We start from the raw sequence: 515,558 nt of genomic DNA on the forward strand, positions 1-515,558 counted from the left end.
AAGCTATGAATACATGTTTAGCATTTTTGTTTGCCTTTATAGGCATCTTCCTTTCTTCTGTGCTAACAATATTTGAGCTCTCCAAGACTGAAGGTGGTCTCAAACTACTGAAATGTGAATGTACATTTGCAGTGTAGGAAGAAGCTGCTAACAAGAGATACAGTACATAGATGTTTAACAAACATAAAAAGAACCAGTCTCAATCTAGATGGAGTAAAATTAGTCCTATTTGACATGTTCTATCCAAGGGTTCTTGTGCATGCATTTATCAGGTGAGCTGACACAGAGAGCGATCCCACATCCTTTCGAAAATGTGTAGAAGAGACCCTTTTGGAAAACACTGCTTATCACTCAGGTGTGAAAATTGCTTCACAGTATTTGAAGAAAAGGAAAATTGGATGAACAGGGAAGTTCCAGTTAGGTCAGTTCATCTCGGAACTGACAAAAATTCCTTTTGCATCACTATCTCAGCTTCTGCAACAAGAAAAATATATTTAACATGGTTATCAGAGATGCCATGGTTTCAGTTGTCAATAGGTTTATCATCTTTATCAGAACATGCATTTTTCATGCATTAATATTTTAATAAACATAATTGTTTTGGATTTTGCTTCCAGTTACCAATTTAAGTTGTTGTTGTTTATTCATTTAGTTGCTTCCGACTCTTCGTGACTTCATGGACCAGCCCACGCCAGAGCTTCCTGTCGGTCATCAACACCCCCAGCTCCCCAAGGGACGGGTCCGTCACATCTAGAATATCATCCATCCACCTTGCCCTTGGTCGGCCCCTCTTCCTTTTGCCCTCCACTCTCCCTAGCATCAGCATCTTCTCCAGGCTGTCCTGTCTTCTCATTATGTGGCCAAAGTATTTCAGTCTTGCCTTTAATATCATTCCCTCAAGTGAGCAGTCTGGCTTTCTTTCCTGGAGGATGGACTGGTTTGATCTTCTTGCAGTCCAAGGCACTCTCAGAATTTTCCTCCAACACCACAGTTCAAAAGCATCGATCTTCCTTCTCTCAGCCTTCTTTATGGTCCAGCTCTCACAGCCATATGTTACTACAGGGAACACCATTGCTTTAACTATGCGGACCTTTGTTGTCAGTGTGATGTCTCTGCTCTTAACTATTTTATCGAGATTTGTCATGGCTCTTCTCCCAAGGATTAAGCGTCTTCTGATTTCCTGACTGCAGTCAGCATCTGCAGTAATCTTCGCACCTAGAAATACAAAGTCTTTCACTGCTTCTACATTTTCTCCCTCTATTTGCCAGTTATCAATCAAGCTGGTTGCCATAATCTTGGTTTTTTTGAGGTTTAGCTGCAAGCCAGCTTTTGCACTTTCTTCTTTCACCTTCATCATAAGGCTCCTCAGTTCCTCTTCACATTCTTTGGGATGTATTTTGTTGCCGCCTCCTGAACAATGTTGCGAACCTCTGTCCATAGTTCTTCCGGAACCCTATCTACTAAGTCCAGTCCCTTAAATCTATTCTTCACCTCCACTGCATATTCCTTAGGAATATTAGTGAGCTCATATCTAGCTGATCTGTGGGTCTTCCCTAATCTCTTTAGTCTGATCCTAAATTGTGCAAGAAGAAGTTCGTGATCTGAACTACAGTCAGCTCCAGGTCTTGTTTTTACCGACTGTATAGATGTCCGCCACCTTTGGCTGCAAAGGATGTAGTCAATCTGATTTCGGTGTTGTCCATCTGGTGAAGTCCATGTATAAAGCCGTCTCTTAGGTTGTTGGAAGAGAGTGTTTGTTATGCAGAGTGAGTTGTCTTGGCAAAATTCTATCAGCCTATGTCCTGCTTCGTTTTGTTCTCCCAGGCCTCTGTTCCTCCCCAGTAGCATTTTGACCATCTTCCGACCTGGGGGTCTCATCTTCCGATGGTATACCAACATGTCTCTGGTTGTACTGATCCATTTAGTTTTCACGGCAAGAATATTGGGGTGGGTTGCCATTACCTTCCCCAGGGATCGCATTTAGTCTGACCTCTCTGTCATGACCTTCCCGTCTTGGATGGCCCTTCATGGTTTAGCTCATGGCATCATTGAGGTGCTCAAGCTCCAGCACCACGACAAGGTAACAATCCTTTACTGAAGAGAGATCTGTATGGGAATGATAATAGTATGTCAAGTAATGGGATTGAAATGAATGTGAATCACAGTAAATAATTTTAATCACATCAGCACCCATTGTTGTCACATGGCAACAATTCTGCAAAATTATCTTTAACCCTTGAGTGGGTATTCTGGCACACAGGTGCACTGGTACCACTTTCCTGAATATAACTTGGTGGTCACATGACTTGCTTGCTCAGTACTTCCCTATAAGACCTTTGTCTTGCTTCGGCAACATTATCAGCTTCCTGAGGTCCACAGCTGTAATAGTAATTTCTTTTTTGTGAACTTGCAGTGTCTGGTTAACATGCTGTTCACTACCAGTAGACCGGCTTTGTGCACGTTTCCAAAAACCACAGGAAAAAAATAGTTCTAGAGCAATGAGGAAAGATTATCAGATTTTATACTCCTATTGTGCATTTCAGAAGTCTTTTCAATTTTGGCATCCCCTAAAATTTGGTGCCCTGGGCAACTGCCTAGTTTGCCAAGGCCTAGAATCAGCCCTGAATAAGCAAAATATGGGAAGTGCGGTGTAGCTTTATGCTAGGCAGGTTTGTGACAAAAATGTACACTGAGGTAGTTTGGTTATACATGGAGAATGAATGAGGATTGCATGGCAGAACAAATATGAGTGAAGAGCAAGCGAGAGTTAATGCCACAGACCTTTAACTATTAAATTGAATATGTATAAATAAAGGGAAATATTAAAAATGGAATCCCGTCAGCACTATTTGCATCCTAACAAAACTAACCCCAAAGCAGCTAAGGAACTCTTGAAATCTCCCCGCTCAAAGAATCAGAGTATGCATGATGATAGACACATTATGTCTTGCGCTTCAATATACTGAAGTTTAAACTGGAATTTTTTAAAAAATGGAACAAAATGCCTTTTTAAGAATGACTGTGGTTTGTGTTTATACATTGTAATCATCAGTTTTGGTTTGGAAATTCAGAGCTGTCAAACATCTTTCCTAAGGAGAAACTCTAAATCCGTGTTTCTCAACCTCAACAACTTTAAGATGTGTGGACAGCAATTCTCAGAATTCCCCAGCCAGCATGTGCTGGTTCACACATTTTAAAGTTGCTGAGGTTGAGAAACACTGCTCTAAATGACATTTCAAAATGTCTTTTTTCCCATCCTGAGATTGCGCTCCTGACAATTCAACTCCAGCCAAAGCGTTCCGTTCGATTTAGCTGCCTTTTACTTGCCAAACCAATTGTATTAATTTGTTTCTCTGAAGCTGATCCTTGGCCAAAAACATCAGAAAAACTTGTTGTAGAGAACACAGCTTTCCAATAGGAAATTCTGGCTTTCAGGCACTGCCTTTGCATGAGTGCCTTTGATAAATGTGGTGAGCCACTGGAGCAGTTCTCATACAGCTCTTCTTATCGTGCTGAGTCTGACTGACCATCTTGGCACATTTTTTGCATTAGGCCAGTTTGAATCCATGACCTCATCCCAGAAATATGACCTCTTAAAGGCAACCTGTCCCTAAAAATACATATCCTGCAGAGTTTCCTACATTGCAAAAAAACAAAACAAAACACTGGAATCTCTGACAAGTTTAAATATCACATCCTATTTAGTGTTTCCACGTGATTGCTGACACACCGCAGTTCTACTGTGTGGTGCAGCAGCAATTTCACAAGACCTCATATATAGCTTCTGTTCCTTCTGAGATCCATTTCCAATTAATATCACTGTATTACCCTGATGAAAAACTCTTCTGTGATGAGAAGGCATGAGAAACAGAGATCCCAGCAGAAATGGGAAAGAGCAGGAACAATTTCACTTCTGATAATAGGAATTAATTGGCTATCTGGGAGAGGGACTTGATGGTTGATCTGGTATAGTTAAATGAAAGAATAATTGAAATTGAGCTAGTGAGGGAAGGAATAATGGTGGTGGAGAACAAAGAGATGGTTCCTCCTCATATTATTTGATTTCAATCAACTCCAGCCATTGTGGTTCATGATTTAGCACAGAGGTGCAAAAAGTGGGACATGAAGCCTTATACAATGCTCGGCAGCATCCCTTTTGCAGCCCTCATATCTCCTCAGGATGGGTGAGCTAAACATTTTTCACCCTTTTCCTTTTTTTTTTCCTTTAGCAGAAAATCTTGGGTGCCTTTGAGCTTTGCAGATGCTTCAAGTACACATCCCATGCCATTCAAAACCAGGCTCCGGCCCAGCACACTCTTGGTGGGCATGCCGTACAAACCCAGGGCAGCTCTTGAGCCAAAAGAAGTTGGATGAACCCAACCACTGCCAACAAACTATGGCTAAATCATGATACAGCATAATGCCTGAATTCAGCCATTCTCATGCTGGTGATCAAAAAGAAAGGCAAAAGGACGGGTAGCAATAAAGGCTCTGACTTCAGACAAAAATTCCTGATGATGAAAGCTGTTCAGCAATGGAACTGCCTGCTTCGAGATGCTTGATTCTCATTTGCTGGAGGTGTGTAAACAAAGGCTAGATAACCATCAGTCAAGGATGCTGTAGTAGTAGATTCACAGACTGGACTAGATCATCTCTAAGGTGATTTCCAATCCTTACATTCTAGACATCAAGTTGCCATGCCAGGTTGTTCGATGATTCAGCCACCCAGGTTCTAGTCATTGCAGAGGTGAATACAAAATTTCATACTTCAGATGGTAGTAATCCAAAAACTGATGGAGCTCAAGATTCTGCACAGTGTAAACGGTTCTATAAACTTTGATGAAGGTATATGGAAACTGCCTGATCCAGAAGGGGAATTACATTTCACTGCAGCTGCTATGAACAAGAATCTTGGCAGAATGCTTTTTTAATTTTTTGCAGCAATGACAGATGAAGCCTCTAAAATCTACCTTTTTTGCATGGGGGGGTATCATGCTGAAGACAGAGAAAAATAATCTGATCTAAATGGAATCAAGTATGAGTGTGGAGGAACACTGTTTATCAAAAACAAAACCTTCTGACTTAGAAATTAAATCCAGTATTAAACACTGGGAAAGACAGTAGGCATTGTGTGCAAGTACTGTATGAAAACACTTTGTAGCTCCATGATAGTAGAAGGAAGTCATGTTGGTAAATGAAGAGGAAAATCCAACATCCACAATGCGACACAATCTTCATTAGGACCATCCAAAATATCACACAGTATTAAGCAAGTTTTCAGGTTTTCTCTTCATCAGGTAGCTGTTGGGAGAGGAAATATAAAAGGGAGAAACGCTAGCATAATGTTTTATTTGTGTTAAAAAGTGAGAGCAGAGAAAAGCCAAATGGCACAAGAATAATTCTCATTCCACAAATATGTTAATTAGCAAGTGACCCTCTACTGACTAGCAATAAATAGACATAAAAAGATGAAGGATCAAACACTGAAAGGATAATTATTTTCTGTAATAAGCTAATCATCCATCCATCTTGCCCTTGGTCGGCCCCTCTTCCTTTTGCCGTCCACTCTCCCTAGCATCAGCATCTTCTCCAGGGTGTCCTGTCTTCTCATTATGTGGCCAAAGTATTTCAGTTTTGCCTTTAATATCATTCCCTCAAGTGAGCAGTCTGGCTTTCTTTCCTGGAGGATGGACTGGTTTGATCTTCTTGCAGTCCAAGGCACTCTCAGAATTTTCCTCCAACACCACAGTTCCAAAGCATCTATTTTCCTTCTCTCAGCCTTCCTTATGGTCCAGCTCTCGCAGCCATATGTTACTACGGGGAACACCATTGCTTTAACTATGCGGACCTTTGTTGTCAGTGTGATGTCTCTGCTCTTAACTATTTTATTGAGATTTGTCATTGCTCTTCTCCCAAAGATTAAGCGTCTTCTGATTTCCTGACTGCAGTCAGCATCTGCAGTAATCTTCGCACCTAGAAATACAAAGTCTTTCACTGCCTCTACGTTTGCTCCCTCTATTTGCCAGATATCAATCAAGATGGTTGCCATAATCTTGGTTTTTTTGAGGTTTAGCTGCAAGCCAGCTTTTGCACTTTCTTCTTTCACCTTCATCATGAAGCTCCTCAGTTCCTCTTCGCTTTCAGCCATCAAAGTGGTATCATCTGCATATCTGAGATTGTTAATGTTTCTTCCAGCAATTTTAACTCCAGCCTTGGATTCCTCAAGCCCAGCATGTCGCATGATGTGCTCTGCGTACAAGTTGAATAGGTAGGGTGAGAGTATACAGCCCTGCCGTACTCCTTTCCGAATGTTAAACCATTCCGTTGTTCCGTGGTCTGTTCTTACCATTGCTACTTTCATCTTATTGTGTTATAAAAACATAATGATTGTAATTTATAAATGGTGCCTTATGGCTTAGCATGATGTGTGAACCCAACCACTATTATGTTTCCTAAAGTGCGGGTATGCAACTTTTGAGGGACTGTGAGCTCCATCTGGTTTTGGAATGGCATCCTGAGGACACCTATACTACTTCATTTATATTGAAAATAGGTATTATGTAGTTAATATGATTTTTTCCCAGTAATTTAGTTCCAAATTTTCCCTTTGAAAATAACAATTTGATAACTTTTGGATTTCTCAGGAGACCAGTTGTGGCCCAGGCAGGGCTTTGAGCTGTGGACTTGACTGTGTGGTACACAGCTGTGCTAACCCGATTTTCCTAAGCATGATGTGTTAAATAAACCATAATTGGCTTGATTCATGCAATACAATAAGCCAAGATACATTTTTTAAATTATAGCTGAAAATAATGTAGTCAATGGTTTTACTCTGGAGCCTTTCTCTGAAACTCTTTTTGCTATTAAAATAGCTGATAAAGACCCTGCTGTTAGAAGAAGTAACTTCTAACCCCTGATTCTTACAAATATATCTTGCCAGAATCATTCATATACCTTTAAATCTATCAAGGCAGCAGGAGATAAAGCAAACAAGTTTCTTCTGCTTCTTCATTTTTGATCCTGTCATTTATCTCTACAGTAAGATGGTCAGGTGCAAAAGATGACCTTTCTATATGGCCATAACAGAAGCAATTTCCTGCATCTTTTAGAGCATTATAGAGGAAAAGAATTCAACAGGAATAGCTTGCTGGAGCTTTCTATAAACAGAAAGGCAAGGCACACATTCTATAACAAATAAAATTGCCTGGCCAAAATTTGTACTTCTGCACAACCATTAATTGAACAGAAACTCTGTCTTCGTTTGCATTTGGCTGCCCTATCCAACCCTCCTTATTGTCATGAGTGCCGTTGAGCTGAAGTCATCAGCGCAATGGCACACATGACAATAGCAAGGAAACAGGGGAAGGGGCTCAAGATAAGTAGCCATCAACTCACAACGACTGAAGGTCAAGAAACAATAGCTAAACGGATCGCGGAGCACACCCAAGCCATTAGCGCTAATACAACGGAGATCGCCCAGCTGACAGCAATCACCGGAGGAATAGAGAAACCGATGATGGGCGATCCCGGAACGCCAGCGGGGCCTCGCAACCCCTCACCCACCAGCAGGTCAACGTGTTGGACAAAGGGGGGTGACGTGACCGCGAGTGAGGGGGCGCTGACCGGCGCGGGGTATTTAAACCCCGCACCGGCGCGCTCCTGTCACTCTCAGCTTTTTTCCGATGCTGTACCTGCGCTGTGAATAAACCAGAGCCTGTTCCACCGAACCAGTGTCTGAGCATTATTCAGAGGTAGGCAGCGCATGACATAAAGCTGAGAGTCATAAACTCAGCCTCGCCGAGCCCCACCGGACGACAACGAGCCGCGGGAGGAATAGACGGCGAGAAGACCAGAAAAATGAAGCCGGAGCGACGCGGACAAGGAGGGCGAGCCGCACGGCAAGAAACAGAGGAGGACCGACCGAGGCCAGAGGCACCGCGGACTCCCGGAGCCATGGACGCCCACCCGACCCGAGCCTCAGCTCCAACCCCAAGGGGAGATGGCGACGGAGGCAACCCGACCGTGGGAGGGAGCAACATACCTTCCGAAACCAGCGGAGGACCCCGCGCCCCACATCGCACCCCAGCAACGGGCGTGGAGCGACAGCCCAACGGCGATCAGCACGGAGGAGGACGATGGAGACACCCAGCAGACGGCGGAGGAAGCGGACCAACGGCAGAGGGAGATTGAACCCCGCCGGCAACCCACCCCCGCCGACACACCGACGGAACCGGCCCCAGCGGCGGCGCGGACCGTGGACGAGGAAGCACGAGCTGAACTCGCGGCCATGCGGACCCAACTGAAGGAACTCCGGACCATGCTTCAGTCGCTCATGCCCCCCGCGCCGCCCAATGACGTCCCCGCACAGGCCCACACCCCGAGCGAAGCACCGAACCCCCACAGGCCAAATGAAGGTCAGCAGACGGCCCAGGCGGATGACACCACAGGCCGGGAAGCGAGAGGAAGGGCCGCGCAAAACGCCCGGGCCCCAAAGGACTTCCCCATCTTCTTTGATGGGAACCCCACGAAACTGTCGTTCTTTATAACGAACGCCAGGGAGTTCATGGGGAGGCACGGACACTCCTACGACTCCGAAGCGGACAAAATCGCCGCCGTGGCGATCAAATTACAAGACAGGGCGGCGGACTGGTACGTCCAACTGTACGAGTCCAGCTCCCCCGCCCTCGCCAACTTCCCCGCCTTCATCAATGAGATGAAAAACTACTTCGAAGACCCACTAGCCAAAGTGAGGGCGAAAAGCGCACTCCAAAGACTTAAACAGGGCACACGCACTGTCCCAGACTACGCCCTTGAGTTCAAAGCCCTCGTGGGGAAGGTCAGCGACTGGTCCGAGACCACCCTGCTGGAAATGTTCAAAAAGGGGCTCAACCGCGACGTACTCCAATGGGCCCTCTACCGCGACGACCCAGAAACACTACACGGGTGGATCCACCTCGCGGGGAAAGCCGAACACGCGCACCGCACCTTCCTCATGACAACCACGGAAGACACGAACTATACCTGCAAAAAGGTACCCGCACCACACATGGGGACGGCCGGCCCCACATACCCAAAGAAGAAATTCAATCGGGAGCCCTGCGGGAGGTGTGGCAAACTAGGGCACAAGACGGCGGATTGCTTCGCCAACCGACTGCCGACCAGTGCGCCTAAACCCACCCCGAAAATTAGCCCCAAACCACCTAACCTGGTGCCGCCCCCTCACCACCGAATGACCGTAGCCACAGCGACACCAGAGGAAGGCTGGGACGCCTACTGGGGGGAAGAGGACAACGTAGACCCAGACCAGCCAGCGGGAAAAGCTCCCCGCCTGCCCTGAAACGCGTTGCGAGGCAGGCGGTGGGACAGCAGCGCGGACCACCTCGACGGAACGGCAAAAGCTCCGTAATAATGGCGGCAATAAAACTCTCTGCCGGCAACGGAGCCACCACGGCCGCGGCACTAGTGGACTCGGGGTGCTCAAAAAACCTCATTCACCCCGACTTAGTCGCCAAACTCGACCTCCGCTGCTTCCCCCTCCCCACGCCGTTGGCATTCCACCAGCTGGACGGCTCTACAGCGGGAGGGAAACCAGCTACGATGCAAACCGAGCCGGTCACCCTGCAAATGGGCACTCACACCGAACGCACATCGTTCGTCGTCACTCACATCGGACGGCCCATTGCAGTCCTGGGAATGCCATGGCTCGCGACAAACAACCCGCGCATCAATTGGGAGACCCGCACCTTCACATTTGGCGACGGCGAGTATCGGGCACCAGTTCCAGCGGGCAGAACCAACCCCACTGTGGGACGAGCGGAGGCGACTACACAGGACAACGCCGCTACCATAGCAGACCTACCGGAACAATACTCTGACTTCTCCGAGGTCTTCGGAGAGGCGGAAGCTGACCAACTACCCCCCCACCGCAAGACGGATTGCCGGATCGACCTGCTGCCTGACGTCCCCTTACCTAGACCGAAGATCTACTCGATGACCCCGAAGGAGATGGCAACCCTCCGGGAGTTCATCGATAAAAATCTAGAGAGGGGATTCATAGAGCCAGCATGCTCACCGGTCGGAGCCCCCGTCTTATTCCGGGAGAAGAAAGACGGCACCCTACGGCTCTGCACCGACTACCGGGGCCTAAACGCGGCTTCCCTGTCCAACAAATACCCCTTACCCCTGGTGAAGGACATGCTCGCCCACCTGTCCACGGGCAAAGTCTTTTCCAAATTGGACCTTCGCGAGGCGTACTATCGCATCCGAATCAGGGAGGGGGACGAATGGAAGACTGCGTTCAACTGCCCCCTAGGCGCCTTCCAGTACAAAGTGCTGCCGTTCGGACTCGCGGGGGCCCCTGGGGTGTTTATGCAGCTCATCAATGAGGTACTGCATGAACACCTGTTCAAAGGGGTCCTTGTCTACATAGACAACGTCCTTATCTACACTAAAACGCACAAGGAACATGTGACCCTAGTCAGGCAAGTCCTCGACAAGCTCAGAAGGGCGCAGCTCTATGCCAAACCTACAAAGTGCGAATTTCATAAAGCGCGCCTAGACTACCTGGGGTACCGAATCTCCGGGGACGGCATAGAAATGGACCCCGCAAAAGTCGAGGCGGTGCTAAACTGGGAGCGCCCCCGCAACAGACGCCAACTCCAGAGCTTCCTCGGCTTCGCGAATTTTTACAGGTCATTCGCCCGGGGGTTCGCAGAGATAGCCCTCCCCCTAACGGACCTCCTCAAAACCAAAGGGGTGGGGGACACCCGACACGCCAAGAACCCGGGCACAGTATTGAATTGGACTCCCGCGTGCCAGACCGCATTCAACAAGCTGAAAGCGCTGTTCACCACGGAGCCAATCCTCGCGCACCCAGACCCAGAACGGGCGTTCGTGGTCCAAGCCGACGCCTCAGACTTCTCCCTGGGGGCCATCCTACTCCAAAAGGACCCCACGGGACTCCTGAAACCATGCGCCTACCTGTCGAGGAAGTTTTCCGAGACTGAAAGGCGATGGCACGTCTGGGAGAAAGAAGCCTTCGCGGTAAAATCGGCGCTAGAAACATGGCGACACCTACTCGAGGGAGCCACCCAGCCATTCGAGGTCTGGACCGACCACCGGAACCTCGAGGCCCTCCGAACGCCCAGACGCCTTAGCCCAAAACAGGTCCGATGGGCCCAATTCTTCAGCCGCTTTAATTTCCAGCTGAAGTTCATGCCGGGCAAAAAGAACTTCCTGGCCGACGCCCTCTCCCGACTGCCCCAAGACGAAGAGCCCGCCCCAGACACCATTGGGACGGTCCTATCCGCCTCGCAACTGGGGATGGCCGTGACCACCCGAAGCGGCGCTCGGAGACAGCTCGACTCTACGGCGCAACCGACGGCGGGACAACCTGCGACCAGACGAAGCCAACTGCAACTACCAGGGGGAATACGCACGGACATCGCCGCCGCCCTCAAAACCGACCCCTGGTTCCTGGCAAACCCCGAGAAGGTAACGATGGCACAGGACCTGGCATGGGGGGAAGGCAGAATCTATGTCCCGGACTCGCAACGCCAAGCGATCTTGCATAGGTCACACGACGCCAAGCAAGCGGGACACTTTGGGTTCCTCAAGACCCTACACCTAACACGGCGTCAATTCTGGTGGCCCGCGCTCAGGCGAGACGTGAAAGCATACGTAGCGTCCTGCCCAACGTGCGCTAGGGCCAAACGGGCACCAGGCAAACCCGCGGGGCTATTACAACGGGTGGCAGAACCCTCCCGCCCATGGGAGGAAATCTCTATGGATTTTATAGTGGACCTCCCACCCAGCCAGAAGAAAACGGCCATTTGGGTGGTGAAGGATTACTTCTCAAAACAGGCCCACTTCATCCCCTGCACGTCGGTCCCGTCCGCACAACAACTAGCCAAACTCTTCCTCATCCACGTGTACAGGCTACACGGATGTCCCGCACGTGTGGTGACCGACAGGGGCACACAGTTCACCTCTAAATTCTGGCGGGCCTTCCTAAAGCTGACGGGGACCCAACAGGCCCTATCCACTGCCTGGCACCCCCAGACGGACGGAGCCACAGAGGTCCTCAATGCCACCCTAGAGCAATTCATACGCTCATATACCAACTATCACCAAGACGACTGGGCTGAACTGCTCCCGTTCGCCGAAGTCGCATACAACAACGCCGTCCACACGAGCACGGGGAAAACTCCGTTCGAGGTAGTCTTGGGGCGCGACTTCGTCCCCATACTGGAGCTACCTCAACCCCCGGAACCCCAGGTGGACGCTAGCGACTGGGGACGGAAGATCGCGGAATCATGGCCAATAATCACGGCGGCGCTGAAGGATGCACAGGCAGCCTACAAAGAGCAGGCCGACAAGCACCGGCGCCAACAACCGACGTTCCAGGCGGGGGATATGGTCTACCTATCCACCAAATTCCTAAAGTCACCCCAACCCTCGAAAAAACTGGGGCCTAAGTACATCGGGCCGTTCCGAGTCACGCAAATAGTGAACCCGGTGGCAATACGCTTGGACCTGCCACACAACCTACGGAGACTCCACCCGGTGTTCCACACCAGCCTCCTGAAACCGGCAACCACCTCTCGATGGCACCCAAGCACGCCACAGCCCTCACCGGTGATGATCGACGGGCAACATCACTTTGACGTAAGGGACATACTCGACTCCCGCAAGCAACGAGGAACTCTACACTATTTGGTCAGGTGGAAACACTTCCCCCACCCGGAATGGGTGGCGGCGCACAACGTTAACGCGCCTGACCTGACCCGGGCTTTTCACTGGGCATACCCCGACAAGCCAAAACCAAGGTTAGCAAGCCGTCCCCTGCAAAACCCCTCCCCCGTGGGCCCCCCCCACCTACCGTGCCCCAAGGGAAAGGGCCCCCTCAAGCCCGCGACTTGGGTGGACCTCCCCCCCCCGGGACTCACTCCCCCCGCCCCGGGCCCACGAGGCAGTAACAAGCGTTCGCCAGCACCCTCCCCCCGATCCGGGCCCACGGGGGAGTAGCAAGCAAGTCAACAGGGCAACCTGGGGGCAACGCCCAGGAGCACAAATAACAAAGGCGACGCACTTTGAATAAAAAAGAAGGGCCCTACCTGGAGCTGATAAGCACCCGACCAGCCACGCCTCTCTCCTCGCCGAACTGAGCCACACAAACAGGGTGTGGCCGAAGCATGCGCACGCCAGGGCGTGACCTGGGCATGCGTACTAAGGACACACCCTGGGAAGGCACGTGGTAGAGGGAGGAGCAAAGGGAGGGGCGAAAACTACTCCGGCGGGAATTTAAAAAAAAAAAAAAAAAACCAGAAAACCGGGGGGGAGCACTATTCGGACAGGGGGCAGTATGTCATGAGTGCCGTTGAGCTGAAGTCATCAGCGCAATGGCACACATGACAATAGCAAGGAAACAGGGGAAGGGGCTCAAGATAAGTAGCCATCAACTCACAACGACTGAAGGTCAAGAAACAATAGCTAAACGGATCGCGGAGCACACCCAAGCCATTAGCGCTAATACAACGGAGATCGCCCAGCTGACAGCAATCACCGGAGGAATAGAGAAACCGATGATGGGCGATCCCGGAACGCCAGCGGGGCCTCGCAACCCCTCACCCACCGGTAGGTCAACGTGTTGGACAAAGGGGGGTGACGTGACCGCGAGTGAGGGGGCGCTGACCGGCGCGGGGTATTTAAACCCCGCACCGGCGCGCTCCTGTCACTCTCAGCTTTTTTCCGATGCTGTACCTGCGCTGTGAATAAACCAGAGCCTGTTCCACCGAACCAGTGTCTGAGCATTATTCAGAGGTAGGCAGCGCATGACACTTATGGCTTGTTTTCTTCCAACATCTTTTCTCACTTTTAACTGGCCTTGTCTGTTTATAATGTGATCAGTCTGGATTTGGCTAGCATGTTGTAGAAGCCAAGGCATTATTTGTAAACTATGGTTTATATTTAGCCAATTGTGATTTACTTGATAAACCCTACAAAAGGAACCATAGCTTTATGTGATGTGTGAAATAAATTACTATACTTCAATATACCTCAAGACATTCTGATTTTATTGCAATAGAATCATCCATTTGTTTTTCCCACCTTCTACTGAGGAGACGAAATGAACTGTTGTTCTGCAATCAAGATCTGATTTGGGCAAATGAATCGAGCTGTATACTGGAAGTTAAATAACTAAATCCTTGCATTCATTCCAAGTGACAAGGAATAATCTTGAAAGAGCAACAATTGAAGGTCTAGGTTAGTGATAAGCTAAGGAATTAGATCAGCCTGATTTCTATATCACAATAAACTGTGTGTTAATGCAGTACACTCTGGTGAGTGTGCCTTCAACACAGCCAGTGCTGACTGAAAATCTGGAATGCCAGTGAAAGTTACTGTTGATCGTACCGAATGAAGGGCTCTGGTTTCTTGTACAGCTTTACTGTATGATATTTTGATGGTATTTCTAAAATATGTAAGAATAATAGAATATTTCATCGAATTTGCACTAGTTTGTAGCCATCTGTCTCAAAATGTGCTGCTCAGTGTGGACACAGCTTTCTATGAACAATTTAATTCTGCTAGAAGTACTCTTCTGATATAAGTCTTCAGCTGATGCTTCCCAAAATAGCCCCTTGCTTACTATTATGGTGGCAGATTCTGTTGAGTCATGCCTATTTGCAAACCTTTGTAATATCTCTGTTTTTCTTACCTCTGGTGCTGCTGAACCAGATATTATGTACAGAATGCATTTAATTCCCCATCATCTTTACATCATCAAAGGTAGATGCATTTCATCTGTGTTAAATACTACTGTCCTTCTAGTAAGAAGATACTATTTTATACATCTGATGAAGCTACTTTTAGTCCATAATAATCCTCCCTTAAATCTGTTTATATTTAAGATACTATCAAACCCTTCCCTATTTAGTTCACAAAATGTGAACTAAACACCAGAGACTTTTGAGGAGTATAAACAAAACAATGTAAAGGAAGAGCTACTGTGGACTTAAACTAGCCTTCCACAATCTAGAGCTTTCCAAATTTGTTGTGATTACAATTTCTAGGCAGCTGAGAACTCTGGAAAATGTGATCCCAATAAAGTTTAAGGGCAACTGGATGGAGAAGATTGGTCTAGACCAATGTCTCAAATGAGGAATATCTTCAGTGTTACTTCTCAATTTGGCTAGCTGACTTATTTAGTAGCTTATTTGAGTTGCTAGTTTATAACTGTATGCATATCCAATTTAATGGCTTTAATGTATAATTTGCATGTATTATTTATCCATTCTGCATAAGACAAGTTTGTACAAATGGATTAAAATATAGCAGTCAAAATTTGTTGAATGTTATACAATGTTATAATGTATGTCTCCCTGCCAACTAGAGTTCAAAGTCATGAACATGAATACAAGGCTGGTCAAAGCATGTCGTTCTTGCAGTTGTTCAAAGAATTGTTGAATTGTTTATAATATTTGTTTGAACTATGACAGATATGCCTTGCATTCCCTTAACCTTAGAACACAGCCAGGCTTGCCTGCCCCTAACCCAGCCTAGTCTGAGTTATTGCTTTGAGTATCTGCTACTAATTATTCTTCTGGTCAGCTAATTCTACTTCCATTGGGGAAAGATTGAAAGGAGCAATCACAACCAATGGAGTCTGGCAGTAGAGTTTCCAGAGTTTGCTGGAGTGCATGGCTATATTAAATCTAATAAATCATCATCATCATCATCTGTGGACCTCAGTGCAGGCTGCCTGTTAAATTTCAGTAGTTTATCTCCAAGGTCCCTTCCCACTCCTCACTTACATTCTATGATTCTATGACTGTATCTGCCAGCATTCCCAGAAGCCTATTGCTGATTATCTCTTGAAGTAGTGGTCATTAGCTGAATATTATGAGAAGGGCACCTTTTTTGCTCTCAGTTACCTAATACAAAATCTGTTCTTGCACTTTAGGCTACTGTGTCTGAGATGCAGAAATCCAGTTTGCCATTAGGTGGCAGGAAAGAAATGCAGACAGTTCTAACTCTGCTGCTATCCTGTTTTTGTGCATCCCAAAAAGAGTAACCCTAAAAACACAAGTGCTTCTGCCTACTCATGCATGTGACCACAGGCTGAACAACTGGCTGAGCACCTGACTTAGTCATAAACCCAGATATCTAAACAGGCATGGCATCTGACCTTCAGTAGCTCTTGTACCCTATCTCCTCTACCAGTGCCATATCAAACCTTCATACAGGAATCAACTTTGTGCAGTCTTAACAAGGTTGTAATAATTAGGTGTATCACTTATTGTGCTTTACGTATCCATAAATAATGCATCCTGGGAAAGAAAAGCAAAAACCTGGATGAGGCCAGTTGTTTGTGAGACATGTGAGCTAACTGGTTTGGTTTGTTTGCTTTAAAGGAGGAGGCTTTATTATGTTGATGACTTCTGAGTGGTAACACACTTTTTGATTCCAAGCTTCATGGAATACATTATGATTCATTTCAATTCAGATAATATTCAGCATTCCTCTTCACTGGCTATGCGTCTTAGGGATGTTGGGAGTTGTGGATCTAAAGAGACATAGAATGCCTTATGTTGTTTAAAATGCAATCCACCAGAAACATAATTTTCCTAAACAACATAAATGAAAGTATGATGGATTAAAGGAGAAATGTTAAAATTGTCTCAAATTACCAGAGTTAGAATTGTTTTGAAGTGAAGCTATTTGTTTGTTTGTTTGTTTGGCTAATTTGTCCCCGCCCATCTCCTCCCATCGGGGGACTCTGGGAGGTTTACAATGATCGATTAAAAACAACAACCATAAAATACACAGTAAAAAAATGCAATAATAAATAATATAAATAAAGGTAATCACCTAATTTTCTTTTAATACCTCTGAGGCCCAAGCATGCTTAGTGGCATATTTGAGATAAAGATGACTTGAACCCAGCTCTTTGCTTTGAAGTGCACATGACATGCACTGTCAGGCAGAGAAAAGAAGAAGAAAAAAGAGCACTTGGTGCTGGTTTCTGGATAAAATTCAGGAAACTTGTGGAAAGCAGTATATAAGGAATTTGGGAGGAAGGGGGAGGTGGGGGAAACCAGAAGAGAGCAGTGAGAGGGTACAGCAAAACCAAGATGGAATCCGAAAGCAGCAGAGCATAGAGGGGATGCTTTGTATAGCTCTGCATTTATGTGAAGTTAGTCTTTGCAACTTGGCACATCTCCCTTAGCAGAAGTTTTGTGGCAGTTCCCACACTTCCCAACTAGCTGAAGTGGGAGAGAGTAACTTGAAAATGTGTTATGGAAGACAAAACTTAGGATCTCTCTTTATTTAGGACTCAGAAGAGGGGTAAGAAATTACAGAAACCGGGGAGCATGCTGTTTGTCTTTTCAGGATATGGGAATTGATCACTGGGAAGTTTTGGCTATTGTGTATAACTGTTTTAATCAGCAGTAGTGTAGGACTATACATATCAAGGGAACCAGGAGGATCTCAACTCTGTGGCACTTAGATTTGAGTAAGAAAAAAAATATCCACAAGTTATTTATTAATGGAAAGAGGTCTTTATTCATTCTCTACAGTTCCCCTTTCTGCTTCTGCTATCCTCCTCCTCTTCCTCCTCTCCTCCTCCTCCTCTTAGATTCCAAGATTAAACTCTTGAAAAGGAAATAGCCTCAGAACAATGCAGAGGGGAAGAAGCCTGGCTCAAGAGGTTTTCCTTCCTGAGAAAAAGGACAAATTGCCTCCTTCAGTGCACATGTAGGGGTTGGTTGGTAATGGAATCATGCTTCAGCACTGGTGATATAAGGCAGTGTACTCCAATCCATCCTTAGCTGGCAGACAGCCTTAGAGGGCATAGAGAGGACCCCATCTTGTGTAAAGCTCTGTCTTCTTAGCTATTGCTTGGTTGCTACCCTACCTTATCGGTGAGACAGAAAGCAGAGGACAACAAACATTACAGAGGCCAGCTGAGGATGGAAGTGCCTGATAATGGTCCTGCCAGTATCCTGGAGCAGCTGGTGCTATTGTTCTCCAGGTATGCCACACAAAAGTAACTGTGTATGCAGGGGCCTCCTCAAATCTGCTTCTTGCCAGCCTGTCCAAAAAGTGTTTTTCTTTCTTTTGCCAAAGTGCTCCTCTCATATCACAACTGCACTTCACAGGTATAACATAGGTTTCAACTTCACCTCTTCTGCAGTGCTTGAGATCTTAGATTGCTAGAAATCAAGATTCATGATTAGAGGACAGTCTCCTGGTTTCTAGCCTGTTGCCTTAACCACTAGACCAAACTGGCTAGGATTTATTAGCTTCATCTAGCATTCTCCCAAATGCTTTTGAGATGAAGAAACAAAGAAATGAAAATGGTTTCAAAATGTAAAGTGTGAATATTTCTATAGAGTGCCTACAAATGTATATACTATGTAAATATACTTATCCTAAAACTGTGTGTGAGTCTATGTCATGACCCCGTTGCAAGGCACACAAGAGCCTCACAACGTGGATCATGATCATCAGGAAAGAGAGGAAGGATACAATCAAATCAATGCTCAACTAATCACCCAAGCAACCACACCCATGAACTGATCTACAGCTTAATAGAAGGACATCACAAGGTAATTCAGATAAGCATTGATGACACAGAAGGACTCACACCTTGTGCCCCGGAGGACGCACCTGCACCAATAGGACAAAGACGGCAGCCGGGAAAATGCCCAAACAACCATCACAAATCCCATCAGCATCTAAATCTCCTGTCCGGTCAGGGGAATGGGGACAATGGAGGGTGGAGGAGCACGGGGTCCGGCAAGGGGGTATAAACAGGACACCATGCCACCACGCCTCCATTCCTGTTTTTCGTTCTGTCAAGCATTCCGTTCCAATAAACCGGAAATCCTTAATCCCAATTAAGTGAGTCCATGACTTATTTGGAGCGAGGCTGACCCTGACAGTCTATAAAGTTAAAAAAAAAAACCCAGAAGAAGCAGTGGTAAAATACTTCTCTACTATTGCCAAAATCACTACATGACTACATTTTTAAAAAATCCATTCAATTGTATCTGATTCTCGAAGACTGCCTGGACATGTCCCTGCAGTTTCCCTGGCAAGGTTTTTCAGAAGTGGTTTGCCATTGCCTCCTTCCCAGGGCTGAGAGAGAGTGACTAGCCCAAGTTCACCCAGCTGGCTTTGTGCCCAAGGTGGGACTAGAACTCACAGTCTCCCACTTTCTAGCCTGGTGCCTTAACCACTACACCAAACTGGCTTTCACATGACTACATTACAGAAGTTGTAATTTGCATTTTTAAAATCTAACTTCATAAGGGCCCTGGTTCCATTTATAAATTAGAAACAGTTCTCGAATGGGCAAATAAAACTTCTCCTGATTTTTCACCCATAAAGCTATCTAATTTTCCTATCAAAATGTATTTTCAAATGTGGTTCAGTTATGTAAATATATATTTCTAAATCACATTTTCTTTGTTGGTGTGCATTTCTAGGTGTATTTTAAGCCAAGATCTGTATTGTAATGTTTGAAAAGAGCAAAAGCCAACAGTTATGTACAGTCTTATCTGCATGATAGAGCAGTCTGATGAGGTCAGTTTGTATGGGAATTTGCAAAGCTTGGATTTCTCAGATGTCCCTAAGGAGTTAAAAATATTCAGGGAAGCTTGTTGTCCCTATGGGCAGTGACAGAAGCATGCTTTAGAATTTTGGATCAGCTTCTCTGCATTTTCATGCATGTGCACAGCAGTCAAGATAATATTTTCTCCATTTAGAGATTTGACTTGGTCCTGGAGAATTTCTGGGGACATAAACCTGAAAGGCTTTAAGGTCATGTATTTGCATGCTTGCTCAGTTTAATAAACACCTTCAAAGTCTCACCAAAGAGTGAGGAGATGATGATGATGATGATGATAATAATAATGATGTAGAAGGAGGCATTATTAGAGATCAGGAGGGAGCACTTAAAGGATCATCCCTACTAAATAGGGACTACATACTCCTGTTAAAGAAGAACAGCTGGAAATATGTTTCAAAACATTTTGCAGTAATGGGTTACTTAAGATAACTTATTTTATTCTGGAAAACAGAATTAAGTTTATCTTCTGAAAGTATATTGCAATTAAGCTACTTTCAAATTTACTATATACAATCTTATACTTATTAAATACATTAATTTTTCCTCTCTCACACATACATACAATCCTTCCAATGTCACTTAAACTGTAGAAGGGGAACTCTATATTTGGTTTTAACAAAAATTTGGAGGAAATGAACATTTCTGCAGATAAAGTTGAGAGATCAAGCATACCACAGCCAAGAAATGCTTCAGGCCATGCCTCTTTGGCAGACATTGACAAGTGGGTGCAGCTTCTCCTAGTCCTGGGGATGAAGTACTATAATGAGACCTTGCATCTTTCTGCTTTCATAATGATACTTTTTAAAAAGGTGAACAAGTCAGGCCATGAACATGACAGCTAATAAAATTAAATAGTGCTTAGGAAAAGATGTCTGAAATAAGGCAATAATCAATATTTTCACCCCAGAGAAAGTCAATACATTTATATAAACCAGAAATGTAACATTGATGCTCTCTACTGAATTTTTAAAGGGACAAGGGAAATTCAACACAAGATGGGATAGAAGCCAGCAAACAGTTCTCATAATGAGAAATTGTTTTAGTAGTTCAATGGGCAGGGATGTCCACAGGGTGTGGTCAAAAAGGTCAAGATGGCAGCTGTGATCATGTGATTGGAACACTGCCCAATGCACATAAAGAATAGGTGGAGCTTCAATTGCACTGTCATGGCCACCATCTTGACATTTTTTGTCATATACCACGGGCGCCCTGGGGCTGCCCCATAGAAATGCTGCATCTCAGTGAAGATGCAAGCAGCTGCTGTCCTTTCAGGAGAGCAAAGAGCTGGAGGTACGAAGCTGGAGTAAGGGTCTCTCAGGCTGTCTTGAGACTCTGTGGTTCTTCTCTTGCAAAGTGAAGAGGTTGTCTGAAAAAGTGTAGGGTGGTCACTGTGAAAAAACAAAACCAAGTTTTTGTGGCCTGAACCTTTAAAAGCTTGCAAAATAATACATCTGTTAGGCACCACAAAATTTATTTTTGGTGCAAGAGTCAGATATCCAAGTATTAGAATACAAAGTGGGAAAGGTACTTCAGGCCTAAATATCCATATGTGTCCAAATCTATAGCGAAGTAAAACTTGGAGGGAGGAGCTGTCCCTCCAGAGGAGTATCCATGTGATGGAGGAAGTATTGAAAATTGTGATTATAAATGTACCATCTTTTCTAAAATTGATAGTTAAATAATTTCAGTTGTACAAACAGGTTTATTTTATAATCGTTCAAAACTCTACACAGAATCCTTAAAGTATAATACAAAAATATTTTCTGTCAATAGTTGAACTTTCTTAAATGTTAGCATGTCTCTATAATCTCCTTTATATTCTTTAATGTTAGAATTTATCTCTATGATCTCTCCTATGTACTCTTATAATCTTTTCTCCACCTCTGTTTATGAAAGCTTTTGTTGCAAAAGCATATGGGAAACTGTATCTTGATACTGCAACTACAGATAATAGTGCTACTTTTGAAAGAGCCAGCACAAAAAGCAAGGCATTTAAATAGCAACAAAACCACGGTAGATACACCTGCTTTAAAACAAGTTAAGTTGGGGATGTAAGCCATTTTTATAAGTAAATTTATGCAGGGAGTTGGTAGAAGACACAGTCTGCTAAATCAGAAGACATGTTTACTACACCCTAACCTGAAATTCATAGAAGATATTTCACATATTGTATTGGCAACCATAATTAAAATGATGTTGAAATGCCTAAGGAATGTGATTGCAAAATAGCTCTCTTACCTGTCCTAATGTTCTCCAGGGGTATCCACAGAGGGGCCAAAATGTCAGGATACATCTTGAAACATGTAAAAAAGGGCAGGGCTTTGACTGCATGGTTGTGGCTGCCATCTTGATTTTTTTGACCACCTCCTTGTGGACTTCCCAGATGCTCTCCAAAGATTCTGGGGGAGGGGGTGGTAGAGGGTAAATGGAGACATTCCCCATGCCTTCCTGAGAAGAGTAGAAGATAGCTATTGATCACAAAGGAGCAGACTGAGGAGCAAAGGATGACAGACTTGCTGTCTAAAAGCTTGAATGCAGAGATTAGCCATTCCTTGGGATGGCTGCTTGCCTGCTGATTTTAATCCTTTTGCAATGCCTAAGCAGGGCTTTTCTTTCATTCCCTGCACAGCTTTTTTCCTCATTGCCCCATCTCCATTCTGTCTTTTTTTCTTTCCCTCTGCAGCTATCCTGAAAAATGAGGGATGGGCGTCAACTTCCTTAAGTTAAAATTTAAGGCCAAGCCCTGTGTTGGGTGATTCTCCTTCTGCACTATGTTCCATTCCAATTACTCAGGAGAGGCCTCTGAAGCTCAGCATAGGGTTTTTGGTGGACTCTGGTGGGCATGGCAAGAAAGAGGAGATAGGAAACTTTGTTTTTAGAATGTCCTCACCTTGGGATCCAGACCACTGAATATTTGCTTCTGTTTTAATAATAACATCTATGAACAGTAAGAAACAATACAGGATTGTAGTGGGAAATGAGCTGTAAAAGGACTTATTAGCAACAACAGTTAAGGCATTCATTGGCCTGGTGAGAGCTGGCAAATGGTTTAGAAAATGTAGCAGTAGATGCTAACCAGTCCAGTTCCTGCGCTCAAAAGCTGGACCTATTATGCTGAATAAATGTCAGTGTTGTTGCCATTTTCTCTTGCCACTTTCAAGGAAGAATATTTTGGGTGGTAGTGGTGGTAATGTATTTATTTTCAGTATCAACAACATTGTTAAAGCAGCAGCTGTCCTATCTATATTGCAACAGAGCTCCTTTTCCTTCTCCAACATAGCACATGTCTCTAGAAATTGTTATGAGCTATGGACAATCTGAAGGCCCCATTTACTCACAGAAGATCTAGATGCTGAGCTTTTTTAAGATTCTGAAAGACTCAGGGGTAGAATGTTAATTTAATTCCCTGCCCCCTTTCTTCTCACTACTTCCTAGGCAATACAATTTTTGTCTCAATTATTGTTCATCCATTGAAATCAGTAAAAAAGAACTCAAAATATCTCAATAGCTCTTAGGGTTATATTTTGATCACTGAATGTTACTGCTTTGATCTTAAATGTAGGCAGGCTTATCAGATTTGGGAGGTAAAAATTGGGGCAACTATTAGATGATAGCAACTTAGGTGACAATGTGCTGCTATCTAGAGGACATCCAGAGTTTTACAGCCCAGATCTGGTAGCCCTAAAGGTATTGATCCATTTTATAATTTCAAAGACCATAATTGGCATGTGCCTTCCCCTACCATTGCCTCTCTAGAAAAGTTCCTGCCAAAATGGAAACCAGGTTTCAAAGAATATGGCCATTTATGCTATCAAATCCAACTCTCTACACAGTGCAGAAATACTAATTAAAGCATCCTTAGCAGCTGGAAAGTCAATAAAATAAAATATTGCTTAGCAATACGACTGACTCATTTACCATGATGGGGCAGTTTTTCTGACAGCATTAGGCCCAGGCAGACCAGCTCTGTATTCAAATAGCCTGGACACCACAAACACAGTTTGCAATCTGTTGTTGTCCACAGTAGCAAGGAAGTTCTTTATGGAAGATTCAGGTTTGAATTGTTTTCAGCAATTGACAAAAATATTAAATAAACTGAAGGATCATTACTTGATGTATCATTAGAGATATTTTAGGAAATTCTTTTACCTGTAATTGCTAATTCATATGCTTTACATCATAGTCTTTCTCCAACACAAGAGTACAGTAATTTTGTTTTTATTCATGCCATGTGACATGAATGAAGTATTATTTGTGAATGAGTTTAGCACTGATTATCTTAAGCCACTGGTTAACATCTGACTTTTCATGCTTATTCATTGAAACTTTCATTATCTTATTTATGTACTCAATTATTTATACACTGCTTTCCATAAGGTATCTCAGTGGTTTACCAACCAATTTTAAAACATAAAGCAGTTAATCTAAGACACATACATTAAAATGGGTGAGAATAAGATTAAAAAAGATGCCTCCCCCATTCACACAGGAATGGCTGGGTGAAAAGATGAAATTTCAGTAAGGGCCTAAATAATGTATAATTGGGGGGTGGGAGGAGAATATGCCAAAAAGCGGGAACTATCACTGAGAAGGTAGCCATGACATGACAATCCTCCAAATTGTTGAATTCACAGAAAATTCTCAATCTAAGTTATTCTACAGGTATCTAGAGGGGAAGGCAATCTACTAGCTATCCTGATCCCAAATCATGTTGGGCTAATATCAAGATCTTGAATCTAGCTTAGCACCTACAGTAATTAGTAGCCAGTGCAGTTGCTTCAGTTCAGGTGTGATATGTGCATCACCAGGAAACCCACTCAGCAATCAGGTGACTGCAGTCTGCACTAGGTGCAGCATCAGAACCAGGAACACATGGAATCACAGTAATTCAAACCTACATTTTACCCACACAGAGGTAACTGTAGCTAGACTATCTGCTTAAGAAAGTGCACACAACCAGCCAAAGCTGGTAATAGTCAGTCCTAGGCACAAAGGTTACTTGGACTGCCAGTGATAATAACAACTGTTAAGAGTACCTTAAAATATGTACCTGTTCCTTCTGTGGGATATAGTAAGCCCATTTACAACATTCTGCAATTCCTATAGCTTGGGTCCAGCTACCCCCAAGGTTTTCATCCTGTCAGGTTTGATTTATCAGCAATTTATCACTGTATCTAGACACTGTTTCAGGGTATCCATGTGCTACTGTTTTCAGATCTTATGAAGAAATACACTAGCATATTAATGGTACCTGGCGCAAAACTCTTTTATTTATTTATGTATGAAGCTTGTTCCATTGAGTTTAATAGAATTTACTTCCAGATTATAGATTTGCAGCTTTACACTGTTGAGCTTCAACATTCAGTGCAGGTTCTTTGGTTCCTCGTCACAGATATTTTTAAGGGGGAGTGTGAGTAGCATGCTAAGCAACCCTCCTTGCACCTCTTTATGAGCTCCCGTTGCTAGTCCCAGCTCCTGCCAACCTAGCAGTTGGAAAACATGCAAATGTGAGTAGATTAATAGGTACCGCTTCGGCGGGCAGGTAACGGCGTTCTATGTAGTCATGCCGGCCACATGACCAACGAAGTGTCTACGGACAAACGCCGGCTCTTCGGCTTTGAAACGGAGATGAGCACCACCCCCTAGAGTCGGACATGACTGGACTTAATGTCAAGGGAAACCTTTACCTTTACCTTATACATTTTAATATTTTTGCAAGTTATGATAAAATCAATACTCTAAATTTGGAATATCAGTTAATATTTTAGCTCATCTGATTTAATGCAGCTTATCATATTATGCAACAAATATTGCTTGAATATAAAGAATGGATCAAAATAAAGTTTGGTTCAGATTGCTTTGGTGAAATCTTCAGTTCACAGGAAACATTCTGCCTCAGCTCAATTTCAACATCAGTTGTTAGATTTCAGACTGAAAGCTCTTGAAAGCCTGACAGTCTAAACCAGTGCTTCTCAAACTTGGCAACTTTAAGATGTGTGAACTTCAACTCCCAGAATTCCCTGGAAGTTCACACATCTTAAAGTTGCCAAGTTTGAGAAACACTGGTCTAAGGGGAGCCCATCCCCTCAAACATTTGTCTTCCCCCAGTTTTAACAGTAGTCTTCCTTTAGTTAATGATTTCTGGGAGTGAGCACTGGTGAGACTATTCTCTTCTTCTGAGTCAAGTCTGTAAGATTTCACTGGAGAATGAATCCTAGGGAAAGCTATTGGAGTGGGACTATCTTAATGGCCTTCTGGAAAAGGTTGGCGTCCTAGGTCCCCCAGATGACAAGACAGGGACTTGAGGGACACTACGGAAAAAGGAATCAGACATCTTTCACACTTCAAAAGACAAGGTTTTTTTTAATGCTTTTGAATCAGTGTTGACTCCTGGTGACCGCAGTTTTCTTGGCAAGATTTCAGAAGTGGCTTGCCATTGCCTGCTTCCTAGGGCTGAGAGAGAGGGACTGGCCCAAGGCACCCAGCTGGCTTTGTGCCCAAAGCAACCCCACAGTCTCCCGGTTTCTAGCCCAGTGCCAAACTGGCTCTCTTAGCATCGATTACTAACATTCAAAACTGCAGCCCATTTTATCAGATTTGCCCATCAGTATGTGGTCTCATTCACAAAGTGACTCTACAGCAGTGCTTCCCAAACTTTTTCCTTCATTACTGAAAACCGCTTATCAGAAAGTCCTTCTTATCCAATGTAAGTAAAACACTTTAAGTCAGTTAAAGTTTGTGATTGGGTTCATGTCTCGTTACCCCCCAAAAAAACACTTTTACTGAATCTTGGGTAATTTATCCAGGTTTGGGAAGCACTGCTCTACACTAAGCTACACAAAGCGTTATCCTTCCGAGTCGTAAATCTTCTGTTCAAGCATGACTCTGCATTATGATGGTAATTGTTTAATGTGCATAGCTACGAGATCTTTTGGCTGTGTGGCACCCCGTGAAGCACGCGGCAGTGAAAGCAAAATTGCAACTAAATACAGCTGGCCCTCGGCTGCACGTGCGCACAAAGCCTCCCAGTTCTCTCTTTCCCCCTCCCCGCTTGCAACAGTGCACGTGTAGAGCCCTTCCGAGCCCGGCTCCGAACTTCCGCCTTTCACCTAAGCGCTACACCCTACTACCAACACTACCCTTCAAATCTCCCCCAACCCAACCGTTCTTCTTTGCTGAATAACAGGGAAGAAGAAGAGCGGGCGGGGCTTCCTCCTCCAGGAACCGTGGTTCTCTCCTCCTATTGGCCCACTGGGTTATCTTTCTCTGTTTGGGTAGGCTGGCGTCAGGGAGGGCGGAGCAAAAAGGAACCGGGCGTGACTTCTCTGCGCCTCGCAAGGAACTTGCAACTTTGCGCGCGCGCCAATAACCGCCTTCGGTGACTCAGTAGGGCGTGGAGGTGGTGGCGGGGCTGGCGCGGCTCCTCTCTTCTCCCGCGGCATCGCAGCATCTCTCCCAGCGGCGGTGGCTGCGCAGCCGCCCGCCTTGCCTGGCTCCCTCCCCCTCCTTCTCCGCCCCTCCCCGCGCGCCAAGCTCCAGCCCTTTTCCCCTCCGCTTTTTATCGCTCGGCAGTTGTTATCTGGCTCATTGTTCCTGCGAAACAAGCCCGCAACGAGCATGGACGACCCGGACCAAACCCCCTTGGTCTCCTCCACCACCACTGCCGCCGCCGCGGCGACGGCTGAGCAGGGCTGGCGGCAACCGCAGCAGCAACCGCAGCAGCCCCTTTTCCAGTACCAGTTTGTGGGGGACCCGGAGGACGAGGAGGAGGAGGACGACGACGACGACGAAGAGCTGGATGACGAGCAGCTGGAAGTGAGGGAGAGGAAGCCCGCCGCTGTGCCCCCGGCGCCCACCTCCTCCCCGCCGCTGATGGATCGGGGCGCCTCGTGGGAGCAGCCGCCCAGCCCGCCCCCATTCCCCCAGCCCGCTTGGGTCAGCCCCCCCGTCGTCCCCACCAGCACCGCTCCTGTCGCTGCCGCCTCCGAGGGCGCCCCTCCGGGGGAGAAGGATAGGCAACCCCCCCGCAGCGCCCCGCTGCCGCCTCCACACCGGGAAGAGCCCCGCGCACCCGCCATCCCCCCCCGCAGCGCCCCGCTGCCGCCCAAGCGAGAGGAGCCCTCCGCCGCCAAGAAGGGCGCCGCCCCGGCCTCTCCCGGTGAGTGGATGGCGAGCGGGCGAGCGGTCCTGAGAGGTCCGGAGGCGACCTCCTGGCGCTGGCTCCCCCTTTCCGGCGGGTGCGACTGCATCGCCCTTCACCGCCTAGCCCGGCCTGCTGGCTGAGCACGATAGGAAAGGCAGTCCAACATATCTGGAGGAGCGCCAGCTTTGGGAAGGCTGGTGGAGGAGGCATTCCCGGAAGGTGTCCGAGGGGTGAGGGGCGTGGCTGGTGGGCTTTGTGATGGAGAGGGAGTCGTGTAAGGGAGAGGAGGCCAAATTGTGCGTGCGTGCAGGGCGGGGACCCAGAAAGTAAGTTAGCCGTGGCTTTACAAGGCCCTGAAGTCCGTGTGGTGGGGATTGGCGAGTTTTAAAGAAAACGCCCGGGGCTGTGAGCGTCGGGGAGGTGGCTGCGGTGGTCTTTGGAAGTAGCGCTTTCTTTGTGCGTTGGGGCAGAGGGAATTTGCCTGACGGCGAGCTGGGGGGAATTGTCTGTAACTGCTGTGAGCCGAACTGAGCAAAGCTGCCTGTAAAGTCAGGAGGGTGGATTGGTAGCAGTGAGACCTGGAAAGGGTTTGGGAAGTGGAGAAAGGTAAGTGGTCTGGAAGAAGGAGGCGGAAGTATGTTTTGCCGGTGTGAAGGCTTTGGGGTTCTAGTTGGGGATGAGGTTTAAGCATGTGATCATGGAAGGAATTAATAGAAGATGGGAGTGGGTCATAACCTGTTCTGGTAAGTCACCTAGGAAGGGGTTCCAGGATGCCCTGGAAAGGGAGAGGAGACTTATTTTAAAGGGAGTGTTGGAATTTGAGTAGGGTGTTCGAGGTTTATATGATAATTTGTTGGAACTGTACCAAGGTTTGTATTGGGGAGATTCTGCAGTGAGAAGATGGGTGTGGCAGAGACTCTGGGCATGCAGTGTGCTTTGTCAAAGCAGTCTGATGCAAGGGGGATTTGCTGATATGTGTTATATTTTTGCTTGAAGAATAGTTATAGGCTGTTGTAATTCTTGTTATTTATTACACCAACTGGCAGCTTTTCCTTTGTGTCTGGAGTCTGTTGTTAACATTTTTCCCAGCAGAGATGTTAAGTGTGCAGTCTGCAGGAATTTAAATGCCACATTGTAGAAAATAAGGATGTTATGGGAATAGTTCTGTCTGCCACAGTGGCATAATGCGGCATGCTGGAAGAATGTATGCTCACAAAGAGGGAGGGTGGGGTAATTGCTATTTTTCCCCATCTGACTTGTTGATGCTTAAGTGGTCACAAATGAAAAAGCTGTTTTTTTTTTCACCACATCCTCTTTTTAATTTTCATTTTTCCGCTGCTCCCCCTCCCCCCCTTTATGTGTGTCACCCTTGGATTAGCTGATCTAGAAAACTTTTCTTTCTTTTTTGTTAAGTATGTATGTGAACTCAGTTTTTACTGTCCTATGTAGCCTACTGTATGTAGTTCCGCATGGTGGTGGGGAGGTTCTGCAGGCTGTCTGAAGCTTCAGGCTCCACCAGACTATTGTTACTGAAAGCCCGCCTTCTCTTTGCACGCACTGGATCAAGAGTCAGTGAATGATGACTCTAGTCCTCCTACGGCAAGCAGTATTTGGAATGAGAACCTCCCTTCCTGTATAAAGAGCTAGTAAATTAGCCCAGCCTTCTGTCACTGCCCAGCTTTGGCCCTAAACAGATCACTATGCAGCATTTTTCCCTTGCTTCTTTCAATGATGCCATTGCATTAGCAAAGTTAATTTATCTATACAAAATAAAATGTATACATGAACGTAAAAAAGCATAGCATACTATGTGGCTTAACAGGCATTAATGTAAATTTATTTATATTCAATCCCACCTTTATTATTTCTATAAATAACTCAAGGCGAACATACCTAATACTCCTTCCTCCTCCTATTTTCCCCACAACAGCAACCCTGTGAGGTGAGTTGGGCTGAGAGAGAGTGGCTGGCCCGAGGTCACCCAGCCGGCTTTCATGCCTAAGGCAGGACTAGAACTCTCAGTCTCCTGGTTTCTAGCCTGGTGCCTTAACCACTAGACCAAACTGGTAAATGAAAGAAGCCTCCAAAATAAGTGTTAAATAGTAGGAATTAAATTGAGCAAGAATTAGTCGCTATTCAATAATAATAGCATAAACATTCATGTTCAACCTTTTTAAGATTGTTTTAAAAATGAGAAGAAAAATATCTAATATTTTACATACATTCTTTGTTTAGAACATCTTTAATGATCAGAGATAGTATAGTTGCAAAATAATGCTTGTTTTAAAACACAGCTGTATGTATTTGTAGCATTGTATAGTTATTAAAATCACAAACCACTGAATAGGAATTGCATAATTTCAAGTTCAGTTACAAATGGAATTAACTTCCCTTAGTTACAAACCTGACATCCTGAAATGAAATACAAACAGTCTTTAAGTAGCAAAAATACAACAAACTATTTGACGTAGACGTTTCTGTATGGTCAATGGAAATTGTATTTTTTGGTGGCCACCCATTCAAGTATTAGGTATTCACCAGGCATAACCCAGCTTAGACTTCAGATAACATTGACCAAGTGCTGTCACTTGCTGAGACAAATGATCAGACTCCCTTGGATTTAAATGAGGGTAGAAGCATGCTTATACCTTGAACAGCTTCTCAACTGTCAGTTCCTTCTATCAGTGAGGATTAATTCTATCATACAACAGGGCCTCCCTCTGTACAATTTTGGTCAGATCGTTTGTCATATTTCTCCTTCATATTTTAAATCAGAGATCAGAGTTAATGACAGGAATGTTCTTCAGCCTGAGCTAATGCTTTTTATGAGTTATATTTTCACTGATGGAACAGTTTGTGAGGATAATGATATGTTATTTTGTGAATAGGTCAAGAAATATTCTGGGCACAAAAATATAAGGGAGAAAATAAGCATGAAGATATTTACAATTCAAAGCAAATACAAAATATTCTCTTAGTTCATTAATACTTGGACATATAAACTATTGCAATGTAGTAAAAAAAATAGTAATCTTGGAACAGCTTTGGAGGGAAGAGTCTTCATTCCTTTTGGAGGCCCTAATCTTGTAGGCTTTGCTGTCTAACCAGCAATTTCAGTGTGCTGGATAGCATCAGTGCTCTGCTACCATAAGGCTGTACCTGCTCCTGGGACAGGTTGAACTTTTCCATGGCAACTTTCAGTGCTTAGGTGAGGTCTCTGGAAAGACAATTTTTTTCTTGGTATGTGTAATGTCCAGAATGCCAGTTATTTCTGTAATTCAGGTCATTGCCAGTTAGCGCTGCAGTCTGTAAGTTCACACTAAGTCCATACAAATTTTGTACTTATCTTTCTATTGCTGATAGCACACATACCGAATAGCCCTGGAAACTACAAAGAATTCTGGGTATTTCCCCCCCTAATCTCCAAGATTCATTCAGTTTTTTCTTTTACATTTTTGGAGATGCAATCAGATCTTTACAGATTTTCTGTCTTTTGGGGGGATCAGTCCAAATATTAACAAAGTTTCTCTGCTTTTGTTTGGTTTATACTGTTTATTGTCATTTTGCTCTTCCACTGAACGCATATCCACTTGCTACTATATATACAGTCTCTAATTATATGTCATCTCTTTAAAGTCTTTGTCTTTCTTATTATTTATCTTTTTTGTCCATTTCCCACTTTTTCTTAATGTTGGTTTTTTAACCATTTTTCTGTTCAAGAAGTACATTGAATTGCCTCAAGATTTTCCCCCTGAGATGTATAATTTTTAATCTATCAACATTTTAGGGTCTGTCTTTTCTTCTAGGTATACTATTGCAATAGGAATTTTCTTTTATACTGATTCCTGAAATCTCCTGTTTTCAAGTCAGTCTTATGTTGATGTGACTAAAATTTAAAGCTGTTTCCTGCATTGTGGTATGGTGATATCACAATGGACTTTCACACTCTAGCCTGCAAATGGTGAAAAAGGTGCTGCTCATGTCTGACCCTTTGGGGGGATGCTGCTTTCATGATATTTTCTTGGCAGACTATAGAGTGGGGTGGTTTGCCATTGCCTTCCCCAGCAAGCTGGGTACTCATTTTACTGACCTCGGAAGGATGGAAGGCTGAGTCGACCTGAACCGGCTACCCAAGAATCCAGTTTCCTCTGGGATCGAACTCGGGTCATGAGGAGAGTTTTGGTTGCAATACTGCTGCCTACCACTCTGCCACACGAGCCTGCAAACAGATATGTTATATTTGTGTACTCAGGTACAGAGAAAGCTCTCTGTTTATAGTACATCAGCACATCTGAGAAAGGGCTGTATTAAAGCCGTCAATATGTTGATCTAATAAATACAGGAACTTGGTGTACATCTAAAATTAAAAACCACATAAGGGTTCCAATTTTCTATTGCAAAGTTTACAACCCCAGATTTTATTACTTCATTCTAATTTTCCAAACTACACAATATTTTTTCTGTAATGGATAGTCAGATTGAGTAGTAAATATTTGCAGGCGTATTTTTAAGCTGTCTTTTACAATATAAATGTTGGCAAGAGTGGGAGTTTTATGTAAAAGATAATTGCAAAATGGTCATCATGAGTAATAAATGTGGGGCTATGCATATTAAGAAATTAATTTATTTCTCCAGCCATCTTTATGGCAAGGATCAGAGAAATTATTTTTAAAACAACATTGTGCAGCTGTCCTAAGATTTAAGTGGTAACTTCTGTAGTAGAGGATTACATTCAAGAATTCCAAATTGCTTCTTGGCTACACTAAACACAGTTGTTAGAATATACAACAGTTTTTCTATGCCATAATGTGTCCAGTCTTGACACATTATGGATGAATAGCAAAATGATACTCTACATGTTCTAAAATTCTGTCGTCTTGGACAGGAGTTTTGGCTATTTTATATGTAAATATGAAATTCTAGCACAGGATTAGCATTGTACTTCTTATGCATTATGCATAATGCTTGGAGGCACTAAATCTAAGATCAGCCCTTTTAGATTAGAAGGAGTTAGTTTATGGATAGACACAGAAGTTTGTATTTTTATATTTTTAATAGAGTACTTGAGGCAGATGTTCGTTTATTTGACTTTATATAGTGCTTCTAAATGTGTAACTGAACACTTATGAAGATGTGCATCCAACCTTAACCTTATTTTTTTTTTCAAAATAATGAAAAATAACATAAATTTTGCCTAAACATGAAATTTACATGGTGATTTGCCAATTAATTGTATGAGTCTCACATTATCGAGGATATGATAATAAGCTTTACAAATTAGTGTATGGAAGGGATAAACCGAGATCAGTGCTTCCCTGAAATGTGGGTATGGTGGGATGGTTAGCATACTGAAACTTCAATAACTCAACAAATTCTACATATTTTTAAGCTTGAGTCACCTTTCAACATTTCTACAGTGCATCAAATCTATAATTATTGGCAGTTCATTGTATAATTAGGGTAAGCAGAATATATCTTCCTAAATTGCCTCATACTTTTCATTTCAAAAAATACAGTTTTAATATTTCTCATACACAGTTGAACTACTACACCAGTTTGTGGTAACTATATTATGGTATAGTAATATTTAAATTTTTGCAACTTCCATTAGAAAATGCCACTTCTTATATATTGTTCCCAGAGAGCGTACCATAGACAGTTTGTCTTGAAGTTCTGTTAATCACACTTCCTTTTGGTTCTGAGTGCAAGCTGTTCATATAAGGTTGCAACAATGTCTAAGATTGGAAAAAACATTTATCCCAGTTTGACACTGTGTCATGTAGTACTACTAATATGAATTAACTAATATGAGTTAATATTTTCAGTTCTTTCCACACCCCAAGAAGTACATGAGTTTACAATATGATAACCATTTATTGAGTAAGTCCTGTGGGAAAACCTAATTACACGCATTGAGGATTTTTTGTGTGTGAGCATTCATATTCATCCAGGGAATATACTTTATTAAAGAAATTTGCAGCATCCAGTTTTTCAGGCTGTTCCTCAAACAAAACTTAAATTTTGAATGATCTCAGTATTGGCACTCTAGCTAGAACTCTAGAAAGAGGAAGCAATTAGCCATTCACAACCAGAGAGAACAAACAGGAAGAAGGGAGCTTTCCAAGCAGGAGGACGGGGGAGGAGCACTTTGACCCCGTCACCTTAAGAGGCAAAGCATAAGGAGTCCAAACGCTGAAAAATATACAATAAAGCTAGCTTTTAGCTAAATGATGGCAAGAAAACCAAACTTGCCAATAAACAGTATATGAAAATAGAAAGCCAATGGAGGAGGGAATGTTTTCTGGTTTATTTCATAGAGTATCAAATGTATGGTAATAATTTATTAAACCTGTATGCTGCCTGACTCTCAACAACTGATGGTCTGCCTGTTAAGTATAAAAAGTATTTGCTCAGTGTAGTGAGCTCCTGGCTCTTGGAAAACAAGCCTCTCCCACTGAAACCAAGGTGGCTGGGCTGCAGATGCCTACAGAGGCAATAAGATATTCAGACAAGACCTTCTGGAATGTGTTACATTTGTCCTGCTCCTTAAAGCATAGCTCCCTCATGGTCACAGAGAATGAGAGTCTTGGGGAAGGAAGAGCTAATTTCTAAAATGAGGGAAGTGTTCTTATATGAGGAGCCGCATTCTTGGATGATGAACCCCTACCCTCTCATATGAGGATACTCCTCTTGGAAGCAAGAGGCTTTTGATTGTGGGTGATTTGCCTGCCCAGTAGCATTATCTAGGCAGCATATGTCTACAATTTTCACTCCTAGCAGGCAAGTCATCATGCAAGTTACATACCTGTCACAAACCCATCTGTGTTTCTGATGTGTTTGCTTGTAAAACTAGCCTTTCTGAGGAAAGAGTTGTGTTTATCTGGGCTGAAGAAGAGAATAGTAAGATAGCCTCATTAGGTATTTTAAATCTGTTACATCAGTGATGATGCATGTACGTATGTACTGTGTGTGTGTGTATATATATAAAAAATTCCCTTCTCACCCTATGGGTGGTATGTGTCTTCCTCAATCTCAGGTCCTCTACCAGAGGCCTGTGAGTTTGAGGGTTCTGCACTGTATCTTAGCTGTTCCTACCATTGCACTCTTCAGGACAGAGAGCACTGATGTTGCTCCTGGGATCTGTTGGAGCCACTCTCCCAGCTTAGGAGTCAGCCCTGAGTGTTCCTACCACCATTAGGACCACTTTGGCCTTCACTTTCCACACCCTCTCTAGTTCCTCCTCCAGGCTTACAAATACATGATACTCTCCAACAGACTTTCTGATGCTGCTGTCACTTGGCACCACTACATCTATCACCATTGCTATCTTCTGGTCCTTGTCTGCTACCACAATGTCTGGTTGGTTGGCCAGTACCTGCCTGTCTGTCTGGATCTGGAAGTCCCACAGAATCTTAGCCCTGTCATTCTCCACGACCTGTGAAATCTCCAACTGGACTTGGGAGGGTCTAGCCCATGCACTGTGCAGATGTTCCTGTGCACAATGCCAGCTACTTGGTTGTGCCATTCAGTGTATGCTGTTCCTGCCTGCATCTTATGCCCTGCCACTATGTGTTGGACTGTTTCTGAGGCCTCTCTGCACAGTTTGCACCTTGGGTCCTGTCTAGTGTGGTAGACCCCTGCTTCTATGGATTGGGTGCTTAGTGCCTGTTCTTGTGCTGCTATGATCAGTGCCTCAGTGCTGTCTTTTAGTCCAGCTCTTTCCAGCCACTGGTAGGATTTCCCAAGGTCAGCCACCTCAGCTATCTGTCGATGGTATATCCCATGCAGAGTCTTGTCTTGCCATGGCACTTCCTCTGCTTGATCTTCCTTTCATGTCTGCTGCTGCCTCGGACATTCTCTCAGCAGCTCATCTTTAGGCGCCGTCTTACTGATGTACTCCTGGATGCTCTGTGTCTCATCCAGGACAGTGGCTTTGACACTCACCAGATCCCGCCCACCCTCTTTCTGCCTGGTGTACAGTCTCTGGGTGTTGGACTTGGGGTGGAAGCCTCTGTACCTTGTGAGGAGCTTCTGGGTCTTCACATCAGCAACCGCCATGTCCTCCTTTGGCCAGCTCACTATACCAGCAGGGTATCTGATGAGTGGCAGGGCATACTGTACATGTTGATGGTATGGATCTTGTTCTTCCCATTGAGCTGGCTCTTCAGGACCTGTCTTATCCTTTGTGGTACTTGGATGTTGCTGTCTTCCTTGCCTCCTCATTGTGGTTCCCATGTGTCTGTGGGATACCAAGGTACTTGTAGCTGGTCTGTATGTCTGCTATGTGGCCTGCTGGTAGTTCCACCCCATCACCTTGGTATATGCTGCACTTGATGGCCACTTGTGCGAGCTGTCTTGAGTTGACTTCCAGTGTTGTCTTCCACAGTCCCACTGAGTTCTTGAGGAAGGTCCTGAGTGTCCTGTTGACTTTGTATAGCACCAGGCATTCACAGATACACGTGTGAGGCATTGAGTTGTAGGCTTTCCTGTAGTCAATCCAGGCTGTGCACAGATTGGTCTGTCTAGACCTTGAGTCTCAGGCGACTGCTCTATCTATGAGCAACTGGCATTTGGAGCCTCTGGTGTTGTTCCCAATACCCTTCTGAGCTATGCTCATGTACTGGCCTATATGGTCCTGCAGCTTGGTGGCTATGATGCCTGATAGGACTTTCCATGTTGTGGGGAGGCAGGCTATTGGCTGGTAATTGGATGGTGCTGTTCCCTTGGGGGCGGTCTTTCATGATCAGCACTGTCCTACCTTGTGTGAGCCAGGCTGGGTAGGAGCCTGCTGTTAGCAGCTGGTTCATCTGTGCTGGTAGGTGTTCTATGTATGTATGTAAAATCTTTGACTATAAACAAGCTATTTCAGATAATAGGTGGATTTCTATTTTTTAGAAATTTTAAAACATGAGCTACCTATCTAGGGTGACACAATAACAGATTTCTTAGATTGGTAAGGTTTGGAATAAGTGAACTTGTGGCCTGTTCCAACTTCATTATTATTTTTTATAATACACATGCAAAACTGGTGGCCTACTAAGGCAGTTTCTTACCTATAGTCATTGAAAAACGAATAAGATCCACTTGCTTAAAACTTTTTGCTTTTAAAATGAAACAGTGCTTTTCTTCTGAGCTATTAGTAAGACTCAGCCAATATTTTTTGGAATATGCTCCTTTGTGGGGGTGACCTTATGTAAATTGTACACATTGCTGCAGTAGTGCAAAAACCTGTGATTGATGAAAAAATGTTACAATTTGTAGATTATTAAGATTAGTCAAATCCGCTTCTTTAAGTTTCTTTTAGTTTCTCATTTTGGCAAATCATGTTTTTTTAAGATATACATTCACTAAAATTTGTTTTTTGCATATTCCACAATAATAATAATTTATGTTTGCAGTTCTGCATAACCTATCTAGTTTTGCAAACAGATTTGTGGATGCAGTTCATTTTGGTATATTTTCATGCTTGTATGCATTTTTGTCCAGGTATTCTTTTCACTTTTAATTGGCAAACTGATTTGCAAAATTCACAGAAGTGTAAATTTAGAAAGACAAGTCTCTGTCTGTGTATATTTCTCTCCATTCAACAAAGCTCTCCATATATAATGCTTACTAGCTGTTCCTAATGTTCTGTCCAACTGATACTTGTTTTGTATTTCTTCACAACCTTTCTATTAGTAATACAGTAGTAAATCTATATTCAAAAATTTACACAGTGATATAAAATCTGTATACATGCAGATTTTTGTATATATTTTAATGCCATAGTGCAATAACAAATGGTAGTATTTTCTTCTAATGATGAGTAGAAAGCTACTTAGTAGTTTGGGAGGGTGGACTCCAAGTCAGTGCTGATTGAATTTTATTTGCCATTGCCCTCTTTCCATGGCTGAAAGAGCGTGACTGGCCTGAAGTCACCTACCTGGCTTCATTGCCTAATGAAGGACTACAACTCACAGTCTCCCTGAGCCTGGTGCCTTAATTACTTGTTGTTTATTCGTTTAGTCGCTTCTGACTCTTCATGACTTCATGGACCAGCCCACGCCAGAGCTTCCTGTCGGTTGTCAACACCCCCAGCTCCCCCAGGGACAAGTCCGTCACCTCTAGAATGTCATCTATCCATCTTGCCCTTGGTTGGCCCCTCTTCCTTTTGCCCTCCACTCTCCCTAGCATCAGCATCTTCTCCAGGGTGTCCTGTCTTCTCATTATGTGGCCAAAGTATTTCAGTTTTGCCTTTAATATCATTCCCTCAAGTGAGCAGTCTGGCTTTCTTTCCTGGAGGATGGACTGGTTTGATCTTCCTGCAGTCCAAGGCACTCTCAGAATTTTCCTCCAACACCACAATTCCAAAGCATCTATTTTCCTTCTCTCAGCCTTCCTTATGGTCCAGCTCTCGCAGCCATATGTTACTATGGGGAATACCATTGCTTTAACTATGCGGACCTTTGTTGTCAGTGTGATGTCTCTGCTCTTAACTATTTGATCGAGATTTGTCATGGCTCTTCTCCCAAAGATTAAGCGTCTTCTGATTTCCTGACTGCAGCCAGCATCTGCAGTAATCTTCGCACCTAGAAATACAAAGTCTTTCACTGCTTCTACATTTTCTCCCTCTATTTGCCAGTTATCAATCAAGCTGGTTGCCATAATCTTGGTTTTTTTTGAGGTTTAGCTGCAAGCCAGCTTTTGCACTTTCTTCTTTCACCTTCATCATAAGGCTCCTCAGTTCCTCTTCGCTTTCAGCCATCAAAGTGGTATCATCTGCATATCTGAGATAGTTAATGTTTCCTCCAGCGATTTTAACTCCAGCCTTGGATTCCTGAAGCCCAGCATGTCGCATGATGTGTTCTGCGTACAAGTTGAATAGGTAGGGTGAGAGTATACAGCCCTGCCGTACTCCTTTCCCAATCTTAAACCAGTCCGTTGTTCCATGGTCTGTTCTTACTGTTGCTACTTGGTCGTTATACAGATTCTTCAGGAGGCAGACAAGATGACTTGGTATCCCCATACCACTAAGAACTTGCCACAATTTGTTATAGTCCACACAGTCAAAGGCTTTAGAATAGTCAATAAAACAGAAATAGATGTTTTTCTGAAACTCCCTGGCTTTTTCCATTATGCAGCGGATATTGGCAATTTGGTCCCTAGTTCCTCTGCCTTTTCTAAACCCAGCTTGTACATCTGGCAATTCTTGCTCCATGAATTGCTGAAGTCTACCTTGCAGGATCTTGAGCATTACCTTACTGGCATGTGAAATGAGTGCCACTGTTCAATAGTTTGAACATTCTTTAGTGTTTCCCTTTTTTGGTATGGGGATATAAGTTGATTTTTTCCAGTCTGATAGCCATTCTTGTGCTTTCCAAATTTGCTGGCATATAGCATGCATTACCTTGACAGCATCATCTTGCAAGACTTTGAACAGTTCAGCTGGGATGCCGTTGTCTCCTGCTGCCTTGTTATTAGCAATGCTTCTTAAGGCCCATTCAACCTCACTCTTCAGGATGTCTGGCTCTAGCTCACTGACCACACCGTCAAAGCTATCCCCAATGTTGTTATCCTTCCTATACAGGTCTTCTGTATATTCTTGCCACCTTTTCTTGATTTCTTCTTCTGTTAGGTCCTTGCCATCTTTGTTTTTGATCATACCCATTTTTGCCTGGAATTTACCTCCGATGTTTCTAATTTTCTGGAAGAGATCTCTTGTCCTTCCTATTCTATTGTCTTCTTCCACTTCTGCGCATTGCTTGTTTAAAAATAATCCCTTATCTCTTCTGGGTAACCTCTGGAATTTTGCATTTAATCGGGCATATCTCCCCCTATCATTGTTGCCTTTTGCTTTCCTTCTTTCTTGGGCTACTTCTAGTGTCTCAGCAGACAGCCATTTTGCCTTCTTGGTTTTCTCTTTCTTTGGGATGTATTTTGTTGCCGCCTCCTGAACAATGTTGCGAACTTCTGTCCGTAGTTCTTCTGGGACCCTATCTACTAAGTCCAGTCCCTTAAATCTATTCTTCACCTCCACTGCATATTCCTTAGGAATATTAGTGAGCTCATATCTAGCTGATCTGTGGGTCTTCCCTAATCTCTTTAATCTGATCCTAAATTGTGCAAGAAGTAGTTCGTGATCTGAACTACAGTCAGCTCCAGGTCTTGTTTTTACCGACTGTATAGATGTCCGCCACCTTTGGCTGCAAAGGATGTAGTCAATCTGATTTCGGTGCTGTCCATCTGGGGAAGTCCATGTATAAAGCCATCTCTTAGGTTGTTGGAAGAGAGTGTTTGTTATGCAGAGTGAGTTGTCTTGGCAAAATTCTATCAGCCTATGTCCTGCTTCGTTTTGTTCTCCCAGGCCATGCTTACCTGTAATTCCAGGTGTCATTTGACTGCCCACCTTAGCATTCCAGTCTCCCGTGATGAAAATAACATCTCTTTTAGGCGTGCTGTCCAGTAGGTGCTGCAGATCCTCATAGAACTGCTCTACTTCAGCTTCTTTAGCGTCTGTGGTTGGGGCGTATATTTGGATCACTGTGATGCTAGATGGCTTGCCCTGAATTCGAATTGAGATCATTCTATCGTTTTTTGGATTGTATCCAAGCACTGCTTTAGCCACTTTACTATTAATTATGAAGGCTACTCCATTTCTTCTGTGGTCCTCTTGTCCACAGTAGTAGATCTGGTGGTCATTTGATGTGAAGTGGCCCATTCCAGTCCATTTCAGTTCACTGACGCCCAAACTGTCTGTCTTTAATCTTGACATCTCACCAATAACCACATCCAATTTGCCCTGGCTCATAGATCTTACATTCCAGGTTCCAATGGTGTGTTGATCCTTAGAACATCGGATTCGCCGTTCACCACCAGCACCGTCAGCCGCTAGCCGTCCTTTCGGCTTTGAGCTAGCTGCGTCATCACATCTGGGTCTAGCTGAACTCATCTTCTGTTCCTCCCCAGTAGCATTTTGACCATCTTCCGACCTGGGGTTCTCATCTTCCGATGGTATACCGACATATCTCTGGTTATACTGATCCATTTAGTTTTCACGGCAAGAATACTGGGGTGGATTGCCATTGCCTTCCCCAGAGATCGCATTTAGTCTGACCTCTCTGTCATGACCTTCCCGTCTTGGGTGGCCCTTCACGGTTTAGCTCATGGCATCATTGAGGTGCTCAAGCTCCAGCACCACGACAAGGTAATGATCCTTTGCTGAAGGCCTTAATTAGTACGCTTAATTAAAAATTATTTCATAATGTGCTTCTTTATTTCTGCCCACCAGATCCTTTTCTTTTGTTGTTGAATAAGCACAGAGATAACTGCTCAGAATAAAAGTATAATGTAATTCCTTTGCTTAATTGAATGTTAAGAAATCAAAAGCTAAATAAAATGCTTTGTGTTTTAGAAATTGAGTGAAAATTGCAAAATAAAATACAGTACTTTGGAAGTGTATTATATAATACGTTCTCTTGTATTTGGAGGTGTATTCAATATAACTTTATATACCATTAATGAAATGGAAAATTATTTATTTTTAAAAGTTAAATGTTTTTCAGCTGTTTTTCTAAAAGAAGTAGCACATAACAATATTATGTAAGGTAGAGTGGAAAATTCTGGTTCAGAATCTGTCGAGATTAATGAAAGCACTATAAGTAGAAAACAAGAATATAAATATGTTAGTAAAAAGAACAAGTCATTACTGCAATGACGGAACAACATTCATCCTTTTTTCTGTTCCTTGGAATGTATTAGTTAGCCTTTCCTTTATAGGTATTTGTAAGAGGATCTTAAATTCATATGCAATAAAGAATACTTTGTATCATAGTCTCATATCATCTAAGAACTTAAAGGACAAAATCAACTCCATGAATTTTGCTTGGAAATGCATTAAAAATTAAAGTAAACCTTAATATTCAAAGAAACATAATGTAGTAAAAAACTGGTTACAGGTAGTCCTTGTTTAACATCCATTTGTTCAGCGACTGTTCAAAGTTACAATGGCACTGAAAAAATGTCACAGCACCCCCGTGGTCACGTGATAAAAATTTGGGCCTGCCTGCATTTACGGCTGCCCCATGCTGCTGCTGCCACCCCCTACTACCCATACTCCCTAGCACCTGCCTGCAGCACTCGCCTACCTGCACTCCCTAGTGCCCACCTGCAGTGCGAAGGGTCATTCTGACTGGCCCAGAATTCCTTTCCAGCATGGCCTGGGAACAACAAGATTTAAAATTGTATGCATCTGGGTAGCTGCTTTCTATTATCTATGTTTTTTCTAATCATCAAAAGCACAAGTCATAAGTGCATTTTTCCCTGTTTCATCCAGAAAGTCTATAAGAGGTTTCCATTCAGCCATAAATGTAACTATTGCCTTTTCTCTAATCAAAGATGTTACTTTAGCCACCTCTGCAAGTTCCATCATCTTTACCAACCATTCCTCCATTGTGGGTAATGCCAAACCTTTCCACTTTTAAGTTTCAAATCTTCTGAATTAATGTATATATTTGTAACCTTTTTTTTTTTGCTTTTTTACATTTCTACCAAATGTCGTAAAATATCCCTTAACAACCTGGTTTTTGTTATCTATCTCTTTTCCCTCCAGGATCATCAGGCAGTTTCAGCTTCCCTGCTTTGTGTAATATGCACTTCAGAATCATGTATGTAAGGATAGAATATTATTTGTCTCCGATATAAACACTATATTGGTTTATATAATTTTTCTGGTTTTATGTATAGTGTTTTGTTTATAATTTGTGAATTGTTTGTTACTGTAATGAGTTGGGCAGCCTTATAAAATTAGAAGTAAATTTTGATTTATACTGTGTGTAGTTGTACACTAAATAACCACTACTTCATTTGAATCTTTTTTTTCTCAAATAATTTTATTAAGAATTAAAAATAGAAAGAGTAAAAGCTAATGCAAACTACAAAAAATAAAAAAAGAAACATACAAAAAAAAAAATGTGTAGGAAAGAAAAAAGGGGGGGGAGTAACTTCCCCCTTCATCCCAGCAAGTAAAAACAATTGTAATAGCTTATCACCATCTCTAAATACAATATATACTCTCTTCACCCCATAACTCATCTCTTAACTAAAACATAAAAATGAAAAGCCTTGTCATTTGTTCATTGTCAGCAAAAGTCCAGTAAGGGAAACCAGATATAATTTTCTATTTTAACCTTGATCGACTATGCCAACCTTGTATTCCTTCCCTGAATTTTTAACCATCTTAATTTTTAGCCCCTTCAAAGATAGTCCCAGAGCTTGCATTCTGTTCATCTCTTTTTTTAACCCAAAAATCTTTCAAAACTTTAACAGACCTCTTTTGTACACCCAGTAAGTAAAGCTTGTCTTTTTTTTGTCACTTTTCATGAAGTCCTTCAAGACTGTGACAGACCTCTTTTGTAGATCCAGTAGGAAAAAGTTACCCAAATTGCTTTTCTGATTTAATAATTGTACATTGTCATGAGTACTGATGGTGAGCAGGAGGGGGCCCCTATCCAGGGGGGAAAACGCATGCATAGTTTAGAGAGTTTGAGTTGTCATTCAAAGAGACATAGAACAGACCCGCCTTGACTTTTGGGGGTTTATCTGCCTGGGTTTTCCCACGCTTCTTCAGTTTGGTAGGATTTTCTGTCTACTGTAGCAGGAATAAAGCACTAGAGACTTCTTCCTTGTCTTGGCGTGGTTCTTGCTTAGTTAGGACATACATCTCCTTTAGGCAGAGAAACATCCATTGGTTTCATTTGTATATCTGGTCCATCTTTCTGTATATCCTTTTCATTACTTAACACGTTTAAGTCCACATTCAAATTAATTTCAAAGTTATCCATTATAGCTTGTTCTTCTGTAACTTCATTGACACGTGATCTGTCTATCATGTCAAGTAATTTTGAGGACCAGTGTTCAAAAACATTCATTAAAGTTTTTTGCTCCATTCTTTATTTCTTCGTTAACAAAATGAATTTATTATCCTCTAGCTCCCTTTAGAGCCAATTTGGTATAGTGGTTAAGGCATCAGGCTAAAAACCTGGAGACTGTGAGTTCTAGTCCCACCTTAGGCACAAAGCCGCTGGGTAACCTTAGTCCAATCACTTTCTCTCAGCCTGAGGAAGAAGGCAATGGCAAACCACTTCTGAAAAACCTTGCCAAGAAGACTGCAGGGACTTGTCCAGGCAGTCTCTGAGAATCGAACACGGTTGAACGGATTAAAAAAACCCAACTCCCTCTAGTGTCAAACTTTCAGGGTCCCATTATCATGTTTCTTTTTAACTCAAATGATCATTTCCCAAGGGGAGAATTCTAATTAATTCAAAATTATAATTCCAAATCCATCTGGACCCTTAATCCATTGTTAACTTTAAAATACCCATATTTTAAGTATCCTTTCACTGTGTAAACCAAAAAATAATATTTTTCCAAAGCTTTTAAAATCGTATTTAAACCATCCTTTTCCAAGGAGAAGGCAGCTTACGCAATGAATACAGCGAAACCTTGCCAATCTGAAGGGTCTTAATCTTTCCAGCATGGTTAAAAAAATCCAAAAATTGATTGAGAAATGAGGCTTGGTTGAGCTTTATGTCCTTAAAAGGCTGTATTATGAGCATGAGCTTGATAGTATCCTCAACTCCCAGCCACTCAATTTATAAGCCGACCGCAAAACAATAATTCCTTTGGTATACTGATGAGGAGTGGCTGCCTGGAGTCACATGGATTATCTCAACAGTCTCTCCTTCCTCGGGAGGAATTTTGCTGGTCCGGATCCCACATCCAGCCACAATTCATAAATGTGGTTCTGCTTGCCAGCATGGTGTCAACTTGCCATGGCACTCACCGGAAGTCTTCATTTGAATCTTTTCAACAGATGGCAGGATCTGGTCAAACCTGTTGACTTGGAGACTAAGTTGGATTGAGTCTAGCTAATGCTTGGATGGAAGACCACCAGGGAATACCAGGGCTATATGCTAGATAAATAAATCCTAGAAAACTGCAATGGCAATCACTTCTGTAACGTCAGGAAAACTACATAGTTGTGTCTGCATAGTCCCCAAGATGCTGGCTTGACTTGAGTGCGTCTTTTCCTTATATATGAACCAACTGAGTATTTTAAATTGTCTTCAAAGATGACTGAATGTTAAAAGAACACATGGAATTATAGCAATGGTTTGCCTGCTATAATTTATCTGAATTGGGTGTCAGACAACTGGAGGTTTTTTTTAAATTGAATAATTAGAGAAAGTTAATTAGTGAACCTAAGGTGGATTTGGTGAAAGCAACAGTATTAAATTCATGGTTTTTCTGTGAGTGGTGGCTTCCATACATAAATACATACAAGATATTACTTGGGGGTGTATTATTAAAAGCCACACTGATGCTCACTGATAATATTAGGCTTATGTTAATAGATTGCTGGGCATGCATGGAGAGTGTAGGCTCATGTCAGCTATTTACCTTTGTTGGTAGTCAGCTGTAATGTGCATTGCCTCCCTTAAATGTGGTCTGGTTTGCTCATTTTCTGAATAGTTTTTAAGATCAAACTTATCTACCTTAACACAAACGGTTGTCAGGTGTATCTCGGAAAGCATAGTTATAGCTATATAGTAATCAGATCCAAAGCAGGCCATGCCTTTTGTGGTCTCAATGGTAGCTGCGTGTGACTTCTTTAAGGAGCTCCTGACAGGTATAGTGAGGTGCCCACACTGAATCCAAAGGACTTCTGCCTGTTTTATATCTGAATACTGCACACCTCTAGCAGTGTCTTGTATTGGATTAGAAGACAGTTCAATTAAATATCTGAATTGACTTGAGTTTCCGAATCAAATCAAGTAGTTGGATTGAATCAAATCTGTCTGAATTGATTTGACAGTGTGGAAGAGCTTTTGTGTATGCATAAATGCTTTTAAAAATTGGTTCAGAAATTTGAGTCAAACTGATTTGACACTTCGAATCAAAGCACTGCATTGCCTTATCAGAGCCAATATGCACACTCCTTGTACTTCTCCAGCAGTCTATTTGTGAGATAATTGCTTGTTAGAATTGCTTGAAGATGTGAATTAAACATCTGGGCAAAACCTGATTTTTTTTCAGTATCTGAATTGAGGCCGTTTCACTGTTTGATTTGGTGTAAATGCTTTAGTACTATATTACAAAAATGTTGGATTGAATGAAAATGCAGAAAGAATGTGTTAGATTGGTGGAAGAAGGAAAAGGATTCATCCTTGCAGATACGAGATTTCGGTCTAGCATATTGTATTTTGCTTACCTTGTGGTTTTATGACTTAATACTGACATTCTTGATTTTTCAATAATACAGTGGTTCCTAAGAATATTTTACATTGCTAAGTTCACTATGGTATTTAGTTTTTCCAGAGATACAATTATTATTTAATACATGTTATTTACATATTCATTGGAGAAAGTGGAAGAATGGTAAAAGTTAGGAATCCTTGTCTCTTACCTGAAGCACAGAGCATATACCGCCCCATCCCATAAAACTGTCCTCGTGACTGATGAAAGGAACTGAAATTATTTCTCCATTTGTGAAGCTATTAGATGCTCTAAATTATGTTCACATTTGATTTTGTTTAATGTAATGTGCTTTGTGGGAGTTCTACCTGACTGATACCAAATTAGCATTCCCAGATCTTCCTCTTATACAAATGATACCATTTACACTTCTATCTGATATAGAGGATGCTGTTTGTAGTCAAAAACTGGAAACGTATAGTATGTAACCCCTATATTCACGTTTTCATTTCTCTGTAAAAATTTGTTTGTAAAAGATCTGTTACAGATGGTAAACTGAATATTTCCTCCCCCTACTTCTTTTTTGAAAATATAATTATTTCTTCTGAGGTCATACTGTATTTGTTTTTCAGATGAGACCCTTTTTGCTCTTCCTGTTGCACCTCTGATGCACTCTTCTGCAGGCAAGTTCTTTCAGCTAGCCTTTTGCATTAGAGTATGCCCAGTGTCCTTTGTATTCCCCTCCCACTAATGGTGTCTGTGTGTATTTACTAAAATTTGGTTTGGATCCAAGAATGCTAAACATTCTAAATTTAATAAACATAACTTGTTTTTTTTGTAATGGCACAACATTCAGATTCAAAGTGAATGTTTCTAAATTTAAACCACACTTTGTGAATTCTTGGACCCTTCTCTATAAGAAGTTTCAGATACTGTTAAACTGTTTTTATGTAGTTACTGTTGCTGACATAGAGTTGGCATTAATTACTTAGAAGTAATGAAGTATTGATGTTAGTATTGCTAATCAGCTTTTTCCCCCTTTATCAGGCATGTTATGTGAACCAGTACAAGTATAATGTTTACCAGTTTTTAAACCTTAGTTTAGAAATTGGCTACAGGCTTGTGTCTTCTTCCTTTTCCCTAGCATTAATTTCCTCTTTCCTAGGGTTTACTCTTCATGTGTATTAGCACTTACTCTGGTTAATGCTGAACAGGATTTCCATTGAAGCTGGTTAGTATTGGACATAGTTAATGCTAATACACATACAATAAAAGCTGGGGAGGGAAAAAGTAATGCCTATCTGTAGCCACTAGCCAGTCTCTGAATTATTGTTCAGAGATAATATATCTTCATTGGCAACTTCTTTTTTTTCCTAAAGGGAGAATTAGGAGGAGAACTCAGTACTCAGATTTGTGTTATCAAGCTTGTATGCTTAATACTGTTCTGAATTCTTCCAGAGGTTTATTGTATTGCACAGTGTTCACTGCTTCATTAACTTTTATACTGTTTTCTTAATTCAATCTTGCATGCTCTTTCTACTAATCATTCTACAGTAAGATTTGGGCTAGCCATTGTTTTGGAACCTGTCATTAGAATTTGCCTTGACTTTTGAGATTACTTGCACTGCTGCTAACTTTCCTTTCTGTCCACGGCCACAGACAAAGGTATGGACTTGCAAGAACAACTGGGTCATGCATGCTCAGCCAGCCAAGAGGATTCTGCTGCTGCCTCTCTTGATGCTACTGCTTCTCTTCCCTCCCTCTCTACTCTCTCAGCCAATCCTTTTAAAGAGTATGCAGCTCTTGATACATTATCAGATGGACTATCTGCAAAATATAGTTACAGTCAAATTGGAAGTGATGTGTTTAAAGTTACTACCAAAACTGCACAAAACCCATTCCTTGTAGATGATGGTGGTGAAATTGCAAATTTAAAACCTTCACATGCTGGGGATCACTCATTCTGCTTATTTCAGACGAAAGGACCATTGGATGCTAAAGGAATTCCTGATACAGAAGAATTATCCATATGTCAACAGGATTCTCCTCTAGAATCACCTGTTGAATTATTTGCAGAGCAAGATAAAAGTGAAGAGGGAAAGCATGCTATCTATGATCGTGGTGAAAATATGACTTTAGTAGATAATCATTATTCAAGAGATGAATATGCAGATTTAAAGCCTTTTGAACTCTCCTGGGTTAGTAATGAAAGTAGTGATTTTGAAGATGTATCTAAGAATGAGCTAGATAATAAATTAGGAAGTATTAAAGATAAATATGATGCCAAGAACGTTAAGACTCTGCCTGCCCACAAAGTCACTGAAAAAGAGAATGAAAGCAGCAATGAAGATATTTCTTTTCTTGATACTCCAGAAGCCTCAAAGGAATCTTCACAGTCTTATATTACTTGTGCAGAATTTGAATCATCAGAGAAAATTGAGAGGAACATGGTTACATCTCTCCCTCTAGTAGAAGAAAAGACCTCTGAAAATAAAACGGATGAGAAAAAGATAGCGGAAATGATGGACCAATTTGGCAGTACCCATATCGATTTGGCAAGTGGCCAAGGTCAGAAAGCTGATTCAAATAAAGAAGAGAATTTGCTGAAGAAGGTCTCTGATGCTAATGTTCCTGAAGGTCTAACTCCAGATTTAGTTCAAGAAGCTTTTGAGAGTGAACTTCATGATGTAATTGGTCCCAAGCTTGCTTATGAAACAAAGATTGATTTGGTTCAAACATCTGAGCCATCACAGGAGTCTTTGAATGTTGCTGTACAGCTCTGTCCTTCCTTTGAAGGAGGGTCTGAAGCATCTCCATCCCCTGTCTTACCAGATATTGTTATGGAAGCACCATTACCTGCAAGCTCTGCTGTGATAGGAGGGCCTCCTGTGCAGCTTGAAATCTCCCCATTTGGAACTTTCACTGCTGCTGATGAATATGAGAATGATTATGAGAATGTAATACAGAAATCTGAGAAACCGCCATCTTATCAGGAAGCGATGAATGTACCAGTAATCCAGGCAAAAGAAACCAAGGTTGAAGCTGCTAAGAAACCTGACAATGAGAATAATGCACCTCTAGAAGATTTAGATACTTCATATATATCCATTGCGTGTGATTTAGTTAAGGAGAGCAAAGTCTCTTCATCAGAGTTTACAGATCATTCCAAAGCAGAGATTCCAGAGCATGTATCACAACCTGTGCCTGAATATACGGAGCATTTTGAAAGGACCTCATTGCCATCTGAAAAAAGCTACTCATTTAGTAGTCAACCAGAAGTCAATCTTGTGCAGAAAGAAGAAGCTGTGAAAGGGTCATCATTTGAAACAACTACTAATATTGTACCAAACAGAGGCCAGGAGGAGAAATACAAAGAAGTACAATCTTCCCTTAGTGAACCCTACTTGGAGTCATTCCAGCCTCAACTGGAACCTTTGAAAAATGAACCAATTACGTGGTGTTTGGAAGCAGAGGCTGCAGATTTAGCTAAGAAAGAAAAGACTCCACAGCAACATATGGAAGAATTCAGCGCATATACTGATGGTTTTCCTGTTTTTAAGGAACCCATAATGAAAGACAAAATTGTGCTGTCTGCACAGTCCACTCCAGAGGCAGATGACACAGTCCCTTATCAAGTTGACAAGTTGATGAGAAGTACAGAAGATACATTAAAGGAGAATGAAAGTAAAAAGCCTTATGAAGCTCTTCAAGCTGAGGTGATACCATCTGCTTACCAAGAAGTAGCACAGGACTTGTCTCTAAAGAACATACATATCAAATTTGAAGAGCAGGATCTTTCTTTGGAAAAACCCTCTGAGGACCTGGACAGAGAAGCAGCTAAGGAGCATTTGCCCCCAGTTGATGTTATTCCTTTGCTCTCAGAGAAAAAAGTAGTCAGTGTAAGAAAGGAAGCTGAGAGCCAAGATGCTTCAGTTAAAGAAAAGGAGAAATCCCTTTCTGTGTTTTCATCAAAGCTGAGTGAGCCTTCAGGTAATCTGCTTTCGATTCTTTTGCATTTCATTAACTGTTACATTTCTTCTGCATGTCATATTTCTAAATGTGTGTGTCATTATTCACATTATACAGCTCTTCCTTCTGCTGAGAAGACCATTTATGTTCTCTGCTTGCCATTGTTCTGAATATAAGTATCCATTTTAGTTTAAGTTTCATCTTGATAATAACAGAAATGAAAAACAGCAACTAGATGCTGCTAGTTTAAACTGTTTTTGTGAGCTTTTCCCAGCTTGATTCTCTCTGCATGCATCCAACTTCAACTTCCAGAATTTCATTTGAGCAAGCTGGCTGGGAATTCTGGTACCTAAAATCCAACATTTTACAGGGAATTCTGTGAGTTTTAAATATGAATTTACTGAGATGCTTGTAAGTGTTAGTGCAGTGCTTGAATGCAAGTACATTTTATTATGCTTATTACTGAAACTTCTGGCCTACTTACTGCAACCTCATTTTGATACAGAAGTGTGTTTAGCTCTTCCAGTTTTCAGTTCATGTTGATTAGCTCACTAGAAATGTGTTTTTTATATGCAGTGGCAATGCAAAAGACTAGATCCATATATAAGAAGGAAAAGGATTTAAAACAGTCAGTATTAAGGTCTTTATATAAATCAGTGTGGCTTTGTCTGGCATACTTAGACAGACCTGGTTATTTTGTTTTAGAAAAAGTACCTCACAGCTGGAAAAGCAGAAATGGGAGAGGACTGAAGCGTCGTCACTAAGAGGAAACATTTGGGTATTTTTAGGAGTAAAGGGTAAAGATGATGGTTTAGTAAGAGTAGGGTTTTTTTTAGCCTTGTCTGTTCATTTCTTATGTCCAAGTGAACAATAATTAACTTAAAGGATTTGCTTTCATTAGATGTTACATTGAAAGAGGTCTTCACAAATTTGCAAAAGAGAAATTTCACTAGCTGTTTGAGGATATTTATGCTGGTCTGTGACCATAATAAAGGATTGATTGATTGCTAAATGGGTCTTTTTAGTTCAGAGACAGCACACCCCTAAATGCATATAGTGGACCAATAAAGAATGGGAGAAAAGTTGTTGTCTTCAGCAGTTCTTGTGCCCTTCATGTGGCTTGTCGGAAATTGCACCCGTTACAAGTTGCACCCAACAATACTACATGTGTCTTATTTTAGCAAGAAGGGTAGTTAAGCTTCTCTCCTTTGTACAGTATTTGCTAATGTGTGATTTACACTCAGAGAGTTATCCTGAGGATAATATATCCTTTTAAATTTGAGAAGTACAATTGGAGCTTTTTTATTTTATATTTTCCAGCAGCACTTCCTATGAGTGTACTTACCATCATTATCACAAAGATCTGGGATGATTCGTTAGAATCGCCTAAGTACGTTAATTAGGGCAACCCCACACTATTCTGTAATGTGTGGAACACAGAATTGGGATTATTCCATAAATTGAGGAAACAACCATCTTTTGACAATTTTAGATGTATGGAATTGTTGACCTTTATATTACATTATTCTAGGACTCATTGTTCAAACTGTAGTGATGCTATTACACAGTTTCTTTGGTTGGATATTATTTGGTTCCTCATCCAACATGAAATTCAGGACCCTATCCTAGCTCGCTCGCTCGCTCGCTGTATCTGTCTGTCTATCAAATTTGTCACTGCCCATCTCCTCTCACCAGAGGACAGCATGAAAGGAAAACCCATGGGCAGCTGATATGGTATGCCATGAAACAATATCAAATTAACTATTCTTTTACATCGTACCAAAACCATTTATATCCTGCCTTTCAGGATGCAAGCTCTTTCAGGTGGCTTTCAAAGAATCTTCAAAATGCATACACCACATAACAAGTTGAATTCTCATGGTACAGCTGATGTAGGTGGCTTTTCAGCAGAGCAGGTAGAACAGGCTCTGCATTTTCATGTGCCTAACTCTGTGGCAAGGTTCTGTTTTTTTTTAATTTTTTATTTAGACACATTTTTATGCCACGTTTTTATTCTTAACGAGTTACCCCAATAAGACAGTAACAATCTACCTTAAAATAAAAGTGTGATCATTTATTTATTAAGATAAATAAATGATCCGTATGAGGGAGATGGGCGGTGATAAAAATATGATAGATAGATGGATGGATAGATAGATAGATAGATAAAATAAGATTCTATGCCACTCAGGTTGATGTCGATTTTGAGCTGCTTATGTAGCCGGGATTAAAATAGTAAAAATTAAACAATGGAACAATATGCCACTACGTCCGTTTCTTGTGCTGGGGCAGGGGGGGGGGATCACTGTAGGAGAAAACATAGTTATACCATCCCCCCACCCCCACCTGGTCTGCTGTAACAGCCAGGTTTTAAAATCACAGCAAGGTTGGGGCCAGTTTAATTTTAGGGGGAATGCTGTTTCCTCTGAACTGTCACGTTGATCAACCCACTAGCCGCCCCCCCCCCCTTTGCTAGCAGCTTTATGTAGCACTCTGTCCTTCAGAGGCTCAATGGAAAAGGATGGTCTTCAGTCTTCACTAGTTTTTTTAATGATAATAAAGGAAGAATCATGCTGATTTTGGGGCAAGCTGTTCCAGGGCAAGGGGGCTGCAACCAAGAAAGTCAGCTTCTACTTCCCCCTTATTTTCCCAGTGGGTAAGAACCTGTAGCATGTCTTCTCAGCCTGACATACTGGACTGGAATTTTTTTTCTGGAATTTGGCACAGTGACAATTGGAGCCATAAAGGATTTTGTAAGATTTTTACCTGCACTTTGAATTGGACTCTAACCGGCAACCAGTGCAACCCTTGCAGTATCAGTATTGCTTTGCTGTACTGGCTTCTACCAGTCAGTAAGTAGGCAGCTGCATTCTGTATTATCTGTAGCTTTTGCAAGGACAGCCCATGTAAAGCAAATTGCAGTTGTGCAATTGGAAGGTAACAATGGCATGCATTAGTATAGTCGGTGCCTCCTGAACCCAGAAAGGTTGCAACTGTTGAATCTGCCAAAACTAACCAAAGTCTCTTGTAAGTGTGATGTGTCAGTGAGGCACAGTTACATTAGAACTTCTTCCTCAGAAGTAAAAAGAGAAGGGTTGACTTTTAGAACTTTGATAGGAATGACTTAAAGGAAAAAAACATGAGTTAAACTCATGTTTTTTACAGGATGTCTTGATATCTAAAAGCTTAAGTAGTTGTTCTGTAGGCCAGTTGCCTAGAGAAATTATTGGAGGAATTTTGTGCGAACACAGTCCCTACTTACTGGTCCTGTTCAGCAGGGACTTCTATCTATTTCTGTTGTTCCATTGAATTGTTTTGCCATAGTGTGAAACTTTCCATTGCGAAACCTTATGGCTCTTCTTGTGAATTATGTGAAGAGCCATGTAAATTATGCTTTAGCCTCTGACCCAGCAGGAAACATCTTCTGGCACAGGACAGTCATTGTTTAGCCTTCATGCAGGTCTCTACATTGTCCCATAATGCCACTTTAATGTCTGATTTCTGTCAAGTGCAGGTGTATAGTTAAAAAAAGTATTTTGGATTGTCTGAGAATGTTCAGTGTTGTGTGGCCAAAACTTGGCAATTAAATTGCAAATTCTGGAAGGAATTTTTTTTTTTATATAGCTGCCCATCTCAAATATATGACTCTGGGTGGCTTACAACATTAAAATAATAAAAACAAAAATGTGAATAATTGAATGTCACTCATATCTATCTATACTGGAAGCTGTCATTCTAACTTTTGGTAGTGAATTTTCATAAGATAATTGATAACCCAACTGATTAATTGATTAAGACTTGCTGCCAAATGTTATCTTGCCTTGATATTTAGCTTTCCTACAGTATATAATTAGCTTTCTGACCTTTTCAAAAAAGAATAATAGATGATCTTCAGAGTTAATTTTAGTTATAATAATAGCTGTGTTTTTCCTACTCACAGTAAAAATGTCAGCCAATCACATTCATTTTAGTCCCAATATATAATTTAGACCCTCCTTAATTAATATTTAAAGTTTCAGGTAGGCTCTTGGAACAAAAATATTTAATATACTGTATGTAGTAAGATGATTGCTTTTATAAAAGTGGCTTCTGTGTTGTCTCATGGAAACCCCAGTTATATGTTCAAATAAATTATGTTTATATTGCCTGATTGTAATCGGTTGCAATGTCTACTATAAACTGGGTATTTCAGTTTTGTAGAACAGTGCATTTAAAGTGTGGAGGGATTACTGCTAGCTGGAGAATATCATTGCCCTAGCTAAAGATGGGCTGTTAGGATCTTAATTACAAAGAATGAAGAAAGAGCTCCTACAAGGGTATAGAAGCCTGGATTCTGAAGCACTGTATTTTGTTCAAATATTTAAAAAATTCAGCGTGATCTCACTTTTAATTAATGTTGCTTGCCAGCTTTCCACTGGAAGGGTAAAGAACTCATTAATTACTTATTAGGTGCTACAGATCATTAGACATTAGTATCTAACTTTGTTTCGAGTTCTTCAGGGGGATTAAGTAATTCTAGCATTTTTATTTGGAATGTACTTATATCTAAGTGCAATGCAAACAAAGCAATAAAAATATAATGCAGTATAGACCAAGATAAGCAATATAATAATTTAAAGCATTTTCTAATCCCAGTTTTACTATAGTTTACAGGTTTGCAATATACTTTATATATTATTAAAATATTTCAAACAAAGGAGATTTCACAAGCTCTAACTCACTTTACATAGTCTTTTCATTGTATGTATTCTAACATGTATTGTGTCTTGCTTTGGGCACCACAGTTTAGGAAGGATTTAGACAAACCAGAACAGCATCCAAAGGAAGATGATCAGGAGACTAAAATCTAAATGTCATGAAGAATGATTGAAGGAATTGGAAATGTTTGTTCTTGAAAAGAGTGAGTTTGTGAAGAGGGTGTATGATAGCACTCTTAAATGTCTAAAAGGATGTCACATAGAAGTTGTCAAGATGTGTTCTTTGTTGTTTCAGAATGCAGGATACAAATTGATGGATTTAAAGTAAAAAGGTGGAGTCCCAACTGAATGTTAATTGGGTTCCAGTATAGAATCTGGCTCCAAACTATTTAAGTATCATGTGCCTTCAGACAATTCAGTATAACCTTTATATAGGCTTTTCAGTTTGGAAGTTGTTTCACATATGAGTTTCCAGGTTTCTGCTGGCTGATTATTAATTTGATCCCTTGGCTTGGCTGTGCCTCACTTTGAAAACTTTATTTAAAGGCAGGCTATAAATTCTTAAGTAGTTTACCCAGAATTCTGAAATTTCAATTTCTTCAGAAAGTTACAAAAACCTAAAGTAGACAGTTGGTGCCACCTTGTGTTTATAGATGAAAAGTCATCTGCTTCTTTTAATTTTTCCTTTACTGCTGCATAGTTCAACATTTATTTTTATAAAATGCTTTTCTACATACGTAAGTTAGTGCTGCCAATTAACTACATATCCACAAGAAGACTGAAATATATATATACATTCATTCATTCATTCATTCATGCCAGGTGTCTGTTTTAAAAAGAAAAAAGGTCTCTGTGCTAAGAGTCACAAGCAATTGACTGGTATTCTCTTAGCACAAGCAATTCACTCGTATTCTCTTTTTTCTCCTTTCTTCATTTATTGTACTATGTAAAACATGCACTCTACTCTTCAGTGGTGAAAGGAATAATACTAAAGTAAATGATGTGATCAATTGATATGATCAGTTTAATTACTAAAGTAATTGATGTGCAGTGAGGATTTTGTGTGCTAGAAATATGCTGCTTTAACATTCCATTTGCCAGCATATATGTGTCTGAGTTTAAATGTTCATCCTAAATATGGATTATATATATTTTTAAAAACCTTTCTATTCATACATATGCTTGCTCTCTCTCATACACATTTCTTACACAAGATTCCAAACACTCTCACAGTCCAAAAGCGATGCCTGCGTGTAATGCATTAAAGCTCTGTCTCTGTATTGCGGCATCAGTCTGTCCCTCTCCCCCACCACCCCTGGGTTTTGGTACTATCAACAAGCAAATGGTTGCCGCGGTAAGCAGATTGAACTGAGGATCAGTAGCCTAGTTACAGATTGTACTGCGTCAGTCTGCTTCACACCCAGAAGACAGTCAGGTGATTTAAGTCCTGCAGCAGTTGTGCAGCAAGTGAGCGACTGCAGACCTCTGCTGGAGGAAGCCTGATGTTTCATGTCTCAGTGTTTTATTTCTCCAACTGCAGCCTTTCCGTTGATATGCATAATTGATAAACCCAGTTGGAGGGGCAGATCCATTGTGAAGAGATGGACGGTCAGCTGAGCAGTTGGAAGGATAAGGGTATTTGCAGTTTTACTCTTGTTCTTTTAAGTCTTTGAGGTGCTATGGGTTGACTTCTATACAAAAAGCTTATGGTATGCATGGTATAGGGGTAAATTTGTAACAGACGTGAGAGCAAATTTAGGAGGAACAAAAATCGTTTTAGAAACTAGTGCTAAATATAGGGGAGAGATTATTTGACTCTGCAAATGTTGTAGTGGATTAAACCTTGTCATCTGACAGCATAGAACAGCTTGTCTTTGGTATGTCCTGGCTGAACAAATATCAGGGCCAACTTCAGTTTAGCTGTTACGCTTGCTCTGAAAGAAAATGGCTTGGGCTGTATTTTTGTCTCTTCTTTTTAAGTAGTGTTGGTTAATGTAACATTTCTCTAGTTACATTAGTTTTCTAGTTTTCTCTATCTTTTCCATACACCATAATCCTCTCCACTCTCTTTTAGAAAACATAGGTAAAATCAATGAAGAACTGTTCCCTCTCCCTAGTTTTCACAGACTTTCTTTTGTAGCTCTGCCTGGCTATTTTTAGATGATAATGTTATTTGAGGTCTCCTTGATTTGCAAAATGTTCTAGTTTAATAATCAGTGTTTCAAATCCCAAGCAGTCTGTATGAAGAAGTAACTCCAGATATATCACTGACCTTTGTCCCTTCAGTCTCTGTCTTAAATATCTGTTTTTGAAAATGTTAAGAATTTTAAGTCTAGGCCTCAGATTTGAGCTTCAGTTCAAGTGGCAGGACAAAATCTCACTTTTCATGTTTTAATCTGCTTATTCTAAGCAGAACTTTCTTGAATGGTTTGGGTATGTGGATAAAGGGGAAACCTAGCCAAGATGGTATAGAGTCTAAAGTTCATAGCTGTGGTTTCAGAAATATGCAAAACTTGGATAAGCACATTGTTTTTTCAATTTGCTTTAGCCGTACTTTTTTTTCTACCTTGATGTTTTCAGTTAACTAAGGTGGACATGATATCAAACTGCCTTATAGTAAATCAAATTTTTATCTGCTCTGATAGTTATGCTTTCTCCCAAATGTGGCAAGATTGTGGTAATCCTTCAGATACTTGTTTAGTGTAAACAGTACGGAAATGTGAAATACATAATCCTGAGTTTTGTAAAGGATTACTTTCCTGATAATTTATATTACAGAATTTTTTCTATTAAAAATGAAATGATAGATAAATATTTTTCATTATATTGTCACACAGTTCCAATGTATATGATAGCTATCATCTGTGTGAAGACTGTACAATTTTACTAGTCTGAAATGATGAAAGCAGGATTAGGATCAGTAAAGTGCCATGATCCAATGAAGTGGTTGCCATGGGATTGTTGCACAAAATTCTGTGTACTACCTCATTTATGATGTTTCCATGCACATCTCTGGCTTCGGGCGAAATCTTTTAAGGTGCTATCTGAAAATAGTATAAACCAGTCTGAATCACCTCACAGGCTGTTTTAAACTTATTTCAGCTAGATATTGCAACTGTCTCTAGCTACCATTTTATTTATTTATTTTATTCCCACCTTTATTATTTTTATAAATAACTCAGGACAGCGAACATACCTAATACTCCTTCCTCCTCCTATTTTCCCCACAACAGCAACCCTGTGAGGTGAGTTGGGCTGAGAGAGAGTGACTGGTCCAAGGTCACCCAGCCGGCTTTCATGCCTAAGGCAGGACTAGAACTCTCAGTCTCCTGGTTTCTAGCCCAGCACCTTAACCACTAGACCAAACTGGCTGTCTTGATCTTTTGTGTAAAGATCAAACAAAGCCTTGAACAAAGGCTTGAACAAGGAGCACTAGAATTACTTTTTTGCCATTAATCCGCTTTAGGACATACTTGGATGTACTAGGAAAAAAAGTTGAAAAGTCCAAAAATGATTAGTGTACTTTAAGATAATAAAGCCTACAATCCTTTCCCACAATTTTACTCAGAAGAAAACTCCTGGGGATGAATAGCATTTACTCATTAACTGTATGCACAAGATGAACAATTAAAATAAATTTTAATATTTCCTGTTTTTTTCTCCCACCAAAGAGAGAGTGATAGAGAACTCAAAGGAGTTTGCATAAATACCACTTTTTAGTGTTCAGAAAGTGCTGATCTAAAATCTCGTGTGTAATGTGATGGGACTAAAGCTGTGTGTTATGTAGTGTAGGAACTTTGGTGGTACTACTGAAACTGCGAAGATAGTCATGTTTGAATATATGCAGATGCATATATATCAGACACACCTCTTTTCCAAGTCAAAGTGCATTTTCCTGAGGAGCTGGCACTGGGCCTGATTTTTTTGGTTGTGTTTGGTTGATTTACATTTAGGTTTTGTTAATAGTGGGCACTTGCAGAAAATTGCTAAGAATGCTGAGCAGCAGGGGTCTGCCTTTTCTTGTCTGTCAAAAAATGAACTGTACATGTTTGGGCAGGGGTTTCACCCATCATAGGAGTGTTGGAAGATTCTGACCCTGTATTACTCTAGGCTTGATCTTAGCTGAAAGGCTGAGAAATGATTGTTGCAGAGCAGGGTTGCATAACACTTTTTGACTTAAGGATTGCAAATGGGTAAGGTCAAGACAAAGACATGCATGGCTCCAGTTTACTATCAATTTGAATTAAGGAATATTGTTCATTTGTACCTTCTGTTATATTCTAAAGCTTCAGTTTGATGACAACTTTTGGAGGGGTTCTGTTAACTAATTATTTGATTTAGTGTTAGGCAGTTGTTTATAGCAATATACGTGAGTCACAGCTAGGAGATAGCCTGCAAGGTCAGTTTGCAGCTTAGTGTTGTAAAACTTTGAACTGTAGCTCTTACCTTGAAACTTTTACCTGAAAACTTTTGCAATATGTAGTGGCCTGCTGAGAACGTGTTCCCCAATCCCTATCAAATATAGCTGTAATAGTTTGAGATAGTTGAAATAATCTCACATAGTCAGGAGCGAATAGTGCTTAAAAGAATGTAGTTACTAATACTGAAACTTTACTAGCTAGGGTGGGCTCTTAATATTCCTAAAGTGCTGTGTAGAATATAGTTTGAGATGGAATCCCCAGATACATTGCTGCAAGAATAGGGGCATTAATTGTTTTCATAATTAATATTGTTGCTTTGCTGCTGTTCATAATCTTGAACTTTATGCATTATCCTGAATTTGTTCTGGGGTTTCAGTTTATGCAGGCTCTGCAAGGTAACCAGGCCACAGGCGATATACTTCCAGATGCTTAAGTGTGGGTGACTTAACTTTGGCACAGAAAGTTGATGTTTGATGTCTCTCAACTTTGTCTGTTTTTAAATCTTCACATGGCTTAGCATCACATGTGACACAAAAGTTGGTGTTCTGCGACACTCAGCTTTCTATACTGAGTTTCTAGACATACCGTATAATCATACTTGCAAATCTCTCTCCTGGCCGTTGCTTAAGCAGATAATAAACTTCCTATGTCCTGGATGCAGAAACAGTAGCCGGCCCTAACCCTAAACTACAGATAGAAGGCAATTGGCTTAGGTTGCTAATTTACCAATCTCTGGTTGCCTTTAGCCCTAATTAAGAGCAAAAAGAGCAAGAATAAAATCATTCCTTCAGTGCTAAAATGGGCATGACCACATGAAATCCTGGGGGGTAGATAATAAAAACATTTTTTATTTATGTGAAGCAGTTCACAAAAGTTTATTTTGTGTTCGTACCTCATGTCTCAGGGTTTTTCTGTGGCAGGGTTTTACTGCATGACTGCAAATTGACAAACATGACAGAAGCAGGAAATTTGTGATGGTATGTATCCATATAGCTGTTGGTTAAACCCCAACAGTTGGAAGAAAGCATCTGTGGAGTGGAAGGGAGAATGCTTTGTTCTTGCAGAATTCCTTGTTGATTTGGAATGGCTGCTGCTGCTGTCTTTAACCCATGGGCTGTGAGGCTAATACTTTATGTTTTAACCAGTCATTGTATGCAAGACTGCATCAATTCTGTATATTCACAGTGAAATTTGCTGTTCAGTTTTGTTCTAGAGAAGCACTTCCTCAAAGCCTTGGAGATGGCAATCAGGGGATCTTCAAAAATTGCCACCAATTTTGATTGTGGCAGAAGAATATATACATTAATGGTATTGACTACCTAAATTAAAATTAAATCAGATTTAATCTTTATCCTGACCCTGTCCCTTTTTTGAAGTGTGCTCTCTTGTATGCATTTCAAAGACTCTGAACACCAACAAAAAATGGGCACCCACTTCATTTAGAATTCATATCGCTTTAACTCCCAACCATGTGCAGTAGATAGCCAAGAAAGCTTGATCTTAAAAAGCTAAGCAGCTTTGGATCTGGTTAATGCTTGGATGAATATCCTCAGGAAATCTGGCTGTAGGTTGTACTGGAAAATGAAAAAAAACAACACCTAGAAGGAGGCAGTGGCAAACTACAGGTAGTCCTCGCTTAATGACCATTTGTTTAGTGATGGTTTGGACTTATGACGGTGCTGGAAAAAACTGACTTACGATCGTCGCAGTGTCCTGCGATCACATGATTGCCATTTTCAACCTTCCCAGCCAGCTTCTGGCAAGCAAAATTAGTGGGTACCTGGGTGATTCGCTTTACAAATGTGGTTGGCTTAATGACCATGGTGATTCACTTAATGACTGCCACAAAAAGGTCATAAAATTGGGTTGGATTTGCTTAATGACCACTTTGCTTAGCAACCGAAATTCTGATCCCAATTGTTGTTAAGTGAGGACTACCTGTACTACCATATTGTTGTCAACAAAACTACATGGATGTGCCTTCAAAGTCACCAGGAAAGGTGGCTTTACATTTTTTTTTCCTTCCAACTCAACAGAATCAGATTTGGTATAGGAGGAAAAATCAGCAAAAGAAAGATTAAAAATGGGCTGGATGTGGCAGAGTGCTGCAGAGGGGGGAAAAAAAAAACACCAAACAAAATTCTTGCAGTGCATATCTGTAAGAGAGAAAGTTGGGCAGTGTCTATATATGTTGCCAGCTCCTGCATTCTAAGCCACTTCTTGTCCCAATCATGTGACCCAGTGTGACGTTATTAAGGGGTTTGAAAGAATTCCTGAAGAGAATTGGGTTTTTTCCCCCCTCAACTATGGTAAGTTGGAAAGTGGAGCCTCAAGAATGTAGGCTGCAGGCAGGGAGAGTTCTACACTCTGTATCCTTGTGCCCCACTTCTTTTTAAAGCTAGACAACCCCCCCCCCAATGACTGGGAAATTCAAGTTATGAATCTGATGCTGTTGCTTCATGTTTGGTCCTCAGAAGTATTGGATAAATGGATTAAGCAGGATTTTCAGAGGGATTTCATTATATTACACTCTCTCCTGATCTCTTCTTGTGGCTAGGAACATTATTGTTTATGCTGCATAAATATAGGAAATCACTGATTTGGTGCAACTCAGTTTAACAGACTTCAGATGCAATAGACAAAATCTGTACATTATATGCTTTTGTGCATGTGTAAAATCTCCTGTGAATTTAATGGGTATTCTGCTTTCACAAACTCTTTCCTTCCTATTAGTCTGTTAAATTGAAGGCTTAAAACATTCTGTATTACACGACTTCCAAAAATTGGATTTATTCAGGGATGGTTTGTTGTTTATTCGTTCAGTCGCTTCCGACTCTTCGTGACTTCATGGACCAGCCCACACCAGAGCTTCCTGTCAGTCATCACCACCCCCAGCTCCCCCAGGGACAAATCCGTCACCTCTAGAATATCATCCATCCACCTTGCCCTTGGTTGGCCCCTCTTCCTTTTGCCCTCCACTCTCCCCAGCATCAGCATCTTCTCCAGGCTGTCCTGTCTTCTCATTATGTGGCCAAAGTATTTCAGTTTTGCCTTTAATATCGTTCCCTCAAGTGAGCAGTCTGGCTTTATTTCCTGGAGGATGGGCTGGTTTGATCTTCTTGCAGTCCAAGGCACTCTCAGAATTTTCCTCCAACACCACAGTTCCAAAGCATCTATCTTCCTTCTCTCAGCCTTCCTTATGGTCCAGCTCTCGCAGCCATATGTTACTACGGGGAACACCATTGCTTTAACTATGCGGGCCTTTGTTGTCAGTGTGATGTCTCTGCTCTTAACTATTTTACTGAGATTCGTCATTGCTCTTCTCCCAAGGATTAAGCATCTTCTGATTTCCTAACTGCAGTCAGCATCTGCAGTAATCTTCGCACCTAGAAATACAAAGTCTTTCACTGCCTCTACATTTTCTCCCTCTATTTGCCAGTTATCCATCAAGCTGGTTGCCATAATCTTGGTTTTTTTGAGGTTTAGCTGCAAGCCAGCTTTTGCACTTTCTTCTTTCCCCTTCATCATAAGGCTCCTCAGTTCCTCTTGGCTTTCAGCCATCAAAGTGGTATCATCTGCATATCTGAGATTGTTAATGTTTCTTCCAGCGATTTTAACTCCAGCCTTGGATTCCTCAAGCCCAGCATGTCGCATGATGTGTTTTGCATACAAGTTGAATAGGTAGGGTGAGGGTATACAACCCTGCCGTACCCCTTCTCCAATCTTAAACCATTCCGTTGTTCCATGGTCTGTTCTTACTGTTGCTACTTGGTCATTATACAGATTCCTCAGGAGGCAGACAAGGTGACTTGGTATCCCCATACCACTAAGAACTGGCCACAATTTGTTATGGTCCACACAGTCAAAGGCTTTGGAATAGTCAATAAAACAGAAATAGATGTTTTTCTGAAACTCCCTGACTTTTTCCATTATCCAGAGGATATTGGGAATTTGGTCCCGAGTTCCTCTGCCTTTTCTAAACCCAGCTTGTTCATCTGGCAATTCTCGCTCCATGAATTACTGAAGTCTACCTTGCAGGATCTTGAGCATTACCTTACTGGCATGTGAAATGAGTGCCACTGTTCGATAGTTTGAACATTCTTTAGTGTTTCCCTTTTTTGGTATGGGGATATAAGTTGATTTTTTCCAGTCTGATGGCCATTCTTGTGTTTTCCAAATTTGCTGGCATATAGCATGCATTACCCTGACAGCATCATGTTGCAAGATTTTGAACAATCCAGCTGGGATACCATTGTCTCTTGCTGCCTTGTTATTAGCAATGCTTCTCAAGGCCCATTCAACCTCACTCTTCAGGATGTCTGGCTCTAGCTCACTGACCACACCATCAGAGCTATCCCCGATATTGTTATCCTTCCTATACAGGTCTTCCGTATATTCTTGCCACCTTTTCTTGATCTCTTCTTCTTCTGTTAGGTCCTTGCCATCTTTGTTTTTGATCATGCCCATTTTTACCTGGAATTTACCTCTGATGTTTCTAATTTCCTGGAAGAGGTCTCTTGTCCTTCCTATTCTATTGTCTTCCTCCACTTCCGTGCATTGCTTATTTAAAAATAATTCCTTGTCTCTTCTGGCTAACCTCTGGAATTTTGCATTTAATTGGGCATATCTTCCCCTGTCACTGTTGCCTTTTTCTTTCCTCGTTTCTTGGGCTACTTCTAGTGTCTCAGCAGACAGCCATTTTGCCTTCTTGGTTTTCTCTTCCTTTGGGATGTATTTTGTTGCTGCCAGACAATTCAGGGACGGGGAATAAGATTTTTTATGAATGGATAGAAGAGGGTTAAGACAGTATTTTCTATCAAAGGATGCAGCAAAATGTGTTGTTATATTTTGTGATGTCTTACGATAATATCTTGTATTGTTTATATTATAGTAGTGAATTCGTTGGTAAACGAGTGACCATTGATAAGCATAAAATGTAAGATATATTTTTCCCTTTGTGGTTTGTATCTTTAGTTTGTATCTTTAATTTTTTTCCTTTCTTTGCAAGATTAAAGATAGTTTTGTTAAAAAAAAAAATTAAAGCTAGATAAATAAATAGGTTAGTACAAGTCATAAAATTACAAAAAGGATGCCCTTTTCTGTTTCTCCAAGGAGCTGGATACCACTTTCCCATTTCTGCCATCCAATTTTATCCTTTCAGTGCTCTTGTGACATAAATGAGAGTTGAGGATAGGGACTGACTGGCTGGTTTATGTTATCAACTGTCATGGCAAAGCAGGAGCTGAACCTTGCTTCCAGTATTTCAGAGGTTCTTTCTATTTATCCGATATTGGTTAATGTCTACAAATGGGGGGTTATATGACTTGAAAGAAACCTTACCTCAGTAGAGGAAGGTAGCATTACAATAAGAACTTTTTGCCATGACAGTCTAGCATTCTGTAGGAAAGTAATGGGGTCACACACAACACATAGGGAGCATTCAAATTATAGGAGGCCTTTGTGATGGTGTGAAATGGTGTAGTCCAACACATGATTACCAGGTTCAGTGAAAAAGAGGATTTGCTTAGCACTTCCAAATCCATAAAAAGACTATGCTCATATTTGTTTGCTGAACAGGAAGACAGATACGCATAAATATTATTCCATTTATTTAGATTTCTAATTCCAAATTTTTCAAATTTTCTAAAAAGGTTCTCTCTAGCCAGCCTGTAGTTCTGCTCATCTGGAGCTCACCAGGTTGGCTGGGTAGGATTGTACGAGCCCTTTTTGAAATGCAATGCACAGTGACTGCTTTGCTTGTTTCTAAAACCAAATTGTGCTGCATCGTGTATAGTTAAAAAAATGTTCTGCATTCCAAAGAATTACAGCGGCATCAGCCATTGGGCAATAGCTTAAAATATTTTCTAGTAGTCTGGGGTTTCCTCACTGTTGGCGAGGCAGCTGCATATATTGGAAGACCTTTGTGTGGAAGACCTTTGTGTGCTCTAGCAGGAAGTCGAAAGATTTGCTAATCTACTGTAGAAGCCCAGGCAACACCCATGAGATGGATGCCAGGAGTGGTGAGCATGTGGTGTTCTGGCTTGTGTGAAATAAGCCCTTGAGTGTTAAGGCACGTACTAGAGGTACAAGTGTGTATTATGTGAGGGGAAAATGGGATAGGTAATAGCTTAGCATAGCAGTTGCAACTGTAGTCCTTTTAAAAAAAGTTTTGAATAAAGAGATTAATACTGTTTTGCCAAGACACTTCCTTGAAAAGTGAAGAAAAAAGCTAAATAGATGAGCAATGCATGTGAGGCATGATTGTAGCAGTGCTATTTTTAAATATACCACATGACTGTCCTTGCTTACCAAACGTAGCCAGCAATCTTTATTTCAGAGAAGGCCTGATTGCTTTATCTCCTGAAGGAATGAAATTCTTGTTTCTTTGCATTTTTTATTTTTAAAAAATTATCTCTTAGTTGGTACCGTTATGCCTCTAAGCAGGTCTCATTTTCAGGGACACATTTAGCTTCCATTTTGAAATGAATGATGATGCTTTTTCCTGCAAGGTAGCTGAAGTGTGTATTATTTTAATTATATATAACCTATGAATTTTAAAATAGCTTTCTTGTAAGTTTTAGTGTCAAGTTTAAAAAAGAAAAAAACCTACTTCATACACAGTGGGTACATGCATACATATTACATGAAATGTAGTTTTATTTTTTCAATAATGTGTGCACCATGCATGCTGGAATTAACCCTCTAGGGCTGTTTTTTTTAAATGAGATGATTATGAAATTCAGTGGTAAGAATTGAAGGGCCAGAATATAGAGTACTTAGAAAGATAAGCAGCTGTCAATACTTTGATGTTTTAGGAAAGAGACCAAAATATAATTGACATTATTGTTGAATTTAATATATTTTGTATTCTGTAGTCTCTATGTAATGTTTGCCGAGGCTTGTTGTGCAAAATTCTCAATGGGATTGAGAATTTTGCTTGGGAATTCTGGAAATTTTAGCCCTAGAATTAACTTTTGAGGAGGGCCAAGTTAGGAAGACTGCAATGATAAATCATTAAGAGGCAGAACAGTGTCCTCCACTTATGAATACAGCACTTCTAATTCTGCTTATTGTATTATGTGATCATTAATATACTCTTACCTCTTTGTTTCCAACATGTATTATCTAATACAGTCTTCATTGTGGGTTTGCCTTGATCAGAGTATGTTAAAGGAGAAAAAGAAGCAGACTTGTTATCTCCATCTGCATTTTGGTAGTTCCAGGTTGCCTGGGAGCCAAAGTTCATGAGTATTAGTGTGGGGCCAGTGCCTTCCACAAATCATGGAGAAGCATGTTAATGCTGCTTTTTTAGAAGTTAAGGATCTATTTTCCTAAAACAGAGGTCTCTGGTCTTCTTATACTGGTGAGCACATATGCAATTTTGAAAACATGTTGTGGTTGCTCACAAAAACTGGTGGCCTGGAGAGATACTTGCTCATTCAGAAATTGGTAGCCATGGGGATCATAATCAGTTGTTTACCAGAATTCTGTCTCAATATCCCGTCTGTAGCATGCTCTTTTTTTTCTGGACAGATTAGGCGTGCTTCGCATCATTTTCATTTTCTAAGAAAGCTTATGGAGCCCATTTGGGACCAAGTATGTTCTAGGAAATAAAAGTGATGATAGAGGCTAGTGATTTTGCTTTGCAATATGCCATTTCCCATTTTTTAAAATTATTGTTGTTATGTGGAGGATAAGGTGGGGCAGGGAACTTACAGGGTGAGTTTCCATGGATGCTACTTCGAAGACCTCAATTTTAAAAATTAGTTGAGTAAGCATTTGTGCTTCTGGCAGATAGCAGACATCGTTTTTGATTATTCTGTTTTATCTCAGCAGGATAGGAAGGAAACAAAGCAAATGGCTTCAAATTTCTCACAGTATCGTTTGCTGTCATCTGACTGGAAAATATTGTACACATTTTAATGCATGAATAAGGTGTGGGTGTGTGTATGCATGTATGTATGTTATTGTTATGTTTCAGTTTATAACACATTCAGGTTTGGTGCTATGCTGTAATACTGGAGACTGCATTCTAACCTCCTGTCCTTTAACTCTCTCTTAGTGGTTGACCTTCTATACTGGCGAGACGTTAAGAAGACCAGTGTGGTGTTTGGAGCCAGCTTGTTCCTGCTTCTTTCTTTAACAGTGTTCAGTATCGTGAGTGTGGTTGCTTATATTGCCTTGGCCCTCCTGTCAGTGACCATCAGTTTTAGGATATACAAAGGAGTTATCCAGGCAGTCCAGAAGTCAGATGAAGGCCATCCCTTTAGGTAAATGCTTGTGCTTTTCCCTATTTATAATTAATTATATTTGCTGTAGAATGGGAGCTGAGATGGCCTTTGCATTTGTTCTGATAATACTTGAAGTTGGAAAGATGGGCTACTTACTTTGAACTCTGGACTACGTCCAACATGTAACTGGATTTCTGTTCACCTGGTGAGTATTCAGAGAGTCTGGAGAAAGACACCTTAGATCTGCCTGTGATGTCCCGTGAGTAGAAGAATACCACTGGATACAAGCTAAACCCTAAACCACATTAACAGAACATAATTGCTGGGTTCACACAACATGCAGTGCCCAAATGCACCTATGTTACATTTTGGTTCATACAATAGCAAAGACAGTGGCTGGTTTCCCAAAACACATGAATCATAAATTATCTAAATAACCTAGTGCAGCATGTTATATGAACACAGCCTTATTTCATTGCCAAAAGTTGTCAGTGTCACCTCTGTAATCAGATTTAAGCTAACCTAAAGGACATGTTGCAATATTAAACATTGTACCAAGTTTGGGTCAGGGCATCTTTACCATACACAAACATAAGTGGGAGGGCATTATTTGGGCAGGACTTGTATAGAAATCCTATATACAAAAGCTATCATCTCCAACATATATCAGAGGCACAGTGATTTGTGATCTTAATAGAGACTCTGGGATTGTGCAGTTCCAAGGACTGTACATACACGGTTCCCATGAGTTAATCTTGCTTTTTGCAGATTATTTATTGAATGATTACTGTCTGCCATATTCTTCAGTGGGTTGTCTGCTTTGCCAGTACTAACTGGGACTCTTTGATTGCTTCATACATCTAGGCTTACCATTGGTCCACTTTTAAAATCATTTTTATTTCTCATGTTCACTAAATAAATGAATGTAAATAGATACTAGAGGAGTGGGAATAATGTAGTGAGTCTATTGGTTTTTCCAAAATTTCAATTACCTTGGTAGATATTCTTAGCTAATTCTCCTTTTAGTGTCAAAAGATGGAAGTCTTAAGACAAAGAAATCCTATCAAGATGCCCTCAAGGTCTAAAAATTAAAATTTAAATATACAGTATATTTTAAAACATTCCAATTCTTACAATATTTCAGTTGATGGGGGGTGGGGATGCAGTGGCATCCTGGACTTTAAAAGATTGCTGATTGTTGTTTCAGGTCTTAATGATTAATGTACAAAGTTGTTTGTTCCCCTTGCTGCCCTACTTTGAACTCTTTAGAGCAAGACTTGTATTACAACTATCTAGAGAGCAAACACATTTTCATTTAAGTGTTCAGATGTGATAGACCAACAGATGGATTTTGTGACATTCTATACATCTAACCCATTAGAGATGCAGATTTTTTTCCCCTTACTCCTAGTATTTTGTATTATGCAGCTTATATTAACATTTGCAGTCATGATATATTAAAAATCACACACTTCACACTTCATATTTGTCCCAGGAACCTAAATTAATTAATGACTGATGTAATGCTACAAATTGGATGATAGGCCCCTAAAATGATTTAGTGTCTCTAGGGCAAATGCTAGGTAGGAAATTTAATTTTCCTTCCGTTAAAATAAGAAGCCTATGCTACAGGCTGCAAAATCAGGGTGGGTGGGGGGTGGGACTCTACTTCAGTTTTATTGGTAGAAACCTTAAGACTTGAGCATGGGTTGTGAATTGACCTCAACTTCCCTTTGTTTATATCATTGCCTAGTAAAAAATTGAAGATTGTCCACGTTTCTTTGAAAGTGCAAAGTATATTTGCTCAGTAATTTAAGCAAGATTGCATTAGAGAGATAAACAAATAGGTATATATACTCTGGTCGCAATGCTTAACGGTAATTTTTTTGGAAGAAATAAATAAAATAATCGATTTCCATGGGAAGCATGGTGAACTGAAGATGTCTCCACAAAGGTGGAGCCAACAACTGTGGCAAAGACTAAAGAACCTGTGAGTAGACTGGTTAAGGAGAGGATGGGAGATCACCCACATGTGCTCCAGATTGCTGCGCCTCATGAGGAGATAGAAGGACAGTGGTCTTCACGAGTTTGAGTGACAGGAGATGAAGGGATTAGCCATCTTGCTTGCAACCCCGGTGGAGCCTTTTAAGGGATACTTAAGTTCTCAAGCCTCACTTTCTAATCACTTTCAGAAATTGCCTATTAACCATCTTAAAGCTATTAGAGACCTTTGGAATGACAAGTTTGAAAAGTCGCTGGATGAGTTTAGCTTCAGTTCAAGCTTTAATTACAAGCTTAAGAACCTAAAAGAATTTGAAATAAACAAAAAACTTAAGATTTTGATCTATTACAAATGGATTAAAGGTCTGTCCAATTAAATTTGGAATATTGACTTTTACTAGTAAGATTTTGGAATTAACTATAAAAAATAAATAGCGTCTTGTGGGAACCAGAATTATTTTGGCTATCTTGGCTCATAACAAAGATAGTGACTGTGATTTTAGAAACTGGACACTAGAGGGGACTAAAGATTCTAAGTAGAAGGAAATAAAAATACAAGTTCCAGTTAATACTGGAACTTACAAAATGACATAAAACATCATAACATTGGAAATATTAAAAGGAGATCTTTGAAGAATGGAGCTAGAAATTAGTGTCAGTAATGATGTCTGATAGATTACGTTCAAAAGATGTTAATGAGGGAATGACACATGTAGAGCAAATTTTGTCTGACAAGACAAAGTATCAAAAGTGGAACTACAAATGAGAGGCCAAGAGAATGATTTGAAAAAGGAAATTTTATTGGATCTACAAAAGAAACTGGCTGAAGTTTTAAAAATTAAAGGGGAAATACAAATGACAAATCAAAAGAATGACCTGAAAAATGTTTTCTTATTGGATCTACAAAAGAGGCTTCTTAAACCCTTGAAGAAGTCTGTGTGATGGCATAAATAAGATTTGAAGAGAAATCAGATCCTACGACAATATTTGAATGAACTAAAGATTAAGACTGTTAGAAGTAAAAGTTGGTTTATTTGATCAGGGTTAAAATAAGATACTTTTTACAAAGTTCTGGCAACCCTTTATTGACTTTTTGCTGACACCAGGATTGAAAAGTTGATGTTTTATGGATAAGGGATGGGATATCGGATGAAGAGATATCTGTAACCTTAGGGAGAGCTGAAGAGTTATTAAATTTGTACTTGTAACGAAGGTTGAAAGTCATTTCTTTATATGTATATTTATTTTCTTTTTCTCTATTATATTTTTTCCCTCTTCTTTTTCATTTTGCTTGCACTTTTTGTTCTTTTTTCTTTAGTTTGTATTAGTTTTTACTATTGTAATCAAAATCCTTAATAAAAATTACATGCACAAGAAGAAATAAAATTAGCCAGCAGTCCTTGAAAATATTTTGCTATTGGCTTACTGTCTATTTTTCCTAGGATGTTTATATTGATGCAGTATAAGACATTAATTCTAGTCTTGTTAGTTTCTAAGGTTTTTCTTGCAAAACATTGGAAAACTAAAAATACATTTTTTTTTTTGCGTGGGGTTGGTCGTGGGGATTTATTATTTAAAAGTGTTGGAAAAATTTTTTGACTGCAAAACTATCACAACAGCAAAGAGCTTTGAAGAACCCACAAATTTAAGGGTCAGTTTATTAAAATTTCTTAGCTATATTACCATAGTTCTTATTAATAGATAATTTTCATCTGTATAACTGCCCAGGGTCCCTCCGTGTGGGGGAGATGGGTGGTGATAAAAATGTGACAAAATAAAGAAACATACATGCTAGGTACATATGTGCACACTTTTAAAAAAAGGTTGGTTCTTTGCTAGCCTTAATAGTGTATTTTTAATTTTTTTGTTATGATTAAGACTTTATTTCAATTGTTAAGTCTTCCTTTAATGTATAAAAAGCATTTTCTTCCCCTTTGTCAGCCATTGTTAAATGGTCAGGATTATTTTTATTCATAATTTATCATGTCAGTCCCTGGAAAGAAACCCTTGAATAATTTAGTGGAGGCATGTGCTAAAGGCTTGTTCATCTGTACAACTCTTTGACCGTGTGACCTTTCCTTTCATTTTCATTGTTGCTCTGGCTGGGAATTTGGAGACCTTAAAAAATCTGGTTGCCAAGAAGTATATTGAGAATGGCATGTTTCCTCTTCCAGAGCTTACTTGAATAAAGATGTTGCTGTGTCTGAGGATCTTGTTCAGAAATACAGCCATGTTGCGCTTGGTCATCTCAATAGCACAGTTAAGGAGCTCAGGCGCCTCTTCCTAGTGGACGATTTGGTGGATTCCCTAAAGGTAAAAGGTTTCCTTTCCCATGTTAGCTTAAGAATTGTATAGTGATAGTGGCAAGGGATGGAGTCATAAACAGATTGGCTTGAGGAGCCATCTAAACGTAAAATGGGAGAACTGGTCAAACCCTTGGATAATACCTAATTTGGCTGATAAAAGTATTATCACCCAGCTATGCTGCTTAAACTTAAAACATGATACAGGCATACCTTGTTGTATTGCACTTTGCTTTATTGGGCTTTGCAGATACTGCATTTTTTTTTTTACAAGACCCTCCACCAGCAAAAAGATTACAACTTGCTGAAGGCACAGATGATGATTAGCATTTTTTAGCAATAAAGTATTTTTAATTAAGGTATGCACATTGGGTTTTTTAGACATAATGCTACCGTGCACCTAATAGGCGACAGCAGTGTTTCTCAACCTTGGCAACTTTAAGCTGTGTGGACTTCTGCTGCTGGCTGGGGAATTCTGGGAGTTGAAGTCCACACAGCTTAAAGCTGCCAAGGTTGAGAAACACTGGACTACAGTATAGTGCAAACATAACTTTTATATGCACTGGAAAACCAAAAAACTTGTGTGACTCGCTTTATTGCAAAATCCCCTTTATAGAGGTGGTCTGGAACCGAACCCGAGGTATGCCTGTAATGATAGGCTTTTGATTTAAGGCTTTTGATTTTGTATTATTTACTTATTTATTTATATAAGGCAACACAAAACGTGAAACTGGCTCTGAGGCAAATTGGCAAACAGTTCCACTGTTTATGGCTTTGTTGCAACTTGTTCTATATGGAGGTTCCAAAATAACTGGTTTTAAAACAAGGCTTGAAGGCAAAGGTTACAGGCACTCAAGAGTTAAAGGGAAAAGAAAATGTCTGCCCCCTTGGGAAGAGGTGAGCTCATGCATCAACAAATGAAATACATTTCATGGCCTGGCTGTATCAAAATGCATTGGAAGGTAACCTAGAATTGCATAGTGTACCATTTATGCCAAGGCAGGCAGTTTGTGAGTTGGAGCAGCTTACAGCCCACCAGAGCAACTTCAGCTTGTGCTGCTAGTACGGTAGTGGTTTTGCAAAGAAAAGAACAAGTAAAACTGGTGTGGTTAATCTGCTTGTTTTCATTTCGTTTTCCTTGTTCTTCATTTTTAATAAGAGACAATGAGTTGAAGTCAAGTTGCAGACTCGCTTTGAGCTTTAAGCAGATATACCATACTCTGTAGTTTCATTAGTTTGTTTTCTTTCAGTTTGCAGTATTGATGTGGGTGTTTACCTATGTTGGTGCCTTGTTCAATGGTTTGACATTGCTGATACTGGGTGAGTACACAAAATATCCAAAATATTGTTAATAAGTCACACGATAGCTCTGATGGCTGACTTGAGCCTTGCTACGAAGCTGGGAAATTAATAGGGAAATCTCTAGAAATGAAACATTATTACAGGTAGTCCTTGTTTGGCGACTGTCTCGGACAGCAACCGCCGTTACAACAGTGACTTGCAACCAATGCCTGCATTTACGAACTTCACAGCATCTCTCTCTCTCTCTCTGTTATATGTTTGCCATTACAGTCAGTCAGCACACGTCCTGTGCCTGACCCATTTTATTACTCTTTTCCCCCTTGCAGAGCCGAGAGATTGCCTAAACAAGCTATCTCTTCCTGAGTGGCTTTTCTCCACAGTGCAGTGTGTCCCTAAAAAGTGCTAACCACAAGTTAACAAGCTCAGCTCTGTGACCTTACTTAGGTGGGCTCATGCCCCTGCCTGACACTGACAAAACCCTAATCAGTTTCACCCTGAAGGCTTTTTTTGCCTCCTAAGCCCTTGGAGCTGCCAGCTTGTGAGCACACTAGGCAAACAGCTGACAGTAGCACATTCCTTTCAATGTGTTTTCCCCATTGTGTGCCTGTTTACTCTCTTGTAATCCCTTCCTCTCCAATGAATGTCAATACAAATATTAATTCTCTTCTTGCTAATTATCCCAGCACCAGGTGCGCATTCCAAAGGGTGGAGGAGTGAGAAAAAAGGGCTATAAGATTTGCCCTTTTACCTGGTTTCCTCATGAGTTGAGTTCTGGAAACCTCCTCCACTGTTTCGACTCACCCAGTTGTTTGGGGTTGCATCCTTCTGACACTGTAAAGCAAAGGAAAGCTGAAGTAAAATCATAAGTACAGCAACTGCTTTGCTTAACAACTGAGTTGCCAGTCCCAGTTGCAGTTGCTGAATGAGAACTACTTGTATTGTTGAAAATAATCTGAATCAGCAAAACAGCCAACATGGGCAACACCTAAAAACCAAATTTTTTTTAAAAATGGCTGGAATCTTACAAGGTTACCAGATCTTGTGAGATTTCAGGAGAAAATGCTAAAATCTCCCAAGATTTTGGAGTTAAAACCTGAAATCACATGAAAGTTCTTGTAAGATTTTAGGCATTCAAGAAAAAAAAACTTTAAAAACTATTATTATTGGTGCCCTGCCATCATATGATGGTGTCCTGGGCTTCTAAAGGTTGTTGCCCTCTGATTATAAATAGTAAGGAAAGGATGCATCAAGAACGAAAAGGAAAATGCAGGCTCCAGAAGCATAGCAACTTTTCGTGTGAACATACTGACTGATATCTATATATTCATCTGTCTGTCTGTCTACTTGTGAAAAAATAAATACACCCCATTGAAATTTTAGACTTTTTCAGCATATTTCAACATGCAGATATTTGAGTTTCATTTCAACAATATTAATAAAGGGGATATAATACAACAAATATCATGCACCATTTACATTTTGTAGTCCATTGTGTAATTTAAATAAGCACAAATGCGAATTTTGCATGTGGGAAAAGTATACCCCTACATTTAAGACTACCTCAAATTTCTAAAATTAGAATCAGGCGAACCACATCAGGTACAGATGGCTAGAGAGGACCTGGAGGAACCTTTCTTATTTAAACCTCAGACATTAGTCTGATTTGCTTTTTGTTGTTGAAGTGTGTGGTATCACCATACCTAGAAAGACCTCTCTGAGGCCTTCAAATAGAAGGTCATAGATTCCTATGAGTCTGGGAAGGGATTTACTGTAAATAGATTGCCAAACAATTGGACATCCAGAAAATCATCTACAAGTGCAGAAGATTTCAAACAACTGCCAGCTTACCTAGACTTGGTGTCCCAGCAAGTTTAGCCCAAAAACAGAATGCAAGATGCTGAAAGAAGTCTCTGTAAGAATCCCAGAGTTTCATCATGTGACCTTCAGGTAGCTCTTGCCACTACTGATGTCAAAGTTCATGAGCCTACCATTAGAAAGAAGCTGTACAAGTTAGAACCACATGGGAGGTGTGTCAGGAGGAAACCTTTTCTGTCCAGAAAATACATCAGGGCAAGACTAAACTTTGTTTGTGAATACCCAGGCAAAGATCAGGATTTCTGGAACAATGTGCTATGGACAAACAAGGCAAATACAGAGTTATTTGGCCACAGTACCAGCAGTCATATATACCAGAAGAACCAGATACCAACTGTAAAGCATGGTGGTAGAGATGTTAGGTTTTGGAGCTGCTTTGCTACATCAGGGTCTGAGCAGCTCACCATCATAGAATCCACTATGAATTCTTCCTTGTACCAGAGGGTGCTTGAGAGACTTTCTGTCAAGACTGAAGCTCAACTGAAAGTTTATCTTGCAATATGACAATCCACCAATGAACAGCTGAAAAGAAATGGAGGGTTCTGGAATAGCCAAGTCAAACCCCAGATCTGAATTCATCAGGATGCTGTGGGGTGATTTGAAACAGGCTGTGCATGCAGGAAACCCCTCAAACATTGCACAGCTGAAAAAATGCTGCATGGAGGAGTGGGAGAAAATTTCTCCCAGTCATGTCAGATATTGGTAGACAGTTATTTGAAATACCTACTTGAGGGTGTTTCTGCAAATGGGGACAATACCAGGTATTGGAGCCAAGGGTATACTTACTTTTTTCCACAGAAGGAAATGGCATATTTGTTAATTTTGTTGAATAAATGATTGTAAAGTCAATTTTGAGTTAAGATAAAATATTGTTATGCCCACATACGTTAAAAAAGAATTTAAAAATTTTATAAGGTGTACTTACTTTTTCACATGACTGTATCTATCTGTAGTTACAGCTATGATCGGTGCTCCATTTGCGCACATAATCTGGTTCCCAGTTTGCAATAACTTTCAGGCGTTCTTCATATTTTTAAGCTTAAATCTGTTTTTGTTCTTCCAGCGCTGATATCACTGTTCAGTATTCCTGTTATTTATGAAAAGCACCAGGTGAGTATGCAAGGTGGCATGCTTTTTGGCAATAGGATCATAAGATGAGATTACTAGCATATTAAGGATATTAAGAATACACTGTGTATGAAAAGATGAAGAGGCTTCTGTAGACCAGTGTCCTGTCATTCTGTTTTGCCGTACTGCTGCTCTAGTTTCAGCAGGAGTTAAGTAACGCATGAAAGGCCTCTTAAGTAGGATTATCCTATCTGGTCTGCAGAAATCCAGACAACCACTATTTAAAAAAAACAAAAACAAAACCCTATAACCCATTTCGTACCTCAGGTGTGGCAGCCCTAGGATTGATATTAAAAATAAAGAGGCCATATTCCTTCTGCCAACTCCGATTTGAGAATTGCTGAATCAATTAGGACACTAATCTGGTTTGGGATTCTGCTTTCGAAAAAAGGGATCCCTTCCTTTACATTATAGTTTGCTGTAGCTGAGAAATTACTGCCCTTCTCTTAAGTAAACTTAAGTATAGTTAGTTCAGAAAGTATTTTGTAGTTAGTCAACATAACATGTTTACCTCAGAGCTTTACAAGATAGGAGCGAGAACATTTTTTCTCTGAGAATTGTTTTTTAAGATCATATTGTTCTCAATAAAAAGAAAATGGCTTTCTCCCTATATGGTAGAAATGGAAATGTCTTCAGCCATTATTTCAAATGTACATTTATTTATAACAAGATTTTGCACTGTCATAAACATTTGTTCAAAATGCTAAATGGAAAGTAGTTAAAATATCACAATAGTAATGTCAAGCTTCTGAAATTGAGGATAAAGTCTGATGAAATCAGTTTTCTTTTTGGAAAATCTCTTGTGCATTCAGTATTTCTCAAATGTCAAAGCATCATAGTTGTGGATACATGGGTTAGTATGCTGGGGTTCCAATTTCAGTGACAGGGATTGAATATCATGCTAAGGCAAGGATGGTAAACCTTCTGATGATCAGGATCTATATTAATAATTTTTGGGTAATCAAAGATTGCAGTGGGGTGGGCTCAGCTATTTTTCCTTTGTGGGAGATGTATTAAGAGTATTGCATTATATAACATGTCCTAAACCTGTTCTAGGGCTTACACCTCAGTCTTTGACAGATGAAGTGTATAGAGCCATTTTGGTGTAGTGGTTAAGGCACAAGGTTCAAAACTGGGAGACCGTGAGTTCTAGTTGCACCTTATGCATGAAGCCAGCTGGGTGTTCTTGGGCCAGTTACTCTCTCTCAGCCCTAGGAAGGAGGCAATGGCAAACCACTTCTGAAAATGTCAAGAAAACTGCAGGGATTAGTCTAGGTGGTCACCAGAAATCAAGACTCAAGGGCATCCTCTGCCCAGAGGCTGTATGTTTCCATCTGTATAACATCTTGTGGTTTGCTTCATTTCAACTAACCCAACAATGGTTTTTCATGATGTGGGAACCAAGTAATTGTAATCAGTTTTTAACTTTTATATTTCAGGCTCAAATTGACCATTATGTGGAATTTGTGAACAAGAATGTCAAAGATGCAGTGGCAAAGTAAGTGTACTGAATTCCTGAATCTAGTGTAGTTTCCAAAGTAACTGGTATCTTCTAGCACAGTGTTTCTCAACCTTAGCAACTTTAAAATACATGGACATGGCTGGCTGGGGAATTTTGGGAGTTGAAGTCCACGTATCTTAAAGTTGCTAAGGTTGAGAAACACTGCTTTAACATGACTGTAAAATAATAGGTACGTTCATATACAGTCCTAAGTGACCAGGATCATCTGATAAGTCTTGATCCATTTTTTTTTTTTGCAGTCACTTTAAGTTGGGAACAGGAAATGCAAATAGAATGGTTCCGTGACATGTAAAGTGTCACAGACGTGGTGGCGCACTTTTAACATTGGCAGATACTCAGTGCATTAGACTGTATGCAATTAACTCTTGTCACATAGTTGTTTGGAAGACTCAGAATGTGATTTTTTAAAAAAACCTGGATTTTTTTCTTCTACAGGGCTCAAGCTAAAATTCCTGGACTGAAGCGCAAAACTGAATGAAATCAAGAAGCAACCTTTATTAAAACAAATCATCTTTTAAGTGGGAATGGGAGGCATATTCATTTGGATTATATGGGGAGGGTCAGGGAATAGCAAGCCTTGACATTGCAGTGCATTTCGACAGATCTTTATTTTTTAGGAACACAGTGTTTCAGAAGAAGAAAAATAACCTGTTCTTGACTGCTGTGTATGTCCATCCTAAGTATTGTAAGCTGCTACATAAGGATTTAAACCTAATCCTCTTTGCTTCTCCCATATGCAGCACAGGTTAACATAACCAGTTGGAGAGCTGTATATTTTATGCTTTGGCCAAGATAGTCTTGTCGTGTTTCAAGAGAGATTAGTGTGTGGAAAACATTTCATTTTAGCACTGTCTCTGGTTTGTGTTGATTGATTGCAGATTTTCTAAAATGAAATGTTTAGAAGAATATGCCATTAAAGCAAGCTTGAAAGTCTTGCCCTTTTGGTATCAAGTGTAGCTGTACTGTGCTTTTAATTTTACTGTTTTATCAATTGCCAATATAAAATTAAATATATAGCGTGTCACAGCTGCTTAGGATGTCCAGCTCCTCCATAGTGATTGAAATACTAGATAATTGAACTGAGGTTTTTTTGAGCTCCTTAATATATTAGCTTAAATTTTCAGAAAAAAATCTAGTACCTATTAAATAAACAAAACTCTGCACATTACAGTTTCTGCCATATCCTTTGCTGCACAAACTCTTAGTCTATTTTAAGTAATCAAGTTTACAGTTCTCAAACTTTGAATCTGTGGAATGAATTTCTGATATGATCCTCAGATCCTTGCAGGCAGAACAAGGAATACCCAGCATGCTTGTTTTCCATTGTGCTTGGAATCCTCAGCATCTGTATGTGGGTCGGTGGATTGTACCCCGATGCTGCAAATGTCATTTGGACATTTCGGATACATGTGGGGTTTAAGCTGTATTGAACTATGTCTGTGGGATGCATTGTGAAATGTAAAAAGAATTTTTTTGAGTTATCAATAAAGTGTATAGACTCATATGATGTGTAAATGTGATTACACTTACCAGTTGCTTACACTTGCATTGTTTATCATCGCACTTTATTAGTTAATTTATTTTTTATCCCGCCTTTATTATTTTTATAAATAACTCAAGGCGGCGAACATACCCAACATTAAGAATTCTGTTGATGTGGTTGATTTATGCGTATAATCAATCATATGCTTGATTATCCAGTTAAAATCATAGTTATGATTTAGTTCAGTACAACCTTATTCTCAGTGGTTTTTGCTGAAAAGTAATCAAAATTTAGTTCATAAATTCTGTAGGGCATTAACAATGGTTAGTCTAGAAGTACCTGTGTGCTTCTCTTAGGATTGTTTAGAGAAAGAGTAAATCCTCTACCTTGCAAATGAACTTGCTGCTAGCTAAGAATTTCTTGAGACTTCATTTTACAAATATGCACTTGCCAACTTGTGCCTATTCAAATTGAATAAGGTAAAGTGACTTCCATTAAGCAAGACATCCTCATTATCTACAGTCCCTTTGTGTTAGATTTCAGTCTGTTGGGTTGGAAGCTGCGTACTGCTAAAATGTGCCATGGCAATAGATTTAATTTTCACCCTACCAAACACATTAATAAAATGTAGCAAGAAAATGAAAACTAAAAGATCATACCGCATCATAATTTTTTTATGTACCATTATTAAAGCAGGAGGAGAAGGTGTGTGGCTTTAAAAGCAGCAAAATTGCATTTGGTTTCTAGCCTTATTAACTCCATTGATTATCCAAAAAACACTCCTTTTGCATGACAGAGTAGATATTCATGATTACTGTGACAAGAATGTCCCAACCCAAATCACACAGCAAACTAAGTGCAGTTTACATGATGCAGTTGTGTAAATGGGGGAACATGTTCTAACTATATTAAATCTAAGATTACTATCATGCTTGCCTTTTTAATAATAATAATTCTAGGGAACTTATTTGCTTAAGGCAGTGTGATTAAAAAATGATAGAATATTATTAATGTATTTTAGAAGTTTTGCACTTGAATAACTCAACCACTAATATTTTGCTCTTTTCTGCAAGAAGCATACAACTTGCTCTTTCTGGTATGCTGGATGTTCCGAAAGAGAATCTGGCACCTGTTTTCAAATAATAAAACTTTTAATGAATCATTTCAAAAATAAATTCATGCAATACTATTTCAATTTACATTATAATACAGCATCAAAGTTAAGCAAAATGTTCTAAATTATGTAAACAAAACCTCTTCCACACACAAATATATTACTCATCATCAGTATTTTTGCACAATTTCACTATATAGCAGCTCATTCTGTTACAGATTTAAGATGCACTCAGTATGAAAGGCCAGTATTACAACAGAGGTGACCACCTGACATCACCAGATGGATATGGTTACATTGGTTAAAACAGGAAACTTCCCTTATGAAGAATAAGGGAGTAAGACTGCATAGGACGTACGTCTAAACTTATAAAGGAGTATAAGGCATTAACATTCCATTAATAGTATCTCACACAGTAGTCCATTAAATTTACAGAAGCACTTTTGTGTTGTATACATTGAGATTATTATACCAGAAACATGCCCCCTTTCCCCTTTTTCTTAAACCTGGAGTTTTTGCAGCAGATACTGTATTGAAACAGCCACACTTCTACAAATACTTTCATCGGTCATAAAAGGAATTTGTTGCTTAATAATCATCTAACCAATATTTTCAACTTGGTTCTCAGCTAACCTTCAATACAGACTAGGGTATTTCCCATTTTTTTCACCTCTGCTACCTATGGTGAAATAAACTAATGCTACAAAGAACTGAATCTAGGATTGTTTTACTGCATGAATTAACAGTAAGAGTTGTGCTGGACAAGCGCCAAAGTCTATTTAGTTTAGCCTTCTGTTTCCCATGGCCTTTGGGAAATCCACAAGCAGGACATGAGCTCAATAGTACATTCCTGCCTGTGGTCCTCCGTAGTTTGTACTCATGTGTGAGGCAAGTTGCCTATGATACTGGAAAAGTATAATCATCCTGATCATTAGCCACTGAAAAATGGCAAGCTTCAGCACTTTTAATAAGCTCCTCAGGGTGAAGAACAAAGTTCCACTGCTGCATGGTCCCCTGCCACCAGAAGTGCATATGGTTGCCAATTTGTCACTGGACTGTAAGGGAAACAAATGCCCTTGAACCATCTCATAAAAGAAAGATTTCTCCCACCCACTTGAAGTTAAAAACATGCTATTGCTTGGCTAGACAAAAAATAATGAAAAGTTCAGCAAATGGGAAGGAAAGAAAAGATACTCATTCTACCATTTCATTTCATTCTACCACTTCTCTTGAAGTCCTGCTAAGTTCCATAAGTGGGAGTGTCAAACTCAATGTTATAGTTTCTGCCTTGTACTTCTACTGCTTGCCATTGATATTAGAAAAGCAGGCTGAAATTCAGTCAAAATGTCATAATAAATGAAAAATGAACATTGTGACATATAGGGGCAAAAGCAACTTTGTCAGCCCTCGTCAGTTTGTAAGTTTTAGCACCATGAGCAGAAAGTAGGCAACGGCAGGAGGCAATGTTATATCCTGCAATATCAGAAAAGTTTTCAAAAGGCACTTTGTAGAAAAATGGCAAACGAAATTACATCTAATACACTACATGGAAGGGGGGAGAAAGCATTTGCTAATTAGTTCATTTGTTAATAAAACTAGCTATGAAAACAAGCTTGCTTTATCATAATGTATCCTGTCCCTAATGCAGTTTAGAATGATGGGACAAGCTTAAGAAATAAGCAAGCTTGACTTTTCACTATTTTCAAATTGAAGCTCTTTTCATTTTTTAACAGACTACTGAAGCCTTATCTTCACAATGGACTGAGTCAGGGGTCTCAAATTCATGGCCCTTCAAGTAATTTTATGTGGCCCATGACCTAATGTTTTGGGGCCAATGAAGTCAGGGACCTGTGTACAGATGTGCAGGCAAAGCCACAGGGACCCACCTCAAGCCAACCTGATAGGTCTTTTGGCAACAGCTGAGCCTGGTTGGTTGGGCCATGCAGTCTGTGCTCCAGTGGCTGTTGCACTGAGCAGCACCCCCTCCAAGAACACTTGCTCTGAAGCAGCACCAGGATCTCCAGTGGGTGAGGCCTGGCCGGTGGGCTGGGGCTGATGTGGAGAAGGTCTGAGAAGGGGGCCTGGTCCAGCTGCCTTGCTGTGAGGGTTCCTCTGCCAGGCAAGGCATCAGCCAAGAAGCAGAGGAGAGTTTGGTTAAGTGGAAGACTCGGACAGGCAAGAGGAAGGAAAAAAAAAGGGAGGGGGTGGAATGAGGAAAGAGTCTGGAGGAAAGAGAAATCCCTGCTCAGCAAGAAAAAGAAAAGCAGGACTTGGGCTGCTCTTAGCGGGATGGGTCTAGCCCTAAGATTAGCTGGTACTGTTCTAGATAGGATCTGGAAAAAATACTACATCACCCAGTAATAAAACCAAATATTGGTATTATGGTCAATGAAAAATGCTACCAGCTAGATGGCCAAAATGGCTCTGTCTTGCAAATAGCTCTGCTTCATAGTAAAGTTTGATTTTTTTTAAAAAAATGAATACATTTATGTTAAGTGGCATTTTTAAAAATCCGTTCAATTGTATCCAATTCTCGGAGACTGCCTGGACTAGTCCCTGCAGTTTTCTTGGCAAAGTTTTTCAGAAGTGGTTTGCCATTGCCTCCTTCCCAAGGCTGAGAGAGGGACTGGCTGGCTTTGTGCCCAAGGCAGGACTAGAACTCATGGACTCCTGGTTTCTAACCTGATGCCTTGACCACTGCACCAAACTGGCTCTAAAAGTATACGTATGTACTTTAATATTTTTATGATTTAATATTTTAATACTTTTATATGTATATAAAAGTATATGTGATACTTTTCATTTTGGACTTAATCCATGCATGGAAAGGTTTCAGCCATATGGCTCTCAGGCTAATGACTCAAGTGGCACTCATGACAATTTGAGTTTGAGACCCTGGTCTTGGCATTGTATTCCTGAATATTAATTTGGCAAGAGATATCTTAATATCTATTAGAAGAATTAATTTAAAGTCAATACCAAATTATACCATATTTGATTTCCCCATGGCTGCATATACTTGGGAATGTATTACACAGAATAATTGTATCTTTCACAAATAAATAAACTTATACACAGTTGTAAACCCAGCCAGTGCTGAAATCTTGAAGGCTTCCCATGTGTCCACTGTTTGGCACTCAAATGGCAGTGGTGGCAAGAATGATCCTGGAGAGTTGTGACCTTTAAAGACATCGCCATACAAATACACTGAAGGAGAAAAAAACCACAAGGATTAAGAATAAACACAGCTGTGGCTAAAATAGTCTGCAAGCTGGTTCTCTACCCACCTTACCCCCCCACCCATATTTCCACATTCACCACATTTAACACAAAAAATGTCACCCAACAAGTATTAATTCCCCACCACCACCATACACAAACACTTCTCAGATAATTTTTACACAGACCATATGTGAACATAATAGTGTCAAATGTTTGTACCTGGACAGAATGGAATTCTTTACAGTGAACTTTAGGGATCTATTGCTGCTTAAAGACAGGACGTAAAGAGCAGTTATAGAAGCTAGAGTACATGGAGGTCTTCTACTGCAATTAGATGGGATTCATTACTCCTGTTTTATATATTTTTGACATGGAAAATCTCCTGTAATAACCCAGATTAGGGAAATTGCCATGTTATAGACTAAGAACTGGTAGATGGAAGAGAGGATACCTACAATTTATTTAGGCTCACATGCCTGGGTAGTAGGGTGCAACCTTCTATTCTGGGTCGATCACTCATCTCCCTGAACAGAGAGGAAAAACTAACTGCCCTCCAAAAAACAAGTGGCGGGAGTATGACCCTCCCCACCAAGGATTCTTGTATAACAGGGTCCTTGATGCATGTGAGCCTCAATTCTTCTGCTGGTTTTGGGGGCACTGGAGGTGTTCCATTCACTCGGTTGGATGAAAAATGTTCCTCTCACTTATTTCCTGTCCCCTTTACTTTCTTCTCTTTTTTCACAGAAACTATGAGGAGGTGTCCCCAAAAGGTGAATAGCTTCAACTCTGCTACAGCTAACCATGCTCCTACCATAGCAGCTATTAAGTTGCCAAACTGGCCATCTCAAAAGTAAACAAAAAGGACACCAGTTGTACCCAGTGGCTCAAAAAGATTGGCGAATCTGACTTTTTATTTGATAGTAAACCAGGAAAAAAATAATAATACATGGGCAATAATGCCGTGCCAGCAATCCAGCAGAAACAGTTGGCAACCCATATCCTAGAAAGGCTTTACTACGAAGGGGTTTTTTAAACCTGTCTACAGAAAAAAAAGGTGCAGACTTTTCACAGCATAGGATCAGAAGAGTCTGAACATCTTTTTTTACCATTTCTAACCATACTTATATCAGGCTACTAACATCTGCTTTATGGTATTAGTTACATTTTGATTCTGCCCTTTTCCCTCAAGGAGCTCAAATCAGCCTCTCAGCAGCCCTCAGAAGGATGACAGACGATGATCTTATCAAGGCTGCCCAGTTAGCTGCATATGAGTTGAACCTGAGCTTGGCTTTTTCCCACTGCAACTCAAAATTTCCAGCCGTACCACTTAAGCAACTAAGTGTTTACACAACGCAAAACCTTACCTGCAGTCATCTCCTCCTGTGCTGATAACATACTTGTCATCATGAGAAAAGCGTATGTTGGTGACATGTGCAGAATGACCAAAGTAACGCTTATGTTTGGCCTGTCAGGAAAAGAAACAATGTCTGGCACTGAACACAATGTTGCTCCACTCACAAATAGCCAGCCGTGTTTCCTTGCCATTAAAATGTAGTAAGTTGATCACATCTACTGATCAACCAAATGGATTTTCAGGGTAAGACACACTGACAAACATACACCAAAAATGCTAAAAAGCTCACTTACAAATTTTTCAGTACATGGAAAATCAAAGAGTTTGACTAGCCCAAAGTCATCTCCAGAGACAATGTTCAAGCCAGCATGGGTCACACAGGCACAGTTGACATCTGCCTTATCTGCATTTCGGGGCCAAATACCAATGACTTCATCCCCAAGGATACTGCTCCAAAGGAGAAAAAAAATCAACTAATTAGTGAGGATGTAACAGTAAAAGGCCTTTGGGAGTATAGGATATATAAGAGAAGTATTTTTATATAATTGAGATATGATTTGGGTGCTATTGAAAGAATGGCATGGAAGTAGAATCCCAAAAATGTCTTTAGCAAATTCAAAAGGGGGGAGGACCATTTTCTAAGTGCCACTATTCTAAGTGGATCAATCTCTCACTAACTGCTCATTAATTTGCTTTCCTGCCATTGCCCCTGGCTCTTTTTCATCTCTGAAGAGGTGGTGGTCTCCCCTTTATGGGATGTGCTCAAGTGAAGGGTAGGTAGCCATCTGTCAGGAATGGGTTCATTTGGATTCCTGCACTGAGCAGGGGTCAGACTCTGACCTAAGTAGCCCCTTCCAATTTTGATTTGATGATGTATGTTTACTGCTCTTCTCGCTTAGCTCTTTGTGCTGCATCACCTTGTCCAGGTAGCCCAGGTGATCTTTCCAATAAATGCTGCATCTGTCACTTGCTTTCCTAGTGGCACCTCGTGGACTTGCCGTTTGTAGGCACCAGTTGATACCTGAGGAAGGAAATGAACCCAAACGATCATATGAACGTTGCTGAAATATATGGTCCCCGCAAAATCATCCTAGGGGTGATAACAACAGTTTCTGGTTTTCCTTGCGTTATGTTATATAAAATGTCGAAATTCTATTTAAATTCTAATTAAATGAACAGTGTGAGACTGTATGTTTGTAACTACTCATGGCAAACTTTGGAATGTGAATGGTTGATTTATGAAACTACTTGTCATAGCTCCAAAAACCAGAGCCTGTAAATTTGTCTCATTTGACATTTTAAAAATCTGGCCTTCTCGTCAGTTTACAAGTCAAGCCAAACATAATGGCTGTGGCTCTGGATACCTAGGTTCAGGTTCATTTCTGTCTCTGCCAATTCTTACCTTTCCTCCTTGATGCTTACTATTCTGGAATATCGGTATCCTAAACAAGAGCAATAGGGAGGGGCTATGAAATTTATGTTTAACTATGTGTACATGCTGCCATATTTGACCTGGGGCATGAATACTTGTCTGGATCAGGAAGACTGTTTGTTAACTGAAAAAAAAAAAAAAGAAATTACCTGAATGTACTTGCCATCTGCTGAAAAATCCATTTGAATAACAAAACTTGGGATGTCTTTGCAGTAACCAATTCGATTCAAGGTTGTGCCTTGGGTGAGATCATAGAAGTCTACAGTATGTTCTTGAGAACCCACTGCCAAAAATCGGTTATCAGGGCTGATTCTAGAAAAAAACAAAACAAAAAGAAGGTTCTGGAGGTTTTTTGGGATGACAATAATATTAAAAAAATTTAAACTGCCCAATAGCTGAAGCTCTGTGGGCAGTTTACAATAAATTGTACTAAATACAATCTGGATAAAATCATATACGATAAAATCATATAAAATAAAAATAAAAACGCCATATAAAATAGGCAGCAGCACAGTGGTCATTCAAAACCTAAGAATTAAAAGTCAATTAAAAGTCAACTAAAAACCCTGGGAAAATAGAAAGGTTTTCACCTGGTGCCAAAATGATGCTAATGGGTGCAAGCCTCTCTGGGGAAGCCTTTCCATAAATGAGGTGCCACCACAGAAAATGATCTTCCCCTTGTAGAGGCCCAGGTCACCTCTTGCGGTGAGGGAACCTGGAGGAGGACCTCATTCAATGATCTTAAGATCTGTCTAGGAACACACAGAAGAAGGCACCCCTTTAGGTAACCTGGTAACCTGAGTTGTTAAGGAAGTGAACCATTACATGAAATGATCCTTAGTTGTACATTCATTCTAAAAGCACTTCATGTAATGCATGTAATATGTGGCCTCTGAATTGTTAGAAGTTACAGCATTTTGCATTTGTCTGAGCATCCCTGAGAATGGAATTTAACCTGACCACTGATTAGGATTTATAATTAGAAAGGAAATACATTATAGGATTGGCAAAGACTACCACCTAGCTAAGAGTCAAGGAGCTTGTGCTCCATCTGTGTGTGCCTGGGAAGAAAAGCCTCCACCTTACTGCCCCCTTCTGGTCAGTAGGCCATGACGTGGGAGAAGTCAGTGCCATTGGATCTGGCCATTCAGCATGACTCTTTTTTGCAGTCTCTTAGAACTCCCCAAGACTGCACCGCTAAATGGTGGCAATGCAATTGTTTTGCTGTTTTCACGGTTAATCTCTCACCCCCCGCCCGCCCCAAATAGTCTGCAAAGTCTAATCCTGCCCCTCCAACCTTGTCCTCACTTTACTTCTAAGCCCATTACAGTCTGCTGAAAAAATGATCAAAAAAGGGCAACCCTTGGCAGCCAAAAAGTAGTTTTGCCTCTGCTCTAATGCAGGCTTTTCCACTGCTGCTGTTCCAACCAGCACAGAAAGCTTCACGTGAGCTTGTGCAACTAGCAAGGGGTTATTCAAGTGATACTGAGTAGAATGCTCTTTATTCATAGGCAGGACATATGGGAAAGGCCCAAATGTAATTAAAAATACCCTTTATCAGTGTAGAACTTCCATTTATTCAACCCAAGATACGCTTATTTCAAAATTCTGTTACTGAAGTGAGAGGGCTTTTTTTTCCGACAATTCTCCCCTGCCCACTCCTGTGATAGTATGTGGCCTTGTACTTTTCCCCGTATTCCTTTGCATCCCTGAGATTTGCTATTGCAAAGGACAGGATATGGATTGTTTTTCATTTTTTACATTGCCTTCACATTTCCATCCATCCATCCATTTGACAGACAGAGAGATTCATAAGGCTGCGCACCTCAAACAGTATGTCTCTGGGCTCACAGTGGATGAGTTTGGCTCGCTGCTTAGAATTTTGGGGGAAGAGAACCACTCTAAGATCTTGTTCCCCATGTTAGTTATCTTTTCTTGCTGATGTAATCTTTGTGGATTCTCTTAACTCAGAAAGTATGGATGCTGATAGCAAGCCATAACACTTTATTGATGATTCTAAAATAAAGTAAAATGATTATGAGTGTCAAAGTCCACTTGTTTGGACCCTAAGCATTGCTGTCAACTGAGGGCATGCTCTCATGTGGCTCAGGACAACTGGGAAGGATTGGGTCACTGCTGTTTTACTGAATTCATGATTTAACTGTTCTGACAGTATTTTCAGTATAAACTGAAATCTCAGACATAATAATGGTTTTCAGTACAGTCAATTCAGCCATAAGCTGCAAGCCATTATCAAATGTCAAGAAGTGAAAAACATCAGCACTGATGGAATAAATATCTCAGTCACACTTCTGCTCTCTCTCTTTCTGGCAATCTATACTTTGCCTGCTGAAGTACCTGATGTCCTGGATAGCAGATTTTCTATCTCTTTTTTTGCCCCAAACTTTAAGACTGTTGACAAGCAAAATAATAAACTCTCCATTCTTCATGCCAATCGCAACCATCTCGCCATCCGGACTGTAGGCAGCACATCTTGCAGCATGGCCCAGATTAACTTTATTCAGAAGTTTCTGCAGAACAGAAATGATGACATTTGATTACGGAGGCTCATATTATTATAACTTATATTCTTTGGCTTTAGAATTAAATATACCACTTTCTCTCACACTCACACTCACACATACTCACATACACAAAACAGACAGCTATAACAAACAGCTATATGCAAGGGGGAGCACCTGTGTTGTAAATGTTTGAGAGCTATATGAAACCACTAGAAAGGATTGGGCATGGGTCTGGAGCTAAGAGCCTCTGCATGTCTCTGAGCTGGATATGGGAGACCAAACTGATATTCCCTTTGAATGAGGTGGCTTGGTGTGGAGTGTAGAGTGTGGAGTGTGAAGGCTGGACTTTGGGATTTGGGAGGTTTGACTTATCAGGACAAGGTTGTATTTCCCCTTAAGAATCAGATTCACAATTTGGGGGTCCTTTCGAATCTGGCATTGGTGCAGGTCAGCCATAGTAAACTGGTGACAAAAGGGAACATTTATCAGCTTTAAGGATAAATTCAGTACACCCATTTCTGGAGTCCAAAGATCTAGCACATGTGCTGATAACTCAGGATGATTTGGAAACTGCAATTGACCCAGAATGTAGGTGTGAATGGTACTCTGAAGACAAGACACATTTGTCAGCTTCCCAGGTAGACCAGACAGGAAACACGACAAGATGAGCTAATTCTACTTTATTGTAAAGCTACATTAACAGAATCTTGCAGGCCTAAAAGTACAAATCTCCTGCTGTCTCTTTTTACAGCCTAAGAAGTTATGGCAGATCCTTTCTAAGTTGCTTTCTGTTCCATTATGCAGCTGCGGGCTCCTCCCCCTTTTATCTGATCGTTCCCTAGGCAGCATCTCTTCCCCTCACCTCTCAAGGTCATTCCCACATTCTGTACCATTACAATATTGCTCCCAGGTTCAAACAGCTGCACCGATTGCTTGTTGCTTTCCAGGCTCTGTTAAGGTACTCATCACGGTCTATAAAGTGTTTTTATGGTGCTGCTTTTTAGTTGTTACAGTATATTGAATCTTAAGTTGAATTTTAGGTTTTGTAAGTCACCTGGAGCCAGAATAATGGAAGTGGGCAGCATATAACTTTTTAAGTCTTTCCCTCCAAGGTAAAATTGGAAATAACAATTTTTCAAAAACAGCAAATTCAATTTTCTCAATATTCAAACCAATAAATTTCACATGGTTGACAGAAGGATCAACTTTGAGTGAAGGTACTTTGTTAATGTTAATAATGGTCACCTAAGAGCTTTTAATATTTATAACTTGCATGAAATATCTTTACACATACCGTGTAAGTAATCCTTATTAGCTGCAACAACAGACACTGATTGAGGTTTAAGTCATAGTATTACAGTTCGCTAAGCAAAATCAAGCTAATGTTTAGTTTAGTTAAAACAAGCAGAATTAAAATGGTTAGTTTATTTGTGCCAAAACTGTTTATATAAAATTATGAAATTTCAGTGCATATATATTGGGTGGGATTTATACACTTCATAAATTTCACTACAAAGGGAAAAGCCTATGAAATACCATGAACACTGAGGTTGAAACCCTAAACATAATTACACTGAACATATTCTGAGTACACATAACGGTAAAGGTAAGGGTTCCCGTTTAGCCATGTCCGACACTAGGGGGTGGTGCCCATCTCCGTTTCATGGCCAAAGAGCCAGCATTGTCTGAAGACACTTCCTCGGTCATGTGGCCAGCATGACAGTCATGGAACGCTGTTACCTTCCCACCGAAGCAGTACCTATTTATCTACTCACATTTGCATGCTTTCGAATTGCTAGGTTGGCAAGAGCTGGAGCGAGTGTGGGAGCTCACTCCGACACATGGCGCTTGGGTCTTGAACCGCCAAACTTGCAACTTTCTGGTTGACAAGCCTGGCATCTTAACCGCTGAGCCACCACACCCCCATCTGAGTACACATACAGTACATAAAATTCCTCTGTGAATGTGCTATGATAAAGTATAGCAGCAGCCAATAATTCTGACAGATTGAAGGCCTATACTTTGGACCAGGTGCTTCTTACTTTATCACAAAGGTCCCAGATCCTTGCAGTTCCATCATTACTAGCAGAGATAAAGATATCTTTGGAGGGATGAGTTGCCAGGCCCCAAATTTCTCCTTCCATGTGGCTATCAATTAGAAGATTAGAAGCACCATTTTTTTCTCCAACTTCAAGGATTTCTCCATCTTTGGTCCCCACTAAAATTTTGCCCTGTGGACATTTCAAAGTCGTATGAGGTTAGAAAAACAACACACAGAGAACTCTTTGCATCTCTGTTCAATATTTATTTTGTTCTGTTAAAAGTAGGAAGGAAGAAAGAAACAAAAGAGAACAAGGACAGCAGTCTGGAATAGAAATTATTGCGAACTCGGTTTCTCTGATACAATTTACAAATGTCTGATTTGCAATTTTTTTTCTTAAAGAATTATGCTATGACCACATACCATTAAGTAAATGCATCCTATACAGCTCTAATGGCGTTATATCAGTTTATCCCAAAGTTTATCCCAAAGATGATGTGAAATCTCTTTCTCAGAACTAATTTCCAGAGTTCTTGAGGGAAAGAGAATGCAATGCAAGAGATTTTTCTATTATACAGAAACATGTTAAGACAGAGGTGCATAACTTATGGCCAGCGGGTTAAAAGTCTTCCAAAAATTGCCACCAAATTTTAATGCCACAGAATGGGAGCGTATTACCCTTAGTAAATTGTATGAAATTACATTTATATGTAAACGTATATAGAATTGTCCTGGCCCCACCTGCTGAAGTGCCGTCCTGCTGTCCTTCATTATGCCAGTTGAAGGCCAAGGGTGGTCCTCAGACTGGAAGAAGCTGTGCACCTCTGTGCAGAGTTATTGAGATTAACAGAAGATTTACCATATAAAATCTTTTCAGAAGCAGGCTTTTTCAGGGGCTGCCCCAGCTCTCTGGAACAGCTTAGCGCAAGGCCAGGATAGCCACCACTTTGTTATTATTATAGGAAAGAGGATAAGACTACTGTATCTCTTCCACCAGGATTTTGGAGAATAGGTTGTGTGATCTGATGGCTATTATATATTCTTTCGGTACTTGTGACTTTAAGGTTGTTGGTTTTATGGTTATATCTGGAATATTAAGTTTATATGATTGTATATTTTTAGATTTGTACTGTAAACTGCCCAGAAACTATGACTGGGGTAGCATATTTCAATTGTCTAGGAAGAGAGCCTTTTCTGCCATTGCCCCCGCCCTGTGGAACAACTTGCCCCTTGCGGTGAGGTTGGCCCCCTCTCTTCTGGCCTTCAGGAAGAGTGTCAAGACCTGGCTCTGTCAACTAGTGTGGGGATCCAATAGTGGTGTGTAGCCCTGGAGGTGGTTGGTGGCCTGAGGATGCTCTTTCCATCTTTTTAACTTTGTATATTTTTGTAAGGTTTTTTATGGTCTTTTTACTTGTAAGCTGCTCAGAGTCACCTATATAGTGAGATGGGCAGCGTATAAATTTGATCAATAAAATAAATAAATAAATAAATAAGCATACATACATTTTGTGAAATAATCAAATAAACAGATAACTTAATTAAATGTTGGACTACTTCTCCTCCTATAAAGTTCCCCTGTGCTAGGAGAACGGACACAATTCAGAGAATATACTTAAATCTGGTGTCAGTGGTTAACAGGCAATATGGGTGTAACCATATCAATAGCCCCTTCCTCGGTCAACTGCTGGAGTGACATGTGAGCACATCAGTGAGAATAACAAACATTATATTTCTGTTATGCAAAAGGATGGTTATTTCGTTGGTAATCTTTCACTATTTTCCACTGTGCGATGCATGCATTTCTCAAAAGATGTTTCAAATCTGTAGTGGGACCATGGTAGCATATGTCTCACCATGAGGATGGACACTCTTCTCTCGCTATTTGTCTTTATAGTGAGTTTACGCACAACAATCAAATCACATTTATTCGGTCAATGACCAGCAAAATTTAAAAGGTGAAAAGCAAAGTAAAACAAAGAAATACAATAATATACTACAGACTAATAAGATAGATCACATAATAATATAGCGTTCACTCTGCTATTACTGTATTAATACATTTGTTACCTTAGTGGGGTAAGCCTAGAACTTTAGGAATTATAAAATAAAAGTAAAAATATATATCCCCTGACAATTTATTAATTAAAATATTTCAAATTTACAAGTGCTTTTTAAAATAGGGAGTTACTTCTTTGTCTGGTTTTGTCTTATTTTCATTGCAGCAACACAGAATTTAGCAACTGTACATGTAATGTATGGTTTTAGATCTGAGGGTGACTGATCATAAATATTTATTCTGAATTAGCAGATATTCCACCAAGACATTCAGTATATCTGGTATTGAAATAATAATATGTCAGCACTGTGACAGAAAGATTGCATGGATAAACTCACATTTTTCTAAAAACACGCTTGCTTGACTGGCATTCATAAGCATCTGCCTCACATTTCTGCTTGTCTCTATCCACTGTAGCTATCCAGCCTCCTTTCTTTAAGTGACAATCACCTGTTCAGTCTCTTTTGGTTCATTTAACACTCAATATTAACATGAGACTCTGGCGAGGAGAGGAACAGGCAGTACATTTTGTGTGTTTCACATACCTTTCCTCGGCACACTGAACGCACACATTCCACAATCTGTCCCGTCTCAAGTTGAAAGGCTCGGCAGCGCTTCATCTCTTGATCCCATAATTTTACAGCCCCTCCTTCTTTAGTTCTGAAAAAAAAGAAGAAATATATACACTAAGAAATATTCCATTCTCCCCAAATCCCCATGATCCTGTAATACATTGACCATACCTTTTCCCTTACATCTAGATGTCTGACACCAAGTAGTAAATAAGGAATTTACTATATGTTTTCAGATGGAGGTAGCAAATACAGTTGATCTACGGTGGAAATGTCTGGCTGTAATAAATGAAGTACTCACCTTAATCAAGCATAGAACCCTTGGAAATGATCATTTCAAACACACAGATGCCAGCATTTTTTAATATAAAACTTTAAACATAGCCCTCTGTGAAAGGAAGCTCTCACTTCTATTCTGGAGGGCATTAAAAACAGTTTCTCAGTATGAAACAAGAGGATGAGATATCTTCATTTATCCTTCTAATATCTATCCTCTGTCTTTAATATATACATAAATACATCTTTGTTTTTTTTCAATCACTTCATTCTGTTCCTCCTATCTTGTTTTCAGTTCCTTTTCTAAATGGTCAGTCTGCATGTTCATTTCAGGTCTTTTACTTTTGCTGATCTAAGTATTTTGTTGAGCCTCCATCATGGGCTGTTGCCATTTTGGCTACGTAAGCAGTGGCATTTAGAACTACCAAAACGTATGCTTTGTTTTTTTTTCTCAGCCGAAGTATTATACCTTGCAGTGCTTACCTGGACTGTTCAGGAAGTGAAGGGTACAAAAAATATTTTTTCAGCCTGCCATAAACCCCCACACTCCTTATTCTTATTTGAATTTCTTTCTGAAGGATTATGGCTATGTAGGTAACTGCAGAGAGAAAAGAGTTACAATCTCTTACGGTCTCTCCTTCCCTCCAGTAACAATAAGCCCATCGCGAAGAGTCGTGTACATTGTAAAGACTGGGCCAGTGTGAGCTTTTGCCACAAGTCGAATTAGAAAGTGATCCTTCCACACATAAACATCTCCATTGATGGCACCAGTGAAAGTGAGATTATTCTGAAAGAAACAACAATAATCTGCCTTGTAGATGCTATGAATTATTGAGCTCTACTACTTCTTGACATAATATCAGTTCTTTGCTTCAGTATCCAGTTGGTAAACTAGAGATGGACAACTTCTCTGCACTAGTGTGCTTTGTGATCCAAGCTGATCTTCCTGAATAGTCAGCTTCCATATTGAAACAGGCATGTTCTAGCAATAAAGACTTTATCTCTAGGATGAATGAAAACTCAACCCAGGATACTGGTTTTGTCAGCATTATTCTTTAAAGAAGATGTTGTATTATCTCTCTTTATGTTCAGTTATACTTACTCCCTAGTAAACACGTTTACCACTGAAGTCCTTCTCACAAAACTGGCTTAATTTTTCTTTGCACAAATCACACAAAACAAGAAGGACGGGGAGAAGGACTACTTACTGCTCCAAATGCCACTGAAAGCATGGTTTGCATTTTGGCATCATCCAATGAACCTATGACTCCTTTTTTATAGAGCAAAGCACTTCCAGCCAGAGTCCAGAATTTCATGTGTTTTACTCCAACAGATACAAACTGGGTATCAGAATCTGGACGAAACTCTACAACAAAGATCCTCTCTAAATGGCCTCCTCTGCTTGCAATTTTAGCACCTGTAGAAATCAGAGAAGAAGTTTTAATCTTTCAGAAACACAAGTAGGTCATTACTACATCAACCATCAGGCTAGTCCTTGGGATGCCATTTTTGGGGGGCATCTGGCACATGGCTATTGAGGGAAATTCTACTTTAAAAGGGTCTCTCTCAATAGCTACTTGCCATCCCAAATAGGATGGTTCTACATTCCAGCTTCAGAAGAATCATCCTTTGAAAACCAACTGCTGGAAACATAAATAGGAGAGGTTATTCCACTCATGTTATGAAGGAAAGCAGGTGACAAATCCTAGAGAATACTGCTCAGCTGAATTCCTTCCTTTCCCTGTCATGTCATTACCATCCACTGCTGGGTGAGAAAGATTCTAGAAATGTATTTTTAAGTAATACTTTTATTTATATTGCTTTTTCACCTTTAGGCTAAGATCAAGTATAGTGTACTATTTTTCTTTACTTTATATTATTTATAAGAAGTTTCAAAAGGATTGTTATTCTGGAAGGTGCATGGATAAGTAAATAAAAAAATATCCTAGGCATCTGAATGGAAAAGTATACACATGGGACTGTGAGATCACAGGCCTTTTATCTGATCCAGCACAACTCTTCTTATATATTTATTTCTTTGTGATATTTGAGAAAATTTGCATAGTGATTTTATTCTCTGCTACTCAACTTTTTATGCTGCATTATTTTTTTTAATCTTTTGTGGAATATGATTGTATTCTAATTGTTGTTACTATACCCACCTCACAGGACATTGTTGAATGGTCCAACAATACTATCAATAAAGTAAATATGTAGCTAACAAGATAAATATCAATGCAATGCACTTAAATCTTATTTGACTTTAGGCAGTAATGAGACAGAGGGAAAAATACAAAAATAGAAATGAAACATTTTTTTCAAATGAAAAAGAAACAACTATGCTACCATGTATTTAATGTGCAATTTGAGCGTAAAATCAATGTTCATCCAATCAGTAAGAATGAAGATTGGAAACTTACCTTCCTGCCATCTCCACACTGTGATCGTATGCTCTGGATCAACTCCTAGAGACACCAGGAGTTTGCCAGTTGCACTGAAGTTGACATAGTTCACTCCTTTGGAATGGAAACAACGCAACATAGAGAGAGTCTGCTTAGTCATTGCATCCCATATGTGGATAGATGGTGTGGTACCTGATAGTTTTAATGAGGGGGAATTAAGAAAATATTATTTAAATTTATGACTTGTCAAATGAAAGTACATCTTATTAAAATAAGGCAGTTATACAGTATAGACAAAACATCTCCAGCACTCCCCAAAGGTAACACAGAATTGTAACAATAGCATGGAACAAAACTTAAGGTTGGAGAGAATTGTTAGACTCCATTAGATGATAAACTGTAAAATAAAAATGAAATATTTATGGATAAATGTACAAAGAAAGGATTGATCCGTTGATGTTCACCTTGTATCTGTAAGTGACATAGATACAACAAATGAGCATGAAGCTGGTAACTGTACTGACAAGAACTCAGAAAGTATAAATCCTTACCTGGAAATTCTGGCATATTACCTGTGTGATGAGGGCAATGGCAAATGAGAAAGCACCAAGGAAAAACAATAGCTGAAATAAGTTAAGGTTTCTAATGCTGAAGTTCTCAACATCAGCACCAGAAAGAAATATCAAAGTAAAAAACAACAGCAGCAGCAGCAACATGAGTATGGATTAAAAAAATTAAAACAAGCAGGAATATTGTTGAATTATGCATCTAATATAATGCTTGTTATTGAAAAAAACAAGGTTTGTCCTGATGTAGCATTCTGTTATGGGAATAAGAATTCCAGTGGAGATTGATGCATATGGAACAGTGTTTACCTCTTCCATCTGCTCAAGAGTTAAGGACATTATCTTGGGAATGGGGATGACTCCTCCTACCACCTCTCCTCTTAGCAGCCAATTCCATTATTTTACCTTAATCATAATAACAGAAAGCATTGGCACTCATCTTAATGATGGACACACCAGTCAGGATTCCTGTTTAATTATGACTTGATTCTGAAGTCTATCTCACTCACATTGTAAGAGTTTAATGAGAAGACAACCATTTAAGAAGGATCCAGCATAAGATAATATATTAAATGCTATTCAGAACTCCACGTAGACATTGTCACAAAGGCCTTTCCTGAATAATAGCTCAGAAGCACGGCCTGCTTCTTAACTTAATGTTGTCAAAATTTATACCCATAACAATTACCACCCCCTCAAAATAGGTCACAATTTTAGCAAAATTGCTGCCTGAGACCTTAAAAATTGTTATACATCAAGGTAGAGACTTCTGCTTTACATGGTCTCCTTATATTGATTTGTAATACATTCATACATTACTTCATTTGTTTCATGCATTTCTAATCAAGTAGATATTCAAAATAGCTCAACACTCAAAGAGCACAAAAAGAAAAAATTAGGAAGTGTAACACTGTCCAATTTAACATTCCAGCATGCAAACAGAGAATGAATGCAGTTATTTAAAATCCTTTGTTTTAAATTGACTATGGACCTACCAATCTGGCTGGTGGCCACAATATTTTTATATTTCGGGTGTTGGTTGACTGTTAGGCAGAGGATGTCATCTGTATGTTCCAGGTAGAAAGTCTGACTTCCTATGCAGTTCCAAACAAAAAAGTATTTATTTTTAAATATCCCAAAAACAGAAACTATACAACCAGTACATTTTCAGATAAGCCTATTTCACAAAATGAATGCATCTGACAGTGGTAATAATTAGCCCTATTTGTTCAAAGTAGCTGAAATGTAATGTAAAGTTAGTGTTAGATTCTTAAACAACTGCTTAAGGTTTTGCTAATCCTCTGCTCATGCCAGACTCCAATATGCTCCCATTATTTGCGTAACAATTCAGTTCCAAAGAGAGATTGTGCTCTATAGTCATAAGAGGATCTCAGGCAAGCAGCTAGGTGATCACCTTGATGAATATTGCCATTAAGATGTGACAGGACTAAACTATGATGGATCAACAATGTCACCCAATGAGATAGCAGATGAAAAAGGATATATATCTGTTTTGATTTTTATTCTGATCACATAATTGATGCCTGGTGCTTGCAGGTACCTCTGCTCACTTCCATTACAGATACATTGCCAGTGCTGAAGAAAACAGTGAAGATTATTCTTACAAGTGCTTCACATGTTCAAGTGAGCACATAAAGTTTTCACCTGGAGCCCTTGGCTGCTAGCACCTAACGTGTTTGTTTTTCCAACCAGGACAATTGGCAAAAATAGTTATTATTTTAATTACCCGTTGAGAGATTTTGAACTATGCATGCTGCAGCAGTATGGAAAATAATATCAGCACCATCATTGAGGTAATGAAGGTTATTGCGACAATCAAATCCACGATATCCAAAGACATGATCTAAACACAGTTCCTACAAGAAAGAAAGAAAGAAAGAAAGAAAGAAAGAAAGAAAGAAAGAAAGAAAGAAAGAAAGAAAGAAAGAAAGAAGTGAAGTGTTATAGACACGTTTAAGTGGACCCATTTTTGCAGAAGAGGCTTCCCAAACCATTGCTCAATAAAAAAAGTTAAGTCTGAATAAATTCTAAACAGTTTCAATGTGGCAAATATATATAAAAGTGTAGAATGTGAAAATGATAATTTGAATCAATGAACAAAGAAAGGCAAAGGCTATATTAAGAGATTCAGGTTAAAGATATAAAGTTTCAAAACATTAATTTTAAATATTCTCTTAGGAAGCATATTTATATCACAATACAGACAGCATAATGTCAGAAAAATGGATTGCTAGATGACAATACTCCATTGATTTACAACAGAACTTACGCTTCTGAAAATAAATTGATACTTGGTCATATCATCCTGGTTACTTCTTATATTTACCTACTTAGTCCTATAAACCAGCAGCGCAACTATTAACAGTCTATGTCAATTAACAGATTTTGGTAGCTTATTAACACACAAACATGCATTAAAACTGGTGCTTGGAAAAGACTGGAGCAATAGGTGAACTAGAGCAAAATTCATTAACGCAGATTAGAAGGAATATTAAAATTACAAAGTATTAAACCTGACCTCAACCAGTTTCCTTTTTTTGTTGACATTATTCTTTTGCAGTTTCTCAGGTTGAGGAGCAGCTCTGCTAACTGGTGGCCTGAAAAAAAGTGTAACAAAATAATGAAGATCAGCACCTGTGAAATGGAAAGAAATGCCTTCTATGGGCCATTCCTTATTTCTGAGTTGAAACGCTATCCACCCATCCTTGAGTCTGATAGAAAATGTCCCAGTATGAAATATGTCCCCAGCATGTCCTCACTGCTGTCTCCTATCCTGCCCTTATTAATTCAATTTCCAGTTATTGTAGTTAACTGACTTCCTTCCAGGGCTTGGAATGACAAATTTAAAATCCTGGAGGATGCCTTCCGATGGTGTTAGTATAATGATGAAAACACTGTTTTAACTTCAGTGTCACTAAGGATGACTGAAACCTGTTTCATTCATGGGTTGGGAATGAGATGATGTCATGGGGACACAAAAGAAAAAGAATGCTACCACTGCAGGCTTGTGGTCAGTGTTAAGTATAAGTGAGGAACATTCCTAACTGGCAGTTAGGGATTATTAGCAAGCTACATCCTTGGTGGTGTGAGCATTTGTGTCTGTATTGTTGCTATTGTCAAGGGTTTAGGGCAGAATGACAGGACCACTGAATCTGAAATGAACTTGGAGTATTTCAGCTACAGTTTATTATGAAATTAAAGCCATAAAGATGCTGATTAAGGATGGCAGGTCACTTATATTATCTTCTACAGTCATCCAACCACCACTGTATCTGAACCACCATTTGGAGTGTTTAAGCTACTCCAAATAGTCCTTTTTCTGCATACTTTGTTGACTGCGTATAATATTAATAAGTTATTATTATTAAATCAATTTTGCTTAAAAACAGATTTCTGGTCACCTATATGTTTCCCATATAGCTCTTGTGCTGTATCAAATCCTGATCTTTGGAAGTTCCTTTTCAGGGGCACAAGAGGCTGTCATGTGAAATGTGTGTCTGTGTGTGGGGGAAATAAAAAGGCTCTAGTGTGCATATTAGAGCCCTGTGCATCGTCCTCATGCAAATCCAGATTTTTTTTTCCCTTATGGACAATGTATCTTAGAGTATGAATCTAGTTTTCCTTCATGTCTAAAATGTACTCTATTTATGATGACTCTGTTAGAAAGTAATATAAGCAAAGTTTTCCCATTCATATAAGTACCTTTCTAGCTTTGTATGTAAGTATGAAATTATATTTTAATAATTCTGAGGATTGCAGGTGGAATCATAGTTGCCTTTCCTATTATCTGAATTTCTACTGAAGGCTTTGAGGGATTCTCCATGGATCTAGTCCTAAGTTTCAAAGCCACTGTTACCATCACCTGATTATGAAATTAAAGCCATGAAGATGCTGATTAAGGATGGTAGGTCACTTATATTATCTTCTACAGTCATCCAACCACCACTGTACTATTGCAACAGTAAAGAGGATGGGCTTCATATCACTCCAACAGTGGCTGGATGAAGCTAGAAGACGTTAGAAGTCTGTCCCTGGCTACTCAGAAGCAAGTGGCTTTTACTTCAGAGTGAATTTAGCATTCATCTCAACAAAGACAACATTTTTTTCCCTTGCTCTGATCCATTCCAGTTTAAAAACAGTCTTTAAAAACACAGTGCAGGGGAGGAAAAAATCAAAAGACCTTTAATGAAATCACAAACCCTTCTCTTGTCCTGTAGCCTTATATATAGTAGCTAAGGGGGGTGATGCACAAAGGAAGTAGGCCTTGTCCCTTCTGTCCCAATACTGTGATTTGAGCACTAATACTGGATCAGACAGGAAGATCATCTAGCTGAAGAACTCTGGCATCAACAGGGATTCACTCCCAGCACCTGATAGCATATAAAACATATGATTGAACTTCTAGTGGTGGAAAATTCTGTGGTGGAATAAGAGAGGGAAGAGGTGCATGTAGCACTAAAAACACAGCTTACAGTATGTCTAGGCCTACCTGATTTGGGCTGTAAAAATACAGACAGCCAGGAGATGGAAGCATGGAAATACAAAAATACATTCTTTCCTGCCACCTAGCAGTTGTCTGGATTTTTATGCCCAGCTCTAGCAATCTTAATTATGACCAAATCACACCAATTGGTTCAGCTTTTTCAAAACTAATAATATTATTGGCAGTAGTAATATTAATACTTCATTTATAATATAGTACTAATATCTATTCAGAATATTTAATTCTTTATCTTGATGTTGATAAATGGTAATTACTATTAGTAAGAATACTAGAAGAGGCGAATCACAAATTATAACAAACAGAAATATCAGTATTGTTTTGGGAGTAACTCAAATAATAAATATACCTATCCATTCAACCATAAAATTAACCATGAAAGCATAAGCTATGTGGTTAGCTTTAATTTAAATATGTTTAATTGAAAAAGGAGTTTGTGAATTCTTTTAAAAGATGAATTCCCAATCTATCTTTGACTGTTAAATTTTGTTACTCAGTTATTCAAGCTATTTTATAATTTATAAGCTACCTTACAGAAATAAATTGGTATTATACATATATCTAAAATATTTTAATATCCTATGATATTAAAACCAAATTCTAAGAGATTCTTAATGTGCAGCAAAACCCATCTCATGATAAATGTCTCATATATTAGTTACCCTGATTATTGCAAATAGGATAACCATATCAGAACTACAAAAATCTAGACAAACTATGGATTGTTTTGTACCCCTTTGCTGCCATTTTGAGTTGTCCAGATTTTTGCATCTGAGGTCTGGCAGCCTTCATATGCACAGCTAGGTAAAAGTCATAGTTATACATCCTCTAGAGATAACAACAACAACAACCACTGTTTAGTAACAAACTTGGATATAGAAGTTAGTTTTGAAAATACAACTCATTGTAAATAGGACAACTGATACTTTTATGTTGTTTAACTATTAAAAGCTACAACAAGATTATACCAAAAATAATAGCAAACCAAACAAATACAACTCAAACAAGATAAACATATTCATTTTAAGCATTAGCAATATACTTCAACACTAAAAGAATTACCTTGATCCCCTTGTAAGCAGCAAATAAAGCCAAGTAAGAAACTTAGTATAGTTCAGAAAAACAGAGAGAGATCATTAGAATGATTCATGCACAAGCTTCTTTTGAACTGTTCATTCCTTGAGACACACAGCCATGCTACTGAAGCATGCCAGCAAAAACTAAAATAGAAAATGCACCAATCCATAAACTCAGAAAGGTCATACCCTGACATCTTGGGGCAAAGTCTGTACTAAGGATCCAACAGGGCAGGGAGAAGGGGAAAAAAAGAAAAAGAAAAAAGAAAAAGGAAGCTTCATCAATGCTTCCCACATACTTCTAGTATAGTGCATAAATAATGAAGTTTATAGAAACAATTCCAAACAACGTATCGATATTTTGCTTTCTATTCTAAAACAATTTCATGCATTAGACAGAGGGAAACCTAAACGGACACTAGGCAAGGTAGTGAAGCAAATCACAACTCATGGAGAGTGAGAATACATGAAACAAGTATTGTCAAACATACATTTGCCACAACTAGTTTTGAGAAATTCAGGAGTACGCTTAAGACATTATGGCTGGATGTCAAATAAGGAATGGGTGAACTATCTTGAAGGAATGTTCAGTGCAATTCAATGCAATGGAACCAGACAGGCACGTTTCTCCAGTATATTGCTCCAGATGATCTGTCTATGAAGCTGTGTTTTTTAATTGAATGGTAGAAGGAAGCACTATTTAACATCTCCTGTTATATGATCTCTACTATCCAGTGCCTTGTATTATTTTTAGAAATCCGTTTCATGAAACAAAAGAAATGGTGACTTATTCTAGTGTTTATTGCTGCTACATAAGACAGAAGATCCTAACAAACTGAAGAAGCGTGGGAAAAACCCAGACAGATAAACCCCGAAAGTTAAGGCGGGTCTGATCTGTGTCTCTTTGAATGGCTGCTTAATTCCTCAGTACTACACATGCGTTTTCCCCCCTGGATAGAGGCCCCCTCCTGCTCACAATCAGTACTCATGACATCACCCTCCCCTCCAGATTCACATTCCATTTCAGCCCCCTCCCTTCCAGAGGTCTGATAAGAGTCCATCTCCCCCTCCAAGCTCCCATGGGAACTGGGCAACGATGGAAATTTTTCAAAGGAAAACTCCAAGGATGAATCAGTGCTGCTCTCCAGGTCTGATAATGCTTCTGGCCCAGGTGGCTGCTGTTGGAAAATAGCTAAATAATTAGAAGATTCTTCCCCCCTCCCCCTTGGGAAATGCAAGCCCAAAGTGGAGGGCTGTGGCTCTCCCTCCTCCTCTGTTTCTGATCTCAAGGCTTCAGGCAGGGGTGGAGGCTGAAAACTTACGAACTCCTCTGCTTGGGATTCCTCTGCTTGCTCAGCCAAGTGAGGAATCTCTGGTAGAGTGTGAGGCTTGGGTTTGTGAGGGAAAAGCTGATGGAATCGTTGAACCAGCGCTGGTGCGTGCACATCTCTGGCATGTTCCCACATGCACTCTTCCTCAGGGTACTGTTTCCAGTGTATTAAGTATTGGATGCTCCTTCCCCTCCTCCTAGAGTCCAGAATTTCCTCGACCTCGTATTCCTCCTCCCCCTCCACAATTACTGGAGGTGGGGGGGGCATTTGTGATTGTAAGGTACTTGTGGGAGGGTCTTTGGCTAGCAAGGATCTGTGAAACACTGGATGGACTTTCATGGATGCTGGTAGCTGTAAACAATAAGCCACTGGATTTATCTGCTGTACCACAGTGAAAGGGCCCACAAACTTAGAGTCCAACTTCTTGGAGGGCCTGGTAGAGGTCAAAAACTTGGCAGAGAGCCACACTTTGTCTCCTATCGCAATCGTTGGCCCCTCTTGTCTGTGAGCATCTGCAGCTCTTTTGTAAGCACTCTTTGCCCTGTTCAGCTGCTCCTTTAACAACTCCTGTGCGGCTTGTTGCTCTTTAAGAAAATCAGCCGCAGCTGGAACAGCTCCCTGCTGGGAGGAGGTGGGCAACACCTGAGAGCTAACCCCATAGAGTGCTTGAAAAGGAGACATCTTGGTAGAGGATTGCACAGAGTTGTTATAAGTAAATACTGCCATGGGGAGCAGGGCTGGCCAATTGTCTTGCTGATAAGTGGTGTAACACCTGAGATACTGTTGCAACCATTGGTTAATTTTCTCAGCTTGCCCGTTACTAGCCGGATGATGCGATGATGATAGTTGGATCTGGACCCCTAATGTCTGGAAAAGCGCCCTCCAGAACCTGGAAGTAAACTGAGGGCCTCTGTCACTCACCAAGTGATTTATCATGCCTCTGTACCTAAAAACATGGTCCATGAACAACTGCGCTGTGGCTTGCGCAGATGGGAGGCCCTTGCAAGGAATAAAATGCACCATTTTAGTGAAAAGGCCTACCACCACTAGTATGGAAGTCAGCCCCTGGACCGGGGTTAATCAGTGATGAAATCCATGGAGATTGTATCCCAAGGCCTACTGGGGGTGGGTAGGGGTTGCAAGAGTCCTGTGGGCTTCCCTGGGAGAGGCTTGGCTCATCTACAGGTATGACAAGAAGCCACATAGCCCTTTATGTCTGCAGTCATCCTGGGCCACCAGTAGTCTCTCAGAGCTCTATGGAGAGTTTTGAAAACACCTCCGTGGCCTGCCGTTTGATGGTCATGGCAAAGTCTCAGTACTTCTTCCCTCAATGAGGGGGGAATGTATAATTGCCCGCTATGCCAGAGGATTCCTGCCTCCACATTAAAGGGGGAGGCAGTGTCTTGAGGGTCCCTCTGGAGGTCATCCATCCTGGCCCTGGCATACGGGTCCTGTTGCTGCTGAGCTCTGACTCTTGTAAATAGGTCCTCTGCTTGTCTGCCTGCTGCTAAAATTTCTGTCTGGTTCCCCCTCATAGACTGCTGAAAGTTGTGAAGTTGTAATATAGTAGCTTGTACCTCCTGGTGAGTAGCAGGGGCTGCCTGAATGGATTGAGAAAGGGCATCTGCCAAACAGTTCTGCGCCCCGGGAACATAAGAAATAACAAAATTGAAACGGGAGAAAAACTGGCTCCATCTGATTTGGCGTGGGGTGAGGGATCTGGTGTTTTGTAGAAGCTGTAAATTCTTGTGATCAGTGCAAACTTTCACAGGAAAGGTTGCACCTTCTAGCCAGTGCCTCCACTCTTGAAATGCTGCTTTAATTGCTAGCAACTCCTTGTTAAAAACATCATAGTTTCTCTCTGCTGGTGAGAGCGTGCGTGAAAAAAAGGCACAAGGAAGCAATGTATTCTCGGTTTTGTTTGTATATTGCAATAACACTGCCCCAATGGCAATATCGGAAGCGTCTGAATGCATTATGAATTGCTTCGTGGGATCAGGGTGCTTTAAAAGTGGCTGGGATGCAAAGAGTTGCTTAAATTCTTGGAAGGCTGCTTGCTCTCTCTCCCCCCAAATGAATTTTGATCCTTTCTTCAAAAGTTGTGTGAGGGGTTTAGCCCTGTCACTAAATTTATTTATGAATCTCCTGTAAAAATTGCAAAACCCCAGAAATCTTTGTACCTCTTTCACATTTCGGGGGGGTTGCCAAGAGAGAATTGCCTGGACCTTAGAAGGATCCATGGATATGCCTTCTGTTGATATTTTATAGCCCAGGAAATGTAATTCAGTTAAATTGAAGGCACACTTCTCTAGCTTGGCGAACAGCTTGTTCTCTCTCAATCTTTGTAAGACATTACATACATGGGTTACATGAGTTGTAGCATTCTCAGAAAATATTAATATGTCATCTAGATAAATGACTAGATACTTATCTAGTAAATCAGAGAAAATTTGATTCATAAATCGGGAAAATATGGCTCCTGCATTAGACAAGCCAAAGGGCAAAACAAGGTACTCAAATTTACTAAACCTGGTATCGAAGGCAGTCAGATATTCATGCCCCTCTTTCATCCGGATCAGATTGTACGCATTCCTGAGGTCCAACCTAGTAAAAATGCGTGCTTTCTGTAAGCGATCCAGCAGATCAGATATTAGCAGGAGGGGATAATTTTCTTTTATTGTGAGTTTATTGAGGGAACTGAAATCATGTACCACTCTCATGGGTGCCTCCTGGTTTGCCGGTGCCAACGGGTCAGGCTTCTTTGGTACGAAGAAGGTAGGAGCAGACGCTGGGGAAGTAGATGGTCAGATGAAACCCTTTTGGAGATTAGAATCCAAGTAATCCTTTAAGGTGGCTAGTTCCTTGGGGGACATGGGATATTGTTTCCTTGCTGGAATCCTGGCTCCTGGTATCAACTCAATGGTGCAATCACAGTCCCTATGGGGGAGGGGTAGTGCTGTAGCCTCGTTCGCTGAAAACGTCTGCGAAATCTGCAACTGGACCCCTCCTGCTTCCGTGGCTTCATTGGTTGCTGGAGAGAGGAGAGCGGCTTGAATCTTATGGTGCTGGCATTCCTTAGCTGGGAAGGAGATTGCTCCCGTAATCCAGTTCGACAATGGGTTGTGGATCTTCAGCCAAGGTGTGCCCAGGACTATAGGCACATTAAGTGATGCTGTAACATAAAGTTGGATCCACTCAGTGTGGTCTCCTGTTGTTAGTTGCAAAGGTTCTGTGAACCTTCTAATCGGCCCTGCCTTGAGGGGCTGGCCGTCAATGGTCTTCACTTCTATGGGACATGGCAATTCTATAGTCGGGATGTTGAAATCTTGTACAGTCTGTACATCAATAAAATTGGTGGGAGCTCCGGAATCCACGAGGGCCTCTAGCTTGACCTGGTGCTCTGGGTTTACGTGCATTATGACTGGTAAGTAGTAAAAGGATTGCCTGGAATTCTCGGAATGAGCCCTTCTTAATTGATTGATGGTCTCCCTGTTGAGCTCTGTGGAGGGAGACCGACGGAGTTTCCCTGGTTGGAAGTAGAGGCGGAGGTGGCTCTTGGTTCAGCTGCTTGCCCTGGGGCTCTTACTGAAGTTGCTTGGCTTCTCGCTGGGCAAGCTCTCACCATGTGCCCCTGGACTCTGCAGTAGAAACAGAGGGCTCTCTCTCTCCTTCTCTGTCTCTCAGCCTCAGAAACGAGCCTCCTGCTCGCCCCGATCTGCATCAGCTCCTCTGGTCCTGAGTAAGGAGATGCTGCGGAGAGAGCTGGAAATTCTGGAAGTGCCCTGAGGCCCCTGCCTCTCCCCGGCTGCATCTGTCTGAGCTCTTCTAGCCTGGCATCTATGACCACAGACAACTGATATAAACCTTCTAGGGTAGCTGGTGTTCCCTGGCGCACTAATTCATTCTTAATTTCTTCATCCAGCCTGTTTGAATTGGTCTTTCAAGGCACTCTCATTCCAGTCCAGATCTCCTGCTAACAACTTGAAATCAGCAATGTAGATTCCCACTCTCTTGTTGCCTTGCTTGAGCTTCTGAATTTCCCAGCTGGCAGTGACCTCTCTGATCGGGTCGTCAAAGTGTGCTCGGAACCCTGCCAGAAAATTCTGGTAGTCGTTGAGAATTGGGTCGTTGTTCTCCACCATGGGAATAGCCCATTTGGCTGCTGGGCCCTTTAGCAGACTTAAAATGAAGGTGACTCTGGTTCTGTCTGTGGGAAACTCTGCTGGTCTGCTGTCGAAAAACATTGTGCACTGTATGAGAAAAGTTCTCAACTGTCCTGCTTCTCCTCCAAACTTCTCTGGTAGACTGCCCTGGGATCTCAAGACTACTGGCAGAGCTGCTGCTGCTGCTGCTGCTGGCACCGGTTGTGGGTTAACCGGAGCTGGTTGTTGTAACTGCTGTAGCATAGCTGCTTGTAATGTGTTGATCTGGAGATCTACTTGTTGTTGGTATTGTTGCAGGGCTGCTCCCAATTGTTGGATGGCTTGCCGAATTTCCTGGTTTTCCGAAGACATTTTCCCAAATGTCTCTCCTTTATTTTTCTTTGTTCCTCTCTCTTTCAATGGGAGTAGGAGTTTGTTAGGATTGATGTCCTAACAGTCAGGAATCACGCTGAGATGAGGAATAGGTCTCTAGTGTTTATTGCTGCTACATAAGACAGAAAATCCTAACAAACTGAAGAAGTGTGGGAAAAATCCAGACAGATAAACCCCAAAAGTTAAGGCGGGTCTGATTTGTGTCTCTTTGAATGGCTGCTTAATTCCTCAGTCCTATGCATGCATTTTCCCCCCTGGATAGAGGCCCCCTCCTGCTCGCCATCAGTACTCATGACACTTATGCTCAGTCCCAAACCCACCAATTCCTTATACAATGCAATTGGTTATGCAAGAGTGGAGTGGTTATTCAATAAGCCTCGTTATTCCAGAAGGCTACATTTACATTATGGTTTCATTCTAATTCCAATTGAATAAAAAATTATTATAAGTACAATTCCCAAGATTATTTTTCCTTTGACCAGAAAATTGTCCTGTGCTGAAAATGATTGAAATCTTATACAAGTTACTCAGATTCACTTCTGAATAAAATTGTATAGGACACTGGTGTAACATGTTAACAGCATTAAGAAAGCCGGATTCCAACAGTCATGCCGTAGTGCCTTCCCCAATCTAGTGCCTTTCAGATGGGCCAGACTATGTCTTTCACCACAAGGGGGTTGTCCAGAATCTTTGGGCTCAACTATTATTTTCTTCCTTCATTTGACATCAGGCTCACTAAAATGGTGCAAAATTAGAGTCTAGCTCCTGTCTTTCAGGGCATAGGACAAGGATGAATGTTCCAGTGTTTTCAAGGATCTAAACCCTTGCCAGGACTATATAGGCAATGCCTATTTAGAACTCATTTGAGTTCTATGGAATAAAATAAACAGAATGTGCTGTAAAACTGAAATATTTGAGAAGGAACAACAAAGGTATATACTTCCTTCCATACCATATATCATTCAATGGAAAGAAATAAAGAAGTGAACTTAGGGTGGAAATTGGTGATAAAGGCAAAAGTTTGCATAAAACCTCAGAACAAGATAAGGGGTATCCCATTTGCCTTCCTAAAAGAAAATCTGGAGTTTAAGGAGGCAAGCAAAACTATCTACCCATTCTTTGAGAAATATTTATCTTCTCTGGAAACTTAATTCCTCTTCTTTTCTTTTTATCTCATCCAAAATAGCTTATTTTCTCTTGCCTCTTCTTTTTGAGTTCACTATTATGTTGTACAAAGTAACCTCTCATGAAAACTTTGCTTGTGTCCCAAATCATTCTTACATCTGTATCTTTATTAAGATTATTTTTTTAAAAAAACTCTTTTCTTTTTACACTCCTCCACTATTGCCTCTTTCTGTAACAGTATTTCATTTAACCTCCATCTGAAAGAACTGGATTTCCATTTAAAAACCAAACTCACTGGATTTTGATCTGAAAAAGTCTTTGGTAATATCTCTACTTCAACAACAACAACAACAACAACAACAACTTTCGGTAGTTTACCTTGTGTAATTTTAATATTTTTCTCAGAAGTTCTGTCTATTTGTAGGGGGATCACTCCATTCCAATCTCTCATTAAACAGCAATTTTCATAAGAAAAACCCATTAGTCTGTCCATAAATCCTTTATAGAACATTGCTTTGTCCTCATTTGGGGCAGAAATTCCCAACAGCAGAGTCTTAACCCCATTCAAATTAACTTCCACCCCAACATATCTACCATGCTCATCAGTCAATATAAGTTTTGGTTGTAGTTGGGGGTTTATATACAAAAAAACAAAACAAAACAAATCAATTTCTTTTCTTTTTTGCTCCTGCTGAAATAAATTCTTCACCTTAATTTTTATTAGTCAAATATTTTATATCCTTTTTTCTAATGTGTGTTTCTTGTAAGCAAATGATACCTTGTTTTGATTTTTTCAAATAATGATTTTTTTTCTCTTTTGAGGAGCATTTGCTCCATTTATATTCCACATTAAGCATTTGTAGCCCATAATCAGGCCAAAAATTTAAAAAAATCAGTATCTGTAGCACCTAATTCAGTATCATCCTTTTCACTTTCCTGCTGCACCTGTGGAGGCTTTTGCTGGCCTCATCTGCCACATACATTTGTACTGTCTCTAGTTCTTCTTGGACGTTTTCCAGAAATCCTCTCACTTTCTGAACAGAATTAATCGAAACCTCTGCTGACCGAAAGTAAAAATCATGCCTTCCAGTTATCCTGCTGAAGTGGAATCTTCTCTGCATAAGAGAAGTACTCTTTTCTCTTACGCAGTATTCTAATCAGAATTTCTTTAAGCACAATTACATCTGTATTATCAATCTTCAATCTTGTATTAAAATGCTGCTGCAGAACTTGGTCTCTTCTCTTCTTCCTGACAAAATGCACGAGGACATCCCTTGGAACATTTCTTAATTTTGCAAATCTCGTACTTACTCTATAAACTTTGTCAAGTTTCTGCCTCTGTATCCTTTTCATCCCATTCTAAAAAAATTGATAAAGCTTTAATTACCTTTTATTTAATGTCTTCACCAGACTTCTTTGGAATTGCTCTGAATATCAAGCAAAATTCCTTCTCTTTCAACTCCAATAATCCCAGAGTATCTAAATCTCTTTCCATCGCTCCATTTATAACTTCTGTCTTACTTTCCACAATTTCCACTTTGTCATTAATTTGTTTTACATCTCCAGTCACTTGTTTTACCGTGTTTTCCATCTTCTTAACTTCTTCTTTAATCTCCTCTTTCATCTTTACAAGTCTTTCATCTATTCTCTCTTCAAAAGCTGTCAATTTAGCATTAAGTGATTCAGACAACATTCTGCCTAATTTCTCAAACATTTTCTGAAGCAATTGTGGTATAATTCTTCTTTTTGCAGGTTGCTGTAATGATCTCCTCCTCCCTTCTCCTGTTTTTTCCACTTTTCTGGTAGTTGACATTCTAATATTGTAATCCAAAAGTGAAAGTGTCTCAATTACAAGAGGGAAAGTAAAAGGCAGGTTTCCCCCCTCCTTTTCCCCCTATTTTGTCTTTCTGTGTCCTTAATACTTTTGTCTTAAATGGCACTCCGTAGTTACAGTCACCATCACAATCTGGCTCATATTACCTTTATCTCTATTTTGTAAAATCCACCAATTGTCTACACTCTTTAATGCTAAACAAATAATATTCCCACGAAGGTCAGGTCCATTTGTCTGTTTCATTCCAGGATTTTCAAAAGCACTTTCACCAAAATTTAATCTTTCAAAATTACTGTCCCCTTTATCTGTTTTAAACTATCTTACATCCAATTCTTGTTAAGCTTTTTGCTGAAAATTTAAAGCCTTTAAAGCCTTTAAAGCCTTTTTTCCCCTCCTTCTTTAATCCAGAAAGAATGCTGACTCTCCAAATGGATTTATTTTATCATGTCACTCAGAAAATCTCTCTTTAACTATAAATTGATTACATCCGATAGTGATTAAGGAAGTGAGGCTTTTGCGAGTCTTGTGTCCATATAGGCTGTATTATGGCTATGAGCTTGATTGAAATCCCTCAACCCCTAGCCGCTCAACTTATAAGTCAACTGCAAAAACCTCAGTTTCTGCAGTCTCCTCATGAGGAGCAGTCGTCTGGAGTGCAAGTGGGCAATCTCACAGTTTCACAATATCTCCTTGTCCAGAGAGACTGTGCTGGCCAGAATTCACCACCTGGCAGCTGATCTCTGCCACAGTGCCATCTCTGCTCCTTCAGGGATGTCTAGTCCACCATAGAACATCACTCGGAAGTAACAATTATCTATGTTAACACTAAGAGAAATGAAAATAAAAATGAATTATGCAAAACAAAAAAATTGAGTTTTCAAATAACCCAGGGAAGTGGTTAGCATACAAATTATGAAAAGAAAAAGAAAAGAAAATGATACTGAACTTACAAGAGGGAGATACTGTAATAATAGTAATGTGGCTATGCAAAAAGTATTTCATCAATATTATTCCAATTTGTATAAAGGATAAGAAATGTCCCTGGAGAAATTAGATGGATATTTAAAGAAACAAAATATACGGATGATTATAGAAACAGAAACAGATTATGAGTGGACCCATAACAATAAGGGAAATTTGCAAAGCTGTAAAAAAGACTAAAACAGGAAAGGTGCCTGGACCAGATGGTGTCAGCACCTGATCATTCAAGCATTCACACAATCACAGTCAGGAGGCTGGGATTCCTTTAACTGTTTTAATGAAGTGTAATGAACAGTACAGAAGGCAAGCTGCAAATAAAGATTTCCCGCTCAAACCTAACTTAAAAACTACATTCCCTTAGTTAGTCCCCTTTCCCATGAAACCATGTCACCCCCCCCTCCCATCCAGATGGTATTCCTGGCATATCTCAACCCCGTGTCCTTGATGTCTTCCATAGCCATAATAAACCACTTCACACTCCAACTTCACACCCCCTCCCATCTGGCAACATGGATTCCATTCCTTGGAGAAGGAAATGACGGTAGATGCTCTGATAAGGGTTTTTGTAAAACCTTTGATTGGGGGGATCTGACAGGTGGGTACTGGCTTCTTACTATAAATGCTTTGAGGAAGAACTTACAACTTTACAAAATACAATGAATTTTACAGAGGAGAAAGAGAAGCAGTCTAACATCTTCAGCTAGGTTTTCTGAAATTGCACTGAGCAGGCCAACTCTTTATGGTGCTTACAGGTGTCTGCAATGCCCTTCACTAACTACATGACATCATACTAAAATATTCACATTGTGCATAGAAATGTCATAAAGATTTTGAAGCAACAAGTCACAAACAAAGTTTCACTTTGCAATATAGTTACTCCTTTCCCCCCTATTTTAGTGTGGTCTAGAAATATATAAATTTGCACAGCTTTCCTCCTAAGAATGTCTGATAAAATTTATGGGGAAAGTAAGGCATAATTTTATGATGAAAGCAAAGGTGAAAACAGCTGTAACAGTAAGTGGAATGAAATAATTTTGAAAGTACCTTTGCTGTTTAAAAAGCATGCACTTCCTAAAGAATGCTATGTGCAACTCTTCAGCATATTTGTTGAATGCCTCTTGATTAATGCCTGTCAATAACTTACTTACCTCATAATCCCAACAGGTTTAGGAAATATTTTTTGTTGAAGTACTGGTGGATGATGGTTTGTTAAATGAAGGGAAAACATAAAATGTCTAAGTACATATGACTTTAAAAAATAGTTACGCAGACTGCTTTTGACATATGAGACCTAAATCAATTGTTAATCCAGTCTTCAAATTTAAGGTACACAATCATGGAAGGGAACTTCTGAAGCAAGGTTTAGACCACACATTGACAACTATTAAGAAAGTTACATCTGTATTCACTCCAAGAGTAGACTATTCACTATGAAATAGTCATATGAAATAAGAAACACAGAATATAACTTCAGATATAATATTTCTCTACATACAGCACAAATATGCACAAATACTGTGTATGCCATATATACATATGAGTGTGTGTGCGTATACACACACATACACACACACAGCCTTCTGTGATTTGGTAGGACCTTAAGTACTTAAGAAATATTCAAGAACTGCAAAAGGTCACATGGTAAATCACATCATGTAACATTTAGTATGTGTGATGAAAACTAGTTTATGAGCCAAATCATCTTATTTTGAAAAAAAAAAAGGGATGTACATCAGAAAATAATTTAATGATTAATATTATAGCAGGCATAGTGTTTTTCCCCACTGTGGATGTGGCTTATACTTACTTGACAATTCCCTGCCTCCAAAGGAAAGCAAGTTAAAACATAATAGAATTATTAATGCTTCTTTTTAGTAAAACATCAAAAAAGTTAATTATTAATGGCATCAAAGAAAAATGCAAGCATAAAAATGGGATACAATGCTTTGTAAGCACTTCTCAAAAAGAGAGGGCATTGTTGACATAACCTTTATGTTGCAGCACCACTCAAGTTGTAGTTAAAGCCATCAACTAGTAGAACTAAGTCATCTAGGGTAACTAGCTGGATCACTTGATTCAATAAGGAACTGACTGCCCCGTGGAGCAGCTGTTTCAGACTTTGTTCCTTACGCTCCCATCTCCCCTGCACTGTCTTTTGGAATCAGATTATATTCATGACCTTGACCCTCTGCTGCTATGGAGCCTACCTTTAGTCTGACTTAACCATGTACCTGGCTTTGGACCTCCTGACTTTTGTTTGTTGCTCTCAACCTGAACTGCTCTCTGATTTTTACTTGTCTCTTGTCCTTCCAAATGATAGTTTGGAGGTCCTACAAGGCCATGAGAAGAGACAACCAATAACCAACCATCATGAAACCACAATGAAACTTTTCTCTAATTGTAACATTTCAGGCCACAGAAGCTCTAAAAACACAAGCATATGCACTCTTCACATAAAAACTCCTATCAGGTCAAAGCCTGCCATTAACAACATCCCTTGAAATCACCTATGTAATACTTCCCAACTGCAGCCTTAAGCAGGAATACCAGGAATGCCACTGTTCTCTGATCTGCTGCTCGCATTGGCTCCCTGTGTGATGATGAGTTGTTATATTTAGCTTACATTGATTTTCACTTGACCAACGTTTGAACCTCCCTGTTCCTAGGGTATAGAGGCAGAATGGTGAAGAAACTCCTAGTTAGCATACTCACTGCCCCAGCTGAGCCAGTTTCACCACTCCCCCACTGAGCTGTAAAGATGAGGGTTCCCTTCAGGATGCATACTGCAGTAATATAAATTATAAGAGAACCTTATTCCCATTAATTTCCCTAAAATACTATGTGTACCACTCAAAATGATAAAGGATTTTCTGCGAACTATTTCATCCTTTATACCCTAGAGATAATAATCTGTGAATAAATATCACAGGAGAAGCCACCCTGGACCATATTAATGGCCTACATATTTCTGCAATTTTTTTTGTAAAGTAGTAACCAAATTTCTTTGGAAATTCCACAAAGAAGGACATATGGTTAATAATGTGCTCCTGGTTATATTCCTTAGCAACTAAAATTCAGAAGCATGATTGGTACTGAATCTGACACCGGAAGAAATATACTGCCTAACCATTGTAACTACTATATTAATCTTCTCCTCCATGAATGTGACTAATCCTCTTTCAAATTATCCATCCTGGTGGCCATCATTCAGATTAACAGGAAATAAAAAGATATAGTGAAATTAATGTATGCTGATATTAGCATAGTTTACTTTTTAAAAAATGCTTACTCCATCCACATAACACTATGCTTCAACATAAACATAAACAAGTAGAAAAGCAGGTTAATTCAAACTGTAATTAGAGCTGAAGAGGATTGTCGATATGGGGGAGAGGGTATGTACAATGACTTAATAGTACATTCACCAAACTTCTTTCATTACATGTTAGTATAGATTTCACACTGGACTGTTCCATCACAAAGAGAAGATGAGAGGAAGGATCCCTGGAAAGGAAGGCGTATTCACTAGATATAGCCCTTGGTACTTATCAGGCTTCCTGTTCTAATTGTTTTAAAGAGACTATTTTAATAAAAAAATAATAAATTTATAGAAAGTTGGCAAGCTGCAAAGCAAAACAGCGATCTCTAGTGCAGTGATGGTGAATCTTCTGGGCTCGGTATGTCAAAAATTAGGAAAATGCCTAACTTGACTCTGCTGGCGTGTCATCCCCTGCCCTGAACAAAAGAGAAACAATTCTTTACATATTCATTTATTTTTTAAAAAATACAATCCAATTTTGGGCAGCCAAACGGGTGGAGAGGAGTGGGGGGAGATAGGCAGGTGGGGGAAGTTGCAGTGCCTTTTGCTCATTTCTTTGGTAACTCAAACAGGGAGAATAGTTGTCAGGTATTGAGGAACACTGGCGTGTCACCCAAAACATTGTGGTGTGTCATCTTTGACACATATGTCATAGGTTTGCCATCACTGCTCTAGTGTCATATTTATTTGCAGAAACGCATTTGCAGGAATAATTGACTGCATGCTGGGAACTAGCTTATGTTTTAGTAAATCAATGCTCAGTGACTGATTATGCCCAATATGGCAGACATTTTGTGAACAGGCAGGTCTCCTGTGACAGTTAGTCTGGGAATGTGCCACATGCTCCCAAAATTCCAAACCTGTTGCCAGCCAAAAATGTTGTCTAATTGCATTTGAGAAACTGGAGAGAAAATAAGTATGCCAGTCTCCAAAGATGACATACTTCCTCCCTCATTCTGAATGTATGTCTGGTTAAGGAAGGTTTTGGTTCTAAATTTTTCTAAATCCATGCTGGACTCATCTTTTTGCTATCACTCTTATCTTACCCCTTGACAGCTGAATCTCAAGAGCAATAGAAAGTTCTGCATTTATGAAGATGGACCGCCCTAACTTTCTGTAGAGCTGAGGTCTTAGAATACAATCCTAAAAACAAATTGAACACAAAGAGACTTACTTCTGTGTAAACATATATACTGTTACATTGTTTCACACTAGAAATTCAACATATGAGTGCACATCTACAGCACACAAATCATGTCATTATATCTTGTGCAATGATGTATGCATGTTTTTCCAGGATCTCAAACCTCCTCTCCTAGAAGCTTTCTACGTCTTCACACTGTAGGCCCACCTCCTGCCTTGGGGGTTCCTTTTGCCACCATGTATCTTCCCAGGGGTACCTCACCTGGCATCCTCACCACCTGTGCTGCTTTTCTGGGACTCACTTTCAGATGAGACTTGTTTACCTATTCCATTGAGTTAACTGAATTCCTGAAGCAAAAGTCATTTGCTTGCTGTCCTGGACTTTTCCAGTTTCTTGTAGACTTCAGCCTTTCATAGAATCATGAGGTTGGAAGGGACCTTGGAGGTATTCCAGTCCGATCCCTGCCCAGGACAGGAACACTTGGATCATCTCAGAAAAATGGCTGTCCAACCATTGTTTGAAAACCTCCAGAGCTGAAGCACCCATGAGCCGCCCAGTACTGTGAGCTGCCCAGAGTTGTTTAAGATGGGCGGCCATACAAATCTTTTATATAAATAAATAAATGACTCCAAGAGACAGGCTGTTCCACTACTTAATAACTCATGGTCAGGAAATTACTTATTTTGAGTTTGGAACACTCTGTAAAGCTTCCACCCATTAGTTCTTGTCCTACCCATGGGTATTAAAGAGAATAAACCTACGTCCTTTACCTTGTGACAGCCCTTCAAATATTTGGAGACTGCTATCATGTCTCCCCAACTTTCTCTTGTTTATGCTAAACATACCCAGTTCTCTTAACCATTCTTCATAATGTTTAGCTTCCAAGCCCTTCACCACCTTTGCTGCTCTTCTCTGCGCTCTTTCCGGTTCTCAGCACACTTTTTGCATTGTGGCAACCCAAACTGGACACAATATTCCAAATCTGGTTTGACCAGTGCAGCAAAGAGTGGAACAATCGCTTCCCCCAAATGATCCAGATTGTTTTATATCCAGAAGAGAGAGGAGCTGGGAAAATCTGACCTGAGCCTGAGTAGGCATCTCTCACATCTGAGGATGTAGATTCAGTGTCTGAGATGAGTGAATACAGTCTGTGACTGGCATGAGATCTGACAATTTATGATGTTACCTAGTCGGGTAATGAAACATCTGCAAGCAAACAACCAAGCTCAGAGAGTACCAAGGACTCCACAATTTAAGAGTATTATGAGTGCAAGATGAGAAGATCATGCCTCCTTATAATCCTGTGTACCCCTATGAAGAGGAGCACCTTTATTAGACAAGGACAGAACATGAAACAATATTCTAATCAAGTCATCTAAATAGAACCCAAACCCAAGTACTATCACCCTACTTACTGTAGACTGTGATTATTTTTCTTGCACACTAACTTTCAAAACATTTTTAGGAAGATTTTAAAGGAAAAAAACATGCATTCTTTGCTGAATTCATATTGGAAACTTAACATGTTACGCTGCGGGTTAAACCGCTGAGCTGTCGATCGGAAGGTCGGCGGTTCGAAACCACGCGGCGGGGTGAGCTCCCGTTGTTAATCCCAGCTCCTGCTCACCTAGCAGTTCGAAAACATGCAAATGTGAGTAGATCAATAGGTACCGCTTCGGCGGGAAGGTAACGGCGTTCCGAGTCGTCATGCTGGCCACATGACCCGGAAGTGTCTATGACAACGCTGGCTCCAAGGCTTAGAAACGGAGATGAGCACCGCCCCCTAGAGTCGGATTCAACTGGACTTTACGTCAAGGGAAACCTTTACCTTTACCTTACTTAACATCTATCATCTAATATATGAATGTGCCTTACTTTTCTAGATGGCAAAATAGAACATTTGCTTGTAATTTAAACTTTAAATATGATTCTACTGTACGCCCTTCAGAATCTCCAGATTGACCCAGGGTTACAAAATTGCAAATCAATCAATCAATAAATACTCTCCTGGGTTCAGTAAAACTACAATGGCTTTGCAAAACAGCCGATCACAGTTCAAAGCTGGTTTTGGTATTCAAATAGAAGGTGGAAGCATTATTTTCTCTAGGAGTGAGCTGTATGTCACTGCTTTATGATTTCCTGCAGCCTGCACTGGTCCACACCAATCACATGCCAGAAGCTGCATGGAACCCTCAGGCATGGCTCGCTCCTCAATCTCCCCGCAGAGGAATGATATTACTTTTTCAGCAACACTGATATTGTGTCAAATGAAGAAAACTTTTTATTCTTAAATATATATATAAAAATTCCCTTCTCACCCCTATGGGTGTTATGTGTCTTCCTCAACCTTGGGTCCTCTTCCAGAGGCCTGGGAGTCTGAGGGTTCTGTGCAGTATCTTAGCTGTTCCTAGCACTGCACTCTTCTGGACAGAAAGCTCTGACCTGTTGGAACCACTCTCCCAGCTTAGGAATCACAGTCCTGAGTGCTCCTACCACCACTGGGACCACTTTGGCATTCACTTTCCACATCCTCTCTAGTTCTTCTTTCAGGCCCTGGTACTTCTCCAGCTTCTCATACTCTTTCTTCCTGATTTTATTGCCACTTAGCACCACTACATCTATCACCACTGCTGTCTTCTGGTCCTTGTTTACTACCACAATATCTGGTTGATTGGCCAGTACCTGTCTGTCTGTCTGGATCTGGAAGTCTCCCAGGTTCATTCTCCATCCCTGTCATTCTCCATGACCTTCCCTGTCATTCTCCACGACCTTCTGTGGAATCTCCCATCAGGATTTCAGGGGGGGGTCTACCCATACGCTGTGCAGATGTTCCTGTAGACAATGCCAGCTACTTGGTTGTGCTGTTCAGTGTATGCTGTTCCTGCCTGCATCTTACACCCTGGTACTATGTGTTGGACTGTCTCTAAAGCCTCTCTGCACAGTCTGCACCTTGGGTCCTGTCTAGTGTGGTAGATCCCTGCTTCTATGGATTGGGTGCTTAGTGCCTGTTCTTGTGCTGCTATGATCAGTGCCTCAGTGCTGTCTTTTAGTCCAGCTCTTTCCAGCCACTGGTAGGATTTCCTAAGGTCAGCCACCTCAGCTATCTGTCGATGGTATATCCCATGCAGAGTCTTGTCTTGCCATGGCACTCCCTCTGCTTGATCTTCCTTTCATGTCTGCTGCTGCCTCAGGCATTCTCTCAGCAGCTCATCTTTAGGCGCCATCTTACTGATGTACTCCTGGATGCTCTGGGTCTCATCCAGGACAGTGGCTTTGACACCAGACCCCGCCCACCCTCTTTCTGGCTGGTGTACAGTCTCTGGATGTTGGACTTGGGGTGGAGGCCTCCGTACATTGTGAGGAGCTTCCAGGTCTTCATATCAGCAGCCTCCATGTTCTCCTTTGGCCAGCTCACTATACCGGCAGGGTATCTGATGACTGGCAGGACATACTGTACATGTTGATGGCATGGATCTTGTTCTTCCCATTGAGCTGGCTCTTCAGGACCTGTCTTATCCTTTGTGGTACTTGGATGTTGCTGTCTTCCTTGCCTCCTCATTGTGGTTCCCATGTGTCTGTGGGATACCAAGGTACTTGTAGCTGGTCTGTACGTCTGCTATGTGGCCTGCTGGTAGTTCCACCCCATCAGTCTTAACTACCTTCCCTCTCTTTATTACCATCTGGCCACACTTCTCTAGTCCGAATGACATCCCAATATCCTCACTGTAGATCCGTGTCAGGTGGATCAGTGAGTCGATGTCTCGTTCACTCCTAGCATACAGCTTGATGTCATCCACGTAGAGGAGGTGGCTGATGGTAGTTCCACTCTTGAATTTGTATCCATATCCAGTTTTTATATAGTTTTTAGATGTTTCTGTTTTTCACTTTAGGTTATAAGCTCCGTGGAAAGAGTTTCCTGTCGATGTTGCTCGTGTAACTAGACAATGCCATGAACCTTAACGGTAGAGGTCAAAACACTCAAAATACCACATTCCTGAGATCCTGCTCATGACTCTGAAGTGGGATAACAAACCTTAAACTCTCCAACTCTCACCTCTATTCTTTTCTTGCTACCTGTTACTCCTAGTCCTTTTTCTGGCCAGGAGTTAAATAAGAGTCATGTTTCTGGTACAGCAGGAACACTCTTCTTGATAAAGCTGCCACCAACTGTTCTAGTCATAGGATCCTCCATCCTTGGTGCAAAAGAGGATCTCTCCCTTGAACTATAGCTGAGCTGTCTATAAAATCTGATAATAGGTCTAGCAGGGTATGTGGCTTTTAAGAGACTAGCTCTCAGTGAACATACAAAAATATAGCTTTAGTAGAACAAGCCCAAATATACCTAATCAAAAATAATAATGTGACTGTCCTTTCTTTACAGTCATTACTCTTATAATCTTTTCCCTCACTTAACCTGTTCCTCTTTTTCCTTTTGCAGTCATCCACAATGCCCAGCATCAACCAACTGTCTTGATAGGCAATTGTCCTTCCTCAAACTCTTTGTCTTCCTCCCTTCCTGGTATGGAGTGAGAAATACCCCACAGTGCCCTCAGTATCTGTACACTGAATGGGGAGAGTGAAAGGCCCTAACGTGCTCTGTGCTTATTCCATATGTCAAAGAGATCAGGGATGCATATTCAATGGATCCCTCTTCCACGTCACGTAATTACTGAAAGCATGAGAACTTCATATAAAAAGGAGAGATGGATAAACAGACAAAAGACAGACATTCTTTGACCTGCGACTTGATACATCTTACTCATTCTAGCAACAGAACAGGGAAAGTTAAAATATCATAGATTGTTATTTTTGGGGGGAGGGCATGAAAAGGCTATGCCCAAAGTTTGTACCTACACTAGATTAACATTCCTTTCTAAAAAGGAACAAGTGAGCAGGCCCATATTCCTGCATTGTCAGTCGGGACATTCCTACCACAGAGGAAAATAGTTGGACAAGTATTTGTTTTGAAGGGAAGCTCTCCAATGCAAATTCATTTCAAAAAGGGTGGACAACATGTGAATATCTACAAAGTGGATTAGCCTGGAAACATGAAAAAATTAAGATCTCCCATGAAAACATCTTCTGCATGTAGAATTCATATGCAAAGGAAACAACTTTGCACAGTTCAGTCCATCCTCAGCATTCAAGTTATGATGTAAAAATAGAAAGGAGGAGCCACTTTGAGAGATCAAACAATAAGCTAGAGGTTAGCATCAGAAAGAGCAGAAAAGACATCCAAAAGAGCTGTCTTATCTTTAGGCAGCATAACAGGGTTACAGTAACATAAGGCATTTCATAGTATGTGATGATGATGCAATTACTGCGGAAGCTACAAGTGAACCAAATACAGAAAATCTGGGCCACTCCTGAAATGAAATATGAGGACTTAGGAGCTGGCAAAGGCTTATAGTAATGCACTTGTGTGTTTCTCAGAATGGCACAATCAGTTAGAGGCAAAACCATGCCACAGCACTAAGAGCAAGGTTACTTATGTTCTAAAAGGTATAGCACTCTGTACTTGATTTATGGCACACTTGCCAAAATATAAAAGTTCACTGCAGTAGTGCTTTTCGGGAGAGGGGAGAAAAAGAGCTGTATTTTGCTTATGTATTTAACATTCTGTTTAAAGGTCCTTATTACATTAACTATGATACAGATCACTGATTCATTCAGTCATGCAGATCAAACAAACAGATGCTGCAAGCATAGCATATAATTCAAGTGTTAGTAAAAGTCAAAATGCAAGAACCTGCAGTGTTCACATTTTAATAACATGAAACAGCTGTGGACACCAGGAGCATCATCACCATTGTAGCGTGCTTGGGTTAAAGGAACTGAAGTTCAGTGCAAAACCCTGCTTCTCATCCAAGACCCAATTCATTCAAATCTGCCAAGTATAAGATTATATGGCTTACAATTGTCCTGGATTCTCCGGGACAGTCCCACCACTGATCAAATTACCCCATGGTGTGGGAGCACTTTTCTTAGGACTCCCACACCGCAAGACTGTTCCTGTGGCTCCTTTGATAAGTGCCCTGTTCCTAAATTACATGGAAAAGCAAGGGGCAGAGAACCAATAAGAGGAGCAAGAAAAAAGGAAGGAGAAAAAGAAAACGTGGGGAAGGGAGATATAGGCCAAAGAAAGAGGGAGAGAAGAAAAACAACAAGGATGGGGAAAGGAGAGAGAAACATCTGTTAATTAACTTAATTAAATGTACATTATTTAATAGTTTACAGGATTTCCTTTCAGTCTGTGCCGAGACCCACCCTGACAATACATGTGTCATATCTGATGAGGGATGTAAGGTATTTTTTATTGTAGAAGGACATCCTCCATTGAAGTATGAAACGTATTTGGATATAAAGTGAGCAAGACTATCCTATCTCATATATGCTTCAATGAGTTTAAACAGCTGATATAACATATTTTAAAAAGGCCATTAATCCAGAAACCACCCAACCACACTGTGGCTTATATGAAATGGGAACCAGACTGGAGAAAGCTGGGGTACTAGTCACAGTGCTATATCTCAATGAGGAAAATATGAATTCAAATTTCTGCTGAACCATTATGCTTATTGAACAATTTTGCCACAGTAACGATCATCTTAAAATACATCACCTGCTGGACATACATTTTGAAAAAAGTATTTTTCATAATTCAGCTAGCATTGCAGATCCTTTGGCATGCTGTTATCTCATTTTTTACTTCAATCTTTCCAATTCATAATTGGAGTTTACTTTTAGAGGGGGTAATATTGTAATATATTTATGCCATTCCTACCCATAAGTAACAGTGGTGTTGTGTTGAATTATCTGGAATTTCAGTAGGGTCACGCAACAACACATCATGAAAATATGTTTAAATCAGCATGTACAGTCTGTAATAAAGTCTCAGAAGAGTGTTGTTCCCTGCCAAGTGTTTCATTGGCTGGACAAGTTAAATGGTGCATGTTTGTGCATACATCTCTTGCTACACAAAGACCACAAAACATTAAAATTAAGTATAGGCAATCACAACACTCTTTCAATAAAAGCTCAATCCATAAAGATATACAGTGGCTTTTTACTTGACATCTAAATGAATTACTATTTTGCATAAATGATCCTGGAGAAGACAAAGGACTATATCCAGAATACAGAGCCTCCAGCCTCAATTGCTACAACTTTTATTAAGCCTCATTTCTGATTTCATAATTTTTAACACATTTATATGTGATAAAAGTGGGGGGGGGGTTGCTTAAGAAAGCAAAGTTTTTATAAAATGAAAACTAAAATGTCTCAAGAATTTGTTTTATAAATATAGATACATCTCACATATACACATCATACACATACATAGTGTCCTAACTGCCAGGAAACACGCTGAGACAAGGAACTGGTCTCTAATGTTTTATTGCTTGTACATAACAGGAATCCTAACAAACTGAAGAAGCGTGGGAAAAACCCAGCCATATAAACCCTAAAGGTTAAGGCGGTCCCGATCTGTGTCTCTTTGAATGGCTACCTAATTCCTCAGTGCTACGCATGCGCTTAACAGTCTGGATGGGAGCCCCCTGCTCACCATCCTTACTCATGACACATACAGTACATACATAGCATAACTGTGACTATTTTCACATATAGTCACATATATATTCACAGATTATTCCACATCCATTTCAGTCAAGTTTCAGACTGGAGTATAATATGGCAACAGTGCTAGTCACGCTTGCCAATGACCTTTGGCAACGCTGGGATGAGAGTGGTATATCCACCTTGTATTCCTTGAATTCTCAGCAGCTTTCAACACCATTGATCACAGTATCCTTCTGGATCAGCTACAGGGGTTGGGAGTGGGAGCAGCGTGTTGCAGTGGTTCACCTCCTTTCTCAATGTTCAGTCTCAGCTGGAGTTGATGGGAGGGGAGAGATCACATCCATGGTCACTTACCTGTGAAGTGCCTCAGGGTTCAATGCTCTCTCCCCTCCTATTTAACCTCTACATGAAACTGCTGGAGGAGGTCGTCCATCAGTTTGAGGTTTGGTATCCTCGGTATGCTGATGATACTCAGCTGTACATCTCAATCCCATGATGTACAGGTGAACTTGTCAATGTACTGACCCAGTGTCTGTGGCTGTTTGGGTCTGGATGCGGAGGAGTAGATTTCAGCTCAATCTTGAGAAGAGTGAGTGGCTGTGGCTGTCTGGCCACCCTGGGGCAGGGATGTTTCCATCACTCGTCTTGGGTCCACTTCCCTATTCTACACTGGTGTGCAACTTGGGGGTCCTCCTGGACTTGCAGCTCTTGCTGGAAGAGTAGGTGGCAGCTGTGGCCAGGCTGGCCTTTACACAGGTTCATCTTGTGTGCCAGGTATGCTTTCTTTGACCCTTCAGATGGTCACTCATACCCTGGTCACTCATAACTGGACCACTGCAATGCGCTTTACATGGAGCTGCTGTTAAAGATCATCCAGAAGCTACAGCTGGTACAAAATGCAGGGGCATAAGCAGTAACTGGCACTTCATGGTATGCCCACATGTCACCACTGCTTTGCAAGCTGCATCGGTTAGCCAGTAGGCTTCCAGGTGCAATTCAAGATGGTGGTCACCACCTATAAAGCCCTTCATGGCATAGAGCCTGATTATTGGAGGGACCACCTATCTCCAAATGTTTCTGCCCACCTGGTACATTTGGCCAGAGCGGGTGTGGTCCGGGTCCCTTCAATTAAATGCTGCCATCCTGTGGTACTGAAGAAGCGTGCCTTCTCTGTTGAAGCTCTGGCCCTCTGGAACAGCATCCCCCCAGAGATACGGGCAGTGCCCATTCTCCTGGGGTTCTGGAAAGCCTTGAAGACCTGGCTCTGTTCCTGGGCCCGGGGTCAATGTGGTTGTTATTTAATGGTGGGGCCACTGTTATATTTTTGTATTGTTTGTACCATTTGTTATTCTGGTTGTTTTAGTTTGGGCTGCCTGTTTATGTGGGTTTTAACTGTTTTAACTGTTGTATTGGTTTTTTTGTGCGTAAATTTTGCAAGCTGCCCAGAGTCTTCTGTAGTGGGTGGCCATATCAAACTGAATTATTAACTAATTATTTGACTTTAACCATGGCTTGCTGAACAAACACACAAAAAGAAAATAGTTATTAAAAAGGTAAACTAATGCCATTTTAGAAGGGAAGTTAGTGCTTTGCTATTACACAGACGCAAGAGAGTCACGTACATGGATTAGAAAGGAACGTAAGGACAACTGTTACGCTCATAGCAACAGAGATACAGCATGCCAATTAGAATGTGAGGAATTCTGCTGTTCCTTATTAGGAAAGTAAAACTTGAAAATTCTAGAGCGAGACATGTGCAGACTAGCTGTTTACACCTGACTATAAAATGGCTTTGCACCCCTTGCAAGGGACCAGCCGCATTCAACGCTTTTGTCTTGGGTGCCAATAAACTTTTGAATTCTGGATAAAGGCGTCTGGTGTTTTGACAGAATAGGGAACCATAGGGAAGAAACAAAGGAAAACAACCCATTCCTACTGCATTCAACTTGCTTTTAAGTTTCTCCTGAGATATGCAATTTTCACTTCCATTTCACGAAGTGTGCATTCTCTTACGCATAACTGTTTTAGTTTTTTCAACAAACACTCATCCTAACAGACCACATCCTCCCTTTCTACCAGCACATCTTAAATTTTCTCCATCCATTTTCCCATTTTAACAAACATTCTACCAAGGTACATACATTCATCTACTTGCTCTGTTTTTTCACCATTTATATATGTGTAATTGTCCACTGCATTTTCTAGGTCAAGCACAACTACCTTGATTTTTGATGCAATAATTTTCAGAACCATACTCCTCATTTCATAATACAATCTGACATTCACTGCAAATCATTCAGGATCTCAACCAATAACACGGCATCGTCTGCATAGTAAAGTACATGTACATTAAAAACTCCAAACAATACATGTCTAACATTACCACAAGCATTCCTTATACATTTATCCATGAATAAATTAAATAAGCTCATTTAGCAATCACAACTAGGGCCAGCAACTTAGTCATTAAGTGAAGTGATCACTAAGTGAAACTGCAACTGTGCTTACAATCTTACTTCAGCTTTCCTTTGCTATAAAGACCCATGAAGGTTGTAAATGCAAGGATTGGTCATAAAGTTACTTTTTCATCACTGTCGTAACTGTGAGCAGTTGCTAAATGAGGACTATCTGTACATCTGTCTTAGCCCCAGTCAACGTTGAACCATCTGTGAAGCAAATTAGCCTCATAGTGGCTTCACTTCAATCATATATTACATTTATTGCATTCAGCAACAATCAACTCCATAAACATGTAAAATGTTCCACAGTCCAACCCCATTCACTTATCATACATTTGATCTAAATCAAAAGACATACAATAAACTTTCTTTCACACATTTATATGTTTCCTGTGATTAGTTGAAGAACAAAACTCTGGTCTGCCTGGCTAATGCAGTGCTGTACTTCCACAATTTTGCTCATTATTGCTTCTATCATTTCAACCAGAACTACAGGTAGTCCTCACTTAAAGACCATTTGAAATTATGACAGTGCTAAAAAAATGGACTTATGACCTGTGCCCGAAATTATGACTGTTGCAGCGCCCCCGCAGTTGGGTGATCAAAATTAGGGCGCTTGGCAGCCCACCCACATTTATGACTGCAGGGGTACTTCCACTCCCCCCACCTATCTCCCCCCACACCTCTGCCCTTTCAGAAGCCCTGCACCCGGCCTTGAGGGGTGGCAAGCAGACCCAGAAGCACATGGCTCTGGGGCTGCAAGAAGCCCCAAGCTGCAGCATAGCACAAAACTGCAACCGCCCCAGCCTAGCCATGCGGAGCCACCCCAGGAAGTTCCATCCACCCCAACCCAACCTCCCCAGCGCATTTGTTCACCCAGTTGCCTCCTCTACCAGTTCCCCACACTGACCTTTTGACTTTTTTGCCCAGCCACCGCAGGGGAAGCAGAAGCACTTCTCTGGCAAATGTTTCCTCTCTTCTTTCAGAGAGCTGGCCTCCCTTTCTAAAAGCTCTGAGAAGAGAGAGCACCTTTCCGAAGACAGCGTTCGGAAGGGAGCCACGTGGAGGCAACGTTTGCCAGAGAAGCTGGGTCCGAAAAGGAGACAGCAAGAAAGCCAGGTGCTTCTGCTTCCCCTGCAGCGGCTGGGCAAAAAAGGCAAAAGGTCAGTGTGGGGAACTGGGAGAGGAGGCAGCTTGGTGAACAAATGCACTGGGGTGGCTGGGCTGGGGCAGCTGGAGTTTCCTGGGGTGGCTTCATGTGGCTAGGCTGGGGCGGTTGCAGTTCTGTGCCATGCTGTGGCTCAGGGGCTTCTTGTAGCCCCACAGCCGCACGGTTCTGGGCCTGCTTGCTGTCCTGCAAGGCAGGGTGCCAGGTGGCCAAAAGGGCAGAGATGGGGTGGGATAGGCAGGTGGGGGGAGTTGAAAGCAGTTGCTTACCTAATTGAAGTTTGGGGCTGGGAGGGACCAAGCCTGGAATGGCTTGGATTGGGGTGGGTACTCGGCTAACGACTGGTAAAATTCACTTAATAACGGCAAGGGGAATTGCCAGGATTGCTGAGGTTAAGCAATGCAGTCACATGACATCTCACTTTTCAACCACATCGCTTAGCAATGGAAATTCCGGTCCCAATTACTGTTGTTAATTTTGCCTTTGCAATATGGATATTCTTTCTACTATTGTTTTTTTCTGGAGAAAGGGTTCCTTCCTTAAAGATGGTTTCAAGTTTCCTTTGCACCCTGATCTGTGCTTATTCTTATTGCCTTGCTATTTCAACAACTTGGTCAAGAGTTCCATTTTCTATGGATTTCATCCTCTCACATTGCCCTTTGTTTATGGTCCCCAGTACAATCTCTAAGATGTTCATCTTTTTTCTTAGCAAAATCACTTTGTGCTCTGCAGATTCATAAAGGCCTCTAACAGGGACTCAGTGATTTCTCCAGGTAGCTGTATTCTTTGCTAACAGCAGAATCCATAGAGCACATTCCCTTCTGGAATGAACTAGGCATCAAATCTAGTCCAGTTTCATGGCTCTCTTCTTCAAAAGAAATAATGTATAGATATGGTTTGCTTTCTTCCCCATGTCTTAAAAAAGAAAAACGATTTGTACAATTCTTTCTTCTTTATAGCTTGTTTCAAGCAGGCAAATTTCTCATTCCATTCAGGATTGTTGTTGGTGAAAACTTCTGGTGCAAGAAAATGAGCCCTCTCTAACATTTGCTGGGCACAGACATAGAATCCTAAAATGGCATCCAAGGGTACCAATTTCCCCATGGTCACCTTCCCTTTGAGCCTACAAATCTCCCTAGCACATATGAAATCTATGTATATCTAAAAATGATAAGTGGCTGCAATCTAGTGCCTTCTTTACAAATGTAGCCCCCAGCACAGAAAAAGGACAAAGTTATGGTGATGGGGGTGTGCAATATTTCTAATTGGAAATAATGGATCTAATTGACAACATTGGATCTAACGGACAATATTTCTCAAGACTACTGTATCTTCTTCAATGCACTATTATTATTGTCTGCAACATATCGGTCACCGTTTTTCTTGAGTATAAATCTAGTTTCTCTGTCCCTGGCTTTGCTCTGGCACTTTCCCTGCCAGCACAAAGCAGGGTAAAATACTTGCTGAGGCTCTCACTTAGCTCAGGAGGCCCCCTAGGGTCAGCAAAGGAAGCATAATAGTGTTTATTACACACTATGATTCCCCATACATATCAGTGATTAAAGATTTGGATCACAGTCATTTGGATGTGCTTCATTCAGAGGTCTGCTCCTAAATGTATTACTAGAGCTACTTGAGCTGCAAATATTTGGATGATCACTAGATGACAGTAAAGAGATAAAGAAAATTGATTATGTGCCATCAAGTCAGTGTCAATTCTTAGCAACCACTTACATAGAGCATTTCTGGAATGATTTTTTCCCCAACCTTCAGTATTTCCAACAGTGCACCCATCACTGCTGTAAACAAGTCCATCCACCATGCCGCTGGTCATCTTCACTTTCCTTCCATCTTTCCCAGCATTACATGTTTCTCCAGAGATCTAGGTCTTCACATAATGTGCCCAAATTATGATAAATTGAACCTGGTCATTTATGCCTCAAGTAAGAACTTTGGATTGATTTGTTCTATGATCCTTTTTTAAACATTACCTGGCTATCCATGGAATTCTCAAGAATCTTCCCTACCTCCAAAGTTCAAAATTGTCAATATTCTGCCTCTCCAATTTCTTCACAGTCCAACTTTCAATTCTATAGACTGTCACAGGGAAAACCATGAGCCTGATTTCATAGGTATAGATATGCCATGGCAACTGAATATCTTTTCCAAGGCCTTCATTGCTACCCTACACAGTTGGCAGCTCCTGGTTTGGAAACAGCACTTATCGCTTTAACAACTCTATGACCAAAGGGCATTTTGAAAAAGAATTATTGTATTTATCTGAAAGGACTAGTTTTTGCCCCAGGCACTTTACCTTTTACATAGAAGAATCATCTTAGATTTGCCTTTTTGAGGGGGAGTGGTCGGCTTAACTTCAGAGATACTTCTGTGGCCAAGTTTCTACCTCTGCCTTCCCTGTCCCTGTCCAGCTAGAACAAGGGGGATTCCAGGTGGAGCAGGAAGCACATGTTTCCATACCATTAGAAATGCCAACCATATGGAGAGAGGGAACTTTCTTTGTTCTTAATATTAGCATTTGTCATATTAACATTCCCAAGGTTGTCTTCTTTCACCTAAATATTAATATTACTGCCTAACAATATTAAAATAATGTAAGAAAATAGATTTAAAGTTAGGTAAATTATCTAAAAAGACAACTGACAGCTGCAGCATTAGCCAAGCAAACAGATCAGCAACATATTTCAGGGTCAGCAATTCATTTTAAAAAATATGCATATAGATATTTTGAAAACTGGTGGATGTAATTTAGCACTCTGAACACACTATCCTGAAATACTTAGGGAGAAGAAATGAACTAGGATTCAGAGTACTGTGGAAGCCTTAGTACAGGTTTTCTGAAGACTATTCAGTGGGATAGTTTGGTGTAGTGGTTAAGGCACCAGGCTAGAAACCAGGAGACTGTGAGTGTAAGTCTTGCCTTAGGCACAAAGCCAGCTGGATGCCTTGGGCCAGTCACTCTCTCTCAGCCCCAGGAAGGAGGCAGTGGCAAACTACTTCTGAAATCTTGCCAAGAAAGCTACAGGGGCTAGTCCAGGCAGTCGCCAGGAGCCAACACTGACTTGAAGGCATGTGCACACACACACACACACACACGCACACACATAAACACACTTTCCTGAAGTGTGTATTTTTTTTCCCCAACGCACTTGTTCAGCATGTTGCAGCCAAGGAGGCATTCCCCATGACATACCTTTCTTCTACAGAAACTTCCTTTAATTGCTGGTGTGGCTTGGTGCCTTCCATCTCTCGGATGCTGACTGCATAGATCTTTGTAGTGTAATCAATTGCTTTCTCTCGTGCAACGTCACTGTCATAACCTTGGATGCATGTGAAATAGAACATAATACTTGTTTTTTAATATGGAATTTTATGCAAATCACTTAAATATAGATTATGGTATCCAGAGCCAGTGTTGTGACAGCTTTAAAATAAGACACTTGCAGAGAAAGTGATTTCTTTAAAAAATAATCTTGGTTTATAGATTTATTTTGTCTACATTGTCTATATAGTAAAAGTTAGTTTTACATATATATCTTCTTCCTTTAATTTTTTCCATGATCTTATTTGCTTTTAAGGTGAGATTTTCTTTTACTCTGCTGTTGCAGCATCTAGTAATATGTAACTGTTTTTAAAGAGACAGGAAAAGTAGAATGAAGTAATCAAATTCAATACTCGTGCTAGACAACTGAGAAATTATTCAAATGTTTTGAAAGAACCTGGGATATTCCCGAATACTGAGGAATTTGGAGGGAAATGGTATGTTCCTTGTAATAAAATCTTCTGATTTCACCTTTGCCAACTCTGTAGTTCTGAGACAGGCAATATTTTGTATGCAGGTATCAGTAGAACCCCAGTTATATTTCTTGGCACTCACCAGCCCTCTCAGTCTTGTCTGTTCATTTAAAAACATTCATTTAATAAACACAATTCAGTACAAAGCAGGCATATTTGAAAACACTGGCTTCTAGCATCATATTTATTTGTAGGAATACCTTTGGGCCCCACAAAGCCTTTCCCTGGGATGGGATGGTAGAGAGCATGCTGGGACGCTAGTCCTCCAACTAGTAAAGGGTGTTTTTTGACTGCCATGCAGCCATTTGTAAACAGGCAAACCTCCCATGGCAGTTCCTTTATGAGTATGGCCACCACATGCTCTCAAAATTAAAATACACTCCTGACTCAGCGTAGCGGCCTACTCCACATCATCTATTATATCTACTACTGATCAGTTACTGTTACATGTTTGCAGAAAAGTGTAATGTAGTTATATTCCTCATATAATAGTTTATGAGAAAATATTAGAAAAATAGGATTCCTTCATGTATTATATGAATCAGTCTAAATACTATTAAAGTAATTTTGCACAAGGTACAAAAGTGTTCTAGTTATTCAGCAGGCCTCCTGTGTAGGATGATTTTCATAAACAAAAGGAAGGCCACGCAGCCCTTTACCTCCATCCTCTTCTGCATCAGTATCCGATTCCTCACTGTCAACTAGCTTGCTTTCCTGGGTTCCAACAAATTCACGAGTCCAGATCATCAGGGCGGTGTCAGCACCACCCACTGTCAACAGCACAGAATCATTATGTAACCACCGGACATTGGTGACATGGGAACTATGGCCCACGTATTTCTTAAACTTGGCGTGCTGACCCTGTAACACAAGCCAATCGCATGGTCAGTGATCTCCTCTTCCTAATGTGCACCATGCATTCTGTTTCTAAGAAATTTCAGAGGTGCCACTGCTGAGCTGAAAGGAAAGATGCACAGGGCATTAACACTTCAACAGACTGGGGTTGCTCAGCAGATTTCCATAATGCCATAGGAATTCCTGCAAAAAGCCAATTCAGTTCTTTGCCTCCTTTTAAGTCTCAGTCAGCCAGAGTCAATTGATACATAACCAGAATGCTGCTGGCCATTAGGCTGCCTTTTCTTAAATTTTCTCTTGGAGCACATACACTGGTCAGTCTTACTTGCAGATACTTTAGACACAAGCCACCAAGCTGGAAGAATTTCTCTGGGTTATCTGGTCAGTCCCAAACCAATAATATTCCTATTTTCCATTTTTCCTTGTTACACATAATTCCTCCATTAGCACTTTTGAAAAATATTTCAAATATTACCTTTACTGGATATCTGAAGAGTTTTACAAACCCAAAGTCATCCCCTGTAGCTAAGAGAGTGCTATCTTTGGTAAGGGAAGCTGCATTGATAACAGTGACATCACTATGCACTGGCCAAATTCCTTCACAAGTAGGACCAAGTACACATGTCCAGGTGTCCCATTCAATCTTCTCAATCTGGAAAGAGGCATTTTTTTAAAATCCAGCATTATAAACTGTGAGCAATTCACACTTTCTACAGAATTATTTTTTTAATATCTTGTCCACTGCACAAACAATTTATCTCCAGTTTACAGAAGAGTGGTCCAATATGACTTTTTAGATTCCTTGCTTCATAATGTGATTGCCCACAAGTATTTTGATAGTAGATCAGATGATCCTCCCCATGTGCTAGGAAAATATTTATACTGGTGCAGAAACTTCAGGGGATGGATCAATGGCATGGATTTTTACTTCTTCCAAAAGTTAGACATGGGGGGAAAAAAGAAAAGGGTTGCAAAGTGGTGCCTAAAACATATCCCTTGGCACCTGCCAGGTTCTCCACATTACCTGGCTTAAAAATATGATATGATATAGTAAAACCGAGTGTTGAATTTTAGTATGATTTTACAATTTCTTTTTTAATAATGACTTTGGACTTCACATGCATTTTCAGAAAATAAAAAGGGCTAATGCATGCCACCCAGTGTTTGGTTTGGAAGAGTCCCTATGTGCCTAGGGGCAGGGGGAAAGGCAGCCTTACCAGTTCCCTTTCTAATAATAGGTGTTTTGTGATGGATCCCACTCAACAAGTCAGTTATTTTTATGAATTGACACCCTATCTACGGTAGCCATTTAGTGAGAATTCCTGTAGTATGCTTCCAATGTTCAAATGCATTTACCATTCCAAAACACTGCCTATGTCTTGAACGATAATTATAGATTACTGTAATTATGCTTAGTTGGAAGAAGGGTCATGTTGATTTAAAATGGATGCATTATGGTGAAAAAAGGAAGATTTCTTTAGCTCATCTCTACAAAAACCTGTATTCATGTAAATATGTTTGGTTATTGCATGAAACAGAGCCTTTATCAGACTTCAGAAAGTATACCAACCAGGAAACTCAGTATACCAAATTGCACATCAGACCACTCTTTTTCTAACAGATAGCAGTGAAATAGCATATAAAATACAGAAGTTCATTTCACTTTTCCCTACCTCTGTGGGTCTTATTATATGCCTCTTTCCTCTTGGAGCTTCAAAGAAGAATTGTTCTTTGGCACCAGAATTGACTTGTAATAGCTTCCCTTGAAGATGAAGGAGTTTATTATGATGATGCTCAAGATTCTTTGACACAGAAGGTGAACTTACATTTAGTTTTGGCTAAAAGCCAGCTACTGAATACTTACAAAGATACATGCAGTCATCAAGAGGGGAAAATGGTAACACTAGATGCAACATTTTAGAGCAATGGGGAAAGCTCCTTGCTCCATTCCATACTTTAAAGGAAAGCTGGAGGGAGAAGGGGTTCTGCAAATTTATAGCAGAAGACAGATACATATAATACCAAATAATTGCTGTCCTATTGGGCCCCAAAGAATCTGCTTTCCATATTCTCAGAGCAGTTTTGCATTTTAAAGATTTTCCTTATTAATTACCAGGGATAAAATAATTGTTAATGTACTGTATACTTGGAAAGACAGTTTTTTTTAAAAGGCAAATTATAAGCCTGATGAAAAGAGGGAATGCAAGGGTTGATAACTAATACAGAATTAAGTGGCAAAGCCAAGCTCATTTCATAGTCTTAGGAAATAGCAAGTACACTCTTTATCTTGTTTTTTTTTAATTTATTTCTGCTTCAAATTTAGTCACTGCCCATCTCACTCTGGGTGGTTTACAATAAAAACAAATTCTTATTTTAATTATTACTTATCCATCTTTCACTAATCATAGACTTTTGTTTAAAACATACTATATCCGCAGATCTCTACCCCTGATTATTATAAATGAATTATAGATGATCATTTTTACAGTTTTAGATTTTAAAACTGTTCATAGAATTACTCTTTTCTATTTCTCATCACAAGCCAAGGAAAATGCATGATCTTCTACAGTGCTTCAAAACCTTATAAAACCTTCTTGACCACAGAGAGATCGGTGATAAATAAAGTGTTTTGTTATGTTGTGTTTTACCTCTTGAATCCCAATCTATGTGTGTGATATAGCTAGATGCTCCTTTGCAGATGCCAACTCTTTTGCTGGTAAGTACATTGTAAATATCTACAAAGTTATCATGGGAAGCCACCGCCAGGTATTTTCCTGAATCTGTAAAATATATTCAAATAAATCCAGTGAACAGACATTTTCAAGGAATACATCAAAACATTTCTACAGAATTGAGATGCGTTATTATGAAAAAGTAAGCAAAAGGAGAACCCAACAGAGCAGTTTAGAACCACTGAAATGGTAGCATCAGGCACACCCACATCTCTTGTTCTAGAGACTCTCAGCTGTAAGATTCACTGTTGCTCTTATGCCTTCCTTATCACATTTCATGCCTGCTTACATTAGAAGGAAACACGACAGATGGGCGACAGAAATTGCCATTATAAAAGACAAAAACACATGGAGGGAAAAGTGGTTAGAGAAGCCTAAGTAATGGAGTACAGCTTGTGGTCTACATAGTAAAGGAACCAATGAGGATTTTTTTTCTCTTCAAACTTTATTATAACTCTGGGTTCTCTCCAAGTCTGCCAATATTTATTTACTTAAGAGACCGATATGTTCACCTCATGTGCCATAACTCTGGGCTACTCATAGCAGTGCTGACGAGAACATACAGAACATAAAAACCAACGTCCAAAAGAAACAACTCCCAGCGCCCTAAAACAACCCTTCTCGATACATAAAAAATCACAATCACTGGTCTCCAACCTCACCCATCCCAAAGCCTGGGGGGAAAGCCAGAGTTTTAAGGGCTTCTGGAAGGCTAAAAGGGCGGGGCCCTGCTGGATCTCCAGTGGAGGGTGTTCCATGGGCAGGGGCCGCTACAGAAAAAGGGAGATAATTCTTTTTCTATATGCAGTTGGTGTTGTTGACATAGAAAGATCCTTACTTGAAGAATGAGTTCGCTATTGGTATATTGAGAGGGGCAATCTATATATGGTGCTGAATTATTGTTCCCAGCATTCTTCAGCCTTGGCTCTGCTGACTGGGGCAGCAACAGATGAAGCTTAACAACATCCGGAGGACCATGGGTTGCCTGCACCTAGTTTACGAGGCAACAACAGCTGCAGCAGCTCCATTTCCTCCAATATCCAGTATTGCCAACACTTGACTAAAATCTAAGTCCACTCCTCAACATTTTTAATTTAAAGGATTTTAAAATAATAATAGAAATGTTTACTTTGTACCTTGAGAAAATTTGATGTCAGAAATCATTTCTTTTCTGTGATGGAAAGAAAGCATGTCTTCCAAAGTATCAGCGTTCACTACCAGGAAGCTTCCATCATTCAATCCAACTGCCAAGGCTTTCCCATCAGGGGAGAAGGCACAGCATCGTCCGCCTAGAAAAAAGTTCAGAGAAAGTCCTTGCCTTGATGTTGATGAAAATCACTGCCCTCCTCTGAGTTGCTGGGGCAACAAAGAGTTCCTCAATCCCACTCCACACAAATGGTGGTGGAGGAGGAGTCATAGCCAAGCTTCCATGCTAAAGAGAAAGGGGATTTTTTTAAAACAATATAATTTTTATTAAGAATTCCAAGTACAATAGTATAAACTAATACAAACTAAACTTAGAGAAAGAACAGAATGGAAAGGAAGAATAAAAAGTGTAGGGAAAAAGGAAAGAAAAAGAAAAGAAATATATAAAGAAGTTATTTCCAACCTTCATCACAACAGGTATAAACAAATTTAATAATTCTTCACCCCCTATAAGATTAAACAGATATCTCTTCATCCCATATTCCATCCCTAATCTATAAGCAAACCCATAAAACATCAACTTTTCAATCCTGGTGTCAGCAAAAAGTCCATAAAGGGTTGCCAGAACATTACCAAAAAATGTCTTATTTTAACCTTGATCAAATAAACCAACTTTATATTTCTTCCTTTTACTTCTAACAGTCTTAATTTTTAATTCAATCAAATATTGTCATAGGATTTCATTTCAATTCTTCTTTATCCCACTGCACAGATTTCTTCAAGGCTTGAACAAGCCTCTTTTGTAGATCCAATAAGAAAACTTTTTCTAGGTCATTCTCACAGTTTATCATTTTTATTTCCTTTTTAATTTTTAAAACTTCAGCCAGTTTCTTTTCTATATCCAGTAAAGTGTCCTTTTCCAAAACATTCTTGTGGCCTGTCATTTGTAGTGGCACATTCTGTACTTTCTCTGTCTTGTCAGATAATTTTTTTTTCCCCACCTGTCATTCCATCATTAACATCTTTTCCACATAGTCTATCCATAGAAGCAGACATCATTACTGACAGTGTTGATATTGTAATTACTAATTTTTGGCTCCATTCTTCAAAGATTTCCTTTAATGCTTCTGATGTTATAACGTTTTGTGTCATTTTGTAAGTATTAACTGACATTAAGAACAGGCTTGGATTTTTTCTTTCTTCTGCTTAAAACCTTTAGTCCCCTCTAGTGTCCAGTTTCTAAAATCATCAATTTTGTTATGACTTGCAATGACTTCTCTGTCTCCCATGAGAATTTGTTTATTTTTTATAGATAACCCCGAAATCTTATAGTAAAAGTCAGTATTTCAAATTTATCTGGACACATAATCCATTTATAACTTTCTTAGATCAAAATCTTATTTAGCTTTTTGCTACTTATTTCAGATTCTTAAAGTTCTTAAGCTTATAATTTTTCTTTTGTTCAGAGTTGAAGATAAACTCATTCAATGAAGTCTTTTCAGACTTGTTCTGAAGTTCTCTAATAGCTTTAAGATTTAATAGGCAATTTCTGAAAGTGATTAGAAAGTGAGGAGTTCTTTAAATGGCTCCACCATGGTTGTGAGCAAGATGGTTAATCCTGTTGTCTCCTGGTGCTCAAACCCACAAAAAACCACAGTCCTGCGGTCTCCTTGCGAGGAGCAGCCATCCAGAGTACATGTGGGCGATCTCTCATCCTCTCCTTACCTGGAGAGGTTCTGAAGAACCAGTCTACTCACTGGTTCTTCAGTCTTTGCTATGGTCATTGGCTTTGCTTTCGCAGAGCCATCTTCAGTTTGCCATACCTCCCTGGAAGTCCAAGAGAAGGGTGATGGGGAAAGAGAATTGTAATGTCTCAAATATAAAACAATAAAAAAAACCCTTCTAGCTTCACAGCAGTTTCACATCATAACCAGAAATAAATCAGCAGGGATCTCTAACACTGTTGACTAGGTGAAGGAAAATAGAAAAAAGATATGGGCAGAACTACTCGCCACCAAGTATCTAGTGGCTATAGTGAAGATCAAACAGTGTTCACAATGCAAAATCCTAGTTTTCTGATTATAACACAGTCTTCCTCAATTTGAATAGTCAATGGAAACATTTTGTAAGGAAAAATGCCAACAACAGAAGAGAATATCTGTAGTTCAGGGTTGAACTGTGGAGTCCTTGGTGCTCTCCGAGAGCTCTCTCTCTCAGAGAGCACCAAGGACTCCACAAAAATAGTAACTGATGATGTAATGCAGACTTCCCAAATCTGTTCGTCTTAAATATAATAGATCACAACTCCCATCACTCACAGTCAGCATGAGCAATGGCCATTCATGCTGAAGTTGATAGGAATTATACTTGAATACAATGTGTCAATGAGTAATCAGCCATCCAGATGAATGATAGGAAAATGTCTCCATCTTCACATTTTGAAGGAGGTGTTTAATGATGATTGGGTGTATTATGGGTTTCAAATCAAGCCCTTTGTCATGTTCCCCGTTTCAATGTGTATTGTACATTGTAACATTTCGCATGTCAACTTGCTGATGCGTGTTTCGGTTGGGAGGGGAGGAGGTTTCTTCTCCTGGGTTTGTTATCTGTATTCGGCTGAATGGAATGTGTTTGGGTTATTTTGTGTGTTCAAGGTTTTCTTCCCAGGACATCAGCAGAAACTGTTACAGCACCTACGGTGGGGAATTTGAAACGGCTGGGCGAGGGGAGGGATTACATTTGCACCAAGGGTTTTTAGTTTGTATTTGGCGCGCTTTTGCTCGTTCTCAGCTTTCTCTGTACTTGCATACTATTCTTTAATAAATCAGATATCATTAAGTTCCTGCTTGTGAGTCTGAGTCTATTAGAGTAGGCAATCATTACATAAAGCTGAGAATCTCAAAGTTTTACCGTTAGCCCCTTTCCAGATTTATCTTGTGAGGGAGTAGAGCTAGCGATCACTGAACCTACAACCCAGACCGGTGGAAGCGAGAACACGAACGATGGGGAACCCGATTCTACGGTTAGGAGAATAGAAAGGGACCCCACTCGAGAAATATCAGAGGTGCAGGAGATTTCGAGTTCCAGCCTGGAGGAAGAGGAGGTTGGAGAAAGAAGAGCACCTGAGCCCACCGGAGGATCGCCAGGCGAGCTGATCACCTGGGATGAAGCACAGGGACCCCTACCAGGGACGTCCAAGACGTCCTGGAAGCAGCGATACCCACTGTCCCCAATCGTGGTGAGGAGGGATGAGAGAGGGAAAGAGGACTCACAAACCCCTGAAAGGATAAGACTATTGGAGGCAAAATTCGAGTCGATGGAATATATGCTAAAGAAACTGTCAATGGACTGGGGGCCCCGGGGAAGGAGTAGAGGGGAATCAAGCACCAGGTATTCGTCCCCTTCTCCCCCCCTCCCCCCTTGGCGGCACCACAGCTGGAAAGGGGCAGGAGACGGCACAGGGCTGAGCCAAAATCTCACAGAGTGAGAATCTTGAGGTCCCCTCCTCGAGAGTGGAGATCCCCAGTAACCAAGAGAAAGACCAACCGCCCAGATGTTGCAAGGGGGCCGCCTGGGGCGGGAGTGAAAGACTTTGCTGTCAAATTTGATGGGGATCCAACTAAGTTGTCATTCTTCCTTACAAATGCAAGGAATTATATGGATGAATTCGGCCCGTATTTCCGTTCAGAAAGGGCCAAGATAAATGCCATTGCCAACAAGTTAAAGGGGCGGGCTGCTGACTGGTATGTCCAGTTAAATGAGGCGGATGCTCTGGAGCTTGATGATTTTGAAGAATTCCTGTGGGTGTTGAAGTTACACTTTGTAGACCCATTAGCCAAAGAAAGAGCAAAGAGGGCTCTGAAAGAACTCAGCCAGGGGCCACGGTGTGTAGCAGACTATGCCCTGGAATTTAAGGCTTTGGCTGGGAAGGTTGATGACTGGTCCCAGTCTACTTTAATAGAGCAATTTAAAGGGGGTCTGAATATGGAGGTCCTGAGGTGGTCATTGGGCAGGGATGATCCAGATACCTTGTACGAATGGATACAGTTGGCAGGGAAGGCTGAACATGCACATGAGACCTTCGCACACAGCAAGAAGGTGCTAAGACAAGCGGCGATTAGCAAGGGATCCTGACCCGCTGCCATGACTGGAAAACCCGGGCACCGTGCCTGGGAGGAGGAGAGGGAGCGGCGTTATGCCAAAGGCCAGTGCCTCCAGTGTGGGAAGGAGGGCCATAGGGCGGCTGCTTGCCCAAAAGCCAAGGTAGATGATAGGTCTGGAAAAGCGGCAGGCAAATCGCCCTCGCTGCCCTGGAGAATGAAGGCAGCCAAGGTGGAAACCAAAGTTGAGGAGGTACCTTACTTCAGGGGAGAGGAGGAAAGCTATCTCAAAGAGCCGGCAGGAAACGCCAGCCACCTGAAAAGCGCCTGTGGGCAGGTGGTGGAAGACAGGCGCAAAGATGTTTCGGTGAGTGCCAATTGTCCCACGCTGAATGTGAAGGTAAAGTTAGGCTCCTGCACAAAGACTGTTGAGGTTTGGGTGTTAATAGACTTGGGGTGTTCACGATGCTTAATGCACCCTGACGTGGTGGCTGCTTTGGATCTACCCAGCTTTCCCCTGCAGCAGCCCATGGTTTTCACCCAGCTGGATGGTTCAACTGCGGGGGGGGGGGGTCCAGTGACTCATTTCACAGGCACAGTGGTGTTGCAATTGGGCAGCCACCGTGAGGGGTTACAGTTTGTGGTAGCACCTGTGGGTCATCCCCTAGTCATCTTAGGGATTCCCTGGCTGGTCCAACAAACCCCCTACATAAACTGGGAACACAGGACTCTGACTTTTTCGGATGGCTTTTACCAAGCCCCTGCAGCGGACTGAGTTCCTATTGCTGGAGTGGGGAGGGCTGCGGCGGCAACCCCCCGGGTCAGCATACCACCACTGGAGGGCTTACCGGATAAATACCAGGAGTTTGCTGATGTGTTTGGGGAGATGGAAGTGGACCAACTTCCTCATCGAAAAACTGACTGTGCAATAGAGTTGGTCCCCAACACTCAACTGCCCAAGCCGAAGATTTATGCAATGACTCAAAAAGAGCTTGAGGCGCTGCGGGGTTTTGTTGATAAAAACTTGGCCAGGGGGTTTATCGAGCCAGCAAACTCTCCAGTCGGAGCCCCCGTGCTGTTCCATGACAAGAAAGATGGCACGTTAAGACTTTGCACAGACTACAGGGGGTTAAATGCCATCTCGATACCAAACAAATATCCTTTGCCAATAATAAAAGATATGTTAGCACATCTGTCAAAGGGGAAAATCTTCTCAAAGCTGGATTTGTGGGAAGCCTATTTCCACATCCGCATCCGAGAGGGGGATGAGTGGAAGACTGCTTTTAATTGTCCATTGGGTTCTTTCCAGTATAAGGTCTTACTTTTGGGGTTGGCGGGAGCACCCGGGGTGTTTATGCAACTGATAAATGAAGTCTTACGTGACCATTTGTTCAAAGGTGTACTGGTGTATCTGGATGATGTTTTAATTTACACAGAGACTGAGGAGGAGCACGAACGCCTAATTAGGCAGGTGCTTAACAAGCTTAGGAGTGCCAAACTGTATGCCAAACTGTCAAAATGTGAGTTTCACAAAACTCGACTTGACTATCTGGGGTATAGGATATCTGACCAGGGTATTGAGATGGACCCTGAAAAAATTCAAGCGATATTGGGGTGGGAACGCCCACGTACCAGGAGGCAACTCCAAAGTTTCCTTGGATTTAGCAACTATTATCGCCAGTTTATCCAGGGGTTCGCTGAAATTGCCTTGCCCCTTACTGATTTACTACGCACCAAGGGGTTGGGAGACACACGCAAGGTAAAGAACCCGGGGGCAGTGCTCAATTGGACTCCTGAATGCCAGGCAGCTTTCGAAAAACTTAAAAGCCTTTTCACTGCTTAACCCATTTTACAGCACCCTGATCCCATGCGATCCTTTGTGGTTCAAGTGGATGCTTCCGATTTTTCAATTGGGGCGCTCTTACTGCAAAAAGATTCTGACAATCATTTGAAGCCTTGTGCTTATCTCTCCAGGAAGTTTTCTGAAACTGAACAGAGGTGGCATGTTTGGGAAAAGGAGGCTTTTGCAGTCAAGGCAGCTTTAGAAGCATGGTGCCACCTCTTAGAGGGGGCTAAATGCCCTTTTGAAGTTTGGACTGACCATAAGAATTTAGAAGCACTCTGCACCCCCCGAAAACTCAGTCCTAAACAGATTCGCTGGGCTCAATTTTTTAGTCGTTTTGATTTTCAGCTGAAGTTTATTCCAGGCAAGAAAAACTTCCTGGCTGATGCTCTTTCTCGCTTACCCCAAGATTCGGTCCAAGCGACTGAGATAGTGGGTACTGTGTGGACAGAGCCCCAGCTGGGTCTCCAAGCTGTCACTCGCAGCCAAACCTGTGTGCAGCTGCCTCCAGCCTCGCTCTCACCGGCTGGGAGGAGCGCCGATTCCCTCTCAATTGCAACAACAATTTCTCCAGGAACTGAAATCCGATACTTGGTTGCAGGCAAATAGAGACAATGTAACTTTTGACAGTGACAGTGGGTTAGCTTGGAAGCAAAACCGCCTCTATGTGCCTGAGCAGTTGCGAGGGGAAATTTTAAACCGTTCTCACGATGATAAAATGGCTGGGCATTTTGGGTTTGTAAAGATGTTGCACTTGGTGCGGCGGCAGTTTTGGTGGCCTACTCTAAGGCATGATGTAAAAGAATATGTTGCTTCCTGTCCTGTGTGTGCCATGTCAAAACAAAAAAGGGGTAAGCCGCACGGGCTCTTGCAGCCAGTTGCGAGCCCATCCTGCCCTTGTGAGGAGATTTCTATGGATTTCATTGTGGACCTTCCTCCTAGTCAGAAGAAGACTGTGATTTGGGTAGTCAAGGATTATTTTTCCAAGCAAGCCCATTTCATTCCACGTGCTTCTATTCTGTCCGCCCCACAACTGGCCCGCCTTTTTCTAATCCACATCTACCAGATCCACGGTAGCCCCTCCCGTTTGGTCACAGACTGCGGGACACAGTTCACTTCCCAATTTTGGAAATCATTTTTGAAATTGATTGGCACCAAGCAGGCATTGTCCACTGCTTCGCATCCTGAGACTGACGGATCTACGGAGGTTTTAAATTCGACCCTTGAACAATTTTTAAGGGCATTTATAAACTACCAGCAGGACAATTGGGTTGATTTGCTCCCTTTTGCTGAGGTGGCTTACAATAATGCTGTCCATCAGAGCACAGGGCACACCCCTTTTCAGGTAGTTTTGGGACGGGACTTCGTGCCCATCCCTGAGTTGCCACAACCTCCCACCCAGCCTTGTTCTCCTTCTGATTGGGCTGCTCAACTGGCTGATTCCTGGCCAGTGATTCAGCAAGCCTTGGCTGATGCCCAGTCTGCTTACAATTTGCACGCAGACAAACGGAGAGCCCTTCAACCTGATTTTAAAGTGGGAGATCAGGTGTATCTATCCACCAAATTTATAAAGTCACCACAGCCATCCTGAAAGTTGGCCCCGAAGTTTGTGGGTCCTTTCCCCATTGTTGGGGTTGTAAATCCTGTCACTTTTAAATTGGATTTACCTCACAATCTGAAATGTTTGCATCCTGTTTTTCATTGCAGCCTGCTCAAGCCTGTCAGCCATTCTCCCCACTGGCATCCACAGCCTCCCCCGCCTGCTCTGATCATGATTGGTGGACAGCAACATTTTGAGGTGAAGCAGGTCCTTGATTCTTGCAGGCTTCATGGCACCCTTCAGTACCTGGTTCGCTGGAAGCATTTTCCCCACCCTGAGTGGGTGTCTGCCTGTGATGTTACCACTCCTGTTCTAGTTAGACGCTTTCAGTTGGCTTACCCTTTGAAGCCTGCTCCCTGATGTTTTGTTTTTGGGGGGGCGATATGTCATGTTCCCCATTTCAATGTGCATGGTACATCGTAACGTTTCACATGTCAACTTGCTGATGCGTGTTTCGGTTGGGAGGGGAGGAGGATTCTTCTTCTGGGTTTGTTATCTGTATTCGGCTGAATGGAATGTGTTTGGGTTAGTTTGTGTGTTCAAGGTTTTCTTCCCAGGACATCAGCAGAAACTGTTACAGCACTTGGGGTGGGGAATTTGAAATGGTTGGGTGAGGGGAGGGATTATGTTTGCACCGAGGGTTTTTAGTTTGTATTTGGCATGCTTTTGCTCATTCTCAGCTTTCTCTGTATTTGCATACTATTCTTTAATAAATCAGATATCATTAAGTTCCTGCTTGTAAGTCTGAGTCTATTAGAGTAGGCAATCATTACACCCTTCTTCTTATTTTGATTCATACAATTCCAGAGGTTTGCACAACTTTGAACCATTAAGCCACACATAACTTTCTAGGCATGTACAAGTATATAAATCTATACAACAAAATCAGGAGCTCAACTAAATTTCTGGTGGGCTACTACACATGGCAAATGGTTGTATTTGGTTTAGCTGATCGAAGATTATGTATGCCTGACATAAAAAATCCCATGTAAAGAAGATAATAAAAATTTGTAAGAATAATGATTACCTTTCTTAAGTTTTCGCACTGCCAGCATACGATGTTGGGAGGAAAGCTCCCAGATCCTTAGAGTTTTATCGTCACTCACTGTTGCACAGATAGGCAAGAGAGGATGTACTGCCAGACCCCAGACCTCTCCTTCCATGTGACCCTGTTTATAAATGGGGAAAATATTCCAGAAGAAAAGAATATACTGTGCAACTGTTTTCCAATTCCAAGCTAAGACTGATTTCTGAAGAGTATTTTGTTACTCTTAAAAAACCCTCAAACCTACAATGTGATATCCACTTTTCTGTACAGTATATTTCTTCTCTCTGTGTATCTGTATATTCTTGAAGGGCATCATAACTCACAAATCCATTTATTATACTTCCGCGTTGGTTCTGATTTCCTCTGACATAGCAATTAATTAGTCCTGATAAGCGGTCTTGTTAAACTAGTTGCATCTTGTAGTGAGTGCTCTATGTACTTGAGAAGCATAAACCTGATGGGACTTTATAACTTAAAAATTTGGAAATCTATTTTCCAACACACGTAAGCAACATCCAACTCTCAATGGCTGCTTTATTAAATTAACCAAATTGTAAAAAGTACAGAAGGCTACATGAAAATTAAGTAGCAAATGAATTAAATTAAGAGCAAATGTAGAAATGCTGGGATGCTAGGTCCCTTTGATATATTCTCTGGTACATAAAATAAGTAATTATACCTGCACAAGTAGAGTCATGGGACCAGTTTTATCAATTTCAAGAATCTCTCCATTTTTTGTTCCCACCAGTATATGTCCATGTCCTAAAGTGATGGCACGGATTGATGGGTTATCTTCCAACAGCAACCCTGAAAGAAGGAAAAATAAGTAAACCTATTTCCGTTTAATTTTCTTAATTTTATCAGAGCTTCTTATTTGCTAGATTTTATCTTGATATTAGACTATCTGTTGTTCAAGGTTTTTAAAGTTATACCTTTAGACCCAGGTGACAGTGCTGCTCTTTTGATGGCATATGTCTTCAAGCACCTCTCAAATGTATCATCCCAAAGTGCCACCATGCCATCCTTCCCACCTGTGACAAAGCCCTGTACAGAAACAGATTTATAAATCTGCTTAATATATTGACAATATAAAGTTAGGTGATAAAAGTGTACATCACTGAATTACAAAATTAAATACATTCATACTAATACATTCATTCTGCAAATCCTGTTGTTTCCCCAAGCTTGCTGATACTTCCCTCTGAATGATGCTCTTTTGGCTATGGTACCAGTCTGAATGTCAAACATCGAAAGAATGATTACAAAAAATCATAGGTTATAGACTGCAGCTATTGGTTACATTAATTAAGATTACTACTTTCACGTTCAGAGGAGTGTTTATTAAGTTCTAAATACAAAAACCAACATATCCTACATATCCTCAAATTGTCTTACTGGAAAGAGGCATGAGAAATTTATTTATCCACTTCAAACACTAGTTTGGGACATTTAAAGCCAAAATTTACCCAAACTATGTATTCATACTTGAGCTGCGTGGTACTTCAGTTTTGTAGGCAAAAAGGTGCTTTGGAGCGCCTACAATCCCTTAAACCAGTGTTTCTCAACCTTGGCTACTTTAAGATGTGTGGACTTCAACTCCCAGAATTCCCCAGCCAGCCATTCTGGAAATTCTGGCAGTTGAAGTCTGCACATCTTAAAGTAGTCAAGGATGAGAAATGCTGCCTTAAGCCAAACATTTTCTTCCCTGAGCTAACACTGCAGAGGCTGGTAGTAGCTGCAGAATCCTCAAAAAAGATGCAGCTGCTTTACAGAGTTGCAGACATGTGAAATTAGTGCCCCAACGCACTCTGAAGCATTTTTTGGCCTTTGAATCTGGAACACTGCACAGCCCTAATACATATATGGTGAAATGTGAAATGTGATATATATTAGTATGGTTCTTGAGATCTTGCAAGACAAGAGAATTTTTACCTTATCTAAAGCATGCATAGCAAATACAGGCCCATCGTGAGCTTTCACTGTCTTAACCAACAAAACATCTTTCCAGATATAAATATCTCCAGTTGCAGATCCAGAGAAAACGAGATCCTCTATCCGTCCATAGGAAATACTCATCATGGTTTCCTGTTTCCCAATATTTCCAAACATGCCACGTTTTGAGGTAAAACCACCACCTGAATTGTGATGATAGAGCAATAGGCATTATTATAAATTGCGGTATAGATTTCAATTATCTATTACTAAAAACCAATAGGGGAGAACAAAAAGCAGGGGGGGGGGGAACGAAGAAGGAAAATCCCAGCTCTACCTGAATTGTACATCTTGAAGGAAACAATATTACATGTTGGTAAGTAGAATATGAAGGAAACAGCCATGTGTGATTATACCATTCATTACATACTGGGCAATCTTTTGTGGGGTGTGTGTGTGTGCATTATCTTTTTTTAGAATGTTTTTGGTCTCTGGGCTACAGAGGATATGGCAATAATATGGTCACATCCCTAAGATGGAGTTATGCTGACATTCTGAGATGATTTATGGTTTGGGGTTTTTTCCAAAGACAAAACAAATTAATTCAGCATAAACTTTGTTCCAGTACTCTTATTTTTTGGAGGGAAAAAACACTAATAGTTGCACCATAGGAAATGAGCAATTGGCTGCCAAATTCAGATGGCATGATTCCAGGGCATTTCTGGGAGCCATAAAAAATGGGACGGGGCAGATGCCTAGGGTCCCTGACTCACAGGTTTCACCCTGTGCTAACTGCAGAGCCAACTTTACTACTGGATTAGCAGCATCCAGTCCTCCAAAAAGAATAGAATCAAGGGCTACTAAAAAGATTTCCTTCATATCACACTAATTTCTCAATTTCTCCCATTTTTTTGCTCATGAGGGACTCAGTCCCTGATCATGGAAAAGAGATTTAGCTATATGGTAAGTACAGGTGACCTCAAGCAAGAGTGGTAACAAAGCAGAATACTCATAGGAAAATTTTGCTGTGTTTGTACTGGGAAACTGCTATCTGAATCAACTTTTGGGGGAAGAAATAAGTTAAATTTTTGAATCTACTACCTGCTTGTTGCCAAAATTTGATGTGCTTTATTCCAACAGTCACCAGTTTATCAGCATGATGAGGGTTGCACTTCACTACGAAGAGCTTATCTTTGTGACCCCTGCAACACATTAGAAAGTTAAAGAATAAATGAATAGCTAATGGAGACATTAGAACCCTATAATATTAACATTAAAAAAACACTTGTTTTGGACTAATTGTAACTTCTACAATGAAAAAGATAAAACGAGGAACTGGGACTTTAATGATTTACAAGCCAGAATTAAACTACTTGTGACAGTAATACCCCCCTTTTAAAGAACATGTGGCACTTTTAACAGTCGTGTACCATCTCTTACAGCATTATTGCTGAATAAAATAGAGGAGACATTTAGCATGTATTTTAGTTGATAAAAGTTTTCACATGTATATTATTGCTGATTTTGATGCAGAAGGATTTTAAAACTCTAAATTGAAAGTTATTTTGACTAATTGTGGGGGTTAAAAAATTCCAATGGTTCTAGCACATTGGAGCTTTTCACAGACTACAGAATTGACAGAGATTCCTCTTAATATGATCAATGAAATAAATGACATAGTAATCCTTGTTGAATCCAATTTATGCAATAAGATTCTCACACAAAAGAATTGGTTTTACTTTAATCATGTAGTAAATCTTTGAAGGTCTCATTCCCTAATTAATTTAACCAGTCTTGTTAATTTTATCCAAATGATATAAATTAGTCAATGGGAAAATACATGATTACATACCGATGTATTAGTAGAGATGTGATGCAATGAAAAAAATTGCATCACATTGCAATTCAATTGTAATTTGTGCTCTCACATCCAATTAATTTTAACACAATCTTAACCCGCATGTTGAACAGGAATTAAGAAACTAATCAGGGACTGATTCTTCTAAATTCTTTTGTATAATGTATTGCTTATTTGGGAGGAGGTCCAATTACATAACTCACTACATAAACTGGATTAAATATTTTTACAATAATGTATTGAGTATATTTTCAATTATATTAAGATGGATTAATGTTACCATACACAGCTTTGTAGGGTTTTTATTTATATGACCTTATCTGATCTTGTGGTTTGATTTTTTTTAAATTAAATATACTGGTTGGACACAATTGTTAAACACATTTTTTGGGGGGTGGGAAGCTATCACAGCCAGAGCTTGGAATGTCTCTGCTTGGCTGATATTTTGGATGCATCTAAACATTAGAAGAATAGAGACTTTCCCCAGTAATTAAAAAGTTATGGAATCTAATTTTATATAGCATACTGAGAGCAGAAATTCACTGATTAATAACTCATAAGGGACAGATATCCAGCTCTATTTCAATAAGTTCAAGACATAATATCGGAAAAGTGACTCAGATCACATTAATTAAGAGAGCTAAATGAGTATCACTTAATCCATCAGGCAACAAACAAGAAGCTATTAAATATTTAAGCAATCTCAGATGAAAGACAGTTTCCTATATATAATTAGAATAGAATAAGAAGAATAGAATAAGGATATAATCTTTAGTGTGGTGAATGACCAGTACAGAATAAAACATTACCAGGAACAGATTGCACATATCTGTAGGAACACGTAACACAGCAAAATCTGACTAACTTAAACATCATGTTTCAGATATGTGTGATACAGAATCACACGTATCTGAAAGTAAAAACTGTAAATAGAACCAGTTAGGATGACTGGGGAATTTGTTTAAGTGTGGGGTGATCTACATGTCCATCAGCATGAAACAGACAATACAATAACATGTGACTTATGGTTTCAGTAGCCCCTCTGCTGCAAGGGCAAAACTTTAACCCAGATGGAATGCCCTTATATCTCCCTTCTAAGGCCACTGAAAGAAGAGCACTAAATTGTGCCAGAGAAACTGCCCTCCTATATTTTAGGACTGTAATTTGGCTGAAATATCTGGTAGGTCTAAAGGGGTAAAGGAACCAGTTAGGAATATATCCTTGGAAAAAGATGTCAGGTCTAGTGGCATATAATATCTTTAATCCATTGCCTCAAGGCTACTATTGCACATTCATTTCCAAGTGTGTGTGGTGGAATTATAGAGAATCTAAGCATCTCCAGTTTTTTATCTATTGCTTTAGATGAAATTGAAATGAAATTATCAGTAAGAATCAGAGGAGTCAAACTTATTTGAAATGAGAAAGTTTGTACCCAGTATGTTAGTCTTAATCTTACTAATGATGGCCTCATGGTGAAGAGACACAGCAAGGAAGTATATTAAACTGACAGTTAAAAGGGCAAAGATAATATTTAAAAGAACAATTAAGCCAACAAAAACACATTTTCCTGTAACAATAAGGGGCATCAATGGATATTTCCACATGGAGCTTTGGTGCTGAATTCCTGTGATCACATGCCATCATCTTTATTGGACAGTCAAGCCAATGTTCTTCCATTTTAGCTGAGCTACAGCCCAATTTTCAAAGCTTTTGCAATGCTGGAACTCAACAGAGCTTGGGGGTGGAGGTTTTCCCATTCTCATAGCCTCTTGCCTTATCATGGCTTTTGACTCCAGAACTCAGAACTCTCCAGTCGACTTCACAGCAGTCCTAGCAACTCATCCAATTTTAATTCTTCTAGTCAGTTTCACAGTCCTTAAAAAAACTGGGCTTGATTTTTTTCTCCTGCCTTTACATAAACAGCAGTCCCAAGCCCTTGCTCATAGCACCTCCTAGTCTCTGGGATCAAGTGAGCAATTACTTTCCCTCCATCTTCACACATGCATAGATGCAGCTTTGGGGAAAATTGGGAAAATCTGAATTCAGGAAAAATTGTGTCTTGAAAGCCAGGCAGCTTTCCTCTGGTACAAAGAGGTCAGGGGCTTTTGAAAATGACCAGACAAATGCATACATAACATATATTGAAAACATAGGGGTGGAGAAACATTTTTTACTCTTTCTACATCAAAAGGAGGATAAAGGATTTTTGTTATGACAGGAGCCATGATTCAGGGGACAGGCCACAGACAGAATGATAACTTTTGCATTTTGCTGTTGACTGGTTGGAGGGAGCACTGATTGGCTCACAATTTTCCCTGCTAGTTCTCAGTCCAAGGCTGACATAAGCACGTTTTGGAAGGATTTTAGAGTGACACTGTGCTGTATGATATGCCCTATATGGATAACTTTGCTTAGAATAATGATGTTCTAGATAACTTTGCTTAGAATAATGATGTTCTAGATAACTTTGCTTAGAATAATGATGTTCTAGATAACTTTGCTTAGAATAATGATCTTCTAGATCCTTGGTGCTTTTTTAAAAGGAATTTTTTTCTTGGTATAAGCTACTTCTGATGGAGTTTTTCAAAGGGTGAAAATATGAATGAGGAAAAAATTCAATTCCTCTATCCATTCACTCATGCTCTGCTTTAAAGTTCCTCTGCCACCATGATTGATAGAGATTTGGCAGAGATCTAATCCAGATCCCTGCCAATACAGTCTTCAATCAATCTGCCGTTCAGCAACTGGGATATGCAAAGATGTTTCCTTTCTGTATTAAAGAAAAAAATCTTGTACGAAATGCTCAATTCTACACACAGCTACAGCAACAGATTTTATACTAACGTTAAAATGTACAATATGACTATAAAATGTACTCAAACTATTACTGAGACCAAATAATTTGTCTGAACTGCCACAGACTCATATAAAAAAGAAAAATGCAACTTCCTAGAAAGAGAACACATCCATTAGAAAACCAATGAGATACATGACCCAGTTTTTCCCAAATGTTTTGTACATGTGTGCAATTCCTGGGTAAACAGTTAAGCTTCCAAAAATGAATGAAATAAAAGAAGGCCAAGGAAACATTTATTCAAGATTAGGATGAAAAAAGGCAGGCCTGGGGCACAACAGATGATTTAGCAGAAAGAAAAAAAGATTTGCAGATCTATTTATATTACAAAAACTGCATGGCAAATGTATTCGGAGAGTAGTACTTCCCCTTTAATACATCACTGAACTCAACAAAAGAACAGATATAGAATAGTTTGATTTCAATGATTTTGACAGCAAAGTAATTTTAGGATGCCATGATAATTTGGATGCCAAGCTGCAGTCATACACTGTAAGAAAGGGCACAATAATTTTAATTATGTCTCAGTTTGTATTCTCCCTGCACTGTGACCTACATTCTTTCAAATGGTGCCCCAAACAGCAGGAGCAGATTTCAAGGAGATGCATAAGGAAGAATGCTGTATCATCGTTTTTTGGCCACTGGAAGATTTAAAACCTCTGTCATTTCTGAGGCACTGCTATTCTGGTATTTCTTCCAAGGACAATGATTGCTCAAAACATACTAATGAATGCAGTGTTACATTAGCACCAATCTAGTGCTACACAAAAAATGGACAGAAGCAGGCAAAACTGTTTATCATTTACATTTATAGTATGAGTGGATGCTACCCACTGTATGGTCCTGCCAGTGCCACTGTGGGAGAACAGAGAGAATATGCAGCCATTTCAAGTTGCTATAATTCAAGGTGCTTTGTGACTGCAGTTCAATCTCCCAAAGTCTAAAGTTTTTTCTTTGGGTAACCATTCCAGACTATTTTTTAAAATAATTGACACCTGGATGGGCATGCACTTCTAATTCTACTAAGAGTTATGATATTGCTAAACTGAAGTACAAAAGGTAGTAGCGCAGGAAAACTTGAATCATTTGAAAAGTTGTCATAAATGTAAGAGTGAGTCTCTTGAGTTGAACTTGACTTTCATCGGCTACATGAACAAGTCCATTTTTTTCCCTTGACAACTGTAGAGGGAAAGGGAATGGCCTTGAAGAATAGGAGGAAGAGCCGCTATCAAGGCAACGTTCAGATAAAAGGGGCCTTAGCCGGGCCAAGGATATACAGGTAGTCCTTGCTTAGTGACCATAATTGGGACAAGCAACTCCATCAGTAAGTGAAGCAATTGCTAAGTGGGAAATCCTGTGACAGCAACTGTGCTTTCCTTTTCCCCACTCCCCCATCCTTTGGAATGCTCACCCTGGTGCTGGGATAATTAGCAAGAAGAGAATTAATGTTTGTATTTATATTCATTGGAGAGGAAGGGATTAGAAGAGAGAAAGCAGGCATAAAATGGGGAATCCATATCGAAAACAATGTGCTGGGGCTGGCAGCCACTTTCGTGCTACACAATCAGTCCGCAGAGTGGGGGGTGGAGGGAAAACAAAATAAGCGATTTCTATAGGCAATCTCTCCTATGCTTGACCCGTTTCTCCCCCTTGCTGAGCAGAGACATTGGAAAGGAAGAGATTACAGGAGAGTAAGCAGGCATACAATGGGGAATATACCAGGCTGTTTATGTAGCATGCTTGCGGCTGCTGGCACCAGCACATTGCTTTCGATGTGTATTTCCCATTGTGTTCCTTACTCTTTTGTAATCCCTTCCTCTCCAATCTCTCTGCTCTGCAAGGGTGGAGGGAAGAACAGGTCAGGCACAGGACAACATGTACTGACTGTAATGGCAATCACATGACTGAGGGACAGCACCGTCATAAGTTCGAACGGTCATTGAATGAGGCAGTTGGTAAGCAAGGACTACCAGTAATTGCCTCATGCAAGCTCTAGTTTACACAAAGTTAAAGGAGGGGGGGAGAAGCTCATTCAGATTTGCAAGATTCTGTTACTATAGCTTTATGATAAAAGTAATACTGACCTACATGGCATTGCTTTTCTAGTCTGGACTACTTTGAAAAAAATTATAAATATAATTTGAAGAAAAAAAAAACAGCCTGAAATTTACAGGGAGAATAGAACAAGAACAGTTTGAGGAATATTTTCTGCTAGCATGAATTAAATAGGCAGATTTTACACAGATGGGAACAGAGTACTATTTTGCAATAATATATTGCAAAAATAAGTTCTGTTCTCATCCTCAAAGTATATGGGCAGAGATCTGGAGGCAGAAATTGAGTGCATGATGCTGTTTCCTGGCACTTCATGTTCAGCTTATATATCTGACAGTATGACTAGGGCCATAAATTGATGATTCTTGATAGTGCACATGAATGGAGGTCTCATACAAGAGTATTGAGTAATTGATGTGATCATAATCTCTCTTTCTATATTGGTCAATAATATGATGGTGTTTTTTAAAAAACTCCTGGAACGGCATCATAAAATACTCACATTATATAAAATATATAAAGGATGCAACATGGTAGTATTCTTACCTGGTCACTGCCATCTTTTCTCCTTTTTTCCAGTCCCACAGTACAATGGTATGATTCTCATCTAACCCAATCGAAGCCAAGCATTTCCCATCAGCTGTACAAAACCAATTCATAGTTCATCATGAGAGATCTTGAAGTGAAATGTGATAAATGCAATATTTGTTGCAAATTTCTATGTCATGGTACCAAGAATAAGTAAGTTGGATGTTCTATAATAACCATAGTTTTGCAATGAATTAATTTACACTTTTCTCCCTCTCCTCCTCCTCCTCCTCTTCCTCATTTTAGGAAAGGACTTACCAATTGCCTATGACAGAGATCCCCAAATTTTTCATAGTTTGAGAGCCAGTTTGAAAACTGCTGCTGCCTTGGCCGTGTTCCTGCTAACTATATTCAATATTGCCTTAATTCTTCTCATGATCACTGTGCCCTCTATCTTCCAAAAAATCGCTTGAACATCAACGGTCACACCGGCCATGATGGCTACGGTGTACTCTACACTACCTCTGGTAATATCTCTGCCCGATTGACAGGGCAATACTTTATCCCTGGGAACAACTCTGTTTGGGCATGTTCTTCTGGCCTCACCGCATGTGTATATGGTGATACCTTGTTACAAACTAACGCCTTTTGTATTCAGGTGCTCCTACTCCCCAAGGTTTCTATCTATTCCCCTGACGAACTTCTCTCCATTTTAGAGCCCCCTCATTATCCCCTCAAGGCTAAGCGCGAAGTTGTGACTGCTGTAACTTTATCAGTCCTACTGGGCTTAGGTGCGGCTGGAGCCGCCACTGGTGTGTCAGCCCTTGTTGTCAATGATCAGAACCTGCGTCACCTTAGCGTTATCATTGACACTGACCTTCGCGCCATCGAACAATCTATTGTGGCGCTACAAGATTCCCTTACCTCTCTATCCGAAGTGGTTTTGCAAAATCGTAGGGGTCTCGACCTTCTGTTCCTCAAACAAGGGGGACTGTGTGTTGCTCTAAAGGAAGACTGCTGTTTTTATGCCGACAACTCAGGAGTAGTATTGGACTCTATGAAAGAGCTCAATTCCCGTTTAAAAACAAGGGAATTGGAGCGCCAACAATCCATGTCATGGTATCAAAATATGTTTAGCATTTCTCCATGGCTAACCACACTGTTGTCCGCTCTGTTGGGGCCCCTCCTGTTATTGATTCTCGTATGCACCATAGGCCCCTGTGTGCTGGGTCGCGTTCTCCGCTTCTTAAAGCAGAGACTTCATACATTGGACTCAGAGGTATCCGAGACAAAGCTTGCTGTTCAACACCTGGTCACTGCTGTAGGTATGGAGAAAACACCACTCTTGGAATGGTCCTCCGATAGTGAATCGGAAGTGGACAAGGACCCCCGGTCACACTACCCCCCGAGAGAGGACGCTGGGATGGGTCTCCTTGGACTGAAGAGTCCCTGGCTCCCCGACTCAGACCCTCTGGGGGAGGAACAAAATTAAATAAAAAAGGTGGAATTGTGACGTATCTGACTCCATTACTGCACAGCTAGATTGCATGTCTCTCACGTAGCCTCAGGGCATGACTTGTATTTCCCTATTCTCTTTGTACTCACTCCCCCGCCCTGATAGAACTGCTGAATAAAAGGAGGTGGGGGCGTGGCACCAGGAGGCAGTACCAGCAACCTCCTGAGATGTAGCGTCACTCACCACCACAAAAGAATCCTGTGCCTACCGTTGTTTTTTCGACCTCACCCTTGCGAGGGAATCGTTGGCTCATTCCCCCCCAGGGAATCCCATAGACCGAAGGGCGAAGGACTGGTCGCGTGACGCGACAACTGGGGGCTCGTCCGGGATCCCTTCGGTCTCACGGTGTGATCTCTGTCTAGAGGTGCACTGCCTTCACTCTCGTTACTACGCACCTGGAAAAGGCTCTGCAATCGTAAGTAATGGGCTCCCCACTCTCCAAAGTTTCGTCAGTTCATAGGGACGAACTTTATGATTTAGTGAAGAAGGCTAACTCTTGTCAAAAGGCTAACGGTACGACCATCTTTCCCATTTCAAAAAAATCGGTGACTCAACTCCTACTGTACATGGACAGACACTGCCCTGTCTATCCTTCAGAGGGGTCGCTCAAAGCATCCACTTGGGAAAGGATAGGAAAATATTTTCATGATACCCCACGAGCACCCGTGCCTATTCTGACTGCCTGGAAGGCTGTTATGGCGGCCATCAACACTCTTTACCCTCCCCCGTCTTCCCCGGAAACTTGCCCTTCTCCTCCCGGCCCAAAAACCCCACCCCCTCTTGCCGCCCATCTCGATGCTGCCTCACCACCACCCCCTCCATACCCAGCCGTTCCTCCTCCCCCTTCAGCTCCAACCCCCGGATCCCCTCAACACCACCCCCTAGGAGGCGCCATCACTGAACTCCTCTCCTCCCCCCTCTCATTGGAAATGGAGAGTCCCTCTGCCTTTCCCATGACCATCGGCCTAGGGGCGGCGGGAGGAAATTTGTATAACAATATTGAACTTAAGGTTTTGAAACAAATCAAAGATGCTGTAACCACCTACGGCTTGCACTCTCCTTTTACTAGGGGAGTTTTAGACTCTTTAGTTACTGCTAACACTGTTATGTTATTGTATGATTGGAAAATGCTTTTTTCTATGCTTATGACCCCGGCGCAATACGTTGTGTGGCAATCTGAATACGACAAAGGGGTGGAAGTAGAAATTAGAAGAGGTCTTCCCGCAGGGGTGACCGCAAATCAATTATTAGGAAAGGGACAATTCGCAACCTTAGTCCAGCAACAGAACTCCCCCCGTCGTTGTTTTGCTATTATTCACATGTGCGCCATGAATGCTCTCAAAAGAGTGGATGATTCCGACTCTCAATCCACCCAAACGTTTTTGAAAATAATGCAAGAACCAAATGAACCATATGCTTCCTTCATAAGTCGCCTTCAGATTGCTTTAGACCGACAAATTGATAATGCCACGGCTAAACATGAGCTGCTAATGAAACTTGCTTTCTCTAACGCTAATCATGACTGCCAGACCATTCTGCAACCCGCAGTCAATCAACCGGGTGTAAAGCTTGCAGACTTCCTGCAACTCTGCAGAATCGTTGGTACCACCTCTCACAAAGTGAGCGCTCTCGCTGCCGCCATTACCACCTCGCTGCCTTCTACTAACCCCTCCCCTCAGCTCCATTCCCCGGAAGCCCTCGCAATCACTCGTCATGGAAATTGCTTCAATTGTGGGAAGCCGGGCCACTTTAAGAATCAATGCCGTGCACCCGGGGGAGGTGGGGCTCCCCCTTCCACTCAAAGGGGGCCGCCCCCCCCCTCCAAACCTAAAACTCCTTGTCCCAGGTGCCGCAAAGGCTTTCATTGGGCCTCGCAATGTCGCAATAACTCCTCCCCTCACCAGCCTTCGGAAAACTAGATCGGGGGTTGTCAGCTAACCCCGCCCCAAAGGCTGAATTACCCATCACCAGCTTCCCTGTGGAGTTGGCAGAGGATCTTTTGTATGACGATCCGGGGGCTGTCCTTTCCCTTCCTCTTGTTGTCACGCTGCATAAACCCCTCCCTCCTCTTACCCCTGCTTTGCTTATTCCCAACTCCTCGCTTACGCTTGAGGGAATGGTTGCTGCTCCCTATTTGTATGATTCATCAGATTTGACACAAATTGCTCTGGCAGGAGTGGGAGATAGGTGCTTTTCCTTAAATAAAGGAACAATTGTCGCCACGCTCATACTTCTCCCTTCTCCTGATATGCCATCATTGTTTGCCTTGCAGCAACCAGTCCAAACCTCTAAACCCACCCTCCTTGTCACACTAAATGGTCGCTCTTTCGAAGGCTTGATTGACACCGGCGCCGACGTCTCTGTCATTCGTTCCGCTGAATGGCCCTCCTCCTGGCCTATCGCTGAAGCCTCCTCGGTGCAAGGAGTAGGCGGAGCACAGGCCGCTAAGGTCAGCTCTCATTGGCTTTCTGCTGTGACTGCTCATTCTCATATTACAGCGTATCTAAAGCCTTATATCTTGCCTTTGCACTGTAACCTATGGGGCCGTGACTTGCTTTCACAGTTCCACGCTTTTATTCAACTTCCCTAATGGCTTTACAGGACCCTTCAGGGTCTCTCTCTCTCTCTCTCAAAACCTCTGTGCCGGTATGGGTTGATCAATGGCCACTCACCAAAGAGAAACTGGACGCCTTACATATCTTGGTCCAACAGCAGTTAATTGAAGGCCATATCGAAACCTCCACCAGCCCATACAATACTCCGGTATTTGTCATCAAAAAGAAGTCTGGCAAATGGCGCCTCCTACAGGATCTTAGGGCTATCAACACCATCCTTCAGCCCATGGGACCTTTGCAGTGTGGACTTCCCAACCCCAACTTGATTCCGGAAGGACACGACCTTATTGTAATAGACCTCAAGGATTGTTTTTTTTCCATACCTTTGGCACAAAAGGACAGAATTATTTTCGCATTTACGGTACCGGAACTTAACAATTCAAAGCCTACTGCTCGGTACCAGTGGAAGGTCCTCCCACAAGGCATGTTGAACTCACCCACAATGTGCCAATTTTTTGTCGATAAAGCATTGCAACCCTATAGATCCCAATTTCCGCATTTTCTTGTGTATCATTATATGGATGACATTTTAGTCGCTGCTGAGGGCCCGAAAGGGACAGTTCAAAAAACTTTTCCTATTCTTTTAGCCACCCTAGCAACGGCAGGGTTGCACGTTGCACCAGAAAAGGTCCAGTCTCGTTATCCAATGCAATATCTAGGCCACAAAGTTTTAGCCTCCACTGCTGCCCCACTTCTACCTATGCTCACGCTTCCCCAGCCGACCACCTTGGTCCAATTACAACAATGTCTGGGGGTCATTAACTGGGCCCGCGCATACCTTGCTTTAACTACACCCATGTTATCACCTTTATTCCAAGCGTTAGTGGGTTTGACAAACCCAGCTGACAAGGTATACCTTACAGAACAACAATTGCACGCCCTACAACAGGTCAATGCCGTCCTTACGACCCAATGGGTGGACCGTGCGCTCACTGACAAACCACCCTCTCTTGCCATTCTTTCAACACATCAATTATTAACTGCCATCATCGTCCAAACGTCTGATAACAAACATCTACATATTTTAGAATGGCTACACTTGCCACACACACCTAAGACATCCATCATCACCAGAGCAGCACAAATGGCCTCTCTTGTTGAGAAAGGCCGGAAGAGGATTAGAGCCCTAATGGGACTGGATGTTTCCACCCTGTACATTCCCCTTAAGGTTACTCAATGGGAACCCCTCCTACAAAACTCCACTGCACTGCAGGATGCCTTGGAGGACTGGTGTGGCCAGGTGTCATGCCATCTTCCCCCTGATCCTCGATTGCAACTGTTGCGAACAGTACCCTTCACACTAACCTCGCCGTTCGTTCAGCAGCCACTCAAGGAAGCCCTCACTGTTTTTACAGACGGCTCCAAAACCATAGGGGCTTGTACATGGCAAAATAATTGCAAATGGCATAAACGCCTAACAGGCCCACAAGCATCTGCCCAACAGGCTGAGTTAGCCGCCTTTTTGCTAGCCTTGTCTCTTTTCCCAGAACAGCCTTTGAATGTTATATTAGATAGTATGTATGTCACTCAAATGGCTGTGGCCATGTTTGATGCATATATTTCCCCTGTTACCCCCCCCTCTCTCATGACGCTTTTTTTGCAGCTTCAAACTCTCCTGAAGGACAGAACATCCCCTTTGTTTGTAGCGCATATTAGAAGCCACCAACAGCTACCCGGTTTCCTGTCCGAAGGCAACCACATGGCAGATGAGGCTTGCAAAATTATGGCCTCTTCCCCTCTTCCTCCGCCGCTTTCAGCAGGGGACAGCCATGCTTATTTCCATCAAAATAAAAAAGCCTTGGTGCGCCAATTTGGCATTACATATCAAGAAGCTACCGCCATTCTTCAACAATGTCCAACCTGCAGTTTGCAGGCAAAGTGCATCCCTGAGGGAGTTAATCCCAGGGGTGTCCATGCTTGTGACACATGGCAGATGGATGTCACTCATTATCCCTCTTTTGCACCTTGGAAGTATATCCATGTATCTGTGGATACCTATTCGGGATTCATCCTGGCAACTTTGCAAAGAGGAGAAGCCACGAAAAACGTAATCAATCATTGTATTCGCACTTTCGTCACATCGGGATGTCCCAAAACTTTGAAAACTGACAATGGCCCCGCTTACGTCAGCACTCCCTTTGCTGAGTTTTGCCGTAAGTGGTCCATTACTCACAGATTCGGTATACCATTCAACAGCCAAGGTCAGGCTATTGTGGAAAGGGCTAACCAGACCCTAAAGAATGCCCTTGATCGGCAAACGGGGAAAAAGGCCTTAGGCCCCCCAAGCCTCCCGATGTTACAAAATATCCTTAATCTCACCTTGTTTACCTTGAATTTCCTTAATCTTACCGGTACCCCCCCTGCTACGGCTGCATCTCGACACTTTTCCAAGCCAGTAGTTCCCTCTTCCCGTCCCCTTGTTTATTTTAGGCAACTGCCCAGCCCTGAGTGGAAAGGCCCTGCGCAACTCGTCACCTGGGGAAAAGGCTACGCTGCTGTGCAACTACCTGATCGAGTGCTCTGGGTTCCTGCTCGCTGCATCCGGCCATATCATGGGCAGTCTCCTGACAAGCACCTTCTTGACCCTCCTTCTCTGTTATCTCTCTTCCATCTCTGCTCCCCTCACAACGAACCCTAAAACAACCTCTCTCATTCGAACCCATCGTTTACGCTACCCTGCCACCATTGGCCGCAGCTCAGCATCCAACGCCATGGAATGTCTTCAACGCTCTCCCATCAAAAGAAAAGGCACCTTCTGGCGCTGGTTCCGCAACAACACTCTTCTCCAAGATGGCGATTCCTACTCCATCACTTATCACTTTCGCCAAACTACCCTTGCTATCACCAACGTACAGTTGACCGATCTAGGACAATATCACTGTGAAATAACAAAATTAATTAAGGGGTTCGCCACCTCATCTCGCCTTACGCTCACCTTATTTTTACTCTCCCTTCCTGAGCCCGCCCGTTGGCAGGGACGACGCCTACTGGCATTTGACGCCCAGGGATCGCATCGCCCTTACAATATCACCTGGACAATCCGCGATGCCTTGGGACAGATCCTGAATACCTCCTTTTGTTATAGCCCAATTATATCTTGTTTCCCTAACCTGTATTTTGACTTTTCAGAAATGCTTTTAGGAGTGACAGCCTACAGGAGGCTGGACGGCTTCCCAGAGCCCAGCCACTCCACCGTTAAAAGATATCCCCTGTATGTGTGCCCAGGACATGACACCAGCCCTGATCACGTGCACGACTGCGGAGGCATAGCAGATTACTTTTGCAAATCTTGGTCCTGCGTTTCCACTGGCTACATCTACTGGACCCCTCCATATAAGACTGATTACATCACCCTCACTCGGTTGAGAAAGGACATTAGGTGCACCGCAACCAAAAAGAATGCGGCAGGACAGGGGGGTTGGAATAGATGTAATCCGGTTATTGTACAATTCACTGCTGCAGGAAAAGCTCAGGGGAATGCCTGGGACTCAGGTGTAAAATGGGGAGGTCGTATGTATGCCAGATGGCCCGGGTTTCATTATGGCAACATGTTCTACATTCAACGACAGGTCACTCTCCCTCAGTCCCCACCTGTTGGGCCCAATGCCGACGACATTCACTCCACCTTTCTTAAACCCCTCACCAAACAAAAAAACCCCCTTGTCTCTCTTCTTAACTCCTCCTTTTCCCTTGTTCACACCGCTTCTAACACATCTCGATGTTGGCTTTGTTTGTCTTCCTCTCCACCATTCTATGAAGCAGTCGGTTCTCCTGACCCTATCCGAAACTCTACCTCAGCCTCCTCCTGCCGCTGGCAAAACACCACGTTGACTATCACCTCTATAATAGGGCAGGGCTGCTGCCTTGGCCGTGTTCCTGCTAACTATATTCAATATTGCCTTAATTCTTCTCATGATCACTGTGCCCTCTATCTTCCAAAAAATCGCTTGAACATCAACGGTCACACCGGCCATGGTGGCTACGGTGTACTCTACACTACCTCTGGTAATATCTCTGCCCGATTGACAGGGCAATACTTTATCCCTGGGAACAACTCTGTTTGGGCATGTTCTTCTGGCCTCACCGCATGTGTATATGGTGATACCTTGTTACAAACTAACGCCTTTTGTATTCAGGTGCTCCTACTCCCCAAGATTTCTATCTATTCCCCCGACGAACTTCTCTCCATTTTAGAGCCCCCTCATTATCCCCTCAAGGCTAAGCGCGAAGTAGTGACTGCTGTAACTTTATCAGTCCTACTGGGCTTAGGTGCGGCTGGAGCCGCCACTGGTGTGTCAGCCCTTGTTGTCAATGATCAGAACCTGCGTCACCTTAGCGTTATCATTGACACTGACCTTCGCGCCATCGAACAATCTATTGTGGCGCTACAAGATTCCCTTACCTCTCTATCCGAAGTGGTTTTGCAAAATCGTAGGGGTCTCGACCTTCTGTTCCTCAAACAAGGGGGACTGTGTGTTGCTCTAAAGGAAGACTGCTGTTTTTATGCCGACAACTCAGGAGTAGTATTGGACTCTATGAAAGAGCTCAATTCCCGTTTAAAAACAAGGGAATTGGAGCGCCAACAATCCATGTCATGGTATCAAAATATGTTTAGCATTTCTCCATGGCTAACCACACTGTTGTCCGCTCTGTTGGGGCCCCTCCTGTTATTGATTCTCGTATGCACCATAGGCCCCTGTGTGCTGGGTCGCGTTCTCCGCTTCTTAAAGCAGAGACTTCATACATTGGACTCAGAGGTATCCGAGACAAAGCTTGCTGTTCAACACCTGGTCACTGCTGTAGGTATGGAGAAAACACCACTCTTGGAATGGTCCTCCGATAGTGAATCGGAAGTGGACAAGGACCCCCGGTCACACTACCCCCCGAGAGAGGACGCTGGGATGGGTCTCCTTGGACTGAAGAGTCCCTGGCTCCCCGACTCAGACCCTCTGGGGGAGGAACAAAATTAAATAAAAAAGGTGGAATTGTGACGTATCTGACTCCATTACTGCACAGCTAGATTGCATGTCTCTCACGTAGCCTCAGGGCATGACTTGTATTTCCCTATTCTCTTTGTACTCACTCCCCCGCCCTGATAGAACTGCTGAATAAAAGGAGGTGGGGGCGTGGCACCAGGAGGCAGTACCAGCAACCTCCTGAGATGTAGCGTCACTCACCACCACAAAAGAATCCTGTGCCTACCGTTGTTTTTTCGACCTCACCCTTGCGAGGGAATCGTTGGCTCATTCCCCCCCAGGGAATCCCATAGACCGAAGGGCGAAGGACTGGTCGCGTGACGCGACAGTGATCAGTCTGATATACACGCAGACACACCCACAAAGGTTAGCGAGAAATAGAATCAAGGAATGGTGGCCACGGATATGAAGCTAGGAACCCCACATTTGGTAATGAGCTTGATATGTTGGAAAGTGATGGCCCAATCTTGTTACATTTTGTGAATGGAGGCTTAACCTAACTCAATAGAACTGCAAAAGCTAGCTATTGTCTGATTGCTGCTTCTATGTATGCTTCCTATAATGAGTGAAGATCAGGAAAAAACATAGTTTTAATGAAAAAGTGTGAGCTCTGGATAGGTCACAAAAAGCCCTGCTGCATGGTTACTAGGTAGAATTTATCTGGGAAGTCAGGGTAGCTTCATTCATCTGAAGAAAGTCTTAATGACTAGGTTCTGCTTGCTATTTCAGAAAAAAGGTTTTATCCTGAATGTTCTGAAATGCTATCTTGGAAGAGGAGAGGAGAAGGGTATGATCTTTTATAGACAAAAATCATTTGAGTTACCACGATAACTGAGTAGAATCATTTTCCATTCTAAAGCAGCATTCATTACATAGCAGCTTACCTGAAAAGTCAAGTGCACATATTCCTCTTTGGTGCTGGCCTCTTAGCAGTGACAAACATTTGAGTGTCTGTATATCCCAAATGTGAATAGCAGCATCTCTTCCAACCTAAATAAGAGCAGTTATTTTAGTTGCTATTAAAAAAAAAAAATACAGTAAGTGCTTTCAGCCAATACAGTTTTTCAGAAACAAAGGTCTATTTTCTTTAATCTGATATTTCTTAAATGATGTTTGCTTTGAATTCTTAGGGTCTAACTGAAGCTTGCTACGACTCACATTGCTGACTGGCTTTTGATTTTCTAATCCACTGTTAGCTTTGCACAATTTTTTCCATTTTAAGAGCTCTTATCCCTGCATCCCCCTGCTTTATTCCTCCAACCAATTGTGCTCCATCAAATACAAAATATGTCTATAGAAGCCAAGCCTGATTAATGGGCTCAGTTAATCATCTGATTTACCAAAGAGCTAAAGTTTATGAAATAGGTAAGATGACAGCTGAAATCTAGATGGCACCAGTCTCTTAGTGATTGTGAATGGATATAGGTGAGAGACACTGTAGTGCCTATTTTTAAATGGTGATACTGGCTATTTGGAAGACAGCAACTATGATATTTCTTCTCAAGGACTTCTCTTTGGCCTTGGGAGATTTGGAAAACTACTGCTTAGTTACTAATATCTTCTCTGGAGGAAGGTGGCATGGGTGGTGGCATGGGTATAATATCAGATATTTTTGGTTAAAGCAAGTTGTATAAAACTGCTTCAGTCTGGGCTCAGGACTGAGATAGCTTTATCAGGACACAAGAAGCACAGAGTATGACCCTTCTAATTTTCTCTAATTTCTAATTTTGTCTTATTTACACCTTGACAGGCAGATTATGGGTAAGTAATTCTCATATATAAGAATTAGCTATATAGTATGTTCTAGATAGGATTTTATTCGTCATGAAAGAATAGATACTTAGCTTGAAGGAGTTCCCAAATCCAACACAAATGCCTTTTATAAGCGTTGCTTGATTTGCCAGCTATACCCTAGGCAGGGGTACTGGTAGCCTCCCAACTGAATTACCTCAATGCATCAATGGGTCTTCTGAAATTGCAAGTTTTCCATTGACGACTCCTAGTTACCTCTATAACATCTTATGTATTCCACAAAGGAGATTTTTTTACCTGGCTTGAATTGGAGCATTACCTATTATGTAGACTATAGGCAAATATACTAGTTTCCTGCACAATAACTGGATATGTGTGGCCCAGATACAGAAATTGAGTCAGTAACCCATGTGTTATTACACTGCTCATTGTATCACTCATGGCATCTGGCACTCATAAACCCAATTGCCAGAAATGTTTGTCATCTTTCTGATCAAGAAAGTAAAACCTTCTTTCTGCAAGACCTAACTTGGGCAACCACTACAAAGGTTGCCAGGTTTCTAGCAACAGCTATGGCTTGTAGAAACCGGATGATACCCTCCTCTCATTTTCAATCATTTCAGCATTGGGGTTTTTTTACATTTAAAATTTTGTACTTGTTTTTATTGGTCTGGGACTGTAAATAAATAGTCGATGGGTCTCCTATTAATGAGGAATGGATCCGCCATAACAGCGTAAATGGAAGGGATCACATTACACTGACTGTTCAAGAACTATACTGATTGTTTAGTTGCTCCCAAATTCAATTCAAGGTACCAATATTTACCTTTAAAACCCCAAATGGCTTGGGAACCAAACCTCTAAGAGAAGAATTCTTTCTTAGTTAACCATTTGTGCTTCTAGATTTGTAAAGGTGACTCTGCTCTGAATTCCTTTATTAACAGTTATGTATAAACAATAGAAAGGGTTTTCTGAATGGCTGCATTGTTTTTCGAATATTCTTCCCTGGACATGCTCAAATGGCATCAGCCTGTTTGCAGCATCCTGGCTCCCTGATACTGTAGTGCCAACATCCAGCTATTTTGCCATGGAATTTTGATTGTGTGATTTTTTTTCTTTTTCCAGAAATAAATGTGAGAACTCCCCAGCCTGCCCTGAAAACAGCTTGAGACTGAAATTGATGTGAAAAGCAGCATTTGTATTTTTGCTTTAAGAGGAAGGCTTTAAGGCTTGGCAACTTTAAGATGTGTGGACTTCAACTCAACATGGAGACATCCATGAAGTCACAGTTGACTGTGGTTCAAAAGAGACTTTATATATTGACTTCTTTATATATTGAGTTCTAAAGTTTTTATAAAGCCTTTTTTGCACATATTATTTTAACAACCTCACAATATTTTAATATAAATATGCTTATTACAATAGAGGCTACAAAATCCATAATCTATGCCATAACTGGGTATGTACAGTCACAAGTAGAAAGTTTAGATTAGGGATTTCTTAGATTCTGGTATGTAACCAGTCCAGAGGGGGACAATGAATAGGGCAAAATTGGTGGGTGACTTGACATGATGCAGCCACCTGCAGTGAACGCTATTTTGAATATATGCTTGTAAACCCATTATCAATTTAACTAATTTAACTATAGTCCACAGAATGTGTGTCATACTAAATATGTGTCAAACATTCCATTTCCTAGACTGTCCTTCACCTGCTCACCCTCTGCTTTTGGCAACTGACAGGCTAGGCTTACTTTTTACCTAATCGTAATTAATATTATAACTTATTTTAAGCACTCCTTTTGGAGGATGAAAACACCCTGTAATATTTTATTGCAGATCCCATTCATAAAGCACTAAGTTATGTTATTCTAAAGTAAATTTATTATTTTAATTTGAAAGAAATTGTTAAAATAAACACTGTAAGTGGGATAATCTGTAATTTTTGCATTGATTTGCCAGTGATAATGTTTCCTAAATACTTACCTGTCCAGTAGCAACATAATCTTTCATAGGATGGATGGCAAGGCTGAGAATATCATCATCATGACCAAGGTATAGTCTTTGGGTGTGTTGTTGTCTATTATACACCACAGCAACAGCAGCAATATGATAAACCACTTCCCCAGTCTGTGTGTAGAATAAATTGTTTCGACAATCATAGCCTTTATAACTGAAATGAATAAAAAGATACAAAAAGATAAATAATTCAGCAAGGCTCCTGTTATTGAAGAAGCAAAGGAGCATGCACCATGATCCTAGTGTCATTATTTGTATTGAATCGTAATTTGCTGAAACTAGTGGGATTTATTTCTAAGCAATACATTAGGATATAAGCTCTAAGATAACAGAAGAGCACACTTGGCCTTTCAGTAGTATTCCAAAAAGGAAAATTTATTTCACTTTGTTTATATTTAAAACTCAATATAACTAAATAAAATTCATATTATTACTTTCCAGTTGTGCATTTAAATTTTCTCGCCTTCTGTCACATCAAAATGAGGTCTTTGAAGCCTTCTGGAGTCCAAAAGCAAAGGCTTCAGGGTCTGCATGCAGATCTGGAGCCGCATATTGTGCAACTCTCCTTTAGGGTATCACCTGGGAAAACTAGATGCGATAAGCAGCAAGCTCTCTGAGAACTACCTAAGTGATTTCTGTCACTTTTTCTTTAGGGGGTCATACAGACAAGCCCCTGTCTTCCTACATGGTGCCTTTCCAGGTTCACTTTCATGTTTTAGTTACCACTGCTCTTCCAAATACCATGCAGCACTGGATAAAAAGAGTGTCATCCATCAGTTTTCTATGCTGATTAATCATATCACTTCACGCTCTGGCATGATATGCTATACTCATTTCACTTCTATAGTGATGCCAAACAAAAATTCTTGCAAGTTATCTTGATGATAACTACTATCCTATCTACAACTTTCCCATCTCAGGGACGGTGTTGAGAAAGTGATAGGAAAATAGGCTCAATTCTGACCCAGTTAATTAAGATACCTATTGTTTTCAGAGTAATATCAACTCTGACTCTTGATTGGGTTTTGCTCTCTTGGGGAGAGCAGATTCTCAGCACAGGGGTTCTTATGAATTCACTGCTCCTGCTAGATGGAAACTGTGACCAGGAGGTTGTTGCCCAGCTCCATCTGGTGTACCAGTTATTTGGAACAGGATGCAATGAGGACAGTCACTTATATCCTTATCTTGCAATAGGATTATTGTAATTTGCTGTATATTTACTATTGCCCTTGAAGATGATTAGGAAAATTCAGCTGGTTCAAAAGGCATTTAGTAGGTAATCTCAGCACAGCCCTCTTATACCACTGTTGTGGCAGCTGCATTGGTTACCAGTGTATTTCTGATTGTAATTCAAGGTGTTGGCCACCATCTTTAACGTCTATATGGTTCTCCCAGGTAGATTCTATACACCCAATCTAGGAAAGCAGCGAGCACTGTCTGGCACTAGCCTCATAATATTTCTTGCTAATTTGTATTAAATTGTATTCATTATATATTTTATTATGCTGCTTTATCAGTTTTGGATATTACCTATTACCTAAAACCCTAGCTGACAAAGGTGATAAATAAATCCCATTAAATAAATAAATAAATTGTGGTCAATGACCAAAATAACAACTATTTTGTGCTGAGATTAGTACCATCCTTATTTATATGGGAAATGAGCAAACTTGGAAGGATTGTAATGTTTAAAGACTAACACCGAAAAGATATAATCATTTAGTTAAAATGAGGAAACAAATCTAAAGGGATGGGGAGAACCTCAAATACAGCCTAGTAAAAAATGGACATGCTAACGAAATACAGAATACTGGGTGGATATTGCTGGAGAGTGAACAAAAAGGGGACTGGGGGAAAATACTGTATGTAGCTGGCTGATACCACAGATGAACTCCACAGGGTTAACACTGTGTTGCAGTATCTTTACCCTTATTTCAAAGTCAACAGCAGCTTTGGTGTTATGTAAGGAGGAAGGAATACAGCCATAACCAAAGGCAGAGAATCTGAACAGAAAATCAGTGTTGCTTGGATTATACTAATCAACAAGGTTTTATACCAGGCGTAACTATACATCTCTCTCTCTCTCAGCCCTGCATTCCCAAGCGGGCACAAAAAATTTAGATAGGTAGCTTTATCATAGAGAATTAGGAAGCCATGTCCTTGATGAAGTTCTGCATGTATCAGCATGCAGAAAACCTGTCTGATATTCAGGACTCTGTAGGTTCAAATCCTGGGACTCTTCCTCCCTCCTTTTTGAGTTAATGGATTTTTGGCCACTCTGTTTTCAGCTCTGAAGCTCTCTACCATCTGTCCCTTGATTACTAAACAGCTTTCTCTGATGTGAGAATCAGAGTCTCTCACTTTACCCATTTCAATTTTTAACTCCAGGCATAGACTTTAAATCTAAAAACTATTTTTGCGTAAGAATGGGTTATCTTTTTTTGCCTGTAAACTAAAGTCTATAAAAGACAAAAGACAAAAACAGTCACTGCTGAAAATTTATTATACCCATGTATAAATTGCAGCTTTAAACTGTCTTCAGGAGCTTTCTCTCTCTTAAGGAAGGGCACTGAATGGCTTTTCTCTTTACGTTGCTGTTTCAGTTGAGGTAGATCTTCTTTGTAAACCTGCAAGAAAGAAAGAAGAAAAATTACATTTAATTATAAATTCTTAATCCAGTAATTCACATTGTCTCTTATTGTTTGCTGGTATTATCACAGTTGGTAATTTGAAAGATCTATTTCATTGTCCTATATTACATCCTTCTCCAACCTAATGATTGAGATGTATTGGACTACAATTTTCATAATTCACATCCAGTACTCAGTTCCAGTTTAACACTTCTAGAATGCACCAAATAGGGGAAGGCTACTATACTACATACAGTAGCAAAATCAGCTTGTTTGAAAAAACTGAATTCTATAATTTTATAATTGGAAATGGTAAGCAATAACATAGAGCCTTGTGTGGCGCAGAGTGGAAGGTGGCAGTATTGCAGCCAAAACTCTCCCCACGACCCGAGTTTGATCCCAGAGGAAGCTGGATTCTCAGGTAGCCGGCTCAGCCCTCCATCCTTCCGAGGTCGGTAAAATGAGTACCCAGCTTGCTGGGGAAGGTGACGACTGGGGAAGGCAATGGCAAACCACCCCTCTATAGTCTGCCAAGAAAATGTCACGAAAGTGGCGTCCCTCCAAAGGGTCAGACATGACTCAGTGCTTGCACAGGGGACCTTTCATCTTTCAAGCAATAACATATATCTGTAAGTAGCAAACCTGTCCCTTAGAACTCCAGAGAAGGGGAACTGGATCAGCAAATACTGAGCCAAGCAAGAAGTTTTTAGGGAGTGGACAGCTTTTGAGGAATGGTGTCTCTTTGTATATCAAAGAGATCCTCTTCCAAAAGACAATGCTGTGACTTCCAAAGGGTCAGATACATCTGCTGAATTTCCATTAATACAAATCTCCAAAAGCAATATATGCCTGAATTGGACATGACTGAATAGATTATTTTTTTAAAATAAAACCTGTAACCAAAATGCTTAGCTATCTTGAGAAAAAAAATAAAATCAGGGAGGAACAAGCAATATGTGACTCCAGTTAACCTTACATGTAACTGAGCAAATGCATGTTCCAGTAAAGGGTAAATGTGATGGCATACACATACAGGACAGCATTGAAACAGGCAGTGCCACACAGGTTCCAGTATTTTCCCCCTTTTTATTCAGTTTAGTAACCAAGGGACAGATGTGTCATCCTGGACATTTTTAAGCCTTACCCCCTTTTGCCACCTCTGTATTTAAAGGACTGTTCTAGTTTGAAAGCTGATTTTCTATTTTGCCACAGTTCTGCCTGGGTCCAAGAGACAAGGCAATTTATTTCTGGCTCAGCTGTGATTATTTAAAATTATAGTAATATAGTTTTAAAAGTGCTACGGTTCTATGGAGCTTGTGGATAGACCAATAGCTCATTTACAGGGATTCTTGCTTTCTTCTGCCCTTCAGATCCGGTCTGTAACAGGTCTTTCAAAGAGAATAGTGGCTTTTTCAGTTGCTCTGGATTTATTTTGTATACAACAAGACAAATACATTAAGTACTGTAAGTAGATGCATGGAAGGGGAAAGAGGCAAGCAATTTAATTTATTTTCCTTTTGTGCAAAATGAGTGAAGAAATTTTTGTTACTGCAGTTAACTATGGGACTTCAGAGTATGAAAGTTATTCTCTGTTCCTTGTTCTTAGCATTGAGAGGTCAGTGGTACTGAAGATGGTCATGGAAGATGGCCCTTCAAACTGTTTTGAGGAACTGGGGATTGGATGCATCCTAGCATTCTGACATAACATTTCCATCCTTTGAGAAATAACTTTACATATACTAATCAGGTCTGAACTAGCAGTGAACAACCAAGAGAGAGAATCTGAAGCACCAGTGAATAGCTTAATTAAAACGTCAGCCCAGTGTGTGTGCTTGTTATAAAAAGGGCAAATTCTATGTTGGAAGTCATTATTATCAAACTGAAAATAAGTGTGCTATTATTCTGTACATTTACAGAAATGTATAGTACAACCAGAAATGGAATATTGTGTACAATTCCATTCACTGCACTTCAGTGTAATTCTACAAAGACGCAAAAAAGTAACCAGAATAATCAAGAGATTGGAATAATTCCCCTATGAGAATTATTATGGGGTTTGGATGTTTTGTTTGATGCAGTATTGGAACTTATTTATGCAAGGTACTTTGCTGTTGCTCAGTAAGTGATCTCAAACTATGATGTTCTATATAACACTTTTAATTTGTCACCCCATCTTCTTCTTCTCCAATTACTGTACTTCCAGTTATTTTAATCTGTACTGTATAAGCTCTTGTCTTGTATTCAAGCACTTAGACATTTGATTATCTAGCTATACTGCAGAAGTTTTTATGGAGGCTCTGAACTTTCAGGAAACGTTCTGGGGAGGGGAGAGGTTGGAATAAGAATACAGGGCTATTGATGTTTGTCTTTTATTTATATTAAAAAGATGACCCACCAAGTAATTAACACAAACATGTTGCAACAGTCCTTAAACAACTAATGGCCAATAGCAACAGAAAAGTGCTGCACATTTTTTTTCATAATCGTAAGCTGAGATATAAAGTTTAAAGGAAAGGTTAGAAATAATTGAACTAAATAGTACATAGTAACTAACACTGACACAGAATCTGAATTAGATTATTTGAATTACATAAAATGTATTTAACTTATTTCTCTGCCCACTGACAATGTTGAACAAAAGTGTGTGTGTGAGCGGGGGGGAGTATAAACTTGCCCAGTAACACTGTAAGTTAACCATAGGACCCAACATTCCACATATCTACCTCATCTCTTAATAAGGTACTCTTCTGAATCAACACAGCAGTGTCCGTGAGTACGTGTATGTGTGAAAACAGGGAAGTTGATGGATGCAACATCATAACTGAAGCCCTGCATTTTTTGTATGTGTGTTGATGTTGCATTCACTTAAATTGTACTTCAATAACAGTGTTGTAAATACCATCTTGCCTGTTTTGTCTCTTCAGCAAAGGATCGTTACCTTGTCGTGGTGCTGGAGCTTGAGCACCTCAATGATGCCATGAGCTAAACCGTGAAGGGCCACCCAAGACGGGAAGGTCATGACAGAGAGGTCAGACTAAATGCGATCCCTGGGGAAGGTAATGGCAACCCACCCCAGTATTCTTGCCGTGAAAACTAAATGGATCAGTACAACCAGAGACATGTCGGTATACCATCAGAAAATGAGACCCCCAGGTCGGAAGATGGTCAAAATGCTACTGGGGAGGAACAGAGGATGAGTTCAACTAGCCCCAGACGTGATGACGCAGCTAGCTCAAAGCCGAAAAGACGGCTAGCGGCCGACGGTGCTGGTGGTAAACGGCGAATCCGATGTTCTAAGGATCAACACACCATTGGAACCTGGAATGTAAGATCTATGAACCAGGGCAAATTGGATGTAGTTATTGGGGAGATGTCAAGATTCAAGATAGACATTTTGGGCGTCAGTGAACTGAAATGGACTGGAATGGGCCACTTCACATCAAATGACCACCAGATCTACTACTGTGGACAAGAGGACCACAGAAGAAATGGAGTAGCCTGCATAATTAATAGTAAAGTGGCGAAAGCAGTGCTTGGATACAATCCAAAAAATGATAGAATGATCTCAATTCGAATTCAGGGCAAGCCATCTAACATCACAGTGATCCAAATATACGCCCCAACCACAGATGCTGAAGAAGCTGAAGTAGAGCAGTTCTATGAGGATCTGCAGCACCTACTGGACAACACGCCTAAAAGAGATGTTATTTTCATCAGGGGAGACTGGAACGCTAAGGTGGGCAGTCAAATGACACCTCGAATTACAGGTAAGCATGGCCTGGGAGAACAAAACGAAGCAGGACATAGGCTGATAGAATTTTGCCAAGACAACTCACTCTGCATAACAAACACTCTCTTCCAACAGCCTAAGAGACGGCTTTATACATGGACTTCACCAGATGGACAACACCGAAATCAGATTGACTACATCCTTTGCAGCCAAAGGTGGCGGACATCTATACAGTTGGTAAAAACAAGACCTGGAGCTGACTGTAGTTCAGATCATGAACTTCTTATTGCACAATTTAGGATCAGACTAAAGAGATTAGGGAAGACCCACAGATCAGCTAGATATGAGCTCACGAATATTCCTAAGGAATATGTAGTGGAGGTGAAGAATAGATTTAAGGGACTGGACTTAGTAGGTAGGGTCCCGGAAGAACTCTGGACAGAAGTTTGCAACATTGTTCAGGAGGCGGCAACAAAATACATCCCAAAGAAAGAGAAAACCAAGAAGGCAAAATGGCTGTCTGCTGAGACACTAGAAGTAGCCCAAGAAAGAAGGAAAGCAAAAGGCAACAGTGATAGGGGGAGATATGCCCAATTAAATGCAAAATTCCAGAGGTTACCCAGAAGAGATAAGGAATTGTTTCTAAACAAGCAATGCGCGGAAGTGGAAGAAGACAATAGAATAGGAAGGACAAGAGACCTCTTCCAGAAAATTAGAACCATCGGAGGTAAATTCCAGGCAAAAATGGGCATGATCAAAAACAAAGATGGCAAGGACCTAACAGAAAAAGAAGAGATCAAGAAAAGGTGGCAAGAATATACAGAAGGCCTGTATAGGAGGGATAACAATATCGGGGATAGCTTTGACGGTGTGCTCAGGGAGCTAGAGCCAGACATCCTGAAGAGTGAGGTTGAATGGATCTTAAGAAGCATTGCTAATAACAAGGCAGCAGGAGACGACGGCATCCCAGCTGAACTGTTCAAAATCTTGCAAGATGATGCTGTCAAGGTAATGCATGCTATATGCCAGCAAATTTGGGAAACACAAGAATGGCCATCAGATTGGAAAAAATCAACTTATATCCCCATACCAAAAAGGGGAAACACTAAAGAATGTTCAAACTATCGAACAGTGGCACTCATTTCACATGCCAGTAAGGTAATGCTCAAGATCCTGCAAGGTAGACTTCAGCAATTCATGGAGCGAGAATTGCCAGATGTACAAGCTGGGTTTAGAAAAGGCAGAGGAACTAGGGACCAAATTGCCAATATCCGCTGGATAATGGAAAAAGCCAGGGAGTTTCAGAAAAACATCTATTTCTGTTTTATTGACTATTCTAAAGCCTTTGACTGTGTGGACCATAACAAATTGTGGCAAGTTCTTAGTGGTATGGGGATACCAAGTCATCTTGTATGCCTCCTGAAGAATCTGTATAACGACCAAGTAGCAACAGTAAGAACAGACCATGGAACAACAGACTGGTTTAAGATTGGGAAAGGAGTATGGCAGGGCTGTATACTCTCACCCTACCTATTCAACTTGTACGCAGAACACATCATGCGACATGCTGGGCTTGAGGAATCCAAGGCTGGAGTTAAAATCGCTGGAGGAAACATTAACAATCTCAGATATGCAGATGATACCACTTTGATGGCTGAAAGCAAAGAGGAACTGAGGAGCCTTATGATGAAGGAGAAAGAAGAAAGTGCAAAAGCTGGCTTGCAGCTAAACCTCAAAAAAACCAAGATTATGGCAACCAGCTTGATTGATAACTGGCAAATAGAGGGAGAAAATGTAGAAGCAGTGAAAGACTTTGTATTTCTAGGTGCGAAGATTACTGCAGATGCTGACTGCAGTCAGGAAATCAGAAGACGCTTAATCCTTGGGAGAAGAGCAATGACAAATCTTGATAAAATATTTAAGAGCAGAGACATCACACTGACAACAAAGGTCCGCATAGTTAAAGCAATGGTGTTCCCCGTAGTAACATATGGCTGTGAGAGCTGGACTATAAGGAAGGCTGAGAGAAGGATGATAGATGCTTTTGAACTGTGGTGTTGGAGGAAAATTCTGAGAGTGCCTTGGACTGCAAGAAGATCAAACCAGCCCATACTCCAGGAAATGAAGCCAGACTGCTCACTTGAGGGAATGATATTAAAGGCAAAACCGAAGTACTTTGGCCACATAATGAGAAGACAGGACACCCTGGAGAAGATGCTGATGCTAGGGAGAGTGGAAGGCAAAAGGAAGAGGGGCCGACCAAGGGCAAGGTGGATGGATGATATTCTAGAGGTGACGGACTCGTCCCTGGGGGAGCTGGGGGTTTTGACAACCGACAGGAAGCTCTGGCATGGGCTGGTCCATGAAGTCACGAAGAGTCAGAAGCGACTAAACGAATAAACAACTGTTTTGTCTCCCCTGCAGATGCCACTGAAGCAATAAGTACATTTTTTTTCCTAGTTACTTATTTTTAGTATGATGCAATAGCTTTTCAACTGGGCCTGATCTAATGATATGATATTGCAGTGTTACTCACCTGTCGAACATAATTGATTTGAGCTTCTTGTTCAATATCTGAATCTAATTCTGGCACATCAGATAAATCAGAATCTGATTCTTCACTATGTGAATCTATGCCACATTCTGCAGAAGAGATTACATAATATTAATTATCAAGTAGTAATTTAAAAAAAATAAGTCCCAGTTCCAGGAAACAGATGTAAAATCTCAGTTCTGACACATTAAAACATTGGCAAAAGACCTTGGACATAGTGAACATTTCTGACTTGACAGTAAAATATACAGAATGATCTAAGCCAAAGATGAAAACAAGGAACAACTCTGAATAAGCATATCCTCTTTTCAGTTATGCTTTCCATGAATTTCCATGCTGAGTCTAGAGATTAAAACAAAGGCAATGTACTGTACATGTTAGATTTGAGTATTCCAGGGGAATAATGATTAAAAGTTTCCATTTAACTGATTAGAAGCTTTTTGTTCAAATGTATTTCAACATTCTGAAAACAAATTAATTACCTATATGGGCTGTTTCAAAGACTCCAGTTGTTACACCTTCTGGAATAAACCGCCACTGAAAAACAGAATGATCTGCACCTCCTGTACTTATTACCCATTGAAAGTCATGTGACCAGCGGACATTTGTAACATGAGCAGAATGGCCGACGTATTTTCTGAATTTTGCTCCTAGAATTAAAAAATAAAGATAATTGAAATAAACTCTAATTAAAGTCACCACACACACAACTCATACACAGTTACATATGAAAGTTATTGTTAGTTTCATAAAATGACTTTTTAGTATACTTTGCATGAAATTTCAAAAAATATACAGAAATGTTCTTTATTTTCCCAATGGTTGGTAGTTTGGATAAAATGCATATTTAGTCATCTATGTTACTTAATCCTTCTTCATGATGCTGGATAACAGATTTAGATCAATACTAATTCAAAAACAGTAAATGGATCATAATTAGTACTGTACAGGCAGTCCTCGCTTAGCGACCACAATTGGGACTGACAACTCCATCGCTAAGCAGAAAATCATGGGACCGCAACCTAAGGTTTTACTTCCACATTCTCCATTAACTCTATTTGTTGCAAACAGATTGGGAAGCACATAAATGGCAATCATGTGACCATGGGATGCTGCAATAGTCATAAATGTAAGGATTGGTCACAAAACTGTTTTTTTACACTGGCATAACTTCAAATGGTTGCTAAGCAAGGCAGTCCATAAGCAAGAACTATCTGTAATGTACTATTAATACAAAGCTCTTATTTCAGCCTTGCATTTCTGGTACATTAGATCAAGGACATGTACACTATTTTCCTATAATTTTCCACTTCTCAATTATTTATAAAATAATTGATTTCCAAGAGACTTAATTTATAAAATTTGAAACAAGCCTTCATAAATACAAACCAAACCCTACTAAAAATGAGTAGCAAAATATCCTGCCAGTTAGACTGGTTGTATTGATTTTATTTGGAATACTATGTCCAATGTTGTTGGTTTCCTTTCTTACATTTTCTTCTTCCTAATAAACTCCTTTGTTATATCTAGATATTTGGTTTCATTGGTTTAGTAAGTGAATTTTTCATTAAAAGATTTCCCTGTGTAGACATGACTATTCAGCTTCCTCTTGTGATTCTAGATTGGCACAAGGTTATTAATTTCTGTACTTCTGGGCTTTGAAAAATAAGATCCAAAGCACCTTATATTTTTATTTTTTATGAGGTTGGGCTAAAGGGAGAAGTCCTTGGTAGAGGAGCTAAGAACTACCTTTGGTCTTGGGATTTTCTTCCATTAGTTGCATTTCCCCACTTGGAGCTGGTACACAGTTTTGGAATTCACCTGATGGAGGAGCAGGTGGCAGCTAAAGCCAGGAGTGCCTTTGCACAACTTTGTCTTGTGTGCCAATGATGCATGTTTCTGGATTGGGAGCCTTGCTGAGAATTACTCATGCCAAAGTTACCTCTCAGTTGGATTTCTACAATGGGACTGCCCTTGACTGCAAACAGGAACTGCAAGATGCAGTAGCATGGGTAATGTGCTGGGGTTCATTTAAAAGAATATGTCTCAGTCACTGACAAAATAACAAATAATCCTTAATATAAATAAAGCAAGAAATTATATATGCATGGCACAATGTCTTACCTTTCTTAAGACATGGAAATCTGAATAATTTAACTAATCCAAAATCATCTCCAGTCACTAAAACTGTATTATTATAATTTCCATCCACAGAGTTAATGTCTGTAACATCACTGTACTTTGGCCAGATTCCATTTACTTCTGATCCTATCACACAGGTCCATGAAGCCCAATGAATTCCTTTGATCTCATCTTTGTTTGCCAACTGTTTTCCAGCTGAAATAAATTCAGGTTAATAAGTCATTCAATTACATTGTTTCAGGAGCAGCTGAACACAACGTTTAATGCTTTTCCAGCTTACTAGAAATTATCCTTTCTCTTGGGCCTTTTCTCATTGCTGAGTTGAAGTGCTATACGCTCATCCTTGAATCCACAGAAAATCCACAGAAATTTGTTGTACCCATTGATGATCCCTATCTCAACTGATTGTTTCAAGCTACTACAAAAAAGGATGACACCTGACTTGCCTCCAAGATAATGGATGACAAGGCTAACAGATTTTATACACCTTAATACCTGTACCTTTGGACAATGTGAGAATAAGAAGTAGAGACAGAAAGAGTAAGTCCTGAGAAGAATGAGCTGAAGTCATTATCTGTATCAGGAGGCCAGTGGGAAGCAGGTAAAGCCCAACAACAGTGAGTTGGGTCAGAGTCTCTGTGGCAGAAGAACCTCTGTCATAGCAGTCATGAGACAGGGAGAACCTCTTGGTAACCTCTATTACGATTATGAGAAAAAAAGAAACTGCTCTATCAAAAATTCTGTATGAATTCAATCTCCACTTGGTGTATGAATGTAACCCAGGGAGATTAGGGTACAGTTTTGTTTTGTTGATGGAATTTGACAAAAAGAAAACATAAAAAAAGATCCCAGTGAGTCTAGAATAGGATTTTGATCTCTAATTTCATTAGGTATTGATACATTTCATCATCTCTCGCTTGCAGATGAACTGTCATGCGCTGCCTATCTCTGAATAACGTTCAGACACTGGTTTGCGAATCAGGCTCTGGTTTACTGCAGGTCAGGTACAGCGTTGGTAGAAAAAAGCTGAGAGTGACAGGAGCGCGCCGGTGCGGGGTTTAAATACCCCGCGCCGGTCAGCGCCCCCTCGCTCACGGTCACGTCACCCCCCTTTTGTCCCATGCGTTGCCCTGCCGGTGGGTGAGGGTTTCCGGGATCGCCCATCATCAGGTTTCCATTCCTCTGCTGATTGCTTTCAGCTGGGCGATCCCCGTTGTATTGCCGCTGATGGTTTGGGTGGCTCCGTGATTCCTTTGGCTATTGTTTGTTGGCCGTTAGTCGTTGTAGGTTGATGGCTACTTAACTTGTACCCCTTCACCTATTTCCTTGTCATTGTCATGTGTGCCATTGCGCTGATGACTTTAGCTCAACGGCACTCATGACATGAACCCTCTCCCCTCTCTCCACCTTACAGTAGTTGTAACAGCAAATCATTTGACTTACATTTTAATTTATTTCTGTATTTTGTTTTGATATCAAACATTTAACTTTACTGATCTTTTACATTTTGCCTGACTGTGCCATCCTCACTGGCATGCCCAGTAATATGCAATCCATGGGGAAATTTTTAAATTTGAGGGTTCTCCTCTTGATTGAAAAAGGTAAATTTTACATTTTTTCTACTACTGTATAATTAAAGTGCAATAGGACTTCCCTTTCTGGGACAGTTTAGGAATTGAAGTAGGATCCTTTACTCATGAAATAGTTGGCATCATTCCTTTTACATTACATAGGTATAATAACCAGACAACAGTAATTCTAATATTTATTTATGCATTGTTATACAACTGTGTGACTCTTGACAGTCATAATAAAACACGTATAAATACAATTCAACAAAAACAGACTTAAATGTTAGGAGCGGGAGGCAGTGGCTGCAGTGGTTCGCCTCCTTCCTCAGTGGTCAGTCCCCGTCCATGTGACAGGAGGGGAGAGACCACATCCACCCACTTGTGGGGTGCCTAAGGTTCAATGCTCTCCCCCCTCTTTTTTTATATGAAACCGCTGGGTGAATCATTAGTTCAGGGTTCAGTATTATTGATACTTAATTGTGTATCTCAAACCTGGCCTGCACAGGTGAAGCTGTCAATGTACTGATCTAGTGTCTGGAGGCTATTCTGGTTTGGATGGGGAGGAACAGATTTCAGCTCCATCCTGACAAGACTGAGTGGCTGTGGCAGTTTGGGGCCTCTGTGTTGGGGATGTTTTCACCTTTGAATGGGGCTGCACTTCCTCATTCAAGACTAGTGTGCAACTTGGGGGGTTCTACTGGACTCACAACTACTGCTTGAAGAGCAGCTGATAGCTGTGGCCAGGAAGGCCTTTATGTAGCTTCACTTTGTGTACCAGCTGTGCCCTTTCCTCAACCAGGAGGCCCTTCAGATGGTCACTTATGTGCTAGTCACCTCACAATTGAACTATTGCAATGCACTCTACATGGGACTGCCCTTCAAGATCATCCGGAAGCTACAGTTGGTTCAAAAGGCAAGGGTGCTGGCAATAACAGTCACTCCTTGCTATGCCTATGAGTCATCACTGCTGCACAAGCTGCATTGGTTACTGGTTGGCTTCTGGCTCCTATTCAAGGTGCTGATCATCACCTATAAAGTTCTTAATGGCACAGAGCCTGGTTATTTGAGGGATTGCCTGTCTCCAGTTATTTGTGCCCATCTGGTATGCTCAGGCAGAGTTGGTGTACTCCATGTCCCTTCTGTTAAACGTTGTCATCTTGTGAAACTGAGGAAGCATGCCTTCTCTGTCATGGCCTTGTGTTCTCTAGAACAACATCTGCCCAGAGATACATGTGGCTCCAGAAGTCTCTTAAGTCCTGGCTCTGTTCCCAAGCCCGAGGTTATGGTGAATGTGGAGCCCTGTTGAATATTTTTGAATGTTACTGATTCAATTTTGTCTGGGTGGTCATGTTTCTTAAATTATGCATTTTAAATATTGTAAGCTGTCCAGTCTTAAAACCTCAAAACCAATTATATTAAATTATTGAATTAAATTAAATTAAATTAAAATTCAGTGGGGCTTCATTTAGCAGACTTTGGATGCAATGGACCGAATTCCAATATATCAAATGTAGTTCAGATGAGGAAGTTAAATTTATGTTAATTTTATCTTAATTTTGTGACATTCATGCTGATTTCTGTTAGTGGTATAAAGAAACATTAAGAAAATTACAGAAATTGTCATTTGCATAATGATATCATTGCACAAATGATAAATGGTCCTTTAAAATGAGGTTTCATTATACTGTATTATACTGCATTGCATGGAAAAATGTAAATTTTTCCATGCAATGCAGTATAATACAGTACAGTGACTATTTTAAAAATATTACTTGATACTGACTTATTCTAAAGTCTAATATTAGTTAGTCCAGTCTTGATAGTCTAATCGATTTTCCATTGTTATATCCATCAGTTCCAGAATAAATTTCATGCACAACAAATTCAGCAATTATTTCCAACTTCAGTAATAGTTTCATCATGTTTCTTTACTGTATCAATATGCAATGATTTAAATTTTGGCATAATTTTAGATGTAATAATATACAACTGCTAAAATTAGGAAAACTCATATTCAGTGATAAAAATGATGGTTTTTAGTTAGTCTATTTTGGCTAATTTTTAAATTCTGTATTTACTTCATGGATATCCTACTGTTCATCCAAGGAGCTTAGAGGTATATATGTTCCCCCATACTTTGGCCTAAATTCCTTGGATAAAAAAATGTTTAAATAAATTAGTGGGGAATAGTGCTTATTTTCCACTGAGATGGAATGAGTCCTATCTCTGGACTATATTGATCTATTAAGCAAACATTTTACTTACTGCTAATTAAAATTTAAGCGCAGTTAATGAAGAAATATTCACTCACATGGCATCCTGTAGAAGAAGCGTTCTCCTGCACCATCATTTGTTTGCAAGAATTTACTGTCTAGAGACCAGTCAATATGAGTGATAAAACTAGAAGACTTGTTGCACTCTCCAGTTTTCTTATATCGCTGAGCAACTGCATAGATATCTACCTGACCATCATTAGAACCCACTGCAAGATAGCAGCCATCTGGTGAAAACTTCATTTCATGAATCACTTCTTTCCGATCTTTGATATGAACAACTTCTGTCATATCTCTGCAAAGAGTGTTGAAAACATCATTAGCAGTGGGTCTGCAAATGAAAAATGATAAAATGGTGGTATGCAGTGTTATTAACTACACAGATGATATGTTGTGCAAACATGCTCTTAAAGCGCAATCCAATATATATGTAATTAAGAAGACCTATGTCATGACCTCGTTGCAAGGCACAAAGAGCCTCACAACGTAGATCATGATCATTAAGAAATAGAGGAAGGAGATAATCAAACTAGGGATTAACACAAGCACCCAAAAGCACCCACACCCATGGACCCATAGGCAGCTGAAAAGAAGGACGTCGGAGGAACGGAGATAAGCCGCACCTGGTGCCCCGGAGGACGCAACCGACGCCGGGAGACAAAGGAAGACACTGGGAAAACGCCCAGGCAGCCATCAAGGGTCCCATTAAGAGGGATCGGGACAATGCAGGGTGGGGGAGCCCGGGGCACTACAAGAGGGTATAAAAGGGGCACCTCCGCACCACCACCCCCGTTCCCGTTTTTCGTTCTGTCAGCTATCATTCCAATAAACCAGAAATCCTTAATACCCATTAAGTGAGTCTGTGTCTTATTGTGTAGCGAGGCTGACCTTGACAACCTACTACTGTAACCTCAACAGAATTTATTCTTCAAAAGTAGTATACCTTGCAGCAGAACCTTATCACGCCTATTCAGAAACAACCCATTGAATTCAACTGGATTTACTCTCAAGTAAGTGGATACTTACTTAAAGGATTGCAGCAGGTAACAGGCATATACTGTATGTATCTGGGAATAAGCCATTTGAACATTATGGTGTTTCCGGTTAATATCTAGAATTACACTTTGAAACTCTTTCCCTCACTCTCAAAATAGACAGCACAGATTTTGTTTTGAATGCCACCCCCTTTGAATTTTACATTTTTACATTTTACAACATAACACACCCTAATCTTCAGCCTACTTTTGCTTACAATGAATATTTCCCATCCTACTTAGAAACATTATTTAGCAGGTAAGTAGGATAATTACATAACAGTAGTGTTAGAAGCTGAAACACTTCAATCCAAAATGTTCAGAAGGGATTGCTGTTCCAAATGGATTAGCAAGCAGAATTTTCTGCTAAATTTTCTATATTCCCTGTGCAACATGAATGCAGAGTCCTGCTGGATCAGAGCAATATATAAGCCTTGGTAAATACAATAGTTATACAGTTTCTTGCATTGTCAAAATGGAAATGTAGTTTATATACTGCTAACAAAACAGATCTGGTTACAGAAAATTATGATTTAACAAGCCAGAATTAAAACATCTAAGCTAGGGGTGCAAAGAGAAGGAAGGGGAAAGCATATATGCATACAAAGACCAGGTTAACTCACCATGCTAAGCCCTACTTTGTTTTTATTCTAGTATAAAATTAAGTTATAATTTCAGAAACTGCAATAGCTCACCATAAACTCCAAGTGATGAACACTGGTTTATAGATCACAATTGCTAGATTTATATATTGTGCTAGGCCCATGTAATTTGTTTCAGGCAACTTATCCTCAAGCTTTCAAAATGTTTTATCATACTATTGTATCGAATCAGGCCAACAACTTGTGAAAGAACTGTCCAAAATTGCATTAATACATTTCAGATTTGGTCTGAGTTCTTTTTTAAAGGCTGAGTTAAGCCTACCTTACTCTCAGAACAATGAAAGAGCCATCTTTCATTCCCAGAGCCAGCTGAGATCCATCAGGGCTGAAAGATACACTCCGCACAGCTTCTTCCATATTGCATCGGGCAATCAAGGCATGATCAGCAAGGCTCCATAAGCTTCACAAGAAGGAAAAGTTGAGAGAAGTCTGTTTATCACTACAATGTGGCATTACAGTATGTATTGCTCTTTTTTTGGTCAAAGAAACATTAGTCCAGACTTAGCATGCAGCTCCCCCTTTCTATTTTCTGCCTATCTGGTCCGCAGAACAGATTAAATTAAAACAGGAACTGGGTAGTTTGTAGTTCAACATGTGAATGGAGAGAGGTATCATCTGTGGTACCATGTGGTTCTATTCTTCAATATTTTTATTAATAACTGGAATGAAGAAGTAGAGGGAATGCTTCTCAGATTTGCAAATGACACTAAACTATACAGGTATTTTAACTATTAATCACATTCATGGCTCCTGCTTGAAGAGCAGGTGGCAGCCATGGCCAGGAGGGCCTTTGTGCACTTCGTGTTGTTCGCCAGTTACGCCCTTTCCTGGATTGGGAAGCCCTTTGAACAGTCACTCATGCCCTTGTTATCTCCCACATAGACTATTGCAATGCACTCTACATGGGGCTACCCTTGAAGAGTATCTGGAAGCTACAGCTGGTCCAGAACGCAGCCGTGTGGGTTATTTTTGGTGCCCTGAGATCAGCGCACATAACACCTGTACTGCGCAAGCTGCACTGGGTACCAGTCTGCTTCCGGGTCCAACTCAAGGTGTTGGTTATCACCTTTAAAACCCTACATGGCATGGGGCCAGGTTACCTGAGGGACCGCCTCTTCCCCATTACATCGACCCGTCCCACCTGATTGTGCAGAGAGGGCATGTTGTGGACCCTGTCTACAAGAGAATTCTGTTTGTCGGGGTCCAGGAAGTGGGCCTTCCCTGCAGTAGCTCCCGCCCTGTGGAACACGCTGCCCCTGGAGGTGAGGTTAGCCTCATCGCTCCTGGCCTTCCAGAGGAATCTAAAGACTTGGCTCTGCTGTCTTGCTTGTGGCAGAGAAGGGAGTAGCTCCGCATGGGGATGGCTGGCACCTTAGTGTGCTCCTCACACACATGGACTCAATTAGATCTTTTGCCACTTGGATCTTATTCCTATCCTTGCTTTTATAACTATTTATTAATGGTATTTATATTTTATATATTGTATTCGTATCTTATTTACTGTTTTAATTGACTATCTTGTTGTAAACCGCCCAGAGTCCCTCCGGTGGGAGGAGATGGGCGGTGACAAATTTGATAAATTAATATAAATAAATAAATAAATAAATTTGTTGGATTTATATCCCACCTTTGTTCAGAAGCTCAAGGCAGCATATAGAGTGCTCCTTCCTATTTTCCTCACAACAGCAATTGTGTGAGGTAGGTTGGACTGAGAGAGAGAGAGAGACAGACAGACTGGTCCAAAGTCAACCAGTGAACTTCCCTAGCAGAGGGTGACTAGCTGGATCATCTTCACGCCAGTCCAGTACTTCAACCACCACCCTACTCTGCCTCTCTATACAGTACTTCCCATACATTGTAGAGTGAAACATATAAAAGCACAAAGTTGCAGTCTGGACTAAATTTCATTGAAAACATTTTTATTCCAGGACATGAAAGTCAGAAAGTATACTTTCTTTGGGATTATTTTTCACTAGATTGAACTGAGATTAAGTCTTCTTTCAATATTAACCATTTTTTAAAGAAAATCCCACTTTCTTGATGCAATTGCAATTCAGACATCTGCCCCTTGTGTTTCTTTACAGATCGCTCATAATGACTAATCCACCTCTCATAAAAGAGTTACTTAGCAACCACGCTCGCCAAGAAAGGAAATAATTAAGATGCTAGAAGTTTTATTGATGTTTCAGGATGCTTAAAACTCAAGTCTTGCTCTGAGAAAAATGATTAGAACTAAAATAATTTTCACAGCTATCTCACATACTTTAACAAAACTGTATCTGCCTCTATCTTGAAAGCATACCATAAATATGTAAATTCAAATAGAAAAGCGCAGATGAAATTGGGTGCTTCTAAGGCTATTTACTATTTCTTAATGCTTATTTTATTTTATTTTATTTGTATATCTATATTGATATTGTAAGCCTGTGGAGTTTAACTATTCTATGATAATTCTTTCTTTTACTATTGGTTTTCTTTTAGCTAACAAATATATTAAAAATACTTCCACTTTAAGTACCCATTTTGTGGCTAACAAATTGGAGTATCAATGCTAGAATAAATAATACATAACTGATAAATAAATAAAACATTCAGCTGAATATTGCTTAATTTTTCTTCTTCAAATTAATTGATCACCAGCACCTTGATCTTCAAAGCCATGAGGATTTCCCAACACAGCTGTGGTGAAACTTCAGGCATATATGCTGTTGCCTTACCGCACAGATCGATCATCACTGCCAGTAACAACTAATGGTTTTTTTGGATGGACTGCCAGAGCCCAGAGCTCGCCTTCACAGTGACCTTGCATTATGAGCATTGGCTTATCTCTTTCTCTCACAATCACTTCAAATATTTCACTGTCCTGTGTTCCTGCTAGAAGTCGATCTGCTTTCCAACACACGCTTCGGATAGATAAACCTGAGAAAGGACAGAATAATCTTTGTATATTAATGAATAATTATTTATAGTGGGCACAATCCATCCAAAGTATTGTGTAAGTATTGTGAAGTCCTACTGCTTTTCAGTAGAAGACTTAAAATGTCTGAAACTTGTCATCTTTGGAATGCAATAGGACCTGTGGAGTCCTTAGTGCTCTCTGAGCCTTGTTTTCTTGCAGACGTTTCATTGCCAGACTAGGCAACATCTTCAGTGTGAAGAGGGAGTGGGCCTTGCTCTCTGTTTATATACTGTGATTTATCCAGCTTGTGTTGGTGGAGGTGTTGTTCTCTTTTTGGGAGTTCCTTGATTGGGCTGGTGTTTGCTGCTTGGTTGATTGACTGAGTTAATAGTTCCTTGATTAGGGTATATTGTACTGTTTGATGGTTTATCTGGTGTTAATCCTAGTGTTAATCTTTGAATATCTGGGTGTTGATTGCTGGTGGTAAATGTTTACCGCTATCTGTCTGTTGATGGCTGCTTTGTCTGAGTGCCAGGCTTCCAGGAATTCTCTGGCGTTTTTGGATTTGGCTTGGTTTAAGATGCTCACAGTTTCCCAGTTGAAACTATGGTTGAGTCTGTCCATGTGTTGTGAGATTAAGGAGTTCTCATCGTGTATTCTGACTGCTAGTTGGTGTTCGTGGATGCACTCTGCTAGTCTTCTGCCTGTCTGTCCTACATAGTGGCTGCTATAGTCCTTACACTGTATGTTGTAGATAACTCCTGTTTTAGCTGGTTTATGTGCTACTGTGATGCCATGCGGTTGTAACAGTCTGTTGGTAGTTTCTGAGATGTTTCTGATGTACAGCAGAGTTATCCTTTTCATAGCTTCTGTTGGTTGGGTTGTAGTGGGTTGAGTGGTCAGGCACTTTTTGATAAAGTTGGGGTGGGGTATCCATAGAGATAAACAACACTAGGATTAACATGAGATGAACAATCAAACAGCACAATATACCCTAATCAAGGAACTATTAACTCAGTCAATCAACCAAGCAGCAAACAACAGCCCAATCAAGGAACTGCCAAGAAGAGAACAACATCTTCACCAACACAAGCTGGACAAACCATGGTATATAAACAGAGAGCAAGGCCCACTCCCTCTTCACATTGAAGATATTGCCTAGTCTGGCAATGAAATGTCTGCAAGAAAACAACAAGGCTCAGAGAGCACCAAGGACTCCACAGTTCAACCCTGAGCTACAAATATTCTCTTCGACTGGTACTTTTATCTCAGTTTTCCCCAAGTGGTGCTCTTTGGCTATGCAATGTTCTTGTAGTCTAATAAATTTGGAGGGCAGACTGATTCTGTGGATGACAGGTTGTACAACCTTGCACAGATAACACTTAAGGCTAATTTTCAGGTTCAATATGATTTGCCTGTTAGTATGATTTAATATGCAGTTGCCTATATCATTTTACAATATTTTTTCACCCTTCAGCTTGTATAGCAGCCAATACTTATTTACACATAGACAACATTCCTTTTTTTTCTGAAGAACTATAATTGATTATCTCTATGCAATAGTTAAGCAATGTCCATTTCTGTATCTTTGTTACAGCATTAACTATGTTAATAGTGCATATGGACAAGTACTATAAAACTATTAATTCTTATTGCTGGCAGGCTTGCAATCTGTTTCATCATATCAAGCTGTCTCCTAAAATATAATAAACAGATGCTATATAGGCATACAAAATAGGCAAAACAACTAATTTCTATCTCATATTTTTACTAAAACTATGGGTTTTTATATTTCATGGAGAATAAGTTAGTAATATGACTTAATTTTAATTCTAAGTTCAGATTCTAATAAAGCCTTGCCACAAAAAGAGAGAAGAGAAGAAAAACAAAACTTGGAACAATCCAAAAGTGTGTCTAACAATATACCGATTCTCATAATGGCAAATTAGATACCTCTAGAATGGACACAAGAGGTACAGTAGTCAGAGCTTACATTTCTTAACTTAGGCCTGAAGATAATGTCTCTCTCCCATGGATTGAGAACTAAGTAGCATTATATTGCTGCAGTGTTATTATGCTTTTATATATTGAGTAGCTCTGTGTGTGTGTGTGTGTATGCGCACACGCACACATGTATGTGCACGGGTATGCACAAACACACAAACACCTTGTACCATGTTTGTGTAAAGGTATGAATATATAGACATGTATGAAAGATAGAGTATTTAAGACCCCCCCAGATTATGCCACAAAGCCAACAGATTATGATCTGGGAGTTAACTGAAAATGCAGCATTAAAAAAGAACATATCAGAATGAAGATTTCCAAGACACAAGAGATGGTTCTCAAAGTACAAAGTGGTTCTCAAACCAGAGACAATTCCCCTATGAACAGGAGGGGCAATGGTAATCAAGTGGAAAAGTACTAGAAGGCATGAGAAGAGTACCAAGCTGGAGCTGACCAAGCTTTGCTGGAAGTTACAAAAATGGATGAGAACTGTAGAACTTTGGGGCCATAAGATTGAGGTACTTTGCATAGTGAATGATCTGTCTTGATTCTTTTAGATATGAACAATAAATGTATTGAAAGTAAAGAATAATGGTTATAACCCCACATGTTACCTTTAAAACAGTTCAAGTGAGTTGGCTGTTTCGTATCATTTTTTTTGCAAATAACTTCTAATGTTTCTTAAGTAGACTATTTTAATTTTGCTGTATTTTATTAATTGTTTCTGTACTCTGAGGAATATATTATTAAAAACTATAAAATAAAGAGGAAGTGGGTAAGAATATTATAAATAAATAAATACCTGCCTTCACCAACTGATATTTCTGTACAACACTTCTAAACAAGGTGGTTTCCTTTAGTTACATTGCTAACAATCTATGCCATATATGCAAATCATGTAAGCCATACTATAAATACATAATTAATACACTATAGCTAGTAATGTGCTGGATCTGTCTCATGCCAAAATTTTCTAGAAGTTTGGGAGCCACATGAGAGCAGACCTGGACTGTAACAGCTAGCATGCCAGTCAACTGTCTGGCAGCTCATGGTGCAGTCTGATGGCAGCAATGGAGCTGGCACAGCCAGTTGTTACATATTTATCAGCACACCACTGAGGTTCTGGACATACTGGACAATTACACTGTACTTTTTCAGGCATTAGGTGGCAGTCCCATACTTACATACAGATGACCAGCTAACCTGAAGCAAATTTTCACAAGCAACAAGACAAAACAGGACAATGATGCTAACATCTGCAACAAATCTAGATGTCTACTTTGCTCCCACATTTATACCAACAGCACCATCACAGGCCACAACAACTTCACATAAAGGCGCCTTTGCATGCTTTTCCTCTAATATGATATGTGCCCTTATCTCTCTGCAATGGTCCTCTAGATTCTGTATTGGAAAAATGGAACAAACTTTGCAGAAAACAATTAATGGACACAAATTTGACATCAGGATTCAAAACAAGGACAAAGTAATATCGGAGCATTTCAACTTCCCAGGGAACCTCATTACAAGTACTTATTTTGGGGAAACAAACAAACAAACAAACAAACTTTGTCAGCACAATTGAGAGAGACTGCTGAATTCCTATAGTGTACATGAAAAAGTTTCACGATATCTTAGAAGGTCTCAGCAAACAGAATAGGATTTGAACACATTACAATTGTTACTTGATAAGGTTCTTGTCATCTGTCTCACTTGCAACCTGCATCTGGACCACACCCTATCTTGCTCTTCCTTTCCCTCCCGTCTCATCCTAATTTAAATCCAGCATTGATTTAGCTACTGATGAAGTGAGCTGTAGCTCACAAAAGTTTATGTCTTTTAATTTGTTAGTCTGAAAAAGTGCTATCAGACTCCTCCTGAGTTTCAGAAAAATTATGTGATCTATACAGCAGAAAAACTAGGAATATGGATTACACAATTCATGCATGTCATGCGCTGCCTACCTCTGAATAACGTTCAGACACTGGTTTGCAAAGCAGGCTCTGGTTTATTTCAGGGTAGGTACAACGTTGGTAGAAAAAAGCTGAGAGTGACAGGAGCGCGCCGGTGCGGGGTTTAAATACCCCGCGCCGGTCAGCGCCCCCTCGCTCTCGGTCACGTCACCCCCCTTTGTCCCATGCGTTGCCCTGCCATTGGTTGAGGGTTTCCAGGATCGCCCATCCTCAGGTTTTCATTCTTCTGCTGATTGCTTTCAGCTGGGCGATCCCCGTTGTATTGCCGCTGATGGCTTAGGTGGCTCCGTGATCCGTTTAGCTATTGTTTGTTAGCCGTTAGTCGTTGTGGGTTGATGGCTACTTAACTTGTACCCCTTCACCTATTTCCTTGTCATTGTCATGAGTGCCATTGCGCTGATGACTTTAGCTCAACGGCACTCATGACATACTGCCCCCTTTCCGAATAGTGTTCTCCCCCGGGTTTCTGGGTTTTCCCCATGGAGCTGTCAAAATGCCACATTTTTTTTTTTTTCTTCAAAGTTCCCGCCGGAGTAGTTGTCGCCCCTCCCTTTGCTCCTCCCTCTACCACGTGCCTTCCCAGGGTGTGTCCATGGTGCGCATGCTCGGGTTCTGACCTGGCGTGCGCATGCTCCAGCCACACCCTGTTTGTTTGGCTCAGTTCGGCGAGGCGAGAGGCGTGGCTGGTCGGGTGCTTCTCAGCTCCAGGTAGGGCCCTTCTTTTCTTATTTAGAGTGCGTCGCCTTTGTTGTGTCTCTTGGGCGTTGCCCCCAGGTTGCCCTGTTGACTTGCTTGCCACTCCCCCGCGGCCGGGGGGCGGGGGGAGGGTGCTGGCGATCGTTTGTCACCACCCCGTGGGCCCGGGGCGGGGGGAGTGAGTCCCGGGGGGGGGAAGGTCCACCCAAGTCGCGGGCTTGGGGGGGGCCCTTTCCCTTGGGGCACGGGAGGCGGGGGGAGGCCTGCGGGGGGGGGGTTTGGTTTTGCTGACCTTGGTTGCGGTTTGTCGGGGTATGCCCGGTGAAATGCTCTGGTCAGGTCAGGCGCGTTAACGTTGTGCGCCGCCACCCATTCCGGGTGGGGGAAGTGTTTCCACCTGACCAGATAGTGTAGGGTTCCTCGTTGCTTGCGGGAGTCGAGGATGTCCCTTATCTCGAAGTGGTGTTGCCTGTCGATCATGAGCGGTGCGGGCTGTGGCGTGCTTGGGTGCCATCGGGAGGTGGTTGCCGGTTTTAGGAGGCTGGTGTGGAACACCGGGTGGAGCCTCCGGAGGTTGTGTGGCAGGTCCAGGCGTATTGCTACCGGGTTCACTATTTGCGTGACTCGGAACGGCCCGATGTACTTAGGCCCCAGTTTTTTCGAGGGTTGGGTTGACTTTAGGAACTTGGTGGAGAGATAGGCCATATCCCCCGCCTGGAACGTCGGTTGTAGGCGCCGGTGCTTGTCGGCCTGCTCTTTGTAAGCAGCCTGTGCCTCCTTTAGCGCCGCCGTGATTACTGGCCATGCTTCCGCGATCTTCCGTCCCCAGTCGCTGGCGTCCACCTGGGGTTCCGGGGGTTGAGGTAGCTCCGGGATGGGGACGAAGTCGCGCCCCGAGACTACTTCGAACGGGGTTTTCCCCGTGCTCGTGTGGACGGCGTTATTGTATGCGACTTCGGCGAACGGGAGCAGGTCAGCCCAGTCGTCTTGGTGGTAGTTCGTATATGATCGTATAAATTGCTCTAAGGTGGCATTAAGAACCTCAGTGGCTCCGTCCGTCTGCGGATGCCAAGCCGTAGATAGGGCCTGTTGGGTCCCCGTCAGCTTCAGGAAGGCCCGCCAGAATTTGGAGGTGAACTGTGTGCCCCTGTCGGTCACCACACGTGCGGGACATCCGTGTAGCCTGTACACGTGGATGAGGAAGAGTTTGGCTAGTTGTTGTGAGGATGGGACCGACGTGCAGGGGATGAAGTGGGCCTGCTTTGAGAAGTAGTCCTTCACCACCCAAATGGCCGTTTTCTTCTGGCTGGGTGGGAGGTCCACTATAAAATCCATAGAGATTTCCTCCCATGGGCGGGAGGGTTCTGCCACCCGTTGCAGTAGCCCCGCGGGTTTGCCTGGTGCCCGTTTGGCCCTAGCGCACGTTGGGCAGGACGCCACGTAGGTTTTTACATCTCGCCTGAGCGCGGGCCACCAGAATTGGCGCCGTGTTAGGTGTAGGGTCTTGAGGAACCCAAAGTGTCCCGCTTGCTTGGCGTCGTGTGACCTATGCAAGATCGCCTGGCGTTGCGAGTCCGGGACGTAGATTCTGCCTTCCCCCCATGCCAGGTCTTGCGCCATCGTTACCTTGTCGGGGTTTGCCAGGAACCAGGGGTCGGTTTTGAGGGCGGCGGCGAGGTCCTTGCGCATTCCCCCTGGTAGTTGCGGTTGGCTTCTTTCCGTCGCCGGTTGTCCCGCCGTCGGCTGCGCCGTAGCGTCGAGCTGCCTCCGTGCGCCGCTTCGGGTGGTCACGGCCATCCCCAGTTGCGAGGCGGATAGGACCGTCCCAATGGTGTCTGGGGCGGGCTCTTCGTCTTGGGGCAGCCGGGAGAGGGCGTCGGCCAGGAAGTTCTTCTTGCCCGGCATGAACTTCAGTTGGAAATCAAAGCGGCTGAAGAATTGGGCCCATCGGACCTGTTTTGGGCTAAGGCGTCTAGGCGTTCGTAGGGCCTCGAGGTTCCGGTGGTCCGTCCAGACCTCGAATGGTTGGGTGGCTCCCTCGAGTAGGTGTCGCCATGTCTCTAGTGCCGATTTCACCGCGAAGGCTTCTTTCTCCCAGACGTGCCATCGCCTCTCTGTCTCGGAGAACTTCCTTGACAGGTAGGCGCATGGTTTCAGGAGCCCCGTGGAGTCTTTTTGTAGCAGGATGGCTCCCAGGGAGAAGTCTGAGGCGTCGGCTTGGACCACGAACGGCCGTTCTGGGTCCGGGTGCGCGAGGATTGGCTCCGTCGTGAACAGCGCTTTCAGCTTGTCGAATGCGGTCTGGCACGCGGGAGTCCAATTCAGCACTGTGCCTGGGTTCTTGGCGCGTCGGGTGTCCCCCACCCCTTTGGTTTTGAGGAGGTCCGTTAAGGGGAGGGCTATCTCAGCGAACCCCCGGGCGAATGACCTGTAGAAATTCGCGAATCCCAGGAAGCTCTATAGTTGCCGTCTGTTGCGGGGCCGCTCCCAGTTTAGCACCGCTTCGACTTTTGCGGGGTCCATTTCGATGCCGTCCCCGGAGATTCGATACCCCAAATAGTCTAGGCGCTCTTTGTGAAACTCGCACTTTGTAGGCTTTGCATAGAGCTGCGCCCTTCTGAGCTTGTCGAGGACTTGCCTGACTAAGGTTACGTGTTCCTCGTGCGTTTTTGTGTAAATGAGGACGTCGTCGATGTAGACCAGGACCCCTTTAAACAGATGTTCATGCAGTACCTCATTGATGAGCTGCATGAACACCCCAGGGGCCCCCGCGAGTCCGAAGGGCAGTACCTTGTACTGGAACGCGCCTAGGGGGCAGTTAAACGCCGTCTTCCATTCGTCCCCCTCCCTGATTCGGATGCGATAGTACGCCTCGCGAAGGTCCAATTTGGAAAAGACTTTGCCCGTGGACAGGTGGGCGAGCATGTCCTTCACCAGGGGTAAGGGGTATTTGTTGGACAGGGAAGCCGCGTTTAGGCCCCGGTAGTCGGTGCAGAGCCGTAGGGTCCCGTCTTTCTTCTCCCGGAATAAGACGGGGGCTCCGACCGGTGAGCATGCTGGCTCTATGAATCCCCTGTCTAGGTTTTTATCGATGAACTCCCGGAGGGTTGCCATCTCCTTCGGGGTCATCGAATAGATCTTTGGTCTAGGTAAGGGGACGTCGGGCAGTAGGTCGATCCGGCAATCCGTCTTGCGGTGGGGGGGTAGTTGGTCGGCTTCTGCCTCTCCGAAGACCTCGGAGAAGTCGGCGTATTGTTCTGGTAGGTCTGCTGTGGTAGCGGCATTGTCTTGTGTGGTCGCCTCCGCTCGTCCTACCGTGGGGTTGCTTTTGCCAGCTGGTACTGGTGCTCGATACTCGCCGTCGCCGAATGTGAAGGTGCGGGTCGCCCAGTTGATCCGCGGGTTGTTTTTCGCGAGCCATGGCATCCCCAGGACTGCAATGGGCCGTCCGATGGGCGTGACTACGAACGATGTGCGCTCGGTGTGAGTGCCCATTTGCAGGGTGACCAGCTCGGTTTGTAGCGTGGCTGGTTTCCCTCCCGCTGTAGAGCCGTCCAGCTGGTGGAATGCCAGCGGCGTGGGGAGGGGGAAGCAGCGGAGGTCGAGTTTGGCGACTAGGTCGGGGTGGATGAGGTTTTTTGAGCACCCCGAGTCCACTAGTGCCGCGGCCGTGGTGGCTCCGTTGCCGGCAGAGAGTTGAATTGCTGCCAATATTACGGAGCTTTTGTCGTTTCGTTGAGGTGGTCCGCGTTGCTGTCCCACCGCCTGCCTCGCCACGCGTCTCAGAGCAAGCGGGGAGCATTTCCCGCCGGCTGGTCGGGGTCGGTATTGTCCTCTTCCCCCCAGTAAGCGTCCCAGCCCTCTTCCGGTGTCGCTGTGGCCACGGTCATTCGGCGGTGAGGGGGCGGCCCCGGGTTGGGTGGTTTGGGGCTAATTTTCGGGGCGGGCTTGGGCGCGCTGGTCGGCGGTCGGTTGGCGAAGCAATCCGCCGTCTTGTGCCCTAATTTGCCACACCTCCCGCAGGGCTCCCGGTTGAACTTCTTTTTTGGGTATATGGGGCCGGCCATCCCCCCGTGTGGTGCGGGTACCTTTTTCCCGACATAGTTTGTGTCTTCCGTGGTTGTCATCAGGAAGGTGCGGTGCGCGTGTTCGGCTTTCCCCGCGAGGTGGATCCACCCGTGTAACGTTTCTGGGTCGTCGCGGTAGAGGGCCCATTGGAGAACGTCGCGGTTGAGCCCCCTTTTGAAGATTTCCAGCAGGGTGGTCTCAGACCAGTCGCAGACCTTTCCCGCGAGGGCTTTGAACTCCAGGGCGTAGTCAGGGACCGTGCGTGTGCCCTGTTTAAGTCTCTGGAGTGCGCTTTTCGCCCGTACTTTAGCTAGGGGGTCTTCGAAGTAGTTTTTCATCTCTTTGATGAAAGCAGGGAAGGTGGCGAGGGCGGGGGAGCTGGACTCGTACAGTTGGACGTACCAGTCCGCCGCCCTGTCTTGGAGTTTGATCGCCACGGCGGCGATCTTGTCGGCCTCGGAGTCATAGGAGTGTCCGTGCCTCCCCATGAACTCCCTAGCGTTGGTCACGAAAAACGAGAGTTTTGAGGGGGTCCCATCGAAGAAGATGGGGAAGTCCTTTGGGGCCCGGGCGTTTTGTGCGGCCCCGCCTCTCGCTTCCCGGGGTGTGGTGTCGGCCGCCTGTGCCGTCTGCTGGCTCTCTGCTGGCCCGTGTGGGTTCGGTGCTTCGCTCGGGGTGTGGGCTTGTGCGGGGACGTCGTTGGGTGGCGCGGGGGGCATGAGCGCCTGGAGCATGGTCCGGAGTTCCGTCAGCTGAGCCCGCATGGCCGCGAGTTCAGCTCGTGCCTCCTCGTCCACAGCCCGCGCCGCCGCTGGGGCCGGTTCCGTTGGCGCGTCCTCGGGGGTGGGTTGCCGGTGGGGTTCATCGTCCCTCCGCCGCGGGTCCGCTTCCTCCTCCGTCTGATGGGTGTCTCCGTCGTCCTCCTCCGTGTCGCTCACCGTGGGGCTGTCGCTCCACGCCCGTTGCTGGGATGCGATGTGGGGCGCGGGGTCCTCCGCTGGTTTCGGAAGTCGTGCTGCTCCCTCCCGCGGTCGGGTTGCCTCCGTCGCCATCTCCCCTTGGGGTTGGAGCTGAGGCTCGGGTCGGGTGGGGTGGGCGTCCATGGCTCCGGGAGTCCGCGGTGCCTCTGGCCTCGGTCGGTCCTCCTCTGTCTCTTGCCGCGCGGCTCGCCCTCCTTGCCCGCGTCGTTCCGGCCTCATCTTGCTGGTCTTCTCGCCGTCTACTCCTCCCGCGGCTCGTTGTCGTCCGGTGGGGCTCGGCGAGGCTGAGTTTATGACTCTCAGCTTTATGTCATGCGCTGCCTACCTCTGAATAACGTTCAGACACTGGTTTGCAAAGCAGGCTCTGGTTTATTTCAGGGTAGGTACAACGTTGGTAGAAAAAAGCTGAGAGTGACAGGAGCGCGCCGGTGCGGGGTTTAAATACCCCGCGCCGGTCAGCGCCCCCTCGCTCTCGGTCACGTCACCCCCCTTTGTCCCATGCGTTGCCCTGCCATTGGTTGAGGGTTTCCAGGATCGCCCATCCTCAGGTTTTCATTCTTCTGCTGATTGCTTTCAGCTGGGCGATCCCCGTTGTATTGCCGCTGATGGCTTAGGTGGCTCCGTGATCCGTTTAGCTATTGTTTGTTAGCCGTTAGTCGTTGTGGGTTGATGGCTACTTAACTTGTACCCCTTCACCTATTTCCTTGTCATTGTCATGAGTGCCATTGCGCTGATGACTTTAGCTCAACGGCACTCATGACAATGCACATGTGTAGACAACTATACTTATAATTCCAAAGAACATGTGGGGATGGAACAGATGAATTCAGAAGTTAGGAGCTGGGGGTTTCCTCCTTTCCAGTTTAATTCCCTTTTCTTGATACAAAAAGAACCTAAGAGCTCCTGTACAATACACTCCACAAATGTAATTCTGTTTAATTAGCCAGTTTGAATAAATGGCTTACAAGTTCGGTATTTCCACATTTCTTTGAATGTCTATGCTTTTTTCTTAGTATTCTTTATATGGAGCCATAGGGCTAATAATTACATTGATTTAATAAATATCTCATGAGAATTTCCTTTTTAAATTAACTTCCATTATCTTTAAAACAGGAATCCATTTTGGATGCCCTTTGGGAAGATCTGCTATTGTATAGACACACCAGGTGTTACTGACGTTTATAAATAAATGATGGAAATCTAATCTTGCTTATTCTTCTGAAGGAAAAAAAGGTCTCTCTATATACCATGTCAATTTTCTCTCATTCTTCTGACCATGCCAAGATATATACAACATGAAACTATTGCAGCATCTATATCTCTTATTTAAGAAATGGATGCCGTGACTAAATCTTGACCAAGATACTGAAGATAAGATAGATACCATCCAATGTTTAATCAAATATTTGTCCCAATAAAGCTCAACAGAAAGCAAATTGGTGAATGTCAGAGAAACGCATACATATGTTGATTCTTGCCACTATGGAGCAAACGCAGTGGATGACCACATGTGATCCTTGGTGCCTTGCTGCCCCCCCAGGATAGTTGGCCTGTGGAGGTGTGGCTGCACTGGGCTGTTCTGATCTGTGTGGGAGATCCGAAGGGGTATTTCTGAAATGGAGCTGGGGGCTGTTGGGCTGTGTCTGGCCATGTGGGGTTAGAAGGCACTCTGTTAGTTTTCGGGTCCCCACTTGCAATTTGGGAACTGTTGATCACCTGCTTCTCAGCTCCCTGAATGGAGCTGCCTGACTGGAGTCCTGCTTGGGGCCTGGGGAGCTGGCATTTCCTTGGTCACCTTTGGAGGTGTGTGATCTCCCCCACTTTGGAGGATAAGTGGTGGGTAGGGCCTGGTGTTGTTTCTCTGCAGGAACCTGCCTCCCCCAGAGGCTATGGAGTGCTTGGGCAGGTGTGGCCAGGAGAGTGGATGAGTTGAGTTCCCTGTGGGTTCAGTTCCCTGTGAGGCAGAGTGGATTACTGGGGCATTGGCTTGGGTGTGTGGGATGAGTGGGTGGGTAGATGGTTGGTTATGCATATCATAGCCTGGGTGGAAGGAGTGAAGGGTGAGAGTAGAATCCGGGGGGAGCGCAGAGGGCAGGCAGGAACATTGCAATGGTGATGGGCAGAGGGAGGTATGGTGGGAACCTAGGGGAGGGGCTGCACTTGGAGATGTTCTCCCCCATCTCTATAATAAAAAAAGTTTTTTACCTAATCTTTTTTAAAAAAAACCTCTTGGCATGCTTCAGAATGATTCATTGTCTTGCTTTATCTTATTATCTAATAATAGATTCAAAATATTATTGGAAATAAAGAAGGCACTGGCACTACATTTATCAGCCTGCTAGCTTCCCAATTAGGGTTTTTTAAAAAAAATAAGGGATAGAAACTTGGAGGACACCAATAGAAGGGTCTACAGCCATATTGGTGTCTACTGGCCTTTGGGTGAGGCCCCCCGAGATAGATGGGAAGGAAACTCTTACAAAGCAGCTTCTAATGCTGTGTGATAGTGCAATTGCACAGCAATTCTTAAACACTAGCTGAGGATGTAATGTTTGAGATATTAATCTTAACTCATATTACTAGCAGTCCCCTTGAATACATGTAACTTACAATATATAAGCTATGCTGCACCAACATTGTCCAGTAGCCTATTTCTTGCTCAGTGCTTCCAGGAAGCTTAAAAACATAAAGCTTCCTCACCTGCACATCTCAGTTGCTGCAAAAAGAGGGGTTACAGCCACAATTGTGCTTCAATTGCCTCAAGTAGTCAGATCTTGCCAAGACACATTCTGAAAGGCATGTGAATAGAAGGTGACATACCCTTTTGTGATAGTAAATGAAGGGGAGACTAACTTAGGGGGGGTTTTTTGTTTGTTTTGATTAGTCTCTGTTGGAATAAGAAGAAAGGACAGATATTATTTTGCCCTCTGGAGAAAATTATTGGTTCCCTTAGAAGTCTGATGAAAATTGGAGTCACAGTGCAACAAACCTCTCCTCTGATTTTTATGTGTGTAAATATATCTTGTATTATATCATTGTCAGTTTTATTACTTCATTCCAAGAATACTAGAAACTGGATTAATGCTGGTAGTCCTCAACTTAATATCAGTCCCCAGAACTATGCCTTGTATACCTGGATATGTATTCCTTTTACTGTCTCCAGTACTGCTGTAGCAGCATTCAACAGGCAAACTGCTTTTCTTACGTAATTTTAAAAATAGCAAACTGGCATAATACTATAGTGAATGGACAAATTGAAACCCTCATTCACTCAGGCATGGTATGAAAATCCTTTCCCTTTCCCACATTCATTCAGCCATTCACACAACATAGACAAAACTCCACATTCACCCACTCCACATATCTAAAATGCTTGAGGAGACAAGCAGGAGAGAACATACTGACTGCAAGATCCGAGATCTCCCCGTTTTCCCAAAGGGTTCTCCTCAGCTCCACCCTTGCTGGCAAAAGAGTCTTGAGGGAAAAAAAAGGTGGAGATGGGAGACATAGTTAGGAGATGTAAAAGAAAGCTGGGGGCCCAAGGAGAATGAATACTTGGAAGGAGAGAAAGTGATACTGCTAGCAAGCTTTGAGTTCAATCTCTCTCACAAGCCAGCACTAAAGCATTTCTTTTCCCAGGAAATTGAGTGGTAGTATCAGGAAGCACTATGTAACGCATAGCCAGTTGTGCCAAGGCAGGAGGGAGATACAGCCTAAGGGCATTGTCAGGAGGGTCAAGGTGCCTTCCATCACCCACCAGTGATGTGCCCCTCCAGCCATTAACTACAAGTGCTGTAAGCTGCACTAAATGAAATGATATCAGAGATTCCAACATGTGCATTGGTTCTGTTAATTTCTTATGGTTGTAGTAATAAAACTCTGAAAGTATAAAAACATTTTTATAGCATACTTATTTTATACTGAATAAGTTACAAATAAAATATTTGTAGAAATTAAGGACAAAAGCTTAATGAAAAAAAATCATTACCTTTATATCCTTGCTCAGTCTCCCTGAGATCAATTTTAGTTATTGGCTTGAAATCAATATCCCACAGTCGAATACAGCCATCTCTCCCACCAGTTGCAAAACCTTCCTCACATGCATACATGCTAAAAATTCCAGCCTGCACAATAACACAGTAGGGTTTACATTTGTACCATAGGACAAAGCTGTTTGCAAAGTGTTAAACGCAATGCTTGCCAAACAGAATTACATCACAATATTTTTTCCTATGAGATTCCAAACATTTATATAATCTCATGATTTAGTCATTCCATAACATATAAACAAACAAAGCAAAACCAGCCTACTGGAAATATACTTTTTCTTGCCAAAAGATATTAGGCAACAAAACCAGATGTATTAATCATTTTTGTGTTATTGAATCATACTAAAATAACAACGTTGTGTAACAATTCTGTAATTTTGGTTCATATCTACTACCATAACACTCTTTCCTTGATCAGCCCATTTCTACGATGCATGCACTTCATATTTCTCTTTGTCATTTCTAAGATCTAAGACCTAAATCAGTTGCAACAGTCTTCATGCCGGACGAGGGTAATTTGCTCATGTTTCCTAAATAGCAGCTTCCTTCCTGCTATCTTGACACACGGAGCTTCTCTTCTGAAACCTGTGGTGCTTACAAAAGCAGTCTGTGACATGATCTATAATCTATGGTTTTCCCATATAAAATATAAAATAAAGAATATGTGTGTATGCAAGTTTGTGTGTGTGTGTACATACATACACACACACACACACACACACAGCCTAAGCCCTTATGTAAAGGTAAAGCAGACCTTGTCTTAGATATTTAGGTACAGTTAACATAAAGATAGAAGCATATTGTATATACAGAGTTTGAACAAACTGAATGGATAACTCACAAGGGCAATTAAACCAGTTATGATGCTCCTAAAATAAATAGCTGACTAAATCAATTTCACAGTAAACTAACCAAAGAAACAAAATAATTCCCAGCTAATCAAGCTATTGAATTCATTTCACCAGCATGAATGAAAATGAAAAAAAGCAGATTCATCTTCTCAACAAGCAATAAATATTTATTAATCATAAAATTCCATATTGAACATTTCCTATTACAAATGTTGGAATGGCAAATACATACATCTTACTACGAAATGCCCATGGCACAACTACAGGTAATCCTCGTTCAGCAGTCCCTCATTCAGCGGCCACTTGTCCAGTGACCGTTCAAAGTTACGATGGCACTGAACAAGGGGACTTATGAATGTTCCTTGAAGTTGCAGCCGTCACAGCGTCCCCGCAGTCATGTGATTGCAATTCAGATGTTTGGCAACCAGCTCGCAGTTACAACGGTCACAGTGTCCTGTGATCACGTGATTGCCTTTTGCAACCTCCATTGCCAGCTTCTGACCAGCAAAATCAGTGGGGAAGCTGGCAGGAGGTGGCAAATGGTGATCCCATGACTGTGGGATGCTGCAACTGTGCAGGATTCACCTAACAGCAGCACTGAAACTGCTGCAACTGCCGTCATAAGTCAGCATGGTCACATGACATTGCACTTTACACCTGTATTGCTTAGCAACGGAGTTGCCAGTCCCAATTACTGTTGTTAAGCGAGGACTACCTGTAGTTAAAAAAATAGTTATATTCATAGCATAGCATGTTAAATAATGTAACTACAAAATTAGTTGATTCATGTCCTGCTGTAGAGGCATTACTTATATGATGGACAGATGAGTGATAATGTGAGCACTGAGTTCCATACATACTTATTTATGTTACCTGAAACATTTCTCAGATTAAATTATGTCTTAATGAAACTCACAAGCTCCACTTCCCCCAAACATTAACACTGATTAAATCACATATCTTGCTTTGTTAGTCTTTAAAGTTCTTTGCCACTGCCACATTTCAAAACTATTTTTCATGTTCAGAGAGTTGTTATGATAGAACATACCCTTGAATTAATTGAATTAAAATTTGATGGAAGTTATTTTCTCTGTCCAGATACTTTCATGCCTGTCAAGATGTTACTGAAAACAGCAGAATCAATAACACAACTATAAAGAGTTGCTTCTGCAACTATGGGGCACTTAATAATCTCAGTCAGAATATAAATCATTTGAGAATTGGTTGAGTGTCCAAAAGCAAAACAGGAAACTCATCTGCTTTAATAACCTAGCTTTTGTACAGTAGCATATAAGTGGCAACTTACACCATGAGCTCCTTGGATTGTACGGACTAAGGTGAGCCCTTTCCAGACATAGATGTCTCCATTTAAAGCACCAGAGAATGTAACATCATCTTTCGCACAAGACAAACAGAGGATAGTTTGCAGGTCTCCTGTTTTGCCAAATATTCCTCTTTTGGCTGTCAAGGCATTTCCGCACAAAGTCCAAAACTACAAAATGTTAAACAGAGCATCTTCAGCATTTGCAATGTGTCTGAATCATACATTTAAGATGTATAAAAAAAACCTAGCAAAACTTGCAAGATTGGTATCAGCCCTCCCAGGTAAACCAGACAGGAAACACGATCAGATGAGCTAATTTCACTTTATTGTAAGGCTACATTAACAGAATCTTGCAAGTCTGAAAGTACAAATCTCCCACCGTCTCTCTTTTACTGCCTGATCAGTTAGGATGGATCCTTCCTAAGTTTCTTTCTCTGACCGTTAAGCAGCTGCGGGCTCCTCCCTCTTTTATCTGATTGTTCCCTAGGCATCATCTCTTCCCCTCATCCCTCATGGTCATTCCCACATACCATTACACACACACACACAAACACACACACAAACATACAAACAACCTGTTTTAATTCTTTATACTTTTAAATTTTACTCTGAGGCTTAACCTGATGTGGGAATAGCTTTACACAGCAGAATATGCATGCATGCAGAAGTAAAAGTAATACAGCAATACAAAGAAAGGTTTCTAGAGATGGATGCTTATGTTTTAAAAGAAAGATATTTATTAGAAAATTGGATTTAGATAAAAACCCTAAGCATTTGATCTAGCTATATTTTAAGTAAAAGAATGAAAGCCATGTAATTTGCTAAACATACTATGGACCCTTCCATTGCATTCTTTCTACTACTGTAAGATAGGGAGGCAAGCTGTGGGATCGAGGAGCAGCAATTGGAAATGACAGCAGCCTTGGGAATACTAGGGTTAGCAGTTAGGGGTATGCCAGGTAATAGCAAAGAGAGAACCTAAAGGAGGCCAAGAAGTGAATCCCTACACCAGTGTTTCTCAACCTTAGCAACTTTAAGATGAGTGGACTTCAACTCCCAGAATTGAAGTTGGAGTTGAAGTCCACACATCTTAAAGTTGCTAAGGCTGAGAAACACTGCCTTACAGTAACTTTAACTCAGTGTTTCTCAAACTGGGCAACTTTAAGATGTGTGGACTGGCTGGAGAATTGTGGGAGCTGAAGTCCACACATCTTAAAGTTGCCCAGTTTGAGAAACACTGCTTTAATTTCTATTGCCCCTAGTGGCCAATAGGATGAGAAGATGCAACAAGTCCACACAGGTAACAGTTGATTTTCTAGGAACTAGCAATAACTTAATCTTACAGTGCATCAATGTATATTTATTATTTATTTATTTTATTTTTATCCTGCCTTTATTATTTTTATAAATAACTCAAGGTGGCGAACATACCTAACACTCCTTCCTCCTCCTATTTTCCCCACAACAACAACAACCCTGTGAGCTGAGTTGGGCTGAGAGAGCGACTAGCCCAAGGTCCAGTGTTTACCTGGACTGAGGCACTGGAAACACTTCGGAAGTGGTGGAAAGGACCAGAAAATATTTGTTTTAAAATCTTTCTTCAAAAATAAATCATAATTAAAGTACAAATTTTACTTTCTTTTATGGGGAACTTCAAAAGCAATTTGCATGTAACATCAGATTAGACCATTAATTGCCTTTTACAATGTTTAATTATGGAAAATTAATGCTCGATGTACATTTGTTTATAGCTTGGCATTCAGCTAGAATGACATGGCTTGAGTTAATTATAACCATTTTATAACAATCAATAGGTTTCATTTCTTTCAGGGTATAACAGAGAGCATCTTTTTTTGCCAAGGACTCATCTCTGGTCTGGACACAATGCAAAGTAAAGGATAGAGGTATCTGGACAGAATAATATAATCCAGTTATAATTAGAATAATTGCAGTCTGTTAGTAATTGAAATAATTAAAAATTGTTAATGCAGCTATGTCTTGATATTTGTTGATTATTTTTGGACCTTTTCACTGGGAAATTATTTAAGCTTCGAGTTTAGGAAAACTTTATTCTAAATAAGGAGTGGGTAGCTTGACACTCTATTATAATTCCCAACAGCATAGTTAGCATGTACTTCAGCAACTTTTAGTTGTCTTCTCCTGTTCTAAATCAATCTATTTTGATTAAAATTCCTCTCTGTAATTACTCTATAGAGTTAGGAATTTGCCTGCTACCTTGAATTGGCTATGCAACATTTAAAGCTTAAAAGAAATTAGTAAAGGAAAATGTGTCAGGTAAATATAACATTTTTCTCCACTGATAATGCAAAGCATCAAAACCAATTTACCTTGATATGTTTCACTCCACAGCTAGCCACTCGGTTAGGTTGATATGGGTCCCAGGAAATATCAAAAATCTGTTGAAACACATTCAAAACTGCAACACTAAATTAAAAACTACATGCATTAAATCCTAGAAAAGTCTATTTCTCTCTCACAATTTTAACAAAGTTCTCTAGTTCCATTATCAAGATTGTTAACAGGCACATCAAAGTTGATAACTTTTCTTATAGAAGACAAATGCATTTGGAAAGTAGCTGGCAAAACAAACACCTTACAAGGTTCATTATAAATGTTTGCCTTTATTTCATTTAAGTCTCAGTTCCAAATAGTATTTGTATATGTAACAGGAATATTAAAAATTATAGGAAAAAAATTGAAAATGTCAACAAATACTGAATTGTACAGGGCTAAAGGAAGTAGATGAGATTTTAAATAAACAGTATTGTTATAAAAGATCATCCATATTAATTAGATAAAGCACATCCTATCTATACAGATATTACCTCAAAAATTGATCCTACAGTATTGTGCTTATGTACCAATCATGATCTCATACATTAGTGCCTGAAATCATGTGAGATATTAAATACTAAGCTCTCAGAACTTTAGTGAATGTATTTCTGTTCTAAATGACACTTTATGTGAAGGAAACCTGGTAACTGGATATGACAACAAATACCCATGAATATATACGGTTTTTGATCACCATTTATGGAACAGATATACTCCATCAGTAAGTAGTAAAGGTAAAGGTTTCCCTTGACGTAAAGTCCAGCCGTGTCCGACTCTAGGGGGCGCTGCTCATCTCCGTTTCAAAGCCTTGGAGCCGGCGTTGTCCATAGGACACTTCCGGGTCATGTGGCCAGCATGACTCACGGAACGCCGTTACCTTCCCGCCGAAGCGGTACCAATTAATCTACTCACATTGGCATGTTTTCGAACTGCTTGGTGTGCAGGAGCTGGGACGAGCAACGGGAGCTCACCCCGCCACGCGGTTTCGAACCGCCGACCTTCCGATCGACAGTTCAGCGGTTTAACCCGCAGCGCCACCGCGTCCACTCCATCAGTAAAATTTTTCATAAATATTTCATTATTGTTGTGGTCACTACCCTTCAGCTCAAACAGCTATAAGGTCAAAGAACAGGCATTCAGAGTGGGAAGTTTAACTTTCTCTGTTCTATTCACTTGATCACAACAGCATACAAAGTTTCTTTAAATCCATGAAGGAAAAAAGAGAAGGTAGAATCCATATATCTGTCTTTTTTTCTTCACCAGGCTGGTAACAACTTGGAAGTAAAACATATGATACCAAAAAATGAATCAAACTAGGGTAGGATGGGAGATTTACCTTCTACAATCAAATTAGTAGCCTAGCTAACTGTTTTGAGTAAAATAACAACAACAACCAATCACTCCCAAATTACACTCCCAAAAACCAAATTAATTTGGTTTTTAGTGACATACTCCAGGCAAAAGTCCCAGTTGTTAAATTACCCCACCATTATATGAAATAATAATGAATTTTACAAGCTAGTTAGTATTCTTAATACAAACAACACACACACAAACACACACACAAGAACACTACAAGAGAAATGTATGACAAATTCATTAGCTGATTACCCTGTCTGAGTGGCCAGTAGCTGATGCCAGTAGTTTTCCTTTCTTCCAGTCCCAAATGCAGACTGTGTTTTTGGCATCCAATCCCACTGAAGATAAACGCTTGGAAAAAAATAACACACAACAGTTTTTAAATGAAGGTTGGCTCAGGAGTGGCTTACTATAGCACATCAATGCATAAAGGGGTTGAGAAAGGATGCTGCAAGGGGCTGTATAAAGGATGCTAAAAGATTCAAATACAGTTATTTGTCTGACTATTCAACGTACTCAAATACTTCTTCCTCCCAAATAAGTTTATAAACTGAATTAATGTGTTTCAGAACAATCTATAGGACCTTAATTTTGTTAATTTGATGTTTTAGAAACACATGGGAGTATGTCCTTATATTACAAATAGAATCTGGATATGCAATCTTTACTACAACTTTGTGAACCAAAAAGAGATAGACAACTGGCTCTCCCATGCAGAAAGATAATTTGATTTCTCTCTTTCAAGAAATGGGCAGCTGAATATGTCACCTACTCCTTGGGAGAACTTTCGTATCTGGTAGAAGATGGCTTAGCTGAATCAAACCACTGGTCTGTCTAGCTCAGTAATGTTAGGGCTTCAGAGAGCAGTCTTTCTTAGCCTCATATTACTTTCAGCTGTGAGACGGAGGCTCTTAAAATGAACCTGATTCCCCAGGGGAACTGTTTGCAATGCTCCAGAAAATATTGTTGCTCTCTCCCTGCTACCACTGTCAGGCTGCTGAGGAGCCACTCATTTTAAATACTGAATTTTCACCATGTATTCAGTGCTGATGCTTTTAAAACTGTTGAAAGTGTCACCAACCACTAATGATACAAAATTAATACAGGCAAAACTTTAAAAAGTTTTACTGATGTAGGCTTTCACAGCCAGTATCTGTTGGGCAGCACTGAGCTTCAGGGTTTAGCGACCATGGTCTAGACAACAGGTTTCCTGACATTTCACCAGCATCTTCAGAGGCAAAGTGGCAACTGAGCAGGGACTGACTGGGTTTCTGTCTTTATAGCCAGGTGACCTGACTTCTGATTGGTCTTTAGCTGAGCTGCTTTCTGATTGGTGCAGATTGGTGAGGGCTGGTCTCTGATTGATTCTTTCTTTGTGCCAGATCCCGATTGGTCATTTTGGTGGGATTTATTTATTTATTTTCTATCCCATCTTTATTTATTTATTTATAATAAATAACTCAAGGCGGCGAACATACCTAATACTCCTTCCTCCTCCTATTTTCCCCACAACCACCACCCTGTGATGTGGGTTGGGCTGAGAGACAGGAACTGGCCCAAGGTCACCCCAGCCGGCTTTCATGCCTAAGGCAGGACTGCAACTCTCAGTCTCCTGGTTTCTAGCCTGTGCCTTCACCACTAGACCAAACCTGATTGTTTTATTTCTGAAATGTGTTTGATTTCTAAAATGCGACATCAGGTGAAGCACATGATCATACCCTTTGGCTGAGCCTTACACTAGTCTTATTCTAACTAGTATCTTGGGAAGAATAAGAAATCCTTTGTACTTCACATCAAATCTGTATTATAAACTTCTTTTTATGTTGTCCTCCCAAATGTTCTCAACCTCTCTTATCAGAAAAAGAAATTTAAATCTAGATTATTCTAGGTTATCTTGTTGGCTACCTCATAAATTTAAGTAAGCTGTAACCCAAAACTTTTATAAACATTTCTCTGCACAAAGTATTCACAGAAAATTGACCTGTACGTTTTCACAAGAGAATGCTTCTAGAAAACAGCAGAATGGATATTTTGGTTCCACTCTACTAGAGCATTAAATACAACAGAAATATAAATTGAACAGATACACACCTGGCCATCTGAATCAAAAGCCAAGCATGCAACTCCATGGGTATGTGCATCTTTCAGTACAGAAACAGCCTGTATATTGTAGGAATCCCAGATGCAGACATAAGGGTCCTTGCCAACTTGCCCTGTAGCAACAAGGGTTTTATTGGGATGCAAAGCTAGGCTGGAAAAGAGTTCAAAGTCAGAGTTTGTTATCACAATTTTGGTTACTACAGAGAACATATATCATTGTACAGATGTTCAATGATGCTTTTACAATTATTCTGCTAATATATAAACTCGTTTTCTGTCCATGTGGATGTAAAATGTTGCAGTTTTGTTTTGTCTTCTAAAGAAATGTGTTCCTCTTCAAAGTTCAAACCATTTTCTTCCCTGCACAGTCTTCGTTTTTCTTTTGCAACTGACATTCCATTTGCAACAGATTACTGTAACTTGCTCTACATGGCGCTGCCCTTGAAGGTCTTCCAAAAGCTTTAGCTTGTCCAGACTGCAGTGACATACATGCATAGTGATTGGTCACAGTACTTTCACATCATGCTTCTCTTGTGCAAGCTGTACTGGTTACCAATATGTTTCTGAGTGTAATTCAAGGTTGCTGCATATAAAGCCCTATACAGCTCAAGGTCTGTGTATCCTAGGGATCGCCTTTTCCTGTTAGTTTTTGTCCATTCTACTTGGGTGACTAGGGAGCACCTACTGAGAGTTCCCTCCTAACAGGGTGGTATGATGAGAAGGGGCCTGACGGGGGTGTTCTCTGTAGCAACTCCCCCCATTTCTAGTTTTTTACACTGGTCATCCAGATACTTTTAGGATGCTCACAAACAAGAGATAGAGACATACCAATCTCCAACCTTGGCAGCTGGTATTTGAAGGCAAGCTGCCCCTAAACCAGAGATAACATGAATCTCAAGACTGATAGGCCTTGAGGGACCTCTCCTCCATAAATGTATCCAACCTCCTTTTAAGGCCATCTAAATTAGTAACCATCATCCTGTGGAAATGAATTTCATACATTACTTATACATGCTATGAAGAAGTGCTTCTTTTTATCTGTTTTAAATCACCTTCCAATCATCTTCACTGGATGGAACTTGGTCCTAGTAATTTGAGAAAGAGGAGGAAGAACTTCTTGTCTACTTTCTCCAGGCCAAGTATAATTTTATACACCTTGATCATGTCCAAGCTAAGGAACAGGATACCAGCATAGTGTAGTGGTTAAGGTGTTAGACTAGGAATGTGGAAAGCTAGTTCAAAACCACCCTCAGCTGTGAAATTAAGGCAACCATTCACTCTCAGTCCAACTGTAGTAGAGAAAAATTGGAGGCAGGAGTCTGACTTCAGGTCAGGGTACTTAGATGGGATTGATCATACTTCTGGATGACCTATGGTGGGACTGGGATGGGGACAGTGCACCCATTCTGCCCCTCCTTTAGTTTTCAGCAGCCTTCAGTGCCACCGATAATGATATAGTTCTGGACTAGCTCAAGGGAGTGGGAGGCAGAATGTTGCAGTGGTTCTCCTTCATTCTGGAGCAGTATCAGTTAGCATTGATGGGGGCACGGGGTCCAGTTCTCAAACATTGTTTTGTGGGGTGCCTTAAGGCTCAATTCTCTCCCCCCTCCTGTTTAACTACATGAGGCTGCTGGATGAGGTTATTCATCAGCTGAGGTTAGGTATCAGTATACTGATTATACATCAGCCGCTGATTGTCCAAGTGGGGGCATCAAGGTTCTGATTCAATGTTTGGAGGCTATGGGGGTCTAGATGGGGAGGAATACACTCAGGCTCAACTCTAGTAAGACCAAATGGTTGTGGATCTGGAGGCCTTCCAGATCTGGAGATTTTCCATCTTTGGTTCTGAGTGGGGTTGCACTTCCCCAAACAATACTTGCATGCAATTTGGGGTCCTCCTACACTCACAACTCCTGCTTAAAGAGCAGGTGGGAGCCGTTGATCGGAGGGAATTTACACAAATTCATTTTGTGTACCAATTGTGCCCATTTCTAGATTGAGAAGCCCTACTCACAGTTACTCATGCCTTTGTTACCTCTCTTCTAGGTTACTGCAATGTATTCTACCTGAGGCTGAAGACCACTCAGAAGTTACAGTTGGTCCAGAATGCAATGACATGGGTAGTTATGGGTGCACTTTGGACCTTCATGTCACACTGCTATTTTGGAGTTTGGTTGCAGATTAGCTTCCAGATGCAATTCCAGATGTTGGTTATCACAGTTAAAGCCCTTCATGACACATGACGTGGTTATTTTCTTCTTAATTTCATTTAAACTTATATGAAAACCTTTAACTTTGTTGTGCTGATTTTGAGTTATATGCAGCATAAACACATAATAAATTCTCCTTTCTTCTTATCAAATGCGTGTCCTTTATCACAAAGTGTTCCTTAAACTGCATCGTTGCTTAGCATTTCCTCTGTTTTCAAAGGCTTTCCAAAAAGGACTTCCTGAGTGCACACCAGGTTCTGATCTGGTTTGCACTCTACCTCCACTTATTTGTAAGTGGAATATATGTCTCCAAATGACTTATATGTCTGAGGTACTTAATATAACCTTGGAATTCCCAAAGATCTATTCAAGCCTACTATTTTTCCTCATTACACAATCTCTGATTGCTTCATTCATGTTTTTCAACCAATGTTTAAAGAGACTGAGCGTGTACATAGCTTATATGGTTTTTATACAAATGAGATCTCTGAACTGCCATATTGTGGAAATCAAAAGTATTGTTCAGGTACAGTTCCTTATATTTCTATTCTTGCAGTAAAAATCAAATGAAAAAATGGATGTAAATGCATGTTTATACTGTACAGAAATTCTTCCAAATGTCTGTGCTTAATGAATAATGCTATTCAATGTCATAGGATTTAAAAAGTATACTTGTAAAGTTGTGTTGAAAGTGAAAGACTACATAGCACTTTTAAACAATATTTTATAAAGTAGACTCACTTGACAGCAAGAGGAAAAAAATTCCCAAAACAGTTCTTATGAACAGAAATGCTTGAGTGCTATTTATTTTTCTATTGCTTTACGTTACCTACAAAGAGATTTATGTGGAAACACAATTCATATTTCATTGAGAAAAGTAATGATCTTTTCCTAAAAATAACACTGATTAAGGGTTCATTTTCAAATGCAAAAAGAACAGCAATCAACTTATCATGAATGATTTATCATTTAAAATGTCCTTTCTCAATTCCTTGTGATCCACCATGATTCCTGGAAAACCCATACAATATTTCCATCAAAAGGAATGTACAATCATATTCATTAAAATTATTACAATTGAGTTGTCAGCTATTAAAATAGTTGTTATTTCTTGAGAAGTATGTGAGAATCAAATTATTAAAAATAAATTAATTAAATACTATCCCCTCAAGAGTCCAGGCTGGTTTTATGATGGCAGTAAGACTGCAAATTTATTTTTAAATTCAGTAGTTATCAATTCTATTCCAATTCTACATAACAAAAACATGCTGCTGCAATAGGTTAATTCTATTCACACAATTTCAGGTTATTTCCACACTAGTGATTTATAGTGTCTTCACTCAGCCCATCACCCAGCCATCATTTAAGTGATATAAATTGCTAGTGCAAAAATGACCTCAGAAATTCATGTCAGCCACTTCCCTTGGGATTGAAACCTGGTATATCCAAATGACCTAGGCATAGCTTATGCAACCTTCAGGAAAATAAAGAACTCTGTTTCTCCGTGTCTATGAGGAAATTAAGGTGATTGAAATGAGTCATGTAAAATTAACAAAAAATAAAAAATAAATGTTGGCTGCAAAGCAGAGAGTTAATTAACTGAACTGTTATCTATATCATTAGCAAAGGAGAGAGAGAAAAAGCTTTTTCAGCAGTCCAAATGAAAAGAGCAGTTATGAAGATGTAGAACGATACATTACATTAATGTACACTGATATGGATCTTTGGGGAAAATGCATTAATTCTGGAATTCCATGAGTTGTAGGGAATATTGGAAGAAAATAAAATGAGGAGTGGTCAGTTCATACTTGACCTATTATACAAGTGCCACATTTGAGTACTGCCCCATGACAGATTTGGTGGGAAAACATCCCTGCCCATCATGTTTACTTCTCCAGAGTACCTTACATATAATATTATTAATATAATATAATATAATATAATATAATATAATATAATATAATATAATATAACCATTAAAAGCAGTATATAGACAAACACTTAAGTAAATTTAAAGCCAATAATAGTAAGCCAACAGCTTGTTTGTTTATTATCAGGCTTCTAAGCCACCAAATTCTGAGTGGCTTACCATTCCTCCTTCCAGTAAATAAGCTCCAAACATAAATCATAACAATTGTAAAAGCCAGTTCTTAGATTGATAAATCTAGTAGCTGTTCCCCAAACAATCAAGAGGGACAGTTCGCCCTCCTTCTGTTATGGCTGGGGGTGACTTCCAATGCTCATACACTTAACAACTCAACTCCGACACTCTGGACTGCCTAATAAACACCTGGGTTTATTTATGATGGAGTGATTTGCAAACATAATTTGCTGCTAGAAAAGTTAAGTTTGACTAAGGTCACTATAAATCAAACACATACAGTAGACTTGGGCCACTTTAACTCAATGTTTGGTCTCTGACTTAGAGATTATTCTTCAGATCCCTGTATTTTCAGAGTTACAAACAAAATCACTTAACCTTACTGACATGGAAAAAATATCCTTATCAGAATTTTCTCTATGGTATGGTAGGGTGGCAACCAAAAATAAGAAAGCAAATTGAATTCAATTGGTTTTTATTAGGCAGTAAGTAAGCAAATTACAGGGCTATAATAACCCAAGTTTACTGTCAGAAGAAATGAGACAGGAGGGAATGAAGCAGGTTACCAATGTGCAGGTGAGAATTCCTATCTGGAATTCCAGACGGTTAAGTTGTAGGCGCAGGTGTAGGAGAGTGAGAAGCAGTATCTGGAGTGCAGCAGTGCCCTCTCTTGCCCAAATACTGTTCTTTTTATCCTCTTGTGTCCAGGCTGCCAATTTTGTATTTTGTAGTTTACACTTTTCTGATTGACTCCTTTCTGTGTTTACTTTTTGCCTTCTTTTTTCCACAATGGTTGCTTCACAGCCCATACCTAATATAGGTTAAGTAATATGTCTACACATGGCAACTAAGTAATTTTGAAAATATGGAAAGGTCAGACTCCTGAACTGAGTTCTTCTTATCTTCTTTTGCAACTTCTATAGACGTTCAGCAATTTGTGACTTCCCAATTTCTACTAGCTACCAGGGGACAAACTGTACCTTACTGCATCATTTAGCTTTACTGCTTTAAAGTGGCATGGTTCTATCTCCAAAATTGTCGTTTTAAATGCACTTTTCCTCTTCTGCACTTTTCTTCCTCTGGGTAGTGCCCTTGAATGCTTTGGGAGTCTTCCTGTGGTCTCACTCAGTGTCCTGTAAATCCTTATTTTTATAAACTGCTCAGTTTTAGAATTACCAGCCGACCTTACTCTGGATATGGAATGGATAGACAATTAGTCCATTGTCACTGGAACTATCTAATCCATTTTAGCCATTACAGCTTTAGCTGCCAGCTAAAGGATTTGCTGTATCTTAATTTATTTAATTACAGTCAATGACCAACATGTGAGGACAATCTGCCTGTGACATCTGTCACCCCACTGATTGTCAGAGTTGAGTTGCTGTATCACCAGGCCATCATTCACACAGCTCTAAAAAATATGTATTTTGGGGTGGTGTCAGAACACCCAGCGCAAATGATTAGGCCCCATGCTAATACAACTCTCCCATTCTCCCATTCTCAATATATTGGCATTCAGAGCTTTGGAGCTTAGAAATAAGTCGGGTATAGGGAGACTTGACAGAGGTATATAAAACAGCGTGGAAAATATGAACAAAGATTTTTTTCTTCCTTCACACAGTATTAGAATTTGGGCATATCCACTAACACTAAATAAGGAGAAATTCAAAACAGACAACAGATGGTTGGTATCACAGTCAGGTGACCCCTCAGGGGCAAGACCAGCTGGGGACCTATTGGCCACTTTGGACTGGGGCAGGCATGATCCCTCTCCTCCAGACCCTGGCCACTGCTTTCCAGGGCCATTCTACACAAAATAGGGGGAGAATCCATTTCTTTCAAACTGGCTTCTCCCCTATAGCTCCCAAGTTACAGCATAACAGCTGCATGGTGAAGTGGGATAAAAGAGCAGGCTCTCTTTCCGTGGCTTTATGGTGCAACTCTCCCCATACCTGTCAGCTTTGTTTGGCTGCTTTGAACATGGGTTTAGCACATTTTTTCTCAACCTCAGCAACTTTAAGATGTGTGGACTTCAGCTCCTAGAGTTCCCTGGCCAGCATGGGAATTCTGGTAGTTGAAGTCCACACATCTTAAAGTTGTGAGAATACTGGTTTAGCACTTTTCTGAAAGTGCCTTGTAAACAGTAATTATGGGCAGCAGCATTTGCAGTATTATGCCTGTAGCAGAATACCAATCACCAACGGTGACACACATTTTATGCTGCTATAGTATCTGCCTGTCCATACTATTACTATTAATACTGTATTTTGTATCGTGTTTTTTTTGAGGCTATGGACTTTAATTTATGATTGCAGACATTTTATTATGCTGTATGGTTGTTGATATAAGCTGTCAGAAGTTGGGAAAATGTCAGTGAAAAACCAATATAATAAATAAATAAATGTTAAGCAAGCAGTTCCCCATATCTGCTGGTTACGCTAATGAATACTTTTAAGCAAACTAACAAGATGTACATACATATAACAACAGTCTTCAGGCACTTCCATAGCCTGAACAGCAAATCAAAGTTTTTATTACTATTACTTGTTAACAAACCAACTTAGAAATGCAGCTGGATTTCCCTCTCACCAAAATTTGTTGTCCCACTTCCTCAGACAATCCTCTATTGCTTTCTTGTCGTAACTGTACTTTTTTCCCAGAAATTTAACACAGCTACCAAGCTGGTAGTCAGCACCACATCTCATGGTGCAATTACTGAAGTTCATCCCTAAAGTAGTTTAATTTATTTTCACACTATAATAAAAAATGCATCTCTAACATTATTTCATGCTATATAAATGAATAAAATTCAGCTTATATATTATGATACTATATACTGTTAAAGCAGGAGGCACCTTTTAAGGTCTGAAGGCACATCTGGGAATATCGAAGGCCCTAAATTATCTCATAAAGTGACTGCCATGATGGGTGCTGCCAGTTATGTAATACTCATTTATCAGAAAGAAAAGTGGTGAGGTTGCTTTCTGTTCTCCCTCTCTCTCCCAACCCTGCTTAAGTTTTTCTTTTTTTTCAGGGCAGATGGCCATAATTTGAAGCAAAATACTGCACTGCATCCATCAACCATTTTTATTTAAAAAAAATTCCCATGAGGCTGCTATGGGGCCAAGAGCATTCACATTTTTCTAATGAAGATATTACGGACTTATATTATTTACGGTTCTCGTGTGTGTGTGTGTGTGTGTGTGTGTGTGTGTGTGTGTGAGATATGTCAAGGTGCCTGTTGGGTAACAAGGTAAGTTCTGTAGTCAAGTGTTTCCTAATCCTAGTGTACTATTTGTTTGGAATACAAATTCCTTGTATGCCAAACTCAGCAGTGCCTTTTGAATGGGTATGTGGCTAAATATACCATTTGAACAGATATTGGTAAACAGATAGGTTAGTTGATTTTTTTCCCCCTGAATGTATCTATAACTTAACCTGCAAGTCTATGCATATTTTCCTGAGAATGACATGCCCTCAATTGGACTGATTATTTGTGAACAGGTATGTGAAAGATAGCTGCATTAATGAAACCACAGGCACACATAAACACAGCTCATCTATGAACTGTAATTCTATTCATTTTACTGGGAGAGAATTAAACATTATTTAACTCTCCCACTGAAAGTTTGAACACTAAAAGTATAATAGAATCACAGAATTATGGAGTTAGAAGGGATCACAAGGATTATCTAGTCCAACTGTCTGCAATGTTGAGGAAAATCAGCTGAACTATCCTTAAGAGTTGGCTATCCACTGTTCCAGATATGGAAAACCCACTACTTCCATAAGTGTTCCATTGTTGAACAAAACTTATCATCAGGGAATTTTCCTTCATATTTAAATTAAATGTAGATATCTGCAACTTTACACACATTATTTCACTGACAAAGGAATACCATTCCTGACCATCTTCCCTATGGCACTGTTATATGTACTTGAACATTGATATCATGTCTCTTAGTCTTTTTTTCCCCAGACTGTCCTTAAGGATCTCCTATCTTCCTGTTTATAATTTTCCTATGAACCTATATTAATTTGTCAATATCTTTCTGGAAATGTGCCCAGAATCATATGCAGTATTTTAGGTGTGGTCATACCAGTGCAGAATGAAGGGAATAAGGACTTCATTTGTCTTTGATACAGTGCTTCTTCTGATGCAGCCCTTCTAGTAGCTGTCTTCCTGCTGTTGTCTCATGTTGAGGTTGTTGAAACATTTATCTTTCATGATTTCATGGACAGTACTAATAAACAAATCTTTGTTTCCTTGAGAAATGAAATGACTCAACAAAACAAGAAGGAAAGGTATGAGGCCAGAACAAAGTGTGCAAACTTGTGAGAATCAACATAAATACCATGACTTGTGTATCATATAAAAGATAAAACATGGTGTTGAAATGCTGAGAATCTCCCCCAAAAGAGTTATTTGGAATTTCTCAGCTTGTTTTCAACCACTTTGCCAGTGGAGGAGGGAGGGCACTCCCTTCTCTCAATCTTCTTCCTTTTTGAAAGGTATATTGTGTGCATGTGGGTATGTTCCTGGCTTGTTTTGTGGGACCTTCACAGTCTGTGTTCTGACACTACATATATGGTTCTATACATTTTGTAACATAGTTAATTATCATACCCAAGTTCTTCTCCAATGTAATGCTTCCAAGATATGAATCTCCTATCTTGTATAAACATAATACTTTCTCCCCGTTGAAGGATTTATTTATTTCAGTCCAGTCACCCAATGCATCCAGATTGGATTGCAATTTCTTTCTGACTTCCTATGTATTGCAAAGTCCTTCTGACTTCCTGTGTGATGGCTCTAACTCCCAATTTTGTGTCATCCATGAATTTGAGAAGCAGATCATCAATCTCATTACCCACATCATTAATAAAAAATGTTGAATAGCACTGGCCCTAACACAGATCCCTGTGGGACCCTACCAATTACTGCTCTCTAATTCAATATTCCAACAACCTAAGAGATGGCTTTATACATGGACTTCACTAGATGGACAACACCGAAATCAGATTGACTACATCCTTTGCAGACAAAGGTGGCAGACATCTATACAGTTGGTAAAAACAAGACCTGGAGCTGACTGTAGTTCAGATCATGAACTTCTTATTGCACAATTTAGGATCAGACTAAAGAGATTAGGGAAGACCCACAGATCAGCTAGATATGAGCTCACGAATATTCCTAAGGAATATGCAGTGGAGGTGAAGAATAGATTTAAGGGACTGGACTTAGTAGGTAGGGTCCCGGAAGAACTCTGGACAGAAGTTTGCAACATTGTTCAGGAGGTGGCAACAAAATACATCCCAAAGAAAGAGAACACCAAGAAGGCAAAATGGCTGTCTGCTGAGACACTAGAAGTAGCCCAAGAAAGAAGGAAAGCAAAAGGCAACAGTGATAGGGGGAGATATGCCCAATTAAATGCAAAATTCCAGAGGTTAGCCAGAAGAGATAAGGAATTATTTTTAAACAAACAATGCGTGGAAGTGGAAGAAGACAATAGAATAGGAAGGACAAGAGACCTCTTCCAGAGAATTAGAAACATCGGAGGTAAATTTCAGGCAAAAATGGGTATGATCAAAAACAAAGATGGCAAGGAGCTAACAGAAGAAGAGGAGATCAAGAAAATGTGGCAAGAATATACAGAAGACCTGTATAGGAAGGATAACAATATCGGGGATAGCTTTGACGGTGTGGTCAGTGAGCTAGAACCAGACATCCTGAAGAGTGAGGTTGAATGGGCCTTAAGAAGCATTGCTAATAACAAGGCAGCAGGAGACAACAGCATCCTAGCTGAACTGTTCAAAATCTTGCAAGATGATGCTGTCAAGGTAATGCATGCTATATGCCAGCAAATTTGGGAAACACAAGAATGGCCATCAGACTGGAAAAAATCAACTTATATCCCCATGCCAAAAAAGGGAAACACTAAAGAATGTTCAAACTATCGAACAGTGGCACTCATTTCACATGCCAGTAAGGTAATGCTTAAGATCCTGCAAGGTAGACTTCAGCAATTCATGGAGCAAGAATTGCCAGATGTATAAGCTGGGTTTAGAAAAGGCAGAGGAACTCGGGACCAAATTGCCAATATCCGATGGATAATGGAAAAAGCCAGGGAGTTTCAGAAAAACATCTATTTCTGTTTTATTGACTATTCTAAAGCCTTTGACTGTGTGGACCATAACAAATTGTGGCAAGTTCTTAGTGGTATGGGGATACCAAGTCATCTTGTATGCCTCCTGAAGAATCTGTATAACGACCAAGTAGCGACAGTAAGAACAGACCAGGGAACAACGGACTGGTTTAAGATTGGGAAAGGAGTACGGCAGGGCTGTATACTCTCACCCTACATATTCAACTTGTACGCAGAACACATCATAGGAATCTAAGGCTGGAGTTAAAATCGCTGGAAGAAACATTAACCATCTCAGATATGCAGATGATACCACTTTGATGGCTGAAAGCGAAGAGGAACTGAGGAGCCTTATGATGAAGGTGAAAAAAGGAAGTGCAAAAGCTGGCTTGCAGCTGAACCTCAAAAAAACCAAGATTATGGCAACCAGCTTGATTGATAACTGGCAAATAGAAGGAGAAAATGTAGAAGCAGTGAAAGACTTTGTATTTCTAGGTGCAAAGATTACTGCAGATGCTGACTGCAGTCAGGAAATCAGAAGACGCTTAATCCTTGGGAGAAGAGCAATGACAAATCTTGATAAAATAGTTAAGAGCAGAGACATCACACTGACAACAAAGGTCCGCATAGTTAAAGCAATGGTGTTCCCTGTAGTAACATATGGCTGTGAGAGCTGGACCATAAGGAAGGCTGAGAGAAGAAAGATAGATGCTTTTGAACTGTGGCGTTGGAGGAAAATTCTGAGAGTGCCTTGGACTGCAAGAAGATCAAACCAGACTAAACGAATAAACAACAACAACAATTCAATATAGAGTCTTTAATACTGATTCTCTCTGTTCAGTTACCCAGCCAGTTGTAGAAACCCACCCCCCTTTCTATAGTGCTATCCAAACCATATTTCAACAATTTGTCACTGGGAATGTCATATGGAACCTTGTTAAAAGCTTTGTTGAAATCAGGATAGTTCCAAAGCTTTCCCCTTGTCCACTAAAGTAATTATCTTATCAAAGGAGTAAAGATGACCTATTTTTAACAAAGCCATGCTCATTCTTAACAATGATGGAATTATGGTCAAGATGCTTGCAAGTGTCTTTCTTAATTATCTTCTGTAACATCTTTCCAAGTATTGATGTCAGGCTCACTGATCAATAGATACTGGCATCCTTCTCCCTCTCTCCCTCCCTCCCTGCCTGCCTGCCTTCCTTCCTTCTCCTCTTCCTCCTCCTTTCTCTCCCTCCCCTCCCCTCAAGTTCATGTTGTATTATGCTCACTTTCTGATAATGTGTTAAACTCCTGAGTGTGAAGAGCTCTATTGAGAACATCATGAACTTGAGCACTGTACAGTAAAGAGCATGTGATACCCTTGACTGTGTCAAATATTGCATTTCATCATAAGGAAAAACAAGGTTTACCAGTATTGTATGAGAACTAAACAGCAGCAAAAATAATTCCTCGATAATCCACTTATCTGACTCATCTCTCATCTATAGCTATGAAAGATCTAATGTCTCATCCATAAAGCAATGGACTCAATGTCCAGCCTACATAAGAAAACTAGTATTGATTCTGCATAAGACTTTATGAGATGGCCACACAGCTACTTCACACAGTCTGGATTCAAAGACATGTACAAAAATGGAAGATGGATTTAAAAGATTTGCTTTAAAAAAAGAGAACAACATCTACCTTGGAATACCAGCTGCTAGAGAAATATAGTGAAAGAGATCTATTATCTTTTTGTCTTCCTTAAGGCTAATTGGCTACTATGAGAAACAGGATGTTAGTTTAAATTGTTCTGACCCAGAAAAGTCTTCTTACACTTTTTTTTTTGCCAAGCTCAAAGTGTATCTCTTCCATACAGACCACTTTATTAGCATTTATTTCTCATATGCTTTCATCAATGATACAAATAACAAGTACTGGATATTGACTGGACTAAAAGATTCCCTGTTCTCCTATGAAATAACTACATAAATGAACTCACAATACAATGTTCCTGTTATGCAGTTACAACATGTAAGGTCATGAAAATAGTTGGATGCTTAGATACTAACTTAAGCAGATTGGATCCTTTGATTCTTTAGGTATAAAACATATATAATGAGCATACAGACTGAAAAACACTCTTAATGATTTTAGACCATGCATTTTCTATCATTCTATAAGAGTCCAGAGATATTTATCTTTGGTGTACTTAACTGCCGAAAACTCTTTAGCTGACAGGGGAATAGGAGGGGAGAGGAGATTTATGTTGGGTTTAGTTCTGAAAGAAAGCACAGTTAGAAATACAGTTGGTCAAACAAGAGATATAAACCATCCACCTGCAATTTAAATTCCTTCATGAACCTGCAACCTTAAAGGCTGAAGACAAGTACTGCCTTTTCCTGATTTCTTTCTGACAAAGAATAAAAAAATACTATGCTAAGTGAGCATTTCCACACTGAATTCCCTCAAAGAAGGCATGATATCCAGCAAAGCACCTTTATGAACTTTGCCCATCCAGATCTGTCAGAACATGAGATATTAAGATACATTGTTCAACATATTTGGAAGCCATCACTTTGGAGAGGTCTATTTTAGGAGGTATATAAGTAGATTTGACAAGGTTGCCAGGAAAGTGCACTAGATTAGGAAAGGTTTAAAAGTCTCTGAAGAAAACATGAAGATCACATGGTATTATTAGGTGGAAGTAACTTATGGAGCTTTGTGCAGAAAAGAAAAAGGATGCAGTGTGGCATTATGGTTGTTAATCTTCCCTTGCCAAGCAGGCAGTATTAGTTCATTGACAAAAACCTATTTAAAATCACATGCTTCTGTGTTTAGTTTTCTAATTTTCTCTCAGGTAAATATGTGTATGTGTAAATATGTGTAAGATTGTATAACAAATAAACTATTATTGAGAAAGCTATCCATTCCAATCTGTTTTAGATAACCAGCTTCTACAGAAGCAAATGTCACAGTGTGATCTGAAGAAGTGGGAATGGTATGTCCTTCTGTAAAAGCAGATGCTCTCTTTAAGACCATTAATTTTACCCATAGCACAACATCACTCACTGAATAAACATATTCTAGTACTGGTTGAGAAGTAATTTTAACGTCATAAATGAATGCTAAACGTATGTTGTATTATCCTAGAGAAAGGACTGCTGATGTGATTATCTCTAAGGCCATTGAGGAAGTATCTAAAACACATCTGGCTACTCAGTGTCAAGTGTCTTTTAGCATTATGAAACACTTTCCATCTCCTTCACTCTTCTTACTAGAAGACCTTCAGACATAATGACAGGTTGGATGAGGTTCTCTTTACTTCCAACTCCTTTATTTCTCATGTGCTGGGAGGGGGGGCTTATTCGATTGCTTTTCTTGTTGGATTCAGTGTTAAGATCATTTTCTGGAGTTTTGCTCATCTTGAAATCTAGAGTTTTGTACTGTAGCAATCTCTGCTATTTTAGCATGAAAAGACTAAATAAATGCATCAAGAAACTCTTTCAAAGAGTCCACTTCTCCTTTTATTGTTGTTGAATATTCAAAAACTGAAATTACAGTCAGTGCAGTCAATAAACACTGCCTAAATACCTGTGGTATTGTCATTTTTAAGGATCTCTTCTGGCAACCTTTTGTGGTAAGCATGGACAGCAGCTGCTTAAAGAGAAGAAGCTGTTGAATCTAGGGAGCCCAAGGACTCTAATTCTTCAAAGTGGGAGATGAAAGACTTGTTTGGCAAGTCCCACTCCAGCATTGCATGTTTGTTTAGAGGGTATCCAAGGCTATTAGTGTTGCTAATACTGCCATTATTACATTATCATTCCTCTTATTAAATTCCATGAAATCATCAATTTTTTGTTGCTTAGATAGTTAAAGCAATGTCAGCACACCAGAAGTCACTCTCTGCCATTTCTTTCTTCTTCCCATTGTATTATCTTTTTTTATGCACTGGAGTGCAAATAAAATTCTCCATTAGTAATGATTAAAGGCTGGCTGTATACAATTAATTGTAGGACCTGGCAAAACAGAACAAAATAGCTGATAAAATAAAGAAAAGTTAAGGAAGATAACAGAGTGTGCTAATAATAAGATGCGTTCACTTCACCATCTTGCTACATGCCTCAACCCAGTGAGCTTCAACAATTGATTCTCCACTGATGCAGTCAGAGAAGACATCATCCAAATCTAATTGGAGCCATTAATTTTGGGGGTGGACCAGCCTACATCTTGACCCCCCATCTCTGCAGAGGACAATTTGCCACAAGAGCCCAACTTTTACCAGAAAGTGGTATGTCCATGGCAGTGGAACCTATTCCAGAACCTCTGTATATTAATCAACAGAATAAAAACTAGACTGAGGGTATAACTTCCTTCATGAGTAGATCTGAAAAAAAATCTGCGAAAAACCCATGGAAGCTTTGGTGACTAGGAAATCCTAGACAATGTCAGTCATGGCATGAATGTTTAAATTTCCCAAGATCAAAAGCCTCTATCTGAAACCACCTATGTCGGTTCAGTCACAGATCCTGTTACGAAGTGAACTGGGCAATACTCCAGCAGAATCCCTTTAAAATATTCCCTTGACCATTCAGAATGAGGTATGTATCCTCAAAAGTAGCAAAGACCCAGAGAGGAGCTGTAAATGGAATTCTTATAGACCATACCAACATATTTTCCCTGACAACATGTTTGCATTATTCCTGCTCAGACAAAAGGTGAACCCAAACAACTCTCCTCCATTCTGCCAGGTTTCTGAGATATATACCAGGTCAGCCACTATTCTAAGATCACAAATGTCTTGAAATACAAGATACTGACCTGGCATTTGACAGGAAAGACATAAGGATCTGTGATTTTTTGACTTGACTCCCCAAATTATATTGGTATGTAGAAAAGGTAAGGACAGTACCATTAAATCTGAATGGGTTTTACCTCCCTATACCAATCTGCCTCTACTGCTTCTTTTCCTTCCTTTATTCATCCCATGTCTTCTATATCTCCCATTGCCTGACAATACTTGTGTAGGGGGTACCAATATCGCTGAAGTCACTAAACAACAGCAAACACATATACATCCCGCACATACACAGAAACAAAAAGAGGAATCTGGAATCTGGACCATGAATATTATTGTCAAGCACATCAGTAGCGTTAGACCTACATAAAATGCCTACATAACAACAGTTTAGTTCAGCTTCTTCAAGTCCTACTGTCACCAGAAATTCAAACTTTTATTCTCCCTTCTCCCTTCCCCTATGGGCCCTTCTCCCACTAAAGGCTTTACAGGCTTTGGAGTATATTGTCACTTGTATTATCACTCAGATGAGTCTATGCACAATTGTTCTGCCTCTCACCCAGACTGTTCTTAAATCCCTCAAGCATTAATAACCTGAGCAAAGTAAGTCCTCAAGGCCTGTCTGAAGGATTTCCCTAAAGAGGCAGCCCGCTTTGGTGTTGCTTCTTCGGAGATGAGCAATTACTTTTTATTTGAAACATTTTTTTTCAATAGCATTATACTATCACAAGACCAGTCTAGTACTACAAACATTATATCCTGTTCTCATGTAATACATTTTAAATTTTAAGATAGGGGTACTTAGGTTGCTTTTAGACAGGACAGCATATATCCAGAAAACAGAACCTATACCACAGCTGCATTGTTGAGGAAATATTATAAATTTTGAGAAAATAGACACTTAAAAAAAAGATTAAATCATAGTTCACAGATTAAACAACTGAAAATTTTCACTACTCAGCTTTTCAAAATATATGCTACATCATATCTTAAAGCTGCCTGGAAAGCTATGTTTCTTCTTCAATTATTCCTGACATGGTGGCATTTGTCATGATGTTATCCTTGTAAGTGTTTATATTCAGGAATGTCACGAATCCAATTTTTATTTAACAAATGAAATAAAAAAGAAACCTAAAAGAGCAAGGCAACACTAATTAGGCAGTCCTATAGCTCTGATAAGATGATAGTGCTATGATTTTTCAATATAACTACATGGACCCCACTACCATTGGCTTCAATTATGTGTTAAAAACTCAATAATAACAGAAGATAATAAAACAACAGCTTCTACTACAGCCTGTGTAGCAACTCTGTCACTACCCATCAAATAATGATGCTTCATCCATGCCTGAGTGTTAGCATCCAAGGCTCTAGAAAGATGTAATCAACATAGGTTTGAGGCCCACATATTAACAGAGCACAGAAAGTACCAATGTGGGGAAGTTCTCATGTACCATGTTTAAAAAAGACCATATCTCATGATAGGAACATTAGAATATTATGGAAATCATCCAAATCAATACAGTGCCAGAAATAGCAATGGTTTGCCAAACTCCCTTACAAAGTTATTATTTATGACTTCTATCTGCTCCTCCATGGAATGCAGAGTTGCATGTATAATATTCCTAGGCATGTGTCATTCTAGCAGAGGGTTAGGCAACTTTTTGTATTTGAGAGAAGGCAGATCACAGTAGGTAGTAAAGGTAAAGGTTTCCCTCGACGTAAAGTCCAGTCGTGTCCGACTCTAGGGGGCGGTGCTCATCTCCGTTTCTAAGCCTTAGAGCCGGCGTTGTCCATAGGACACTTCCGGGTCATGTGGCCAGCATGACGACACGGAACGCCGTTACCTTCCCGCCAAAGCGGTACCTATTGATCTACTCACATTTGCATGTTTTCGAACTGCTAGGTGAGCAGGAGCTGGGACGAGCAACGGGAGCTCACCCCGCTGCGCGGTTTCGAACCGCCGACCTTCCGATCGGCAGTTCAGCGGTTTAACCCGCAGCGCCACCGCGTCCCACTAGTAGGTAGAATAATGGAAAAAGGGTTTGGACTGTGGCACATACAGCATGGGCAAGGTGGGATTTTCTCTTGATGTTCATACAACATCTTCCAACATAATGGATATCCACACAACTTCATCAAGAAGTATTGAACTATACAACTTACCACAATGCAACTATTACAACCTAGAAAAAGGATAACATTCCAGTACATCAAAAATATATCTGAGATGACCAATAGATTACTACAACTACTTGGCATTGCTGCAGCATACAAACCAAAAAAATCCTTACTAAACCAAAAGACTCAGTAACCAAAGAATAAAAAACAGGAATCATCTATAATATATTGTACAAGGTAAGGACTATTAACAGCTACCATGTAGGACAGAGAGAAGACTGGCAGACCGCATCCATGAACACCAACTGACACTCAGAAGACATGAAAACTCCTTAATTTTGAAACACGTGGACCAACTCAACTACAGTTTCAGCTGGGAAACTGTTAATAATTTAGATCAAGCCAAATTCAAAAATTCTAGGGAATTTTTATAAGCTGGGCATTCAGACAAATCAGCCATCAACAGACACACAGAGATAAAAACCTATTTACTATCCATACAATTTAAAAGATACAATCAAAAACCTAGGAAGGAAACAAATAGCCTAGCACACATCCTCTCCAGCACCCAACAGTCAGATAAACAGGAAACAGTACTAGATAAGCAGGGAAGAAACAATACTCTCATCAAGGAACCATCAAGGAGGAAGCCACACTCCCACCAAGACTGGCAGGGCAAGCTACTATATATAAACAGCCAGCAAATTCCACTCACCCTCCTGCTGATGATGTCAGCTAGCTTGGTAATGAAACTTCTGCAAGAAAACAACCAGCATCAGAGAGCACCAAGAACCCAGTAGAATAGCCTACTTCTTACAGAATGCTAGAACTGAAAGGGAGTTTCACCAGATTTTTCCATTCCAGATACAATCACTTCTATACAGCATGACTCTTAGTTCAGATGAAAATCTAGAGTTGCAAGGAGCCATTTAGGTCATTGAGTCCTTGTCCCTGCTCAGTGCAGAAATCCAAGTTGAAACATCTTGACAGTCTAACCTCCACTGGAACACATCTAATGAAGGGAAGCTCAAAAACTCTCTGGTTAATTGGTTCCACAATAAAATTGCTCTTACTATTTGCAAGTTTTTGATAACATTGTATTGGAATCTGCCTTCCTCTAATTTAATATCCTTTCAGGAATTTGAAGAATACTATCATATCCCCTCTCAGCTGTCTTTTGCAAAGGCTAAATATACCCTATAGTGGTGATGAGTGCACTGTTGGGAGACTTGAAAGAACAGATTAGGGATAGATCATCATGGAGAAAATCTATCTATGTGCTAAGAGTCAAAAATGACTTGATGGCACATAATCAAGTCAAATAATGCCCAGATCCATCCTTCTTCACAGGAATTAGTTTTTACTCCTAATATAATCTCTGTCAATAATTCTCCCAGGGATTTGGGCTGGAAAATGCCAAACTTCCATAATAACATGATGTAACTTTCCTCAACCTAATGCCTAGCCATCATGTGTTGGGTCTACATGTTCTATAATTAGGATTTATGAGAAATTTTGTCCAACATAGCTGGAGGGCAACAGGCTATGGAAGGCTGATAACCAGCTAGAGTAACTTGCATATGGAACAATGGGCTCATTTAAACTGTCTGACCTTTTACAATCCATGTTGCTCCTTATTTCACCCAGCTCCCTTCAATCTTAGGCATATTACACTCATGTTCATTTAGTTCACTGCCGCTATTTCTGCAAGAGATGCCTTTTCCTTGTATGAGTGGGATGCCTCTTGTTGGCATTCATTTATTTATAAAAGTCCATTCCATTTTTCAACAAGCCTTCAAGGAGTCAAAAATGGTATTTTGCCTGTTAAGAGTCCTTAGAATCCTTTCAAGGAGGATGGTGTGTAGTCATAATTGCTAGCAAACTCCTCAATAAGTGGATATTGGCAACAATTCCAGGGACACTGATGGCCAAAATTTCAAAAATTCTGTATTTGCTGCTTATTTGTCCTCTCCTCCACCGTTCCCTCCCAAGCTTGGAATGTAATATAACAAACTTTCTTCCAGCACAGAGCAGCATATCTAACTCAGGGTGTAATTACAGTTTCTATCTGTTGCTGAAACAGCTATCAGAACCAATTCCAACCGGAAGTTGGTGTGCATGCATTAAGAATGGCTGGAGAAACACAGAAGAGACTAGGAATGAAATAGTACTATCTGATTTTGTGGAACATGTTCTTTACCTTTGGTTATACTTGTCTGATTTCAAAGAGGATATTCTTTTCTCCAGTCAACTTCCAATTTTCTAAAACTTTTCCTGTAAAATTACATCTGTGAACCTATGAAAAGATGACATTGCTTCAAGCGTTAATTTCTTCCCTTACAAAAGGAAAAAGAACAAAATGCAGACATCATACAGTATGGTTCTTGCCTACTGAGATAATCAGTGCAACAACTGAAATTATCCCTGCAGCTATAAAACCTAAATGCCTACCATTCCTGTAGATGTATACAGTATGTATACATACAAAATGAATAAATCAACATAAAATAGAGCAGTGTCCAATTCAGACATTATTATAAAAAGCATCTTACATGACAGATCAACATACTTATGTATGCTTTATGGTTTTAAATATTTTTCAGTATTTTTGTAGTTTTGCTTTTTGTATTGGTTTCTACTATATATGTTAGCTGTCTGTTAGATTGCAGTGGGATTAAAAAAACCTAATAAATAAATAAATAATTAGTAAAAACACAGTTAATACAGTGGGGTTTATCTTGAAGTGAACCAAATAAGGGGTCTTTTTGTATTTCTGGAAATCTTTGGGATTGTCACTAATAATATCTCTCATGTGTATGGACAATGCCATTTTGACTATATATACGTATCACTGTATGTGCAGTCTATACTGTTGTGGGAAAAATGCCAACTCTAAATAAGGAACCAAAGTGATTGAAGATAGATGCAACAAAATATATGTTATTGGCACGCACGAACTACAGGATCACCTGGCTCCTTGCCAAAGAATTGCAGAAGAGTCCTGAAAAAAGCAAGGTTATTATATATGTTTGGTTTGTTATGCTACATAAGAAAGATAATGTAAATCACAGTGTGTCCCTTACTCCAGAATGTCTTTGATAAGAGATTGGGGGTGACCTTACTATGGTGCCCCAGCATTCTTTCACACTATAAGGATTCTATCCTGCTGGGTAGCAACAGTAGCATTTATTGTATCTGCACACTTCCTCCTTTCACACCATTCCATTCACGCTCTAGGAAGGTCAGTTGTCTGGTTTCCGTTATCTGTTTCCACTCCAATGCTAGCTTTTATTTCAGTGTGCAATTTTACTACAATTGTGCTTTAAATCATTAATGGATTTATTCTAAAATAATAAAGAGAATAAATGAAGAATAAAATAAATTAAACCCTCACAATACTAGACTGTATTCTCTACATCAGAAAATAAGATCACTATTAGAATACAGCAAGCAAATCAACTGCTTATGAGCTAAATGCATCCAACCTTCCTGATTTGGAACTGCGTATCTTCCCAAACTACCATCAAATTATTTAAAATGGATGGATTACCACACCATCCGAAACATTTCTTGTTCAACCATGGTTTACTGATTAAGTCAATATGCTATGGTAATGACTAAAGCCATTTCTCCAATAGTGACCTTCACAGATACACCCAACCATTGTTGAAGTAATAGAAAGCCTGTCCTCATGATGGTTCTTTTGGCACAAATGGCAGCTGGGTGACTATAGCAGATACTATTAGTTGCTAGTAGGGAAATGTACTGAGGGAATAGAAACATCAACAGGAAAAGTTTCCCTGTCTTGATATGCAGGATTATATTATTTAAAACTTGACATCACTACATATATATCTTGACAGCTATGACTGGGCCAAGTCCAATTCTACCCATGTCTGTGAATGAAATGAAGGGTCAGCCTATCTTTGTCCATTGGCTATGAAGCTTTTATACTGAAGACAAAGTGTAAGAGATTATCATCATCATACCCTGCTTATGATCTTCCCAGGTGCACATAGATTTTCCACATACACACAGGATTCACTTTCATAAAAAATATTATTTTAAGTGGCTGACTCTAAACTTAAAAGAGTTTGAAAATAAAAATTTCAATATGTATATAAAATTTGCTACTGACTCTACAATAATGCTACAAAATTTACAGTGATATTTCTTCAATGACAAGAAAATGTGATGACAAAGGACACAATAACTTCTTAGACAAGTTTTACTTACTGAGAGGGAATAGTTAGCTATTTCTAGAAGCCAAGGAAGTAACACAACCCCAGGCCATCTATCTAGGTTCTCCCAAGCTGAATATATGTAACCTCAAACCAGGAAGATAGCCACAGTAAATTGTAGACTCATATACTCCTTGCTCTTTCTGGTGTAATGATGAAAAAAGAATCTTTCTGTTCTATGCTAAGTTACAATTATACAAGTTCATAAATCACAGTAAACTAAATCAAGAAAACTACATTACAGTACAGCACTTAAGGCAGCCACCATTAGGTTAACCTGCTCCACAGAGTGGTGGTGGCCATAAAATTGTAGAGAAAGGGGAGGAAAAAGTATTCCCCCTTGAGGAGAAAAAACAGGGTATAAATGTAATAGATAAACACATTACAGTTCTTATAATAAATTCATGCACATGACACACGTCTTACCAGAAAGGGCTCCATGGATTGAGTCTTTCTCCTTTCATTGTCAGTGAGTGTCCTGTGTGTGCAAACTTGAACTAGATGATGAACCATTTAGATTCCATAGAAAATAATGCCAAGAAATGGTAGCAAAAATGATATCCCATAAGAACAGTTGAACAATGATGTGTAATATTTTCCTTATCATAATCAGTTTTGAAGGATGTACCTGAGACTAAACTGGATGCAAGTAGAAATGTTTTTCTGTAATTTAAGGAATCTGAATTTCAAACCACTCTAATTCTAAAGATATTTCATGTTGGAAGCCTAGGTTTGGGTACTATGAGATATCTCAAATCAGACTTTTTGGCAGCCAGTCTCCATTTTGTGTACATCTATGTTCTGGCTTCCCAGCAGTCAAGACAGAGTGCTTTTCACAATTCAGTACTAGCCTGAACACTTATTAATTGACCTTACAGATAAATCTGAATCACCAATAAAGTCTGACCAAATCCTTATCTGAAGAATTTGGTTTTAGGGAAAAACTGCTCAATATTATTGCTTTGGGATGGTTTACCTCTCCTTGTGTGCATGCTATCTTAGGATGTATCAGCAGCTTTGGGCCACTGTAATTTACCCAAGGCATATTATGGAGGGAAATAGTACCATACCCCTACCATTATCATTTTCCATGATGTGAAAATGCTTCTATTGATTTTGCTACTGCAACACTTTGCTAAGCTTTCTAGAATGACAATACCTTATATCCAGCTAAAGGAATAAGCTCTTTTTTCACCAGTTTCTAAATGAGTCTTGTTCAATTACTAGAAGACAATTATTTCAGTTCTGTTTTAAGAAGACCTAGACCATATTGTCTGAAGTTTCAACTCGGTTACAGATTTCACAGGAACTAATTTAAGCCCCATTCAAATTCCACTCTCCTCCAGTAACTAACATCAACATTGCTAGGATCAAGGACAAGCTCCTTTGACTCTCCCTTTCTCACTGCCTATGGCTCAGCTCCACTGTTCTCTGTGCACTGAAGGCAAGCATCTGCAGCAGACAGCCTGTTTAGAGACAACTTGAGCAGAACCCAGTATGATGGTAGTTCTAAATCACACAGGAAACATACATGGAACAGCATACTCCCAATTGTGCGCCTCTAAATACATGAGAGAAAGTTAGGTAAACAAGTATAGACCTGTACTTTCCTTCTGTGTGATTTTAATCATATGGGTCTACTCCCTGAATAGGGAGTAGAAGAGAGCACATTTAAATCTTTTCTTTTGAAAAGCCACTATTAGTTGAAAGAAACAGCATGTGCTTAAGAAATGGTATACTGTACTAGACTATGACTTAGACATAAATCTTAGAAAGTCACAGATTCAACTAGTCTTTAGCAAGCAATGCTCTATTAAGTCTCAATTTCGTATTTATAATGTGAGGACTGTTGCTGTTGTTGAAAGGACAGTATTTAACTAAAGTTAAAAGAAAAATAAAGGTCAAATAAATCCTCCACATTCTTGATGTCTTACCATAGAAAGTAGGTGCCAAATATCTCATACTTAATATATCTATATTTTGGATAAAATGTATTATCTCTTACATAGTTACCAGTAGATATTTCTGTCCTGATACAAATATCAGCTTCAGGGGAAAAATATCATAAAGGACCACATCAAGGAAGAAAAAAAAAACCAGACCTCCTCAAACTCCTGTGCCCATAGCTATTTATTCTTTAAATGTGCATGCTCATTGCCACATGTAACCTGACCCTTAGACACATGTTCATTATCTCCTTGTGTATCCACACAGCAATCCTAAATAAGATCTTATTTGTATATATAGCATGGGAATGTTCTAGAATAATCTTTACCAATTTGACACCCTCCAGAAGAGTTGGAAAGATAATTCTTGGAATCCCTAACCAGGTGGAAAATACTGTTCTAGGCCAATCTTTGCATTTTGTTCCTATTTTAATACTATGTTTACTTATTACTAGGATTTGTTTGCCACTTCGGACTATTATTCTTTGTATGTTGCTTTGTAGGATTTGTATGTTGCTTCGGACTATTACTTCACATTAACTTTATATGTTGCTTTGTAGGAATTGTATGTAATTTCAGACTATTATTAAGAGATTTTGACAGAAGAGTAATAGTTTTAGAAAACTCAAACTAAATATTTGTTTACATTTTATCACAAAAATTCCCCAATAGCTATTTGTCACTAGCCTAGAAAGGAAAATAAGGCCAGCTTGAAGATACAGGAACATCTGAAATACAGCAAGTACAATTATGCACTGTGCCAGAAAGAGGAGTTAAAATCTACCTATGCTTTCATTTAGCCAACATAATAAACCATGATGTATTATTACAGGAGTAGTAGCAGTGAGCTTCAGGTTTGTACACTACCCATTCTCTATTGGCAAGATGCAAATAACTAGCTAAGAAGACTAAACCTATTTAGACTAATTGCAGTGAAACATTAGATCCAATTTTGGGGCTGAAAAAACAAACAAACCTGATCTGGGTTAACTGAAAATATATCTCAAAGTTTTCAGCAGCACTTACATCCAAGTAAATATCCTTAGGACTGAATTACAAATAATAAACAAACATGACATATAAAGATGGGAGAAACTGTTTTTTTTACCAAAAAACATAATTTATTACCCCAGGGATAGGGCAAATATACAGAAACTATAACTTTCCCCAATAGGATTTCCAGCATTTGAAGTTCTCCTTTCACCAAAGTTAGATAAATCATATTAAGGAAACAATGTATATTGCAATTAAAATCATGTTATATGCATGTTTATATAAATTAAATATTATATGATAGATTTACAGAGAGGCCCATTGTATACAAATATTAGAGACAGGATATTAATTTTAATCAAATATTTAAGTAAAATTAGGAGCTATTTCTAGTGGACAGGAATCAATATAAACCTTACAGTCTCGGAGGCACAGCTGAACTATTTTCATAAATAAAAAGTAGAAGTCAGATTCCAAATTAATTATACCAATCAATGCTGGCATTCACAATTTTGGCGATTGGAGCATAGAACACACCCTAGCTGAAGGCACAGGTAAACTGAAAATAATACAGGATGATCCAAAGGTCAGATCCAAATTATAAGAGTGTTTTGTTGGGCAAGATTCATAGAAGAGTGCTATTGGATAGCACAAACAGCCTCCAAATAATACTATAAACTTGCAGATTGAGAAAGAAGGATCCAGACTTTTTTTCTATATTACTTTTATAAAATACAGCAGCCAACTTCAGAATAATTTCTGTTTCAAAATAAGTGAAAATGTAGTATCATGAGATAGCTGTTTCATACAGAAAACAGATAACTTGACCAACCTGGAAAGTTCACTTTTGTACTTATTTCCTCTTTTAAATAAACAAGTGTATTATGCTCCTGCTGTCTGACATTGTGGCTATAATATTGTAGTTATCTTCTTGGAAGTAAACTCCACTGACTCAATGGAATTTACTTCTCAGTTAATATGTATAGCATTGTATTGTAAGTCTCTACTCCTCTCCCCTTCCAAATGCAACTGATACCGCAATCCTGAATATACGTAGCTGAGAACAAGTGGTACTTTGTAGTAAACATATTCAGAATGGGAACACAAACACAATATCCATATTGCAATTATAGGTTCAGGATAAAAACTGCTTTGATTGGAATACTAGATGTTACAGCTGTATCCTGTTATGTATGGAACAGCATCTTTCATACATGTAGCGATTTAGGTTTTAGCTATTATAATTGGGACTATAGATAATGAAGATAATAATGAATTATCTGAGAATTTGCTCAGTTTTTCAAAGAATTGAAGGATGAGCTCCAGATCTGGGATTTAGGATATACTTAATCTCTTTCAAAATCTTGGGTCATAGATACACAAAAATAAAAACTGGGTAGAACCTAAGTGCATTCAGCACTCACATATACATATTTTGATATATTCATTTTTCTAAAACGTAAGAGGTATCCTAAGTCATGTGAAGTTGGGGAGAGCTGTTTAGTCAAACATTCACTCCTCATTGCACCATTTCTTACCTGATAATGTCATCATTGTGCCCCAGGAAAAATTTCTGTGTATGCTCTCTGGTGTTATAAACCACCCCGACTCCAGCCACGAAGTAAACCACTTCCTTGCCTGCCGTGTAGTACAGGTTGTTGCGGCACTGATGACCCCTATACCCATATACCCACTCCAGATGGAGCTGGCATCTAGGAGCTGTCCGATCCGCCATGATCATCAACCCCCCTCCCTAGAAGCACAAAAAAATGTGCTACTGCCCCCAGCCCCACGTTCTTGCTTTTCCTGCTTCTTTGTTACAAATGCTCTCAATTTTTGCTTGGCTGCCAAATCATCCAGCTGCCCTTCCTGATGCTGAGGATTTTTAGTGAAAATGCATCCAGAGTTCTGCTCTGCTGTTGCTCCTGCTAGCTTGCTAGTGTTGAGCCGCCACCATAATCTTCTACTGCCAAAGATGAGCAGCCGTTGCTGCTTTCCCAGTTTTGCAACCCAGATAACTTGGAGGGGGGAGCGCACACACAGAGGCAAATTCCAAGTCAAATCCAGCAGAAGGCAGAAAGCACGAGCCTGTCTGCGTCAGGTGCAGAATGCTGGTGCTATGGGTCTCATTATACCGTCTAAGCTTCTTGCAAAGAGAAAGTCACTGCCTTGCAAACATGGTTATAGTTCTTAACTGTGGAAAAAGTGCAGCTGATATGTAAAATTAGCCCTTTAAAAAAAAAAAAAATTCTCCGCAAATCTCAGTTCATTCTCTGACTGGGTAATGAAGAACGTAGTCGTCTACAGATGATCATAACAGATTTGCAACTCAGTGTAAAGAAAAGGTATTTCTGGAAGGAAAAAGAAAGATTTTGATATATAAGATATCCAAATAAGATTGTGTTTTAATTTACTATTTAAAAACTAGTCTGAAAGATAGCAGTTTGAGCCAGTTTGGTGTAGTGGTTGAAGTGCTGGATTAGAAACTGGGAAACCATGAGTTCTTCACTTAGGCATGAAATTGGAGAAAATTTATCTATGTGGTCACTAGGAGTCGAAAACGATTTGATGGCACATAATTAATCAATCAATCTTAGGCATAAAAGCTGGCTGGCTGACTTTGGGCCAGTCAGTTTCTCTCAGATCAACACATCTTACAGGGTTGTTGTTATGGGGAAAACAGGAGGCAGAAGCATTATGTACGCTGCCTTGAATTGTACAAAGTAAAGGCAGAATATAGTAACAGGAAATATTAAAGAATGATTTAAAAGCAACGAAACTGTTACTTTCTAAATAAAATGTATTAAACTTTGCAAGGCTGCACATTATTCATCAAAGTAGTATACCTTTTTGCTTTTCCTGTGCTCTTGCTTTAGAGGTAATTTTTTTTGTCTATCCTGATCTTACTGTGGTTCCCATACATACACTCTTACCAATAAAATTATAACTCACAAATTCATTATTTGTATCAAAGTCCAAAAGCGGATGGATGTTGGAGGAAAAAATCCAGTATGTACAACTCTGTATGGGGGATTGCTGTAAGGCGCACTGCCTGTTACAAATTTCCCCCTACTGCTTTCTGCACTTCTGGTCCTCTATTCCAGTGCCAAAGCAAAAAATAATGAAAAGGGGAGCCCAGTGTGTGGAATTGTATCCTTTTTTCCTCTGAAGTGTGAAAAGACCTACTTCACCATGTATAACTTTAAGTAGTGATCTGTAATGAAGATCAAACCTTTTTAAGAGAAAGGTTAGATATAAATTATACAAGCAAAGAGGCAACCAACTAAACTCTTACGGAGGAGAAACTTGAGTCCCAGAGTCTCAGAAAATGCTGGATCAGATATTTAACATTGGACAAACATCCCAGAGTGATAGGGAGTTGGAAAAGAACCCTTTCTTATACATTTTCTCTGCCACAGGGAAAAAAAAGAGCTATAATCACTTCCAGCTTTTAGAGGAAAGACAAGATAATTTGATCAAATTGCACAGTGAAACTAATAATCCCTTTGGGAGTTTCTGAGGAATAGTAGTGATGTCATATTCTGGCAACACATCAAATGAAGGATGCCCCAGTGGAAGACTCTTATTTTGTGGTAGCAGATGAAGTAAGCCTGTGAATAAGCACCAATTCCCCAATAGTGAAAGTTATGCTTCTCTCACAGACCTCCCAGATGAACTCCTTTGGGTTGTTTTATGTATCTTAATGCAAGGATAAAAGTGCCATGAGCAAAACAGATGTAGGATGGATCTTTATATAGAGGATGAAAACCGGAATGCAAACAGGCTTTCTGACTCAGGCTGCAACCTTTATGTTGGGGTAAGCCCTGGTGAATTCAACAAGACTTCATTCTGAGTAAATGTGCGTGAATGTCGCTAGACTGAGTTACAGGCTGAACATAAACTTCAGAAAACTGCATGTAATTCAGTGATATATTTTCTGTCCTAATAACTGTAAAGTGGACTGCACCAATGCATAATTAAACTCGGATCTGTAGGCTCCAGTGATGTATCCCACACAAGATAAAATACAGTACTGGATTCCCCTTTAGGGTGCAATTGTTATGGGAGGAGGTAAACTCAGTTCTTCGATACTGCAAATCAAACTGCTATTGCTTAAACAGCTTTGGCAGTCTTTCCTTTCACTGCTTGAAATCTTTCCATATGTATAAAAGTGGACAAATTGCGACAAGGAAATACACTGATAATGAGCAGATAGTCTGCAAATGTTCAGAGGCTTTCCTCTTTATTACTGATAGTCAACACCATCCTATACTAAATAAATCCAATTTGGCTTAATTGGTATTATGTCTAATGAATAGGATCAAGGTCCAAGTAGCATGGCTTCCAAGAAAATTACCTACAAAACAAACATCATTTTAATCATGAAATTATCAAATGGCCTTAGGAGAGCAGTGCCCCTTCAGTGCTCCCTCTACATCAACCTATTATGCTGAAAAAACAGCACTGGATGTTTTTACAAGATTGATGAAATTTGATAAAATAGTGCATGTGAAATACTCTAAGCATTTTAAAAGTATCTCTATATGCTATGCATTATTATCTCTACCATTTCAGATATTTTATGTTTAAGGACTTGCCAGAGTCTGAAGACTGAACTCTACTGCTGTAAATGAAGCTTGAGAGGAATCAACAAATATTAGGTGAATTTAATAGGGAAATTGTTTAGTCTGGCTATATTCTAAAATTTACCTCTGTCTAGAGGGTAAGGCTTCTGATCAGGAAAAAAAAAACTGCTTAGATTTTGAACAGAAATTCAATTTGCAAAAAAGGGATGGTTTTTTTCCTCAGTCTTTTATCGATTCCTGAATCACCTGCCTGCCCATTAAAATTGAATAAAAGGCACAACTTAGATGTCTGTGAATTTGGAACACCCAGGGATGCAGATTACTCCATGCTTATCATGGTCAAAACCCTGCTCCAAACCAATTTTTTCTTTGCGTGAAGTCTTTAACAGAACCCCACAGGCTGCATTCCCCCTCAGCCTTGCACAGGAGGAAGGCTATTGCTTTCATGCTCTCCAGGAAGCCCAGAAGCAGTGCATTCCCTGCTGCTGCCCTCTAGTATCTGGTCTGATTAAAGAAACTTCATTATGGAGAAGAGTAATCTTCTCTGAAAGCTGTCTGAGCTACTGGCCATAATCATTTTTTCAGGTTCACAAACTGAATGCAGTATGAAGGGGGATTTCCTCTTGTTATATACAGTAGATCTACTTCTGATACTATGAAAAGGGGAGAAAATGTCTGTCAAATTCCTCCATACCATACCAATTTTTACAGGATATGCTCCGGCTCCCTCCCCCTTCCGTACTTGCTTGAGAGTAAGATTCACTAAACTGAGAAGGACTTGGGACTAACCCTTTTGCAGCCAGATGCAGAAAAGCAAAGCAAGTAACACCCTTCCCCCCCTCACTGTCCACATCACTTCCCTAGCAATAAATATAGCGATCACAAATTCGTATTCCTGATGCTTTGCTGTCCCCTCCTGACTCACCAAATTAGCTCCCTATGTACAGCCACCTCTCTCCCTGTACAACGGGTTACTTCTGCGCAAACTAGAATTGCTTTTAAAATTATAGAGCCTTTCCACAGAGTATGGAAAAAAGGACTTCAAGCAATTTTGTACAATTGCTGTGCAAAGCAACCTTTATGCCGATAATAACATATTAATTATATACTGCTCCTATTATTAACATTACCAACCCGAGGCGGGTTCCCCCGTGCAACCACCCCACAGACCATGATTTGACAGTCACCTGTCAAGAGCAGGAGCAACGGCTGTAAACCAGGAATCCTGAAAAGGAGGAGGAGGAGGGAGGCCGGCCGGCGGGCCGGCAGGCAGGCAGGCAGGCAGGCAGGCGGGCGACTGCACCAGAAGGCGAGTGAGCCGTACTCCCACCTCCTCCTCAACTTCTCCCCAGACCATTGCTGGTCTTCCCCGCCCTGCTCGCAGCACGTCGCCTAGGCAGCCTTAGCATGAAACCGCCTCATCATTCGACGGGATGGGCAAGAAAGCAAAGCTGCGTCATCGCTTCACCAGCATCTGGTAAATTCCCTTGGAAACCCCGCGACTTGAAGGTCCCGCCCCCTTCAAATGGGCTACGGTAGAGGCTCATGGGAATTGTAGTTGAAAGGCTCCTCGGCTCCTTTAAGGAGCCTCAGAGGAACTTCAAGTCCCAGGGTGTTATGCGCACCCACCCGGCACTTACCCGCCTTCTTTCTCTCCGCTGTTGCTTCGGAGACGCGCTATGAAGAGAGCTTCAGGCGTTTCTCATGAGAATTGCTTGGTAATGGGGGAGAGATCCGAAAACAAATAGGCCGAGCGGATCTGAGCTGCAAAAATCAGCTACTGACTTGCAGCACAAGCGGTTTTCGGTATCTCTTTGGTGCCATCTACCGGTTGACCTGAATTTTGCAACCCGGTTGTCCTAGCCTTTAATAAAAATATAACCAAGTGTTACAAGCTGCAAGCAAGATCGCATTGCTTTGGGGAGAAATCCCCCATCCGACTTCGCTTACATTTCTCGTTGGATTATTAATTGAATCCTTACAAAAACGATCTGCATTTCTTCTGCATTCTCCCAGTTTGATCATTATAGGCAGTGATTTGCAAAAAAAACAAAGCAAAAAAAAAGCCTCTGCGATGTTCGTTTGTAAGCAAGATATTTTTCTTTTTTTCATCTGCCTTCCAGCTTTCGTATGCCACAGCTAGAAATGTTTGTTTCCTTTAAAACGGTTCCTTTATCTCCATGGATGACCTTGTTTAGGGACCTGCTTTACAGTTCCTTCTGTAAATAAGGAGTTTATTTAAAGGTTCTGTACTGTTTTGTAGTTGGGCTATTTAGTACTGTTTAGTACTGTTTGCATACTTGATTCAGTTGTTCAGTGGAACTTACTGCCAACAAGTAACCTTTGGATTGCAGATTTATGGTGAAACCCTACACCTTTCAATTTAACGGGCATTTACTCTCAATTTAGTGCAGGCAAGACTGCCGCCTTAATTTCTGCCGCTTTATGGGTGGCTTGAGTTTGTTTAAGCTGTAAGACTTTTAGCACAGATACACAAAAGTACAGTTCTATATATGCCCAGTGACTGAAGTCTGTGCTATGTATCAGACCTGAATGTATTCAAACCTGAATAAAAAGGATGCTATTTCCACATACTGTATCACCTATACAAAGATGTGGACATTTTAGTCCAAGAAAGATAACGTGTTACCAGCGACTTGGTTCTTGGGGCCAAAAGTTGCCCAGAATCCTAAACATAACCATCGGGAATGCAGAAGTATTGCCTTTCATGGAGTCATGCTTGGGCATATTCAGTTAATTAGATAACCTATAGATAACTCAGGGGGGAATGAGGTTGCAATTTGAATGGATCTTGCTTTTGAGTAAACAGGTATGCTCATTCATTCTAAAATTTTGTACACCACACTTGGATTGCCTTAATCATTCGGGTTTGCACAAGAAATTTAGAAGTTCTCACTAACTTTTAAGTAATTTGCTGTCATACTTACAACTTGTGTTTTTGGTGTTTGACATTTTTTTAAAACCCACTTCATTAATTTTTAACTGGTATATAAATGACTTAACTATTTTAAATTTCCATTTAAATTTTAAAGAGGAGTGAAAGCTTAGCATACAGAAGGTTCTGGCTTCAGTCCCTGGCATGGTAAGAAACAGTGGAAACTCTTGTGTGAAACCTGGACAACCTGCCAGTCAGTGAACTGATTTGTATGTTGTGCTAAATCATGGTTTGTTTAATTGTTAATGTATATTGAACAGTTAGAGTTGTGCTTGGTTCATGAAGTACTTTACCTAATAGGTCATGGTTCCAAAACTATAATGGCTGCATTCATACTACATGCTAAGCCAGAATCAAAGCACCTTATGGGTTAGTGTGATTTACACACTCTGCCAGTGTCACCTATATAGGATTTTCATACCAGGATTTCAGTATATTCAACTGAATTTGCTACTTTTGATTATTTGGTTGATCTTGTTTGATATGTTTCCTAGTGGCTAATAGTTGCTATTTTTTTAATGCTTCATTTATTAATTCATTATTTTAATTCCATCGTGCATGTTGTAGATAGTATAATCTTGTATTGATTTTGAATACCAATTTTTAGCTCTGATAAAACTCCTTTACACTTCAGAAATAAGAATGCTAACCCAGTATCGCAGATTGATAATCACAACCATGGAGAACCAGGCTTTTCTCTAGAGTGCTGCCTCAGTCTTGCATTGCTTGGTCAAGGATTCTGTTAAATTCACATATGAGGGCAAGCAGTGAGATGAGTACTGTTGAATTTCCACATTAACCTTCTAAATTAGGTGGCGACGTTGCTGGATTTCTGTAAAGTGGGAATTAAAGACCTGTTATCCCTCACCCTTTCCCCAATATTAGGGCTACCATATCTGTGCTGCAAAAATCCAGATAATTACTAGATGGCAGTTCAGAGTTTGCTGTATCTTTGCTACCTTTAGTGGTCATCAGTAGCTTTGCAGTCCAGGTATGGGAACCCTGCCCAGTGCAGATCTTATTGTAAGACCTTTTGAGATTGTTCTTGGTTGCTAAGGCTGTGTTTTCTATAAACAGCAACAGATCTTTGGAAGCAATAATGCTTTGTCTTTACAATTTCCTCTGTTTTGGTAACGTTCCAGAATAACACTGGGAGATGCAGAATACAAAAGGTGTTGCTATTTATTTATTTTTTTCCTTAGAAAATGACTGTGGGTAGGAATGTGGAAACAATTAGCTTTTTTATATGAAAATGATCAGTGATCTTACAAAGTTTGAAACCATACTAATTTATCTCTAGAAATTGACCCATTATCTTATCAGAGAGTGAAGTATTTCAATCGCAAGGTAGGGTTAGAAAAATATTTTTATGGCTCCTTGAGCACTGGTTGGGGGCCTTTAAGATTTAATATTAATTGTCATGTGCTAGCAAAACTTGCAGAAACTCAAGTTCTGTACTGGTATAATTTTGCTGATAGAGGGGGTGAAAATGGCCTCAGTTAAGTCTAGGGCCAAGGAGACAAAAATTAATTTTAGTATCATCTGTCTCAACTCTTGGCTTCTTCACCACCATAACTTTATGCTCTGAGTCAGAAATTAAAGCATTTCTAATAAATCTAATGAGACAACACTTTTCCACACCCAGCCCATGTTGCTGCAATGCAGAGTAAATTCCATCACTGCAGCTAATCATAATACAGTTAGTCCCCAGTTTAAGAACGTCCCAGTTTACAGACAACTCCTAGTTAAGAACCGACTGCCATAAAGACTATTATATTAAAAATTCAAGTTAAGTACAATGTTCCAGGTTAAATACACAATATTACTTTGTGTATTATTATGTTTAAGATGTTTTAGTGTATTTGGAAGTGTTTCTTAAGTGTTTTATATGCATAGAAAGGTAATATATATACTAAGACCAACATTTGACAAACTGATGCTAAATAACTGTTCTGACTTACATACAAATTTGACTTAGGAATGGAACTTGTTCTTAAAGCAGGGACTACCTGTATATAAATCCCTGGGAGAAATCACATTAGTCATATAATAAGGCACACAGGAAAGGTTTGTATTGTCTCCCTGTCTATGTCGGAGAAGCTATATGGTATATTAAGTGTGCAGTATTTAACATGACCTTTTGGTTAGCCAAAGATAACTGCAACAGGGAAGATGATGAGCTAGATCAGAACAATAGTGAATAAGGAAGGATGTTTAATCTTTCCTCCCCTGCTTTGGTTCAGACAAATGTTATGTCCCCATTTCCTTCCTTGCAGTCTGCCTCAGAAAGGAAGTTGTCACTGGCTGCAGTGTAGTATAACACCTGCCCTTAGAACCCCCAAGACTGAAGTGGTGTTGAGAAAAATAATGGGACATTTTGCACAAAAAGGGAGCATATGTAAATACTCTGTCCTACAAAGGAAAAGCAGAATGTGTCTCCTCAGGACATTTACAGAAGCCTTGCCTTAAGACTCCAGGCACAAGTAGTCACCAAGGGCAGTTGTAACTGGAGATACAATTAGGACTAAACATTTCATGCAGACACAGTAACTGTTGTTGGGTGGGACCCTAAGCTTCCAAGTGTGCTGCTGCAAATATTTGTTTGATCTCCCTCCACCCTACTATTAGAAATGAAAGCAGTGGCTAGGTTTACTTCATCCTAAGGCATTGTTTCCTTAACCTTAAGTTACTGAATAATTTTCAGTTAGCTTCATTTGTCCAACGCATCAAGCTCCACCGCACAGTCTGCAAACTACAGTGGCTGACTTCACACTATCATTAAAGCCAAATTCAAACCAACCATATTTGTTTATACCTTATTTGCAGCTCAGGGTGTTACGTGAGCTAAGCAGGGTCAGGTAACTGTCAGAATGTTGCAGAATTGTAGGCTAGATTGCGAAGCTGGGGAAAAAGTCCTTGGAGAAAGCAATGCAAGCCACTTCCTTATGTAGTTATCAGGAGTTGAAGATTTAAAACAGTCTTCCCTTTCTGTTGTGTAATTAACTTGGCTGAGCTGTAGTGATGAAAGGTTCTGATTTCCTTAACAATAGCAAGTAAGTTATTAATTCCAATAATGTTAATAAGCAGTGAACATTTAGTCCCCCACACTAAGGGTAGGTTTGTCCAGAGCAGAAAGGGAGTGGTGGCTTTAAGCAAATATGTATTAGTGAACACCTGTCATCCTGATATGGCCACCACTGTTCCTGGCAATAGAAGAGCTCCACTGCAACTCTCCCAGGGAGAGGAGTATTTTCCATTCATTACAGTGAAATCTCAATCTAGCAGCTCTCGATACAATCAACTCCCCATGCAACAGACTACCTTTCTGTAACATTTTACATCATTTGTGTAATGATGCAAATAATTTGTGTCATTTGTATGATGACATCACACAAATGAAACAAATTGAGAAATGACAGTACCTTCATGTTTTATGCACCATCTGTGAATACTGTACCCCTTCCCCCAATTAGTCAATTAAAACAAGCTTTCAGTGTATGGTATTTCACCCACATAGGGACGCGGGTCCAAAATCAAGGTTGCAGCGAAAGAAGCTTGGGTAGCAGCACTTATTCATAATACCGGAGTATCTATAACCAGAAACTAGTTTGCTGGCGATCATTGCTTATGAGTGTTTCTCCAATCCATGTGGTATAAAGATGCTTTCAGTCTGTTACTCTGCTTGAATAGCACAGCCCTCCAATAGTTACAGCAGCAAGGAAGATCTTCCTTTCAGCTGTCATATGTAGAGCACACGGAAACTTTGCAGCATGCCAGCAGTAGCTGTGACCAAAGTGACTCAGCCTTGAATCTGACTTTACCTGCAGTTAGATCTTGGGGAGGGGGTATGTTGGTGAACAACACAGTTGTGGTTAGAGGACCTTTTGTGCACCTTTCAAGGGCACGCAGGAAGCCTCTTGGTGATGTTATTAATCTGCTGTTTACAGATTTCAATTTTTACTGCTCTTCAATAAGACAACCACTTCTTTACTGCTGTTGTGTCTTAGTTGGTGAGGTTTCACAGGTAGGGATCCCTTCTCAGCCCTGCAGCTGCCCTCAGGATTAGACTGTGTTGGAGGGGAAACTAGGAACCCCACTGATAGCAGGGTCTGTGCAATGTTTCGAGAGTTTAGCAACTCGAGTTGTTGGAAAGCCCAGAAGAAGTACCAGGAATTCATGAAAGTGGGTAAGCGATTCACAAGATGCAGTAAGTCAACAGCAGCTCAGGATCCTTGCAAGAGTTCAAAAGGACTAATGCAAGCAGATACCAAAAAATTATTTCTTCATTCTGAAGATGGTATTATTGATGGTACAATTTATTTTTAAAAGAACAAGAAAAAACCTGCATATATCTGGTTAGTTTTAAAAGCATTTAATGACATAGCATATATTTAACAGATAGGGTAAAAGTCTAGAGGTACAGTTCCATATAACCAAAAGCCAGTTCCAGTAGTACCCTGTCTACAGGCCCAGTCACTGAGAATTCATTCCTATTAAATGTAATTTTTTTGATTGTGCAGTAAGATGAAAATTGTTCATTACAATAGTTACAGGTGACAGAGAAATGCACACTATGTATCAAAGAGCAAAGGTAATGGAGCAAAATTATAACACAGTGCAGCAGCTGACAAGCAAGTTAACCATTGGAATAACATTACTTTTTCCAGTAAATGCTTTAATTCCACTTTTACACTTAGTCAATGATTTTAAAGGGTTTTTTTTTATTATACATCTAGTCTTATTATACTTTTACTAGAATTATCTGAAACGTACAATATAATGTATTTCAGCAAAAAAAAAATTAAAAAATCAAAATTACAGATTATTTAAAACCATTATCAGTATGCGAAGTCCTTCTGGTTCAACATTCTTAACTGTCATTGCCAGATGCGGGGTGGGGTGGGGTGGGGTGGGGAAGCGTCACAATCATGTTAATAATAACCAGATGCCTGTATACAAATGGTTTTGGTTGGTAAGTTAACGCCAAGCCGCACTCTATTAGGGTAAAGAGAATACGCTACCATTAGATTCGCAGTGGGAAGAATCAAGTGGTGAAGACTCAGCGCAACCGTCTCAGTGGAAGAGAAAACTAAAATGGGCACATTGTCTCCACGGGGCACGTCCACTTTATTAGCCCTGCTGCCTTGCATACCAATAACACAAAGTGGGGGTGTTATTTTTTTCAAGACAGCCTCAAAAAATTGAGGAACAGTTTAAATACTAAGGCCTAATCTATATTAACTTCACTTAAAAAAAGGAAAAAAAATGAAAATGTGGTTCTCTCTTACTCAGCAGTTGCCCAATGCACCTCAGATATTTATAACTTTAGAAGTTTTTGAGTGTGTTTTTTTAAAAATGCTGTATAAATAAAAAAATTAAATCATATCGAGGAACATTAGGCACGGAGAGTAATGTATTGGTTCTGAGCTCGCATGCTGGAATTCCACTGGAACAATCAGAGAAGTGCAGCGTGGACAAATAAGCAAGGAGTTCACTTTTTTTTTCCAAAAAGGCTGAATCTCTTCTCTTTGTCTTTCTCCCGTTTGCCAGGACTAGACTCGCTGGTTACTGTCACACTGGCTGGCAAGGTCTGGGCACGGTTTGTAGCTGGGGTGCTCTGTGTGCTTGTGGACAACTCAATTTTGTCTGAAGAGATGGCAGACGTGATGGCCTGGATCCATGTGTTCATTTCCTCCTTAAAATAAAGGTCAAGGTTAACGGTTTTCTAGGAATCTAGACTCAGCTTGCAGAGCAGTGGCCTTATTCCTTTCCAGCCCCACAAGATCTTTGGCCTTTTTCTGTACATCCAGATAAGGCAAACACATCTTTCCTGGTAGCCCTATTGCAGGATTGTATCACTGGAGTTACTGCGATGCCTCCACCTTCTCCTAATTGGTTCTCCTCTTTTGCATCCTGAAGCACTGCTGAAAGGCTTCCTTTCCCCACTGCCTTTTGTTCCCAGCCAGCTCAGTACATGGCTCTCTCTGCACTGCTGACAGCGCAAACTGAAAAGCTAATTCTGCTGAACAAAGCTCAGAAAGCGTTCCCCATCTCAGGATCTGAGCTGCAGCCAAGACAGCTTGGTTTGGGGCTCTTCTCTGCCAAGTCGGAGGGAGTGAGGGAGCCTGGCAGAGTAACCGACTTCCCCTCTAGGCTGCTACATCTAACTGGCTGCAGCCTATTTGCTCAATTCCCACACAGCATATACACTGGTTGGTGGCGGTTGGTGGAGAGGAGGCTGGAGTTAACACCACTCTGAGGTAGCCTCCAACTTGAGTACAGAGCCCATCTAATAGTTTCAAAGCTGCTAGCACAGCTGGGAGCTTGTTCAATGGAGGAACTGCAACGAACTCATTCATGGGCCCAGCCCAGGGATAATCCCCAGCAGGCTGCCCTTCTTAACTTACATGGTGCAGTTTTTCACATGTTCCCTTTTCTAGCTTCTGAATGTGTCATATCAAGCAGGTGAGTTCCAACCTCTTAAATGTTACTGGACAAGCCTGCCGCACTAGAAAGCAGTAAAGCCAAGCTATGGCTATCTTTGCAACTGGGATGAACTAAAAGCCCAGAGGCAGGCTGGTCAAGATGGAAGAGCAGTCACCCCTACTGGCTCGCACTCCCCTTGACTTAACACAGAATAGCTCTTGCATATGGGCTCAGGGACAGCTTTGGGATGGTCAGAAGTATGACCTTCCTGGACAAGAGCGATTCATGGCTGCTCAGTTCTGTAAAAGGCCCTGGCTCTAACTTGATCAGCACTGTCCATGTTCAGGCTTCCCTGGCTGTGGTTCCCAGACAGGGTGGAAGGAGATACAAGAGGGCCAAACTTGTCCAGGCAGAGTAAGACTTATTTCTGGCAGCAATTTGGCTTTGCATGTAGGATTGCAAATTTGAAAATGGCTGCATAATTTGAGAGGCTTGCCAGTGATCCCAGATCACTGGAAGCTGGCTTGTCTGGGTAGAGCAGGACTAAATTCTCACCAAGTCCAGATTTGTATGGGCTTGCCCAAGATATTTTGTGTCCTCCAGAGTTTGGTCACAACCCCCCAGGGAGTAATGAACCCACAGTTTAAGAACACCTGCATACAGAAACAAAACATTGGTAACACCATTATTTTAGAACAATGAAAAAGAACAAAAGGAGAACATTTACCTCATCTTTGGCTTGGAAAAGGTACTCATTGCCATCAGTTAACCTGTAATTCAGAATAAATCCACATTCAAATCAGTCAGATGTTTCTGTCACCAAAGCAAGAGCTGTATGAAATGCAGATCTCGTTCTTGTATCAACAGTCCAGCTTGAGACTTACTGATATATATACCATCCACCTCTGGAATTTCCACAGGTCTACACAACCACATACAAGATGTTCTTGCTCTCATGTGAAGGAGGAACCTTCAGCATCCCAATCTGAGATGTGCACACTAGATGAGTAGGATCTACTTGAGGAAAGCAGCTTTGGAAGTATGTGGGTGCCAAACCATGTAGGACTTCAAAGATTAAAACCAGCAACTTGAATTTTACCTAGAAGCCTAATATTAGCCAATATAGAACCTTTAGAACCAGTGTTATATACAAATAGGGCACTCATCCATCAAAAAGTGGCCTGCTGCTGGTCCAACTACAGCTTCCAAGTAATTTTCAATGCTGCATGAAGAATGCATTGAGTAATCTAACCAGGAAGTGACAAGGGTGTAGGTCACTGTTACTAGGGCCTACTACTCCAGGAAGGATTGTTCCTCCAATTTCTGAAAACAAAGGCCATTACTTCTTGTCCTAATTGGCCTGGCAGGGGAAAAAAAATAAAGCTAGACAGTAATTTTGGTTGGTAAATTACATATAACCTTCATTACAATAAATCGTGAATTTTACCTAGTGATTATTGAAAATGGGGTTCACAAAATGTTCATCTTCAGATTATATAATTCCAGTTTCTTCTGAGTAGCTAAATGCAATGTTAGCTATGTTAATGGGGGAAAGGTGGGGGAAATCCAAACTGCACAATTAGATAATACCTTTACTTAGGACAAACCAAGTATCACAAAGGGTGTTCAAACTTCCATCTCTTCATTAGGCCAGATAATGGGGGAGGGGCAATCCCCGTGGACAAATAAAGCTACTGTATGATGAGTCCCTGTTCTCTCAGTTTAACCAGGTGCATTAAATTTTGGAAGATAAAATAATTTTAGGCTGAATGTATGAATGTAGGTTGAAAGCTATTGCTCCACTTAATCCTTTGCCAAAGAAACACAAAGGCTTTTACCTTAACTTGAATACATGCTTCTTCTTCTTGTACTCTACGGCCACTTCACAGGCTGCTTCTTTCAGACTCACAGGGATCTCACTGTGGTAAGGAATGCCTGAGGAAGCTGCCTTTGCGTCTTTGTAAAAACCCATCTCTTGGTTGTTAATGACACAGTAAACATTATGCCAGGACCTTGAGACACGAAAGAAACAGCCAGGCAAGTATGAAGGTCATTGTCACAAACAAGCCCAACTTTCCTCTCTCTACTTATAATTCCAGCATTGTATAAACAAATTACAGCTTTTTAGCAGAGAAAAAATAGCTTCATGTCTTGGAACTATGGACAGCACCGCTTGAAAAAAATATGGGCTAAACCAGCCTATATACAATGAAAGCACATAAACTGGGATTCAAGGCCAACATGCAGCGTACTTGGTGCTCAGGGAGGAGGGGCAAGATGGCACTGGAGTAGCAGTCCTTTTAATAAGCTCCGCATAACTTGCAGAAAATTGATGATGATGATGATGAAAATTTGTTATGACTGCCTGCTCCAGCAGACTCTATTATAGTTAGCCTACTTCTCATTCTGACCTAAACTTCAGCTGAAGGCTCTATTTGCTATCAAAACTGAGAAAAGATGATGTAACGAAGGTCTTCCCAAGTCATACAGTTACTGCTGAAATGAGGGGATTGTTGGCACACAGTAAGAAATGACATTGCTCTACTCCTAAGCAGGCAGTTGAAAAGTCTGCTAAACAGCTGAAAACTGGCAAGCTTATTGCCATCAGGAAAGTATATTTTCCCTCCCTCCTGCCTGGGATGCAATCAGCAGATCTAAGCAATTATAACCCAGGACTGCATATCTTATTCCTTTATTAACATTCAAACACTTTCTGAGGAAGGCACCAGCAATGTTAGCACTGCAGAAATCAACCTGGAACATGCCACCATAAACCATACTGGCACCAAATGACCCCACTTGGAGGTCAAGTGTGGCCCCTTTGACCCCCTCCCCCAGTTCTGTTGCCCACCAAGACAAATTACCACATTGCTGTCTTTCTTTGCCTCATCCTGATACCTCCTCTGCACATGAGACATACTGTGTATATGTGTTTGGGTTATGATACTTACTAATTTTGCTAACCAAAGTCTTATTTTATTTTAGAACTGGAAATCATCTGAGATATGAAGAGTGAGAATCACTATAAGCATATGCATGTATCTTAAAATTTAACAGTTAAATAACCAAATGAACTGTAATAATATTTGTCTTTAATTACACTTTTGTCCTCTGCCCAATGTGCCATTCAAAGATACAACCCTCAGTCCAACAAAAACTGGGCATCAGTTATACTGGATTTTGCTTTGTATTAGCAATTATGGCTGGCAGTGGTCTATTTCAGACTTGCTGCTTGATCTCTTTTTAACTGTAGAAACCAGGGATTGAAGCTGGCATCTTAGAGATGGAAAGCAAGTGCTCAATTCTGTCATCTCTGAAGTACTGTACCTGTCGATTCTTCCACATGCTAAGCTAGTCAGTTATCAACTTTGCATCAGGGAAATAACTACTGTTTCCGTGGAGCTCATAGTAGCAGAAAAACAGTGATCTTTAACAGGATCCCTGGGAGGAAGACTACAAATACTCTCCTAGAAGTGGAATGGCAGATTTGGGGCAGGATTCCTGGAAGAGAGAGGGAAGCCTTACGGGAAAGGAATGTGTGTATGCATGTGGAGTGTGTGTGTGTGTGTTGCTCAACTCTTGCACCACAAAAGATTGCAAGGCCAAATAACCTACCTACATATATACTCCCATATAGAGGGCACCAGATTTGAGAGGCCTGGTCAAAATCAAATCCAAGATGTTTAAACTTTCCCTGTTGATTGCAATACAATACCTGTTTGAGGCCTTCTTGTTGTGTGATTCCCATTCATGCTTACGATTTAAGAAGCCCTCCATCTGGGCAGAAGGTATTTCTTGCGTTTTGGCTGGGAGAGTGGCAGCAGTTTGAGCCTGGAGGCCAGTCTTGGCTTTGCGATCGGCTGTCGGTGAAGGAACTGGGCTTGTCTCTTTGGAACTTGTCCTCTGGTCTGCTGCTCCATTGACCATTTCATTAGTTTCTCTTGCTTCTCCCATCTAAGAAACAAGAGTGAAACTATAACTGCTGTTCAATAAGATTATCACAAAACTTTTTTTTAAAAACGGAATGCCTTAAATGTTCAGTTGCAAAACTTGCACACTCTTGTGTCCCAAAGCCTAGACTGCTCAGTAAAACTATTCTCACACTCAGCTGGAGAAACAAGAGGCCAAAGGAATTAGAAGGTATCAATAGATTAGTACCCAATTGGTAGAAGTGAAGCAATGAAGAATGAGAGGGGAGAACCCATCTGTGTGAATTTTACTGCACTTGGCACTACTGATCAGATCCTTTAGTTTGATCTAGCAAATGCAAACTGTAATCCAACAAGGATTTCTCCACTACTGGCTGTTCTTTGCCATTCAATAACTGATAATGAGATACTGGTAAATGCATCACTCCCTGGATTGTTGCCACTTCCTTGAATATTTTTACTTTGCAACACTAAGAATCTTACTTTGTAAGTTGGGAGAGATCAGAAGAAACAACAGCTCAAACTGATACATATCAGTTGTCTTTCACATATTAATAAAATTTCTGTAGCTGAATCAGTGCAGTAACTCTTAAGTATATATTAAGCCAGTGAAGTAATACAGCCAGCAACTTTCATAAAAACACCTTGATTTGGCATTGAACCCTCCCATAGTTTTTGCATATTAGCCACCCACTCCCTACCACTATTTCAGTCTTCCCCAAGATAGTATCCTCTAGATATATTGGGGCTCCAACTCCCATAGGCCCCAATCACTATTTCTAATGATGTTTGGGAATTCTGGAGAGCATCAGCTTTGGGAATGCTGTTCTATCTCATCCCCAAATTGCCAACATAATCAGAAAGCAACATGCAGAAATTGGGAAGAAGATAGCATGCATTTTCATTATGTCCACCATTCTAAGGAACTTGGATTTTCAAAGACAGGCAAGCTTAAAGGTAGGAAGGTGGAATGAGATCAGTCAAAAGTTACATGGTTAATTTTTTTCAAAGTCACAATCACTGGACTTTGGAATTGGGTGGATTGGGTGATAAAGGAGCCAGAAAAACACTACAACCACTCAACATCACACTTCTATTTACCCCCAAACACAGACAGAACCAAGGCCGTGGCCATCACTCGCTTTGTCGGTCATGTTGCCCGTTGTGTTGCAATTGAGTTGCCTAGCAGGGCCAGCTCTGACTGGTCACTTCTTGAGGTCTTCATCAGCCATTTCATTCCCCCAAATCATTTATACCGGAATCCTGAAAGCTTTAATCTTTCACAGTGGTGGTTTGGTCCCAGATGGGATAAATGACATTTATTGAGGTTTAGGGATTTTCAGTTTTGTGCCACAAGAAAGCAGCCCACAAAGGATTACAGTACTGGAATGTGGGGACAATTATTAGCAAGTTAAAGCCTAGCACTGCTCAATGCTCTAGTAGTAGATTATGAACACTCTGTGTCGTTTGTATTTTGGAAACAAGCAAAAAGGGCATAATTACTAAAGACATTTTTGCTGCTCTAGCCAGGCCTGGGACAATTCAGAAGCAGCAGAATCATTAGGCAGCAAGCTATACATTTGCCAGTTTTAGCTATAATTAGATCTTTGTGAATAGTGGTTATCAACTTTCCCATAACTTCCATCATGGTTTATTTTCCAGTTACAAAAATGACCAGTGTTTCACCTGAGTGCAGGAATGCCCTCGCTTGAGAAACTCAACTTTCCTCCCAGCCTTCATCAAGACACCAAAAGTATGTTCTGTACATGGGCATTTTAGTCTATCTGACCCACCCCCCTTTTTTTTGGGTGCTGCTTGCTTAAGCAAATTAGTTGCTTTTAAAATCCTATGTTAGTATTTCTCCAGTTTTGAGCCATTTGGGGGACCCTGTCTGGAATATTAATATTTATATAAATAATGTCTCTCTTTTCCTTCCAATACCAACACCTGTTTTTAGTCAGAAAATATACCATTTCCAGCACTGTTTGCAAACTATACTAGGTTTATTCTAGTTTTAGAACTTGGCAGCATGTGTGTTCTTTTCAAAAGCCTAGGTTAAATATAAACACAAATGGTCTAATTTAAGGAGGCCAAATAGGCTCCCATCTGATTCAGCTGTACGATCTAAACTATACATCCTCTCTCTATATATGTAAAACTTAAAAAGTTCCATTAGAAATAATGGATTTTAGTTTGAAGTATGCAGGTATAGAATAAAGTCATGGCTTTTCTAAGATTACACTTGTACCCTGTTGTCTGGGATAAACACTACTGAACTACGTTTGTTCAAGATTGCATTGTAAACCATTCTCCTTTACATTTATCCTATATCAAAGATCTTTTCCCACAAGCTCCTGAATTCATAAAAAGTACTTAATGGTTTCAAACAGAACTCTCAATTCTGAAACTAGGCCAGGTTCCAATATTGAAGTTTATCTCTAAAATATTAATCTTCCCTTAAAAGAGCTTAATACTTGTTGTCTATAACCCTTTTGTTGAACTAAGCAAAAATATGGATAAATATGAGTGCTTTTTAATACATGGTTACTCTCCCCATATTTATATCTATATCCCTGAATGTGAGAAAGAGGCTTAAGAATAAGGAAGACTTACTAGGAATTTTCCTTGCATTAAGGAACAGAATGTGTGCTCCCATGGAAATATGAGTGTGTTTAATTTACTTGCTTGCAGATTTTGATAAAACTAAGCGTCAGTTAAATCACAGCAGACAATATCAATAAAGTATAGAAAATGTCCCATTAAGGTTCCATCAAATGGGCAAAGTTAAAGTTTGCAAAAAAGAGAATTGACTACAAAAGAAAATGCAGTCTTTTATTATAGTACTGTTAGCCTCTCAATCCTGTATCTATACCACAGGCAGTGATGCTTTAGGCAAAACTGGGAGCTCGCTGCAGAGCTGCTGAATCAACACTGCTGCTCCCCTGTTTGTGACAGTTCTGCCATTTAAGTGATCGTGACTGTGGATCTGGCTCTTGAGGTTTAGTTGCCTGGACTGGCAAAGGTAGCTTGATTGTCTGGGCAGGCAAACACAAGTTACCGAAGAAATAGTGCCAGTGCAGGTGACACTACTGCAGATATGCCTTGAAGTCCTACCGTCCTCTTGAGGCCCTGAAACAGCTCTCTGAATGCTTTTCAGTGACAGATATTTTTGTGGCCTATTTTTTAATTAAATACTTGGACCATAAACAGACAACCCCCTCCCTCAACAAATAAACATGTAGGCAATCTATGCATAACAACAAAAAGGTGGGAGGAAAAAAAAGTATGGAGCTAAATAAACTTTTAATGGAAACATGCTTTGAGCATGCAAAGACAATACCATGGGTGCTAAAGGTTAACAACAACAATGAAACAGATGGGACATAGGCAGGTTATGAATACAGATTTTCATCACTGGAAGGTTAATTGCAAGTCAATTTAGTGGCCAGCTTCTTCTTGAGGTTCGTAAATCCTGACTGTAAGATGCAGCAGGAGAGGGAGAGGGAAACCCCCCTTGCTTTTCAAAGTGCATGAATAAATATTGCATTGTCTTCTCCTCCTGAACCTCTATATCATTAGATGAGGAATAATAAAGAGATTTGTGATAATAAAATATAGCCCATACATTATTCTTTCAAGTAACATAATTTTGAATATACTTTTTGAAATCAAAAATATAACCCATGATTAATGGAGAGAACTGCAGCGTCTCTCTCTTGGATTAATATCAGATGTATTTTGTACTAGTTTTCTATTGAATATATAGCCAATTTTTTGAAACTAAACAAACCTTAGACATTTGTGACTAGAGGGCAGAACAGAATCAAACTGATTGTTCTCTTTCATATTAAATGGGCACTTCTAGTTATTGCATTCTTAATGCACTTTGAGGGGCACAGACCAAACAGTAAGTGCAACAGAAGAGCAAAATATGTAAAAAACATTGAACTACATTAAAAAAAGGCATTAAGCAGCTTTATCCTGATATCCTGATAAGAGAAAAGAAGAGATGTGCATGATAATAAAAACAAAAGTGCATGAAAGTATACATCCAAGCTTTGTTGCTTCTCACAAATTTTGCCAGGTATTATTTTATTTTAATCCTGGCATATGACAAAGGAAAACCAGATTTACTAACTGTAATTTGTTAAAGATAAAGGTTGGAAACTAGTCCATAGTTGTAAAGTTTACCATTGAAATACTTCCTGAAATAAAGAGGACTGAAAGTGAAATACATTACGCCAATTATTCTTAATGGTCCAACCACCATCTCTCTCTATAGAAACCACTGGTCTACTGTGCCATAATCCAGTTTACAAAATGAAATATTTTAATATATGAATTGCACATTATTTAATAAGTATTAACTATCTTTAGCAAGTTTTGTTAACAGTTTTCAGCCCTATCACTAAGCCCAGTGAGACAGATACCTCTGACAGAAGATTTTGGAGTCATCAAGAGACAGCAAATTGTTCATATTGTTATTGTGTTTCACTACAATGGATGGAGAATACGAGGATTTCTTTTAACCTTATATGCCAAAATAATGTGGTTGGGTTCGGCTACTGTAACTTTGAATTGAGAAGTGGGTTGCTCTATCACGGGCAGCGAAATGCTTTGGACTGGCCCTGATCAAAGTCAGCTGTGTTCACTAAGAAAATTAAACATAGTTTAAGCAAAATAATAGATGAATTAAAAAAAAGAATTTCTTTGCACTTTCAATATGTACATGTAGTTTTCTGATCTTAAATTAAAGCAATAACTGGATTCCAGTGGGCTATTCTACTGTGGGTTTCACTGAGAAGAGAATGGGACTACTATGGATAAGCCCAAGTTTCTGAAGTATAAGTAGCATTATAAAACAATATAATATTCAAACTATATGCATATAATGTTCCATTGCTTCTTTTAAAATAATCTAAGGATGCTTGGAGAGGATAATCAAAAATCTCTGTTGCTGTCTGAGACCACTGCATCACTCTGTCTAGTGCTGGGGCCAGCTCCAAATGACTTTTTCTTCTTCCACAATTTCACCATGGGGGTCTCACGTACTTCAACAGAATGCAATTCTCATTCTCTGCACATCTTACTTCTTCCCTCTATTCTTCATAGCAGTCTCTCTACATGGAGGAACTTTGTAGAGGAGTGTGGATTAGAAGCTAGAGTGTCAATCTTGTTCTTATCTCTTCTCCCTTCCACAAGTATATGACCATGGATACAGTCAAGGCCTCCTTCAACTAAAAACAAGTTGGGCATCAAGGATTATTACATTAAAGAGAGTGGCTAGTGTGATGTGTGAGCATATGAAAAGAAGTATCATGTTCCTTCCCTTGGCCAAACTTCCTTGGCACAAGGAAAAATAAGAGCTGAGTGCAGCAATATAAAGATATATGCATATAAACTAGGCGCTTTAATTTTTTTTAAAAAATGATAATTTTAATTGTAAAATGTTTTTATAGTTGCACAAAGCACCAATCTCCATTAAAGATCAATCCCTACACTTGTTTTCTCAGATAAAAGTCCTGCTTTTACTGAGATTTACTCCTTTATAAAGGAGTGTGCTTATGATTTCAGCCTGAAAGACTGTTTTGTGGTAAGAACTGATCTGGATGATAAGGCATAAGCAGCTCTGGTTTTTTGGTAGTATTCATAGACCACTTGAGCCAAAACTTTTGGTTTAATAAATTCTGATACACCCTAGTGTAATATGATCAATTACATTGTGAGAATGCATAAAATTCAAGCCATAAACAAAGATAGGTTCAATCACATGTAATCCTGAGATGATGACTGCATGCAAACAAGATTTGTAAACCAAGCTTCTAATCAGGAATTGCCAGCCTACAAGTCTGGATAAGTATGATCTCAGGTTTAGATGTCATAAAACCTTTCCATCCTGGTCTATCTATTCATATGTAGCAGGTCATTCACACTATGGTTTATTAAGCTGCATGTCTGGTCTGAAAATAAAATGTGAAAATGGCCCATGACTGTTACACTGCAATCTGCATACCCCTTTTCCCCCCCAAATACAGGCCCATGTTCAAAGGATGAGACAGAAATCTTTTGTGTAATCTCACTGACTGCAAAGGGACCTAGGTGCTAACAGAATGTAGGATCAAGTCTGACATCTGTTCACTCTAGCAAAAGCTTAGCTCCATTTCTATACAAGGTATTGTGGGAACAACCGAATCATTTACACCTTAAGAAATCCCTGCAGAGGTAACATGAAATCAGAGTTGATCCAGTTACTGGAAAATTAGTTACTGCTAATTTCAGAACAATCTGTTATTTAGCTTGTATTGTTGGTTCATGGTATCATTTGCTTGGAATGTCAAATGATATTAACCTTTAGATAGTGTACCCATAGCCAGGTGCTTCTCTCCTACCTTGTTTAATTCCCCTTCCTGTCTCTTCTGCAGTGTGTATACTCATATCGTTTGGGGACAATGCTGCTGTTTCCCCAGCACTGTGGGTCTCAAACCTGTTAGTACAGCTAGAAGCATCATACCTGTCAGATTCTACTTCTTGTCTTCCATTTTGATGAGATTTCATTACATTTCAATTACTCACATAAAGAGGTGGCTTGAACTGCAAAAATCTCAAGGCTATTAACAAAGTGAAAATCTCACAATAACAGATAATGAAACACAAGCAATGGAGCAATGCAGCCAAATACCTGACAGCATCTAAAATATTGAATTCAAGGAATATATCAAAGAGCAGTATATGTGGTGGCTGTTCGTTAAATAAAAGCTCAGTAAGTTGAAGGTGTGGGAGAGAGAGGCAGCAAAAGGAACTTGACAGTAAATAAAACGAAGGGAAACAGAAGGCAAAGCAGCCAATGGTCTCCCACAAACTGTTTTGCATCTCAGAGTCCAGACTGAGGTTGGTCACTAGTCGTCCATCTGCTATTAAAGCTTTTGTACTTTTGGTAGGTTTGGGAGCGGTAACTAACCCGGGGGGATTCCTGGTCTGGTGGCAAACCATTCTGGGAAACCTGTTCTCCTTTTGTGCCATCCCTGCAGGGAAAGGGAAAGAAAGCAAGAGCAAAGGGTAACACAGTAGACAAGTTTCTTACAATCTGCCAAGATATCTGCCTGCATCTGTCAAGACCTCACAATGTAATGTAATGCACCCTGATTATCTCTTTATTCCCTTAAGCAACTTGGAAGGTGAGCTTTTATTTTTAAATGATTTTCATCTTGATCTGGACAGATGTTACCTTATTATTTTTTTACTTTTCTTTTGCATTAATTGTGTAGTATATGTTGCTTTCCATTTTTAAATGGGAAGCAGGATATAGTATTTTCAGAGAAGAACTTGCCTCCCTGAGAACAGCGGCTGAAGACCTGAGTTGTTCTCTGATCCGTCCTTTCCTGAATGCCTCACATGCAGCCTTTCCATTTCAATGTCTTTCTTGCACATATCCAGTCCTACCAACTCTGAATTTCTAGTACCAAATGCAGATACCTCCAAATGTTTTGACTTTCAGTAGATGAATATTTTTCCCACGCTAACTCAAGGTATGGTTATTACCTTCATAAAAGACTGAGGATTAAAGAAAATACCCTTTCTCCTATATTGTATATCTACACTTAACATTTACATATAGCCACCTTTCTAAAAAATTCTTTGTTCTCTCTTTGGTTTGTATGGCCTACAAGTTAAGACTGTGTGCAAACACTAATGAGAGAGCTTGCTATATCACATGTGGCTTTTGAGTCTTCTGACCAGAGAAGTATAGGAAAACTGTAGTGTACGTACTAAAGTAGGCCTTTACTGTGAGAAAATAATGGACTCCCCTCCAAACCTGCCCTATCAAATGTATGATATTGCGCCATCAACTTTGTTGCCCTCAGGTCCCCTGATAAGTGTGGCTGTTGGTCACCTGAAGGTTGCCTAATCCTGCATTACATGTAGTCGTTGACTTACTACCACATCTGGGACCAGAACTTAGGTCGCTAAGCGATGTGGTCATTAAGTGAGGCATCATGTGACTGAGCCTGATTTCACAACCTTTTTTGCTGCGGTCATTAAGTGAATCACGTGGTTGTTAAGCAAACCAGCTTCCCCCATTGATTTTGCTTGTAGAAAGCTGGCTGGGAAGGTCGCAAATGGCGATCACAAGACCCTGGGATGCTGCAACCATCGTAAATACATACCAGTTGCCAAGTGCTTGAATTTTGAATATGTGACCACAGAGATGCTGCAACGGTTATAAGTGTGAGGACCAGTTGTAAGTCACTTTTTTCAGCACTGTTGTAACTTTGAACGGTCGCTAAACAAATGGTTGTAAGCCAAGGACTACCTGGTATGTTACTTTCAAAGTACTTTCCTAGTGATGACACTCCACATACATAGCTATAATCAATTAATGAACATTTATTAAAAATGTTCACCTGTGGCTGGCAATCGGAAGAAAGCTTAATTGCACTTTCTTATGAGGTTTTTAGGTTCACCTATGTGTCACATCATATCCTTCTCTAGGACACTCACCATTGTTGAGAGTCCTCCCCAGTCCTGGGGCTTGGCTCTGGAGAAGGAGGTTGTCTCTTCCGTTCCTCTTCTTCTTGCTGTCTACGTACTTCCAACAATTCCAACTGGAGGGGAGGGAAGGGATGGAAATTGCAGGAGCAGAGAAGATTCAAGAAAGCAGTGAATTAGGGCTCTTTCATTCACAGACTTAACTTCCTAACCCATTAAGCCCAGGTAATGGAGAGTGAGCCTCCCCATCTACCATATTGGACGTAACAGCTTGGCTATTCCCAGCTGCAAGATAGAAAAAAAAAATCAGTGTACTTCTGCGATAATCCAACTTCTGCAACTTTATCCCCCAGATACTATAGTAATCCTTGGGGAAATTACATTTCTTATGAATCATTAGGCCATATATCCTGACATGTTGTTGGCAGTAGAGAAGAGAGGAAGTGCTCTCTCCCCCCTTTTCTTTTCTGCTCTGGTAAAAGTCATTGGAGGAAATGGAGTGGGACAGGAGAAGGATCAAGTGCTTTGCATAGGAAGTGTTTTAGACAGTCGCTGCTGTTGTTTTCCTAACTCAGCTCAGGTTTTAATCTGAACTAGAAAAACAGTTTAGGGAACCTCATTGCTTCTTCTTTTCTTTTCTCTTTGCAGGATGAGACGAGGCAAAACTTATGAGCCACCTAAGCTTATTTACCCAATCTTTGCAATGCTGTTTGGTCCTGACAGTGCCATCATTCCAGTATCAGGTTGAAGCTTATTGATTTATCTAGACATTTTAAAGTTTTAAACCTGGTTGGTGCTTAATCTTTTTTTAAAAAATATGCTTTTGATTTGTATTAATGATGATGTTTCACTGTTTATTGTACTGTATTAATAATATGTTCTAGTCTTTTCATGACTCTTATATACCTTAGTATGAATTAGGATGAAGGGCTATCTATTACAGTAGTAAAAAAATATTGTAAACATTTACCCTCAATCGGGCTAATTTAAAATCAATGCCAGTTCAATTTTTCAATTAACATTTCTAAACTTTTTAAAAAGCTGTAGATAGCAAGAATATTTTAAACAAGGTATTCCTAATCTTTTTTCCCGCAAGAAGGAATGCTTATTCTAAGACAGGAGTCAACTATAGTACTGGCAAAAATCTCAAGGGATTACCAAATCTCAAGATTTTTTCCTTAAAACTATTGTGAGCTCGCCTGCAATCACACTGACATCTAGCAAGATCTGGCAATTTTGCAAGATTCCAGATATTTTAATGCATATTTATACTGTATATAAATTAAAAATTAGGATCCTGTGGGTGCCATTTTGGAATGATGTGAGTTCTATTGTACCCTCTAACATGATATAAACGTATTTGTAAAAATATGCTACATCAAAGCACTAAGTATGCTCTCTTCAGACATATTGTTTTTATTCTTATTATTAATGTAATTATATTTAATCATGTTTATTGAACCTTGATTAATGGTTCATGTGATTAATTAGGGACTTTTAAATCAGGTGATAATCATGAAGAGTATCTGAATTGGCTCTTGTGACCTACCGTGGTAAGTCTTTCGAGTGCTGCAAATCTTTCATCCCAAGTTGCTGCTGATTTTTCAAAAGCTTCATGCCTCTTGATGAGCTTCTCCACTTCATCCACACTCTGCCCTATTTCACGACTTGATAAATACGGCTCCTGTCCCAACAGCCAGGCCTCAGCAACACTGGCATCCCTTGAAAACTGGTGCACTTCCAAAACTAAGTTAAAGTCAGAAATATGCCATGTTCAGAGCTAGTAAATGTTTTATAATTAATACTATACCACAGGAATGGGGAACCTGTCATCTTCCACATAGTGCTGAACTATAACCCCCAGCAGCCTCAGGCATCATGGCCTGTCCCAAGGGGAGAGTCTTTAAACTCTCACTGTGATATAACATGTACAGACCTCTTCTCTTTCGCTCTCATGACTTTTGGTCTTACTGCCACAAAAATTAGAGCAAATATGAAAATATCTAGACAGTCTTTCCTTTGTCCTACATTAGTGCTTTTTGTTCCACATTTTTATCCTTGTTTTTATGTCCATGTTTACTTATATTTATATATATACTTTGAATGTCTTTCTACTGTTTACCCTTCAACCTGGTGAAGTAGGCTCTGGCTAACAGAAGCATCTCCCACAATACTTCTTTTAATCTTAAGCTTTCCAACATTACTGAACATTTTTACCTTCATCTTTTGTGAGGGTAGTTATCAAGCTAGTTCAAACCATGGATGGGAAACTGCTTCAGGTTTGAAGTAAACACTTATTTTTAAATTTCTATTTATGGAAGTAATCTTAACAAGTGACCTAGTCTTTTTTGGGGGGGGGGCGGGGAGATCCAACTTCCACCTTGAATAACACCAGTGATAATGCACCAATATAATTATTGCCACTACAAGTATTAACTAAAATGCTTGGTCAAATATGCACTCCCAGGAAAGGAAGGGAGGGAGGGAGGAAGGAAATACTTGTATATTTGCAATCCAAACTATCATTCATGGAAGACTACAATTCTTCAAAAAGAAAAAGACCATGCTATTCTAAAAAGGCAGACATGGAATTCTTACTCAATCTCAGCCACTCCCATCTGTCTTCCCACTTGTCAATCATTTCTTTTCTCTTTTCTGTCAACTGCAGTAACTTTTCTTTTATCTAAAAGGAATGTTTAAAATGGAAATTAGGATCATCTACATGCTTTGTAACTTTAAAACAGAACCTGGAAACACTTTGTTCTAGGACTTTTTACTAAATTAAAGGCTAAGCTTTTAGCCTGAGGATCTTTCTTCAAAGGACACCTGAAGAAACAGAGGAAATGTTAAAAAGGAGTCAAACTTACTGTGAATGGTTCCAAATAACCATAATAAATGAACCAACATTACTGCCACAGCACTCTTATGACAATATTTAGAAACCAGAACCAAGAGTAACAAACCTACCTTACTTTTAACAGTAGCAACTGAGAAAATGCCCTCCTACATATATTAGCACTCCCATTTTGGAAATATCCTTCCATTTGGAACTTTGAATTACAACCTTCTAGCAACAAAGTTTAAAGTGTTTTATTTCACCAGGTACATTAACTCTGTGAATTGGTTTATATTTAAATTCTGCTATAGGTAGTCCTCGATTTATGACGGCAATTGGGACTGGAATTTCCGTCGCTAAGAGATGTGGTCATAAAGCACAACTGCATTGTTTAGCAACAACAATCCCTGCAGCCCTGGTCGCTGTTGTTAACCAAATCCCATAGTTGTTAGGCAAGGCAACTTCCTGCTGGATTCCCACAACCGAAGTCAGTGGGGAAGCCAGCAGGAAGTTGCAAGTCGCAGGCCGTTAGGCAGGTAAGTGGCTGCTGCTGAGTGAGTGAGGGAGTGAGGGGGTGCGTGGCAGAATTGGGGAGGGTTTGCAAGAGGCTTGGCGCAGTGCAGGTTGGGGAGGGTGCACAAGGGTGCGGTGTGGGTTGGGGAGTGTGGGTGAGAGGAACAGCATGGGTTGGGAAGGGTGCACAAGGGTTGTGGCAGTGCACAAGAGGCACAGGTTGGGGAGGGTGCGCTGAGGTGTGTGAGAGGCACTGTGTGGAGAGGGTGTGCGAGGGTGTGCAAGAGGTGCAGTGCAGGTCAGGGAGCATGTGTGAGGGTGTGCGTGAGAGGCGTGGAGCAGGCCAGGGAGAGTGTGCAGGAGTGTGAGGGTGTGTGTGAATGTCTGGGGAAGGGTGTGCAGGTGAGAGAGACTTACCCCAGCAACTTGTGACCTTCCCTGCTGGCTTCCCCACTGACTTTCTAGGGAAGCTGGCAGCGGAGGTTGCACATGGCAATCACGTGATTGTGGGGTGCGAACTGGTTGCCAAGTGCCCAGATTGCGATCATGTGCCCGTGGGGGTGCTGGGATGGCCAAAACTCCAAGGACCATTCGTAACCACCATTCATTCAGCACTGTTGTAACTTCAAACAGTTGCTGAAAGAATGGTCATAGGGTGAAGACTACCTATATTCTAAAGATATAGGAACATATTTTACTGGTATTTTAATACTTTTAATTAGCTCCTAGTCAAGGGTGACCACAATTCAAACTACAGGTAGTCCTTGCTTAACGACTACCCTGTTTCGCAACCATTTGAAATTACAATGGTGCTGAAAAAGTAACTTTAGGACCAGTCCTTGCACTTCCAATGCTCACAGCATCCCGCAGTCGTGTGATCACCATTTGTGCACTTCACAGCCAGCTTCCAACAAGCAGAGTCAATGGAGAAGCCAGCAGTAAAATCACAACCCGCAGTCACGTGATATGTCGCTTAATGGCTGCATCTCTTAGTGACAGAGTTGCTGATCCAATTGTGGTCATTAAGTGAGGACTACCTGTACTTATGCCTGCAAGTGGAAAATGGGAATTTAAAAATTCACCTATTCTCATCAACTAATGATAATGCTATTTCCAAAAGTTTCCTATTCTCATCAACTAATGATAATGCTATTTCCAAAAGTTTCTGTGAGATATATAAAGACTGTGGAAAACCTTCTCAGTAGCAATATCTTACAGGCTGTATCCAAGATCATCTTGGATAATAATGTCTTAGACAGCAAGCAAAGACCATTTTACTTTGTCTGGTTTTTAGCTTCTTGTGATGCTACCGCTGTGTTTTTACGTCACTACTGTATTTGCTATTTTAGCTAGGTTTCACAGTTGAGTTCTACCTCCATTATTAGCTGAAAATATTTTCATTGATGGTTGGGATAAAAACCTGTACGCTTTTTTATAATTTATAGTTACAATTCTTAATTTTTATTCTTTGTAAACAAATTTGATCATCTCTGGAATTATGGGATAGAAATTCATGAATTAGATGAACAGAGGGGCAAACTTACTACAAGGCTACATAAAACAGCCCGGTGAAGGCGAGTGAGATGAGTAACTTGAGAATCAGTGAGCAAAGTTGGTTCCTGGGTTTGACACAGCAATCCTTATATATTCTTTTCAAAGCTGCCCATCCACAGTCACAGAAAGCACACAGTACCTCTTCTGAAGCATAGTGTTTTCTTGCCAGCAATGACTTGCCAAGCTCAATGCAGGTTGTAAAGCTGTCGTTTCGGGCATCTATTTCTGCTTTGATCCCCTGGTGATTGTTCATCAGCAGTTCTACAGAAGAAACATCCCTAAAATAAAATATTGGTGATTTAAAAACCATATACCAAATACGTTTTAAAACATGTAAAAAACTATACAGATGCTAATCCATGCTGAAGGTCTCATTCACTTTACTGATAATAGCCATCTATTTTCCAAGTGATGCCTGCTTTGCTCTGTTTAATCCTATTTTTCTTTAAAAGCCATATATGTTAAAAGCCAAACATCCCATTATATTAAATGTGAAACTCAGTATTGCATGATTCCCCCACACTGTAGACAACACCCATGCGGGACTCATAGCCAATACTGGGTCTATGAGAAAAGGAGGAGAGGATTACCCTCCCACTCAGTACAGGCAGTCCTCAGTGAATGGCCACTTGTTCAAAGTTACAACAGCGCTGAATGAGTGGTACTCACAACTGGTGCTCAGAGTTCTGGACATCCAAGCACCCTGGGATCACATGATCACGATCCAGGTGCTTGGCAACCAGATCACACCATGACAGTTGCAGTATCCCACAGTCATGGGTTCACCATTTGTGACCTTCCCTGCAGACTTCCCACCAGCAAAGTCAATGAGGAAGCTGGAATGAGAGCCAGTCTGGTGTAGTGTTTAAGGTGTTGGCCTAGAAACCAGGAGAGTTCTAGTCCTGCCTTCGGCATGAAAAACTGGCTGGGTGACTCTGGGGCAGTCACTGTCTCTTAGCCCAACTCACCTCACAGGGTGGTTGTTGCTGTGGGGAGAATAGGAGGAGGAAGGAGTATTAGATATGTTCCCTGCCTTGAGTTGTGTATGAAAAAAAGTGGGATAAAAATCTATAATAATAATAATAATAATAATAATAATAATATAGTAAGTTGCTCCTGTAAGTGGCTCCCGTTTCTGCCACTTTTTCTTCCAAGAGCCGGACTACGGAGTATGCCATACTCTGTAGCACTCACCCACCCACCCACCGGCCTGCTTGCAAGCCACCTGGGACTTGTGACTTCCTGCTGGCTTCCCCATTGACTTTACTTGTTGGAGGCTGGTAAACAGTTGCAAGCTGTAATCACATGAGGTCCTCACTTAATGACCAGGATCCTCGCTTAATGACATCAACGGGGATTGTCAGGATTGCCATAGCTACATGGTGCGGTCATGTGACATTGCGCTTTATGACCACATTGTTTAATGACAGAAATTCTGGTCCCAGTTACTGTCGTTAAGTGAGGACAACCTGTAGTCCTAACACTGACTGCCTGTACCCTACAGTTAAACTGCAAAAAGAACTATGAAACATCCAAATCCTTTCCAGTTTGTCCAAGTCAAATAGAAAAGAGGCAATTATCATTGAAGCAATGGGTAAAATTGTGAATTTGGAAATCTTGTTGGCCTCTTGTAATTAAATTATAGCTGTAAAGGCACTAGTTTTTCCATGTGAAAGATTTGTACAACCTCTGATTTTTATGGCTCACTGTTAGCAGAGAGAGCTACTTTTATGTATTTATTTATCAAATTTTGTCACCGCCCATCTCCCCCAAAAGAGGGACGTATTGGGGTAGTCTATTTTTGTCCCACTTGTTACTTTACAAATAGAAACTTAGTTTAGCAGGTACCCCATTATGTTCTTCATTAATCTTGGATTTGAATTCATCTAATTAAGCCTAAATACTATAACCATTTAAGACTTTAAGAATGCAAGATAGATCTCATCTACTGCATCCACTTTACTACCATGAAAGACCTACAGCCTATGTCTCTGCATGTTGTTCCTGCTGACCTTGGCTTTTCCTGGGCTTCAATTTGGCGAATTACATCTTCCATCCAAAGCATGAGGTCACGGACCATACTGAAGAAACGGAATTTGTCACCAGTGTCCACTAGCCTGACTCTGCGCCCTTCGCAGGAATCTAGCAAGGCTTTCCATGCCTCCAAAACCTCATTTTCCCGCTTCTGGATATCATCAGCCTTGTCCCCAGCATAGGCAGACTGAAGGCGGGCAGCATCCTCTTGGAGTTGTCTCACCTGACGTGGGAAAATGGAAACAAATCAGTCAAAACAATTGTGTAGGCAGATACTTGGGATCTGAGGACACAGGGAAGCTGGAGAATCTGACAGTTAATCTCTCCTTTTATTTAAAAAACAAGACTTGCAACTAAACACTGAGCTTCTTTTATATTTTGAAATTACCCAGTCACACTGGCAATATATGATTAAAACTTGGATGGTATACTGAACTGATGATGACTTCTAATAACTGGGTGCAAAGTTTCTATGTCCCCATTCAGAGAAAATAGGTAAATTTGAACAATTTATGAAGTTATATGAGTTGAATCCCTCTGTGCAGCAATCCAATCTCCTGACAACATGCTTCGGGGTTTACATGGATGTTTTCACTGTACTGTCTAATTACATACATACTTACAAATAAATACATTCTGTCTCCATTTAGAAATTATATTGAAAAAGGTTGAACTAAATTCTCCCTTTATAGCTTCTGAAATACCACCACAACCCAGCCTTGGTCCCATGCCAAACACGCACACATAAATGGGGATCCAATTTTAGCAACACTTTTGGAGTAGGTATTGCAAAACCTCCCCTTCCTATCTATGGTTATTCTTTCTTCTTAAGAATTAAAACCCTCAACAAAAAAGCAGCTCAAAGTCATATAGGGTTCTTTGTAGTTTTCTACAGTCATAATAGAATTTTAAAGAAAAAAAAAGGTTAAAAAGATCAAGGGGAACTCTAGAGAATGCCCAGCCACTTTATGAAAGATAAATTGACAATCCCCAATCATGAATTTCATGGCATTTATTTTCTATAGAAGAGCTTTTTTCACTGCCCATCAAACAAATCAAGTGCCTATTCTGGCATGAAGATTTTCCATGGGCCAAAAACAGAAAGAAAGATAACAAATAGGTAAATTATGGAATTTGCTGCCATCAAAATAGGCCTAGACAAATCCATGAATTATAGTGCTACCAGTGGCTGCTAGTTTTAATAGCTATATATTACCTGCCAAAATGCAAGCAGCATACCAATGTTTCTCAACCTCAGCAACTTTAAGCTGTGTGGACTTCAACTTCCAGAATTCCCCAGCCAGCCCCCTGCTGGCTGGGGAATTCTGGGAATTGAAGTTCACATAGCTTAAAGTTGCTGAGGTTGAGAAACATTGCCTTACATATTAATTGCTGGGGAGCAATGGAGGAAGTGGGCTAATAATCTTCTTATGCATGTGAGCTTATCAAATGCATCCACTGGCCACTGAGTGATACAGAATACTGGATTATATGGGATCTTGCTCTAATTCAGCAGGGGTCCTCTTACATTTTATGTAACGTAATGTAGTAGATGCTAATGCTCCCCAGAGTGTTTGTTTATTAATAGTTTGACATTTTTATTCTTATTGTTTCTAAGCCTTTGCAAGCTTCCCAGAGTCATTGAAGAGTGGGTAGCCTTAAGAATCAACCAAATAAAATACATAAAATGAATAAAAATGTTTGTAAGATTGAATCTGCCCCAAAGTCCATCAACTCCATGCTTTTACAAACACATTAAATGAATTCCTTAATGAAGCCCACAGAGTTTGAAAAAGATATTTCCCACTATTACTCCTCAACAACTGGTATTTATTTGCATTTTCCTAAATGGGATTCCATTTAGATATTAGGCTGATCAATCTGTCTAATTCTCTTTCAAAGCTATCTAACTTGATAAACCACTGTCATATCTTATGGCAGTGAGTTCTCTGATCATACATTATATGAAGAAGCCAAGATTCCCTATTATTATAAGGTTTGAACTTCTTGAAAAACTCATGGAGGATGCAAAAATCAAGTTTAGGAAACAAAGAAGAGAATCTTGACAAATTTGAAAAACTTGAACTCTCTTCTCCTGAATCCAAAGCCATGCAAGCTCTTCAATTTCAGAGGAATATGATAAAATGTTTATTTAAAATGCACACCTGGGTTCCTAAGGCCTGAATGTCATGTTCAAATGTTGTATGCATCCTCTGCAAGGTTTCTACTGTGTTTTGATCCCGCCCAAGCTCCTCAGGCAGCTTCTTATGTTTATCCTGTATTCGTCCAAAGATCTCCTTGGCATCATGGTAAAATTTGTGCAGTTCATAAGAGGCTGCAAGGATCTGTGTTCTTGTGTCAATGAGTTCCAAGAGGTCAGCCCAGGCCTCATTGAGACCATCTTTCCACTCAGCAATAGTGGCAGCATCAGAATGTCCAGAATTAATGAGTTCATCAGCCATGTGATTGACAGTATCAACGCGCTCCTGTCCAATATTCCCAGTGTCTCGGGCAAATTCACGGAATCTCTCTTGCAACATCTAGAGAAAAAGGGTGCTTATGTAAATAAGTCTTGAATCAAAATGATAAACTGGAGGCAGAAATAGCAGAAACACACAAAGGCTACTGTCCAACTAATAATATACTGGAGAGTCAGTTCTATTCAAAGGTGAATGGGCATCAAAAAAGCAAAAATGCATCATATAAAATATATTCTTACTCTTACATTAATTTCTGTGGCTCAAAAATACTCAGCATATTTATTTCTGCTTTTCATTACATATGACATTCAAGGCAATTAATTGCAATAGAATGCAAGTGAAAATACACTAAGCAACTTTTATCCTATGTATTAGTTAATGCTTTTTGTCTGCTGTATTGGGCAAGACTATCATGATATCCTTCTCCTAGCAAGCAAAAACATTGTTATTCAGATAGGCTTTGGGCATCAGTGCTGGAAAATTGTTTCAATTTGTCAGAGTCCTTCTAATATTTTTACACTGGCATTTTTATTGCTTTTAAGTTTTGATTACAATTTTGTATAAATAAGTGTTTGTTTTAACTATATATTCCAGTCTTGCGCAGAAATATACAATGAATAAAAGAATGGAACTAGGAATCCAGGAAACTTACTGTGACATGTTCATAATCCTGTCCCAGTTCATGGGACCCGGCCACCACCTCCCTTTCTGCGATCCACTGCTCCAAGTCATCCACCTCACGGTTCAGCTGGAATAGCCGGTGTCTCTCGTCCAGCTTGCCCCTCCTCTCCTCAGCAAGGTCTTTCAGACCTGCATACAGCTTATCCACCTTGGATTGCCTCATGCTGATGCGTTCACTATGGAGAACACAAAGAGAAGACAAAAAACAAAAAAAAATCAAGCTAGTCCTAATTTAAATAAGTCCATATAAATATAAATATTAGTATATTATAAAATATATAGTAAGAACCCCAAAATTCTGCTGGATCAGAATTAAGGCAAATCTAGCCCAGCACTCTGCTGCCACAGTGACAAACCAAATGTCTAATTTTTCTTTTTATTTGATTTTTAAGAAGGTATTTACTTAGCAAAAGGAAAACTTCAAAGCCTCTCTTAAAGACATATATTTTGCTAATACTTAGAAGCTGCTGAGAGTTGGGTGGCAAACAAGTTTAAATAATGATGATGATGATGATAAAATAATTTCTTCTGTTGCTTTCTTGGGAAAATGAGTCATCTTTAATCTTTATTATTTTTGTAAAAATAAGCACATAAGCTTGAATAGTACTTTTTAATGTTTCTGGCAATTCAGGCTTTAGCTTTGTAAAATAATTTTTATAATGGCAGGGTCCTAATCAGTATGCATGTATTGATGGATGATGTACTTAATGGCATTTCTGGGTTGCTCCACTTTACCACTACACCACACCAGCTTTCACTATACCATCTGGGAGCCCACAACCCCAATTTCCACTGCCTCCAGAGCCAAATCCGAACTGTGTGCAGTTAGATAACTTATCTCATTAGCTCCAGCAGAATGGGTTGACTATACATTTTAGTTAACTTGTAATACAGCCACTGGCTGTGGAAAAATACTCACAAAGAACACAAAGTCTAGTAGCTTCATGTTCTGTTTTGCTAGAGAGACAAGCATGGGAGAATGTTAAGATACCTTCCAGATCTAGCAATCTAATCCTATGACTTTTCACATGACCTAGAGGAAGGATATGAACTTGGCTTGAACTCCCTGGGTTTCTGCCAGTGCTGGATGCTATTGATAAACAGATGGTCCACATTAATAAAAGGCACCTTCCATCTTGTGACTTTAAAATTTCCAGAGGAAACTAATGAGATTTCATTAGATGGATCATTTCTTTCCCCAACCAATCAACAACAATGTGGGAGTGTATATAATTGGGGATTGTGCCAGAATTCAGACAGCATGAAGAGTATAGAGGAAATTAAAACTGCCCCACCTCTCTACCATTTTTCTCCAATTTTCTCTGTCCCACTTGGCCTGTATGAATTCTGACATGTTCTGTCAAATACACGTGCTCATTGATTATACACAGTTTCCTTTGTTTGGTTTGAGCTTTCTGTTCTTATCTACTTGGCATTCCAATTGTCTTTTTCAGAGGAAGTCATTTTTGAACTCTGAATAATTCTGGTGTTTACCTTGAACCCCTGATTAAAAAAATGTACATTTTGAACAATTCATCAATATCTCCATTCTACTCTGCTTGGGAATCTCCTTTAAATGTCTATCTGACAGTTTAATATATAATGTCAAGAGTACTGTGAATCATATACTATTTTCTATAAAAACAGTTACGTATTATCTCTCTCTATTGCCAAAATGAGTTTAGTTGTAGTGCCATTCAATCATAAAATGAAAGTACAATTTTAAAAGCATTTAGAAAGAGACTGTAACTAATGAGCTTTGTTTCTCTCTCAACTATCATTCCGGCAGCAGACAGTCCATCAGATGAAGAGAAATGAAGCAAGCCCATTACATCAGCTCCTTTCTCTCTGAAATCATGCCATTCCAGCTGGCTGTAAAAAGGCAACCAACAATTTCTGATCACATCACAGTATGATGCCTATATGACACTGTTAGAGAAATTGTAGATTAAGAATTCATGTCTGATTTTTCTTGCTTTTCTTTTCCCTCCTTGTCCCATCATCCATTTCTGTCATTTCTCTTTAGGGCAGGAACTAGTTTTTATTGATCTCTATCTCTGTCAGCCTGCCCAGTTGAAGAATGTGATATGTATTTACTTGAGTAGAGGAATGAATGAAGTAGTAATCTCTGCTGACTTAAGGCAATGGGCTAGAATCCAAGAGACTGGGAGTTCTAGTCTTGCCTTAGGCATGAAAGCTGGCTGGGTGACCTTGGGCCAGTCACTCTCTCTCAGCCCAACTCACCTCACAGGGTTGTTGTTGTGGGGAAAATAGGAGGAGGAAGGAGTATTTCGTATACTTGCGATTTTGAGTTATTTATAAAAAAAAATAAAGGCAGGATATAAAATACATACATACATACATACATACATACATACATAAATTTGGAGATGGGAGTAAACAATGATGGAAATGCAAGGCAGAAAGATCAGACAATAAATGATTACATTTTCCTGTGGTATCTTGAAGAATTATCAATTTAAAGTATGGTTAATGAGAACAAGCCAGAATCAAACATAGTTTCCTGGTTTGTTCTAAAACTGCAGCTCAAAGTTCCTTGAGTACAGTTATCATGGAAAACTATGGTTTATTTAAAAGTGAAAGCACAAGCTTACTATGTCTCCCTCTGTATCCAAAAAGGAAGGAGTGGGGAAATACCTAAGTGGAATACTTGATCAGATTTATTCACACAAGAGGAAATCTGCAGCTTGTTGGATCCAAATCAAGCTATGTTCTAATCATGCTGTTTGTTTTTTTATCCAGAATAATTGCAAGTTTAGAAGACCTTAGAACAGTGTTTCTCAGCCTTGGGAACCTTAAGATGTATGGACTTCAACTCCAGAATTCCCTAGCCAGCAAGCATGGCTGGGGAATTCTGGAAGTTAAAGCCCACACACCTTAAAGTTCCCAAGTTTAAGAAACACTGCCTTAGAAACAGGAAGGATGCTAATCTTCTATGAACCACTGAACGGATCCAGCACAGCAGTTCTTACAAGGCCTAAGAACAGAAGCAAATTATAAATGCAGAACAGCAGGAGCCACCTCTCTGGATGATTGTCTGCTACCAAAGTTCTGCTGGTCTTGGAAAGCTGGTGTACTGTCTCAGCATAGTCTTCTACAGCTTGTTCCAAAATCTGGTGTTTCTTCAACATAGAAACTGCACTTTGTTCATCCTAAAGTTGCAAGAGAGAAGAAATCATGCTTATTAAATGGCAAATCGTCCTAATATGCAAATTTAACAAAGCCTTTTATGGACCAATTGGTGAGAAGAATGTCCACTATTTGTGTTAAATTGCAACTACATAATTCATGATGATTTATGTCATTTGCATAATGGTGTCATTAGGCAAATTAAGCAAATCATATCATTTGTGGCGATTTTGACACACATTTTATAATTTGTGTAACTTGCACAATAACTTTATTACTCAATTGATATGAGTCGTTGTGAATTATATAAAATAAATGCAATTGTCTTGCCCAGATTACTTCAGATGCACTAGACTTGCCTATTATATGAGGATGATGTCCAGACTCTGGTGTGCTTCTGAAGTCTGCTAAATGGGGACTTGTTAACTCAAGGTTTAGAGTTCCAAAAGCAGCTAGTGTTATCTATGGAAAGTCAACCTACACCAAAAATGCTGGATTATAGAGGACAGAGAATACATTCCCCAATCATGTTCAAATGTCAGCATGTAGCACTGCTGGATGGTGGTATCAGATAGTTCAATGTTGTTTAGCCATAAGAATGGATGCATGAAAACTGAGTAGTTACATAAGTGGCTTGTAAATAACAGCATGAATGACCTAAAATACAGCTGAAGTTCATTTCATTTCTAATGAAAGGAAGTTAACCGAATGATCCACCAATAGTGACAGTCACAATATGGCATGGATGTGATGGGGCACAGTCAGCAATCCCAGTGACATGGCCAATGGGATGTGTGTTGGGCTTGTATTGTTGCTTTTTTCCTGTCCTGCTTCTTGATCTCTAGCTCAATGGAGTAGAAACAGATCTACTCCAATACAGAGGGGAGCTGCTGGAACACTGACTGGAGTGACATGCTGGACTTGATGAGGCAATGCACCAAGAACATGGGCACTAACTTGCTGATTTAAATCAGCTATATGATTTAAATCAGCTATATGTATTACTTTAAATGTGGATTATCCAAATACAAGAATCGTATCCTGATTTTATGAAATCTGAAATGGAAGCAGGTTATTTCTTCAAACTAAATGGTCAAATTTTCCAGAAATATATAAGCACCCATCATCGAAAAGCAAATAAACACAGTGAACTGAACTCAAGTCAAAAGATGGATTAGCTGACAATGGTAAATTGAATCACAGGATTGCCTTTCCTTATTTGTTTAGTATCAGGGCAAATGAGAGAAATGAACAACTAGGACTAAAAGAGTTCAAGACATTAAGAAACCTAGAAATATTTGAAAATTTAAAAAAGCATTCATGAACCAGAATTTTTTTTTTCCACAAATAGCCTTAGAAGCCATATCTCTGAAGCATAAAAGAACAGATTTCTGAGAAAGAAGGGAACTGATTTCCCTTAAGTGATTTAAGAACATTTTCTAAATCTGACTTCAGCAAGTGCTCACTAATAAGGACATGAATTAGGGAAGATGGACAGATAAGCAGAGGTAGCTTCTTTTAGCTGCTCAATGTTGATAGCTACATAGCACAATACATTGTAAATAGAATTTTGAAATATTATTACTATCTTCTGGCGGTAGCTGATACAAATCAAAAATTGGCAAAAGTATCCATGCAGAAAAAGTAAGCCTAACAAAAGGAAAAATGGGAAGTATTTGAAGTTCTGTGCTACGTGGACTGTTGGGAAAGTCCAGTTTTAAGCTGAGAACTTAAGAGCAAAACTGCTAATTTGTCACCATTTTGATCTTCCAGTTATTCAGTTCTACAGTTTGTGTTGCCAAAAGCTTTCAGCTTTTTATGCAGCACATGACATATCTTGGTTTTATAGCAGGTTCAGGGCTTTTGCCTATCCATCTTTAATTCTACACTTAATGTCCATATGGTCTTTAGGTACAAAAGTAAAATGTTTTTACATTATAGTTTTGATTTCATGCTGGCTGGGAAATTCTGGGAGTTGAAGTCCACACCTGTTAACGTTGCTGAGGTTGAGAAACATGGATTTAGATCAGTGGCTGCAGAGGTGCTCAGCTTCCTGTTTACCAAGAAGCTTCCTTACCTTGGCCTTCTCTTCTGACATCATGTAGAGCTCCTGTTCACTCATCCAGGCTTCGGCTTCTGCAGCATCAAAGTAGTACTGCTGGGCTTTGTGGGATTCCTCAAGGCGCTTATGGCGTTTCTCTGTCTCCTCAATCAGGAGGTTCCACAGCTGCTGCAAATCTGCAAGCCGCTGCTGGATTGCTTCGGCATTAAGGCTGCTGTCCGTAAGAATGTTTTGGCTCCTCTCGAAAATGTCATCAATACGAGGCTGGTGTCCATGGATTTCTTTCTGAAGTGTCTAATGGGGTGGGGGTGAAATTTAATACTCGTACTGGGAATAACTTAGCAAGTGTTTAAAAGAAAGACAATGAAGTCACCCAAGAGCCAGAAGTCACATAATACTCAACGGCAATTTGAGCGAGTAGCATCTTTTGACAAGAGCAACATTTCTGTAAATAATTTTGGTACAATAGTATAAACTTTAAAGGGCACAGGGTTCGTATGATGGGGGAAATAATGAGATGAAACACAGAAGGCACACTGTTTTGGAGATGGTTCATATACACTAACTAGAAGGATTAGCATCTCCAAAAACAAAATCCCATTGGACAGAATTATGGTTTAATAATTTTTTCCCAACTTAGTAGTCCACTGCATCTTATTTACTTATTAGATCTATAGCCTCCTTTTATACTGTATAACTCAAGGTGCCATACATAATGCTCCCTCCTCCTATTTCCCTCACAATAACAACCCTGTGAGGTGGGCTGGGCTGAGAGCGTGATTGGCTCAAAGCTACCCAGCTGGCTTCCATGCCTGAGGAAGGACTAGAACTCACGGTCTCCCAGTTTCTAGGGCAGTATCCTAACCACTACACCAAACTGCTCTCAACTTGAGAACAAGAGATTGGGTAAAAATTCAGTACAACTGGTTAAATCAGACACGTATTTATGATTTAAACTTTTATCCTGTCCTTTTACACAAGCAATGCCCAAGGCATCTACACTTGATATCCATGTCAGCAGATTTTGTTGCAGAAAAGCTCATGGTGTGTGTAAAATGGGAAACTCAATCCAACGCCAGACATAAGAAATAAATCAGCTCACTGTGGTAACAGGTGGAGTACATTCAAGCAACTGTGCCATTTATTATCTCTGCAGTGGTCACAAAGTAGCCTTAGTCTCTATCACAGATGGCCATTCAGTTGCATGTAAGGTACAGGAGCCACTGAAACTTACACAGATGATTATAAGACGATTGTGTGAATGGATTTTTCCCTCATCAAAAAGTTAATATAAAACATATGCCAGTGGAAAGGAGAAGAAAAAACAAAAGCATTCATCCACAGCCTTCACCCAAGATATTCATTAAGGACAGAATCTAAATTTTGAATATTTTGCCTATCTGGAGGCTGCTAACAAGTTCTAGCCTCTTACCTGATTTTTCTTAATTAACAACTGAACAGTCTGAAGGTTGTGCCCGTGATCTGTGGATGTGGCAATAGGCATCCTCTCTCCAACCCACAACTAGCAGAGATAAAATAATATGCTGATAAGTAAGTAATACAGGCATGGGAAGCAAGTGTAACAAGAATTAAGAGACGGGATGATAACATCATGTGCTATCCAGAAAACGGAAACTCATAAAGCAAGCAAACTGCAACTGAGAGTAACTTTTAAACTCACAATTTCATCCTCCACATCCCGGTTGAACTGATGGATCTCCTTAGAAGCCAGGAGGTGAGACTTCCTTTCATTCAAGGGTTCCAGCAATTCCAGGAATTTCTTCTCCACAACATAGCGCTTGCCATCAACTTCATCAGTACTCTTGCCCTCCTGACTCAGTGCCTGGGCTTGACTCTGCAGCTCCTCAATCTCCTTCTTACGAACATCCATTTGATTCTCAAGCATCTACAGTGCAGATGAAAATGAAGATATTCATCCATAGAGATGAATAAGATGGTATTACTATCTAAGGAATGTTTGCAAGACCTCGAAACAAAAAGGTTCAACCACCAATTGCTCCTTAAATATTTTTATACTATGCTTTAGACATCTACGGTTACTGCTCACTTCTATTTGGATTATTTTAATGATTTTTTAAACAGTTTTTCCTTTTTTCTTCAAAAACCATATTCTAAGTGTTTTAGTTTGCCTTGCGGTGCTACATGTTGTCTATAAGGGAGCCATTTCTGCTTGAATTTGGTTAGACCTCTGCTATGAATATATACAGTCCATTTTTCCATTGCTGTGTACTCTCAAATTTTAGTCTCCCAGTCTTGTACTGTTGGAAGAGTTTCTCTTTTCCAGCATTGTGCCACATTGGTTTTTGCTGCTGCCAGCCATATCTTAATTAATTGTGATGCTTTCCATTTATATTCTCTGGGGTCATGCCCAATAAAAGTATTTGTGGTTTAAATTCAAATTTTATTTTCAGAATTTTCTGGATGTTTTGGTGTATTTTTGTACTATTGAGCCTTTTTGCAAAGGTTCAACCTTTCTATGACATTGTTTTCTGTGATTTATAGCAATTTCTGAGAGGAAGAATTCACCAATAGCTAGCATCTTGATTACATTATTAAATGTCTAGCCCCTTTAGTCCAATTATTCAAAACATAATAATGCAAACAAAAAGAATACAATGTTTACCAAGGTTAAGTCTGCCCCAATATCTATTTCAGCTCTACTGTGAAAATCAACTCTAATTAACATCTTACATATATGATAGGCATTTCTCACAAATCTCCAGAATACAGAGGAAACCTATAGCAATGAATCAGCAAAAGGCTACAGTGCCATTTCCATCCTCATCAAATGGACATAGTGTACGAAAGGTATTTTGTTGACTTTAGAGAACGCCATGAGCCGTTGAAGAATATACCCTCAGATTGTTTTTCTCCTGGTTTTAGATGGCAGGTGAAGACATTTGCATTTAGATGGGAAACAAAAAATGCTAAGTGCTATGGCTATGCAGGGCTTCAGATCTGAAAGCATAAACAGTGGTTTGGAACAAGTATGGGTATGTACGTAGCATCTGGCTGCAACTCCTTAAACTGGACATACTTTCCCAGCATCGTGCTGCAGCTGCAGAGGGCAGCTTGACAAACACGGGGGGAAAACACAGCTGCTTTAAGCTGCCAGACACATTAGCCCCTTGAATTCAAAGCACTGCACTGTCCCCATTAAATACTACTCAGTGTAGTATATTCAATATATTTCACATGATGTATTTGCTTTTCTTACAGAAGTATCACAGATACATAAAAATGATGTAATAATGGAACACAGTAGTCACCTTGAATGCTGTCCAATTGGAAAGGCACTCAGAGATTTTTATTGTAAAAATAAACCGCTCCCTCTGTTCATTACCAAGTGGCATAGTTTGTTTCTGCCCTCTCACTGTTTCTGCCCCTCCCTCTGTCCATTAACAAGTGGCATAGTTTGCTACTCCAATGGCTTTACCTGTTGTTTTTTCAGCAAAATATTGACACTGGTGAGGTCTTTGCCATAATCATCTGACTGTATCTGGCACTCCAAGCCATTCAGCCATTTATCCAAGTCAGCACAGCTCTGGGTGAACAGCTCAGCCTTATTGGCATCAAAAAGCCGCTGAGCTTTTGTTTGGGTGGTGCTTTCCAGCTCTTCCCACATTTGATGTAGTCTTGTCAACTTCTCTTTTACAATTGCTTCAGTTTCAGGTTTCTCAGCAATCAACTGCATCCCTTCCTGCAAATGAACAGAATGGTCAACCAAGAACAGTTATTTATTTATTTATTTATTTATCCATCCATCCAATTTGTCACTGCCCATCTCCTCCCACCAAAGGGACAAAGACTCCATTCTTTGTTGGAGCCAAACAGCTAACTCAGTTTCCTGTAACCCGGTACCTCCAGATGCCTAGGACTAGTTCCCATGATTCTGTACTGGCATGTTCCTGAAGCCTCAGTCACAATCCTTTCTAATACTGACTCTCTAGGCTCAAAATAAGCCATGACATGGGCAGTTGAGATAAGGGTCTGGAAAAGAACATTTGGAAACAATGTCCTAGGTGTAACAATAATTTAGTCAATTACTAATGTCATGTATTGTAGCCAAGTTTAGAAATCTGTTCCCAGCTTCATTCATCATAATTTGTGATGATGAGATAAATACTATGTCTGGGTGCCCCTTCCTGCATCTTCTCAGACAAAAATAACTTACGTGGTGATCCTGGCCTGTATCAGACCAGAGTTTGGTGCTACATGCAAACCAGGGAAGTGTAGTATAATATTGGTTAACAAAATAGGTAAATCCCCTGTGTGAATATCATGGGGGGACTTCAACCAGAGACTCTGCAGTTCAGAACTGATATTCTTCCACATCACCTACTCTGCAGAAGACACCCTGGGTATACCATCTAGATCTTATGTCCACTTTCTCCATCTTGGTGACCTCCACATGTATTGGGACATTGATTGTGGACATTAGGAGGTATAGTCCAAGACATCTAAAGGAACAATTATTTTAGTAGAGTGCACTGATCATGTTACCTAGATGGATAATGAAATGTCTGCAAGCAAACAGCCAAGCTTAGAAAGCAGCAAGGACTCCACAGTTCAACCCTGAGCTACATATATTCTCTTCTATTGGTAATTATTTTAGTACATAAAATTACCTTGAACACACCAGTTTGCAACCAGCACACGCTTGCTGGATTAATCGATCATAGTAGGTCACAATTTGTCTATAGTTTACTGAATAAGTTACAACTGATAGTGTCCATACAACATTCTTAGCTATAACTCATGGTTCACACATCACAGTAGCTATATTCACACTTTGTAAACCGTATCGTAATACTGTATGCACAAACCCAGCCAAGGCCAAGTGCTTTGGGGATATAATAGGTGTGAGTATAATCAAACAAATGTGCTTTTTATAAATAACAGGCATCTCAGGAACATGACAGCTTTCCCAGAGCTTCATTCCATTCCACATACCTTTTGGATTTTGTCAAGCCATTCTTTGTTGGAGCCAAGCTCAGCCATGAAGGCTTGGTGTTTCAGCCACTTGCTGTGAAGGTTTCTTGCTTCATCATAAGACATGTCTTGTGCTGTAAGCATCTTCTCATTAATCCAAAGGGACAGCTGAAAAATGAGTGGAAATGTTTAACTTTGAAGAGGGTCTGTCTCCAGCCATATGAATCTTTCTGACAATTTCAGTCAGCTGACTAAGCCCAGATAGTGGTACCCACATAATGGAAATACTGGACTCCAACAGGATCTTTTCTAAACTAGGTCCAGGAGTACATGACATTATTCTGAGGAACACTCATATGTCTCAATTTTGTAAACAGGTAAAATTCTTTCTACTCTGAAATGTCTCTAAGAGTTGATTGTATCTCATCATGCTACTCTTACCTATTTTAATGTCATTTTAATGTTTATATTTTAATTGTTTTTTATACTGTTTATAATAAAAACTGTAAATTACTTTGAAAATTGAAATTATACTATATGCTTTGCAAAGGAAATGATTCTGCATAATCCCTTGAATTATAGAATTCTTATTTTTACAACTGGAAAGTAAAGAAAAAACCAAAAGACCAAAGTGAGGACCAGCAAAACATTACTCTACAGAGATCTATACTTCCAAACACCGATGTGTGCTTGGTTTCAACTGGAAAAGCAGTCAAGAACCACTTGGTGCTTTCCCCTCCTAAAACTTCTCCCTTAGGCCATTTCACTCATGTGTACCTTTATTTCATAACTCATGAAAAATAGTAAGGGGAAGGGTTCCAAAAGACAAAATGGAAATGGCGGTGAGTTCAGGCCTCCTCCCATCTGCAACTTCTCAGCATGAAGTGGCCCTCAACCATATCACAGCTGGCTGGACTATCCCATATCCAAAGCTGTGCTGATGCCACAATGTCTGGTTTATCCTTAGGGCACATTTATAAGATTGAATTACAGTTAAAACACACATGGATTTAAAAAAAAGTCATAGAGACCTTAACACAGTGGCAGCAACGGAATAATCCTTGAAGGCCTATGCAAATTATTCAGAAATAATTCTACTGCAGCAATGTAGCTCAATGACAGAGCACAGGTCTGTCACTGAGGTCACAGTTTAAATTTATTTATTTATTTTCTATCCTGCCTTTATTGTTTTTATAAATAACTCAAGGCGGTGAACATACCTTATATTCCTTCCTCCTATTTTCCCCACAACAACCCTGTGAGGTGGGTTGGGCTGAGAGAGAGACTGGCCCAAGGTCACCCAGCTGGCTTTCATGCCTAAGGCGGGACTAGAACTCTCATACCACACCTGATTGGCTCTTGGGCTGAGAGAGAGACTGGCCCAAGGTCACCCAGCCGGCTTTCACGCCTAAGGCGGGACTAGAACTCTCAGTCTCCTGGTTTCTAGCCTGGTGCCTTCACCACTAGACCAAACTGGCTCTCCTGATATATCCAGTTTAAAAGATCTCACGTTAGACTGACTAGAAAAAAAAACTTTTGCAGAAGGCAGAATTAGGGGGGGACAGACTAAAATGAGGTTGGGGCTCTTGCTTAATCAGTGGTGGGACAAAAAAGAGCTTGACATGAAAGCTCTACCTACTGAAATTTTCACTATTAACAACCTGCTTTACATATGGCTATCTTCCTCAGAACAGACAGTACTGGACAGTACAGTGGTCTGTGCATATTCAACTGTCCACATACAGCCCCTATGCTGGCTGCAGTTTAGAACACCAACAGTGTCACAGCTTTTATTACTGCCTGAGGCTACAATCAAAGGCTTCATCAAACACTATGGGAGTGGAATTCCATAGTTCCATACAATAAGAAGTTGCCTTGCCTCCTCTTCCTTCCTGCATTCTCTAAAACTCTGGAACAAATTTGGGAGTACGAATAGAGGAGAATCTATTTCACCCATCACTTCTCTTCTACTGGCAAACAAAGAGGACTGGCTACCAGTTCAGTTTCATGTCACTAACAAGAAACCTCTCCCAAGTAACCAGCCAACTCCTCTCTTTATTGTAAGGTTAAGAAAATGTAAGGCTAAGAAAAAGGTTTAAAAATTATTTTTTATTATTAATTGTTCAAGATATAATTAAGGCACGTAATGCAGATGAAGCTGCACATTCTGCACTGTTTCAGCCAACCGCCCCCAAGAGGAAAATATGTCAACAGATCTCAGACTCATAGTATGCAGCAAATCTCTCCCACAGATAAAGCGTTATCCAAGCAAGGGGAGTGGAGCAGAATAGGATAGCTAGGCCAACCACCCCCTATTTTTGGTTGACAAAGACTATTTTTCATTCATTCATGAACATTTCCAAAGGTCACTTCATAAAAGGCTCGTTACAGATGGAAATAAAAGGAAAATCTGCAATTGCAGGAATTAGAAGAATCTGCCTTTCAGAGGGAGATAACAAAGAAGTTGTTCATGGCTTTAGGAAAGGTTCTCTCTGAGCCTTCAGCTGGACAATGGCTGGTCTGCTCCCAAAGCAGCACCAAGTTCTCTTTGAAGCTATATTATCCTGACTTACAGACAGATGGGTTCTCAGGGTCCAACAGTAGCAAAACACGGGATGAGATGTGGGGGAGGAGGGTGTCAGTTCTACTCATGAGCAAAGCTTTTTGAGCAAAGGAAGGGCTAGGAAGGTAGACAGAAAGGTTCCCACCATATGCTGCTCAAATTATGAGGAGAAGCTAGGCTTTGCTGCTCTTGGTGTGAGAGCTATTGCTGTTTACTTCAACCTCACACAGCCAACCAAAACACAGAGACACCAGGCACTTCCTTTACGTCCATCCCATGTCATGATTAAGCTCCATTTTTATCAAGAGTTCTTGATCATAGGCAATACTCCTGAGCTTTGATTTGCCAGTTCTTTGCCTCAATGGTTTGATTCTCAGGAGCTCAAGTCTGGAGAAGTTTTTGCTTTTATTTAACTTGTTATACCACTAACAAGTAAGTTGAATACAACAAGTGCACAAAATTCCCTTAAATCTTATCAAACCACTAGTCTACCTAGCCCAGTACTATTTATCCTGACTTGCAGCAGCTCTTCAATGTCCCAAGAAAATTAGAGTTTTTCTCATAAGAGATGAATGTGTGGAGAGAATAGGTTTTCCTTTAGTGCTCTGCCTTGTTTGAATTTCCATTATTATATCTCTATAGGACAAAATATGGTGGTTGCATCTGACTGCAAAATGCATGGATTTGTTAAGCAATGGAGACAAGACGACTCTAGGAACTTATGGACTATGTGTTGGGGTTTTCCTACTAACGATTAAGACTGCTATTGTACCTAATCATTTAGGCCCGGTGAAGAGGTTGTATTTGATTGTCTCCTTTCACGTGCTTCATGCAAATCGCCTGGGGGGAGGATCCTGCCCGGACTTGTTTCTTACTTCCTCTTTTTTTCCCCTCTGCCGATATGTAGCAAGCCAGGCTTGCTCTCAATGAGAGCTAAGTCCTTTAAATATGTTTTGCTTTTGTTTTGCTTTCTGTAAATAAATTATTTTTATAGAAATGCTTGGTGTGTGACTTTTCTGATCTCTCCTGGGCTAAAGGCTTTTCCAGCATTCTGCCAACAGGTTATGTGCCCAGTGAGCAGCCCAGTAAAACCAAGAGAGATCAGCTCCACACCTCATGCACAATTTAAAGGCAGGTAGCAAAGACCTGTGAAGATTTTCTTTGGAGCCGCCTGGAGATTTTCCAGCAACTGCCGGTCTACAGGACAAAGAAGCTAGCTGAGGTGACTTTGCAAAACAAGGAAGAAGCCTTGGCTAACTCCCAGCCCTCAGCGATGCCTCTGGAGCGCCTATCAGAGACCAACTATTTGAATTGGGCCCTGAAGATGGAGATGTATCTTCGCAGAGAGAATCTTTGGCTGCCAATTGGTGAGTAAACCCCCCAAAATCCCAGTGCTGAATGGCTGAGACAGGATGAGCGGGCTAGAGCCACCATTATCTTGGGAGTTGAGGACAATCAGCTAGCCCACGTGCGAGGCATGCAGTCTGCAAAGCAACTTTGGGACGCTTTGAGAGACTTATATGTAAAGGCAACAGCAGGGAGTAAAAAGCTGTACGAAAAAGCTGTACAGAGCCTACCTTGCAGAAGGAGATAGCCTTCCTGAGCACCTGCATTATATTCAGCAGCTGTTTGTTGAGTTGCAGGAGAGAGGAATGGAATTTATACCTCTCACAAAATCCTATATCCTCCTGTCCTCACTGAATGAAACGTGGGACACACTGATTTGTACCCTGGAGGCTATGCCTGAAGCAGACCTCACCCCATCGTATGTTACACAGCACTTACTCGCTGAATGGGAGAAGAGAGAGGAAAGATCCCCCCCCCCATCTCTTCTGGAAAGCTGCAATACCAGAAAATGAGGGAAAAGAAGGGAAAGGAACCTGAGGCCACAGCGCTAGCCAGCCAGCGATGCTTCACTTGTGGTTCAGCTGGACATTTGCAAAGAGACTGTGCCATGAGACTCAAGACTAGAAAGACAGAGAAGAAGAACACAAGGGCAACACAGAAGAAGGCTCTTCAGACAACCCAAATTGCACAGGTTGCTGAGAAGGGTAATTCTGATGTATGGGTGTTAGATTCTGGGGCCAGTTGTCATTTATGTAATTGTAAAAGCTCTTTTGTGTCACTGTCTAAAACTGAAAGACAAAGTGTATCTTTGGCTGATGGGTCTGTGACCAAAATTATGGGACAAGGTGACTTGTATTTATCCTGCTTAGGAGAAACTGTAAAAGGCGTGTTGTATGTGCCAAATTTACAATCAAACCTTTTATCTGTGGCACAATTGGCTGCAACAGGGTATATCATAACATTTAAGAAAAATGGTTGTGAGATACGAAAAAATGGGAAATTGTGTGCTACTGGTATGTTAAAAGACTCCTTGTACATTGTGCAAAATGCAAGGAAGCCAAGCTGCAAGGCTGCAGTTGGCAACACTCCATATCATGACCAATGTGTACACCTGATGCACAGGAGATTTGGTCATGCTAATTTCAAGTATATAGCACAAATGCCACAGCTGTGTGCTGACCTAAAGATAAAACCCTGTGATAAATACTTAGACTGTGTAGTTTGCAAAGAATGCAAAACACGAAAAGCTCCTGTGAGTAAGCACAGTGACAGAGTTACAACTAGACCTTTGGAAATTGTACACTCTGACATTATTGGTCCTTTTGCTCCAAGTCTTGGACAAGCAAGGTATGCAATGACCATCATTGATGATTTCTCAAGATACACATTTATCTACATCTTAAAACATAAAGATGAAGCATTTGAGAAATTTAAAAGTTTTGTGACATGGGCAAATGGAAAATTCCCTAGGCCTGTATCTGCACTCCAATGTGATAGAGGAGGAGAATACCTTTCTCACAAATTCAGAAGGTTCCTAGTGGAAAAAGGGATAGAACAAATTCTTTCTAACCCTTACACCCCTCAGCAAAATGGTGTTGCTGAAAGAAAGGGCAGAACCTTGCAAAATGCGATGGAATGCATGATTAAAGATTCACAATTATCTTTTAAGTACTGGGGAGAGGCCATATCTACTGCCACTTATGTACAAAACAGATCGTATAACTCTGTGATTCAGGACACTCCATTCCATTTGTTTTATGGTGTGAAACCAAAGGTAAACCATCTTAGAGTGTTTGGTAGCACTGCATGGGTTCACATCCCAAAACAGCAGAGAAGGAAAGGAGGCCCCACAACAAAGAAAGCCATCTTTGTTGGCTATGAACAAAGCCAGAGGAGCTACAGGTTCATAATGGGAGAGAAATTAATAATTAGCAAAAGCGCTTCTTTTGCTGAACAAAACTGGGGGAGATTAAATTCTAGCTCTCCAGTTGATCTGACCACCACAAGAGAACAGCAAGGACTTGCTGATGGTGATCTTTTGCCTGATGAGGACATTAAACCAAAAAGCAAACTGAAGATCTGTCTGATGAGACAGATGCTTCTCAGGAAAGTGATAGGAGTCAAAATTTAAGCCCTGTATTACCTCGCAGATCTCAGAGGAGTAATAAAGGCGTTCCTCCATCACATTTTCAGGCTGAAACAGTAAAGGCTTTTCACATATTCACAGAACCTGAGTCTTTAGAACAAGTGAATGCTTTACCACCTGAGATTGCACAAAATTGGCATTCTGCCATGCAACAGAAATTAGCATCCTTGAAAGAAAATAAAACATGGAAACTGGTAAATCTACCTCCCAATGAACGCTGTCTGGGTTGTAGGTGGGTTTTCAAACTGAAAAGGGATGCTGATGGCAAAATCCAAAAATATAAAGCAAGGTTGGTTGCAAAAGGGTTCACTCAAAGGAAAGATTTAGACTTTGACAAGACTTTTGCACCAGTTACTAAAGGTGAATCAATTAGATTACTGTTAAAAGTTGCTGCACTGAAAGGAATGTCAGTTAACCACTATGACATTCAAACTGCATTTCTCTATGGAGATTTAGATCACAAATTATACATGCAGCAACCCCCTGGCTATGAAAAAGGGGAGAATCTAGTCTGTGAACTGCAGAAGTCAATCTATGGGTTAAAACAAGCTGCTAGATCCTGGAACCAAAAAGTAGATGAAAAACTGCAGAATTTTGGTTTTGAAAAAGGAAAAGCAGATCCCTGTTTATATATGAAGAAGGACAAACAAGGCTGTATGTATCTGTGCATTTATGTTGATGATTTGCTGCTGTTCACATCAACAGAAAAACAAAGGCTTGATTTTGAAGCCTGCATGAAAAGCCATTTCATATTAAAAAGCCTTGGAGTTGTGACCAATTACCTAGGTTTGGAAGTACACAGAGACAAGGATGGTAGCTTTCTGTTAAACCAACGTAGTAAAATTCAAAAGCTCCTAGAGGATTTTAATATGCAAGACTGTAAACCAGTCTCTACTCCGATGATAATAGATTTTCAGAAAGATATAGGAGAAACTCAATTAACTGAGGCAGAGAACTATAGATCTGCAATTGGAAGTTTACTGTACATTGCAAATCATTCTCGCCCAGATATCTCAAATTCTGTGGCCATTTTAAGTAGACAGGTAGAGAAGCCTACATCTACTGGAAAAGCAGCATTGAAGAGGTTAATGAGGTATTTGCAAGGAACAAAGAATTATTGCCTGAAGCTAAATGCCTCTGGAACTGAGAAATTGCAGGCTTTTGCCGATTCTGACTGGGGAGCAGATGTCAGTGACAGAAAATCCACTTCTGGGATTTTAATTCAATTTGCTGGATCTAGCTTAGGCTGGCATTCTAGAAAACAAACACTTGTTGCTCTTTCCACTGCAGAAGCAGAGTTTTATTCTCTAACACAAACCTGTAATGAGGTTACATGGTTTAAACATTTGTTAAAAGACATAGGCATGGAAGTGAACCAGCCTATAACTGTTTATGAGGATAATCAAGCTTGCATTGCTATGGCAAAATCTGAAGCCTGCAGAAATAGAACAAAACATATCGATATTAGATATCAATATATCAAAGATATGATAAGCAAAGGAGAAATAATGTTAAAATATTGTGAGTCAAAAGACATGATTGCTGATATTTTAACCAAACCTCTTCCTGTACCAAGACACAAAGAGTTGTCAGAGAAGATTGGTTTGCATCTTAATCTGTAGTATAAAAAGGGGAGTGTTGGGGTTTTCCTACTAACGATTAAGACTGCTATTGTACCTAATCATTTAGGCCCGGTGAAGAGGTTGTATTTGATTGTCTCCTTTCACGTGCTTCATGCAAATCGCCTGGGGGGAGGATCCTGCCCGGACTTGTTTCTTACTTCCTCTTTTTTTCCCCTCTGCCGATATGTAGCAAGCCAGGCTTGCTCTCAATGAGAGCTAAGTCCTTTAAATATGTTTTGCTTTTGTTTTGCTTTCTGTAAATAAATTATTTTTATAGAAATGCTTGGTGTGTGACTTTTCTGATCTCTCCTGGGCTAAAGGCTTTCCCAGCATTCTGCCAACACTATGCACTTTAATTTAAGTGTTGCTTCTCTGTATTTTTCCAGAGGAAGGAAAACAATGTTACATTGGAACTGACCTATCTAGAAAAGCTTTTGGCTTTTTAACAAAATGGTACACCGTTTTAACAACAACAACAACAACAACAACAAAACATACAGGAATAATGAAAGCTGCTAAGGACTGTCTGCCATTAGAGGTTAATCAACTGGTCTAGAGGTGATAGCTATCAACTGTTATTAATGAATGGATCAGACGTAAAAGGCAAACTGAAACACACACTAATACAAGTACCTTCTGTTGAAGGGGAATGGAGGAATCCTTCTCTCAATGGATTAAGAAAACATACCTCTTGGCAATCCTGAAGAAACTTTTGAAGATCTCTGTTGTCTTTTAATCTCATCAGAAGTTCACTGGCCACTTCACGATTCTTTTTATGTCTGTTCAAAATAAAAACAAGGAAGAAATGTTTCAGTGCTGGAACTTTGAGCACATTGAATAGTCTCTGAATAGGAGCTTTGTTACTGCTCTTTTTGTTATCTTCTAATCTTTAGATGCGAAACGTTTTCTAGTCAGAGACAAAACTTCTTGAAATACGGGACACAATGACAAGCCTCAAAATTTCACTGCACCCAATAAAATAACATTTTATTTTATTTTAACACCCTCACAATCATTTGTATACTCAGGATGATGCTGGCAATTTTGACTGAGAATGGTGCTCATTTGAAGAGAATGGTGATTGAATTTTATATATAAAAAATTTTTTTTAAAGACAAGCAGTTTCATTTCAAACATATAGCTGTGTAAATTTTGTTGGAGAATACAAACCCAGTTTTAACAACAGAAGAGAATGAGCAAATATGTATGAATTAATTCAGAGGTATTGTTGGATCATAATTCCCATCGTACCTTACCACTGGCAAGGCTGACAGAGGTTTTTTGTTTGTTTGTTTATTTGTCAAATTTATATGGCTGCCCATCTCATACAAAGTGACTCTGGGCAGCGTACAATAAAGCCAACAATTAAAACATTCTACAAAACGACTTAAAAAACACTTAAACATAATTAAGAACAAGATCAGGAAAGGGAAAGCATCAAAATATTACACGTGATGCAGTCAGTGTGCGGGCTCCTTATTGCCAGGGGATCCCCGGGGCTGTTGAAAAAGCCACGTTTTGAGGGCTTTCTGGAAGACCCCACAAGGGTCGGGGCTAATCTCACCTTGGGGGAAATAATGTTCCAAAGGGTGGGTGCCACAGCAGAAAAGGCCCACCTCCTGGGCCCCGTCAGATGAAACTCCTTAACAGATGGGACCCACAACATGCCTCTCCTGTTAGACCTCATGGGATGGGGAGTTGTGATCGGGGAGAGGCGGTCCCTCAGCTAACCTGCCCCAATGCCATGAAGGCTTTAAAGGTCAAAAACAGCACCCTGAATTGGACCTGGAAGCAAACTGATAACCAGTGCAGCTTACAGAACAGAGGTGTAACCTGTATCCTTCTAGGGGCACACATAACTGTCCGTGCCACTGCATTTTGCACCAGGTGAAGCTTCCAGATACTTTTCAAGGGTAGCCCTATGTAGAGTGTGTTACAGTAGTCCATTCAGGAGGTGACAAGAGGTTAATGGGCAATTCAAGAAACCCTGGTGGGCTACATGTGAAAAACTAATTCTGCATTACACAATTTCTGCAGAATGAGTTTTAATGCACATGAATATAGAAGTTTTAGCGGAATGTTATAAAGGTTAAGTGTTTTTCTCAATCATAATAAAGGAGAACTTTGTTTCTTTAATGTTTTCCAAATTGCAGCGCATCATTCTTCTTCCAAGAAACTTCGGGAATTTTATTTATTCTTGTGCCACAAAAATGTATAGTAAAAATAGTTTGCAGTTATTTTAAAGGATTCTCAAATTTACAACAGCCCTACAATATTTGCTATAATTCCCACAACAGCCTTCCCTAAACTGGCACTGTCTAGAACAGAGTTTCTCAACCAGGGTTCCACAGAACCCTGGGTTCCACAAGAGGCCACTAGCGGTTCCCTGGGAGATCACGGCTTATTTAAAACATTATTACAAATTCAGGCAACTTCACATTAAAGAGGTAAGTTTCATTCCTTATGTTCAGTTTAAGAACAGTGTTAGTGCATATACACAGGCCTACCCATAAAATGAATGTAATAATTTTGTAACTTCTGGCCTATATTAGAGCCTGAATGTGCAGGGTTTCCCCAAGGCCTGAAAAATATTTCAAGGGTTCCTTCAGTGTCAAAAGGTTGAGAAAGGCTGATCTATAAATTTTGGACTAATTCCCAATTAGCTTGGTTAATTCAGGTAGGAATTCTGGCAGTTGATATATAAATTGACCTGGAAGGCACTAGTATGGGCAAGGTGCTTTCCAATCACTCTTAATTTAGATGATGATGATGATGATCATCATCATCATCAGTATTCCCATGATACAAATGCATCAAACAGGCCAGCACAGGGTGACTCACTTAAAGGCATCTTTTGAATTCAGAAACACTGGAAAAATCTGAACCAGGCCCATTATGGCTTTTCGCTAACTATCTTAACTATGCCAGGTCTCAGTGCATAGTATCAGCAAGGAAAAGAAAAACAGAGTATCTTGCCAAAGACCTCCTAGTGAGAAGAAACCAAACTCTAGAGCTATCCAATCTGGGCTGCAAAATTCCAGACAACCATTAGATGGCAGCAAACAGACAAAGAAAATTAACTGCTGCTTTGTAGTGATTATCCAGATTTTTCCAATGACGATATGGTATGGCTAATTGTATGCTGTTTACTGAATAGAGGAGAAATGAAAAAAAATATTTCAAATAAAACTATTATGTTAGCCTTTCTTCTTTAAAAATAAAATAGGGGGTATGTGTGGTGGTAGCTCTTAATAGTTTTGCCATCAGAACTGGGATAGAATGTAGAGATTTTAAAATCATGCAGGTTACAGATAGTAGCATTGTTGTTTCCTATAAAAACAGGAGCTCAGTTTGGGCCAGTTATTTCACTCAACAGTGAGAATTTCTCTGTCACTATAAAGGACAAAACTTGTCCATTTTTTCCCCCCAAAACCCACATGAAAGTCAAAATGCTTTGACAGAATGTTCTGTTAATGATTCCATTGCATATTACGAAGTTTTCTCACACAAGGCATAGTTCCTCAAAAGCTCTTTAATAGGCTATGACTCAGTACCCCATACACCGACTTTTACCAAGTCAAGCTCTCTGTTGGTTTCCATAATACTTAAATAAAGTAACAGGCTTAAGATAACAATGCAAGTGGTTATACCTACGTATTCTAGAAAAAGGAAGTTGTGTGTATTTTTAAGGTCTCTCTAATTACAAGCATGACTTGTTTTTAAAAGAGATGACTGCAGAATTAAACAGAATTCAGATATAACTGAACATTAAAACAAATAACTAAGACATCAAATATCAGTGATTCTATAAGATTATACTGTATTTAGACTTAAAGAAAGTGGGAAACAGCAACTCACAGTTTTTAAAAGGTTCGATTATCATATCTTGGTTCAATAAACTGAAATACGAACAAATCTTTTAAGCTATAAACACAGCCTCTTCATGGTGAACAATGAAGTAAACCAGAACAACTTCACTACAGTTTTCTCTATCATGCAAAGTGGGAAACTACTACTGAGTTCTCTAACTGTGCTTCAAATAATGTTTTGTATACCACCAACTGCCATGTCTGAATTTAGTCATTATGTTCTATTACTATGTGCAAATCAGGATATTGTAACTATTTAACAAACCAGGATTTTAAAAAATGTGTGGATCCAGGCTATAGTTAACAGCTTCAATACATCTAGGATTAAATGGGAGTTGAAGTCTTAATGTTCTGATTTTTCCTGAATGATTGTCTGTTCAGATGAACAGAGACTATGATTAACTCAGTTTTTTCTGATTTGTTTCCTTCCATAAGACACCACAAGGGAAGGGAAAACTTGCATACATACACAGCTGCTTACTTAGACCAAGCTTGAAGCAGCCTTCAAAATATTGCTTTTATGCATCTCTTTTATGGCTGTTTTGCAAAACAGAAATATATATGATAGCTGTCAACTGAATATAGAATAAGCTGTCTTCAAGAGAGTCAGATACTAAAGTTTTTGTTTAGTGATAGCTATTCTTGAATAGCTGAAGGTTTCTAATTGGAGATACAACTGAACCTGGGACTTTCTACATGTACTATTTTCACCCAGCTATGAGCCCTGACAGCTAACTGGAACCTGAAAAAACATATTGCCTCAGCCAAAGTGCCAGTGCAAATTCTTCAATCTGATGCGCCACTCATCAGCAGAGTTAGTGAAGTGGCTGGGTGGGTATACATCTTGCTTATAGCTAGCCACTTAAGTCTAGACAGACTTGGCAAGGAAGTTGATACAAGAGATATGTTAGGTACCTTTATAAGCTGGTGCTGATAGAGGATGTCATCACCTCCCCTTATTATTAACAATCTTGAAGCTATCTATGAGCTGGAAAGGTCTACTGAAATTGGAATTATGTGAGAGCCCCTAAATAGTTACTCTTCTGGAAGCCCATGCCAAGAATCTTTATAGAGCTGGCACTGGAGAAGACATGATACCAGCACCTAGTGCCTGGATCAGATGCTTAGCAATCCCACTGGTGAAATCTATCCTGGATCCCCCTTTCAACTTGTTTTTTCTGACTTGGTGCTTGCTTCTAACAGAACATTATTCTACATCATTGAGGGCAATTAGAATTGTAGATAATTTTTGCAGTATTAGAGTTAGGTAAGCCCAGCATAGCAAACCAGAAAGAGGGACACCAGCCAGCAAAGTACTAAAGCTAGAGTCAGCCTAGACTGGCATAACCTTAAAGTCAAAGCAAATTTACAGGAGGTCCACATTCAATACAGAGTAAGGACTATACATTTTTACACTCAACTGACTTTGCTCTGAAAACGAGTCAGGCTACAAGGATTGTCAGAAAACAACTACTTTGCCATGTGAGTATTCTCACTTGGAAACAATGGGCATTTTATATTCTAATACCACCTTCCCTAACCCCAACAGCTCTGTTAGACAACCAGTCAGGAACCATCAACCAGCATATTCAACTCCCAGAAATCCCAGCTATAATCTCTATTCTGGTAGCTTCACCACTAATTTATAACCCTGGACAATTTATGGAGGATGCCAGGAACAGGGATAGATTGAGTAGAAGTAGTACATTAATTCACATGACCCTCCTGATATGATTCTAGTCATATGAGGGATCACAATGCTTGAACAAAAGTTGTGCTGAACTGCTTCTGGCTTCTAATTGCTTTGTTAGCAGATGTTTTTTGTTGACTTTCAGTATCTGCTGATTTTGAATTTTCATTTGGGGAGGTTGTTTATTGCTTCCTTATCAATTTAACTGAACTGCACTGTTGCTTCTTCTCTTTTCATGTATTATTTACTTATTACAAATATTTGTATGGCACCCTTTCATATGAATCACGCACCTTACAATATTCCTACATTAAAATCAATCCATAAAATCAATGCAAAGTTAAAACATTAAACAATTTTTCTTACTGTCCTCAATTAAAATCTTACTCAATAATTGCTCTACAAGGGCATCAAATGCCAAATTTATTTGACTGTAGCTTAATACACTGTATGAAACCAGCCAACTGTAGTTTATTCATGATATTGTGTACTTGGCAAACACAAGACACTCCCAAATATTATTAATGGACTCTACCTGTCATCAATGGAGTCCACTTTCTCTTGGATTTTGTCTGAGTTGATATTGCCATCACTAACCAGTCTTCTTCCTGTTTCTACAACTGCATTGATCTTCTCCTCATTGGCATCCATTGTGGTCATGAAATCCTCCTGTTTTTTGATAGCAGCTTCAGCTCCTTCCAAAGTGGTGGGCATTTCAGTATGTGCTAAAACATATTCCTGTAATTTAAAGAGAGGCAGAGTAAGATACAACTTGGAGAATTTATGGCTCACTATTTAGCCTATAAATAACATTCTCTAGGTTAAGATAATACATTCAATCACTGCAGTAGACTGATTTGCATATCCCAAGTGCAAATGGGCTCTGTTGGCTCAAACATAATCCCTGTGAATTTTTAAACATGTTTCCATATCTAAGCAAACTGCTTCCAAACTTGTCAATCTTGCTGAGCCAAAAGAGAGTGAATCTTCACAAATGTAGAAGATCTGTTGGACCACTCACAAGATCATGCAACACATATAGAGTCACATTCAAATGCCATGATCCCAGCATCATGATTTGGAGGACTGGGAATGAGTGGGAAGCTCAAAAGCTTGTTTTTCCCTCCTTCTTTTATACATGTCTACTGGATGACTTCCTGATTTCTCTGCAACTGTGGCTTGAGGCATTCTTCCAATTCAGGATTAGAAAGGTTTGGGAAAATCAGAAAGTTTTCTATCAAGGCACCCAATAAATGAGAAGAAGAAAAGCAAGGCAAGATATGCAAGATGAACATGAGCTTGTCACTCCTCCTTGATCAATCAGGAATGTGTTATCTGAATACAGCCAATATATCAGCTTGGGTAGCTTACCATAGCTTCCTTATGGGAAAACTGTTTTTCAAAATAGTTCTTAAGTCAGTTTAGAAAATGGTTTCTTGACTCTAATGAGCACTACCCCACAGGAAAAGATCTCAAATTAATTTTCTATCAGTACAAAAACATGCTTGTTGCTTCATGTGGTAGGCTAAAATTTAGTCAGTTCAGAAGAAGTGGAAAAATGCTACCACACATTTAATGTATCTCAGAAGTTATCATGTGAAACAATAGTGAGTCTAACATCATTATTTTGTCATTTTATAGCAAGGATGGGCATCATGCAATTTCTCCAGATGTTGCTGAACTCCAGTTCCCATGGGCCCTACCCAGAGAAGATGGGAGCCGCTATTCATTTGTGATTTGGAGAATCACAAGTTGCCCCAACCTGCTTTATGGGAATTAAAGTATCCTTGTCACAACAACTGCTTACCTGGTTGTTAAGAAATGCCTCTGCTTGCTTTGTGTCTCTAAGGAACAACTGATAGGCATGGGACTGGGAAAGAAGATTCTGCCGATTTTCCCACATTTTGTGAAGCTCATTCCATCCAGTGTCCAAGGCCTGCAGGCGCTGGTGTAAGAACATGTACTGAGCATCAGTCTGACCCTGGGTCACCATCTCACCAATATCTCTCATTTTCTGATAGTCTTCCTCATAATTATTGATCTCATTCTTAATGTTCTCATGCTGTGTGAGCAGCTTTTCAGCCTCCATCAGTGTATTGGGCATGTCTTCTGAGGCAATGGCTGTCTGGGTCCGGGAAAGCCAGGACTGGAAGTCGTCTAAGTCACGCAAAAACTGCTGCAGCTTGCTCGCCTCCCCCAGAGACTCTTCACGGTTCTTCAAGGTTGTTTTCATTTCTTCCCAAACATCATTGATTTCAGCAAGCCTAGACAGAATGGCTCGAGCCTGGTCAGGATGCTCTGATTCTAACTTTTCAGCTTCTTTCTGGAGATCAGTCAGCTTGGCCTCAATGGCTACCAAGTCACGTTCCATTCCAGTTAGCTTCCTCTGAAGAGCTATAACACCAGCCAAGTCATTGCCAAGCTCTTGGGTGGATTCAATAACTTTAGTCTTCTCTCTGATCCAAGATTTGGTTTCATTACATTCAAGATGGTAGTTCTGGATACTGAGAGCTGAGATGAGAGCATCTTTCTTTATGTCCACCAGTTCTCTGAATTGGCTCCACCTAAAACAAAGACGCAGAGAGGAAAAATAGTGAACTTTACATTTTCATCATTACTTCTCTGTTCTAACTTTCAAAAAGCAATATTCTATTTCCTTGCTTTCTCTTCTTCTTTATTTGTAGCTTTAAATAATAGTATTTTAAAATTTAACCACTATATGATTCTATTACATTCTAAAATACTTGAACATTCCAAGAGATATCTGGGGAGAGTTACTTGAGGGTGCACAAAACATCATTTGTTTGAGTAATGTGGGCAAATAATTAGAAACTCTGAGTAAGGAAAGTAGGCAAACCTAACTGGGGCAGGGGGAACAATTTGACTGACAAATGTAAATGCCAGTTGATCATTATTATTTGGCAGGAGAAAATGCATATATTCAATTTTGAGAAGACAAAACGGAATGTAAACAACAAATGATGCAAAGTCTATCTGGCCCTAGATTGAAGGTAAAGATACACTAAATGGTTAAAAAAATGAGACAAGAGGCAATATTCTTTACCTTGTATTGAGCTTATCTTGCTGTGCCTTGATCTCCTTTTCATTTGGATGACCATTGTGGATCAACTGCCTAGCTATCTGATTGACCACAGCAACACGTGATGCTTGACTATTCATTTCTGGTTCTAAACTTTCAAACCTAGAAAGGGAAAAAGCAAAAAAGACCCAACAAGCATTAATGATTAAGCCCACAGCTCAATGATCATGGAACTGAAAAAGGCTACAAAACTTCTTACCTGTGCTGTATCACTTCCAGATCCTCCAGTTTCTCAGGGATCTCCATGTTATTCAGCCACTGTTCTTTCTCATCAATCCAAAGTTCACAAGCATCTGCTTCACTGAACATCTTATACAAAGCCAAAGTGTCTTGTAATGCCTGCTTACGAAGCCGGGTGAGTTCCGCAACCTCTTTGTACCTTTCCTCTATTCCAGACAATCTGCTCTGTACATCTGTGGACTCTGCATACTCCTGTGGTAAGGCTTTAGCTTGTTCATGCAAAGAATCAATTATTGACCTGTAGCTCGCAATCTCTTCAGCCACATCTTTGTGTTTCTTAACCAAGGACTGAGTTGAATATTCATCATGGCCAACATCATTGCTGGAGACAATTTTGAGGATATCCAACATCCATGTGTCAATGTCATCAGCATCAGCCTGGAACTGGTGAAGCAGGGAAGCTTCTTCCAATCGTTTCTTCCGTATGGCAGAGAGCTGCTCCAAATTAGCCCACTGATTCTGGATGTCTGAAATTCTTTCTCTGATCTTCTCAGATCCAAAGTGATTCTCAGCTATCATATCTTCCCCTTCTTTGACTGCCTGTTGGAAGTGACTACTCCGACCACTCATCTCATCTTCAAATGCCTTATGTTTGCTAAGAAGCCGGACAATGCTGGTTAAGTCTTTCCCATAATCATCTGATGACAAGATCTGTTCTTTTTCTCTTATCCATCCTTCCTCTTCAGCCATTTCCCAGAAGAATTTCCAAAGACGTCGTGACTCTTCCAAGCGAGCACGACGTAGGGCTGACAGCTGACATAGCTCCTGGTAACAGAACTCCATGTGAGCCACACGGTCTCGAATAACTTGTGGATCACAGGGTTTGTAACCTGTTCACAGACAGAGAGAGGCACATGGAAAATTAATTGCAGAGAAGATCAAATTACTTACACCTAGCAGGTAAAGGTAATGCTAGTTTCTTAAAATCTGGTCATAGATTTTTCAGTCTGAATGATTTTAACTTAAGAGATGCAATCTTCAGAGACATCTCTTAGGGCAAGTTAGAGCAACTCTCTAATGAAACTTCAGACCTCACTCATCCTTCCTCCACGACCACTTCCCAAGATGCAAGCATATAGCCCACCTATAGTGCATCCAAAGTCTTTGCAAAACACAGAGCACAGTAACCTGTTCTTCTGAAGGGTACTTTAAAATGTCCTTATCTCTGCTAGTTTCTTCTGTAATGTGATGAAATAACATCAGCAAACTGTAGGGAATTCTGAAGAAACCGCACACAGTCTACATAATTATCCACAACAGATTGTTCCTATATAAACCCACCATACCATGTGCTCAAATTTAGCTGGTGTTCTGTGTTCTGTTACATCTGGAACACTGGCTACATCAGCCAGCAAGTAGAAGAAATGGAAAGGAAAATTAGTGAAAAATGTTGGAACTGGGGCTTGGTCACGTAATCAGTAAATGTGTTTTAACACATACTTTATCAGCCAAGAAAGTAAAAGTGTGCTGGTATGTAACCAGTGGTGCCAACTTCAATCAGATATATATGGTTCAAGACTGTACACATCTTATCTACATGTGTTGTTTCTGCAGATGAATATCTTACTTAAATATTGTGCTCAGTGCATGGTTATAAGATGAAACAGGCGTGCCCAGAGGATCTGGGAGTGTACCTGTTCCCACACACTTGACAGTTTATTTATTCATATATTTATCAAATTTATATGGCTGCCCATCTCAGAAAAGGTAACTCTGGGCATGTACAATGAAACCAACAGTTGATGTCTCCTAGCTCTTCAAACACCTAATATACATGTGGTTACAACTGACATCTATCAAAAGGTCAAGTACACATCTAAGAGTGAACCCAAGAATCTTACCTTCCCCATCTGTGGCAAATTTCTGAGCAGACGCATTGACCCCTCTCACTCGCTCAGCCTGTATGGCAATGTCGGCCTCCACAAGAGCATGTTTCTGCAACAGGTCTTCTACCCCCAGGAGGTGTTTGCCATAATCTTGGGACACTAACAACACCTGTTCATATATAAACAATTGATGAAAGTATAAATTGCCACTTGCTTATCTTCAAAACTTCGAAGGATATTTTTATGACTACTATTTCAAAAATATCCCTTCTCAGATCTTTTGCACTTGGACCAGCATGTTCCATAAAATACAAATGCTTTTGCAAATGCAAAATTCAGCACTTGTCGCTCACCTGTCTGATTTTATACACTAATGACCTTCACACTTGACTGAGTACCTATTTTGTACTCCTCTGAAGAAGGAAGGTGGGAAAGCTCTTGGCACGATGGACAGTACATCACTTTAAAAAAAAAACTTTTTGAGTAAGTACTGGCAGCAGCTCAGTTCCCAAAAAATCCACAGCAACAAAATTATTACAATTTGGTATAGGCTCATAGGCTAAGATCAGTAGCTGCAGCCCCAATCCAAATCTGCTCTACTTTTCAGAATATATTCTGGCCTCCCTGTTAACTCAGAGGAAAAAGAGGTCATAATGGGAATAGTGGGTAGGTCAAACAGAACTGTTGGAACAGCTTTAGTTATAACCATAAAATCGGCACATCCTTTGCGCATACCTTTGTAACACTGTAACTGCAGCATTTGAGCCTAACAACTGTATAACAAAAGCTTGCTCATTTTTTCTGAATACTGTTGGCATACAGTTCTGCCACTTACCTTCATCTCATCCATCCAATCCATAATATAGAGCATTTCCTGGAAGATCTTTTGCAGACCAAGGTTCATCTCTAGTCGTTGCCTGCGCGCCCTTAGTAACTCCAGGAGATACTCCCAGAGGCGAATCACATTATCCTTCCTTGCAGTGATGCGTTTAATATCATGATAGTTCTCGGCCTCAAGTTCCTTGGCAACAGCAACCACTGCCTGGACTCTTTCTTCATAGGCTGCAATGTCTGTCTCAATAGCTTCATGTTTCTTTGTCGCAGCCTCTACAGCTGGAAGGTCAAATCCAAAGTTGTCCTGTAAGAAAAAGCATTAAGTAGATTAGTACAATAGTGTTGAGATCATTTACCATAAAGCCTCTGATTAACACTTCCGCAGTAGTCATGGATCTATCAATGGCTTAGGATCAAGTGGCCTTGGGAGGTGGAACCTGATCAGCAGCTCATTGAAAAGGTTTGGTTGACCTCTGAAGTTTTCCCCCACCTCACTCCTCCCATTCTATCCTGAATCATGTGGAATCATCAATACAATTTAGTTCAGGGATGGTGATTAAAGTCTTACCCCTTCATATAATGGACTGGGGCACCCACTGCACAAAGATCTAATCGTATTTTAGACTAAATCTATTGTATTATGTAAACCCAGCCATTCTAACTTGTAAACTAGCATATGGCTTAGCACATGATGTGAACTCAGCTAATTGTGGCTTATTCAACAAGCCATTGGTGAGCAAACAGTGTGAACCAAGTCAGTGCTGTGCCTGTATTCCTGATAAGGCCAATTGACTAATCAGCAAAGTTACACTACTACTGCTGTGTCTGTATAATGCCAAATGCGTATTTAATGGGTTCCTCTCATACCCTGAATATGTGGAGCTGCAGAGTTGCATTCTTCTTCACCCAGTAAGCTTTAGGTCAGTTTCTGACCTCACCATAATTCCCTGCCCTTTACCACAGTAAGTCTGACACAGTGATGTGGCACAAGGCTGTTAATATTTCTGACATGATGATGCCACCACATGGTTTGTCTGTCTAAATGGCCCAGGATGAAGGGTTAGAATTCAGCAAGATGCTGCCATTTCTGGTAGAATCTTTCGTCAACTCCATTTTAGAAATAACAAAACTATTTTGCAGTATACCTGAACGTGGCTTAATTTTCTTTAGATAATCTGTATTCTCTGTTTAACAGATATCTAGTGCAAGGCAGTAGTTCACAGGTCTATTCAGAATCCTGAAATTAATGCAGGATATAAATCAGAGAAACATGTCCATCCCCTTAGTGCAAGTGGGAATTATGCCCAGGTTAGAATGAGGCCTTATTTGGCTAAATTCTTGAAAAGCGTCACCTGAGAAACCAGACGTTGATTTTCACTTAGCCAAGTCTCCCGCATAGCTGCCTTACGGTCAAATCTGCGGGCAAGTTGTTCCAGTTTCTCCTGTCGGATGAGCTCATTTCGCAATGCCAGTTCTCTTTCATGTTCAGCTTTTTCCAGTCTTTCCCAGGCCTGAGTAAAAAATAAACAAATGTGTAGTTTACATAAGGAAAAAAAAGGTGAGTTATTTAAATGTTAATTTCAGCACTGGATCAATATTAGACGATAATTTTAATGAGGCAACTTTTGGACTGCTGGTATTATTTAGGAAATATAAGAGACAAAGCCTGTGGTTAAGATTAAGGGCTGATCAAAGCATTAGAGGATCAGTTTTAGCATTCATGTTCCTATAAAACAGGCATAAAATCTCAGTGTTTTACCTGGAACTTTTCCTTTGTGTGTTGATTTGAAGGGTTCTAGATTCTGCATAGCAATTGGCAGATGCTGAATCACAGAACTGCATGGCTGACTCAGAAAAGATAGGTTTCCCTTTTTAAAAGGACAGATTTCAAGAACTCATGGCTACAGTGAGAAATCTAAAAAACTGCTGAGGAAGAAAAAGTTGGATAGGACTTCCTGCAGTCAGGATGCTAGTTTTCTATTCTTATCTTAGCAATATATGCACTTTCTCAAGATAGTGAAGAAATACATCCTGAAAACTTTGTAAACACAATTAAAGCAACAAAGCCATAACAGAAATGTGGCAATAAAGCAAACTGATCTAGCAGGGAGAACGCAATCTTACTTCACAAGTTTTCTGTGCAGTTAATGAGCAGCACCCTTTTATCCAAAATATTTGGTCAGTTGCCTGTTTGAAGAAAGGACCGTAACAGAACGCAAACAAAGGAGCCAGCCTATTTATCAGATCCTCCCCATAAAAATAAACAAACAGATTCTCAATCAGCCATCTTGTATTCAAGATGTTTCTAAATCTTCAGATGCCCTGCTGTTTGGAATCTAAGGATATTTAAGAGTTTACAGGCAGAACAGTTTAACACATGAGGAATTTACTGCTGTAATTATGCATGAAAGCAACAGCTGCCCTGAGAATTCCAGCCAGGATGAAAAGCAAATTACAAAGTGTTATCCTTCTAAAAGTACATCATTATCTCCAATAGATCTTGTCAAACTAGTTGCTGTTCATCTGGTTGAACCAGTAAAGCAATTGCCTTCTTCTCCAGCATCTTTGTTGCACTGCAATAAGATTCAGTGGTTTCTTTATAAACTTTTTTCCCTTTGAACATCCTCTCTCTTGTTCCCACTTGAATGGGAAGTCTGCTTGAGCAAGGGAAGTCATGTAGGAGCATATTCCTCCTATCCATCCCAACAATCTTTTTCCACAACAGTCTTCCTGAAAACTATGCTCCGCAGCAGGCGATTAAGTGCAGGCCTATTTTCATAGAAGTTTATACATGACTTCATTTAGGTGAAGCTAAACATACATAGACTCAAGGAAACTAAATGATAATTTTAAAATAATGCATGTTCACTGTCCTGCTCTTTGCAGAATAAAGTACACTATAAAGCACAGGACAAGCCACAGAAACATTTCTATAGTGCAGGAAAAGTGACTTGCATTTTAGGTTCTTGCATTCTCCATAAAAATCTAAGTCAGAATTTACTCCCTAGTGGCCTGTGTACCAAATACATCTTCTAGGGAGGCTGTATAGTCTGATTGTTACCTTTTCTTTCTTCCATATTAAGTAAGAACACTGGGAAGCTCAGTGCAGAGGAATGTGTGAAGAAGCAGAAATGAATCAGGACAGCTGATCCTGGTAGTGGTTGCTTGAAAAGTCACTTTGAAAAGAAGAGTCCAAGGTTGGGCCATCTCCTTATATTGATCCAAAATAAATGTGGAACGAAAACTGAGAGTTTCATTATACCATTCTTCTATTTTTGGCTTCCATCACCTACCACTATGTCTGGCTCCATTTTGTCTCTGAAAAAAATCCTTTTGGCATGCACTTTCACTTGGCTTTGCACTATTTTAAAAAATTGCCTTTGCAACTGGACACTTTAGTTTCTTATTCCTCTTCTACTTGATAGCTTTATATACCAAATTGGTACACTGCAGATGTGGGAAACTATGGCTACCATAATTCCTGACCATTGGCCATGCTGTCTAAGGGTTTTTGAGAGCTTAAGTCCAAACTATTTGGAACTCACAGTGTTGTTACATTATATACTATAAAATCCTCTCCAGACAATTGTTATTCTCCAAAGCCTGATCATTCCACAGTTCAGTTACTAGCACTGGGAGAACAAATCAGTTAGAAATGTATATATGTAACTACCTTGTTGATATCTGAGATGAGTTTTCCTTCTCTGGGCATATACACTTTTTGATTGTTAGCCCTCATTTTACTTTGGATGGTGAAAAGCAGTACTTCCAGATTTCCTTTTTCTGTGAATCTGAAAAGAAAGCACTGTGGGTAAAATCCAGAGGAAAATATTACCTCTCTAAAGAAACAACAGGATATTTCCATCCACAGATGTGGATGCTTCACATGAACACAGTTACTGTAGGAGAAGAGCTGTGTTAGTCTATGCTGGCAAAAAATCAGGAATCTGGTAGCAAGCCACACAATGCATTTAGCTATTAACAGCTATTTCAAATGACACTTCAGACATTTAGTTACCTGCTCTTGAAAGAGACAAAACAATTTGTTTTGTATTTTCTTGAAACACATCAATTTTCTGTGTCTTTTCCCCTGCTCTCAGCTTTGTATTAGAGTTCTGGCTAGCAAATTCAGAACTTAACTACCTAATTACTGTGTTAACGGTAAAGTCCCCAGGTAGCGGAATCAGGTACTTTAAGCATTTCCAAAGAGCATAATATATTGTTGACTGCTACAGAGTTTATCAATTATTTTATTGTTTTCCACAGAAAATGTTCAGCACCAAGAGAAATGCACTGCCAAGATGATTGATGGTTACCATATGAACTATTTTGGATTATACACAATGATTTATTTTTATACTGCTTCCTACAACTGGCAATCCCTTTTGGTTGGGTGCATCTGCTTGTACCCTGTGTCCAGATTTTTGGCTTGCTTATATATTACAGCAGAAGCAACCACCCTTACTTCTGGAATAAAATCATGAACGCTCATGGCTCAGGCCACTTACACCTCTGGGGTCTTGTTTGCATTCACACCAATTGATGGAGAAGGATTTTTACATTTAGTAACAGGCATGAACTTGAGACATCTAATCATGAACTAAGAAGAATATTTAGTTCAATGTAATTCTTCCCAAAAGAAAACAAGAGAGGCAGTGGTCTAGTGGTCAAGGCAATGGATCAGAAGCAGGGAGACCCAGCTTCTAGTCCACCCTTAGCTATGGAAACTAACTGGGTGACTTTGGGCCAGTCACTTTCTCTCAGCCCAACTCAACTCATGAAGTTGTTGCTGTGGTGAAAATAGGAGGGAGCACTAAGCATGCCATCTTGAGTTCCTGAATGAATGGTAGGATATAAATCTAATAAATAAATATTTTACCAGCAAAACATTACCAGATTCTAATTGTCCAAGATTAACAGATATAAATTGCCAGATGATTCCCAGTTGTTTATTACATTGGGATTAATTCTTCTCTCCCAACCCAAAATATAATGATATGGTGAATAAATCATACTTGGGTGGTTTTTCCACTGTGCGGTAGGTATTGAATGCTTGTAGCTGTTGCTGCACACCAACCAGTGAGTTGGCAAACTTGCGATTGTTCAGGATGATAATGGTTTGTTCAATCCACTCAAGGAGATCAGAGGCAAGAGACTCATATTTCTCAATCATCTTCTCAGTTTCAATTGCATTGTCAAGCACCTGTAACAAGCAATTAAAGGCAAAGAGATGAGGGTCAGACTTCCTCAGATAAAAGTTGTGCCAATCTAAAGACGGTGTTAATGTCTGTGAGTTCGTATGTTCAAAACATATATTTCACTGCAGCTGCAGCTATCTGGAGAGTTAAAAACAACCAAAAGAAAGTGGGTAGATGAAGTAAAAAAATTAGGACTGCTGAGATAATGGATGTAAAATATACATGCCCAAACAAAATGTAAGCTTCACTGAGAGTGTTTAGAAGAGAATCACAATTAGGTGAATGAATTCATCATTCATGCCAAATCCACACTGAGATGCAAAAAGTGTTATTCCAGTGGCACTAAAATTTGCATATGATCAAATTGAGTATGTCAGCAGAAAAAAAAATAAGCATGCTCCATTCCATATTTAAAATCTTAGCTTGGGTACCTTTCCGATTCGCTTTCCTTCAACAGCTAAAGCTTTCATCTTAGAAAAATAGTGGTAGTATGTCACCACATAGGTGATAATAGACTTTTCATCTGGATGGTCAACACTGATATCTGAAAAGTAAACGAGACTTATTTTAGTACAGAACTGGATGATCTAAAAGCATTCCATAGAATCATGCTGAAGATTCACTTAAGCAAGAATCAGAAATTCAACTGGGACAAGGTATTGGGAGTAAGTCAATGCAGAGTTTCATACAACTCATTTTCATCCTGCAATGTAACAGTGTTCAGAGTTATTTGTCATATACTGATATTCCAGCCTTTGCCCCTAATATATCCATGGCTCTTCCACTCACATTTTATATTCACAACAACCGTATGAGGATGGCAAGACTGAAGAAATGAGAACTTCATGACAAGATTCATGACTGGGAATACGAATATCATGCTTCCCAGACCCAATCTACACTCTAATACCTAAGTACCATACTGACCATTAAGTGTGCTTTCCTGCCCTTCTCCAGAGCATTATCTCCAGATAAAGGTAGGGAAACACAAATTACTGTGCTATCATATAACAAAATTCTTTTTTACAGATGTTATGGGGTGAGGGACGGAGCTAAACTTAAAATGGCTGGTTTTGGCAGGTGTGGAGTGTTTAGTACAGTGCTTCTCAACCTTGGCAACTTTAAGCTGTGTGGACTTCAACTCCCAGAATTCCCAAGCCAGCAATGCTGGCTGAGGAATTCTGGGAGTTGAAGTCCACACAGGTCAAAGTTGCCAAGGTTGAGAAACACTGGTTTAGTATAAGGTTCTATTTTAGCTTTCACTAGAGCACTGGAGTTGAGAATATAAAATGAAATCCAGACTGGTTCCCCAGTTTGAAATTTATTTGTACTCTACAATCTATCTGTAAAAGCAGCTGCTCATTCTCATCCTGTCTTACACACAGATAACAAAATAAAAGTCAGGGACTTCTGTCAGAATAAGGTGATCTGTGTAATTCAATGGATATAACAGAACAGTGGATTTGTGATTTGCCTCTAACAATTGTACTAATCTCCAATGAGTCCTCCTTCCCAGCTCTGTCACATTTTGTTAATACACTGGTTTGGAGATTAAGAAATTTGGAAAAGAAGCTCTGGCTGGCTAAAAATGAGGCAGTGGACACAGGAAAGCTAATAAATGAAGAGAAGTCTGTATTACTGCCAAGAGTTCTTACCTTCTGGGTCCAGGAGTTTAGTAAGGCCAAGGTGTTGCTCTGCCAGGTTAAAAGCATTCTGCAGATTGTAGTGTGCATTTGATTTCTTCAGCTTATCAAAATCAATTAAATCAGGCCTAAGCAAAGAATGTAAAATATATTTATCTAAATCTACCATACTTTGGATTTTGCACGTACACAAACTCTATCCTGTGTTATGCATAAATTACAAATAAGTCAGGAATACTAGCAATGAAAAAATAGTGAAGAGCAGAGACATCACACTGACAACAAAGGCCCGCATAGTTAAAGCAATGGTGTTCCCTGTAGTAACATATGGCTGCGAGAGCTGGACCATAAGGAAGGCTGAGAGAAGGAAGATCGATGCTTTGGAACTGTGGTGTTGGAGGAAAATTCTGAGAGTGCCTTGGACTGCAAGAAGATCAAACCAGTCCATCCTCCAGGAAATAAAGCCAGACTGCTCACTTGAGGGAATGATATTAAAGGCAAAACTGAAATACTTTGGCCACATAATGAGAAGACAGGACACCCTGGAGAAGATGCTGGTGCTAGGGAGAGTGGAGGCAAAAGGAAGAGGGGCCGACCAAGGGCAAGGTGGATGGGTGATATTCTAGAGGTGACGGACTCATCCCTGGGGGAGCTGGGGGTGTTGATGACCGACAGGAAGCTCTGGCGTGGGCTGGTCCATGAAGTCACGAAGAGTTGGAAGTGACTGAACGAATAAACAACGAACTAGCAATGGAACCAGACAGATAAAAAGAGTCAAAGTCAGGTAGAAATGAGACACATCATCCATTTTTAGACCGAGGCAGACTCATCTATATTATATCACCTTTGTGGCAGAGAAAAGTATCCCAATACATATTCATCAAGGAGCATAATTTCACAAATGGAGAGGGGGGGATGTGATTCTGTGACATGGGAGAAAAGTGACTTGCGAGAGGTATGCACAGGCCAAAACATGCAACTGAAGCAAGCAGGCAAGAATGAAGGCTAAAATCAATCATTTGCCTATGAATTCTCTTGGGAGCAGAGAGTAAAAGAATTTTATACTGCATATGCAATTTTCCAGACAAATTACTGATTGCAGACTTTTAACTTTATTTCAATGATATTATTTTTGTTTTTATTTTTAAATAACTGCCTTATTATACAGGCCAAAACTGCACCCAGCAAATAAGATATTATGATGTAGGAACTACATTTACATGAGAACCAAAGGCACCAAAATGTGCCCCTCCAACATGCAGTAGGTCCTTGAGATGGGCTCTCACTCGTTTATGCATACATGAAAATGTTGCTGTTGCTGTTACTATTTTCTGAACATGTTTCTTTTTTTCCTGCTGTTCCTGCTGCCACTTGATAAAAACCAATATTCAAATAATTTTTTAAAATTATTTTTATATAAAGAAGGGAGGTGTTCTTCATTGTCCCAACAACTAAAGAGACAGATCACTCTACAAACAGCATAGCAACTTTTTTCAGCAGAAGAAACTGCTATTAGGAACAATAAATGAAGTCCTAGGCTAATGCTATGGTACTCTAATCAGGCTCGAGTTCCTGCAAGGTTGAAGATCTGGGACCTCCTCTACCAGAAGCTGTCTGGGTGACTGAAGGATAGCTCTGCCTGCTTTGGTGTAGCACTTTGGTAGATATTGCAACATCACCTATCTGCCAGGAGAGAATTGCAGCTGGAGCTGGCATTCTCACCCTATTGCTGGTATGTGAGAAAAAGGGCTCCCACTCCCACAATCCATGTTGGTTTTATTTTATTAATTGAATTCTGGTGAGAGAGAGAGAGAGAGAGAGAGAGAGATTGAAAAAATTCTGTAGCCATCTCCTGGTTCTGTGGTGGGTTTCTCATGGCTATGAAAATTCTTTCCTCTCCACTTTTGAGAGAGAGATCAACCTCACAAGAGATAGATAAAATCAAATTTCATTCCTTAAAAAAAGGGAAAAATATAAAAATCCCTTTTTTAGTTTTAAGTAGTCACAAGCAAAACTTTCAGTGATATTTATTTATCAAATTTATGTGCTGCCCATGATAAAAATATAGTTGTTCAAATCTCAGATAGTGACTTAAAAAGCAATCTCCTATAGAAAAAAATAAAGGAAAATTATAAGGCTCTGGAATAAACCATAACAATTCTGGCCTGCTAGTAATTTGGAGGCAACTCTGCTCTAATCAGGTTTCAAGTTGCAGAAAACAAGCAACTGCTGAGCATTTACAGAGAAAATAAATACCAGGGGCAGAATATTTGAGTTTAAACATACAGTATAAAGACAAAATCAAAACTAATTTTATGAACTATTTCTAGCTAAGGTTTTTTTTTTACCTTCCTTTCAAAGATAACAATTTTCCTGAAAAAGATTTCCCTCTATCTCAGTTAGTCCTGAAGTTCCTTCCCAGCTCGAGGATTCCAGACAGCTAATTCTGATACTATTGGGGAGATGTAATGAACCTCGTTTCTCTTCTCAGCCTGTTTCCAATTTCTGCCTTTCTTTTAAAAAAATAAATAAACAAACCGTTTTTCTCTCCAGCAGAAAGGGAGGGGTTTGTGGGTGGGGGGAGGAGGTAACATCCCTGCATATGTGATCTCTAGCCATGTCTCATTCAGACTTCAGTCTGCTTGAATGTGTATCAACATTCAGGGGCTGCTGGCTATCAAAGAATGCAAGGTGGGGGCTTGCTTACCCATACAATGTACGCTGCTTTGTTTTCATGTATTCAACAGAGTAGCATGATCAAAAACATACAGTGCATGTTCAGACAGGACCAAAGGAGAAGGACAAAAGTACCAAATTTCAGCAGATAGGATAGATCCCTGCAATGCAATCCTAAGCATAACTACCTGAAAGTAAGCCTCGCTAAATGCAGAATTTATTTCCAAGTTCACATTCACAAGATAGGGCTGTTAGCATTTGTTCCGTGGTAAGGAAAGTTATGGAATTAAATCAAAGATTTCACAGAAGTGGTTTGGAGTGAGGTCTGAAGAGGCAGACGGAGATGGAGAAATGCAGGTGTCTCAGAAAGGAGATCTAGAACTTTCATTTTGAGTAAACTATAATTCTGCATCCATTGGTTCAGTGCTTAAAACCCTCACAAACATTTCATCAAATGCCCACCTGTGTTTATGGATTAGTGCGTTGAAAGCCATGCCGTCCCTCCAGCTGGTGGTGAAGTTGTGAATGTTGACGTTGGGATAGCTGACACAAAAAAGGACCAAAGGAAAACAAAAGAAAACTCAATCAATATAGGTTTAATGCTCAGAGACATGAAAAATGAGTGGTACTAACTAGCTGCTTAAGGTACCAGAGTTTGTGCTCAAGTACCCTCAAAGTATGCACAGTCATTTTCAAGTCAAGTCCAAAAAATCAAAACAGGATTTGGCCTCCCAGATAATGCACAAGCAGTCCTATTTAAACATATGTAATTAAAAGATGTGGAGGATTCAGTTACTGAATTTATTGTGAACTTATTGACCACAAAGAAAATGGGATTATCATGAACCAGGAAATCCTCTGAAGGCCCAGTATAGTTGTATATGAAACAAGGATGAGCAGAGGATTACTGAAGCTTGCAGGAGCATGAGGACCCAGGGGAGAAAGGAGGCCCCAGAGCAGGTAAGGATGCAAGCAAATGCCAGGACCAAGGCCAAAAGTCTTTAATGAGATGCCATACTTGTGCAGCCTAGCCAAGATGACTGATTCATGCCAAACTAGAAGTGAGGGGATGGTAGAAGGTTCTAGAACAAAACACCAAAATAAGTGAATCGCAGCTGGCAGTATCTTCTCCTACGGCTGTCCATGTAGTGATCATCTGAAAACAAAGGTCACCTCCCACCCGGGGTCACCATAGTGCAAGAATGATTGGTCTAATCTCGGCATTATTAAAGGCAATTGGGAGTACAGATGTCCAGCTCTCATCCCAATCAGTCTACCAAGGCCTGCGTAAGAAGCCTGAGCTTCCAAGATTGCAAAATGGAGGTGGGTGTGGCAGGCTCAGGGATATATAATGTGCAACTCCCTAAATTACGTACCTCATGAAGGTAGTGTTGCTAGAGCAGTAGCAGTGACATTAACTACAGTACCTACAAATATTGTGGGTCAGTTTGTATTGCTGTCAAAGCATCAAAAGACATGATGTTCCATTGGAACATAATATACTGTACCACAGTATACTTTTTCCTATGGAGTGGAGTGGTTTCCTTATCAGGCCACTCTTCCTAAGAAAAAATGCACACGCGCACACGCACACACACATCTCCACTACTACAGAGTGATGTATGGAAAATCTAGGTGGCCATTCAGTTCAAACTCACCCAGCTGTCTTCATCTGGCACCAAAGCAGTAGTGCATCTTTAGCAGATTTCTTCTCTTTGTTGTCTTCTGTTTCAACACTGATGTCCTGAATCTGCAAAGTCACATATTCATGTGAATAGCCATTCATTTATCAAGTCCTCTACTGATTTATTTCATACCTGCACTTCTGAGAGAACAAAGTTACCAAAGCAACAGAAGAGTAAAATACTAAGAAATGAATAAACAGGTAAAACAAGGATATGTAAATGTATAAATCTGTACCCACACAAAAGCTTTCTTGCCAGTATTTAATGCTTCCAGTACTTCGTTCCTTAGCCCGGTTACAAAGAAATTGGGAACTTCCTGCTGCTTTTAAAAGCAACTGCAATGGAGCATATTAACTGACTCCTAAAGTAGTATTCATTTAGAGACTACTTTGGACAGTAAAGCAGATGATGAAAAAGTAACTTTGCAACCAATCCTCACATTTACACCCTTCATAGGTCTTTAAAGCAAAGGAAAGCTGAAGTAATATCATAAGCACAGTCATAGTTTACTGTGACCGCTTTGCTTAATGACTGAGTTGTTGGTCCCAACTGTGGTAGCTAAATGAAGACTACCACTATGGATTAAAGTTGGCTTGTTGTAAGCAAGTTCTATATAAGTTTCTGAATTCTTCCTCACAGTTGCTGCAGGGAAGGAGTGAAACACAAGAAGGTAGAGGATGTTAGCTCATTTTTATCTCAGCTGAAACAAAATTTATCCAATGTTTGTGAGACTTTTGACTGAGAATGATTCAATTAAGACCGTGTGCTCAAGTACCATTGATTTCCATGTGGTCGCATTTGACTTAAAATGCTGAACCTTGTTTGTGTGGAAGCAATATATCCTAATAGGTTTAAACTCTTGCCCTGCTTCACATAACTCTGAAGTAAAATGGCAAAAATAAATGTTCCTGATCTTAACCCAGAATGACACAGAATGACATAGCTGGAACCATAAGCCAAACACCACTATGGATGATTCTGCATTTACCTGGAATCTCAATATAATTGTCCAAATAAGGCCAAGAGTAAGCCTGTGATTTCCATCCACGATGTCATGAGATCCCATGTTTTCAAGATGCACTCGCTGTTCTTTCAGAAACTGGAGAGCTTTGTCAACATTTTCCAAGCAATGGATTCGCATCCTTCCCTTTGTTGGCTTGGGCTACATGAAACATTTTTAAAAATAAGGAAAAGAAACCATAATAGAAAGGCAGTGAAGGCTTCACTATTCTAAGGAGACAAGTTATTATCAACTCCAGAGCCCAGTATTTTTCAAACTTGGCAACTTTAAGATGTGTGGACTTCAGCTCCCAGAAGTCTCCAGCCATGCTGGGAGTCGAAGTCCACAGTTCTTAAAGTTGCCAAGTTTGAAAAACACTGCTATACCAGATAACCTTCAAAAGGTATGCTATGATGCCATTCAGTTTTATAGATGGAACCATTTAGTAGCTGACCACCAGAACACGGGCCTTCTAAGTGTCAGCATCCCAACTGGGTAATACCTTTCCTAAAGAGGCTAACCTGGAATCTAGTTTTCAGAAGCAGGCGAAGCATTTCTCATTCTCCCAGCTCTTATGGCATTTTAAAGATTGTTCTGAGACAATTACAAAGAATCATGAAGATTTTCAGTGTTATTATTGCTAGTTCTGTTTATTTACTTAGCTTGCTGTGTAGGAGAGAGAAAAAAAGATTAGTTCATTTAAGGGTTAGTGTTTTATTATATCAAATTTTGTTAAATGATTAAACAATAATGATGAATAGATAAAACATCAGCCCCGAAATAACCAAATACTGCCTAAGCAAAGTTTTTGTTCTGTGGCTCACCAAACACTGAATGAGTGCATATGATGCCGGTTAATTTTAGGGGAAACATCCTGTTTTTATGTTTCTGTACTTGCATTCCTTGCAGTGGTGAGAAAGTGCTAACAAGCAAATAAAGCTTTGCATGCATGCGGTAATGAGAACTGGTAAGAGTCCAAGGAACACTGTCTGCCCAAATGTAAACTCCTTTTAAAAAGGCCAATCAGAGCTGCAGCCATGACTGATTGAGGAGACCTCAGGATTAGGAAACTTTACAACTTCTTTTGGAGTCTTTATAAAAATAAGACACATGTTGGGAAGAAGAAATTAGTTCCAGCTCACTTCCATAAAGGAACGAAAAGGAGCAAGCAATGCTTCAGGAAAGCATTTACGAGAAAATGTAAATTGTACACAACCACCTTAAGAGCATATGTCAACTTGTTGCATTAAGAGGCTCTTATGTAGCTCATAAAGAGAAAAGGGGGATGATTCATTTTCCTTCAGTAAAACTCCCGCAATTCACAATATTGTAGTTAATTAAACTAAGAATCATCGACTTCTTTCTTACAGAAGACTGTTGTTGTTTATTCATTTAGTTGCTTCCGACTCTTTGTGACTTCATGGGCCAGCCCACGCCAGAGCTTCCTGTCAGTCATCAACACCCCCAGCTCCCCCAGGGATGAGTCCGTCACCTCTAGAATATCATCCATCCACCTTGCCCTTGGTCGGCCCCTCTTCCTTTTGCCCTCCACTCTCCCTAGCATCAGCATCTTCTCCAGGGTGTCCTGTCTTCTCATTATGTGGCCAAAGTATTTCAGTTTTGCCTTGAATATCGTTCCCTCAAGTGAGCAGTCTGGCTTTATTTCCTGGAGGATGGACTGGTTTGATCTTCTTGCAGTCCAAGGCACTCTCAGAATTTTCCTCCAACACCACAGTTCCAAAGCATCGATCTTCCTTCTCTCAGCCTTCCTTATGGTCTAGCTCTCGCAGCCATATGTTACTACGGGGAACACCATTGCTTTAACTATGTGGACTTTTGTTGTCAGTGTGATGTCTCTGCTCTTAACTATTTTATCAAGATTTGTCATTGCTCTTCTCCCAAGGATTAAGCGTCTTCTGATTTCCTGACTGCAGTCAGCATCTGCAGTAATCTTCGCATCTAGAAATACAAAGTCTTTCACTGCTTCTACATTTTCTCCCTCTATTTGCCAGTTATCAATCAAGCTGGTTGCCATAATCTTGGTTTTTTTGAGGTTTAGCTGCAAGCCAGCTTTTGCACTTTCTTCTTTCACCTTCATCATAAGGCTCCTCAGTTCCTCTTCACTTTCAGCCATCAAAGTGGTATCATCTGCATATCTGAGATGGTTCATGTTTCTTCCAGCGATTTTAACTCCAGCCTTGGATTCCTCAAGCCCAGCATGTCGCATGATGTGTTCTGCGTACAAGTTGAATAGGTAGGGTGAGAGTATACAGCCCTGCTGTACTCCTTTCCCAATCTTAAACCAGTTCGTTGTTCCCTGGTCTGTTCTTACTGTTGCTACTTGGTCGTTATACAGATTCTTCAGGAGGCATACAAGATGACTTGATATCCCCATACCACTAAGAACTTGCCACAATTTGTTATGGTCCACACAGTCAAAGGCTTTAGAATAGTCAATAAAACAGAAATAGATGTTTTCTGAAACTCCCTGCCTTTTTCCATTATCCAGCGGATATTGGCAATTTGGTCCCTAGTTCCTCTGCCTTTTCTAAACCCAGCTTGTACATCTGGCAATTCTCGCTCCATGAATTGCTGAAGTCTACCTTGCAGGATCTTGAGCATTACCTTACTGGCATGTGAGATGAGTGCCACTGTTCGATAGTTTGAACATTCTTTAGTGTTTCCCTTTTTTGGTATGGGGATATAAGTTGATTTTTTCCAATCTGATGGCCATTCTTGTGTTTCCCAAATTTGCTGGCATATAGCATGTATTACCTTGACAGCATCATCTTGCAAGATTTTGAACAGTTCAACTGGGATGCCGTCATCTCCTGCTGCCTTGTTATTAGCAATGCTTCTTAAGGCCCATTCAGCCTCACTCTTCAGGATGTCTGGCTCTAGCTCACTGACCACACCGTCAAAGCTATCCCCGATATTGTTATCCTCCCTATACAGGTCTTCTGTATATTCTTGCCACCTTTTCTTGATCTCTTCTTCTTCTGTTAGGTCCTTGCCATCTTTGTTTTTGATCATACCCATTTTGGCCTGGAATTTACCTCCAATGTTTCTAATTTTCTGGAAGAGGTCTCTCGTCCTTCCTATTCTATTGTCTTCTTCCACGTGCGCGCATTGCTTGTTTAAAAATAATTCCTTATCTCTTCTGGCTAACCTCTGGAATTTTGCATTTAATTGGGCATATCTCCCCCTATCACTGTTGCCTTTTGCTTTCCTTCTTTCTTGGGCTACTTCTAGTGTCTCAGCAGACAGCTACTTTGCCTTCTTGGTTTTCTCTTTCTTTGGGATGTATTTTGTTGCCGCCTCCTGAACAATGCTGCCAACGTCTGTCCAGAGTTCTTCCGGGACCCTATCTACTAAGTCCAGTCCCTTAAATCTATTCTTCACCTCCACTGCATATTCCTTAGGAATATTAGTGAGCTCATATCTAGCTGATCTGTGGGTCTTCCCTAATCTCTTTAGTCTGATCCTAAATTGTGCAAGAAGTAGTTCGTGATCTGAACTACAGTCAGCTCCAGGTCTTGTTTTTACCCACTGTATAGATGTTTGCCACCTTTGGCTCCAAAGGATGTAGCCAATCTGATTTCGGTGTTGTCCATCTGGTGAAGTCCATGTATAAAGCCGTCTCTTAGGTTGTTGGAAGAGAGTGTTTGTTATGCAGAGTGAGTTGTCTTGGCAAAATTCTATCAGCCTATGTCCTGCTTCGTTTTGTTCTCCCAGGCCATGCTTACCTGTAATTCCAGGTGTCATTTGACTGCCCACCTTAGCATTCCAGTCTCCTGTGACAAGACTAGAGCTTGAATAATTAGCAGTGTTCATCTAGAACTCTTCAAATAAGGCAGGATTATTTCTAGTCATTCTTTTCCTTCATACAGATAGACAGGCCAACAGCCAGTTCTCCCAGCAATTCTCCTAGATAAGAACATGGAATGTGAGACTCCCAGTTGCATGAGTTTGCAGACAGCACCAGAAATTTTCAGCATGTGGCTCAGAGTGAGTCTGTATGGTCATTCCACTTCCATCGTGATGGCCAATAAACAGTGCTTGTAGAGGATTTAAATTTATATATGCTAAGCTATTAAATTTATTGCTTTTGGCTTAGCTCAGTGTATAAATCCATTCATTGTTTTATTTATTTAACAAAATTTCTAAACCATACCATTCTAACAGATGCTGGACAATGTACAGCACAAACCTGGGGAATATGCAGCAGTGGCAAAATTAACAGTATATATCCAGAAAAAAAAATTGACTAAATTTAAGCAAGAATGGGTTCCTGATACATTACATGTCACACAACAGGGCAAACTCAGATACTTAAAGAGTTCTGTTTTTAAGGAGGAAATATTTGATGTAAAGGTAGTAACCAGAAGCAATTTCAATGTTTATAAATAATTTTATGTAATCACCAGTCAGATACAGTAGGAGGGAATCTAGAACTTAATATTGTTTTTTTACTGATTGTACGTAGTAGTTTTCCATTGCCTTCTTCCTAAGATTGAGAGGGACTGACTGGCCCAAGGTCTCCCAGCTGTCTTTGGAGCCTAAAGGAGGCATAGAACTCAGGTTTTCCCATTCCTCATCCAGCATTTTAACCATTACACAAAACTGGCTCTCATGTACAGGTATATGTGTAGGAAATCCTTTTTGAAAGCACCCTAGATGGATGAATTATGAAAGTTAAAGTGGCAAAGCAAATGGTTTGCAGAGCTAGAAGACCCAACTTGAATCTCATTAAGACATAGCATAAAGGCCACTTAAAGAGTTATATTAAAGTAATACATATACAAGAGAAGCCATTTTTTCTGCATCTGAACACTCTTGGCCTAAGTTGTTTTAGGTTGGGAAGGGGTTGACTCCTATCCCCTCTTCCTCCTCATCCTCCCAGAGTTCCACCAGTGAATCCTAGAGACTTGTTATGCTTTTCATGAGTTTTGTATGGATAAACTCACTTGTAATCAGGCTGGTTTGATACAGAAGTCAACTATGGGAGTGTCTAGTAAGCTCTTGATTTCATGTCATTTTGAAATTAATGGACTATATGGAGAGGTATGTTCTCTGGATTCTTAATAACTTGGTTTGTAACTCCCAGTCAGAATGTAGAGACACCTTAGTTAATGGCATTAATGCCTTAAAGAGGGAAATTATTAGACTTAAGAAGTTTGCCATGGTTCCCTCAGAGAGGGGCAATTATAGGTCAGTCTCCAACCTACTATGGTTGGCAAAGGTGATTGAAAGACTGATAGCTTCTTAACTGTAGGCAGTCCTGGAGGCAGCAGATTGTCTGGACCAATTTCAGGTTGACTTAAAAGAAAGCGATGGGATCAAGATTAGCTTGGTTGGCCTGATAAATCAATCCTCTGTCTGGAGACTGACAGAGAGGGAATGGTTCTGTTGGTTCTTGATCTCTCAGTGGCTTTCAATACCCTCAACCATGGTATCTTCTGGAACCATGGTATCCTTTTGAGAGATATGAGGACCGTAGGCATGGCTTTGCAGTGGTTCTATTCCTATTGCCCAGCAGATTTCAGATGGTGTTACTTAGAGACAGTTGCTCATTGTGTCCCTCAGGGCTTCAGTCTATCTCCACTGCTTTTCAATATCTATGTACATCTGCTGGAGGAGAACCACAGAAGGTTCTGAACTAGGTGTTATCTTCATGCTGATGACATTCAAATCTATTTTGCTGTATCTTCAGGAAATGGACTGGATAAGGGGTAAAAAAGTGAAACAGAATCCAGACAAGACAGAGATGCTCACTGTGAGGGAGCATAACTCCAGAAAGGTGATAGATCTACCTATCCTGAATGGGCTAACACTCTTCCAGAAGGGGCAAATAGGCAGTTTGGAGATGCTTCTAAACTCAAATGTTTCTCTAATTTCTCAAATGGTACAAATAGCCAAGAACTTATATGCCAATTGTACCTCTTTCTGGAAAATAACGACTTTAAAAACTATGGTACAGATAACTGATAACCTACAGTACATACTTCATCGCAGTAATGCACTCTATGTGGAGCTACCTTTGTGTCTAATCCAGAACCTTCAACTGGTACAAACCTTGGCAGTCAGTTTGGTTTTGTAAAGAATAAGAAAACACTGCCTTACATCTCTGCTTACAGCACTGCACTGGCTGCCAATACATTCCCAGGCAAAATGGAAAGTGCTGATCATTACCACTGAAGCCCAGGCTACCGGAGAGAACAGCTTACAAACATCTTCTGAAGAGTTTTGCATAGAGTTGCCATGAGTTCATTTCTGTTGCCACCCCAGCTTTTTGGAACACCCTTTGGGCAGAGTTGACATCATCATTAGTTTTTAAAAAGACCCTTAACACACCTCCTTTTGTTCAGGCTTTTAACTACTGATTCTAAGTGTTAAGTTTAATTATAGTAAGTGCAACTTGTTTTGTCTGTTTGTTTAACTGCTATTCTAACTGTTTGTGTTGTTATTTTAAATTTGTTTTTAGTGTTAATCGCTGAGAGGCTAGTTGGTGATGTATCAACCTACAGTACATACATCCATACACTGATATTTGTTCGGTCCTGCTAACTCTGAGGTTTGAAAAGGGACTGGGGAGGGCTGCGGAATGCCCACCTCCGTTTTAGGAGAACGTCTTTGTCCACGTGAAGTGAGAACATTGCCAAGATTGGCCAGCATTTAGCATAAAAGAAACTTACCCAAAGTGCAGAGCTTCTGGGCAAAAACCCTGATATACATAGCTAAAAGTAAGGTACCACATGGTTATTTACACAGAGACATTTAGTAATTCCCCTGGGCCCTGGGAATTAGTGCAAGAAATGAACGGAAGCAAGCTGGTAGAGAAAGGGTTTGGTGTTCCAGTGTTGTCCACAGAAACAGAAGCCACTACTCTCTTAGTAAGCTAGGTTTTTTTTTAATAAACAAGGTGCTGACACTTGTGAGGCTATTTATGTACGGACATATAAAATGACTTTGTGTTCTATAATGTCCAGTCTAACATTTTTGCCTCTAAGAATAAAGTGAAATATTTATGGTAACAGTTTGTGGGTATATTATGTATTTATGAAGAATGGAGTGAAGCAGTTTTTAAATGCAGAGACCTGCTTTGGTCTTGTGGAAAAACAGTATGATGACCCTGGACTTGGAAAGGTAAGCTTTAATCCCTACTCCAGAAAAATAGTCACAGAAGTAATAAATAATTTTCAATCCTTGAAGTCAGATTACGAAACCAGTAATGTAGGATAAGGAAGCTGGATGGCAAGGAATGCAAACCTGCTTCTTGCTTCATTGTTTTAATGTTTGTTTAAGATTTTCGGTTAGGAGCTGGGCACACATAAACCAGGCAATCTAAATGCCTTTTAATCTCCCCCCGCCACATACTCTTCATGCTGCAAAGGGCGAAATTCATCAAAGAGATTCTGCTTATGTGAGCTGACCTTTGGGCTCACACAAATTATAAATCAATTATTGTTAAAGGACTAGACACATACCATTTTCATATAACAGTGCATTGTGTGTCGGCGTATGTGGTTGGAAAGGGAGAAAACACTGTAGCCATTTTACATTCATGGAGCATTTTTACATTTAATGTGCAATTTTTTTTTTCAAATGTGTCTTTTGGTCAACTGACTTTATGTGCTAGACTTCTAATTTAAAATGTGCTTATTTCTCCAATTCATCCTTCCCAACCCAGGTTCCCCCCAGCTGCACTGAGAATACAGTGCTGGCCTTGCTGCTTGGCAACTCTGGAAGCTGTAATCCTAATTACCTGAATGGCACTAGTTTAGGGAGTGCTGGCCCAGTGCCTTTGTTAGGTATTTTATTAAGTGAAAACAATATCTCTCATTTTTCTCTGCTCTCTTAAAATAGATTCTGGATTGAGTCAACAAGTAAAAAAAAGATATCATGCCATGAAACGTCTTACAGGAATAAGGAGACTGTACAGAATCACTTAAAAATTAATAGATCTAAGACAAATGAAATTAAAAGAACACATAGATGAACACTTAACTCAGAAATCCATATTGTCCTTAGATACAATTGCTTCAAACAGAGAATGGCTAAAAGGGTTTTTGAAGTAATATTTAAATGTTGACATGAAAATATTAGAAATAGGTAATTTATTTATTAGATTTGTATGCCACCAAATCTAGCCAAACTCCTGGAAATGAACACAGTAATCATACTGATAGAAAAAATAAAGAATTACATAATAAAAATAAATAAATAAAAATATCCACAATAAGAAAGAACATCACAGGGAGTAGTTCAACAACATGACATCAAAATGATGGGCCCGCAGGATAGGTATAACATACTCATGATGCTGAGCACCAGACAACAAGTAGCTAGATTTTGAACCAACTTCAATTTTGGGGTGGTCTTCAAAATCAGCCCCATGTAGAAGCATGCATGGATGAGTAGAGTGAGTCCCTCTATTAGGGACTTCCAGCTCAAGTGGTGTACTAGCTGCAGCCAGGCAAAGGATCTTCTGGCTATGGCCTTTGACATAACAGTAGTCCTGAGACTAGGAGACCACCAAGTCATGGACCTGCTCCCTCGGGAATTGTGTTTTGCCTTCAAGAAAGAACACTGGAGCCAACAAAGAGCTGTGATGGACATACTCCATCTTGCTAGGATTCAATTTTAGTCTGCTTCATCCCATCCAGATCCCAACGGCTTTCAAAATTTCCCCCCAAAATGGATGGCTTACACTTGCATTCACTCATTCCAGTATTCTGAAGCCTTAGGACACATTTCCAAAAAAACAAACAAGGAGATGCAATATTGGAAATGGTTCTTAGTGACAGCTTATCTAAATTCTAGATTGCAAAATGGAGATGCCCTTAGTTCCAAACATGCTATCACTGTATAGTATGAGACCGTATAATAGCCTGGTATACTCAGTGCAAAATAAATATTAGGATATGAACAGAAGAATAAGCAGAAGAGTTTCAACAAATGAGTTTTGAAACACAGTGAAATGCCAGCAAACTGCCTTATATTGATGCTTATTTGTAGTTGAAGGAATGTTACAATATTTTTAAAACATGGATTACTAAAATCACATTCATTTTATGAATGAAGGAACTGTGCTAAAAAAGGACCTGTTATATAAATTGTCATGATGATTCTAAAGAGATTTGCTCTTTTTGGCATTTAATAAAAATATGGTCACATTTTATCAGAGGTTCAGTTATTTTAATGTCTATGTGTGCTATTTGGTATTAATGTTACTTTGTTAACTGTAGACTTTTAAAATATTGTTTACCATGCATGTTTTGGGATGAAGTGCACTGTAAACCACTGAGATTTGTTGACAGCAATATAAACAATAAATGAATAAGTAAATAATAAATAATAAATAAGCTAGACTGCATGCAATGTGTATTTATTTGATTCATATCCCACTTCAAGATGGCTATCAATAAGTAAAACAGAAATGCAAAAATAAGAAATATAGATGAAAATCAGTGCTAAAAATTATGAACAGCTAAGGAATGCATTCTATAGCCTGGGACAATGCAGAAGTCCTGGTCTGAGCCCAATAAACAGGCATCTAAGAATAGAGGCATGTTCCTATTTTATTTTATTGCAACTTATGGCTATTCTATTCTATTCTATTCTATTCTATTCTATTCTATTCTATTCTATTCCTATCTCTAGGTTTAATGTGCTAGTTTCTTCTGATGAAAGGTGGTTTATAAATATTTACATAACTAAGTATGTAAGTTACTCAGCACAGCAAAAGTCATATAGTAAACAAATCGCTGACAACATTACTGAATACAATCAAAGCCAGATGGAGCTGAGTATCAGCACCATAAGTTAAAACTGTTTAAGTTGAGATAACAATTTTGGTGACTAGGTGAATAGATTCAATGTGCCTCATCAATAGATCAAAGATCCCTGGCCCACATGGCAGAAAGGACTTAATCTGGGATAAAAGAATATTGTTTGGTAGTTTTCTTGCCCTGAATATGGGGTGACTCCAAGGCAAAAACTACATGGACACCATTTTGTTCCATGCTGCAAAATGGCTGTGACAAGGTCCTCGTGGCTGTGAGCTCAGCCACCTGCATTCTGGACCCATGACCCTCCTGGTTGGTTAAGGGCTCCCTGGAGGTGGCATATGGTTGGGTTCAAGTGGTGGTTCATACCTCTTTGCGGGAGGGGGTGATACCACCTGCCTTGAAGGAGGGGGTGGTGTTCCCTCTTCTCAAGAGGCCATCCTTGGACCCAACCATGTTAGGCAACTTTTGCCCAGTCTCCAACCTTCCCTTCTGGGGGAAGGTTGTTGAGATGGTGGTTGGTGCTCAGCTTCATAGGACCCTGGATGAAGCAGATTATCTGGACCCTTTTCAGTCTGGGTTCAGGCCAGGGTACAGTACTGAGATGGCATTGGTTGCACTTGCTGATGACCTTGGAGGGCTTGAGATGTGGGTGATACAACCATCTTGGCTCTCCTGGGTCTCTCAGCAGCTTTTGATACCATCAACCATGGAAACCTTCTAGACTGGCTTCGGGGGTTGGGCGTGGGAGGCACTGTTTGGCAGTGGTTCTCCTCCTTTCTCTGTGGCCAGTTCCAGTCAGTGTTTGGGGGGAGGAAGAGATCAGTGTTGGGGGGGAAAGAGGTAACAGCAGCTCAAGGAAGAATACGTAACGTTCCTCTTTTTCCTCACAATAACCACCCTGTAAAGTAGGTTGGGCTGGAAAAGACTGACTGGCCCTGGTGGCTAAGGGTGGGCTAGATCTTGGGTCTCCCCACTCCTAGTCCAACACCTTAACCACTGCACTGTAGTGGCTCTTCCACAATGGATTGAAAATACAGAGAACTGTAGATGTATTATGACAAGTTTAGGAGTTGATTTTTGCCTAAGGCAAATCTATTATTCTATTTCTTACTATACTTATTTTTCTCAGATGCGATGCTGATGATAAAGAATAGGAAAGAATGCACTTTCTCTTGGCAAATGTATAAAATAGTTTGGCAGTTTTTTAAAAATTTGAATAGACCTGTTTTTATGTCACTTTTTATTATAGTTCTGGAATAAACATCAAGAAGCTCCCTCTAAACACATTTTTATTATGATTTTAAAAATGGGAAATGCATTTACTACACCATGAAGAAGGTAGGTTAGGAGAAATTACTCAAGATTCCAAGAACTTTCTTCTCATTTTTCAATTTTGCCTCTTGTGTCTATTGTGGGGCCAATGTTATGAAACAGTCTGCACTGAGATGAAGCAAGTCTCCCTAAGTTCAGGAAAGGACTCAAAACATATTTATTCATCCAGCCATTTTAGCATTCCAATGTTTTAATGTTTAAAGTTTCAGTGATTTTTTTTTCTTTTTTCTTATTTCAATTACAGTTTTATGCTTATGACTGATAGCATTTAGATAAGTCACCCAGAAGTGTTAAAGAGTCTATCTTTTTTTTTTCTAAACAAATAAATAGAGGTTCCCTTAAAAAAAATCATAAGCCACTGAACATGGTTCAGAAAATATGAGAAACTAGCCAAATATTTCAACTAGATTTAAGTACTGTAATAAAATCTTAAAAATAGGAGTCATCTACAAATATTAAATTAGCCCATAAAATATATTCAATAAGTATTTTGATTTTGTACTTTGCTTTATAAAAGGAAACTGCAAAAGGCTTAAGAGTACCAAGAATTGGCATTGGAATATCTGAAACAGAAACTTACAAGTCTCTCTCCTGAAAGAACTTCCAACAGTTTGATAAGCATTCGTCCATCACGAAGATCAGTGTACAAGTCTGTAATTCTACAGGATACACGTGCCAAGTGAGAGTTAACCCACTTAGTGAATGTCTTTTTCTGCACTGCCTCTCGCTCATCTAGTGAAGAAGAAGAAAATATATGGTAAAGTTTAGTCATAAGAAACTATTTTTAAAACACAAAGAGCATCTGGACAAGGCATTTCTTTGACCATACTTCATGGCCTACACTGAGTTATGCTACTCATTCAGATAGCCCAGTACCTTCAATTCCATCCGGCAGCAATTCTCCAAGAGTGCTTCCAGATTCTGTTTCCTAACTTTTGTTTTAGTTAGGGATACAATGATTTGAGCCTAGACTATCTATATGCATATCACATGTGTTGCCACTAATCTGTTACCGTGGCTTATAATCCTTAAACAAACTTTCAGGCCCCAGAGGCAAAGGTTTATCACAGATCCTGGTAAAAGCATAAAGAGAACATGGTTCATCTCTCTCCCACAACCCAAAATTAACTTCATATATTGTTATACCCTTCTCCTATCTACTGCCATCCAGATGTGCTGGGCAGGGATTGGGAAGGTGGTAAGCTTTGATCTGGTTACTTTCTCTCAGTCCAAGTCACAAGTCCAACTTCATGGCTGAGTGAGATTTGTTCAGAATAATTTTAATTTTAATTTGGCTACTTCTCATGTAGTCACTTACAACATGTCCAATATACAATGTTGGCTCTGCACAAGCATCAGCAAAGAGCAAGATGTTTTCAGTGATACTCTCAAGCACTTAGAAGTGATGTGATTCTATAAAACTTCAGACTACTGCCACAACATATTCAAATAACACATGAGAGACTCATCCATGAGCCCCACAATCCATCATCCCCAACAACTGCATGCTCATCATATTGTTCAGTTGTGTGTATAGTAAGTGGCCATGTATCAGTAAACAGATGGAGGACTTTTCTATACAAGGTGCAATCCTGGATCAGTAAAGATCCTACTGTCCACCTTATAAGGTAGACCAGACTAAGAAACAAATGCCATATGTGTACCATATAAAATTAATTAGAGCAGTTACAATAAGAGAATCTTGCAGGTTTGAATGTGTTTCCCTCCTCCATCACTTTATCTTTGTCTGAATTAGGGAGGGGCCTATCTGAGGCATTTTCTTAAGGTTGTTCTTGGAATGGGCTCAATGGGCTCTGATCGTTGCCTTAGTTAACAGATCTTCCCACTGTCCATCAAGGCCATTCTCTGTGTCCTCTACACTTACTACCCCACCCATGGAGGACTTCTAATCATGAATGATATATCGGAACATGTAGAGTGGGGCATTTAATCTGAGAGAATTAGACTTGGGTGTCTCTGTAAAACTCACAGAATAAACATTTGAAGACTAAATTTGCTTATTTATTTATGACATTTAAAAGGGCAGCCACCTCCATAGCGACTCTGGTCTGCATACAGTATTAAAAACAAATTAAGAACAACGAGGCAAAAAATAGTAAATATCAAGAAAAAATAAAACCAATATTTTCGTTCCCACAAGGGCCCCATTACCCAACCTAACCCAAGGCCCAGGGAGAACCAGGTTTTAGGGCCCATTTCAACAAGGCCAGGTAGAAGCAATGTGAATCTTGGGGGGTGTGGGGATGCTATTCCAGAGGACAGGCACCATGACAGAGAAGTCTCAGTTCCTGGGTCCCATCAGATTAATTTGTTTAATTAGTGGGAGCTGAAGCATGCCAACCCTGTCAGATCAAAGAGGATGGACAGACACTAGAGGAGACAGACAGTCCCTCAGACAGACAGGCTCCATGCTATGAAGGGCTTTATAGGTGATAGCTAACACCCTGAATTTCAGACCTTCCTGACCAGAGCTGCTGTCTGCTCCTCAAGCAGGAACTGTGAGTCCAGAAACACCCCCAACTTGTGTACTAGTCCTGAACTGGCAACTGCAATCCCACTCTGGGCTAAAGATGGAAAGTCTCCAGTTCTGAGTAGCCTAAATACTCACAGCCCTTTAGTCTTGCTAGGGTTGAGCTTAAGTCTGTTCCTCACTATCCAGATCCTCACAGCCTCCAAACACTGGGACAAGTCCTCAACAGCATCACTTGATCAGCCTGGGATCAAGATACACAACTGAGTATCATTAGCATACTGATAGATGATCTCACCCAAACTGATAGATGATCTCACCCAGTGGTTTCATGTAGATATTATCATGTAGGAAGGGGACAGCATTGAGCCCCAGATGTGGCACTCCAAATGGCACCCCAGATGTCAGGAGTCTCTGCCCCTTTCCACTAGTGACTGGGGACAGCCACAGAGAAAGGAGCACTACCACTGCAACATGATACCACCACCCAGGCCCACTTCTAATCCCCATAAGTGGTCCAGAGGAATATTATGGTTGATGTTATCAAAAGCCACAGACAGATCAAGAACCAGAACAGTTGCACCACCCCATCCTGGCTTTGCCAAAGGTCTTCAACAAGCACAACCAATGCCATTTCTGTACTATGACCTAGTCTGAAATCCAACTGAAAAGGGTCCACATAACCCATTTCCTTCAAGCTCCTTTGAAGCTGTAGCCCAACCACTTTCTCTAAAAAGGGAAGCCTGGAGACTGGACAAAGACTGTCCAGAACAGTTGAATCAGTGATGACTTCTTAAGTAGGGGGCATATCAACACCTCCTTCAAGAATGGAGGAACTACCCTCTCCTTCAATGAACACAATACTACTACATGGACCCAACAAGATGCCATCTCCCAGGAAGCCTTCACAAGGGGCATGGATTTAACAAAACAGTGGCCAGACTAATAGTCTTGAGGATCCTTCCTTTTCCTCAGGAGTTACAGACTCAAACTCATCCCAGCTGACCACACAATACCATATTTCTATCACTGCAATAAACTGGTCTAATGGCTCCCATCTTCTGGGGAGTGGGGAGGAGGGCAGCACTGGTAAGCTAAAAGGTCTTTAGAGAATAGTTAGACCATGTTAAAGGACTGGTGGTAATGTCCTCCAGTACCAGATCACACTGCAATTGCCCTGAGACAAAAACTAGATCTAATGTGAGACCCTTGGCACATGCCAACCCTTTTATAAATTGGGTCAGGTCCACAGTTGCCATTGTGGCCATGAATCCTGAGATGTCATCAAGATGACGTTCCAGATTCTGTGTCACTGGGGGCAGGTTAAAATCCCCAAGAACTATAAGCCACTGCCAATCCAGCAACAGAAACAAGCACTTCAGGCAGGAATGTTACTGTGCAGCAGGGAGGCCAATACAGCAGCAACAAGCTTAACAGCTCCCTAGACCCCAACGTAAGCCAAAGGGTCTCACAACTTCTTATCTGCTGAGCAGAGCCTCTGAAAACTATTAAATCCTCTAAGAAGACAATTCCACCCCAATGTTCCTATCCTAGGCTCATGGCTGATGCCAGACTTGAAACCCAGGTGGACATGTCTCTAAGAGGGGAACTCTCCACTCTGGAGTTACCCAGGTATAGGTTATATATACTAGTCAGATGCTTGCCCATAATCAAACATGGATGAGAATGGTCTTACATACTGAGCATGCCTTCAACAGCAGCATCCAGAGCTCAGGGCCCACCTAGGTCCCAGTGACTTGGCACTGGGGGTGAATGCTAAGGACCAGCAGGAGGGGACAATCTCAACTATCAGCCCCACCAATCCTGAGAGCAGCCCACCTTTAGATTCCTCTGCCCATTATGATTTTGATAGTTTTGCGTGCCTTCTCCTTTCCCCAGAATCCCATTCTAGCCTCACTTCCCCAATCCCAGGCCATGAAACCCAACTGACTACTCCCAGCCTTGCCCACCCAAGAGATCATAGCCAACTGACCAACCAATCAACCACAGTGCTCCATCACCACTCTCCACCTCAACTCCTGGCCCTCCACAGATATAATTCAGGTTGAGTCACGAAACACCCCCTCCTTCCCAGGCCTTCCAGTCCATGCACAAAAATGAGACTGGCTGAGTAGAATCTGATGAGCAGGAACTGACAAGCAAGAAGGAGAAAATGTCACAGCAGTCAGACCTTGACCTGACTCCACACCCAATGTCCCAGCCCCTTCCAAATGCATCACAGGTTTCTGCTCCGATACGTTTTCATTGGAGAAGTGATGTGACTTGGCTGCCAGAGACCTCACTGACACTGGTCTCCTGCAAATTATTACTGAGTAATTTCCATTTTGTTAATTTTAACCTATTTTATGATTTGTTATTTCTTACATATGTTTAAGTAGATTGTTTTACTTGATTTTACATCTCTCTTCATGCTACTTTGAATTATAAGCTGTATGAGTAAACAGGGATGGAGAATGTCAAAGAGCAGCACTGATGGTATCTTCTGTCTCTTATTTACCCCTTGTAACTCTTACGTCTACCAAAACACAGTACGGGCTTTTATCTTAACAGATATTCTATTTAATTTAGATTGATTCTGAAGTACAATAGGCTTGCTTTTCAAATGAAAGCTGGCAAACAATTGCAAGTAAATAGGCATAAGACAACCACCAATAACACTACCAGAAAGAATTTTGCCTGTTGGTTCTTTGCAGATTTAACTCTTCTAACTGAAAGGCAAAAAGGGGTAAAAGAAAACCAAGTAATGGGTATGAATTGTTCTAAAACTGTATCAGGCTTGAAATTAATCAGATTTAACAGAAAGCCAAACGCAAAAAGAATCCACTTAATTTTCAGGAATATTTTTACAATTCTTTGTTCAGCCAACTGTCAGCTTGTTGATGCACTTGAGCTCCAACTCCAGACAGATCATCAACTGACCATTTAATGTCCTTTATTTTACACACACAACTGTAATGACATACATTGTACAGGGTGATAAAAGTATTTTGAAGTAACTTTTAGGAAGGATTTGAAATTATTTTCTCTGTGAGCCCTTTTTCAGATATATTTATTATCCTTCCAGGGCAACTTTTTATTAGACTATGTCATTATATCTGGAGGGAACTGTTTTGAAGGCACGGTTACCTTGTGGCAACATGCAGAGTGATTAAATTTCTTATCTCTTTGTTCTTTCCACTTTAAATATTTAATTGCTCTCCTCTAATGCAGATTGTGGCAACATTTTGGACAGGTGACAATCTAGGCCAGAGAAATGCAACTTGTGGCACTCTAGATATTACAAAATTACAATATCTGTTGTAATGATTGCCTATTCTAAACACCATCAGACTCATGAGCAGGATCACAAAGATATCTGATTTATTAAAGAATAGTATACAGGTTCACAAAGAAAGCTGAGAATGGAAAAAGCGCGCCAAATGCAAACTAAAAAACCCTCGGTACAAACGAGATCCCTCCCCCCGTAGAATCTTCCCAGGCTCACAATCCCAGGTGCTCCTAACGGCTTCTGATGGTCCGCGGGAAAAGTCCTTGAACAGAGCACATAACCCAAACACATTCCATTGAAATGAACAGAGCTTGGCACAAGGTTTCACAGCAGCTCCCTCCCAACAGAAACGCGCATCAGCACCATGGCATGTGAAACGTTACGATGTACAGTGCACATTGAAACAGTGAACATGACACCTGTACTCCCAGGAAGCATGCTAATGGGTGAATGATGCTGAGAACTGTAGTTCAGCTATATCTGGAGGGCCACAGGCAGTGTGTTCCTTTATTCAACACAATGCTTCCAGATAAATCAGGGCAGCAATTCTTGACCTAACTATAAGCCACAGGGAAAGGATAACTATCCTAGCTTCTTTTTCTTCACCTTCTCAATAACCTTTACATGGGGAGACCAACTCTATTTGTTATCTTCCATGTGTAGAGATTTCTCTCTGATTTCCCAAGGTTTTAAAATCTTGAGGACCAGATCCATGGATAAAGGAAGTGCTCCTCTGCAAATAGTCACTGTCCACATTGTAAGGTGAGGTTGCTGAAGCCAAATAATATTAATAGGCTGAAGTAGGAAGTGGCTACTTCATTAGATCACTAAAAAGAAAAAAATGTGGAAACCACATTGCTAGCACTGTCTTATCTAGAAATACACATGGAGGAATTGAGTCATGAAAATTGAGGTGCTCTTCTCTAAGTATGGTATAATCTCAAAACACTGGGAGAGAGGAACAAATCCTTTTTCTACATTGACATAAAATAATATTATATTTTACTGATGGAAAATATTAACAGATATTTTCCTATGCATGTTGACTTAACAATAATTCTGCTGGTGGCTAGTAACAAATCAACATCAACAAATCAAAAGACATACTTTATCAATATATTATGTTAATTTCTTATTGTTACATTGGGAACAGCCCAGAATCGTCTGGAGTCAGGCAGTGCCAAAATTGAATAAATAAATACATTAAAAATTATTATTTTTAATCTGGTCAATAGCAAAAGTTATTCTACCATATTGCAAAAATCTAAAAATATTCCATATGAAAGTCTGCATGTATTTATTTAATATATTATTATTATTATTATTATTATTATTATTATTATTATTCAAATTTTGCTACCACCCATCTCCCCCAAAAGAGGGACTCTGGGCAGTTATATCCCACCTGGATACCCCTAAGACACTGTACATCTAAATCTGTTTAACTTCAGCAAAATGGCTGCATCAGACATTGGCATTCAGTAAAAGTCATCATGATATCACTGCACAAATGATGCAAATTATGTAACTTGCATCATTGGATAAAGGTATCCTGACACATATCTTGATTTACTCCCCTTGCTCCCCCTGAATATATCCATCATGTTAGAGCATGTTCTGCCATCAACAGAACTTCCAGTATTCATAGAGACTAGCCTTTCCCAATCTGGTGTCCTTTAAATGGGTTGGGATTATAACTTCCAATATTATGTTATTTATTTTTCCTGTTTGTTTTGCCAAATATTAACTGCATGGGTTTTTCATATAATCATCTTCATATGGTTTTATTTCCCCATCATCGCCTGATCTTCTTAATCTCTGCTGAAACTACCGCTCCTGCTTGCTGGGAACATTCCATGAACTGCCCAGAGTCCCTCTTTTGGGGGAGATGGGCGGTAATTGAATTTGAATAATAAATAAATAAATAAACTTTCCCGAAGGAAACTATTCCATGCATGTGCAGGGAGTCCCAGTGTGTCCAACAAAATGGAGAATCCCCCAGCTGTGCTTCACACATTGAATATACACTACATTCTAAGACGTGTAACTGGCATGGCAGGAACATTTGCCCATTTCGGCAGCGGGCACTCTGAAAATCACTGCAATTTTTTTTAAAAAGCTGTTTTGGTTTGCTGTGTAATGAAACACCTGCTGACTATTTAATGGCATTAGGAGTTTCACAAACAACCTCAGCCTCTTTATACATGGTGTTCTTGCCATTTTTAACTTGAAAATGGAAGCTACTAAGATATAAAGCTACAACCAGACTAACTAAATGTGGCATCCTTCTTAGATTGTTGTTGTTTTTAATTAATTAATTAATTGATTGATTGATTGATTGAGAATGCTTGTTTTTCAAAGTCACATCCAGAACTCCACAATATTTTGGGGGCAAGATGAGAGCTGACACACACCAGCTTTTCTTCCCTGCTTGCTCCAGCTGACAGGATGGCTCTGCCAGTTCAGCAATACCATGAATGGACAAGATAGCTGGACAATCTTTGGTCAGAAAGGATCTATATCTGCGTGTCAGAGTGTCTGGCTGTTCCTGTGACATGACAAAGAGCTTTCCAACATAGGAAACAGCTTTTGCAGCATCTTAGATATCTTGTGCAGCACCTGAAATGTAGCCTTCAAATAGGAAATTGACAGATGAAATCACTGGCTTGCCTTATTCAGCATTCTTCTTTCCAGCAATGACCAGAAAGATGTACTCTGGGGAGGTTCCATTGGGTTAGACTAAACTTCTATCTAGTCAAGTGTTCTCCTTTTTACTGAGGTCATCAGATGTTCACAGGAAACTCATAAACAGCAGGAGCAGAAAGACAAAAGCTTCCTTTGACCCTATCAATCCCCAGGAACTGGTATTCAGAATTTGCTTCTTCTGAACTTGAAGGTAAAATATAAACATGACTGATAATCATGGATTAATAGTAGTCATTATCAGGGCTGCAACTGGGGGGGGGGGCAAGCGGGACATGTGCCCCGGGCACCGTGCTGCGGGGGGGGGGGGGCGGAGGCTAACACCTCCCTCACCAATCCATGTGGGGGGGGGCGCAGAATCCATGTTTGCCCCGGGTGACACAGACCCTAGTTGCGGGCCTGGTCATTATCTTCTATTGAGAAGAATCCCAAAATGAGAATGAGAAAGGAAGATGAAAACCAACCCAGGGGCTTTCTCAGACTCTCATCCCAACTAGGCCATTGCTGTTAACTCCCTACAAGCTTTTGTAGGTTTGTTTAATAATCTTTACTGTATTTTTATTTACAATTGTTTATATCACTTTAAACAACTTTGGGTGGATTGTTACCCTATAGGAGGATATAAATAACTGTAATCAAAGTGTTATTGTTTGATCCCCCTTTAAGTCATGTAAACTGATAGGAAATAATGGCAGCAAATGTTATAGTTTAATTCTCCTGTTAAAAGAAATACAGTTTTCCAGGATTTTTTTTATTTTCCAGTTTTGCCAACAGCCCTGGAATTCACAAATGGTCTCCCATCCAAGCACTACCAACACCAGCTACCCTGCTTAGCTTCCCAGTCCAGAGCAGTTTGCCCTAGCACTTGATGGTAACAAGCACATGGTCTCTGAAAACAGAAAGTGTTCCTTTTGCTAAGATTCCAAGCTACAGACAGGCATAAGTACTATATACTCATCTAGTCATTTTCTAAAGGCTCTGCTATCTATCATCATGATATCCTGCAACACTCCACAGTATGTTGTATGAAAATATTTTTCCTTCTTTTATTATCAAAATTGGATGAGTACAGAAAAGGAATTTAACAGAAGCATGCAAACAGAATTAAAAATCCTGATTTGTACCTGATCACACCAGAAGAAAACAGCTATGCAGAGGGATTTTTTCCCCTACAAAAAACTACCTTGAAGCAGAGTTGAAGGTATATTAATTTCACATACCCAAAAGATTTGCTTTTAAAAAATGAACTATTTGACTGAACAAGAGCGGATATGCTATATCCATACAAGCCACTTTTGGGGGCGTACCTCTTGAACAAAAGGGAACAAACCTTCAACACTTACTCATGCAGAGATAACACTGGAATTATGGATAAAATACATTTCTCAGGGTTAGGGTTAACATCATTGGGCTCTCAGTGCTTTCTGAGATTAGAATTTTCTTGACATGATTAGACATTATTGAATGAGGCAAGGAAAAATCCACAATCAGAGTACATGAAGAACCCAACAGAGATAGCATTATGCAGGTTTTCTTTGGTGGCAGGTAATTCTGAGATCTCTGTAATCGGGATGGACTGATGCAATTGTACTGGATATAGGAAGTTATCTCATCCTCCCACATCCGTGGAGGCTGACTGAACGTGGACAAGGGCAGGATGATGCATTATTTTGAGAGGCAGTGGACAACCCCTGATTGGATAGGCATACTGGAATGCCATTCGTTCAATACCTGAGTTTACCTGTTTTCTACATCCCTCATCATTCTTTTCTAATTTTTAATGTGCCTTTTAGGTTGGGCAAGGATAGAGATTTTTTTTTTTTACTTATATAAGCCATTATGGAAGTAAGTTTGTGAAGAACAGGGAAAATACTTTAAATCAATTAAACAAATAAAAAGTATTTATTGCTAGCCAAGATAGCTAATGAGAGTAACTTGTTTATTCGTTTAGTCGCTTCCAACTCTTCGTGACTTCATGGACCAGCCCAAGCCAGAGCTTCCTGTCGGTCGTCAACACCCCCAGCTCCCCCAGGGACGAGTCCGTCACCTCTAGAATATCATCCATCCACCTTCCCCTTGGTCGGCCCCTCTTCCTTTTGCCTTCCACTCTCCCTAGCATCAGCATCTTCTCCAGGGTGTCCTGTCTTCTCATTATGTGGCCAGAGTATTTCAGTTTTGCCTTTAATATCATTCCCTCAAGTGAGCAGTCTGGCTTTCTTTCCTGCAGTATGGACTGGTTTGATCTTCTTGCAGTCCAAGGCACTCTCAGAATTTTCCTCCAACACCACAGTTCAAAAGCATCGATCTTCCTTCGCTCAGCCTTCCTTATGGTCCAGCTCTCACAGCCATATGTTACTACGGGGAACACCATTGCTTTAACTATGCGGACCTTTGTTGTCAGTGTGATGTCTCTGCTCTTAACTATTTGATCGAGATTTGTCATTGCTCTTCTCCCAAGGATTAAGCGTCTTCTGATTTCCTGACTGCAGTCAGCATCTGCAGTCATCTTCGCACCTAGAAATACAAAGTCTTTCACTGCTTCTACATTTTCTCCCTCTATTTGCCAGTTATCAATCAAGCTGGTTGCCATAAACTTGGTTTTTTTTTTGAGGTTTAGTTGCAAGCCAGCTTTTGCACTTTCTTTTTTCACCTTCATCATAAGGCTCCTCGGTTCTTCTTCGCTTTCAGCCATTGAAGTGGTATCATCTGCATATCTGAGATGGTTAATGTTTCTTCCAGCGATTTTAACTCCAGCCTTGGATTCCTCAAGCCCAGCATGTCGCATGATGTGTTCTGCATACAAGTTGAATAGGTAGGGTGAGAGTATACAGCCCTGCCGTATTCCTTTCCCAATCTTAAACCAGTTCATTGTTCCCTGGTCTGTTCTTACTGTTGCTACTTGGTCGTTATACAGATTCTTCAGGAGGCAGACAAGATGACTTGGTATCCCCATACCACTAAGAACTTGCCACAATTTGTTATGGTACACATAGTCAAAGGCTTTAGAATAGTCAATAAAACAGAAATAGATGTTTTTCTGAAACTCCCTGGCTTTTTCCATTATCCAGCAGATATTGGCAATTTGGTCCCTAGTTCCTCTGCCTTTTCTAAACCCAGCTTGTACATCTTGCAATTCTCGCTCCATGAATTGCTGAAGTCTACCTTGCAGGACCTTGAGCATTACCTTACTGGCATGTGAAATGAGTGCCACTGTTTGACAGTTTGAACATTCTTTAGTGTTTCCCTTTTTTGGTATGGGGATATAAGTTGATTTTTTCCAGTCTGATGGCCATTCTTGTGTTTCCCAAATTTGCTGGCATATAGCATGTATTACCTTGACAGCATCATCTTGCAAGATTTTGAACAGTTCAGCTGGGATGCCGTCGTCTCCTGCTGCCTTGTTATTAGCAATGCTTCTTAAGGCCCATTCAACCTCACTCTTCAGGATGTCTGGCTCTAGCTCACTGACCACACCGTCAAAGCTATCCCCGAGATTGTTATCCTTCCTATACAGGTCTTCTGTATATTCTTGCCACCTTTTCTTGATCTCTTCTTCTTCTGTTAGGTCCTTGCCATCTTTGTTTTTGATCATGCCCATTTTGGCCTGGAATTTACCTCCAATGTTTCTAATTTTCTGGAAGAGGTCTCTTGTCCTTCCTATTCTATCGTCTTCTTCCACTTCCGCGCATTGCTTGTTTAAAAATAATTCCTTATCTCTTCTGGCTAACCTCTGGAATTTTGCATTCAATTGGGCATATCTCCCCCTATCACTGTTGTCTTTAGCTTTCCTTCTTTCTTGGACTACTTCCAGCGTCTCAGCAGACAGCCATTTTGCCTTCTTGATTTTCTCTTTCTTTGGGATGTATTCTGTTGCCGCCTCCTGAACAATGCTGCAAACTTCTGTCCAGAGTTCTTCTGGGACCCTATCTACTAAGTCCAGTCCCTTAAATCGATTCTTCACCTCCACTGCATATTCCTTAGGAATATTAGTGAGCTCATATCTAGCTGATTTGTGGGTCTTCCCTAATCTCTTTAGTCTGATCCTAAATTGCGCAAGAAGTTTGTGATCTGAACTACAGTCAGCTCCAGGTCTTGTTTTTACCGACTGTATAGATGTCCGCCACCTTTGAGAGTAACTAACATAAGACAATTGCACAGATGGACAAAAGTATCATAAGGGAGAGGCGTAGCAGAAGACTATAAATGAAAATTTCTGAAGATTTCTAATTAAAGCCACAGGATATGGGTGGTGCAGCAAATTTCTAGTACTTTGCAATAACATTTATCTCCCCGAGTGTGCACATATTGTACAGGGAGAGAAAAGGGAGGGAGACAATATGTGCATCATGCAAAGCATACACAGCAGGAAAAGGGAAGTAGCTCTCAAAAGTTTGCACTGATAACAGAAACTTATCTCCAGGCAACACTAAGGACAGACATTTCCGCTGGACGGAAACCCCAAAGGACACAATGTTGTCCAAATAAAGGACTGGCACTTGAGATTGCTGGTCAAGATTTGAAAGAGGGAGGGAGAGGTCTCTCCAACAGATGTTTGATAATGAATATGCCATATCTAAACCAACTGTGGTCTAGTACGGTCTAGACCAGTGTTTCTCAACCTTGGCAACTATAAGATGTCTGGACTTCAACTTCCAGAATTCCCCAGCCTGCATGGCAGTTGAAGTCCAGACATCTTAAAGTTGCCACGGTTGAGAAACACTGGTCTGGACTATTAGCAAGCAGAAGGTCTTCTGACTGCTAATAGTTTTGTGCAAGTAAAACTGAAAATAGGAAAGCAAACAAGAAACATCTTTGAGCTTCAGTGTTCCTCATCTGTAAAGCAAGAGCCTTGGCTGCATCTGAAAAGGTCTCTGACAAGTTCTACTGACAGTTCCATGACTGACTTCTCACAGTGCACTAAACTATGTCTTGCTTAACCAATTTTTTTAATGAACTACCATTGGTTGAGTTTCATAAATCAACTAAACCAAGGATGTGTGAATTTAGGCCCAGTGAACATATTCAGAATTTTGGAAACTCTCACAAAATTGCTTCTGGTTGGCTTGCCCATTCACAACATAGTTGCCAAGGGGGACGTATCCCATGTTATAGTGCAGATTTATCTATAATGCTACTTGATAGTCCAAACTGCCTCCACACTTCCTCATTACAGGATGCTTCCTATTACTTCAGTTTATTTTTGTATTTCTTTGGGGCCAATGGAAGCACCTCCAAGCAAAGCACTGATCTGTAACCACCCATCATTTTTATTTTATAAGAAGGCTTATAAAGAGGCTGTTGGTGCTTTGCAACTTGCCAGCTTCTCCTTTTTTCTTATTTGAACATTTTAATGTGCAAGTTCAAGCGAAAGAAGGAACTTTCGGGTTGCCCTAGCCCTGTATCCATCGGCACAGTGGCATTCCTAGTTCCATGCCCCAGTTCCAAGCCATAAACCATGGTTTACAAGACACAATGATGCAATCCACATACTATTAAACCAACACCAAATATATCCTATTGTGGCTTAGCATGATGCATTAACATGGCCTTAGAATCTCTGATGCATTTTTATGAAACAGTAGCTTTGTAGCTCCTGAAGTTTAAATGATAACTGATGCAACTACCACCCCATCCGTTTTGCTGATTAATGGAGAAAGGTCCATAATAATAATGCAGGACCCCGTATTGGTTTTCATCACTAGAAAATAATGAGTAGCATGGGAGGTGTGGATTTAATTTTTTAAAAATTCTTTCCTTGTAAACGCTTCTCATATGATCCTTAAGAATATCTCAAGCTCAGTTCTGTCAGATGAGAATAAAAATGATCAAGTCGGGTTATCATGGAAGCAATGATAAAACTTCATTTCACCTTGGAAGCATGACTCCTATTTGGGTTGTCTGAGCAGCTGACCCCGAGGGCCATGTTTCATTTTGCAATGTAAAACAGAAGCACTTTTCTCAGAGCTCAGAGATCTTAACTGGCCACTTTAGATTTAATCAAAACAAATCAGCTTTATGAACGGGGACATATTATTAGCAGTTCACTCTCTTTCATTTCAAATGCTTTATTTCTTAAAATAAGCAGATTATGTACACAATTATATCAGCCACCTGGGTAGGTATCTCTGGGAAGCATATTGTTCACACAGCTTGCAGGGTCCCACTTTGGGGCAGAATGGAAGTGGGTCTTCTCAATGGTGGCTCCCGTTCTATGGAACCACCTTCCACATGTAGTATGCCATGTTCTACTGCTACTGTGTTCAGATATATTTTACAAGTCCATGTTTTATTATCAGTTGTCCCTGGCTGTTACCTACTCCTGATATTGAAATATTGTTTTATGATTACTGTAAAAAAAATTTCAAGATGGTTTATAATATAGAATGATACAGAAATATTAAGGGCTAGTGGTTTTGAAGAATTCTTGTTACCTCTGGGCTGGGATGAGCATGCCCCCCAACACTGGCTGCAGGAAAATAATTCTTCAGAGGGATATCCCTCTGCCTCTTGTTTGGGAGCACCCCACAGACATCTGGTTGGCTGACGTGAGAAACAAAAAGCTGGTCTTCGTCTGATATAGCAGGGCTGTTCTGAATATGAGTTTTGTGTTGTGGGCCAAACTTTAAGGAGTTTTGGATAATTACATGTTTGCAGCAGTTGATGGACTTTAGTCCCATTTTATTTGTGTATTGTAATTTCTATCGGTTATACAGGAAAGGTTTATAGTTTAACCTGCTTTGAATCATCTTTTTAAAATAACTGAATTGGCACAGAAGATACAATTATTGCAGAGTAATATGACTCAGGCCAATGAGTTTCCCAACCCTTCAACTACCAGTTATCATTTATCTGGCATTTTTACTGAGTCTTATAATTCCTTGTCTTACCTTCCCATAACGACAATAGGGTGAAGGTCACAGTTTAAAGCTAAAGGACGATGCCAACACTGACTTGCTCAAATCTGTCCAATGGTCTCAGAGCTGAGGGGGAAGTTGAGTTCAAGCCCTAATCTGCTTTTCTGGTGAAATTCATGTGCTCATATTACAGATTGATAAACTAACATATATATAAGTCCTTGCAGATACAAGTTCTTCTCAATGCATCATGATAAACCCAGAGACAATTGATTGAAACCATAACTGCAGCAGCTCCCGCCCTTTGGAACATTCTCCCCCCAGAGCTGAGACAGGCCCCCTCGCGCCTGGACGTCCGCAAAAATTTAAAAACCTGGTTTTGTCGTCATGCCTGGGGCGGGAAGGAGAACAGCTCTTCCTGGGGATGGCTAGCTCCCTAGAATTGCCCTGTTTTGCTTATGGGTGGGGAGAGAACTTTGCCAACTGGATTCTATTACATTTTAGTATATTTACATTTTATATTTTATTATTTATATTATTATATTATTTATAGTATTGTATAGTATTTATTACATTGTGGTTACTCGTTTCTTACTGTAGACCATCCAGAGTCCCTCCTTGCAGGGAAGATGGGCAGTGATAAATTGGACAAACAAAAATAAATTTTGAAGCTCAATAAAAATCCTGAGTTGTTCCAAAACTAAGAATCACAATTTCCTGTTTTAAATGAAAAAAAGAGACCAATTAATTGAAGGCAATCATGGTGCATTTAGGCAGATAATGGGCAGGTGACAGAAAGATCTATGTATATTAAAGTGAAATGCGGGTGTGTCTTTTTTTTGTTTTTTGTGCTGGGCCTCTGCTTCTTATTTTAAGATAGTCCTTGCTAGGAAAGTGTAAAAGCAGGTTTCTGAAATCTTACTGGTGTGGGAAAAGTTGAATTAAATCAGGTTATGCTTGCACAAATCAAACCTCCATCCTGGCCATCAAAGAGAGCAGGATTACATCAGTGTACTGTGGCCAGTGATTCACCCTGGCAACATGATAAAAGCTAAGGTCAGCACTGTAAGAGAAAAACATAGGGCAAGAGACTATGAGACTGTTTTGAGTATTCCTTGGAAGTGCTGTTTTCTCTCCAGAATTGAAAACATGCCTTTGAATCCCACACATAGCTCCATAAATTCCAGCAATTCCTGAAGATTCTCCTTTCAAGAAGGCAGGCCTTGAAAATGTGCTGCCCCGCAAGGGTCAACAGCTTCTGTTGCACCTTTTCAAGTAGCTATGAAACAACTATATTCTAGAGGTGGCGGACTCGTCCCTGGGGGAGCTGGGGGTGTTGACGACCGACAGGAAGCTCTGGCGTGGGCTGGTCCATGAAGTCACGAAGAGTCGGAAGCGACTAAACGAATAAACAACAACATGAAACAACTGTGCCACATAAAGTCTTTAAATCAAAACCAGTTTAACCGCTGGCCGAGCAATATTTATTCTAACAAATAGTCCTGCTATTTAAAAAGCCCAGAGTAATCCAAAGTTAACTACTGTATTTTATTAATGTATTAGGAAAGTCCAGCCTTAAGAATAAAGGAAGCTCTGAGCTTCCAGTAGGGACAATGGCAGCTTGAGCTGGGTTTTTCTGCTCTCTGCAGACTGACCTGTCAGGGTGGCTTTTTTTCTTGGGCCAGGCAGCCTTCCTTGGAGCTCAGAAGCATTCTCCAGATTAAGGAGAACCCCAGGAATCACTCCATGTGTTCTCCAGATGGCTGGTCACAGCCAGAAGACCACAAAACCAGTTGCGATCAACTGGTAAGCAATCAGCTGGGAGGCAAGGCTGTCATCTTCTTCCCAAGCTGCTCTGAAGCCAAAACAGACCTTAAAGCTGCCCATCCCATTTCTACAGCATGAAGTTTCTTTTATTTGAATTTTACCAGAGAGAGGCTTTCTACAACAAAGAAATGTGGAATCTCTTGGTGATTCTCATTATTTTTGAAAATTATTTACTTGGTAATTTGGCTTTTTATATATAATTTGTTAAATTGAGATTTAATGAATTTTGTTTTTTTTAATTGCTTTTTTTATTAAAGTGATTTTGAGGAATATAAAACTTTCTCTTCTTCGTTGAATCTGCAGATTGGAGTTCTGATCTATTTGCTTTCACTTTCCCATGGGAATACTTTCTATTTTCCTGATTGGCCACACCAGAGATAAAAAGGCTGGAGAGAGTGTTCAGTTACAGCATTAATGACTTTACCTTCCTGAGGTAGGTAGTAAGGTAGATTCCATAATCTATCTTACTGTTAAGAAATATGGAGGAAATTAATTTGAAATTTAAAGATCTCTACAATGCTGTTATTCAAGTCTTGGAGCATTTCTCAGAATTTGTGGAGTCCAAATTGTCACAAGAATCTAGAGAAACTGATAAGGCTGGAAACTACCTTAAGAGTAAAGTGGTTTCTCCAAAAAAAGATGAGGATTGGTGACTTACGTTTAAATAGTCAAAGGAAAATTAAGTTGTCGAAGGTTGAAGATAGGAAGACAGTGTTGCCACCACACCATGATCAAGAAAGAGAATTAAACTCTAGAGGCTGGAAGATTTTGGACAAATTTTTGAGCTTTTGGGTGTAGAATTTGAAATTGACAAGAAAGCTCTGTACTTAATACTGGTTTACTTTGAAGTGGGATAATTGTCTAAATGTGTTCATCAGGATGATTTCCTAAAGGTTTGGATAAATGGTTATGTTTTGAAAATTCTTACATTTTTGGTAAATGCCTAGGTTACTGTTTAAATGTGGTTATCAGGATAGTTTTTTAAGGGTTTAGATATATGTTTATGCTGTTTGGATAATTTTTATATTTTTGGTTAATGTTAGTTTAGTTGGCAGACAGGAGCAAATTATAGTGAAGAAGGGTAGTGTTTGTTACTATATTAGGTTCCAAATTATGTTTGAAGGGTTTTGTATGTTTTTCTTTAATTAGGAGAGTAATTTTGTTTTAGAAGTGAACGTAATGAGAATTTAAATGCTTTACAGAAATAAGGTTTACTATAATATGAACTGGAGTAAGATATTGATATTGATTTATGTATATCTTTGTTATAGAAAGTCAGAAGTCACTTTGTAGTAGTTTGTTTTGTGTTTTTTCACACCTTTTTAGTTCTGTTTCTTTTTCTTTGTAGGCTTCTTTGTTTCAATCTTTTTAGTTTTTATGTATATCTTGAAAATGCTTTAATAAAGTTTTCTGAAAAAAAAAAAGAATAAAGGAAGCTCTCTTGAGCACTATTGATTCAAGCATCATTGTACATAGCCACAGTGTGGTTTGTTCTGGTTTGGTAAGCATACTCAGACTTTGTGGTCTAGAAAACCATAGTTTATGCTTAACATATTTTGTGAAATTGGTCCAGAATGGATTATTCAATAAATTATGGTTAAGTAATTAGTGTAATGTATGAACCCAATTACAAAGTTTGATTATTGATATCTCAAACTGTAGTATTACACACATCAGGAGCAGACAACTTTTCCCTAACCAGAAGCCTATTGTTGTTTACTATTATTTTGCATTGAGGGCTACAGACAGCATTATGATATGAAGTAGGCAGTATCACAGCTGAGCAGGAATTTTCCAGTTGTTTTGCTTTTTTCATATACCTTTCCCTAAAACAAATTGCTTCATTTGTATGTTTCTGGTTTAGACAGTGGCAAACTGCCATTAGTTTTCAATGGGAAACCACCCAATGTGGTGGAACCATCAGAAGAGGATCTTTGGGATGTGCAGAAGCAGTCTGGAGTCCACATATGGTCAATGCACTGTGGACTGCCCATTTCTGGTCACACTTTGAGGTATCAGTGAGTTGACTTTTCCAGCCTATCTTCCAGTTCTGGGAATTGAAACTGTAACATTTTACATTCACATAAAATATTTTGCCCTTGACCTCCAGTCTTCTGGATTGTTTTTGTAAAAAGTTCCTAGATTGATTTTTTTTCTACATTAAAAGGCTCAGGATTTCCCTCCTCCCTATTGTGAAGCTTTCTAACATGATTTGCATGCCCGTTCACAATCTAAACTGGTTCAATTTAGGGAAATCTTTACTACCTAGTTTTGCTGATACTCTAAACTATCTCTTAGTTACCAATCATAAAATGAAAAACAAAACACAGTTCAAAACAAAATAGTCTTTGACAATTGATCTTTTACTTAACCAAATTTCCCTAACATGGTGACCTTTCAATGTACTGGACTACTCTCTCTCATAAACCCCAGCCAGCTTGACCAAAGGCTGGTTGAGGATTATTGTGGTTAAGTTCAATACATTTCCAAAATCATATTGTTTAGTCTGATCTAGACATCAGAGTATTTATAGTACAAGCCAAGTACCACCCTTCCTGAGTGCTCACTCCACAAAGGATACATAGATTAATGCCACCCATATTGCATGGCTGGGAAAGGGGATGCCTGCCAACTTTGTTTATTCAAAAAATGCAACACAAATTCAAACTTCAGTCTGGGAGCTGCATCACAAGAAAACAACAGGCAATGTTTTGCCATGAGCTACAATCCGGGGAACACTAAATTACAGGGTAGATTTTCAAAGGGAAGCAGCATACTTAGGGATACCCATATGTTAGCAACGGCTATAAGGTGGAGCCTTTTAATAACTTGGCAATAGGTCTTGATTTTAAATCATAGTTTATATTATCCCTGCTTTCAACAATGATAATCAGGCCCAAGCTCAGTGTGTACGACAAATGAACTGATATAAATACAGAGCACTTTCATAAATAGTTTTGGAAATGGCTGAATATTCAAATATTCAATAACATTTTTAAAGTCACTGTGACTGAATCATGCACAGAACCTGTGTCCTAACATGAGCTGAAACATTAGAATGCCCCTAAGCTATTTTCATGAAGATTACAGTCTATAAAAACGTGATTGCAGAATTACAGGACAAACATTTATATTACAATCTATTTTTAATTTGTGAATGGGGAGAAACAAGGGGAAAAAAATGTTCTCCAGGTTGATTTGTTGAGACAAACAATTCACACTGGCCTTTTGGTCCTGACCAAATTGAGCCTTTGCCGAAAAATTTTAGATCAGTGGCTAAAACAACTGTGTTATTTTTTGCTGGTCACTGACCACATACATACATATATACACACATACATACATACAACTACTACTGTGTTACTTCCACTAAAGCTTTACAATAATGATAAAAAGGAAATGCATAAAAAGACTCTGCAAACGTTAAATAGCATTAGTAGCTGCTTATTTATTTTTTTCCTTTTAGAAAAGAACTACTTTTTCCTGCCTGGGGTTTCTTGATGCCCTGAAAGAAGAAAGTGGCATGAGAAAATCACTCATCTGGGAAAAACACTGAGCCCTCACATATCAGTATACAAAACAAAGAAGTCATTTGAGGTTATTGCCCAACACAGTGATGGCGAACCTTTTGGGCGCGGCATGTCAAAAACTTGGAAAATGCCTAACTTGACTCTGCTGGAATGTCACTCCCCCCCCAAAACAAAAGAGTAACAATTCTTTACATATTCATTTATATATATATATAAAATCCAATCCAATCATGTGTGGTGCTATTATATAAAGAAACGTCAAATAATTACAAAACTGAAACATGAGTAAAACAAACTCAGACACATGTAAAATAATAATGAAAAAACAGATTCATTATTAAACCAGTTTTATTATTAAAAACAGTTTCATGCAGCATATTAATCAAACAGGAGGAAAACCGCAATTATGCAGAAGTATAAAGTGAGAAGAAGTAAAAGAAAAATCAGTGACTTACAATAGAGAAAACGATATGCACACTGATAATTGGGCTTAAAATAGTGCACTAAAAAATTACCCTACTTTTAATAGTAAGCGGCAGCATTCACTTGCACACTACCATTTATTTTCTCCCCAGCTGCTTTCTCTCTCAGTTCCCACACCAACCTTTCTGAAGTTTGGCACAAATTGCAAGCAGCTTCTCCAGGAACCGGATTTGCGCGAAGGGGCAATAATAATAATAATAATAATAATAATAGTAATAATAGTAATCATCATCATCATCACCCCCTCACATAAAGCTGGTTCCTGGAGAAGTTGCTTGCAAATTGTGTGAAGGGGCACAAAGGGGTATGCCTTGGCGCAAAGGGGTGCCTTTGAGTAAAGGGCATGCTCTTGCAAATTGCAAGTGGTTTCTGCGGGAACTGGCTTCATGCAAAAGGGAGCAAGAAGCTGGCAAGGTGATCTGGGTGGCAGAAGGCAGGGCAGCAGGGGTCTCAGGGGAGGCAAGGGACTGGGCTGAGGAGGCTGCAGCTTCCCTGGACATGGCAAGCAGCCCCAGAGCCGTGTGGTTCTGGGACTGCTTGCGGCCCAGCAAGGCAGGGTGCAGAGCAGCCAGAAGAGCAGAGATGGAGGGAGATAGGCGGGTGGGGGGAGCTGCAGTGACTTTTGTTTGTTCAGTTTCGTTGGTAACTCAAACAGGAAGAATAGTTGCAATAGTGTTGGTGAATGCTGGCATGTCACCCAAAACATCATGGTGTGTCACCTTTGACACACGTGTCATAGATTTGCCATCACTGCCCTAACATAACTGATAAAAAGCATTGCAGCATTATTTATTAAATAAGGGGAACTGATCAGATTTCTAAGCAACGGAACACAAAGTTTACTTTTAAGATTCTCTTCATGCTTTTAAATTGTTCATTAAGATCACTAAAACTTTAAATGGGTTACAGTGGCAAGCAATGCTATATAAGAGGTTATTAATCACGTTAGCAGGCATAGCAAATTATTAAAGTTAATTATGCACTGTGTAAATTCTTCTTCCTAAAGGTAAGAGCAGTTTGATAGCAGAACCAATCCCTTAGGGAAGTGGTTGTCTCCTCATTGTCTGATGCAGTGTTTCTCAACCATGACAGCTTTAAGATGTGTGGACTTCAGCCCCCAGAATTCCCCAGCCAGCATTCTGGCTAGGGAATTCTGGGAGTTGTAGTCCACATATCTTAAAGTTGCTAAGGTTGAGAAACACTGGTCTGATGTGTTCAAATTGAGGCAAGACAGGTATTTGCCAGAAGTGCTTTAATTTGGATTCTTACAATAAGCAGGGAGCTGGAGCCCAATCTTACATATATTTATAAGTAATTCCACAGAACTGCAATCTTTGATAAGGCTACAATCCAGTGTTTTTGCTTTCCTGGGAGTATAATTACACTCTGCAGAAGCTATTCCTCTGGAAACATGCACAGGATTTCACTGTTAGCCAATTATCTTAATGATGACTGAATTAACTAGAAAATGTTGCTTGAGTCTCCTTTCATTATTTTTAGTGGAAATGATTTTATGTGATGACATGTGTCAGGTATGCCCTCAAATTGAGTCCCCCCGTGGGGGTGAGATGGGCGGTGAATAAATTTGTTAGATAGATAGATAGATAGATAGATAGATAGATAGATAGATAGATAGATAGATAGATAGTGTCACTTTCTCACTAGAGCGTTTAGAAGCACTGCCTATTATCAAGAAGTAAAGATGGTGGGTGATTGGCTGAGGTGAGGGGGGGGGAGTGAGATACTTGCTTAGAAACTCTCCCAAAGCATCTCAGGAGGGAAAAGGAAGGGACACACTTCACTGCTGCTAATTTGTATGGAAGGAGGTCAGTGGATGGAAGCAAGGAAATTTGAAGGTATAGAGGGTGATAATCTAAACAGAGTGTAAGGACAGACTGGGCCTCGGCAAGGGCAGCCTAAAACATAAATATAGGGAGGAGAGAGCACTGAGGGTCCTATAAAGAGGGAGCGGTGTTCCTCAACCCTGGCAACTATAAGATTGATGGCTGGGGGAATTCTGGGAGTTGAAGTCCACACATCTTAATGTTGAGATTGAGCAACACTGGCCTACAGGGTGATTCAAGGTTTGAATATGGGAAAAGGAGAATAGGAAAGTTAGTTCTGTGTGTTTCAGTGAGAAGACTGTATTTGTATAAGCATTTGTAAAAAAGAAAAAAGGTGTCTTGTACCTGTTTGAGGGGAGATCTTGGAAAACAAAGACAAAGACATGAACGATACAAGCGAATGGAACTTGCGGGTTTGGAAAAACAATGTTTGGTGGCCATTCTGACCAAATGTGAATGGTGGATTTAAAAGATCTGTGTCTGGGGGCAAGTTACCTATTTTTTATCATCAATTAGCCTTTCTTCAAAAGGGATGTTTCATGATTGCCTGCTCCCCATGCCTGCTATAGTACCCATTTTGTGATATCCTGTAAACGGTTCTCAAAATTTCAAAGATGCCACCTGGCCCCCAAATGTTGGACATCTGGGTAAGGAATGTGCTGTATATATTGCTTGTATTATTTTGCCACAAGCCAGTGTTCTGTTGCATGCAATCAGCTCCATCTGAGCTGATGTTAGTAATAACAGGGAGTGCAAAGATAATAGTCATAGAAACTATAACATATTCTATTAATGGAGAAACAATTGTCACAATTATTAGTCACAGGTGTGTCTAGATGGACTACAACAAGAATACATAGCTGCCCTTGGACTGCAATTTAACATGAGTACATAAATTCAAACTGAGTCATGAGTTAATAGAGGAAGTAGTTCATAATTCCAGTTCATACCTGAACGGCAAGCTTTTGACCTTCTAACCTACAGTAATATTGCATCTGTATTCAGAGAAATAGTAAGGTATATCATGACTAATTTGCATTTCCTTTTATTGTTTTGAAAACTACTAGACTGTAGTGGTTAACACCTGAACTATGAAACCACCTCCACTGCAAAAGCATTTGATGACACTTGGGCTACTTTCACTCAACCATGCTCCTATACATGTTACATGGGAATAACATTGAGTTACCATCATACTGCAGAAGGCTGATTATGTATCTGCAGACGTTCGGGCTGAGAGTGTTTTTCAAAAGAAGATTTTACTTGCTTCGTAGTGCTTTGCTTTGTTATTGTCATTCCATTCAAAAATTCTACTTACGCAGTTATTAATCTGCTATAAGAACTGAATTCTGGAACTGTAGAGAGCAGTCTGCAAAATCAAAAAGCCTTTTATGATTTTCTTTTTTTGTTTAGTACTCAGTTGTATCCCACTAGTATTTATTTATTTACAAAATTTAATGTTTTAAACTTCAGCTCTAAACAGCTTGCAACTAGTACAATAACATAGCCATATGTAAATTAAAACCAACTGTTATAAACCAAAAGAACAATGATCAGTATTACAAGTAACAAACAGAAAGCCTTTAATAAAGCACATTATATATAATACAACGTATTTATATAACACATTTATAAGAGGTAACAGTAATACTCATTCCCTGAATAAATAGACAGAACAGATACACTATTCAGTATGTGCATGAGAGATAATGGCTTTGGTGCACATTTTGCTTTGGGCCTAGAGAGTTTTATGAACTCAATTAATAATTCTTTATTCACTACATATGGATAAACTAACAATAGTTTAATGAGTTAAGTGATCTCGTCTGAGTGAAAGCATGGGTAACTCTCTGAAATGAGGTCTAAAATTCTATGGCACAAAGGATGCTCAAGAGCAATGCAAACTCTATTCTAGCCTGTTTCTAGCATACAGATTGTTATTTTTTGTACATCAAGATAGACAGAAAGATGAGGATGGCTTCCATAAGCAGCTCTTGAAGAGATTCTGAAAAGATAAACAGGGTAGGGAAAATATGTATTTATTTCTTCAATCTGTACGGTCACCCACTCATCAAGTGACTCCAATATGGCTTCTGGATTTTTTTTTTCCTAACCCTGTAATAGCAGCTCTGTCTTGGGTTACAGGATCAGAATGGGTGCGGTGTTAAAAAATGAAAGTCAGTAACATTCCGAGCCTCTCCCACTAGGATTGCATTGGATGATTTTTTTTTTTCTGGATTTTTTTTCTGAAGCCCCTGGACATGTTCTATTTTCTCTTTTGCTGGCTTTACCAATTTGATCCTATTTTGCTCAGTTTTGGGAGAGTCGTGCTGCTTATAGACAAACACAAAGGGTCCTGAGCCCCTCTAGGTCATTTCTGTCCTAAATTCCATTGGGTTGGAAAGAATAAATTAAAAGGAATAACAAGAGAAGAACTTGAACATGGGGCCACTACATATTTTTGCTTGCAAATTCTATATGTTACAGCTGAAGAAGAGATAGATCATTGTGTGTGGGTGCCTTATCTTATTTTAATAATAATTTTAAAAGCTCTCTGGAATTCTCTTTAAACACATTAATAAGTTTAAATTTCCAAGCTCAAATGGTATTAATGAATGAAACTTCTTGCTGTTTATATGGAATAGCTTAGTCTTTTGGTTAACAGCTTAGTTCCAATGAGCAGCAGGCATTGGTCAAAAATCAAGGAATAAATTAATTAAATCAATTGAGCGGCTGTGCTGGTTACAGATGCCCCACATCTTGAGTCGCTGGGATAGGGTGGCATATAAATTTAATAAATTATTACAATTGGTTGCACAGTCAGCCAGATGTTTAGAGTGGATTTGGCATTTTTGTCCACCTATTGAGTCCTTCCCAAGAACCTGAGATAGGCAGATGTTGTTATTATTATTACTATTGCTATTACTATTATTATGCTGGGATCTAGAATTCAATATAACTTCAGAGTTCTAGGTTGGTGAAGGCTGACACAATTCATAAGAACCAAGCTAGGGAGGATGTTCTTAACACTTCTCACTTCATAGCACCATCCAATCTTATTAGCTGTCTCTTTTTTTCAATCTTTTCTCCCAATGGCATAATATAAAAAGCACTTAAAATGTACAATCAGTAAAAGCTGTTTATGCTGTAACCTTTATTATTTGATATACTTCTGAATTTTGAGATTTTGAAGCGAGTTACTTTCTGCTGAGACTGTAGAATTTTAAAGAGCTTTGACTATATTGTATTGTACAGCTTAGTATTTCTCAAAGGCGAAATTATCTGTCTTCCATTCCATTACCATGGAAACAAAATATATCCTTGTTACAATTCCAATCTATGAAAACAAGGTATCAACCGTTAACCAGTCTCCATTGAAAACAACTCCAATGATATAAATGGCAGACTTTTAATTGTATTGCAATACAAAGTATTCCCCTGCCTTATAAACTACACTGGATACAGACCAAGAGAAGGGCTAAGAACAAGTCAGAATCAAAGCAATAATAGTTGTGTAACTGTAATGCAAGAAAGATTCAGTGTACTCCTTCCTGCCCACAAGAAGGAGCCAATTATGACCTTGGTTATAAGTCAGGGCAAAATCTGAAGAAATTCACTGAGAATTTGTCCCTTGCAGTTCAGTGGTTCATCATATGGAGTATTTACAATTCCAGCAATTCCTGATGCAGTTGTTGGACCAAGCAGATTAAGAAATGGTTTAACTAGGATAGAGATGGGAAGAGGAACTAGAAAGAGTGGTTCAACTTTTTCACCTTCTTGTTTCTCTCTTACATTTTCCCCTCTCCTTCATGAGGGAATCAGTAAACTTGCTAAGTTATGCTGCTGTTACATATGGTTACATTCTACATTCAAATGCTACATTAACAAGACAAGACTTTATTATGGTCTTACACCAGTACAAATAGGACAATAAAAAAACAATAAAAACAGTGGAGCCATTTCTTCTTCAGGTCAGAGTTAAATTGAACTAAAAATGCCAAGCCTGTATGTCCAACCATGGGCTAAAACACAAGTAACAATAGAAAACACCCAGATATGGATGGGCCGTATCAAAGTTAAAAGGGAATGAGGCTAAAATCAATACAATAACATAAGAAAGGAGTAAGCATAAAATCAATGTAAATAACTAGTGCTGTGTTCAGTGTGTGCCTGCTGAATTTTGCAAGCAGCTGTGTAGAATCTTGCAACGTTAGCCCTGATGCAGGGACCATCAACCTCTAATAGAAATTAGGCATAGGTTAAGCCTGGTCTATGAAGGTATCTCCAATCAGGAGAAGAATAAGTCTAGCCCTTATAGAACGGGCAATGGAGAATGACAAGTTCCTGAGTTTTCCTGAGCACATCTCTCCCATGTCATGGGGACAAAGCCTTTCAACCACTGAGTGCTTTTATACTTGCCCTCCAGTACAGTGGAGGGTAGCAGCATAAAAGATTTTCTGTGGCTTGGTGTTTCTAATTGTGAGAGGAACCTGCAAGAGCCACTAAGTATTTGAGCCACTCTGTGGCTAAAAAACCTGGTACCTTCCCATTATCTTTCTGATGCTCTACACCAAGGATTTTTTGTTTAATGGCTAGCCCCAGTGTGGTTCATCCCTAAGACGGAGAAGGAAGGGAGAAGGCCAAGAGGCTTACTTCACCAATAGAGGACCTTGCTGGTTTATGTAGACCAGCTAAGGTACCACAGTTATGAGCTGTTGATGAGTAAAAGCTCAATTTCATTCCTAATTGCATCATGTCAGAGTTTTGTTGTAATTTTCTTGGCAGCAATGCTAGTAGTATTGCAAGACCTCTCACATGCCATAATTACTATATGCTTATTGTAAAGGGCCTTGAAGTCTTTTAATTCAGCATTATCTTTTTAAAAATCTCTTTCAGGAGTGAGGGAGAACAGTAGGGTATTCAGAGTGTCTGTACAGAGAGACTGGTTAGTATCAGTTTGGCTACAGTAATTTTCTTTCACAAAGAACGCTCTCAACTTGGGGTTGTCGTTATGTTGGGGGCTGCCCAAGGCCCTTTGTGCTGGCATAGATTCTGTCCACCATTATGACTCTAGTTTCTACTTTGGAAATCAGAAGCATGAGCAATAATCATCCATGTAGGGGCAAGCAAGTAAAAAAAAAAGAGGCCTTTGCATCCTCTTTTTTAACAGAAGTGATAAGGCTTTTCTAATTTAAGAAAAATCATTTCTAAAATACAGCTTCATTTATAGATCTTTTAGAATTTTCAAAGTATTTTAAATTTTAGTGATCATTAGTAAGTCCTTTTAATTTTCCGAGAACCCCAGAAGCCCAACTGATTTGGGCCCAAAACATTCCTAAATGAGTTTTCCTTCTGAACATTTATAAATGTTAGGGAAGTAAGTGCAGCAAAAGGTGTGCACGGAGTTCTCTCAATCTTTTTTTGTGCCTAATGCTTCAGAAAGCAAGGATTAACACCAGCATATCGAGAAATCACTGGCCCCGTATGAGATGCTCACACAAAGAGTTGGCGTCTTTGACACATTTGGGTTATATTGAAGGCTGCAGGCTGTACAACGGAAGTAAGCCATCTTGCATCCTCCAGAGTGTAGTTTACAGTTCCAATAAGTCCCATTCAACATGTCCGGTGGTCAGGGATAATGGTTACTGAAGCCCTAAACTGAACTGCACTATAGATAAGCCTTTACACACAGCAGCATGCTCACTCACAGCTTCTGACTCCTCCCTTTCTCTCATGTGTATAAAGACAACAGCCAATATCAAATTCTCAGTTGTTTAAATATGGACAAAGACAACACAGACATCCAAGGCCAGACTGGGCACAAAGCACCTGCTGCTCAGGTAAGCAATAGGTGTGAGTGAGCCTTCCAACAGGTAAACAGGTAAACAAGTAAACAAGTCAAGGCCTACATCTTGTTTTGATGAATAATGCTCATTTCTGACACCTTGACAGCTATGTTTTTTTTTTTTTAATTCTATGGCATAGCAGTTCAGGGTTCATGCTGCTTTTTCTTGCTAGGAAATCCTTGTGAGGTCCAGCAGCCAGATGTGTAGACTATTTAGCCGTGACAAGTCACGTTGCCTGGGGTGCACCACAAGGAGCTAGTCTACATTGCACTGAGTTGGGCTGAGTGTGTGTGACTGGCCCAAGGTCACCCAGCTGGCTTTCATGCCTAAGGCTATGCAATGAAAAAGAGTATTTTCTTCTACACCTGGAGTTCGAAAGAGTAATGAAGCTGAATCGCAGAAAGTATTGAATTTTCCTCATTTTGCACGTAAGCTTCTGTGTCCTTACAGACTCTTCCATGCAGCCACTGACCTCACCATCTTACCTTCTACTACACTTTTGTGCCACTTTACAAATACCTCTGTGGCTGCTTCAGGGAGTCTTCAATGGTTGAGGGAGGGAGAGACATGAAGAGCCATAGAGGTGACCAATGGAAGAGTGGGAAAACCAGCATTCAAACCAGGGCTTTGTCACCTACTTGTTTCTTTGATGAGAAACAAATGGACTGAGGTGAGGGTGGGGTAGAGCAGGAAAAATAGTCATCCCTCCAAGCAGTACTGAACATTGAAGGAGGGAGAAACCAAGACACCACTTCAGGTGGCTATGGGGCAAGGAAATCAACAGGAAGACTCCTGCCTACAACTTCAGATGAAACATCACAGAATTGCCATGATAGGATTTCCTCCAGAGTAGGAGCTGAACTTAATTATCTCATTCCTGATCCCCAACAGAAGCTCATGAACTGGTGGATTTGCTCTGTATTAAGAGACTCCACTGAAAAAAGGACAGAAAGCTGAAGAGCAAATGACTGCTATTTTGACACACTTTTAATATTGGATCACTGGCTGATATCTTTTAAATAAATACATATTGTACAATAATTAAAATGTTGGCAAACTAATCAAAGGAAGATGGTCTATTTCCTCTCCAGAATATGTTTCCTTATTGAACAAAGAAAAATAAACAGAAATGGAGATTTAGGAAAGAAATCTGACTCTGTCCTAACTACCAGGAAACACGCTGAGACGATGACTTGGTCTCTAATATTTATTACTAGTACTTAACAAGAATCCTAACAAACTGAGGAAGTGTGGGAAAAACCCAGCCATATAAACCCCAAAGGTTAAGGCGGTCCCGATCTGTGTCTCTGAATGGCTGAACAGTTCCTCAGTGCTACGCATGCACTTGACAGTCTGGGTGGGAGCCCCCTGCTCGCCATCCTTACTCATGACAGACTCTCTATCTACATTTATCATCCCTCCAATTAGCAATACCTTCCATATTATTCCTTTTCCTTATGTCATGATTTCCAAGTCAAACCAGCTTCCCTTTCTATCATTGCAACCATACAGAAATTAGAATCTTCTGCTTTTGTATTCGATTAACCACAATTTACTATGGTATGAATCTTAAACTGGTCATCTTAGTTACGTATAACTGAAATAAGCCAATGTCAATAACTAAGACTGAACTTGTTCTACTAACTATGGTTTAAATTAACCAAAGCTTGACTGATTTCAGACTGTACAGTATGCTGCTGTTAGTCAAAAATGAAATTACATCTCTGAATATATCATGAATATATTGGAGAAAATGAGCAGCTACACAAATGCCTATTTCTTATTTTTATTTTTGCTGCACTGTATTTCAGACATGTTAACAATGAGAGATTAATTCTATAAAGCAGTATAATCTACAATTCTGCTCACTAATGCCTAACTCTGATCTTGAAAGAATGGCTATCCATGAATATAAAGGCAAGATTTTTCCTTCTTTCATGCATTCATGCTTTCTCTTGGAGCCAAGTCAGATTAAACAGTGATGTTCTGTCATAGATCTTTAGCCTCCCCTGATACATTACTCAATGTTGCTTCCTGACTTAAACACACCTTCTTTGTATTCCTCTTCCTGGTTTGTCTTTACTGTCCCGAATTATCCTCATCCTCCACCTTACATTTAACCAGTACAGAATATTTGTTTTCATCTGGCACAAACTGCTTTAGTTAGATCCAGGTCTACTGTAAGAGTAGGAATTCTTTGAACTCAAAGATTTGATTCTTGAGCTCAGTTAAGACTAAGAGCAAAATGCTACCGGGGGTGGGGGTGGGGAAACGGGACAAGTGGGAGCATAACTATGTAGTACTGCATGTTCCTATTCTACTTGGTAGCTACACAGATTTTCATAACATCATTTGCTTTCGTTTTTCTTCTCCCATTCCTAACAATTACTAACCATGCAAGATCTGCTGCGTTGAACTTTTGGGAGCCAGGATTTCCACATATTTGTTGTACTTCAACATACTAGGATTTCTCTGACTATCCCATTTATAAGGAGTAACACCTGGAGAATGGTTCATTATTAATATGTATCCTCTTCAGATATCTATGTATTACATCCTTCATGATTTACCAATTCATATTCAATTGGGAACAGACTGCAGACTGAATCTCTTCTCTATCTTACTTTTCATTTGACCATATCTATTCCACGCTGCTGATCTTTCTGCATCTCCAAAGACATCCAGATCACATTTGCATATCACATTAAGCCAAAACTCTCAACATTCTGGATTGACTGTAAATGAGTAATGTGCTAAGCCATGCTGTTCAATCTGTCCCATCTGACTCTCCCCACCAAAAGCAGAAACAAAACAAACCATAGACGCTCCTTCCATGTTTTAATTTCTATTATGCCGATCCTAGGCTTGTATCCTCCAAACAAGTCAGGATGAGGAAAACTAATGAAGGCTTTGGGCTCATTAAGAGAATTAGACAGAGCTCCTTATTCAAACATCAGAATTAAAAATAAACCAGTAAGCAAACGAAGGAAGGAGTTCCAGAATTTGTTTATATGTTCTTGTAGGGAGAAGCACCAACAAAGAGGATTTGTGAAGGGCACACCATGCTGTGCATTCATGATTCTGAACACACAGATTTTGATTTAATATGATATAAAATAAAGTCTTCTGTTATTTGTGCCCTTATCAGTTACACCTTTTAACTGAGGTTTACGCTCAGTAGAATAACAACAGTGTAAACTTCAGTCACTGCACCTGCCCTCTGGAACTGCATTCCCTCTGAGATCAGCACAGCTCCACCCCTGCCTGCCTGCAAGAAAGCCTTGAAGACCTGGCTTGAGTGGGTAGCTGTAGAATTCAAAAATAAATAAGCAGGCAAGCTTTTATTGTGCCAGAAGATCTTTTGTTGCTTTCATTTTTCAAATTCAAACAAGTGAACAAGCCTCTTCACTTGCCAAAGAATCTTGAGTGTCTCAAACTCCTATTGACATGAAAAGGTTTCAGGTTATTTTTTTTAATCCATTCAATCATGTCCAATGCTCAGAGACTGCCTGGACAAGTCCCTGCGGTTTTCTTGGTAAGGTTTTTCAGAAGTGGCTTGCCATTGCCTCCTTCCTAGGGCTAAGAGAAAGTGACTGGCCCAAGGTCACCCAGCTGGCTTTGTGCCCAAGGTGGGACTAGAACTCACAGTCTCCCAGTTTCTAGCTTGGTGCCTGAACTACTAGACCAGACTGGCTCTTTCAGGTAAACAGTTAAGCTTTAAAAACCCACTAATTAATATGGGTATTTTTCTGCTTAGGAAAAAAATGAGATTTGTTCTTTAGTTCAAGTTCTTTGCTTTGAACCATCAAAATACCTATGATCTTTGTCTCAATACACAGGTACTCTGTAACAAACTTACTTTTATAATCTATTCTTAACTAAAGATGACAGTTGATTATTTAATAGATTCAGATTCTGCTTCAATGAATGTACCACCACTCTTTAAAATCATAGTTTACAATATCTGGCCAACACTTTCTTAAAAATGAAGCAATTGTATGGCACAAGGAAGACCATGGTGGAGGAATTTCCACTTTTCAACTCTGCTGAGTCATGATAACCATGATAAAAAGTTAAACGGTTACATTATTTACTCCTATTTAATTCACAAGGGTTTTCTTTCCTTTTCTCTTCCAAGTGGATCCAATAAAAGGGATGCTAATATACCAGCACCAGAATTACATCTTTTTCATTGAATCTAATGTCACGTTCTCATCATTCTGGCATTCTGTGTTATATGTTATTTTTACATTAATACCCTTTCAGTTCTATTTCATCTTTATTTCTAACATGTGTTACAGTTGTAATGTACACAGTACACAGTTGTAAAGGTGCTGGTTTTGACCTTTAAAGCCCTTCATGGCATGGGGCCAGGTTATTTGATGGACCGCCTCTCCCCGATTACATCTGACTGTCCATTCAGGTCTGGCAGAGAGGGCATGCTGCGGGTCCCGCCTGCCAGGGAATTACATTTGGAGTGTCCCAGGAGGTGGGCCTTCTCTGCCACGGCGCCTGCCTTGTGGAATCTTCTCCCCCAGAAGTGAGGTTAGCCCCATCCTGCTTAACTTTCGGCAAGTCCCTCAAGACCTGGCTATGTGATTGACCTGGGGGTCCCATGGGGCTGGGGAGATTTAACATCATCCTCTCTTGTTTTGTGTGCTTTTTATAGTTTTTAGTTTTTAATGATGATTGTTTTATATGTATTTATTGGTTTTCTTTTTAGGTGAGTGTTGTATACTGCCTCTGTGAGATGGGTGGCTATATAAATATGATGGAATAAAACAAACAGATTCCTTTGCCCTTGTATATCATAGAAGCTTGGAGCCAAGAGATGTGGGGTGCAAAAATCCAGACATGTGAGATGGCAGAAAAAGGATCAGTAAACTCAAACTTACTGATATAATGATATGCTGAGCATGAGATACAGCAAATATTATTTTGCTATGAAGGAAAGCTCATTTCAAATTGGATTGATAGTATGTGTTCACACTCTGCCTTTGAACAAGCTACAGATATAAGGAAAAGGGTATATTACTACATGTTCAAAAACAGGGGTGTGTTTTTTTGTAATGTTGGGGGGGAGAGTCCTCTTTTTATTTTTCTGTTTTGTTGTTGTTATTTTTCTGTTTTGTTGTTGTTGTGGGTACAGCAAAGCAAATTAGAACTAACCCCTCGCTCCCGTAGTGGCTGTCTGGATTTTTACAGCTGAGATCAAGTAGCCCTGTGCAAGTTTTTGGAGGAGCTTCTTCTGTCAGCTCCCAGAGAGAAAGAGAGAAAGTTGAATTTTTTGTCTTTGTTTCTCCCTTCCTCCACTCTATTTCCTTCTTTTATTTCTTATTTTCTCAGTTTGAAAAAAGTGCACTTATTTCTCTGGCATATCACTCTTCCTTACCAATGGCACTATAAATTTAAGGATTTAAGACCAGAGAGTTTCCCAGCCCTTCCTGGAGATGTCAGGTATTGAACCTCAGACCTTTTGCACAAAACACTTGCCCTCTCCTGCTAAACTACAGCCCTTTCCTATTACGTCATAAAACTCAAAATACTGAAATAATTATGTTGATGTTTTCATATAAAGGAAAAGCTACCTGAAATGAATGTAGTCTAGTAAATAGCCTTAAATTCCCCTTCCTTTATTCAGCACAGTAGGATTTTCTGATATATTCCAGTACATTAGGAGCAAAAGCATAATCTTAACTGTTTTGTATGCTTAAGGAGGGAAGGGTTAGAAATCGGCAAAGAAGCTTCTATTCTTTTTAAGCCAGCTTTTTAGAGAAGTATATTCAATATTAGATGACTGTACTCCTTTATTTTGAAAGAACTGTGTTAACATCCTATGCTGAAACTGAGTAACAGACATTTAATCCTTTTCAATTCAATTTTAAATGGGAACCAAAGGATGATGGGGATGGAAACAAAAGAAGTACAGTAATTAAATACCTGTGCCAGAATCTTGTTCAGATTTGGCTGGGGCAACAGCAGGACAAAGGTATACATTTGCAATTCAGGCCAGAGTATCTGGGCAAAGTAATACACATGATTAAATATAACAAGCTGCCCAATGTCAAAAAAGCAAGCTGGATACCACACAAAGGAAGGAGTTTCTGTGAAAAAAATATTCTGTAAAAAATGCTTCTGCATCATTATACTTTTCTCTTTCCCAACACTGCTTCAGTATCTTAAATTAGGATAACATTTAAAAGTGCTCAGGGTATAATTCTAAGTGTTAAATCATGCTTAACAATATAAAATGATAGACACAGAAACAGGATTTATAAGATGAATTACCCCTTCAACATTACTTGTGCAAAGCTACTGAAACATTTTGAATGCTATTCAAAAATCAGCCTGATGGAAAGATCTGCACAACTGTAAAGGCTATATGTGCTTGCAAACTTTTTTTGGAATACTTTTTTGATATGCTACACTGGTTGTAGACCATTCTGGCATCTTCTGTACTTTAGAAGTGATGAACTATAATTTCCATTATTCATGGACAGCATGGGAATTACTGTATGTTGGAATACACTTGAAAGGACCGTGTTGGGGAAGTTGATAAGAGAATATTAAGCCATTTTAAGCCAGTATTTGCAGATCAAATTACTCATAAATGGAGGCTATGAGGAAATGGTTCATACATTTGGACTGCTAAAAAGTTACTGTACATATATGCTGTTCCTCTATTTACAGCAAAACTGATCCCCTTACCACTAACTTAGGAAAGATCTCCATAGAACAATATATCTTGAAGTATGTTGGTCTAGTGGTTAAGGCACCATCTAGAAACCAGGAGACTGTGAGTTCTAGTCCCGCTTTAGGCATAAAAGCCGGCTGGGTGACCTTGGGCCAGTCACTCTCTCTCAGCACAACTCACCTCACAGGGTTGCTGTTGTGCGGAAAACAGGAGGAGGAAGGAGTATTAGGTATGTTTGCCGCCTTGAGTTATTCATAAAAATAATAAAGGCAGGATAGAAAAGAATGAATGAATAAATAAATAAATAAATGTTAAATAAACAGCCTGTAATGTGCCACAAACATTTATTGAATAATTCTTGTATGCCTCATCTCACTCCACCACAAACCACTATTGTACATGTACAAGTCTTCGTCAAAATATTCATTAAGGTGATTTCATCCATCACTTCAACCAAATACTATGATACCTTGGTTAGGGAAATTGCAGGGCTCTGCCTAGACTTGAAAATCAAAGGAATGTGTTTTGCAACTTCATTGCAAAAATCTTCTGCACCTGTGCAGAATTCTCCACCCAAGATAAAACAAAATATGGACTTCCTGCATGAATTGATATTGTTAAGTCACCACAATGAAGATTTGCCACAGCCCTATTGTGCAGGATCCACAACCCCACAAGGTTGAGTGACAGCACACCTGGAAGCCTTTGAAGAGCACTGCCAAGAATCTGTAAGATAAGCTTGTCTGGTACCCACAGCCAACCATGCCCAAGCCCACAGTCTTCGCTTCTACTATAGTCTCCCAGCATATCATGAACTTACCAAGCATAGTCAAATGTGCAGCCCTGTATGACCCCCACATCCTCATCTCAGCCAATACTGAACTAGCAGGGCCTCTGGACAAAAGTGACCCAGCACCTTGACATCTAAGGTCCACATGCTATGCCTAGGGAAGCCCTCCACTTTGGACAACTCCTTAACAAAGATTACCCATGATCAATCTGCATGACATTGATGCTGTTCCCTTTGGTCAATGGCTGCAAGTACAAATGCAGCAAACAGCTGGAGCCCTCATTTCTTCTTTACAGTGCCCCTCCCACCTGGGTGTGGTGACCAGATCTCTTCACCAATATCCTTGTTTTTTTTTCTTTTTTCTTTAAAAAGCAGAAGTCATGGGTATTCTTCAGTCCAAGTGTTAAAACGAGAGAGCATGTGAGTTTTTTTAAATCTTAAAAAGAGAAATACTGTAGAATTTGTAAATATCCAAAACATACTATCTAAATTAAAGGCTATTGCTTATTTGGCAAATCTGATGCTAACAAATAGAGACTGCTTTATTTAATGATGTCTTGGAAATACTCCTAATACTGTATTAAATATGGCATTATTTACTTATTTACACTTGATTCTCCAAGTGTTGGTTCTTATGTTCCCATCCTCACATTAGAAAGAAAGTCTGTTAAAGTTCTAGGAAACCTATGGTTCTGCTGAAGTACTAAAGTAAAACAACAATTTTTGGAGTTTGGGAAAAGGAACAAGCAGGAGGCCAAAACAAACCATGAACCGTGAGGATGCTCATTGGCAAACAAATGGTGGTGTGAGGAAACTGATTAAAACTGGAGTGGGGAATGAAAGGGAATGCCTGGAATCCTAAACTGGAATAGTTCTGGTTGCTGGTCCCATTTCTTACTATTAGTTCTATTTCTTTCTTTTTGCCAAGAAGCATTAAAGCAACTCCACAACACAGTAACAATATACATAATAATAGTATCAAAATGTATTCAATATGAAATAAAAACATGCAGAAATTAAGATGAAGCAACAAACCAATAATTCAGAGAATTTCAAGAAACAATTACAGTGCTTTGTGGAACAAAACAGTTCTTCACTGTTTTTCTGAAAGTTCCATGCAGCCTTTTCTAGCTGAAAATGTTGGGCCTTAAAAGTCCCAGTACTTCTGGAAGAACAAACCAGATTAGGCCTAGCAGAATTGGGATTTCCCAATTCTAAATGTAGGTACTGCTGCAGAACCAAGGGACCTGATCACAGATGGACTCCCGTAAAGGTATTAGTGACCAAGGGGTGATCTGGAAGAATGAAAATCCTGAGGCACTCTGAGAGTGTAAATTATGGGACACCATTTCCACTAAATATTTTAGACTCCTAAAGCAGTTCAGAATCACTTTGCACCTCCACTTCTTCTGTGGCAGTTGGATGTTGCTATGAAGCCAATAAGAGGCAATATAAGGATGCTGGGCCAGCATTTGCCTTTTTCATTCATCATTTGAAATAAAGGAAAACCAATGAGTTCTGCTTTCAAAATAAGTTGAAATTATGAACTCTGATGCCCATACAACAAAGGCACTATGTCATTTCCTCTGAATTAAATCTCCAAATTAGATTCTTGCAGCTACTGTTTTTCCATCAAAAGTGTCTTCTTTAAACATGTTGCCGTGTCAATATTTTAAATCACTATTTTATATATTATTTCCAGTACTTTTCAACCTTTCTACCTTCTAGGAGAGACATGCTGAAGATAAAGGACTCCATACTGAAATGTGTTAACACTAGCTTGTTTTTACTAAGACAGCTAGTAAAGTTCTTATGCAATGGAAGTCTGAAAAAAATCCAGGATTGTATATGTATGTATTTACATATTTCTGTTCTGCTGATATACATGGTTCTTCCCCCTTAATTTATCCTCACAACAGCCCTGAGAGGTTTAGATTGCAAAATAGCAATGGGCCCAAAGTAATACAATTATTTTCACAAGCAAGTGGAGCCTTGTGCCCAATGCTCCTCAATCTTAATAAAATCTTCCAGTCATTATGCTATGCATGCTTACTAAGAGGTAAGTCTGATCATGTTTAATGGTGAATGGGCTAAATGTTTAAATCTAAATTGAAAATGTGCTGAAGTTCATAAAGTTATTTCTTTTAAAGACCCATTATCTACCTAGAGCTTTCCATACATGTGGCACTTTACAGAGAAACACGAGGAAGAGAAGAAATTTGGTTGAGTGTTGATTTATTTTATTTATTTATTTATTTATCATATTTTTATCACTACCCATCTCCCCCATACAGAGGAGATGGGTGGTGATAAATTATATTATTTATCCCCATAATTATATTATTAGAACTTAATAGCACAAAGCAGTTTAAACCAAATCCTAAAATGCCTACTAATTTAATTAATATACAAAGCCAGTTTTTAAATGCTCCATTTACCCTATGCTGCCAGCCATGAATAAGTAGCATGTAATCTAGTTACAGGTAGCTCTCGACTTATGACTGTTCGTTTAGCTATCGTTAAACGAAAGGTGCTGCGAAAAGTGACTTATGATCGGTCCTCACATTTACAACAGACATGTGATCATGATTTGGGCACTTGGCAAACGTCACACATTTACAATGGTTGCAGCATCCTGCAGTCACATGATCGCCATTTGCAACCTTCCCAGCCAACTTCTGACAAGCAAAGTCAATGGGAAAACCAGCAGGAAAGGTTGCAAGTTGGAGGGGTGTCACATGATGTCTTGCTTAATGACCACAGCAAAAAAGTCATAAAATCAGGTGTGGTCACATGATGCCTCAGTTAACAACATCGCTTAACAACGAATTTCCTGGTCCATATTGTGGTCATAAGTCAAGGACTCCCTGTAACATTTAGAATACACTCAGCTCTACCCTTTAATCCTGGAAGGTAGGTGATCCAGTAAAGCCTGAGATGGCAGTCATGTAAAGTTTAATACATACTTTTTCATAAATTTGATAGTACTTAGTGAAGCATGATTTTTCACCCAACTATGCTATCAATTTTCACCTATTTGTTTATCTGACGAAACTGAACAAGTTTTTATGTTCGAATCCCACAATTTAATGGCTTTATCTTGGAATCAGATGCTTCTTTCCCAAAGGGGGAAAAGAAAGGCACCCCTAGCTATATAGCCATCTGCTTCACAAAGCCAAACAGAACTATCCTGATCATTCAAACTTACGAGAATAGCCAATTTCACTCCCAGTGTGCAATCCAGCATTTGTGAAGGAACATTGTAATTAGGTGGTATGCTATTTGATAATTGCTATAAATTCTGAAAATTAATGAATGCTAGAACACTGCAATGTTATCACAATTGCCTGTTTAACTATCAACTTAATCACCTTGTAATCCACTCAGCTATCATACAAAGACAGAAAGGAATCTTCTTCAAAATATTTCTCAGCATTATGTTAGCATCTCATAATAACAATGCCAGTGTTGTCAGCATCTACTCAAGAAGCCCTCCTAAACCTGGTCCTTTCCATATCTGTGGAACTAAAAGGCCAAAGATGGAGAAAGCTACTTTAAAGCTTTAATTCCAAATCAATCAAGATTTGGTGTTCACCAATTTATCTTCATTTAGTAAATTATTTTCTTCTTAAAGAAAAATTCATGTAAATGTACATTCAGGTAAATGTATTACTGAATGTAATACATTCATGTAAATGTATTACTGAAAAACCGCTTATCACCAAGAGTAACTCACATATGTTGCCTTTTTTATTTATTTATTTATTTATCTATCTATCAAATTTCTCCACCGCCCATCTCATCCACGACGACTCTGGGCGGTGTCATTTTCATGGAATATATCACACTTCCAAAAAACTCCAACTGAGGAGCCTTATGATGAAGGTGAAAGAAGAAAGTGCAAAAGCTGGCTTGCAGCTAAACCTCAAAAAAACCAAGATTATGGCAACCAGCTTGATTGATAACTGGCAAATAGAGGGAGAAAATGTAGAAGCAGTGAAAGACTTTGTATTCCTAGGTGCAAAGATTACTGCAGATGCTGACTGCAGTCAGGAAATCAGAAGACGCTTAATCCTGGGGAGAAGAGCAATGATCAATCTCGATAAAATAGTTAAGAGCAGAGACATCACACTGACAACAAAGGCCCGCATAGTTAAAGCAATGGTGTTCCCTGTAGTAACATATGGCTGTGAGAGCTGGACCATAAGGAAGGCTGAGCGAAGGAAGATCGATGCTTTTGAACTGTGGTGTTGGAGGAAAATTCTGAGAGTGCCTTGGACTGCAAGAAGATCCAACCAGTCCATCCTCCAGGAAATAAAGCCAGACTGCTCACTTGAGGGAATGATATGAAAGGCAAAACTGAAATACTTTGGCCACATAATGAGAAGACAGGACACCCTGGAGAAGATGCTGATGCTAGGGAGAGTGGAAGGCAAAAGGAAGAGGGGCCGACCAAGGGCAAGATGGATGGATGATATTCTAGAGGTGACGGACCCGTCCCTGGGGGAGCTGGGGGTGTTGACGACCGACAGGAAGCTCTGGCGTGGGCTGGTCCATGAAGTCACGAAGAGTCGGAAGCGACTAAACGAATAAACAACAACAAAGCCAAATTCATGGGAAACGGATTCTCAAATAGATGTCAAATGGTTTTCTCCAGGAAAGCCCCAGAGAACAATAGATTACATACTTAGGATTCTTACAGAGGAGAAAAGAGACAGAGGTTAAAACTGAAATCTTTGCAATTAGGAAAAGAAAGTACTGTATGCAAGGCCAGTGAAAAAGTACTGGTGTGAAGAAACAACTTGAACATATGGGAGTTATCTGAAAGGCACTGTGTTTCAAAGCAATTTTAACAAATCATGTGCACAGCCTCATGAGCACACAGGATGCACTGCCCTGTATCTGAACTGGAGAATATCATGAGATTACATTCTGCCCCTCAAGCTGCTAGGAGAATTCTTCCTGCTTGCACAGGACACTGCTGAATATTGCTAATCAGAAACAAATAGTTTACTTTAAGATATACTCTACCTATGCTCTCAAAACAGTTTAAAATTCAATGCATTCCACAAACATCATGAAATATGATTTAAATGTCAAAATTTATGGGGTGCTTCTAATGTTAAGGTTTTAGTTTGGGGGTTGGTTATTTCATGTTTTGTTAGGTTCTTTTATGTAGTCCATTTTAGAAAGCCTTCTTAGGGCTGAAAATCAGTATAAACAGGATTTCATGAATTAAAATGAGACACATATTCAGTTTTCGTAACTCAAACAGTTTGTTATTTTAAGTTACCTTCACTTCACAGTAAAGGCTATAAGTGTTTGGTTAGGGAGTTAATTGAGGCTTTCTGTTCAGAACTGGAGTTGCTAAGGAAACAACTAGCAGCTCAGATGAGTCTTACAATTCCTTGATAGGGTTTGTCCTTGGTTCAGCACCATCAAACCTTAAAATTAGAATGGTTATACCTTCACTTAAGAAAATGACAATGTTCAGAACCTGTGAGATTTGGGGTGGGGGTGGGGAAGAGTTTTCCAAACAGCTTCTTAAAATTATGCACAAAATTAAGTTGGTGTTGAACTTCAGTCGGGGGGGGGGCTTCAACTCTCCCTTCAGATATACCTTCTGTGGGTAGTGTGTTGGGGACAGTCATTTCCATCAACGTAACGTATTCACAAGACTAATGTGAAAATAAAGTTAAAGTCCTCCCTTCCCCCACTTCCAACATGGGTTCTTTTAAAAAGATTAGAAAAAATGTTTTGTAAGGTACATAAATTATTTTCCCATCACCACCTTCACTATTCTATTAAGTAGGAAGAATGGAAAAAAAACTGGAAAGGATCAAATTGATAGGAGTTTAGCCTTCATGCTGCTACAGAGCATTAACACACAGGCAGGGGTTTTCAGCCAGTTAGGACTGGAAGTTTAAAATGAAGAAAAGCAAACACCTTCCCACTTCCTGAGATCTAAAAGATCAGGATAAGAATTTGAGCTCAAGTGGACGTGCATCCTACACTCTTTCCCTAAAGATTCTTTAAATTGTGAAAGGGAGACATCCCCTAATTCTCCCCAATTGATCCTAATCAATGGAACATGAGGATTATGTAACAGTCTGAATGTGGTTGCATCAGTGTCCCTATTCCATTATAGGTAAAAGGTGGAGCACATAATTCATGTTTGGGCTAACGTGGATCCAAGTTTGGTAAAAGAAACTTTTGCATAAAAAAGAAAATTCATGTGATCCCATATATCTTAAAAAACCCTACTGCAGGGGAGGGGACCTACTGTATAGCCTTTTATAGTATCTTTTAAACACAGCACTCGCCAAGTATCCTTTAAGTATCCTTATTTAAGAGCTGAGAAAAGAGGGTCTTGGGGAACTGAGGAACAATGGTTAGGGTGAGACTTGCTATCAGATGTCATGAAGGACACCAATTTAGATAGTGGAAAAATTCAGGACAAATCACACTGTCAGTGGCTACTAATCTTGAAAGTTATTTACTACCACAAGAATCACAGGTAGCCACCTTAAATCCAACTGCTAGGAAGTATCAGTGGAAGAGGGCTATTGACCTCCTGTCCATGTCTATGGTCTTCCTCAATGTACCTGACTGGCCACTGAGTGACACAGAGTGTTGAACTAGAAGGACCCTTGATATCATCCAATAGCCTCTTCTTATGTCTCCACAAATCATTCTTCAGATGACTGGAGACCAAGCAATAGCCTTTTAAGAATTCTTTGTACATCCAAGAATGAAAAATATCATTGTTTCTCACTTTTATCATAGAATCAGACATCACAGAGAGTCAACAGCCAATCCAGTAGAAATGTAATTAAATAATCTGGAAGCTAGAAGCTCTTCAGCAAAGGATCGTTACCTTGCCATGGTGCTGGAGCTTGAGCACATCAGTGACGCCATGAGCTAAACCGTGAAGGGCCACACAAGACGGGAAGGTCATGACAGAGAGGTCAGACTACATACGATCCCTGGGGAAGGTAATGGCAACCCACCCCAGTATTCTTGCCGTGAAAATTAAATGGATCAGTACAACCAGAGATATCTCGGTATACCATCGGAAGATGAGACCCCCAGGTCAGAAGATGGTCAAAATGCTACTGGGAGGAACAGAGGATGAGTTCAACTAGCCCCAGATGTGATGACGCAGCTAGCTCAAAGCCAAAAGGACAGCTAGCAGCTGACGGTGCTGGTGGTGAACGGCAAATCCGATGTTTTAAGGATCAACACACCATTGGAACCTGGAATGTAAGATCTATGAGCCAGGGCAAATTGGATGTGGTTATTGGTGAGATGTCAAGATTCAAGATAGACATTTTGGGCGTCGGTGAACTGAAATGGACTGGAATGGGCTACTTCACATCAAATGACCACCAGATCTACTACTGTGGACAAGAGGACCACAGAAGAAATGGAGTAGCCTTCATAATTAATAGTCAAATGGCTAAAGCAGTGCTTGGATACAATCCAAAAAACAATAGAATGATCTCAATTTGAATTCAGGGCAAGCCATCTAACATCACAGTGATCCAAATATACGCCCCAACCACACATGCTGAAGAAGCTGAAGTAGAGCAGTTCTATGAGGATCTGCAACACCTACTGGACAATACGCCTAAAAGAGATGTTATTTTCATCACAGGAGACTGGAATGCTAAACTGGGCAGTCAGATGACACCTGGAATTACAGGTAAGCATGGCCTGGGAAAACAAAATGAAGCAGGACATAGTCTGATAGAATTTTGCCAAGACAACTCACTCTGCATAACAAACACTCTCTTCCAACAACCTAAGAGACGGCTTTATACATGAACTTCACCAGATGGACAACACCAAAATCAGATTGACTACATCTTTTGCAGACAAAGGTGGCGGACATCTATACAGTCGGTAAAAACAAGACCTGGAGCTGACTGTAGTTCAGATCACGAACTACTTCTTGCACAATTTAGGATCAGACTAAAGAGATTAGGGAAGACTCACAGATCAGCTAGATATGAGCTCACTAATATTCCTAAGGAATATGCAGTGGAGGTGAAGAATAGATTTAAGGGACTGGACTTAGTAGATAGGGTCCCAGAAGAACTACAGACAGAAGTTCGCAACATTGTTCAGCAGGGGGCAACAAAATACATCCCAAAGAAAGAGAAAATCAAGAAGGCAAAATGGCTGTCTGCTGAGACACTGGAAGTAGCCCAAGAAAGAAGGAAAGCAAAAGGCAACAGTGATAGGGGGAGATATGCCCAATTAAATGCAAAATTCCAGAGGTTAGCCAGAAGAGATAAGGAATTATTTTTAAACAAGCAATGCACGGAAGTGGAAGAAGACAACAGAAGAGGAAGGACAAGAGACCTCTTCCAGAGAATTAGAAACATTGGAGGTAAATTCCAGGCAAAAATGGGCATGATCAAAAACAAAGATGGCAAGGACCTAACAGAAGAAGAAGAGATCAAGAAAAGGTGGCAAGAATATACAGAAGACCTGTATAGGAAGGATAACAATATCAGGGATAGCTTTGACGGTGTGGTCAGTGAGCTAGAGCCAGACATCCTGAAGAGTGAGGCTGAATGGGCCTTGAGAAGCATTGCTAACAACAAGGCAGCAGGAGACGACAGTATCCCAGCTGAATTGTTCAAAATCTTGCAAGATGATGCTATAAAGGTAATGCATGCTATATGCCAGCAAGTTTGGAAAACACAAAAATGGCCATCAGACTGGAAAAAATCAATTTATATCTCCATACCAAAAATGGGAAATACCAAAGAACGTTCAAACTATCAAACAGTGGTGCTCATTTCACATGCCAGTAAGGTAATGCTCAAGATCCTGCAAGGTAGACTTCAGCAATTCATGGAGCGAGAATTGCCAGATGTACAAGCTGGGTTTAGAAAAGGCAGAGGAACTCGGGACCAAATTGCCAATATCCGCTGGATAATGGAAAAAGCCAGGGAGTTTCAGAAAAACATCTATTTTTGTTTTATTGACTATTCTAAAGCCTTTGACTGTGTGGACCATAACAAATTGTGGTAAGTTCTTAGCGGTATGGGGATACCAAGTCATCTTGTATGCCTCCTGAAGAATCTGTATAACGACCAAGTAGCAACAGTAAGAACAGACCACGGAACAACGGACTGGTTTATGATTGGGAAAGGAATACGGCAGGGCTGTGTACTCTCACCCTACCTATTCAACTTGTACGCAGAACACACCATGCGACATGCTGGGCTTGAGGAATCCAAGGCTGGAGTTAAAATTGCTGGAAGAAACATTAACAATCTCAGATATGCAGATGATACCACTTTGATGGCTGAAAGCGAAGAGGAACTGAGGAGCCTTATGATGAAGGTGAAAGAAGAAAGTGCAAAAGCTGGCTTGCAGCTAAACCTCAAAAAAACCAAGATTATGGCAACCAGCTTGACTGATAACTGGCAAATAGAGGGAGAAAATGTAGAAGCAGTGAAAGACTGTATTTCTAGGTGCGAAGATGACTGCAGATGCTGACTGCAGTCAGGAAATCAGAAGACGCTTAATCCTTGGGAGAAGAGCAATGACAAATCTCGATCAAATAGTTAAGAGCAGAGACATCACGCTGACAACAAAGGTCCACATAGTTAAAGCGATGGTATTCCCAGTAGTAACATATGGCTGTGAGAGCTGGACCATAAGGAAGGCTGAGCGAAGGAAGATCGATGCTTTTGAACTGTGGTGTTGGAGGAAAATTCTGAGAGTGCCTGGACTGCAAGAAGATCAAACCAGTCCATACTCCAGGAAATAAAGCCAGATTGCTCACTTGAGGGAATATTAAAGGCAAAACTGAAATACTTTGGCCACATAATGAGAAGACAGGACACCCTGGAGAAGATGCTGATGCTAGGGAGAGTGGAAGGCAAAAGGAAGAGGGGCCGACCAAGGGCAAGGTGGGTGGATGATATACTAGAGGTGACAGACCCGTCCCTGGGGGAGCTGGGGGTGTTGATGACTGACAGGAAGCTCTGGCGTGGGCTGGTCCATGAAGTCACGAAGGGTCGGAAGCAACTGAACGAATAAACAACAACAATCTGGAAGCTAACATGTAGCTCTGGAGTGTTATCACTGTCATAACTCACAGGATTATTCTTAGAATAACATGGGAACTGGAACAATTTGAAGGAAAATAAATGTGAGGGATATAAATACAATAAACTTGTTCAGGCAATGTTATATGTGATAAGCAGAACACAAGCTGAAGCCTAAAAGCATGATCTAGTACTGTAAATTAAATTTGGAATCAGTAACTAGGATCTCAGTACAGTACTAGTTTATTCATAGATGAAGAACCACAAACTTCAGCTGTGGGGCTACGTTTCCATTTTTCAGTTGAAGGATACTAGTTTTCTTTTTTTATACAAAATAAATGACTAGAGGAAGTGTTCTCCTTTCTGAGCAATACATCCAATTAAACAAGCTCCAAACAATGTGCTATAGGCTTTGAAAAGCTTGGTAGTTGTCAGCAGTGACTTTGCAACAGTATACTATAATTTATTCTAACCTTTGGTATGATGTGCATTCTTCAAAGATTTCCTGTATTTAAATCCTACCCCAAACACAATCTTTCAGCACCATTCCCCCCACATTCCAGCATCCTCCACTGAAGTATGAAGAAACTATGATTAACCCTTCTTTTCCCTATCTAATCTTCTTGGATTTGCAGATGAAATAACCGTCAGTGATGTTCACAAAACAAGAAAGACAGAGAATTTGCACCTTAATTTTGCTGGGATCAACTGATATTCAGAAATACAATTTAAATACATGTGTAGTCAACTCCCTATTAAAAATACAAATCACAAACAAATTCTTGAACAATGGAATAACTGAAAATAGATAAATCTGGTTTTAAGACATGTAGGAAGTGATTTCCTGACCACATTTTAAACCAGATTTTCACACCCAGTGTGTTCTCCTGAGATGTGAAACCTCTGTAATTTCTAGCCAGCAAAGCTAATCGAACATTGAGTTGCAATCCAAAAGTTTTAGAAAGCAGTAGTTGGAGAAAGCTGCCTTATGTCAAAATGTCAGTATTCCTTTCAGTACCAGGTTCAAAGCCATAGCACAGATCAATGACAATTTAGAACAAGTTCCATGTGCTTAAGAGGTTGTGGGCATCGTTCATTTTCTGAACAGTCCCCCTCCCCCATAACCACCCAATGTAACACTGGGCAGCCCATTTTTCTAATTGGATCAACTTTCAAAACTTAAATTGTGTTCTGGAATGGAGGCCCTTTTCCCCCAAAGCATGGGGAGGGGGAGTAAACAGGAAGAGGGAAAAGATCTTGGGCTTGCCAAAAATCTTAGATATGTTAAAGCAGTTATTTCAATTCTTGTCATTTCTTGTCATTTCAATTCTTCAAGCAAAAATATGAATCCTAAATATCAGGAGTAGAAAACCTGTTTCACTTCACTGAATAGGGGACTCTCCTAACATGCCCAATGATTGGAGGGTTCATACCACATATTTAGTGTGGTTTCTGAATTAAGATTTTCTGGTTTCACTCAATGCACTGAACCATTGATTCCATAGAAGAACCTAATAGGATGGGTTCATACAAAACATGAAGTTACAAAAAACTAACCTAGATTAAAAGTAACCTTCCTTAGCATGTTGCAGAAATGCAGCCCATAGATCTTTACATTACTAAGTATGTAGAGGGAAGCCAGTCTCTAGGAAGAAACTGTAAGCTAGTAATATCTGGAAAATCACTTGTTATATACTGGGTCAGGCAGCTTACTTTTTTTTAAGCCACCAAAGGCTGCAACTCGTTAGACAGCAACATTTTGAAGCCACTGGAGAGAAGGAGGGTAAGCTTTGTCCATCTGGGTTTTCGGGGGGGGGGTTGCATTTAAAGGCCTATCAGAGGTTAATATACTTACTGTATCAACTTCATTTCAAAAAATTGTGGAAAATCATGCCACCAAAATACAACAAATTTCAGAGGCTCTGGAGACCACATGGGAAATGCCACACATATGCCTACACTATGTACAAGCTTCCCCCCTGCCCACACCCCCAATCTTGCTATAAGGTAACAATCCACCTCATTTTCCAGGTGGGGATCCTTTTGTAGCCAAAAAGCAGTATCCTGCACATTTTCAAAAGAACCCCCCTGAGGATGGGGGGAGTAAGGGCCAAATTAAAAGAGGTTATGTTCTATTATCATAGAATAATGACTGATTATCAGAGAGAGAAAATCAAAAATGAGGTACAGGGAGGGACTGCAATGAGGTATCTTGGGGAAAGGCCTGGTGGGAACTCTGATCAGCACAGGGCAACATCTTGTTGCAGATCCCATTGTATTTATCAAACTTCTACAGCATAAATTTGAAACCAAGATTTTTACACTTATCTCAGTTTCCACTTCTTTAATAGTATTTAACTTTGGAATGATTTTATCAATGTGCATCTGGCATTTCAGTCATTTTTACAATTCTTTCCAAAAGGATGAACACAACACAGAAAACTAAAAGAAACGCCAATATAGAATCATAACAACGTAAGCCTGTATGGTGACCAAACCCAGAGTTGGTTTTTTTTAGTTCCCTTTCCGTTTCTCAAGGAAACCACAGTTCCCTGTCTGTGGGATGGTAGAGATTAAAAATAAGAAATATATTCTGTGTGGCTTGAACTTTTGACTTCTTTACATAGGTTTGTGATTCCAGAAACAATGAATGTATCTGAAGGAGCTATGTCATTTGAAGGTAAGTCAGCTCCTGCATTAAGTTAAGATTCCATCAAGGGGGGAAGTAAGGGCCAAATTAAAAGAGGTTATGTTCTATTATCATAGAATAATGACCGATTATCACAGAGAGAAAATCAAAAATGAGGTACAGGGAGGGACTGCAATGAGGTATCTTGGGGAAAGGCCTGGTGGGAACTCTGATCAGCACAGGGCAACATCTTGTTGCAGATCCCATTGTATTTATCAAACTTCTACAGCATAAATTTGTTTCATTTGTACCTAGAACCCCCACCACCACTGCCATATTAATACAGAAATCAGAATCCACTGCTTCCAATACACTAAGGATCCAACTCTAAAATGATCAAAAACACTCTAATCAATCGTATAGAATACCAACCCAAAACAGCAACATTTCTTTCTGTCATTGTTTCACTTGAAGGGGGGGGGGAATTAATGAGCACTGGGAAAGACCCTTTCCTACCCTGGCTCTGAGATAAAAGCTTTAGGCTTCCCCCAAATAGCACTCTGCAGATGTGTTGTTGACTGCACCTCCAAGTCCTCCTAATCAGGATGGTCAGATTCTTAGAGTGTCCCCAGGCTGGAGGGCACTAGACTGAGAAACACTGCCATCATCAATGGAATGCTAAGAATGGGATTACCCAAGTAGGTGGAAGATGCCTTGGAATACTGGCACTGCATAAATGGATCCCAGGGGTATTTTGAGGGAATCAAGGGCTTGGATAGGAAATGTTGGATAGCTATAGATCGACGTATATATTATCTAACTAGAATCAGAGAGAAATCTTCCGATCAGCACCTGAAGGCTGCAAATCGCCAGAAGGGATTCAGACAAAAAGACCACTCCCTCTTCCCCACTTCCCTTGTCCTATTGTTCTAAATGGCAGGGTCCGAGTTAGCCCTTATCACGTTTCGAAGGTTGAACCAAGAAAAGCTTATAGTACCCGAACACAGGAAAACAAGGAAATCAGCCTCAGATTTGAAGAAATACAAGCCAACATCTATTATTTTGCAACCGATGCTCCTTCCGTCTCATCAGCGTTCATACCAACGAGCATCAAAACCACCTCACCGTGTTATTGAGCTACATTTCACAGCAACGCCCCTTAAAAGAGAGAGAGAGCTCGCGCTTACCTTGCAACTGCTTGAATCTTCCTTCTAATTGATTATAATTATATGGCACTGAAGCGGTGTAACCAGGGGACAGGGACCCGGGCATACTAGCTGGATTCTGTAATTCCATTTAGAAGGGACGTGGTATGATGTTAAATTCCAGCATACAAACAAACGACGTTTAGTGTTTCTAAAAAAAATCAGCTTTAACACAAATCTAAGCAGATCCCAGTTTGTTTGTTTTTAAAAAAATGGTTTTATCTGTTCCAGTTTGAATATCACATTCGATTCAAAGTGATCCACGAGCAGATGGTCTATCAAGGCACGCAATTTCAAACGAGCACGGTGTTGGGATTGCAGACTCGCCACGCGCAATCTCAAGGCTTCAAGCTGACTTCGGCTGCCAACCTTAATGAAATTAAGCAATCCAAAAAAAACCCAAACAAAAAATTCCAGATCTCCCCTTCCCAGCTGCCAAGTCAGAATCAAAACCAAAGCAGAGGTAGCATGGAACCATCGGCGGCCCTTCCGCCGGCCTGCCTAACGCTTCCAGTAGCTCACACACACCTCAGACTTTCCTGCTCGTTTGTAATTTCTAGTAGCCACTCACTGTGTATTTAGTGATGATGTCACGTATTAGCATGAAGCATTGTAGAGGAAAGGAAACCAAGACTGTACCAAAGACTGAAGGCGGTGGGTGGGGAGGTGGGCGGGATTACTGAGGAGGCACAGAGTTCCTGGAAGCCAAAACCTCGAGGCAAGGGGGCATGTTCCCACGTCCAACCCGGAGGCTAGGCGCTTGGAGTCAGCACGCTCTCCCCGGCCAAGCTGAAGACTCGGAGAGAAAAATGGATCACCTGTGAAAGTACACACGGCAAAGAGGCAATGGTACCTCCCCAAACAACGCTGGTGGAATTACATCTTTTGTTGAGAGCTTATTGTAACGGAAAAGTCTCAGATTACTATCGCTTCAAAAAGAGGACGCTATTCTTCCCCTACACCAGAAGGAAAGGGAAAGAAAAAAAAAAGGAGCTAACTCTTTGGAATGCTATTCGGTATTTAGCATCAGGCACGAGAAGAGAACGATCTGCTAGAAATGTAGACGTTGCAAAATTAAATGGCACTTGGGGGGAAGAAGGAAAGACTCTTACTCACTTCGAAGTGTAGTTCCGTTCGTTTTAATTGAGGATGCTAAATGTTTTGACATTTGGAAAACAGGAGATGAATCTTTCTGTTCAATTGCGTGCACGCATTCTGATTAGGGAACAAAGCTTTCTCAAAATACCTTTGGAATATAACAGCAGTGTTTGTGCTGGTGTGTTTGTCCGGAAGGGTTTAGATGGCAACTTCCAGGATTCCAAGCTGACCTGGCCAGAGAAAGTCCCGATACACCCGGAGGGTTAGGGTTAAAAAAATAATCTGTTCTAAAAAACTGGTAATACGGGACAGGAGGTTCTTGTCAAAGTTCTTACAAGTGTCTCTTTAAATATACATTCTAATTAGTAGAACGGAGTTACTAATTTGGTATAGGGTTGCAATGTTATTTTATTTCTATGTTTATATATTTTCATCCTGCATTTTCAGCATTTAAGAGTTAGCTTACAGTATTGGACTGTAAAGACTTCAAATTATCTTGTAACTGTCTGTGTTGCTTGTGTATGTGGTTAATGAACTACTTCCATTGGGAAAAATGCATTCCTGGGCAGAACATAGCAGCAGTTTGTAATTTCCTCACTAGCAGAGACAGGGATGGTGGCGGTGGTGGTGGGGATAATATATCTGGATATTGTAAAAGAAGGGGGGAAGCCTTCTCTTCCCTGAAGACTATACCAACATGGTCAAAGTGTCTTGTGTTCTGATAGTGAAGAGAGATGGAGCCAAATGAGGACAAGGCAGAACCAGAAGTTGACAGTAGTAAATTGCTAGTTGCATTAAATGGGGTAAGATCCAAAACAAGTGGGCTTTGAAATATAGGTGGGCTGTCAGTATGTTCTGAAGTCCATGTGAAATAAAGTTCAGGTCTGCATCAGAACTTCAGCCCACAGATTCTCCAACCCTGCTCTATAACAACTGAGAAACAATTTTGAGATGTTGTTTTGTCCTGGATCAGTTTACTATACAGTACTAGATTAGATGCTCCCATATACTGGGTCAAGCTATTTGGGTATCTGGCTAATTTCCCTATTGTGATCAACAGTGTTTCCAAAGGCAGATGGCTTTCATCATTCTACTGTCTATTTTTTGAAAATAAAAGGGATTGAATCTGGAATGTCTGGTATTCTCTGCATATGCTCCACCACTACACTTTTATTTAACTTTATTTCAGTGCATTGGTACCCAATTTTTCTATGCAATATAACATTATTGCAGTTGTAAATAAAAGTTCAAGAATAATGTGGTGTTATGATATATCTAAGCAGGGATCATTTATTCCCAATTTTGGACTTTAGAACTAAAGGCAACAAATATTTTATCTTAGAAAGACTATTTTCTGTTACACCAATATCCAGGCTTGAATTTGCCTCCTGTTGCAAAATTTGCAGATGCTGTTTGCACCAGCCTAAATTTTTGCAGACCCAAATTCCTTTCATTTTAATCAGGACTCTTGCCTCAACTCAGACTCTTCTCTATCCTTGCAAAATGTTGCCTTTGTTTCCTGCAATGCTACCAATTTTAAATAATGTATTAAATGTAAAACTAATTTTTGCAGGGGTGACAGATTGGCATGCAACATTAAGTATTTGGAATCATGAATGCTTAATTGGCTCCAAAAATGGAGAAAAGCCCATTATAAGCATTTTATTCTGAGAAAACAGGTGGGTTTACACATTGTGTCAAGCCATGAACTGATTTGTTTTTGGATTAGTATGTTGTGGTTTATATACCATGGTTATAGCTTAAAATCTCCTTTGGGGGGAGATGGGCAGTGATAAAATTTGATAAATAAAAATGTGCCAACCTAACCAATTCTAATTGGCTACATTAACCAGTGGTCATAGGCATCTTTTGAGAGTGGGTGGTGGGAATGTGAAGAAATGTGTGCTGTCATATTACAATACAAACTATGACTTGCGTTAGGACACACACAGGAAAGGGCAAGGTTTGCATCATAATACCACTGTGTGTGATGTGATTTCTTTGTCATCGTGGACACCTATGCACAAGTAGTCTAGGTGAAACAGAATAAGTTGTTAAACAAGAAATCCTTAAAATTCACTATAAAGGTTAAATAGCAAAATTGCCTATAAAACCAAAATTGTCCTTTTTGGATAATATGACCTTTTGATTTTTATTGGGGGGAGGGTGTATCAAGGGTCTTTGACAGAGTCATTGGAAGGACTTAAAATATAAAAAGCTGAAAACCGCTACTTCAAGCTACAGTTTAGTATCACGAGAACGAGCCACAGCAAACGTCCGTGCAGCCCACACCCGTTGCCTTTTTGATTCTCCAGTGGGGCTGGAAGGAGGATTTCCATTAAGCCCAGCTTGGGGATTTTTCTAAACCCTAAATGTGGTTAATGTCAACAGTTATTTGCTTGTTACAAGCCAGCTTCATAAACCAAGGCATGAAATTGGTTTTCTGATGAAAGTGATGTAAGTGATGAATCTAAACTGGAAGCAAAAGCTTCTGAACTCTCCCCTATGGCCACAGTGGAAAACAACGTCCATCATGAGGGTTGTGGTTTCAGTGCTCAGATGAGCCTTTCGCCTGTCAAAGCTAACAGCCATGAACAGACCTCTCAACATCTATGAACATGGGCATTTTTTAAAGTTTTAAAGCAGTTGTCACATCTTGAGGCAGTGAATTTCACAGACTGCTTGTCACAGACTTCCTTGAGTAAGGAAGTACTTTCCTTGGTGTTCTGGATTTATAACCCATCCATTTTATTCTAGTATAACAGTAAGAGAATAGAGCTTCTATTTATCCATCTTACCCTCCTTATTTAGATGTTTTGATTTGTGCACTGGGATCATGTCATTTGAGCAAAATGTCAGGAAAATCTAGCAGCTGATACATGCAGTGGTACTTCTGCCTGACTTTTGAATAGTAAAAATGATTGGTTGTTTTGATCATTTCTCTATCTCTGTATTACCAGCTCCTTCAGGCTGTTCAGCTGTGATGGCTGTTACTTTTCTTTTATACTACTCAGTCAACATTTCTATGTAACCCAGCAGTACATAACACCTGCAGGTATATTCACTGAAATGCCACTGCCCCACCCTTGGCAAACAGGTGTTGCTATGCACCTTCAGACTGCAAAACACTAAATGCCAGTGAACATGCAGAGAGGAACTGGGCTAGAATTCTATCAGGACTCAAATTGCTGTTCTTTAATGGGTAGTTATGCCCTTGGCCGGATGCATAAACTTAAAATCTGAGAAAATTTGCTTATAAAGGAGTTGGATAATAGTTTTCAAAAAAGGAGACTCTAGGTTGGAAAGAGGTTCAGTTCCAGATTCTCTACACATACTGCTATAACAAGGCAGGAAAAGGCCTCCAACTTTTGAAAAGCTCTATTAACAAGGCTGCCAGAGATGGGCAGATGGTCCGATTCAGCTTTATATGACAACTTGGTGTGAGAGCAAGAAACAACTCCCTCAAGTTGAGCTCAGTGCCTGGTAGACACAACCACACTGTTATCTTGGTAAAAGTGCAGAAATGGGTTGCCATTGTCTTTTTCCAGAATTTCTTTCAACTTTCCAATCTATTTTAAAGCCCTTGGATTTCCTGGAGATGTCCCATCAAAATAATAAGAACTATGTTTAGCATTTTCAAGATCAGTCCGGATTGGTTAGATGCTGTCACCTGATTTTATTTGATATAAGAGGTGGCACAAGAGGTCTGAATCTATGCCACATAAATGAGCTACTCCAGGACAGCCAAGCAGAACTATGTGGAACAGTGTTTCTCAGCCTTGGCAGCTTGAAGATGTGTGGACTGCAACTCCCAGAATTCCCCAGCCAGCCTTGCTGGCTGGGGAATTCTGGGAGTTGGTCCACACATCTTCAAGCTGCCAAGGTTGAGAAACACTGATGTAGAAGGAGGGCATAAAACCCTGATATGAACATTTCACAGCTGAAACCTTTGCCAACTTACATTCAGAGGAAGGATCCAAAGGGTTGATGGGGAAACGTGTTCCAGCAAAGTTCATTCAGTTCTAAATTGCTGCAATGCACAGATGCGCGCACACACAAACACGTGTATTGTTTTTCAGCAATGCCTTAAAATAATCATGAGATGCTGATGTAGCACAGGTTTCTTTTCATTGGACTTGTCTGAAAAATGTGCATTCAGCTGTAACTAAGTTAATTAATAATTCATATTTCCTCAACTTCAAAAAAACAACAACAACCTTAGTATACCATGCCTCAAGGGTTCTAAAATTGGCACACATGGTCATCCTTGCTCCCCTTTTATTTTATCCTCACAAGAATCCTGTTAGGTGAACTAACCTGAGAGACTGGGAGAGATCTACTAAGTCATCTACTAAGCTCAGTGCTGGGTGAATGGGGATTTGGAACTGGATCTCTACTACGCTAACCAGTGTGTCACACATAGACTCACAGAATGCAAGAGTTGGAAGGGACTTTAGAGATCAGTTCAATCCCCAGACCAGTACATAATGCCAAGTCAACTGTTCCCTCAAAAGTAATGCATTTCTGTGCTGAAAGGAGGAGGAAAAATAAAATCTCAGCACCATTACTAATTTATAGTATAGGTGAATGCACTTGTAGTGTTACAATCTATTTTACTCAGTAGGACAATCAATTTTTTCCCAGTTCTAAAGAGCACATAAACATTCAGAAGGAGCCTACTGATTTCACATGGAGTCTTCATGAAAAGAATAGAAAAAAGGAGGGATAGAATTCATATAAAAATCTGAGTGTCTGCAAATCTGGCCAGATATTTACATTTCTGGGGGTATATCAATGCAACCATATTGTGGCTTCAGTTTTCTCTCGAACAATATTTCCAGTTGCCTAAATAAATTATTTGTTGTTAATACATTTTCAGCAACAGTTTACCACTGAGGTTCGGTAACAGCAGATACTTTCTGAGGTGGTTATGGAAGAGTTCCTCAATAGAGCACTCCAGTAAGATTCCCTGGACAGCCAATAGAGCTCAGCCTTCTGTCAGAGTTCAGAACTGCTCAGACTGGAAATTATAAATCTGCAAGAACATGGCACTTAATGCTGGTTGAAAAGTTGGAGAAAAGGGACCAATTAAAAGAAAGAATAAGCTGACTTGTTTGAACATTTGTAATCCCAAATGTAAGACAGTCCCTTCCAAACTAGCTTCTAATGCCAAAACAAATAAAACATATATTTCCTAAATACTCCAATCTGCCCACGCAATTTCATATATTTGCATTTTGGGAATTGCCTGTAAGTATAACGCTGTGAGATGTTTGACGAAATATGGCATACACACTGTACAGACTGAAGGGCTGGACAAATCCCAGGTAAATGGTTGTGTAAGGATACAAGTATTTCGACATAGCCCCACTCCCATTTCTTTGTATTCCTCAGACAGGCAGAATATTGCCCAGGAGTGGGACTTCAAATTGTTGTTTTTTTGCAGCAGTACTGATGTAAAAAGTGGAAACACTTTAAATAACAAACAAATATGAATGATGTACAATTTGAAGGCCTTGTTTTATGCATCCAGTAAATGAAGTATAGATAGGCAGCCGTCTAAAGGCTAGAATACATTCCTGTTTAGAAGTAATATTCTTTGTCCAACCATATTAGGATTGTTGGAGGGGAAACAAATAAGGGTTGGGAGTGGATTGACAAAGAGACCACCTAGTAGATTCATTGGTAGGATTAAATCCTTGCTTCACAGCTTTATTTTCCTCACCATTATCACAACATCAGTTAATCTCTTGCTAAAGCAGGTTTGGAATTAACAAAAAGGAAGTTCTTTTCTAATTTGATTTTGGAACAGGCTCAGCTACCAATTACACTCTTTTGATACAGTATCCAAGCAACAGGCAAAAGAGTGAGAGGAAGTAGGATTCAAAGAACAACTTTTTGCTCAATAAAAACAAACGGTAAAACACACAGAAAAAAGATGGCAGGACAAACCCTTTTGGAAACACATCCATTTTATATTTCACTTACATAAAAGTTTCTGAAAAATCTGCCTAGTGACAGTAATATAAAAAAGGTAAATTGATTTGATTTGATAATATAAGCTAGCATAGTTTTATATTCCCATAGTGTTTTACAAATTTTAGTATTACTTATGTCCTTTTATAGTTATTTGCCCTAGTTACTTATAGTATTTAGATTATTCATGGCAAAATTGTAATTTTATAGGATTCTTTTGCTTTTTAATACCTGCACTCTGTAATTTTACCTTAATAATTTCATCTTTACCTTATTTTATGCTATCAATATGCCTTTTTATTTGTATTTCTATTTTAGCGTAATTGTTATTACATATTGTTGTATGCTAGTCTATGACCGAAATAAAACTGATTGATTGATAAAAACGGTAATTTGGCCTTTAAAGAGCACCCAACAAAAGCAAGAAAATTCCACTTTTTAAAATGATAAAATGAAAGGTTATTTTTCTCCACAATATTTAGCACTGGCCAGCTACTGTGGTCAATTCACAATCCTGAGTTGTGATTCTTTCGCACAGCCTTGTTTGGTGACTTACTTTATTTCTGAACTTGAATAAGTCCAAATTAAACTGTGTCAAACTGTGAACAGCCTTGAACATATACTGAAGTATCCCATTTGGAAAGATAAAATGGAGAAGACGGTAGAAAAAAGTTAAGCCTCTATCTTTTACCGTTCTGTATTGTAAGGCCCTTTTCTGAACCTGCTTTTTTCCTAAGAAAGCTGTTTTGGATTTTTGCTGTATGGGTAGATCATCTCTTCCATGTTGGCTTTTCACTGGCATCCAGTTGGCCACTGCAGGGACACAATGCTATGTCAGATGGGGCACTGATCTGCTCCAGCAGGCTTTTACTGTATATGTGTGTGCAACAACCTATTAACTCTTTCATGGAAAAGAAGAACAAAAAGCCCCTTTAAAATATTGAAACCTTTTCATCCATCCACTGCAAAAGTGCCCAGTAAACTACTTACAAAGCTAAACAAAATTTTTCACATTTTTCTATTGCCTATTACAAAACACATTAATATCAATAGTTTTGCTTATTGTGCTCATTGGTATCCACCTCTTCCAGTCACACTTTTGAAGTGATTATAGTGAACCACAAAATCAGAAGAATGCCTATGCACTCCAGCATAAATAATCAAATCGATAGGCTCAAGCAGAAATTTGGCATATAATCAGCAATTGTACAACAATTTGGAATTGGCCAAGATGGCAAAACAGACTACGTTGATTAAAGAAAAGACTTTGTCTAGCTATGTTTCTACTTGGAAACCACTTTTGGACTTTTTGCTTGAAACTGAAAGAAATGAAACTTTAATTTGGGGATTTGATGATTAGAATTGTTCATGATTATAGAATTGTTGTGTGTTATTGCTAATTTTAGAGTAAGAGGTTAATGTATCTTATATTTGTATCTGTACCAAAGAAAGTCAGAAGCTATTTTTTTCTTTTTCTTTTCTGCACTAATTTTGTTTTCTTTCTGACCTTCTCAATTCTTTTTTTTTCTGTTTTCTTATATTTTATCTCTTGTTGAAATTTAATAAAGTTTTATGAAAAAAGCAGTTGTACAACAATTAGTAATAGAAAACTGTATTTTTAGATCTTTGTTCATTCTCATTGTTTAGAGTTACTCCTTCAGACCAAATCAGCCAAATATTCATTGATTAATCTATTAACTAAACTGAAGAATATCTGCACCTTAAGGAGGCTGCAAGGGTTTTAAGACTCCCCCATTGCCTTCTCTTAATAAAAGTCCTCTCCTCCAGCTACGGGATCTCCATAGTTGCTAATAACCCATTTCAAAGGTAAGATTGCTGGCTGCTCGTCTGCCACCGCTACGGTAAGAGCTTTTCCCCTCTCCTGAACAGCAGAGCTGGGCTAAGGTTAATGGCCTCTTCAAAGCAGATATTGCTTCTCCCCAGTTCAGCTGGTATTCCAGCTGATAGAAAATGCCCCATCCACTCTGCTTGGCAAATCATCAGCCAGCCCATTATCACCATGCCCTACTCTCTTCAAAGGCCAGGGAACTAACAGATATAGGCTTAAATAATATGCATCAGACTGACCGTCTTGTAGCACTGCTTTTCCTTTCTCCCTTGATGAAAAGCCTCACTAATGCAAAAAAAAAAAGCGGGGGGGGGAACCTAGATGTCCCCAGTTGCATCAGCTTTTGTGATTTCAACACAGGCACATGGTTAAAAATAATAGTCATGTGTTGAGTTCCCTCCTCCCCTCTTCAAAATTCAGTTCTGTCCTGATGTCCTTTGGTTTTATATCTTCATAGTCTTGCCAGCTGCACTCTATGATGTGAGATTAACAACATTGGCCTAGAAGTTTGATTGTACTAGCTCAGAGATGTAAAATGGCATAGCCTGGGACCACCTATATTTTGTCAGCATATGTGTTGTGTGTATGGCCAAAAATATAGCCTTTAATCTGCATTTTTATGCCTTTATGGGGAAAAATAGGGTTTTAAGATATGAGTGCTTAAGGTATCAATTTCACCACATAAAATCCCTGAAACCCCTTTCCAAAATGGGCTCTGGACTGAATCACTTTTCAATTATAGTCCTCATTATGTCATAAAAACCTAGAGTGGCCCTCAAGTCAACAGAAGTTATATGCCCCATTTGAGATTATACTGGAAAGGTGGTGGAACCACAACCAATTTCATGGTGTCTGCATATTTATTAAGTTTCATGTAAGTATAATTCCCACTACAAGGATACCTTATTACCTTGCTCTCTAGACCAGCCTTTCTCAACTTTTTGACCCTGGAGGAACCCCTGAAATATTTTTCAGGCCTCAGGGAACCCCTGCACATTCAAGCTCAGTTATAGGCTAGAAGTTACAAAATTATTATATTCATTTCATGTATAGGCCCGTATATATGCATTAACAGTGTTCTTAAACTAAAAATAGTGAGACTTACCTCTATAATGTGAAGTTGCCCAAATTTGAAATATTTTTTTAAATAAATAAATTGGTGACCCTGCCCACGAGAGATTGCCGATTGGCAGGGTCCAGGAGGAGGGCCTTCTCTGCCATGGCCTCTGCCCTGTGGAACATGTTAACCCCAGGGGTGAGGCAGGTCCCCACTCTCCCGGCCTTCTGAAAGGGAGTGAAAACCTGGCTTTGCTACCTCGCTTGGGGTGGGAGGGGGGATGATCAATCATGGGGGTGGTTGGCGCTGTGATGTGGCACCAAGGAATTTATATTTTAAATAAATTTTAAATATTTTTATATTTTATATTTATATTTTTATGATGTACGTGTTTTTATGATTTTAATCTCTTGTTATTTTAATTGAATTGTAAACCACCCAGAGTCACTTGTGAGACGGGCAGTGCAGAAATGTGAGAAAAAAATAAAAATAAAATAAATAAATAAGATGAAATCAAAAGAGCAATTGGCTGCAGAGGGATTTAGTTTTCAATGGTTTTTGTATGCATAGTTAAGAGAAAGATTTAAGGTAGATAATAGGACATCTGAAATTGAACAGCTGAACTATGTACAAATGTTGAGCATATAATTGCTAAAATGTAAAAACTTTTATTGAAATTTGAAATGAAAAAAGAACAAGTGAAAGACTGTATGATAAAATGGGTTGAGAACTTTGGACAAAATATACTGATGGAACAGTGGGAAAATATGTGGTTAAAAGGACTGAAATTTACATTATGTTAAAAAGAGAATTTTTATAAAATGATGTACCATTGGTAAATGACTCCAGAAAAAGTGTCTAGAATGTATAAAGGTACTTAAAGTTTATGTTGAAATGTGGATAATACAAAGGGTCATTTTATCATGCCTGGTGGACTTGTGAAAAAGCCAGAAATTTTTGGATTCAAATACATTTAATGATACAAAGCGTTTTAAAGATCAACATTCAACAGAAACCAGAACTTTTCTTTCTGGGATTAATGAACAATCAATTAGAAAATAGCCATGGAAGATTACTTTTATATATGATCACTGCTGCAAGACTATTTCTGTTTATGCGCAAAAATGGAAAGACTTTGAAATATCCATATCGAAGGATTGGTTGGTGAAGATGACAGATCTAGCAGAGATGGCAAAATTAACTTGTTTGATCAATAACCACATTTATTAGTGACTGGAAATCCCGTATGGACTTTTTGCTGAAAAAAGAGAAAAATGAACTTGTGATTTATGGGTCTGAAGATTAGAAAGGGTAGCTTATGGAAAGAAGGAAATTATGATGTAACCTTAGAGAGGGTAAAATATAAATGTATCTATAACTGCTGTCAAAAGATCGGAAGCTGCTTCTTTAGAATCTTCTTTTCTTTTCTTTTCTTTTCTTTTCTTCTTTTCTATTTCTTTTTCACTTTCTTATTACTTTGCTTTATACTTTAACTCAAAATTTGTACTGTTTTTAGGTCTGTTGAAAAATGTCTTCAAGAGGGAGGGAGGGAGGGAAGGAAAGAAGGAAGGAAGGAAGTTTTTCCCATAGTGTCCCATAATGGAACAAGAAACCAGGGCTAGAAACCAGGAGTCTGTGAGTTCTAGTCCTGCCTTAGGCATGAAAGCCGACTGGGTGACCTTGAGCCAGTTACTCTCTCTCAGCCCAACTCAGTGCAATGTAGACTAGCCTCCTCGTGGTGCACCCCAGGCAACGTGACTTGTCATGGCTAAATAGTCTACACATCTGGCTGCTGGACCTCACAAGGATTTCCCAGCAAGATAAAGTAGCATGAACACCGAACTGCTATGCCGTACGATTAAAAAACAAATGGAACGGGAGAGAAACAATTGGTTTTCAGAACTAGGAACCCCCAACTATGATAAAAAAAAAGGGGATGTATCCATTTTATTATTGGCCACCTCTACCATATTGTCTTGGTTCTCCCTCTTACAACACATTCACTTTGTTCCCAATGATCTTATGCAAGCCAAGTCATAAAGAACAGCTACATTCTTTAACATTTCCAGGGTTAACAGCCAGCTACATATACATATTCCATTTTAATGAGTTCAAGTGTCTACCCTCGTAATTCCTTTTATGAGACTCTGGGCATCTATATATATGCCTTTGCTTATTTATTTGTTCAAGACTCAATCGGCTGTTTTTCATGCATCATTTTATATACCTTTCTCCATTCAAATAGGCATTATGTAAGCTGAATAAGCTGGTAAATGTAGCTCTCCCCTCTTGCAAGTACGTTTCACGTATACACACACAACAGAAGAAATATATATATTTGTTCAGGTTATATACATTACCATTAGATTTAAATAAATATAGAGTCATGACATTATTTGAAATACCTCTTGCTCCCCTCATAACTTTGTAAGCATTACAGCTGCTTTAGAAGACCTGCTGCTGGGCTTGCTCAGACCACTCTCACTACTGGCCACAGGAGATGGGCTTTTTCAAAGCTGACCTTGGCTCTGCCAGCTTTTCACAATACCAATTTCTCATAAGTATTTCAAATTCCATCTTTTCCAAACTGTTTTCCCTTTAATCTACTGCACATGTTCATTTTAATCTTGTACATTACACAAATAAGTATAAACATACATACATACATACCGGCCTGCATTTTAAAATGTTTGTCTACTGCTAAGGAGCGTCTATTATTATAATTATTTTTACTTCTATCTTGTACCTTTTTTATTGTTATTATATAAGGCACCTTGTAATCACAATGTCTTATTAGATGGTAGGTAAATTAGCATATACGGTGGTGCTTAAAAGTTTGTGAACCCTTTTGAACTGTCAATATTTCTGCATAAATCTATATACTACCAAAATTCTTGTGTCTGTTTCATACTTCGTGATCTTTAACTGTATGAAACAGTGCATCATAGGGCAACAATTTTTAAACCAAGGCACTTCAAATGCACTTCAAATAACTTACAGAACGCATCCAAAATCGAGGACCCATGACTCCCATGGGACAGAATTTGGCAAATTTTATAAAACATTTTATGACATAAAAATTATCATAAAACATTTTATGACATAATACCAAATGCCATAAAACATTTTCTGTGGTCAACTCCTGATGTTTGACTGAGCTATGCAGTTCAACATTGGCTACTTTCAAGGCAGATACATCTCTGAATGTCTCCCTGAATTTTTAAGAACTTTTCCAGTACATTAGAAGCTCTGCCATTGTGGAAGGCATTGAGGAATCTAGAAGGAATTATCTCTGAAATGATGACCCAACAGGTCACGGGTTTTCTAGTATGACCTAAAATGTGAGCTGTTCTCCATGCAAGCCCTAAAACTAGATAAAGAGAACCCAATTAAACAATGAGTCAAAAACATTACACTTGTTCATTTATTTATTGAGGAAAATGATCCAAAGCCAATTCTCCTCATGATCCTTCCTTTCCTCCCTTCCTTTTCCAACTTTCTAGTTCCCTTTGTCCTAGCTAGTTGTTCCTTTCAGACACTTTTTTAAAAAAAAATTGGCTACAGCCTTTGGTGTGCCTCTCTGTTTGGCACACACTTCTGTATCTGTTTTCTGCAATCAGATTTATTCTTTTACCACAAGATCATCCTGAGATAAACGTACAATGTATTCTCAAATTCTTCTTGCCTTTGTTAGACTCACTCTAAATGCCTGAGCACTAAGATGAATACTATTTGCTAAGGTTAGATACTATTTTATCAGACTGCCAGTTCATTTTCTAATCTACTGAGGGTTTCTTCCTTTGTTTTAAAGGAATTGTTCTAATTGGATAATGAGCCTATTTTCCTCTCTTAAACCTTGGAAGTATGGATTGATGTGTATGGTGCAATGCTGACAAGTGACTGAAAGAAAAAAAAATTGAGCAGGCCACTTTTCAAACTCCTCTGGGCCAACTGGCAGAAGGCTTCCACAAAAATCGGAAATTTAGGCCAGTTTCCGGAACGCTGAAGAATAAACTGGAATTTCTTGACTAACAGAAAGCAGCTGCCTTTTCAGTGACTATATGCAGACTTGAACTTCGTAATTCATGTGGATACACATTAAGTCTTGTCAAACAAAATCCCAGAGCCACAATAAATGTGAACATTCACAGTGTAGTTATTTTTTCTACTGTCACCTGGATTTTACCACGAGCAAAAAACTGCTCCAGATTATCTGGAGAGATTTTGTAGGTCCTCTAATCAAAATAGCTCTAATATAGCTTCACCTTGAGACTGAAGAGGCCAGCTGCCCAAAGATTCCAGCCCTCAGATGAACAAGAGGAACCTAAATCAGGTGCTTTTCATTTCATGTTTCCATCTGCTGCTAAGCAATTCCTCCAAATGCCCTTCGCATAACTTAACCTCTAGTTGTCTCTACTGCCCCTGCAGCCTTCTAAATGTTTTACAGTACAAGTATTACTTAATCTTGCAGATGTTTCACTGTATTTATATAAGAAAGTGCAGGAAAAGACATGTCCCAGAACATGCTACAAAATGGGAAGGAAATTATAGCATAGTAAGAGAACTGAGGCTTTGCTTATAGAAGGCTCAAATTTCAAGGCTCAAATTTCAAGCTTAAGTCTTAGACCAAAAGATAGGTAAAATGATCTTTGTCAGACCATCGAACAGTTCAGTTCAATATTTGAAGCCAAATATCCAAATATGGTATCTTCTGATTCTTTGGTATGGTCAGGGATGATGATGATGATGATGATGATGATGATGATACATCCCATATGAATTAAATGGCAGCTATAGCAGTGATCCATCTGCCTGAGGGAGGGAGAATCTAACCTCAGAAACAGTCTAATGATGATCGTAAATTTGCTAACTTTCTTAACTAGGGAATAATGCATTCCTCTTCATTGGATGTATTCAAGCAGAGGCTGGACAACTACTGAACACAGATTTTTATTTTAGATTTCTATGCCGAGTGTGGGGTTGAATTCAGAAGCCCAAGTACCTCTTTCTGAATTCGGATTCTATTATTCTATCCTGGAAAATACAAATTATCACTCACAAAGCAGGATACAACCTTCAGTGAAATTGAACTCGGTATGTTGGAACTTCATATCAAATTCAAGTTCCTTTCAAATGCTCACCAGAAAATAACTGTTCATATTACCTCTTCATTCCAAGCTAGGAAGCTAGCAGGGGACAAAACATGAAAGTTCCTTTGTATTCCCTTTGGATGAGCCTCAGTCTGAATGGGAGGGGATGGCGTTCACAATTGCTAATCACTTATATGGCTGTTAATGGAAGCATTCCTATATTTACAGCAAAAGCAGAAGAGCCCAGAATTCTTTTGTTGTGGAGAAAAACAACTTTCCCTCAGGCTTATTACACATGCAGCATTTCCCAAAACTGGGTCAGTTTCACCCCAGGATTTGGGGTACTTTAAATGTTCCAAAAAAAGTGGCAGGGAATGAAGCTTGGAAGATGTGTATTTCCCTTCTCTTCAACTTCAGGGCTTCTCTGAAGAAGAGAGATGCATATTTATCATATCTGAATGAGATGTGCATACTCCCCAATATGGGGAAGAAGCAAATAGTCACTTGGTCTGGAAGCGAACGTCCCTATTCTTTGGACATATGGAGAAGGAAATGCTTCCTTCTCCTCCTCCTAGTTTTTAGGAGCATTTCTCAACGGAGAGCTAAATGTTACAAAAGGTAAGGGACCTAGTTTCATCATTTAGTGCCTCTTTCACCCTTCTTTCCAAAATTCTGACAGCAGGCAAAGTAATGTCAGTCACATGTTATGTAGTAGACAATATGAGGAGTGAAAGCATAGAGCAATGGTAATAGCCTCATGTACATTCTAAGGTTTCATTCCACTCTCAGCTCCCCTCCAGTGTCATCTACCTGTTACCTGAAATAATTTAAGTAGGAAAAAGCATGGAGACTATCATCTCCTATTTCTTTCAGTGAACAAATGCTGAAAGAATTGTGGGTTTTTTTCTGAACAATAGTCTAATGTCTTTACATTTTATATCTCTGATACCTCCTGCTTTTGGGAGTGCAACTAATTATTAAAAATAATTCTAGTAAAAATACTCCAAACATACTGTAAGACACTCCATGTGAAATGATTGCCTAATATAACTTTCTCCTCTCTAAATGCACATACACTAAACACATGAAAAAGAGTACATATTTTTTAGAGAAGCCTGATGCAATTCTAAAATTAGCACCATGTCACATCTACAGCTAACTTCTCAAAGCAATTAAAAGATGCTTCTTTTAGACCAGCTAAATAATTGAATAATTCATATTGTATTATATGTCCTGCAAGGGATTGCTTCATATGTATTATTTACTGCTCAACCACAGCATAAAGCGAACAATTAAAATCAATGGAGATATCTAGGCAATGGAATTTCTGTGAGCTTCCTAATGCCCTCCAACTTTTGGAGACCATTACTCTAATTAAAGGTAAGATGGCTAATAACTTGGCCTATCTAACCTAGGCTTTGGACAGACCTACTCCATGCTGGACCACTTAGCACATAGGCTAGGTTCATACTTGGTGATAAGCTATGATGTATTTTGGTTGATTTTACCACTATATTATGTGAAGCTTAGTCAGTGTCTCTTATAAATCATGATTTATAGCTTAGAGTGTTGTACAAATCTACCCAATTGTGTTTTATTCAATAAATCAGGGGTAAACAAGGCATGGCTTAGTATCATATGTGAATTAAGTAACTGCTTTGGTTAGCTTACTCAGGTTCTGAGCACAATTTTTTTTTTTTAGGGTTTGGGTAGCAGCCCATTCCTTAGCCATTTCACAGAGTTATTTCCTCTCATTCTCCCTTTCTCAAACAAGAGCTGCTTAATTTGCTTCACCAATGACTCTCTCTTTGTGTGTGTGTTTGTGTGTGAGAGAGAGAGAGAGAGAAAGAGAAAGGGAGAAAGAGAGAGATTGGAGGTTGTGGCTGGCCATTCTATGCTTTCCTCTTGCAAGCAGGCAAGAAAAAATTCCAGCATCTTCCCAACTGGCATGGCCCCACCTTGCAGTATGTCTCATGCTGCTGAGGCATTTTGTTCAGAGGTCAGGAATGTTGGCAAGCCACCATGAGATTTGGGAAATCATTTACAGAGTGTGTTGAAATGACTATGCAGGGCATTGCCCCGAAGAGGCAGAGGGAACCTCACGTAACAGATCTGTACTCCCACTATACAAAAATACTTGGATCATGTGTGGCCTCTCTCACATCAGATGAAATGACTTAATACTGTATATCAAGGACAGCAATTTGCATAGAGGTGACAACCAGCTTAGAGCACTGCAAACTTTTTGACTATCAGAAAGCCTGAAAGCTTGAGATTTTAGTTTCTGTTTTCCTTCTTTGAGAGCCAAGTAACAATCACTAAGATAAAGGATTATTATACAAAGAACATTATGTTGCCCTCTAGCTTCAGTAGGGTTTACAACTAATGTTGTTGGCACTGTAACTAGATAACTATATCCAAACGATACAAAATGACTGGAATTTTGCAGACATGGGTTATAACCTGTGACAGTTCCCAGGAGATTTATGCATCTGAAGAAGTGTTCTAAGCGTACATCTAAATACAGCAGGTCAGAACATTACTTTAAACTCAAGCCAGAAGTTTATTTCTACCAACACATTGAGTTTGTCAATTGTCACAAAATATCTTTTAGGACTACACATTCTGAGCCAAATTTTTATTATTTCCTTTATGGCTTAAAAGAGTTCCTAAGCCAATTGGCTTCCAGCTTAGATTTAGATTGTTTTGAAACACCATCTCTTCATTGGTTACTGATACTTAGACTGAAATTGAATATCCTGGTTGCTCACATTTTGTTCAAATGGATGATGATGATAACACTTCCTATATCAAAGTGTCACAAATCATTTTTCAGTAAAAATAGCAATAAAATACATGAATGATACATGAAAGCAATATAAAACAAGAATAATGGAATCAGGTTTTTTTTTTACCTCCCACTTTTTAATGAACATGGTTTTCTTACTGACTGTTCTCTTATATTCTAATCTAGTTCAAATAACATTATTATTGTTTTTGTTGCTGATTCTTGATATCCTTGGAAGAACAAGACAGGGTATAGCACTCCCTCTGTTAATTCTGGCCAGAACAATGATCCTGCGAGCTAAACCGCCCAGGGTCCCCCATGTGGGGGAGATGGGCGGTGATAAAAATATGATAAATAAATAAAATAAATATGATAAAAATAAATAAATAAATAAATAGAGCTGGAAATTTGACTAGTCCAAAGTCACCCAGTGGCAATGGATTTACATCTAGGTCTTCCTGGTTCCAGGAATACAAACTCCAAATGTATCTGGGAGAATTCAGTAATATTTATGTACACTAGATTTAAGACAAATCCTTTTTTTTTTTCCAACTGACAGTCAGAATGTTGCTTGTTCTTTTGAACAGCTGTGTGTTTCAAAGAGAGAGTTTAGGCAACTGTATTTCAGTTTAATAGAATACTCCCAATAGTTTCATTCCTCTCTTTAGACAAGCTGGAAAACAAACCAGGAGCTCTTCAGCTATCCATGATTTCTACTGGTTTTGGAATAAGCCAGAATATTAAACTTAGATCTTGGGCCACCCAATCACCTTCAGAGGCAATAATGTGCCATTTATGCATTCCTTTATACCTGTCAAGATCCCTGCCCAACCAATTATTTAATGGCTCTTTTAATTAATAAATAAAAGAGAAGTTAGCATGGTGCAACGCAAAAACCATGTTCCAGGGCCTCCTATAGACCCTTAAAGGCATTAATAGAAATAAACATAGGGTTGGCTGCTGCTCAGTTCTTTATTTGCCTTCTGATACACAAATAATTTGTTATTAGGCACATTCACTACAGCAACCATTTTGTGAGAGTGACCATATTTCACTCTCAGTATTTCTCACTGGCCCCAAAAGACTAGGGAGACCTATGTACATTTGTCCTAAACTGAAACCACATATCTGCAAAGTGCAGCTGTAAGCAGATAAAGGACAACGTAGACTGTCTTCTGCTTTATTCTCATTCTGTGTTTGATCAGAGCTGTTCAATACCTGCAAAGCACTTGTTGAAATCAACAGGCTGGGCACAGGCAGTGAAAATCATCTTTAGTAATGTTCATTCATGAAACAATATGGCATAGACTTTCTTGGATCCATCAATAATTAAGGGTTTTACTGTGAGAAGCAAGATCAGCTCTATCATTAGGTGACAGAAAACAGCAGCTTTAAGAACTGTAATGGAATAGAAGATAAACTGCAGACAAGCCAATGAAAGATCCTGTGTGGTGCAGTGGTTTAAGTGTTAGGTTAGAACCAAGGAAAGCCAGGTGCATGTCCAGCCTTAGGCACAGAAACTCACTGGGTGACTCAAGCTAGTCATTCACTCTCAACTCAACTCAACCTTCATCACAGAGTTGCTGTGGTGAGGACAATACAATGGGAACACTCACACAAGCCACCCTGAACCCTTGGAGAAAAGTTGGGATCTAAATCTAACAATCATTTGTTCATATAATCACCCACTATCCACCCCACTTGCTGCCTGCATTATAGTGTCACTTTGAGCTATTCTTGGTGATGTTTATAGGGTGACCAGCAATGTAATTGGCCATTGGGTGAGCGTGACTGTGATTTTGTCCCCAGGGAAGAGATCCATGGGAGGACCAGCTATAGGAAAGACAGCTGGAACAGTATATCTTTCTTTCATCTCATGCAGCAGGTTCTTAACCCTGGTGGGAAGAAACTTTAGTCTCCATTTAATTGTTTGAAAATAAATTACATCTCCTAAAGAATTCAAGTCATCTGTTCTTTGTTCAAATTGATCTTTGCCATTTCTTTGTTGAAGCATGGCAGCAGTTAGCTGAGCTGTTCTCCCATTGGTTTCAGGATATAGTTATTGCTGATATCAGAATTATCTCCATTTATTCTTTCGTGCAAAGGTTAGCCAGTTTGTCCAATGTAAATTGCCACAAGGGACAACAGACACAGGTTTGCATTACATGGGAAGATGTGCAGGCAGTGTTTATCAACCTTGGCAACTTTAAGATGTGAGGACTTCAGCTCCCAGAATTCCCCAGCCAGCATGCTGGCTGGGGAATTCTGGAAGTTGAAGTCCTCACATCTTAATGTTGTCAGTTGAGAAACACTGTGTGCAGGTGTATATATCCCTGATGTGGATGTTGTTCCCAATAAGATCACCCACACCATCAGGAATTGATATACCTGAAAATCTTGCCATGTGATATAGTCACCCTCCCCTCTTGCTGTTACAAATGCCTGAACATGCAAGGTGAGAATAGTTCCTTACCTTGAGATGTATTTCTTTTGCTGAAACCCAGTTTGGATGTTTCAGCATCCCTCAAATAGTCAAGCAATCAAAGGAAGGCAGGAAACTGCCTTATCCAAGTCAGATAGTTAGTTCACTTAGTCCACTACTGTCAACACTGATTGATAGTAGTTCTCTAGATTACAAGCAAGGTTGTATTCCAGGACTGAATTTAAGACCTTCTTCACGTAAAATTGAAGTTTTACCACTGGAATACAAGATAAATCCTCTGAAATTCGCATTTCATTATTCTTTCTGGACCGAAACATGTGAGGAGTATATTGTAGTACAAATGTTTAGAGTGTGTTTTCCTATCACTTATAACTTGTACAGCACACTATATTATATCCTGATATATACATTATTATAATTATTTAATTCAGTTTTCCCCAGCAGCATTCAAATTCATAGCTTAAAAATTAAGTATATCTGATTGCATTATTTGTTCATTGGTTTTAACACCAAATCACATTGCAGGTTGCAAGGCATCAGGCTTTCAGATCATGATTTGGGACCCTGAACCAGCCCATTAGCTGGATTGCTGTATCACATTAAACCAGGATGTCTAAACTATGGTTTAAGTCATAATGGATAGATTCAAACACTGTCCCAAGCCAACAGCAAACAAGCCATACTAATACTTGGCCACTGGGTGTTTATTTCATAGCTAATCCTGTATAAATGCAAAAATGAAGTCCTTTTTAAAGATCATTCTTGATCACGGGTATAAATGCTATTTCCAGATAGTTGTTCCTGGGTTTGAAATGTGCAATAGTCCAACATTATCCATTTTTTAGCCAACATCAGACTATACAACTAACCCACTGTAGCAACAGCAAGCAGAGCAAACTTCCTACCTGCTAAGGCTTTAATGCGAGACCTCTCAAACAGCCGGGCAGAACTATTCTCGTTGTCCCAGTCATCGACATCCCAGCGGTTATTAACATCACTATATTGCTGTTGGATTTCAATGTTGTCATAGTCTGTTGCTACTGTTGTCGTCATCTTGAATCTTCTTACGCCGGTCTCAGCATCAGCTACTCCTTAGGAAGTCTGCAGTAAGGAAGCCAGGGGATGAGCAGAAATAATTATTGATCATTTTGAAGACTTTAAAAAGAGATAAATGCCAGATAAATAACATCAGCACTGTCATTGTACAGCGAAAGATCTTCATGGCTGCGCACTTGCAAAGCAGCATTTGGCTGGGACAGTTCGCTGCTGTGTTCCCAACAGAGTGCACCACACGGAGCTTTGGCTTCTAGTGCTAATTACCATTCTCCAGCTGTAAGAATGGTTTCCACATCAGCAGTGCTGAAGATGAGCTGACTTCGATTTTCCCCTCTCCCTTTACTGTATCCATACCAGACAATTGTTATAAAGATTTTTGTAACATTAAGAACTGATGTCCGAGTTTATTTTCTTCTTGCCTCCCCATCACTAGGGAAGGATAAAGAGGAGGAAGAGCAGCAATGCAACTAGGGTTGCCAACTGAACAGTAAGTTTCTTTGTTAATTCCCACATAGCTCGATGAGACTTACTCATTGCAAGCAGTCTGCACAGGAGTAGGGTTTTGTCCCTGTGCAAGTGAGAAGACAGAAGACTCAAGTGATAGGGAGGGAAAGGCAGCCTGATGCCTCCTGGGTGGAACGCTTGTTAACGCTGGTGACACACTGAGAGGGGTAGAAAGCATGGAGGCAAGAATGGATGGATGAGTGCATTCAAAGTTCACCCCTGCCCCACAGAACCCATCTAAATCCCTGCAGAACCCTAGGGTTTCATGGAACCCAGTTTGAAAACCACAGTATAGAGGTTCTTAGTGTCGTTGTGTTTTAATAAGCATAATTAGTCACCAGTTGGTCATCTGGAACCACTCATATCTCTGCATACATTCACTGTAACGTTTACAGTGGGCACCATTTTTATCATCCATTTTTAAATTGATCTTTTAAAATGCTGCAAACTCTTTTAGAGTTCTCTGCATCTCTTTCTTGCCATCTAGTGCTCATCCAGATTTTTGTAGTCCTAATTCTCATTTTCATCCTGCAGGTATTTGCACTCTTTGTATTACTTTTATGTCCATAGGGAGAGAGAGAAGGTGATCACCCATCATTCTTAGCCATTTCTCTCTGATTGAGAAATTTCCCAATAGCCCCAGTAACTTGGTCAGAAACTCCTGCCTATAATTCTATTTTCAATGTCCAGATCTAAATGCTTATGTAGCCAACATCTCCCCACCTGTGCATGAGAGATATCAGCAAATTCAGAAAAACACCAAAGGTTGCAGTTGTACAAACATCTATTTTTAAAACAAAAACCTAAGAGAGTCCAGTGAAGACTCACCATGTTCAGTGGCTACAGAATACCAACTACTGATGAAGGTTAGCACGGAACTAGATGAAGGAACGAAGTTCCTTGCATAAGGGCACGGCTCATAGCTGGCAGTCTGAAGCACTGAAGCTTTCTATGGTGCAACTCTTTGTTGCAAGTATCATGTTTTTCGTACTAAGACTGTTACATAATTTGAAGAAAGTTCAGTAGTCTGAAGGTGCTTTAAATGTCCATTAGAATAAATTGTTCATGCAGAAAATAGAAAAGAAAGCCTTCAGATTTCTTCTAATTCCCTAAGAACTTTTCCTTCAGGGAAAAAGCCCAAGTCAAAATGCAGTCAACTGCAATCCAAGTGCATTTCAAGATATTTGTAAAGAGACAAGCCCCCTTGAGAAATGTGCATTAGGAACATGAATTTGGTTCAGGGGTTGTTTGTTTGTTTGTTTTGGCAAAATGAAGTGGGAATTTTCCTGATAACTTCAGATTGAGATTTCATTTTCAAATGCTTATGTTGTATAGTTAAAGAAAACCCAGCACATTAATAAACAAAACCCAGCTCTCTGTAAATAGTGGAAAGAATAGCTTTTCCCTTAATGCAACAGCATTCTACTTAAAGGAATATCATTTTATTTCTGCATAAGGGATCACTGGAAAAAGTGTAGTCTGGATGTAGTCTAATGCACTGCAATACTTCCAATTTAACTGGGAAGAAATTCAGAACATAAGAGAATGCAAAAACTGTACCTGCCTGCAATTCGTTAATGCGGTCACATCATCTTTCAGGATTGTACAGCTGCTGTGGGCACTGAATCCCGAAAACAGATGCAGCTGCTTTAATGAGTTCCAGGCAGATGCTGACTTTATGCTCTCCTGATCTCCAAGGCATTTTTCCCCAAAAATAATCTGAAGCACTGCACTGCTCACCGTCTTTTCTAGCACCTTATTCTGTCCTATTTATAGAACCAGCCTGGATATTTAGTTACTTCTCCTTTCTGTTTCCTCAAATGGTCAACATGTAGCAGGAAGATTAGAAAAACCTTCATTGCCTGGAGTGCAATAGTTAATATTGTCCACAAAAACAACAAAACCAAACTGCTGTTGAACAATCCAGTTGTGAAGTACAAGCAGCTGTGGCCAACATTACTTTGAATTGCCAAATATTTTCTTTTCCTGAGACAATGAGAAATTTAGTTTAGGTTCCTGGCTAAAATGCTCTCTTTTTTAAATGAACAGGGAGATATCATGCCTTATTAACTTGGAAAAAAAGAAAAAAACTCTAAATATGGGCACTTCTGTTCCTTGCCCTTTGGTGCAGAGAGCACTTCTCTTTCTAAGTTAAAGCAGTGCCTGGCAGTTCACTCATCCTGGTCTTACCAAGTTATACCATGTCAGACCTGCACCTCCATTAAATCCGCCATTAAATCATCACTACAGATGCTTCATTCTGAATCAGGCGTGTTCAGTGCCAGGTCCCTTCTTACTATGGCACCATCTCTCTGGAATACTCTCCCCAACTCTGATCTCCTTTTGGCACAAACTAAATAGGTTTTTGATTTTTCTAGACCTTTTATGACCTTCTGCTGTCATATTCCCAGGCAACAACTATCCTCAAGGGGGATTCTGGGACTTGCAGTTCCAACATTCCTGCAGTCTACCAGGTTCAGGAAGGTTAGAGCATTCTGTTCTGTTCTGATTTGTTTGGTTTGATTTTATTGTTTCATCTGACTGATACTCCAGAGAGCTTTGGCAGCAAAAAAGCAATTCAAGCAAAACCATGTCAATAGGAATCCTTTTATTTTAATACCCCATTTGCTTGTTCAGAACATTCAAGATTTGTCATGAGTGCTGCAATGTGCAAGCTGGCAGATCTAAACTGCCTCTTTTGCTCTTTTGCTCTAGCTAACTGATGCCACCTACTGACAACACAAATGGATTCTTAGGTCATACCAGAAAGCAGGTATCATTTGCCTGGGAAAAATAACCCTTATGGAATCTCAGGAGAGGTGAAGGACCAAGGAACATTCCTAGATTTGATTTATGTCTTATGCAGAGTAAAAATGTTAATCACTTAGTATCTTATCCTTTACTTTCTGCTATTGCTGTCTTATATCTGAGGTAATAAGAGGCAAAAGATGAATCTCTGTTCATTTGCTTGCCAGATTTTTTTACCTGCATTCATACCTATTTTTATACATAGCATAAAAATCCTCAGGAAATGGCAACATCTAGCTAACTTAGGCCAAGATGCTAAGCAGGGTCTGGTATAGTTACCACTTAGATAGGACACTACCATGGAATACCTCTCCAGGGTTGTAGGTTAGACTGGGAAATTGAAAAAAAACATGGTAGAAGAACTACTTTCTGTTGTTGCCAAGAAAACTGCATGGACATGTTTGGGCATTCACCAGGAGTTGAGTTTGACCTTTTGATCAGGAGGGGAAAAAAGCTTAAACTCCCTTGTACTGTATTCCAGGTTATCTGATCTGGAAATTTCTGATGAAGCACCTTGTTCTTTCCTCTGAAATACGTATTTGCTTTAAACTGCAATTTTACACTATGGGATTGACATTTCCCACAGAAGGTACCTTCACTCCCACTGCCTTCAGCCTGTATGTTGTTCTTTGGCTGGGGAAGAGAAGGAAACAATGGGAGAGGATTATGCAATTGCGATTAAGCACTTGATAAGAAGGTTGCTAGAGCAACCCTGGCGATTTGAACTGTTTGCTTAGGGCCTTATGCAAAGCCAGTCGCATCAGGGGCAATTCCTTGGACTGCACAGGCTCTCCAGCAAGGAATTTCACAAACTAAAGACAAGGCTCACAGTGACTATCCTCAACCTGTTACTCAAGCAGTGTTAACTGTACAATATGAATATAAGCCATATCTCCGTTTAATTCAAATGAACAGTTGCATCAGTTTAACACATTCTGACCAAACTGCACATCCCATAGTGTTGACTACGCTGTTCTCAGGACCAATCCTTACCTTACAATATTTACTTATTCAATTTCTACCCTGCCTTCCCATTCATACCATGTTCAAGAAGGACAGAATTACACATTCGCCAACAGTCCATACTGTCATAGTTTGGATTCCACATTGCCTAGTAACCAGCTAGTCCTACCATTAGATGGCATGAGACAGTTGTCTCAGGTGGCTGTGACTGGGAAATAACTGGCAGGGAGCAACTAATTCCCCTATGCAAACTTGCTGCTCTCGAGTGGGGTGGAGGAAGCTGTTCTATCCCCAGTACCAAAATTCAGCCGTTACTCTGATTTTGTCTTCTTGGCACTCTTCCAGATGGGTAGGGAACACAGCTCTCAGGAGTGCAAGCCAAAAACTCCTGTGATGGCTGAGAGTTGTGGTCTCAGCACATATAGAGGGCTGCAGGAGGAGGAGGTCATTTTAAGTAGATTCTACATAAAATATGGACCAAGGCCACCATCTTGTGCTTTGTTTCAGGGAGCAAAGTATCTGAATCATCCAGCTGCAGATGTGTATTGTCTCTCCCGTTACTTCCCCATTTTTGGAGGAAAGGATCACATTTATTGTGACTCCATTTGATGCATAGCTCCACATATGATTGAAAATCAAGCAATTTGCCATGCAGTTTGCCAGTTGTTGTTCATTTAAAAAAAATAGCCAGCGCAGGAGGGATCCAAGGGCAAACTGCATGTCAGTCATATCTAGCTTGTTCCCTGGGATGAGATAAACCCAAAGAGCCCTATAGAAGTTTTTTTTCCCCCCAAAGCAGCCCTAATTTTATTTCTTTTGCAGTTTTTATAGCCTGCCCAACTTGGAAGAGTACATGCCACAGTAAATTACATTTGGTTCTCAGGGGAATATGGAAGGAAGGGAAAATCAGCCTCTTTTTCAAAAAGAAGTACACCACACAATTTCTGAATATTTTGTTCAGGTAAATATTATACAATACACATTTTCACTGTACGCCCAGCTTTCACAGCAGACATGGTGGCAAACCCATTTCTGGATTATAGCATTGTAGCACAAAAATGAAGTCTTACTGTACATAACTGAATGTTTCTACACCTAAAAGAATCCATCACAGAGAATAGTAAATATCAAGGAGAAAACTTTTGGTCTAGCATTCTATCTGAAATGTTGAATTTTCCATTTGCAATCATTCACTGGTCTGTGTTTCAGTGGAAAAGCAAGATACTGTATTTAAAATAAATAGTAGTACTAGAACTAAATGTGTTAACTCCAATTTGGAATCCTGAAGCACTGCCAAACAGCGAACCCATTCCTTTGGAGGCAGACTGAGCCATGTAGGTGATGTGTTTTCCTACTCAACCAGGTTCCTCTCCATCAATAACTCTGCCTTATGTAGAATAGATATCATAGCACTGAGTCTTCATCTGTAAGTACATTTCAATCTCTGTGGTTTCCCTAACCAGATCATTCTCTCTCTCTCTCTAAAAGTTTTGTGTCTGTTTGATACTTTGTAACCTTTAACTGGGTGAAACGGTGCATCATAGGGCAAAAATTTTTGAACCAAGGTACCTCAAGTGGGCTAACTTACAGAATGCATCCAAAATCCAGGACCCAAGACTCCCATGGAATTGAAATTTTCCATTCCAAATTTGAAATTCTCCATTCCAAATTTTATAAAACATTTTATGATGTAATACAAAATGTCATAAAACATTTCCTGACAACTCCTGATGTTTGACTGTGATATACAGTTCAACATTGGCTACTTTCAAGGCAGATACATCTCTGAATATCTTCCTGAAGTTTTAAGAACTTTTCCAGAGAAGGCAGTACATTAGAAGCTCTGCCATTGTGGAAGGCATTGAGGAATCTGGTAAGGAAATACCTCTGAAATGATGACCCAGCAGGTCATGGGTTGTCTAGTATACTACAAGAGAGAGACACATAGTCATTTAAACTTGTTTGCTTTATAAAACTGTTGTTTCATTTGACATTTGTTTTCTGTTGGTTGATTTTATTCCCATTCAGTGCGTGCTGTGTTTGCATATAAAAATAAACAAGAACTGCAGGCTGATCCTGGAATACTGCACGAAGGGGGTAATTGTGCATGCAGTTTGCTTGCTTCTGCTTCACTTCTTCCTTCATGGAAGTAGATAAAACAAAACAAAACAAAACAAAAGGAAAACCACTGGAGATATTCAAACCTAGGCTTCTGGTTTGTTATTCCCCAAACAAACCAGGATCATAAACCAGGAATAAACCAGGATTAGTCATTGGCTTATACATGGGGTTTATGGCCAAACTAAATGAATTTGCAATCTTTGTGGCGGCCTAATACTCAAGGCAATGCCGTATGTTTTATTCGTTCATTTTATTATTTACATATTATTTACAAATAGAGGACTGTCTAGGAAATTCTACTCATTCTGAATTAGAAATGAAGTTATTTGCATTTATGGTTTTTTAATGAAACCATCTTGTTAATAGCAGTATTAGGACAACACTGGTCAGAGAAATTTTCTGTGGAATGCTACACTTCTTTTATAAGATAATTAATTGATTTAACTTCTTTATTCTTGGAAAACTCATCCATTTCCCTTATTCAGACAAATTTCAAAGATGGAGGGCTTATCTGTCCTATCAGGTTGCTTTCAGTTCCTCTTGGCTAAAATGTGATGGCATTTTAAAGGCAAATAGACATTCAGATTGCCTAGAACCTAAGAAGACAACCATGGCTGTGTATACTTGGTGTCTATGCAACTGGGTCTGCTAAGAAAATGCAAGAAGCTAGAGAGAAACTAAAAAACCATGTCCTCCTCCATGGGAAATCTTGTCCAGCATTTCCTGCAGTTTTTGTAATTTCACTAGGTGTTCTTCACACACTTTCAAACATTCCAATATAAGGACTAGAGCATTACTTTTCATAAAGGAATATAGGAATAATTGTGATGAAGGAATGGGTGAGCCATTAAGGGAGGAAAAACAGCAACTGGGTCCTGGGAAAGGGGCAAGTGTGAGAAAGAAACTCAAAATAACCCTGCCTTGATTTGGTTTGGTGTAAGAAAGGACAGACCAAAACTCTGCGAGGCTTTCAAAATCGATGTCAGCCCTTTCCCAGGTCAGGAAACAGACACCACAAGGATTACAGGAACACTACTTTATGGTTATAGGGTATAATAACAGAATCTTGGATGGCCCTTCCATTCCTTCATCAAGGAAGTAATTCCTTAAATTTGAATTCCAAGGGCTGAATTCAACACTTAATATCACATACTTCATTAGTGGGCTTCCACAGAAACAGAGCATACCTAAAGGTTTCCCTGGATATCAGTGCAGACAGGAAGCATGGGCCTATGGAAGCAACGGGTCACTGGCAACCAACTGAAGGTCCATGTCTTTGTTATTTGTTCAGTTGTTCAGTGCCCAACCTGCTGATTTCAGCAAGTCCTTTGTAGTGACTGACCAGCTCTGATCAGACACCGAATCAGAATAAAGCAGGAGGCAGTCTGGATTGCCCTTCAAAGTGCTCACAGCTGCACTTTGCAGATATGTGAAGGGGACCTATTCTGGAAAAAGACGACTTTCACTGGACTACGTGGTAAAGAATTTTAACTATATTTACACCAGGTTATATAACTAAGGAAACCATTGTCTCCTTCTTTAGCATATCTCCTTCATAAGAGAGCTCACTATTCCTCCCCTTCTGCAGTGAGAGGACTGAGTGAAGCACACACACTCTGTCATATACCTGAGGCACCTACCTAGCAAACCCACTGGCAAAATCCTAGAGCTTCGAGGGCATTTATTTTTAGCCTGATTAGCCTGAGAGGATTTAAAATCCCACCCACCTGTCAAGTAGATATTACAGTTGTAATGGGTCTGTCACCAAAAGCAGCATCTTTATGGCAAACAAGCCCCATATCAGGCCCTGTACAGTAGCTGCAAGTCTTTACTATGTGACCAATTCCCCTTCTGTTACAAGCCTTTGAGACCCTGACAGCAGCCATGGGACAGGAATTTTGGAGAAAGATCATCCCAGAATAGGAAAAGCTTGTCAGTTAAGACTGAGAACTGCGGTATCCAAGGCAAGATTTTTTCAACAATGGCACAAAACTATGGATTACCTTCTCCTAGATAGGTACTAGGTTTCCTCACGTTTAGGGTTTAGATGATTCCTGAAGACCTTTTTTTTACATTAGTTCTGTGATGATACTGTATTAATTTATTGTGTCTGGATTATTATTTATTGCTTCAGTTTCAATCTGCTGCCATTTTATATGCTTGTTCAAATTTGTTTCTAATGTTTCCTGTTTTGTCTGTTTTTATTTTAAAAAGACTTGCGTGTCTTTTATGACAAGAAGGTCCTCTTCCTCAATCTCCTGAGTCCAATGGATACTGATTTAAGAGGAAACAGAGTAAACCAGAAACATTTGCTTTCCAGTCAAATTCCTGATAAGTATTTTTTAAATTCACACATAATGATCACAAATGTGGATTCATAACTTTCAGATCTGGAAATAGTAATTTTATATCTTCCAGAAGAGTATAGGAGGAATTTGACATCTGTCATAATGGATTAGAGATGTCTGCAGGGTATGGTAAAAAAAAAAATCAATATGATAGCCATGATGGGTGATGAAAGCTCCACCCATGTTTATATGTGTTGCCCATAAAAAATGGGTGGAGCTTTGATCGCACCATTACAATTGCCATCTTGACTACAACTATACTCTGTAGACAGCCCTGTATTGGATGGTATGCAGGTACCAAGAATCAAGCCTGATTTGATGGCTCTAATGAATAACATTGATAACAATATACAATTCACTTCCTATTCTCAGGCTTAACTGGTCTTGTCAGCCCAATGCTAGGCTTTTAAGTATTAACTGCGATGATGTGGAAAGAAGCTATAGGGGTGGCAATCCCATAATAATATATACAGCAGCGATGTATGACAAAGCCACACAAACTTCTGCTGAGATTGCCACCAAACTGTGATTTTTAAAGTGACGGGATAAATTTCTGGAATACATTGAGGGCAATTATCAGTATGTTATTAATTGAACTGAATTTTATTTATTTATTATTCCGCCTTTATTATTTTTATAAATAACTCAAGGTGGCAAACATACGAAATACTCCTTCCTCCTCTTATTTTCTCCACAACAACAACCTTGTGAGGTGAGTTGGGCTGAGGGAGAGTGCCTGGCCCAAGGTCACCCAGCCGGTTTTCATACCTAAGGCAGGACTAGAACTCTCAGTCTCCTGGTTTCTAGCCCTTTGCCTTAACCACTAGACCATGTAAATTAAATACATTTTTATTTTTATCGATGTCCTGCCAACTCTTTGGAGTGTGGCCCTCAGCATGCCATTCAAAGACAGACTGGTCCCCATCTTGAAAACAGTGATATATGACGGTATGAAGGATTTCCACATGGGTGTTTATCCAGGCGTGGATCAAGCTGTAGTTAAACAACAGCAACAATTTATTACCATAGGAATAAATAAATAAGGAAACAGTTCATTTCTTTGCCTCTGCCATAATCAGCATTGACTATATGTTGCACTTTGAGATACTTTGTGACACAAGAAGACAGAGTTCATGAGAATGACATTTCTAAATCCTTATACTTCAAAGTCTGTGTCAAATAATGAAACAGACTCCTTTCTCTTGGCATCTTCTTCAAAACAAAATGAGAGAATAAATAAATTATAAGGAGCAATTGAGAGCAATGCTTTTTTCACACAGCTTTCAAAGGCTATTCCCAAAGGGTGGGACATATGTATTTACTTCCACAAATACTGTAAGGCGAATTTTAGTGCATTTTATCTGATAAGAAAATAAGCAATTTAATCTAAACCATCTGAGAATATATTGAAGAAAAACACACATACGTATACACAAAACCTTCACTAGATAACTTGGGTGAATCAAGCAGCTGGTATTTCAATAGGAAAAGGTTATCGCTGCTGTAATCCAGTCTCAACCACATCTGGATTATTTCACAATGCTCATACTGTCAAGGATTATCAACTGTTGAAGGAGCTAGCGGGGCAGCCAAATAGCTGGTGAGTATCAAATCCCAGAAGACCTCAGTTCTATGCAAATGATCTACTTCTTAATGAATCTACTACTCAGCCAATTGCATATTCTTGACATCGTATGAATAGATAACATGCAGAGGTCAGAGGACAAAGCAGCTCCCATCTAACCACAAACAGCTATAGTAAAAAAAGGCTAAGGATAGCTGTGTTCTAAATTAAAGACATAAGACTGTAATATTATCCATTGCCCAGTGTTATCCACTGGACTTCATGTGTATTGCCCCAGAGGGCAGGACCAGAACCAGTGGGTTAAAACTACAAGACAGTAGGTTCAGCTAAATGTCAGGAGGACGTCATGACTGTACAAGCTGTCAGCCAATGAAGCAGGCTGCTCATGAAGAGGTGACTTCTCCGTCACTGGAAATCTTCAGGGTTTATCTCAGAGATGGCGTGGATCCTGCCCTGAGCAGGAGGAGGTTGGACTAGATCACTTCTGTCATCTCTTTCAACCCTATGATTCTATGACCTGGTTTAGTAGTCCATCTTCTAAGTAAGTATTTATGTTAGTATTTATTAATTTATGGTTTATGTGGATTTACCTCACTTACTAGGAAACCAGTGTTGTCAATACACAACTTGTTACTAAGCCAAAAAATGGGTACCAATTAATTAGTTCAGTCTTTCTTAAAATGGGTCCTTTAGATATGTTGGGATTCAAATTCCTAGGAATTTCTTTGGTGATGCTGATCTTTGACCTGATTCCAATTTGGGAAGTTGAAGTCTCAACAGATCTGAAGGGGAACATACTATGTGTGAGAAAGATGTGTTAGAGAAACCAATTTTTTAAATAAAGAAATACATTTGTGCTGGAGAATAAGGTTTTTGCTAAATCCCATTCTGCAATACCTCAAGTCTCTGAAATTCTCCTGAAGAATTGGGAGGAACCTCAGAAATTGAGAGCGAAATGGCATTGGTAGCTTCAGAAGGAGAAGAGAATTGCCTATGTGGCTGTTAGGAGTCAACAATGACTTGATGGCACATAATTAATCAATTATTCAATTCTGAGGGGGCAGCAAAGAAATAAATAAAAAAGGAATAGATAATAAAATAGTAATTATTTGAGGAGGAGAGAAATTAAAAAAACAGAAGCCTGACTGACGAAAACAGCAATTAAAAATGTCCAAGGATGGGATTAGTTGATTTAAAACCACACAACTTAAGAATTTCTGATCTACTAAATATTACCTCCTTCCTGTAGTGACGCTGCCAAACAAACAGGCCAAGAATTTCTATACTTTTAATGAAACTGGCTCCCACTCTTAAATTCTCACTCCCTTTTCAGCCTAATCTTGTTAGATTTTCTTCCAAATTCTTCCCTGATGGTCGGTAATAATGGGCAGCAGCTGTGTGGCTAAAGTTGTCATGAGAAATGGAAATATAGAATGAAGACACTATCTGTATAAAAAAGCAGACTTGCTATAAATCAGGAATTGTGTTAGTATACAATATTACAGTAAGTAATCTGGGAAGTGAGAAAAGAATTTTAGTAACAAGTAATTTTTTTTTTTTTGCAGGAATACTGTGAAAACAGCTTCAAGTAAATAAAACAGACTTCCCAAGCTGTTGTTTCCAGTCCCCTTCTGCAAACCTGTTCCAATTTCCTTGGATCTATTTTAAAGTGTGGGTGCCAAGAACTGGACACAGTATTCTAGGTAAGATCTGACCAAAGCAGAATGGAGTGGAACAATTACTGCTGATGATTTGGAAGTATATCTCTGTTGGTGCCTAAAGTGGCATTGGCTTCTTTGCAGCCCCATCACAGTGCTGGCTCATATTCAGTTTGTAATTAAGACTGTTCCAAGAACTATACCTTTGTTTCTAATATGGAAATGATCTGCATTATTATGTTTTATAACTTTACATTACGTTTTATTTCTTAAATATTATTACCAATCCAGGTATGGATTGGTCCTGTGCCTGTACATCTGATTTGTGTTTTCTAAGGGAAGACCTTTCTTGTCTTTGTTAAATTTCTTTTGGTTACTTTTAGTGCATTTTTCCAACTTATCAAGACCATTTTGAATTTTATGTTTTGCCTTCTAAGTTACCCCACAATTTTATATCATCGGCAAATCTGATAAGCATTACCTCCACCTCCCAGGTAACAATCTCAGATTGGTCTGTAGTTTGTTGGATTTTCCTAATTCCCATTTTTGAAGACAGGTAATTTTGTTCTCTCATCTGGCACTTTACCAGTTCTGCAGGATTTTTCAAAGATAATACAAAACAGTTCAGCCAAACCATCACCTAGTTCCTTTGATACCCTAATTAAGATGCAACTAATCTGACCCTGAATTTAATCTTATTCAAGGTAACAAGGCATTCCCTTACCAGGATTCTATCAGTCTCAGTTCTGCTCCTTCATTCTGCCCTTTACAATTTCTTACTCCCTCTCTCTCTAGACCCAGACCCAGACCCAAACATACTAGGAAATATGTTTTTGTATGTAGGAATTGATGTGTAAAAGTATTTCTTGAAACAGTAGGAAGAGCTCAGGCAATAATGGAACTCAGTGGCTTCCTTTGCCTCTGGCCTGCATGCCTCATGTTTCTTTGATTGTTGTGAGCCACCCAGAGTTGTTGAGGGCTGGGTGGTATACAGGCTTAAATAACAATAACAATAACAATGAGGAGGAGGAGGAGGAGGAGGAGGAGGAGGAAGAAAGCATTACCAGTAGTAGTAGTCTGAGGCAAGTCAACATGTTCTGTACCTAATCTGACAAAGAATCCAAGGGCCTGATTTCTAATCATTTAAAAATTACAGGTAAAATATGTACCAAGGGTCTGCAATGAACAAAAGACCAGTCCTGCTGGGTCAGGTCAAGGCCCATCTCAGCCCAGCCTTTTGTTTCACCCAGTGAAGTGAGTTGGGCTGAGAGAGAGTGACTGGCCCATGGTCACCCAGCCGGCTTTCATGCCTAAGGCAGGACTACAACTCTCAGTCTCCTGGTTTCTAGTCCACCTTAACCACTAATTACTCCTCTGCAGTGCTGTTAAGTTTGAGCATATACTTCTGACAGTGGTGATTTATTGCTACCATAATGATTGGGTGGTTAATGAAAGTGAACTTGCTGAGATACTGGTAAATTTTCATCTGGATCACACTTCACTAGAGATGGAAGTTCTTAGCAGGTTGCATTGCCTGATCTATCTTGTCTGTGCTTGAAAGGTAAACAGAGTTAGTCCTGGTTAATGCTTAGATGAAAGATTAGCAGGTTATATTAGGGCTATAGCTAGACTGAGAAGTCAAAAAAGATCCTGGAAGAAAACAACGGCAAACCACTTCCATATTGTTGGAAGTGCACTCACCCGGAGTTAATTAAAACTTGAAGTATACATTTACTTTAGGACTGGAAGAAAAATTTAACCAATCCAACTTTTATTCCAGTTTACTCAATTTTCAACTCCTACATGTATTTGGGAACTAGAATGAATTTGTATGAAAAAATCTGCACTTTGCAGAATGTTGTGGTACAATTTGCAGCTTAAAGAATGTGCACAAAAATGTATTGTTTATGCCTCAAGGCACAAACAATACGCTTAGTGTGATTTGAAATGAACAGATGCATTTCTGGGATGCAGAATATCTGCTGATTATTTCTGATTTAAAGAAAGGGTATTTGGGGGGGTTGAGCAGTGATATCCTTTACTGGAAGGTATCCAACTCAACAGCTGCATTGCTTTGTGTCTTCTACAAACACGCTTGGAGTTAGCCAAAATGTCTATTTATGCTGGCTGACATCCAAGGTTTTATTATTATGTACTCTTAGTTCATAGTGAGAAATGTGAGCCAAGAAGAAAAATACACCCACTGAAGTTTCATAATTGGGGACATATGTTGTGGGTTTTGTAGCTTCATCCACCAGCCCGGTTATCACATATCGCTTCAATCACCTGTTTGCATTTCAAGGGTTTTTTTTTCTTTAATAACTGAGCTGTGTCAGCTATGCTCAGCGAACATTCTAGACTTTCTCATTCAATAGATAAAGCAACAACTTCTTTTTCCCCCACAGGCCAGATCGCCCATTAGCTTCAGACTGACTACTCTAATACAACCCCCCTTCTCCTGCTAAATGATAGTCTGAAACTCTGAAGAAGTGTTCACTGTCAGAGAAATTGTTTAAGTCAGAATTATTTCAGAAAGTATCCCTCCTTGCCTTTTGGGTATCATTTGGAAAATGCTAGTGAGAGATAATTTATGTTTCCATTGTAAAGGGGAGAGGGAGGAAGAGAAGGACCAGGGGAGAGAGTACAAGTCAGCTCTTGGAATAATACTATCTGCTGAACATACAGTATTTTTACCCCATCTCTTTTTGACCAGAAATATAACCGATGATGGAAGAGATCAGAGAAGCTTTAACATCTTTTCCCCGTGCCAAGGTCCCATGCATGTTCTTTAGTTTTTAAATGTGTTTTCTGCAACTGCTAATTGCAGCTCATCTTGTATAGTTAGTCTCTTAGTGCTTCATGTTGTATTGCTAAGCACAAAGACATCTTGAAAACCTTCTTTCCTTAGAACTACGTTACTTAACAATGGAGAGCCTAACATTTGCACAGTAGTATACCCACTACTTGTGTGATAATCAGTACCTTCTGCATTTGTTCACTCATAAATAGGAATTTGATTAACAGAAAGGTCATTGCAAACCATGCATCAGAGATCTTGATAGGTGAACAATCCGGGAAAATCATGAAGATTCAGTTTACATTGCATGATGACAAAAAAACCAATTTCAGGATATTTCAGCATAGCTTGGAAGGTGGAATTGTGAACTATTTCCCAGCAGATTCCGATTAGCTTCAATGCACTTCCACATCTGGCCTGGGCTCCTCCCTTCCTCCTACCCACACCACTCCCAGAAAGCTGTCTCGGATGAAAATAAACCCCAGGGGAATGGATGTTCTATTGGCAGCCTTTTCAGGATTTGAATTTTATACTGATTTCCTGGATCAAAACAAAACAAAACAAAACAAAAAACCCACCAACTTTCTACCTCTCACAAAAAGAGTAATGGAAATGTCAATTAACCCAGAGCTATCACATGAGCAGCTACATTCCCAAGCCCCACACTTCCCTGACCCAAAGATCATCTTCCTTCCTCTGCTTACAGTCAAATGCACACTCAGAAACAGATTTAGAGATATAAGCAAACCTCACAATGTCAGGCTTTCACCTGTGACCTCCAAATCAACATACCTTTGTCCTACTTCACTGTCAGGATTCATTTAAAAAAGGTAACATAATAATACACATCCTTTGTATTACCTACCTGTGATACACACTGTACACACAGACATACGTACTTACCCATCACACCATTGCCTATAAATTGCCTTTTGTTCCTTAAATTTCTCACTCTTTTTCAGGATCTTATGAATTCTACCTACCCAAACTTTCTCAGTCTTTTTCTTAACAATGCAATAATGCCCTAGTATTCACTACTACTACTGTAATGAAAACACCTACATGATAAATATAATATCATTCTTTTCTTAAAAAAAAATTATCCCACCTTTATCTTTTTTTTTTATAAACAACTCAAGGCGGGGAACATACCTCACACTCCTTCCTCCTCTTATTTTCCCCACAACAAGAACCCTGTGAGGTGAATTGGGCTATGTATTTGCAATTCAGTCTTCATTCATTCTCACTATATGACCAAACCACCACAACATACTTCTTCCATACTGCTGACTCACTTTTATATTCAATCTACATTCATTTCACGTCTAGGCATTCTTCACTCTATGTCTTCTTATTTTATTGCACGTATTTCTTAAGTAACCCTTCCTACTACATTCAGTTTACTTTGGTTTTTCCTGACATATCCCACTCTTACTTCTGTTTAACAAAATAGGCAGAAGCATATTCTTATGCACAGTCATCTTCATTTCTTTCAAAATTCATTCAGTCCTCACAATAGGCCACATACTATCCACCTTCCTATCAACATTTACACATCTTAAAACTTCTCTATCCATTTTCCGATCTGTAGTAAATATTCTACCAAATTGATCTAGCTGGAATGTATCACCTTATATATATAACTTACAACTGTTTACTTTATCTTCCTTTTAAACACAACTACCTTAATTTTTTTACAGATTAACTTTTATGTCTACATACCTTGTTGCATCTTACAATGTACCTAATATTCCCTGCAAATAATTTGGGTTCTCAGCCAACAACACAACACTTTCTGTATACAAAAGTACACATACATTCAGATTCCTAAAGAAGCATACCTCTATTGTCACAAGAATTAAATCTAAATATATTAAGCAACTAAGGGGACATCACACACCCTTCTCTTATTTTCCATTCATTACTGAGCCATTCACTAAGCATTCCATTTATGCATGCTTTACTACTATCATATATCACTCTTATCCAAACCACCACCACATACTTCCATCCATTTATGCATGCTTTACTACCATCATATATCACTCTTATCACATCCAGCAACCAACTTTCATATTCATGCAAAACTTTCCATAATTCAAGGCTATTGACTTTATCACACACACTCTCTAAATCAACATAGATGCAAAAGATTTTCTTTCTCATATTTATATGTTTCTCAATGACTTGCTAAAGAGCAAAACTCTGGTCTGCACATTCCTTGCCCAGCACAGTCACACTGTACTTCCCAAACTGTACTTTTTGTCACTTCTTACACTTGTTCAATCAGAATGCTGCCAAATGCCTTCCCAGGCACACTTAACTAATATGTAGGCTTTGCATTCACTATTGCTTTATTCAATTTATTCAAGAGCCAGTTTGATTTAATGGTTAAGGGCGGAATTAGGAATAGGGAAACCTGAGTTCTACTGACCTTGAGCCAGTCATTCTTTCTCAACCTCAGGAAGAAGGTAATGGCAAACCATTTCTGACAACACTGCCTAGGTAAGGAGTCAAGTGTGACTGAAAGGCCAACCTACCCCACAAAACCCCACCATCTCCCTTTGTATAGAGGAACAATAGCAGAATTCAACTGTCAAACACAGATAATATCTTTATATATGCATTAAGTTGCACAGCCAGTTACAACAGCTAGAATGTTTATTTTGAATCTATCTTCCCTGCTCCAACTGTTTTATTATCTTGATCGTTTAGTTTTTCTGTTTTGATGTTTTTAGGGTTGTTTGGTGAATGGGTAGCTTTAGAAATCAACCAATCAAAATAAATAAATACTACTTTAACATTTGTTCAGTTACACTGTCTATCCCTGCAGCCTTAGCATCTTTCAACATTTTCACAGCATTTTTTATTTCTTTTTCATCGATTTGTTCTTGGGTACAAACCTTTATAGTATTCATTTCAATTTGATTTCTTAAAATATCACTATACTTCCCACCCAAATCTCTAAAATACTCCAAGCATCTCAGTTTCATCCCAAATAATTTCATCAGTCAGACTGCTGGAGGTTCTTTATTTAGTCCTTTTCACTTACTTCCAAAACATTTTTAATGTTTATCAAAACTGCTCTGTATTTTCTCTGCCTCTTTTAATTCAATGGTTCTCTTTCTTAGCAATTTCATTCCTTGCGACTGTCTTTTTCTCTGCAGGCACATTATGCAATATCTTTCATCATTTTCTATCATCCTCTCATATTCATTGTCTCCTCCAGAGCCTCTTTCACTTCAACATTCCACCAAGCAGCCTTTTTCATATTTACCCCAATCACACTCACTAATCCATGCAAGCCAGGATCTCTAAACTGGAGACTACCTTACAAACCAGCATATTCTTGCCCATATCCCACAAACCATGGAATATGCACATAGTATACTGACACATACTCAGGATGCAAATCACTTGATAGTACTGCTAATTCCCAATATTTTGTTATTGTGTGGCTGGACTTACATACCGTGCTAAGTCATGGTTTATGTTAAATATGCTTTTTTGACTAACCACCACTATAGTCTCAGCCATAAACTATACTTTGAAACCACAATAGCATTGTTCACATAGCACACTAATCGAATCCAGAGAAATCACATAATTGTTCAGTGTGATGTGTGAAACCAGACATCAGCTCTCTATGGTGATTGGAGTATAGGGAAAAAGAAAGTTGTATGCTGGTGGAACACATACATTTTATTACCAAATCTCAATCCCAGTGCATTTTGGAGGGAAAAAAAACTTCTTCAAGAAATAGTTACAGTGAAAACAATATTAAAAGAAGAGTTTTTTTTCCCTTGAAATGTGGCAGCATTGAAATTGGTTAATGAAATATATGTTTACTATACAGCTTTCTTTTTCATCTTCTTGGTTTGGTCTGTGTGTCCTTCTGTTTATTTCCAGTTATAGGGTACAGTACAAGAAGTTTCCCCATCCTATGGAAGCACTGACCTATAAGTAACAACAAGAACAAACCACATGCTAAATTAGGTCAAAGGCTTATTAAGTTCAGAACTCAGCTCTCATAGCGGACAGCTAGATTACTTCAAAAAGCCCACAGTTAGGACATGAGCACAAACACCTTCCCACTCAAGTTTCTAAGTACCTTCTTTTAGAGGCAGACTATGTCTGATACTAGAATACATGATTACTCATGCTGATAATCATGCCAGTCATACATTTCTTTAATTCTCATTTTACATTTGTTTAATCCTCATTAGACATTCTTTGCTACATTTTACAATTGCAAATTCTACAGATCCATCCATCCATCCATCTGCTTGTATTCTGCTTTAATCACTAGAATGAGTCTAGTTGGCTTAGACAATTGGACTAAAATACCAACCAGACACATTGTAAAGGAGTATTCCATCCTTTCTGCCTTGTCTCCCATGACGTAATTTCACTGGAAAATCCCAGGTTCTTGTAAAACTCTTCCATTTTCTCTACATCATGAATCATTTTATGCACTTCTGCTATCATAACTATCATAACCTTATCCATTCTTCTTAAGTAAATTAAAAATGGCAAAAATTGTAATATTTCTCATATATAAGAATGTTTATTTTTTTCAATTTTCTCATTTTTATCATTTTGCTACAAGGTGTAGCAACTGGAATTGCAAATGTCACTTCAAAATGCAGCCACATCACAGATTTTTATAAAGGCAATGTTACACTGCCATTTCATTTTCAAATTCTTTTCTAATAAAAGGTTAGTGAGATAGTCCTTATGCTTCCTGAAGCCATTTTGATTTTTAATCAGTAAGTCTTACTGTCATGAGTGCCGTTGAGCTGAAGACATCAGCGCAATGGCACACATGACAATAGAAAGGAAACAGGGGAAGGGGCTCAAGATAAGTAGCCATCAACTCACAAAGACTGAAGGATAAGAAACAATGGCTAAACGGATCGCGAGGCACACCCAAGCTGTTAGCGCTAACGCAACGGAGATCGCCCAGCTGACAGCAATCACCGGAGGAATAGAGAAACCGATGATGGGCGATCCTGGAACGCCAGCAGGGCCTCGCAACCCCTCACCTACCGGCAGGACAACGTGTTGGACAAAGGGGGGTGACGTAACCACGAGTGAGGGGGCGCTGACCGGCGCGGGGTATTTAAACCCCGCACCGGCGCGCTCCTGTCACTCTCAGCTTTTTTCCTATACTGTATCTACACTGTGAATAAATCAGAGCCTGTTCCACAGAACCAGTGTCTGAGAATTATTCAGAGGTAGGCAGCGCATGACACTTACTCATCCTGTACATGATCATTTAAATCCTTAATTATACTTTCCACACTTTTATCTAGAACCAGACTATAGTTTTCTGGATCCTTTATTTACTAAAACCTGGTGTTACACAGGTCACTTCCAGGTCCTCCTCTATTACATAAGCCAACTGTAGGAATATTGTTCATACCTGAATGCTTTAAAAATTCTAGAATGAGTACCAGCTAAATCTAGTAATTTGTTCTCAACTTGCCAGAGTTTAAAACTTTAGGTTTATTTATTTTGGGGACTTATTTACCACCATAGTCCACAAGAGTTCTAGGTGATGTACAACAACTAGATAACAAAAACAATACAACTAAAAAGATACAATTGAGGTACATTCATAACAACTCTAGTGCCAGTGGCTCCACATTGATCAATCCCCAAAGGCCTTCCAGAATAGCAAAGTGTTCATAAACTTATTCCCAACTTAAGGGGACACAGGAGGGGAGTGGCCACAGAGAATGCCCACTGTTGTACCCTTCCCATTATATGTTGCAATGGGAAGGTACCATCAGCAGGTGTGTCCTTGGATTGGGTGGATAGAATCTTCCTGGGAAAGCTGCTGTTGTTTTTTTACATAACCAGTTCCGAGCCAGGCAAGGTTTCATAGATAGTGGCCATCACCTTGAATTGCACTCAGAAACACATCACTAACCAATGCAACTCCTGCAACAGTGGTGTAATATAGAAGTACTAAGACTTCCTAGTAAGCTCATTAGCCATTGCATTTTGGAACAGCTGTAGTTTTGGGGTGGTCTTCAAAGTTATCCCCATGTGGAATGAATTATTGTAATTGAATAATGAGATGACAAGGACTACATACTCAGTGCATCCTGATCCAGATTAGGCTTCAATTGGCACACCAACGGCAGCTGGGCAAAGGCTCTCCTGACCGCAACTTCCAGGAACTGTAAATTCAAAAGGACTCCCAAGTTGTGGGCCTGCTCTACCTGGCAGAGCACAACCCCATCAATAACCAAAGTTGGTATTATTGTAGAACCAATAACTTTCTGAATTTACAGGACTTCTGACCTGGTTGGAATGAGTCCAAATTTATTACCCCATATCCAGGCCCTGGGTCAGGATTCTATCACCATCCTTAGTTGATCCAAGTTCGGTATCATCTGCATATTGATACTTCACTCCGAATATTAAATACTTTAGGGATATATTAGGGGTGGGGCAGCTTTAATTATGTGCAGTAATAGAGTTACAGAGTATATTTACTTTTTTCCCCCAAACCGAATTGGTCCTATTCATTCTTGTGGACAAAAAATCTTTAGAACTCTGTGCAAAAGTTAAATCTACTGTATTGGTGGAAGTGTCACTGCAATGTGTATCTGCCAGAAATAAATATGACCATAAAAGTGCCAACCTGCCTACAGCTTCCAAGAGAGGGTTCAAGATAAAAGAACAGGCACTCAGGAGGTTCCATCTCCCATACTGTATGTGCTAATCAATACTAGACTGCATCAGTACAACCAAAACCAAATTTGGCAATTTGTCAGGCAATAAAAAAAACTGTCTACCAACCCCCCAAAACCCTCTAGATAAGTGCAACTACTTTAAAACCACTAAACAGCCAGGGAATGTCAGTTAGCAGGAACTAGAAGGCGGGCCTTCTCTTCCGTAGCGCCTGCCCTCTGGAACATTCTCCCCTCAGAGATCAGGATGTCCCCAACCCTGTTGGCCTTCCATAAGGCTGTGAAGACCTGGTTATGTGCCCGGGCCTGGGGCCCCGAGCGTGTGGATGGTCCCACCTCTTGGCTGTATTAACATCCATACATTGCTTACTTGGCAGCCATGTATATTTATTTTGTACTTATTTTATATTTTAATTGTTTTAATTGTAATTGTTTTAACTGTTTTATAGTTTTATTGTTGTAAGCCACCCAGAGTCACTTGCTGAGGTGGGCAGCTATAGAAATCAAATAAATAAATAAACAAAACAAAACAAAACCTTACAGCATTTGTGATCTATCATCCACAGGCACATACATGACCTGAGGGTCATGGAGGGCATAAACAGCAAGAACAGCAAGTCTTGATATTAAGAAGATGGATCTTCAACTTTTACACCCATATTTATACTGTAGATGATGATGATGATGATGATGATGATTCTATTTGGCATGATACTGCTAATTCCATTTCCATTCCATTTCTTCTTTCAGCAGATCTGCATTCATCCTCATACCAACTCTGAAAGATCTGACTAAAACCGGCTTGTCATGATCTCTTGGAAAGCCTCTTGTCTAGTGACAAAAAGATTGCATATGACTCTCCCAAATGTAAGTTCAATTCTTGATTCATTGTACTAAACAAGGGTTTGTTGCTTTGGCCAATAATTCAGCAAGGGAATTTAAAAATCAAACCAAAATCATGGAATTAATTCAAAAATGAGCTATTCAAGTAGAAGAATGGTATGATGCTGTCCTCCAGGATTGTATAATATCATGGCATGTATACGAAAAGAGCATATCAGCAAAACCTGTCTTGCAGAAATGGGAAAGTAGTCATGAAAGCTGGAACTTCACACGTGCAGAAGGGTTTCTGTCTGCACCTCCTAATCAAGTGAATGTTCCACTTGGATGTGTGATTATCCATCACTGAATCCATGCCTGAAAAATATCTGAAAGGTATTAATTCTGGTAATTTCAGCCTCTACAGCCAACTATCAACCATCTTTTCCAAGCTTAGTGCCCTCCAGACATGTGAACTTCAACTTCTAGAATTCTCAGCAATGGCCAAGCTGGGTGAAGAATTCTGGGAGGTGAAATCCACACATCTGGAAGACACCCAGGTAGGCAAATTCTAATATACAGAATTGCAGGCTATGATTGCTTCCAGATGAGGATCCCCTACATTAGTAATCAAAATTCCATTTTTCTCTCCTTAATGGATTTCTTCTGGAAAGAAAAAAGGTAGGAGACATGGTGAGAAAAGATGAGAGAGTTACAAATGGGGCATGGTGTCTGAATCCCATTAAAATTCTGGAACAAGGCAGGGACTGCATAATAAAGCCTCATCTGGAAGGACCTTACGTTAATTAACCTGCAGTAATATTAGTAACTGTCATCTCTGAAGAGATGTTCCTCATTGTCTGTCATGTAGCAGAGGATGTCTCTTCTCCAATGGACTTGGAATTTTTAGGCACATGCATTTAAAACATTAAACTGGTGGGCTAATTGAACAAGGGGCATCTTTTTAATCAATTACGATTCTTGAAAAATAAAGTTAATCAACTAAATGTCACAGCCTTGATAACACCCATCCAATTTAGCAGCATTGCTCTATCTTAGAATTAGATTACCCTATTACAAAAAATTAGGCTTGTGCTTATTTTAGAGCATAAAACACACAAGTCTGGATTTGCCCCTGGATTTGGAGGACCATAGCCAGCTACAGAGTTGCCAAAACCCTTGTGGACTTAAGGAAAGTGAACAAGACCTGGCTGTTTCAGGAAGCCCTTGAGGAATAAATACAGATGGCCCCCGCTGGAAGGCGGCTTTGGACATAAAGAAATCAAGGCCTAGCTGAGCCAAAGAGAATCCATATTCGAATGATATTTGAATGGAATGTAACCCTTTTGCAGGCTTGGCCAGCAAATGACCTTTTCTAGTGATCATGAGCTTAATGAACTACATGATGAACACTCAGTCCAAAGAAGTATGTACAGTCCGTATGAACACACAGGTGCATGCAACAGCATGCTAGGGTGAACTAAAACAATGAAGTGCCAGGAGAAGATCAAAGTATGACCAATGAAGTCAGAAGTCAGAAGTCAGGACGTGAACTTCTATGATCAAGAACTACCCAAGAAAAACTAGACTCTTCCCCAAATTGACTTCTCAGGTTGCAACAACATTCTATGATATGATTGATGAAATAGGAGCTTTAGCTTATGAAATAGGAGATGAAGAGGAGCTTTGTGGGTAAGGTGGGAGAAGTGTGTGAAGAGCATAAGGATCTGCAAGTAGTTTATAAGAGCTTTTTCACTCAATAGCTTGCTGGTTTGTTTGCTGCTTTTTGCCTGTTGCTTCTTTTTGCTGCCTTCTCCACACTGGGAAATCTTTCTGGAATCCAGTAGCTACAAAACAACTTTTGGTAATTATCTAATTAATAATTTAGATAGCCTCTCTGCTTACATTAGATGTGAAAATTGTGTTGATCAGTGATGTCGATTTCTAATTAGTTGTGCTGGAACTGAGAAATGTATTAAAGGGACTACTGTGTTCATGCTTTGATTCAAAAAATCTATGCAATAATTGTACTGTATACTGTTGCCTTTTGTGGTGATCTTGCCCACTGTGGACAAAGATCCTGAGAGGGGAGGAAATAGGTTCTGCTTCCCCCCTCCCCAAGAGCCCCCTGCTGGTGAGGTCTATTCTACTGGAAGAGTGTTTTCTTGTTACATCAAGAGGTGGATTGTTTACATTAACATTTAACTTCATCACTTAAAGTTGGCTATGTAAGCAGGCTACAAGCTTAAATAAGTTATTTTTATGTTGTATCAGCAATATTACATGTTAATTTCTATGATGATTTGTTTGTTTACAGAGGTTGAAGATGAAAGGTTGGGATTTCCTTATTACCCATGCCATTTTTTAAAAAAAATATCTTGTCCTGCAAAGTTTCTCCAATGGTCAGGAAAGCATGAATACAGCTAAAAGAAGTTCTTCAGCACTAAAGACAACGTATTATTTCAATATGAGTTTCTAAAGGGTTCCACAATTGATGGAAATCCCAGGCACAGATATGAGGATTTACAGGTTAGGGAAAGACCAAAAGAAAAGAAGCTTCAGGAAATATCTGGACTTCTACAGCTCTTTTCAATCTATTGTCTCACTTAGGCTGACAGATTTTTTTCCACTGTTCACTGGCATGTTTCACACAGCACTAGGCTCACTGTTGCAAAGGTGCTGTAAGAAAGCAACACAGTTAACAAAGCTTTGACTTCAACAGATGTGTACTTGCTTCAAGAGAGATATGTGTGTTAGACAACTTTCTGACAACAAAGTGGGAAGAGAAATCTATCTATAAAACCATCCAGCTTGATCCACCCAAAAAACTGTGCCAAGAAAAAAAAAATGGAATGGTAGGAAATAAACAATATTCTAGAGATGAAATATGGTTCTTACACAGATGTTTCACTGGCATGGAGTTCTTGTGTAAGAAGACACAAGGCAGACCATCTCCATGAATCACAGCATTATTTCTTGAAATCATCCAGAACCATACCAAATGTATAAATAATGCAAAAATTTAGGCCATCATAATTTTATTTGCACAAGATTGCTGATGTGCAAACTTAACTAGGAAATATGGGATAGCCCCAGGCCAGAGACAGGGCCAAGAGAATTTTGTAAGGGAGTGGCCTAATTTGTCAGGAAGAAATTTAAATGGATTCATTAGTTTAGAGGAAATAAACTAATTGAGAAGGGGATCATAGTAAATAATAAATAATTTATTTATAAATAAATAAAGTCAACATAATAAATAAAACAAAAGTGAGAAAACATGCACGAGGAAGAAGGGAGACAGGTAGAACTGACAGAGGTTTAAGAACCAAAATTATGGCTGGAGTTTAAAACTATTGAGAGCTGAATACAGCTGTAGTGCATTTGGGTTGGAATGACAAGGGTAATTAAAAGAACCTAGTAGAGGGAACGCTATGTACCAAGTGACACAGTAGAGAGTGGGTGGCTGATTGATAGCAGTATTTGACCACACTGAACAATATTTATGTCCTCCAATTACAGATGAAGTCAAGGTCATGGATTACTAATTTCCCATTAAAATCAATAGGAATGAATGCCTTTTCAACCTTAATTAACTTGCACACCTTTTAGATTTTCCTGTTTAAACATAATGTTGGTTTCTGTTGCCAATGAATAAGAACACTTTGATCTTTTTGAGTTGATGGGCGTATCTGGAATATTGAGTGGGTCTCAAGCACTCACATAAATGATTCCATAATGGTCATGCCAATCACAAAATACTAATTTCCCAAAGGCAAACTCAGTATAGTTGGGTTGGCGGGGGAGCATGCATTTCCATAAAAGTTGGAAGAATAATACCTAAAAACAGATTTTGGTATTAAGGATAAATTAGATATTAAGTTAGCAGGTCCAGGTCTAGTCCAGAAATGGTTTGCCTCATCTAAAGTTTATAAAATTTATACCTACCCATTACTGCAGTCACACTGTGTCACAGGTGGGTGTTAACAGAGAGAAATGGTTGGAAGGCATGGGCCATATCTATTTTCATACTCTTTGGGGAATTCCCAAAGAGTACGAGGATCTTTTCCAATCTTTTTGAAACATATAGGGCCATTAAAAGTAAGAATGGGGAATCAACAAACCTGGGAGAATGAATACATAGCTCCATTTTGGGTTCTCTTCCACTCCTCGATGGCACCAGTTTTTCCAAACAATTACTACTACCAGCCCTGAGACTTCCAGTGGTGTGAATTGTTAAAACAGTGAAAGCCTTGTGAGTGGCATCTGCCATCACCATACTTAGAAATAGCTAACAGAGATCAGATGGAGATGGAAATGGAAATGGAAAGGAAAAAAATAGAATAGACAGAAATAGAAGAAAAGTCTAAATTAAAGGAAGAAAAAAGTGGGGGCTGGAAAGTGAGGGTTCAAAGATACCTGTGGTGATAGAGAGAAAACCCAATATGAGCTGAAAAGGGTGACTACTTTTAAAAACTCAGTTGCTACACATTCATCCTGAGTGATTTTCAGATACTGATAGTTCTAACCCCCTAATCTTTCTCAGGGTGGACAACTGGAGCATTCTTTCCTTTCTAAACCAAGTAGGGTAAACAGATTCTACCCAAAAAGGATGGTCCCATAGGTAACAACAGCCCAAGCTATAAAGGTTTTATGGGTAATCACTAGCACCTTAATTGGGCCCAGAAGCCTATTGGCAATCAATGCAGCTCCTGCAAAACAGGTCTTATTCTGATGAACCAACTAACACCAGTCACCAAGTAGACTGCCACATTCTCTGCCAGCTGCAGCTTTCACACTGTCTTCCAGCGCAGCCTCACGTACAGTAAATTGCAGTAATCTTGTTAAGAGATGACAAGGGTGTGAGGCACTGTCTTCAGTAGCTCCTGATAAGGGCACAATCGGTAGATACCAATAGGTCTGTCTAACAGGTAGACACCAATGGTTAGTAGATACTAACAGATGGAAACCAATGGTTAGTGATGGATGTGAGTTTCAGTGCAACCAGATACTGATCTGACCATGACAATCAATTGATATTAATGTCCAAAAGGTTCAGATCACATATTGTTTCTGTTATGTAACTTCATTAGCATATGGATGGTTGCTATAGGATGCAAACTCTCCATGCTATTGAGGAAGCTGTTTGTTGCCACTCCCACTTCCTCTCTCTCTTCCTCCTTCTTCCACCAGGAGCAAGCATGTGGCTGTGTGCTGCTCTCCTCCATCTCTGGGTGCCATGCGGTGGGCCTGGAATTCCCCTTTCTTCCATACAGCTCTTGGCAGCTATAGGGCTGAGAGATCACCAAGTATAAGGTGAAGAACAGAAGAAACAAGAACTTCATTTTTCTCCAAAGATGAATGTAACTGGACCAAAGAATGAAGTCAGTAAGATTTCTTTTACTTTACTTTGTACTTACTATGTCTAAGTGTGTAATTCTTTATGCTTGGGAGGGCTGGTTGTGTAAGATCAATAACCTGTGTTTCTCTGACGTGCTCATTAGAACCATTTAAGATAATATTCTTTTTCTGTGCACAGCTTCTCAGCTGTGTCAAACTCTGCTCCATTCTGTGGTCCTAGCTGTCCACTAATGGTTCCAGATCCAGCATAGCAAACACACCCCCATGACTAGTGCCATGATTACTTGGGATGAACCTATAGTTGGCCCAGCAGCCATGAACTCCCAAGCATCCCTGACCCCACCTCCAAGACATGGAAGTTAAAGTATCCCAGCTCACAAACCACTACACCAGCTGGCCTTTTCCCAGTTATGGAATTGGTGTAACACATCTGGAAAGCATTAAGTTTGGGAAGGCTAGGCTAAATAGTGTGGGTTTTTGCTCCAGTAGGGTCATTTTCTGAAACTATTTGTCATAAAGAATACTTGTATAACTGCATTGCTTTCTTTCTGCACTGCATTTCATGGCTTGGAAGCACAAATATCCCAGCTTTTTAGCAGAGCAGTAATTCATTACTGTCCCTCCAAAAAACTTAAACGTTTCCAATATAACATTACATAACGTTAAAGCATAAGGATGGATTTTTGCAGATAAAACTGCCGAAGTCCTCACAGTGAATGCTACAGGCCCCTCCATCTGCACACCCTGTTTTATTTAAGACTTAAAGTAGAAGCAGCTGTGTGAAGCAATGCAGAAAAAAAATGCTGGCCAATTGGATAAAATACAAGTCTAGGTCAAGTGTTGGCACCAGACCACCTGGAGAGAAAGAACTCAGTCCTCTAGCAGTGAGTGCAGACACATACTATATTAAGCCAGGATTTGAAACCTTGCTTGAATAAGCCATATAATCTACTTTGCATATAACACCATCCCAGAGTTGCTAGGATACATTTCATGCTAAGCTAAGAACAATCAAATGATTTATCACCATGCATGAACCCATCCATTGAACCCATTTTTAAGTAAATGAGAGCATCTACCTTGAGGATCATGGTAGAGATGTAAAATTCCAAAATCTTTTGAAGCAATGGGGGGAAAGTATTGTTCCTTTTATTCCCCTAGTAAAATATAGATGCAGGGTGGAGAGTGTACTTCTTTTTAGCATCCTTTGCTGACATAAGGTCAAATTGCTATTTTGTGATGTATATTATATGTAACTTGTTTTACTTCTAAAATAATGTTTGATAATATAAGCTTGAAAAATGTAATTTACTCAGATAATAGTTAAACTAAGTTTCTTTTTCTTTTTTGTTTTGGTGGTGGTGGTTGTTGCAAATGGACCTGAAACTGCTGAAAGTTTAAGTGTTGACATTTCTCTTCATTTTTCCTACTTTTGGGGGGACTACTTTGTATCAACAATATCCATTTCTTTTGATTCTTTATTTTTTTTCATCATTTTATGGACTTCTGAAAACTGAAAGATTGTGAGTACTGAGACAAGTTGCTCTGCCCCTTCACATGTTATTTTTTTATTTGTGCATGTCCTGATATAAATCAACTTACGTATTTTTACAGTTCTGTATATCATTTAAAAAGGAAATGTTTCAAAATCTATTTTTTACAAATAAAGAAACAAATGTATGACTGAGGGATTATTTTTTTCTCATTCTTTTCTAGGACCTTCTCTCTAGGTCATGCAGTAAATTCCCTCTGTCCTCTTTGAGAACAAATTTCTCATGCAGTGCTGATCCATGGTTAACCACTGTTATCAGCAATGACATTAAGCAACCAGAAACGTGGGTAACCTGTTAAGTGTTAAATACGTTATTGATTTAATCAATTTCAGAAAAACTGTTACGATAGTAAGCGATGCTATGGTACAATAAGAATGGATGAAATTATAATGAAAACAAGACAGCAGCAGAAACAATAGTTATTAGACAACCCTGTGACCCGTTGGGTCATCCTTCAAGAGGAAGGTAGTGCAGTCTGATATGACCAGAATGAACATTAAATTTTAGGCTGATCATACTTTTTTTAACCCATTGCTGGATGGTCCCATGATCATCTAAGAGTATATATCATAGGTAGAAAAATAATTGTAGTGGCAAATGAACTTCAATATTTTAACACGGTAGTATAATCTAATAGTTAATATTTACTTACCTAAACAGATAAACAGAATGACCATAGCCAAGCAAAAAAGCAGTGGGAGTGGGAGCGACTTCCGACTGGCTTCCCCATTGACTTTGCTTGTGGGAAGCTGGTAGGGAGCATCAGAAATCACAATCATGTGACTGCGGGGATTCTGCAACGGCCACAACTTTGCAAATAAAACTGGTCTGAACATCATGGAAACTTCAGTTCCGTGGGAGTAATGTGTTGTGGATTTTCTATGTATTCTTTAAGTTAGTGGAATTTAGGTACCTTGATTCAAAAATTGTTGCAATATAATGCACTATTTGGACTAACTTGAGGGTACAAACAGACAAACAGATAAACACAATGAAAGTTTTAGTAGCATATAGATGCTGCAATTAATTGGTATTCTGAAAGTTAGATGTGAGCATAACCAGGCTGTTTAATTCTGTAGCTCATTCTTTATTGCTCAGTAATGCTTCTGAAAAACTTTGCCAAGAAAACTGCAGGGACTTGTCCAAAAGGTCTCTAAGGATCAGACATGACTGAATGGGGGCAAAAAAAGGTGAACAATACTCTTTATTAGTATTAGGTGGGTAGATAGACCAACTTGACCTTAGGGTCCAAATGAATTACAACCCTGCTAAATATTTGGTTCCTAACTCCCCACCACCACCTTTGAAAGCACTGCCATCAAATATTAATTTTATGTGGGGAGACATGACTTCCTCTCCAGAACACACACCACACAAATAAGACAGAAATAAATTAAATAAAATAGATTACCAGATTGCAGCTGCAAAAATCCAGATGACCTCTAGAGGGCAGCAAAAAGATACAGAAAACAAGTCTTTGAAACCAAGTGTCATCCATGTGCTCAAGGTTTAATCTGCTGCTTTTAAAATTGAATTTATATACAGTATGTCTGTGTGCGTGTGTTTCTCTCCCCCCTCTTTAGCTTTTGTTATGTTTTATAAGCAATAACTATTTTTTTAAATGTAGTGGTCTAAACTTTTACAGCCCAGATGTGATATGCCTAGCAGACTTTCTCTAAGTATCTGGCTAATTCTGACAGTAGCAAATGCTCATCTCAAAGATTAAGCCACGTGTGATAAGTACACACAGATGTTACAGAGAAACTGCAAAAGACATATACGTTTCCTTTTCTGGATAGTGTTGTAAATTCTCTGCACTCTCCAGATTACATGGAGTTGAATGTAGTTCCACTGTGTTTTGCTTGGATTTCTGTTTGGGCCCAGTGCCACAATAATATTTTGAAAACGAAATTCTGTTCTGCATCAGAAAAGCCATGGACTGGAATAATAAGGAGAGTTGTGAAAATCAGATCTCTGTTCTGCACTGGAGAACCCCTGCTCTGCACAAATGGACCGCTTTTGGAAATACAGTCCTGCCAACATCTTTATACTACAGTACATCTGGGGCATTTTGCAGGGATGGGAAGGGGTATCACATTGTTCAGTGTTTTCCATGCTGAAAGGAAAATGGAACAACCCACAAGCACAGTACACAACCTCTTTAATGGGCTGCTTTTCTTCTTGCAGGCCACCTGCAGTCTGAAGTGAGACAGTGCACTGTTTCAGCATGACGTGTACTGTAACCAGTTGTTTTGTGGCATTAAGTAGACTAAGCTGAAAAGTGGCAAGATGATTCCAAAAGAACAAACTTGTTGCTAGATGAGATCTAGCCCTAAAATAATTTCTGGAAATGAAGGCAAATATGCACTTCGGTTCCCAGCCCACTGGCCAGATTACTTTAGTCTAAGTCAGGCCTTCCTTTACAGAAAATGAACCTGTTGATCACAGTCAGCCAACCCACCCCTTCACCAGGAAATACCACAACTGTGAACAACTGACTCTATCTGGATTCTTCCCCTTTGCAAAATGACCTCAGGAAAGTACCATCTGTACTGCAAAATGGGGGAAGGGGAGAGAGAAATGGCATATTTCACTCTTTCCTATCCAGTTGCTTTTCCCAATTAAACTCTGTAAACCAAGCATGGGAGGTAAACCTAAGTCCAAAGCAGCGTCTTGAGTTTCAGAGGAAAAATGCTGGTGGGGGAAAGATTTAAGACCCCTCCTAATCTTTTCTGAGAGTCAGTTTTTTGTAGTGGTTAAGGCACCAGGCTAGAAACCAGGAGAGTGTGAGTTCTAGTCCTGCCTTGGGCACGAAGCCAGCTGGGTGACCTTGGGCCAGTCACCTTCTCTCAGGAAGACAATAAGTGGAAGGCAATGGCAAACTACTTCCAAAACACCTTGCCAAGAAAACTGCAGGGACTTGTCCAGGCAGTCTCCAACAACTGAACATACATTTTTTTTAAATTCTTTTTAGATGTGAACTGCCCAATACTAAAGGTCCATTTTAAGAATGGAGATACTCCAATTAAATTACAGAGGTTAGCAGCAATTTGCCCCTTATACTTGAACAGGACTTCTCCAACAGACTATGCTGGCCTTTCTCAGCCTTGTTCCCTCCCTTGTATATGTTGGCCTTCAACTCCCACCATCTCCAGTCAAGAGTTGTAGTCCAACATTGCAAGATAACATCAAGTAAGGAAAGGGTGCACTACACATTATCATACAACAGTGTAGAACAGGAAAACACTTTTACTACGGGCTGGCTAAACTCACCGGATTAGGGTGTGGATTACGGAAAGTGAAGGAAATCCAAGAGCTGGAGGAAATTACTTAGTAACATAAATATGTACAAGAATTGCTTTACAAAGATCTGCCAAGGAAAGTTGCAATTGTCTACTATGTCCAATAGGCTAGGTGAGTTCTGTGTCATGAGTACTGATGGCGAGCAGGAGGGGGCCCCCATCCAGGGTGGAAAACGCATGCGTAGTACTGAGGAATTAAGCAGCCTTTCGAAGAGACACAGATCAGGCCCGCCTTAGCTTTTGGGGTTTATATGTCTGGGTTTTTCCCACGCTTCTTCAGTTTGTTAGGATTCTGTTTTATGTAGCAGTAATAAACACTAGAGGCCTACTCCTCGTCTCAGCGTGAATTCTCACTGTTAGGACATTCTGGGAGTTGAAGTCCACACATCTTAAAGTTGCCAAGGTTGAGAAACACTGGGCTAGATAATGAGAATTAAGCTTGTAAGACTACTACAGATAATATCTTGTGACTTCCTTTTCCCACATTTAGGACTTTATCTCCAAGAAAGCCTTGGATGACATTTAAGCTGCCTAAAGGAAAAGGCTTTAAGTTATTCAAGGCAAAGCAAGAACTGGGCATGACATATTCACCAAGATTAAAAGTACCATTTTTCTCTCTTGCTCACAAACCAAGTTAGAGTAGACTCACTTGCCATTTATTTATATCGCAAAATAATTTCTTTTGGAGATTTTTAAAATTTATTTTCTATCCCGCCTTTATTATTTTTATAAATAACGCAAGGTGGGGAACATACTTAGAACTCCTTCCTCCTCCTATTTTCCCCACAACAACAGCCCTGTGAGGTGAGTTGGGCTGAGGGAGAACGACTAGCCCAAAGTCACCCAGCCAGCTTTCATGCCCAAGGTGGGACTAGAACTCTCAGTCTCCTGGTTTCTAGCCCAGCACCTTAAGCACTAGACCAAACTGGCTCTCATTGTAGAATCAGTGAGGAACTGGGGCTCCAGGCAAAGTCAGACATTCATGCTCATGAACCAACACAAAGTGAGCAACTATCAACGTGTGTGCTTTTATTTTTATTTTATTTTTTATTTTTTGACTAAAACATCTCATTTCAGTGGCTTGGGACTTTTCTGCATTACTGTAGGCTTAATCAATCAGCTCTCAGATCCAAAGATGAGAAGCAAGCATACAGAGTGTCAACATTCCTTTAGTAAGATGAAACGGCTAGTTCTGGTGCAGCTGCATAGAGGGCTTCCTTTTGCCCTTTTTAGAGCACCTTTCCTCCCCGTACTGTCATTTTTCCTCTGGTTGGCTTAAGTACTAAAGTCAGTAGAAAGGACAGAAAATGGAGTGGAAAAATAAGAGAGAAATCATATCTTTTCATGTTGCCTCTTTTGATGGAAAATGGAATCTGCCCCTTATTCATTATCCACGTGAACTGGGGGAAGCATGAATAAAAAAATGGATTGCTGTCATCACATATAGCTTGACTTTCAAACATCTCACATTTTTTTTCAGCTGGTGCACACTTCATTCCTGAATGTGTTTGAGAATCTAAGTGTTTATGAAACAAGCTTTCACCACTTACCCCTGAAAGAAGTGTGAAAAAACTCATAAGAAATATTACTCTTATTAAAAATTTGACACAAGCTAAGTCTTTATTGTAAGAAATTTTCTAAAAAAACCCTCAGAGACACCTGTTCTTATGAAGTTCAGCCATAACACCAATTCCAACATGAGCTTCTAGCCAATCTAGGAAAACGGATGAAAAGCAACTATAGCAATTTTTATATTTTTTAATAAAATACAAAATCTATACTGAGATAATATCTTTGTTAGGACAACAGGAAGTTTATCAAATACTTGCAAGCTTTTAGTTTCCATGCACTCTTCATCTCTGGTCTCATCCGGTTATCCATTTCAACTGAAGTGACATAGTTATAATTATAATAATACACTGTTATTGATACAAAACAGGCTATGTCTGAACCTGTGGATTTAATGAGATCTTTCAAGCATCCTTCTTGTATATATTTGTAGTGCACTACAGCTGCCTAATTTCTGCTTGTGCAGCATGACATCATCCAAGTAGGAAGCAGTCAAAAGTGGTGTCGGTCCTGGTTTGATGTATGTAATACTTCCCATCAAAACAGGAACCATATGTTACATTGCAATTCCTTTTTCTTCTGTCTGAAACAGAGTCTTAAAATCTAATTCATTTATCCTATATCATTATACAAATCAAAGTGGCTAATAAGAAAGAACAATGAAACAACATGATCATTAAAATGCCCCAACGGTATACAAATATTATATTCCAAGGCAGAAAAGAACAAGCGTTACTTTTATGGGATCAGCCTGGCTTATTTTTTACTAGAAGTTCAAAATCTAACAAAATAATCACTTGGGGAGTACAAGCAGGATGGGAGAAGAGAGAACAATCACTTAAAAATTAAGGGGTGCATGCTTTATAGAATTATTTTTGTGTAAAAATTGTACTCTTAGGGATTAATAGCTTGCATAGACTGGGAAATGAAAAACACCCCAGTAGAAGGTAATGGTGAGGGACGCGGTGGCGCTGCGGGTTAAACCGCTGAGCTGCCGATCGGAAGGTCGGCGGTTCGAAACCACGCGGTGGGGTTGCTAGTCCCAGCTCCTGCTCACCTAGCAGTTCGAAAACATGCAAATGTGGGTAGATCAATAGGTACCGCTTCGGCGGGAAGGTAACGGCGTTCCGTGACGCCATGACCACGGACGTGTCCTTACAGATGCCGGCTCCAAGGCTTAGAAACGGAGAAGAGCACCGCCCCCTAGAGTCGGACACGACTGGACTTTACGTCAAGGGAAACCTTTACCTTTACTAGAAGGTAATGGCAATACTGTTGCCAAGAAAACTGCATGGACATATCGATAACGTCACCAAAAGTCAAGCATATACCAAAGGAAACTATTTTTTTTATTTTCATATTACACTAGAATCACTGAACATCAGGGCTGGATGGTTCCTTGGAGATCATCTGCTACTTCAGCATCCCTGATGGATGACTAACCAGCTTCTGTTTAAGCACCTGCAGTCAGTATGGGAATAGCAGGCAGCCTATCTTTTAGCAAGCTAGTTAAAAAAAAAATTATCAAGCTAGTAATATTTGGGAGCTGACTAACAAGTCCACAGCAGAAGCCAGATCACATTATATTTAAAACTGGATGCTGGATTGCTGCTTAGAAGCTTAGTGGCCGCAAAAGCAATTGGTGCAAACCAAGATGAGCATATTGATAATCAAGTTAATGCTTTTTTCTGTTTAGAAAATCCGTCTCTTGATACCTTTAGCTATAAAAAGTATGTGTGATTCTTCTTAATAAAGATGAAGTTGTGGTTTAAAACTCCAGTTATTCCACAGTAGCTACCACTGATTTTATACAATATTGCTATGGTTGAATAAAATGCCTGTGAAATACTGTACTTCTGGTTGTCAACTATAGTAATAATATATCTTACAGGGTTGCAACATAATATACATAAAGCACATTTGATTCTTAGGAGCGGGGGAGGACTTATTCCTATTATTTTACATTATGGCCTTTCAGAAAATCCCACAATGGAGCCATTTCATGGACCTTCTTCAGACTAAATAGTATTGAGATAATAGTAGAGGCAAAAATCAACTAGGTTGTACATCCTGCCCTTATTTGAAAACTTTTTTTTTCTTTTATACCTAACCTAAGAAAAAAAATCTGTATAACTTAAGTTTATCTATTGGTTGGTCCTCAAGAAAAGTATTGATGTACTGATTCTGGATCAGTCTAATTAGGACCGGGCACTTTCAGAGTGCATGAAGGTGGCACGTAGCACCTGCCTGCAGCTCTGTAAAGCAGGTATTTTCTCTTCCTTCTGCAGATGCCACAGGTTCTCAAGAAAACACACCATGGCTTTAAAGCAGCGTTTCTCAACCTTGGCAACTCCAAGCTGTGTGGACTTCACCAGAGCTAGCTAGGGAATTCTGGGAGGTGAAGTCCACACAGCTTGAAGTTGCCAAGGTTGAGAAATGCTGCTATAAAGAGTTGCAAACAGTTCCTGGGTGCACTCTGAAGGAACTTTTTGAACTTTCTGAAGTGCTGCACAGTCCTATTTCTAATGAACAGCCCTTATTGTGGTCAAACATTGGAACAGTCAGACCTATGGCGCAAAACCGAACAGCATTTCGTTCTGTTATACGTAGGGTTGCCATGAGTTGTTGACATCTCAACGGCAACTAACAACAACATTGTGGTCACTAATCAATACAACTGTTATAAATCCCAAATATGAATACAGAAAGAGTTTGTAAAGGACCAGTCTAAACAAGGGTATGTGCTAATAGTGAGACAACAGGAAGAGAATTCATACATGAAAAAGCAGCTAATTTATATGGTATGGTGTTAAGAATCCAAAAATAGGAACATTTCTGATTGAACACTATACCTGTAAAATTCCTATATTAATACAATACTAAAGCACTAAAATATTATTTTATTATACAGCTATTTTAATATACTACAGAAATTTTAAAATTTGAGCCACTAAAATATTTAAGGTTAAGACCTATTGGTTTTATCAAATTCTTTATTACAATTACAAGTTAGTGCTGCTATTCAGCTTCCATAAATTCAGTAATATAATAAAAATCCTAGAATATTTATTTAAGTTTGATGCCCCTTAAGGATCTCAGTGTTTGGCATGCTGTTAGCCAGAATTTTGCTCCTTGACTGGTAAATTTTGGACCCTTATCTTTAAGTGGATATTTTACATAGATACCACCCAGAGCATTCAGAATGTTTTGCATCAAGGGGGCTACCAAACTGCAGCAAGCGTATGTGTAGAGACAACAGCCAGACAAACATGGGCAAGCATTTCTCTTTCCCCATCCCTGCAAGGGAAAATTATTTCCTTATGTGGGATCTTCTTCCATCTGCCATCAGGGACTGCTGATGGGAGGATCTCAAAGTGGGCAAGAGTGAAGAGTCTGCAATACTTTGGGAGAACGAGCTGTTTAAGACAATGGGTGGCTTTCCGGGGAGCACTAAGTGGTTAGCGGCTACACTTGCAGAAATTCTGCTTTGATCTTTCTGCCTGCCCATATCAATTAGTCTCAGTTTCAGAGTGTCTCTTATGTGGTCACATCCCATTCCCAAGAGCCCATATTATGCCATTTTCTGTTCTACCCTAACTTTCTACGGTGGATGGTAGACGTTTGTCAACATCAGCAGGGTCCAGCCTTGTGCTAGAAACTTCAACTTTAGCTAGACGTTACATATCTTCACTGAGACCCTGGTAGCAGCTGTAGGCAGGCCTGCCCCCAGCAGAGTGCTGCATTAGGTACAGATCATTTCACGTGGAAGACTTTTCTTAAAAACTTGGTCTGGATAAAGACTCAAGCAGGGATGTCTGACTTTCTAGCCCTAATTCCACTCCATAAAGGAGATGGGCCAGAGCTTAATGGCAGCAAGAATGTGCTGTGCTCCTCTTATACAGAAAAATGACAGTATGACTGCACTATTTGTTTGAGTCTTCTGGAAGGCCCATAAGAAGCAAGCTTTCTTCCTTTTAACTGGAAAAAAAAATCATCCCAAGGCAGTTAAAATAGGCCATCTGGTCAAATTATTGCCCACTTACACTCTAGTTTATGCTTACAGATCTTTTCCAGAACACCATTGTCTGAGTTTTGTTACAGCTCACTCGGACCTAGTGATACAAACAGAAGGAGAATAGAGAACAAAAGGCCCTCTTTAGTTCTGGGGGGCAGTGATAAAATCACCACATCAGCCACACAGAGTAGGGCCGCTACCTGCCTGCCTATGACGTCCCATGGGAGTGTTGTGCTTTTGTCAGACAGCTGGTGGTGAAATTAATGTAAACTTGAATAATAAGCGGGCAACAATGCAAGCTTGTCTAACCTCTCTCCTGGTGCGGACACACTCAGAAACTTGTCCTCCTGCACTACATCTTACCTTCAGCTTGGTACTTCTATGTATTTTATAGATGAGGGTAAGCAACTAATGGTCAAGTAATGTATCTCTAAGTTTTTCCCATAGTTTATCTCTGGAAAGACTACTGAAAGACTACCGAAAGCCTACTTACAATCAATAAATGGTGGAATGTAGAGCAGATCTTGGGGGTTGCTATGTATTTATCAAATGGGTGACCCAACACCAGTTCTACTTACAGGAACAAGAGTATTTTCTATCCCCATCCAATCTGATGGAGTTTAGAGTATAAATGTTTCACCTATAACTTGCACAGAACACTGAATAAATCGGTTGGGTGAAAATTTTCAGGTATTCTCTCCTTTCCTTCTTAAAGATTGGCACTATTATGGCCAAACCCAATCTTTGTGAACTCCGTTTTTTTGGTCAATATAGCTTAATTGTTATTCACATCATAACAAATTCTCATTTATTTTTTTATATTCCATGGTTCTCAATAAACTTTGTCAATGTGATTTATTATTTCTTAAAGGATTTGCAAGATGTTAACAATGCGTTACGTATGCTTCCCTCCAGCCTTGTTTCCAACATACCTTTTACTCTTTACATGGTAAGCATTACTCTATCGTAGTTTAACCTACAATGAGTTAAGCAGTAATTTCACTGCTAATTTATACCACCAGAGAAGAATTTTATTATTTTAAAATGTTTCTAACCCTCTTACTATTAAAATAAGTAAGAGTCCGTTTTTAATCTGTATGCTACCTAGAGTCAGTGCTGAATTGGGTTACCTTATAAATCTAAATTATTAATAGATAAAATCCCTAAATGACAGCATCTTAATACTATTAATTACGCAAATTTTAATATCTTCATCATTGCTTTTAGCAAAGGGAAGACAGTACATTTTAGCACCTTGTCATCATCACCTAATGAAAATAGCTATCTGCAGCTTTGTTTTATATTTTTTAATTAAACTATGCAATTCAGTTAATCTAATTAAAATTCAAAAGCCTCCAAATATTTTTATGGTGTTGAAACAAAGTATCCCACAATACATTTGTGTAAGACTATTTTCTATCCCAAATTCTGTCTCTAGCTCTGGGGCCTGCTTTCTCTCTCTTTATGACCTCTGAAGGTTATAAAAGTTGTATGACCTTGAGTGACATGGAAGAAAAATAAAAACATGGTCCCTCCTCCAAATTGCCCATTGGGTGACAAAAAGGTTCATAGAACAACCAAGGAAACTGAGACTATCTGCATTTAGTTATTATGTGTTAATGAAAGCTTAATTCCCTTTCATTTAGTTTTGTTCTGATAAGGTCATGTACCTCCAAGCCAGTTGCCACATTGACCAAGGAACATAGGGAACCTTTGTGACAACACTCTGACAAAAGTTGCCTCTGGTGACACAAGAACAGCTGAAGGAAAAGGAAAAGTGTGGGAGAAACATCTTTGATATATCCAGGGAATGGGTTTCTAAAACCAAAGGATGGAAGGTTAAAACAGGATGATTCATTCTCTGCAATTCCAAGAATGCATATTCAGTTTCAAGATAATCTAATTTTTTATTGTGAGTGCTTGTGTATGTCTGTGTGTACACCCAGCCACCCCAACATTCCAGTCTTCATGGTCCCAAATATATGTTTGAAAGTATGCAGTAAATGCCTTTGAAATGTTGTTTTCAGCTTCTGCATGTGGCATTTAGCTGATCTTGCCTGCGCTAAAAAAGCTAGGCAGAGTCAGAGCTGGATAGGAGACCAACAAGAAATTCCAGGGCTGTGGGTTAGACTGGAAAAATAAAACAAAAAAATTCATGGAAGAAGGCAATGGCAAACCATTTCCATATTGTTACCAAGAAAACTATGTGGATGTGTTGGGGTAATCAAGAGTTGAGCTCAACTTGCTGAATTATTTACCATACTGCTCTGGCTGCCAGTTTACTAGCTATTTTAAAGATGAATTGCAAAAATAAAGATGGTAAAGAAACTTACATAAAAGTACTTATTGTATCATGTTCATCCTCCAATTACAGTTATTGAATAAATCACAACCAGTTCACACAATACACTAAGCCATAAAACTTGGTTTACAAAGCACATTTCTGTTATTGGCCAATCTGGTAGTGATCTTCCTTGATTTCAGTTTTTTTCCCATCACTACAACTGAATCAGAAGCTATCTATAGACAAGGTTCAGGCCCTTAAATGAACACCAGTAGAATGTGTATTTGGCTATGGAAAAGAAGTTCATACCTTCTAGAAGAACTTGAATGAGTTGGATAACTGATGCAACTAATAGAGAAAGAGTATTTAAAATATCACACAGTTGTGCACTGATGTCCCAAATGCCTGTTTTAGGAACAGTCACACAGTACATACTCCTGCCTCTAATGCTATCTATTTATTTTATAACTATTTATGTGGAATCCTTGGTGCTATCTGAGCCTGGTTGTTTGCTTGCAGATGTTTGCTTGCAGATGTTTCATTACCTAGCTGATGATGTTACCTAGTCAGGTAATGAAACATCTGCAAGCAAACAACCAAGTTCAGAGAGTACCAAGGACTCCACCATTCAACACTGAGCTATATATATTCTCTCCAGTTGGAATAACTATTTATTCCAATGACTAAACACCCTTATCAAGTGAAAAAAATATTGTGTTTAACAAAATGCAATATTCACAATTGCTGGAAAAAGAAGCTAAAAGCAGTTTATGTCATTTGTTAAAATGGTCTAAAACAGGCATTTGCAAGTAATACAGGAGGGGAAAACAGCATTAGGCCAGCTAATCGGTTATCAAAAAATAATCTGTGCCAGAATAAGGACAAGTGTCCAATTATTTTGCCAACCTGACAGGTCACTATTTTAAGACAGAGCAGCACTACATTAGCATTCTCCTCTCAGCCTCTTAGCAAAAATCTGGCACACTTCAGTCAGTATTTAATGCACAGTTTCGTTTTGGGTTTGGTCCCACAGATCTTGAAGATGCACCACTGGTGAGTTTCTCCCGTTTCAAAGCGGCCCGCCCTTCCATCACATAAGATCGTAGTGTAGAAATGCCTGCCTGAAAATGAGAAAAACATTTGGAACCTGCTCCTCTGAGAATCCAGGTCACAAAGAGAGCAATTAAATAAGCTCACAACAAATAAATAAATAATTCCCATTAGTAGAGCCAAGGCAAAGAAAAATGATGGGCTTTGTTTTTTTTGATCTGGCATAAATCAGTAAGCCATTTCTTCATCAGCACTGCTGAGTTACCTTATCCATAAGAGAGAAAATAACAGGGAACAGGTTGCCATGGTAGACTCAGACGGTTTGCTTTCGTCTTTGGCAATCAGATTTAGCATCACTGGAATCGAGGCAGATGTTCATGTCAAAAGAACCAATCTCCCCCAAAGTCAAATGAGAGAAGAGTCATCCAGTTCTTTATAAGCGGGTGTCCTCCCTAAATCTCATTTCTGAATAATCTGTCTATTTTCCCCACCCATATCCCTATAAACTTTCATCAGGGCATGAGGGAGCAGAGTTGGAATCTGTTTCACTCGTAAAGAAAATAGCCATGAATCAACCATGTATTCCTAGCATACCAGCCAGCCATACAGTCTGAAGCCCCACGGCCCCAACACCTTGGAAATGACCCCTAAAAACCTCCCAAAGTTGTAAAGAATCATTGGTCTACGTGAGTGGCTCTACCCAGGCTGAAGTATTAGGGCACAAAGAGGGGGCTTTACTAGCAACTGCTTGTGTGCAAAACCTTTCAAATTTGAAGTATTGGAGGTCTGCAAAGCTCTCAAAAACTCTGCTTTAATTTTGAAGCCGTTGTTTTGGCCATTCCAGAAGTGTCTCAAGCTCCATACACCACTCGAGCTTGAAATATCGGTTTTGAATGTGAAACAGGGCCGTTTCAAGCCTGACTGGAACATCTCCTGCAACTTCAGAACACTCCTTTTTGATCACGAGACAACTGTTTTCAAGCTTGTACTGTTATAATTTGAAATGTTTTGCATACCTCTAATAAAGACTGTATTATGCAAAAACAACTACATGGGCATTCCTCCCACAGATCAAAAAATAAGTCCAGTTGGATCTGAATATGCGCCATAGGCGAAGAATGTTGAGTGCAGAGAGAGAAAAGTGGGGAGGTGACAGTGGAATGGCTTTCTAGAAAAGGTCAATGCTTCACAGAGCAGATGCCTTATCAGCAAGCTCTTATTAAACTATAAAATGACATTGAAATATTTTGTTGCCATTCTTATCAGCAAGGCCTATCCTTAGGCTGACTTAATGAACCCAGGGAGATGGACTAGTGCTCCTATAACATGGATATACTGCTCCCCCTCCTGTTTTGGGGGGATTTGTGCTTGGTGTTGCACCCAGGAATGCAATGTTGGAACAGCAGTTGCCTCTGCAAGCCCTAAAGACAGGTACAAGGTCAGTGGAGATGCTACCGTAAGAAGTACCAAGCCAGTGAGAAAGATTTGGTGGGCTGGAGGTAAGCGACCGATGAAGGGACAAGCCTGACTTACTTCCCATTAATAGAATTCCTCCACTGGAGAGGCTTGCTGCTTTCTACAGAAGCAAAGGCAAAGCTAAAGACACCTTTCAAACATCAGGGTGATCATTAGATTTCAAGGGCATCTTCTGTTCTTGTTGCACAAGGAAGCCAGCTCAGCTAACCTCAAGCTGCATTCCACTGGCACTAGAAATGCAGTGCTTAATTAGAAGGGTTGATTCCTACACCACTCCATACAGCTACTTTGCATTCCTTCTGCCAAGAATGGCAACCAATCCTCTTCGAATGCTTTAATTAGATTCCTCTGTACTGGCAGAAAAGTCAAGGGGTGGGGCGGAACAAGGGGTTACCACAGTAAATGTTCATTTTTAAGGTGCTATACAGATAGTGGCTCAATGATCACTCGGTTCACACACTAAGTGTCAACCTGGGTTGATTTTAGTTTACTGTGCTGTACACGCACAGCTACTGTGGTTTGTAAATCATGGTTTAAACCAGTGAATTCAATCAGTGATTTAAATCTGAACGCTTAACCAAAGCTATGACTTTAAAAATATTCAAGTCAGCCACTCTCTTTATTGTTAAAGACGGGGAGGGCTCTTCTTTGGCACTGATTAGTGGCAAAATTCATGCAACATCTAGCTAGTGTTAAACGTAATATTTGCAGCTAAAAAAAAGAGACATTCATTGAAGAGTTACATTTCTCACCCTCCATTAACGGCTGGCCCAAAGTACAAGCTAGTGCCCAGTCCCCTTGTGTCTCTTTGAATGTACCGTATTGAATGAATACATTTGTATTCCTCCTCTCACCCAAAGGATTCAAGGTGACATCTGGGGCCGTCCCGTTTGTACCTCACCCCACCCCTAAGCGCTACTTCCATTGCCAAAGATCTCTCAGCACCAGAGGTTGGGGAAGACAAGAAGGATAACACTATTGCAGTCATTTCATACATACAGGCTTCTTAGGGACATCTGCTTGCCAAGTGTGGGAAATAGGATGCTTGACCACATGAGCCCCTGAACTAACCCAGCAGGGGTCTTCCCCTGTTCCAGTTGCCAAAAACTGCCTTTAGGCAGACAGAGACACCACAGCATGTCTCAAGTTAATAAACCAGGACACAACTGCTTGACTACAGCTAACAAGAAGTTGTGGGATTCTTTCACTGAGGATATAGATGAGATTATCAGTAACTCACTTTCCCTACTATGTCAACAGGAATTTTCTAGCACTTGGCTTATTCTGTAACTTTAATCGTTTTAAAACAAACTACATCTCCAATTACTACTGCTAGCAGCACTACCCTCTTCTATTGCTGGCAGTTAATATAAAAAAGCTGGGGTTGCTTAATTGGCAACAGGCTGCAGCGGACAATTTTATTCATTGGCGATAAAATTTAAAGATATACCTATTTTTATATCTGTGTTTTGCAATGCGTTATAATTGGTAATGAAAAAGCTATTTAAAGACAGACTTTCAAAAATTAATGGTAGCTTTAGTTTGCTAAATGTTAACAAATATGTTGCGTACCACTTTGAAACACTTAAAGAAGAAATTAATATTTCAAGCGATATGCTGATACACACACACACACACACACACACACACACATACACATATACATATGATTTAATTACCATCATCCTAACTATGTTTATTTAGAAGTAAGCTCCTCTGTGTTCATGACTAAGTTCCCTTATTGTACAAAGCTATGTTTTCCTTAATCATGGTTATGGAATAAATCATATTGGCTAGATCTGTACAACTTACTAAGCCAATAAACCACAGTTTACAAACCACAGTGGCCAGATCACAGCTTAGCTTTACAGATTGAATTAACCAGCTATTAGAAACCAGATCTGTTAAACTATGTAACCTTTTGAAAAAAACAAATGGCTGACAGCTCTTTAATTTGTCTGTTATATTAGTGGTATTGGCTAGTCAATCAGATGGGAATTTAACATACTAGCAATATTAGTCATCGGACACATCTGGATGTTCTGTACAATAACCGCATGCCAGTGGTTTCTAAAGACTTTGCTAGGATATAATCTGCATCCATTAAAAACCTCCATAGAAGATTCCATGCCTGTCTCAAGCACGTGTTCCATTTAGTTTCATGGTTCTTTTCCCTAATACTGAACTGAAACCTACATGCTGCAGTTTAAGACTTCTGCCTCCTGAGTTTTTAGTAATAATTTTTTAATGACCCAAACCAGTTCCTATTGTAAATGAATTTCTTCAGGTTGTTGTTGTTTATTCGTTTAGTCGCTTCCGACTCTTCGTGACTTCATGGACCAGCCCAGGCCAGAGCTTCCTGTCGGTCGTCAACACCGCCAGCTCCCCCAGGGATGAGTCCTTCAGGTATACAGTGATAATCACAAATTATGAACAATGCCATGGAGTTCTAGGCAGAATACCTTGTAGGCACAAAAGTTCTGATTCCACCTTTCTTTTATGCCAAAATAAATTAAAATGTAATCCATTGGAACTAATACCGGAACACTAAGACTTGGAGTAAATTCTAATGTAACGCAGTTCCAGTTGTATTTCTGTGTACCTTGACTGCTTAGTTTTATCTTTAATAAACTCGGTTTCCCGTATGAATGTCCGGAAGAAATTACGTCATTGGAAAGAGCACAACATTCTTCTTGTTTGGAAAACCAAATGCACTGATTAAAAAAACAGATGTTATTTTTTGAAAAAGGAATAGATAATTGTACAGCGACCTAGGGAGTGCAGATAACCAGCCCGCACTGACATTGCGCTTTGCACTAAGCCATGGTTTGTGTATATTACAATAGGCTGGATTCATAGAACACACCATGCCATAAACCACGGTTCGCAAATCCTCAAGAGGATGTCAGACAAGCAATTATGTCTATTTGCTCTAAAAGAGGTTTTAAGAAATTCATCAAGGGTAAAGTTGTGAAGGCTTCTAAAAGTGGGAAACTCAGAATGACAGCCTTTAATTTATTTTTTTAATGAATGCCTCATCTGCCTATTCACCAGAATCCACCATTATAATGGACTGAAGTTGAATATGTACAGGAAAACAGAAGTGATGAATTCTTCCTCCAGGAGCATTTTGTCTTAGGCAGGTGCAGTCACTGTCCTAAGAAACGTCAGTGACTGAAGCAAGCTTGTTAAAATGATAACTCTGATGATTTCAGACAATCCTAAACTACTCTCTTCTGGTTCACACATCATTAAACCACAGTGATGTATTCTAATATATCACACAAAGCCTAAAACAATCATTATGGTTTAGGGCTTTTTTTCTTTCATAATAATGCCTTGCCAAAAAAACTATTTAAAATGTTTATTTTTATTTTATTATGGGCAACTTACATAAATAAAAACATAAAATCACAGACTATTATTAAAATATGACAATAACAATAACAACAAACCCAAAGATAATGACTCAAAAATAACTGTGAAGATTTTAAAAGGTGCAATGTAGCATATGTATTCTCAGGCAGTGAAAACAGATGTAATCAAAAGTAAGGCCTCCTGATTTCTGTGATTTATTCCCAAATAAATATTCAATAAAATCTGTTAAATGATTTGGAGAAATAAAGCTGGGGGAGAGAGAGCCATTTTCACAAAACAATTTTTCCTGGGTCACTTTCAGACTGGGTCACTTTCAGGATTTTTTAAAATTGAACCACTTTTTCTCTGCAGCATTAGTAACTGATGGTCATGACAGCTATTTATAACCTCTGAGATACAGGCAGCCCTCCTCTAAACACTTCTTGCTGAAACAATGATAGGAAACACTTTCTGATTGATGGGACTTCCCATAAGCATTTGACTTGCCACTCACAATGAATTAAATCAGTGTTTCTCAACCTGAAGATGTGTGGACTTCAACTCCCAGAATTCCCCAGCCAGGACACTGGCTGGGGAATTCTGGGAGTTGAAGTCTACACATCTTCAGATTGCCCAGGCTGAGAAACACTGAACTACATAAACCTTTGCTCCGATCCAAATGAATCATCTTCACATACTTACGTTGGTTTTCCCAGGTCCCAGCTTGTAATATCCCAGCAACAACTTTGTAATAACTTAGAGCCTATGTCTCAAAGAAGCCTCCACCCTTAGCTTGCCCTTGGGAAGACTGAGTTGTAAGTGCCTAGCTTTGAGGTGGCAACCAGTATCTTTTGCATAATTAAAACTCAAAATATGAATCACTTCCTTTCTCACCAGTCAGAACTCTCACTTTTTCCCCACATGCTTTTTTCCCCTAAGCTTTTACATGAAGGAATTAAGTCTTCCTTATCCTTTTTAAAATATATGAGTTTGGGCTTTCCAGCTCTCAAAGGGGCTTGCCACAAAGCATTCAAACAACTTGATGGGCAGCCACCTCAGCAGGTAGCAGCATTTGGCTGACCTTGTCCAAGCTTAGAAAGTAAGCAGGCCTGAGGTTAGCACTGGGATGGGAGATCACCCAAGAATTCCAGGGCTGTGGGCTGGAATGGGAAGTTAAAAAACATTCCAGAAGTGAGTGGCAAAACAGTTCCATATTCCTGCCAAGAAAACTGTATGGATATAGCCATGAAATCATCAAAACATGAACTTGACTCAGAGGAGATTTTACTTTGCTTAATGCTCTTTCTGACCAAAAGTAATTACTCAAACAGTCCATTTCTCAATTACTCAAGAAGTCCATTTCAAGGCCATAGTCCTGCTGATTTACAGCATACAAATGTGTAGCTTAAGGGGGTAGGTCTTTCAGAAAACCAGCAAACATAGCTACTGGAATATCTACTGTAAGTAGTAGGTTATTCCACACTCCAGAACCATCATTGTAAAATCTCTCCACCTTTTCAAGCCCAACCTGACTTCTCACAACTACACATAAAACTGTACAATAACCCTTCCGTGCAGTTAGTTTCCAAACTATCATAATTTGAAATCTAAGTGGAAATTAGGCAGAAAATGCTTCAGATTCAATTACAAACAGGTGATTTGGAGTTCACAGGAACATGCATGTAGTACCTGTCTACTGCTATGTAAGGCAGCTGTATCTTTTCCTGGAATCACATGGCAATTCAAGGAAAAGAGATGGCTGCTTTAAAGAGTTACAAAGGGATGCTATTGCTCCTTATCTCATGTACTTCAAAGCATGTTTTTGGAATCAAATCAAAGCACTGCACAGCCTTATTGATAAATGATAGATCTCTGTTCCTGTCATTAAATTTAATGAGACTGAAAAGAAAAGCACATGTGGGCATGTTAATGCTGCCACCCCTAGTTCCACTTTCCAGTCCCTCAAAAATAGTTTGAAGCTGATTTAAATACATAAATCTCAGTGATATCAATTGCATTTAAGTTTCTCTAGAAATTTGATTTTCTACTAAAAATGCAGACTTTATTTCTGAGAATTGATAAGCACACCATACAATAAGGGCTGGAGGTAATTTACTAGGGCTATGCAAAATTTATTAGGGATATAAATAAAATATGTTAAGAGTTTTCTTTAGCATTTATTGTAATCTATTGGCCATCCAGATATTTGAAGCTCATGCCTGGGCATATAAGAGTTTGGGGAGGGGGCTGTCTCTGAGAAATATGTAATAGGCCCCTTGTTATTTTAACTTTTCAAAATTAAAAGTAAATTTCCATTGGCTATTTTGCAGAAAAAGTGGAATGAAGATTGGAGGATCAGGCCCTGCACCCCTGAGAACATTCTCAGAAGGAAGACTGATTGAGAAATATTGTTCTTTTGGAATGAGTTTCATTTCCATCCAGGACACTGGATTGCTTTGCACGTGAATTATGGGACATCTTAGACCTAGACTACTGTAATGCGCTCTACATGGGGCTACCCTTGAAGAGTATCCAGAAACTACAGCTGGTCCAGAATGCAGCCGAGCGAGGAGGGCACATGTAATACCATTGCTGCATGAGCTGCATTGGGTACCAGTTTGCTTCTGGGTCCAATTCAAGGTATTGGTTATCACCTTTAGAGCCCTACATGGCATGGGGCCAGGTTACCTGAGGAACCTTCTCACCCCCACTACATCGACCCATCCCACCCGATCAAGCAGAGAGGGCATGCTTCGGACCCTGTCCATGAAGGATTACCGACTGCCAGGAGGAGGGCCTTCTCTGCCGCGGCACCCGCCCTCTGGAACAGCTTACCCCCAGAGGTAAGACAGGCCCCCACTCTCCTGGCCTTCCGGAAGAGGGTGAAGACATGGCTATGCCACCTCGCTTGGGATGGGGGATAGCCATTCATGGGGGAGGCACTGTGATTGTGCCAAGTATAAGATCCTAGAGCCATCTTGAATTTTATATTTTAATATTTTTGTATTTTTATATTTTTATTGGTATTTATGTATATGTATATTTGTATTGATTTTATGTTGTACTGTTTTTATTGATTGTTATTTTATTATCTGTAAGCCGCCCAGAGTCGTCGTATACGAGATGGGAGGCAGAGAAATTTGATAAATAAATAAATAAAATAAATATTGTAAAACAAGGCTGAACACAGAACACTCATGAATAACCTGCAGCTTATAGTATAGCTGATTGAAGTGCTGTGTTATATATCTGCACTGTAATTTCACTGTCATAAACAAATGTTTTGCAGGTTTTATATAAAGAATGTAATATAAACAGACTTTGGAGATTCTTAATTAACTTTAAAGAAGGAGTAAGTGCAAATATGGCTCTATAAAGTAAGCAGATAGATTTTGAAGAGCTTGGCTTAATGGTATATGCTTTCCCTGGCTCCATGTGGTTCCTGCCAACTAAATCTCTGGCATCTCCATTTAAAAGACTCAGGGATTAAGTGAAGGGAAAGTCCTCTGCCCAGGACCCCAAAGAGCCTACTGTGCATCAGTCAGAATAGATTTGCTTTGTCTGAAACCAAGGTCTAAGTCAGTATTCCTCAACCTCAGCAACTTTAAGATGTGTAGACTTCAACTCCCAGAATTCTCCAGCCAGCAAAGCTGAAGTCCATACATCTTAAAGTTGTTGGGTTTAAGAAAGATTAATCTAGGTGATATACTCCCACACATCTAGGAAGTATTAGCTGATGGTCAAATAAGAAGACTGGCATAAGGCAGCTTGCTATATTCTATTTGCTGCAAGTTAAAACATGTAGATATAATTAGGTGGTTAAATTAAGAGCATAAAAAAATACATATTTCATATAAAGAGAAATCCTTTCATTCAGAGCTCTGTTCCAAGCAATTCTGAAACTTTACTAGGATATGAAAAGCATTCTCTTCTACTCTAAAGAGAAAAAGGAATTTAGGACTGTGGAGCAAATTAGTGGTTTCCTACCCTGCTTCTTGATATACTGTAAATCAAGGTTTCTAAATGTTACTATTGATGTCCCACATTTCATCAATGAATTCTTTAAGGAATTCTATTCCATAGGTAGGCATACGGTAGATGTAGAAAAAGTTCTTGTAGATCAACTTTCCCCATCCTAGTGTCACCCAGATTTATTTGGGTTACTGATATCAGAATTCTAAAAGATGAAGTCTCAGTGTACCTCAAGGGCTTCAGGTTGCTGATATAGAGTCTGCATGATTTGGATTATTTATACTGTCAATGTTTTTTCTGATTTGAAATGTTTTCTCAACAATTCTGTCACTTCAAACAAATCCTTCTACAATAAGAATGTAAAATTTAAGCATCTAAAGAATCATTAGATTATTCCCCCTAAAAGTGCAAAGGCAAGAAAGGGTCCCCAAGAAAGGGTAGATTTTTGAATGAATGTCTGTGTTTTAAATCCTAATTCTTCTCTGTGCCTGTGGGAAAGAGAATGTGATAAAGTATGTACGCTGCGTCACTCATGGGACTTCCGCTGAATTTTCCATAACCTCATTAAGCCATTTTCCAAACAAATCTGCAAGGGAAAGTGACTTTCTCATAAGGTTCCCAGAAGAAAACAGCCAATGATCACCTATCTTGAAATCCTCCTGATCCTGAAATCACAATATAATTTGCAGGTCATATGAACATTCAGTTTACTGCTTGCAGTCAGGCAATGAATGAAGTTGGAAAACTTTGTTGAGCATAATGACGCTAATTTTCACTCACTGGAGGCTGTACCTTTTCACAGGGTACTTTGTTTGGGGCTGAAGGCTGGACTAGGTGGATTCATTTCACCGAAACATTTGAATGTATTTAAAATGTAATCAAAATATTTTTCAATTTTCAAAGTACCAAACACTACTAAAATAAGTAGGACTGTATCCTAAAAGTAGGTGGGACCAGGATTTTCTGAGTGTTTTCCCAAGTTGTTTGTTTTGCTTCTGTGGCAAATTAAGTTAATTTTTATATTTAAAGTCTTTTCTTTAAATAGTGATAATCATCCAAAGAAGCAAAACATTGAGCTGCCAATCTTCAGTATAATGCTAAATTTCAACAGGATGGATGTGGAAGGATTTAGGGATTACAAACAAATAAAATAAAGTAATTTGAAAATTACATGTGATCTGCAGGTTGCCTGACACAGCTCATTATTTTGTATAACGTACGCATTCACCAAGAAAAGAAAAACTTGAAATATGCATTTCCAGCTACCAGCAGAAATCAGTGAAAATAATCTGCATGACATTTTTAACCAATGCAGTCATAAAAGTTCAGAGACTTTTGCAAAGCTGTGCCTATTACAGGGACTATGACAAGCTCTATATTACAATGTCCCTCCTTCAAAACTTCCTTGTTGTTCACTGAGCAGACAGGGCTGTCACTGATTCAGTAGCCGTCATTTTAAATTCCCCTAATGCTTCAGAACATGCTCTCCAGCAGCACTGTAGGCAATTAAAATGGCCTAGCCGCCATTGCAAATCCCACTGATGTAGGATCCAATGAAGTCTGGAGGGGCTATAAAATTAGGTAGCCCCTACTTCCAGATAGCATTTCCTGTGGGAAGAGAGCTTGCTCTTGGAATGATGATTAAATCTCTGCATTGCAGAAAGGGATAAAAAGGCTGAACTGCTTTGTGGGGTGGTTGTAAAGATGACTGGGGTAAGATGTGTGGACTACCAGTATTTCATTCCCAAATATTAGATAAATTATTTCTCTGAACTTGAACTGGAAACATAGTTATACTAGATTCAGATTCCAAAGTTACAAGAATACGCGAAGAACTCAAAATCATGCCATCTCATTAAGAAGTTGCTTGAGCGTGCAGATTTGCAGGCTGAATGTCACATACTCTTAACGCAAGAACCATTTTTGCAGCCTAGGCCCTCGAGTCCTGACTGTTCAGTTGATGTTTGGGCCCAGTGAATACATGCAACCAAATTAGGGAAAATTAAATAATTAAGTTTCCTGACTCATGCCACTTTAAGGCAGCCAACAACACATGAATAAAAGGGTGGGGCTTTAACTGCACAGTTGCAGCCACCATCTTGACTTTCTTTACCCTCCCTTGTGGATGCCCCTTTTTGTGTGCATTTATATATTTATTTGTTGAAAACAAATACATCAGAGATTAATTCAACCCAGCTTTTCCCCTGCTTAAAGCACAAGCAACCTTGCAAAACACCATTCGTCCCATCTGAAATGGAACATCACAGGAGAAGCTTTGCGACTACATTCTCCTCTACTTATGTCCAACCTTTTTTTAAAAAAGCAAATGCTGACGGCCCTTGGTAACTGCCATTGCCACCCCAGGCTTGGCTCTCTCACCCTGGAGGCATCCCAGTACATATAAGTGTTTTTCTCAGGTGGGAATTTGCACCTGGTTTTTTAAGCAAAATGCTGATATATCCAACGACACAGCCCTGCTGAGGCCACTCCTTAAAATAAAATCACAAACCACATCTTATCCTAAGCCATTTTTAAACCTATGTGGCCTTTATTTCCAACACACACATGAGATCACATGATATACCATGATAATAAAAACTCTAGTTAAGACCACTAGAGCTGCAAATCAATGTTTTATATCGATCAATTTCTAATAGAGAAACCATGACCACTGCACGTCAAAAAGGACTGCCATGCTGAGCAAAATAACAGATCAATACAGCACAGTGTTTTATCTCCCACAGTGGCTAAAGGCCCTTACAAAGTTCAAGGGGAAGACATAATGGCAGTAGGTCACTTCTTCCTGCTTGTACCTCAGTAGTAGGTATCATCTCAGCCCCACTGATTCCAACAATCACGGCATTCAATCAATGATAGCCATTACTACCTTTAAGTCTTTTAAGGAAAGTAACCAAAATTACAAGAAGCTACTCTTTGTTCTTCCATTTCCTGAACCATCTTGGGCATTCATAATTAATGATACAGAACAATCTCGCAATAAAAACATGGAGGTTCACAAACATACAGGAACCCTCATTTTAATACAGTGTAAACAATCAAATTTAAGAATGTGTTTTTTTCCATCTATATCTAAAACACCCTTCTCCAACCTGGTGTCCTTTACACTGGATTTCAGTTCCCATCATTCCCATCTAGTATTGGTCATGATGGCTGGAGTTGATGACAACATACAGTATATAGAGAACACTAAGTGAAAGAAGAGCAGAAAGGGTAAACTTGCTAGCTCCTGGAGTAAGGCAGATTTTAAATAAAGAATCAGGGAATTCCAGGAGTTGAATTCTAACCTATCTGAAAAGCATCAGTTTGGAAGGCTAAATTCAATGTCTGTTTCAGTAATATAGGATTTTCTCCTCTCCCTAGTCCACAAAATGGCCATGAAACATGATAAAGAAATAGGCCAAAGTCATTCCTCCAATGGTAACACAAGTCATATATTTTAAATGCTGAAATGCACTGTGTAATTTCTCCCAAATGTTTTTCTCCTTATTTAATGTGAAGGTATCACATAAATATAATAAACAATATAAAACATCTCATGGTAGGTTTGAAAACAACTTTCATCACAACCTATTTAAAATAATAAAAATATAAGGAAGCAGATGTAACTATTTATACAAGATGTAATAATGGCCATCAAGCTGGAATCTTTCAAGAAGTAGAAAATTCATGCTGGACAAGGCAAATGATGGCTGCATATCGGCTGGGTTCACACACTGTGCTAACTCATAATATGATTTATTTGGAGTTGACATAACATGATGTGCAAATCCAGCCTAGCAGTTTGTAACCCATGGTTCATGACTTAGCTTGATAGGCCAATTTTGATTTATTCAACAAGCTATGATTAAAACAAGTGTAGTTTAGCATGATATCAGAGGCAGTACGCCAGCTGCTAAGGTACATGAGCTATTGCCCTGATACTGTGGTTGTGGTAGGTTTGTCTTAGGCATCTGATTAGTGGAATGAGGATCTAGATGGCTTTTAGCTGATCCAGAAAAACTTTTTATATTTATGAAAATGTCACTTAAAAAATTATAAAGCCATCCATCATTTGGAACTTTCTTTAGAAAGAAAGGGCACTGTAACAAGTAAAAACAGAGCGAAGTTAACCAGACATCTCCTTTCCACTATAGAGGGAGACTTTTACCCATGACAACCAGCTTTCATTTTATTCCTCCTTCAGCTTTGGGTCCAGCAGGCTAGAGAACCACCCAATCCAGCTGAACTGTATCACACTACTTCTCCCTATTTCCCGAAAGGAACTCCTCCCAATGGCCACTACTTTTGTAGTATCTGATTAATGTGTTCCCACCGCTGTAGGCTGGACTCCACCTGACTGCATTAGAGCTGCAGGACTGCAATCCCATTATTCCCCACCACCACAGACTCTAAGGGGAAAAAAAAGACGGGAAACTGAGGGAGGGAAAGAAGTCAGCATTCCAAGGGTCCCTATAGAGATATCTGCATAAATGGGGTGGGGGACCTTTGTTGGAAGAGGTTTCCAATGATAAAGCTTTGCTGATCCTGTCCTTGCTGGCCAGGGAAAGAGGGAGGAAAATTTGGACAGGCTTCCTTAGGGTGGGGCTGTGATAAAGCGCAAGGGACACAGATTCATGCAAAAGATATTCTGGAAAGCAAAGCGGAGTTGTCAGTGATTCCTGCATTGTGCTGCATCATTTTTCCCTGGACAGACAGGGAGGGCAGGTGGGAAAAATAACATGAAAACAGTAAAATATTTTCTACCCCTCTGACTCCCACATACATATTCTTCCCCCTCTTGATGCACATGCACACTCATGCTTCTGAGGATAATAAATAGTCTCCAAAGGGAAAAGAAGGCACAATGAAGAGGGTGGGGGAGAGGATCTTCAACTATTGTGTAGCCTTAGAATTAAATAAATCTGATTAGTAAATGAGAAGAGGGTCTGGGAAGGTGGCTGTTCAGTATTTATGATTATTACCACCGTCACCATTTTATTCTCACCACGACCAAAAAGAACAAGATGGTTAGTGTTAATCTCCTTTCTAGAGGGTATCCATTTGCAGAAACCTGTTGATGTATTATTAGGAGGGGGGGAGTAGACAGGAGGAGAGAGATTGGCCAGTGTCTCCTCCAAATCACTCGGTGCAAAGAGACTGGAAAAGGGGAGAAAAGGGAGACCGGAGAAGACCGACCACGCCTGTTTTTGCAACCCAGGACGTGTATGAAACCAACAACCTTATTTGAGCCCTCCAGGTTACTCGTAGGTGGCATTTCACGCCGTTTTATTTCTTGCTTAGTAACAGCCATCCACCCCGGCGGGCTCTTTGCCACCCGCCCGCCCCTCGCCGCCCGATCCTCACAGGGCTTCAGTCAGGATCCCTTTGGAAAGCAAAGATTTCGGTTTCAATTATCTTGGGGAGGGCGGTGAGGGGGAAGGAGGGACAATCCTCATCCTGCAGCTCTGCGCTGATGGAGCCGCTTCCTTTGTAGAGAGAAGATTCCCTCACTCGGAGCCAGGCACAATGGCACCGGCTAGGGAGGGCAAGCTCCGGATCTCTGCGCGGGTCCCTGCAGAAGAGAATCCACCTATTTACTAACGCCGCAGTGCCGCCGCCACCGGCCCTCTCGCGCACTCCCTCTCGCCAATTCTTCTCCCCCGCAGCTCCATCAAACCCAGGCACAAGCAGAGCGCCGAGAGGCTCCTTCCCCGATCTCCGGCGCCCGTTTCCCCCGCGGTGAGGACAAGGGATCGGGTCCAGACGAAGTCCCTCACGCACCCCCTCCGCAGTCCCCCTAGAAAAACGATCCTCTTTTTCTCCCCCCTGAAGCGAAATAGCTACCTCGGCTGGAAGTGATGGGGGGGTGGAGTGTAGGATCCGATCTCCTTCGTCCTTGTATGCAATGCGGTGCGCTCCCTTTCTCAGCAGTGACGGAGGAGGAGGAGGAGGAGGTGGGGATGGGTGCGTGATGATGCAGCAAGAGAAGCAGCGGTAATCTCGGTAGCTGCAGCTGGGAACCGGAGTGGGGGCGGACCGACCGAGACAGAGGAGCAGCAGCTGTACTGGCGGCGGGGACGGGCAGCAGCACCGGAGCAGACGAGAGCAGTGGATGGAAGCGGAGACAGGGAGTGGACCTCAGCAAGCCGCAGCCAGTCAGCCGGCCTGCCCCCTCCGATAACCGCCCGCGCAGCAACAGCTGCACTGATGGGGCGGGGGGGGGAAGGGCGGGGATAGAGCGTCCGTACACACGCGCGCGCGCGCTCACACATACGGACACGCACACAGAGCGCGCGCGCGCTGCTGTACACCGAAAGGGCCCTTGAGGGCAGTCCAGCGCAGGGAAGGAGGAGAAGCCCGGGAGAAAGGAGGGAGGGTCGGAGGCGACGGCGACAGAGTGTCCTACGCCGCTTTTCTGATCTGTTCTCTGCGTCGGACAGGCCCAGCCCAAACCGTGACCGCCGGGTGACTGGGCCTGCACCAACGCCAGAAAGCCCGCCCGCCGGCTCTCTCTCACATAACCATGCTTTGCGCGTTTCCCCTATCTTATCCTAACCTATCCATCTTCCTTTCCTGGTAAATCTGCCACCCTGAGTCATATGCTGAGTAGGTAGGCTCTGTAAATTGATTAAATAAATAGTTAAGCAAAGAAATGGGGCATTATTAAAAGATAATCAAGATGCAAAAAAACATTGAATTGTCATATTTTAAAGAAAAAAATAAAATGACAGGAAATATTAAACTGTAAGAGTTGAAGTATCAATCATTTAAAATTGTAACAACCAAAAGCCTTCAAAAGGGATTTATGCACCAGCTTTACCCAACGTGTGCTGGGCAGATGTGTTAGACAAGTAGAATTATAGGCTCCTATAATTACCTACCCGCATGATCTTTGTGCATCTTCAGGGCACCAGGTTAGAAAAGTTGGGTTTTTACATTGCTGAGAAAAATCGTATGAACACTTTATTCAAAGCTTTCTAAGATACTTGTCCGCACAAGTACATAATCATGTTTTCTTCATTCCCCCACCCAAAAGCAAACACAAACAAGGCAAAAAAATTCTGCAAGCTGAGAAACAGGCTGCCCATAAGCTCCATAGAACTACAGTATTTCAATTAACTAGTTTTACTGAATTTTCAAATACTCTGAACCTTAGCCAGAAATAATTTGGTTCAGCTCTTGAGGACAGCTACATTTTGAGATCACAGAGGTCCAGGACTATTTCAGAGTACCAGAGAATCCTTGTGTGGAAGTGCTCTAACAATAGGAGTTCTCAACCATCTCAAAATTGAGAGATTTCCCCCATTGAAAAATCTCAAAATGTCTATCTGTATCACTCCCACTGCTCAGGAGTAGGACAACATAGATGATCTTCATTGCAAAAACTGCCTCACTGAAAAAGAGTTAGGAATCCAACCACCACTATGTAGCCCTTTCACCTTACATTGCAAAATCCATGGCTACATTTTACTCCAGCAAGACAAAAAGATAGCCAATCAATACACAACTCAGTATGTAGCAGAAATCATTACTTAGTAATATCATAATACCTGCACAAACATTTGTGATTATCATCTCCTCATATCTTATTTGACTTCCAAGTTTAGAATATTTTTTTAAAGTTACACCTGCACACAAATTTCAAAAATAGGTAATAGATGAGGCAGGAACAGCATAGGAACTTTGATGGTGGGCAACAGATTTGGTGTGATGTAAGATAGGAAGAGTATTGATACTTTTAATCTTTGGTGTTGAAGAAGACTCCTGAGAATACTGTGGATAGCAAAAAAACAAATGGATCATTGAAATACTCAACCCAGAATTCTCACTGGAGGCACAAATGACCAGGCTCAAATTATCCTATTTCAGACACATTATGCAAAGACCCAGCTCTCTGGAGAAGGCTCTAATGCTGGGAGAGGTGGAAGGAAAGAGAAGAAGAGGACAACCAGCAGCAAGGTGGATGGACTCAGTTACAATAGCAATGAGTGCACGATTGGAAATGCTGAAGGATCAGGTTAGGGACAGATCATCACAGAGAAAATCTATCTAAATGGTCAGTAGGAGTAAGCAACAATTTGATGGCATGTAATCATCGTTATCATCATCAAGGAGCCTTATTTAATCACTAGTGGGCTGTATGAAATCTCTGTGCTATAAGGCATCTGTGATTTAAAGTTTTACTAGATTGTACCTCATCCTGTTCTCTAGAAATGAATACTACAGATATTGGGCTTGGAAAAATGGTTTGATTTAGCATAAGGCAGCTTCCTTGTTCCTAATCCAGTGCAAATGTATCTGGAAGCATATCTTCTATGATCTACCTTGCTTGCCTATCTATGCACGATCAGAGCAATAATACAGTTGCATGAGAGTCTTAGCTGTTTATCTTCAGGCTGTAAATTGGTTATCACACTATGTAGATTGGATCATTCTGGTCATGACAACAATCCTAAAGAAAAGCAGAAACACATGTAGCTTCCTTGGTAAGGCAGCAACTTATCCTGTTTTACAGACTACAATCTATTTGAAATATTGTTCGGTCCAAGTATATCTGAAAGATAAAGAATCAAAGGAAAGGAACAGGGGTCTTGAAGTTGTCCTTCAAGATGTAGCACTTGGATAGAAGGTGACAGATCACATGGTTGGTTTGTGAAATGTTGGTATTTTTATTTATATCAGTCTCATTATGTCCAAAGATGAGTCTGTGCATTGCAGAAGTGGATATCCAATTTCTGGGCTATGTACCACTTACAGATGGTGTGTGTGTGTGTGTGTGTGTGTATGAAAATGCAATATTGTTTTTGACTCGATGGTGCACAGCACATTACAGATCCTGTCAGGAAAGGACTTGAACAAAGAATGTAAGCCTGTCAAGCTCAGATGGCAAATGTCATGAAATCTGAGAGGAAGAGGCAGCATCTATAAGCAGTTTCATGGCGAAGGCATGAATCCTGAGGGAGACACACGCTACTCATGAGCAGCAGTGAATCATAAAAGCTCCTTACAGGTGATATAGGAAGCCAGCCAGCAGCTTCTCTATTATGTTTTTTCATAAACTCTCCGCTCCACAAGGGAAATGACAGATGACTGCTTGGTGATTATTAAAATGCTTAATTTGGTTTCCACAAGTTGCTTCTAATTTAGTGAGGGATGGCTTCCAAGGAAATCAAGGGTTTTAACCACTAAATAAACCATGGTGGCCTTATTCGCATATCATACTGAGCAAACTAAACAACCAACAGTATGACGTAGTGCAAATGTGAACTCTGTCGCAGTGTACGGTAGCTCACTAGATTAGGTCTTACTCTACTTTCTGTTTCCCGGTGCAATAAATCGTAAGTCAGACAATAAATGCAATTGTCTGAGTATTGTCCTGGATACTAAAACTGAGAGTAACTCAGAATTGTCCTACCTGCAAAGCTACAGTCAAGTTGCTACATGCAAGACAGTTGCTCCTTGATATGTAACTTCATACCAACAATAACAACAAAACCTAGAAATCAAATATGTGACACCTTTGTTTGGACCTTTGCCTGACATCCAGGAAAGGAAGAGCTGTGGTTATTTATAAGTATATAAAAGAGATTGCTTTTATGATGTTTATTCCAGTTGCAGTTCAGGTGTTATCCAGGAGTAACTCTGAAACAGAATTCACAAACTATTGTTCAGCTTGGGCGTGGTAACCATAGCACTTCCTTGCAAAATTTCTTGATGTAGCCACAGTTCTTAGAGCACTTTAGCAACATATGTCTCCTTGTCTATCTTATAATGCTGGTTCTTTACAATGATTAGTTCCAAACCCACCCAGAATCTTTTCTATTAAACATTTTATTAAATATGCTGAATTTTTAGACACACAGTAAAACTTCTTACTGTTCTTCTTTTGAGTTCGATAAAGATTAGACTCGTTTTTATAAGCTCAGTTTATTTGGTTGGATAGCTGTTGTTAAAGGTATTGGATCTTGTGGATAATTGAAAAAACAGATAAGGTAATAGAGTTATATTGCCTGTGAACAGTATTTCAAATGATATTCTTCTAAGTGTCATTGTTTTGTTTCTAATGTAACTGTTGTAACCATAATGTATACAAGGTAGGGATTCTTCAATTTGGTTGAGAGTTTTTTGAGAAGGCAAATTACTGTTTGGCAACATTGTTTCTTTTTGGAACAGATCAATACTTTTGCCTCTAAAAGGCATAATCATATCTGGGTTCTCAGCATATTACTTTTTCATCTTAGGTGCTAATGATATATAAAAGAAACCCTTCCCCAATGTATGTCACCCATTTTCTAAATGAGCATTTGACTCAGGATATCTTATTTCCAAACCTGCCCATGATGTAGAAAATTCAGACTGAATCATTCTAAACAAGCAAACAAACAAAAAAATTAAAATATTTTCTAGCATTTCATATTTAAAGTACTTTAGTCATGACAGCTTTGCAACAAATGAGAGCCATGTGCATATTAATTGAGCAATAGCCCAAGTATAATAGCAGTCTCATTTAAGTACATGAAGGGGCATTACACAAAAGAAAGTGAAGATGTGTTCTGTAGTGTTTCACAGTGTTTGATTTGGAAGAATGACCTTAAGTTACAAGAAGAGCAATGCTGGCTGAATGTTAGGAAATACTTCCTAATAGTAACAGCAGTGGAACCCATTACCAAAAGAAGAGATGGTCTCCCTTTGTTAGATACTAGACAGCGCCTTGTTAAATATGTTTTAGCCTGGATTCCTGCACTGAGTAGGAAGTTGGCTTACATGGTGCTTCTAAATGTATGGGATTGCCAGCCCGAAACCTGAACAGCCTGTCTTAGCCAATACAACAAGAAAATTTGCTAATACAAGCCAGCCTTTCTCATGTTTTATTCCTTCCATAATGCTGATCCCGATCCATGAGCCATCTCAGTGGCCTAGACCTGAGAGTAATGGTATGCAAGAACACTTTCTCCCATTCTCTTGCTACCATTGAGGCCAAGGCAGGTTGGGCTGCAAATTGGCAATGCTAACTTTTTATATTGTATAAAACTTGATTGTTGAAACAAAAAGCAGCCAGGGGAATACATGGTCATTTTGCTTCAATAATGTTATAAACAGTTCTAGGGGAATGTTGGTACTCTTAATGGTTATGCTTTTAGTCTGAGGAACCTGTGCTTCATCAGGATGTAGATGAATAAATAATTGGTTATTCAAAAATCTACATAGTCATGAATGTTGTTTCAAAACATGAAAAATAAGGGAATGGACAGCTCTCTGTCCTTATGAAACGCTTAAGTGATCCTACCTACTGTATCTGTTGTACAGATGAGGTGGTCCAACAAGACAAACTGAATGAGGAAAGGCTAAGTTCCTATATACAGTTGTTAAAGGGTTTGCTTTTGTTAGGAAGTTTCTCCGTAACTTTGTTACTTCCCTGCATTTACACATCTAACTCAGCTCCTCATCTAGCCTGGCACTTGTGTTAGTGCTAAGGAAAGTGAGGGGAAAGAGGCTTCTATCAAGAAATAAAGACAGAAAGTTGGACTGTAAAAATGCATTTGGACATCTGATGATTAATCAGTGAAAGCTTTGGTTTACAGGTCAGTTTTAATTAGTGAGAGCAGATTTTAAGCAATGCTTTGAGAGTTGAAAATACATTGATTTATGTATTTTTGATTCTGAAGAACTTCAAGAAGCAGTTACTGACAAACAGTCTTGACAAACAGGTGTCCATCTAGTCACAAAGAGCTGGAATTGACTGAACAAACAAACAACCATTTTATTTTAAATTTATATATGAATAGATGTGCAGATGTCAGTGCAAGGATGAAAAGTTATGGCAAGGTACAGTGAATAGTGTCGATATAAACTTGATTTTGTTAGGCTACTTTTTCTTTTCTCTGCCTTTATTTGGTTTACTATTTTCCAAATCCTTTTCTGTGAATTGCATGTTACACAGAAAGCAAATACTTTATATGTATTTTAAAATTCAGCAGTAATTTTTTTCCAATGAATCAGTAACTAATTGATCTAGCAATCATCTTCTATTTATATTCTGACTTTTGGGACAATGCACTTCCAAGGCAGCTGTATAGTTTACAATATTATATAATACATCAAAACTAAGTAAACTTTTATAACATAATACTGTTATAATAGTATGACAGTTAAAATATTGTAAACAACCATATCTTAAAAGATACTTAAAATAATCTATCTGCTTAAAATCACCAAATGAGAGGTGAACATATTTTTATAGGTGGGGAGTATAGGCATATAAGAATATTATCTTCTAATATTCATCTATTAGATGAATAGAACTCTGTGACAGAATGGTCTGATTTATACTTAGTTCTTTACTATATTTACATATTCAGACATAACATTTAGCTTGAATGAAACAAAACAGATGAGTTGCGTGAACCCAGCCAATTATGACTTACTATATAAACCTTGTGTAGAAGCAAGGCTGAACCTGTAGGAATAAATGTAAGTGGTATATTAGGTCTCACTGTGTGTTAGGTTTGCTAATCCATTCATTAAACCTAGATTAAACAAATGATGGCTTATTGCATTGAATGTACATTAGCATCACATATGAGTGAGACTGAAATCATGTTCTTAGGAGTTCATGATGTTATTGAAGACTAAGTTAAGACTCCTAATATTTGGTGGATTTTGGCAGAGCAGAAAAGTCTGATTTATTTCTCAAGATAATCAGGGTTTCATAATCTGACATTTGTTGATTCACTACCTTATCCAAGTTGGCTTTGGAACCCATTACACATTTCTCAGTCATAGCCTTTGTTTTGTAAGAATCAAAGAAGGCATAACTCTAGAAATATTTTAAATCTGCTCAGTTAAAGGCTTTGGATTTCATACAACATACTGATTCTGCCAATATAAAGATATCCACCTCTTTCTCTGCAGTTCCACATGACTTTTAATCAACCCTGGAGGGTGAGAAGAATTTATGGAGTAGGAAGTGGGTGGTAAAGATTTGTATTGCATATATAAACCAGATAACCTTGAGAGGATAAAGTTGAGGCGATATCAGACATTGAACATATTCAATAACATGTTTCTGCTCATAGATAATATTGAGCCTTTTTTTAGCCATTGTATGTTGAACAAGTCATAATGGCTTAGTTTACAGTTACTATAACTGTAGTAACAATACTAAGCCAAAATTAATTAACAACACTAAACCAAAAGGAAATGAATCACATTATGGCTTATGCAGTGCATGAACAGATAAAATTCTTTACACAATAGACAGTTTAATAATGCCTAAAATTATTTAATACTCATTATTTAAGACAAACTTAATATCCCAACTTGTGTGTGTGTGTGTGTGTGTGTGTGTGTATGTAGATATACACATACAGTATGTATGAATGTATGTATGTCAATATTACTTGGATTGAAATGCAATCTTAATCATTCTGGACCCATTAAAAGCAATAGGATTTAAATTAGGACTAACATTCCACTGATTTCACTCTGTTGCAAGCAGGAAACAAACATATAAATATAACTTATATATATGTGAGTGTGTGAGTGTGTGTATAAAATATAAATATAAATATAAACATATAAATATAACTTAAGTAATCAGTAAAGCAACAATGGATGCAAACATTGGAACAGTCAGGCATATGGCTCAAGACTGAACAGCATTGCGTTCTGTTATATATAGGGTCGCAAACGATTCGACAGCAACTAACAACAACAATCAGTAAATTGTATTAATAAATATGATGTTAAGAATAAAATGCAAATAGTATTTTCAACTTCCACAATAAACTTGAAGTGATTTCAGGATGGCTGAAAAAAATCTTCAGAACAGCAGTGACATTTCCCATGGGGAAAAGTGGTTTTAGTGATGTCTTTACACTAAAGTGCTGTTGTACAAGATCTGTGGGGTTGTTCCTCCATGTTTCTGGGCTGGAGAGCATATTACGGGCACTCTCATAGAATGGTTGCTGCAGCAGGTATGGCATGCATTCATTTACCAGAAAGCAAAACTGAGGTGCTAGCCATCGCCCCCGGAGACCCAAGCTTTATTATATGGCCCCTGTGTTTAAAAGTACATTTTTATGAGAAATCATATGAGTAAGAGATCCTAATCTATTGCTTAGTCATGCCAAGAATCTTCTGTTGACCCCCACTGAGAAACCCATTGAAACCAATCATAATTAGTATTTTCTAGACCAGGGAACGCTTGAAGTACAGCAAGTTTGGGTCTTAAAAGAGGCTCAGATTGATCTAAATCTTGAAGATTTTAGCATTCTGTGATACTTGCTATCATTTTTCCTGACAGAACTGTGCCTTGAGGACCATTAAAATTATACCAGGTTAATCTTTTCTCATGGCAGTTGTTTAATTTCTACTTCCAGTCATGAAGAGAATCCAAGAGGTAGTGATGCTGAACCAGTCTGAAATTCAAAAAGATTGGTTATAAAATGACAGCATTTAACAGTGAAATAGCCCCTCTTAATGTTAAATCAAATATTTCAGAATACAATGTTCTCTCCCTCCCTCCCTCCCTCTCTCTCTCTCTCTCTCTCTCTCTGACTTGGAAAAAAAAACAGAAATAGTTGGACTTCCTGCAGGATGTAAAATAACTTTTTGTCCACTGAAAGAAAGGTTCAGTTATTTCAGGGAATAGAACTCTCCATCCTAATCTCTCTTTCTTTCTCTCACACACTAACATACATACACACTCCTTCATTAAAAATATTTTTAATTAAAAAAAATAAAATGATAATAGAATATGGGAGTAGATCATCTAGTCCAGCACCTGCCCAATGCCTGATGGATGGCCATCTAGAACTATTTGAAAACCTCTTGTGAGATGGAGCCACCACTGTTCTAGGCAGACTGGTCCACTTTTAGCAGCTCTTATCATCAGGAAACTCTTGATATTCAACACGAAATTCCTTTCCTTGAATTTCAGTTCATTGGTTTTTGTCAAGCCCTCAGATTCAATGGACAACAGGTTTGTACAATTTTGCATGTAAAAACCTTTTAGGTTTTTGTTGGGTGCTATCATTCCTCCTCCTAGTCTTCTGTTTTGCAACCAAGATATGCCTAATTCTTCTAGCTGTTCCTTACTGGTTTTGCTTTCCAGACTCCTTATCATCCTTGTAGCTCTCCCCCTGAACTCACTCCAGATTCTCCATGTTCTTTTAACATATGATGCCCAGACCTAAACAATATGCTTCAAATGTCATATAACCAGTGCAGGATACAATGGAGTTATTACCTTCCATGATCAGAAAGTGATGTTAATGCAGCTCAAGGCTACATTGCCTTTTTTAGCTGCTATATCACACTGTTTCTTCAGCTGGTGGCCCACTAGATCTCCTAGATCCTTTGCTGCCCCCAAGCTTATGCCTTTGCTTTAACTTTCTCTATGGAGATGCAAAACCTTACACTTGTCACCTTTTAACATCATTCTGTGGATTTGGCCTAATGTTCAAATCTGTTGAGGTCATTCTGAATTGTGATTCTGTCTTCTAGTGTATTAACCAATCTCTGTGGTTTGGTGTTGTCTGAAATTTGATAAGTATCCTTTCCATTCCATGCATTAGGTCATTTATAAAAATGTTAAATAGCACAGAAACAAGGGCAGAGCCCTAGGGAACCCCACTTAATACATCCCTCCAAGTTGATACAGAACTATTTAAGAGCACACTTCGGGTGTGATTGTTCAGCCAATTGCAAAGCTGCCCAATCTTCTCTTGTTTGAATATTGGGACTATGTTTACTCTTTTCCAGTCTTCCAGCACCTCACCAGTTCCTCAGGAGTTTGCAAAGATTATATTTGGCAGTTCTTAGATCACCTCTGCCATTTTCTCACTACCCTGAAATGTAATTTGTCTTCCCCTGAAGACTCGAATTCATTTAAGGTAGCTGGTGTGGGTTCTTTCTTGGATCAGAATTCCTTATGATAAACTATTTAGCTTCTGAGCCTAGACAAGGCCAAACAGTTTCTGTCACCTGTCAAGGCATCATAGGCAGCATTGACTAATGTTAAGAAACATATAGCCTAAGGTAGAAAATAATATTCTTCACATATTCCAAGTGGTGGAGATATGAATGCTAATATTTTCCATTGTGGGCTTGTAGTCCATTTCTTTCATTGTTGTTATTTTTATCCTGGTGATTCTATTCCACTCATTTAATAAGGACAGTGATCCACGTATATTTTCTCCCAGATTTCTTGCAAACAATATCAGTAATAAAAGCAATAAATCATGAAACAGATTCCTCCCCATTTCAGTGAGATCTTAAAGTTCAAAATAAAAATGGACCAATCATATTAGATTTTATAAATTAAAACAGAATAGCAAATACCCTTGCATTACATTTTAGTGAAATGCAGCAATATGCCAGATACATTTCATAATAAATCCAGAATGTCTATTTGTTCAATTTATAGAGAGCTAGATGTCACCTCCTTCAGCAAAGGATCGTTACCTTGTTGTGGTGCTGGAGCTTGAGCACCTCAATGATGCCATGAGCTAAACCATGAAGGGCCACCCAAGATGGGAAGGTCATGACAGAGAAGTCAGACTAAATGTGATCCCTGGGGAAGGTAATGGCAACCCACCCCAGTATTCTTGCCATGAAAACTAAATGGATCAGTACAACCAGAGATATGTCGGTATACCATCGGAAGATGAGACCCCCAGGTCGGAAGATGGTCAAAATGCTACTGGGGAGGAACAGAGGATGAGCTCAACTAGCCCCAGACGTGATGACACAGCTAGCTCAAAGCCAAAAGGACGGCTAGCGGCTGACGGTGCTGGTGGTGAACGGCAAATCCGATGTTCTAAGGATCAACACACCATTGGAACCTGGAATGTAAGATCTATGAGTCAGGGCTAATTGGATGTGGTTATTGGTGAGATGTCAAGATTAAAGGTAGACATTCTGGGCGTCAGTGAACAGAAATGGACTGGAATGGGCCACTTCACATCAAATGACCACCAGATCTCCTACTGTGGACAAGAGGACCACAGAAGAAATGGAGTAGCCTGCATAATTAATAGTAAAGTGGCGAAAGCAGTGCTTGGATACAATCCAAAAAATGATAGAATGATGTCAATTCGAATTCAGGGCGAGCCATCTAACATCACAGTGATCCAAATATACGCCCCAACCACAGATGCTGAAGAAGCTGAAGTACAGCAGTTCTATGAGGACCTGCAGCACCTACTGGACAACACGCCTAAAAGAGATGTTATTTTCATCACGGGAGACTGGAATGCTAAGGTGGGCAGTCAAATGACACCTGGAATTACAGGTAAGCATGGCCTGGGAGAACAAAACGAAGCAGGACATAGGCTGATAGAATTTTGCCAAGACAACTCACTCTGCATAACAAACACTCTCATCCAGCAACCTAAGAGACGGCTTTATACATGGACTTCACTAGATGGACAACACCGAAATCAGATTAACTACATCCTTTGCAGACAAAGGTGGCGGACATCTATACAGTTGGTAAAAACAAGACCTGGAGCTGACTGTAGTTCCGATCACGAACTTCTTATTGCACAGTTTAGGATCAGACTAAAGAGATTAGGGAAGACCCACAGATCAGCTAGATATGAGCTCACTAATATCCCTAAGGAATATGCAGTGGAGGTGAACAATAGATTTAAGGGACTGGACTTAGTAGATAGGGTCTCGGAAGAACTATGGACAGAGGTCCGCAACATTGTTCAAGAGGCGGCAACAAAATACATCCCAAAGAAAGAGAAAACCAAGAAGGCAAAGTGGCTGTCTGCTGAGACACTAGAAGTAGCCCAAGAAAGAAGGAAAGCCAAAGGCAACAGTGATAGGGGGAGATATGCCCAATTAAATGCAAAATTCCAGAGGTTAGCCAGAAGAGATAAGGAATTATTTTTAAACAAGAAATGCGCGGAAGTGGAAGAAGACGATAGAATAGGAAGGACAAGAGACCTCTTCCAGAAAATTAGAAACATCGGAGGTAAATTCCAGGCAAAAATGAGTATGATCAAAAACAAAGATGGCAAGGACCTAACAGAAGAAGAAGAGATCAAGAAAAGGTGGCAAGAATATACAGAAGACCTGTATAGGAAGGATAACAATATCGGGGATAGCTTTGACGGTGTGGTCAGTGAGCTAGAGCCAGACATCCTGAAGAGTGAGGTTGAATGGGCCTTAAGAAGCATCGCTAATAACAAGGTAGCAGGAGACAACGGCATCCCAGCTGAACTGTTCAAAATCTTGCAAGATGATGCTGTCAAGGTAATGCATGCTATATGCCAGCAAATTTGGAAAACACAAGAATGGCCATCAGACTGGAAAAAATCAACTTATATCCCCATACCAAAAAAGGGAAACACTAAAGAATGTTCAAACTATCGAACAGTGGCACTCATTTCACATGCCAGTAAGGTAATGCTCAAGATCCTGCAAGGTAGACTTCAGCAATTCATGGAGCGAGAATTGCCAGATGTACAAGCTGGGTTTAGAAAAGGCAGAGGAACTCGGGACCAAATTGCCAATATCCGCTGGATAATGGAAAAAGCCAGGGAGTTTCAGAAAAACATCTATTTCTGTTTTATTGACTATTCTAAAGCCTTTGACTGTGTGGACCATAACAAACTGTGGCAAGTTCTTAGTGGTATGGGGATACCAAGTCATCTTGTATGCCTCCTGAAGAATCTGTATAACGACCAAGTAGCAACAGTAAGAACAGACCACGGAACAACAGACTGGTTTAAGATTGGGAAAGGAGTATGGCAGGGCCGTATATTCTCACCCTACCTATTCAACTTGTATGCAGAACACATCATGCGACATGCTGGGCTTGAGAAATCCAAGGCTGGAGTTAAAATTGCTGGAAGAAACATTAACAATCTCAGATATGCAGATGATACCACTTTGATGGCTGAAAGCGAAGAGGAACTGAGGAGCCTTATGATGAAGGTGAAAGAAGAAAGTGCAAAATCTGGCTTGCAGCTAAACCTCAAAAAAACCAAGATTATGACAACCAGCTTGATTGATAACTGGCAAATAGAGGGAGAAAATGTAGAAGCAGTGAAAGACTTTGTATTTCTAGGTGCGAAGATTACTGCAGATGCTGACTGCAGTCAGGAAATCAGAAGACACTTAATCCTTGGAAGAAGAGCAATGACAAATCTCGATAAAATAGTTAAGAGCAGAGACATCACACTGACAACAAAGGTCCGCATAGTTAAAGCAATGGTGTTCCCCGTAGTAACATATGGCTGCGAGAGCTGGACCGTAAGGAAGGCTGAGAGAAGGAAGATCGATGCTTTGGAACTGTGGTGTTGGAGGAAAATTCTGAGAGTGCCTTGGACTGCAAGAAGATCAAACCAGTCCATCCTCCAGGAAATAAAGCCAGACTGTTCACTTGAGGGAATGATATTAAAGGGAAAACTGAAATACTTTGGCCACATAATGAGAAGACAGGACACCCTGGGGAAGATGCTGATGTTAGGGAGAGTGGAGGGCAAAAGGAAGAGGGGACGACCAAGGGCAAGGTGGATGGATGATATTCTAGACGTGACGGACTCATCCCTGGGGGAGCTGGGGGTGTTGATGACCGACAGGAAGCTCTGTCATGGGCTGGTCCATGAAGTCACAAAGAGTTGGAAGAGACTAAATGAATAAACAACAAAGATGTCACCTCAACCATCTAGGTGACCAAAAATTGAACACCTTCCTTTATTATGTCTCATGTTGAAATGTATCTGTTTTTATGTTATATAAAAAGCAAAAAAACAAACAAACCTGAAAGTGTTAGATGCCTATCTTGTGCAACGTATTTCTTTTGATGTTTTATCTGATGTACTTAGGTGACACAATATCATGAGGGAGGAGTAAGTTCCCAGTTCCCACCCCATTCTGAACTTTGTGTGGGTACTTGAAAGAATGTAAATAGCATATATTTGCATCAAGTTTTCATATAATAATTTATATGCATATACATATAATACATATACATATGATAGATACCTATAATTTATATGCATTTACAAGTAAGTACTATAATAATGGAAAAGACTATGACCCAGAGAGGTGTGCACTTGCTCTACCTGATATTCAGAAACAGTAATTGTTGATGAGAAACTTCAAAGTCCTTGCTCTATGTTCAGAAGGTTCTTATTTCTTTTAAGTTGATGTGAACTGATCAATCCTTTGAAACAAAGTTCTCATTTATTTTCTATCAATTTTATTTCTTGTAGCCTTTGACAAGTAAAAGATCACCTTCAAACAGAAGACAGTGCTCTGTGAAATAGGACATACGGCTTATATCTCACTCTGCCTAATAATAGGGCTGGTGCTGGCATAATGGAACTTGGTGATATTAGATTCTGCTTATAAAATATTAACTAGATAGCTTGCCATATTTTTCCTAAAACAGAAAAGAGAGTACCGTTTGGAGTTCTGTAAATGCAATAACTGAAACTGAGCAGCAGACAGCAGAATCTATGTTCATCAACTACAGTGCTGAATCTAGGAATCTCAGAATATCCCTATTTCTTAATTTGGAATTACATTTTCAAATTGGCAGAAAAATTAAGATTCTGCACATAATAAGGCCTGCCTATTCTGAAAGATATGGAATCATAGTTACATCCAAACCACAGCTGATCTTTTCCAAGCAGCATATCAGATACTTCTGTGACATTCTGGAGTATTTTAACAAACCGTTTGAGAGGTTCTTCTTAAAATAAAACATAAAAATAACTCTTCATGTGTGCATGCCCTTTCATGCATCTTCAGAACTACTAGTCTAAGATGAATGGATCTAATTGTTCTCTGTGACAGTTCATAGCTTTCAGTGGAACAGCTCTGCTGTTTCAAATGGCTCATTACTGGCCTGGAATGTTGATATCGGCTCTTCTTTTACTATGTTATTATCCGTCCTCATCTTCCAGTGATCGTATGCTCCTCTATTCTATGTTTGCCACTGAAAACAAGAAATAATCTCATAAATAAAATAAATAAACCAAAGATTCATGTAAGGGTGGGGCCCTAGCCTCCTGTAAAATGAAAATCTTCCTACTGAATGAACTGACTTATGTTTAAATTTGGGGTTCCCTCCCTCCCAAGAGAAAGAGAGAGGTGTGTCAGTGTGTGTGCTGCTTATCACAATTCCATTTGGAAAAGAGTTCAGTCAGGTCCATACAAAAGAATTGTGTCCTGTAGTTCAACTCCCTGAGCTCCAGGGGAAAAAAACCCACTTATCTAACTTTTTAAAGATTGGGAAAATGTACTGTTCCCATTTCTGCTCAAAAAATCAGATAAGCTACAAGCCAGGTGGCTTATAAACATAGGATCTGAGAACAATATTTAAAAATGTTTTTTTTTAAACAACTCACTGTTCTACATTGCCCAAGGAATTTAAGACTTGATTATATCACTGTTGAAAACAATGCTTCAAAATCCCAGCCAAATTTATATAGGCTGCCTTAGATAGCAGATTCTTCCAGCATCTCTTGAGATGATTTCTGGATGTATGTTCACAGTTGGAAGTTATTTTGAAAAAGCACCACCTTTCCCATTTGCCCTTAATCATAGCACAACACAATCCCTGTCAGCCTCTTTTTTCTGGCATGTCCTCATTACACTGCCATCATCTGATCCCCAGTCTATACTAGATACAGTTTAAAGTCATCCTTAGCTTTCTGGTTTTAGAGTTTTCTGTCTTAAATGGGCAACAAACATTGCAAGCACGCCAGGTGTGATCTGACACAAACATCACCAACCATTCAGCTGGGGTCACAGTCAGGTGAACTTTAAATGGTTAGGATCATCCCAGCACTTACTGGCTGCTTACTTGAACTTTGTGTAGGCATGCTCCCTTTGCTCTGGTCCTTCATGACTACTCTTATTTGGGAAGTGGGAGAGTTGAGACCTTTCAGACTGAGCTCTCCCCCATACCCACCAGCTTCTGAGCCAATCCTTACATTGGAGGCCTGAATCAGCCTGAATGTAGTTGATCAGTGGTGACAGTGGTAGGTTGCCAGATGACGTATGAAAGACACAACCTCCTATCTTCCTGCTGCTTCAAGGTGCAACCCTCTCACCACAATGGTAACTGTACTGCTTTAAAACATGGGTTCAGCACTGAAGCATTTATACTTGGCCCGGGTGCAGCAGTTATCCACTACCAGTGATGATATTCTCCAGCAAGCATGGTAGTAAGTGAAAGGGTAGTGAAGCGGAGAGGACCAGGGAAGGTGAAGGATCTGCACTTGACCTTCCCCTTCTGCTCTTTGCTTCTATGAAAGCAGCAGCAGCAGCAGCAGCATGAAGGCAGTAAGGCTGGTAAGAGTAATGATGTGGGGGCAGTAACTTTGGAAACTATCTTAGAATTAAAGGAAAAATACATCCTTAGGGATGTCGAGATTAGCCCTAACTCTCAACCCTAATTCTAATCCCGAACTCTTCCGCCTAGGCTGGCCCATGAGAAGAGCATAAGAAGTCTTCCAGTTCCAGGTAAACATTGTTTGAGCAACAACGTTTCTCTGAGTTCTGGTATCTTCCTTTATCCTTTGTTTCTGAGTCCTAGCTTGCTCTTCAGATCTGCTGCCTGGTTTGCCCTCCAACTTGGACTTTCGTTTTGGGTCTCCCTTAACGCCTGTTTCCTAGCTCACCTAACTTCTGCCTATTGCCCATTGATCTGACACCATACCACACCAATCCATCCAAGATGCCTGGTTATATAACTGAGAGGAAGATATGTGAATACAAAGCATATATTCTGTGCAAAGGCATTGTGTGACCTATTTAGTTTTGGATTCAAAGGAACCTATCATGGTTAAAAAAACCAAGGTTATTGGTTAGTATTATGTTTGAACCAGATCACTCTGGTTTGTTCAACAAATCATGATTAAATCAAGCTGTTCAAAATTAAGACAATGTACTGTAGTAAACCTGGTTAAGAATCTATACCATAGGTTTTAACTTAAAATGTACATTTGCCAGTCTTGCTTTAGAATCATTGGATTTTGCTTTCCATATTTAACCAGGAGAAGATGGTGTGATATATGAATTGCAGAATAGGACTAGGGAAATCCAAGTTCAAGTCTTAGCAGTGAAGGTTACTGAATGACTTTGGGACAGTCACTCTTTCACACTCTTATAGGATTGTAATAAGGATAAAATTGGAAAGGAGGTATGTGCACTACTTTTAACCCCTGTGTTAAAAGAAATGGTAGGTACAGTATATAAACCTAACAAATGAAAGTAATACTGTCAGATCCTACTGTTTATTCTTCTAACTTAGTATGGATTACTCTGACTGGCAGGGACTCTCAAGAGTCTTTTATATGCCTCTTTTCCATCTACGGTATGTGCTTTTGAGCTGGAAATGTTGCGGTCACTTCCCTTTGTTTGAAAGGGGTGACTGGTAAGATTCCATATGGTTCTCATTTTTTCTCCAACACTTAGCTTATTTCATCTTATTTCTACATCAATCTGTAATTCCATTAAGTCCACATATAATGTTTTGTTCATTTTATGTACATTTGCTACATACATATTTTATGGAGTTTTGTGTGAACTTTCCCCTTCTAATATCTTTTTATTTATGAGTTCTGCACTTGGTTTAATGATATCAAGTGATGTAAGCGGATATATATAATTTGTTTCTTAGGCAATGAACTGGAAGGATGGCTAGACCCAATATGCACATGTGTTAATGCACTTTCAAGTCATACCTGGTCTATCACATGTGAACCATACAAAAAAACCAGAGATGGGCATAATTCAGCAGTTAGCAATACCACTTAATTGCTGCTTAGAAAAAATAACTCCCAAGTATAATCTTGTAGTCCTAATATGGGGGTGTGAGGTTTGAGTCTGACCCTGACTCTTAAAATGAAACTTATCTTGAGCCAGAAGGGGAAAACGAAACTTATCAGGAGGGAATTGGGGAAATGGAAACCAGGAGTGACTCAGCAGAGCAGGAGAAATTGCAGACGCTGATTGGACAAACTTCAGAGGGAGGTTTGAATCCTCCAATCAGTGCTCGAGAGAGAAGAGCAGAGAAGCATGCAAAGCAAAAGGCAGCCCAATTGGCTGCAGAGGAAAAACGGCACAGAAAGTATTGCTTAAAAAGGCACGTGTGCCAAGAGCAAGCTGCCAGAAACAACCGATCCTTCAAGCTCACAACCTCTGCAGGAGAGTCCCTACTGGAGTTGGGAGCCTTGCCTGTAGCCAACATGGAATCAAAGCCAGCTCCTCCTGCTGTTGTGGACCTGCTTCCTTCACACACCACTCCAGTCAAGTCTGTTCTTGCCGATCCAGATGAGCACAGTCTTGCTTCCAGTTCCAAGCCTCGTCTCACTGTTCCAGCCAAGTTCAGCCTTGCCTCCAGATTCAAGCCTTGTCTTGTCACTTCAGCCAAGTCCAGCCTTGCCTCCAGTTCCAAGCCTCGCCTTGCTATTCCAGCTTAGTCCTGCCTTGTCTCCAGACCTAAGCCTCACCTTGACACTCCAGCCAAGTCCTGCCTTGTGTCCAGATCCAAGCCTTGCCTTGATGCTCCAGTTAAGCATTGCCTAGCCTCCATTGTCAAGCCTAGTCTAGCCTCTGTGCCCAGTCCGAGATTCGTGCCTCAAGCCTCCTCCTTGCCACGTGCTCTAGCTACACCGGGTCTTGCCGCCTCATTGAGAGGATTAGCCAAGTTCTGCCTTGCTGTTTTGCCATGATCTCCTTCTACTTCTGAATCTGCAGCCTTGACTTGTTATCCTCCACTGCCTGGGTCAACTTGATTGAACTGCACTGCCTAATCTATTCTAAGGACTTTCATTGTTGTAAATAGTTATTTGTAAATAAAGAATTTAATAGTAATTCTGCCTGGCTGTCTCATAGTCTTGAACAGGACAGGGGAATCCACACTTTCATTTGAAAAGGCTGTATTTCCAGGTAATGGAGACAAAGAAGTTCTAGAGATCCTACTTAGTGTGTAGTTACTGTGATACTCTATAGGTAAAGGTAAAGGTTTCCCTTGACGTAAAGTCCAGTCATGTCTGACTCTAGGGGGCGGTGCTCATCTCCGTTTCTAAGGCTTAGAGCCGGCATTGTCCGTAGACATTTTCCGGGTCATGTGGCCAGCATGACGACACGGAACGCTGTTACCTTCCCGCCGAAGCGGTACCTATTGATCTACTCACATTTGCATGTTTTCGAACTGCTAGGTGAGCAGGAGCTGGGACTAGCAACGGGAGCTCACCCCGCCGTGCGGTTTCGAACCGCCGACCTTCCGATCGGCAGCTCAGTGGTTTAACCCGCAGCGCCACCGCGTCCCTGTATGATACTCTATAGACTGATGAATTTACCTTTTAGGGAGCAGCAGCTAGACATGGAGACAGCAATATGAGATTCATAAACAAGACTTCCATCCCTTTCTTGCTTGGTGACAGACTACTGAATTGTATTTGATTATGAAGAGAGATACTATTGTCTTTTTAAAAAATATATATTATTATTTACTTCTTAACCAGTTTTACAAAAAGGAATAGAAAAATTACAAAATACAAATAAACAAGAAAAAATACATAGAAAACTACAAAAACAAGACAAAGAACAGAAAATAACTATCAATATATGTCACATATTAAATGTCAGACAGATTTCTAAATCTACCTTAGGAAAAAATATAATTTTTGCTTAATTCTACAAAATATCATAAAATCTATGTCACAGAAGAAATACAGTCATGTTTTCATTAATATATAAATTTACCTTTTTAAAAATGCATGCCACACATCCATTAAGAATGAATGTTGTCTTAAGGAATTTGTGCAATGGACAACATTCTGTGGCCACTGAAATATTGTTTCAAGGGTCAGTGACAACTGCTGTGAGGAATGTGATTGTAATTGGTAGTTGAGATTTGTTTAGTTTTGGTTTCCACCTGTTGCAAGTCACAAAGTCTTTGCCTGTTTGATCAAAGTACTAGTTTTAATGCACAGTGAAGGTCATGTATGCCTCTAGGACCTCATCCAAGGTCCCTGTTAGTCAAATTGCATTAATTTGGTGGATGTTGATAGGCTTTGGATCAAGTCCATAAATATTCAAGGCCACGTTTGCATGAAATACACAAGCACAGGAGTTCTAAAAATGGAAAATGCCTACTGGGGACTATCAAACTAGGGACAGATAAATAGTTCCATTGACTGCTGTCAAAAATTGAAGGGGAAGACAATTTCTCAAATATTTCAGGATATAATGTATTGCCTGTAAGAAATGGCACTTTTACTCTACATTAAGAAAGAGACTTTTATAAGCACAGAACAAGTAGGATAAAAGTTTACTTTTGTAAGTTATGGTTACTGCCATAACAAGCTTTCATGATCAGATTAAAACTGGGAAGATTTCAGCTGAAATAATAAACAAACAAATACATTTGGCAGGATGTAGTGCTGATAATTTAAAAATGACATAATTGGATCTAAAAAGAGTATGAAGACACAGGAAAAGAAGATGAATTCCCACCAACCACACTTTTAATGACAGAAATTAATTGCCCAACAGATATCATCATGTGCATTTTAAAAATAATTTGATGGTACTAATGTATTTGTTTGCCCAGCAACATTATTTGCATAGAGAATTTTGACTCCAGTAAATAATGCTGCATAAGTGATGTGAACACAAGGCTGCTTGGTCACATGTTTTGGCAGCTGTCTTATTCATGAAGTTATCCTGGATAACTTGGCTGGAGATTTATTGATTGCATTGCATTAGGTTGAGCAATGGACTAACTTGGCTTTAGGTAGCTATTGAGAATTTTTTCTGAGTCATAATTGAAGAGCAGCAGTTCTAATTAATGAGCTTTGGGGGTTTAATGAGAGGAATCCTGTTTGTAATTTTTCTTATGGCTTGAAGAACAAGAAAAAAATTTCCTGTGGTTCTTGGTAATTCTGCATGTTTTTGAAATAGAGATTTGTGTGCCGTAATGAGATTTAGAACAACAACCAAGTGAGGGAGCACTGAGATCTCAAGAGAGCATCATGAAGAAATTAACCAGGCCTGCAGGATGTTACAATGAGATTTTATAATGCAAAGATTGGATCATGTGGCTCAGATAGCCAACATACTCCCCACTTCTGGCTGGCTTCCTTCATGGATTCCAGGGTTCTGTCCAAGATGGATACTGGCTGCCTGCAACAAATCAAAATAAAAGAATTCCTTGCCTTTTCAAATTAAAAGACACTGCCCCCCCACCCTCCACCCCCAGAGGCACCAGAGGAATCCTCACCTAATCTCTTCTCTTTTTATATACTCTGCCAAGCTGCAAACTGAAAAAAAAGAGGGCAAAGATGGGGAGGGAGTTGCAAGCCTGCTGGCGCCAACAATGTCTGTGTTCCTCTGTATTTGCACACTGTCTCTGGCTACAGGTTCATGGAACAGCCAGTGTTTGTCATTCAGGGAGCAGCTGCTGCCCTGAGCAAGGAAGGAAGCTCCAGTCTTGGGCTCTGAAGCAATTTTGTTTCCCTACACTCAGGAAAAGAAGGGCTCTTTCAGCCTGGAACAGGGTTTCAGACTTGATCTTTAGCCAGCCTACTGAGCAACAGAGAAGTATTTTAACTCAGATGACTGTATTTTTACACTTGCTGCCTGCTCCAGCTTTTCCACTTCCTTAGCCCTCAAGGTGAAAAAGTCAAGAGTTGAGGTACACATTCAGAACAACTGCCCTTCATCCCTGCTATAAATTACAGGTAATGTCCAACCTGGGCTGCATCCTCAATTGCATCTAATAATGGCCCAAACACACCATGGTAACATTTTTGTTCTGCAGTGTCCCTAGGGTGCTCCCTTTACTGTATCTCCTGGATACAGTATCCTCCTGGACTCACCGCTCCTGCTCGAAGAGCAGGTGGCAGCCATGGCCAGGAGAGCCTTTACACAGTTTCATGTTGTGCACCAGTTATGCCCTTTCCTAGATCGGGAGGCCCTTTGAATGGTCACTCATGCCCTTGTTATCTCCCATAATGACTATTGCAATGCACTCTACATGAGGCTACCCTTTGAGTATCTGGAAGCTACAGCTGGTCCAGAATGCAGCCGCATGGGCAATTCTTGTTACCCCAAGAAACGGACCTGTAACACCTTTGCTGCACGAGCTGCACTGGGTGCCAGTTTGCTTCCGGGTCCAATTCAAGGTGTTGGTTATCACCTTTAATGCCACTACATGGCATGGGGCCAGGCGACCTGAAGGACCACCTCTTCCCCTTTATGTCAACCCGTCCCACTCAATCATGCAGAGAGGGCATGTTGTGGACCCCATCAGTAAGAGAATTTCGTCTGGCGGGGTCCAGGAGGCAGGCCTTCTCTGCAGCAGCTCCCATCCTCTGGAGCATCTTACCCATGGAGTTGAGGTCAGTCCCATCTCTCCTGGCCTTCTGGAAGAATTTGAAGACCTGGTTCTGCCACCTGGCCTGGGGCGGGGAGGGGAGTCATCATGGTTGGGGATGGCAAGTGCCCTAAAATGCCCCTCCAATGCAAGGACTGAATTGGATCATAGCCATGTGGACTTTATTTTTATCTATATTTATTAGTTATTTGTAATTGTATTTTATATAGAGTATTTTTATATATTGTAATTATTTATTGTTTTATTGACCATTTTGTTGTAAACCACCCAGAGTCCCTCTGGTGGAAGGAGATGGGTGATGACAAATTAGATTAATAAAAAACAATCTCATCCATAGCCAGTGAGTAAGAAAGGGTTAAATCATCATTAGTTGTACCAGTATTAAGTGTTTTCCTCTTATTCTGACATAACGCAAGGGCAATCTCTGTTGACCTTGGTTGCCTATTTCCTTAAAGGGAAGTCAAGTAACTGACAGTGACTGGAAACAGAGGCAACAGAGGCAGGGAACAGCAGTGGGAGCAGCTAATTTCATTCTGATATGATTTTATGCCAACTCAGAGATCGGGGTGAGGGAATAGAAACAGATGAACCAAGACAAAGGCATCAATTCCCTCCCTTCAATTACTCATTGGACCAGAGAGAAAATTATTTCCATGCCTCTTTATCTTGGCTCATATAAGCCAGTCCATCTTCCCCCCAAAGTCCTGCTCTGCTGCCTTATCATGGTGTGTGTGTGTGTCTGTGTGTGTTCCTGGTAAGGTTTAGTGAAGGATGTTGGGAGTGTATGCCAAGAGTATATACTCCCAGAAGGGTCACCCAAGGCATGAGGGTCATTCCAGCTCCCCAGCTAAAGCAAGCAGGTACCTATATTGGGCAGCAGTGACATAGGAAGATGCCAAAGGCAGATGATCACTTTAGTGATAATGGCAAAGGCATCAATTCATACTGCATGGGAGAAGGCAATGGTAAGCCACTCCTGTATTTTTACCAAGAAAACCACATGGACTGAAAATATAAAATGATTGACGATGGCTTGAATGGCACTCAACATGCTACTGAGAAATTGCTGAGGATCTTTCGGAGTACTAATGGTGTTATTGATGTGACTAGATTAAAGCCTTCTAGTTGCTGATATTGCCACACAGGAAAAGAAAATCTGGAGCTGCAAAGATAGAATTACAGTAGGAATGTGGAATGTAAGAAGCATGAACACAGGAAAGCTCAACAGTGAAAGACTGCACTGTCACAGTGAAAACTACAAATTGACATCCTAGGCATTAGCGAATCGAGATGGACTGGGATGGGACACTTTCAGACAGAAGATCACACCATTGTTACTCAGGACATGAAAAACAAAGAAGAAATGGTGCTGCTTTTATAGTAAGGAAGGGTAGAGCAAGAACAATACTTGGCTACAAAGCAATCAGTGACTGAATAATGTTGATTAGACTTCTCAGATAACCCTTTAATATGACAATCATTCAAGTTTATGCTTCAACCACTGATGCAGAAGAAGAAGAGGTTGATGAGTTATATGATCAAGTTCAATTTGAAATCGACAGAATATGCAAGCAAGATGTGCTCCTTGTGCTTGGTGACTGGAATGCCAAATTTGGAAACATGAAAGAGAAAAATGTAGTTGGATTTTATGGCTTAGGAAACTGAAATGGGGCAGGAGACCAACTTACCAATTTCTGCCACTCCAATGATTTCTTCATAGTTAACACTGTCTTCAAACAACCAAAACGACACCTCTATACATGGACATCACCAGATGGAGTATATAAAAATCAAATTGACTATATTATTGTTAAAAGGAGGTGGAGGAGCTCAATTATAGCATCAAAGACATGGCCAGATGCTGACTGTGGAATACATCACAAACTGCTCATGTGCAAGCTCCAAGTTAAGCTAAACAAGAAAAAGAAAGCCAGTCAGTTTCCACAATATGATCTTGAATATATACCCACCATTTTCAAGGAGAACTTCAGGAATTGCTTTGAAGTCCTGAACCTCATTGATAGAGAACCAGAGGAATTATGGAATGAATTTAAGGATGAATGTGAAAAGAGACTGACAAAAATGAATAAAGAGAAGAAAGCAAATTGGATGTCAGAACAAACCATGGAAATTGACAAGAAGAGAAGCCAAAGCCAAGCCATGGTATTCCCTGTGACACTCTATGGAAGCGAAAATTGGACTTCAAAGAAGCAGGATGGGAAGAGTATTACCTCTTTGAACTTGGTTTTTGAGAAGACTTTTGAGAATACTGTGGACAGCCAAGAAAACCAACCAATGGATCATTGAACAACTCAACTCAAGAGTTCTCACTCAAGGCACAAATGACTAAGTTCAAATTATCCTACTTGAACACATTATGCTTAGACCCAGCTCTCTGGAAAAGGCTCTAATGCTGAGAAAGGTAGAAAGAAAAGAAGAGGATGACCAGCAGCAAGGTGGATGGACTCAGTTACATAGGCGATGAGTACATCTTTGGGAGACATGGAAGAAGAGGTTAGGGATAGATTGTCTTGGAGAAAATCTATCTGTGTGGTTGCTAGGGGTCGAAATCAGCTTGATGGCATGTAATCAATCAAATGTTAGTCTTCCTAATGAAAAGGTTAATAGATGGAAGTATTGCCTAAGCACTGAATTGCAATGCCTGGATAGAACAAGTCTGTTTTCCTGCCGACTGCTCTGTAGCTCATTTAACAAGAAATGAGCTGGAAGCCATGTCTACACTATCAAGGGCCCTTTCTGGGCCAGGGAGTCAGAGGAGACTAATTTTTTGTGCAGCACCAGTGACAAATCCCATTGTCCTTAATTGCTTCTGAAGGAGACTCCTTCAAAACTCTTGCCTTGCTACAGGTTGATTGACCAATTAGTTCCTCTACAGCTGCTTGGTAACCTAGGAGATCTGGAAGTCACATTTCTAGGTAAAGAGGTTATTTAAATAGTTCTGTTTCTCTTTGGTGCTGAGAAAATACAATTTCTCACAGAAATTAAGGATTTGGTAGCTGGAACTTTATTGTGGCCAGAATGGGAATGCTAATTTGCATTTGTTTGTTTGGGGTGCTTTTATTTAGTCTGCAAAGAAAGCTGCACTAAATCTGGTGATTTTTCAAGGGAAAGGGAAGAATTAGTTACACAATGGCTGTTTTCATGCTTACCTATGATTACTTCTGGTTTGCTCAGTTAACCAATTTGTACTAAACCACAAGGGTTGGGTTTGCAGAATATACTAAGCTAAAATGTGGTTATGTGGCTCAGTGTTCTTTGCATTGTATGTTAATGTGAAGTTGCTGTATAGCAGTGTTTTTCAAAGTTGGCAACTTTAAGATGTGTGGACTTCAACTCCCATAATTCCCTAGCCACACATCTTAAAATTGCCAACTTTGAAAAACATTGCTCTATAGAGGACTTGTTTTGTATATGCTGAAGCCCCCAGATTCACTCCTCAGCATCTCTAGTTTAAAGAACTTGGGTAATCTTTCTCTCTCTCGTCTTCTTTCTCTGGAGTATTACTGCTAAAGTAGACAATAAAAACTTGTTGGACCAAAGATCTGTTAGTATTGTATATGGCATGTTGAAAAAGCAGGCCCAAATCTCTCAGCAATGGTGGCCTTTTCTAGTTTATTTTCTCTTCTTAGCTCTGTATTCATGCTTAGGTCTACCACATCTGGGCAACAAAGCATTGTATAGCCACTAAATTGCAGTGAGGAAAAACAGAAAACTCTAATTCTTTGCTGCCATCTGAGGTCATCCAGAGTTTTGCAGCCCAGATATGGTAAGCCTGCACTTACTAACTTTTATATAACATCTGTACTGCAAAGTTGCATCTTCAGGTAATGCAGCCTCTCCCAGTCTGGTGCCTCTAAAGGTCTGGAGCTACAATTTCCATCAATATTGTTTGTTTATATATTCAGAAAATTTACACACCACCCACTTCCTCAGCCATTTTGAGTGGCTTACAAAAATACAGTAAAAAATAATCACAGGAAATTATAAAAACAAGAAAAAGTAACACCAAATTCTTAGCAGGAAAACATTAAAACATTCATATATTAAAAGGCCTGGAATAAATGCTTTCTTAGAGCCCTCCTAAATTGTAGGATTTGTAAATTGTATCAAAGGCTGTTGTAGCAGGACCTGAAGGGGATGTCAAAATAGGCAAGATGGTGATTGTAGCATCAAAATTCAAGCCCTGCCCCTTTTCAATATGTGTTGATGTCACATTCATATATGCAGGGGTGGGCTTGGATCACAGTGACCACCATACTGCAGACACTGATGGGGAGTTGCTTCCATTCCAGAGGCAATTTATTCCATCAGGTGGGCCCACCACCAGAATATCAGCACATTTGGAAAATACTAGTTTGAAAAATGCTGGAATAATGAATAAAGATAGGAAAAGAGACCTACTAATGAAGAGGTCCTGTTGGAATCCATATTATCCTTACTGGAAGATACTGGAAGGTCAACATTTCAGTAATGACAGGGATGGACAAAAATAAGGTAGCTTTACTTTTATCTTTGTTTCAGATGCAAAGAATTTGTAACTCCTGCAAATTGCATTATCATGCAGTTGGATGCAATCTAATGCAGATATCCCCATGCTAACCCAAGTAGCCAGGTAAGGCTGAAACAAATCAATGTTTTCAATATTGATAATTGGTCATGTTTACAGCTTATGTTGGCAGGTTCATACAACCTGTTCAGTTAAAATATACTTGGCTATGTTTTGTCTTGGGACCCAAAAGTATGGTTAATTTAAGATTCAGTGTGTTGTATGAACCCAGCCAATTTTGTTAATTCAGTAAACAATGATTCAGTTAACCATGGATTAATAAATTCTATAAATATTACATTGAAACTTTAATCTCAGGGAAGCTAAATTTAACTTTTACCCACTTTTGGCAATGTCCAACCATAGACTGGGCTCTACCCAGCATTGTATCTGACTCCAACTATCTTCAGCCATTTTCCCTTGTTTGACTTTTTCCATAGGCTAGGAGCCTTCATAGGAAAAATGTTCTCCACTCTGCAATAGATAATGACATTCCTTCTCAACCAGGATTTTCCTATTAGGCTAAGGTTATTGCTCGTTTACAGTATTTTAGTAATAAGTAAGAGGTCAGGAGACCCAGTTTGGTGTAGTGGTTCAGGCATCAGGCTAGAAACTGGGAGATGGTGACTTAGGCATGAAGCCAGCTGGGTGACCTTGGGTCAGTCACTTTCTCTCAGCCCTAGGAAGCAGGCAATGGCAAACCACTTCTGAAAAACCTTGCCAAGAAAGCTGCAGGGGCTTGTCCAGGCAGTCTCTGAAAATCAGACATGACTGAACAGATTAAAAAAAAAACAGATTAGGATCATTATGGCCATACAGGACACAAGTTTATGAGATATGATATGGAGTGTCTAGGTAAAGTGGTTACATTTAATGATAGGCAGCTCTATGATGTGCCACTCCTTGGAAATGATTTTAGAACCTGTCCATGGAGTCTATAATCCCTCATACCTCCTCAGTTCTCTTGGGTTCTTCAGTAATCATGTTATCAGTAATCAAACTATGGACATCATCCACTTGAGATAACACACTGTTTAAATCAAGTCACTCTTAAGTCAAGTTTAACTTTTGGTGACTTCATGGGCACATCCATGTGGTATTCTTGGCAACGATTTGGAAAGATTTTGTCATTGCTGCCTTGTAGAATGTTTTTTTCAGCTTCACAATCTAGTCTACAGCCCTGGGAATTCCTGGTGGATCTCATCCAAGTATTAACCAGGGTTGACTCTGCTTAGCTTTCTAGAGCTAAAGTCACTAACTGAGCCTCTACTATTTACCCTGGATGAAAAAGGCTCTGTAACTCCTCTTCTTGGTAAGGACAGATAACTTCCTTTTGCTTGGTTGAAACCTTTGATTTGCCTTTGAACAAATAAACAAATCAGAGCTTAAAGTTAATTTAGAAGCTATATGCCTGTAATGATGGGTTATATAAGTAGCAGTGACTACTTTGCTTAATTGTGAAGAGTCCTAATCATATCGATATAAACAGTGTTGGGACAGCATTGTTCAAGTCCTTGTTTCATATTGCTGCCTGAATAAGGAAAACAAACAGGAAGGAAGACATTAAAGCCTCTCCCATTGGCCTAGAGAACAAAATGTCCCCTTTTATCTCCTCCTAGCTGCTTTGAAGAATTTTTTAGTCCACACAGATCAGTAACCCAGCTGGAGAGTTTACTCAGCTGTTTCTGAGGTAATGCCTTTTGTCTGGGTTCCTACAATGCTTTTTAAATGTTAGAGAAAGTCACTGCACATATTGGATAGTGATGTGTAGAGTCCAGGCATCAAACACAGAGGACTTGTCAGGGATTTATTAAGGTGAATTGTCCTAAAATGCCATGGCATGGCTGGGAGGGATTTCAATACAGCTCAGAAGACTTCTGGAGGAAAAAGGTAACAATATTGTCTAGATTTGGCTTATTAGGTCAAATATCCAGTCAGAGAAGACTCTTAGCTGGGCCATCTGTGTTTTGGTGGGGTTGTCTTCTCAAAAGAAAGACACTTTCTCCAATGAGATGCCCTTCAATGAACTACAGATTCCATCATTTCCAACCACCAGTTTGGATAAGGTTGTTCTGGATACAATTTTATTCCTGTCTCCTTTCCCTCCTCCTCTAAAAGTGCTAAGTGCTATACAAAAAATAGGAGCAACAGGAGGAGGAACCCTTCCCTCCAATCTAAAATCAAAAAGTAAAATACAACAAATAGGCAGCAAAGGAAGAGAGCATAAAAAGAATTGGTTGGGGGAAAAAATGGAAACTAGTATGGAGAACCTATGCACTTCTAGATTTTGCTGAACTACAGTTCCTGTTATTCCTATCAGTTATAGCTAGCTAATACAAGCTATCATCCAACAACCCCTAGTGACCATGAATTTTCCACCTCTACTATATGACAAGGCAATGCAAATGTCTGATTCCTTTTCATCCCCTGAAGAACAGTTAGTGCAGCTGAAGATGGAAGGAGTCAGATGATAGTTGAGGCAGGGGATGAAAGAGATCTATCCTTTCTGCTAAATTGTAGATGTCTGTCCTGGAATAGCATGGATCTAGGATGACCAACAAGTAGCTATGATATACATCTGGTCTCTGACAACCACTTTTCTGGCTTATATGACTAAGTTATGATTTGGCATGGATTGCTTTTCATGTGGCAAGTATTTAGCAAGAAATGAAATGTGAGTTTTCCTCCATGCAGGATCTGTCAAAGGAGAGGAGGTATTTTGAGTGCCAGCATCCATGAACCTGCCTCAGGAAGCAGTGCTGGCTTTTTCTACTGACAGCACTGAAACCATACACACTCCAAGTGGAAACTCTGGAATGCTGCAGTAGCATCATGTCCTGCTTCCCAGAAATATGCATCTACCCATGAGAGGAAGCAGGGATGGATGGACCTTTTTCTGGTCTGAGCTCTTCTTATGTCCTTGTTTTGTCATCTGAACTGCAGATGCCCTACATCCTCTAATTTGTAATGGTTGGGTAAAAGCAGCACCCAATTAACTAGTTTGCACAGTCCCATCTTTGGGGGCAGGATAGCTGGTAAAAAAGATTATGTCAACTGCTGTTTCTCATTGGAGCAGCAGATGTCCCTTCCAAATCACTTTGTGTTCTGGTAGAGGTTTTTGTGATGGACTTTATTTTGTGCATGGAAGAGGACCTGCAGTTTTGGTGAGGTGTGGTTTTCCACATTTTTCATAAGGACAGTGACATTATACAGAGGAGCTTGTCTAGAAAGAAACTATCCCTTTGTGTGTTACTAAAAAAGCACTGACCAGTTTTCTCCAATCTGGTGTCCTCTGGATACACTGCAGAAATTGTAAGCCTCTGTATCTGGGGGGTAACAGAATGTAGAAAGCTACATCAGCCCCTGGACAATAACACAGGCTTTATTCCAGTTTATGTCTGTGTGCTGCCTCTTTTATTTCTGCTGACAAATAATTTCAGCTGCATCAGCTGTCACACCATTACTTTCATGCCATTGTGCTGGTTGTTTAATTATTTTTTCCCAGTTCATAACAGGACAGGCCTGGCTGGTCGGGAGTTCAGTCACCAGTTAATGCAAGTGAGGGCTTTTTCTTTAAAGATGCCTTTGCATAATAGATTTCTAGAATTCCTGGAAGACTGCCTCATACAAACATCCTCCTTAATGTAGTCGAGGGAGCTCTAGTCAAGAGAAATGAAGGGCAAGATTAATGTTGATGGCAATTAGCAGCTAAGTCAGACAAAGGAAGTTCTTCATCACCAGAGGAATACTCCCCTAGTTACTATTTAGTGGAATAGTCAATTTAGTCGTTTTCTTGGACAAATTTCTTCCCTTAATGTTTGCAAGATCTGTTCTGCCCTATTGTTTCAAGACTGGGTGGAAACCCACCCCTCCAAATATTTGTGCACATTTTTGTGTGTACCATGTTGTTGCCAGAAAAACTACATGGACTTGTAGTCATCGGGAGCTGAGCTTGACTCAAGGGAACCATTACCTTCTAATTCCTAATCTAAGCATTTTGTTATGGACTTTTCTTAGTGTACATTCTTTTTTCAAGCAATTTTCCATGGGAAATATAGTCTAGTCTTCATATGTACTTTTCTCTAATGCAAATATTTATCTCTATTTTCCACAAATATTGTTCTTTTTGTGCATATTTTCTGAGTTTTGTTTCCGAGTCCAATTCAGGGGCCTGGCTTTTATCTAAAAACATAAGTTTTGTGACATGAAGCCTCATCTCCCAATTAAATCTGTTTAATCTCCTGAGATTTGTGATGAGTCATATTTTTAGGGAGCCAATGGTAGTCAGGGAAAGTCTGCTGATTAGTTGGTCTGCTGAAGTTATGGAAACACTGTGCAAAGGCCATCTCCTGCTGCAGCTTCCGAGTAGATCTGACAAATGTTTAGTTAAGCAGCTTCTAAAACAGTGTCACTGCTGAGCTTTCAAAAGCAAAAATATTTTTTAAAATGAGCCAATCACACACATATACATAAAAAGTGAGCATAAATGTATTTTTAGGTGCCCATTTTAACAAAAGTCTATTAAACTGGGAAGAGTTCACACATGGAAGGTTATGTTATTTGCCTGATGGTCATTATGCAAATTATTGCATTTGCCTAATGGTGTCATTTGCATTCATTTATGTCAGCTAAGTAATGATGTCATGAACCCAGCCATATATGTGGTAGCATCTACTGTATATCACTGTTTCTCAACCTTGGCAACTTTAAGATATGTGGACTTCAACTCCCAGGATATCTGTAGAAAAAATGAGTTCCCAGGCCATAGGTTTAATTTTACTTTATCTTACAGGCCTACATTGCCTGTACAACTAAAACAGCAGATTAGTTTAGGGGAACCAGCACAGATTAATTTAAGAGGCTGGCTGGGTTGCTTGGAATTTAAGCAAGCAATGGGCAGAGTCAAATCCAAAAATGAGTGGGTTATTCATTTTTTTTATTTCTGTCATCCTTTTGTACACTGACATTTTTATTTGCATATAATTTTATTGAAAATTTTAAACACAAGAATAAGACTAATACAAACTAATATAGAGCGGAAAGGAAAAAATGGAAAAAGAAACTAAAGATGAAAAAAGAAAAAGAGGAGCAGAAAAATAGAAAAGAAAAAAGATATAAAGAAGTGACTTTCAATCTTCTTTACAGCAATTACTGTATAAGTACAATTATAATTGTAAATTGACCTATCTCTCTAAAGTTACATTGTGGCTTTCTATCATCTATCCTATCTAATCATCAAAACCATAAATCATAAGTTCATTTTTTATTTTTTATGCAAACATCCGTAAGAGGTTTCCAGTCACCAATAAGCATAGGTATTGTCTTTTCTCTAATCAGACAGGTCAGTTTGGTCATTTCAGCAAGTTCTGTCACTTTTACCAACCTTTCTTCCATTGTGAAAGGTGAAAGGTCCCCTGTGCAAGCACCAAGTCATGTCAGACCCTTTGGGGGGACACTGCTTTCGTGACGTTTTCTTGGCAGTCTATAGCGGGGTGGTTTGCCATTGCCTTCCCCAGTCGTCACCTTCCCTAGCATGCTGTTCTGTTGTGGGTATTGCCAAACCTTTCCATCTTTGTGTGAGCAATAATTTTGCTGCAGTTATTATATATAAAAACAGTGTTCCATGACTTTTTTTGAACTGCTTATCCATCAGTCCTAAGAGGAAAAGTTTTGGTTTCAATTGAATGTTAATCTTTAAAATCCTCTGAATCATTGTATGTATTTGAACCCAAAATTTTCTAGATTTTTTTGTACACTGACTTTCTTGACACCACACAGCAGGCTAGGACAGAATGCTCTTGCCAAAAGTCTGAACTGATTACTTGCAGAGGACTTTCAGAATCAATCCAAGGGCTGCATGAAATTAAACTGAGGCAGTGATTTGCTCCTCTCAGATTAATGATAAGGCTGCTTCTGGCCTAAGGGGCTGTTTGTTCTGTGCCTCCCCCCCAATAATCCACTCCCTCTCCTGAAACTATGTGATGATATACTTGGCTCACAAATCAGTTTCAAGAACGGGAGGGTGGGCTGACAGCAAGCTCGGAATTATCAGCCAGAAGAATCTATGGCAGCCCTGCTCACATTGTACCAAGATAACATTACCCAGCCCTGGAACCATCCATTTATGTGGACTGAGGCTTCTAGAATTCTCACCAACAGCCATGATGGCTGGGGAATTCTGGGAAGTAAAGTCCACACAGCTGGCTGATGCCCATGTGAGAAGGCTGTGTCAGAGATTTCAAAGTATATATGTGTTCTCCGGCTTCCAGTTTTAAAGAACTTTATGTATAACACACAGAACCAGATTATTGGTCACCTACCCTAGCCCTGTATTGCATTAGGATTTCCTCCTATCCTTCCTATACCACATTACTACAACTGGGGATTAAATCAGGGTTTTTCTGAAGTATCCCCTCTTCCCAACTGGAGTAGGGGAATGAGGCAACTAGATAATTCCTCTGGCCTTTGGATTCAAAAACTATTGCGAAGGCTTCAAAGAAAGTTGGGGTTTATATGCCATAAACAAGTTTCTATTCCCCGTTGAATAAAAGCATGGCTGAAGAATTCAAGACAAAGAATTCCTAATGAATTCATTAATATGTGGATCTGTATGAACTCTGATCTGCAGGTAAGGTCCTGCTTCAAATGGAGATAGGGTTAGTTCCACTAAAAGCAGAGTATTCCTGTGCTCTGAAAATGTCTTTTTTGAAAAGTTCACACAGCTCCCTTTCTCCGGCTTTTTCAAAGGCAGATTTTACTTTCAATGATGTTTTGAAGCAAATAACTGGTGTAATAGTATGGCTGTTTCCTGAACTGATTGATTTTACTTACTATTGTAATTGTTACTGTTGTTATTACCATTATTACACACTTTGAACTGCTCACTTGTATTATCCTCTGGGACAGGTTAGTGAACTAGTCACTTGTTCCTCTCTGGTAAAGGCCTGGGAGCTTAATCCAGTCTACCACAACAGGAGAAAGCAAAATCCTGTCAGAGTGAAAATTCAGGATGGAATTAGCAAATATTCAAACAGATCGTTCACATTCAGGTCTTACTTTGAATTTGGCTACAATGGCCCAAATCCTTACTTCCCTGAGAGGAATTTTGCTTTGCAAGCAGGAGCTTTCTTACCTCTGCAGCAAACCCCATGTGTCCTCAGATGTATTCCTGAGATGAGGAAACCAAAGGGAAGAATATGAAATATGGCATTTAGAGCTGCAACAGGGCCAAATACTCTCCTCTAAATTGGAGAATCTTTGGCTCGGAGTGACAGCGAGCAGTCGCTATTCCTGTTATTTTCAGCAGCTGCCATCTGTGTTTGTCTGAAGGAGTTGGCTTTGTGAGGTGACATTACTGTCAAAGCATCCCATTCTAACAACTTATGGGGAGGGAGGATTGGCAAAAAGTCAAGGACAGCTCCATAATACTACTAGCTCTTGGATTATGCCTGCCATTCTCCAGATTTTAAAACGAATGAGTGAAAAATGAATGAATGAATGAATGAATGAATGAATGGCAGAAAATTAGTACAATATCTACATCTTCTTTCTGTATTCTCACATGAGGACAAGTCACACACCCCCACCCATTTTTTAATTACCAGCAGTTGAAGACTTATTTGTAATTAAAAATATGTGGGGGATACCTGTAGGATCAGGCTACTGAATTCTTTGCCTGAAAAGACTGCTCATTCCCGATTTATACTACTGTAGATAGTACAAGATTGATTATTTGTTTAATTTCTGTGGGCTTAACCTTGGCCACCTTATTGTAATTATAGTATGTTCTGGATTTTCAAGGATACCTGATTTCATCCCTCCCTCAGCTTCTGCAGTTATGGCATCTGCTACCAAGCACAACTAAAACCACCTAAATCATATTTTTTATATTTGCTGGCTAAATACTATGTGCACCAGGAAAGGTTCGGATTAAACTCTTAAAAATTATGTCAATTGTACTTTGGAGATGGTGAAAGTGACCAGAAGCACATAAGTGAACTCATTCCCTTTTTTCCTGTATAAACTCACAGCAGACCCATATAACACACACAACTGTAAGCAGTATTTTAAAAGAGACAAAGGTATACAGAGTATACATGTAGCATGATGGGCAGTAGAGGTCCTACACCTCTGAATTTCTAATGCTGTGCATGCACAAATGAAAGGTATTGCTTTTATGGATTATTAATAAACCTCTCTAAATAATTTGGCTGGCCATTGTTAATACAATATAATTTGCTCTGATCCCAGACATATCTTTTTAAAGCCCATCTAAAAAAGTCCACTGGGAAATTTCTGCAACATTGCTAAAAGTGTTATATACATGGCATGATATTAAGGCAATGGCTGGAAGAAATCTATAAATATATTTTAAATCCAATCTGCAGATGTGACTGGAGGTCAAATCCAGTTCAGGAAAAGATTTCAGCAAATGTAAAGGTTATAAAGGTGTCCTTCCTGGCTGCATTGAACAATGGAACATAGCTTACATTCTTGTGAACTTTAGCTGTCACATTTCCTACAAAAATAGCAATTGCTTCTATTAACCACGGGATGACACCACCAAGCATCCAAAAATCATATTTCTTGCACCAAATTATAATAGTCTGGCATTTTTTCAGGATATGTACTTTACAAACTTTAGATGGGCTCCTAACATGCAACATCTTAATAAAATAATCCAGGAAGCTATTGCAAAATATGAAAAATATTGGAATTGCTTTCATACCTGATATTATTAGTGGTTAATGAAATCAGAACTGGTAGTCTTAATTAGTCAGATATTGGGCTTCTGGTGGGAATTGCGGACTGAATGGCTGTGCCTGTGGGTTCAGTGGGTGGAGCTGACAACATGGTAATTTTTGGGGGGCTCAGGTAGGTTTTCCTGAAGCCCAGAAATGTTTTCCAGATCAAGGAGAAAACCTGGAATCATCCCATTTGTCCTCCAGATGGCTGCTTGCAGCCAGAAGATTGCAAAAAGTGTTTCACGTTCAACTGGTAAGAGTCAGGTGGGAGGAGGGACGTCATCACTTTCCAAGCCATGCTGTAGCCTTAAAGGGACACTAAGACCGGCCACTCCATTTCTAAATTACCAATTTGTATTTTTTTTAAGAATATGTAACCCAAGAGAGGCTTTCTATAGTGAGGGAAGTTGGCTCTCTTGGTACTTAATGTTATTTTGGGGATTACTTTTTAATTTTTTTTTAAGTTTTGGATTTTGTTTTCCTTCCCAATATAAAGGAGGATTGAGAGTAAACAATTGTCTTCCTGTTATTATTTCTGAATTAAATTTGAAGATATTAGCATGTTCCTACATGTTGAATTGGCTGATTTGAACCTTCAGCTTTCTGTTTTCACTTTCCCTTGAGAACTGTCTGCTTATCTCACTTTTACTTTATGTAAACACACTCCAGAACTCTTCCATATCTTTGACTTTCTCTGGTTAAGCTCCTAGGGGGCGCCATAATCTACTGCGTGAGACATGGAGGATTTCAAATAGATTCTGACTTCCACCAAGATTTTAAACAGATTTCTTCTGACTTCTGTCAAGTTTTTATGTAAGATATCCAGGACATTGTGGAAAATATGAGGTCTAAAATATGCCATCAGGTTGGGGATGTGGTGGATGAAATTGAGGAATTTAAGAGCACTAGAAAGTTTTTTTTTTTTAAGAGTGAGATTGGGATTTTTATCAAGATGCTGGATAAAGATTGGATAGTGGAGCTGGAGAACTCTAAGGGAGAGAGTGATCTGCAAACCGTAAGTAAAATTGACCTTCTGGTGGAATGCCATGAAAAGAAGTTGGAATTTTTGAGGGGGGCAGTTGGGCTGTTCGATTCTTCCAGGAGGAAAGCTCTGTGCATATTGTGGGGATATGTAACTGCTCTGGTTTATTTTGAAGTGGGATAAGGGTTGAAGAATGTCCATCTGGTTTGCTTTAAGGATTTGATTGATGCTATTTGCTTTTAAAGATTTGGATTTACTGTTTTGAATTGTCTTTGTTTTTTGGGTTTATTAAGATTGGGATTATTAAAATTGTTGTACTATTACATATAACAGCAGACAACTTATGTGCTTTTTAATTTGATTCTTATTATAGTAGACAGAAATGTATAGAATAGTGGTAGGAAGGGAATAATTAAAAGTTTTATCTTTTGGAGGGGAGAAAGATGTTTAGGAGGTTTATATTAACTTTTTTTTCCTTTATTTTAATATAAGGAGGAGTAACTGTACTTAGTGATTTTTATTATGTGTTAAAGTGGAATGATTTATAGAAATAATGTGGTGTTTTGATTTAACATAGAGTAAGAGATTGATTATGGACATTTTTGTATATCCTTGCTGTTAAAAGTCGGAAGCCACACCTTTTTGTAAATTTGAAAAAAAAATTCTCTTGTGTTTCCACAACTTTTTAGTTTTTTTTTCTTTGCAGTTTTTTTCTGTCATTTTTATTCTTCTTTTGAAACGTAATAACATTTACTATAAACAAATTAGTCAGATATTAAATAGTTTCTCCAGCAAATAATAATTTTGCATAAATGTGTGCACATAATAATAATAATAATTTCACCAGTAGAAGAAAGTAAAAGATTCATAGGGCAGTTTTATGGGCCTCTAGTTTTCTATAGGCATAAAAACATATTGCAATTATTGCTTTGAACAATTTACTGGTGTCAGTCTGTGCTTGGTGGTATTGAAATTACACCAGGCCAACTCCTGTCATCCAGACAATTCTTCTAGGCTACTTGAGTGTCAGGTAGGGATTGTGCAGCTTCACAAAGAGGAGATAATGGGCTCTGCAGTTTGCCTTCACTTGTTTTTGATGGGCTAGAAGCCTCTTCCCCAGAAGGACAGCTACCATCCACTTTGTCAGTTTGAGGATGCTCTGAACTATCCTGCTCCATTTCTGGAGTTCTGGGGCCTGCTTTGGCTTCCAAATTCATTGCTGGTTTTGATAAGTGTGCATCAGAGGCTGGTGATGTCTTCTGGGCATCCAATGAATCAACATGGGCTGAGGTTACACTGTTTTCTACTGGGGATCCTTTTTCTGTTTTGGGGTCCTCCAATGAGCCTGACCCCTGGGCAGGAGGCATCATCTCCCTGTCTGGTTTTTTCTCTGTCCACACAATTGTGCCATGTTTCTAGAAAGAAAAACAAAATGGATGTTAACTAGGGGAGCTTAAGTAGTGGGGTGGTGCAGCTGCAAGCAGAATTAATTTATAAGTTCAAGTTCTGAAACAGCATCCTTCTTGTCTCCTCTGGCTAGCAGCCTAAATTTTTGTTAGCTGGGAAGAGAAGAATGGCTTAAGCCATCACATCTTTGGATCTGCAAAATCTGGGAAGGGTAAAACAACAAGAGAAAAGGAAAATGCACCTCCCAGATTGGCTTTCCCTTCTCCTCAGTTCCAGGGTTCTCTTGCTCACAGCATGTGTGGCTCACTTCTTATTTTTGTTGGGCACTAGATTTCATTTCTTGCTACGTCCATATGGATACAATTCAAAACTGTTTGCTTTTGCACAAGGAAAAATTTATGACTGGTTCCCAAATGACTTTGACCATTAGAGTCACAGGAGAACAATAGGATTCTTTTTTTAAAACAAGAAGGAAAAGAAAAATAGAAAAAAACTAAAAGAAATTGGATTCAGCTTCTCACAGATTGTAAAAAGACTTATTTGTTGGTTTGAATATCAATCTTTTGATTTACCTGATTGATTGAAGCCCCATTTTTCTTCAGCTTGATTGAATCTCCCTGATCTTTCCTCCAGGTGAGACCTGACCTCTTTCTCATCTATTTCTTTCTCATCTTAGTTTTTGAAATAGTCCTAGCATTTAGCCTCCTGGTCTGTATCATACCTCAGTTGTAATCCCGCCACATAACCCTGGGGGCTGAATATTGTATATACCTAGAAGTACATCCTGCAACTTAGTTTTCAGCATTCTGTCCTACTTCAGTATAACCAAGAAAAAAAAGCGAGGCTAGAACTATGCAGAGTTGAGTAAGCCTGACTCTTAAAGGCGGGAGTCCTTATGGGCGGGGCTCAGAGTTAGCACCACTCTTCCTTTTTAATGGCTTGTTGTTTATTCGTTTAGTCGCTTCCGACTCTTCGTGACTTCATGGACCAGCCCACGCCAGAGCTTCCTGTCGGTTGTCAACACCCCCAGCTCCCCCAGGGACGAGTCCGTCACCTCTAGAATATCATCCATCCACCTTGCCCTTGGTCGGCCCCTCTTCCTTTTGCCTTCCACTCTCCCTAGCATCAGCATCTTCTTTAATGGCTACCTTCTGTAAAAAAAACCTTAAGGATGTGTTTATAACATATCCAAAGAAATTATTAGACTTTTTTTTAAAGGTAATGTATTTGCTTTAAAAGACATGTAACTAAATTTAAAGAACAATTTTACTGGTATTATTTTTTTAAATTAAAGCATGTTTTTTTCAAGAGGCTGGAAAGTTTTAGCTTTAACTATTTTATAAGCAGAGGCTTTATTTCTGTTTGGCTGAAAGGCAGAGTGATTACTTTTGGAAATTGTTTTTGTTTGCCTTGTTTGCCTTGAAAGAAATAATAAAAGTTTGGAGTTGGGGATGGCCATACAGTTGGACATAATTCTCCTGAGTTCAGTGAGGCTTGTTCCCAGGTAAATGGACACAGAATTAGGGCCTTTCTGTAATGTTATGCGAATCAGGTCACTTAGTGCATGAATGGCTACAACAGGAATCGGTGTAGCTTCTGAAGCAAAACAAACGAGTGGAGACTTGCACTATAGACTGTGTTGCTGTCCCCAGGGTTAGCAACTCCCTATCTTTCGTTTCTCGCTGTTTTGCCCAAGGATCTTGATTAAGGCAGTGGAATTGCAATACGCCAACCTCAGTGCTCGCACCCCTTTCTAAAATCATGGGGTCAGAGAGACACCAGGCATACTACTTACTAATACCCCGATACCAGCAACTCTAAGATGCTGGATGCGTGATAACATTCCCTGGAGCCCAGACAATGTATTGGAGACTTTGGAACAAACACATCCTTCTGGCTTCCTGGTTAATGTGAATAGCACAGGATGCACATTGCCTTACCTTTCCTTGATAGGGGATGCAGGGAGTTGCTCTGGCGTTATAGTGATATTTGAAAGTGAGCTGCTCTTGGAAAATTTTTGGAAGGCGAGTCGGCAGTCGAGGAGATGCAAGCGGAACTGTGATATAAAAACAACAACCACAAGACAAAAACAAAACAAAAGGACACATATAGGGTAGCAATTAAATATATCATATGCTTTTAGCCAAATGCGTAAAATCATATATGAGATGCACAAGTCATACGCAACAGAATAAAGCTAGTAGTGAAAAGAGGGAGGGATTAATGGAGAAGCCCCACACTGAGAATTCTCTTTCTGCTGTGGAAGTTGCAATATAACCTGAATAATTGCCTCTCAAAGCCAGACTATCCAGCACAGAGTCTCCTGTAATGTTGTTGCAAGGGACTCTTGTGTGTTATCCTGGTTAATGCAATACTATCCTCTCCTACCTGCATATTCAGCCTCCCCATTTCTTTTCCCCATGACATTTAGGTACCATTCAGAGGAGGAAATTATCCAAGAGTGCACCACACGTGTTCTCTCTCAATCTCTCTCTCTCTCTCTCTCACACACACCCACACCCACACACACCCACACAGCGGAGATACCGTAAGCCTGCTTCTGAGTTATGATGCTGTCTTAACCTGTTCTGTACCCCAGGGTTGTTGCGAGGTCTAGGCTCCTTAGAGAAAGAGTGGGATACAAATATAATGTGCATGTTGCATATAATGGAACTCTCTTCCCAGAGAACCATGCATGGTCTCTCAGGGTTAATATTTTAGAAAGCCTGAATACGTTTTTATTTCTGTCTGAATTTTGGTTAATGAATGTGTTATGCTTGAAAATTTTTAGCAGCTACTGCTGATTTGAAGTATATGCAGAAAGCAGCTAAATCAATCCCACTGTGCAACTTATGGGAAACTGATGCTATTTTCTATTTAAGATGAAGTTGTAAAGGTCTTAGGTTATACGCTTAAAGCTAGGTTTATGGGAAGGGATTAAAGGAGCTGTATATTAAGCTTGTAAAGCTGTTTTACAATGAGGCAGATCCTTAGGCGTCTATTTTACTATCTTTTGGGTGCAACCCTATTACTACTTTGCTCCAGTTTTTGGCAGCACAATTTTTTTCTTCACGCTTTATTTGTAGTTTTTTTCAGCTGTTGTTTAGCTTTGTTTTAGTAGTTTTTTAAATTTAACTTTATTTTAAGTGAAATGGATGCCATATTTAATTACTAACCAAGGAGGTGATAAAAAGGTTATAAATGTATTATTCTGTTTATCACAGTACTCCCAGTTCTGATTGGCCATAATTTCCAAAATTGATTCTGAAGACTTTTCCTAGCTCTGACACTTAAGGTCCTTTGTAACTGGGAATTCCAGGGAAAGGCTTGAGACCTTTCCTGGCAAAGCACATGCATCCCTAAGGAGCTATGTCTCTATCTCAGAACGTCTCCATCAACAGCAAAGAACTTCTCGATGCATTGCTGAAGGCAAGGATCACCTTGGGCAGAATGTGTACTTATTTCATTTACATATATTTATGCTTAAGTCACATTATGGTAGTCTTCCAGCTGTTCCATCAGCTCCACCCAGAAATCCAACAACTTCTAGAAGGGCCACAAGTTGCCATCCCTGCTTTACATCTTAATCAGCCTCCCCTGCCTCCCAACAGACTGGTGTAATAAAGTTTGCTGCAATTATCTAGCTATTTTTTACAATGTGAGTATGCAAGGTAGGTAAAGGAAAAGTCCTCTTTGAGTCAAGCTTAATTCTTGATGACTACAAGGGCTTACACAAAAGTTAAAGAATAATTGGGGCCAGTTTATTACAGAAAAGTCAACTGAAGGCAGAACGCTGGGTCTACAGAGAGAAGCAGCAGAGGGAAATACTTACTTTATTTTAGCAACTTCTGGGTGGTCACTGTGTGAAACAGGATGCAGTAGGGCTCTTTTAATATGCATATATGCAAGTTTTACTCTACTTATATTTTTAAAGCTGTAAGTACAAAAGTATATGCAGCATTCTGAAACCAATTCTCTAATATCGAGTTACTCCATTAACATTTTTTTTCTTTTTAAGCATGATCTACTGATGATGTGTGTTAAATGTATATGGCAAAGAACATCCACTCAGGAGAATATTCAATTAAGAAAAGTATGTGCTCTCATTTAGTAAATTTAATTCATGTTACAGGTGGATCGGGGGATTCTCATTAAGAACAAAACAATTCTCTATTAAATGAGAATGCATTCTTGCTTATCCCATGAACTTAAGAGGCCTTGCTGCATCGGGGGAAGGTCTAACTCCAACCTAACATCCTTTGTAAGAATCCCAGCAATCAACAGGTGCTTAGTGATTCACCAAACTCTGACCAGGATCCATCATTCTGAGTCTTAGTATTTTGAACTTCCGCTTTTTGGGATTGTGACCATGGGTTCAAATGTATTTTTATTAATTAAATAACGACATTTAAAATGGCAAAATTATATCCTATTTAGAATTTGTAATATTTGTTCTCCACTACTGCTCCCACACTTCTCCTATGCTATTCTGCACTCTATGGATTCCGGCACCATTGAAAGTCTTCTGTTGCCGTATTTCTGCCCGAAGGGTTTTAAAGAGCTAACCTAGAGATCCATTTCTTTAGTAGTTCACTAGGCCAGAGCAGAGCTAGATAAATATCTATCAGGAATAGCTTAAGAGTGAATCCAAAACAGTTCCATGTTAGGCTTGGTCACCCAGGATGTCTTTTCATCCTCTGTAATAATGCCCATGGGGGGAAAAAAAGCTGTGCTGGGGTTCTTGTCAATCTCAAAACATGGCTCAAAATGCTAACCAGCTTTGGTTGGGGAATTCTGGGAGTTGAAGTCCACACATCTTCAAGTTGCCAAGGCTGAGAAACACTGTGCTAACCTGTACTTTCAGGTTAGTTTTCAACAACTGTAAACCCTGATATGCAAGAACAAGCCATAACTGCTTACACAGAATATCTTTTTTCTTTCATCAAAAAATATCTTTTTTCTTTCACGAAATTGTGGCCGAATCCTGATAGAAAAATAGCTTCCATATGTAAGTGAGTGTATCATCCAGCTGATCTGGAACTATCTCCCTCCCCACACCTCATTATAAACACAGGGGTGTGACTGGAGAAGCTGTGCTCTCACATCTTCCCCATCTTCTCAAGAAGCCTTGCTAATAATAGCATAAAAATTATTTCCAAGTTGTAGACGTGATATATAGCTTAGTTGCTAAGAAGAGTATAGAATAATAGGTTGGAAAGGAATCATCCCAAACAAATTGCTGTCCAATCTTCATTTTGAAAGCTCCAGGGATCATCCATGACTCCAGGAGGCAAGATTCTCTACCGCTTAATAGCTCTCACAGTCAGGAAATCACTCTGAAAGTTGGATTTAGATCTCTCTCTGTGAAACTTCCACTTATTGGTTGTTATCCAACCTTGGGCACTATGGAGAATAAATCCACACCCACTTCCCTGTGGCAGTTGGGAAACTGCTATCATGGCTTCCCCTAGCCATCTTTTCTTTAGGCTAAGCATACCCAGTTCTTAACTGTTCTTCACAGGATTTAGCCTCCAAGCCCTTCACCATTATTGTTCCTCTTCTCTGCATCCTTTAAAGCACCCCAGCATCCTTTTTGCACCAGTATTCTAGGTGCAATCTGACCAGTGCAGTATAGAGTGATACTATCACTTCCCATAATCTTGACACTATACCTCTATTGATGCAACCCAAAATTGCATTGGCTCTTTTGGCAGATGTAGCACATTGCTGGCTCATGCTTAATCTGTGGTCTACTACAACACCCAGATTCTTCTTGCAAGTACCACCTATCTTCTCCCTGTGCATCGGTTTTTTCCTACCTAAGTACAGAACCTGACATTTCTCACCAGTGAACAGCATTTTGTTGGCTACAGCCCAACGCTCAAGTCTATCAAGATCCTTTTGAACCTTGAGTCTCTGTTATGAGTTGTTAGCAAGTTGAGCTATAAATCAGGGATTTATCAGTTTGAACTTCAGTTCTGATCAGCTGACCTTACACAAAACTTTATCTCAGCCATATCTGCAATATGGAACTAAGACTTGTGGTAAGTGTTATAACTGGATAATATATATATTCAGTGTCTGAAGATACTTCAGAAATATCAAATGGGCTGAAAATAACAGAACAAAAATTAACAGAGATAAATGCAAAGTTATGCACTTAGGAAACAAATCAAAGATACAGGCAACAGTTTCTGCAGGGTGAGTTAAAAATATCAAAATGGGGTCACAATCAAAGGCTTGTCTTTTGTACATGCATTGCACATGTACACATAAAAAAGGGGATGGGTTTTGATTGTGCAACCCTGATATTTTTGACACCTCTCTCCCCATATACATGGTGACAGGTATAGGATGGGGAAATACAGTTAACTGGCTTGGTAATAAAGTATTAGGACCTATTAACATGTTTTCAAATAACAGTTTAATGAAAATTGGATGAGTCAGCAGTATGGTGCAGTTGCATAAAAGACAAATGCAATTTTAAGATGCATATACAGAAATATAGTTCCCAAATCACATTAATATTAGTTTCATTTTCTTCTAAACTGCCCAGACCCCACTTCAAGTATTGTATCCAATTCTGCTTACCACACTTTAATAGAAGGAGTCAGATAACTGGAACAGGTTCACTAAAGAACAGTAATGGGGTTCAGGGGACTGGAGACTAAATCCTATGAAAAGAGTTCCCCAGTCCAGATGCATAGAGTCAAAAATATTTCAATATACTTTTGAAAATATTTTGAATAAAGGAAGTATTTTTGCAATAAATCTGCATCCTCTCTGTTGGGTACATCATCCCCTTCTATCAAACTGTTTCCGTCATGATGCAGAATAGAGAAGAGATCACCTGGTGTCCAATTTTCCATCTCTATTCTTCTGCCATTATGTGAATTAAAGGGTTAAAGTTGGAATAACTAGAAGACATTTCCTTTGTCCATGCTAATTATCCACAGCATTATTTTAGTGTCCCCAGAAGTTCTGTCTTTTGATATAGATAGATATAAATATATAGGTAATGTAAATGCTTGTTTATTTATGCCTCTGTCTCTCCCTGCTTTTGCCTGCCTTTTGACCTTTTTTGCCAGTTAAATGTTTTGGTTGTTTGTTGGTGTTTAATAAGTAAACATCAAGCTATGTTTTTTGCTAGCTAAACTGTATGCTTGCTCTGATCCCAATACAGGGATTGATTGGGAGTGTGCTGGATGCAAACTAAACTGGAAATTACCTACAGTAATTTTCTAATACTCTCTGTCTGGCTTTACGCTGGCATGAAGCATACGTGGCAGAAATATACACATATGCAATGATCGTAAACTATTATTTTCTTGGAGGCTGAAATTCAAACCTTCCTTGCCAGAGAGTCAGCCCCATCATACACACTACTTCCAAACAAATACACATATGGTGGCTTGCAGTCCTCCATAAATCAGGGACAAGCAAAGCCAGATTAAGACAGTTGAAAAGAAGGCTATAAAAAAGCCACAGAGGATTGAATCACCAGAGCCAGAATGGCGTGCTTATGTTTATATGATTCATAGAAACTCTGCTCTAAGAATGACCCTAAAACAAGACTCGTGTCAACATCACAGTCTGCTCACAGGAAAAGGAGAGAAAGGAAATTGGAAGTTCTTTTTGTTTCATCCTCCAGAACAAAAGGGTGTTTAACTTCAGTGAAAGGTGACTGCTTCCTGTTTGATCATTAGAATTTATCATAATTTCTGTTTTGCTCAAGTAGCTGGGATACTATCATTATTTCATCTGATGTAGATACTCATGTCTTCTATTGGTTATCATCATGTTTCTGCTGACTTTTGAAGCACTTGGAATGCAGCAAGTTAAGTGTACATATTATAAGCAAGGTTGCCTGTCCCATTCCACCACTATCATCCATCTATAGCCTAAAATCAAAATATATTGCCATGGGAGATAGCTGAAGCAAAGAAGTCAAAACAGGGCTGGGAAATCTGCCTGAAACCTAGAAAGATGCCATTGTCCAGTGGCAGAGCACTTGCTTTACAGGCAGAAAGTCACAGCAAAGGGCAAAATGGCTCCATGTTGGATTAAAAACAACATAGTAAACCCACAATGGATTGCAAATCAGATATAATTTTTATCTTAGATGCGTCATAAGAATGTAAGAGCTCCACTGGGTCAGATTAACACTCCAATTAGTCCAGCATTTGGTTCCTTCAGTAGTTAACCAGATGGTTCTGGGAAACCCAAAAGCACGATATGAGCACATCTATGGACAGATATAGGTTCGCTATATTACTTTTATGTACATTGTTTTTTTTCTTTTTTACATAGTGCATGTTTGTACATTCAGGAAATAGTGTCCCTTCTGAGGGTCAATTGGCATATGTTTCAGTGACATCACTCCCAATATCACATAGACTAATTTATTAGAATAGCATGGTTCAAAATGAGCTTTATAATACATAATAAAGGAAACCGAGGTTCTGCCTGTAATAAGGTTAAGGTAAAGGTTTCCCTTGACATTAAGTCCAGTCGTGTCCGACTCTAGGGGGCGGTGCTCATCTCCGTTTCAAAGCCGAAGAGTCGGCGTTTGTCCGTAGACACTTCCGTGGTCATGTGGCCAGCGTGACTACATGGAACGCGATTACCTGCCCGCCGAAGCAGTACCTATTAATCTACTTCACATGTTTTCGAACTGCTAGGTTGGTAGGAGCTGGGACTAGCAACGGGAGCTCACCCCGTCACGTGGATTCGAACCGCCAACCTTCTGATTGGCAAGCTCAGCAGCTCAGCGGTTTAACCCGCAGCACCACCACGTCCCCTGTAATAAGGTTACAGTGGGTAAATGGGAACAGAGGAAGAATACACAATATTTAGGACAATGAGCAACTGGAGTTCAGAACATGGGAATTTAGTTTTATATACTGCTGTGGTATACAGCAAGTTCATTCAGCAAGTACCAACAAGCAGTACTGTGCTAGATATCCGCTGGCCATTTTTGGTTCTGATCATATCATGCCAATCAAATGGCTTTCTTTACTTTTAGTAGTAGCAAATTTAGAACAGTCTATTTGATAATAGCTAGAGTCCACTCCCTCTACCACTGTTGGCTTACCTATTCCATAGGAAGGCTGTAACTTACTGGGATGCTTAGCAGGCCGAGACAAAATACAGTTTGGCTTCTGGAAATCATTCCTCTGAGTGCTCTGCTTGTCATAAGGTGGCTTAGGAGGCTGTACAGTGGGCTCAATGCATGGCCACCAATGAGCCTTCACAGGCAATGAAAAGAAATGAATTCATCAATATCATGGTTACAGAGATACAAAAATTGAGATCACCCAGGGAGCAGCTATTAAGTCAGTTATTTAAGCCAGGTTTGGGGGTAATGCTAAAGATTAATTTACCAGTACATGCCTGGAACTAAGCCTCAGGCTGAAGGGCTCTCCTCTCCTCATCTAGCTCACATTACAGCAAGAGATTGGGAGCATTCATTTTTTTATTTTAAACCAGTCTTTCTCAACCTTCTCAACCTGAAAATGTGTAGACTTCAATTTCCAGAATTCCCTAGCCAGCATGCTGGCTGGGGAATTCTGGGAGTTGAAGTCTACACATCTTCAAGTTGCTGAGCTTGAGAAATGCTGTTTTAAACTAACTCAGAATTATTAGAAACTGGGAGACTGAAGTCTAGTCCTCTCTTAGGCATGGAAAGTGGCTGGTAATTTTGCATCAGTCGTGCTCTCTCAACCCAACCCACCTCACTGGATTGTTGTTAGGGGAAACAGGAGGAGAGAGCATTGTGTACACTGCCTTGAGTCAAGAAATATAAAGGGAGAACATAAATCTAATAAACAGCTTAAAAACTAAAACAACTTGGGATCAGCACTGCCTACTTTCACAAATCCTAGTTTAACTAACCACAGTTTGTTCTGCTTTGGATGCAATGGCAAACTGTGTCTTGTTTTAAATATTGAAGTGGGTGTTTTCAAAGTTGTTCTTACAGCTATGTTGAAGCGTTGAAGGGAGGGGTATACGGGATAGCTAGACTTTGCCTGGTATCATTTGTATGAGCTAGGCTTCATTTTCACTTTATAATATTTAAACAATGAGCACCTGCTTTGTTTTTGTATCCTTTGTTTCCATATAAAATATTTGCTCATTTATAAATTTGGTGTAGGTTTGAATATACTTTGCATGTTGTGGCTGGGGGTTATTGCGCCATTCCAGTAAATATCTTTCTTGTTTCTTTGGTGTATATTCAGTCTTCTCTAGTATATTATTTCTTTCTGGGACTTGAAGGTTAAATATTCTGAAGGTATCTGGGCTAAAAATAAGAAAATGTGAAGAGAAGGAAGGTTAGGGTTAAACTGAACAACTGTTTAATTTTATTTATTTATTTTGCAAATTCTTGTTTCTTTTATAGTTGGAACTTAAACAGTAGTGTCCTTGGAGGTGGGGAGGGGGGTGTCAAAATCTTCCAGATAGCAGGCATAGCACTGCAGTTGCACAAAAGGGGCAGGGCTTCAATCATGACATTGGGCCACTATCTTGCAGATTTTGACCCTCCCTGCAGACATCCACCACCATTTCTAGTCCAAGACCAACTTCTTTATCATTACACTAGACTGATCCTTGAGAACTGTTTTTTGAAATAACAGGCAATTTAACATCAGAATACAACATCATAGCAACAAAATATCCAACAGTAAATACAGAATGTCTTGACAATTCAATAAATAAAAGTGACACATGGAGGAAACTAAAATGAAGTAAAGTAGATGGCAAACAACAATAAAAATGGAACGTGGAAATATAAATCAAGGGGGAAAATATGCTTCTTCTATGAACAGCTATTGATATTTTACTATTTTTGCATTTTTTTTTCCATTTTGCAAAGAAAATATCTGTGTTTCTCAACCTTGGCAACTTTCAGCTGTGCGGATCAATTCCCAACATTCTCAGCCATGGCCATGTTGGCTGGAGAATTCTGGGATTTGAGGTCCACCCAGAGGAAAGTTCCTAGGTTGGGAAACTCTGATCTAGATGATATCTCTTGTACATTTGTTCTCAAATAATAAAGACAATACAGCATCCACCTAGTTTGCAAATTTAGGAATGCAGGAAACTATGTATCAAAGCATTGATCAAAACAACCTACTCCAGAGTTGTCACTGAGTTTGGGAGTTGTAGTCCAAAACACCTAGAGGATACCTCAGTGGAAAAGACTGTTACCTGAGTCCTTTAACTGGAGATACTATGGATTGGATCTGGGACATTCTGCATACAGTACTGTAGAAGTGAACCAGTTCTAAAGAATGAAACCCAGCCTTATGCTTTTCTTTTTCAATTTCTATTACTGTAATATACCATGATACCAAGAAAAGGCAGTCCCATGGTCAAGGCAGAGTTGGTGTAAAGGTTCCCAATGTGATTGTTTTCAATTTCTTTCTTTTTTTAATCTTTAAAAGCAGCTAAAGGGGTGAAATTGAAATACAGAGGATGATTTTTTTTTAAAAAACTTTCATACATTCCACTTCTCTCATTTAAATTACTGCCTTGTTGAAACTGATAATAGCATTTGGCAAGAGGAATTCAAATCCAGAAAATGGCAAAGGGGAAAGGTTTAAAAATAGGCCACTCCCCCAGCATTTTAATCCAACATGCCTCATTCGTATTACTCAAATCATTGGTTAGATCCAATCACAGACATCATGCTTTTTAGACATGCTTTCATAATTACCGTGTCATGTTGGGCTGAGAGAGGGTTGCTTTATTTTAGATGATAATAATAATAATAATAATAATAATAATAATAATAATAATACTTTGTCATGGCCAGATCAAGATTGGAGCTACCATTCAGGGGGAGGGGGGAGGCAAAGACTCCCTTAGGCTTTGGTGTCTATTTTACTCTGTATGCGAGAATGAAAAAAAAAAGTCAGGAGTAGTAGACATGCTATAGGTGGAGCAAGCTCATTTTACATCTCCTCCAACCTCTTGTTATTAAAGTATATTATGATGTGCAAATCCACTGTGGTTTGTAAACCATAGTTAATTAGTTCATGCAGTATGCCTCTCCTGTAATTATTCTAGTACAGTGTTTTTCAAACTTGGCAACATCCCAGAATTCTGGGAGTTGAAGTCCCTACATCTTAACATTGCCAAGTTTGAAAAATGCTGTTCTGGATAGTCAATATCATTCTCATGTCAGTGGTACTATCAGAGGTGCAGCCAAGGCTAGAGGCAAGATCTGATGTTAGGAATTTCAAGGCTCACAGCTGAGTCTCTTAGCTCCTGTTAAGCTCCAGTACAGAACTGCCAGGACGGTCACCTTTTGAGCAACAAGAAATCAGAAATATCCCTGCTTCATTCATAAGAAATGGTTGTTCAGGAAATCCTTCTTGTAAAATACATGAGCCTGTCTCCACTCAACATTCATCCTCCCCATGTTTCTTGTTCCTGATCTTTTGCCCTCTCTACACCTCCTTCCCTCTTCTTTCCATCAGCCACAGCCTCTTACCCCCACCCCAGCCTTATTAATGACTTCCTGGGAACATTCCAGACATAACCGTCTCCCTCCTATTCTTAGACTCCTGATCTTATCAGCAGCCTCTGACACAGTAGGGCAACTCAGCATCTTCATCACCTTGGCATATATAGAGTTTGGCCTGAATCTATTCCTCTCATTGCTTTTATCACTCCTCAACCGGTCCCCTTCAAACACCCTCCCCAACTTTCCTAAGATAAGGCGCAGCATCCCATCTGCATGCCTGATTGTCTGAAAGCTCAGATGACCCCTCCCACCTTGCCATGGCTCTTAGTCAGATTTTCCCTCCTGGCACCTTCCAGTGTGCTGGACTAGAAAACTGACATCCCCCAGCATGACAATGCTGACTAGGGGTGATAGGTCTTATAGTTCAGCATCCTCTGTGTGGGGGGAGATAGGCGGTGATAAAATTCGATAAATAGATAAATAAATCTGCAAAGCAACATGTTAGGAAGTCTGCTCCTGATGGAAAATACAAGACAGGGCCCTACCATAGGGCAATTTTTGAGCTGCAATGATTCTATGATGAAATTTGGTGGTTTTTTTATGATTGTGCCTGCAAAAGCTACTTCACCTGTCTGATTTCTGCCTCACTTGACTTCCTTTTACCACCAAGAAACGCTGATGTGTTTGGTTTGTTTATAAAGTAGTAAATTGCATCCAACTGCTTCTCCCCAAACCCCATAACCCTTGGAGAAGTATAGGTTCCCACAAACCAGGATAAAGATCCTGATTTTTCAGAACACTGTGTACTGAGGCAGAGACACCACAGAACCCCCTCACTTGTGGGGGTACTTCTGGAAGATCCAAAAGAGACGATACCAGCAACAGAACACTTACTGATGAGGCAGAGACGCCCTTTTTCGCTGACTAGACCTGGTCTCTATCATCTGGTCCATGAGGGTGGCCCAATAGGGAGAGTGAAAGAGAGAAGGGGGGGAAAGGGGCCCAGTGTGCAGTTCCCAGCAGAGTGGCAGGACCTGTATACTTTCAAATTGTGTCCCCAAGCTTTGATGCTGAGTGGTTGCTTAGTGACCAAGGCCCAGTGGGAGGTGGAGAAAGAATGCAAAGGGCGGAGTCTAAGCAACAGGCATGCTACCTTGGCCAGGTGTGAATGATGCCACATAGTTGAAGGAGAAGGGGAATGAGCAGCTGCTTTCAAAGGTTGCTTTTACATTGCAAACTCACCTATTCAGCATTAAACTTTATGGGACTTCCTTCTGAACAGGTGTACACAGGACTGCAGTGTTACAAAGAGCACAGCGACACATACTGTTAGCAGTGAGAGTAATATAATATTCACTGTGGTATTCTCCGCAATGCTGCAATCCTATGTATGCCTACATGGTGCATTTTTTAATAGATATACTTGCTAGTGGCCCCAATGGGAGGCCTCAATGGCCTTAATATGCCTGCCGACACCTCCCTGCATGCCTCTCAAACTCCCAGTTCTGCACAAGTTTTTATATTTAAAAGATAATTTTGAATTAAAAAAAATAAGCTGATATGCTTCAAAGCATAGTGCCTGCCTCCAACCTCTTTATTTTCCAGAATTTCTTTTGTGCCCAAATGGGCCCAATAAACTTAGGAAATAAAATAACGGGTAGCTGTAGCTCGGTGTTTTGTTTGGCAGGGTATAAAAAGTGAAGTCTCATTTAAGTCCAGCTTGACTCCTAGTGACTTCATGGATACATTCCTGCAGTTTTCTTGGCAGCAGTGTGGAAGTAGTTTCCCATTGCCTTCTACCAATTTTAACAAACATCTTTGTTATGTATTTTTTAAAAGGTTTGTGTGTTTGGTCTCTGACTATATATTTTTAATAAACTTTAAAACTTAAAATCCCACCAATTTTTTACTTCCTAGTTTAACCTATAGCCCTGAAGGAATCCCATCCAAATACTAACTGTGCTTGTCCTTGCTTACAGTAGCTTCTAAGCCAGCCAGGAGCTGCCATGGGTGACAGGTAATACTTGAGTAAATCTGTGCTTTGCAGCATATGCTCCATATTGCAAACAGGCTAGTTCCCTATACCATTTGAGGTATCTGCCCAATATATTCTCAACATTTTAAATTGTCTATCAGTCCAGAAGACTGGGAACTTCTGCAGTAATGTGCTTTTGCAGGTCATGTATCAACTAGCAATTGTTTCCAGAGTTTTAGGTGGGGATTTTCCCAGCCCCACCATGACATTGAGACCTTTCCAGGCAAAGCTTGTGCTCTATCACAAATTAACTTTTTTCCCCCATGAATGCTTGTTTTACTGTATTTGATAATTCTGGTTTTGGGTTTTATGATAATGTTTGGTTTGAATTGGTTTCATAGTTTTGATTTTACAGTTTATCAAGGATGTTGAATTTATAAAAGGTGGGATACAAATCTCATCTGCAAATTCTTAAGCAAACATATCTGCCTTAGTTCACCGCTACCTTCCCCTTTTGTTATAGCTTAATACTGTTCTGATGAGACTGGTTAGATGCCTGTCAAACACTTTCTTTCTAGTTTTTGTAATATGTATCCCATCTCTTCCAAGGAGTCCTCCATAAAGATAGCATAAGCCATTGTTGTGGAATCCAAACCCTTCTCAGTAACACCATTTGCATAACCAGTTGTTGCCTTCCAGGACTCTGTTTTCTTTTCTTGCACCATCACCCTCCACTGGAATGATTGTAAAAAAAACTACCTGTGCTCCCAGTTCCTTCACCTTTCTGTCCATAGTCTTGTAGTCTTTAGAGATTCTTTCAAGGTCTTCACTTGTAGGCAAATTTGAATACTCCTGGGAACCTTTCCATCATGCCCAATTGCCATAGTTCCCTTTAACAGGAAATCACTCACCATCAGGACATGCCTTTTCTTTTTGAGGGTGACTCATGGATTTCCTCAATCTGTGAGGGCCAAAGTATTCTTTTACAACACTTTGTGGCATGTTTTGCTCAGGCTGTCAACTAGAGTGACTACTTGACTCTGGTTCCTGAGTTCCACTGGCATGGAATCCTCCTAATCTTGCTTCTTTGGGCCATGTTCTTCTATGTGTTTGCCTCTGCCAAAGGATGTTTTCCTTCTTCTTTGATGTTTACTTCTCTGCTTTTCCTGGAGGGCTTCAGATGTCCTGTCCAGGAACCCTTCATTTTCCCTAATGAATTTCACTGTAGCAGCTCTCTCAAGTCTCTTCACTTTCTCCTCCAATAAACAAGCTTGCATTTACAGCAGGCATATTTTGGGATTTATTCAGGCAGGATGACAAACATTGCACACATATTGCGATCACAGTGAGGCTTCCCATCCAAATCTCTTGAGCTGGCCTTGTTTCTTTCTTGTCTTCAGTTTGTTTAATTGGGCTGAGATAATTTTGTGTGGGTGTGTATACACAGTTTCTTTTCTCATTTTAGAATCATAATGTCTTGCTTTACGTTGACAGAAAGGAATAGTCAAATTTGAAGAAAAATCCTTAATTTGCCTATTGAAATGTCACAACTGAAATGATATGACACAATGCTAATCAATGAACATTTGCTGCACAAGCCTAGGAAGGATGTTTTTTTCTTTGGTTAACCTTAAATGCTTGATTCTCCAGTTGTTCATTGCCACTGACTGTCTTAAAGTTTTATATAATTAAAGCTGTGGCATACAAGATGATGTTCAGTTGTGAGAGTCTCAGGACTAGTTTCTTTTTCTGAACTGATTTCTCACCAACCTGTTCTCTAATTGAACTGCTTAGAACTTGCATGTGGCCTGAAATTTGCCAGGGAAAGGAATGTTCCCCGAATTAAGAATCACTTGACAGATCTGTGTCTGGATTTTGTCTGCATTTGGCAACATATATTTATTTTAGAACAAGAGTGAGGAATTGTGGACTTGCAGATGTTACTAAATTACAACTCCAGCCATCTCTTACAATTAACCATATTAGCTGAAACTGCTGGAAATTGTATTTGAATAACAATAGGAGTACTATGGGTTCCCACTTGTTTTAGACCTACCAATAATACACATTTTATCATAAACTAATAATCCATGATTCTTCAGCTGAAATAATTTGTCAGGATGTAAGTACTTATAGAATCAGTTCTCTTATAGCTGGATCTCCCTGTAACTTGGTATGTCAGAAATTGATAACGTTTGGGGAAAGCCACTACCCACATGCCTTACTTGTGTATATCTAGGTTACTAGTTAGTTAGTATTGATATGGGAATGCCAACTAATTATACATACCTTTTGTCTGATCTAGCAGTGCTATTCTTATATTCATGAAGCTCCAAAAATTCCATTCTTGTGAAGATGATAATGCTTGTGATGATTAAAATGTAGTAGCACACACAAAAAAGAATATTGTAACATTTTGCATTTAACTAACTCAGAATGTAAGTGCTGTCCAACTCGCAATGTGTAAGAGTATTATGAATCATACTGTACATTCTTCTCTACCTCCTATGAGTGCTCAGATCAGCAAAGTGCCCTGGAATGGAACTTACTTAGTTGGCATTACCTATATAGAGATAACAGGTGTACAGTACTGGCAACTACATATTCTAGGATTTATTTCACTTGGGATACTTTAATGTAGTCTCCCTCATCTGACATCCTCATGATATGTTGTATTACAACACCAATAATTCCAGTTGGCATACACATACTGGCTAGAAATTATAGGTAATGTAATCCAATGATCCAAGAGAATAACAGGCTGAGAAAGATGTTTTAGTAGGTTAATCAGCATCTCACTAAAGCATGATCAGTATTATAGCTGGCATGGAGGCAAAGAGATGAAGTATGAAAGAGAAGACTCAGAAAACGAACCCTTAAATTTTAGACTCAAACATGCTGAAACTGGTTTTTGAAGGATTTACTAAGCCTAGTGGGATAAGAATGACCACTAGAAGAAAGAAAAGTAGGGGGAAAGGCTTTCGGACCATTGCAGAAGGAATAGGATCTGAGACTTAATCGGAAGAAAAAGGGACATTGTGGTAACCAAAACAGGAGAGTGAATCCTGAAGGGCAGAGAGGATGTGGCTGTATCTCAGAAAAAAACAGCCTTGCCAGTCAGTGGCTTATTTTTACAAAGGACAGAAAGAAACCTGTGCAGGCTGGACCCATCAACTGTTTAAGTTTGCTGTTTGCAAGAGGCAAGGATCAGAGATGAGACAGAGTAACTTTCAAGGTTTCTGAAGTCCTCAACAACTATCACTGCAGGAGCAAGCAGTATAGCAAAGTGTCTACTTCAAGCATTGTATCCAGATCTGGGCTCCACATTTTAAGCAAGTTTCAGGCAAACAAAAATAGCTTCTGAGAAGGGGAACAGGTATGATCAGGGGACCAGAAATTCAGTGCTACAAAGACATATTAAAGGGATTGGGAATGCTTACCCTTGAGAAGGCTGAGTGGAAGATACAATAGCAATTTTCAAATATCAGATAGTTGTTACAGAGCAGTAGGTCAAGATCTGTTTTCTATTGTGTCATGTTCGCCGTTTCAATGTCTTTGATGCATCGTAACGTTTCGCATGTCATTAATTGGATGCGTGTTTCATCTTTCTCGGGAGGATGGGAACGGTTATCTTTTGGCTTTGCTTTGGAATGTATTTGTATTATCTACTGCGCTCAAGGTTACTTTCCCAGGCTAGCAACTCTGACGATTGCTAGCACCTGTGTCGGGCGGGGCTGTTACAAGGGAGGCGGGATACGTTTGCACCAAGGGTTTAAGTTTGTATTTGGCGCGCTTTTGCTCATTCTCAGCTTTCTCTGTATCTGTCTTTAGTACTCTAAATAAATCAGATTTCATTTAGCAGCCTCTTGTGAGTCTGAGTATTTGGGGCTAGGGCAACCATTACATAAAGCTGAGAATCTAAGTTCCTAACTCCGCTGGCCCCTGTCCAGGAAAGACAAGCGTCTAACCCTGTGAGGGAGAGAGCCCGCGATGACTGAACCCGACATCATGATGATGGAGGAAGGGGAACCGGACTCGACCGTGAGGCAGTCCGGCCGACCGTCCCAAGGTGGGGAGCTGTCAGCCATCCGAGAGGAGGCGAGCTCCGAGTCGGAGAGTGAAGCCGGGGGGCTGAAAACGGCCCCAGAGACCACCGTAAATTCTCCGGGCGAGCTGCTCACCTGGGATACGACCCAAGGAGATGCCACGGCAGCGGGGGGTCCCTCCTGGAGGCAGAGATACCCATTGTCCCCCAACGTGGTGCAGGTGCAGCCAACGGAGGGCTCACCCACTCCGGATCGGATCCGAGTGTTGGAGTCCAAAATGGATTCGTTGGAGGCTATATTGAAACAGCTGAGCTTGGATGTGACCTCGTTGCGAGAGGTCCGGGAAGAATCAAGCCAAAGGCATTCAACCCCCTCTTCCCAGGGGCTGTCCCCGGAACGGCGACGGGTGGTGCGGAGGCGCGAAGGGGACCAGTCGGTCCGGATGGAAATCGCAGCATCGCCAGGGCGATCGCCCCGGGGCCCCGTACCGCCCCAAGCCAGGGGAACACAAGCCGCGGCAGCACCGGTGGTGGGGCGCAGCGCGGCGGGAGGCGGCATGCGAGACTTCCCTGTCAAGTTTGATGGGGACCCGACCAAACTCTCGTTCTTCCTGACGAACGCGAAAGCCTATATGGAAGAATGGGGGGCGTTTTTCCAATCGGAAAAGGCAAGGATCATCACCATTGCCACCAAACTGAAGGGGAGGGCGGCAGACTGGTATGTCCAGATGTGCCAGTCGGAGGCGCCCGAACTGGAGAGTCTCGAGGAGTTCCTCTGGGCGTTGAAGCAACACTTCGAGGACCCCTTAGCAAAGGAGAGAGCAAAGCGAGCCCTGAAGGAACTCAAGCAGGGGTTCAGATCAGTGGCCGATTATGCTTTGGAGTTTAAAGCGCTAGCTGGGAAGGTGGATGACTGGTCCCAAGCCACCATTATCGAGCTCTTCAAGGATGGCTTGAATACAGAGGTGCTGCGCTGGTCCCTGGGGAGGGACGACCCATACACGCTGTATGAGTGGATCCTGCTGGCGGGGAGGGCTGAACATGCACAGGAGATCTTTGCCCAGCGGAGGACCGCCAAGGCGGGGCGGGAGGTGAAGCCCAGCCGCCCATCGACCACCGGGGGGAAACCGGGACAACGACCCTGGGACGAGGAGCGGGAGAAGCGGTACGCAAAAGGCTTGTGCCTGAGATGTGGTAAGGAGGGGCATAGAGTGGCAGCATGCCCGAAGGCAAAGGTGGAGGAACGGCCCGGAAAACCGCCAGCAAAGTCCCCTGCATTGCCGAGGAAGCAAAAAGCTGCGGTGGCTGAAACCGAGGGAGACGATGTAATGTTCTTCGAAATTGAGGGGGAGACCGAAATCCCGCAGCCGGCGGGAAACGCCAGCCACCTGCTCTAAAGGGCGCCGCTGGGCAGGTGGTAGAGGATGGGCGCGAGCCTCCATCGGTGAGTGGCACTTACCGCATACTCATGGTGAAATTGAAATTGGGCTCCCAATCCAAGACTGTGGAAGTATGGGCCATGATTGATTCGGGGTGTTCCCGCTGTCTTATGCACCCCGACGTGGTGGCGGCTTTGGAGCTCCCCACGTTCCCTTTACAGCGACCCATCGCTTTTACTCAGCTGGATGGGTCCGTGGCAGGGGGCCAACCGGTCACCCATTTTACAGGGCGTGTAGCCTTGCAACTGGGCAGTCACCAGGAAGGGCTGTCTTTTGTGGTGGCTCCGGTTGGGGGGCCATTGGTGGTGTTGGGGGTACCCTGGTTGGTGCAGCAAAACCCCCACATAAACTGGGTCTACCGAACTATCACGTTTAGGGATGGGTTTTATCAAGCGGCCGAGGGGAAGGGTGCCCCAGAGGAGATGGTGGGGGTTGCGGCAGCTGCGACTCCGCCTTACCCGGCCTCTCCTCTGGAAGGCTTGCCGGCCGAGTACTGGAGGTTTGCTGATGTATTCGGTGAAAAGGAAGCCGATCAGTTGCCCCCCCATCGAAAGACGGACTGTGCCATAGAACTGTTGCCCAACACCCAATTGCCTAAACCAAAAATTTATTCCATGACTCAGAAGGAACTGACTCTGTTGAGGGAATTTGTGGACAAAAATCTGGCGCGCGGATTTATTGAGCCGGCAAATTCACCCGTGGGGGCGCCGGTTCTTTTTCGCCCAAAAAAGGACGGGACATTGAGACTTTGTACGGATTTCCGCGGATTAAATGCCGTCTCAATTTCCAACAAATATCCCTTGCCATTGATAAAGGACATGTTGTCACATCTGGCCAAGGGCAAGATCTTCTCTAAGCTTGATTTAAGAGAAGCCTACTATCGTGTACGGATCAAGGAGGGGGATGAGTGGAAAACCGCATTCAATTGCCCGTTGGGAGCTTTCCAGTATAAGGTGTTGCCGTTTGGGTTGGCTGGGGCCCCTGGGGTATTTATGCAATTAATCAATGAGGTTTTGCATGAACATCTGTTCAAAGGTGTACTTGTGTATTTGGATGATGTATTGATTTATACTGAAACCATGAAAGAGCATGTAGCTCTGGTAAAGCAGGTATTGTGTAAACTCAGGTCGGCTGAATTGTATGCTAAGCTGTCGAAATGTGCCTTTCATCAGACCCAAATTGACTACTTGGGGTATAGAATTTCAGATAAAGGCATAGAAATGGACCCTGCCAAGGTGCAGGCTATCATGGACTGGGAGAGTCCCCGCACCCGCAGGCAACTTCAAAGTTTCTTGGGGTTCAGCAACTATTACAGATTGTTCATAAGGGGATTCGCTGAGATTGCCTTGCCCCTAACTGAGCTGCTGCGAACCAAAGGGGTGGGAGATACTAGGAGAGTCAAGAATCCCGGAGCGCTGTTGAGGTGGACGCCTGCTTGTCAAACGGCGTTTGAGCGCCTGAAAGCAGCTTTTGTCAAAGAGCCAATTTTACAGCATCCTGATCCCTCCAAGCCGTTTGTTGTACAGGCAGATGCTTCCGATTATTCTATTGGGGCATTGTTGATGCAGAAGGATGAGGCAGGATGCCTCAAGCCCTGTGCCTACTTATCCCGCAAATTCTCTGAGACTGAAAGGCGTTGGCATGTTTGGGAGAAGGAGGCATTTGCAGTAAAAGCTGCATTAGAAGCTTGGCGGCATCTGTTAGAAGGGGCAAATCATCCCTTTGAAGTATGGACTGACCATAAAAACTTGGAGGCTCTTAGTACCCCTCGAAAACTGAGCCCCAAACAAGTTCGTTGGGCTCAATTTTTCAACCGATTCAATTTTCAGTTTAAATTTATTCCAGGGAAAAAGAACTTCTTGGCTGATGCCTTGTCAAGGCAACCTCAGGACTCTGGGGCAGCGCCAGATGTGGTAAGCACCCTATGGACGGCGCCCCAATTGGGCATGCAGGCTGTGACGCGAAGCCAAACGCGCGCGCAGCAGCCGCCCACTACAAGCGCTGTTCAGCCCAGTCCTTTGTCAATTCCCTCCCAGTTGCAACAAAAGTTTCTAAAAGAACTAAAAACGGATACTTGGTTGCTTGCAAATAAAGACAATGTTACTTTTGACAGAGGCTTTGCTTGGAAATCCGAACGCCTCTACGTCCCTGAAACCCTCAGAAAAGATGTGTTACTACGTTCACACGATGACAAACTTGCAGGTCACTTCGGGTTTGTAAAAACCTTGCACCTCGTTCGGAGGCAATTCTGGTGGCCCACATTACGTAAAGATGTCAAAGACTACATTGCCTCCTGCACTGTTTGTGCAATGTCCAAGCGCAAGGTGGGCAAGCCCCAAGGACTGCTGCAACCGGTGGCAGCCCCTTCTTCCCCTTGGGAGGAAATCTCCATGGACTTTATTGTCGAGCTCCCGCCCAGCCAACGCAAAACGGTCATTTGGGTGGTCAAAGACTATTTCTCCAAACAGGCGCACTTCATCCCTTGCGTGTCCATTCCGTCCGCCCGTCAATTGGCTCGCCTATTCCTTGTACACGTGTACAGGTTGCACGGATGTCCCTCCCGCTTGATTTCGGACAGAGGTACACAATTTACCTCGCAATTTTGGCGGGCGTTTCTCAAGCTGTTAGGCACGAAACAAGCCCTATCCACGGCTTGGCATCCTCAGACGGACGGGGCCACTGAGGCGCTTAACTCGACTCTAGAACAGTACCTTCGAGCTTTTGTGAATTACCAGCAGGACAATTGGGTAGACCTCCTACCATTTGCTGAAGTGGCTTACAACAATGCAGTGCATCAAAGCACTGGCCAAACCCCCTTTCGGGTAGCCCTGGGTAAGGACTTTGTACCTATCTCTGATCTACCACAACCTCCGGCTGGTGCAGTCACTCCAGATGATTGGACAACACAACTGGCTGACTCCTGGCCAATGATTCAAAAGGCATTGGCAGATGCACAAGCAGATTATAAACTGTATGCTGATCGGAAGCGGGCCCCCCAACCAGCATTCCAAGTGGGGGACTCTGTGTACCTTTCAACAAAGTTTATCAAGTCATCCCAACCTTCAAAGAAACTTGCGCCTAAGTTTGTGGGTCCTTTCCCGATTGTCGCTCAGATTAACCCTGTGACTTTTAAACTTGACTTGCCTCATAACCTTAAACGCTTACACCCTGTGTTTCATTGCAGCTTACTCAAACCGACTATTCCTTCTGACCGCTGGCATCGTCAACCTCCACCTCCCACCCCCATCATGATTGATGGTCAGCAACACTTCGAAGTTAAAGAAATTCTGGACTCTAGACGCCTTCGCCATTCTTTGCAATACTTAGTTCGTTGGAAACATTTCCCTCATCCTGAGTGGGTCGCTGCACCAGATGTAGCTTCCCCTGTTTTGGTGGCCCGCTTCCACTCTGCTTATCCCACAAAACCGGGTCCCTAAGTGTATTTTTAGGAGGGCGGTATGTCATGTTCGCCGTTTCAATGTCTTTGATGCATCGTAACGTTTCGCATGTCATTAATTGGATGCGTGTTTCATCTTTCTCGGGAGGATGGGAACGGTTATCTTTTGGCTTTGCTTTGGAATGTATTTGTATTATCTACTGCGCTCAAGGTTACTTTCCCAGGCTAGCAACTCTGACGATTGCTAGCACCTGTGTCGGGCGGGGCTGTTACAAGGGAGGCGGGATACGTTTGCACCAAGGGTTTAAGTTTGTATTTGGCGCGCTTTTGCTCATTCTCAGCTTTCTCTGTATCTGTCTTTAGTACTCTAAATAAATCAGATTTCATTTAGCAGCCTCTTGTGAGTCTGAGTATTTGGGGCTAGGGCAACCATTACATATTGTTCTAAAAGGACAGGATTTAGAATACTGGATTTAAACCCAGAATGGCAGATTCTGAATGAACATTAGACATTTTCTCAACAATAAAATAAGTTCAGTGGAGGATCCTGTTACCCAAAGAGGTCTGAGCTCTCCTTCACTAGATATAGTCAAACAGGTTGGATAGTCATGTGTCAGAGATGCTTTATCTTGGAGTTGTGCATTGAGCAGGGACTTGGACTTGATAGACTAAACACCCCTTCCAACTCTATGGTTCTAAACAATTTCTCCTTTCAGAATCTGTTTTTTCCCCCTAGAACATGACTGTTTATTCTTCTTGCCTAACTAATCTCTCTCCTTTCTGCATGCCTGGTTACAGGGATCCCCTTTAGTATTATGCTGTTAGGGGACATATTTACCATATACCCAGTGGACTGTGTACTCAGAAATCTAGGAAATCCTCTGAGAAGACGTTCGCAATGCATAATGGAGGTATGGAGGTAATTATCTGTATTTGTCACAACCCCAACTATAAGTAGCATTGTAGTCAGAAGAGGGCTTAAAAATAAATATTAAAAAAATCTTCTCTGAGCTGCCTTAAAATGAATGAATTTGATTCCTTCTTTAGATGTTAGAAGACTGCTGAAGCAAGGCAAAGATTTCCTACTGCCTGGGGGCTATAAAATGCTCAGTGACATCACTTTTTTAAAAAGCCTCATAAATCTTTGGGGGGAAATAGATGTTAGACTTGAATGAAAAGAAATCTAAAAATCTTGATTCACATTGTTTAGAGTTGATTACAGTTTTGTTACCAAATTAGTCTTTGTCTCCATATACTCTGATCTAAGCATAACTATGATTTATTTTATATTACCGAGCAATAGAAAACTCATTTTCCAGTGATCAAATAATGTGTAACAATATTGCACCATTCATGCAAATGTAGGGCAGTTCTAAACTTGGCCAGTTGTTGCTCATTGTTGCAGCCTGATTGCTGCAATGCACTCTGCATGGGGTGCAGTTAGAGAGAATGTGGGGGTTGCATCAGGGAAGAATAGCTGGGCTGCCAGGTTTCTCTCTCTCTCTCTCTCTCTCTCTCTCTTTTGGTTATAGGGCTTATTGATTTTGCTTTTTATTATGTACAGTATATGTGGTTTTAGTTTTGATTGTAAACCACCCAAAGTTTGGTTTAAGATGAGCAGCTATACAAAAGTATAGGGCCACATTTAAGCCCTGTCCAGAATTTTCAGTCGATGCAAAATGAAGCTGCTAACAGATAACTGTTACTGAGAATTTTGGCCAGTGCTGAAAGATCTGTATCAGTGTTTTTCAAACTTGGCAACTATAAGATGTGTGGACTTCAGCTCCCAGAATTCCCCAGCCAGCTAGCGGCAACAGTAAGAGCCAATGGTAGAGTCCTCACACTGGGTTGGCTTGACTTGCCCTCCCCTGATGTTCAGTTGCAATTCAGATGTGAGACATGTTCTTATGAAATAAAAAGTGAGGTGCGGGTGGGAGCGGATGGCTGCAGCCTAATGCTTGCTTTGGAAATGTGATCACCAGCTTCAAAAAAATAGACCAGGAAGCTGTGGTATAAAGAGCATCCCAAGAAGCCCAAGGAGATAGCACGGATCAGCTTTTAGATATTTTTTGTGCTGCTGGCTGTGGAACTTTATGTTTGTAAACTGTCAAGTGTGGTCGGGCAAATGCTTTGCAAGAGGTGCCTTGCAATCTGCAGGAGAGCCAGTGAGGCTCCTCTCTTTAACCTTTCAAAGCAGGGCTGCTTCGAAGTGATTCCTGACTGTGTCTTCGTGTCATCATCTGGCAAACCACTACTTCTGAATGCTTTGCAAAGCCATACCTCCCAAAGCCATATGGGAGTGAGTGGCATAAACATCTGTAAGATAATAATAATGTTTGCCTTCTACTAAATGGGTATTTCGTGATTGGGTATGTCCTCTATGACAGTCATTTTATGAGAATGCCCATAAACACCCCCTTTTTAAAAATAATGAAATGGATGCAAATCTAGTTCATTGTAATTTTAATTGAGAAGAATAAAATGTTTATTTTAAGAGGGAGGAAGTCATCTAAATATACTAGTTCTGTTAGAAACATTTTACACATTTCACAGTACTCATTAAAAACCTGGGATGGTCACAGAATGTGATCTATGTAAATAAGCTGCAGTCCACTGTATCTGTATGATGTACATTGGTTCCATGTTTAGATGGACCCTTAAATTCTCTTAGGTCTAATCCCCCAAAAGGTTAATGTACAATGGATTGTGGTTAAGAAATCTGCAAACAACACTGGATATAGGATTTTAAATGACTCAGGTAATCCAGGGGCAGCAAGTGGAAGCCGGAGAGCTAAATTGTGGCCTAGTTATCTAAGTTTGCTGACATTTCTACAACAAAATGATGACAGGGGTGTAATGTGGTCCCAGCAATGGATGGTATTGCAAAAAGAATAGGATGCTATGCCCTATTTATCAGAGTTAAGCTGAAGTCTCAGTGCATCATTGCTGATGCTTAAATGCATTATCTAGACAATGTAATCTATGTGAGAAGGGGTACATTTTTTCTCACTATACAAACCTGAATTCCATGTAAGGTCCAGGCAAGCTATCCTGCTGCAGTGGAACAAGATTAGTAGACTGACTTTGTCCTTTCCTTCTCTTAAAGTAGTAGAACTGATGGCTACCAGATTTTTTTTTTTTTGGCTATTCAGAACCAAAGTTCAGAGCACAGAAGGGAAAGTACAGAAGCTATGGCTACAAGTTTTGAAAGCTTTTAAAGATTAGTTTTTTTTTCTATCAGCTGTTTCCAGATATGTTAAACTACAGGTTGCAGAATTTGCTAACTGGGAAATCTGCAAATAGTAATCCAATACATCTGCAGAATACCAGGCTGGCAGAGGTTGGGCTTGATAGACTTGTGTAGGTTAAATCCATCAATACTCAGTTATTAACCATGATCACTACATGGTTTCCTTCTTTGGAAGCATATGTTTCTGTAAGGGGAAGCAGTTGACTCTACACATGGTTTGCCCATTCTGGCTGGGCAATGCTGGAAACAGATTGCTGGATCTGTTGAATCCTGGTGGTATTATTCAGCTGGGCTATTTATTCTAAAGTGCCACCAAAGTTTTCCTTAGGACATCTCTGTAAAAGCTTTGCCTTAAATGTGTGCTTGTATTTCTGTGTTTAGAGATATTAGATAAATAAATGAATATTGAACTAAATACAGTAACCAATACAGTAAGTATACAGTATATCCATATAGCACTCCCCTGTATTACAAGCCAAAGCAATATAATAAGGGAGGAAACAGTTGTCTGTAAAGGTTCTAGAAGAAGACTTAATCCTATTACACTGTTTCTAAAACGTCAGCGTTTAGTGTAGCTAAGTGATCTTAAAATTACAGGCAAGAGCTCCATAATAAGGGCATCAGGCAGTCAAAAAAGTCAAGATGGTACAGCCATACCACTGAAGCCCTGCCCTCTTTTTTTTTTCCTTTTTTATATTGTTATAAATCTTGATACATTATATTGTTTCAATACAATGATATTTGTACAGAATTAAAGTTATTAACATTATATTGTTTAGATAATTTTGGAGTATTGGAGATAGAGGAAAGATATATTCTGTCAATATTAATTACAATTTAGGATATTGATATTACAAGCATAAAATTATCAGACTTTTTGACCCTAACCTTAACCCTAACCCTTACCCTGACCCTTTTTAATGCAATGCATAACATTTGATTGTGCAGTCATGGTCACCATCTTGACTTTCTTGACCCATTCCTGTGTATATGTCCTGTCCTGATTTATATTGAACAAAGAATGTACTTCTTTTTGCATTGTCTTGAGTTATATTAGTTTTCTTATTTATTCACCCTATACTTACCGTTGTATTGATTTCATACAGTATTGCAATTCTGACTAAAAGAAAATTGTGCAGTTATATCTATACAAGCTTTCTTCCAATGCAACCTTATATGATCTGCCAATCATGTTGAATATTATTTCATAAATGAACAACTTGCTCCCACA

General features: G+C 40.2%; 4 protein-coding genes across 9 annotated transcripts; 1 reads left to right on the forward strand and 3 right to left on the reverse strand.

The window, feature by feature from the left end:
- Positions 1-27,342: 27,342 nt before the first annotated feature.
- RTN4 (reticulon 4) lies at positions 27,343-78,964 on the forward strand. Of its 3 annotated transcripts, none has more exons than XM_063301371.1 (7): positions 27,343-27,797; positions 67,163-67,370; positions 71,507-71,645; positions 72,886-72,955; positions 75,876-75,922; positions 77,380-77,438; positions 77,898-78,964. In XM_063301371.1, the coding sequence occupies exons 1-7, from the start codon at positions 27,512-27,514 to the stop codon at positions 77,938-77,940; spliced, it is 852 nt and encodes a 283-aa protein (XP_063157441.1). In that variant the 5' UTR covers positions 27,343-27,511; the 3' UTR covers positions 77,941-78,964. The 3 variants fall into 3 exon arrangements, with proteins under 3 accessions (XP_063157441.1, XP_063157432.1, XP_063157448.1); XM_063301362.1 differs by lacking the exon at positions 27,343-27,797 and adding an exon at positions 47,449-50,003; XM_063301378.1 differs by lacking the exon at positions 27,343-27,797 and adding an exon at positions 56,156-56,314.
- A 3,838-nt stretch (positions 78,965-82,802) lies between these two features.
- On the reverse strand, positions 82,803-238,647 carry EML6 (EMAP like 6). The gene is made up of 42 exons (XM_063301467.1): positions 238,384-238,647; positions 234,149-234,961; positions 208,064-208,223; positions 206,225-206,323; positions 204,607-204,675; positions 202,241-202,426; positions 200,023-200,158; positions 186,132-186,333; positions 183,677-183,814; positions 181,757-182,013; positions 177,857-178,069; positions 176,215-176,382; positions 175,715-175,821; positions 169,327-169,445; positions 166,786-166,972; positions 163,933-164,038; positions 153,960-154,053; positions 147,748-147,848; positions 146,647-146,849; positions 145,647-145,758; positions 145,394-145,521; positions 144,694-144,835; positions 136,114-136,266; positions 134,894-135,025; positions 133,919-134,007; positions 132,721-132,897; positions 132,050-132,251; positions 130,789-130,915; positions 99,045-99,123; positions 98,253-98,382; positions 97,501-97,599; positions 95,958-96,131; positions 94,746-94,954; positions 94,167-94,324; positions 93,235-93,349; positions 90,635-90,823; positions 88,426-88,598; positions 86,217-86,379; positions 85,553-85,656; positions 84,929-85,082; positions 84,646-84,746; positions 82,803-83,266 (listed from the first exon to the last, which is right to left on the reverse strand). The coding sequence occupies exons 2-42, from the start codon at positions 234,349-234,351 to the stop codon at positions 83,242-83,244; spliced, it is 5,883 nt and encodes a 1,960-aa protein (XP_063157537.1). The 5' UTR covers positions 234,352-234,961; positions 238,384-238,647; the 3' UTR covers positions 82,803-83,241.
- A 5,803-nt stretch (positions 238,648-244,450) lies between these two features.
- SPTBN1 (spectrin beta, non-erythrocytic 1) lies at positions 244,451-449,842 on the reverse strand. 4 transcript variants are annotated; one of them, XM_063301496.1, is made up of 35 exons: positions 393,281-393,466; positions 322,400-322,551; positions 310,685-310,858; positions 309,670-309,761; positions 308,474-308,554; positions 305,348-305,463; positions 304,124-304,236; positions 303,510-303,697; positions 302,168-302,285; positions 299,847-300,005; positions 298,496-298,798; positions 297,676-297,829; positions 295,794-296,664; positions 295,559-295,696; positions 294,302-295,058; positions 293,030-293,232; positions 287,624-287,714; positions 279,279-279,425; positions 277,762-278,025; positions 275,986-276,210; positions 275,737-275,826; positions 274,320-274,598; positions 272,135-272,265; positions 269,064-269,268; positions 268,097-268,471; positions 265,910-266,154; positions 264,037-264,175; positions 261,593-261,677; positions 260,544-260,740; positions 259,007-259,110; positions 257,466-257,529; positions 250,294-250,532; positions 248,417-248,590; positions 247,306-247,348; positions 244,451-245,847 (listed from the first exon to the last, which is right to left on the reverse strand). In XM_063301496.1, the coding sequence occupies exons 1-35, from the start codon at positions 393,426-393,428 to the stop codon at positions 245,644-245,646; spliced, it is 7,068 nt and encodes a 2,355-aa protein (XP_063157566.1). In that variant the 5' UTR covers positions 393,429-393,466; the 3' UTR covers positions 244,451-245,643. The 4 variants fall into 4 exon arrangements, with proteins under 4 accessions (XP_063157566.1, XP_063157573.1, XP_063157549.1 ...); XM_063301503.1 differs by lacking the exons at positions 244,451-245,847; positions 247,306-247,348; positions 248,417-248,590; positions 250,294-250,532; positions 393,281-393,466 and adding an exon at positions 372,057-372,194 and having other exon boundaries at positions 257,205-257,529; XM_063301479.1 differs by lacking the exons at positions 244,451-245,847; positions 247,306-247,348; positions 248,417-248,590; positions 250,294-250,532; positions 257,466-257,529 and adding an exon at positions 449,519-449,842 and having other exon boundaries at positions 258,988-259,110; positions 393,281-393,476.
- A 37,424-nt stretch (positions 449,843-487,266) lies between these two features.
- Positions 487,267-498,057, reverse strand: C1H2orf73 (chromosome 1 C2orf73 homolog; the record flags this gene model as incomplete). The annotated part of the gene is made up of 4 exons (XM_063312423.1): positions 487,267-487,760; positions 489,693-489,808; positions 496,847-497,000; positions 497,842-498,057. Coding segments are annotated over 4 exons (891 nt in total), but the record flags the coding sequence as incomplete, so codon positions are not given.
- Positions 498,058-515,558: the final 17,501 nt, after the last annotated feature.

This window comes from Candoia aspera, chromosome 1, assembly GCF_035149785.1.
Source record: "Candoia aspera isolate rCanAsp1 chromosome 1, rCanAsp1.hap2, whole genome shotgun sequence".
NCBI classification, from domain to species: domain Eukaryota; kingdom Metazoa; phylum Chordata; class Lepidosauria; order Squamata; family Boidae; genus Candoia; species Candoia aspera.

What these genes read in the sequence shown, in the direction of transcription:
- RTN4 (XM_063301362.1), top strand. Translation starts at nt 47,681, where the DNA reads ATGGACTTGCAAGAACAACTGGGTCATGCATGCTCAGCCAGCCAAGAG. An exon ending in AAAGCTGAGTGAGCCTTCAG is followed by an intron (nt 50,004 to 67,162) that starts GTAATCTGCTTT and finishes ACTCTCTCTTAG; the next exon opens with TGGTTGACCTTCTATACTGG. An exon ending in ATTTGGTGGATTCCCTAAAG is followed by an intron (nt 71,646 to 72,885) that starts GTAAAAGGTTTC and finishes GTTTTCTTTCAG; the next exon opens with TTTGCAGTATTGATGTGGGT.
- EML6 (XM_063301467.1), bottom strand. Translation starts at nt 234,351, where the DNA reads ATGATCATGGCGGATCGGACAGCTCCTAGATGCCAGCTCCATCTGGAG. An exon ending in CTTTTGATTCAGATGGCCAG is followed by an intron (nt 206,324 to 208,063) that starts GTGTGTATCTGT and finishes TTTTTTTCCAAG; the next exon opens with CGTTTATCTTCAGTGGGATT. An exon ending in CAATCCAAGGAGCTCATGGT is followed by an intron (nt 200,159 to 202,240) that starts GTAAGTTGCCAC and finishes GTTATTGTGCAG; the next exon opens with GCTGGAATTTTTAGCATGTA.
- SPTBN1 (XM_063301496.1), bottom strand. Translation starts at nt 393,428, where the DNA reads ATGACGACAACAGTAGCAACAGACTATGACAACATTGAAATCCAACAG. An exon ending in CAATTATATTGAGATTCCAG is followed by an intron (nt 309,762 to 310,684) that starts GTAAATGCAGAA and finishes GTGACTTTGCAG; the next exon opens with ATTCAGGACATCAGTGTTGA. An exon ending in AGGATTATGAACATGTCACA is followed by an intron (nt 268,472 to 269,063) that starts GTAAGTTTCCTG and finishes CTTTTTCTCTAG; the next exon opens with ATGTTGCAAGAGAGATTCCG.